At 47.9% G+C, this 576716-nt stretch overlaps 6 protein-coding genes across 15 annotated transcripts; 1 reads left to right on the top strand and 5 right to left on the bottom strand.

Annotated features, from left to right (window-relative positions):
* Positions 1 to 14126: 14126 nt before the first annotated feature.
* LOC118594590 (IgA inducing protein) lies at positions 14127 to 24104 on the bottom strand. Its single transcript, XM_036204551.1, has one exon. The coding sequence runs from the start codon at positions 14429 to 14431 to the stop codon at positions 14270 to 14272; it is 162 nt and encodes a 53-aa protein (XP_036060444.1). The 5' UTR covers positions 14432 to 24104; the 3' UTR covers positions 14127 to 14269.
* Positions 24105 to 27470: 3366 nt separating this feature from the next.
* On the bottom strand, positions 27471 to 35346 carry Pura (purine rich element binding protein A). Of its 3 annotated transcripts, none has more exons than XM_036205291.1 (2): positions 35262 to 35346; positions 27471 to 28599 (listed from the first exon to the last, which is right to left on the bottom strand). In XM_036205291.1, exon 2 carries the CDS (start codon positions 28459 to 28461, stop codon positions 27496 to 27498), a length of 966 nt encoding a protein of 321 aa, XP_036061184.1. In that variant the 5' UTR covers positions 28462 to 28599; positions 35262 to 35346; the 3' UTR covers positions 27471 to 27495. The 3 variants fall into 3 exon arrangements, with proteins under 3 accessions (XP_036061184.1, XP_036061182.1, XP_036061183.1); XM_036205289.1 differs by lacking the exon at positions 35262 to 35346 and adding an exon at positions 34225 to 34320; XM_036205290.1 differs by lacking the exon at positions 35262 to 35346 and adding an exon at positions 29140 to 29282.
* Positions 35347 to 123087: 87741 nt separating this feature from the next.
* Positions 123088 to 304767, top strand: Nrg2 (neuregulin 2). The gene is made up of 8 exons (XM_036204530.1): positions 123088 to 124070; positions 274193 to 274364; positions 281717 to 281835; positions 297641 to 297743; positions 299784 to 299907; positions 300259 to 300386; positions 300922 to 301149; positions 303936 to 304767. Exons 1-8 carry the CDS (start codon positions 123362 to 123364, stop codon positions 304702 to 304704), a joined length of 2352 nt encoding a protein of 783 aa, XP_036060423.1. The 5' UTR covers positions 123088 to 123361; the 3' UTR covers positions 304705 to 304767.
* Positions 304768 to 308163: 3396 nt separating this feature from the next.
* Positions 308164 to 366588, bottom strand: Psd2 (pleckstrin and Sec7 domain containing 2). Of its 3 annotated transcripts, XM_036204527.1 has the most exons (18): positions 366453 to 366588; positions 366209 to 366313; positions 363482 to 363571; positions 362887 to 363057; positions 348632 to 349051; positions 347194 to 347643; positions 346618 to 346812; positions 342699 to 342779; positions 338307 to 338419; positions 337442 to 337502; positions 319675 to 319765; positions 317845 to 317888; positions 316684 to 316874; positions 316442 to 316512; positions 315907 to 316064; positions 315011 to 315155; positions 311800 to 311943; positions 308164 to 310204 (listed from the first exon to the last, which is right to left on the bottom strand). In XM_036204527.1, exons 5-18 carry the CDS (start codon positions 349000 to 349002, stop codon positions 309995 to 309997), a joined length of 2325 nt encoding a protein of 774 aa, XP_036060420.1. In that variant the 5' UTR covers positions 349003 to 349051; positions 362887 to 363057; positions 363482 to 363571; positions 366209 to 366313; positions 366453 to 366588; the 3' UTR covers positions 308164 to 309994. The 3 variants fall into 3 exon arrangements, with proteins under 3 accessions (XP_036060420.1, XP_036060422.1, XP_036060421.1); XM_036204529.1 differs by lacking the exon at positions 366453 to 366588 and having other exon boundaries at positions 319675 to 319764; positions 337444 to 337502; positions 366209 to 366380; XM_036204528.1 differs by lacking the exon at positions 366453 to 366588 and having other exon boundaries at positions 362887 to 363033; positions 366209 to 366380.
* A 95831-nt stretch (positions 366589 to 462419) lies between these two features.
* Cxxc5 (CXXC finger protein 5) lies at positions 462420 to 494492 on the bottom strand. Of its 6 annotated transcripts, none has more exons than XM_036204623.1 (3): positions 493966 to 494492; positions 464709 to 465786; positions 462420 to 463430 (listed from the first exon to the last, which is right to left on the bottom strand). In XM_036204623.1, exons 2-3 carry the CDS (start codon positions 465627 to 465629, stop codon positions 463386 to 463388), a joined length of 966 nt encoding a protein of 321 aa, XP_036060516.1. In that variant the 5' UTR covers positions 465630 to 465786; positions 493966 to 494492; the 3' UTR covers positions 462420 to 463385. The 6 variants fall into 6 exon arrangements, with proteins under 6 accessions (XP_036060516.1, XP_036060517.1, XP_036060518.1 ...); XM_036204624.1 differs by having other exon boundaries at positions 494220 to 494492; XM_036204625.1 differs by lacking the exon at positions 493966 to 494492 and adding an exon at positions 493799 to 493879.
* A 23648-nt stretch (positions 494493 to 518140) lies between these two features.
* On the bottom strand, positions 518141 to 556850 carry Ube2d2 (ubiquitin conjugating enzyme E2 D2). Its single transcript, XM_036204999.1, has 7 exons — positions 556389 to 556850; positions 535589 to 535652; positions 526433 to 526464; positions 526277 to 526354; positions 526088 to 526193; positions 523576 to 523669; positions 518141 to 519798 (listed from the first exon to the last, which is right to left on the bottom strand). The coding sequence occupies exons 1-7, from the start codon at positions 556410 to 556412 to the stop codon at positions 519753 to 519755; spliced, it is 444 nt and encodes a 147-aa protein (XP_036060892.1). The 5' UTR covers positions 556413 to 556850; the 3' UTR covers positions 518141 to 519752.
* Between the last annotated feature and the right edge of the window lie 19866 nt (positions 556851 to 576716).

The raw sequence follows: 576716 nt of genomic DNA, 5'->3' as shown, positions 1-576716 counted from the left end.
ACCAGGACTTCTCAGCCCTTGTGGCAGATTTCCACCTCTGAATTGGTTCATTCTGGTGGGGAATGGTTCCTTCTGCCTTAAAAATACTTGTTTGGTTATTTATTTATTTATTCATCCATTTATTTATTTATTATTTATTTATTTGTTTATTTATTTATATTTATTTATTTAGGAAGGATCTTGCTATTTTGCCCACACTGGTCTCAAACATGTGGTCCTGCCTCAGCCTCAGAAGTGTTATGATTACCAATGCCACCATGCCTAGCTTCACTCTCTGGCTTTCAAAACAAAATGTTTAAGAGAACATTTCTTGGTGATAGTCCTAAGTTATGGCAATTTTCTAATTACTGTTGTGAATTCCACAGTGCTCACTTTTAAAAACTGTATTCCCTGGATAAGCAGCAGATGAAGATATCTTGTGACCAAATGGATGGCATAGTGGGAACCTGTGCTGACTTGGTCCCAGAGGAGCCTGTACAGGAAGAGCCAAGGAGATGCGGAAACAGAGGGAACATGGCTAGGCAAAACGTGTCTGGTGGGGGGACACTGTAGCTTTGGCAAATGGCCTGTATCTTTGCTCTGCCATTGTACCTACGTTTAAAGTCCATTCATATCTTGGGTCCTCTGACTCATGCTGGGCTGCTGTCTTCTATTACTTGGCGGCCACACCTGGCAGGAAAGCCCACACAACTGTGGTTTTTGCCTTTTCAGTAGTCCCGCTGACAGTGAGACCATGGCTGCTGTCCTAGAGGGATTTAAGTAGAGGGTCTAGAACCTTCTTCCTTCACCCCAGGCCTTTGGCAGTTAGCCAGATGGAGCAGCCTGCTGTGGAGATAGAATCAGGGATCAACAATAGCTAGGAATTCTTAGAAACTCTGTGGGGCTCAGGCTGGCAATGAGTCACAGCCGATACCTGGTGGCAAACCTAGGTTCATGAGCTCTTGTCTTTAGGATGGACACTACACAGAGTCACAGGGCTTATTCCCCCTAAGCACCCTGTGAGCACTGTTCTGTCAAGATCTGTCTCATCTCAGAGTTCAGGATGACACAGGACGATGTGAAGAGGGTAGGTCGGAAGGAAGAGCTCTGTTTCAAGTCAGCTAGGCTCTCGGGAAAGCTTAGACTGGAGACAGTATGTGAACACAAAGCTGATGGAAAGGGGGGTGCTGAGAAGGACATGCAAAAGTAGAGAATGGAGAACAACATGGGCAAGTGTCTCTGGAGTTCTCTGGGCTTAGAAAGATTAAAAACCCAGAATTTCGGAGCAAAAGCAAATGTTCAGTTAGCTCTGAGAGGAACGAGGGAATGCATCACTGGGGTCCCGGACAAAGCACTCCGAGGGTTTGGTGGCTCAGGACACCAGCCCAGGGAAGATGGGAGGCTCTAGGAGGTGGCCCAAGAGACAGGGTCTTCCCTGGAAGCCTCTGAGAACACAGCTAAGACACCCTGTCTCCGGATTAGAAGTCTTCCTATTGTAAATGTGCAAACACTCCCCCAGCAATACATACAATCAGTAAAATTCCAACCAGAATCCCAAGAGGGTTTGCTCAATAAAACCTGATCAGCTATTTAGAAAGTATGCCTGAAGGCAGGGGCTCTTCTGTTAACTGATACTCTTGTGATTAGCTACACATTGTAGCAAATCAAACTTGTTTTCTAAAAAATAAACAACAAGAAGAAAAGAACCTGAACAAATAGAAACAAAAGCAAAGTATGCCTGGAATGAAAAAACACACAAAACTGATTAGTAAGTATATGTAGAATGAGAAACAACAAAATGGTCCTGGGAGAAAAAAAAAGAGAGAAATACAGTATCATCAAAACATACCCAAAAGCTACAATAATTAAAATGTTATGGTACCGGACCAGATAATAGAAAAAAGTTTAAAGCATCAAAGAGTCAAGAATTAGCCACATATAACTGTGGGAGTTCAGGTATGAAAGTAGTATTTGAAGAGGATGGGAGAGGATGCTTGGAACACTAGTCAGCAAGCAAACCTCTGAGAGAGTTATAAAAGTAAATTCCAGATGAATTAAAAATCTAAAATAGAATCCAACTCTGAAAGAAGCACAAGAAAATACCTGAAAGTTGATAGGTAAGACTTTAAGAACCATAGAACACAAGGCCATAAAGGAAAGGACAAAATTAAATCAAAATGAAAAGCAAATAACACTTACTAAAAGAAAAACAAAAACAATTTGGCCAGGACTGAGGGATGGGTCACTCTGAGAGGGAGCAGCCCCGTGAGAAGATGGCCTTGAAGCTGTCTTCTCCTTCCACCAGAGGTTGACTCACTGCACAAAAAGTCTCTCAGCCAGTGTCTTACCATCAAGAGCTAACTCAAGCTAGTGTTGTTGAAAGCTGTTCACCATCTGTGGGCTAAGTGGAGCAGGCTATAGAGAGAAGGAAAGCATTTTTGTAGGAAGAGCAGGAGCAATTTTACCCCTGCTTCCTATAGGAAGCTGGAGGAAGGGGTGTCTCTGTAGCCATCACAGGCTCCAGTTCATGGGCTCATGTCTCAGAATGTATGAGACACAACAGGATGGCTTGAGTCTTCACTTCCCTCGGAGAGAAAGGCTTTGGGAAAGCATACAAAGGAAATGTCATCCTGTGTGGGCTTTGTCTCTAAGAGATCCTGTAGCTTTGCTTAGTTAAGATCATGGCCCTTCCTCCATTCCTTGTGGCACCCTGTTGGGGATTCTAGACCCTTGGCTGAGCTGGGTACTTTGTATAATCTGAGAGCTGAGTCTATGAGGCCTGTGTCTTACAGAGTCCACTTGACACTGTGTCTATTGAACACTCAGACAAGGCTTGCAAAACAACAAAAATATCCCATGGGGCTTCTGCCAGCCAATGAATGTACTTTGTGGAGATGATGTCTGTTCTTGAAGTCAGGAACCACTATGCTATGCCATATTCAGCTCCCATTTCTCACTTGTGAGCAGATTCTAAGTTCAGCAGGTATTTGCCTCAGTCAGCTAGGAGGACAACCACCTTCAACTCTTACGGATCAATGCCAATGGGTACACTGGGTTGAACACCTGTACTTGGGGGTTTGAGAGCAGAGGAGATGTTCTCAGCAAGGGATTAGATGTAGTCTCATGAATAGAAGCACAACATGACCAGAGTTACAAGGAATTGAGTGCACTGAGAGAAGCGGAGACAGTTACCAAGACTGGCCAGAAGTGGTGGATCATACTCCAAGAAGCACCAAGCAATCCCTCAGTCCCCAATTTAGCTTTCAGAGGTAAGTTGCAGGATGATGATGATTGTTGTTGTTGTTATTTTTGAGACAGAGTTTCTATTTATGTTAGCCCTTGGCTGTCCTAGAATTCAGAGATCTGCCTGCCTCTGCCTCCCAAGTGTTGGGATCAAAGGCATGTGCCACCACTGCCGCCCAGCTGTATTGTAGGACTTCAAGAGAAATATAAGGAGTAAATAAATGCAGCTGGGGCTAAGACCAAGACATCTGACTTCTCATGAAAGGATGTCACAGAGGTGAGGTAAAGAGTAGCCCTAGGCCCTAGGAAACTTACAAAACAGACTCAAGAGCTTAGAGTCACTGTCTCCAGAAGGAAAGGAAATAACTTCTATTATTATGCAAACACTGGCTGTGGACCAACCCTCTGCCAGGCATTCACATGGGGATAGTGTGAAGAGACTGTCATACCCCACCAGTACCACAACCAACATATCTACATAACAAAGTCATCCAACTCCACCCCCTACCTTGGAGCTGACATCACATTAGTCCACTCTTGGGCAACAATAGGCACAGCAGTGTCTGCTACTACTGTACCTACATTTTGGGGGAAATAGGAATAGTGAGCTTAAGAATCTCCAATTTCTTATATAGATAAGAGAAGCTCCAGCTAGCCAGCAAAGGCCTACCAAGGAGAGTGGCTCTCCTCCCTTGCTGACCCACTCACCATATTTTCTGGCTTTTTAGGCTAAGAGTCCTGACCATCAGGCATGCTGAAAGACATTTTGTCATCCTATAGTCAAGCAGGACCAGTGATTCTGAAATTACTTGAGCTGTGGCTTCCTTTAAGACTTTTGTTTTTTAATTGAAAACTAAGGGTCGTTCTAACAGAAAAGTGTACACTGTCCAGGTGTGTCTAACCATGTGTAAAAACTTCTAGACTATTTTAGGACTAGAATGTTCTTGGCCATGGTATGTCCAGTTTCCCTCACTCCAGAGTCATTTCTGGGGCTGGTAAGCTGCTATCTTAGATGTCTAACAGGTAAATTAATATTCAACAATGACCAGAAGAGGACATCAGATACCCTGGAGCTGGACCTACAGGTAGCTGCAAGCCACTCGATGATTCAGGTGCTGGGAACTGAATTCACATCCTTTAGAAGAGCAGTAATTACACCTAAGAGTTGAGCCATCTCTCCAGCCTCTTGTTTCCATTAAATTTTTTAAAACTAACAATAACAAAAGTTAAGAGGACTATGATGATAGCAGGATCCATTTAACGTCATCCTGTCAAACATTGTGCCGTAAGCTCCTGATGGAAGCTATCACACCTAAGTTCACCAATAACCAAAGGAGGTAGGCACCTCTGTATCCCATTTCTAGATCAGGAAATTGTGGTCAGGAGCTGTTAGGTAGAGTTGTGAAGCCACAGAGCTAATGAGGGGTGGAGCCTGGCTTTGCACCTGGGTCTGATTTCAAATCTAGTACATTAAATTCTACTTCCACTGCTCCTTCCCAAAGATCAGGGTTCACACCAAGGCTTTGGAAATCTGCTAGGATGATCTGGTCTTCCAGGTCATGTGCCCTGTCCCTGTCCTCCATGGAGAAACCTGGTTCTCAGGAGATTACCTTTTTATTTTGGAGAGTTAGCTGGCAAGTTTCAAATTTTGTGTCCTAACTCTATATATGATTTTACTTTTTGAGTCCAATTCTATAGCTTTAAAATTATCAAGGAGCCTATATTTATTTTAAACTTAGCTGAGCCTAGCAGCCTCATTTTTACCTCAAGTTTAAAATCAGGAAGAAATTCCTACCCACCCAACCCCCCTTTTTCAGACAGGGTCTTATATAGCTTGGACTCACTATGTAGCTGAAGATGATCTCAAATTTCTGATCCTCCTGCCTCTACCTAAGTGCTGGAATTGCACGCTGTGCCACCACAACCTGTTAAATGAAGACAATTCTTTCCTACTGCATCCCTAGAAAGTTGTTTTCATTTCCATTTTAGATACCTGGGGAGGGAGAAGAGCTAGCATTTGGAAATAGGGCAAATTGTTTCTCAAATAGCTCGCCTCTTCCCTTTGCTCAGTTAGTGATCTCCAGGAAAGTGGGCATCCAACTCCCCAAACAAAGGCCCAGGAACTGTGTGCCGGCCTTGACTGGGTACTAGGGATGGCATGGGAATCAGATTCTCAGCATTCCACCATCAACCAATAAAACCATACAAGCAAGGAAATTTGAACAGTGGTAAGCACTAGGTAGAGTCCAGAGGGAGAGACTGAAGGGAACTTCTCAGTTTGGGTTGTCAAGAGATGCCTCTGAAGAGCAAACACAGGAGCCGAGGCCTGCCTAAGAAAGTGGCCAGCCATATGAAGGTGTGGGGGAAGAGCATTCCAGCAAGAGCAAAGCAAAGGTACTCAGGTGGCATTGCACTCCATGTGTGTAAGAAGAAGCAGGCAACCAGCATGACTAGAGAGAAACTGACAAGGGGTTGGAAGGAAAGAGAAAAAGCCAGCATTAGATAGAGCTAGGTTCTGGTGGCTGTGTAACAACAGTAGAGTTAGACTTCATCCTAAGTGGATGGGAAGTCGGGAACAGAAGTCTGATCTACAAAGTGAGTTCCAGGACAGCAAAGGTAATATAGTGAGACTCTGCCTCACAAAGCAAACAGCTCCCTTAGGCTGTGGTGTGCAAGAATGGACCTCAGGAGGCAAAACTGGCTCCAGGAGCCCAGAAGGGATGACTTAGGATGGCAGTAGACGAGTGGGGGCGATTTAGGTAGGAAAACAGATGAATACAGTTTGTCATCCAATCTGGGTACATGTCCACATGAACAGAAGTGCTACAAATAGTGAAGTGGAGATGACAGGCATAAGAGACAGTCTCAGGCAAAGTAGGACACTGTCAGTCATGGTGCTGTGATAGGCCAGAGCAGTGTTTCTCAACATGTTTTCCTAGACCATTAGCAGGTGCATTACCTGAGAACTTGCTAAAAATGAAAATTCTCAGGGTTCACTTCAGACCTGCTGAATCAGAAACTCAAGATAGGCCCAGTAGGACCTGCGGGGTATGTGTAACTGTGGTATATAGTGTATAAGTGTTGTATGTGTGTAAGGTGTGTGTGAGATGTAGAGTGTGTATGTGTATAAATGTGTGTGTGTGTGTGTGTGTGTGTGTGTGTGTGTGTCTGGTGTAGGTATGTGTGTGAAGTGTGTGTGTGTGTGTGTGTGTGTGTGTGTGTGTTGTGGTATAAATGTGTGGTGTATGTGTCTATGTAGGGATGTGTAGAGTCTGTGTATGTCTGGTGTAGGTATGTGTGTGGAATGTGTATGTGTGCTGTGTAGGTGTGTGTGTGGCATCTGTGTGGTGTGTGTATGTATGTCTGTGGTGCTAGGGATCAAAGTCCAGGCCTCACACATGCTAGGCACTTTACCACTGACCTACATCCCCAGCTATTGTAGCAGATGTGTTTTAACAAGTCTTTTAGGAGACTCTGAGACAGTGTGAAGCTTGAGAGCCACTGGGCTAGAGTGACAATGGTGTGGTCCAGGAGATGTGGCCAACAAGGAGGGAAAGTAGAGTAGAGAACAAGTTTTGGTTTTGATTTAAGCAATTTGTATATGGTAATGCTATTTATTGCAACAGAGAGAACTAAGATGGGAAGATAAATGGGCCTGTGAGAGAATTTAAGCTTCTGCTTCAGATATTTGAAGTTAGCAAGTTCAAAAATAAGCCTTCTTTTTTGCTGGGCCTGATGGTTACACACCTTTAGTCTTAGCACTAGGGAGGCAGAGGCAGATGGATCTCTGTGAGTTCCAGGCCAGCCAAGGCTATACATTGAGACCTTATCCAACAACAAAATAAATACATATAAAGTCTGGCCACTTCTTAAAATCAGCCACAGGGAGAGGTTTCACAATAATCAAGCCCTGCAGCCAGACACACTTTTCAGTAAACCTTCTTAGGAGGTCCCAGTTATAGAGAAAAGGATTTACCCAATGCTGTGGAACAATCGTCTTGGACACTGTATCTGTTCCTCTCATTGGTTTAACAAAGGGCTAAATGGCCAACAGCTAGGCAGGTAGAAATTAGGTGGGACTGGTGGACAAAGAGAGCGTGGGGATGAAGAAGGGCTGAGTCACCAGCCAAATGCAGAGGAAGCAGGAGATGAACATGCCATGCTGAAAAAAGGTACCACCACATGGTAGAGCATAGATAAGAAATATGGGCTAAGTTGAAAGGACTAGTTAGTAACAAGCCTAAGCTTTTATAATTAAGGAGAGATAGCTCAGTGGTTAGGAGTACTTGCTGCTCTTTCCAAAGGACCCATGTTTGATTGATTCCCAGCACCTACATGGTGGTTTACAACCAGCTGTAACTCCAGGTTTGGGGGAATCTGATGCCCTCTTCTGACCTCCACAAATATCAGGCACAGACAGTATGCAGGCAAAACACTCACCATAAAGTAAAAATAAATAAACTGAAGGGAGGGAGGGAGGGAGGGAGGGAGGGAGGGAAAGGAAAGGGGAGAAGGAACACACTCAGCCTGGCTGCCAGTCCAGGTCACTGACTGTGCTTTTAGGGAAGAATCACATCAGAGGCCCTTGTCTTGGAAGTTTTTCTCTTGAGACCAAATCTGCCACTGATAAACGCTCTAGCTGCAGTCACCTTGCCCCTGGCCCTAGTCAGCCTGCTGCAGGGAGTTTGGTAGCTCTACTTTAACACTCAGCTCCCAGCTCCACAAGTGGTCAGTCACTTTATCTGACTCCAGACTCCTGGACTGATGGGCCATGCTTTTTTCCCCCCTTTTCTTTCATTTTTTCAGACAGTGTCTGTGTGAGCCAGGCTGGCCTCACAGTTATGAGCAATCCTGCCTCATGCAGTTCCCCATGCTAGGATTACAGGAATGTGCCACTATACCCAGCTTAGCATTTAAATTTGTTTTTTGTTTGTTTGGCTTTTGTTTTTTGTTCTTCGAGACAGGGTTTCTCTGTGTAGCTTTGCACCTTTCCTGGATCTTGTTCTCTAGACCAGGCTGGCCTTGAATTCACAGAGATCCGCCTGCCTTTGCCTCCCAAGTGCTGGGATTATAGGCGTGTGCCAACACCGCCCAGCTTAAATTTGTTTTGTAAATTAACTTTTTTGTGTATGAATTTTTTGTCTATATGTATGTCTATGCGTCATGTGTGTGCCTGGTGTTCATGGAGACAAAAAGAGGATGTTACATCCCTTGAAAGTGGAGTTACAGATGACTGCAAACCACCATGTAGATACGGGAACCAAACCTGGGTCTTCCAGAACAGCCAGCACTCTTATCTGCTGAGCCATCTCTTCAGCCCCTATTTTTGTTGTTGTTGTAGTTTATCATCAATGGATTATAATTATTGCACATCAAATCAGCAAACCTGACCCCTGTGCTGTCTGCAGGGGACACATACTCTTGGCAACATCTGGCAGTACAGATGAAGAGAGTATGTGATCATCCCATATCATGGTGGTACTGACAGTAGGTGGCAGCTAGGGTGGTGTAGGGTGGGTAAGCTTGAAGTTCCAGAGCTTAACTTGGACCTTGGGGTAGGTTCTATGAGTTGCTGAGAAAGCGTCAGTTTTTTTATCATATTCTTAAATCTAAGACTTCAAAAGTAAGCTTACGCCTTAGTGTGCATCACATCACCTCAAGGACTCCAGTACCAGAGATTCTCATTTGGTAGATCTGAAGTGGGGCCCAAGAATTTGTATTGCCACTGGGCATGGTGGTGCACATCTTTAATGCCAGCACTCGGGAGGCAGAGACAGGTAGATCTCAGTGAGTTCAAGGCCAGTCTTCTCTACAGAGCAGAGTTCGAGGAGAGCCAGAGCTACATAGAGAAACCCTGTCTTAAAACAACAACAACAACAACAACAAAAAACCGAAAGACTTTGTATTGCTAACAGTTTCTGAGGGGACACTAATGCTCTTGATCTAGCCCTGCAATGTAAGAATCACTGATTTAGCCGGGCAGTGGTGGCGCAAGCCTTTAATCCCAGCACTCGGGAGGCAGAGGCAGGTGAATCTCTGTGAGTTTGAGGCCAGCCTGGTCTACAGAGTGAGTTCCAGGATAGGCTCCAAAGCTACACAGAGAAACCCTGTCTCACCCCACCACCCCACCCCCAAAAAAGAATATAAAAATCACAGGGTCCTAAGTTTAAGTTATGATCTTCCTTTTTAGACAAGATTCTAACATATACCACAGCCCTCTAAACCACCCCTAAGTCCCAAGGAACTTGAGATTTTATTTTTGGGAGAAGCCTCTGGAGAGAAAGATGCTGGACCTCGCCTTGGAGGTCAGGAAACATCTGGGAAATAGCATTTTAGAGGGTGCAGGGAAACGCCTTCTGAAATTTAAAAAGCCAAGCAAAACTCTTGAATGGGAAATGATGAGGGTAGCTTTGGCTGATCCAATTACTGGGCCAACTGCTAGTGAACAAGGGGTTCTGGGAATCCAGACAGACCAGAGCCTCTCTGGAGACTTACTGCTACTAACAACTGTTGGACTTCTATGTGAATCCACAAGGGCCCAGACTGGAGGTCTGCTATAAGGAAGAACAGGTGTCTGTCAGGGGTGGGATGGTTAGAATCTGGGGAAAGTGGACAAGGACAATTCCAGAGCCCCACTCACCTGGCGGTGGCTAAGAGGAGGAAGAGTGAGTGCTCCAGGCTGTGCTCACTGGACACAAGGGCAACAGACAGGCCGCAGGGAGGCCATCGGCCAGCTTCCTCTAGACCTGCTCCAAGTTAAACCTTTCCTCCATGAAAGGGAGGGGGAATTCATTCATGAATCAAGCTGAGTCTAGAACAGGAAATGTGGCTCTCAACTATGCAGAGGAACCTCTTTTGTAAAGAGCTAAATAGGTGAGGTGAGGTGAGGTACTGTCACAATCAGAGAGATCTATAGACAGTGGGGTGTGTAGACAAAAACCACCACGGGAAGGCACTATAGTGGAGTGCCGAGACCACAGATGTGCTCTGACATCAACCTACCTGGACTTGGAATTCTGACAGTGGGACCCTGGGCAGATTAATCACCCCATGCCACAGTGAGTATTCTCACCTGTAAATGGGGCAGTAGTAAGAGTGCTTGCACCTTAAAGGGCTGAACTAGGAATGAAGTGAAATAGTCTAGGGAAGACACTTTAGTACCTAATTTTAAACATTCAATACTTAAAAACATAAAAGATAGTGGGGCTCAGAATTCAGGACAGTGACCATACAGACACACTATCAGAGCTGTTGCCAGAGACAAAAAGGACAGCTAGGTTGGAGCTGCTCCCAATCTCAGACTGCCTAAGTGAAGAGCTTTACCAGGACAACCCTGCTGGCTGTAACATAGGGATAGCCTGCTTGTATACACTGAGCATTTAATCTCTTTTGTGACATTTCTCACTGACAATCTAAGTAGACACCGTCGGATGGGAACAAATCAAAGAGAACAAAATTAGCATTAGTAGGAAAACTATACTAATGCCATTGGGAACACTTGGAGATTTGCAATATTAAGGTGGAATCCCATTTTCAGGGGAAATATACAGCTCCTGAAGTTCTCAAAGTGTGGAGGAGGTGCTGAAATGGAGGTGTGTAGACCCCAGCAGAATTGGCAGTCAGATGCTACAGAGGGATTTCTTCTCTTTGATCCCTAATGAGCAGAAACTCCTCTAAAACCCAGTACCCTAGATCAAAAAGTCCTCTCATATCCTAGTACCCAAAGGTAGGGGTGTGTGTGTGTGTGTGTGTGTGTGTGTGTGTGTGTGTGTGTGTGTAGGGGTCTTACTGCTTAGAAAGCAATTGTTACTGGAACTAAGAACAAACAGATTGCTAAATAAATAAATCATGCAAAGAACCAAAGTAAGTTATATGTCACGTGGTTAAATAAAAATTCACAGCCACTGGAAGGAGGTAGTGGGAAAAGATTGCCAATTGTATTACATTATTCTAGGTTCTTTTCTTAAGATGTTTCCAAGCCATCTAGGCCTTGACTTGCAGTTCACATCTACATCAAGTCTGGGAGCTCAACCCTGCAGGACCGCTGTAGGACCTTACCTTAGGTTCTTGCTCTTCCTGACTTCTGGCTTTTCCCTCCATGCACTTCCTTGGAGCAGGTTCTGCCTACAGTCTTCACTAGAAGCTCCTCTCCTGCTCCTCTTAGAAAAGGATCCAGGGATTTTACCTGATCCCACTCTTGAGGAGAGAGAGGCATCTATTCTTCAGAAAGCACCCATATAGTGACATTTTATCTGTACTGAAATGTGATTTTATTTGTATGTTAATAAAGTCGCCTTGGGGTTAGAGCAAGCCAAAGCAGAAGCTGGGCGGTGGTGGTACATGCCTTTAATCCCAGCACTTGGGAGGCAGAGCTATGTGGATCCCTGTGTGTTCAAGGATACAGCCAGCATGGCAACACACGCCTTTAATCTCAATACCAACCATAGAAGACCTGGAGGTCTGTACAGACAGGCAGTGATGAGGAGGTCATGTGGCTGGCTTTGCAACCAATGAGAAGTCTATAAAAAAGAAAAAAAACAGAAGTAGCTCTCTTGTGGAGAGGAAAGACAGAGCAGCAGTGAAGGGTAAGGTTTTCAGCTCTCAGCTATTTCTCTGACCTCGTGGCTTTTAACTCTGCAATTGGCTCTGTGTTTCTTATTTAACAAGATGGTTACATCTACACACCCACCTGTATTCTGTGTGTCCCCTAAAAGCCACAGGCACTGTAGAACTAGAGGAAACTAGTTTTTAAGCCAGGTCTGGTGACACAGGACTATAATCCCAACTACTCAGGAGACCCAGGCAGAGGATCAAAAGTTGAAGGTCTGTCTGTGCTTTGGGGTGAGTTAAAGCTTAATCTGGACAATTTAGTGAGACCTTACCTCAAAACATTTTTTAAAAAGGGCTGGGATACAGCTTAGTGGTGAATGCTCGCTTAGCTTATGAAAGGCCCCAGGTTTGGTCCTCAGGACGACACACAGACACACACACACACACAGACACACACACACACAGACACACACACAGACACACACAGACACACACACACACAGACACACACAGACACAGACACACACACACACACACACACACACACACACACACACACACACACACACACACACACACACACACACACACACACACACACACACACACACACACACACACACACACACACACACACAGACACACACACAGACACACACACAGACACACACACAGACACACACACAGACACACACACACAGACACAGACACACACACAGACACACACACAGACACACACACACACACACACACACACACACACACACAGACACAGACACACACACAGACACACACACACACACACACACAGACACACACACAGACACACACACACACACAGACACACACACAGACACACACACAGACACACACACACAGACACAGACACACACACACACACACACACACACACACACACACACACTTCTTAGGTACCCCACCTATCTTTCCCAAATAGTAGCACCCTCAGCTTTAGATTTTGATAGTTTCATTATTTTTATCAGGGTTGTGGCTGTCACTTGTGGAACTTATTCCAACTCTTCTTCTCTACATTTTGTTAAGAAAAGAGTAAAACAGCAAATTTCCTTGGGACTCACCCAGAGAAGCCTGGAGCTGCGAACTGGAATAGTCTATGGTCATGCATAAGTTTTTAAAACACAGCCCTGGCCGGGCGGTGGTGACGCACGCCTTTAATCCCAGCACTGGGAGGCAGAGGCAGGCAGATCTCTGTGAGTTCAAGGCCAGCCTGGGCTACTGATCCAGATCCAGGAAAGGCGCAAAGCTACACAGAGAAACCCCGTCTCCAAAAACCAAAAATAAACAAACAAACAAATAAATAAAAACAGCCCATCACCGAGAGGATTTCACATCGTGTGATTTCTACCAGGAACAACTAACTCGGAGAACTTCTTGTCCTAACTCGTCCTCTGATCTTGCTTGAAGGTATGTGAAAATATTAATGATAAAAAGCAAAAAGACACAGGTAAGACTTCACACTGCTTCCTAAAGCCAGGGAGATATATCCACAAGACTCCTGAAGTCTCTGCTTCTTCTTTAAAGAATTTCACTCAGAAGTCAAAACTGAGGTGGTTCTCCTTAGATAATCTAACCTTCTAGAACAGTGGTTCTTAACCTGTGGGTCATGACCCCCTTGGAGGGGGGTCAACTTATCAGATATTTAGATTATGATATATAAATAACAGAGCAAAATTACAGTTATAAGGTAGGAATAAAATAATTTTATGGTTGGGGGGTCACCACAACATGACGGACTTTAAAAGGCCGCAGCATTAGGAAGGTTGAGAACCACTGCTCTAGCATGTTCCAATGGAAGTGTCCAGAAGATTCACTCCTGTGCTATGTTTTTGTGGCTTCGTTTCTCTCTGCTATTCTATTCTACAGAAAAGCAGTCTGAAAAGGACCTTACTCTTCATCTTATGTCACAGACTCTTGTACACTTCTCCAAACCAACTTCAAACACAAGATGATAAGAACAAAAAAAGGTTTTCCCAGGAAATGAGCAGATTCATGGTCAACTATCACACTGCCAGATAATTGATTAAAAGTTGACTCAAGAAGCCACAGAGGAAGTCTATTCACAAAATAATCTTATAAAGAAATGTTTTAAAGTAAAATAGAAAATGTGGTTTTCCCATGTGAGAATATACATTTAATACCTGCAACAATTAATGATTTGCAGGCAAATGTCTACCTGCTACGAGGTCCTGGAGATGTCTCCATTGACCAAAAACCAAACCGAAACAAAGCAGAGGCCACCCAGACCCCTCCCCCACAAAAGCATTGAAACAAAAGACTGATGATCTGTTTATGTAGTCACATGAAAAATAAACATCTTTATTTTTTGCCTACTTTATTTCATTTTTCAAATAAAATTTAAATCTGTACAAAGTATACTGTTACAGTATATATTTTGTAAGAATCAATGCCTAAAAGAATCACAATACTTCAATAAGCAGTACAGCAGACCTCGCTAGCTTCAGCTTTGATATTGAACAAACTCAAGCCGGCTGATGCACAACACGGTTGCTTGGTTTCCACATGGTGAGTTCCCAGCACTGAGATGGGAGAACATGACAGCAAATATGGTTATATTACAGCCCAACACACTGCGCTTCTTCATATGATAATAACTGCACATATTTAACACAGAATGCTCACATTTACTTTTAAAATTGCATTTGCTTACTTTTTAGTTGGCAAAATTCAGCATTTTTAAATGGGGTCCCCAAACAGTGCAAATTAATGATATTCTATTGTATATTGGCACAACTCCAATAAGGATTAACTTGTAAACTCAAAGAATATCAAGAACTTAGCCCTAGATTTTAACTAATATACATCTGGTCCATTTAACCAAAGTCATTTTGGAAAGATAGTAAAGAGCAACTCTATTTCTGAAAGGATATTGTTTTGACCATTCTTTAGAGAAGGTAATTTTTTAAATTGTCATTAAAATTTTTACTATAAAAATTTTACAAACTTGATTAGAAATTTCAAGATGATTCACAGCAGACAAATACAAACTGTTTCTATTCCAACAACACCAAGGCTTAGACTCTCAAGTGGAGCACAATCGCGTCAGCTGTGTTAACTGAAACTGGACAGTGACTAAGTTTATAAGTGATGCTGGGTCTAGCAAGTGTAAATACACAGTATATTTCAATGAAAAGAATTGTCTTCTTTATACTTTATTTGTTTTCCCATAAGGAAACATTAATGTTTACATTCTTTAATAAAGTTAATCTTACATCAGAATATAACTTAATACTGTCAGCAACAGGGACCACACACAGTAAATAAGAAGCACATTTAAAATAAGTCTGATTTCACATAGATTAACATTTGTTGGTTAATAAAATATCGACAGTATTACAATCTTACAATATTTACAGTAAGAAAAATCTAGAGTAATATATACCTTTCACAGCAGGATTCCTTTTTAAGTTTTTCCAGTTTGGGATTGTGTGTACATAAAAAGCTCAAAATAAAGCAACTCTGCATGTAATCTTAAAGTAACGGCTACAGGGGGACTCTATCACGGCCATTGAAAATAATGGTGACTTATCACGGAGTCTGTGGCATCTGAGAACCCAGTTAATTTACCAAAGTCTTGCTCAAACCAGCCTTAGTTATCCATATTAAACCAGCTAGTTACCCAGATTAAAACAACCTTAGTTACCCAGATTAAAGCTGCAGAACTCCGGCCTTCCCCAACTGCTGAAAACCCAACAGACTCTCTTATCATGTTATAAGAAAAGAGGGAAAACTGGTTTCAGCTCATTCCTTATGGCTGGAAGCTTCCAACCAGTGCATATTTCTTAACATTCGCTAAAAGAGGGCTGGTTTCATTCCCAAGCATCACAAGAGTCCACCCTCTAAGTACAGGGCATCCTGATGATATCAATCTCACTCACTCTTCAACTCTTATGCATTAGGATAAGGCATGAATTTGGCCCATATAATACCAGTATCTTGGAGACTTGGGATTGGGGCAAAGGAACTGACTTGTGTAGTTTGTACTGAGAGCAACAGGAAAAATGAGAAGTGATGCACATTTCCAATTAGAATGACAAGAAGACCCACATCCCTAAACTGGAATTTGGCCAGGGCATCAGAGTTAGCACCCCCTCTCTGAGTACCACAAACAATTAGGACATGTGCTCTGGGCCTCCTCTTGGAGAGCATCTACAGTAAGTAATGCAGTGTGGGACATTAGTTCAGTGATGACTCCCAAGGAAGCAGATATAATTCTTGAATCTGGGGCTGTCTACAGCACCTGAAGTCAATCCTCAGAGCTGTGACCTGTCCCAATTCTGCTTACTTCACAATCTGATGGGCACAGAGCACTCAGGGATACGGCTGCTGGCTACTTTGGACTCTAGATCTTACAGGTAATCAACAGGTATCTGGGATTGAATTAGCAAACTGTACCATGACTCCTTAAACAGACACTGTCAGGTTTGAAATCATGTCAAGCATGAATCTTCACTGTCAGGTCAGAATTCAAAGTAGGAGTGTTCCCACATCAGCCAAGGTTATTTTGTCAAAACCTTAGAGGAGTTGGACAGTTTTTCAGTTTGCAAGTGATTGGTTACTTGTTTCAGTCAAGCTGGATTGGCAAACCAGACTGAACTATTTAAGTTTTGTGTTTTGATTCTTACATTGTGCTAACCCAAAGCTGTTGCATTTGGGCTAAATACACTGACAGAGAAAATTCAAACAAAAGTTTCAGCAAACTTCTGCGGCATTTTCTTTTTGGAAGTCAATGCAAGATCGAAAGGTATTTCTACCCAACAAAGTCTGTTTAAGTGTTTAATGTTACTTCCTTTTGGTCCTATACAGAATGCTATGACTTCTATATAGGTCTGAATGCTGCCCCGTGTAGATTCCTTCTGTATATCTAAAAATATATACTTTTCAGTAGTTCAATACATGGTTAATCTTCCCACAGAGGAAGATTTTTGTAATCACATGTTGCAAAGTAGAAAAACATCTCCTTTCTAAGAAAGGAAATACACTTTTCTATTGTACACTTTTGAATAAGCCCAAAGGCATGCACCAAAAACCATTTTTAAACTAATACATGCACTAAAATGGTGTGGAGCTAGACTTAAGGTGCTGCTTCTTGACTTTCGAATTTGAAGACATTTGTCAATTGTTGAGTCAAAGTCTCCCCCCCCCCCCACCCATGGTATCAAGAGAGAAAAGTAAAAAGTATGCATAAATCTTTTAGACTATTCTTTACATGGGGAAAAGATGGATATATCAACTATCCTATATGTAAACTGGACTCCCAGTTTTAAATAAAGTCAGTATTTACTGGTAAAAATTGTCAAAGCTAATACACCCAAACAAATGTTACTAGTAAATCATGTTCTACATAGAGAATAATTTACTTTGGTTTTATGCACCTTCTCAAAAATAATACTAGTGTCCCATACTTCACCAAACTGATGTGTTCCAGCAAAGCTGTAAGGCAACTCATTTTTCTCTAGTGCCATCTTTTTTCCCAACAGACAAAACTAAAATCTTTTGGTGAGAAAGGGGTTAAGATAATGGCCAACCCCTTGGCATCCTGAGCGTTGTGGTTTATCAAACTCTACCCTGCAAAAGCTGTCAGGCATCTGGACCCCTACCTTGAACCAGGAACGGCCCCTTATCTGGAGGTGACCTGACTCCTTACAAATAGCTCTCAGAACTTCACTTCTCCTCCCCTTCTATCTGGACGTTGTAAAGTCTAACAAAGCTAGTTGCAATATTACATTTCGCTAGTAGGGGCCACCGTGTGATAATAATCCAATCTGAAACGTTTTAAGCCAATAGCTCCTAATTTTATCAGTTAATTTGCATTACAATTTTCTATACAGTTTGCTCAGAGCAATAATTCCTAACTTGGATTTCAGAAGATAAGTGATGACCCTGAGGTTGTAGCAACATTATCTGTATTACATACATTTTTTTTTCCTGGGGAGAGGGTCCATCACTTTTATCAGATTTTCAAAGGTATCTGCGACCCCCCCCCCCAAAAAAAAGCATTACAGGGACTTAAGAGGGATACCCGTAATTTATTGTATAATAGGATTAAATGGAGGCAGACAACAAAAATGGCCTGGGGTGCTGATCTTTCCCTTTATTCATATTTGGGAAATAAGTGCTTCAAAGTAGGAAAAGAAATTAAGCTGGTTAAACTCCACTAAAAAAATAAAGCCACTTGCTACAATTTTCTCACTTCCATATGCAGTAAATTTAGCCTCCAAGAAAAGGTATAAAGACTGAATCTTTTCTTTTCCTAAGGAAATTCACAGATATAATGCTGAATGTCATCCACATTTAAAGAGCTAAGGCCATCAAATGTAGGTAACTCTAATGATGTGAGCCTTTAACTTGTGGTTTTACGTACAGAATTATCTTGAGTCAAATCCATATTCATTAACTTTCATTTCCAAAATTGGTCCATATTTAGACAACTACCTGGCACAATTCCTATACATAACCTTAAAATCTGGGCTATGGCTAAACTTTCTACTTAAATTAAAAACAAAGCTACAGGCTCCACAATGGAATCTAGCCACATACATTCACACCATAACGTAGACAACATTCTCATTTCAAATACATCACTGAATTTTCAACAGAATTAGCAAACAGTATGAACCACAATGACCAGCAGAACATGGGAAGAACATGTCACGATCAACATCCCTATCCAGAACACATTCAGAATAACCAGATCTGAAAAGAGGCCTCTTACTTGCTGGTTTTAAGTGTGAGGTGTGTAAAAAGCTATAGGGGAAAAAAAAGAAAATGAGATCACTAAGTAACTTATAAAAACAATTCCAGCCAAAAATACATCTCTCTGTTCCATTGAGAAAATTCAGTGTTTCTTTTTTTGCAGTTCTGAATACAGCATCACACATTTCACAGGTGCACTCTGTGTTCTCTGTGCAGAGCACATCAAGAAAGCTAAGCCTGCCTCTGGTTAAACCAAAGTCTCATACCCTTTGCTGTCCCCATCTCTCAAAAATTCAGTCAATCTTAAATTCTCAAAAGGAACAGTCATTTCATGTAATACCAGTCATGTGACACAAACCACGAAGAAACTATATGAACTTTATGGAAAGCGACACAAAAGAGGGACTGTCATCTATTTTACTTCCAGTTTCTTAAGCATGTGCCCAGTAAGACTCATATCATTTGCTAAATGAAACATATCAACACTCAAAGGCCAGGCCATACTAGGCTCGGAAGCTGGATCTCAAAGACACAATTCCATATACAAAGACATATTTCCTATTCTAAGCTTTTACTTTTCTTAAACAGTTTAATAAAGCTCACATTCATAAAGAATTTTATTGGCAAATAAAAGATTCATACTAAAAATTTTATCAAAACAAATTTTACTGTTACATAGCTAACATTAACAAATATTTTCTTGGCCTTATAAAGCATATGTAATTGCATATGAGTTTAACTTTGGGTGGGATATTGAAAACAATTTTTGCAAGAAATTAGAAAAGACTAGAAACAAAAGTGAAAGTGACTAGTCTTTAATTTCCAAAAAAATCAAGTGCAAAGATAAATAGTGCAATAATGCAAACTATAAATTTATAGGCCACTTTACAGTCTGTTCTGCGTTTGCACTTTTCTACATTATTATCAAACCCTAAAAACTGTGTGCAGCATAGAAATGGGCTATCATTCATCTCCATTGCCTAGACTCAAGGAAACCTCTCAGATTTGTCTCCGTCATTTAAAGCACTGGTTCTTCACTTCTTTAAACAATTCCTAAGGGAGGAGCTATTTAAGAAGGCTCTTCACAGACTTAAACTATAGCATGTTAACTACAATTTAAAATCTGACACACAACAAAATGTGAAAATTGTACTAAGTGCCAACTCTGCAAAATAAGCTATGTAAAAATAATCCCACTACTGTTAATGAACTTGACCCTCGAGAAAAAATACCTTCCAAGTATAGACCAAAACTTCCTTTTGACTATTTTAAAAACAAATTATTGCAGGAATGTATAGGGATCTGATTAAAATGAAACTTGAAAGTAATGTGTCAAAATTACCTGGAATAAACCCATAGTAAATTTACAGTCAATCTGAATCTGAACTATTAACTTTAAAAACAAATATTTACCTTAAATAATTTAAAACACTTCTGGGATTACAGAATAGATAACTAAGCACTGTCAACTCATCTTACAAAGAACAAGAACCTGGGAGATATATTAAATTATAATTAACACCTGTCTACACTATCTTTAGGGAATTCTACAATTTTAAAGTAGGAAAACAAACAGGAACACAAATTCAGGGGTTATGGTGTCTAATTCCAGAAATACGTTACCAAGGGCTTTTTAAGAGCCACAATGTTGGATGGTTGATAGACTACAAATATAAAGGAAATATAAAAGATACTTAAAATAGCAATTCAGTGATTGTATCTGCTTTACTGTCTTCCAAAAACCGTATGTGGACCAAAGGCTAGAGTCTGTAAAAGAAGGCCCTTTGGGTGTCGATCTTGTGGACTAGAAGGATAATCTTGAAATGCAAACATAAGCTACACTGTGACAAGAGCCCAAGATAATAGTATATGATAAATGTCACTGACAACTTAAAAATGGCAAATGAAAAAGGTTGAACTGGTTCTTTTCCCCCCAAAATAGTAAGTTCCTAACACCAATCTGCCTTGACCAGAAAAGCTGCCATTTCACAATTGTGGTACTTGAATTTGTTCAGAGAAGCAGACATACTATACACCCTCAAACCATCATCATACACATCAAAACAGATTTGTCCAACCTATCATAATCACAACTAGCTACAGCCGGACAGTTTTCTCTTAGCTGACAATGGACACATTGACACCTCCTTAGTGAAGCTCAACCTTACTTTTTAGTCAACAACTGTCATTCAGAGTTCATCTTAGTATTTCTTCCTACTGCCAATAAAAACCCTCCTACTTTACTTCCAACCACTCTCTCCTCTCTCTCACACCCCACTCACAAACAAACAGCTTTACCCTTTCTGCTCTCCAGTTTCCACACCAGTGAGTCTCAGTTCTCAGTAACTTAAACACATGCTTCTTACACTCTTCATTTCACAGATTTCCTAACAAGCACTCATTTAGATGCTCTTCAAATTGCCAAGTTAAGACTATGGGGAAACAGCAGTCAGGGAAGAAAAAAAAAAAATACCAAATTACCTCAAAATCAGAAATCTTTCTGGACCATCAGTTAGCTATGTACAAAGGAAAGAGGGATACTTCTGAAGGAGGGATGCTCGGGTGCCATGACTAGGATCATAAAGAAAGGAGAATGGAGGAGCCAAAGTGTCAGACTTACTCGGCAAGGAGGTCAAGAGCTACCAACAACTAAATGCACTGCCAAGTGTCAGTCAATTTCAGCAGAGTTTGACATGTCAACGAGTGTAAATCATTACCTGATTGTTATTACTGTTTGAGCTAGTCAAGTGAGTAGATGTCACCTGTCTTGTAACTTTTAACTGCCTCTTAAATCCTCCTAGAAGCCTTCTGCATTAAGACATCTTAGACCAAAAAATATACCAGCAAGAATATCACAATTACAAAACACAAGAGTGTGATCTTTAACCTTACAGGCCTTCCAAATTACTAAGTGGAACCTAAACCAAGAAAATTAAAACTCATTAATCCCCCACATGAAATGATAAAAATATGCAAATTAATAATAACAATGAAGTATGTATTCATGGAAGCACAAAAATATTATGATTCCAAGAACAATAAAATGTTTCTGGTCTGTAAAAAGTAGTTTTATTTTACACAAAAGATCACCACTACATTTCTATACCTATTAACAAGACAATTTTCCACAAAAGCTAGACAACAGAGAGAGGGAGGGAAGGGGGGAAAAAGATACCGAATGTAATGGAAGGAGACACAAAACCTAACATGAAGGCAGAAATGGAAGAATAACTAAACAGTTCTTACAAGAAAAACGTCAACAAGAGGCTACTTTCCACAGTCCACTTTTCTGAAGACGTAAGATGCCTAGATCCTTTAATATCAAAATCTGGTACTCAGTTTGTAGACGGAAGATGGCAAACAGCTTAAAGCCAGCCACATTTCTTATATTCCATCTGGTTGCTCTTGAATCTTGAAATTCAAACTAATGCTAGTTCAGATCACCATTACATAGCCCATAATAAAAAAATTTCTGCTCAACAAGAGCAAGTTGGATGGCCTAGGCCTTAAATTTAGGTTTGGTTTTAGGATCAAATAGCTTCTTCATAAATCTTTAAATCAGCTTTTCTTAAAAAAAATGCACTGCAAACTCTACAGAGCTATAGTAATTAATGCTGCTGGATAAACAGTCATCTTAAGTAGTGATCACTTTAGTTTTATGGAGTACATTACTATGAATGGCCTAAATTTGGCTTACAGTGTTTCAACAATGTTTTGAAATTTGCTAAAGTTTAAAACAAACTTATAAAACTGGTAAATTTGCTTAATCAATTAAAAAGATCTCTCCCTTAGTCTATTCTCATGACAAAACATGAGCTCCCTCTAAATTAGATGTTCAAATTTAGAGATAACAACCATGAATGTTACACTCAGTAATCACCCACTGTTTCAACTCTAAAGTGCTCAAGACGCCCTTGTCTTAGCCTTTTCTTTCACATAGTAAACAAAATCTTATCCTGATATCCAAGAAACCACAAAAAAGGAGAAATATGATTTCCTGTTTTTATGGGGAATAAAATACTAAAAGTACACTTATGTATTTAAAGAAGCTGGAGTTATGAAAGCTACCCAAGTAATTTCAGGAAGCCCCATTCTAAAATCATCTGGAAATATGAGTGTAAAACACGAAGAAAAAAAAAAACTAATGAAAACACTGGAGAAGAGAGGGTAAGCCATGTAAAGACAAAAATAATTCCATGCCCATGGTGGGGTCACCATGGCTGGCCGATTATCCCAAAATGTCATGAGAGAAAAATGTGTTTAAAAATTTTAAAGCGCAAAAACAAAACTGAGATAACTTCTCTAAACATGAAGTTCCATTTAAAAAAAAATCAGGAAGAAGATGATGATATTACATCTTTTCTAACACACTAAATCTTACTTATGCTATGAAGTGCTTGGGCCACCAAATCCACACAGATTATTCTCAACAGACTTCTCTTCCCCACCCCCTTCTACCCAAATTTAGCTCTATTTCCTGCAGGAAAAGGTACAAATTCCTACATTGATAATAACAAGAAATGAAAACAGTGAGTACAACTGATAGAGATCCATTGATTTTTATTACAAATGTACTTGATCACTTGGCTTCAAAAAGTTTAAAATCAATACCCTAATATCTGTATGCCAGTACAAAGCAAACTGTTTTACAAATTAAATACCTAAAACCTTGACGAAAATATTAAAATTTGATGAAAAACAATTATAAAAATTCTTAATCTCTCTCTTCAAAAAAAGGAGGCAGTCTTCCCAGACCTATCATACAATGTTAATAGTATTCAGCATTAGGTAGCTAAATTATATTTATGTCAGCATTAAAAAAAAAACTTAAACTATTAGATTTTATTTGTATATGCTTCAGTTAAGTTTGTGAATGCCATCTGATTGCAACATCATCAACTCTCTTTAACTGAATTCTAATTTACACTTATTTAATAATTTGCATAGCTTGAAAGGGATAAAGGTTATTCTACAACTAATGAATATAGACCATTATAGTGCTGTTTCTCAAGGCAATAAGTATTTGCTCCCAAATGAAACTATCTGTCTCCTTTCAGCAGGGGTTAAAATCACTAGCAGCTTTCTCTATTACCTGAAAAAAAAAAAAAAAAAATCAAACTGAAATAGTTATCCATCTTTAGATGTAAAAGCCTAAAACCAAAATTGTTAGACTTTGCATTTTGAGTCAAATTTTAACCCCTGCATGGGACTAGAAAGTGAGACTTAAAAGGTTTTTTAAAATTTCCCACTGGTTTTGGTTTCTACTTTCCATGGCTTTTGAGAAGCTGGAAAACAGTTTGTCTTTCCTGACTTTGTCTTTTTTTCTCATTTGGCAAATGTTCATCTACCTCCAATGTGTGTCTAGTAGAGGAAAAGCCAACATGGCTTTCTTATGAACTTCCTTTGTTGTCAAAGGCATGTATGATGATTTCTACAGTTCTGGTTAGTTAACTTTAGCTCCCTCTGTGGCTGGATGACTGCTGCTTCTAACATCTGCATGATAAATAGGAGGCACAAATAAAAGGTAGCTTTAAAAATAAGATTTGGTGATTTAAGGGGAGAAAAAAACCACAAATATCATCACCACTACCACCATCACCACCACCACCACCACCACCACCACCACACACCACACACACACACACACACACACACACACACACACACACACACTCTTCAACTCTGGTGGCTGATCTATGGATCAAATTACTTGACAATGTCTCTCATTTTAAAGAACATCAATCTCTCAATGCATTTCAAGTTTTCTTTTTTTACTTAGGCAAATAACATAGTTTAACCAAGCTCTTGGACCTTAATTGTAAGACAAAGCAGATCAATAAAAATAAGGCATACTTGTCATGAATTAAGTTCTGTTTGCTTGTTTTTGGCACATTTGATCATACTGTCTTCTATGAATAACACATATGGTCAAATATACCCCCCCCCTTTTTGTTTCAGCACAAACTGGGCTACCTACTAGTAAAATAAAAACAAGAAGAGACTCTAACATAATACACTGAAATATAGAACCTTGGTAAAGTACCGAGCACCTGGGAGGGGAAATGGAGGGGAAGGATGAAACAGGAGAAGGAGAAGGGGAGGTTAGGAGGTCAATGGGGAGAGGAAGTGAGATGCTTTAAACAAAAAGAGCATCTTTACAGTCACTCAGTTTTCTCTATGACCACTTTTTACGTCTTAAAAGATTTGCATGTGGATTTCTTTTTAAACCCACTGACCATAAATCAGACAATGGATTCAAAGTCCTAGTAAGATTGTGTTTAACTGTCATAGTGTAAAGACAACAGCACAGTACATGTGCTTCTCGATCCAGTAGGATTCCAAGCAGAATCTGAAGTCTATAGGAAGAAAGGTTTCACTTTAGGCGGCTGACCCTAAAGAAAACCTTATGAAAGAACTTGCATCTCAAAGAAAGGACACTTTGCCTAAGTTTGCTGTGGTTCTGTTGACTTGCACTACTGACTGCTGGCTACTACGAAACACTGATCTAGAGTACTCCAACAACTCGTAGCACAAGGCTTAACTTTAAGAAGCTATAGTAAACAAGAGACAAAATCAAAGCAATTCTCTTTCCTAATTAGAAACAGCACAGAGAATGCAATCTTTTCCATATCACAGTTAAAGTACAGTGAACAAAACAGCTCAACAAACCTTAAGACAAAAAGTGCAGGTTATTAATGTTTACATGCAGTTGATAAGCATTCCAAATGTCACATTATGCACTGTAAAAGCTCAACTTTACTATATGAAAATAATAAAAAATGCACCTTGGGGGGAGGGGAAAGCAATTTAATAATTTCCAGTGATTTTGTAAGTAAAGAAACTCCTAACTATTGTACGGTCACCTCATATTTAACATTGTATGAATATGAAGAGCAAACAATGGGAAAATGCACAGTACAATGAAAATAGCTTGTTATTCAACACATACAGTAGATCTCAAAAACAAAGACAACACAACCAGAAAGCTTAAAAATATCAAATCAAAACCTAAAGAGCCAGCAGGAAAAAAAAAAAATCCTTCAAAAAAGACAACTGTTCTGCCTTCCTAGGCGGATGCTTTCCAATGGGAAAGGTACTGACACCTTCCCATTCCTACAGGTGGTTTCTTCTACATACAGCAGGTAGATCTAGATGGCTGGATTTGCCAAGAAACAATTGCATGTCCAGAACTCTCTCTGTCAAGACAAGATCCAAGATCCTCTTTTTTTCCTTTTTTCTTTTTTTACCAAAATACTTTCTACAGAATTCCAAACCAAAATGTACTGTATTTAAGGCATCTTTTTTTTTTTATAACATTTTCTCTTCACTCAAAGATGATAGTCATGCAGCAGTTTAATGATAAAAAATATATTAATATTTTACTATACAGCAGCAAGAAGTTAGTTGTCAATTAAAAGCACACAAACATCTTTAAATGAAAACCTGTAAAAGACTATCGTTACAAACAATTTCAGTGGAGGACACCAGCTTGGTAAAGTGCTCTCCTAAGCTTGCATTTTCATACCCTACACTTTGAATATGAGTGATAATAGAACATACTTTTGACAGAAGGCTTGTACACTTGGGGAACACAAATACACTTACATATAATGTAGCCAGTAATAACTAGCACCACAGCTACATGGAAATCCTTTACATACACCAACTTGGCTTTCACTTTTAAATGAAACTCAGAATCCATGGCTCAGTAGGATAACTATAATGGTGTTGCTTTGCTTTTAAACAGGTCTACATAAGTTAATAGCACTGGCAAAAACCAAAGGATAGCTTCAGACCTATTACAAGTTTAGGAGACAGTGCTAGTGACCACAAATAGACTCACTACCTGATATCCAAGTACAGGTTCACTGGAAATTGCTGCACGTTAGTTAGGTTTTTAAAATCTTTCTACACATAATAAAAAATATATATTATGAACAATACAAGTACATCTCATATACACAATAATAACAAAACACCTACTCAGTCAAAGCAAACAGATGCAGAAAAATATTATGGGAAATTTCCTTTTTCTTTCTCTTTTCTTTTACTATTTGAATAACTTTGGTTCCAACCATAAAAATCACAACTTAGCAAATTTCATTTAAATGCCTTTTTTAATAATTTCTTCATGTTCACAGAAGTTTCACTGACCATTTTTATATGTTTAAGGTCCAGATGCAATGCATATTGTATAAAAGAGAGCACTTATTGTTTACCTTGCATGAATTAAACCTACGTACCTTGAACTCTACAAACTTCTGCATAACATTTAGACAAAGCTCAGACACACAGCATGCCTAGCCCTCATATATATACACATCTCTAATCACAGGTATATAGGATGTCAAATATACTATAATAACCTCCATGTAAGGTTTGAAATTTGGTAACAAAATGAGAAAAACTAAAAATATTATTTTACGTGTTCTAAAATATCTCTTTTTTTTGTGCTAAAGTCAAATGTTAGCTCAACATGAAAAGGACTTTTTATATAATTCAGCAATATTATAATCTTGACCATTTTGCAAACACTTTTAATAATAATAGCTTAAACGTGTACAAAAGTTCTTGGTTAATTAGGGAAATAAACACTCAGTTCTTTATATTTTTTAATCAAGTAGGAAACACAGTTCATATAATGTTATTACTTTTTGTATATTTTTTTGTTTTTTGTTTTTAGCAGCTGCTTACTGTTTTACATGGTGGATAAAGTGGACAACATCCAGCGATGGGTGGCAAGTCAAGAAGAGAAACTGTCAGTTGGTGGAGGTTCTGTGGGTGGTGCTCCCTTGGAGTTTAAGGGTTTGTTTTTTTGTTTTTGTTTTTTTTTAACTTTTTAACTTTTTATTTTCTCTCTTTACAGTATATTTTCTCTCTGTGTGTGGCTGTGTGTGTGTGTGTATACACGTACGTGTATGCGTGTGTGTGTGTGTGTGTGTGTGTGTGTGTGTGTGTCATTCAGTTTGATCAATCTTCTTCCCCTTCTTCCTCACCCTGCAGTAGCAGGGTGGCAGCGGTGGTCTCCTCCTGCTGCTGCTGCTGCTGCTGGTGGAGCTGCTCACAGGCGGCCCGCTTCTCCCTCTGCTTCTCTTGAATCTTCTTCATCTCCTCCGAGTACTTGCAGAAGGTGTGTCCGAACTTGGCCCACACCTTGTAGGGCACGGTGATGGAGTTGCGGTAGGTGGGCTTCACCTCGCTGACTCGCATAAACACGCCGTACTTGTTGGAGCCCACATCGAAAAAGAAGCGCTTGTTGTCCACAGTCAAGGAGGTGCCCTCGGGCAGCTCGGCCGGCTCCTCCTCCACTCCGTAGTCGTCGATGAGCTTGGCCAGAGCGTCACGGAACTCGATGAGCCCCTGCGCGGGCAGCGCGATGGTCTGGCCCTGCGTGGAGCCCAGGCCGGGCCCCCGGTTGACTGTCTGGCGGATGCGCAGGAAGCGGCCGCGCTGGTTCTCCTTGAGATCCATGTAGTACTTGCGGTTTTCGCGCACCAGGAACTCGCTCTTGAGCGCCCGGCGTGGCTCGTCCTGCGCCTGGGCCAGGTCGGGCGGCTGGCTGGGGCCCAGCTGCGCGTAGTGCTCGATGAAGTCGCCCAGGTAGTCGCGGAACTCCACGGCCACAGACATGGAGAGGGTGAGGCGGCTCTTGTTGCCGCCAGCGCCCACCTCGGCGATCTTGAGGAAGCGGCCCTTGGCGTTCTGCTTCACGTCCAGGTAGAAGCGCTTGTTCTGGATGTCCACCCGCTTGGAGGCCAGCTCCTGCGTCTCGTGCTGCAGCCCCCCCGGGGCCCCGCCGCCGCCGCCACTGCCGCCGCCGCCCCCGCCGCCACCACCGCCCCCGCCGGAGCCTGAGCCCGAGCCCGGGTGCCCTAGGGAGCCGCCCGAGCCCAGCGCCGCACCACCCTGCTCGCTGCCGCTGTCTCGGTCCGCCATGATGCTGCGCTCCGCCGCCGCGCCGCCGCCTGCCGCTCCGCCCGCCGCCTCAGTCGCCTCAGCCGCCGCTGCTTTCCCTCCCCGGCTCCGCCTGCTGCCGCCGCAACCCCCACAGCCAGTCAGCCACTCTCGCGAGATCTGCGGGAGAGACGAGACAGACGAGACCCGGTAACAGGGCACTGACTCCCCAGTACAGTAGCAGGACGCCCTACTGTACGCGCCCACCCGCCCGCCGGCACGTGACTGCGCCCCTTCCCCAGGCCAGCCACCCTGCCCGCCCGCCCGCCCGCCCGCCCGCCAGGCGGCGCCCACCCGCCGGCCCTCGCCCTACACCCCTCTCTGGAGGGGGGAGCGGGAGCGAGCGCCGCGTCGCAGTTCTGCTGCCACCGCAGCCTCTGCCGCCACCGCCACCGCCGGAGCGACCCGTTGGCCAGACCCGAAGCAGCAGCAGCCTCACTCGGGAGTCGGGGGCTGGGGGTATGCCGTCTTAAGCACAGAGATCAGGCCTGACTCTTGCTTTCCAGTGACCCCAAAGAGAAGACTGGGGGAGGGGCTGCGTAGCACAGCAGAGTAGGATGCAGAGGGTACACCGAGTCACGGCCTCCCTTCCCGCTGTGGGCCTGACCCAGACCCAAACCCAGACAGGGTCGCCCAACACCCGGCAGGGCTGTCTCCTACCGCAGAGCCGTGGCTGAAGAGGCAGGCGAGGAAAGAGAGGTGCTGCGGTGGTTAGCCCTTAGCTGCAGAGGGGGCTGCTGGGGACGAGGACCGGGCGCTGGCAGCAGTGGCGCGGAGCAGCAGACACCTAGCCCGTCCCTCCCCTCTCCCTCCCCTCGCTCCCGCCGCTCCCCCTCCCCGCGCACGGCAGCGGCTCTGGCCTCAGATGATCCCGCTCCCCCCTCCCCCCAACCGCAGCCCCGCACAGTCGGGCGGGCGCACTCACCAGCGGGGGGAGCTGGGCTGAGGACAGTAGCCGCACCAGGGCCGGGGTGCCCGCAGTGCCTATTCCCGTAGGCTATGCCCTTACTCCCAAACAATAATAGAAAAGAAACCCACACTCACCCCCAAACCTGCAACCAGACCCCTTTGGGACCACGACTGCTTGGCTTTCTCCCCCCTCCTCCTCCTGAGATTTGGGAAGGGGGGCACCCTGCTTAGGGCTCAGCCCAGCCTGGGTTGTCGGCCAGCTCTGCAGATGATCCAGGCCCTGCCCAGCATTCAGACCCCAGCCCACTCCTCTTTGGAAGGACCCAGAATGGAGAAGAAAACCCAATCAGGCTTTTGGAAATTCATGAACTAAAAATGTCAGGAATTTCCTGGGAAACGCAGTTCCTTACGGGATTCATTAAAGCAGGTTTGCTTACCCCTTTACTCTTCCGCCCCAAATCCCCCAAGTATCAAAAAGAGCCCCCCACCGCCCCCAGTAAAATATTAAACGATCTTGATTTTGTACAGACAGGTTACTGACCATTAACCAATCATTCTTTGGATGGGGACAGCTAAAGGGGATCTTCTGTGGCCACAGAAAGGGCCCAAGAATAAAGGAGGAGGGGCTCAGAAATAAAATTTTTTCTTAAACTATAATCCATAATCTAGGGCTTATTTTCCAACACCCAGACAGATAGTGAATGCTTTACTCCCTTCACTGCAGACTGCAGCCCTGACAGCTGTGGCAAAGCCAAGGCCTATTTCCTGAGGACCCTTGCCAATGACCCCAAACTCCACATTACTGGAGAGGATACAGATCATGCAGCCTTATCCCTGGCTTTTCCAACATAGATTGCCGCCTCTACTCTAGTAATATGCCTATTCATCTGTGGGTTCCACTCCTGAACTTCTCCTTTCCTTTCACAATAAGGAGACACCTTCTCCACTTAGCTGCAGAAAAACGGTAACTTAAATGGTTGCCCAACGGGAAAGAATTAAAGTAAGAACCGTCTAGGGACAGATGCCTTTCTAGTCCTGAGCCCGCAAAGCCCCTTAATATGGCCTTTTACTCTGGAGGCAAACCTGTCTGCTGGGTATAAATGTCTTCTGCATCTCTGTCTTTCCCATCCTCTGTCCCCAGCAAGAGCCCCATTTAGTTAGTGTTAGCCACGTTCAATACTTCCCACTAATGAGGAAGAAACAGAGCAAAGAACCCTGACCACCAAAGAGCAAACCAGGGAATCCTATGAACCAGTCTGAGAAACATGCACCTGCATTCAGTGATATCTGAAAGAGCTCCCTGAAGAGGAAGCACACTCTGAAACAGAAACCTTTGCTATGGGCCTCACAAAGAATTTCTCCTTAATTTAGACGCAATCACTTACATATAGGCCTTTTCAGTGCTCAGTTTTCTGCACTCTCTCCTCCATACCCAAGTCTGTTGGGTTAAGGGAAACAGGAACTTTTAGAGGACTTCCTGCCACAAAAACAAATTCCTGAAGACACAGAGGTGCCTATAGGCTCCCGACTTGCTCCTTGTAACAGTCAGGACCCTGGATAGACCCCGGCAACTCCAGTAACCTAACCGCTGAGTGAAAGGTATCTGCATAGAACAGAGCCGTCTTCTGCTTTGACGTGTAAACTGAGGGAAAGGTCCAGTGAAGTCCGGATCTAGACGGGCACCTGCCCTTCTTCAAGAGTTTACAAAGAACCAAACCGTACCCCTTAATGAGAGCTCAAGACAGCAAGGCCAAGGAAATTTTGATGAGCCGCCCAGCAGAGTCCCTACATTCTTCCAGGCTTGGGGTTCCAAATTGCCTTCCGGACCAAATTCACAGTTTAAATTTCTTGCTGTTCCAAACATTTATTTCCAGGGGTTCTGAAGCAGTTTGAATTTGGGTGTGCCCTGATTTTCTGGGGAAACGGGGGGGGGGGGGGGGGGGAGGTATCACCAGGAACTGACTTCTTCCTCAGACAAGAGTCAATTGATGAGGTTTCTAAGTAGAATACAAATTAAATATCATTTGCACACTTAAAGTGGGAATTTTGAGTGAAAACCAGCAAACGACTGAGATGTCTGAGTAATTATATGCTGGCTTTATACTAGTCATTGTATATGTAATTTCTACCTGTACAAGCCAGCAGCTCTTCTTTATATCTAAAAAGTAAATAACACTGAAGCTTCCTGCACAAACAATTCAAGTTAGTTAGTAGCATATTTTTACTGCTTCACCAAGAGCGTCAATTTCAGGATAAGCCTGGAAATGTGGTGTTTTTCTCAGACTAAAAAGTAAAAGGTAACTTTCCGTAGGCTACAGGTATGACATTGTCTTAAAAGGCAGCCAGGAAGGAATGAATATTAACTTACAGGATAGTCCTAAAATGTTTAGAACTTTAAGTAGAATTAAAAACTTTTATCTGCATCCTGGCTTTGAAGATCTTTAAGAAAACTGTAGATTTAAAGAGAGTTTTAGCCATTTGTTAACTACCTAAATATACTAAATTGATAAGTGAAAAACCTGTTCTAAGTGTTTAGCTCTTTGAATCTATTAATTTAATACACATAGCTGTAAGACTACTAACCTTACAATTTCATTACAATGTAGGAAACACTAAAAAGAAACGAAATATAACGTACAGCAAAATATCCATATTAATGAAAAATCATCAAAAAGAAATATTCCCCTTTCACTCAAAATTTGCTTACATTTACCTGATAAGGATTTCTAGGTCCTTTGATCCCCTTTATTAACACTATATACACATTTTTAAGAGACTCAAGATTTTAAAAAAATTTAATCACTATATATTTAACAAACTTACCCACACAAAATTTTTTTTTTTTTTTTGCATAAAGACATAGATTCTGAGATAGACCAAGAAGGAAAAAACCCTTCAATTTTCCTCTGCCTCAACTACAGGTGAATCTGATGAAATAATGTAATTCATCTTTTATTTTTACAGACAAAAATAACACAGTTATAAAGTAAAATTGAGGAGAGGCTATTTACCTCTGGGTAGTAAACTCGACTGTAGAGTTCCCAACAGAAACAACATGTTAATACTTTACAAAGCTCAAATTGCTCCTTCCCCCAAAGAGAACATTGGAACTCTACTCAAGTGCTACCTGGGCTAAACCAGACAGCCATCTCCAATACTTAAATCACCAAAAACAACGAGAATGTTAGGTTGCAAATGTTCAAAGCAGAATCCCCCATTTCTTTTTGGCTCCTACTAAGGGAATTAAGGGACAGTCACAAGTAAACCTGAACATTAGCATCATAATCATCTCACAGCACTAGCATTTCACGAATCCCTTTAAAGCAGCTTTCAATAGCCTACCTATTCTCGAAAATTAGCTTTCTTTGACACTGTATGAGTGTTTAGAATTAAAGATATGAACTAAATACTCAAATTCAGAAAAGAACTATTTAGTAACCTATAATCTTCGAATTTCCAAAAGGTTTTCATTTTAAACATCTGCAGAAGAGTTAAATTTAGCACACATTCTAAATTCCATAAAACATTCACAGAACCCGACATTTTATGGACCCCAAAGGTCCAAACAAAACCGATTCAAATGTCCAGAGCTCTCTCTTAGTCTGATACTTAAATGATTGTACTAGTACTGTACTCAAAGAACTGAAATCAGCAACTCTTGTCATACTCTAGTCAACACTCCATTTTTCAAAGCCGCAATTCCCTTAAGTCTTTTGGGCGGGGACAAAGGGGGTCTTAAAGTAAATCAAAATTTCCTTTTCCCCTCTGGCAGTCTACCAAAAGATGCCAAACCAAATCCAGCCTATAGTAAATCTCCCTTCCAAGGACATGGGACGGTAACATCGACACCGCTGCTAAAAGATGCCTTAAAGCCCCTAGCTGGACAGAAACGTAACCGGGCCCAGATCACAAGGAAACAGAGCCTCCGAGAGTCCCCTCGGAGACAACGGGAAAAGAAGGTGGCATTTTTCGGGGGAGGGGGGACGACAGCCAACAGCTCCGTTACACCTTCCTGGTCTCAACGGGCCTCTACCAAAGTTCAAGCTTATGGCAGAGATATTTGTAGGGTACCTTCTCCTACATCACAAGCCACCTCTAGTCCCACTGTCGGTCTCAGAGAAGACCCTCTAGCTTCACACACACCCCCCCCCCCCCGTCGTCGCCCCAACCCCGACAAAATCGGAGTTGGGTACTGAGCACGCAGACCAAGCACCAGGGCTATGGCTCGGGCCACCCATCCTTGGGCCTGGCTTCATGTGCGATGTCAGCACGGATTTGTTTTGCCCTTAAAAAAAAAAAAAAAAAAAAGCAAAAAACAACCAACAACGCACCTTGGGCGTGTGTAATGGGGGGGGGGAACAGGAGAGGGTTGGTAGTGGAATCTAATTTATAGATCCCTCCTTCCTCTTCCCACCTTCAAGGGATGCTGTACTGGGAGTGTCGGCCACGTTTAGCGCACTGTCCCAGGCCTCGGGGGCCACGGTGGTCTGTGGGAAATGGGGCTCAGGGATGGGGATTAAAAAAAAAAACAAAAACAAGCCCGCATCACTGATGGTCTCCAGTGTCTGCGGGGTGTGTGTGTGTGGTGGGGGGAGAACTGGATTTTCAAAGGGGGAAATGTTATGATGTTCCTTCTCGGAAGTGGGAGGGGGTTCATTCGTTCGCCAGGCCCAGGGTTTGGGGTGGTGGTGGAGGTGGGGGGGGCGTTGCTGCATTGCCTGGGTCTGCAATGGCACTCTGAAATTATTCCTGGGCCGAGAGGGCAGTTTCGGAGGACAGGGTGGGCGGCACCTCGAGTGTGACAGCGACAGCGAGCAAGGTCGCCAAGGGGCTTACCGGGGCGGGCGGGCGGGCTGGCGGGCGCTGTCCTGCCGCAGGTGAGGGAGGGCGCAGGCTGGAGGGAGGCCGGCGCGCGCGAGGCGGGCGCGAGGAGGAGGAGGAGGAGGAGGGAGGAGGGACGGGGGGAGGAGGGACGGGGGAGGAGGCGCGCGCGCACACCTGTTCCGGACGGCGCGCGAGCCGAACGGCGCCTCGCTCGGGCTCTCCGGGCTGAGCCGCGAGGAGGGCGGGCTGCGGGCGGGGGCGGGCCTCGAGGGGGGGGGGGGGGAGGGGGCGGAGGCGGCGGCCGCGCGGCGGGCTCCGGCCTGGCTGGCTCGCTCCGGCTCCGGCTCCGGCTCCGGCTCTGGCTCCGGCTCCGGCTCCCGCGCGGGCAGGCCGGGCTGACACCCCGCTCCTCCCGCTCGCTCTCAGCCCCCTTCGGCTCGCTCTCTCCTTCTCCTTCCCCAGCGGGCTCCGCTCGTTGCCGTTGCCGCCGCCGCTGCCGCCGCCGCCGCCACGGCGAGTCGTGGCAGCCAGACGTCGGCGCGTAACCTCGGCGCTCCGTGCGTGACTCCCGGCGACGTCAGCGCGCGCCCGGCGCTGCACACCCGCGCACCCCCCCCCACTCCTCCCTGCCTCCCTCCCTCCCTCCCGTGGCTCGCGCTCGCGGCTCCGTGGCGGCCGCGGGAGCCCGGCGCGCTCCCCGCCTCTGCCTGGCACGCGTGAGCGCGCCCTCGCCGCGGTTGGCGCGTCAACACCGCAGCCCAGGCCCCAGGGCGCGTCCGAGAACCGGCTTCCCCCCCACACACACACACTCCCGGTGGTCGCTCTCTCCCCACCCCGCTCCCGGGACGCCCCTCGGGGACTCATCCCTCGCCGGCGTTCTCGAGGCCCAGGCCCGGGGCTGGGGCCCGGGTGGAAAGCCTGAAGGGCCTGCGCCAGCTCCGCGTTAGGGCCTCAGCGTCACTGCGGCTGCAGCCGCCACCTCGTCACACGCCCCCTCCCTCCACCCGGCTCAAAGGCAGCGAGCCTTTCATCTCCCCGGAGGGTCTCACCTTGGCCTTCAGACGCCCGCCGAGAGGGGCCGGAGGGGCGCAGCGAGCCACAGCAGAGAGGCTAGATCAGGCTCTAGCTCCAGGAACCATTGACAGGAAGTGTGGGGTTTCTGCCCAGCCTCCCACGCAGTGTAGGTGAAGCTGGGCCCCTTTGAGGGAATGTGACTAAGGACAAAACCCTGATAAATATTATTTATGCGTCCTTGGGCAGAGAGAGAGAGAGAGAGAGAGAGAGAGAGAGAGAGAGAGAGTAAAGGGGGCGAGTTAATTTTCATAAATTGCTATGCAAGGGTGAAACGCAGGGCTATACAATTGTCTCTTAAGGGTGTTTATGAAATCTTACCAACTTTGAGAAGAATTTTGGTGCATATGACATCTCAGTCGTCAACACGAAGTACATAGAATTAACATAGATCAGCTAATGATGATCCGCAGAATAAATGACAAACTGCTTTCACCATCTTTATTTAAACAGATCTCCAAGAGAAGTCACCCTATTGTTTAGGAAAATAAAGAGGCGAATAAAAAGGCAATTCAAAGGAAATGACCCATTACTCTTCAGCCCATATCAAACATTTTCTCGCCTCTACAGTCAATGAACATTTTGTTCCTTTTTTAAGTGCGAGAATAACTGACTTAAATAACTAAAATAACTGACCAGATTTAATAAAGTTATTTTGAATATACACGACAAATGCCCTGTCCTTAGGCAATAGAACTTTAAATTTCTTTTAATCTTCAAGAATTTTATCTAGTGAAACCTATGAGAAAAGCAGAAACTATGCACGATACATCCTGTTTTATAGATGAGAATTTCCGAGTTGGAAAAGTTAGTTAGCTGCCCAGAGTTCTAAGGACTTTCATCCATGAAGGAGAAAGCCTAAGTCATTCTGCCCACCACCCTCCAGTGTTGTCTTTAAAGTATCTTTCCATGCCCTTTTTATTATGTTGTAGATAGCGGTTAGGGGCTGAAAGGGATCAAAGGGAAGGCTTAAAAGGTTTGAACTTGGGATTTGTGCTATAGAACAGGATACTTAGTAATACACTGTGAAACAATTGAACTCACACTGAAAAAAGCAACAAAATGTTTATTAATCTCTGGTTAGAGGCCAGAAAATGAGAAGAGCTGAAGAGTGATGGATCATTTCCTTTGAGTTGCTTTTTTTTTATTCACCTCATCCTTAGGTGGCAGCACTACTATACAAATGTCTCCTAAACATAGTCTTCTGTGTCCTGACATCCTGAAGCATTTTATTCTACATGTTTCCAGTGTGGACATTAGAAGCTGGTGAAAAATACGAATTAGAGTGCTTGGGAAGTTCTAGAGAAGGCCAAAGAAACTAACAAACTTCATGGAATTATTGAAGGAAAAGCCTAGAACTTTAAGAAATACATCAAGTGTGAGAAGCAAGTGGTGCTTTTGAATGTGCCTTTTTTTAAAAAAAAAAGAATTAGAAAACAAGCCATCGTTTCACAATATTTCATTTTATCAAGTATAATTTAAAGTTGCAATCTATGTGGATGTTGGTTTTCTAATTGCATTTTTCTTCTTAAATACAGGGTCTCACTTGTAACTCTGGCTGAACCGGAACTCACTATGTAGACAAGGCTGGCCTTGAACTCAGAGGTCCTCTTGCTCTGCTTCTTAAGTGCTGGTTTCTGGCTGCAATTTTTGATTTAAGTACCATTTATTTTCAGTTATCCACTGCTGGGCCTAAGAAGATCCCCAAACAGTGCTTTATTGTTGCCCCTTATTGAAGAAACTCTTCCTGGCTTCTTTTCTGATTTCCCTACATCAGTCATGTACAAAGTAATCTTCCATCACTCAGACTCAAAGAAGTGAGAATACTGGCTGAAATAGATGTAAAGTGGGAGCGATTTACAAGTGATTCTATAGCTTAACCTCTCCCACTTTTTTTTTTTTATTTTTTGAGACAGAGTCTCATGTAGCCTAAACTGGTCTCAAACCCACTATGCCCCATATTTTTTTGAAGATAATAAATTGTGATGTGCAGAAAGTTTTTAGATCAAGTGTTGTCTAAATATGTTTGCCATAATTAATTTTGTTGATACATAATAGTTCTCTCCTTATCCCTTACCAAAGCAACCCAATAAAATTGAATTTACATGCGCTTCAAAACAGCCTGCATTAGATTTGCTGTGTACACACAGCCACCAAGGGCTATAGAAGCATGACAACCAAGAGTGGGAAATCCAATTTTTTCTGGAGAGAGGATAAAGTGTTGATAAAGCCCTTCTTGATGATAGCTTCCATCTTTCTCAAGTCAAACTTGGAGGAGGAGTCTCGAGTGAATTGGTAGTTCTCAAACTCAGCAGTATTATGTTAGGATTTTAAAGCACTTCACCGCCAGCAATCATGCAGCCTGGGGCTTTTGTTCCAAACTTCTGCCAACACTACTTTGGCAGTAGAATGTTCTGTTGAACAAAGTTTGCACGTGTTTAGGGTGTGAAGTGGTTCCTCGGGCTTTTATCTGGTTTCATTCCAGTTTAGGGACTTGAAGACAAGGGTCAGAAGCATGAGACTGAGTTCATGTGTGTCTTGAAAGAGACCAAACAATTTTGAATTTTCACTCAGACTATGATCAGCTTTTTCTTTGTTGTTGTGAGAGTTACTGAGTTGTACTTTCTTTTAGTTACTTCGTAAATATTACATGATATTGATCCAGTTCTCACCAGCAGATGAACAAGTTCCTCTCTATGGAAACTTGGGGGACCTTTCTTCATCCTCCTACCTATAACACCACCAAAATGGGTTTATTCAGATGAAACTCACTAGTTAATGTGCAGCCTCAGAGCGATGGGACCAGTAATTAAGTTTGATCTCATATATAAATTTTATATACCTGTGAGCCTCTGATTTTTTTTGGACTCAGTTGTCTAGTTTTAGATATTCGACCTACTTCTTTCCAGGCTGGAATCATTGCTTAGTGGAACATGGCACAAATGTATGTGCTAATTTGTTAAGGGGTCCCTCTTCTCTGAAGCATACAATCTATTTCCATTATTTTTTTTGCCTTTTTTTTTTTTTTTTTTTTTTAGACAATGCCTCGCTATGTAACCCTGGCTGTCCCAAAATTTGATATGCAGACCAGGCTGTCCTTGAACTCAGAGATCCACCTACCTCTGCCTCTCAAATGCTGGGATTAAAGTGTGCTCCACCATGCTTAGCTATTATTTTTTTAAAAAAATTTTTTTCAAGTTAAAAGAAAAATTCCAGGGCTGGGGAGAGATTTCAGTAATTAAGAGCACTTACTGCTCTTGCAGAGGATTTGAGTTAGGTCCCAGCACTCTTGTGGTGGCTCACAACCTTGTAACAGCAGTTCCAAGGGATCTGGTGCTGCTTCTAACCTCATCAGACTCCTTTGTGTATGTGGTGCCATACATACACCCAGACACATGTACATAAAGAAGTCTTTGCTGAATCTAGGGTGATAGTTTTAGCCATCAAACACTGTAGGAGTAGAAATTTAAGGATAAAATTTATTGACCTTTTTTTTTTTCTTTTTCTTTTTCCTTTTTTTTTTTTTTTTTTTTTTTTGAGACAAAGTCTCACTGTATAGCTTTGGCTAGCCTGGATCATGCTACATAATCCAAGATGCTCTTAAACTCACAGAGATTCACCTGTCTCATGCTCCTGAGTGCTGTGATTAAAAGTAGGTGTCACTAGGCCTTGCTGAAAGTAACAGATACTAAAGCAATACAATTGTCTCATCCTTACTATAATCAATGGAATATCAATTTCTAGGCTACAGGTACAGTAATTTGAAAGTGTTGGATGTCCTGGATACTTTTCCCAAGGGGGTAAACTTCTTTAAATTTTTTCTGAAGTTACATTGTGTGAATGTGTATGCACAGCCATGGCACATGTTTAGATGTCAGAGGACAGCTTGTGGGAATGAGTTCTCTCTTCTACTTTGTGAGTTCCAGAGATCAAAAACAAGTTGTCAGACTTGGCAGCCTTTACCTGCTGAGCCTTCTCACTGGCCCCAAGAGGGTGTAACTTCTTCTTTATAGCTTTTCCTTTCCTTCTTTTTAAATTCAATTTAATTTTGTGTTTTGGAGGGTTTTGTTATTGTTGTTGTTGGTTTTTGAGACATGGCCTTGCTATATAGACCTGGCTGGCCTGGAACTCACAATGTAGGTCAGGCTGGCCTCCAACTCAGAGCAATCCACCTGCCTCTGCCTCTGCCTCACCAGTGCTACGATCAAAGGTATAAGTCATCAAATACAGCCTAAAAGTAATACAAAAACAGACAAAAACAAATTCATATATTAAAATCAGCATATGGATGAGCTGAGATATGGACAGGAAAGCTAGGCCTTTCCAAAGTGTAAATCTGTGTATTCAAAGTTGCTGGCATTTTACAGTGACTGTGAAATTCTTCTGCTGCCTCCTTTAGAACATCACTGTGCTGCCTGGATCAAGACTAAATACATGTAGCTCACCTCTGAGTCCAGCCCAGGCCATTTTACAACCTAATCCAGTAGCACTTCGTGACCAGATGGATGTCAGCAGAATTTCTATGTTGAGTAGAATGTTTCAGGGGGAGGCAAAGCAATAATTCAAATACAAATAATGTGAATACAAAGTAAGTTCAATATCTTTTGTGTTGTAATCATCTTTATCTTTTTTTGTTGTTGTTGTTGTTGTTAGATTCAGGAGGTTGAACATGGGGTCTTACGTGTGCTGCATGAGTGTTCTACTACCAAGCTATGTGTACCCAGACTGTTGGTCTTTTATTTTTGTGTGAGTGCACTTTAATTCATGCTTGTATATAATATGCAGAGGACAGCTTTCGGTGTCATGCTTAGGAACACCATCCACCTCCTCTGAGCCAGGGTCTCTCATTTGCCTGGAGCTCACCAACTATAGGCTATAGTGACTTGGTCAGCAAGCCCCACATTGTCTTGTCTCTGCCCATCCGCAGCATAGGATTAGGAATGTGTACCAGGCACTCAGCATTTTAAATGGGTTCTGTGAGGAGTGGATGAAGTCTTGAGGAATATGTATTGTTGACAGGCATGGCCATGTTAAGGACACCAATGCCTGAGACCCATGGGAACTGGTCGCCATGCTGATAATGCTTGACAGTGTGTGCAAAAACTAGCACCTCCAGCGTCTTCCTCCCCCTGACTGCAACCTGAGGCTTTATTACAGAGACCTCCCACTGAGACTAGCCAATCCCTCCTGTCGTGTTGTGCATAATAAAAGGACTGAGTTGCCAGGCTGTGTTGTAGGTGCCCTCTCTCAGAGCAGGTTCAACCCACTGATTTCCAGCTTTTATGTATGTGTGTCTGTCCTTCCTTTATTCCTGCATCATCCCAGTCAGGCTTCCTGGACCAAGCTATGCAGGAGGCAGCAGGGTTCTGGGTATCAAACTGTTATTCCCTGTATTTGCAAGGCACTACCTCTCCAACCCTCCCCATTCTTTTTTAAAAATTCTTTCATAATTTCATGTGGATACGCAATGTGCGTTGACAGCATTCTCCCCGTTATCTTCTCCTTATGACCTCCCCCTCTCACTGAACCCCTTCCTCCCAACAAATGTCCCTTCTACTTTTATGTCTTTCTTTTCCCATTTAACTAAAGTCACTTGAGCAAGAATGCTTTACTAGTGGCCCTACCACTAAGGAATATGACTTCCCTTCCCCCAGCAACCATTGGCTGCCTACAGCCCCTCTCGGGGAGATGGGCCTTATGAGCCCCCGCCCCACCTCGCCCCATGAGGAGATGTTGACAGGCCACTTGTCACCTCCAGAAGAAAGTGTTTCAAAACCAGTCCTTCCCATTTTCTGGCTCTTCATTCTTTTTGCCCCATCTTCCATGATGTTTCCTGAGCTTTGGAGGAGGTGATGTAGATGCTCCCTGTAAGGCTGAGCAGTCAACAGTCACAACAGCCCTGTGACCAGTTATAATTCTCTGCATTAATCATGGCCCATTGCAAATAAGTCTCTAACCAAGTCTGAGAACATGAATTTATGGGTATAAACATAGATATGTAGAAGGCAGTTTGACACCATGTTCATTTAGCAAAGCAACAATAGCAAGTTCCCCTCTCTTGAGCAGGTAACTTCCCCACCTGTAGGCTTTTGACCAGGTTTATAATACCAGGAATGAATTCCCCTGTGGTGTGGACCTCAAGTCTAATGACAAAGTGGTTGGTTACCCCCATAACAGCCATGCTGCTACTATACCAGAAAGTGCATCTTGCCTGGGAGGCTGGTATTATAGCTTGCAGGTTCACAGCTGAGTAAGATCAGTGGTGACCTTTACCCCCCTGAAGCCTGCATAGTGTCTTTGGGAGCTAAGAAAGCCAAGCAATAGGGAGGAGGCTTCTAGCTTGCTTTCTTTATGTCCTGCAGCTAAAATGTGTGCTGCCTTCTGCTGGAGGGTCTGTCATGTACTTCTGGTGAGCAGGCAAGAGCAGCACTAACTGTCTATATTGTTTGAGGAATCTCGAGGGCCTCACTGGCCAACAACTCATAAGGTGGTATTCCAAACCTGGCACTAGAATTTTCACTTAATAACCCACAGCTTTCACAAGCAGCATTATCGTGTGTGTGTGTGTGTGTGTGTGTGTGTGTGTGTGTGTGTGTATTTAAAATAATATATAATTTTTATAAGGCCTCACTATGTAGTCTCTGCTGGCCTGGAAGTCATTCAGAACACGCTGGCCTCAAACTCACAGAGATTTTCCTGCCTCTGCCTCCCAAGTGCTGGTATTTATTTTTATTATTATTATTATTATTATTATTATTATTATTATTACTACTAGTGCATGTGTGTATATGTGCACCCACAGCAGGTCAGAGGGCAAGTGACTGGAGTTGGTTCTCTACTTCTACCATGTGGATCCCAGGGACTGAACTCAGACTTGGTGGCAGGCCCCTTTACCCATTGAGCCGTTTATCAATCCTCCGTTATATTTTAAATGAGCCTTTAAAATAGGTTTACATACGTCTTTTTCATACATTCTTCTTCCTCATTGCCTTAGTTCCCCATCCAGCCACCTCCATCCCCACTTAAATATTTGCACTGCTGGTACCCTCCCTCTCTACCGACTGAGCTAGTCAGGCACATCCTCTCTGCTTTAAAATCTCATGCTCCTCCATCTGCCCACCTTTAAGGTCTCCCCTCCCACCCCCAAGCACCCCTTTTTACCTTCCTGGCCTCTTCAGGCTCCCCATGTTAAGCATACAAATCTAAACATGTGAAGCCAGGGTCTGCATTTGAAAGAGAACATGCAGGGCTATGTCTCAAGACCTAGGTTACTTTGCTCAGTAAAATATTTTCCAGCTCCATTCATTTTTCAGAAAATTTCATGAATTTTTCTTCAGAGCTGAATAAAGTTTCATTGTATGTGTCCCATATATGTATCTCATTTTCTTTTTTTAAATTTTTATTTTTTTCCAGGCAGTGGTGGAACACACCTTTAATCCCAGCATTCAGTAGGTAGAGGTAGATAGATCTCTGAGTTTGAGGCCAGCCTGGTCTACACAGTGAGTTCCAGGACAGCCAGGGCTACACAGAGAAACACTGTCTTGAAAAACCAATATATATAATATGTACATTATATATTATTATTTTTCATTACATGTACGTGAAAATGTCTATGTGCAGGTATGTGCACTTCTGAATATAGGTGCCCACAGAGTCCAGAAGAGAGTGTTGGATCCCCTGGAGCTGCAGTTACAGGTAGTTTGAGCCACACAAGTGGGTGATGGAAACCAAACCTAGGTCTACCTAAGAGAGGTACGTGTTCTTAACCACTGAGCCATCTCTTCAGCACCACATTTAAAGTTTTAAATTACATTTATTTATTTATTTCTGTGTGCATGCATACAACTTGCAGGATTTGATTTTCTCCTTCTACCATGTGGGTCCTGGGGAATCAAACTCAGGTTGTCAGGTTTGGTGGGCAGTGCCTTTACCCACCAAGCTATCTTGCAAACCCACATACAGGAGCCCTTTAATTTTATGAGCTCCGGTTTGTCAGTTATCAGCCTTATTATTTCTCAAGTGCATAGAGCCTTACTCAGAAAGTCCTTAACTCCCTACCCCCTCTTTTTTTTTTTTTTTTTTTGAGTCAGGATTTCTCTGTGTAGCTTTGCGCCTTTCCTGGAACTCACTCTGTAGCCCAGGCTGGCCTTGAACTCACAGAGATCTGCCTGCCTCCGCTTCCCGAGTGCTGGGATTAAAGGCATGTACCATTACCACCCAGCCCTTTTCTCTTTTTTCAAAAGATTTTTTTGAGTCAATCTGCTAAATTGCCCAGGCTGGCCTTAAGCTCACTCTGTAGCGCAGGCAGGCCTTGAACTTGTGATCTACCTGCTTCTTGCATAGCTGGATTAGAGGTCTGCACCACCAGACTAGACTCTTTTAACCTTTTGCTTTGAGCCAGGGCCTCACGTGAGTACCCAGGCTGGTGTTACACTTGCTACGCAGTCTAAGACGGCCTTGAACGCCTCATGGTCTTCCTGGTCCTCCCTCTTCTACCTCCCAAGTGCTGCGATTACTGACATCCAACACCGTGTATGGCTTCTTTTTATCTTTTGAGTACACCTTCTCTTCTTGTCTGCTGAAATACTGAAACAAAATTAATTAACAAATGCAAATGCAGTGCTTAATTTTTATTTCCTAGATGTAAATCAATATTACTTAACTGTGTGTAGGATGATATGTTTTTAATTACTATTTTGTAGTCCTATCACTAGACATGTTATAGTACAGCTGATGTTTAGATTATATATATTATGCATGTGTGTGCATATATATATATATATATATATATTTAATAATTTAAGTTTTAAAATTTTATGTGGATGAGTATTTTGCTTGCATGTATGTCTGTGCACTACTTGTGTGTCTGATGCCTTCAGAGGGCAGAAGTGGGTGACAGATCCCCTAGAACTGGAGGTACAGACAGTTTTACCAACCAGGTGAGTGCTGAGAATTGAATCCAGGCCCTCTGGAAAAGCAACGAGTTCTCTTACCCACTGAGCCATCTCTCCATGCCTCCTTCCCTTTTTCGAAACCACTCTGAATTTCATTCTGGAAAGTAGGTATAATACATACTTATTTTTTTTTAAGATTTATTTATTTATTATGTATACAGCATTCTGTTTGTATGTATGTCTGCACACCAGAAGAGGGCAGCAGATCTCATTACAGATGGTTGTGAGCCACCATGTGGTTGCTGGGAATTGAACTCAGGACCTCTGGAAGAGCAGTCGGTGCTCTTAACCTCTGAGCCATCTCTCCAGCCCTACATACTTACTTATAACATCAGGTCTAATTCTTGGAACCCTTTGGTGTTTTATCAGTCAGGCTTGTTATCTTGAGTCAGTTATCAAACAGTGTGTACCAAATGCTTATTAGTAAGATGTCATTCTAGATTCTCAAACCAAACAAGATCTCTGATATCATGGAGCTTTCAATCTATATAAGACAGCTAATAAACATATAGATATTATAATATCTGTAGATATTATAGACAATGCTAGACAATAGTAAGTACAAGAATGAAAAGAAAATAGATGAGGGAAAGAATGTCCACATGATTGTGTGCGAATGTGTGTGCACCTCCTACCTTATATTTTAAATCAAAGAAGCCGCTCTAAAGAGGAAGCAACATAGTGATCAAAATAGCCATTGGAGCAGGTGGGAGATGTTCTAGGCATTATGAACAATTTATACCACAAACAGGTATAAGCCAAATAACATCCTTTATTATAATATATATATATATATTAGTTTTCCCTTGAGAGACAAAGGTTTTTAGGAGCTTCCGAATACTTCTTATGTTTGCCAACGTCATTCATTTAATATCACCATTACTCTATCAGGATGACTCTATTATTTAATATAAGATTTATAATTTGCTACAGTTACAGATTCACAGTCCTTTATCCATGGTTCCAAAATCCAAGAAAATTTTTTTTAATTTGGTGACAAAATCATATTGGAATTGATATAATCTGTTTTAAGTCTTTATTTCTTCCGTTTTGTGTGCCTACTGATAGAAATATTAATGTACGATTAAGGATTGCTGCTCAGAACACCATGTTCAGTAAGATGTAGATAACATTACATTCTTAAATACGAGGAAAAATTAAAGTTCAAAAAAGACATCTACTCTCAAGAATTTTGGATAAAAGATTGTAGACCTGTACCAGATTTCTTCTTAATTACTGGCTAAATATCATAATCAATGTTACCCCTTTTATTTTTTTTTTTCATTTTTTGATATGGTCTTGCTATATAACCCAGGCTGGCCTGGAACTCACTATGTAGTTTAGATTGGCCCTAAACTTTTATTATTTATTTGTTTGTTTGTTTTTTTCGAGACAGGATTTCTCTGTGTAGCCCTGGATGTCCTGGAACTCACCAGACTGGCCCCTTGCACTCAGGTCCACCTGCCTCTGCCTCCAAAGTACTGGGATTAAAGGCATGTGCCCCCCGCTGCCTGACTAAGACCGGCCTCAAACTCTCGATCCTCCTGCCTCAGCATTCTGAGTGCTGGCGTTCTAAGCATGTGCCAATAGACGTTTTCATTCAAAAGTATAATTACATTTGCACTAGTTGCCACCTCATTGCTGTAAGAAAGTACCTGACAAACGAGACTTATGGAACAGAGGGCTATTTTAGCTCATAGTTTGGGGACAGAGTCTAGCATGGTAGGCAGTCGTGGTGGCCAGAACAGCTGTGGCAAAGGATTGTGAGGTTGCTGGTGGTACTGTACTGCTGTCAGGGAACAAGGAGAGATGCATGCTGCTTTTTATTCCATCTCTGACACAAGCCATGAGTGGTGTCCTGTAGTTGGAGTTTTCTCCAGTCCCGCTCAGACCTGCAGCCACTCAGACCCAAGTAAACACACAGACTCATATATTATTTAAACTGTTTGGCCTCATGGATCAGGCTCCTTGTTATCTAGTTCTTATATCTTAAATTAACCCATTTCTATTAATCTATAAGTTGTCACATGGCTTGTGGTCTACTGCTACCTTACATCTTGCTTCTCATGGTGGCAGCGGCTGGCAGCATCTCTTGACTTGGCCTTCCACCTCCCAGAATTCTCCTCTCTCCTTATCCTGCCTACACTATACTTCCTGCCTGGCTACTGGCCAAACAGCGTTTTATTTATCAATCAATCAGAGCAACACATTCACAACATCCCCAGCAGTGTCTTCCCACCTCAGTTAATTCTCTTTAGAAATGCCCTCACAGACACACCCAGAGGTTTGTCTCCTTGTTGCATCAAAATCCTGTCAGGCTGACAATCTTGATTAATAATCACAAGTCCATTCCTTGTCAATTTGACAACTACAAACACATAACCAATTTTTTTTTCTTGGGGCTGGAGAGATGGCTCAGTAATTAAGATCACTGGCTGATCTTTCAGAGGACCCAGGTTCAATTCCCAGCACCTACACGGCAGTTTACAACTGTCTGTAACTCCAGTTCCAAGGATCAGACACTGTCACACAGACATATATGCAAGCAAAACACCAATAAAATAAATACTTTTCCTTTCATCTGTTATTTTTGTGTGCACCTGTATGATGTGTGTACATGACTGTGCACATGGACGTCAGAGGACCACCCTCAGTTCTCTCCCTCCACCTAAGTCAGAGGACAACCCTCAAGAGTTGGTTCTCTCCTTACACTATGGGATCCAGGGGTCAAAATTGAGTTGTTAGATTTGAGTGGCAAGCACTTTACCACCGAATCATCTTGGTGGCCGCACCTAACTTTTCCTAATTTTTAAGCCATAACATCCATCCCTGGTCCTTAAAGTTGCATGTTTATTTAATAGTGAAAAAAAATGCATTCAGTCCATCTCTGTGACTCCCTAAAGTTTTATCAGTTTAAGTACTCAGTGCAGAATTCTACTGAGACTGGGGAATCTCTTGATTGCGATCCTCTGCTACATTAAAAAAATAAATAAATCGGGAGGCAGAGGCAGGTGGATCTTTGTGAATTCGAGGCCAGCCTGGTCTACAGAGCGAGATCCAGGAAAGGTGCAAAGCTACACAGAGAAACCCTGTCTCGAAAAAAAACTAACTAACTAAATAGATAAATAAAAAGAAAAAACAAAAAAAATTTACATACTTTCAACACATAGTGGTACAGGAATAAGAATTCCCATCCCCAAAGGAAGAAACAGGGGCAGAGCAAGGAAATGCAGGACTAAGGAAGACCAGAACCTAGCAGAGCAAACACTAAATCCTGCAGCTTCATATTCTACACTTGGGGCATTGGTAGCACCATTTGTCAGACATCTCAAGGTCCTGGAGTCTCCAACATCTTGGAGTTCTTATTGCAGCTAAGGTTGCTTTCCCACAGTTTTGCAAAATGATCTCTCAGGGTCTCCTTGTAGGGAATCTGACCCTGCCACACCCCACCTGGCCTCACTGGCTTTCTAGAACCTTGAAGCAAGCCTCTATGACCCCATAACACTTGCATGCCTACAAGACCAGCAACAAGTGGATGATGCCATCAAATTTTGCTGGCAGTTTGATATATAATAGGATTTTATTCTACCACAGCTATGGTGGCCACTGTGTACTTTAGAGGCTAAACCTGGGAAAACACTTCCCTTGGGGGTTGGCTCTCCATTTACTCTCTCTCCTTTCAATTAGGTTTAAATTTTTACCAGCTGGAGGTTTGTGCTAATCTCTGTAACAGTTACAGCTACTTTCTCTGTATCCTCCTTGTCAGCAACTTTTTCTATTTCGCTTGTTGCTGTATCTCACTGTAAACCTGGATGTGAGCAGTGAGCAGTGATCATGACATAGCCTGAATTCCATGCTGTCTTAATATTTTCTCTGTCAAACCAATTAGTTCATTCCTTTTGACTTCAGCCTCATTCAAGTTGTCATAACACGGGAAGAATATGCAATTATGTAACACGAATGGCCTCTAGTCCAATCCCCAATAGAATTCACGTTCGCCTTTGAGGCCTCGTGAGCTAGGTGCCCATCCGTTCACATTTCTTTCAGCATTCTGGTGTTTTGAACTCTCATCAGAAAAACCATGAAGTTCTGATTCCTGAAGTCTAGGCTTCTCTAGCCTGCAGCTCCAAACTCTTCCCCATTCCTCCCACAGATCAGTTCCATAAGCCTTAAGCCTGAGAACCAGAGGATCAGGTTTATCTCAGCAGCAGCCCTGCCTTTCAGGACCAACTTTCTGCTTGGCTAGTCTTGTGGCTATGACCAGATGCCTCACTTAAGGACTTAAGGAAGGGAGGGCTTATTTCGGCTCACGGTCTGAGGGGGTAGCCCATCATGGCAGGGGCGGTAGCGAGAGCAGTTCTAGGCATGGCAGAAGGAGCCTGAGGCAGCTGCTCACATGCATCTACAGTCAGGAAGCAGAGAGAAATGAATGCGATATTCACTTTCCCCGCCTTTGTTCAGTCTGGGACCCCAGACCATGGAACGGTGTCTCCCACATTCAGGGTGGGTCCTTCTCACCTTGGTTAAACTTCTCCAGAGAGACCTTCCGAGACACACTCAGTTTGTTTTTGTCATAATTCTAAATCCTGTCAAGTTGACAAGATCCTGAAGACAGAGAGGGCTCTGTCAGTAAACTGTATGTTGTGCTAGCATGAAGACCTGAGTTCAGATCCTCTGTGCTCCTCTGAAAAGCTGGGCATAGCAGTGTACACTTGGAATCCCAGAGCTGGGGAGGCAGAGACTAAAGGATCCCTGGGGCTTGCTGACCAGACAGTCTATGTAGATTGATGAACTCCAGGTTCAGTCAGAGACCCTGTCTCAAAAAAAAAAAAAACGTGTGTGTGTGTGTGTGTGAAGAGCAGAGATCAATTGAGAACACTTGACATTGACTCACACACACCCTGATAACTGATAATCAAGATCATCCATCACAATGTTCCCATAGCGCTCTTGTCATATGCCTAGCATATACGTAAGTGCTCAGATTAAGTCCTAAAATTCTTACAACCGTATGATCTCCACCTCACAGATAAGAACATTGAAGCACACACCGGAGCTTGCAAATTACAACTGGTTGTGTAGCGGAGCTAGGAACTGAACCCAAACAGACTTCTTCCTTCTTAGTTTTCACTCTTTTGGGGGGCGAGGAATGTGAGTTGTTGTTGTTGTTTGTTTGTTTCTGGAGATAGGGTCTCACTATGTAGCCCTAGCTGGCCAGAAACTCAGAAGCTGTGTAGATGAGGATGACCTCAAGCTCTTAGAGATGCACTTGCCTCTGTCTCTCCATGCCCTGGAGTGAAAAGTGTATGCTAACACTTGTGGTTGGTTTGTTTGTTTGTTCATTCATTCATTCATTCATTCATTATTTATTTATTTATTTATTTATTTATTTATTTATTTATTTATACCTTTTGCTCTCTTTGTCACCTATATCCCTCTTTTTTCTCCTGTTTTCATTCCTCCTTTCCACCCTCTACTTAGGGCACATTTTAAATATGAGCCCCTTTTATGAGCATGATTTTCCCCTTCTGTTCTGAAATGCTAGACATCCTCGTTTTCTCTACCTTTGCATTTTTTTCTCATCTTATTTGATCTTGCTATAATTTCACACTTTTTTGTTTCCAGGTGAGATGGAGTTTTGTTTTGTTTTTAATTTACTCTCCTTAGTCTCTGATGGGTTTTCATGTTAACTTCTCACACCATCTTTTCTTTTGCTCTGAATATTTTTGGATAATTAAGAAACGCCTTCCTTACTGTTGTGGGCTTGTTAGAGGTCAGAAAACATTACAAATTTGGATCTACTTTGCTGAGCAACAGCACCTATTAAAGTTATGTGGCTGCTTCACAATCTCACTTAATAAATTGTGTCATTTGCTTCAGGTCACGTTATTTTAGACATTAAATTTGTATTTTTAATAAATTGTGTCATTTGCTTCAGGTCACGTTATTTTAGACATTAAATTTGTATTTTTGAGTTGTGATTGAGCTTGTCTTCATTAGTTTGTCTTTAGGCAAAAGTGTTTCCACACTCAATCAGAAATTGAAGTATTTGGGTTGATTGGATCCCAGGTTACAAAGTTGAACAAAGACTAATGCAACTATATAACATAGGTAAATAAGTACAATATACTGAATTTTCCTATACCTTTATTTTTCTTTTCTCTTTTTTCTTCCCCTTCCTTCCTTCCTTCCTTCCTTCCTTCCTTCCTTCCTTCCTTCCTTCCTTTCTTTCTTTCTTTCTTTCTTTCTTTCTTTCTTTCTTTCTTTCTGATGCAGGGTCTCTTTAGACAGTTCTGCTTGTCCTGGAACTTACTATGTAGACCAGGCTGGCCTGAAACTCACAGAGATCAGCCTGCCTCTGCCTTCCAATTAAAGGCTGGAATTAAGGACATGCAACACCATGCCTGGCTTCCATTTTTGTTTTTTATTTTAAAAATGTATGTGTACAGGTTATTTGCCTGTGCATGCATACTTGTGCACCACTTGCATGTCTGGGGCCTGCAGAAGCCAGAAGAAGGCAATGGTTCTGTCTAGAGTTACAGTCATGAGCCTCTATGTGGGTCCTGGGAATTAAACCTAGGCTCTCTGCAAGAACAGTCAGTGCTGTTAACCACTGGGCCATCTCTCTAGTACCTGTTAAGTATCTGGTTTTCGTTATCTTAAAGATCCATTGGGAGACATTAAGCAAATCACCACACCAGTTCTCTGTGAAAATAAATACGTTATTCTTGAATACAAAAGGAAGGTCCTAGCACACACTCTGTAAAGTATCTTTCGTGTAACTTACTCTGCACCAAACACAGTTTTTCTGTTGTTCTGTGGCACAAATTTGCTAAGTTTAGGGTGCAGTTCATGGCATGGCTATGAGAGCTATACAGCAGTTAAACTCATCAATTTTACATCCTTAGCACTGTGCCAAACCAGATGATTACCAAGTCAGTTATTAAATTGCTCAGAGAGAAACAGAGAGATTGAGTGAATGGATATATGTATTGAGATTTAATATAAAAATCTATCAGTTTACTATATGACAAACTGAGGGCTTTGCCAAGTCTTGTTCTGGGTTACTTTCTGTCTCTGTATTAGGAGGGATCTAAAAAAAAAAAAAAAAGAAAGAAAGAAAGATTCCCTGGAACTTGAGTTGTAGACGGTTGTGAGCTGCCATGTGAGTGCTGGGAATTGAACCTGGGTCCTATGGAAGAGCACCCAGTGCTCTTAACCACTAATCTAGCTTGCCAGACCTCAGCTTTGTTTTTAAAATTGAATTTGATCAGGAGCATATTCCAAAAGAATATATTGTTTAATTTACTTGTTTATTGAGTTCTATAAATTATTATCTTCCAATAGTCTTTTGAAATTATATTTATTTTTAAAGTTTATTCATGTTATATATCATAATAGTTTGCTAGTTCTTATTACTAAATAACACCCTATTTCATGATAGTACACAATTTATTCTTCTCTTGACACATAGTAGGGCTGCTTCCAGTTCTCACCCCCCACGCACACAGTATTTCAAATGTTGTTGCCACACACAGTCTTTGAACACCTTCTGATCACACATTCAAGTACTTCCCCATCTAAGTAGGGTTGCTTGGTTATTGAATATATACATCTTTAATTTTATGAGATAATTAATGCCAAATTTTTTTATTCTCTTACAGTTCATAAGAATTCTATATGTTCTATTAATGATTGGTATTGTTATACTTCTTAATTTTTGATACTCTTGTGAGAATAAAATGCTGTGTAGCTATTTTTTTTAATACAATGGAAAATCAGCTCTACCTAAAGCTTTAAAAATATCTCCTTCCTTTCTATATTAGGAGCTCGTACCTCATTTGACATTACTGGGCCTGGGAGTTCCTTTTCGAGAAAGCCGTTGATTCATATGATGGTTTAAGCAAAAGAATCTGAAGGTGAGGAATTGGCTGCTGACCACATGGTTTGAATGCTGCTCCTAAGTGGATGATGCACAACCACGAACTGTGGATACTCCAAAAATTCCTGTTAATAAACTACAGAAATAGAAATATTTAAAATGACATTCTTTGCTATTCCTCACTATCACAAATTAATCTGATCTGGAGCTTACACCAATCTGCAGAACTATTTCAAGAAAAGGCTCCTTCAGTCTGTTGATCTGGAACAGTTCCATTGAACCAAGTTTAGTCAAGATATATTTGTACATTTCTCTGTATCTTAATTGTACCAAAGAGATTCAGATTACCCTCTTTTGACATAGTTACAAGGTTCATCTCTCAATGAAATTTCAAAATTCCAGAGAGTCATCATTATATGATCAATTGACCATATGCATTAACCATAAAAATAATTTCTTCCAGATGGTTCTGTTACATTTTGCCTCAAAATCTGTTTTTTTCATCAAAAAAGCCATTTGGAATATAATAATCTTTATCAATAACTAAAAACACATGTATATAGAAAAATAAGCATGAGAAATGATAATATAGATATTGATACAGTCACACATGGACACATACACAAATACAAAAGTGTGTGTGTGTGTATGTGTGTGTGTGTGTGTGTGTGTGTGTGTGTGTGATGCCAGAGATTAAACTGAGGTCTTGCCAATAATATACATGTATATTTACATACAGGTATGTTTTCATATATTATGTATATGTTATTGTTCATTGAAATAGAATTTCTACATAGCTCAGGCTGGAACTGGCCTATTCAAAATTCTCTTGTTTTAATCTTCCAAGTGCTAATTAGTATATCATGTTTATATATATCATGTTTATACATGTATACCATGTATAGTATATCTATACATGATATACTTTTTAAAAAGATTTATTTTTGTTATTTTTAATTATTTGTAGGTGTGTGTGTGTCTACATGTGGATAATATGCACATTAGTGCAGATGCTGCAAGAGGTCAGAGACATCATATCTCCTGGAGCTGGAGTTATAGATGGTTGTGAGTTACCTGATGTGGATGCTTGGAATGGAATTTGGACCTTCTAGAAGAATAGCAAGTGCTCTTAACCACGTAACCCCTCTTTTTTCTCTTTATAGACAGAGTGTTTTGTATACCAGGATTGGCCTTGAACTCTGATTGTCCTGTCTCCACTTTCCAATAGCTGGGATTACAGGTATGTACTCCGTGCCCGGTTTATGTAGTGCTGGGCTTTGAACCCAAGATTTCTTGCACACAGCAAATTCTCCATGGACTGAATTATAACACCAGTCCCATTTCTTTTTCTTTTTGAAACTGTTACTATTTGGCTGTGGTTGACCTGGAACTCACAACAAAACTCCTGTTTCAATCTCCCAAGTGCTGGGATTACTGGCATTGGCTACCACATCTGGATATGTGTGTGTGTGTGTGTGTGTGTGTGTGTGTGTGTGTGTGTGTGTTATGTATGTGGGGGTCAGTAGACAACTTTTGGTGGTCATATCTCTCATTTCACTGTGAAGGTCCCAGGGGGAGAACTCAGGTCATCAGGCTTGGCAGCAAAGGCCTTGATTTGCTAACTCATCTCACTGGTATTATGTGTATGCATGTAGCCTACGTGAGTTGATGTGCACCATTTGTGTACAGAAGCCCACAAAGGCCAGAAGAGGGCATCAGATCCCTTGGAACTGGAGTTACAAGCAGATGTAAGCTACCATGGGTTGCTTGGAACCAAACCTTGGTCCTCTTTAAAAGCAGTAGGCACTCTTAACTGCTGAGTCATTTCTCCTGTCCCCCAGTCACATACTTTAAAAACATTTAAAACTTTTTATATTTGCTAGGTATGATATGTGTAAGGGTGTTTTGCCTGCCTAGATGTCTGTGTACCACAAGCATACAATGCCCATGGAGGTCAGAAGAGGGCATCAGATCCCCTGGAACTGGAGTTACATACCATTGTGAGTCCCCGTGTGGGTGCTGGGAGTCAACCCAAGTTCTCTGGAAGAGCAGTTCTGTTCTTAACCACTGAGCCATCACTCCAGCTGGGAAGTGTCTCAAACTCATGATCGTCCTGTCCTGCCTCTTCAGCGTATTCTAGAGGGGTTTACCACCACAACCAATTAGCCATCCGCTTTTAAGAAATGTTATAGGAATTTGTGTTTATTGTCCTAAAATAAGTAAGTAAGTAAACAAACAAACAAACAAATAAATAAATAAAGGTTTGTGAGTTATGTTTCCTGCCTTTATTTTAAATAATTAATTAATTTTTGAGACAGCTCTGGCTATCCTGGACCTTAATATAGAGACCAGGCTGGCCTTAGACTCATAGAGGTCCCCCCCCCCCCCCCCCCCCCCCCCCACTCCTCTGTCTCCTGGGTGCTGTGATTAAAAAATGTGTGCCATCATATGCAGCCTTGTTTCCTGCCTTTAAGTGGAAGGTTTTGAGGGCTGGGGAGATGGCTCCAGCAGTTAAGAGCACCTGCTGCTCCCCCAGGGGACCGGGGTTTAATTTCCTGCTCTCTCCTCAGGTGGTTCACATCTGCCTGTCACTCCAGCTCCAAGGGATCCCACAGCCTCTTCTGGCCTCCATCATCACTGCACACATGTGGATATCCTCGCACAGACACAAGCACATAAATAAAAATAAAAACTTTAAATGAAAGACTTTTAAGAGCATGTGAGTTTATTTTGTGTTTCTTTATTGTATTGTTCAGTATCATCAACCTAAGAGGCATTCATTCAGAAATATTAATTAAATGCAAAAGCCCCCTTTGCACCAGCACTTGTTGACTGGCAAAGGTTCAAGTGACTATCCATCAGCAAAACATTAAAAAAAAATCCATATTTACTTCTTCTGCTTACAGTTGTATCTGTTTTTCATTATTGTAAAAACAGCTGGACAAAACAATTGGGGGGGGTATTTATTTGGTTCGTGGTTTCATGAGGTTTCAGTCCATCCTAGTGGGAACAGTGTAACAAAGCAGGGCAGCTGGCATTGGGGGGGCACAGGAAGGAGGGAGGAAGGGTGAAAGGAAGCAAGGAGAGAGATAAAGAGGAAGAAGAGGCCATGCTCTGGTGGACTTTTCTCTAACTCCCTTTCTATTCCATCTATGAGCTCCACCAGTTGGGTGGTGCCACCAACACTCAGGACAGTTTTTTCTTGCCTCTCTATAGACAACCAAACACCAGTGTGCTTTATTTACTAATAATCTTCTAGGTCTTTTCTCAATCCAATCAAGTTGACCACAGAGATTACCATCACTGGATGGGAGCTAACACTTGTCAGTAATTGTTCTCCAGGTGAGTGTGTCTCTGCTCAGTGAACAAAAGTTTCGACTTTATACAAGTAATGTTGTATTTAGCCACATTGCTTTCAAATGTTAGTTTCTTTCAATGTTCAGTTTTTTTTTTTTTTTTCCCCCGAGACAGGGTTTCTCTGTAGCTTTGGATCCTGTCCTGGACTAGCTCTGTAGACCAGGCTGGCCTCGAACTCACAGAGATCCACCTGCCTCTGCCTCCCGAGTGCTGGGATTACAGGTGTGTGCCACCACCACCCAGCCCAATGTTCAGCTTTAAAGACAAGTGTTAAGTTTCCTGTCTCAATTCCTGTAATGCTATATATTCACTTCCATACTCATCAAAGGACATCAAATGGAGTTCAATTATGACTGACTCCTTCCTCTCTGTGAGTTTGAGGCCAGCCTGGTCTACAGAGCAAGTTCCAGGACAAGCTCCAAAGCTACACAGAGAAACCCTGTCTCGAAACAAACAAACAAACAAACAATACTGACTCCTTCCAGAACTTCAAATGAGAGCATTTCCTTGGTACCACACAGTATAAGTGAGCTGTCTGTTATTTTCTGGGGAGTTATCTAAAAGCCAGAGGTTTAGTCTTTAATTGCAAGGTGAGCAAGAGCTCCTTCCTGGAGCCTCCAAGATGGCTTGCAGTGATTTCTGTCTGTGACATTCACATTCTCTCCTACATCACATGAATCTTGGTCTGTTAATCAAGAAAAAAAAATAGTGGCAGGTCACCTTCAAGACTAGACTGTGAGAGGCTGCAAAGACCTAGGGACCAAAAGCTAAATTAGAATCTCGGCTAATCGCAAAGGACCTTGTTTCTGAGGGAAGGAGTACTATCCTGACAGCTGAGCTGAGGAAGTCCCAGACTTCCTAGGATGTAGAAAACTGAGAAAAAGAAAGACTTGGATATTAGCCCAGGGGTAGTGGCATGCATCTGTAACCCCAGCACTTAAGAGGCAGAGGCGAGAGGACCAGGAGTCCATGGTCATTCTTAACTCCATATCAAGTTTAAGGCTGGCCTGGGGCACATGAGACCTTGTCTCTAAATATGAGAGGGAGAGAGAGAGAGAGAGAGAGAGAGAGAGAGAGAGAGAGAGAAGAGGAGGAGAGAGAGAGGGGAGAGAGCAAGAGAAGAGAGAGAGAGCTAGATATGTGAGCAAAAATAAGGAATTTTGCTGAGAGGGATGGAAAACAAAAAAGGAGCATCTAATAAAACAAAAGGAAGCACAGACACTACAACATAGTCAAGCTCTAAAATCATGCTAAGTGCAAGAAGCCACTCACAACAGCTCAGACACTGCACAATTCCACTTGTGTGTAATACTCAGAATAGGCTAATTACACCGAGAGTAGCTGGCCTAAGGTTGGATTAGAAGGATCAGGGTGACAGATTATGTAGGGTTTCTGTTAGAAGTAACAGAAGTCCTTCAGCAATGATTTTGGAGATGGATGCAAAATTCCAAACATGTAATCACATCTTTGACTTACAGCCTCAAATAGGTAAACTTCATGGTATTTGAGCTATATCTCAATAACTTCAGCTTTTGCCTAGTACTCTATGATTCATTCTGAGGGAAGTTAATCACTGTCTCGAGGACCTTTATATAAGCATAGACTGACATTTGAAGGTCCCTACTGGAACACACAGCACACCTAGAGTGTACCTACTTCCCACATTCATTACTGACATTCTGACACTGGTCACCAAAGCTCCTTACTTAGGTTAGTATAGAATTTTTTCCTATCTGGTACTGGGGAATGAGTCAGGGCCTCAGGCACTCTAGGCACGTGCTCTGTTCCAGATGGGATTGCTGGTTTAGAACAGACTCAGGTGAGATGAGACCTCTGCAGTCTCAGCACTCAGGAGGCAGACAGGGGAGGAGGGAAAGGGGGGAATTGGGAAGAAGAAGAAGGAAGCACTTTCTTGCCTTGTCATCTGTTTCTACCTTTGTTGCTGAAATCAAAAATAAAATCCTTCCATTTTTTGAGATGAAGTCTTACTCTGTAGCCCAGGCTGGACTTGAACACCTAATTCTACTTGTAATTCTTGAGAACCTCCCTGCCTCTCAAGTGTTGACAAGTATGGCCATCACACCTGACTGAGTCTATTCCCTGGCTGTCCTGGAACTTACTGTGTAGACCAGACTGGACTTAAACTCACAGGGATCTGTAGAACAGACTGGACTTAAACTCACAAAGACCTGCCTGTCTTTGCCTCCTGAGTGCTGGGATTAAAGGTGTATGTACCATGCTTGATTCTTTCCCTCTTTTTAAAATTAAATTTATCTATCTATCATCTCTGTATCTATCTAAGTATGTATGTATGTATGTATGTATGTACGTATGTATGTATGTATGTATGTCTATCTTCTATCTATCGTGTGTGTGTGTGTGTGTGTGTGTGTGTGTGTGTGTGTAGGTGTGTGTGTGTGTGTGTGTGTGTGTGTATGTGTGTGTGTGTAGGTGTGTGTGCGTGTGTGTGTGTGTATGTGTGTGTGTGTGTGTGTGTGTGTGTGTGTGTGTGTGTGTGTGTGTGTGTGTGTGTGTGTGTGTTGAAAGCCAGCTTTCTTCTACCTTGCTGTCCCAGGATCAAATCCGGGTCCTCAGGCTTGGCAGCAAATGGTTTACCCACTGAATCATGTTGCCAGTTCCTGAGACTATTCTTAGCAGCAATCAGAGTTATTTATGATGAAATCCAGATAATGTCAAGCTTTTATTCAAAACCTTCTAGTTAAACACTTGGGGAGTTAGAAGTAGGGAGACCAAAAGTTCAAAGTCATCTTCTGCTCCACCACAAATTCAGAGTCACTCTGCCTTCCACCTGATGTGGTGTCTGTTTTAATTTGTTTAGCCACAGAGTGATCTGGAAAACACTAAGTGCTCTCCCACTTCGAGGCCTTTGCAATCATCATTCTCCCCTCCCTGGAGCCCTCTTTCTACATATACTATTGCTCAGCCTCTACTCATTTCCTTTAGGTCTTGCTCAAATTTAATCTCATCAGCGAGGCTAACCCTGACCACCTATATTAAATAGCATTTTCTGTCATTCTCTCTCTTTCATAGTCTACTTTATTTTTGCCATGGCATTTACTACTACAAAATATTAACATATACTACATATAATTTATACTTATTGATTATAGATTTGATATTTTGCCCACTGTTATAGCCCTAGGACTTAATAAAGTACCTAGCACATAGTGGGTTCTTAATAAATATTTGTTGTCTGAATGATTCAGTGAATCTTTCAGAAGAGAAGATATTATTCTTTTCCCTTTTGATAACATGTTGATCATTGCAATAAATTTCCTATTGTTGAACTATCCTTGCATTCCTGATATGATTGCATTTGGCTTAATCATTTTACGCTGTTGTGGAATTTTGTTTGCTAGTAGTGCAGTTAACATTTTGCATACCATTACGTTTTCTTAGTAGCTTTTGTTTACTCTGGTAGTCTTATCAGCTATTGTTCTTGAATCTATTTTGGAATGAAATAAAGGAACATCTGGGGGTTTTGTTGTTGCTGTTATAGTCGTTTGTCCCCCCCCCCCAGGTTGTCTAACAGAAGAGAGGAATTTATTGTATAGTAACTTTTCTAACATGCTGACCATGGTAGTTCTCCTGTAATCCCAGCACTTGGGAGTAGAGGCTGAAGAATGGGGAGTTCAAAGTTATTCTTAGCCACATGAAGAATTTGAAACCAACCTGTGCTACCCAAGACACCAAGTCACCCACCCTATCTGCTCCCACACACAAGAGAACCCAAGTTATTATTTTTTTAATTATCACTTGCATGGCCTATGGCAGGCTTCTTGCTAGCTAGCTCTTAGAACTTAACCCATTCCTATTAATCTACAAGTTGCCATGTGTCCATGGCATTACCAATCTGCTGGCATATTGCGGCTCCTTCTATGGTGGTCACTTGCATCTATCTCTTCTCCTTTCTTCTCTCTGTGTATCTGCTTGGATTTCCTACCAGCCTCTAAGCTGCCTTGCCATAGGCCAATGCAGCTTTACTTATCAACCAATCAGAGCAATACATAGTCACAGCATACAGAAAAACATCCCACAGCACTTCCCCTTTTCTGTCTAATCAAAAAGGAAGATTTTAACTTTAACATAGTAAAATTACTATTATAAAATTATAATAGAACAATTATCAAACAAGACTTACAGTTACAATATCTAGTCTATTCGTATTTGGCAAAATTAAAGAAAATACTTTATCATCTATCTTATTTCTGAGAGTCTAAATTTTCATATCTAATTTACCTTTCATCATAACTAAGAAAAACTATAACTATCTAGTCTTCAACTCCATCAAAGACCCCAGAAGGAAATAATACTACCTAACTAAACAGGAAGTGCTTTGTAAGCACCTTCCAAAATTCTGGAAATGACAGAGACAGCTGGCTACCTGGATAGTCACCAAAGTTCCTTTGCAACATTGGAGCATCCATCTTCAGCCCACAGGCCTAGAGTCTCTCAGTCGCTTCTCCCTGTGACCTGCAGAATGTCTGGCAGTCTCCTCTGTGAAGCAGGAACCTGAAGGACCACCTTGCCTTGTTTTGGTAAAATTCAGTGATTCTTTTCTTATGGGTCATGCATGTTCAGTTTATACAATGTATTATCAATCAATCCAGGCAAGAGTACTTTCTTGCCCAAATGGCTAACTTTTGCCATAAAGAAAGCAAAGTCCATATGGGGTTTCTCTGATGCCCATCATATTCTTTGAAGTAATTGGTGCTGTCAGGAACAAACAAGTCTCACTGTCAGAAAAGTCTAAGTTATCAAAAACATTTTAAATGCCATATTCTGTAGGTCTTTGAAGTGTCTGAAGATTACATATCTATCTGAAATATATATCTGCATACCTAGAAAACCTAATTAACATGTATATATGTTTGGCTATTATAGATGACTATTAATTTGTATTTTAATTATATATTACATTTTCAAATGAGCTGCATGAGCATATACCCTAAACAAGAATAGAAATATACATATAGTATAACAAAATTAATTTTAAAGTTTTGTCAATAAACTGAAATCCATAGCAATGTAAAACATTTCAAATAAGTTGTTGCTCTTTAAAATTAGATCCAATAATCTGTCCTTTCATCCTATCATAGCTATATTCCATTTTCTTCTTTAGAAACAGATTGCATTTATAATCGACCTCCTTTAAATAAAAGACATTTATAAACATTAGTTTGGGAATTTGGGCATAGCTTCTCATACTACTTCCTGCTGGGTGGGGGCACTGGCAATATTATGGGGATCCTGAGAAAATTTAGAATTATAGTTAAATCTTGGTGGTAATAGTCTGTGAGGCTATATCAACCTTTCAGGTGGTCTTGGTTGATCAAACCATATTAGCTTGGAAGCAATCTATAGGTTCTCATCTTCTGTGGAAACAAAAGGAGAACCTCTTTTCCAAAACAATGTACCCTTAGACACAAATTTTGAAGTCAAAATACCTTAAAATACACATATGGTGTAACTGAGCAGTCTTTACTGTCAGGTGTTCTCCCCAGTTAAAAATCCCAAAGACAAGATAAGAATATGCAATATCTAGATTCTTCATGCAATTTTCAACTTTATGTGGCTTAACTTTTATGTTACTTTTACTGTCTCTTTAAAGACTTTATTTAATTTTTTAAAAAGATTTATTTATTATGTATACAGCATGTATGACTACAGGCCAGAAGAGGGCGCCAGATCTCATTACACATGGTGATGAGCCACCATGTGGGTGCTGGGAATTGAACTTAGGACCTCTGGAAGAGCAGTCGGTGCTCTTAAACTCTGAGCCATCTCTCCAGCCCAAGACTTTATTTTTTAAAACTCCCTATTTTTTATATAACTTCATATACTCCTTTTCCTCTCTCTTCCAAGCCCACATACATTTTTACACATACTGTAAACAGTTTAGAGTTTTATTCCATCTGAATCTGTCTTACCATGAATCTATAATTGTTCTCTGACCAGGAGAGCTTTTAAACTGTTAAGCTGTCCCCTCAGTTTCCTAACATGGTGGAGGTATATTTACCCCCTCAGCTCTGGGATCCATGTTCACCACCAAGTCTGGGAAGCAGTGGGTCTGTGCCTCCATCCAGCAGGGTGTAGCCCAGAAACCTTTTTTATTTTTTATTTTTGTACTAGTAAAAGCTAAATCCACCTTGCAGTGCACCACACAGCTTCGAGACACCTCTGTGTACCACAACAGGAATCCACCGTGCTGTAGTTCAAGCCTCCACACTGCAGTGTCTCAGCATCACTGCTTACCTGAGAGACACAACTAGAAAGCTGCTCTTGGCTCCATTTTAGAATCCTTTTTTAAAGCTTTCTCAGGTTTTGGGTGGAAATTATTTTTTAATTTTAATTTAATTTTATTTTCTATTATCAGCTTGATACAGTAAAAATTCTTATCCTAATAGTGAAATGTTTCATTGAAGCTTGCCCAGTGATTGAGTAAAACCAAACTTATTATAAGCCACAGTCATCCTAGGGTTCTTCCGCTAGGTATCCTCTCTTGTTCTGTGGGTTGCAGTCTGATTATTCTTTGCTTTATATCTAGTATCCACTTATGAGTGAGTACATACCATGTTTGTCCTTCTGGGTTTGGGTTACCTCACTCAGGATGGTATTTTCTAGTTCCATCCATTTGCCTGCAAATTTCATGCTGTCATTGTTCTTCTCTGCTGAGTAGTACTCCATTGTGTATATGTACCACATTTTCTTAATCCATTCTTCAGTTGACAGGCATCTAGGTTGTTTCCAGGTTCTGGCTATTACAAATAATGCTGCTATGAACATAGTTGAGTGTGTATCTTTGTGGTATGATTGAGCATTCCTTGGGTATATGCCCAAGAGTGGTATGGCTGGGTCTTGAGGTAGATAGATTCCCAATTTTCTGAGAAACTGCCATACTGATTTCCTCAGTGAACCAAGGTTATTTTTATCTCAGACTTTATTTTTCTTCTGTCTCTAAGGCTGGAGGCTTTGCTAGCTCAAGTCTCTTTTTAACTTTATTTTTACAATGAATGAGTATTTCATTTTATATGTGTGGGAAGGTTTGCCTGCATGTATGTCTGTGCACCACTTTCATGCCTGGTTCCCACAGAGACCAGAAGAGGTTCCCAAAACTTGAGTTACAGACATTTGTGAGCTACCACCTGGTGCTCAGAACTGTTCTTTGATCCTTTGCAGGGCCTGGCCTGTTAAGCATAAGCCCCCAGGGCCCACCACCCATGCAGTGGGTTTTAATACACTGATTATCTAGTTGCTCTTCCTGTTGCTATTATGATAAAACACCCAGACAAAAGCAGTTTAAGGGAGAGAAGATTTGTTCTGGTTTACAGTTTCAGGTTGCAGGCCACTGTGGTGGGGATTCCATCCAGAGAGTGCTTGCTTGAATGCTTATGTTTGACTCACTTTCTCCAAGATCTCAGTTGAGGGAATTGTGCCGCCCACAGTGGGCAGGTTTTCCCACCTTAATTAACCTAATCAAGATAATCCCTTATAGGCATACCCAGATGATTCTAGATCTCATCAAGTTGACAGTTGAGACGAACCATTATATATGACATATTTTTTCTGCCATTTGATTAGCTGTTAAAATGAAAAATATTAACAGCATTACATTTATGGAATATATATATATATATATATATATATATATATATATATGAATGTATTGTAAAGATGACCCATACTCTAAGAATACCATTTGCTCAACGCCTAATAATTTCTGTGTCAAATCTGAGCCAGTTAGAAAATAGATCACATATGTGAGAGAAATGGAGCTCTGCAAGACACAGTGAAGTGGACTGGAGAGAGAAAATGATTGCCTTGCAAGTGTGGGGACTTGAGTTCAAATCCCCAGGACTGAGGCAAGCCAGGCGTGGCAGTATACTAACCCCAGGGCTTTTTATAGGTCCTGGCCAAGCAAGCAGTAGCAACAGGGAAGCCCTGAATCAGATAAGGAAGAAAGAAAGAACCAACACCCAAGGATGTCCTCTGATCTCTACCAGTACACATGGAAAATAATTTTTTATTTTTATTTTATTTTTTTTTCCCCCCCGAGACATGGTTTCTCTGTATAGCTTTGGAGCCTGTCCTGGAACTCACTCTGTAGCCCAGGCTGGCCTCCAACTCGCAGAAATACGCCTGCCTCTGCCTCCCGAGTGCTGGGATTAAAGGCGTGCGCCACCACTGCACAGCCTAATTTGATTTATTTTTGAATGTACGCTACATGTGTGCCTGGTGCCCAGGGAGAGCAGAAGAGGACATTGGCTCTTTTGGAACTGGACTTACAGACAGTTGTAATCCACTATGTGGGTGCTGGGAATTGAACCTGGGTCCTCTGCTAGAGCAGCAAGTGCTCCTCACCACTGAGCCATCTCTCCAGTCTCCAGCTTCCAAAACAATTAAAAAAAATTTTTTGAAAAGGTTTTTACTCTGTAGCATTGGCTTCCCTGGAATTCTTGGAGATCCACCTACCTCTCCCTTCTGAGTATTGGAATTAAAAGCTTGTGTCACCGCACCCAGCCCAAAACAATTCGTTAAAAAAAGACATCATGGAGGGTGAGTATTCTAAGCCTAGAGGCCCATCAAGAATGAGATTTAATCTCATTTTGACTCCTGTTACCTATCCAATCTTGCTGGTAATTTATTCCTTGATAATGAAAACAGTGGTATTCACCAAGCAACTTTCACTGGCATTGTTCAGGATTTATTTCTCATCTGTCTGTTTATTCAAGACAATTTCCTTACATATGACAGAAACATCTAACAGGGTGAACTGAATGCCTGCAGGAATTTATCACCAGCATAACTGAGGAGTGTAGTTTCCTGCACACCTCCACTAGGGGTTGGACAGTGTGGCTGACACACTCACCCCCTCTCCAACTCTCAGCTCTGCCTCCCATGGTGTCAGATTCCTCTCCAGCTTCCAGCATCCTTCCCATGATGTGGTCCATTGCATCTTGTGGTCCATTCCTGGGCCATCTCAGCATCCCAGGGACTATGTGATGACTCACCAGGTCAGAGTGGCACCTTCACTCCTGCACTGTGGTAGAGTCAGCTCTACCGGAGGTTCACTTAGAGGAAAAGAGTTTATAAGAGAAAATTAGAAAGTTAAGGGGTATAGAACAGCAAAAATGAGTCCACTAATAAGACTTTGCAGCTCATTCACATATACTCCACTTTACATCTCTGCCCACCCAGGCTCTGTTATCCTAATACATCAAGGACATCCCCGTCTCTCCTACACAGGGATCTGTCTTCCATTCTACCTTCTCTCTGAATTGGTCATAGATTCTTTTCTGGATACTTTGACGTTTCCCTCTCATCACTCGAAGTATCCAAGTCATTGTATCATAATGTAAATAAAGGAAAGTGACCTAAGTTAGCCTCGATTCTCTGTCATGTGTGTGCATGGAAAAGATGTGCAAAGCCCACTTTAACTGTTATGGAGATACAGTACTGTAACTTGCCGAGTGACTCCCATGGAGGCTCCATGACTGCTCTGTACTTGACACTCAGTTCTTGCCATGAGTCCACTGTTTTGGTTTTTTGAAGTCAGGGTGTCTCTCTGTGTAGCCCTGGCTGTCCTAGAACTCACTCTATAGAGCAGGCTGGACTTGAATTCAGAGATCCACTGCCTCTGCCTCTGCCTCTCATGCACTGAGATTAAAGGCATGCACCACCACACCAGGCCAAGTCTACTGTTCTGACGTCCATTCACATTATATTTTCCCCAATGTATTAATTTTGTGTAATTAAAAAATTATTTGTGTGTGTGTGTGTGTGTGTGTGTGTGTGTGTGTGTGTGTGTGTGATATGTGGGCTGGGATGACAAGCCCTTATGGGAGCCAAAGGGTAATTCTGTGTAGTCCCTTTTCTCCTGCTTTCCCATGGTTTCCAGGGTTACCTCAAGTCAGCTGACTTCTGCAGCAAATGATTTTACACACTGAGCCATCTTGTGAACCCCCCAGTTTTATGTATTTTAAACATATCAGCAAGTTGGAAAAATGTGACTTAAAACTTCACAGCTATATTACTTCTTAGCCTACTCATATGTCACGACTCAATCCCAATAGGTTAGAATTTCCTTTATTCTTTTGTTGGAATTAAGTAGATAATTAATACATATTTGTAAATGAATGAATTCAAAGATAAATTGGTAATGGGAAGAGAGATGGTTCTAGATAATTGTAGTGGCAATTTAATAGCTCTATTAAGTAAAAAGAGAATTTCCCTCCATTTTGTTATCCCCACAGCATTGCATTCACACTTTTACTAGATATTTTTAAAAACATTCTCCTAATTGATGACTAGAGTACAGTATCTGGATCATTCCTTCTCGTAACCCTGGTGCGTAGTAGATGTCCAGTTAACGTTTGTGGAAAGAATAAATGAAATCCAAGGCACTATTTTCACCCATGTTTAAAAAATAAAAAATAGGGTAATGGTGGTGCACGCCTTTAGTCCCAGCACTCATGAGGCAGAGACAGGCAGATCTCTGAATTCGAGGCCAGCTTGGTCTACTGAGGGAGTTCCAGGACAGCCAGGGCTGCACAGAGAAACCCTGTCTGGAAAAACAAGCAAGCAAGCAAAAACAAGGACCTGTCTCTTTCTACCTTGGATGTAACAATTTGATCATCGTTTCTTCCGACCTACTTATTGTAGAGGTAGTGGGTAAATCTGGTTAGTTTAGACTTAAGGACATAGATTATCATGGTCTGATAACATAACTCTATAGCAGGGGCAGTCTATAACTAATAGTTAAGACAGTAGCAGCTGTTCGGTTGGGACCTCCAGCTCGCCCCTGCACGATCCAGAACGCCCTAACACCTACCAGTCTTTCTCTGTCTCCAAACCCCACCGGCTCCAGTCTCCAAACAAAGAAAAGGCGCCAAAAAGCCCACTTCAGCATTCTTGGAGACTATTTCAACCTCCTCTCCGGTTGCCACCAGCAGCCCAAGTCCCTGCCTAAGTGCTACGTTTTTGACCATACCTGGGCACAAACCCAGCTTCTGGCGGACACGACTTCACCCCTCACCTACAACCTATAAAGTCTCTCTGCTTTAGGTCCAGGATAGGGTGGGGTGGGGTGGGGTGGGGTGGGGTTGGCTTGGCTTCTCCGGCCTCCATCTCTGGCACCGGAGAGCACGCCTAAGAGTTGCTTTGCTCAAATAAACCTGTTGTCGTACTTCTTCAATTTGGCTTGATCTAGCTTACTGCATCGACAGAAGAACTTATTATGGGGCTAAGGGCAGAAAACCTATTAGCAGTCTTTACCCATCCTTGAGCAAAGAAACAACATGATAGTAGTAAATAGATACCATTCTGCCGGTGATAAGCAAGCTACATAGAAAGCTGTTGCATTACATGATAAGAAGGAACCTAGTGATGAACCGGGTGGCAGTGATGGTGCCCGCCTTTAATCCCAGCTCTCAGGAGGCAGAGCCAGGTGGATTTCTGTGAGTTCAAGGCCAGCCGAGTCTACAGAGTGAGTTCTAGGACAGGCTCCAAAGTTACACAGAGAAACCCTATCTCAAAACAAAACAAAACAAAAACAACCAAAAAACAAAAACAAAACAAGCAAACAAACAAACAAAAAGAGGCTAGTGGTGGTGATAGAGATGAGGAAGATGTTTTGGCTAGCTTGTGTGTTGTTCATTTGTTTGTTTGTTTGTCAATTTGATACAAACTAGAGTCATTTGGGAAGAGAGAACCTTAATTGAGAAGATGCCTCCATCAGATTGACCTGTAGGCAAGTCTGTGGTACATTTTCTTGATTAATGATTGCTGTAGAGGACCTATCCTACTGTGGGTGGTACCAGTCCTGGGCAGGTGGGCCTGGGGTGTATAGAAAGCCAGCTGGGTGAGCTGTGCACAAGAAGCCAGTAAGAAAAGGCTCAGTGTGCCAGGCTCTGTTGACTCCCCATGGCAGACCTTGATTTGGGGGATGTGGGGTGGCTTGGGAGGGAGGGCTAAGAGATGGGAGGAGGGAGGATCTGTGGGTGGTATGTAGAGTGAGTAGAACATTTCTTAATAAAGAAAAATGAAAAAAAAAATAAAATTAGATAAATAACTAAACAAATAAACAAATAAATAAAAAGTCAAGCTAGGAAAAAAAAAGAGTTTGCTTTGAGATGTAAGGTTGAGAGAATTGTAACTATGTATAGCAATATTTATGTTAACCTGTTACTAGTAATGATGAAATACAGGATTCTTTAAGTTTGAAAAAAAAGAGAAACATTCCTCCATGATATGTCTTTTAGATTTAGTTCCTGCCTTGAGTTCTTGTCCTTATTTCTCTTCATGATGGACTGTTACCTGCAACATGAAGTAAACCCTTTCTTCCCCAGGCTGCTTTTGGTTATGGTGCGTATCACAGCAATAGAAAGTAAATTAGAACAGAACAGAACAGAACATGATTCAGGTGTGATAGTTTACATCCGTAATCCTAGTATGTGGGAGCCTGAGGCAGAAGGATCTAAGTTTGAGGCCAGTCTGCATGGCAAGTTCCAGGATAGCCTAAGCTATGATGTGACAAGATCCTGTTTTTTTGTTTTTGTTTATTCTCTCATATATTACATCCCGACTGCAAGTTTCTCCTCCCTCCTATCCTCCCATTCCCTTCCTCTTTCCCTGCCATCTACTCCTCTTCTGTTTCTCTCCAGAAAAGGGCAGGCCTCCCATGGATATCAACCAAATATGGCATATTAAGTTACAGTAAGACTAGGCTCCTCCCCTTGTATTAAGGCTGGACAAGGCAACCCAGTATGAGGAAAAGGAAGACCCTGTATACACACACACACACACACACACACACACACACACACACACACACACATACATTTATACATACATACATATGGGGCTGGAGAGATAACTCAGCAATTATGAGCACTGGCTGGTCTTCCAGAAGACCCTGATTTGATTTCCACATGCATGGTGGCCTACAACTATCTGTAACTCCAGTTTCAGGAAATCTAATGCCCTTTTTCTGGCTTCCGTAAGTACCAGGCATGCACACAATGCACAGACATACATACATGCAGGTGAAACATGCATACATATAAAATAAAACAAAATTTAAATATTATAAAGTAGGCCTCAAATCCAATCAGAAAGTAGTTGGCTACTCCCATAACATTCATGTAAACAGACGGTTCTATCCCTGCCCACCAGTTCCCAAACAACCACACAGAGGCTTAATATTAATTATAAATGCTCAACCAGTAGCTCAGGCTTATTACTAACTAGATCTTACATTTAAATTAACCCATACTTCTTATCTATGTTTAGCCATGTGGCTTGGTACCTTTTTCAGTACAACATTCTCATCTTGCTTCCTCTGTGTCTGGATGGTGACTCCTGTCTCTGTCTTTCTCCTTCCCAGCATTCTCAGTTTGGCTTTCTCACCAAACTTCCAGCCTAGCTACTGGCCTGTCAGTTTTTTCATTAACAATGAGAAAAATCCACAGCCCACTCATGTCACTATTGTACTAGAAGACACATACCTTACCAGGTCAGTTGTTATTACAGCTTGCAGGGATCACAGCTGGTTAAAGCTGTTGATTACTTTTCTCTCTCAGTATCAAGCATAGAACTTTTTGGCACCATGAAAGCTTCTAGTACGGATGAAGCTTTGGGGTGGGTACCAGCTTCATTTCTCCATGTCTCAGGACTTAAGTGTGTGTTGTCTTCAGTAATAGGTTCTTACCCTCAAATTCTTGTGGATTTTTGCCAAGAACAATGGCAATAACTTGTAATGTTGGGGGAGTGTCTATGGACCATACTAACCGACAATTTGAGAAGAGGTAACCCATGCCTGCCATGTTAATTTTTTATAGCCTATGTTTAGAGCTTCTACAGTAGTAAATTTCCATACGGCTTTTTAAAAGGTCTTTAGGGTTAGTTATCCCAACCCCCTATTCTCTCCTCTACCCTGCCTTTCCACCCCCAACCTCATTTAACCCTTCCTGTTCAATGATGTTTCTTTCTGCCTCTACACCACCTGCATTCTGTCCTCTCCCTGATGAAATCCCTACAACATTTCTTACTAGTTTTTTCCTATGGGTCTTCTGACTTCTATGGGTCTTTCAAATTAAACATACATATGTAAAGTTATAAACCAGCATCCACATATGAGAAAGAACATATGGTATTTGTCTTTCTGTGTCTGAGTTACCTCACTCAGAATGATTATTTCCAGCTTCATCTATTTACCTTAAAATTCAATATTTTCACTTTATTTTTAAAGTTGAATAAAATTCTATTATATATATATGTACCACAGTTTCATTGTCCACTCATCAGCTGATGGACATTTAGCCTGCTTCTATTCCATGGCTATTGAAATAGAGCAGCAATGAATATGGATGAGCAAGTGTCTCTGTAGTAGGCTGGAGAGTCCTTTGGGTATGTACTGAGGAGTGGTGTAGCTGGGTGGCATGGTAGATCTATTGCTAACTTTTTGAGGAACCTCCATGTTGTAGAATATTATTTTAAGGTGTGTCACTTTTGTTTATGTTGAATTTGTTTAACTCTATGAAGTTGTGTTGCTTTGCCTTTCTAAAACACTTGATGGTCTAATAAAGAGCTTAACGGCCAATAGGAAGGCAGGAGAAAGGATAGGCAGGGCTGGCAGGCAGAGAATATACAGGAGAAATCTGGGAGGAGGGAGAAATATCCAGAAAAGAAGCAGGACTTCAAGGACCAGCCACCTAGCTACACAGCAAGCCATGGAGTAAGATTTACAGAAGTAAGAGAATGGGAAAAGCCCAGAGGCAAAAGGTAGATGGGATAATTTAAGGAAAGCGGGCAAGAACCAAGCCAAGCTGAGGCTGGACATTCATATGTAATAATAAGAGTCTGTGTGTGATTTATCTGGGAACTGGGTGGCAGGCCCCCTCCACACTGGTTTCTATAGTAGCCGCGCCAGTTTACAGCCCATCAACAATGAATAAGTGTGGCTCTTTCCAACCCATGTCAGCACTGCTGCCATTCATTGTTGTTGCTTTCCTCAGTCCTAGCTGTGCTGCCTGGGGTAAGACGAAATCTCAAAGTAGCTTCAATCTGAATTTCCCTGAGGGCTAAAAATCCCACCCCCAGCTGAGGAGCCATTGGCAATTGATGGCTACTAAGAAGAGAATTGGCTTTCTTCAGGGATGCAGCCCTTGAGGAGCTGTCCATGCTCCAGTAGACGGGCCCTATCTATGCATATGCTGGTGGCACTAAATGGACTCAGTGAGTTTTTTAAAAAAAAGAACATATGAATTTGGGAGGGAAAAGCGGTGGTGATAGTGGACAGGGAAGGACTGGAGGGGAGGGAAAGGGAGGCAGATTTGATCAAAACACATTATATGCATGTATGAAATTCTCAATAGAAAGAAGAAAAGCTTTAAAAAGTGTGTGTGTGTGTGTGTGTGTGTGTGTGTGCGTGCGTGCGTGCGCGCGCGCGCGCATGCATGTGAACGCACATGCCCATGCACTAGAAGTGTAGCAAAGTGGTAGAATGCTTTCCTAGCATTGTTGTAGAATAATCTTTTTGTACACTGTGAAGATGTATCACTCAGATTGGTTTAATAAAAAGCTGAATGGCCAATAGCTCAGCAGAATTTTGGGGGCAGAGAGAACACTGGGAAGAAGAAGGTGGAGATGCCATGAGACACAGAGGAAGCAGGACATGCAGGAGAAGAGATAACAGTCACAAGCCATGTGGCAGGATGTAGATGAATAGAAGTGGGTCAATTTAAGTTATAAGAGCTAGTTAGAAACAAGCCTAAGCTATAGGCCAAGGTTTCATAATTAATAAGAAGTCTCTGTGTCATTATTTGGGAGCTGGCTGGTGGGACAGAGAAAGACTCACTATGTAGCATATATAAGGTTCTGGGTTCAATATCTAGCAATGAAATAAGCTTGTTGCATCAAAGGATATGATCAAGAGAATGTAAAAGCAGCTCACAGAATGGAGACAATATTTGTAAATAATGTATCCGACAAGGCTTAAGTATTCATAATAGATGAAGAATAGATAAAGAAGACCAACAGCCAGGTTTGCTAGATCATCAGAATCCTTGTCTTGGGAGGAAGGGAGAGGCATAGAGATTGTGTGAGCATGAAAAATATTTACTACCACTATATACTGGCAAGACACAAATCAAATCTAAAATGAGATTACTGCTCTGCACAATAGAATGTTTAGTTAAAGACAAAAATAGGAAATAACAAGTGCTGGTAAGGATGTAAAGAAATGGACACTGTTCAGTTTTACTGATGGGAATGTAAAATGGCTCCACTCACTGTTGAAAAGAGCTCTGACTGTTTCTCAAGATGCTCAGTGGATAATATGATCCAATAGTCTCAATTCTGGTAGACACTCCAAAGATCTGAACAAAATTTGTTTTATGTGGACCAGGAAGCCATAGATGAGATGGGTGTGGTGGTACAACCCTGTAATCATAGTAGCCTGGAGACTGAAGCTTCAGATTGTCAGTTCTAGATCAGTCTTAATGCATAAAGAGTCTCTGACTCAAAACACCAAAACCAAGCAAAAACAAAAGCCCAACCAACCAACCAATCAAGGACCTTAAGACACACACCAAAGGTTAAAAGTGAATTTTGATAGTGTTCATTTTTTCTTACAAGTATTTTCAGAGTTTTCTGCTTTGAAAATGGAGTTCTTTCCTAGTCATAAAAGAATAAATAGTATTTCCAAGAAGAGCAACCCCAGGGAAGATGAAAATCATGTAGTATCCCTGAATTTAGTGAGCAGCACCAGGCCTGGCACATTTTATTTCACAGACCTTGGTGCTTTTTCTTATACTCACTGTGTGCTTCTAGAATAAATATATACTCACACATGAATTAATAAATCCCTGTGAATTTAGAGTGCATCAATCCAATCATTATACACAGATCATTACAAATTAATAATAATATTTTTATAAAGGCATTACACATCATTACAAAAGCTTATATTTCTATTCTCCCAATCCTCCAATCCCAATCGATTAAGTAATTAGAAATAATGATGTTTTCCAGAAATGTTTGTTCACAAGCAAACATCACACACATATAATATGCATACATTAAGTACCTAAATTATAAGGATTTTGGTGTGTGTGTGTGTGTGTGTGTGTGATGTATGCACAAGAGTTTAGAGGCCCGAGGTTGGTAGCAGCTTTCTTTCTCATCTTTCCCACCTTTTTTTTCTGTTTTGTTTTGGTTTTTCCAGACAGGGTTTCTCTGGGTAGCTTTGGTGCCTGTCCTGGAACTTGCTCTGTAGACCAGGCTGGCCTCGAACTCACAGAGATCCACCTGGCTCTGCCTCCTGAGTGAGACAGTCTCTCATTGAATCTAGAGCTCACTGAGTATCTAGACTAACTGGTCAGCAAGTCCAAGGGAGCCTTCTATCTCTGCCTCCTTTCACACTCCCAGTTCCAGGGCTGCAAGCAAACATCACACACACATAGATATGCATACATTAAGTACCTAAATTATAAGGATTTTTGGTGTGTATGTGTGATGTATGCACAAGAGTATTGAGACCCAAGGTTGGTATCAGCTTTCTTTCTCAGTTCTGCCATGTCCAGCTTCTTCTTCTTCTTCTTCTTCTTCTTCTTCTTCTTCTTCTTCTTCTTCTTCTTCTTCTTCTTCTTCTTCTTCTTCTTTAGCTGAGGATCGAACCCAGGGCCTTGCGCTTGCTAGGCAAGTGATCTACCACTGAGCTAAATCCCCAACCCCCAGCTTCTTATTCAGGTGCTGGGAATCCAAATTCAGATTCTCATGCTCCTGTGGCAAGCACTTTACCAGCTCAGCCATCTATCCCCCCAGCTCCTTTACCTACATCATGCTGTTACCCATCGAGGGGTTCCGTCTGATGGAACTTGTTGTCTTTACTGTAGAGCTGTTGTTTTGTTTTTTTCTTTTTGTGGTTTTGGTGGCCTGGGATGAGTCTCTTCCCAATAATTTTGGGTTTGTCTACTTAAATGAAGAATGGAGCTAGAGGCTGAAGGGATGACTCGATGGTTGGGAGCACTGACCGCCCTTCCAGAGGACCTGAGTTCAATTCTCACCACCCACATGGTGACTCAGAACTACCTGTAATTCTGTGGCCAGGGGATCAGCATCCTCCTCCAGCCTCCTGGAGTATCGCACTCCAATGGTGCCCAGACATACATTCAGGCAAAGCACTCCCATGTACACAAATGTCAAAAAAAAAAAAAAAAAAAAAAAAAAAGAAGGAGAGGAAAAGGCAGGGGGATGACAGGCCCACAGCTCCAGGTAGATGTGCTCAACCCCCCTTGAGCATATCTGGCCAGCCAGGACCTGGTCAGCTGGAAGGAGGGGCCTCTTGATAGGAGAAAAAGCCCCCAAGCCTTTGCCTAAGCTTGGAGGTGTGGAAGAAGCTGGACGTTCGCCATCTTTATTATCTACCTGCGGTCCCTCTCCCTGTCTGTCTGCCTGTCATGGATCTTTCCAGCTCTTGGTCCCTTAATATAATTTCCTTTGCTATAAAATGTGTTGTTTAAAATACACCTTAGAACCTGATTTATTATTTCTTTCAATAGTCTCAATCTTATAGAGTATGCCGTGATCTGTTTAACGAGTCTCCTGTTGATAGATATTTAGGCTACTTTCAAATTTTAGGGGTCATCTATTCAAACGATACAGCTATCTTCCTGTTCATGAGACTCTGAACCCTTGTCTTAGCACGTTATAGATGCATATGACATTTTAAAGGAAGAAATGATAAGGTGTGGTGACAGGTTTATTAGAAGCTTGATTTTGTCACCTCAACTAAGAGCTGAATTGAGCATCAATTTATACTAACTAAATATACAAAACTCTGAATTATAAACCAAGATATGATTATTATATTAATTATAAACCACTTCATTCTAGTAGTAGATCGTACCCGCTTATTTGGAAATGGAGATTCATTGTTGGGGTCACCTTTTTTGGGGGGGGTTACTAATTATCCCCATAAGTAAATGCTTCTCCAATAATCAAATACTTTTAAATAAGGAGGCTATACACTAAAATGACTTTTTTTTTAAAGCTATGATAAAGGACTAAGTCACCCTGAACTGTCTACCTGCCACCAGGTTGTACCTCACATCCCCTGCTAGGTCATTTTCTCTTGGGCAGTGCTGTGAGCAGGCTGACATATTATTACTTTCAGTTTTTTTTTTTTTTTTCAAAATAGCACTGGGTTGCCTGGCTCTCACTATTTATAATACTGCTTTTGTTTTTTGTTTGTTTGTTTGTTTGTTTGTTTGTTTGTCATGGGCTGCAGCTCACGTTAGGATTGAAAGTGTGCCCTGTCCACAGTGTGGTTTCTCTGAAAGAAATCCAGGGTAGTGCTGGCTCAAGGATATTCCTTTCCTGTCCTGGTGCTCCCAGACCCTAAAGGTGAAGTGGGGTAATCTGGAGCATTAAGTTCTTCCCTTTCTTTTGACTGGTTCTTCAGCCACTGTGTCTCAAGCAGAGGAAGCAGCCATCTGGACCGTCAGCTTTCCAGGCTGCAAAGAGTGACCTTCAGGAACGAAAGGGCAGAGTTTCAGTTTTTAGGGACTCTTGGCTCAAATTCCTACAGAATGGTAAAGGAAAGGGGAGGCTCTTCCAGTCATGAGTGATTATGTTCTTCAAGGCTAAAGCTGTAAATATTAAGCGCCAATTTTAAGGCAGTAAATGCCATCCAACCAGGCTGCTTTTAAAACGACACACAGCCCTGGCAAATATCAGTGCTGTTCTCACACTGGTATCTTTTACTTACTCTGGACTTTGACAGAGAAAGAATGGAACAAGCTTCATTTTGATTCATGAATGTTGTTTTTATTCTAAATGGCCCATGTGAGGGGAATGCAATTGGGCACAAGATATATGCAAATTCACTTGCATACTCAGAGAAGGTAAATGAGGCTGAGCTCTTAGATTCCTTGATCAGGCTCCCTGGGTGAGAAGGCTCAGGAAAGAGGTGTCTGTAGCTGAATTACAGAGAACGTCACTTTGAGAAGGGGAAGGAAGATTTTGGCTGCTTTACAGCTCCCAGCATTCCAGAACCTGAATATGAAAGTGAGCCCAGCTGCCAAGCAAGTGAAGGCATTCAATGAACGAGCAGCCTTCACTGGCACGAGGACGCCCAGGGCACAGTGTGCACGCAGCAGGATAAGACGGAACCTCCAACTTTTCTGCTGGAGGTCTTGAACCCTATTCCCCAATCTTTAAACCGCTGATTACTCCTTTTTCTCTGTTCTCCTAGCCAGACCAGGACTAGAGTGAGACGGGGAAGGCATGTAATTTAAAGAGAGTCACAATCAACTTTAGTCCCAGAAAGGAATGTGTGAGTGCAGTTTTGTTGTTTTTTTTTTATTCATCACTAGTTAAAAACAAAATCAAATACAACATCTGAAATAAAGACAAGGGTCTAGCCTGTGCTTACAAGGTTATACATAACCCCAGTCTCTGTGGCTTCATCCTAAGATTGACTCTGCTTCCAAACTGCAGAGAGCAGCTAGGTATCTGTGGTTTGCCAATTGACTCATTAAGCTATTGTGCTAAAATATTATTTATATCAGTTACTGATTTTTTAAAAAATCTTCCTTTAATTTGATCCCCGAAGTGAGTGTTTTCCTCCTTCCACTGGACTCATTTCAGCCTCTTTTATTAAACAATGTTTTTCAGGAGTTGGAAAGACAGATTAAGAGCACTTGCCGCTCAATTCTGAGCCTGGAATTCACATTCCAACACCCACATCGGAGGTGTACCGAAAGGCTGAAACTCCAGCTCCAAGAGATCCAACGCCCTCTTCTGGACTCCAGGAGCACCTGAATAAATTCTCACAGACATAGACATTATATTAGTCAGGGTTCTCTAGAAGAATAGAACTTATAGAATGAGTTCTCTCTCTCCATATGTGTGTGTATGTGTGTGTGCATGTATGTATATGTATGTATGATATATATGGAGAGATTTATTAGAATGGCTTACAGGCTGTGGTTCAGCTAATCAAAAAATGGCTGTCTAATCAATAGAAGGCCCAAGAATTCAGTAGCTGTTCAGTACACAAGGTTGGGTATCTCAGCTGGTCTTCGGTATATGCCAGAATTCTGAAGATGTAGGTGCTAATGCCAGGGAAGTAATGGATTTGCTAGTGAGAGCCAGAGCAAGCAGGCAAAGAGCAAAAGCTTCCTTCTTCCACGACCTTTATGTAGGCTGCCATCAGAAGATGTGGCCAGATTAAAGATACATCTTCCCACCTCAAAAGATCCAGATCAAAGGTATATCTTCCCACCTCAAATCCAGATTACAAGTGGGTCTTCCTACTTCAAATGATTTATTTAAGAAAAAAAAAATCCCTAGAGATATGCCCAGCCATTTGGGTTTTAGTGAATTCCAGATGTAGTCAAGCTGACAACCAAGAAGAGCCATCACAGGTCTATCCCTTGCCAACTTGACACATCATCATATTTCCTTACATCATGCTTAATTTCCAAGTGAAAACAGTAACCAGGTCACAATCACATCTAAAATGATATAACTATCCGTCATACAACCACAAACTCATTATAAATTTAGAATAGGTGGTAATGCCCCTTGAGGGACATTCTTTCAATATCTCTAACTTAAATACAACCACTGATATTCTCTTAATTGATGTTACATTACATGGTAAATACATCAAGAAAAGAAAACATAAATATCTGTACAAACACATTCTTCACAAAACAGGAAAGAAACACTCATGTCAATTATAATCCTAGTTTCTGCAACTAGTCATTTGGCTTTCGTAGGTATTAATAATTACCTTCCTCTACTACCCATTCTGTAATTCCTCTACCCACAGAAAGCACTTCAGCAGGTCATGGCTCTTTCTGGAGGAGTGACCCTGACCTTCATTCCTGAAGGGTCTATGCACTTTGTCATCCTGTCTGTATTGGGTTGTTGGAGTTTCCCGTTGACTTAATCACAGGACATGGTAGCACCAAGAGACGTCCTAAAGGACCTCCTGCACTCCAGACACAATCTCTCTTTCCTCCACTGTGGAGGAGCAATCCAACTTCCCATTGGTAATCTAGTTGAATCACCCTCCTAACACTGTTATTCCTTTCTTAGAATGTTGGCTTAGGGGCATGAGAAGGACAAAGAGGACAAAGGGAAGTCTGAGCTTCCAGTTCAGTGGGATGTTTGCTGTGGCTCCTGGCAGGAGTGCTCCTCCCTCTGGAAACAAAACTTCCAGGCCAGCAGAAGTTAAGGCCTTAGGAAGAAGCAGCAAACATTTTCCTAGTGGATCACTAGGGGTGATAGTGAGTGGAACTATTCCTCTCTCCTGTAACAGGAATCTTAAAGAGTCTTGCTAATAAAATCAAACCTGAGGCCAGTTATTGGGGTGAATGCTGGAAGATCAGAAAAGCAGAACAAGCCACAGCTTTCTTACCTTGGCAGTTCCTCAGCTGATCCTGTTTCCTCAGACTGGAAGCTTCTGAGTCCTCATCCAAATGAGTCTCAGCTGAACTGTGCTGCTCAACGCCTAAAAGCTTCACCAGCCAAAAGCTTCTAGTTTCTGGTCTTCACGCCTTATATATCTTTCTGTTTTTGCCATCACTCCCTGGCATTAAAGGCTCACTTCTTGGGATTAAAGGTGTGTGTCACCTTGCCTGGCTGTTCCCAATGTGGCCTTGAACTCACAGAGATCCAGAGGGATTTCTGTCTCTAAAATGCTAGGATTAAAGGCTCGAGTGCCACCATTTTCTAGCCTCTGTATCTAGTGGCTGTCTACTCTCTGACCCCAGATAAATTTATTAGGGTGCATAATATTTTGGGGAACACAATACTACCACACTCTCCACCCCTTGATTTCTGGAACTGTGTGTCCTGGCTATGGGAGAAATCATTCCATATATTGGGTGCTGATTCAAAGCATACCCTGCCTTCTGGAGAGCCCTGCTCCAGCCCTCCATGCTGCTGCCACTAAGTGGCACTGTAATTCTGTCTTCAAAAGGTCATTTCATGTTTCTGTGAGGCCAGTTACTTCAGGATGGTGGGGAACATGGTATGACCCAGTGGCTTCCATGATCATTGGTCCACTGGCAGTCTGTAAGTCCAGAATGATACTTTCAGCAGAAGCATTAGGTGCAGGAAAGGCAAATCTACAACCAGAGTAAGAGTCTATTCCAGTAAGGACAAAGCTTTGTTCTTTCCACAGAGGAAGTGTGCCAACATAGTCAACCTGTCACCAGGTTGACTGGTCACCCCAGGGAATGGTGCCATGTCTGGCAGTCAGTGTTGGTCTCTGCTGTAGGCAGATCTGGCACTCAGAAGTAGCTGTAGCCTGGTCAGCCTTAGTAACTGGCATTTCATGTTGTAGACCCCATGCATAACTTCCATCTCTGCCACCGTGGCCACTTTGTTCATGGGCCCATTGGGCAATGACAGGGATGGCTGGGGGAAAAGTACACAGAATGAGTCATTCTATCTTTTTGATTATTGAACTCCTCTTCTGCTGAAGTCATCTTTTAAAGGACATTTACATGGGACACAAGTATTCTTACATCCTTTGCCCATTTGGAGACATCTATCCACATACTTCTTCCCCAGATGTCTTACCAATTTTCCAATCATGCTCTTTCCAAGTCCCTAACCATCCAACCAATCCATTGGTTACAGTCCAAGAGTCAGTGAACAATCACACATCTGGCCATTTCTCCTTCTAAACAAAATGTATGGCTGTGTGTACTGCCTGAAGTTCTGCCCACTGTGACGATTTCCCTTTGCTGATGTCTTTCAGGGTTGTCCCAGAAAGGGGTTGTAATGCTGCAGCTGTCCACTTCTGGGTGTTACCTACACAACATGCAGAACCATCAGTAAACCAGGCCCTTGTCTTCTCTTCCTCAGTCAACTGATTGTAGGGCACACTTCATGAGGCTACAGGTGCGTGATTGTCAGCAGATGGCATTGTAAGGGGAGCAGAAACCATAGGTATTTGGGCCATTTCTTCACATCACTTGTTTGTACCTTTAGGGCCTGCACTGGCCTGATCATATGTATATAACTTCCAATTGATATTAGGTTGCTGCTGTGCATGCCCTACTTTTTGGGTTGGTGGGTCATATAATACCCAGTTCATGATGAACAGGTCTCAAAGTAAGTTGGTAGCTTATTGTCAAACATTCAGTTTCCACTAAGGTCCAATAGCAGGCCAAGAGATGTCTTTTAAGGGTAGAATACTTGTCTGCAGATGATGCCAGAGCCTTGCTCTAAAACCCCAAAGATCTCTTCTGTGAGACCTATAGGGGCTTGCCAAAAGGCTCCAAACAGCATCCCTGTCTGCCATTGACACCTCAAGTACCACATGGTCTGCTGGATCATATGGTCCAAATGGAAGAGCAGCCTGCATAGCAGCCTGGACCTATTGAAGAGCTTTCTCCTGTTCCAGACCCCACTCAAAGCTAGTGGCTTTCTGAGTCACTTGGCATATGGGCCAGAGCACACACCCAAGTGAGGAATGTGCTGTCACAAGAATCCAAATAGGCCCCCTAAATGCTGTGCTTTTATCTTGGTGGTGGGAGGGGCCAGGTGGAACATTATCCTCCACCATAGAAGGAATATCTCTCTCTGCATGCCGCACATTACTGGACTCCTAAGAATTTTACTGAGATATACGGCCATTAAATTTTAGTTGGATTTAATTCCCATATGTGTATATGTGTTACCAACAAGTCTACAGTGATTGCTACCTCCTGCTCACTTGGTCTACTCATCACAGTGTCATCAATATAGTGGATCAATGTGAGCCAGACTTCAGCCAAAACTCCATTAATCACCTGACCTCAATAAGCCCCTATATTAGCTAGAGGGCAGTGTTTCTTGGGGTCTCCTGGAATTTGGGTCAATTCACAACCAGTACCCAATAGACCCTGGAAACTCTGATTGTTTCCTTTCCTCCAGTGTACAGTTTCCCTTGTAAAGGCTATAGGTTCCTCTGGGGAAGGATTGCATGCAGAATGGCTAATAGTAAAGCTATTAGATATTGCAGGGTGTGGTGGCACACGCCTTTCATCCCAGCACTCAGGAGGAAGAGGCAGGCAGACCTCTGTGAGTTAGAGATCAACCTGGTCTATAAAGCCAGTTCCAGGATAGCCAAAGTATTACACAGAGAACCCCCCCCCCCTCTCTCACACACACACAAAGCAAACAAACAAAACTCTCAGGTATTTTATTAAGGTCCTTCCTTAGGGGAACCTGGCCATCCCTTCTTCAAAGGGTTCTGGATCTGCAAATTGGTTCAAGTCTGGAAATTGGTTCATGAGCCAAGATTCTCTTTTGCCATGATCCGATGTAGCCTTTCTTTCATTTGTTTGAGAAGTTTTCTGCTTATGTAGATCAAACAAGAATGTAGTAGGCTTTATATGTATTTCATGCCTGGAAACACCATGATTCATTAGCCTGTACTAAAGTTCCAGGCCACCGTAAAACCACTTTGCCTATGCTGACCATTATGAGCTAGGGCATTATAGACATTGCTTTGTCTGTGCTACCCATTATGATAACTATAATCACCTTGCCTTTGGCAATTCAGTTCTACTACCTGGCCCCTGCTACTTCTGAGACCAATCAACCCATTGCATTTTATTCATCCAACTGAGCAGCAACATCTCCGACCCTAACTAAGGTCCAGCTTAAGGAAAAGGGCCACAACAAAGCTCTTCAAATGGGCTGCTGCCCCTCTCACCAGTTTGCATCTCACAGGGTTAGTGAGGGGCATGTCTCCTGGGCCTCCATTGTGGAGGACGTGGTTTTACACAGTGTACCCACACTAGCGCTGCAATTTCCCTGAGCCTTAAAATCCCTTCATCAACACTAAGCCAAGGGATAGCAGGCGTCTTCCAGCTCCTTTTCCCCAGGCCATCCTTTGACAATGCTACCACCAACCACTCAAACAAACTGACACTTTTCTTTAACCGTATAAACTTCCACATTAAACCTAGACTCTCCACTCAGTTGGCCATATCAATAAATTTAGCTTTATCCAGTTTTATGTTTCTTCCACCATTATCCCACACCCTTAAAGTTCATTCCCGCATACATCCCTCAGACTTATGCTGGAAAGAATAAGCAAACTCATTAAACTCTTTAGCATAACTCCTCATGGCCTACACTTTCTACCTCCCCTCTAGGAGCCTGCTTAGCCTTAAGTCTGGTTATAGGTCTAGAGACAACTATTGGTGGGTCCTGGGGGACATCAGTACTGTCTTGCCTGGCATCTTCTTCAGAGAAAGTCACTGCTCATGTAGCAGACAACAAAGGATTAATTTCCTCAATCGAAGGAGGAACAGGCAATATTTCAGGGGGTGGGGATAGGAGTTACATCTGCGGAGGGTGGAGAGACTACTTCCTCAGGTGAGGTAAACCCTTGAGAATCTGAGGGTTCAAAGTTCTCAGTCTCCATAGGGTCTTCCCACACATCTCCAACCTAAGTTACAGGAGTCCATTCTTTACCAACTAATGCCCAAACTTTAACTGCAACTGCAGACACCCTCCAAGGCTGGGACTTGAATTTTCAAGGTAATTCAGCTACCCTTATAATGAGAGCTTCGGTTTGATTTTCTGCAACTTGAGCTCTGTGGCTTCTGGACAGAAGATTCTCTTCTGCGGCACACTTTGAAACCCTTAGGCTGTTTATATGCATCGTTGTCAATTTTTTCACTAAGTTCATTGCTGTCCTTCACTGGATTCTGAGATCTAGAAGTTGGTTAATTAATTTTATCATGGCGTGCATTCGTTTCCTTGGTCAATTTATCTAAAGATTCTAGGAGCTACAAATCAGCATTATCATTTTCCTTAATTTTCCACAAATTGTCAACCATTTTATATACAGAGTCTCCAAATACTTTGCCTCTCACAGTTGGTGAATCAGGATCATCCAATGCATCTGTCTCCTTAGGTTTGTATAACAGTTCACACCATGGGCTTTGAGTACTCTCCAAGATTCTAGGAGATGCTTCACTAACTGGAGAGGCTTCAGCAATTGTAGGTGTTGGCAAATTGGAAAGCCTATTCCAGATACTTTTAAAATTTACCCTTATACTTCTGTGTCTCTAGAACCACTTCTAGTATCAAAATTGTACCAGTCAGGGTTCTCTAGATTCTAGAGTCTATAGGAACAGAATGTGTATGTGTGTGTGTGTGTATGTGTGTATGTGTGTGTGTGTGTGTGTGTGTGTGTGTGTGTGTGTGTGTGTTATTTATTAGAATGGCTTACAGGCTGTGGTCCAGCTAGCCCAACAATGGCTGTCTCCCACTGAAAGGCTCAAGAATCCAGAACTTGTTCAGAGGAGGGGTGTTTCATCTGGTTTTCAGTATATGCCAGAATCCCGAAGAAGTAGACTCCAATGCCAGTAAAAGAATGGACTTGCCAGTGAGAGCCAGAGCAAGCAGGCAAAGAGCAAAAGCTTCCTTCTTCTATGTCCTTTATAATGGCTGCCACCAGAAAGTGTGGTTCAGATTAAAGGTCTGTCTTCAACCCAGTTGGTGGTGTCATATGCCTTTAATCCCAGAACTCTGGAAACAGAGGCAGGCAGATCTTTGTGAGTTCGAGGCCAGCCTGGTCTATAGAGAAAGTTCCAGGACAGCCAAGGCTACACATAGAAATTCTGTCTTGAAAAACCAAAAGAGGTTGATCTTAAAACATGGGAATTAAAAGTGGTTCTTCCTACTGCAAATGATTTAATTAAGAAAAAAAATATCCTCACAGGTGTAACCAGCCACTTGGGTTTTATTTAATTCCAGTTGTAGTCAAGTTGGCAATCAAGATAGCCATCACACACACACACACACACACACACACACACACACACACACACTACATACAATATACACACACAGCACACACACATACAAATAGATTAAAAAATGCTTACTAACTTAGGATTTTTCCTGTGAATGAGCCTTTGAATTTGGTTTAATAAGGTGAGGAAATATGCAGCACATACTGGAATTTGTGCTGTCTTCCTGTCTTTCTCTATTTGCCTTTCTTTCTTTCTTTCTTTCTTTCTTTCTTTTAGTTTTTGCAACAGGGTCTTTCTTGTAGCTCACAATCCTCCTGCCTCAGCCTCCCAAATGTCGGGATTGTAGGTTTCAGCCTCAATGACTGGCTCCAAATCCTTTTCATTGCTCTTTCCTACCTTCTTGTTGCTTTTCTTCTCTTTTTCCCAAGCTGAGTTCTGTCAGCTTTATTTCATTTTCAATTGATTACTTACGTGATTAATATTTTTAAGACAAGGTGTTTCTGTGTAGTCCTGGCTGTCCTGGAACTCAATGTGTAGACCAGACAGACAGATCTGGAACTCACAGAGAGCCAGCTGTCAGGGAATCTGGGGCCAGGATTAAAGGAGAGCTCTACCATATGCTCCATGATGATAATGGACTGAACCTCTGAACTGTAAGTCACCCAATTCGATGTTTTCCTTTGTAAAAGTTGCCGTGGTCGGTGCCTCTTCACAGCAATAGAAACTCTAACTAAGACAGGCATCATAATAGCCTGGGTAGGGCTATTGATTGTGTCCCTCTCTTAGAAACGTTCATGGCACCTTCTAGTACCATGAAAGATGTGTGTATATGTTTGTGGGGGGGGGGTATACTGACAATTAAAAAAAATAGAAGCCATGAATTTTAGAGACAGCAAGGGGTAAGGTACATAGAAAGTGTTGGAGGGAGGAAGGAGAGGGAGGAAAATTATGTAAATATGTATGTATATCTGTCATGCTAAAAACTAAAAACCCAGAAATATACCTAAATAAACTTTGGGTCCTTTTAAATTTCCGCCAGCAACCCTGAACTACATTTTTAGCTCTTTGTCCTGTTTCCAGCTGTTAAAAGGAAATCACCCTCCTCCCCACCAAACAAACTTTGCTTGTTTCAAACACTGGCTTTGACATTTGGACTCGAAGTTTTTAGACCAGTTTTGGACTCTTTTTAAAAGGTTTCTCAGTCTCCTTTCTGAAGGGTTCAGTCTTCATTCCATCAGATTTCTTCAGGAGGAAAGGCCCAGGATGCTGCCAGTTATTTTGTTTCTTTTCATCTTGGCAGAAGTTTAGATGGAGACAGAAGGAAAATTTCAGCCATGTTGTATATGCCCCACTTTCTAATCAGGGCCTTTCTTGGGAGTCAGCTTTGTGGTTTGATGCTAAAAAATCCCCTAGCTTCAACACCCTTTTCCTAATTACTGTTCAATATCATTAGAAGTGATTTTTCTAGAGCAAGCGACAACCCATAGGACCCGCACCTGCTTTTGTAATCAAAGTTGTATTGGAACACATTAATGCCTGCTTACCTTCTTTCCGTGGCTACTTTTCTGCGATGGTGATTGAGTTGAGTAGCAGCAACAGAGATCATATGGCCCAAGATGTCTACCTCCAGCTTTTCAGGAACAAGTAAATTTTCTAAACTATCTCTAGGTTTCAGCTTTGTTTCAGTCATCTATGGCTGAGTAGCAAATTACCCTGAAACCGAACGTCTTAGATATTTATTATCTCCAGTCCTAAGAATTCAAGAGAGGTTCACTTAGAAAGTTTATCACAGGGTTTCTTAGGAGGTTGCAGTCAAGGGGCTGTCCAAGATTGCAGCCATCTGAAGACTGGACCTGGTGGAGCTCCCATCTCCAAGATGGCCACTCTGTGGCCCTTAGTGCCTTACTGGCTGTTGGCAAGTCCCAGATCGTTGCCATAGAGACCTCACCATGGGGCTACTTGAGTGTTCTTACAGTGTGGTGCAAGGAAAAAAGCAAAGAGAAAGCTACTGGCCTTTTATGATCTAGTTGCCAAAGCCAGACACCTTCATTTATTTCATATTCTCTTTACTAAAAGAAAGTCACTGAGTCTAACACACAGTCATAGAAAGGAGAATTAAGCTTCACCCTTTTTACAAGAAGGAGTATTAGAATTTATGATCATTTTTACATATTATTTTTTAAATTTTTAATAGGTGTGATTTTTTTAAAATGAAAAGTTGATTATCTTTTCTACCAATACACAAGTTGAAGATATGACTGTGTACCTGTGTTTGATGTTAGGCATTTAATTCAGGGCCTTGTGCATGTTAACCTCATGATCTACTACTGAGATACACTTACAGCCCAGTTTGTTAATTAGCATTTAACAAGCCCATTTATAGAAAACGTCTACTTTAGAGTAAATGCCGAGTAATCATAGCAAAATTATCATCGTCACTGTCGTTATAATCGTGATACAGTTCACACGTGGCGTATGCGATTCTCAGTTCAGGTTGACAGAATCTAGAATCATCTGGGAGAAGGGACTCTGAGCATGCCTGTGGGGAATTATCTTAATTACACTAATTGAGTGGGAAGACCCGCCCACTGTGGGTGGCACCATTCCCTGACTGGGATCCTGAACTGTGTCAATGGAGAGAAGGAGTTGAGCAGCATCCTGCATTCATTGCTGTCTGTTTCTGATTACGAATGAGATGTCACTACCCGCTTCAAGCTCTTCTTGCCTTGACTTCCCTGCCATGGTGGACTATAATCTGGAACCACGAGCTAAAATAAACCGTGTCTTAAGTTGCTTTTGTTGGGATATCTTTACAGCAGCAGGGAAAGAAACTAACACAGTGTAGTTCTACAATATATGGATATACGTGATATGTTGGACTAATGGCTACTTACAACATGCATATGTCTATTATAATACAGTACACACCCTTTTTACCTCTGCTTTTCCAGTGCACATGATAGTTCCTGAATCACACCAAGTTCTTAATTAAAATTTGCTAAACGAGCAGCTTAAATAGGCACAGTGGCACCTGCCTGCAATCCCAGTACTTGGGAGACAAAGAAAGGGGGGAATCAAGAGTTCAAGGCCAGCCTTGGCCACACATGAGTTTAAGGTCACATATAATGAAGCTCAAATCATTAGCTTTTCCCCAAAATCATTTAAACAGTGCCTGAATACAATAATCATCAAAGTAATAAGTCAACTTGAACTTAGTTTTTAAACTCTCATGCTTACTGACAAGCAATATTTTTTTAAGGGATGGCAGGCCTCATATTTGCCAGGCTGTTCCAAACTCTCAGACTCAAGTAATTCCCAACCCTTGGCTTCTCTTGTATTTGAGATGACAAGGCATGGCATGTGCCACTGTGCAGGGATCCCAGACTAGTTTTTAATATTATTGCTTAGAATGGGGGTTGGCAAACTTTTTGTATAATACATATTTTGGCTTTATGGGCCTTGTAGCCTCTGTAATTACTCAACTCTGTGTAAAGAAGCAGATACAGGAACATTTAAACCAGCAGGTGTGGCTGTTTTCCAATAAAACTTTATAAAAATAGGCAGGATTTGAATTTGACCCATAATAAAGCTGCAATTTGCAGAATGCCTGTGGTGTAGTTGCTATTTATTTCATACTTGCTTATTATGTAATAAGTTCATAGTATTCTCATATGTGACAATTCTGTACTAGTTAACCAATATTTCTTATTTTGTTAGTACAAATGAGCTGCAGTAAATAAGCTTCTATATACACACATTTATGTTCACTATGAGTATATTGTAGGAAAGATTCCCAGAGGTACAGTTGCTGAGTAAGATTATACCATATTTTTAATCTGATAAAAAGAGTTTAAAACTAAAGTCCCATTTAGTTTTTTACACTATATGTACAGTGTGTCAAAAGAATCAATGTGTTTTGATCTTTACTGGTGGGTCATATTTTCTGTCTTAACTGAAGAATTGAGTATGCTCTTTCTACAAAACCTAGTATGATTGGATACTGAGGACTAAAATACCTATTGCCGTGGTGGGTTCTGAAGGTCAGAGAGCAGACAGAAATGATCTAGAAGCTTCTGAAGGTACATCACAGGGCTTCAGGATCTTTGATCCTGAACACACAGTACAGGAACCACCACTGGCACTGGCTTTCCTGCATCAAAAATTTCTGCCCCGGCAGTGTTTGCTGAAACAGCCATGCTAAGGAGGCTGGGTGTCCCCATCTCACTAATGTTAGTGTCTCCTCTGGAACGTGACAAGGGCTTAGCCCTGCATGGTTATGCTAAGAAAGAGAGATGTCTCTCAGCTGAAAGAATTAGTGCTGGGGATGGAGAAAAAAACAATACTACAAAGTGTCAAGTATTTTACTAAATAAACGATTCTTTCCCTGTCTTCCCCTTTAAGTAGATATTGCCATCCTCTCTGTCACAGGTGGCAAATACACGTGTGGAAGTTATTGGCTTCCTGGTCACTCGGCTATTACGTTCTGTTTTTCTGAGACAGGGTGTCTTAGTTTCCTATGGCTATAAAAAGACACCATGACCAAGGCAACTTATAACAGAAAGCATTTAATTGGGGGCTTGCTTATGGTTTCAGAGGGTGAGTCCATGACTGTCATGGCAGGAAGCTTGGTGGAATGGTGCTGGAGCAGTAGCTGAGAACTTAGTGTCTGGTCCACAAGCACGTGGCAGAGGGATGTGGGGTGGGAGAGAGGGAGGAAGGAAGGGAGAGAGAAGGGGGAGGAGGGAGAGAGAGAGAGAGAGAGAGAGAGAGAGAGAGAGAACGAACCTGGGAGGCTTTAGAAGCATCAACCGCCCACCCCACCCCCGACAGTGACATACCTCCTCCAACAAGGCCACATTTCCTAGTCCTTCTAAAAACAGTTCCACCACTCTGGGACCAAGCATTCAAACATATGAGTCTATTGGGGTGATTCTCATTCAGATAACCATATATGGTCAGTCTCACTATATATATCCTGGACTGGCCTTGAATTCACTTACATCCACGTCCACCTGCCTCTGCCTCCTGCGTGCTAGGATTAAAGGTGTTTGTCACCATGCTCTGCCTGCCCCTTATAATCTCATTTTGCTAGAGGTAGGAAATTTTTTTTTAAATCAATTTGACCGTATTTCGGTTTCTTTATCTTACAAAGATTAGATAGTTTTTGATGTTTTTTGTTGTCGTTTTGTTTTGTTTTTAAGTGACTCATGTAGCTCAGGCTGGCCTCAAACTTGCTGTGTAGTTGAGGATAACCTCGAATTCCTGATCTTCCTGCCTTCTTTTCTTGAGTGCTCAGACTATAGGTGTGCATCACCACTCCCAGCTCTAATAAATATTAAAAAGAAACTTTATCACTGGGTATGGAGGCACATACCTGTTATCTAGCACTCAGAGCTGAGACAGAAGGATTGGGCCAGACAGAGATAGCATGACCCAGTTTCAAAAGAAAAAACAAAACAAAACCCTGTGATTCTACAACTTCTCTCCCAGGTTTATGTTTCTTCCAACTATATAATACAGTTATAATATCATAATGAAAATATTAGGGTGAAATGTCACTCATTTGGACTCTAGAAATGCAGCACTTATAATATACATTGGCCGCAGGATGCACTGAGGTTTCTGTCCCTGGTAATATAGGATTTAAAACACAATGTTACCATTGAACAAACAATAGTGATTTTTTTTTGTTTGTTTTGTTTTTTTTTTCGAGACAGGGTTTCTCTGTAGCTTTGGAGCCTGTCCTGGACTAGCTCTGTAGACCAGGCTGGCCTCAAACTCACAGAGATCCACCTGCCTCTGCCTCCTGAGTGCTGGGATTACAGGCATGTGCCACCACTGCCCAGCACAATAGTGTTTTTTAAAACATGTAAGTTGACATGTAAGTTAACTCCTTTCTAAAATATTCATTGCTTCTTTCTGAATTTAGAACAAGCCTGGATTCACTCAGCAAAGAAGCTCTTGTTCATATGGCAGTAAATGGCAATTGAATTGATTCCGAAGAAAATAATAACCAACTTTAGATAGGCTTCCGGGGGAATGATCAAAGTGAGTGGTTGAGAGACGATTTTTAGAAGCAAGTCCATCAGCTATTGTAATTGCCAGAAGGAAGGAGGGGAGAATAATGATCTAGAAATGTTCCTGGAATCGACACGTAGGAGGTTTTTTGGTGACATCAAGAGGTTAGTTTTGGTAGTGTGGTACAAATGGGAGCAGACTTTCAGGGATGTAAGGAATGAGTAAATAGTAATGAAACCTTCTAGAACCCATTCATCCAAATATTTGTCAGAGAAATGAAGGAGACAAAGGACAGACAATAATGAACCAGGTGGTGATGATAAAGTTTTGCACCAAGTGAGAGGATTCTGCATGCCTCAAGGCAGAGCAAGCACAGTGCTGGGAAAGGGCAGACAGAATGGCATTAAAAGGCTGGACAGACAAGAAACAATATTAAAAATTGGCATTGTCCAAAGAGACTCTTTTTGTTCCTTTTTGAAATATATGTAAGAAAATGAGAAGATGAGCCACAAACTGGGAAGAGATATTTTCAAGCCTGTGTATGAAAAGCATTTGTAATATGAATGTATAGATCCAAAAATGAGAACAAACAGCCCACTAAATGAGAAAACAGGCAAAAGATCTGAACAGATGAGTCACAAAAGAAGACGTAGAGATGATAGAAAAGGACACAAAATGATATTTAACATCATTAGTCATCGGGAAAATGTAAAATAAAATAATGGTGAGCTACTATTACATCTATTTAACTATTAAAAGAGCCCAGACTTTTTTTTTTTTTTAAAGACAGCAGAACAACACGCCTTTCCATACATTGCTGGTGGGAATGCAAAGTAGTGCAGCCACACTGGGTAAGAGAGAAATAATTTTCCACAAACATAATTTTACTCTATGACCTAAAAGTCCTGCTCCTGAGTCTGCACTGGAGAAATGATAACACACACACACACACACACACACACCCTTGTAAGGGATATTTGTAACAATTTTGTATTTTTCTTCAAATGGATACATGCCAAATGTCCACAGTTGATGAAACAAGTTGTGTTACATCTATGCAGTGGGATACTATGTAGCAACAAAAAGGAAAAAACTACTATATGCAAATGTGTTAGTGACTCTCAGGTATGGTGGTAAGCACAGTCCTTACGCCCATGAGGCCGAGGCAGGAGGATTGCTAGTTTAAGGTCAATTTGGGCTACTGTGGTAGTTTGGATGTAATTGCCTCCATAAGCTCATAGGGAATAGTACTATTAGGAGGTATGGCTTTGTTGGATTTGATATGGCCATGTTGGAGAAAGTATGTCACTCTGGAGGTGGGCTTTGAGGTCTCATATATGCTCAAGCCATGGCCAGTGTATCAGTTCACTTCTTGTTGCCTTTGGATCAAAATGAAGAATTCCCAGCTCCTTCTCCAGCACCATGTCTACCTGCACACCACCATGTTCCATCATGATGATAACAGACTGAACCTCTGTAAGTTACCTCAATTAAATGTTCTCCTTTATAAGAGTAGCCATGGTCATAGTCTCTCTTCACAGCAACAGAAGCCCTAAGATGACCACCTAACAAGATTTTGTAATATGTAAATAAACCACAAAAGTCCCTTATGAAAGAAAACAGCCTTAAAAGACTCCACTTGTATTGCATTCTAGAAAAGGGAAAAAAACCTAATAGTATTTGTCAGGGACTGAATGTAGAGGCCAATGTCTACAAAGAGGTACAAGGAAGTTTTATAGGATTTTAGAGATAAAGTCTGGACAGTATTGGAGAGCTCACCCTGGTGGTGATGATGAAAGAAAGCTGGCAGACTGACCAATCCAGCTACCACGCAAGCCCAGAACCTAGACTGAGATGGCCCACCCCAATATCCACCTCATCTATGATCTGCTGGAGCTTGTGAAGGGGCTGGACCTGCAGATCCAAAGCTGCAGGATCTCCACGACACAGGGCAACAACAGGATATCCAAGAGGAGACCCAGTCAGGGCCCAGCGTCGAGGGTGTAGCAGAGGACAAGAGGCCTCAAACCAGACCAATGACTCATTGCATTGAACACTTACAAGTAAGGATGTACGGATTAAAGGGTTTACTGCGTGACTCACTGTGTCACACTCCAGCTTCCATGCTGAGACTTTTTTGTTTGTTTTTGCTTTTTTTCTTTTACATTTTATTTTATTTGGTGGGAGAAGTTGCAAGGGCAGAGGGCAGATATGAAGGGACGGGGAGATGAATGGGATGGGGATGCATGATGGGAAATCCACGAAGAATCAGTATAAAGTTTGAAAAATGGTGAATTTTACTGTATATAAATTAGACGTTAATCACTGGGTGTGGTGGCTCATGCCTTTAACTTTCTTCCAAGTAAGGTTTTCTCCTTCTCTCTGCCCCTATAATGTCACTTACTCTCTCTATGATGTGGCATATCTTATTACATCTGCAATAGCCTCTCTCTTAGCTAGCTACAACATCCCTCCGTTTGCTACAGAACAAGGAATAATGTTTTTAAATGAATGGAGAGATAAAGAAGAAGGTTTGGAGTGGTTCAGTGAGAAATCAAACATTAAACTGATAAGGAATGAAAACTGTATTATTTCCACAACTTTCTTCCCAGCGCCAGCTACCTACTTAAGCTCTAACACCATAACAGTTTCAACGTTCTTACCTGATTTTACTTAAGCAGGCGTTTATGCGTGTGGATCTCCATGGGGCTACCAGCGGCTGCAGCTGTAATTCTTAGGGTCTGTGTGGGGTCTGCACATCAGTGTCCTGTTGTAACTTTTGCCTTAGTAATCCCAGACAAAAGCCATGTTCACTCTCCAGCTCCATCCACACTAAATTCTTCCTCTCATTGTTCATTTCCTCCAAGAGGAGCAAACTCCTTTGTTCTAGGTCCTTCTTTTAGAACTCTTTTACATGCCCCCCCCCCCATGTTTTACCATGCAAATCTGGTCAGAGAGGCAGGCACTATGCAAAGAAACAGATATCCAGATGTGTGGTCAAAAAACACTTGTCTGAGAAGATTCCATTTACGCTGAGAACAAGGACAGAAAGCCAGCAAGAGAGTGAATAGAAAGACCTCACTGAGTAGCAGGATAACAAAACAACAACAACAACAACAACAACAACAACAACAACAACAAACATGCATAAGAAAGCTGGTGCTCATCACAGTCTGCTCCAGGAGCAGAAGGAAAGGCAATGGATAGCAAACATGAAGGGAGACTGGAGCAACAGAGGGACCAGATCAAGCTACATGCTGTGGCAAAGACATTGGATATTACAGGTTCTTTTTCACTTTTCTGTATGGGAGTGTGTGTGTGTGTGTGTGTGTGTGTGTGTGTGTGTGTGTGTTTAGGCTGGAGGTAGACAACACCTATTCCCCTCACTTGCTCTCCATCTTATTTTTTGAGATAAAGTCTCTTACTCATCCTGAAGCTCACCAATCCCACGAGATTGGCTGACCAGCAAGCCCCAGCATCCCCCTGTCTCTGCATCCTCAGTGCTGGGATTACAGGCATGTGCCACTGTACCAGCTTTTATGTAGGCTCTGGAGATCACACTCTGGCTTAAGCAGCAAACAGTTTACTGGCTGAGGCACCTTCCCAGTCCCAGAGAGCATGCTTTCCAATGTGAAACCACTGAAGGATTTTAATCAAGGTACTAGCCGGATGGATCGGGGAATGGTCAGAGAAGGCTGCTAAACAGCAGTACCTCTAAATGAGCATCATCTGTAAACAGCATCAGCAACGACAGCTGTGTCTAAATTGAGACGATGTTAAAATTAAAATACCAGGTAACATTAAAGAGCCAGAGAAAGGGAGCGTGAGACAGACTCACTACATAGCCCAGGCTTGTCTTGACCCTCAAATTCTCCCACCTTGCTCTCCCTAGTGTTGGAAAATGGAAGATCTGGGAACAGTGGTCTATACAGAAGTCTTCTCTAGTGAGATGTGGAAGACTGAGTCTAGGAATCAAGACCAGTAAGATCCTCATCTCTCTCTCTCTCTCTCTCTCTCTCTCTCTCTCTCTCTCTCTCTCTCACACACACACACACACACACACACACACACACACACGTGCACGCGCGAGTGGGCAAATAGAAGTAAAAAGTTTAAAAGATGGAAAAATGCCAGGCGGTGGTGGCAGGCACCTTTAATCCCAGCACTCGAGAGGCAGAGGCAGGTGAATCTCTGTGAGTTCAAGGGCAGCATGGTCTACAGAGTGAGTTCCAGGACAGCCAGGGCTACACTGAGAAACCTTGTCTTGAAAAAAAAAAAAAAAAAAGATGGAAACAGTCTCTATTCTCAGCCTTTTTACATGATTCAGAAAAGTCTTGGTCTGGCATGGTGGCTTATACCTATAGTCCTAGCACTTGGAAGGCTGAGAAAGGAGGACTGTTATGATTTCATTCAAGGCCAACTTGAGCTACAAAGTGAGGACCAGGCCAGTCAGGATAAACAGCAGGACTCTGTACAAAGCCCAAATAAGGAACCTAGGGAGATGGCCTCAGTGTGCAAACATGAAGACCTGAGCTTGGATCCTATATTAGATTAGTCAGGGTTCTCTAGAGGAACAGAACTCATATATATATATGTATGCATACATATATGTATATACAATATATACACATATATACACTTCAGCAGGTCATGGCTCTTTTCTGGAGTAGTGACCCTGACCTTTATTCCTGAAGGGTCTATGCACTTTGTCATCCTGTCTGTATTGGGTTGTTGGAGTTTCCTGTTGACTTAATCACAGGACATGGTAGCACCAAGAGATGCCCTAAAGGACCTCCTGCACTCCAGACACAATCTCTCTTTCCTCCACTGTGGAGGAGCAATCCAACTTCCCCTTGGTAATCTAGGTGAATCACCCTCCTAACACCCTCCTATTCCTTTCTTAGACTGTGGGCTTAGGGGCATCAGAAGGACAAAGAGGACAAAGGGAAGTCTGAGCTTCCAGTTCAGTGGGATGTTTGCTGTGGCTCCTGGCAGGAGTGCTCCTCCCTCTGGAAACAAAACTTCCAGGCCAGCAGAAGTTAAGGCCTCAGGAAGAAGCAGCAAACATTTTCCTAGTGGATCACTAGGGGTGATAGTGAGTGGAACTATTCCTCTCTCCACCCCTTGATTCCTGGAACTGTGTGTCCTGGCTATGGGAGAAATCATTCCATATATTGGATGCTGATTCAAAGCATTCCCTGCCTTCTGGAGAGCCCTGCCCCAGCCCTCCATGCTGCTACCACTTAGTGGCACTGTAATTCTGTCTTCAAAAGGCCACTTCATGTTTCTGTGAGGCCAGTTACTTCAGGATGGTGGGGAACATGGTATGACCCAGTGGGTTCCATGATCATGGGTCCACTGTTTCACTTCTCTGGCTGTGAAGTGAGTTCCTTGGTCAGAAGCAATACTGTGTGGAATTCTATGATGGTGGAAAAGGCAATCTGTAAGTCCATGCATGATGCTTTCAGCAGAAGCATTAGGTGCAAGAAAGGCAAATCCATAACCAAAGTAAGTATCTACTCCAAAGCTGGGCATAGTGTCTCACACCTTTAATACCAGCATTTGGGAGGCAGAGGCAGGATGATCTCTGTGAATTTGAAGCCAGCCTGGTCTACATAGTGAGTTCAAGGACAATCAGGGCTTCATAGTGAGACTCCATCTTAAAAAAAAAAAATAGTAACTACTCCAGCAAGAACAAAGTGTTTTCCTTTCCATGGAGAAAGTGGTCTAATGCAGTCAACCTGCCACCAGGTTGTTGGCAGGTCACCCCAGGGAATGGTTCCATATGTGGGGCTCATTGTTAGTTTCTGATGTTGGCAGTTCTGGCACTCAGCAATAACGATATACAGATCAGCCTTGGTGAGTGACAGTCCATGTTGTCAAGCCCATCTCTGCTACCATGGTCATTTTTTTCATGGGCCCATTGGGCGATGACAGGAATGCCTGAGGAAAGAAGTTGACTGTGCATAGAATGGGTCATTCTATGCACTTGACTATTGGATTCCTTCTCTGATGACATTACCTTTGATGAGCATTTATACAGGACACAAGTATTCTTACATCCTTTGCCCATTCGGAGACATCTATCCACATACTTCTTCCCCAGATGTCTCACCAATTTTCCAATCATGCTCTTTCCAAGTCCCTAAGCATCCAACCAACCCATTGGTTACAGTCCAAGAGTCTGAACAATCACACATGTGGCCATTTCTCCTTCTAAACAAAATGTATGACCGTGTGCACTGCCTGAAGTTCTGCCCACTGTGAAGATTTCCCTTTGCTGATGTCTTTCGGGGTTGTCCCGGAAAGGGGTTGTAATGCTGCAGCTGTCCACTTCTGGGTGTTACCTACACAACATGCAGAACCATCAGTAAACCAGGCCCTTGCCTTCTCTTCCTCAGTCAACTGATCATAGGGCACACTTCATGAGGCTACAGGTGCGTGATTGTCAGCAGATGGCATTGTAAAGGGAGCAGAAACCATAGGCATTTGGGGCATTTCTTCATGTCTCTTGTCTGTGCCTTCAAGGACCTGCATTGGTCCAATCATGTGTATACAACTTTCAGTTGATAATAGATCATTGCTGTGCACGTCACACTTTATGGCTTGGTGGATAACACCCAGCTCATGACAGGCAGCTCAGGTCACATGGCTACTTGGTGGCCATTGTCAAGCTTCCAGTTTCCACTAGGGGCCAATAGCAGGCCAAGAGCTGTCTTTCAAAGGTGGAATCGTTGTCTACATTTGTTGTTTGCCTTGCTTCAAAATCCCAAAGGTTTCGTTTGCAATTCATCTTCCAAAGGCTCCAAATAACATCCTTATCTGCCACCTCGAGTACCATCGGATCTGCTGGATAATATGGTCCATGCCATAGATCAGCCTACACAGCAGACCATACCTGTTGAAGCGCCTTCTCCAGTTTCAGGCTCCACTCAATGCTCACAGCTTTCTGAATCACTTGTGTATGGGCTGGAGTAACACACCCAGTTGAGAAATACGCTGTCTCCACAATCCCAATAGGCCCGCTAAATGTTGTGCCTCTTTCTTAGTGGTGGAAGGGGTCAAATGCAATAACTTATTCTTCACTCTAGAAGGAATATCTCTGCATGCCCCACACCACTGGACTCCTAAGAACTTCACTGAGGTAGAAAGCCCTTGAATTTTGGTTGGATTTATTTCCCATCCTCTGATGTTTCCCATAAGTCCAAAGTGGTTACTCCTGCTCACTTTGTCCAATCAGTATAATGTTGCCAGTATAGTGAACCAATATGATATTTTGTAGAAAAGACAGAGAGATAAAGACCCCCTTGGACTAATAACATGGGGCTGGCTGGCTGGTTCAGTTGTTAGGAGGACTGGCTGCTCTCTCAGGGATCCTGAATTAAATTTCCAGCACCCACACAGCAGACTACAACTGTCTACAACGATCCCTCTTCTAGTGTGCAGACCAGACATGTAAGTAAAACACCCCACTTCTGGTACTAAAATCCGTATTGTATTAGCCAGGGTTTTCTAGAAGGAAAGACTTATGGAATGAAATTACATACAAAGGAGATTTATTAGAATGGGTAGTAGGCTATGGTCCTGCTAGTGCAACAGTTTCTTAGTTGTTCAGTCCATGTTGCTGGATGTTGCAGATGATCTTTTGTACATGTCAGAATCCTTAAGAAGTAGGCACTAATGCCTGTGAAGAAATGGACTTGCTCTGAAGAGTGAGAAAAATCAGGCAATGACAGAGCAAGCTTCCTTCTTCTCTGTTCTTTCCACAGGCTGCCAGCAGAGAGTGTGGACCAGATTAGAGGTGGATCTTTCCACCTCAAAAGATCCAGATTAGAAGTGAGCCTTCCCACTTCAAATGATTTAATTAAGAAGAAGAAAAAAAAAAACCACACAGGAGGTAGTGGTGCTTAATCCCAGCACCCAGGAGGCAGAGGCAGGCAATCTCTGTGAGTTTGAGGCCAGCCTGGTTTACAAAGAGTTCCAGGACAGCCAGGACTGCACAGAGAAACCCTGTCTTGAAAACAACCAACCCCACCCCCTCCAAAAAATAAAAATAAAAAAGGAAGAAAAAGAAGAAAGAAAAAAATCTCACAGGTGTGCCCAGCCATTTGGGTTTTACTTAATTTCAGATGTAATCAAGTTGATGAGCCGGAACAGCCATCACAGATTCCCAGAACCCATGAAGAAAGCAGTGGTGCACATCTGTAACCCCTGCAGAAGGGAAATACTTACCATCAGATCCCAAGACCTCAGTGGCTGGCCAGTCTAGCGGAAACAGTGCCCTTCAGTTCCAGGGAGAGACCTCATCTCAAAACCTAAGGCAAAGAGTGATGGAGGAGGACACTCAATGTTGACCTCTGGCTCCCACATGTGTGGGTGTGTACACACAGAATACACACACACACACACACACACACACACACACACACGTACGTACGTGCGTGCACAAAGGAAAAGATATGGGCACCAAGTTCCTCTTTAGCTGAGGAGCAAGTCATAGCTGCTGGGAGAAGGGCAGTTTTCTTTGAGAGTCATTGACCAGGCTCCAGTTACGGTCCCAAACCCAAACAGCACAAATTGGACTTGCTGTGTTTAAAAAAAACGAGGTCAACAAAGTTGGCTGGGTAGCGAAGGGTGGGTGGGCTTGGGAGGAGTTGTGAGGGGGATAAAATTGGTCAAAACAATGTATAAAATTTTCCAAAAAAATTAATAAAAGTATTTTAAAAAAATAAATAAAAGTTTCAAAAATATTTTTGGAATAAAAGAAAGAATGAATCCAGGTGATGGTGGCACACACCTTTAATCCCAGCACTCGGGGTGGGGGGGCGCAGAGGCAGGCGGATCTCTGTGAGTTCAAGGCCAGCCTGGGCTACCAAGTGAGTTCCAGGAAAGGCACAAAGCTACACAGAGAAACCCTGTCTCGAAACCACCCCCCCAAAAAAAAAGAATGAATGAAACAAAAAAGAGGAAGAACAACAACAGAAAGGAGAGACACACAATGTATAAAAGTAACATCTTTGTCAAAGTCAAAACAAAAAGCTCAACCAAACAGAATACCCACAGAGCTCTATGTGTTAGGCAAGCACTCCATTCCTGAGCTATGTTCCCAGCCCTTCTATTATATTTTATTTTGAGACAGGGTCTCTCTAGTCCATTGTCTGCTGCTGTTACAGAATATCTTAACCTGGGTAATTGGTAATGATCAGCCACGTCCTGGTTTCTGATTCAGAAGGGCTGATGTCTGCTAAGGGCCTCTGTGATGGATCATCCTTGGTAGGAGGTGGGAGGGCAAAGGGGAGGGAGGGGTGAACTGGAGGGACTCACTGGCTTTTATAACAGACCCACTGTCTCAGTAATGGCCCACTCCTGTAATAACAGCGTGAGCCTCATAACCTGTCACCTCCAAAAGGTCATGCCTCTCAATGGTCTGATCACCGGGGACTGTAGCTTTAACACACAAACCTTGGGGGATACATTTAAACCATAGCAGGTCCAAACCTTTATAAATATCACAATGAAGTTAAAGAAAAAAAGATATAAGAAACAATTCCAGTAAAAGACATGGAAGAAGGATTGTAGAGCTGTGTAAATAAGAATACATTAAATTATGCAGAATTACAATATGTAAGTAGATTAAATTTGTGAGTTAAACCAGAACATCTCAGATTAGAAATAAATTTAGCACCGGGAGGTGGTGGTGCACGCCTTTAATCCCAGCACTCAGGAGCCAGCGCCAGACTGATGTCTGTGAGTTCAAGGCCAGGCTGGTCTACAGAGCGAGTTCCAGGACAGGCTCCAAAGCTACACAGAGAAACCCTGTCTCAAAAAACAAAACAAAACAAAACAAAAAAAAGAAAAGAAAAAGAAAGAAAGAAACTTAGCTATATATTATTATCCATAGATATAGAAAAAGCACAAAAGCATAGAAAAATAGAAAACAGGCATAAACATTATAAACATGAGTAATTATTTCCCCAAAGAATGCTAGTGTAGCAATAGCAATGCCAGACTTAGCAAAACAGCAGTTAGGAGTAATCCTCATTGTCAAACAGTAAAGGAATGTGCCTTAGTTACTTTCCTATTGCCATGACAAATCACCATGACCAAGGCAAGTTAGGAAAGAACGTGTTTAATTAGGGACTCAGCGGAGGAGGATAAAGTCTAAGACCGTCATGGTGGAGAGCATGGCAGCAGACAAGTAATGGTATTAGAGCAGTAATTAAGAGCTTAAGTCTTTGTCCACTAGAAGGGGCCAGAGACAGCTAACTGGAAATGAATGATGTGAGCTTTTGAAACCTCAAAGCCCTCCCCCCTGTGACACACCTCCTCCAACAAGGCCACACCTCCTAATCCTTCCCCAACAGTTCCACCATACAGGGACCAGCCATTCAAACATAAGAGCCTGTGGGGTCATCCTCATTTAAAACACCACAGAATGGCCAGTCATTGTGAACATGAATGTCAATTCCTCTCACCATATGTAAAACAAAAATGTCATTGATGGGACTGCGGGAAATTAACAAGAACAAAGTTAATGTGGGAGGTTCTTCCTCACCATGTTTCCCCCAGAAACAGAAAAAGCTGACAAAACATTAAGAAACAACAGAAGGTACGAGAAACATTCATAACACTTGTCTATAGCCAGAATACTTCACCCAACAGAGCTGCTGCCTACCCCTCTCCTTCCCCTGCCTCCTGTTCCATGGGAATCAAACCTAAACCCTCACTTACGCTAGGCAAGCAATCTACCACTGAGCTATATGCCCAGCCCTACATGTCCTTCTTAAGCACACAGGGGAAACATAAAACCTGCCACAAAGCCAAATATTTACCAAGAAATATTGAGTTGGTATAATTCTCCCTTCCTCCCTCCCTCCCTATTCTCTCTCTCTCTCTCTCTCTCTCTCTCTCTCTCTCTCTCTCTCTCTCTCTCTCTCTCTCTCTCTCTCTGAGACAGAGTTTCTCTGTGTAGCCCTGGCTGTCCTGGAACTCACTCTGTAGACTGGGCTGTCCTCAAACTCACAGAGATCTGTCTGTCTCTGCCTCCCCACTGCTGGGATTAAATATGTGTGCTATCACACATAGCTATAAGACCACATTCTTTAAAAAAAAACAAAGCAAAATACCAAAACATCTAATAATATAACAAAATTAAAAATCAGCAACACAAAGCTCTCTACTCCACAACAGAGTGACTTTTAGTTTTTGACCTGAGCAAGTAAGAGGATGTATTAATACTACTTACTAAGATGGAAAGAAATGAAAGGGGAGACTGTTTTCTAAATTGGGGAGGAAATGACCCAGAGGACAGACAAAGCCGTCCAGAGAAGTCTGGCCAAGGAATAAGTGAGGTCGTGAGATAGGAATACCTCAATGGCTTCACTAGCCATGGGTTTGTGTGTCTGCTATGACCACACTTCTCTTCAGGTAATTATTTTCTATTTTGGGACTTTGTAAATACAAGTTTGGGGGGAAATTTTTCACGATTTATAATAACAGTATCAATTAATTGGTCATGTTGCCACCTAGTGGTGCATTTTAAGATAGCAAGCTATGTATAAATGAATTCCTGACCATGCTTTTTTAAATCACAGAGATTTAAGGGTGGCCCTGCATCTGCACAAGCTTGTAATCCTCACACTGGGGAGGCTCACAGAGGAGGGTGACTGTGCATCAGAAAGGCTCTGGGTACAGTGTGAGGCAGGTACTTATAGGTGACACCATAAACCTTTATTTTTAAGTTTTCAAAGCATATTTGAAAATCACTTCAAGTTTTTAAGAAGTTGCAAAAATAGAAAATATATACATTTATTTACTCTTTATAAATATTCAGTTATTGCTAACACCTTATCCATTTCTTCTCCCATTCAAATACACACACACACACACACACACACACACCCCCCCCCAACTCTTTGAGGTAAATTATGTGTCATGACTCTTTACACTTAAAATAGTCTAGCATACATTTCTGAAATATGGGGCTTTTTTCCTATTAACTGCATCAATTACATTAATATGGTGTTTAATCCAGTTTACTGCCCATATTCTAATATTTTTAGGATCTACTTATGCCCTCCATAGTTATTTTTTCCTTCAGTCTATGTAAATTTTGGGGCCAGTTACTGCCTTTAGCCACACTTCTGAATCTTCCTTAAATACATAGCATTTCCGCATCCTGCCTTCCTTGATCTCCAGTGACATTTTTTTAATGGAGCTAAGGACCTTTAATGGAACCCAGGGCCTTGCGCTTGCTAGGCAAGCACTCTACCACTGAGCTAAATCCCCAACCCCGACATTTTTGAAGAATACAGTTCTCCCACTTAAAAGTAACCCAGAGCACTTTATCTTCTGTTTGCCTGATGTTTCCTCATGATCAGGATGAGTTTATATCTGAGCAGGGATGCTGCTGCATAGGTGATGTTTGACCTCACAAATTGGAATTTGGAAGCACATGACATCTCTCTGTTCCTCATAGGTAACATCAGTTTTGATCATTTAGTCAAGGTGATGCCTCAGCTCTCCATTTTATTAACATTCTTTTTCTTGTAGTTAGTAAAAGGTCTATGAAGCAAGCATTTGTTGTTTCTTTTAAAACATTTAAGTGTGTGTGTGTGTGTGTGTGTGTGTGTGTGTGTGTGTGTGTGTGTACTATGTGCATGCAATTCCTAAGGCAGCCAGAAGAGGGCATAGGACCCCTCTGGTACTTAAAATACAGGCATTTTGAGCCTTCAGATGTGGGTTCTGGGAACTACATCTGGGTCTTTTGCAAAAAACAGCAAGTGTTCTTAACTGCTGAGCTATCTCTCCATCACTGTTAGTTTTTGAGACCTGAGTTAGTCTGGAACTCCCAAAGATCTCTGCCTCCTGAGGGCTGGGAATTAAGGATGTATGCTAATATGCCCACTCCTGGCTTCAAACTCTTGACCCTCCTGCCTCCACCTCCAAAGTTCTGGAGTGTACCTGGCTAAAATACCCTCTTTGTCACCAAGGTTTCCTCCTGTTGATGTTTCTTACTTGATCTGTTCTTTGCCATGATGGTTGCAAATGACTTTCTAGCTCTTGCCTGCTGTCTACATTCACAGTCATCCTTCTTGGATCTACACTATGACCTTTGTGTACCATAGGCATGCTCACCTTTATGGGCACCTTCCTCCAAAGACCAGATTTTAGGATTATGTTTATGACTATGTTAACATAAACACAAATATAACTCAAGATGGATGTATTGTTATTACATTTTACCCCCGATTTCTTTTTAAAGAAACTGTAATATAAACATTTTTCATGGGCCTTCTAAAGTATCCAGATACTGCCATGCATAGGGACATCTGCCTGGAATCCCAAAGTGGAGGTGTCTATCTATTGCATATCTATCAATAAATCTATCTTCCTATGCGTGTGTGTCTGCTGGTTAGTTTTATGTCAACTTGACACAAGCTCAAGTCATCTGGGAGGAGGAACTTAAGAATTAAGAAAATGCCTCCATAAGATCAGGCTACAGGCAAGCCTGAAGGACATTTTCTTAATTAGTGATGAATGGGAAAGACCCAGCCCATTGTGGGTGGTGCCATACCTAGGCTGGTGGGCTTGGGTTCTATAAGAAAGCAGACTGAGCAAGCCACGGGAAGCAAGCAATAGACAGTACCCCTCTATGGCCTCTGCATCAGCTCCAGTCTCCAGCTGCATCAGCTTCTGCCCTTTTGAGTTCCTGTCCTGACTTTTTCAATGATGAACAGTGATATGAAAGTGTAAGCTGGGGGCTGGAGAGATGGCTCAGTGGTTAAGAGCACCAACTGCTCTTCTAGAGGTCCTGAGTTCAATTCCCAGCAACCACATGGTGGCTTACAACCACTTGTAATGAGATCTGGTGCCCTCTTCTAGCCTGCAGGCATACATGCAGGCAGAACACTGTATGCATAACAAATACATAAATCTTAAAAAAAATATATCCAAGTTGCTTTGGTCATGGTGTTTCATCACAGCAATAGAAACCCTAAGACAGTATGTATGTATTAATCATTTATGTATGGATATATCTATCATTTATCAATCATTTATGTATGTATATATGTATGTATGTATCTATGCATGTGTGTCATCTATGCATGCACTTGTACATCATGTACATATATGTCAACTGTGTAATTATATATGAATCTATAATCTATATCTGTATGTATGCATATGCAATTTTGTCTCTGTCATTAATGTGGTTTCATGGATTGCTATTTTTTCAACCGTTTCTAATTTAATTACTGTAGTTACTTAGTTTAGTGCTCAGATTGTCTCTGATTTGGTTTAAGCATACTGTTAATGTTGTTTTCCACATCCCTGCAGTGTGTTCCTGAATTTTTATTTTTAACACTTCCTTATTTCTGGCTCCACCAAGATGGTCTAGGCTCCAGGGCACCTACTCTGCCCAGCCCCCGAAATGACCACCTTTGAAGGAAGTCAGCTTCTCCTAGTGAGGACCACCAGAAAGTGAGATGGGAGCATAAGGGATCCTCATTGACACAGGGCTGCATTTGCTTCTTGGACCTTTGAACAGACAAGGTAGGCAAATTAACACATGCACACACACACACACACACACACACACACACACACACACATACATGTAAACACACATATTCATTTTGGGCAGTCATGAGCTCATACCAATGCCCGTTCCCCCACTTCCTGTTCCTGCCTTCCTCCCTTCCACACTTACATCTGTCTTCTTCCAAAATGAAGATCTTGGATCTCTTTGTTGTTGTTGTTTTTCCAAGACAGGGTCTCACTCATTCCTGGCTGTCCCGGAATTTGCTCAATAGAGCAGGCTGGCCTCAAACTCAGAGATCCTCCTGCCTCTGTCTCCCTGCTGGGATTGAAGGAGTGTGCCACCACTGCTCAGCAGGGGATTTTTCTCTTGAGTACATATTGTAACTATTTTTTACTTACACTGGACTAGTCCATTGTATTTAATAGTGCAATATAAATAATGATTCTGTGAGGACTATTATTGGTTGCCAATTTGATAACATCTGAAATTAAATGGCTAGGTACACCTGTGAAGGGCTTTTTCTTAATTTGTTATTTGAAGTAGGGAAGATACACCTTGAGTCCAGGTCACACCTTCTGCTGGAATCCTGTATAGGACATGGAAGAAGAAAGTGTTTGTTCTTTGCCTGTTTGCTCCCTCTTACCAGCAAACCACTCCTTCCCTGGCATTGGAGCCTGCTTCTTCAGGATTCTGGCGTATACCGAAGACCAGCAAAGATGTCTGCCTTCCATTGGCAGACAGCCATTGTTGGACCATAGCCTGTAAGTCATTCTAATAAATCTCCTTCACACACACACACACACACACACACACACACACACACACACACTGTAAGTTCTATTCCTCTAGAGAATACTGACTAATATAGTATTGTAGCCTGGTCTAGACCAGACAAAAGAGTACTTTATTTAATTCTATTTCTTAGCTCCTTTATCTAAACTCAAAACAACTCTTACACATATCCCAATTTTAATTGGGAAATTAAACATTAATTAATACTCTTTTGCAGAAGGGAGCATAAAGACTTAAAAAGTGAAGGAAACAGTTTAATGTTTAAAATTTGGGGCTCTACCTTTTCCCAAAAGAAACTTAAGTGTTTATTGTATTTTGCAACTAGAACATTTATATAGATAATTTTTAGCTAAATGTACAGCAATTTCAATATGGGCTATGTTGGATTTTGTCAATTTGTTTTAAACCTAGACATATCCAGGAAAGAGGTCTTAATTGAAGAAACGCCTCCATAAGATTGCTCTATAGCAAGTCTTTCAGGAATTTTCTTGAATAATGATAGATGTAGAAGGGCCCAGCTCACCGTGAGTGGTGGCATTCCTGGATCTTGGGCTGTGGAAGAAATCAGACTGAGAAAGCCATGAGGAGCAAGCCAGTAAGCAGCATCCCTGCATGGCCTCTGCTTCAGCTCCATCTTCCCCCGGTGATGGAGAGTGAACTAGGAGCTGAAATAAACCTTTCCTTCCCAAGTTGCTTTCGACCATGGCAGTGGTTTGCCTGAGAACGGCTCCCATAGGCTCATGTGTTTGACTACTTAGTGCCCAGGTGGTGGAACTGTTTGGGGAGGGTTAGGAGGTGTGGCCTTGTTGGAAAGTGTGTGTCACTCCTTTGTTCCCAGTGCTCTCTCTGTTAGAATTTTGCCACTCCAGCTACATAACCCTACATGCACAGTTCAGTGCAGGTCTTATATCTTATACTATCAGTGCCCTGTAATCAGTCTAAGTGTTAGATTGGAAAGAGCCAGGGGAAGACGTGACCTTCAAAGAGGTGCTTCTCCTTCCTACAGCCAGGCTCCACCCCAGAGTCCGTTCAGTGTGAACTCATGAACCAGTTAACCCATTGATAAAGTTAGTGTTTTCAAGGTCTGATTGTCTCTGGATGATTAGATCTGCTAGCTGGGGACCAAACCTGCACATATAAGCCTTTTGGGAGGTGGATGGGGAACTATTTTATAACATCAAACTAAAAGGGTTTTTGTATCATTTTTATGTCTTTTTTTTTTTTTCAATTATTTTGTGTTGTGTTTTTTAAAGGTGGTCAATGTCCACCCAATGTCTTATGGAGGTAGACACAGCATGCGATTTATCCAGGGAGCTATAGTTCCATTGGAATGTCACCTAACATCTCCTTTGCTTGATCTATGTCTCTCTTCTTTATCCTAGTGAGTTTCAATTTGTCATTTAGAAACCTATTCATTATTATCTTCTTTGTGATACATTTCTTTTTAAAATAAATTTGTTTATTTAGCTATTTTATATCTCAGCCAAGGTTTCCACTCCCTCCTTTCCTCCCACCACCTTTCTTCTGTTTCCACCACCCCATCCATCCTCCTCCGTTCCTGTTCAGAAAAGGGCAGGCCTCCCACGGTAAAGGCAAAGCATGGCACATCAAGTTGTTATAAGACTGGGCAAGGAGACCCAGTGTGAGAAGTAGAGTCCCAAAAGCCAGTAACAGAGTTAGAGACAGCCCTGCTCCCACTGTTAGGAGTCCCACAAAATGACCAAGCTACACAACTGTAACATATGTACAGAGTGCCTAGGTCAGTCCCATGCAGGCTCCCTGGTTGTCATTTTAGTCTCTGTGAGCCCCTACAAGCCCAGATTAGTTGATTCTGTGAGTTTTCTTGGGGTGCCCTTGACCTGTGGCTCTTAACAATCTTTAAAGTCTAAAATTACTTCAGAGCATTGCAACTGGGCTCATTTTGCATTTCCACTGAGTCACACCGCTATGTGACGTGTGTAGAGGTGACAGTGTAGAAGAGCTTATGATATGTTTCTTTTTTTTCTTTCTTTCTTTTTTTTCTTCTGAGACAGGGTTTCTCTGTGTAGCTTTGCGCCTTTCCTAGAACTCACTTGGTAGCCCAGGCTGGCCTCGAACTCACAGAGATCTGCCTGGCTCTGCCTCCTGGGTGCTGGGATTAAAGTTGTGTACTACCAATGCCCAGCCATGATATGTTTCTTTTAAGAACTATTTTTCATACCAACAGCACAGACACTGAGCACAACAATTAATAAATGGGACCTCTTGAAACTGAGCTTTTGCAGGGCAAAAGACTCAGTCAATAAGACAAAAAGACAGCCTACAGAATGGGAAAAGATCTTCACGAACCCCACATCTGACAGAGGACTGATCTCCACAGTATATAAAGAACTCAAGAAACTAGACATCAAAGTACTGAACAATCCAATTAAAAATGAGCTAAAGAGCTAAACAGGGAATTCACAAAAGAAGAATCACAAATGGCTGAAAGACATTTAAAGAAATGCTCAACATCCTTAATCATCAGAGAAATGCAAATCAAAACGACTCTGAGGGATGAAGAGATGGCTCAGAGGTTAAGGGCACTGCTTACTCTTCCAAAGGTCCTGAGTTCAATTCTCAGCTCCCAACCATCTGTAATGAGATCTGGTGCCCTCTTCTGGCCTGCAGGGATATGTGCAGACAGAACACTGTATTCATAATAAATAAATCTTTTTTTTTTTTAAAAAAAAAGACTCTGAGATACCACCTTACACTTGTCAGAATGGCTATGATCAAAAACACTAATGACAGTCAATGTTGGAGAGGATTCGGAGCAAGGGGAACACTCCCCCACTGTTGGAAATCAGTATGGCAGTTTCTCAGAAAACTGGGAATCGATCTACCTCAAAACCTAGCCATACCACTGTTGGGCATATACCCAAAGAATGGTCAATCATGCCACAAAGATACATGCCCAACTATGTTCATAGCAGCACTATTTGTAATAGCCAGAACCTGGAAACAACCTAGATAAAAGATGCTCGTCAACTGAAGAATGGATTAAGAAAATGTGGTACATATACACATATCTCAGCAGAGATAAACAATGACAGCATGAAATTTGCAGGCAAATGGATGAAACTAGAAAAATCATCCTGAGTGAGGTAACCCAAACCCAGAAGGACAAACATAGTATGTACTCACTCATAAGTGGATTTTAGATATAAAGCAAGGAACAATCAGACTGCAACCCACCAAACCATGGAGGCTATATATATATATAGCATGGGGGACCCTAGGATGACTGTGGCTTATAATAAGTTTTGGTTTTACTCAATTACTGAGCAAGCCTCAATGAAACATTTCACTATTAAGATAGGAATTTATACTGTATCAAGTTGATAATAGACAAATAAATAAATTAATTAATTAAAAATCTATTTTTCATTGTGATCTTATGTGTGTGGGTGTTTGCCTATAGACAGCTGTGCACCACGTGTGCAATGCCCTTAGAGGCCAGAAGAGGGCATGGGGTACTCTGGAACTGGAGTGATAGATGGTTGTGGGTCCCTACGAAGGTGTTGGAATTTAACTTTGGTTCTCTGGGAGAGCAGACAGTGCTCTTAGCTGCCCGAGCCATCTCTTCAGTCCTGTGAAATGTTTCTTGACACAATGTATTAGTCTTCATTGTGTCGGTGTCTTGCACATACTTCTGTGGCTGCATTTATTATGTTGCGTTGCATTTACATGTTTGCAGATAGGCTTCCTCTAGCAGCCTGCTAACCTGTTGGTTATACAACCACATGCTCAGCTGATGCTTCACTGGCCTGGTAGCAGTAAGGGATTCCAGGGTTCAGGAATATCGACCTGGAAGAAATGTTAAGAAGATCAATGGGCCACTACTTTTTTATGGGTCTTTGGGAAACTTTCTCAGATCTTCTTTCTACCCAGTAAAATTTATAATGAGTGACACTGTGGAACATTCATGGAACTCAGAATCCTCATGAACTGTATTCATTACACAAATAGCATTATAATGACAATTACAGGAACTTAAATGTGACGATATTATTATCCACAATGTCACTATCAAAAGTCATCATCTTGCTGGGTATGGTGGTATACATTTATAATCCCAGCACTTGGGAGACAGAGACAAGAGGATGGAGGGCCAGAGGCAGGTTGGGCTACATAAAGAGTCTCTGTCTCAAAAAGGCAAGAAAAGCTATTAGCCCTGTTCATGGAGATATTATCCTTCAACTGTTGAAGTGTGTCTGGAAATGAAAGGATTTTTAAAAATCATTTTGTCTTAATTTTGCACAATGACTTCTTATTTTTGATTTTAAATCCTTTGTAGGATTGTCCTTATTGTATATTTTACAACAACTCTACTACTTAATCTCAGAGACAATATTAAGGCCTTGATTAATGCCAGGCCTGGTGGTGCAGGGCTTTAATACCAGCTGCTTAAGAAGGGGCAGCAGGAAGATGGGCCTGCCTGGGCTATAGAATGATTCCAAGGCAGCTTGGGCAACATAGTGAGACACTGCTTCCAAGTTTTTAAAAAGTAAGAAAAGGATTAAGGATACAGCTCAGTGGAGGAGCACATGCCTAGTACTTAGAAGGCTTTGAGTTTTATCCCTAGTGTGGAAAAGAAGAAGGAGGGAGAGGAAGAAAAAGAAATTGATTGATATTACATAAGCCTTTGAAAGCCTATGCATAAGATCTCAGTATGCAAATTGAGTAGGATGCAAACCCATCTCTTAAGAAGGCTGTGGTCCAGCAGTCACAGGTAAGTAACACATGCTAGCTGACATTATCATAGAGAATTGTGTGCATTGCCTAGGAAATATTTAAATCACCAACTATATTAAGATGATGCTTTTGTTTTCTTCAATTAAAACCATGTCTCCCAGAGTCACCCAGGCTGGCCATGAACTAACCCATGATCCTGATACTTCCGCTTCCCGAGTGTTTGTATTACAGGCATGAACTTGTGTGTGCCATGCTGGGGTACATAAAGTTCCTCAACAGAAGTAAGATTAATAAATGATGATGTCATTATCATCATTATTTTATTACTACTATTATTATTATTTTGGTTCCAGGTATTGAACCCTGGGCCTTGTCCATGTTAGGCTAATCGTCTACCACTGAACTATGCCCACAGTCTCAAGGAAAAGGAATGATATGATAATAATTCTTTTTCTTTAATCATTAAATTTGTTCCTTAATAACTTCATGTATAACTATTATTCTGATTTAGCATTATTCATTCAATACACACTTGGAATAGCTTTAAGACAAGTACCAGGAATTCTTTTAGCCTCCCGGAATAAAGTATTAATTAAAAACAAGAAGTCTCCTTTTCTACCTTTTGTTTTGTTTTTTTGAGACAAGATTTCTCTGTGTAAAAGCCCTGGCTGTCCTGGAACTCACTCTGTAGACCAGGCTGTCCTGGAACTCACAGAGATCTGCCTGCCTTGGCCTCCTGCATGCTGGGATTAAAGGCATGCGCCGCCGCCGCCACTGCCGCCACCACCACCACCACCACCACCACCACCACCACCACCTCCAACAAGGTCTCAACTTGGAGCTTATAACCTAGTGGAGAAAATGAGTAATAAACAAGAAAGTTAATAAATAGGGGAACAAGAGTGGGTGAGAACTACTAGAATGAGAATAATGTGTTAGAGATCGGGGAACTCTCCTTAAGATCTGCATTCAAACCTGAATGATGAGGAGTCAGTCACCCGGACCACCCCCCCCCCCCCCCCCCCCCCCCCCGCGCCCGCAAAAAAAATCCACGGAGAAGGTATGTTAGACCTATGAAGTGGTAAATGCAGACTTAGTGTGTGTGGCTGGAATCAGGCTCGACTAACAAGAAGTGGGCAGAGACAGGATTGAAAGAGTAAGCAGAAGCCTGTTATCATTAGAATGCTCCGGTCAGGCAGAGAACTTGTTTTCATCTAAATGTGATAGGACCTCTCAGGGAACTTTGGGCAGGGAGGGGAAGCTGGTATACCTTTCTAAAAGCTCTTGTGTGGAAAATGGACTGGGGAGTGTGATGTTAAGAGCAGGTTGTGGGGAGACAAGGTGGTTCAGTGAGTAAAGATGCTTGCCACCAAGACTAATGACCTGAGTTCCAGTCCCAGAAATCACATGGTGGAAGGAGAGAATTGATTTCTGCCATTGAGCTCTCTCTCTCTCTCTCTCTCTCTCTCTCTCTCTCTCTCTCTCTCCCTCCCTCCCTTCCCCCCTCATATACATATATGCACACGCACACACTTGAGAGTGCACACACATGGCGTACACAAACCCCCACTTACATACACACACACACACACACACACACACACACACACACAGAGTGTTTTTCTATTAATGGGTTTAAGTCACCAAATGGAAAATTTGGTGACCTAGCAAAAGGAGGAGATAATTATTAATGATTCCTTGGAAAGACAAGACAGGAAAATACTAACTTTGAAACACAAGTGATTTTTTTTTTTTTTTTGAGGCAGGATCTTACTATGTATTGCCCGGAACTCTTCATGTTGACTAAGCTGGCCTTGAACTCAGAGAGAACCATCTGCCTCTCTGCCTCCCAAGTACTGGGATTAAAGGTGTGCAGCACCACACACACCTGTCTTTGTTTGTTTGTTTGAAGTCTACCTCCAAACAAAGCACATGCCTGGCACCATGTGTAAAGCACACAGATGAGCGAGGATAGACTGTCTTTGTACAGGCATTGGTCTGCTACCTATCACTACATAACAAACGACTTCCCAACGTTGTGGCTTTAAGTGTACATTGTTTCCTGTCACTTGTAGATTGACCGGGCAGCTCTGCTTGTGCTGAGAATGGAAGTCTGGATCTCAAACCCACAGGTGGGCGCTGGCTGCCAGCTGGGAGCTCAGTGGGGCTGTGGACCAATACCCATGGTCTTCCTCAACAAGCCTTTCTTGTTGGATGTTTTCCTCTCTACGTGAGGATCTCATGGAGAAGGGATTCCGTTGCATTGGGCGGTTGGCTTGTTTGCAGTAGATGCAGTAGATTCAAGGCTAGGTTAGTTTCACCTTTCGGGACTTCATTTTAAAAGCTCACCCACACGTCTATGACTGAAAGTCATATCTTTCTTTGTCTTGCTAATTAAAACTGCCTAATAAGAATTCTTTAAAACTTTATTACATTTACTTATTTAGTACGTGCATATCAGGGGTGTACATACCACATGCATATGGGGTCAGAGGACAATTTAAGGGAATTGGTTCTCTTATTCCACTATATAGGTCCTGGGGTTGGAGCTCAGGTTGTCTGGCTGGCCAGCAAGCACTCTCACCCCTCACTCCCCCACACCCCTCCCCCGCCATCTCATCATCCCTAACAAGAATTCTTAACAGCAGCTACAATGTAGCTATGATTTTGCCGACACCTAGAAAATAAGCAAAGCTTCCTTTTCCCGGTAGTGACTTAAAGTTTCTCTCTCCCAGGTGGAATACTGTTACCTGTCACCAAGACTCTGCTTATTTTGTGTGCGCATGGCAGATTTATCCTGGGTACAAAATTTATAAGTTCCACTTTCTCCTATTCTAGCGGTGGCATTTTCCTGGAGCACTGTCAAATAGCATTGGAAGAATGAGTGCCCACCAGGGAAACGGAGCATGCTTGCTCTGCAAACCTTCTTATAAACGCGGTGGGAAATGACACTCCAGCCGTGCCTTCCTGCAAGAGCAGAGATAAAGCCTGGAAAAGTGGCACACTCTGAGACAGAAGGGTGGAGTCCGAAACGTGAACAAGATAACTGATCGATTAAACGTATACATATTTTTATATCTTCTAGAAAAAGCCACTGGGTGCAAAGGCACCCTCATAGTTTTCCATTTCAAAAAGCTGGAATGAGAACATTTTCATATAAAGTCTGTGTCTGCTTTTGCCTTGACTTACATCACAAAATAACACTCTGCAAAAATACCTGGAATTGAGCATAAATTTCCACAGGTCCCGGGAGCGGGACAAGATGCATTTTGGGTAAAGAAGTGACCAGTGATAGAACTACTCCACATGATATTGTATTGTTCTGGTATCTTTATGACTACTGAAAATTATGATTCCAAATTGGAAAAGTTGTACCAGACGTGGTGGTGCATGCCAATAACCACAGCACTTGGGAAGCTGAGGCAGGAAGATTGTAAGTCCAAGGCTAGCCTGGGCTACATAGTGACACCCTGCCTCAAAACAGCTAGACAAGGTTATCTTTGCTCTGGTTTTTGTATTTATAGTACTTCCCTCCTCAACTTCCGCTTTCCAAACCATGGGGCTGTCTTTCGCAGCTAAAGCACCCCTGCAGGAGAGCCCAGGAAGGCTCTCCACGTGATTGAGGTCTTCTCTATTTCCACTCTCCACAGTAGGCGTTGTTGGTCTCAGGGCATGTCTGAACACTTGAAATACAGCAAATGAAGATGGGAGCAGAATTTTACATTTCAAGCTTGAGAGTTGGTTTTAATTACTTACAACTACCATGTAGTTATCCCCCCCCCCTCACACAGACATACAGACTCCAGGCTCACAGAATTCTGCTTGCCCACTTTTTTCTAGAAGTTAAAAAATCTGACCTTCATTATCATAATATATTGATGAGTGTGTCCTACCATATGACTTTGCTTTTAAATTAAATTTTTAATTAATGTACAAAATTACAGGTTTCATGGTGACCTTTCTAGACAAGTTTATCACTGTATCTTCCTTTCATCTCCTTCCCATTTTATTTTGTTTTGAGACAAGGTCTCACCAAGTTGCCCAAGCTTGCTTGAAACTCACAATCTGCCTCCTGAGTACTGGGATTACAAGCATGTGCCACCACGGTCAGCTTTGATACAGCTTTTATCTGTAATAATTTGACCAAAGTTCATATACTGGGGACTGTAACGATGGCTTGGTGGTTAAGATCACTGTCTACTCTTCCAGAGGACCCAGGTTCGATTGCTAGCACCCACATGACAGCTCACAATGAGCTGCTGGCACTTTCTTCTTGGCCTCTGTGTGCACCAGGGACGACATGCACCGCAGGTGGAACACCCACACACATAAAATAAAATAATAGTAATTTTAAAAGTTGCTAAGCAAACAGACAATATTTGTAGGCTTTCCCGGATTACAAGTTCTTTTTAAAACTACATTTATTTGTGGGTGCTTGCAAGTGCTTGGGGTGGGGTACATACAGGGAAGAAACCAAACCAAGTTTGAAGAGAGAGTTGGCTGCATAATATTTCAGAATCAGAGAATTAGCTTGATTAATAATAAGGCTCTCCTTAAACATTTCCCACCTGCTGGGTGTTGTCTTCAGTACTTTACATGAACTAGCCCCGTGAAGAGCTGCTATTTGCCCCCTCTTTACAAGAGTCACTTACTCAAGGTCACACAGTTAATAAGTAGTAAAGCAGACATTTAAGTCCCAGCAATCTGTGACTTCAGAGCTGGCCTTCTTAACCACGACGCTGTGTTGCTTTCTATTTGATTGTGCCCATATGGTGACACAGGCTTAGTGACCTCAAATGTCTGTCTCTAGCCTTTGTCTAAATTTAAGCTTCTATAAGCCAGCATCTCCAGGGGGCAGGGGTGGGGGGTGGCATTTCCTTTCCAGTGCTTGAGGAAGGTGGGGTAGAAGTACAGAGGTTCACCGGAGAGGAAAATCTGTGTCTTTTTCTCAGAGAGTCGAGCAGATATTCCTATAACCAGGGATGTTGCTTCCTAATTACAAAAGAAAGGTGAGACCATCCCCCCCCCCCCCCCCCGCCTCTTCTTTTTTCTCTCTCTCCCGTTCTGCTTCCCCCTTCTCTTCCTTTCCTCAGCATCTTGCTATGTTGTTCAAGCTGGTCCCAAACTTAAGACCCTCTTCCCTCAGTCCTCAGTGTGCTGGAATCACAGATATGTGCCACTCTGCCCTGCTTAAAGGCAAAGCCACACACAATCGATGTCTTCCTCTTGATCTCTTGTGAAGCGAGACCATGAATGAAAGCTGAGTTACTGTGTCTTACCATGACTTAGTTTTCTGTCTCCATCTCTTGTCTCTATCTAGTGTTTAATGCTCTGTTGATAGGCCATAGCTGACAGTGATCCTTCCTTTCTTCTTGAATTGTTTTGTGAATGGCTATCTTATCTGTGCTGGTTAAACTATGTCCTTACCTCCCCCCGCCCAAATCCCCAGATTTACTGTCTTTTTCTGCCCTGCTCTATGCCCAGAAGCACGGACCTCCGTGGTTACACCAGCAGTTCCCTTGTCCCCTGGCTTCCCATGGGCTTAGGGGATGCTTGGTATGAGAGTAGAAGGAAGAAGAGGAGACTGGAGAGATTTCTTCCCCCACTTCCTTCCTGCTCTGGCACTGCCTTCATGCAGTAGCTGTCCAGCATCCAGCCTCCATGGCCTGAGCAGGCTACCCTTTCCTCATCTTGTCTCTGTGCGCACAGGGCTAGAACTCACCTGGGGTCTCTCTGTACCTCGTGTTTCCCTCAACTCTGCTCCCATCTTTGCGCATAATGCCTTTAATAAATCACTTTAAATCAACTCTTCTGAGCAGAATGTCATTTTCCACGTAGAAGCCTCTTCCTCCAGTGGTCTCAACTGTTTTAAACTTGCAGATATTTGCAGTATTAACTAGGTCTTAGGTAGATTGTCCCACAGATCAGATTACGAGACTTCATTACTTCATTCACAACATGGGCGAAGTGCACGGAACTCTTGAGAGACGCTGGGCTTTATCATGGCATGAGTGAACGTCATTCTCTTTGCCCTGCTCCCCAGTGGGCCCTCATGCTTCTGCCTTCACATCATAGCTTGAATTCCATCACTTTTATTCTGCACCTGCACTCGCCCACACGTCAGCCACGACCTCCTCTCACATGGGCCACTAAGCAGCTTCCTCACAGGTCTCTTTGAGTTTCCTGTTTGTCCATCACAGTCTTTTTCTCCAGCTCAGAGCTGTAGTTTTCAAATATGAGCCACACCATGTCATTCCTCTATGGACCCCTCCAGCTGGCTCATACTTCTAGTAAAACCAAACCTGCCATAGCTCTGAAGGCAGAGTGAGTCTGAGAAGTATTCTGCTCTCCTAACTGCATCACACACCTCCCTCCCGTCACCTGCTTCTGTGCACCTATCACATAAGACTGCTGTGAGACCCTGGTATGGCCATCTTCCCTCTGCCTCTGCTGTGAGCCCTTGGGGTGGCCATCTTCCCTCTGTATCAACTACTCTGATCTCAGAGTTATCGGAAGGAAGAGTTCATTCATCTTCAGTTCTTGGCTCAAACATTTTCTCCTTAGTAGTAGCTTATGCTAGCAGTGTTCAGCCCAATTCCCCAACCCCCCGATTCTGAAAAAGTTGTCTGTTTCCTTTTGGGTGTCTGTACCTTTATGGAGAAAAACTTTTCAAGAACAAGTGTCTTATGTTTCTTTTTTTGACACCGTGTTCTCAGTGTCTAGGACAAACCTTGGTCCAGAGCAGTGTGAAAGCAGTTTTGAGGGATAAGTTAATCAATTTACATATTTATTTAGTACTTTTGGGAATCAAATGCAGATCTTTGAACATTCTAGGCCAATGTTCTCCCACTGAGCTGTATCCTTAGCCACAGATGGACTTTTAAAAAGAAAGAATAAATAAAATTATTTCTGAAAGAGACATATGTATTGGGATATAACAACAACAACAACAATAACAATAAATAATGCCTTAGAAACTTAGGTCTGATTTAAAGAGTCATGCGCTAGTCTATAACAGATGTTTTAACATCTTATTATTACTTTGCCCTACCAGCAAATACAGAGGCTCACTGTGTCTGCCTTTAGACTTGGGAGAACAGTGGATTGTGAACCCCAGAAAGGCACAGGGAGGTATGGTATTATCAAAGGAGGAAGACTGTGTGTGTGTGTGTGTGTGTGTGTGTGTGTGTGTGTGTGTGTGTGTGTTTGCATGCAACCTAAGCAAAAATTTGTAAGGTTAAACAGCAAAAACATCCTCTTGAGGATGTCTCACTTTTCCTCCCCATTCAAAGTCAATGTGCTCCAAAATATCAGTCTATAACTAAGACTGAAGCTGGCACTGTGCTCGAAGGCATTCTCCAGTGGCCACCACACAGGCGGATGGATAGCTGTGTGTCCACCATGCGCTTCTGCTCCGGGCTATTTTAGGAAGCTTCTGGATTCTAATCTAAAAGTAGTATCTGGGAAAGAGATACTAGTCTGTGTTCACATTGCAGTTTTCATCCAAAGGACTTAAATCACCGTACAAAGAAATGAGTATTATTATCCCAGATGGAGGCAGTCAGACAGAGGGGCTACTGCCCCTGTCAGCAGGTTGGAGAGAAGGAGCCCCTGGGCTCAGAACATGGCCCGACACTATAAATTACTGAGTCGTGGCCTCTCTTGATTGGGCTGGACTATTAATGATGAGGGTTTTTTTTTGTTTTTTGTTTTCTTAAATCAGGCTTTAGAATTAAGAATTTTAGCATATGCCCCAAATATGAAAATGAATGATTTTAAAACTGCTGAATCTGGAGCTGCATAGCTATTTAAAATAAGAAAACTGGTAGATTCATGTGCTGAGTATCACTTTAAGTGGATGATGCATATTATTTATTTATTTATTTATTTATTTATTTATTTAAGATCCACGACAAACGGGATGAAGAGGGAACAATTTCCGTTTCACCCATTTTGCAGCTGAGGATAGTACAGTATGTGAAAGAAGTGAAGCAGAACTAAATTCAGAGGGAGGCAGCTTGATGCTACTGCCCTTACAGTTAGGGAGTTCCTCTGTGTGCATACCTTGTGAGACGTTCTGGCAGTACTAGGGTTTGAACCTAAGGTATCACTCCTGTGAAGCAAGCATTCTATCATGGAACTACAGCCTCGGTCCTTGTGTGGATCCATACAAGTTATCTCAGTGTTTATTCACCAAATCCTAAGAGGTGGATAGATTGTCAACCCAATAAAAGTTTACAAAGGCAAAGTTAATTTGTCTGAGCTCACGTGACGCTGGGATTTTAAAAGTAGACAAAGGATCGGTAGGCAAGGAGACGAAGTCTTAGGGCTGTTCCTGCCGCGGGGTGGTTGTGTGACCCCGAGTCCATCTGCAGATTCCACATCTTCGTGTCTTCCCTTGTAAAGGAGGATACACACTGGGGTGGACTGTTTCTGAACTTCTGCCTCTCCTAAAGTTCTCGAGCTCCATAACTGTTTTCTATTTAGTCCCTTGTTTGAAATCCTTGGAGGAAAAGAAATGAACCACACCGAACCTGAAAGTGACTCTGGCAGCCAAATTTAGAAAACAGATCTCAAAAGGAGAAAAAAAGAAGTTTACAAAACGTCTTTATTTAGAAAGCGAGACTGTCCTGCAAAGAGTCTGTCTCAGTTTGTGACTCAGGGACCAGACACAGGCCACACTTCTCCCCGGGCCTGGCCACGTCTCCTGGCTGCAGCAGCAAGTCATTGTAACCTAGGTCAGGGGTCCTTTCTGGCCCTGGATCAGCCCCAGTTGGAAGAAGCCCATCTTGTGTGGGAGGGCCCTGAGAGAAGCGGCCAAGGTTTTCACGTGGGTGTTCTATCTTGAATGCAGAATGCCTGTGTCGTTCTGTCTACCTCTGGTTTTGTTCTTAGTGATTATTTTATAGTGACACAACCCACTGCTAACAGGAACCCACAACCTTATGGTGAGCTATGGGGACATGAACAAGGCTAGTTTCCATCTCTCTGCATGGTTTTTGTTCAAAAGCATTGGTTTGGGTTGATGAGAGGACTCAGCAGATAAAGGTACCTACAATCAAACCTTATGACCCAAGTTTGAGGCTTAGTGCATACACACATTAAACAAACAAACAAACAAACATGCAATGTTTTTTCAGAGTTGGTTTGAATTTGTGGTAAGTCTTGGCAGTGAAAATCACTTATGAATCAGGCTTGATGGCACATGCCTTTAATCTCAGTACTTGAGTAGCAGAGACAAGTGGATCTCTGTGAGTTCAAGGCCAGCCTGGTCTACACAGTGAGTTTCAGGACAGCCAGGGCTAAAAGACTCTATCTCAAAAAGAAAAAGAAAAGAGAAAGAAAAGTAGTTACATTCTCATACTGTCTCCAATTTCCTCATCTTTTGGTGATGCTTACACTACACCAAATTGCATAATGTTCATAGAAGTCACTTGGATAAATTAGAGTCTCTGTGATTTCAATGAAAGGAGAGCTTTGATAATATCTCTTCCCCACAGAGACTGGTAGGGGTGTGCATAATACCAGTGCTTTGGCAATGGACAGTCCTTAATTAGAGTCCTGTCATTTGGGCCAGTTATTCCATCTCTATAGGTGTTTTCAGTTTGTAAAATGCAAGACTGTTGAGACGTGAAAGACTGGGCATGGGGCAACTGATACAAAATAGTGCTACCAATAAAGGGAGACCATCATTGTAGTTATCAATTATTAAATCATGATGCAGAGTTGTGAGGTTCAGAGCACCAAGGCTAATAGTCTAAGACAGGTAACTAATTCACTTTGAATCCTAGGAAAGGCCTGAAGAAATGAGCTGCCTCAAGACACCATGCACCCTGCTCTTCTATACTCAATAGAAGCTAATTCTGCAAAAAACTGTCCTCATACACACCACACCTCGAGGAAAGTGGGACATGTGTCTTTCTTCTCTTTAGACACCCTGCCTGAGTCTGTGTCTTCTGTGGCTGGAGGAATTCGGTCACTGCTAGGACACCAGGTCTTGCCTTTCCATTTGAAGACTCTGAGATGGTTGTAATTCCAGGAATCATTTCTAATACTTTTAGCAGTCGATTTTTATTTTTTATTTTTTGACATTGGGTCTCTTGCATCCTAGGCTGGCTTTCTACTGGCTACGTAGCCAAGGATGGCCTGGAACTTCTGACCACAGTGTTTCCATCTCTCAAGTGTTAGGATTACAGGTGTGTGCTACGACATCAATTCTATGCAGTGCTGAGAATCAAATCCATGCTAGGCAAGCATTCTACCAACTGAACTACACCTCCAGCTATATATATATATATATATCTCTTGGTGTATTTATATTGCTGTGGCTCAAACCCAGGACCTCGCATATGCTAGGTAAGTGTGTTATCAACTGAGCCACATCCCCAGTTCTGCACTAAATTTTTCCTTAGATTTATTTATTTAATTTTGTGTGTCTGAGTGTTTTACTTGCATGTAGGTGCACCACACACAGGTCTGGAATCCACAGAGGTCAGAAGAAGGCACAAGATCTCCTGGAACCGGTACGACTGTGGAGGATTGTGAGCCAAGGTTCTGGGAATGGAACCTCATTCCTCTGCAAGAACCACCAGTGTTCTTAACCTCTATCTCTCCAGTCCCGTCCCCCCATCTTTGTTTTAAACTAGCTATGGAACTCAGGCTGGCCTCAAATTGACAGAGATCCACTTGTCTCTTCTTCCCAAGAGCTGGGATTAAAGGCATACACCACCATGCCTGACTGCTTTTTAAATAATTATTTTAAAATGTTGTGTGTGGGTGTGCATGTCTGCATAGAGGTCAGAGGACAGTTTGTCGGAGTTGGTTCTTTCTACCATGTGAGTCTCAGGAACTAAACTCAGGTCCTCAGTCTTGGTGATCCATCTTGCCAGTTCACATTATTTTGAATCCCAGAGTGCAGTAATTCCTTACCACGTAGAGGTTCTGATCTCTTTGACTGGGAATCACTAGTATAAGTCAGTTATCAATCTCATTCAACATAAATGCCCTTACTTTGTGCTATGTATTGTTCTAAGTACCTTAGACACACTGTCTCGTATCAGCCGCATCCTCCCACTCTCATTTTAAATGTTATCTCCTCAAAGAAGGCTTCCTTTATCCAAGTTGACCTTGTCTCCACCTTTCTATTATTCTCTATCATTTCATCCTGTTTATTTCCTTCAGAATACTGATCACTATAAGGAATTAGTTACTGATTTCACTACTTGTTTGCTGTGTTCCTCCAGCCAGACTAAGCTTTGAGAGCTGGAACGTTGTTGATTTAGCTTTTCTCAGTATATCTAGGAGCGAAGGGCTGTGGCTTGTTGTTTGGCACAAAGGCATGGTAAATTGATTATTTATTGAATAAGTATGTAAACATAGCAGTATGAAGTATGTCCTATTATTTTCTCCACTACTCTGATGAGGAAACTGGGGACTAGAAAGTAAAATGAACTCATAGTCATTTACAAAACTGGTTGAAAAAATCCAGCTCTCGACCTCAGAGTACAAGCTATTTATTTCTCTGGCCCCCAGAAACAAAAGATTGAACTGCTGCTGCTGCTGCATGTGCTCTGAAGTCTCTTTGTCTCTCTGGAACTCTCCTTTTCATTGAGAAAAGTTAGCCATCCTCTCTATAGCAATGGTTTGTGATTTATGGTATCTGTGACTGAAGGAAGGGACTGTGAAGACTGACTTGAGGCCTTTAAGAGTACTGATCTTGGGGCTGGGGAGATGGTTCAGCAGTTAAGAGAATGTACTGCTCTTACAGAGACCCCAGGTTAAATTCTCAGTATTATATCAGGGATAAGCCTCTTCAGGCACCTGCGTTCAGGAGCATGTACCCTCATCTCACACATGTAATTATAAAAATAAATTTAAAAAAAAGAATATTCGGCCCAGAGGTGGTGGTGCATGACTTTAATGCCAGCATTTAGGAGGCAGAGGCAAATGGATCTCTGTGAGTTTGAGGCCAGCCTGGTCTACAGAGTGAGTTCTGGGACAGCCAAGGCTACACAGTGAAAACCCTGTCTCAGAAACAAAACAAAACAAAAAAAGAATACTAATCTTCAGTCCCCTCTTTTCCTCTTTCCTTAACTGAAGATTTGCTGATTGAGTTTTATGTGTTGGCTGTAATAGGGATCCAAAGTCTCACAGAGCATAGACCTTGGCATTGCAGCTGCTGGAAAGTCCTGTGAAGTCAATACTGTAACAGTGAATTTGCAAGGAACATATACAACACCGGAGGATGGGATTAATTCCGTCCGGGGTGTATGTGTTAATCAGAGTGGTGATGAATATGCATTTGTGTGTGGAGGCGGGGAGAGGGTATACTGTTGGCCTGAGCCTTAAGGAAAGAAAAGCAAGAGTAGCCCAGACTGTTTTAAGGCAAAGAATCAACTACCAGGCTAGTGACACAGAAGGAGCCCCTGAAAAGTTTGGCTTCTGCTCTTTTTGGCTTCTACTCATGGGTATAGCTACATCCTTTCACTTGACTTTTAGAAAGCTCACTGGCTGCGGTCTAACTGGAAGTGTGTGATGAGACAAACGGTGTGAGTACCATTAGGAAGCTTGGGAAGCTTGGCTGGGTTCAGTTGATTGACAATGAGGACTTTGGCCTAAGGTGTTGGTAGCATTTGGAGAGGAAGGAGATGGGCTAGAGGTTTTTAAAGGTAGAGCTACAGGGCTTGGTGACTGAATGGTCGATGGAGACTAGGGACTTATCAGAATGGGTTGGTTCCCAAGTATAAAGTGTTACCATTTAGAAATAGAGGGAATTTGGAGTCAGTTGGGAGACATACTGCTATTGGTTTTGGATATTCAGTTTGAAGTGTCACTTAAGAGAACCAAGGGCCCAGTACCCCGCTTCTCCTCGACCCCAAGAGCTGTCCTTGCCCAACTTAGTCATCCTTGGGCTAATTTCCAGCAGCAAACAAATTCTCTGAGGGCTTCACTAGCATTTCTGAGTTTGACATCCATCAAGAATACCATCAGCCTATGGAAGACTTCCTGGGCACCCACTGATAAAAGCGTGGATTGTGGAATACATGTTTGTATTAGACACTGGCTTTTGCAAGCACCAGATTACAAAAACCATTTCCATGGAGCCTTCTCTGGCCCCGACAGGCTCTGGTTCTAAACTGGCTCCCAAGAGCGCCCCCAACCCCCACTTAGGGAGCTGATTTTTAAAAAGGAAATGGGGTTGTATAACGTGCAGCCTGGTTCCCCTTGACAACTGGAGAAAACCCTAAGTTTGGGCGGCTGGATCCACTTCCAGTCATTACCTCTGGAGACAGGACTCCTTGTAGCCCTGCTCCTTTAAAAATGTGGGACTATCTCAGCTCGAATATCCAGCGGTCACCAGGCGGTGGCAGGGTCGAGCAGGTGGACTCTTGGGGGCGGGAGGGGGGGCTGTTTCCAGGGTCCTCTTAGGGAAGAAGATCGCCCTGGAGGCAAGAAGCAGGCGCTCCATCCCGGCCCTAGTTACCTCCCTGATACAGCCTAGGACTGAAGGCAGGGGCACGCCCTGTGTCCTACACCCCTGTTCCTGGGATGCTATCAGTAGCCTCTTCGTTTCTCCACCCTCTCCTCACGGCGCTAAACCCCACTGTCATGCCTATAAATCCCAAGAGCAAAGGGTGGCACGATTCCTCCCGCGCCCCTGCGGGCTGAAGGCGGGCACTAAAGCAGTGCAGTTCCAAGCTTCCCCTGCAGAAGCCACGCTCCTGACTTGGTCCGGTGATAGAGGGGGCGCGAGAGAGCAAGTGGGCGGGCGTCCCATCCTCCGCATCCTCCTCCAAGTCCTGGCGCGCAGGGAGGGAGCGCTGCGCTGCGCCGGGCTGCGCATCGCGGCCCACTTGCCGCCTGTCCCCTGCCCTGGCTGGGCCACCTCCCCGGGCTGCCGGTGGAGGGCTTCGAGGCGCTAACGTTACGCTGTTTCCGGTTTTCCAGAGGGCTCTGTTTCCCCTCCCAAGGCGGCGGCGGCTGAGCGGCGGAGCCCCCCAAATGGCCTGGCCAGATGCGGCAGGTTTGCTGCTCAGCGCTGCCGCCGCCACTGGAGAAGGCTCGGTGCAGCAGCTACAGCTACAGCGACAGCGACAGCAGCAGCAGCAGCAGCAGAAGCAGCAGCAGCAGCAGCAGCAGCAGCAGCAGCGAGAGCAGCGGCAGCAAGAGCAACAGCGGCAGCAGCAGCATCTTCCGTCCCGCTGCGCCCCCAGAGCCGCGGCCGCAGCCACAGCCGCAGCCCCGCAGCCCCGCAACCCCGAGAGCCGCCGCCCGCTCGCGAGCCGCAGCCGCCGGCGGCATGAGGCGCGACCCGGCCCCCGGCTTCTCGATGCTGCTCTTCGGTGTGTCGCTCGCCTGCTACTCGCCCAGCCTCAAGTCGGTGCAGGACCAGGCGTACAAGGCACCCGTGGTGGTGGAGGGCAAGGTACAGGGACTGGCCCCGGCAGGCGGCTCCAGCTCTAACAGCACCCGCGAGCCGCCCGCCTCGGGTCGGGTGGCGCTGGTGAAGGTGCTGGACAAGTGGCCGCTCCGGAGCGGGGGGCTGCAGCGCGAGCAGGTGATCAGCGTGGGCTCCTGTGTGCCGCTCGAAAGGAACCAGCGCTACATCTTTTTCCTGGAGCCCACTGAGCAGCCCTTAGTTTTTAAGACGGCCTTTGCCCCGGTCGACCCTAACGGCAAAAACATCAAGAAAGAGGTGGGCAAGATCCTGTGCACTGACTGCGGTGAGTCGCCCCCTCCTTCTGCTGGAGGAAGGGGGGGGGGAGGAGGGAGGTGGTGGAGGATGGGGGTGGGGCGGAGAGGTGCCGCAGGTGCCCAGGCCTGGCCGCGCTCGGCCGCCGGGGGGTGGGGCCGCCCCTGGACAGGGCGCCGGTCGCGGGTGGGTGAGGGTGTGGGTTTGGGGGGAAGGAGAATCAGGCTCAAAGTGTGCGCTAGGGGCGAGAGCTGGTGGGGAGGCGCTGGCCTGTGCCAACAGGGATCTGCGGCTGATGTATGGCATGTGGGGCTGGAAAGCTGCCATCATAGCCCAGTAGCGGAAGGGAAAACGGTGAGGTCCGGGCGGCGCTGGCCTGAGGCTCAGTGAGTCAGGAGTGACCCTCAGAGGCCTCGCCCGCTCCGCTCCCGGGGGCCTGCCTTGGCCAGGCTGGCAGGGTCTACAGGAGCAGCTGGGCAGACTCCCAGGCTGTGAAGGCCTCCGCTTACAAGTTCTCCTAGGGAATGATCGCCCCCGCCCCCTCCCTCCTCTCGTTGCTCTGCTCATCCACACCGCTGGCGCAGGCAGAGTTGGACTTTTTCTGCTACTGTTTTCCGTTCTCCGTGTGGCTCTGGGCTCCCCCCACCCCCTCCGTCGTGCTTCGCCTGTCTTTGCTAAGAGAGTAGCCCAGCCTTCCCTTCTTCACCCCCAGAACCAGCGAGCAGACGCTCTTTTAACAGTTTGTGAAGTATCTCACCTGGTCGTGGTGGTGGTGGTGGTGGTGGTGGTGGTGGTGGTGGTGAGAGAGTAACTTGCTTTTGCTGAATGTTTGAAGTTCAGCTCTAACATCTTCCTGGCGGGAGGTATTGACCGCATCTATCTTCACAATACTGGGTGCTGTGCAGGAATGCTGGTGATTATACACGAAACGCAAGCCTGCACATCTGTGCGGCCCCAGGGTGAAGGCTCCCATTCGGGAGTCAGAGAAATGATACTTTAGCAGCTTTTTCTTGTTGTCTCCAAGTCCCACTGATTTCTCAATAAGATATTTTTTTAAAAGGCTGAATCTGCGGTGTTTAGCGTAATTCAGGACTGTTAGATCCCTGAATTGTGATCGATCTCCTGAACTCTCATAAAAGTGGGTGTATTTACCAGTTTATTGACTGAACCTGGGTAGTGTAGACAGGTTTGAGCAGAAAAAAAATATATATGAGTAACAGCTAGTTGGAAAATCTGCTTTTATCTTTCTAGAGCAATCAATGCCTTTGGCTTTTGGAAGCTTCCCTCCCCTGCTCCTCTAAGAGACAAATTTTAGGCAGTTAGTTGTGGGAGTGTATCTAAGCACTGTGCTAAACCCTGATCACTTTAATGAGAAGAATCTTGAAAGTGTTTTACCATGGAGAGGAAAAACTGGGGAATGAGGGCAGTTTACGGTTCGGATATTATTCTAAGCAATACCATTGCCTGCTTTTTAATTTGGGTTTTATGCTCTGAAAAGTTTTATGATGACAAGTTGAGACCAGCTAAGAATTTCTCTCTCTCTCTCTCTTTTAATTCTATTAAGTATTTTATCTGAGATCCCTTGGGGAATTGTGGAACTAACTGTATTGTGCAGTAGGAAGTAGATAGTAAAAACATGTATTGAACCTTGTCCAAGGACAGCTTTTGTTTGGGTTCTCGGTGAATTGCTTCTGAATATGCACAGTGTATGTGTGCACACGACCCCCTCCTCAGGGTCACTGAGGACTGATAGCTATTGTCAACCACTATCACAACAGGCTCCCCTTGCCCTTTGTCCCTACAGTGTCTCCTTCCTTGCACCTTGGTTGTTTGAGTGAGCATGTAATAGTTTCAACAGTTGCATACAGAGATCATGAGAGATTTGAGGTCATAAATATACTCTACTTTTAGACTATGGGCATCTCGTATTATTTATGTGTAGTATAGTTCCTGCAGAGATAAATTTAGGGCTGCAATCACTTGTAAAGGGAAGGCCCTCACACATCATAAATTATCGAGGAGCAGGAATGAGTATGGCAGCAAATATTTTAGAATTAAAAAAAAATGCCTGGGATGATAGTGTACAGATAGGCATCAGAGAAGCTTTACATAAGAGGATTAGAAACTAAAGGGCATTTTTTGTGAGAGGAGACTTATGGAATTGGAGATAATATGACAGAAGAATATAAACTATATTTTCTTATTTTCTACTATGCAGTTAAAGAAAACATGTGCTGTAATGGCATATTAAATGAGGAAACAAAATCAGCCTAACCACAACACCTTCCCTGTGCTCAGCAGGAAATAGCTAACACATTCATTTTCTGTTTTCTATTCTAAAGAAAGCCCTGTGGGCCACAGGGTCATTGGGAACATTCTCTCCTTGGAGCAGATTTGCCCATTGCAAAATAGGGAAGCTGGCACTTGGAAACTGTCATTGTAGCGGTTATATTGAGCAACTAGGGTTGAATTGTTACTTTGTTCAGGCAGTTTCAGCTCTGAGCTGTCTGGGCTCCAGAGGTGTGGTTCCTGGAGAGGTCTTCTAGAAACTATGTTTGGGGAGGGGACTTAACCGTGATGTGCCATATGGAAGGATATATTGTGCTTAAAAGCACATTCCTCAGTCACATCGACCCAAGGATCATCCCGGATCCCTTCTAAAAGGTCCTCATAATGGCTAGTTGCAACTGTGAAGTGTGGTCTGAGAGTCTGGGATCTAAGGTAGAGTGGTAGCTAGGGGTCTGTCTGGAAGAGCCATGCCTAACCAAAGGGGCATCTTTTGTAGATCTGATGTATAGCATTTAATCAAAAATAACTACCTCTAGTGGTAAAGAGTAAAATCTTTGCATTTCTAAGAAATTTGCATGTATGGAAATGTTTTCTGAGCCTTCTGTGGAAAGGAGATGGGGAGATACAAAGGCCTTATTAGGGACGATGTAACTGCCACTCTGCAAGCTTGTCCTATTTGCATAGTGCTCTACAGTAAGAGATGCTCACAAGTATTTGGTGTAATCACAGCCCATCTTGTTCCTTTCTCAGATAAATGTTTTTAAGCCATTTCCTAATTGAATATGTTCAGGGGACAACAGGAAAGAAGGCAGCAGCTTCTTTTGGAACTTGCTGACTTGTGGTTCTCCAGTGTGAGGTGTGCTTCTGGGGACTTTGAAACCAATCTGGTACCCAGATTCACATATTAGAGGAAGGTGGTTCACAGAACTCAGTATAGCAAAAGTGGCCGCATATTTTTAAAACACTGTTTGTTTGCAGAATCGTTTCTTCCCCAGCCAGCTGGGAAGCCAGCTGTGCTGCAGCTTGAAGATGGGAAAGTGAAACCAGATTAGAAGCTGACCAGTCCCTGGGAATTGGTTATAGGTTCAGCGACTGAATTGCCACCCTAATGCCATTATTTCTTGGTTGGTTGCTTTCCTTTGCAGAGTGCAATTTGTGGGACAGAAATAACATCTTATCTTTGAGATCCTCATCCCTGCCCCCGCAGGGTTCGCTACTATGTCTAACTTAGACACTCTTTTGAGTGGATGAAGTCAAGTTCATAAAAGGCACCCCCAGATTCATGTTGAAACAATCTTAGCTTTCTGATCTGTGACACCAAGTTTTGTGCGGGGGAAAGCTGAGTTTGATGATAGCCTTTACCTGTCACCATAGGAACCCATTTTCTTTTCTTTTTTTCTTCTTCCTGCTCCAAAAGAGCCCTTATCAATTAGAGTACTTGGCCACAAGCTGCTTAATCACTGTGGTGATTGATGGGATCTGAGAGGTAGGGAAGAAAGGTCTTGCTGAAGAAGATGCTCTCTAGGGTTGGGGGTGGGGGTGGGGAGGAGGGAGGCTACCACACCCCTTCCCAAATTTAAATGCAAATAAAAATATTAATTTGATTAGCAAATGTTTTGGGATCTCTTGAGTCTGATTAACAGTCTAAATGACTAACTTCCTCTTAGTTCCTAATCAATGCATTTGTAGCCTTCTTACCATCCTTTATTACCAGGGCTTTAAAATTTAATTCTCTAGTAACAGCTTATTTTTAAAATGAAGCTGCTCTTATATTTTTGTATAAGGAACCTATTTTTATGGCTCAAAATTCAGCAAGTACATTAGAATATAGAGTGCAAGTTTCCCCCTTCTTTGTCATGCCCTCAGCTAACCTGCTTCAAAGCAATTGTAAAAATAGTTTAGTTTTGAAATGTGTCTTTCCCTAAAAAGAATTTTTTCATAGTGTTGAACTTTTCTTTCTTTCTTTCTTTCTTTCTTTCTTTCTTTCTTTCTTTCTTTCTTTCTTCTTTCTTTCCTTCCTTCCTTCCTTCCTTTTTTTCTTTCTTTTTTTTTTTCCCCCGAGACAGGGTTTCTCTGTGTAGTTTTGGTACCTGTTCTGGATCTTGCTCTGTAGACCAGGCTGGCCTCGAACTCACAGAGATCTGCCTGGCTCTGCCTCCCGAGTACTGGGATTAAAGGTGTGTGCCACTGCCATCGAGCCTGAATCCTTCTCTATGTCAAGTTATCTAGTCAAAGATCTTTCTTTTCCACTTACCCACACCTTACCTCACAAACATAATCCTCGGATAAGAAACTAAAATCTCAACTCAGTTTTCAGATGCTTTGCCATTAAAACATTCCATGGCCAGGCCTGGTGGTGCATGCCTTCAATCCCAGCATGGTGAGTTCCAGCCAGCCAAGGCTACCTAGTGTGCTGTTAAAAACAACAACTGTATATGTAACATATATTCTCCATAACAGTGGACTTTGTGAGTCTTTATTGGGATGCTCAAGATAGCCACCCAAAGGCTTGTCTCTGAAAGTGAGGCTGAGACTCTGTCCACAGGTACTCAGCAGAGTCCCTGTGTGAAGAATTTCAAGATTCCATATCTGTGAAGAATTTGACCAGGCTTGTATGTTGATGATTCTAGAGGGATTTAGTTACCTGAGAACTGCTAGGACGTTCACTGAGGAGAAGGATTAGAATGTTTGAGAGGATCAGGGAAATGCCTTTCGGGTAAGTAGAGGAGGAAAGTAAATCTGCAAATATCTAAACAGTGGGACTCCATCCCCTGAGTTGGCTTAGTGGCATTTGGTGTTTTAAATATTGACATGGGAAAGGAATGGTGGCGTCAATATCAGTCTGTGAAGACTTTTTAAAATTTCTCTTCCTTTTTTTGAGACATGGTCTCACTATGCAGCCCTGGCTACATGCCCAGCACCCTGTGAAATTTTTAACATCATATTCTTGGGTTTTTCTTTTTCAAAGGTTAAAATGTTGTTAGTATAAATTTTACTAAAGATATGCTCCCATCCAATCTTGAGTTTGGTTGGCTAGATGGATGTGAAATGAGTGTTATTTTCTTCCCTGTTTCTAGTGAATTAAGCCTCTCATCCCATTTACTTTTTAGAATCTGTACACAGAAATAAATCTAGTTTATGAGTTTCAAGGGATGATGTAGGCAACTCCAGAAAATTGAGTGAAGCAGTTGAGTTGATTGTGAAAGTACGATATCATGACAAAGCTGAAAATGTCTCTTTCATGTTTACAATTAGTTTTGATGACAAAGCATCCTGAACACTTAAAATTTAAAACTGAACACCACCTTTTTCCTTTCCAGTGGTGGTGGTGGGAGATAAAAAAAAATAAGATTACAAAAGAGAATGTCAATTCCAAATAAAATCCTTACATGATCTGCTGATTTTTCCCTTGAGTGGCAGGGCTCAAGTCATCGCTAGGAGAGAATTTTGTTTTGAAAGTGTCATCATAAACTGTAAGGATGTCTGTTAAACATGATAATTAAACATGCTAAAGGGGAAGTCATGTTGTCAAAATGCCCAGTTAATCCACCCAAACATCTCAAACTCACTCTTTGCTGAAATGTCTAGTCTTTTTATGAAGTTAAAGTAGACTCTTTCAATAATAACAATACACAGGCCTAACTGGCAAGCTGACTCAGTGAGTGAATGAGCTTGCTGTCAAGGCTGACCACCTGAGTTTGATCTCTCGAATGTACATGGTGAAAGAAGAGAATTGACTTCTGCAAACTGTCCTCAGACTTCCATGCACTCACAATGGCAGGCACATACATACACCAAATAAACAAATTAGCTAACTAATAAGGGTAAGAAAATAACAACGTACACTGATTAATCTTGCTGAGCTAGAGTGCCATGCAAGGGCTATAAAAAGTTGGGCAGACATGGAGGACAATCAGAGGGCATTAGAATAACATGAAGAAGACACGCTAGAACCCAGGCGAAGATCTGGGAAGCTTTTGCCAATCTAGGGTCAAAAGACGAATTGCACTGATTGAAGTCAGTTGCTGCCAGTCAGCTGTGATGCTTTTGATAATTAGGAAATGAAGCTAAAGCCAGGACTTTTTCCCCAGCTAGTTGCTTCAAGGAGAGTGTGGCATATGAGCTCAATCTACAGTCACATTCCCCTCCTACTCTGTATATGCAGTGAGAGCCAAATACCTCTCCAGGGACCTTTTCTGGGACAGAGGTACAGCTTCTCCAAAGCTGGTACTTCTGCAAGTCTCTGCTCAGGACATGGCTGTGCTGCTAGCCTCCTGAGGTGGGAGAGAAGTGCTTGACATTTCACTTCCCCTTGCAGATGTTTCCAGAAGGGCAGAGGCACAGGTATCCCCAGGGTTTCTCTGTCTACTAGCAATACAGACCCCTGCCAGGACAATGACACTCAAGTTACCCTCTATGCTCTTTCTGGATGCAAACTCCTTTGTTTTTTTGTTTGTTTGTTTGTTTAATTTAAATCATTCATGAATTCTCTACCCTGCCCTAAGGACACTGCTCCCCACCTTCCTCTTGGTCTGGTTTATGAAGACTGAGAATGGACTGTCCTTCTCCATTAGGCTGGGATGTTTTACTTGGCCTTGATCTTGGTATTGGCCCATCTAACCAAACCAAAATGAACTAACTCAGAATTGAATGAAAGGAAGGTCACCACATAGCTAAATACCTAACCCAGCCTGTGCAACCATCAGGGCAGCATTTAATTCTGTTGTAACAGCAATGGATTTGTGTCCCCCAGGTTTTGTTATTTAAAGGGAATTTTAAAATTGTTTATCCTTTCGATGCTGATTTCAACAAATTGGCTACAGATCCTGTTGGTGGTGGATTTTCAGTTCTGAAGTATGCATCTGTAACTTAGACTATATGAAGTGTAGCTGAGGACCACACAGTGCTCGGAGGGGAGGGTTGAGGAGCATCATAAAGGGAAAGACGGCCATATCTGTTAGAGAATTTAAGAAATGTCTTGGAGCAGTTTGAGATGTGATTCCAAAAGTGAGAGCTAGATGAGGTGGGAGTGGTTTGAGGATAAAGAGAGATGAATCAGTTAATTCAAATCAATTCTGCGCAGAGAGCAGCATTCTCAGTAGTAGAAGGCCATGACTATGGTTGGCAAAAAGACAGGAAAGAAATAATTAAGGAGCTTAGAAAGGTAGACTGGGGTGATAGTTCCCTGTTCTTAATTATGTAAGCAGCCTTTGAAGTCTTAGTTTAAAAACAATTTGGTGGGCTGGAGAGATGGCTCAGCTGTTAGGAGCACTGGCTGCCCTTCTAAAGGACACAGGTTCGATTCCCAGTACCCACAGGGTGGCTCATAACCAGCTATGACTCCAGTTCCAGAGTATCTGACTCCCTCTTCTGGCCTCCATGGGCACCAGGCACACACAAGTGGTACACAGAGAAGCATGCAGGCTAAGAAATTAGAAAGACAAAACCCAAAACAACGTGTGCCAGTCATAGTGGCACACAACTTTAATCCCAGCATTCTGAAGGCAGAGGCAGGCAGATTTCTCTGAGTTTAAGGTTAGCCTGAGTGAGTTCCATGATATACAGGGCTATGTAGACATACCCTGTCTAAAACAAACAAACGAAAACCATCTTGGTAGTGTTTGATTATCCATGAATGTGGCAATGTGGCTTGTATAAATTTTGTCAAATTTAATGTGTTTCATGCTTGGGATGGTATTATTAACTATTATTAACCAAATTAATTTATTGTCCACTTGCTCATTTGTCTCTTAGTATCTAAGGGACACCAGCTCCATGACCCTTCATTAATACCCAAATCTGTAAGCGCTCAAATCCCTTATGAATGCTCTAGTGTTTGTATATAACCTATACATACACTCCTGGAGTCATCTCTAGATTACTTATAATACCTAATATGATGTAAAAGCTGTGTAAAGAGTTGTTGACTTGCATTGCTTAGGAAGTAATGACAAGATGAAAGCTTGCATGCATTCTTTACAGAAGCAGCTATCACAGACATAGCTAAACCGTACACAGATGTGGAGGGCTGACAGAATATTAAATAGCAATTCTCTTTGAGTGTGATGATGGAGACTAAAAGCCAGGCCTTCGTGAATGCTAGACAGCCATGCTACCACTGAGCTGTAACCCCTACCCTTCCATTTTTAATGTTGATTTTATATCCTGTGACCCTAATAAATTCACTTTTTTTTTTTTTTTTTTTGGTGCCAATAACGCTTTTCTTTTTTGGATTGGTTGGAACTTTCTATGCACATGATTATGTTGTCAGCAAAAAAAGTTCAATTTTTCCTTTCTGTTTGCCATTTCTTTCTTTTTCTTTCCTTATTGCACCAGCTAGGGCTGCCAAGTACAATGTTGAATTGGAGTGCTGAGAGCAGCCAGCCTTTTCTATTCATGAAGGAAAACATCCAGACTTTCACTGCTAATTATGATGGTAGATGAGCTTTCTGAAAAAAATGCCCTTCCTGTAAAACCAGAAAATCCTACTAAATACAGTGTAATGACCTAGGGCTTCAGTCTCCCGGTCAGGTGGACCTGGGCTTGGAAACCGTCTTTTATGTATTTCAGATGGGAGGTGCTGGGCAAGTTACTTTCTGTGTCTTAGTTCCCCATAAAGTGGGAATGGTGGTCATTTAATAGGATCGCTATGAATATTAAAAGAGATGGTGCACATAAAATGTAACATGCCACTCCTCCTCCTCTTCTTTTTCTTCTTCCATGGCTCTCCCTATGTGGCCCTGGCTAGCCTAGACCTCCCCTATGTTGACCGGGTTGACTTTGAACTCACAGAAATCAGTATGCCTCTGCCTTCAAAGTGCTGAGGTTAAAGGTGCGTGCTAGGAAGCCTGACCAAATACTTCTTCTTCTTCTTCTTCTTCTTAACCTAGACCAATGTAAACAGGAGGGGTGAGTAAATAAAAATTTCAAGTCCTAGAAGTGTGCTGAATAGGGGGAAGTGTACACAAAACTATAGTTTCCACCCAGATGTTTCTATTAATCTGAGCTTGAGAAATTACTGGGCTGGATTTGTGTGGCATATTGAGAGGAAGGCAGGTTTGTGTGGGGGTGGTCTTGTTTTAGGGTAGCCCATAAGAGTCCCTGGGCATGGGTGCTCATCTGATGGAGGGCCCGAATATGCTACAGATCTCGATGGGCTTGTGAGTATGTTGTGGTCACTTTTGGGGGACATCTGTGGTAAACACTGTTTTTCTCTGTTTCACAAAGAAGTCTAAGATCCAGGCTTGTCAGCATGTCTCCAAACATCTCATCATGTACCGGGGTGAATGAACTGTTGTCGCCCCGCCAGGTCCATGCTTTGACTGCAGCACATTGTAGCTTACATTTTACAGCTGTCAGGAGGAGTTGCTGAAAGATCCTGGGACATGGCTGAACGCTTCTGGACTTTTCCAAGCAGGGTCCCCAACTCACCCTGATTTGATTTGGGGTTCCAAGGTGTAGGGACAGGCTCCTTCAGGCCTAAGTTGGGACAGCTCTGATGGCTGCCCATAGTCAGAGGAGTAATGAGGTCGTGTCACAGGTGACAGTTTTAGCGTCTGTGCATTTAATTTTATTCTAATTAACTTGTTAATTGATGTGTAGAATCTGATGGAAGTACAAAACTTTGCTTCTTAGATACTTACAGGTCAAGACTTCTCGCTTAAGTTCTTTTTCTGTTGGGTACCGTTAACGTAGGGGGGCCTCGGCTGGCCACACATCCTGAAGAATTATTCAGGTCTTATTCTTGCAGTCTTAATACTCATCACCAGCATCGCTTACTGACACATCTCTGCCCATTTGCGTTTTGGCCTAGACACATTTTGAAACTACTCAGATGACGAGAGTCCAGGCCAAGGGAGCAGAACACTCTGGAAAACATCTCCAGCTGTCTCCACAAGGGCAGCCCTTTGGCCCTCAGCCATCTTTCAGTTCAGTGCTTTTCTGGGAAGCCCACAGTCTCCTCACAGCATCATCATGGCCGGTTCTCACCGTGTAGCTCTGTCTAGCCTGGAACTCACTGTGTGGGTACCAGGCTGCCCCCATGCTTGCGTCAAGCCTCCCACTTCTGTCTTCCAGGGGTTTACAGGTGTGCACCACCATGCCTGGCTAGTTTCTTCATATTCTTGCAAGCAGCCTCCCATCCCCACCCCCAAACTGTAGAATTCTCTATTGGCAGTTTTCTTCACCTATGGCAATCTTTTGGCTTGAGTGTCCTTTCTGACTTGGTTAGTTGGCATTTTGGGAGATCTACCACTTTCTCTTGCCACCTGAGCTTTCCAAATATTCTCCACCCTGGTCTCCCACAGGAGTGTCTAGTGGTGCTTGTGTGCTTGTGCTTTGGGATGTGTGTCAAGAGGCATGGCCAGGCACTACTTCCATAGTAAATTGAGAGCCTAAATTCATAGTCTACTGTACCTTTTTTTATTTTTAAACTCAGTAGGCAACTTGGGGGCTTCTGGAAACCATAGTTTCTTAGAGCCATCTTTTGATTTTAAAGAGGAGCATATTACCTATGTGTCTTATTAATGTTTCTCCTTGGGTATCCCTTCTCCATTTCCTGGGTGAAGCATGCTCTCTGTCTGCTTGGTTGAAGTCTTGCATGGGAAATGATGGGGAATTGGTGGTTTCTTTAAGGGGAACTCTCTTCCAGCACAGCACCAAGTTCTGAGGACCACTGGTCTTGACCTCGCAGGAAGCTCTGGAATCCAGCCTTCTTTCAACTGTGGTCTCTTCCACTGGGACCTGGGGCCGGGGGTACAGAATCTCAGTGTGTCACTTCCTATGCTCATTTAGACCAGCTTCACAAGCACCAGCCTCGTCTGGTTGGCTCTGTGTGGATTTAGAGACTAGGAGGGTTTATATACTGCCATGTAAGGGTGCAGGGGATTCCAAAGGCACCTGCCTGCCTATCTGTCTGTCTGTTTTATTTAATTAATTAGCTAAGTTTTAGTTTTAGGTGTTGTTTGTTTGTTTTTTGTTTTTTGTTTTGTTTTGTTTTTTTGTTTTGTTTTGTTTTGTTTTGTTTTAGACCTGATGTTCCTAAGTAGCTTAAGCAGGCCTAGAACTGTCAATCCTCCTGCCGCAGTCTGCCTGCTGACTTACAGGTGTGTGCTGGTTTCTTCTCACGGGTTTCACTTACCTCCCCCGCCCTTACCTGATGCTAAGAGCTCCTTCATCGCCTACCTTCCTGCTCAGTCCTTCTGATTTTCTCACAAACACAACAGCTATTCCTCAGCCCCCGTAACCAAACAGCAGAAAATAAATCCAGAGATTTCTTCGGTGAAGTCCCCAACCCTTTCTGGGACTTTAGATCTCAGTCTCTTTCGGAAGGTGGGATTAAGGCCTGGGGTGGGAGGAGCTGTGTGTGTGGCGGATCTGCCTGCATCTCTAGTGACTGACACTCTGTTGGCCTCTTAGTGGCATGCATATTATTTTGTCTTGACCAGATACTGACATTGATCCCTCCCAGACGGCACCTCCAGGGCTTAGGCTAGGTGGTTCAGGCCAACACTGGGAAGTCCTGAAGCTCTGGATCCCAGCACACTTTGGTCACTAAAGCTTTAAGTGACGCCTACACCGAGATACTCTAAAGCCACGAACATCCTTTTATCTTTTACTTCTGTTCGACAAGCTCAGGACTTAAGAAAGACTGTTCAGCAGGAACTCTGCTTCCTTTACTCACCCTTCTGGAGAAGCTGGTTCCTCTCAAGTGGGACCTAGAAGGATGGGAGAGACATTCTTGGAGAAGCTTCACACATCGTCCATGAGAACCCAACCTGAGAGAAATGCATCCTGATCTGGAGGCTGTGCTTCTGCCTTCTGGGCACAGCAAGACATCACCACCTCTGATGCAACCCTTTGTTGCTGGGAATGTAGGTTGGAGGAGACATCCCGTACCATACCGGTGACCCCAGGAGGGGAAGGTAGTCTCCATTCTCCCATGGAAATTTCCTGAGTAGTTCCTGCCATTTGTGTTTGTGGTGTGTACTCAGCAGACAGCAGGCCAGAGGAGAATGGCGGGAGAGGGAATACGGTCTCCACCTTGGCCAACATCACCTCTGCTTCTCCCTTTATTCCATTTCTGTTTCTTCTGGGTAGTGACACTGGGTTCGGGGTCTTTGGTGAATGATCTTCCTTAGGCCCAGAGCCTGTTGGACAGAAGTGAAAGTTTCAAGTGTTGGTCTTAGAAGCAACTCTGTGGAGAAATCCTTAAAACGTCAGTGCATTTGAGGAGCTTCTTGTAAAGGAAAACAGCTGGTTTTGAAGAGCACCAGGGAGTTCAGTGCTCCTCACTGAGCCAACCAAGGTCATGAGCCACAATTTTTGAAGTAAGAGGATTTTAGCTGGGGGTGTGGCTCATTGCCTGGTATCACTGAGGCTGTAGGTTCAATCCCCAGTACCTTATAGCAGGCACAGTGATGCATGCCTTTAATCTCAGCACTTGAGAGGCAGAGGCAGGTGGATCTCTGTGAATTTGAAGCCAGCCAGGTCTACAGAGTGAGTCCCAGGCCAGCCAGAGCTACACAGTGAGACCCTGTTTAACAACAAACAAACAAACCACAAAGAGAGGGAGAGAGAGCTTACTTTTTTCATCCCTGAAATTAAACTGATCATTCCAGAGAAGAGGTGAGTGTGGTGATTGCAAGAGGAAAATGGAGAAGGGATAGTGTTGCCCTGGCAACAGAGAGTAACTCAGCGGACCTGACTCTGATTCTGTGGTCCAGAGATGACTATCCTTTGAAACTAAATTATGAGTTTGGCGGAGGAGTTTCACGCTGGCTTGCAGTTGGTCTGGTTGTCCTTAAAAGTTGAGCTGGTTTGTGGATCCTGCCATGAGCATCCGCAATGATAACAAAGGTTTTGGTTTTTCTGAGGTCCTTACATGCTTTCTCTCCCTCTCCTGCCTTCTCAGATCATCCCAGTCATGGGATCTACTTCTGTTGTCCACCTTGGAAGGGTCAGCTATCTGAGGGTCTGTCCTTGGTCTCTTCTCCATGTGTGTCACCAGTTTTGAAGGTTTCTTCTCTCCCTGGCAATGGGTGAACTGCGCACGTGCTCTACAACTGATTTTTCAGTCAACTGAGTGCATCCTACTCTGTGACTCCATAGCTGTATTACCTGGGGCAAATTAATTAACCTCAGGTCCCTTCGTTATAAAATAGAGCCAATAGTAATAGCTATCTCAAGGATTTGTGATGGGCCCTGGTGAGCTACTCCATGGGAAGTGCTTAAGTCAACACCTGCTTAAGGAAAACATCCAGTGTGGGGAGTCTCTTCATATTGTTTGGTTCTGGGTTTCTGACTATCCCTGGCAAACTGTTTTGGTTATCTGACACTGCGGCAATTAAGCCAGTACCAGTTATTGGTCATATATACTGCCTGTCAGCTCTGGGGCTTGAGGAGCTTGGTTAGAAGGGACCAGGCCTCAGTTTCCTAGCTGCACAGGAGAGCAGAGCTGTGTGCTCATATATCACACCTGCAAGATTCCGCTTAGTAGAAAAGGATGACTAACCTCTTCTGGATCCAAGTGTAGGGGACATACACTCTGTCTCTAGACGGAAGGTGTTTCAGAGGATGTATGGACATTACAGCCTGCCACCTGGCACAGATGCCATACTCCCATGCATCAAATATAGTCACCTCCACCCAAGACCTTCCCTACCACAATCTCATTTATTCTCAGGGTCCAAGTCTCATTATGCAAATAAGGTCCAGGTGTGGATAGGATTCCTGTTATGCAGCTCCTCGGCAACTAAATTTAGTGCTGTTCTTCTCGATCTAAAGGCTGGGGACTAGAAAGACAAGTGTCACTTCTGTACCCGAATACAGTGCTGGGATAGGTAGAGGATCACCACTGTATGTAGCACTTGAAACAAGCAGTGCTTGCATTTTAAAATCTCTCTTTTTGTGAAACCCTGTGTAGCCCTGGCTGTCCTTAATCTCGTCCTGTAGACCAGGCTGGCCTCAAACTCACAGAGATCCACTTGCCTCTGCCTCCCGAGTGCTGGGATTAAAGCCATGCGCCACCACCGCCCTGCAAACTCACTCTTCTCTTTCAGGCAGGGTCTCAGACTCACTGTCCGCCTGTGCTAGCTTTCTGAGTGCCGAGATTGCAGATGTGCACCACCATTCCCAGCTCTAAAATGGCTTCATTTGTCATTCTAAGTTCTGAAATAATTTCAGACTTACAAGAAGTAAGTCTTTGCAAGCACATAGAATATCCACAAATATCCTTTGCCCAGCTTCCTCAAATTATACAACGATTAAACAACGGAAACGATCAAGCCAAGAAGTTGACGGTACTGATGCAATGCTGTTAACTAACCTGCGGATTTCATTCTGATTTTGCCGATTGTCCCGCGAATGGATTTCTCCTGGTCTGGGTTCCTGTTCAGTCTCGGCGTCGCCTGCAGCGGTCATGTCTTTCTCTTCTCCCTAGAGTAGGTGTCTCCGTTTAGGAAAGAGAGCATCTGCCTCTAGTTGAAGAGCAGCTCTGCTGTGCAGCTGACGTCTGAGCACAGCCCTGGCACCTGGAGTGACTCCCGCTGTTATGGTTCTACCCCACGGGCGTCTGGTTCTGCCCATGCCGTCTTTCTCCACAAATGTCAACTGTGTTTGCAACTAAGTCATTCCTGCAGCCTGTCCCTTTTCTGTCAAGGCTGATAGCATTCCTGTTGATACGATCCTCCCCTAGTGTATGTGGCTTTCCAGAAGTATTGCTGTAGACCACTGTATCAGAAAAAACAAACAAACAAACAAACAAACAAAAACAGGAAAAAACAAAAAAACAAAAACAAAACTATAATCCTTAATTTTTTTTTTTTTTTTTTTTTTTGGTTTTTGGTTTTTCAAGACAGGGTTTCTCTGTGTAGTTTTGGTGCCTGTCCTGGGTCTCTTTAAAGTGTCACTATATGTGACACTTTAAAAACAAGCAGTGCTTGCATTTTAAAATCACCTTTTTGTGTGAAACCCTGTGTAGCCCTGGCTGTCCTGGATCTCACTCTGTAGACCAGGCTGGCCTCAGATCCGCCTGGCTCTGCCTCCCCAGTGCTAGGGTTAAAGGTGTGCACCACCTATAAGTCTTATCAAGATAAACTGTTTTCTACTTTGAGCACCTGGTGAGGCAGCTGGGTGGGCGGGTAAGGGTGGGGTGGACAGTGCTTTTCAGATTAGTGGGATTCCTATTCTGGGAAGAAGTGAGACACATCCTAAAAATCTAGATGGACCTTTTTGTCTGTCTGAAGTTTCTTGAAGATATTACCTTTGATCTTTTGGAGGTCTTCAGTTGAGCCCAGCGGATTCTTATCATATCTTATTGTGTTTAGGATACCTTCACCTTCCACAACAATATCTATCAAGTTCTGCAAACATCAGAATCATATGTGACTTCCTTTTCACACCCATCCCCTGAATGCAACCCATTGACAACTCATGACAGTTTTTAGGTCTGAGGGGTACCCTCAGTACAGTTGTTAATCTCGATGTTCTAGCTGGGTATCATATCTCATCCAGATTGCCATTAGAGCTACAAGCAGAATGCCTTGTCTCTTCTTCCCCTGTCTACTACCTATTGTTAGAATTTGCTTTCTAAAATAAGATCTCTCTTTCCAACCCAGAAATCTTAAATAACCTCTTCACACTGTCTATGGAATAAAGTAAATCTTCTCCATAGGGCATGCAGGGCTTCCACAATTTAGCTCCTACCTCCCTAACCCTCTAGCTCATTCTTTTACCCTTGAGCTGTTACAGCCAACGTGTACCGCTTGAGAATTCTAAATTGTGTGTTGTTTTTTCTTTCTTTCCTTTTGGATTGGGGGCTCTGCTCTTTCTGTTCCTGTGGCTGGGTGCATCTCTCCCTGTTCAGTCAGCTCCTAGCTTCCACACCCATGCCCAGCTCGGATCTAAAGCACCTCACAGCATTTTCAAGTCTATAGCAGTTCACGGCTTCTCCATACTGTGAGGAGAGGAAGGCGGTGTGTGTTCTCTGCACTGTGGGCTTCTTTGGTGCAAGCTGGGGCTGCAGCTAAGGGTGCATTGTATCTTGCTTTTTGTGCCTTAAGATGTCTTAACAACTGCTTGGTGACTTAAAGAGTCCCCTTAGAATTTTACCTTAGGCTTAGAACCGTGCACGTAAACCTCACGCACGTGGAAGGAGATGGGCGTAGGGTGACAGATGATGTTAGTAGATCTCTTTCTCATCAGTTGAGAAAGTCACTTTCAATGAAAGTTACAAAGTGGTAGATTTTTTCCCCTCCATCATTGTAGCTGTTCTTTATACTATTACTAAGCACCAAGTCTCTGATATATGTTTTAGGTTCTTTTTTATTAGCTCCTATGAGCAGCATCTTAACTTTATCCAGGGGCAATAATAACTTCCTGGTTTTGTATACCACTGCGTCCTTCATGGTGATGCTATACATAGGAGCTCAGTAAGTATGAGTTGAGGTGAAAATGGAGGATGTCCCTCTGTGGGGCACCTACATTTTTTCCCACCCAAGGAAGCTGGTCCAAATCACCTGAATCCCTGTGGTCCTGGCTACTCAGGGCGCTGAACAGGAAGCACACTTGAGGCTAGGATGAGTGATACAGCTGAGGCCTTGGGGGTGGAGTGAGGAGGGAGAGAGGACAATGCCGTCCAAGGTGACAGAAGGCTCATTCAGCACAAGTGATTTCTCCAGTCCTCTTGAGACTATGCCCTTCCTGATTCACTACAGAGGTGTGTGTGGGGGGGTGTGGACGGGGTGGGCGCGAGGGCGGGGGTGGGGGCTGGGTAGCAAGTGGATGGCAGATTTGCAATCTGGATCCGGCCATCAGAAGTGGCAGCATCTTACTTTTGGGCACCAGGCTACAGGTCCTTAGTTGAGGAAGAGGAGGCTCCTCGGGCCCTGACAGGTTTGTTTTTAAATGACAGCTCCCAGACACCTGCCTCCCTGGGCCCCGTCTCAGCCACCGAATTCCGTGTGACCTTGTGCAGGTTGTACTCACACGCCAGGCTTTGTTTTCAGCAGACAAATCGTGGCTCCTTCTTCAGCTGTGAGAACTGGGGAAGAGAGTGTTTTAAGCCAATTAGGTAAGTGGCATGGTACCAAAATAGAGCCCACATGGGCTTATTGTTTTTCCTTGAAAATTTTAGCAAAATCCTAGGCTGGGAGATACTCTGGATATCTGGAATGCTGCATTTTTTGATTCCAGGCTTATTCCATTCTGAGTATCAAACACAAGCAGCCTCCATGAGTCTGTGATAATTGCATGGGAAGGGTTGGGGCAATTTAGGAAGATAATGGGGGCCTGACCTCCTCCTGCCTTCAGAATCCACAAAGGAGGGGGAATGGGGAAATGACAAATAGTTGATCAGGAAGTGGGGACAGTCCCTCCTAAATTGGGACAGCCGGCTCCATGATAAGACTGATTTACTCTGTCTGCATGCAGCCCTCAGGACTAGACACTATGGAAACAGAAATTAAACTCTGACTTTGGCTGCTCTCTGCACATGGCGAAGGCAGAGCACCTCTCTCTGTCCTTGCCTGCTGCGGATCATCTAGGGGGGTCTCGAGAGTGTGCAAAGAGGGCATTTGCCAGGTCCATGAGGCTGGATTCTAGAGAAAGGGTAGATTCTGGGGACGTGTGTTTCCGAGGACGTTGGATATGCGTCGAGTTGGCCTTTGGTTCGTCCTTGAAGGTTGCATTTCTGCTAGGGCCAGCTCAAGGTGACCTCCTTGTACTCTCTAGACAGGAGAGTTAGCCTGTCTGATCTCTCTGATGTTCCTGAGAAACTGATTTTGCTACGGGGCTGAGTGAACCATATGGCAGCTAGATTACAGGGATTGTTGGCGTTTGTCACAGAAAGAACAGGCTTTTTGGCTATAGCAAATCCCCCCAGGTAGAGGTGCCACGCCATCTGTGATCACAGCATATAGGAACGGGCTAGGTAGGTATGCGGTTCCTGCCTCCAAGGGGAAGGCAGAGGCAAGTTCTAAATCAAATACTGTTTAGCCTAGGAGGTGTTTTGTTTTCTGTTTTTCTCCTTGATTGCTGTTTCTCTGAAGGATATGGGGTGGGGGTGGGGGTGGTAGGGAGGAGGGATCAAGAATTTGCATTTCTCAGTTTTGAGAGGTTTAAAGTCTACTTGGGGATATCAGACTAATAAAGTAGCATAAAAGCACAAGGTACAGCAGTGGCACGAAGTAGAATTCAGGGAAGCTGAAGTGCGAAAACAGCAGGAAAGTCTGTGAGGAGGGAGCTCGCCTTGGAGAAGGGGCAGTGGGAGGGGCTTAGGAGGATGGGCGAGGGCTGCCCGAAAGAACCCTGCCAACGGAAGTGGAGACAGTAAGATACCTGTACAAGACCAGGAGGAGGTTAATGTGGTTGAAGTGAAGATAGAGATAAGATTAAGACAGCGGGGTAGGACCAGATTAAAGACGGTCTTTAGGGACTGACAAAGGAATTTAGACCTGGCTCTGAAGGTGATAGGCACCGTTGTGGATTCTTGGGTCGAGGTATGATACAGAGAAAGGAATGCTTGGAGATGCTTTGTACATACAATTCCAAGCAGACTGGTACTGTGTCCTGGAGATTAAACAGAAAGTTATAAAGTTCTTGAAGCCATGAGTAAATTAGATACCACCACCCCTCTTTTTTTTTTCTTTTTCTCTTTTTCAAGACAAGGTCTCTCTATATGTAATCCTGGCTATCCGGGAATTCCCTATGAAGACCAGGCTGGCTTCAGCCCTACAGAGATCTGCCTGCCTCTGCCTTCTGAGTGCCAGGATTAAAGGTGTGTGCCACCACTCCTGGCAGATATTTCCTTTCCAGAACCCCAGAGATTTGAGCATGAGCTGGGCAGCAGACACAAAGGAGATTTAAAAAAAAAAAAAAAAAGTCAAAGTTCTGATTTTGGAAAGCTGGAAGTAATAATAGATCCATTAACAAAAATGGAACAGTTATAAGGAAAGGGAATTTTATGGGGGAAATGATGGGTTTGGCAATGACTTTATTTACTTAATAAATACGTATGTGATATTCGTTACATTCTTGACACCATTCAAATCACTTTATAAAAGATAACTCATAATAGCCGTGAGGAATGACTATTGTTACTATCCTCTTTATTACAAAGGTAGAAAGTCAAGTATAGAAATGTTAGTCATTTTCCAAGACCAGTGTACATAGTAGAGCAGGATTCTGAAGCCAGGCCATCTATGCTGTGCCCCCTCTTGTTGATGGAAGACTCAGGTGTATGAAGAGTCCACAAGGGGTTAAATAGTTGTTAGCCGAATGCTTCCGCATGTACAGCCCTTCACAGGAAGTGAACAGGGTGGCATCTGTCAAACCCTGCTGAAGCATACTAAGTTGTGTACTACAAAGGAGGGTAGCAGTTAAGAGAGAGGGAGAGCAGTTACATATCCAGGTAGGGCTATCAGAAGAGGCTTAAGGGAGAAGGAGGTGGGATATAGAAAAACCATGAGAGATGGGTCAAGGGGAATTTGCGTAGTTGGTGGTAGGGAAAGAACATTCCTAGTAGACACAAAATCCTGAATAAAATCATGGTGGTTTTTTTTTGGGGGGAGGCGGGGTTCAAAACTTATTTGGGGACTAGGACTTAGTATAGCACCTGACTCAGCACCCTACTCTGTCCATGTGAACTAGGATGGGACTTGGCGTTAGTTAGCCTGCAACAGGAAGTGTGAGCTGGGAATGCAGGAAGTGGGAGGGCTGAGACCCCTTGATGGAGAAGCAGGAGCCTGAGTGACGGGATTTCAAGGCACACAAAGGATTCAGAGAATGGTGTCAGGATAGAGGACACCAGAAGGATGGAGGAAGGAGAGCTGAGAGAGGGGAGGAGCCTTCCGTTTTGTGCGTACAGATATATGACAATACTATTCTTATGTTAACATGAACTTTCTGTCCCTATAGTAAGGCCTGTGGCTTCTGGGTTGATGTTCGGTCATATGCTGAACTGGGAGGCCGCTTCTGCCTCCCAGTCTTCCCTTTTTGGGGGTCTTCAGCCTCCTGGGGGTACATGACGTTCTCACTGAGCTTGCCCCCTCTATATTTAGGAATCTTAGTGCCCTTCTGTCTAGACTCCAGGACTTGGCAAAACACCAGCGCATGCTCATGTCATTGGTTCAGAGCCTATTGACTGACTCTCTTGAGCCTGTTTTCCTAACTGTCCAATAGGACTAACAATATTTGCTTTGCTTCCCTGACAGGGAGCTTGGGAGGATCAGAGGAGGTAATGTCTGTGAAGGAGCTAGACAATCGCAAAGTGCCGTATCCAAGCACACCCATGATCTTCATAGCCACTGACTAAGGGGAGCACTCTGACAGGGTCTTTTGCATAACCTGTTCACAGTCCCTCAGCCAGGACCTTCAAGGGCAAGGCCACAGAGCAGGAGTTTGGGGGTAGAATAATATTTCCTTGGGCAGGTGCATCTTGTTTCACTGGCTCGAAGATGAATTCAAGGCCCCCTCCCCCACGAAGTTGGCATCTCCAAAGTCTGTCTGTGTGCCTTGCAATTGACATTGGGGGCGTGGGATGGACTAAGATGCCTTTGTTCTCAGAGGCAATGGGCTATACATGGAAATTGTCCTTCCTTTCCATCACTGAAAGCTATTTTACTTCACACTTAGCGAGCAGAAATCTCACTAAAAATGCTTCGGGAGGCTTCTGCTGCCCTGTAAGTATGGAATCCAGTCTGCTTTTGAGTGTCTTGCAATATGTTGTGGAAGCAAAATGTTGGCTTGTACATCAAATGTCCTGATCTCGGAACACACTCTGGATATTGATTTTTTCAGTCTCTATTGGCAATTTTAGTGTCATTTTCTCTGTCCTACTAGAAATGGAAGGCATAATGCAGTTTGATGACAGGTAACTTTATCATCCTGGGTTTGACTATTTACGGCTCTGGGTGTTATTGGGGAGCTAGATTCCTCACCCTGTCCAGTAAGTTCCGAATATCAACATCCTAAGTGACTGGACAACCAGCTAGCTTTCTATGCAGCTTCTTTTAAAGAATAATCTGTAATCTGCTCTTGTTTTCTTTTACTTTTTTTTTTTTTTTTTTTTTGGTTTTTCGAGACAGGGTTTCTCTGTGTAGCTTTGCACCTTTCCTGGAACTTGCTTTGTAGACCAGGCTGGCCTCGAACTCAATGAGATCCCCCTGCCTCTGCCTCCCAGTGCTGGGATTAAAGGTGTGTGCCACCACCGCCCCCGGCTTTCTTTTACCTTTTAAAAGCTCTCAGATGCCAATACAAATCCAGAGCCTCTTACTAGGGACCAGTTCTTACCAGTTAGGTTTCCCATTGACTGGGTGTAGACTTTCCATTTCAGATATCTGGCCAGTGCCTTCTGACATATTTGCCTCCCTCCTTCTATCTAGAAACACAGAATTTATAATTAAGAATGTTAAGCTGCCAGGCGATGGTGGCACACGCCTTTAATCCCAGCACTCAGGAGGCAGAAACAGGAGGATCTCAGTGAGTTTGAGGCCAGCCTGGTCTACAAGTGAGTGCCAGGACAGCCAAGACTGTTATGCAGAGAAACCCTGTGTCAAACAAACAAACAAACAAACAAATAAACAAACAAAAAAAGAATGTTAAGCGGTATGGTGGCACACTCCTGAATCCCAACATTCACTCAGGAGGCAGAGACAGGAGGGTTACTGCAAATTCCAAACCAGCGTGGACCACAAAGTGAGTTCTAGGGCAAGGGAATGATTCAGTGGGTAAAGGCATTTGCTACCGAGCCTGGTGACCAGAGATTGATGCCAAGAAACCACATGGTAGAGGGAAGGAAAGGTTGTCCTCTGACCACCCACCACCCATGCAACATGGCTCCCCGTCCCTCCCCACCCACTCCCCCGCCCCCTAAGGAAGTTTCAGGGTAGCTAGGGATATTTATGGACAGTGAGACTCTATCTCAAAATCCCCTCCCAGCCGAAGGGATGGCGAGCTCTCAGGTCAGTGGGTTCTGCTGAGAGGGGCACTATCACGGACAGACAATCACTTCACAGATGTCAGTTAATTCATTTGGTTCTCACAACAACCGGGAGGTGGGCTTGCCCTTCCCAATTGTACATCTAGGAACTTCAGGCCCAGAACGGGTGAGTTCCTGGCTGGTTTTTCTAGTTATAAGCAGTGGAGCAGTTCTGAAGCCCCACTTTCTAGGAAGAATGAGTGTGCAAACAAGTCGCAAGTAGATGATTAGCTCTTTCTGAGCACTGGGCTATTTCTCGCTATAATGAGGATGGCTGGGTGTGGTTTTCTAACGGGTTCTATGGTTTCTTTCTTTGCATTTTCCGACTGTGGGAACAGGAAGGTTCCCAAGGCCTGCTGGTTGGAGCTGTGCTGTGTTTTGCAGACTCTGGGCCTTCTGTGGCCCTGCTTCTAGTGGCTCCTGATTCAGGTCAGATGCAGCATGGTGCCCTAGAAATAACCGGGTTTCTAGCCCAGCGTGACTCCCTTGAGCCCCTGAGCCTGTGAGGGCTGCATTGGCAGCACCTCTCCCCAGAGCTGTGTTTATTTCTATTATGTCATTTGCTTATTATAGGCAGCCTGCTAAGTGTTACTTATCACCTCCCTGTGGTGCCCTGCCTTCTCCTCTCCTTCTGTCTTCCCTGATGTTGGGGGGATTGGGAATGATAGGGACCTGGGAGGCAGTGTTCTCAATGGGCTCCTTCTCTCTTCTTCCTGTGCAATTTAGCTTCTCTGCTGATAGTCCCTGCAGACTTTGATAGGAACGCTGGCCCTGGGAGTGAGAGAACTGCCCCTCTGTGGGCTGAGGAAGGAGTGCCTCTTTCCTTGGAGTGGAAGAGAAGAACAGACGGGGTAGAGAAGGCCCGAGCTGAGCAGGGATGTTGGTTTAGATCTGCAGGAGTCAAGTGCTTGGATTTGGCAGGCTTTGTGTTTGGATGTTCTGCTTCCTGTCACCTTGGCATGCACTTGTCCCTCTTCAATCTTTATACACAAGGGCTGATTTTGCAGGTCAGGCAAGGAGATGCTTATGAAGTCCGGTCCTGGAGTCACTGTCCATGAGACAGCGAGTCAGAGACATGGCTCTAGAGCCCAGTCATTGGGAACTGTGGGGTAGTTGACTAGGCAGTGGCAGGCTGACACTTCCCTGTCAGTCTGTCTGTCTGTCTGTCTGTCCTCCCTTCATGTCACCATGAGAAGGATGAAGGCTGTTCTTCCACTAACACAGCTGTCTCTACTGCATGCTGGTGCCTTGTGACTCCCACTTCAATGATGCTTCAACCACTTTCCCAATTTGACCTGCTTACACCCGAGCCGTTTCCCAGAGATCCCCTCACATCCCCATGGAGAGCTTAGCTTGGGGCAGCTCTCCTACTTTGTTCCGACTCAGGAGCAGTGCAGAGAAGGCAGTGCCATCTCGAACTGGCGCTGAGACAGGCCTGGGAAAAGCTGTTTGTTTGCTTCTCTAGACCCTGTTGCTCACCAAGAGAGCTGAGGCCTGTTGGTTTTGAGATGGACTCTGAAAACAGAAGAGTTAACTTCTCAGTTTTGCATTCTCAGAGAGATAAATGTAAGCTGACCCTGGTGCGGAGCATCCTCTCCTCCCCTGTGGTGGCTTGAAGGAGAATATGAGATGACCCCCATAGGCTCGTATATTTGAATGTCTGGTCAAGCCAGTTGGTGGAGTTGTTTGGAAGGATTAGGAGGTGTGGCCTTGTTGGAGGAGGTGTGTCACTAAGGGGAAAGACTTTGAGGTTTCAAAAGCCCATGCCATTCCCAGTTAGCTCTCTCTGCCTCCTACTTGCGGATAAGGATGTAGCTCTCAGCTGCTGCTCCAGGACCATGCCTGCCTGCCTCCATGCTCCCCACCGTGATCGTCATAGACTCACTCTCTGGAACTGTGAGCACCCAATAAATTCTTTCTTCTATAAATTGCCTTGGTCAGGTGTCTTGTGGGGGAACCATCCCACCCCCACTTTTCCCCTGGGTACTCTTGAGCAGGAGCAGCAGGAAATATTAGATAGAAACTTAGAAGGGGAGAGAAACAGATAGAAAACACAAGATAGGCTGGAGAGGGCCTGAATCCTAATCCACTGGGCCCCAACTGTCTCTGCCCTAGGGCTTTTAAAGGAATGCCAAGGGGTGGAGCCAAAGACCACCCCACCCCCACCCCCCAGCACAGCCAAGTGCATCTCGGACTCCTGGTACTCAGGCCCATGGTCCAGTCATCCTTTTATGCAGACCTGCTGGGTAAAGCCACTAGGAAACCTAAATGGACTTCAACAGTGTCTTCTCGTGAAATAGAAAAACTACTAAGACATCCGGCTCTTGCAATAGCCCTTGTCTGAGGTCAAGTCTTCCTCCCCTCCTGTAGTCAGCCCCCCCCTTCTCCTCAGGCATCTAACGTCATTGGTTTCCTTCTTTTCTGTTGTCATGACCCTTTCTTTATCTCTGCCCAGTCCTTCCAGTACCCTCCTGCACCCTCCTCTGAAGTTGCCTCCTCTCTTTTTCCTTCCCTTTCATAATCAGACTTCTTGAAAGAACAGCCCATACTCCTTGTCCCTTCTTTCCAATTCCGGCCTCATCAGTACCATCTGAAGTGAACGTCCAGGCCCTAACTCAATGGACGTGTTCTATTCCCCAGTCTAGTCCATCTCCCGGCACTTCGAGGTCATTGACTAATTCTGGCTTTTGGAAATGTCGTCTTCCTCTGACTTCCCTTTTGTCAATCTCAGCCTGTCTCCTGCAAGCTCAGTATCAGTGTCCATTATCCAGAATGTTTTATATTTTATATAAATTATATAGATTTTATATACCTTTAGATTTAATTATATATGTATTTATAAAATTATGATCCCAAGTGCTGGGACTATAAGTGTGTGTCACTATGCCAAGAAAATTTTATTTTATGTGTAAGAATGTTTTGTCTGCATGTATGTCTAAGTCTATGTGTGCCTGGTGCTCACAAAGGCCAGAAGACTGTCCTGGATCCCCCAGGACTAGAGGTACAGAGGGTTCTGAGAGGCTGTGTGGGTGCTGGGAATGTAACCTGGATCTTTGGAAGAGCAACTGGTGCTCTTACCCACCGCGTCATCTCTCCAGCCTGATTTTTGTACACTTTTACTCCACCTGTTTTTGACTGTGACCAGCCAGTGAGGTCAGCTATGGGATGTTCTATCTGCTCCCACTTTGTTGTTGCTGATGTTGCTGTTGTTTTCTTGAGACTTTTGAGCTCAGACTCAGGCTTACCTTCTTGTTCATCTACTTGACGGTTCACAGAGGGGTCACTTGAAGCTCACACAGACCCCCAAACTAAACTAATATAATATTACCCGCCTCCTGGTTGCCCTCCCCAAATAGTTTTCTAACCACTTAGGTTGTACTTTCTTAGGGTCTTTTCCTCAGCACCCCATCCCCATGTCTTACCATGTGAAACTCCCCACATCTGTCTTGAATCTCCCTGCTAGTCTACCAAAATCCTCCATGATAAATTCTGATGTTCTTTTACCTGCTCATCTAAAACTGGCTGGGGCCTCTGAATCTTCATTCTCTACACTGAAAGCTTTTAAAAACAGAAGCCAAGTGCTCCTTACTCTGTTATCCCTGGTCTGTTCCAGGCTCCTTAACATATAAGAATACAGAACTCCTCTCCCTGCCTCCAAGGCCCGAATCATCATCTCTGCTCCCTCTAAGCATTGGCCACATTGCTTTGATATGATCCGACTTCCACCCTGAGAGCACTGTACTCACGCCTTTCTTTCTCTGAAATGTCCTTCCTTTTCCTCACCTGGAGAATTATTGTCTGTCCTGAGCTCAGTTCTTAAAGGAACATTTCCTTTTTTTGGATCCCAGAGTAGGCAGTAGTCATGCTACAGGGGCACGATCCCTTCCACATCCCTCTAAACACCAAAAGCCTGTTTGTTGTGATTGCCTACTTCTTGGTAGATGATATGTTCCTGAGGGTAGAGGATGTGCCTGTTACATTCACCTGATGTTTGCACAATGCTTGGCACACAGTTGGCATAGAATAGATTTACTTTTATGAATGACTGGCGGCTGAGCTCTGGAGGAGGCAATCAGGATGAATTTGCAAGGAGATAGATGGATAGGATGCTATATTCCTGAACTGTCAGTTTAAAGAAGCAAGTAATAGGCCTGGAGCTTAGCAGTTCAAAGCACTTGCTGCTCTTCCAGAGGATCTGAATTCAGTTCCCAGCACCCACATCAGATGGCTCACAGCCACCTGTAACTCTACCTCCAGGAGATCCAATGCCTCTAGCCTCTCAGGGCACCTGTATTCATGTGCACATACCCACATGCACACACACACACACACACACACACACACACACACACACACACCCTGGGTTTGGTGGCACACACTTTTAGCTACTATTTTTTTATTTTTTTTATTTTCTGAGACAGGGTTTCAATGTGTAGCTTTGTGTCTTTCCTGGAACTCACTCTGTAGCCCAGACTGTCCTCGAACTTACAGAGATCTGTCTGCCTCTGCCTTCTGAGTGCTGGGATTAAAGGTGTGCGCCACCACCACAGGCTGGCACACACCTTTAATCCCAGCACTCCAGAGGCAGAGACAGACAGATCTCTGTGAGTTTGAGGCCATCCTGATCTACATAGTAAGTTTCAGGGCAGCCAGAGCTATATAGTGAAACCTTATCTCAAATAGTGATCAGACAAACAAACAAATGAAATAATAACAATTTAAAAAAGAAATCAGTAATAGACCAGTTTTACAAAAATCATCCAGTTTCATTATGTGACTCAGAATATTATTTATTTATTTATATTTTTTATTAAGGGCAGGGTTTTACTATGTAACCGAGGCTAGATTTGAATTCATAGTCCCAAGTACCAGGATTACAGGCTAGACCATCATGCCTAGAACCAATAAAATTTTATTTTAAATATGAGCTACCAGGGGCCACACAGTGACAATCACCTGCACAAGGCTGCAGAATGCCAGAGTGGCAGGTTTTAACCCCTCTCTCCTGAAGGCCAGGTTTCATTCAGACTGTCCCGCTCTGCCCACACCCTCCTGTCTCTCCCTTTTTTTTTTTTTTTCTTTTTTCTTTGATTTTTCGAGACAGGGTTTCTCTGTGTAACAGTCCTAGCTTTCCTGGAACTCACTCGGTAGCCCAGGCTGGCCTCGAACAGAGATCGGCTTGGCTCTGCCTTCCAAGAGCTGGGATCAAAGGCGTATGTCACCACCGCCCGGCTCCTGTCTCTCCTTTAAATGACAGCTCTGTGTTCTCCAGCTGCAAGCAAGGCTCTGGGACCAAAAGTCCTGACTCTGCGGTGTGTGTCCTGTTGCAGAGGAGCCAGCCTGGTCTAGGGGAGCAGCATAAGGACCTACTGCACTCCCCTCCCCCAGGGTGGGATGAGTGACAGACTAAAACTATCTGAGCCAGTACCAGCCTTACCTAGTGAGATGTGAATCCCTGAAAGGAGAAACACAGGGATATGTTTGTAGAAGTCACTTGATTTTCTAAATTTGAGGCCTAGAAATTTGACCTGAGAGTCAAAGCTTATAGAGGGAACCTGACTTGCACCTATTACTTCTGAGATCCTGGCGTCCAAAGACAGAGCTTTGCCCTGGAAAACCTCTCCATGTGCAATCAGTTGGTGAAAGCTTGGCTGAGGCCTGCAGGGAAGCCCTTCTTCGGGAAGTAATCTTTCTCCGCTGCACTTACCTGGCCACTCCATCCTAGCACCTAAGACCTACAACCTAGAACAGTCAGAAATGGCAACAGAGGAACCTCAGAATTCTGGCACCTCTCATTTCCAGGCTCCCCTCACTCTTTTTCAATTTAGCTAACATTTATTGGCTCCCAATTAATGTCCTTGGTATTGGAGACGCGAAAAACGAGTAAGTCACACCCCTGCCTATGAGAAGCTCAAAGCCCAGTACAGACCCTTCATTCACTCACTCATTCACCCATCCATCCATTCATTCATTCAAAAAACATTTGGGAGATGTTGGGTATGTGCCAGGCATTTACCACTGAACTTATTCATCCAGTCAGCAATATATGAATTTCTCTTTGAATATACTTCCGGGTGCATAGAATCATGAACAGACTGTGCCTGGTGGAAATTTGCCTTCTGGTGAGGGGAGACCTGTGACGCAGAAGACTCGTGATAAGTGTATAAAATTGTTTGGAAAGCTGTAAGAGTTATGGGGGGGGTTCGATTTTAAGTAGAGTGGTCTTGGCACACCTGTTGATAGGGTAGTATTAAAGCACAGGCTGGAAGAAGGATTTAACCAGATATCTTAGTAAGAGGAATGTTAGGCAGGAGAATTTTTCAAGGTAGAAATATGCCTGGCATGTTGGGGTCATAGCAAAAATGCCCCTCCGGCTGATGTGGATATGCTGAGGTTAGAGAAGCAATGGGGAGTCTCTGAGAAGATTCAGCTTTTGATTTTAGTGAAAGGAAAAGATCCACTAGAGGGTTTGGGGTCTCAGAGAAATATACTCTGGCTTATTTGACAGGGATCATGAAAGTGTGGCGTTGAGATTAGACTTTCGAGAGAGAGGCCATTGGGAAGACTCCAGAAACCGAAGTGAGAGACCATGGTAGCTCACTGAACAGGGAGATCAGAAGAGGGGAATTTTGAGTATGTTTAAAAGATAAAGTCCAAATATTTCTTGATAAAATGCAGAGTGGGGAGTAAAAAAAAAAAAAAGCAAACCTTTGACCTGAACAAGTGGAAACACTGAGACTGATAAGATTGAAGATGCATAAATACTGAGGCCAGGTAAGGACTTGGGTTTGTGGGGAAAACGGTTGTTTAATGGAGAGTAAGACATAGGCCTGGATTGCAGGCATGTGAGTTTTGAAAGTTAAGACAACTACAGGCTGATGAGATCTGCAAGTCGGGAAGTGAAGTTGGTAGAGGAAAAACTGAGTCCCGGGCACGGGAAAGTTGAGAGGATGGATGTGGGGGTGGGGGCGACTCAGTGAAAAGACAGCAGCACCAGGTGAGGTAGGAAGAAAACCAGGAGTGTGGTGAGATAAGACCAAGCGAAGAACATGCCCTCTCCCTGAGAAGGAAGGAGGTGTGGACAGGTCCCAGGGCTGCCGAGGAACCAGGAAGATGAGCAGCAACCTCACTAACCACTGGCTGGGCAACGGTGATGTCTCTGGGGACCTGCCAGGAGCAGTGCCGTGGGGTACTGTGGGTAGAGCCTTATTTGAGTGGATTTAGCAGAAAATGAAAGAGAAGGTGGTTTATCGCCAGTCTGCTGTAAGGAGAGCAAAGTGAGGTTAAAAGGCATGGGAAGTAGAATTGGGAGGGTTTATTGTTTTCTACTGTAGTGTACACAGTACCAAAGTTCCCATTTAACCACTCTTCTAGCTTGCTTCTCTGTTGCTGACGCAAAACACTGAACAAAAGCAACTTTGCGAGGAAAGGGTTTATTTGGCCTATAGCTTGCAGTCCATCACAGAGGGAAGTCAAGATTAGGAGCTCAAGGCAGGAACCTGGAGGCAGGAACTGAAGAAGAGACCATGGAGGAAGGCTGCCTACTGACTTGCTCTCCTAGGTTCTCTCTGCCAGCCCAGGCCCACTTTCTTAGGAATGGTATCACCCACAGTGGGCTGGGTCCTCTCATATCAATTAGCAATCAAGAAAATGTCCTACAGATATGCCCACAGGCTAATTTGATGGAGGCAATACCTCAATTGAGGTTCCCTCTTTCCAAGTGTGTCAAATTGGCCACCAAGATTGGCCATTGCAGCCTCTTTACGAGTTCAGGGATGTTACATGTATTCACATTCTGGTACAACTCTTGTTACCGTTCATCTCCAGGACAGTTTCGTCTTTCCAGTCTGAAACTGGTACTGTTCTTCTTCCATATGGGAGATGGAACAGCATGCTGACATCCTGAAGGGGGTGGCCCAATTGAGAGGAGGAAATTAGTGATGTGGGACAGGGTGGGGGATTGCTGAGATGCTCTCCTTTGTAAGAGAGGGCAAACTGCCTCGTAGATCATGGAGCATTCGTCTCAGTTATGGGAAGGAAGACAGATTCAAGTATGGATGCTACCAGGTGTGTGAGCACTGTGGTGGGAGCCTGTGGAATTCTCTCTTGGCTGTGGCAATTTCTCAGTGGAGAAGGAAACAAGGTCACCAGTGAAAATATGGAGGAGTTGTTGTTTTAGGTTGGAGAAGGAGGGAGTGGAGTAGTCACCCTGGAAAGTAGGTGGAAAAAATATACTAGGGAAGATAGTATTATCAGGCCTACTGACAGCTCATCTTTGGTTCATGGTCATTAATCTAAAGTGAGAACAGTCTACTTGCCTGTGTGCTTTTCTTCCCAATCTCTACTTAACTGCAGGGACTCAACAGGCTTTAACTAAGATTGGCATTGTGCCAAGGAAGAAATAGAATTTTTTAAAAAAAATTATGGGTTTTTTGTTTGTTTGGTTTTTTGTTTCTTTGTTTGTTTGTTTACTCTGGGTCTTACTATATTGACCAGACAAGCCTCAAATCCACATTCTTTTCACCATGGTCTCTCTAGAAGCTAGGATTACAGGCATGAACCACTGTGCCTACCTAAGAAGGGGATAGTTTTAAAGATTGATCACGCTTACAAATGAGAAGAACAGAGAAGAGAAGACATCGAATTCATTGTGAGAGCCAGCAAAAAGATGGTAATATCTGAGGACTGAATCCTGTCTGGGTGAAAATCTTTCTAGAGTCCGGTTTGAAGGAGGAAGCTAGAGGAGAGGAGGAAGTGGTTGGAAAGCAGGAAGCATCACGTTTGTACATTTGGGGGCTGCAAAAGCTATGCAGTGTAAGTGTTAGAGCCTTGAAGAAATCAGATAGTAGGCAGGCTTTGAAGAGAAGGAGTTCACAGGATGAGTACAATTAAACTTCTGAACTTAAGAAAGAATTCGTTTCTGTATATATTTTAATGACAGACATGTCTTGTGCTCAGAATTATAGTCTAGGTCAAGAGATAAACAAGCAAAGAATTTATAGTATAATGTGGGAAATGTTACAACTGGGAACTGAGGGGCCAAGAAGGACACCCCCCAACTCCAACCTAGGGAGCTGGGGGATTTTTCAGGAGGAAAGAGATTTGAATTGAGACTTTGAAGAATATATCCAGGTTAAGTGAGATTTAAGAAAAGGAGGAAACACCCCAGACCACGAGGACCAAATACACAAAGGGATGAAACAGAGCTGTCATGCTTCCAGAGGCCTCACTTGGATTCTGGGTGCTCTAGCTAGAACTGAAGGGACCTAACAAGGCGTGAATAAGACCTCATCCCTGTGGATGGGAGGAAAGGTCTCATACATGTGAATGGGAATTCAAGTTCCTAGTTCTGGTTCTGACAAGAAAGAAGTTCCAAGCAATTTTTTTCTGTGTTGGTTTTTAAAAATCTATGTAACCCAGACTGGCCTAAAACTCACAGTCTTCCTGAGTGCTGGCATAAATGTGTGCCACCACACCTAGAAACACTAGTTTACACACACACACACACACACACACACACACACACACGCACACACACGCACACACGCACACATATACATATACCATACGTGTGTGTGCATACATGTACATACCTGTATGTACATACATATACATACATGCACATATGCCATAATATGCATGTGGCCATCAGAAGATGACTTATGGGAATCAATTTTCTCCTTTCACTGTGTGGGCTCTGGGACTGAACCCAGATCCTTGGGCTGGCTAGCAAGCACTCATACACTGAACCCTGATGCCAGGCAGGCTTCATCTTTAAGAGCAGTTTTAGGTTCGCAGCGAATCTAAGAGAAGGTGCAGAGATATCCCATATGACCCGAGTTCTCACATTGTAGAGCCAATTAACATTGCTTACCAGAGAAGTACATTTGTTACAATAAATAAAAACCTACCTCAACACATCATCCAATCTGGCGCTGTACAGTCTGCGGATTCAGACGAGTCCAAATAAATGATGCTATGGGAAGAATAAGCCAATCCAGAAAGGTTACATACTGAATGGTTCCAACTGTACAGTGTCCTGGAAAGTACACATCTGGACATGCATTCGTTGTTATCCTAAGATGATTTTTGCTGCTCTAAAAATTCTGTGTTCTACGTTCTATTTCTTCTCTTCTCCCCTCCCTCTGCCCCCTCCCTCTGCCCTCCCTTCACTGTGCCCCCTCCCTCTCTCCCTCTCTTCTCCATCTGCCCCCTCCTTCCCCCTCTCCCCTCCGTCTGCCCCCCTCTTCTTCCCCCTCCCCTCTCCAACCCTGGGCAACCACTGATCTTTTTACTGTCCTTCTGGTTTGGCCTTTTCTAGATTTTTGTTTTCATTTTATACTGAAATGCCTGAGGCAGGATGCTTTATAAAGAAAAGAGGTTTGTGGCTCGTGATTCTTTTCTTTTATTTTATTGGCATTTTTCATTTATTTTACATACTGACCACAGTTCCTCCGCCCTTTCTATCTATCTCTTCCTCATCCACTCCTCCTCCATCTCCATTCAGAAAGGGGCAGGACTCCCATGGGCTTGAACAAAGCCAGGTCAAGGCACACCAAGTTGAGGCAGGACCAAGCTCCCCCCTACCCCGCCCCTGCCCCCAGGCATCAAGGCTGGGCAAGGTAATCCAGCATGGGGAACAGGTTCCTAAAAGCCAGCTAAATGCCACAGACAGGTCCTGATCTCACTGCTAGGAGCCTTACAGACAGACCAAGCTACACAACTGTCACACACATGCAGAGGGCCTAGGTCGGTCCCAGGTCGGTCCCATGCAGGCTCCCTAACTGTTGGTTTAGAGTCCATGAGCTCCCACAAGCTCAGGTCAACTTTCTATGTGGGTCCTCTCCCCCCACACCCCCTCATCCCTTTCTTCAACAGAACTCCCAGAGCTCAGCCCAGTGCTTGGCTGTGGATCTCTGCATCTGCTTCCATCAGTTACTGGATAAAGGCTCTCTGATGACAGGGTAGTCACCAATCTAATTACAGTAGATGGCCAGTTCAGACACCCTCTCCACTACTGCTAGGAGTCTTAGCTGGGGACATCCTGGTGGATTCCTGGGAGTTTCCCTGGCACCAGGTTTCTCCCTAACCTCATAATGCCCCCCCCCAAGCCCTTGTGGTGGCACACACCGAGTAGGACTTGCTGAATGAGGCAGAGGCAGGAGGATCGCGAGTTCGTGGTTCTAGAGGGGGGCTATGGACCACATTTGTGTGGCTTCTTGTTGGCAAAGTTCCAAGGTGGCAGGAAGCAGAGAGAGCCTGCAGGTATGTGTGAGCAGATGCTGCTTGCTCTCCCTTTTCTCCCCAGACCCTACTGACAAAGCCACCAAGATTCAGTCATGGGAGCCCTGCCCTAGTGACCTTATCTAACTTTAATCACTTCCCCAAATTCCCATTTCTAAACATAGTAAGTTTCCACCCTCTTAATACTTCAGACTGAGGACTGAATTTCAGTACCATGTATACCAAGACAGCCTTGGAGGACATTTAACCCAGATCTAAGCCATAATGATATTTTCATGGCTTGGAAACTCTTTCTTTTTAGTGCTGAGTAATAAGTATTTCCTTGTCCAGATACACTGCAACTTAATAACCCAACTGGAGGGTTTATCACTGGTTTCCAAGTTTTGGGCAACTGTGAATAAATACCAACAACACTGAATGCTGTCAGGGATGGGAGGTACCAGAGCTCTCATTCACTGCCAGTGGGCATGTAAAATGGTGCAGCCACTTTGGAAGACAGCTGGATGCTATCTCACCAAACTCACTCACTTTGGCCATCCAATCCAGCGATTGTGCTCTTCGGTATTTACCCAAAAGAACTGAAAGCTAATGTCCACTCAAAACCTGCAGTGGAGTATGGATAAGCAGCCTTATTTAAGAGTCTTCTATGTGTAGATGGCATTCGGGATGCTTTGTAAGCACCAAGTCCAGCCTTGAAGAGTTTGCATCTGAGTGCAGGTCAGGAAGAGATGCGGTTCTTAGACCAAGGGCACTTGACTTCTGACACAAAGGAATAGACTCCCTGTGGCCTGGCTCTGCAGCTGCTGCTGTCTTGGAGGCCAGCAATTTCCCCACATCGCTTTGAAAATGCTCACATTCTCCTTCTGTTGAGCCCTTGCTTAGATATTTCACACAGTCTTCCAGAATTCCTGGCCAGTTAATGTTACCTCGGGTGGGTTTGGGAGCTCCACATTGTTTGAGAATCCCGCGCAGGGCTCTCTATGCCTGAGAGTCTGCAGGGGATGTAGCTGTGTGGATCTCTTGGATCTTGTGGATCATCTCCTGCAAGGTACCTCAAAGTCCAAGGAAGTCTGCGATACCATTTGTCTAGGAGCTCCTGGGGAAGGGAAGGGTCAGATTGGAGGGTGAGAGCTAGCTAGCTCCTAAGCACCAGAAGAGTGGATACTGCGCGCGCACGCGCGCGAGAGAGAGAGAGAGAGAGAGAGAGAGAGAGAGAGAGAGAGAGAGAGGGTGTGTGTGTGTGTGTGTGTGTGTGTGTGTGTGTGTGTGTGTGAGACTGTTTTGCTCAGCTACTTCATTCAGGCCATGTAACAGCTCTGGAAGGTTGGTATCTTTGCTGTTGTCCCATTTCATAGGAGAACTTGTCTAAGGCCACACAGTGAAAGGCAGAGGCGGGCCTTGAGGGCCACGTCCAGCCTTGAGGGCCACGTCCTCATCCTAACACTGTGTCCTCACTCGTTTTGCTCTGTCAGCATCGTCTCTGATGACATCATCTGTCAGAGGTTCTTTTCCTTCTACTGCAAGGTAAATCTCTTTTCTAACTTCATGTTTCGTGCTGGCCCATCTGGAATTCATTGTAATATGTATTCATTTCATTGGGTTTTACTTACTTTTTTTTTTTTTCTTTTCCTTATGTCCTTTTGGTCACAAGCCAACATTACAGTCTCCCAAGATCGCTCAGGTAAAGATGGGTTCACGGCAGTGAGACAGAATACAAGAAAGAGGGAGTTTGAAATACTCCAAGCAGGGGGTTTGTAACAGGGTTTGTCACCATAGGGTGGCAGGACCAGACCCAAATGGCCTTTGTCTGGTTCAGTTCCCACTGCACAATTGGTCTTTAATAAATATCTGTTGGATCAATGAATCGGGCAGTTGTGTGGTCCACTATCCCACAGAGGCCAACAGCAACTCTTTTGTTTGTCTCGTAGAAGTTTGCTGGACACTGGAAGCACATGGCAGTAGCACCCTAGGGCTCCATGTTTGTGGGTTAGGTATCAGAGTTCTTCCTTAGTGGTTGTGGCCAAAGGGCTGTGCAAATCTCAGTGTGTTCATGTGCTCACATTCCTGGATGGTCTGCACATCTGTTCCTATAAAATGTCACTGGAGAGTATCATTTACCTCTGGTAGGCCTGGAGGTTTGGGAGTCTCACAGAATGGACTCCCTGGCGACAGAGACACCATTAAAGACTAGCCAGACCGAAAGATCTGGGTTCAGATACTGGCTCTGGTAGAGGTCTGTGATGTAGGACAGATGCTTAGCTTCACTGGTACTCAATCTCATGATCTGTAAAGGGAAGGGATTTGGGTCAAGGTTCTTTCCAGCTCTAGAGTCCTACAAGTTGCTAAGTTTGGCCCAAGGTCACAGACAAAGGGAAGTGCTAGCATTCCATTCATTGCCCCTGATAAGTCCCAGGAGGGCCTTTTGATGGAGGCATTTCAGAGAGGAGAAAGTCATTCTCAAGCTGCAGGTGGGTTTCTCTTTTGTGTATCCTAAAGATACTTGGAAGCAAACTCTAGCATCCTCACCCAGGAAGCTTGAGGAATGAAGATACCTAAGAAAACCATGCAGACAAGGCCTCCTGCTCGCCAGCAGGCACCATCCCTGGCTCCCTCTGCCCAAGCTCTCAGTCCCGAGCCCTGTTCTCTGTGTGCTGTTTGTTACTCTTAAGCAGAATGAACAGTTTATTTTCCTCCAGTTGGAAGCGGAAGGTTGCTTAATGTAAGCAATAAAGTCCTCGGCGCTTTCCACCCTGGGGCCCATTAACTGTCAAGTCAGATCCTGTCTGAAGCAGACGGTGCTGTGGCTCGCTCAGGATGTGAGATAACCAGGAGCTTCCTGATAGGTCTTCCGATTGCTTGAGCTTTTGGATGGTCCAGGAGTCAGGGCTGGATGCATGGTGCTCACCCCTGGAGCAGGGGCTCTCCATGCTGGTACTCCTGCCTGTGGAACTGACTAGTCTTCGAGGTGGGGCTCTGCTTGGGCATTGTAAAGGAGTTCAGCAGCATGTCTGGCTTCTCCAAGATGCCAGAAGCATCTTCTTACCCCAGTTACTAAACTGACAAGTGTCTCTAGGCATGCCAAGTGTCCCCAGGGACAACATCACCCCAGTTAAGAACCACTGCCCAGGAGCTGCCCCCTTTGTGCACAAGCAGCTTGTGAGCCAAGAAAGGCTTTTGACAACCACGGCATCTGTTTCTGTCTTCATTTCTAATTCGTAAAGACCCCAGGGCGTGTTACAGAGACCCTCTGCAAAGGAGGCTTGATGTTGATGTTCCTTATTAGAAAATAGCATATGGTTGTTTGGAGAAAATTTAGAAGCAACAGAAAATTAAAAAAAGAAAGAATTTAAAGGATCTCTCAATTTCTCAGTGACCTAGAAATGGTCACTTTTATGGTGAATTTTCTCCCTGGGTTTTTCATTTGCACATCTCTTCTACCCCACCATACACTCGCTAAGCCTAGCTCATATCTTATTAAATGATAAAGTATTCTTGGAGAATGTAATTTGATTTTACATTTTCAGTGCTGGGGTTAGAACCCAGGACCTCCTATGTCTACTAGGCTTACACATACTACTGAGCTACAGTTCCAGCTCTTGGAGAATGTATGCTTTTTTTCCTCCTCCTCCTCCTCCTCCTCCTCCTCCTCCTCCTCCTCCTCCTCCTTCTTCTTCTTCTTCTTCTTCCTCTTCTTCCTCCTCCTCCTCCTCCTCCTCCTCCTCCTTCTTCTTTTTTAAATGGATAACTATTAGGCCATCTAAGAATTCTACTGTGCTTTATTTAGTTATCCAGTGGTCAGTTTTGAAACATTCTTGCAAGCTCTTCTAAAGACAAACTGGGAAGACACTCGGTACGATAATTTTGTACATATCTTTGATCTTATTGGGATAATTCCAAGAAGCAGGAGTGCAGCTGGGTCAATGGCGAGGAACATTTTCAAGGCGTTTGACACATTATCAAACTGTCTTCCAGGACGGCTGTGCCATTTCACACCCGTGGTGTATTCCAGCCAGAGTAGGGCAATCTGTACTTCAAAGCTTTCTTTGAGAGCAAAGGCTTCTGCAGAAGCTGAACAGTCCCCATGTTATTTGTAACACTGCATAAGAGTCCTTACAAAGCCAGAGGGTGTGCTCTCACAGTACAGATGAGCGAGTGTGTACTGACAGGGGATGGGGAGAGGTCGGCATGTTTTAGTATTATTTTATTATCAGTTGTGGTGCCTGGGGTGGAACCCAGTGCCTCCCATGCGAGGCAGATGTTCTACCACTGATCTATGTTCTTAGCTCACATTTCAGTATCACTGGTGGAAGACCCAAATATGAAGGCCCTTCCTTATTAGGTCATAGATGTGATAACCCTTTCTTTTTGGCTTGCTCTCTCTGATGCAGATTGAAAAAGATGTGCTAACAGCCTTTTTCTATGTTAGTCCCCCTGGAGGGACTAACGATTTTCAGAGCCTTTGACCTAGATATCTTAAGTATCGAGTTACCTGCAGTAGGACCCTAGTGGAGTAGGACCCTACAAAAGACTAAGAAGGTTTCATCTGAAGTGGTGTTGTTCAGAAGTTATCACTGAGTCACTGTGTCTCCCTATGTCCTACTACTCACCTGCTTCTGAGTTTGGATGCCTGTGGTATACCCTGGGCAGTGGAGTGGGTATGTGTGATACCAGAGATGCTGGGTCAGTGCAGGTGTAGGCATGCCTTTGATGCCCAGCTGGAGATTATAGTAAGTAGCCTGGTATACTCCTGACATGGCTTTCTCTAGAGAATGTGGACCCCGTGAGGCCTGCAAGGCAAACAAGGCAGGTAAAGATGCAGCCAGATGGGATGCAGCCAGAGAGGCGGGTTTTGAGACCAAGAGCTCTCTGCCTTCTTGTCAAGGATGACTCTGCCAGACAAAAGCATAGCTCTACAAATGGATGCAAGACCAGCCTATGCTCACAGTGCTGGCAGGACAATCAGGGACTGCCATGCCATGCCAGTGACAAGGAACAGTATTGGAAGGACCACCAGCTTCAAATCCCTGAGTGCCTTTCTCTGGTCAGTGAGCCTCGGTGATGATGGAACTGTCATCAGTGGTGATTTCAGATCTATCGTTTGGGTCCTTTGATGCTCTCAGTTGAGAGAGGGGCATTTAGCACTTTAGGATCTGTGCCTTCAAAGCCTGATAAACGTGATTTGTAGGGGCGGGAGAGTCCACCAGGTTCCACATCTCCTGAGTGGCTGTTGGGGACATTGTGTTTTGCAGATAAAATGGAGGGAACGCTGCCTGAAGTTGCCGAGTGATGCTTGGTGGGTAGTAGATCTGGACACAGAATCTCTTTTTTAACTTTCCATTTTGAACTAATTTTAGACTCACAGAAAGGTTACAAAAACAGTACAGAGAGTTCTTGTACTCGCCCTACACACGTTTCCTAGTATCAATACCTTACATACCCATGGTACAATTATCAAAGCTCTAAGGCATTAACATGGACACAGTACTATTAACTAACCATGAGTGTCTTTGAATTCTACTGCACCCTAGCTGCAGGGAGCTGTTGTTCTAGCTTGGTCTCTTCTTTGTATGTGTTTTCGTCTTTCCTTGTGTTCCGTGGTCTTGCCCTTTTGGAAGAGCATTGATCAGCTATTTGGAACTAGGCACCTCGGTTTTAGGATTGCTTAATGGCTTCTTACTATTAAACCAAGGTTACACCTCTCAAAAAGATTAACTGAAGTGATTTTGTGCTTCTCGGGACATCGTACAACCTTGATGACACCCTTGGTCACGTGGTCAAGCGGTGTCTGCTGCATTTCTGCACGGTAAAGTGACTATCCCTTTATAGTTAAAAATATCTTGGAGGACATACTTTAAAACTGTGAAAATCCTTTTTATCTTCTGACTTTGGGCCACTAATTTTAGCATCCACTGGTGAATCCTGTCTGCAAGTTGTTTCCTGTGTCTGTCTGATCGTGATTTCCCATTGCTGCGGGCCTTCCACGTGTATTCATTGTAGAATGCTGCGTGCTCTCTGCTGTGAAAGCTTAACTCATTGGGTACATGTGTGAGCATATGTGAGCACGTGTGTATGGAGGTCAAAGGTCAACCCTGGGTGTCACTCCTCAAGGGTTTCTACTTTGTTTTATGTTGTTTTGTTTTTTGGGTTTTTTTGTTTGTTTGTTTGTTTTTTGACAGAGTCCCATGTTGGAGACCATTGACTCACCAATTAGGCTAGGCTGGCTGGCTAGTGAGCCCTGGGGATCAGTCTGTCTCTGTCTCCCCAGTGCTGGAATTATAGGTGTACGCTACCACGCTGGGCATCTTGCCTGGGTACTGAAGATCAGCTCAGGTCCTCATGCTTATGTGGCAAACACTTTATGGACTGAGCTGTCTCTGCAGCCCCTCATTTACTTACTTATAAAGGGCTATTGTGACGATAGTGGGCCCACTCAGGTAATCTAAGATACTACTTTAATCACGTCTTCAAATCCAGTAGGTGAAATACTCAAGAGGTTCTGTGAATTAGAATATCATTGGTTCTTTCTGGTCTCCTACTTTATTCTAGCACATTCTGTGTCTCTTCCTATCCTTTACACAACTGCACTTTGCTTTGACTATGTTTCTCAAGTCAGGACCCCTACCAGTGAATTAGCCACGTGCCTCAAGCATGGGTATCTGTCCATTCATGAAGAGGCACATTTGCTACCTCTTACATTGCCACATTCTGTAGTTAGAAAGGGGAGTTTGCCAGTTCATAGCAAAAGCACAAGGATGTCTCCTGTCATCTGCCCCAACTCCAAAAAAGCAAGACCAGGAGTTCAAATAAACCTCCTGGAGCCATTCTGATGCACTCCTCTGACTTCGTGTCCAATTCGCTCCCAAATCCTCAAAGTTCTCCTCCATATCCAAGCGCTTCTCACCGCCTCCCCAACTTGCCCTCGGTGCTGAGATTGCTTGCCTTGTTTTTATAGCATCAGATTGGTTTCTGTGCTTCTGTGGTCTATTCTGAACGCAATAGCCAGACTGACCAAACAATCAAAAATAAATGAGCTGCTGAGATCCTTCTGCTCCAAGCCTCACGTGGCTCTCTCTTCCAGAGCAGGATGACTGGAGGCTCACTGGCATATTCTGTTTCCTCTCTGGCCCCAGATCTACCGTGTCTCTTACTTTATCTGCATGACCATCCCTGTTATTTTCTGGATCAGTCGGGCACATTCCTATCTCAGGAATGCCATCTTTGCTGTTCACCTAGGAATCTGTATAAACCAGATTTCCTTTCTCCTTTGCCTTTTCTCCCCTCCTCACAGGTAAGAACTTCCAGGCCGTCACGTCTGGAACTGCAGCCCTGTATCATTGCCTCTCCCTCTCTTTGCTTCAGTTGTACATCAGCTCTTATCACCATAAACCAGCAACATACCTAGTGTGTCTTATAAATGTCTATCTCTTTTTCCCAGAATCATAGGTTCCAACTGGGCAAAGATGTTTCTCCCTGTCACATCTTCACTGTTTAAATATAGCAGTTGCTCCACAATATCTGCCTTCCTATTCGAATAATATATTGCCCATTGTTTCCTGAGACATAGTCATATGCTCATATGCCATATGCTATATATTTAGGTAGGTTAAAAAGAAATTCCAGACATGACCTATATCTTCAAGTTGTTCATTACTTGACTGGGGTAACAAGAAATCCTTGTGTATAACATTAACTAGTATCAGCATCATAGACTATAAATATGCCTTAAAGTGTTGGGGATGGGGGTAGACACTAGGAACAAATAATTTAGACATCGTTTCTTTTTTCAAGCTCTTTCAGGCTAGTTGCCATGGCACAGAGGAAAACAAAGGACCTGATTGGCTGAGGCAAGTGCCAAACAGGTGATGCAGTTGCCAACAGGAGATGTAGGGACAGCAGCTCCAGTGTCCTGTCCAAGGTCACAGAAACTGGGGCATCTGAGAGGTGTGGTGTAGTTGGAATAGGGGGTATGAGGGTGGAAAAAGGCAGGCGATGGGACTGGCAAAGGAGGTCCCTGGAAGATGCTGAAGGACTTCGAGGGCCACGTTGGAGTTTGGACTCCATTGTGTTGGTAGTGATGAGCCACGAAACAGTATCCACAGATACTGTTGCAGGGTTGAAATGATCAGGCTTGACTTTGGTGATGACTGGAGAAGGAATAGAATATGGAGAGCATTTAGGACAACCCTGTAGGCATCCAGGGGAAAGCGATGGAGGTCTGAAGTCCAACAGCGCCCATAGGAAAGGAAGAGAGTAGCAGATCAATGAGTATGTGAAGAAAAAGTGAGTTACTACATGTGGAGTAAAAAGGGATGCTTGCTCAAGCATCGTGCTGAGGTTTCTGGCTTAGGCAACTGGGTGGTTCTCAGAGGATGGGAGAAAGAGTGGGGGATGGGGTTTGGGGTGACAGGAGCCATGGGGTGGAAGGTACCAGTGGGAGTAAGGATGGGGAAGCTGTGTGATCATCCTGCCTTTGAACTCTGAGTTCCCTGGTATTGGGTTTACCTTGTTTGTGTGGCTGTAGGGCCAGCAGTGGCTGAGTCTATCCTCAGGGCTGACTTCTGGTGTTCCAGTTCAGCTTCTGCCTGGTGACCCCCTCTCCCGCAGACAAAGCCAGTCCTGGTGGCAGCCTGAAGAGGTGTGGTACCTGCAGAGGATCTCCGGGGCTCGGAAGAGAGCCAGCGGAGAGCAGGAAGGAGGCTTGCGGTGCCTGGGAGCCAAGTTCAGCTCAGCTCTATTTTGGGTGACAACATTTACAATGTTCCTTCACCCAGAATCATTCCGCCTGCCTGCCCGCCTTCGGTGTTTCCAGCTGATGGATTCTTAACGCCTACTTAACAACTGGCTTAGTTCAGGGGCTCCCCAGCTCACTGATTGCTGCCCTTCAGCCCCCCTTGCTGTTCAGCAGGATGCCCACATCCCTGGGCGGCCAGCATGGGAAGCTTGCTCCTTAAGTGCTCTGGGGCTCTTCTGCCCCAAGGAATCGCTCAAAGGCAGAGGCAGAGGGGGTGGGGACAGTGAATGTCAGAGTTCAGGCGCAGAGGTGTGTGGGCAATTGACTCGGATTTCTGTGCTTCACTTCCTCAGAAAGACCAAGTTACTGAGGGGAAAATGCTTGATAATGATAATATGTTGTGTTTGTGCATCTCTTGTCTAAGAAACTCCAGGCACTCAATCTTGTCCAAGATTACCCTGTTCACTTGATCTTTGGGCGTTTTTAGGTCATATGTAAAGGCTCTGTAGATATCATAGTACAGAAGAGACAAAGGACATTCTTTTCTAATTAAAAACTTAAGATTACTATACATTCACTGTAGACAATACATGAAAGTACAATTCTAAGAAAAATGAAAACTGATCCCTCTGCTGTGGTTTCACTTTTCTTCCTGCTTTTTCTTTTCCTTTGTCTTCCTTCCTTCCTTCCTTCCTTCCTTCCTTCCTTCCTTCCTTCCTTCCTTCGTTCCTTTCTTTTTTCTTTTCTGGGTATGTGCATTCTTCTGGGCACATGTACGTTTATGTGGCTTGTATGCATGTCAGCTTTCAGTGGATTCCCTTGGGGTGCATATAGATCTCAAGGCACAGCACAGGTGTGTTCTCCCCGCTAAGTCTGAGTGACTGCCCCCCCACCTCCTCAAGAGGGAATTCATGCTCCTAGTGAAAGCTGTTGTCTCTTCCAGGAGGGCGTGATGCTAGGAGGAGCTCAGTGTGGGTTGAGTACCGTGAGGGAGATGTTCTTTCCTCCTAGACCATGACCTTAAAAACCTGCAGAAGACTAGCAAAGAGTTTGCAGGACTGGGGGTATGGCTCGGGGAGGGGGGCGGGAGTGCTTCCCTTGCATTTATGAGGACCTTTCTATGAGGAGAGAGAAAGAGAGAGAGACCTGGGGGGCATTTTTAGTCACTGTTGGCTAGGGCAACACGGGTGAGGTTTGCCACTGACGAGTAACTAGCCAGGTGATGAATGGAGAGCCAAAGGCGTTCATTACACGGGGAGCTTTGCAAAGCAGCTTGGCATCATTGAAAAAACATGCCAAGTCACCACCAAACTCCGCAACCAGTTCACAAGTACCAGATTCCTTCCTGGAGGTTTGGTTTGAGTTTGGCTGAAAAACAGGACTGATACAGTGATCGAGGCAGAGTTTGTTTAAGGGCGAGTCAGGGAAGAAGGATGAGGGAGCGGTGTGAGCAGGAACAAGATAGGGAAGAGGGAGCCCACCACACAACTAAGCTTTCTACTGTGTACTCAATTCTATCTGAATATGTGGAATGCTGTGTCGAACTGTCTGCCCCTCACCCTGAAAGCAGGCTGGGTCCCTCTCTCTCTGACTGCACACTGTCCTGGAGTGCCGGGCTGGGTATGTGTGACCCTCCAACAGGAGTTGAGCCTGCGCCCACACAGGCGGCTGTGCTGGAGCAGAAGGTGGACCAAAGGGTCAGGGACTAAGGTCAGGGACTTGGGCTCTTCTTGAGCCCTTTCTTGAGTTCACTGCTTTGAGCAGTTTGCAAACTGATTTGCCATTATCTCAACTCTTCTTCCTTTCCCGATTCCTGTAACTCTCTGGTCTTGGCGTCCATGTTTTACATAACAGTCTGTTTATCTGACTCCAGATGGTGGGGGGTCTGCGCTTTCCACCAAATCTGAAACTCTGCCTCACAGTTCTCAGCTCACGATGCTTTTGCCGGCCTTGTCGGGGGGTGAGTCCTGAACCCCCTGAGAGCCGAGAGTCTCTCCCTAGGGGAAGGCTGAGTCCTGCAGTTCTTGCCACAGGAGCAGTAGAGAGGAGGCTTGGAGAGTCAGAGGCAATGCGAGCAGAGGGGTGAGGTAGGTTGTCGAACAGTCTCTCGTTTGGAGATAAAACAGACACTGTACGGCTCTGGATTGTGTTTGCTCACCAGAACACCCTGATGCAGGCTTCCTGAGTCCCCAAGGTAGACAGATGGCTGGCCCTCAGGGGCTTTTTTGGCTTTGACTTCCCTGTGGATGGGGTAAGTGTTTACCACAACAGAGGCATTGTTGTAGCCCTCTGGCATTTCAGAATCGAATCGTGTTCTGACCTCATAGCTTTTCTGCAGGTAGTAGTGAAACCTGGTCCCTCACTCTGCTTGTATAGAGACCACAGGCTCAAAGGGGCCAGGTGCTTTACTCCAGGCCTCCTGATTTGCAGCTTAGGATTCGTGACTTGTGACTCCGCACTTTCTCCACATCTTGCTCACACAGCAGCAACAGAGCACTCTCCTTGTTCTGCCCCAACCTGGGATGTGTGGCCAGATGAAGGTTCTGAGGAGAATGCCACGCTTCATCTGCACACACCTGCTGCTCCTCACTGTGTCAAAGAGAGCCCCTGGCTCAGAGATTCCTGTTTTACCCAGAGGGACAATCCTCACAGCAACTAAGAATTGACCTTGTCCTCTCACCTGGTTGAGCCTGAGGGCCACTGAGAGGCGGATGCGTCTATCCTGAATCCTACAGCCTGTGGACAGGAGGCTTAGGAGCCTTCTAAGCGAGGCTCCCATGCTTGTTTTCCCGGGAATGTGCTGCATACCGGGACTGATGAGGGCTACATGAGGGTATCTTCACTGACTACAGAGCTTTGGCTCTGGGGGCCGCTTCTATCTATTTCTGCACTTTGGCAGATGATGTCCCATATGGCAGAGTCAGCCCTGCCACGTCTGTCTTAGCCTGGCATTAGGCAGTGGTATCTTCCCTTAGCCTGCCAGGAAGGTCTGTTTTATTGACCCTTGGTCGCTGTCCCCCTTTCATGACAAAGCTTGTGAACTACCATTTGGAGATGCAGGCAGTGTACTGCAAACCCTTAGTCTTCATTGGCAGACGCTTGTCAGATGTCTTCATAAGATCAACCATGTATTCTTGCTGCTCTCTTAGTATTACTCAGAGCTTTGGAGGTTTAGACCAAGGAGATGGGGCCAGGACAATGGCAGAGTGCTAGGCTCTGGTAAAACCATGAGAGGAACAAAAGAAGGCTTCTGGTTTCCTTTCCTTTGCTCCCAGTGACTATTCCTAAACCCTGATCAAAATTAGAGACGCCCCCACCACTACCGTAAACTTCCTGTTTTAAATGAAATAATTTAGACGGTATTTGTTGAGAGCTGATCATATGTGCCGTGCCGTAGAACCTGAAGAGGAACTCACCGTGCTCTCTACCTTCAAGAATCTTATGGTGTGGCAGGAGAGGAAGGGGGCCGCTGATGTGGGGGAGATCGTTTAAGTTCTGGAGGGAGGGCATAGCTTTTACTACGCAGGGCATCAGTGTATTTGGGCTAGAGAGGACACACTTTGGACCTGTCTGGTCTAGAGAAGCCTTCCCGCAAGAAATGTCACATCAGCTCAGCCCCTGCAGGGACATGCACCTCCCTCAGGGGAAGTGCCACAGGTTGCCGCTGCTGAGTGGGACTTCGATGAACACTTGCCAACAACAAGAGTGTCAGGATGCTGGAGACAGGGTTATTTGGTTCTTAGCATCCATCACAGTACTGTTCATAAGGCTAAGGTTGCCCAAACAGCAGTGATGGGACACTGACAACTAGATTTGTGGCCTCTGCCTTCCTCGAATTGTGGAATGACATGCGGCCATGCCTTAGGTAGGGTTTTTACTGCTGTGAAGAGACACCATGACCACAGCAACTCATACAAGGAAAACATTTCATTGAGAGGGCTCGCTTACAGTTTCAGAGGTTCAGTCTTTATCACGATGGGGAGCATGGCAGTGTGCAGGCAGATGTGGTGTTGAGAGTCCTACATCCTGCCGGCAGCAGGAAGTCGACTGACAGTCACACTGAGGGAAGCTTGAGCAAAAGGGCCTCAAAGCCCGCCCCCACAGTGACTCACTTCCTCCAACAAGGCCACGCCCCTTATTAGTGCCGCTCTCTTTGGGGGCCATTTTTCTTTCAAACCACCACAGACCACCACACATCGTTTCATGACTTCTGAGAGTATTCATAAAAAAAATTGTTCATTAGAAAAGAAAGGTCAGGTTCCAGATACTGTCTGAGTGCATTTGTATTTGTCAATGCAGTGATGGGCTAAGTCCTGGGGCTGGGAGACGCTCAGCTGTTAAGAGCAGTTGTTGCTTTTGCAGGGGACCCGGGTTTCATTCTCAGCACCCACAGGGCAGCTCACAACCACCTGTAACTCCAGCTCCAGGGCATCTGCTCCCTCTCTTCCGGCATCAGCATGCATGTGGCCCACATACATACATGCAGACCAAGTACTTAGAAACATGATATAAAATAAATAAGTCTAAAAATGTATTTTAATTTGTTTTGCCCTTCCATTTTCTGATTTTTTTTTTTTTGCTTCACTTCACTAATTTGTAAGATAAAATGATTTTTGATGTTTTCCCTTCTTTTAAATAAAAGGATTGGAATGATATATAATGAGTGGAAAGCCCAGCAGAGACACAGGGCCCTTTACTCACCCTGGGCTTTGGCAATGGAGATAATGGTGTGTGTGTGTGTGTGTGTGTGTGTGTGTGTGTGTGTGTGTGTGTGTGTGTGTGTGCTCACTCCTCACATGAGCACCGTGCTGGGGCAGCTTCTGCGTGAGCTCTCCTCTTTGCCTGAACCCACACACATCCCAGACAACAGCGGAGGGGGCTGAATGTCCCATCTACACATGTGAAGTCCCACTTCTTAGACGCACCCTTCTTCAGGCTTTCCGTTTTAGTCAGGAAGTCACTGCTGCCCACTGTCTGTCTGACTACAGTGCTAGGAAGACAAGGGTGTCTGTCCAGCCTGAGCCTCTTTGGAAGGTTAGGAGAGGAGAGCGATGGAGTCCATCTTCCACATTAGTGGAGTGAGGCCAGGCTCTCTGGTCCCCGGAAAGCTTTCAGATGACCGCTTGGTCTAGACTCCGCGTCTGTCTCAGCAGCACTATCATCTGAATGTCACATCAGGACATTTGAGCGCTTCCTTTTCTGTCCCTTTCGGCAGGGTTGAGATTAATGTGTACTATGTTCTAATTTGAATGCTCATTAGTATTTTTAGACTACCCCTTTTATCACACATTTCCAACATCTAAAACCGCTCGTCTCTCCTCATTGCTTCTAGGCTCATGTCCAGACTCAGCCTGCAATCAAGGCTGTTCACTTTCTGATGGCCCCTTTCCTACCCTGTCCAAACACTTGCCTTCTGCAGCTCATCCAAGCCAACCCACCAGGCTTACTGCTCCCCACAAACATCTGCCTCCCAGTGCCTGGGCACCCCTCCAACCACCACCAAATCACTTTTATTCCCTGTGTGAAACCCAGTTGCGCTCCCTCTCCCTGGCTGGCTGGAGTGTTTTCTCCCAAAGTCCCCCAAGACCTCTTTCTTTCCCCCCAACAATCTCTCCGGGGTCAGCCTCTGTGTCCTACCATCCAACCATTCTATGCCTTAACTTTTGCATTTAAAAATTATGGTGGTCTGGGGAGGTGACTCGGTTGATGAAGTGTTTACTGCATAAGTACAAGGACCCACGTTTGGATTCCCAGCACCAATATGGACTAGGGCACAGCAGTTTTAACCCCAGCACTTGAGGGGACAGAGACAGGTAGAGATCCCGGACCTCATGGCTAGCCAGCCTCGATGAGTTGGTGAGCTCCAGGTTCAGTGAGAAAAAAAATAAATAAATAAGGAAGACAGCAACTGGAAGACACAGACTTCAACCTTTGCACACTTGCACACTCATACACACACACACACACACACACACACACACCATTGTGGTTCTGCATAATGTTGACCAACAATCATTTTTAGGCATAATTCCGTAGTGTTAAGACTGTGCATCTGCTAGACGCCACAATTTCCAGGACTCTTCCATCTTGCAAAAATGAAGCTCTGCACCCTTTAGGTCACAACTCTCTGTTTCACCTTACTTGGCATTTTGTCAGGGATTGTGTTGTGATATCGCTATGTCAAACTGCTCTATTCAGTCAGCATTCGGTGAGCCCCAGAGCTCCAGCGAAGTTGTTGGTAGATCCTAGGGGAGAATGGAGACCCTGCTTCCAAACAAGAGGTCATACTCGTTAGCGAGCGAGAGACTTCCTTTAAGCTGGCTGTGGTGATCTATGCCTCTAACCCTGTCACTTAGGGGCTGAGACAGGGGTGGTGGTGAATTGAAGGCCAGCCTGGGCTACATAGCAAGACCTCAAAAAAAAAAAAAAAAAAAAAAAAAAAGCAAATCCTCAAATGCCCCTTCTTCCAGTTAACTTTTTCATTTGTACATGTCCCATGTCCCTGCATAGACAACATGAGAATGACCTTCCTATGAACTACAGTCACCTTTTTTTGGCACAAAGCAGAATAAAGTGACTACACACAGGCAGATTTAGACCTTGGCGTCCCGGTTACACTGGGATAGGGATGAGCATGCACTCCCTGTGTGTTGCTGGGTAATTACATATGCTATTGTAAATGAGCACTTGGGCTATTTGGGGAGTCTGAGTTCTTTCAACTAGATCATACTTTTAAAAAGGGAGGACCGTTTTTTTTCACCATGGTAAAGTTAATCCCCTTTTATTTTCTTATAATTCAGCTTGTGTCTGTCAAAGAAGTAAAAAAAAAATAAAAATTAAAAACAAACAAACAAAAAAAACCAAATAGAACAAGCACAAGAAGGAACCAGGAAAGAGGGGCAAGGCAAAGAACACAAATGTTGGTTTTTTGTTTCTTGAGACAGGGTTTCACCATGTACCCCTGGTTAACTGGAAACTCTTCTGTGTAGACCAGGCTGGCCTCAGACTCACAGAAATGTGTCTGCCTTGGCCTCCAGGGTGCTGGGATCAAAGGCATTGGCCACCATGTCTATTAAGATTGTTTGTTTTGTTTTGATTTGTTTTGTTTTGGGTCAGAGTCTGCTTTGTAGCCCAGGCTGGCCTACTTTCAACTCCTGACCTTATTGCAGCAGCCTTCAGAGAGGCAATACAGATATGCTTTTAAAAATACAATTATATCATGGATATACATTTATTGTATTGGGTTAGCAGGATTTGATTATATTTATTTATCAATAGAGATATTCCTATAATATCATTTGAAAGAACAAATATTTATCAAGGGGCTATACCTCTGCCAAGCACCAATTTCAGTACAGAGAATAAATCAATGAACAAGTCTTGCATAATTCTTACATTATGAATTCTGGTAAGATAATAAGTAAATATACAAACTACTGATACAGGTTATTGCAAACAGATGACATGGAGGTAAATAGGGTACATTTTAGAAGTTCTGTTTGAAGAAGAAAAAAGTTTTGTTTGTTTTTAAATTTGTTTTTGTTTTTGTAGACAGGGTTTTCTCTATACAGCCCTGGCTGTCCTGGAACTCACTCTGTAGACCAGGCTGGCCTCAGACTCACGGAGATCTGCTTGCCTCTGTCTCCTGAGTGCTGGGATTAAAGGCATGTGCCATGCCCAGCTGTTTTTTAATTTTTGAGACAGGGTCTTACTATGGTAAACCAGGCTGACCTCAAGATTGGAATGATCTTGTCTCTGTCTCTTGAGTGCCAGTGTATTTTTTAATCTCTCTCTCTCTCTTTTTTAAATTTATGTGTGTTGGTGTTTTGCCTTCATGTATGTCTGTATGAGGGTGTTGGGTACCCTGGAACTGGAGTTACAGACAACTTTGTAAGTTGCCATGTGGTGCTGGGAATTGAACATAGGTCCTCTGGAAAAACACCCAGTGCTCTTAACCACTGAGCCATCTCTTCAGCCCCAAGTGCCAGAATTCTTGATATGTCCCACCACACTATGCTAAGAAAGAAAAATGTGACCCCCAGGCCTTAATGATATGATAAAGATCAGAGGGAAACATTTTCCAGCAAGGGGCTATGGTGGCCACACTGACCAAATCTTGCAGATAAGTTTGACATGTTTGAGAAATTAAGATAGCCACTGTGGCTAAAACTGAAAAAGAGAGTGTCTTGGTTAGGGCTTCTATTGCTGTGAAGAGACACCATCACCATGGCAACTCTTATAAAGGAAAACATTTATTTGGGGTGGCTTACTTCATAGTTTCAGAGGTTTAGTCCATTATCATCATGGTGAGACATGGCGGCATGCAGGTAGACACAGTGCTGGAGAAGGAGCTGAGAGTTCTATATCATGATCTGCGGGCAGTAGGAAGTGAACTGTGACACTGGGCATAGCTTAAGCATGGAGACCCCAAAGCCCACCCCAACAGTGACACACTTCTTCCAGCAAGGCCACATCTACTCCAACAAGGCCACACCTCCTAATAGTGCCACTCCCTATGAACTTATGGGGGCTAACTACATTTAAACCACCACAGAGGGGAAGTCATATCTGAAGCCATTGGAAAAGAAGATGTAGAGGGGACCTTTTATAGGGTCCTTTGGGAACTCATATGTTCAAAGCTTGGGAGTTTTACCCTAACATCTATGAGAAGCCACTAGGGTGAAATGGCATGATCTGACATGTTTTATGAAAATTGCCCTTCATAAATGTTGTTTATACCCCTAACAAAAGAGACATACTACTTGTACACAACCACCTCATTAGTTTTTAAAGATAATTGACACCTGTGATGGCTAGTCTTGGTGGTCAACTTAACTACATCTGGAATTAACCAAAACTCAAGTGGCTGGGCTCGCTTGTGAGGGATTTTTAGTTAACTGGATCATCTGAGGTCAGAAGACTCACCCTAAATCGAAGCCCCACCTGCTGGCTGCCTATATAAGGATGTGGGAGAAAGAAGCTTTTGCTTCCTGTCTGCTTGCTCTTGCCCTCACAGGCAAGTCCATTCCTTCACTACTTCTTCGGGATTCCAACACATACTGAGACATCCAGCCTTGTGGACTGAACCACTACCAGAGTCTTGAACTTTCCATTGGGAGACAGCCATAGTTGGATGAGCTGGACCACAGTCTGCAAGTTACTCCATTAAATGTCCTTTTATATACTTATAGATAGATTAATTCTATCAATTCTGTTCCTATGGAGAACCCTTTCTAATACAATACCCTTACACAGAATATATCACAGGTCTTCACCAAATGGAGAAGGAAAAATAAGAGAGGGGTTGTGGTTGTGGTGGTTTGCTTATAGATCAAAAGATCCAAAGGTATATGAAGAGTCTGGCTAGGTCAGGTCACGGAATTTAGGGCTTTATGTTTGAAGTACCTAAACAAAGCAAGGAAGTGACCACTGAGCAGTCAGGTGAGCAGGGACTGTGGCTAGGGAGAGAAGGGGCTGGGAAGACACACCTGGGTTTCTCATGTGGCTGAGTTCATCTCCTTTGGTGGCTGCTGGCATCAAGGTAATAACCTTGTACAAATTATGTTGTTTTCTATATTTCCGCCATTTTGCTTGTGAAGAACTTTAAAAATCAACAACACTTTGTGACGCAGTGGAGCCAACAGGAACTTCCCAACCAAATAAGAGTGGCTACAAAACACCAGAGCTGGGCCAGGGTGTAGCTTGGCAGAGAGCCCTCATCTAGCCTGTGTAAGGATCTAGGTCTCCACAGAAACAAACAAAACCCACTAGGCCAAACGTCTTCTCAAACGGGGATATTAGAGGTGACCAGTGCAAAACCAGGATGAAACCAGGACATCCATCATCTGTTTAACCCCTGGTCCCTGGAACCACCCTCCTTCATCACAGTTATATCTTCACAGTTTCAGATAATCAGGCAATTGCTGTGTAAAAATATTAAAGGGAGAATTCCAGAAACGAATACCTCATTTCTAGATTACGCACTATTTTGAGCAGCATAATAAAAATCTCTTTTATTACTGTGTATTGTTGTAATCATTCTATTTTATCTTTTAGTTATTATTTCTCAGGGCTTAGTTTATAACTTAAACATTATCATTGAAATGTATGCATGGGAGAAAACACAGTATATACATGCATATATGTATATTTTATTTATAAAGTAAATATATATGTGGCTTGTTACTGCTATTTGTAGTTTTAGGCATCTGCTGGGGATCTTGGAACGAAGCCCCCACAGATAGAATGACTAAATTTTCACAGAAAAACCATAAACAACATAAAATTATTAAAAATAAAAGGAGAATCTAGTTACTTAACCTGAAATAACATGGGTATGTTAAAGATATTTTCATTCTGTATAACCCGTTGCTAGTGGTTTCTCTAAAGTGGGGGTGTTACAAAAAAATTAAAGAAAGACTCATTTGCCAGGCAGTGGTGGCACATACCTGGGAGGCAGAGGCAAGCAGGTCTCAGTGAGTTCGAGGCCAGCCTTGTCTACAAAGCAAGTTCCAGAACAGCCAGGACTGTTATACAGAGAAACCCTGTCTTGAAAAAGCAAATTTTAGCCGGGCAGTAGTGGCACACATCTTTAATCTCAACACTCAGGAGGCAGAGCCAGGCAGATCTCTGTGAGTTCCTGGCCAGCCTGGTCTACAGAGCAAGATCCAAGACAGGCACCAAAACTACACAGAGAAACCCTGTCTCAAAATACAAAACAAAACAAAAAACAAAAACAAAAGAAAAAGAAAGGAAAGAAAGAAAGAAAAAGAAAAAAGGAAACAGCAAATTTTATAGGGAGAGGGGGGAAATCAAATACTTAAGAATAAGTTGAACTACATATGCACAAGTCTTTTATGGAAAAAGAAATTGCAGATTCATTAGGAGATATAGAAAAATTAAGAAATGGAGGGAGACAATACATTATGAGGCAGAAAATTTTAGTTCATAAATATATAAACGTTTTCCAATTTGCCTCGTTTGAACAGAGTTTCTATTGACCTAGTGTTTTGTGTTACCTGATCGGGATTTCTAAAGTTCTGAAAAAAAGAGCTTAGAAGGACAGATCTTACTTCCTGAATGTGAGGACTTACACAGACTCACAGACACGGGACAGCAGGTGACGTAAGCAGTGTGTCAACCCAGGAGAGAAATAGGAAATGGAACTAGGGGAAAAGTTACATGCAAATTATGTGAAATTGGATGCCTGCTTACATTCTGTCTGGAGTGTCAACCCCAGATGGCTTAAGTAGTGAAATATTTTTTTTTTTCAATCCCACAACTCTGAAACTCACTAATAGAAAATATGGTATTATCTTCCAGGATTTTGAGAGGAGAACTATTTTTAAATAAGATCCAGAAATATTGACAAGAAAAGAAAAACTGACAAGCTTGGCCACATTAATAGTAAGAACCTTTATAAATCAAAAGATACCTTCAAGAAAGTTCAAAGGAGCCGGGTGTGGTGGCACATGCCTTTAATCCCAGCATTTGGGCCGTGTAGAGAGACCTTGTCTCAAAACACAGAGGGGGGGGGAGGGAGGGAGGGAGGGAGGGAGGGAGGGAGCGGGGGAGGGAGGGAGGGAAAAGAAAGCGAAAAGACTAGGAAAAAAGCTTTGCAACACACCACCGCAAAAAAACTGTCTGAAGACCATATTATGACTTCCAGTTTGGCGTCTTTATGGGACTCCTGTGTGTGGATATGTGTGTCTCTGCATCTATACATATTTCTCCTGGTTTTCCTTTGACTCTTTTTCTTCTGTTTGTTTTGACTTGTTTGTTTTTGTTTTATTTAATTTATTATTATTCTTTAGATGCCTTTTTGTTTTCTAAGGAGAGACAGAGAGGGTGTGGGTCTGGATGGGAGGAGACGGAGGAGATGGGGAAGGGAATATAATTGGAATATATTGTATCAAAAAATCTATCAATAAAAAGAATACTTTAGAAACAACTTTGACAAATTACTAAGAAATGCTTGAACAAACCAATTGAAAAAAAAAAAAACAAGCAAATGACATGTTGAGCCTCTCAGAAAACAGAAAACATTTGAGATAAAAATAAAATAAAATAAAATGTAGGGGACTGGAGAGATGGCTCAGCGGTTAAGAGCACTGGCTGTTCTTCCAGAGGTCCTGAGTTCAATTCCCAGCACCACATGGTGGCTCACAACAACCTGTAATGAGATCTGGCGCCCTCTTCAGGCCTGCAGGCATACATGTAGGCAGAGCACTGTATACATACATAATAAATAAATAAATAAACAAACAAACAAATAAATAAGATGTAGGGCCAGTGGGGTGATTCAGCAGGCAAAGGTGCCTGCCACCAAACCTACTGACCTGAGTTCAATCTCTGGGACCCATGAAGCAGAACCCCAAAAGCTGTCTGCTGGTCTTCAATATGCCCACCCAATAGTAAGAAATGAAATAAAATAAAAAGCCTTTTTTTAAAAAAACAAAAATAATAAAATACCAAACGATTTCAGCACCACATCACTAGAGAACAAGACCACTGTTACAGGATTTTCAGCACCTGTTTGAGAGGCAGAACTGGAAACAGCTTAATAATAGGAAGCATTGAAGAGAATGTGGAACTCTTCAAAGCTGCTGGTAGAAGGAAAAGCCAGGATCGATCTGGAAAACACATTCCTGTATGATAAAGAGCACACACAGTAAGTGCTCCAAGCTGTACATGAGAGTTGCTTGCTGGATTAGGTGTGCAACACAATGTGTATTACATCATGGAATGTATCAAGGACAATGAGATAGTATGGCAGTTTATTTATTTCCTTTTATTTTATGTGCATTGGTGTGAGAGTGTTTTGCCTGTGGGTATGTCTGTATGAGGGTATTGGATCACCTTAAACTGGAGCTACAGACAGCTGTGAGCTACCATGTGGGTGTTGGGAATTGAACCCAGGTCCTCTGGAAGAGCAGTTGGTGCTCTTAACCACTGAGCCGTGTCTCCAGTCCCCGGGGATATTTTGGCACTTTAAATGAAGTAGTTTTATGCAACAACATCCATGCATCTTAGTAAATACTGAGTGCAAAAATACTCCATGCCACATCGTACTTTTATGAAATTCAAGCTACTTATATAAATAAAATAGGAACACTTAGGAATTTGTATAGATGCAATAACTACATTCAAAGGAAGTGAGTGTTCGGGATGATGGCTGCTTGCCACGGGAAGAAGTAAGGTGGTGGAGAAGCTAAAGGGTTAGGTGTAGCCCATGGCAGAGAGCTAGCCCTTCCTGGAGGTGGTGAGTTTGTGGGTGCTTAACACGTTTAAAACAAATAGCTAGCTAGCCCTGCCAGCCAGCTAAGTAGACAGTTCTGGCTGCTATGGAGAAAATAGATGGAAGGTGTAAAAAGCAGTCAGCAGGTTGAGCAGTAATCCATGGGGAAGGGGGTGGTGCCTCATACCCAGAGGGTGGCAGCTGAGATAAGAGTAATGGACAGAATCAGAATGAATGCTGGAGGCAGTAGAGAATTTGTTCTGATAGCTTAGATGTGGGAGGTAAGAAATGTTCTATTTTGTGAGGCTGCCAGAATTTATTTAACAATATGCTCCAATTGTATATCCAGATTGTTTACAATATTTTTGCTCCATAAAAAGGTCTAAAATGAACATTCCTGCAGCTTAATCTTCATGCTGCTTGAATTAATTTCTCTCCTTTTTGTGGTATGAGTTTGGGTTTTATTTTATTTTGTTTGACTTTGTGTGTGTGTGTGTGTGTGTGTGTGTGTGTGTGTGTGTGTGTGTGTTTAAGAGAAGGTTTGGGTTCCCAGCTAAATTAAGAGGAAGATGTGGAGACCTTGCCTATATCCCCCACCCATCCACCCATGTGTAGACATTGCCCTTTTCAACGCCCCCACCACACCACCACTGTGCAGCGTTTATTACACAAGAGACCACACACTGACTCAACATCATCCTAAACCCATAGTTCATATCCAGGCTCACACTGTGTTTTACAGTCTACAGATAAAGTCCAGCACTTGTGTCTGGTGTTATAGTCTTCCGAGCATTTGCACTGTCCTGAAAGGCATCAGTAGCCTGCTGCTCATCCATCCTCCAATCCCTGTCTCCATAGTTTGCCTTTTCCAGGCTGCCATATCGTTGGAATTTTAGTATGTAACCTTTCCAGATCAGCATTTTACTTAATAATTAATGGGTGTTTGTGTTTCCCTATTTCTTTGCTTGATAGGTTTTTTTGTTGTTGTTTATTTTCTTGGGTGTTTTTGTTTTTGTTTTGTTTTGTTTTGTTTTACAGTCATGCTGTGTAGCTCTTGGTGGCCTGGAACTCACGAGGTAGACCAGAATAGTCTTGAACTTTTAGTGATTTTCCTGCCTCTGACTTATGCCATTTTAGCACCAAATACTATCCAGTGATCCAGCTGTTCCATGGTTTCTTTGTCCATCCATCGTTGATTGCTAAAGCTTATGTCTTCACAGAGCCTCTGATATAACAGCCACTAGCCTCAGGTGGGAAACATTTACGTTCATCAAAAAACAAGTAAAATTAGGGGCTGTCAAGATGGCTCAGTGGGTAGAGCCATCAGGCTGCTAAGCCTGATGGTCCTGAGTTTGATCTCCAGGACCCATGTGGTAGAAGGAAAGGACCTACTCCCACAAGTTGTCCTCTGACCTCTGCATGTACATCATGGGACCTACACACACACACACACACACACACACACACACACACACACACACACATAAATAAAAGTATAACAAAATTTATATAAAGTTGAACCGTTTCTCAGTTATCTCATTGCATTTCAGATCCTTCAGAACAACCCTTACAGGACATTTCCACCACCACAGGACATTCTGGGGACCGCAGTGCAGAATTTGGGCTACTCCAGAACTCTTCCTAGCTGTGGCTACCCAGGGTTTCTCTTAGCTGAGAAAGTGAAATGGCCAACAAGGCTGGGGGAAGTTCCTGGCATCAGTCTACATGACTTGTTGGACTTGTCCTTGCCGGTGCTAAAGTCTAGGTTCTCTTTATCTCTTCATCTCTGATCTTGAGCAATGGCCTCAGGCCTGTGACAGCTCCTGAGGACTGTATGTAGAATGTTTTAATGGAGAAGTCTACCATCTGTTCATGGCATGGCTCAACCTAAGCCACAACAGTTTCCCTCCAATGCAACGTTCCAGGGGCAGGGCGATGTCTTGCATACCCTCCAGGCAGACCATGGGAGGCTTCACCTAGCTAAGGAAGAATGCTGACCTGCAGCCAGATGTTCGAACTCTTTACCCTTAGTTCCTTCCCATGGTGTCAGTTTCTTCTTGTGTAGTACAAGGATAAGCAATTCCTTTGCTTTTACGTTTTCAAGGAGAGGGTGCACACAAGTGACAAAACTCTGGATTCTATACTCTCTCTGCTAATCTTGGATCTGGGGTCAGCAACCACCTATGTCTTTATCCTGCCTGGGTCTAGTCCCTGCGGTGAGAAGCCACTTTTACCAGTAACTTAAATATAGTTCCAGGAGCCCCAAATGCTATGTTCTAGTCTTGGCTTGTACACTGACTCATGATATGACTCCATGAAAGTCACTTCCCTTCTCCTCCCAATGGGTCATCAGAAGTAGAAGGATAATGGTCCTGAGTCACCTCGCAGAAAGGAGTTACTTAGGGATCACTGAGGCACAGACCCAAAAGGACAAAAGAACAACCCACTCTACACAGGACTCTTTCCTGGGGCCTGGGAGAGGGGTCTAAGCCTGCCTCTGAAGACCTGAAAACCTCTGGAATTCTGTACTGTGGGAGGTGGGCAGAAGCCTGCAGGCAGCTTCCTGGGAAGGATCCAAAGTTGTCCTCACATTCTGGGAAGTGTAGTCATCCCCAAAACTTCTGAATCACTGCCTCTGAAGTTTTAATTTGTTGGTCCTTTGGGTTCTGAGGGAAAAGGGAGCTACTTCTGCTATGAGGCCAATGAAGGCTGGGCTTCTCCTCCAGGAAGTCAAAGCCCTAAAGTGAGGGTCTGCCTAACACCTACTGAGTGGGCCTCTCCCAATAGCCCAGCACTCTCAGGCTCTGGAGGCTGAAATGAAATATTTTCTGCCTCATGCATGCTTCTCATCACCTGGCTCCACATCTGCTCCTTCAGATGTGTGAGGTTGGGGTCAGCGTGGTATACCCCAAGAACATGAGGTGGGAGCCCAGCTACCATGTGTGGTCCAAGTGGCCAGGCTAGAGGGATCAGGACTAAGAAGAAACTGTTATCTATGAAGACTACATGAAAGGCAGAGGAGCCTTATAGGCTGGGTCTCCGAATACCTGGCTCTCTATCCTGATGCCATTGACGTTAAATCACTTTATGACTTTGTCACTTAGCTTCATTGTCCTTATTGTATCATCTATAAAATAAACTTTCCCTAAATACTGACAGTGGCTATTGAGAGAAATAAGAATAAATTTCACAGCTGGGCGGTGGTGGTGCATGCCTTTAATCCCAGCACTCAGGAGGCAGAGGCAGAAGGATCTCTGTGAGTTCGAGGCTAGCCTGGGCTGCAGAGTGAGTTCCAGGACAGGCTCCAAAGCTACACAGAGAAACCTTGTCTGAAAAAAAACAAAAATAAATAAATAAATAGATAGATAGATAAATAAATAAATAAATAAATTTCACAAAATTAGCATGTATTGCATTTTCTTGTTTTGTTTTGTCTTGAGACGGGGTCTCTCTATGTAGTTCTGGCTGGCCTGAAACTCTCTACATAGACCAAGCTGACCTGAAACTCTGCCTCCTGAGTGCTGGGATTAAAGGCATGTGCCACCATGCCCAACTGTCATTTTAACATTAATAAATACTCCTTGTAGGGAATAGGAAAACATAGGGGGAAATCACTCATAATTTTACCATGTCTAAGTACAGCCTTATGGTGGTTTGAAAGAAAATGGCCCCCAAAGGGAGTGGCACTATTAGGAGGTGTGGCATTGTTAAAGTAGGTGTGGCCTTGTGGGGGGAAGTGTGTCATTAAAGGGGCAGGCTTTGAAATTTCCTCTGCTCAAGCTTCACTCCTTGTGGCACTCAGCCTACTTCCTGCCATCTGCATATCAACATGAAGCAGCTGCCTTTCCAGCACCATGTCCACCTGTACACTGCCGTGTCCTGCCATGATAATAATGGACTGAACCTCTGAACTGTTAGCTGGCTCCAATGAAATGTTTTCCTTATAAGAGTTGTTGTGGTCATGGTGTCTCTTCACAGCAAGAGAAACCCTAACTGAGACAAGCCTCTTCAATTCTTTGTTACTTTCTTTCTAGATCATTTCCCCACACCTATTTGTTCTTTCTACTAGATCATGCCATTCTTATTTTGTATTTTCATCTCATATCACAAGGTGACATTTACTCGTGGAACCAATTGTTCATAAGGAGCTTGATTTAACAGCTAATGTCCCATCATTTAAAGGTACCAAAATGTATTTGATAAATTCCCAAGGGTATGCTATTTATAAGTTGCCCCAAAATGTTTTATTGGTTTAAATAATGCTATGTGGAAAACCTTGTTTATAAATCTTTCTGTATTCTTTGCTCTTGCTTTATAATAAATCCTTAGAGCTGAGATTACGGGGTCAGAGCACAAAGGTGATGTGGTTAAATACTTTAATACACACAGTTGTCCTGGGGCAGGACAAGAGTGAGAGTCAGAGCACATACCTGCTCATTCTCTAAGTATAAACCTCACAGGCCTGTTGTAGCGGAGGCACATCTGTGCATCTGAGGTGACTGTGGTCTTGATCCCGAGGCAAGCAGTGAAAATATGAATTCTGCTAGTCAACAGAATCAGTGTCAACTTTCCTCTTTACGCCAGGCAAACATTTACGACAAGGGAATTTCATGGTGGGTGGCCAGAGAGTTTAGGTAAAGTGTTATTTAAAGGACAAAGGGCCAGGCGGTGGCGGCGCACGCCTTTAATCCCAGCACTCAGGAGGCAGAGCCAGGCAGATTTCTGTGAGTTCGAGGCCAGCCTGGGCTACAAAGTGAGTTCCAGGAAAGGTGCAAAGCTACACAGAGAAACCTTGTCTCGAAAAACCAAAAAATAAAAATAAAATAAAATAAAAAAAATAAAGGACAAAGGGCTGGAGTTACAGCTCAAGGGAAGAATGTATGTTTAACATGTTTGAGGGCCTGGTTTTGGTTCCTAGAAGACATGTACACACACACACACACACACACACACACACACACACACATACATGTACACATGCACACACCAAACTTTTACCAAAATGTTTGAAAAGTCTGAATCCCACTCAAAATCCCTTGTTCTCCTCCCCCTCCCCACTTTCCAGTACCTAGTACCTTGTAAATGCTGGGATAGTGCTCTACTACCCAGATATACCCAGTCCTCTTTTAGTTTTTGTTTTTGAGACAGGATCTCACTAAGTTGCCCAAGATGGCCTTGAACTCACTATGTAATGTAATCTAGTCTTGATCTTGGAATCCTTCCGCCTCAGCTTCCCAAGTGGCTGGGATTGTAGGCCTGTACCACCAAGTATGGTTTATGCCTTGTTACTAATGCAAGAAAGCCACGTTGTTTCCTAGACTTCTGTAACCTTGTTTATAAACTATCTCACAGGAAGGCACATCCGAGGCCCCAAGGGAACTGTGCGTATGGAGAGAGTGGTGTGTGTGAGCATTGTTCTTTGCTTTCTCTTAACAATGAGAGTGAGGTCTGCTGGGAGTGAGAGAAAACAGTAGAGGGCAGAGATAGTGAAGACAAGAGTCTGAGGGGTTGAACATACAGAGGTGGAGAAATAGCTGGAGGAGCCTATCAGCATCTTGCATCCGAAGTCATTTCTCACAGGCCAGCCTGCCTCAGGCCACCTCTGCCCTGGGAGTCACTGACAGACTCGGGTCACTGATGTCCCCTGAGGAGCAGGAGAGGTATTGGGTGCCTTGGGAATCAATCCTCACCTCTACCTTTCCTTCCAAATCTGAAGCCAGCTCCAGGGCTGTGAGAATGGGGAGAGACTGGTTGGAACCATGTGCTTACCCCCAAGGGTGCGGCCAACATGAATCAAGAAGGAACATCTATCTATAGGAATGTGCAGCACACCCTAGCCCTCAGTGACTAGAAAACCAGTGTCATCAACAAAGTGTGCTTTGAGCTGCCAGGGAGGGCTAATCCCCTGGCTGGCTGGGCTTGGCCAGGCAGCAATGGGAGCCAGCTTGCTAAAGCTTGATGATGTGGGGAAGGCAAGAGGGGAACTGTAGAGAAGGGTCATGTACCCCTGTGGGGACAGTGTCTGATGGAGGTAAATCACCTCATCCGTTCTCTGGCCCTGGGCAAGGTTCCTCCTTCACCAGCTCATGTGACTGCATTGACTCCTGACTGGTCTTTAGAACCTATCCTTTGCCCATGCGTCCAAGGAGCCACAAAGCACATCTGCATGTGGCAATGGAAGAACAGTCCTACCTGGAAGTTGTAAAGGAATAAACTACTCAGAAAGAAGAAAGAATGACCGGCCTTTTCTGAGCTCTCCCTGACCCAGAACACAAAATGATTCCAGTGTGGTCTCAGCTCTCCAAGCACTGAGAACTTTGTGATATAGGACTTCCTGACACCTTTGTGGCTGTCTGAGCTTTTATGTTCTGGTTGACAGGATTTCAAGGTGTGCCCACTGAGCAGTGTAAGCCGCTCCAGGCATGCTGTGTGGTGGGGTGCAGGCTAGGCTGCTGGAGGGACTGAAAAGAGGCAGAGGTTGGTGTGGGCCGAAGTGAATAGAACAGAGAACAGACTGGGACCCAAGCCCTTGGAGGCTCAGGTGTATCCCAGTAAGGAGGGCAGAGTGGAAGGATACATCTTGTCTTTAGTAGACGGGACCAGGGCGTGTGGCTGGGCCAAGTGGGTGGGTGGGGAACGATGGCAGGCAAACTGCAGACTGCCTTGAGTTCTAGGCCCAGGGCTTTAGGCCTGACTGTGGGGAAGAGTGAGGAGCAGGTGTTGTTGACAACTAACTAGATTCTGAATTCTTTCCTTCTGCCCTCAGTGAAACCTCCTAAACCTCAGCCATGCCAGGACTCAGCTGAGAGATGAGCCACAGGGCCCCAAGCAAGCTCTCGGGTTTATGCCGCCTGGGAGTGGTTGTCAACCCCTTCCCTGTCCAGAGACAGTTTTAGATGTCCACCCCTCTCTTACACCCTCCCCTCCCCATCTAGGTTAGCAGGCTGGGAGGACCTGGCTGCAGACAGTGGGAGCTTGCTCCCTGCTGGGCACTGGTGTGAACAAGACTCCAGTGCACAGTCTGAAGGCCAGATTAAAGGGGGGCTCAAATAGCCCTTTTCCCGGCAGCCTGAGCCTCCAACACTGAACAGGGTCTGCTAATCCCTGGAAGTCTGGAGCTCTTCAGTGGAAGTCTGAGGGCTCTGCAACCTGTCCCTTGCCTACTTCCTTTCAAAATTAAATGTGTGCATGTGCATGCGTGTGCGTGTGCGTGTGCGTGTGCGTGTGTGTGTGTGTGTGTGTGTGTGTGTGTGTGTGAGCATGTGTATCCTCACATGATGGGGCACATGTGGAGATCAGAACAGCTGCAGGAGCTGGTCCTCCCCTTTCACTATGTGGGTCCCATGACTCAAACTCAGGTTGTCAGGCTTGGTGTCAGGCTTGTATTGGGGCGGGGAGGGGGGATCCAGGTGTTTGTGTCTAGGATAGAACCAGAACTTCAGCCATGCTGTTTACAACCACCTGGATGCTCTGCAGCCTAGCGCATGCATGCATGCATGCACACGAGTGCACACCCACACCCACCCGTGAAGGAGAAAGGCAGAGAGAGATCAGAAGGTAGGGGTTATGACCTCTAGCAGCACCTTGGGAGAGGCAGAGGCAGAGGCAGGGAGGGCTATGGCTACAGGGAAAAACCTCCCTCCCGACCCAAATGGCTGTGAGAGTGAGCAGGCTCCATTCCCCTGTCTGTGACTTCTCGCCTTAGGAATCTTACTGCGTCTGTGAGGAAGGGTCTTGGAGGAACACAGATGGCGGGAGCACCCCGAAAGCAGTCCTCTCGGGCTGTGGGGCTCAGCAGTAGCCCAGTGTGTGGCTCCAAGGCCTTCGTAGTCCAGCCTGACTCCTGCTGTCTGTCTTCTGGGCTCTCATTTCTGCTTCAGTCACACTGGAAACCCTTCCTGGAGAACTGTTGCTACTGCAGATGCTCTTCCCAGCTACACTGCACCCCAGGAGCTAAGGTGTAGCATCGCCACCCCTTGCCTGCCCCTCCCAGGAACAACTGCAGAAATCCTTCTCCACTCCACACCACCGGGCTGTCTGTATGGGGTGATGAAGTCAGGAGAGGCAGGGGCTTCAGCTATTTGGAACAGGGAAGCTGGGAGACCCTCTGGGACAAAGGAACTGCTCAGTGAGGGCAGAGAAGTAAGTGTGTGTGTGTGTGTGTGTGTGTGTGTGTGTGTGTAAGTGTGTGTGTGTGTGTTGGGGGAGGGTCAGGATAGGAGGAAGGAACCAGAGAAAGAAATGGAGTGGAACATTCCACGCTGGGGTCAAGTGATTGTAGAGACCAGTGTTGCAGTTTCTGTTGGGTCCGTCTGGTCTGGACAGATACGCTCACTCCACCCCTTTGTCCAGGACTGAGTGGGGTTGCAGATGCTAAGTGGTAGCCATGGTTTGATTCTCTTCTTGCCCTTACCCCAGTCCTTTGACAGGGTCTAGTGGGTGTGGGGTAGGACGTCTGTCCTGGAGGGGACACACAAGCCAGACTAGGACTGTGAGCAGAGTGTATTTGTTTGCCCGTTCTCGACACCAAGGTTTGAAGTCCAGTTACGAGGAGTTCTTCCTGTCCTGACGTCGGCCTCAGAAGGAACAGGGAAGGTGCCGTGCCGATGTAGATGCTGTTGATACAGCAAACATCCCGGGAATAGGAAGAAGTCCGTCAGGGAGCAAGGCCTGAAGGCTGCCTTGATCTAAAGCAGGCTGCTTATTCTGGCAAGAGCCAGGAGGGAGCTGGGGTGCCCCATCTGAGTGCCTCCAGACCCCAGGGCTGCCAAGGCCTTTCCAGAGAGGGGAGACAATGTTATCACCAAATCCATCTACCTCCAGGTGTTGAGGAAGGAAGAGGTAGTGAGAAGCAGAGATGTCACAGGATGTGCTGTGTGAGGGCTTTCTGTGGGATCTTGGGGGCCAGGGTTTCTTTCTTTCTTTTTTTTTTTTTCCTTTTGTTTCTGGCTTTCCCAATTTTCTTAAGTTTTCAACTAGATATTTTCACAATCTGCTATATATTACTGAATAAAAATTACCATGGGTTGGGGATTTAGCTCAGTGGTAGAGCACTTGCCCAGCAAGCACAAGGCCCTGGGTTCAATCCTCAGCTCAAAAAAAAATTACCTCAAAGTGTAGTGACTTAAACCTTCCCACTCTCACACACCCAGAATGCAGGTGCAACTCAGCTGGGTCTTTGGCCCCAGGGCTCAGTGTGGGCCCAGGTCACCTGGGACCTCAGTCCTCTGGGTTGAAGGCATTGCTTCCCAGAGCATCCATGTGTTGTTGGCAAGCCTCAGAAGATCTGTTTCCAAGCTTATTCCCATAAACCTCTTCACAGTGCTCCCTCACAACATAATGACTAGCTTTCCTGGGACAACTACTCCAAGATGGAGGCCTGTCTTTTTCCATCCAAACCTTAGACATGACATCTCAACCACTCACACTCCAAGGGTAAGATTACACATAAGAACATAGTACCAGCCTGCAGGGTTATCCAAGGCTACCTCTGAGACTGCCTCCTGCATCCCTCACTTCAGATTACAATACGTCTATGCTCTAGGCTGGAAGCATTGGTCTACGAGTGCATTGTTTTCCATCGCTATAGCAAAATACCAGAGACTAGGCATAGTATAAAGTAATGAGGTTTACTTAGTTCATGACTTGGGAAGCTGAACATACAAAATAGCACAGTGCCAGCTCTGGTGAGGGCTTCCTGGCAGCATTCCATTAAGGTGAATTGAGGGCATCATGGCAACAACATGCAAGAGAGGCAGAACACAGGAGACAGGAAATGGACCTCTCAACATCACCATTCTGGGAACCAAATTCCCAACACAGAAATGTTGGGGGTGGGTGGCACATCATAGTAGAAAGGAAAAGGGGGATGCAGAAAGGTGAAGGGCAGAGCTCAGGACCACAGACATGCAAATCACAGTGCTTGACTGCAGGTTTGATAGTCTCTCTGTGATGTCTCAGTGTAGACCAAACCTACTGTCTATTGGTATTTGTAGTTGGAAGCTGTCACTGACATGAACATCAGGGGCTTTGATGCTGTCTGACTTGGAGCTTCATGCTTTCTGGATGTTTCCAGATCCCCAGGAACAAGACTCAGAACCATGTGACAAAGACTGCTTTAGTATTATAGGGTTTTTTTTGGGGGGGGGTTGGTTTTCAAGACAGGGTTTCTTTGTGTAGTTTTGGTGCCTGTCCTGGATCTCGCTTTGTAGACCAGGCTGGCCTCAAACTCACAGATATCCACTTATCTCTGCCTCCCAAGTGCTAGGATTAAAGGCGTGCGCCACCATCGCCCAGCTCATAGTATACTTTTTTGAGGCAGGGTCCAGGCTGGCCTCTAACTCTCTATGGAGCCAAGGATGACTTTGAACTCTTGATCCACCTGCCTCCACCTCCCAAGTGCTGGGATTACAGGTGTGCACCACCACACCCAGGGAAATTTCTTATTTTAAAAGTTCCAGATTTACAGATAAATTGCAAAGATAGTTGAAAGAGTTCCCATCTATCCCAACCTGCTTTTCTCTGTCATGAGCATTTTACCTAAGTGTGGTCCATTCATTACAATTAACATACCATTACTGATATTCCTGTGAACAAATGTCTGTTCTTTATCAGATCCCCCTACTAGTCCTATGTAAAAACAAAACCAAAAGCAGAGTCCATGGTTTCTTTATGTGCTTTGTGTTGTTGTTATGGTTTGGTGGGTTTTGGATTTTTGTTTTGTTTTGTTTGTCTTTTTTGTTTTTGTCTGAAAGAGAAAGAACATGAAGTTGGGTGGATAGGGAGGTGGGGAAGATCTGGGAGGGCTTGGAGAAGGGAAAGAATATGATCAAAATCCATTGCATGGGGGGTGGAAAAAACAGTCCAGTCCTTCAGAGTTGGCCTTAGTAGTGTCTCCCTTTACAGAAGAAGAAAGTGAGGCACAGAGAGGTCAAGTTAGTTGGCAAAGATCACAGACCTCTGCAGAAGGAGCGTGTTTGAACAGTGCCCCAGGCAGCCCTCTAAACCATTAGAGCCTCCTCCTCTCTCCTGCCCTCAGTGCTACTTATGGTGGGAGAGATGTACCCATAGGCACTAACCCAAGAGCCGGCCCCAGACCTGGCTCTAAGCTTATGGGGAGCTAAGAGCGGTCCAGAGACCAGCCGTGGGTTTATGCCTTCCTTCACCTTCAACCCCGTTCTCTGTGAAACCACAGGATTGGACTGGCGACCTTGGGTCTCTGGATGCTGACTTTCCCTAGCTGTTCCACAGCCCTGTCCAGAGGATCTGACGGCTGCCCTGGGGGAAACCGAGAAGGGATATTTTCTTTTCCTGAGCACAGGGAGTCATTGGCGCTGTGGGAATGAGCCTCCTGAGTCATTTGGCTTGCTAGCTGCTGTGGCAGGGGGAGCAACAGATCAGCCATTGGAGTGGATTGAATTAATCAGGGGCCCATCAAGCTAAGACTCCCTAGACTTTGGGTTCTGAGAACCCCTGCTCTTAAGTGGCTCAGACTTAAGGATTGAAGTCTCTGGATAAGGCACTCTGAACAATGGAGAGCTTATCTGTTTGTTTTTGATTTCCACACCCCCCACCAACATATATGAAGCTTGCTATTTGAGGAGGCCAGGCACTACATGGGGAGGGGGGGGGGGGGGGGGGGGGGGGGGGGGGGAGTCCTCCTATAAAGTGGTGGTGAGACTCCAGAGATATCAGATGACTGCAGATATCAGGGCGTCATGCAGGGGTGACTAGCATAGAATAGTACCAAATATAGCAGGGACCATGGACCCCAGGGATGGGTGATGGAACCGGCCCCTCCACAAAAGAAAGTCTATGGGGATGGGCAGTCCAAGCTTCCTCGGGACATGCACAGCTGCACTGACCTCTCCAGCAAGAGGCTCCTCCAATGTGGAATATCTCAGGGACACACACACACAATAGGGACAGAGGTGACTCCATCCTTGCTGCCTGGTCAGGGTGTCCCCTGTGTCTTTCTGTTTGTTTGGTGCACTGCCTCTGGTTCCCACTAGAAGGCACAGCATCAGAGGAAGGGGTCTTGATTTTGGTTCCAAATCCTTTGCTGTTAGAGTTTAAATTGGCTGAGGGATAAGATCTAACTGGGGGTGACAGGGGCATTCATATACATGACGACACTTAGAACACACACACACACACACACACACACACACACACACACACACACGCTTATGTGCATGCACACAGACAGGAGACGCTTGTGCATCTGTGGACTGGCTGTCAGCCTACACAGAGGGCCCGCAGCCCACATACAGGCCAGGAAATGGGTTTTCCACATCCAGGAAACACTGAGTGCATCTGAGGGATCAATCTATGGGCTTTCTCCTGCGGGTTTAGAGAGGAAGTGGCCTGCATTTGTAGACTGGAAACAGGTCTCTAAAGTAGGAGCACACTGCAAAGACCGCTTTAGAGGGCTGCTGTCCCCAGCCTCGGTGCTGAGAAGAGTTGGGTCCTGCGGCCAGGATGCAGGAATACACCATTTCTGAGGTCTGTATTCCAGGCGAAGAGGAGAACCAGGGCTGACAACAGGTTTGAGGAAGTTAAGGTGCTGGGATTGTAAAGAATTAAGTTCTGGCTTGTAGGAAAATGACTTGTAAAGTCTTGTTATTAAAATATGCAGTTTGGGGGCCAGTGGGCTGGATCAGTGGGTAAGTCTGGCAGCCTGAGTTTGGTCTCTAGAAACCACATAAAGGTGAAAGAAGGAAAGTCACTCTACAAGGTTGTCCTGCGACCTCTGTGTGCTTGCCATATTACACATACCACACACATACACACACACATACACATACTACACACACACATACCACACACACACACACACACACACACACACACACACCACACACACACCACACACACACACATACCACACACACACCACACACACACATACCACACACACACACACACACATACCACACACACACACACATACCACACACACACACACACACATAACACACACACACCCCACACACACACACACACACACACACACACACACACATACACATACCACACACACACACCACACACACACACACACATACCACACACACACACATACCACACACACACACACACACACACACACACACACACACACACACACAAATAAATAAACCAATGAGTGAAATTAAATTAAAAAGGTCATTTTGACTCTAGTTGAGTGCCTACCTGTGCTTTTCCTCCCAGCCCTTCATGGGCTCCCCACCATTGTATGGCCCGTATGGCCGATGATGATATATTCATGTGGTGACTTATTTAAGTTCCCATCTTCTAGTTTAAAGGGGCCTGCTTGTTTCATGGCATGAGTATTCTTGTTTAATCCCTAAATTATTTTCAAAGCAAAATCCAGGAGCCATTTGCAATCCCTAAATAGCCCGAGCTGAGGGTCCTTTATGTCACTGCTATTACAAAATAACCTGAGGCTGGATGCTTATGAGGAAAAGAGGTTTTTTAGCTCACAGTTTGAGGTTTCCAAGAACACAGCACCAGCATCTTCCTCAACTCTGGTGAGAGCCTCCAGGCTGTCACAGAATGGCTGGTGGCCTCATGGACAGAGCGTATGCAAGACAGAGGTCACCTCTTGACCGTCCCTAACTTTTCCTCTCAGGAACTGCATTACTTGAGAACTACATTGATCTCTTCTAATGGCAACATCCTCAGTGACCTAATACCTCCCACTGCTCCTACTCTCTCTAATGAGGCAGGGTCTCACTCTGTAGCCCAGGCTCACCTTGAACTTTCAATCTTGCTACCTCAGCCTTGTATGGTGCTGGGATAATAAGCATCTGACTACGTTGTCATGATGCAGACCAAGTTTTCCACACACAAAACTTTGGGGACACCCTTGAGCTGTCTCTGGGTCACAGCAAATACCCTGTTCACTGCCTACCAAGGCACAGCCTTCCCCTCTGGTTCAGTAGGGGATGCTTTCTTTGTGGGGAGAGAGAAAGCAAGCTGGGATGCTTGTTTTTGTGATTATTGTTAGTGAAGCCAAGAAGCCAAATAAGGAACTGAAGTGAAACTCTTTGGAGCTGTGTGTGTGTGTGTGTGTGTGTGTGTGTGTGTGTGTGTGTGCTCGTGAGTGTGCATGCCATGAAATTACTTTCTCCTTAATGAAGCATTTTTTATCCTCCAGAGCAAACAGCACCAAGGAGGCTTAGATGTCTAGGAAGTGATTCCTACCCCACCCCTCTGTTTTTGAGACAAGGTTTCTCTGTGTAACCCTGGCTGTCCTGGAACTGGATTTGTAAACCATGCTGATCTTGAACTCAGAGGTCCTCCTGCCTCTGCCTCCCAAGTGCTGGGGTTAAAGGTGTGTGCTAAAACACATAAAAGATTTTTAAAGTTTTAATTACACAAAAGAACACTTAATATGGAATAGCTAGAAATAGTGGCTGGAAAGAAGGCTCAGCAGTTAAGAGCACTGGCTGCTCATTACTAAGGACCTGAGTTCAATCTCCAGCACCAGCAGAATGGCTTACAAGCATCTGTAATTCCTGTTTCAAGGGATATGTTGCCCTCTTCTGGCCACCATTAGCATTGCACACACATGGTGCATAGGTGTCCATATGCAGACAAAACACTCATACACATAAAAAGAAAAAAAGATGTTTTCAAAAGTTTATGGGGAACACTTCCTATGACAATAGCTGTGTCTGCATGCCATCATTTAAAAGGTCACATGCTGTGTCACTGTATGAATACATGGCGAACATTCTCAGTTGTTTGATTCTAGAAATTTGATTTATTTTCCTTGTTTTGGTCATGCTGGTTGTACTCCTAGGCAAAGCTCTTTGCACACATTGTGCTTGTAGGGTGACTTCCAGGGTGGGACTTGCAGGCACTACAGTTCTAAGCTTTGATGCCGGCTGCTCAGCCACACTTGGGAAAACCTGCCGATTTAAGCTACCCCACTGGTCTGTGGCTGCTAGTTTCCTACTGGGGCTGGTTTTCATTTTCACAAGTTGGTTGTGCAAATGTCACCCTTTTCAATGCTCTCAGGTTGCCCATGCTTGTGGGCTTGCTCGTTAGCGCTCTGTGTGTCTGTCTGTCTCTGCCCACTTTGCTCTTGAAGGATCTTTGTCTCTTTGTCATTTGGCAAATGTCCTAATATGCCAGGGCTGCTAACCTTTATTTTGAAGACCGAGCTGCACACAGTTCCAGCTTATTGTTTGTCCTCAGTTTTGTGACATTCTGTGACATTGAGGATTTATATAAATTTCATGTAGTAAACAGTTCAGTGTTTCCTTTCGATCTGCATTTAGAAAGACGTTCCTGTCCTTATGTTATGCAAACATACAACAAAACGTTCTGGTGTTTTAGTTAACATTGAAATCTTTTAACCACCCACGCTTCATTTTATGCTCTATAGGTATGGTACCTCAACCATTAACTTGTTGTGTCTGTGTGGCTGTTCTGTGTGGCTACTCATATTTGCCTTACTGTGAAATGTCATTTAATGTCCTCTGTGTGTGCATTATGTGACATTTATGGAGGTTCTGGAACCCTTAGTGGAGCTTTTTTAAACATTTCAGTTGTCTCCTGGGTTTGTGTTATGCACCGCTGTCTGCACCACACTCTCGTTTCTAATGCCATGCCACTGTGCTCCTCAGGTTGGCCTTGAACTGGTCTCAGGAGCTCCTCCTTCCTCAGTCTCTCATGTATCTAAGACTATTAGATTGTTTTCTTTCTTTTTTCTTTCTTTGGCATTGCTGTACCTGGAAGCCAAGGTCTTGTACGTGCTAGGCAAGTGCTCTACCACTGAGCTACAAATATACCTTCAAGAAACTTCTCTTCATCAATATTTACTTGGCTATTTTCTTAAATTTACTCTTCCAGATGACTGTGAGATTCACTTATGCGCTTGTGCTGTTCCCGGAACCGACGCCCTATTGGAAGTTGACTTAGGGGAGATTTGCCTTCGTACATTTTTCTATTCATTCATGCTCTTTTTCACATTGATTTTAGTGTGGGGAGGGGGCACACACATGCGATGTGTGGGTTAATTCTCTCTTTCCACCACGTGGGGCTCAAGGACAAAGCCTTTACTCAATGAGCCATCTCGCTGTCTCCGTTCTTCATGTCTGTTTTCTTTAACAGATGGAAGACATACGTTTCTGTTGATGCTGCCTACACATTTCATACTGACTTTATTTCTAACCTTTGGTTTCCAGTGATAGTTTTAATAGTCATTGCATTTCCATTAAATCTTCTAATTGTCTGTTGTTCACAGACATGTCAGCTTTGGGGACATTTATGTTTCATTTTGTAACCCAAGAGCAAAATACTGTCTTCTGTTTTTTGGTTTTTGGGTTTTTGTTTGTTTGTTTGTTTTTTGTTTTGGTTGTTGTTTTGTTTTGTTTTGTTTTGTTTTGTTTTGTTTCTTCTTCTTCTTCTTGTGGGTTTGTGCCAAAGGAATGTTTGACCTAATTTGAGGCCATTCAATTTCCTTCTGGGCCTGGGCCATGGCTCCTCCCTGTCACTGCCTGTCATTGTAACAAGGAGCTTGGAGAAAGAATGACATCTTGGCCAGCTCCTTGTCAGCTGCTTCCAGAGGACAGAAATGTCATGGATCAAACCAAGCCCCACCTAATTCCCTACCTCAGGCCCTGCTGCTTAGGTAACAGGGGAGGGACCTGCCACCTAATGAACACCGGGAGGGAGAGCTGTCACAGAGGGAGGGGGCACTCAGATCACAGGTTTTACTGACGGGAGCTTTAAAAAAGCATTGAAAGGCCTTACAAGCCATTAGGTTGGTCTCCGGGTTATTTAGGCAGGACTGAAACCCCCACCACCACTACCCCACGTAAAAGAACTGGAGCTGGGCAAATAGACTCCCGCATGGTGGCCCCTTCTGAAAACAGTGGGGGTTGATTAACTTTCAAAGCTGACGGAGGAAATGAAAAGAAAGGAAGAAAAAGCTGCTTATGGGGACTGGACTCAGTGTCAAGTCTGAAGCAAGTACAGCTTTGGCAAGGCCCTATGGGTAATGCTAAGTAGGAATCACCATCAGGCTTTACACATTTGACTTTGGCTAAATGTAAAGATTAGCAGCACTCTTTCCCTGAGTTCTAGCACCTGGGGAATGCCCCAGGCGTGAACGCCCCCTCCTCCGCCACTCTACCCCCCACTGCTCTCTGACACAGTTGCCTCTCCCTTCTTTGCTTCCTAATCTTTCGTGTGCAGGCTGCACACTGGAGAGCAGATGGCCCAGAAGAGAGATCAGCCTGCCAGTGGACCCGGGATAAGAAGTTAGGGAAAGGCGTGGCTGGATTGAAGAATGGACATGAATGCTATTCTAATAGAATATGAGCCAGATGAGCTCATCTGTGTGCTGTGGTGCCTGGCCCTGGTGCCCGTCCAGTGGCGGTGGGAATATTGCTCTGGGCTTGCTGGTCATATGAAGGTCACCTCCTGGAGTTTTATTGATATGACTTCAAAGGTCCAGCCATGTGCCCAGACCTTATCCACTGTCCAAACCCATGGATTTCCTCTGTTCCCTCCCTTTCATCACTAAACCAAATGGACATCCACGCTGTTTTTGAAGTCTTCCATAGAAGGAAACACACCACAGCATTGCTTGGTGTTTTAGTCCCATGTTTTGGACCATCGTGTTCCCAGAACGTTCTATTTTATAGTTGGCCTACTCTTCCTGCAATATAAAGCTATTATCTTCTGGCATGAACTAGGGTTGTGGAGAACAGTAAGACACCTTTTTTTTTTTTTTTTTTTTTTTTTTTTTTTGTATAACCCTTCAAGAACTTGAAAGCCTATTAAGATTGCCTTTGAACTTTTGCCAGCACAATTAGGTTAAAAATAATACTTGTAAAGTGAGGGGTACAGTGCTTGGCACACAGTTAAAAAAAAAAAAAGAAGCTTGTTTCTACTGCTATTATTTATGTTATTACTCCTTGGTCATGGTAGTGCACATACACTACATTATCATTTAACTTCGTATGTTGACTCGAAGTGGAATTGTTCAAAATCGGGTAAGAAAGGCACGCAATAGTCACCTTATTCTTTTTGTTTGAGAGAACATGCAATGTAAATCAAAGGTTACCTGGGATGGGCTCATGGCTGGAGATGCACTCCTAACCTCTGAAAGCTCTGGAGGTGAGAGTTGTATCTTACCCCCCTCTTAGGTGCCCATTGACTACCTACCATGGGGTTGATCGAATCACTGTTTGTAAAGGTAAGTAGAAAAAGAGGGATGGGCTGGTATGGCATCTCAGCATTGGGTGGGACACAGATCCACGCGTGGATAACAACTCTACAGCATCTCTGCCAGCCAGCAACCTCCCTAGGATGCAGCCCGCTCCTCTCAAATGCTGCCAGAGGATCCATTCTAAGTGGGGGCTCTTTCCATGGCCACAGACTTTCTCTCTTTTCAGTCTCTTCATCTTGTCTTTCCCTCTGAGCTGCCCCTAATGAATTTAGTCCTTCCATACACAGCCTCCGGAGTTGGAGTAAGCCCCGCCCCCAAGTTCATGCGTTGGAAACTTAGCCCTGATGTAACAGTGCCAAGAGATGAGATTCTCAGAGGCCATTGGTCCTTCCCTGTGTGTTACCAGGCAAGTTCGGCCTCCTCTCGCCCCAGACAGTTGTCTTACGCGGCTGCCCTCTGGTACAGAGCATGTGCACTGGCAGCAGACAGGACCCTCGGCCTTGGGTTGCCTGCATTCCAAAGCTATAGGAAACCAGCATCTTCTCCTTATAAGTTACCCACTTCTGCCATGCGGGACAACCACACAAAATGGCCTAAGACAGCCCTGTAGACCTTTAAGACAACTGTCGTCCCTTCCTTCCTCCTGCCAAAGCTAGAACTTGCTTCTGGAACACTACAAGAAACAGTGTAGGCACCCAAACACGTGTTAGTAAAATTCTGTGTGTTGGGCCTGGTTTTGGAAGGTTTAAATTAGCGCCAGCATTTCCCAGCATGGCATAAGAACAAAGTCTACTTCCTGCGTCAGAAGAATATGGCATGGTCTCTGAACCTCTCTGCACCAGCCATTCCCCTTATTCAGTGCAAGCCAACCCAGCCCCATCCCAGGTCCCAGCATGCTCAGTCACTTGCTGCTGTCTTTGGGCCTAGTGTTCAAGGGTGTAGGCTTGGAGCTTGCCCACCTGGATTTGTATCTTCGCCCTGCTGGTTAAAATTTCCCTGATTCTGTTTCCTCATTTGCAAAATGGTGTTAATACCTGCTGCCTCCAAGGGACTCATGCATGCAGCATTCACATATAATAAACAATAAATATTAGCCGTCGTGACAATTATTACCAGTTTTAGAATTGTAGCTGTGCTCACTCCTGCTATAAAAACTTTTATAGAAGGTTCTGCCTCAGCTCTCCTATGACCCCTGTGTTCTTGTCTGTTCTTGGTGTTCCTGTCTGTCACTCCGCAGACTGGAAGTGATCCTTGGGAAAGGGTCCTTTCTCATCATTTTGTTTCGTGGTGCAGGTGATGGCTATTTCGGCTTTCTTACCCAGAGGGCTGTGGGCGGGTCATTCCACTTCTGAATATTTTCATGCACAAGGCAAGAATAACAACACATAGCCCAAACCTCTCTGGGTCTTTGTAACGGTATGTACGATGATATACACCAATGACTTGGTAAAGGTGTGTGTGTGGGTGTGTGTGTGTGTGTGTGTGTGAGAGAGAGAGAGAGAGAGAGAGAGAGAGAGAGAGAGAGAGAAAGAGAGAGAGAGAGAGAGCTTATCTAGCTAGGCCAACCCCTGAAACTCACTCTTCTCATGACAGCATAGCAAGTGTTTCTGAGTATTTGGTTGGATGGCAGCATGCATGTGAACAAGTAAGCGAACCGAGCTACCTATGACTTAGAATGTGCATTGTATCGTGTTTCACAAGAATAGGTTTTCCTCCCACACAGCTGTGAATGCTTATGGACTAGAGTCACACCCAAGAGTCACACTCTTCCTTCTCTAACCCAGAGGCTGCTGAGTAGCTGAGCCTGGATTCTCACTCACGGCTTGAGAGCTGCAGAATCCTCTGCCCCAAATTTCCACCAGGGGGCAGGGCATCGCCCACCTGTCCTTGAGAATACCTCCTGCACCTTCATTATTTCCCCACCAGGTGGAGCTGCAGGCTGCATTTCAGATCCTCCTCGGCGCCCCCCCCCCCCCCCCCCCCCCCCAAACACAGGCCCTTCTGGCTGAAGCTGACAGAGAGCGAGCCCCTGCAGCTCTATGAGCTTTAGGGGTTTCAGTTTCCCCCCAACTGAGAGCACTTGGTGCCTCTGCTGCCCTGCGGCGACAGTGACAGAGTTTGTTTTCTTGGTGGCCCTGCGGGCTGCGGTCCACATAGCTAGGCAGATAATTGCCGCGTAGCTCTTCCGAGTGGTCTCCAGACAGCCTGAGAGCTGCAGGCTCTGGAAGTCTCCCAGTGTGGGTGGCTGACTGGTGCTCAGCCCTCCTGGCTTTCCAGGGTCCTGCCTTTCCAAACTCCAACGCTTGCTCTCTTCGGTGAGAACCTGCAAGGTCCCTCCCTCCCTCCCTGGGATCAAGCCAGTTCAGGGAAGCCTGGCAGAGGAGGACAAAACTCTAGTTCCTTTGGCCTCTTCTCGGTGGGGATGATGTTCAAATTCTGCACTGCTCCAACACAAGGCTCTCTCAACTCAGAGCCCACCTCCCAGCAGAGTCAGCCTGTCTGTCGTGTGTCCCAAACCCACCCCGCCTTTGCCCCTTTTAGCCTGGAGGGTCTCCTTTGGGCACTGACCCCTGCCCTGCACCCCAGGCCCCTCCTTTATGTAATATGCTTGCTTTTGCTTCCACATCTTCCTTCTAATCTGATAGGTACATGACTCTGGGCCCAGACTTGGGCCCTTCCGATGTCCCACTCAGCAAAGAGTGTGCAGGCCGGACATGAAGCTGTCAGTGCTTACTAGCCAGACAGAATCTTTCCCTGTGAGGCCTCAGGGTTAACACAGCCTTCTCACCTGGGGCAAAGCCCTGGAAGGGGCCTGAATGATCCTGGTGGTCTCAGATCTTGGGTTTTGGGGTCCCAGAAAGGAATTTTGATTGGAAAGGCCCAGACTGAAGGATTTCCAAAGCTACTCAATTGGTCAGCACACAGATCTGAGTCAGGGCCCTCCATGTCTCTGGTGACCAGCCTCTTGTCCCTCCTGGGCATCGGCTACCCTCCTCTGGGCCCACACTGGTGTACTGCAGGAGCATCTGCTCCAACTTTTGCTCTATGACCTCACAGGAGAGACCTTTGCCCACCTGTGGCCATCTTTAGGTTGCAGAGAGTGGAATAACAGTGAGATTTGTTCCACAGTAGGGAGACTCTCTTTGGGGACAGCATGTGGTACCTGCATAGCTTTCCCATCTTCTGCCCAGGAGGAGCTGTTCCTGGGCATCTGCTTTGCCCAGGTCTGAGCAGCATAGAGAATGTGATAGAAATTGTCCCTGGGGTGAAGGTACTTAGAACCCAGGGAAGGTGCTGGTACCCCTAACTTTCCTGAGCCCATAGTCCTGGATCAGCATCACCATTTCTCCTGTGGGGCTCCCACAGACATGGCCTCTGGGGCTGTGCTGTGGAAGTCACACGTGACTGTCACTCTTGGTCTCCACCATCCCCCGGGTGTCCTCTTGAAGACAAAGTCCAGGCATCTGTCTGTTGACCGGACCCACTAGGACAGGCTAGGGGCCTGCCTGGCTCCACACAGACCTCTTTTGGAGTGGCAGCCATGTTCTTCCTCTGAGTTACGGATAGAAGGACCGTCACCCTCTGCCCAAGCAGAGTGCTCTGGCTTCCTCTAGGCACAAAGGGAAGTTTCTGGATCACAAGCTTAGTCCCTTTACTTTCCCATCTTTCCAGCCCCCAAGCCTCCGAAGTCCTCTGCCCACCTCTCTAGCCCCTCACAGCTCCGGCCACTCTGGATACTCCCGCTCTACTCAGTGAAACCACATGCTCTCTTCTTTCTGGAATCCATTCTCTTTTTAAATGAACACTCCCCCCCCCCCCTCCACACACACACACACACCTTGGCTGGCTAATTCATACCACTCCTCAGGGCTCATCTCAGGGGCTTCCTCTTCTAGGGAGGCTCCCTGGTCCCTAAGCCCAGGCAGGCCCTCTGCTGGTGCCTCTCTGGTAGTGCTAGTTGTTAGTGTTTCCTGAAATCTTTTCTCAAAGGGACATCTTGAAGGAAGGGGCCAATAGTTGGCTTATTTTATGGTAGTGTCCTCCGTTCCTTGTAATATAATTGGGTACCAGAAGACTTGCAGGTGGGTGAGAAGAAGGTAGATGCAGTGGACTTCTGTTGAAGAACTTCCTGCCCTCTCTCATCTGGACTGTCCAGGTCTTTATTCAGGTCCACCATTCCTCCTGTATGGGCAATGCAGTGCAGCCTGCATAGGTTCTGTGGTCAGGGACCCTTCACTCCTCAAGGAGCAAATGTTACCGAGTCATTTTATGTGACAAAGACTATGGTGGAGCCCGGCGGTGGTGGCGCACGCCTTTAATCCCAGCACTCGGGAGGCAGAGGCAGGCGGATCTTTGTGAGTTCGAGGCCAGCCTGGGCTACAGCGTGAGATCCAGGAAAGGCACAAAGCTACACAGAGAAACCCTGTCTCGGAAAAAAAAAAAAAAAAAAAAGACTATGGCGATCCAGGAGTAAATAAAAAGACTTGGTCCCTAAATTTGTGGAGCTTGTAGGCAACCAGTTGGAATAAATAAGCAAGCGAATCTGAAAGCAGGGCTGTACGCTTTGTGTTGTGCGCTCTAGGAAGGAAAGGGAATGCGCAGCTCATCTGCCGGTCCTCTCTGCCGGTGGCTAGCTCACCTCTTTTCCCTGGTGGGCCTTGAGCCCACCATCGCATCTCCAATGTTTCTGTCTCAGTTCACATTCTGACCTCAGCCAGTGTGGTACCCTGAGCCTTTCTTATTATGATTCCACCTGTATCTAGGGTGAAGGGAATCTCCTACCCGGTCAGGAGAGGTCTGGATGGAGACACAGATCCTTGCTTTTCTGTACCAGTGAAAACCTCCGGAACGGCCAGGAGTCATCCACAGACACCACACAGTCCTTCTGTCCGGGATCCTGGTTAGGTGAATGTTCAGTCCCTGGTGCCACATTAGGCCTCAGGGGTGCTGATACTGGTGTCCAGCTAGCCACCTGGAACTGCCACTGCCATCATTGTCCTGTAGGACTGTGTTACTCTGCCCTTTGGCCCGGTCTGAGGCTGCAGAATGCCAGCCCCCAGCTGTGTTGGCGGTTCTGCCTTCTGCTTCTGGCAGCCCTGGCCTTCACGGAAAACCTGTGTCTTTTGTTAGGAGGCCATGACGTGGAGGGAGCTGGTGTTGGGTGACTTTATGCAAGAGTTCTGTTCCATGAAAATTTGGGGCATGCTGCCTATGTCCTGCCAGCCCTGCTATGGTGTCCCTTCACCACTTACGCGGGCTCTTGGAGGTCTAAAGGGAAGCATGGACTAACCTGTGCCCAGGGCAGGGCAAGGGCATTGTGTGGCTGGGGGGGGGGGGAAGCTTATGGGGCCAGCCTGACCTTGAGAGGTTAGCACAGCAATGGCAATGTTCCCGCCTTGGGACAGTGCTGATGGGTCCACTGTCGCCAGCTCTCCCGGCGCCGTACCTGTGCATCAAGGCACCTTTGTTCCCCCTTCAGCTGGGACAGGATGTCAGCAGCAGGTTAAAGGCTCCTGGTGGCCTACGGCCAGCCAGCAACTCTGCTCTTTCCCAGGGCAACTCAGTGGTGTCTCCTGACAGTTGACATAAACCATCCCTCTTGGCACAACGCGCCTTCTTTTGACTCAGGGCTAAATGGGCTGTGCTTCAGAACGGTCCACAGGAAGGGTTGAGAAAGGCTTCCTTGCTCCTGGACTAGACACGACTCGCCAATTCATGGGTGCCAGAAAGTGGGTGGAGCTGGGGGCTCAGAAGTAGCTTCCCAGCCCCAGTGAGCCTGGAGACCCTCTGGTTCAGGCCTATAATATCAGCATCCTTTGTTCTTTGGGCCTGTTCATAGATGCTTGTCCCCAGAGCCCTAGTACCCCAAGCACCCCCCCCCAACAAGCTTGCATGTGACGATGTTTGTGCCTTGGGAAAAGGGCATGTTTACACCCCTTTTTGGAAATGTGTGATTTGAGTGCATGTGCTTGTGATTATGTGTCTGAGTTTCAGGGAGTTTGTGTCCTGGAGGTCTCTGTGAATAAGAGTGGGCTGCAATGCGTGCTTATGGCTGTCTGTGATGTTAATGTGGGTACGTGTGTGCATCTATGTTTCTGCATGGAACCATTCCCTCTGGAGCTACCTGTCCGTGCTAGAGGAAGGTGCACACAAGGGCCTGGGGTAGGAGGGCATATTGCCACGGCCCAGACCTCCCCTTGTTGGGCTTTTCCTCTCTGCCTCCTTCTCTCAGCCTAGCCTTGAGCTGGAGCTGTATGAAGGGAAGAAGACCCTAAAAAGGCTTTGTGACCAACGATCCTGCCTAATTTGGGGGACAGGCACGACTGGGCCTGTCTAAGAGTCAGAGACGTGATCATCTGGACAGCACAGAGGCGAGCCAGCTCCTGGAGCATAGCCCCCCCACCTTTTTTTCCTTGTTATTTTTTTTTCCTGGCTTAGAAATAATAGGTCTTCAATGTGAGGTTAGGAGAAAAGAAAAAGGCCAGAAAAGTGACCAGAAAAAAAAAAAAAACACAGACAAGTGGCTGGACTGGACAAGCCCCTTGCAATCAAGTGCTGTCACCTAGATGTGGTTAGGCACCATGGGGGGTGGGGAGCAGTGGGAACACTGAAGGCCATGAGGCCGAGGGAGAAGGCCATTCGGTGTCAGCCCGTAAGAGAGCCGCCTGTGCAGTGAGGCAGTACAGGCAGAGTCCACACCTGCTTGTGGTATTTACCAGCCAGGCTACACCTCTTGGAGGCTTGTTCTCCTCCCTGGGACCTACAAGGTGGTTGTAAGGACCAGATAAGAAAAAATGCATAGGAAGCATTTGGCTCCGTGCCTGGGCACACGGTGTGCAGAAAGGATGCCTGAAGTGCACAGGACTCAATTCTTTTCCCCGTCCGAGAACCATAGGAATGATGATAAGCAGGAATTCCAGGGTAAGCCTTAGCTGTCTGCAGAATCCACCCTCTTTACCAAAAGAGCCCACCAGCAATGTCAATCTGGCGGACAGAGGTTTCCCCGAGAGGCTAATGCCTGCACTTTATGTATGCTTTGGAGTAGGTGTGAGTCTTGTGTGTGGAGGGTTACCCAAGGGAAGACAAGACCTGTGTTTTTACAGTAAGTATTTGGCCCATGAGTATCTCCAGACTGACCTGACAGTGGCCACTACAATATCTGCTCGGTTAAGTGAAGTTAGTGGCCTTAGGGTCCCTGTTGAATCTGCTTCGCAGGGGCCAGTGACTGCTTGTCTCAAAATCACGTGGTTGTTTTTGTTTGTTTGTTTGTTGTTATTGTTGTTGTTTTGTTTTGTCTGCCGTGTATGGAATACCTGATAGGGATGCTGTGCCTGCTCTGGAGGTAAAGAAACAGCTGAGAATGTTTCTAAAGGAGAATCAGAGGGGTCAGCAGAAGTTACCTCGAGGTACATCGAGGGTGTTCCTAGGACTCCGGCTTCCTAGGAACCTAGCAAGCTGTATGCTTGAACCACAGATGGTGGGATTCTGGCTAGATCAGAGTTCAATAACTATCTGGCACCAATAGAAAGCAAGGAAGGAAGGAGAGAAAATAAAATAAGAAAAGATAAAAGAGAGGGACCATGGGGGGGGTGGGGAGAGCCTTCCCCATTTTGGTTAGACATAGTCAGAACCCATCAGGCCAGAGGTGGAGCAGGTGACCTCATGAGGACCCCTCCACGCCTGAGCGTCTGGAACACTCCACTGGCTTGGCTGCTGACTTACGCTAAGGCCTTAGGCAGATGACTAAGCACTAATGAGCCTCAGTTTCCCTCTCTGTTAAACAGAGTTGCTTACATCACTGGGGAAGAGGCTCAACCTTTAGCTTCTGGGAGCTCCTGAGGAGGTCGTGTGTGCTGACTCCCAGGCCTTACCGCCACTCCTGCCTGCCCCTGTGTGTCCTCCTCTGCTGGGGTCTCAAAGCACAGCCTGGCATGGTGCACCCATTGTTCAAAGCCTCTATCACTCATCTCTTGCTCCTAGTGTCTCCCTTTCTAGAATGTTCTCCCCAGGCTTCTCCAAGGGAACCACACTCAGTTCCATGACACTTTCTGGCCAGCCCCTTGCTGGGTGGAGGTTTGACTTTTGTTTGTTTTTTCTCCTTCTCCTTCCCATCACCAAGTGTCTGTCTCCAGGACCGCTCTCTGCTTCTTATGCTTCTTTTGACTGTACCCAATTCCCCAGTTTGGGCACTTAGTGTCTGCCACAGGTTCTGTCTCAGGGGCCTCGAACAACTGGCTGAAGGAACGGTTGTATTTGGGAGGCTGGGGGTCAAGAGCTAGTTCTTGGAGCCAGAAAGAAAACCAACATGCTAAGGATGTAGTTCATTGATACAGTGTGCTTAACTTAGTATATACGAGACTGGATGAAAGAGAGATTTTCCACAGTACATCTAACCACCCAGCCTACCACCCTACCCTGTGGTCTGTGCTTTGTACTGGTCAGGAAAACAGGAGCACTTGGTAGAGAGGAGATATTTGGAGAAGCCAAGAGGCTTAACTAGCGCTGCCTTGGCTTGTGTCTCGCTGGGATCTAAAATGGATTAGTTTGTGTATCCCTAAGCCAGTGCCAAGGTCAGGACAGACACCATTGCAGTCCTGGTCTGGCCTGAGCTGCCAAAGGAAGAGCTCTTCTCTTGGGGCCTTGGGACAGCCTGGTAACAAGTACACTTTGCTTTGCCAGCCCTCCTCTTGCCTCCCGTTCCCAGAGGGCATAGGGGTCTCCACACTTCTTCTCATTGTACACAGCAGGGTTGACCCGGCAGCCCTTCTGGAGCAGGGCTTATTTGTGAAAGCTTCCCTTCCCTGGTCAGCCTCCCATGAGATGCTCCCCAGGGGAGGAGGGACTTGCAGCCTCTGACCAGATGTGGAGGTCATAAAGGGGTCCAGCCCCATGCTGGTCAGCCCATTCTTGTTGCTGTCCTTAGGCTGAGAAGGAGGGAGGGCCTGGCTTTGGGGACTGTTTTATTCTTCTGGTCCCGATGGCCTAAGACCATGGCTTTCACGTGTTTGCAACAGGCTTGATTGTCCTCTGGAGTGGAGTGTCACACAGCAGGGCTGGACTGAGTTCTAACAGGACAGGAGGCAGGGCAGGCTGGGGCAAGAACTCGCCATGGGCACTGGGCAGTTAGGGGGGTCTTCATGGGGAAAGGAAGTTGCTGAAGCCTGTGGATGTGGGGTTGCAGAGCAGAGGAGGGCACCCTTTGGGCCCTTCTCCATTCCACACCCTCACTCCCAAGACCAGGGCCTAGAACCGTAAACAGCCTGAGTCAGAGCTAGGCTGTGCTTATGAGCAAGCTTGTTCTGTCATTAGCGGTAATAGCAGCATCTTGACTGGCTGCCGGAACCTTTCATCCGGGCCCCTCAAAGAGCTTAAAGGAGCGGCCAAGGTTCTATTATCTTCCTATTACTAATGGAGAAATCAAGCTCCAGACGAGCTCGGCAACTTTTTTAGGGCTCACAGAAGAGGTAGCAAGAGGCTGGGAATGGACATGCCACAGGGGTCTGGGGCCACATGACCTCTCCTGCATCCCTCACAGTGTTACTTGCAAGGAGAAACTCAAACCCAGAATTGGTGTTGAGAAGTTCTGTCCAGCTCAGAAGGTCAGGCCTAGGCTTTGAGGTGGCCACTTGCTTATTCTTTGTCCCCTAAGTCACCGATACTGAACAACACCAACAGTAGCCCCTGCCTCTAGCTTACACAGCACTTAGAGATGTGGGCAGTACTTACGGATGAAGAAACTGAGCCAGTGAGAGTCCAGATTCAAACCCAGACTCAAGTCCAGATTCAATGGTTATTTTTGTTACAGGCTTCTATTTCATCTCTGCTGATGCCATAATCAGTCCTGTTTTGAGAGAGAGTCCTACTATGTACTGGCCTCAACTTGCATCCCCCAGCCTCAGCTTCCTGAGCACTGAGATGAAGGCTCTCACACTGTGCCTGACTAGTAGTGTAGTTGTATTACTACTCTGAGCCAAACCCAGCACAGATTCCTTGTACTATCGATGGAACTTCCCTTTCACCCCGTCTCTCTCCCTTGTAAGAGCTGGGCTGAGGAATGAGGTCCTGGAAGCCATGGTCCTAACCTTGGTTATCATGGCAGAGATTCATGATGGAACAGTGTCTGGTGCTTTGGAGCCTGGGACTCAGAGCAGGCTACAGCATCCAGTCCTGAGCACTGTAGATCCATAGCAGCTGCCCAAGCGTGTCCTGGAGGACTTGGAAGAGGAGCTAGCACGGCAAAGATCCTCCTTGGGAGATGGCTACCTCTCCTTCCGGGACAGAGAAGAGGTCTCTGTTGTTTGTTTCGTCTCTTTTGTCCAAGTCCACATCCTCTCTGCCCAGAGACCCTGCCCTACCCAGATGCCTTTCTAGAGTTGGAGGTGATACCCTGACTGGTTGTGCCGAAGCTTGTTGCAGGGCCCAGGGAAAGGCATCTAAGCCACAGTTAGGCCTCAGGTTTCTTTTGTGTGGATGAGAATGCTAATCAAGGGCTGCCCTCTCTCTGGTGCTCAGCTCTGTGCCTGGTTCCTGGCCCCTGGATGCCTACACAGAGCCATCTTCTGGGTCCATTGTAAAGAGTGCCAGGTCAGGGAAGCTGAAATAGTGCAAACTGACCAGAGCAAAGTCAATGGCCATTGTTACAGGCTTCTATTCCAGCTATTTGTGACTTTCAGCAAAGTTCATGCTTTGGAGATTATTATTTTTGGTCATTTTTTCCATATTTGGTTGTAGCCTAGAGCAATGGGTTTTGGAAAGATAGAGGTAACAATCCCTTCAGCTGTTTGTGAGCGCTGCAAACACCCACCAGAAAAAAAAAAAAAAAAAACTAAAATAAATCCTTTCCAGTTAGAAGAAATAACAACATAGTTATGTTTTCTTTTTCAGCTCAAATGACTCCCAAACAACCCCAAAGACTTCAAACTTGGCTAGTAATTAGTCCTTAATGAAGGAGAGCGGACAGTGTGTGCTCTGCAAACTTTGAGAATCAAAAGGTTTCGACTTCAAAAAACTACTCATGCATGAAAAAGCTCTGAGGCCCTAGACCCTAGACCCTAGACCCTAAGCAACTTCTTCCTAAGGATGCTGCAGCTGACCCGCCCTCCCCGACCCTCCTCCCACCCCATCCCCCTGTTTCCAATGAAGTGATCAAGAGCCAGGTGGCCACAGCTCTGCAGATATGCTGGCTCTCCTCTTCCCCACTCTAGAGTACTCTGTCTGATGCACAGAGGCTGAGGCTAGCCAAAGATGGAGTCAGGCTCGGCACTTGTAAGGTGAACTACACTGCACGTTCAAAAGTTTGTATTTGTGTCCTTGTCCCAGAAAACTTCCCGGAGCCACCTTAAAGCCCTAGACTAGTCTGTAGAGTATGGAAGGACTACATCTCACAGAGACCCGTCCTGAGAGCCTCTCATCTGTTGACTAATCTGTGAAGGCCCTCTTTGGATTCTTTTTTTGTTTTAGCCTGCCTTCTCCAGGAGGCACCTGGGGAGGATGGCTTATCTCTCCAGGGCTCTTCTGTACTCTGTTACCTCACCACATCCCTGCACATCATCTGCAGCTCAGCCTAGGAAAGAGGCCTCTTCACTCTGCATCTCAAGGCAGGGCTGGACCAGAGTGGCTTTGGGGGTGGATAGAATAGAGAAAGGAGTCTGCATGGTCCCAACCCTGGAGTCCTGCTGCCTGAGATCTGAATTTGCTAGAGGGACAGAATCTTTCCTTCATGTCCCTGGCAGACGTCTCCTGGGCTGCCTGTACAGCCAGAGGATGATACTGTGTACTTCCTCTTGTCCTTCTGAAGGCCAGGGATCTGACTTGCCTTCTGCTTTCAGAACCTTGTGCATCTGTGGGTATACTCAAACACACAAACACCCACCCCAGATTTTTGACAAGGGGGATTGGTGACCAGCTCATTCCTGTCTCTAGTGAACAAGAGACTACGTTGACTGGGGTGAATCAAAGCTAGGCATTAGAAAGTATTTAGCCAACTCCAAGAGTCCTGCAGCCTAGAGCTACATGGCCACGCAAGGTGAGTAAACAAGGACATTGACAGAAAGATACAGACAAGGCCTTGCCAGCTAGAAAGGCTGAGGATGGACCCTGAACTTGTCTGTCAGCCAATGCCAAGATGTCATTTTCTCACATCTGGTTCCACATCTGGAAACAGCCAGGATGCTTATTTCAAAGTGCTGATGAGGCCATGCCCTGATTGCCTCAGGGAGAAATCCATTTGGTGACACTGTCTTCCAGGCCCCATCATCTTCTCCAGATGGTGGTCCCATTTCCAGCTCCCTTCTCTAGGCACACCCACTGTTCAGGAGGCGAGAGAGCTGGAGGGCAACTGGCCTGGGTGAGGCCTTGCCCAGACCCTTTGTTGAGGCTCTAGAAGCTGCAATGCGTTTGTAGTTCTTGCTGGTCAGCAGCTGGCCTCCCCACCCATCCTGGAACTTGTATGGTCTGCTGGGATTGTGGCACTTACGGTCCAGATGCCACAGGCTTTGCATCTGATGGCCACATGGCCCCTGGTCCAGGCCTAAGCCTGTGGCTGGTGAATCTAAGAAGAGAGGCCACTCCTCTCCCGCTTCCATCACTAAGATCCAGCTATGTTCTGTCCTGAAGGATGCTAGAGAGACAGCAGACCAACTCAGCCCTTGAGGAGTTTAGCACTGTGAAGCTGGGAGAGAGACTTTAGGGTCTGAGGAAACATCAGTCATACACTTCATGAATGGGACTGTCTGGAAGTGCAGAGTCCGAGAAAGGAGAGGTTACAATCAGGAGTCAGGGAGGGTTTCCTTGGAGAGATGCTCCCCGGACAAGACAGAGGCAGTCTGCAGCCTCCTCGGCTGCATCTGAGCCCATGGTATATAGTGCGCCCATCCCGGGGTCGGATGGTACTGACTGCCGACAGAACTTCCCACACATTGGAGAGAGAGGAGGTGTGAGTGGAGGGAGTGGGGTACTGCTGAGAACTCCACATTTCTTTTTCTTCCTACTTTGGAATTCTTCCTCTCCTTTGCCAGCCTCCAGAGCCAGCTCCTACGAGTCCTGCTTTTCCCTCCCTGCCTCCCCACTGTCAGCTTCCTCTTTGATGACCGCTCACCTTGGCAAGGTGGCTCCAGTGTTGTAGGCAAGAGACAGGGAAACTGACGGTTTCTTTACAGAGCAAGGCTTGGGATGAGGCTTTCATTCCTGCTGTGTGCCCCTGGAAGATGGCCACATTCCCACCCTCCGCACAGTGTAGGGCACTCTTCCGGTTCCTTATGGTCCCTCCTACTCTGTCTGTGGCTCCTGCCCTTCTCACCTCCTCAGACATGGACGGTGTGGTGTGTGCTCTGCCTTCCCAGGACATCAGAGAGGTAGCTCCTCATTTACCTCCTACCTTGCTGACAGGCATGTGGACAGGCTCACGGTTACCATCTCCTGAGAGTCAAGGCTGGCTGTGAAAGAATTAGCTACCAGAAGTACCCATGTTATGGGTCAAAGTGGGTACCATGGCTCCTCACGACTCCCTGCTACCCAGCCGAGTGTCTCCATTCAAATTACAAAGCTGTTCCAATGGCGGTCCTTCCAAACCTGACCTGCCTGAGCTTCTGCCTTTTCCTCTCACAGTCCATTCCTAATCTGCTTAACCTTCTGGTGGTTTGCACATCCAAACCCTGACCCTTCCCTCTGGACCTTGGCCCAGGCTGCTCTTCCTTTTTGTTACACCTGCCCTGCCCCCTCATCTTGCCCATCTCTTCCTCGGCCTCCTGGTCCATCGCCCCCCGCCCCCCACTTGACTGTCACCTCCTCCAAGAATCCATCCTTGCCTCTGTACTTTGAGACTAACACTTGCAGAAACCCTCCTGCAGCTGCTTCTGGCTGTGTGTGTCTCCATCCTGATCACAAGCTCTCCGAGGGAACACCCCTTGATCCTTACCGCTCCCCTGCCGCCTAACAGAGTGCCTGGCATCTCGTGGGGTGCCTGGCAGAGACTGTTTGAACCAACATGAGATGAGCTGGCGAGTGCGGGACGGGTGGTGGTGGGGTGGCGTTACCCAATGGGCAGCTCAGGGAGAGCTTGGATTCAGCCTGCGGGGCTAGTGCATAGAACAGCAACAGCCCCAAGATCTCAGGTCCATGGTGTTCCAGGCTCGGCTCCAAGTACTTTCTAATTTTATCCTTACAAAAATCCTACATGGCAGGCATTATTCCTGTCCAATTTTACAGGTGAGTGAAACGTAAGAGGGAACTCACAATGAGTTGGTAGAGACAAAAGGCATTCTGGATTTTTTTTTTTTTTAAGTTCATGAGCAATGATGTGGAAGTACTTGGCAAGATCTCTGTGGGGAGAGTGGCTGGGCGTGGGGATGGCTTGGGTTAGAGGACCACGGGAGGGGGAAGTGATGATGATGTCCAGCTTGCTAAGCCACAGAGGACGTTTACATTGGGGCCAGAAGTGCAACTCAGTCGAGATGTGGAAAAGCCATGGCCAGGTCCTAAGCAGAAAGGAGGCTGGTAGGGTGGAATCTGGCCATGGCGTGATAGATAAATTAGGAGACAGAGAGAGAGAGCAGGCAGAAGGGCCAGGAGGGTGTTGGCATCCTCTTCCTCCTCACTGGTCCTGCAGCCGTTTGAATTCTTGCCTTTCGTTGATGCCTTCAATAGATGCTTGACATGGGTGACCTTGAGACCCCAGAGCTGGACAGCAACTGCAGGTCTCGGGGGACCTCCTCAGCCTGTTCCTCTCTGGCTTGGCTGAGGCTAGCTGCTCATGGCTGTGTCCATGACCTGGGCTGGGCTGGATTTCCCCTTTGCGGTCACTTTAATGAAAAGCAGTTGTGTTTGCCACGAACATGCAGGAGGCGAGGGGAGGAGATCAGTCAGCCTAGCCCCTGGCCCGGCTCTAGGTCTCTCGTCCCTCTCTTCCTTCCCCAGCTCCCAAGTCCTCCATCTTCCCTCCTGGTTCTTTTGCTGCCTTCCATCCTGACTGGTTCTTCCTGGCTCTGTGGGTTTTAGACCAGAGAAGCTGCCTGGGTAGGGATGGAGCTACAGGTGCCTCGAGGCCTCCGGTTCGGCTCCCCTAACAGCTTCTCATTCACTCCCTTCTTCTCCAAGCTAGCGAAAGAAAGACATGGACCAAAGGTGCTTTGAGGTGCTCATGGCTCCCGTGTGATCTCCTCCCTGTCTTTCTGTCTCTATCTGTGTGTGTGTGTCTCTCTCTTATTTATTGTTTTTCCCCATCTCAGTCTGTGTCTCAGGGACCAGGGACCTTCCATAGCCAAACAGAACTTCGTTGTCCTTTCTTTTCTCACTCTCTAGACAAACCCTTGTCCATCTTCTGAGTGTGAACATCCTCCAGGGGGCCTGCGGTGACCACCCTACCTCACCAGCATTCCTGAAAAGGTTGGCTGGACTCCAACGCCCCCCCCCCAACATACATACACACACACACACACACACACACACACACACACACACACACACATCCACGGGCAATAAGACAGACACCTTCAAGGTCCTTGCTTTGGGCCTCTGGGGTTTTCTGGGTGGTTGGATGGGGGTGGAAATGGGATAGAAGAGGAGAGAGTAAACAGTCTAGAGCTTTCCCTGCTGGAAGCAGGCAGAGTACCTGGTTGGCTTGCAGCCTTGGGTAGCTCTGTTACAGAGCAGGGGCTGTACTCCCAGTTCAACCCTGACCCCGCAAGAGCATTGCAGGCTGCTGGCACTCACCGCCAAGTGCTAGACCAGACTCCCCTCCCCCCCATTCCAGAGAGCAAGTCAAACAGAGGTCCACTGAAAAACTCACGGGGGCGCCAGGGGAGGGGGTTCCCTCCCTCCATATTGAGGCTTTTTAATGGCAATGTTGTTGATGGTGCACATATTCCAGAGTAATATGTTTGGGATTAGGCCACACAATGGGGTTATGACTCCCTCCTGTGCAGCCCCCACCCAGGGGAGCTTGCCCTTCATCTGGCCGATACACATCTGGATCAGGCTCACAGCTGTCCAGATGTTGCATCCCTCTGAACTTAGGCTTGCAGCCTCTTCTGCTAGAGGCTGGAGCTGCACACCACACCATAACACACACACACACACACACACACACACACACACCATATACACACATACACAACACACATACACACCACACACAACACACATACACACCACATACACACACACACCACATAACACATACACACACACCACACACACACACACACCACATACACACACACACCACACATACACACATACACACCACATACACACACACCACATAACACATACACACACACACCACACACACACACACACACACCACATACACACACACACCACACATACACACATACACACCAGATATACACACCACACATACACACACCACATACACACACACACACACACACACACACCACTCCATTTGGAGCACTGAAGCTCTGAGGTCATCTGGCCCTTGGAAGGGAGGGGAGGGGAGGGGAGGGGAGGGGAGGGGAGAGAGCTTGGCCTTGATGCATTATCCCTCCTCCACCATGGAATGGCAAGCAGGCTGTTGGGACACATCTGCGGAGGTATGTAAATATCAGGTTCCCGCTTCCAGCCCAGACAGGCTAGTGGGAAGGACCTGCTTGAAACCAGGCTCCAAATCTGGAGCCTGTCCCTACCTCATCCAGGGGCCAGCTGCAGGAATCAGAAAATTCCTCGTGTACTCATGTGGGGGGACACTTTGAGGCCCTGGGCCACAGGAGCTCTCCCAGCCCACTGAACCCTCCTTCTGTCCAGCCACCATCTTCCCACCATGGCCTCACTTCCCTCAACCCCTTTGCCCTCCCTCCTTCCACATGGCATGTCCTTTAGAAGAAGATACACTGCAGAGCCTGGGCTCTGGACCCTCAAATAATTGAGACATGATCTGCCAAGTGTGTTTGCCCATTGGTGCTGGCAGAGGCTGGGCAGAGAGTGTGGGGGAGGAAAAGGAAGCCACATTTATTGGGTGCCAACTATGTGTCAGGCACTGAGCAAGGTGCTTTAAATATATCATCTTGGTTAATCCTTGCAACCACCCTGCAAGGTAGATATTATTCTCTTTGTTTTACGCACACCATAAGTGTGGCTCAGCAAGGTCACCCTACTTGTCACGTGGTTAGGAGGGGTAGAACCAGCATCCCAAACCCAGGCTGCTTCACTCCAACTGCCGGGCCCTCATACCATGCCACCTCCCCTGGTGACTGCTAAACGCCACCTTTTAGGTCCTCCTTCCCGGCCACCCAGCTGTGAGCCATGTCTTCCCCTTCAGGCTGGGCAGGGAAGAACTGCCCGGTAAAGTCCAGGCTGGTAGGCAGCAGAGAGGAGAGGATTGGAGCTGCAGTGTCGTAACCAGCTGAGTTTTCTGCATGGCTGTTGGAGGGCCTGAGGACTAAAGCCACAGAAACACATTAGGAGTTGAGAAAGCAGGGCGGTGGCAGTGAAAGGCAGGCAGATGGGCCTCGGAGGCATCTGTGGACAACTTGGGAGTTTTTGGCTCTGGGACACAAGGAACCTCATTAGGAAGGAAAGAAGGGAGCCCCAGAGCCCCAGCTGCTATTGTTCCCTTATCATGCCATCGGCCCAGCAAGGGGCTCCCAGCAAATGGAACTTTCCAAGGGCCCTCTAGGGGCCCCTCTTCTGACCACAGAATGTGGTACCCCCAGAGAGGCAGCAGGGGGTAGTCAGGCACCCTCCAGCCTGGCTATGACTGTGGTCCCCATGGTAGCTCCAGAATGTGGCTGCCTTGGACTTGGAGAGGACAATGAAGAGCCTTATCCTCAGATCCAGTTACAGAGCCCAGATCCACACAGCCCCACAGCCCCACAAAGATCCCTGCCGACCCCCTCCCCACATCCATGCCAACAGTGGTGTCTATCTGTCTGCCTCGAACAAAACTGTTCTCTTAGAGATGGCATGCAAACACAAGGCTTGCCCAGTGTCACAAAACTAGCAGAATTCTGTCTTCTGGTTCTGTGCCCAGAGCTTAGCCCACAATAGGAAGGTGGCAAGGGAAACAGCGGAGACCTGGGAGACTGCTAGGCCAGACTGAAAGTCAGCTCTGCCCCTGCAGTGTGGCATCATCTTGGAGCCATGCTTTCCTCTTCGAGAACTTATGGGTTGGCCAGGAAGCCCAGAGACAGTGGAGCAGGTACTCAAAGATGAAAGCTGATATGGCGGCAGTGGGCAGGATGCTGGCTGGCGTGGTGGCTGGGAAAAGGGCCGAGGAATTAGGCAGTTATAATCTAAGTGATATCACAATGATTTGTGAGGGAGACTTCTGTTCTGAAGATGAGAGTGTTCCATTCATGTTAGGTGTCTCTGGAAGCTTCTTTCCCACTACAGAGGAGGGCTGACTTCAGAAACCCTGAAGCGGGGTATGACCATGTGCCAGACGCAATGAGATAATGTGGACCATGGCCAGTTCCGGCACATGGAGAGGATTTGCCCCAGAAAAGAGGCAACTTTGGTTGCAGGTATCTGCAGGAAGGAACGATCACCTGAGAAAAACTGGGCCACAATAGCCAGGCGGTGGTGGCGCGCACCTTTATCCCAGCACTTGGCAGGCAGAGGCAGGCGATCTCTGTGAGGTCGAGGCCAGCCTGGTCTACAGAGCAAGATCCAGGACAGGCCCAAAGCTACACAGAGAAACTTTGTCTTGGGGGGAAAAATGGGTCACAAGGCCTATCTTTTCCTCCCATTTTTTCCTTCTGTGCATGTGTGTGTGTGTGAGTGTGTGTGTGTGTGTGTGTGTGTGTGCGCGCACGTGCATGTGTGTGTGCGCGCGCACACGTGTGTGTGCATGTGTGTGTGAGTGTGTGTGTGTGCACATGCGTGTGTGAGTGTGCGCGCACGCGTGTGTGAGTGTGTGTGAGGTTGCTGTCAAGGGTTATGCTCCATTACTCTTCCACCTTCTTTTATTCATTGAGGCAGGGTCTCTCAATCAAACCTGCAACTCACAGACCCCATGGATCTTCCTGATCAGCTTTTTCTGGGGGTTGTCTGTCCCCCCTCTTCTGAAGCTGGAATTACAGACATGAAGTCACACCCACCTGGAATTTCATACGGGTCCCAAGGACCCGAAGCCCATCCCTGATTTAACCACTGAGCCATCTCCCTAGTTCATGAGGGAGATGGGAAGATGTTCGTTAGATACCCAGCACCAGGGGAGTTTCTGCTTTGTGAGCTGCCGGGGCTGGGACGCAGCTCCTGGGTAGAGTGCTTGCCTTGACTGTGCACGATGTGGGTTCTGTCCCCAGCAATGTCCTCATGCCCACACAAAGCAGACGGCATATCGTACCCCTGGGTGTGAGTGTCCAGCATCACAGGCCAGCGCCCCGAGATGGGCAAATCCTCTAGCACTCACTGGGGTAGGTATAGGTGGTCCTGAAAGGGAAGAAGCCAGCTTTGGCCCTCTGTGTCCCCTGACGTTGGGAGTTTGGTCTCTGGTGCATGGCTCACTCCAGTTGACCTTTCAGGAGATGTATTAGAAGTGTCGAAATCAAGCCTGGCTCAAAGGCAACTCTACCCGAGGGAGCCCAAAATTCTGTTTCTACTAATCTACTAATGACTCTTTGAAGTAGTTCTTTTAATCAGATTCCCTTAGGAAGAGTCTGGAACACCACTCTCTCAACCAATTTTCCCTTGTCTCCTCTTTACAAACACTTTGGTCCCAGCAGCTTTTCCCTGCTTAGACAGAGGCAGGAGCCACGGGAAGAGTGTAGCAATCCTTGCTGCGCATGGGGTGACCTCATTCCTTGGGCAGCCCCTAGTCCAGGCCTCGAGGCTGTTTGTAACTTCCTGCATCTTATGCTCCAAAACCGAAGTGAGCAGAGCTGGTGTGCTGGACACTGGTATCTGTGCACACTTGGATGTGGCCAAATACCCAGCAGGGTCTGATTTAGCAGCCACCACATGTATAAACCTGCAGGTGTGACTCTGTGTGTGTGTGGGGGGGGGGGGTGTTTGTGGTACTGGGATTAAGCACAAGGCCTCAAGGACGCCAGACAAGTGCTCTACCAATGAGTTGTATCCCTAACCCTCTTTTTGGTTTTTACTTTAAGATAGGGTCTTACTAATTTCCCAGGCTAGCCTTGAACTTGTGATTCTTCTGTCTCAGCCTCCATCATAGGCTTGAGCCATCAGGCTCAGCCAGGTGTGATTTTTGGAGGAGATATGGGCTCCATTTTGAATAGCAGCCATATGGGACCATTCCTTAGCCTAAGATATCATTCTTATGTCAGCTGTAAGCCCTGTTCCTGAAAGAGAAGCAGAGAAGGAAAAAAGGATGAGTCAGGTAAGAAGGACCAGAATGTGGATGTTGGGGTTTTTTTTTTAATGTTTTAAATATTTATTTAGTGTAAATGAATGTGTCTGTGTGTATGAACATGTGCACGGACATTCTCCAGTGTGTGTACATATGTAGAGGTCAGAGGACTACTTTCGAGTCTGTTCTCTCCCTCTGCAATGGTGGCTTCTGTGGAACTTGAGCTCAGTTGTCAAGCTTGGCAGCGGCCCCCACTGCCACCCCACTGATTCACTTCACCTGCCCAGGGATGTTTTGAATGAATGTCTTCAGGTAGCAGATGTTCTAATGATTTTTATTTCTTACTTGTACTTACCCGTGAATTGATTTTGAAATAGGGAAAAATATACTCATTTAAATTCCCTTCACAGGAAGATCACACACATTACAGCAGCCTTCCTCTGTGCATCAGGAAAATAAGCTCTATGTCTTCTCCAGCAGTTTGCTAGAGGGAAGAAGATGGCCTCTGAGCCCTTCACTAAAATAGTGAGGTCAAGCCCACTACCAGCAGAACCACTCAGTGTCTGTGGGATTGACTGACTGAATGTGAAGGGTTGATGGAGAGATGGAGAGACAGAAAACTGGAGGAAAGACAGAGTGCCCTTGCGGATCCTTTAATGTGTGGCTTCCCCCTTTCCTTTAAGTGGAAGAGAAGAAAGAAGGACTTTTCTGCAGTGATCCATGTCTTGTTAGTTGTGCCCTCAACCAAAATGTCTACACTATGGATCTCTGGACAGGGATTGGGATGATCTGGACTTCACTGAGGAGCTCCCAGACCCAGTTAATGAGAGATGGGCACCCGGGATGACTGGACCTTCTTGTGCTGGGGAAATCTTTTTTTGTTTGTTGGGGTTTTTGTTGTGTTTTGTTTTGTTTGTTTGTTTTTCTGAGACAGGGTCTCTCGGTGTAGCTTTACACCTTTCCTGGAACTCACTCTGTAGACCAGGCTGGCCTCGAACTCACAGAGATCCACCTGCCTCTGCCTCTGCCTCCCGAGTGCTGGGATTAAAGGTGTGCGCCACCACCGCCCAGCGGTGCTGGGGAAATCTTGACACCAGTCCCTATCTGGCTCCCACGTCCAATCTAAATCAAGTCACATGACCTGTCCCACCTAACATCTCTCAGATCACACCAGTTCTCACCGGCCTCACTCTCACCACCTTGCCCTCAAGCCTGGTAACTGGTCTCTCTAACGCCATCACCCTTCCACGCTCCATCCTCGCATCAGAAGAAATCTCTAACGAGAAAATATGACCTTATAATTGTACAGATATGCTTGGGACTGTTCATTAGCTTCTCATAGCACTTGGAACAGACACGCCTTCTCCATCTGCGGCTGTTTTGGTATGGTCCGTAGAGATACACTTTTCCATTACATGGAGTGCGAGGAGGGGTTTCACACATTTACAAGGTTTTTAGTGTATTCACACACTGTGGAACCTGAACATCTAAAGCAACCACCGTAACCAATTTGAGAACATTTCTATCTACCTAAAAAGAAATCCCATTGGGCATAGAGGCACTGTCTGTAATCCCAGCACTCAGGCAGAGGCCAGCCTGGGCCACCTAGCAAGATCCTGTCAGAGAAAGAGGGAGAGAGAGTACTTACCGACAAATGGACTTTCTGTCCCTGTAGGTTTGCCTATGCTGGGCAACATGTATTCATGGAGTTAGAGACAGTGTGGTCTTTGCGTCTGGCTTCTTTCACTTGGCATGGTTTTCAGGCCTGTCCATCCTGTAACACCAGTCACCACTGCCTTCCTGTCTGTTGGCAGATCATGCTCCGTGGACTAGATAGGCCGGGTTTTGTTTGCTGAGTCATCAGTTTAAAGTTCCTTCTTTTTAGCTATGTGGATAACGGCCCTCTGGGTATTTGTGTGCAAACTTTTGTAAGGACATAGGTTTTAGTTTCTCTTAAGTATAGATGCACTTGGCAGTGGTGTTGCTAGGTCAGATGACTCTGTTCAATATCTTAGGGAACTGCCAAGCTGTTTTCTAAAGCAACCATGCCAGCTTACATTTCCATCAATAATGTGTGATGGTTCCCATTGCTCCTATCTCTTCAGCCTTTGGTAACTATTTTTCTTTTCTATTCTAGCCAAACTAATGGCTGTAAGTGACTTCTCATTGCAACTTGGACACATATTTCCCCAATGAACCTGATGTCATGTTTTCCAGGTGCTTGCTGGCCATTTGCATAACTGCTTTGAAGAAATGGCTATCAAATGCTATATCCATTTTCTTTCCCCCAAATATTACCATACTAAAGTATGCAAGCCATAAAACTGACCACTTTAATCATTAAGAATATAGCTGAGTGGTACTGAGGACATGCGTGTTGTTGTTCAGGGCTGGAGAGAACATCTCCTGAACTCTTTCTAATCTTTAAAAACTCAACTCCATGCACATTAAACCATTGTTCCCCATTTCTTCCTCCTCACTGAACTCTGGGTAACCAACATTCTATTTCCAGTCTCTACATACTTGACTACTTTAGATAAATTATATCAATGTAGTCATAGAGCATTTTAAAGCAGATTGTGTGGCTTAGTACAATATTCTCAAAATTCATCCACATTTTAGAAAGTTGCAAAATTTTGTACTTTTAAAGGCTGAATAGTATTCCATTGAATGTATATGCCATATTTTGTTTGTCCGTGGACATTTGTGTTGTCTTCACCCTTTGTTGTGAAGAATGCTGCTAAGAACATAGGTGTCCAAGTCTCTTCAGGACCTTGTATTGAGATCTTATCAATGTGCACCCGGAGGGGAATGGTCTGGTTGGTCATTCTCTGGCTTTTTAAAATAGTAGCTATCTTGGTAGGTGTGAGTAGCCTCTTGTTACAGTTGCCACTCACAATTCCCTCGTCAGTGATGCTGAACTATTTTTCCATGTATGTATTGGCCGTTTCTTCTTTGGAGAAAGGCCTTTTCAAGTCCTTTGAAGAAGAAATTAAACCTATTATTTAAATTTGTGTATGCATGCATTCATGCATACCTCTGTGTGTATATGTTTGTGTGTGTGTGTGCATGTGCCTGTGGAGGCCAGAAGAGGGCATTGCATCCCCTGGAGCTGGAGTTATAGGTGGTTGTGAACCACCCAATCTGGGAGGTGAAAGCCAACCTTGGGTTTGACGGAAGAGCCACAGTTACTTTTAACCACTGAGGCATCTCTCCAGCCCTTCCGTCGACCTTGTAGCCAGGTTGGCTGTTGTAGAGCTGCGCACAGTCTTTGGGTATCATGGAGACGAGTTCCTTTTCTTTCACTTTCCCATGCCTTTGTGTGATGCTGAGGGTCAAACTGAGGACCTCATGCCAGACAAGTATTCTAACATTGTACTATTCTCTTGGTCACCTTTTTTCTTTCTTCCTTTTTTTTTTGTTTTTGTTTTTGTTTTTCTAGACAGGGTTTCTCTGTGTAGCTTTACACCTTTCCTGGAACTCACTCTGCAGCCCAGGCTGGCCTCAAACTCACAGAGATCCACCTGCCTCTGCCTCCCGAGTGCTGGGATTAAAGGCATATGCCACCACCACCACTGCCTGGCCACCTTTTTCATTTTTTTTCTGGACATTTCTCTGTGCAGTTCAGGCTAACACCTAAGTTTCTACCGTCCAGTCTCGGCCTCCTGAGTGCTAGGATTACAGATGCGTTTCACCACGCCCAACTTTGTGGTGTCCTCTGAACCCATATTAGATCTACTAACATTGTAATGAGTATTCTTCAAACATTTCCACGCAGGTGATTGTGTCATGTGTGAGTAGAGGTAGATTTATCTCTTGTTTTCCGACGTACATATCTTTTATTTAACTTTGTTGCCTATACAGGTTAAAGACTGAAAAAAATTTAAAAAATTGCAATGTGAAAAAAATTATAAAATTCAAAATTCAGTGTCTATAAATCGAATTTTACTGGAGTAGCCCTTTATTCACATGCTTTGCTGAGCCTGGTCTTGCACTACCAGCAGTACAGTGGATAGTTACTGTAAAAACCACCCACAATGCTGCACACAGCAGATAACATCGTACCTGGCAATGCTGTCAATGATATGCACGTGCATCATTGTGCTGCGGCAATTCACTAGTCAATGTCATAGCCATGGAAGAGGAAAAGACTAGACTTTGCATGTTACACTTTTGAAGTGCAATGAGTTGTAGATCATTTTGTTATTGAATTTGGTGACAATTGCGTTTATTTCATGATGACATAACTATGCTAGCAGAATTCAATATATACCAATATTTACCAAATCAAAAATTCATCACAATATTCCCAATTCACAGAAAAGCAATCATTGGAAAAGCTAGAAATTTAAAAATTTAATATCTCATTGAAGCATAATTTCCTCACAAAAAGTTAAAAAAAAAAAAAAAGAAAGAAAGAAAGAAAAAATGGAAAGAAAATCAGGCTGCCAAAGTAACTTTCCAATAGGCTCCTTTGTTAGCAGAGCAAAGAAAGCTGTTTGTAAGCGGTGAGTTAATTAAATCATGTTTGACTTCAGCGGCTGAAGAATGCATCCCGAGAAAATCAACTCACTTAAGATTATTAGCCTTTCAGCAAGAACGGTTGTTCAAAGAGCCGAGGACACTGAGAGCCACATAAATAGTAAACTTAAAGACAAGATAAATGATTTCAAGAGGTTTTCCTTGGCTTTGGGTGAGCCGACAGCTGTTAATGATATTGGTCAGTTCTTAGCATTTGAGAAAGTGACGGCAAATTTGAAGTGAAGGGAGAACTGGTCCCCAAGGGCATTCTGATGGAGCAAACCCAGGTGAGATGAGCCAAGAGGACATTTGTTCAGTACCACCGGAGTGGAACCTGCTGGGACTTGTTACAACCAGTGACGGCCAATGAATTAATTGGTAGAGCAGATAAAAAGGGCTAGTTGGGAAAATCTATAAAACATGGAAAAGATGGAAGAGATTCCAGACTCATGGCTCTTCCTTATGTTACTCATCTGCAGAGACCACTGGGGAAAGTGTTTCAGTCTGTCACATGGCGCTGAAATTGTGTTGAGGGAGAACTCCATTCGCTCCTGGGAGCGTGACCATTGACTGTACTGTGATTTCTATTTGGAAATAAGATCTAAAGCATTAGCATGTCTGTCTGCATAGCATTTCAGTGGCTTAATGGTAGTAAAGTTTTATTGTATTTTGCTTTTTTTTTTTTTAAGCTCAGAGATGAGATGAAATTTTTCCTGGATGAGAAAAACTATCCTTAATCACTACTTTCAAATACCAAACAGCTTTAGAAATGTGTTCTTTACTGTAGATTTGACATTTCTTTATTTTTTATATTTATTTTTATTTTTAATGGTGTGTGTCACTCTGTGTTTATGTATGTGTGTGTGTATCTCTGTATCTGTGTGTATGTATGTGTATCTCTGTGTGTATGTGTGTGTTTCTGTCTCTGTTTCTGTCTCTCTGTGTGTGCATGTACATGCGTGTGCGTGAGAGAGAGAGAGAGAGAGAGAGAGAGAGAGAGAGAGAGAGAGAGAGAGAACACACGCATGGGTGTGGGTGCCCGAATAGGCCAGAGATGTGGGATCCCTATAGACCTGGAGTCACAGGCAGTTGAGAGGCACACAATACAGATGCTGGGAATTGAATTCTGGTCCTCTGGAAGAGCAGGAAGTGCTCTTAACCTCTGAGCCGGCATCTCTCCAGCCCTGACTTGTTATTTCTTAATGAAACAGAAGAATGCTTGTTTGTGACATTCACAGTTTGACTGTAACTAGTGAATGAGTCATGAGTACTATCAAGTGAAATGCTTTTTGTCTTCATCCGGCTGACACTGGCTGGATTGGCAGCTGAGAGCCCCACCCACTCACACACACAGGTTCCTAGGGTTCAAGCTGTATTTCTAGCCGCGTTTACCTCAGGTGGTGTTGTAAGTGGGGGAGAAACTTCCACTCTTCTAAATTTGTGGGACTGCATTTCAAGGACCTCCCCATCCTTCAGCTGGAACTGATTTATCTGCAGCATAAGGATGCAGATTTGAAGAGAAAAAATTTCAAATCAAAGTCTATAAACACCTCCACGTGATGAATAGGTTAATTAAATCACGTGCTCCAAGGCTGATAGCAATAGTTAGCAGTCCCCAGCTTTGTGGAAACAGTACTTCCAAAGACAAAATACTGAGTATGTCAGTACAGATCATAACTAACAGACATGCATTCATTATTGATTTTTGATAATAAAACCACTAACATTAGCTAAAATGCTATGCTCCTCCTAAAAGAATTCCATGGTTCTCATTCATTTATATTGCAAAAACTTAAGCTTATTATATTTTGAATTTTGTAAATGAAAGTGTTAGAAATTTACTTTTTACCTAATGTAAATGCCTACCAACGAAACAATCACACACACACACACACACACACACACACACACACACACACACACACACAATGCAACACTTGATTTTACCTCTTACCTCAAAATCCAGTATCTTTCCACCGGCCATTCACAAAAATGCCAGTGCTTCCAGAATGGAAACCTAGCCCCATGCACTCTCCCAGGCCCGTCTCTGCAGCTCCCAGTTCCAGCTGCGCAGAAGCCCTGCAGTGCCTGCCTCTTGCTCTCTGTGTGATCTCTGCACACACTCTTCCTCTGTCTGTCCTCCTGTCCTACCTCACCTCCACTGGCTGACTCCTTACTGTTCTTCATATCTTGGTTGAGACAACTTCTTCCAAGAAGTATTTGCTGGCGCTCCCCACTGCTGTGGGAGAGAATTCCCTCGTGCGAACTTCCACCACAGCCCTAACTAACTTGACATTAGGGACATATTTTTGAAATGTGCATAGCTTTAAGATACATGATGGAAAATCAAGTCCCCCAGCCATCTGAGGACCTGAGACACTGACTTTCTCTTCCTAGAGAAACACTGTTGTTTCTGGGTAATCCTTGGAGATCTTCTCCACCTGTAAGACACATCTACATTTTTTTTTCTTTTCCCCAACAAATAAACATACTCCAGAACTCCTCTCAGATCTGTGGGGATTTATTCCAGTGAGTGCCACAAAACCTTACATATTACCAAGTTCTAAATATACTATCTTTTTCCTTTTGACAGCTTAATCTATAAATTAGGCAAGAGGTTAAGAAGCAATAACAAATACTATAGGACACACCAAGGCTCCCAGTGCCACCAGGACGAGCGAAGAGGTGTTGGAGGGCGGGAGAGAAGGAGAAATGAAGAGCTGTTTTGTTTTGGGATTTGGTTTTGTTGTTTTTGTTTGCTTGCTTGCTTTGTTTTGCTTTGTTTTGATTTTTTAAATTTTCTTTTGTTGGGGAAGTGCTGCAGAGGTGAGGGGAGGTCATGGGGGGGACCAGGAGGTGAGAGGAATTAGGGTATATGATGGGAAACTCCCAAAGGATCAATAAAGAAGTTAAATTTTTAAAAAAGAAGCAACAACAAAATGGTATATTTTAACAATGTATTACCAACAGCATACTGTAATAAAAGTTATGTGAATGTGGTCTGTCTAAATTTCTCATTTTCTGTATGTACACTTCCTCTTGTGATAATGCAGTGCCTATATGATGAAGTGAGTGCAGTGAGCAGCAGAGGCAGGGGAATGCTGCATGAGGACAGTACAGGGTGTGAACACAAGCGTGCAGTCCCATGGTCTGATAACTGAACTGGCTGATTGAGAACTAATGGGTGAGTAGTGTATACAGTGTGGATACTCTGACAAGGGTGTGGCCCTGATTGATGGAGTAGGGTGATACAGGGCATAATTTAAAATCTGTAAATTATTTCTGGAATTTTTCATTTGATGTTTTTGGACAACAGTTGACTGTGAGTAATAGAATCATGGAAATTATAAGCACAGATAAGGGGGAACTACTGCAGTCCATTCTGAGTTCTATATGTAGGGCTATTTTCTTTTTTACTGAACCAAAAGCTTTGGGCTTTACTTCATATGTACCTTACAGAGCAGACCCATCCTATTTCTTATGGATACAGAATTAACACAATACATTTCATCAATTTAAAAAGTATAATTCAGTGAGTTTTTTCAAATGTCCACAATCAAGTCAGAAAGTGTTTCCATTACCCACCCCGAATGCTCATATTCTAAGCAATCACTGATTTTTTTCACTCTGTTCTTCTAGAATTTCATCTAAATAAGACCACACAGCAGATATTCAAATGTGTTTTATTTCTTTCACTAAACACATTTCTGGCCGGTTGTTGTGGCACACACCGGTAGGATTTGCTGAAGGAGGCAGAGGCAGGAGGATCACGGGTTCAAGGCCAGCCTGGGCTACACATTTTTAAAAAAAGAAAGAAAAAAAGAAAAGAAAAAACCCACATTTCTGATATTCATCTTCATTATTGCACGAATTGTTAGTTCCTTTCTCTTCATTGCTAAATAGTATTCCACTGTGTATCTAGCTGTCCATCCATCCATCTATCCATCTATCTCCATTCACCTGTTGATAGGCATTTTAATTATTTCCACTCAGGTGCAGTGCTTGCTGACTCTATGCCCCAGGGGAAAACGTTTGTATGAATGTTTGTGGGCAGCACTTTGTGTGGACAGATTATTTCTCTTAGACACTGACAAAGAATGGAGCAGCAGCACAGTGTGGTACTCTGGGCTTCACAGCTACCAAACTCACCATCCTGCTCCGCTGGCAACAGCTAACGGTATTCCTAGCACTTGCATCCTTCCTAATCTTGTCTGCCATGGGTCTCATTTCACTGCTTCTGGTGGGCGTGCAGTGGTGAATCATTGTGGTTTTCATCTGCATTTCCCTGATGACTAATGATGCTGAGCTCTCCATGTGTTTATTGGCCATTGGTATTTCTTTTTTTGGTATAATGTATGTTTATATCTTCTGCCCACTTTTGATTGCCTTGTTTGTCTTTATATTGCTTAGTTGTGAGTTCTCTATATATTCTAGACGTAATTCCTTTGTCAGATCTGTCTTGAGCATTTCTTTCAAATCTGCGGTTTTCATTTTCATAGTACTGTCATTTGAAGCGCAGAAGTTTTTCATTGTGGAGGCTAATTTATTTATTTCTTTTATATTGCATACACTTGGAGTCCTATTGAAGAAATGCCAAACCCAAGATCATTAAGAATTCTCCTGCTCAGTCCCCAAAAGTTTTATGGTTTCAGCTCTTGCATCTCAGTCCATGATCCATTTATGAGTATGTGCATTTTCAGAAGACGGGAAGAGAGTGCATGTGTGTACAGAGCCTAGAGCACAATTCTGAGATCCTTCCTCCTTCCACACACCATCCACCTTGTTTCATTTTGTTTCTGAGACAGGGTCTCTGACTGGTCTGAGACTCACTGATTCAGCTAAGCTGGCTGGTCAGTGAACCCCAGGAAACCACTTATTTCGGCCTCCCCAGTGCCACGAGTGCATGTGTGCACCATCGTACACGGCTCCTTCCAAGAGATCAAACTCAGGTCCTCATAACTGCACAGTAAGCACTCTGCATGCTGAGCCATCCCCCAGCCCTGCAGCCCGTTCTCAGTTATTGTATATGTATGACTGAAGGACCAAAGTTCTCTCTCTCTCTCTCTCTCTCTCTCTCTCTCTCTCTCTCTCCCTCCCTCCCTCCCTCTCTCCCTCCCTTCACCTTTTAGATAAGGTGACACAATTGTTCTGGAACCATCTGTTAAAAAAAAAAAAAAAAGCTTTGACTTGCTTCAGAGTCTTCATGGGACTCGATTGACCGTTTCTGGATGCTCCTTTATCTCCTGTTCATCTACATCTTTGTTCGTCACAGCTTTGTAGTGGATCTTGAAATCAGATAATGCAGACTCCAACATTTTCTTCTTTTCAAATTTTCTTTGGCCATTTTGGACCCGTTGCATTTCCATATGCATTTTAGAATCAGCTTGTCATGTTTTACTAAATCAGCCTGCTGAGATTTTGATTGTATTTTATTGAATCAATAGACCGATTTAGAAGAATTCCACTTTAATAATATGGATGAATGAATACACAATAACTCTCCACTCATTTAGATCATTCTTCTCATAGTCACCAGTGTGTAGTTTACACAGTTTTCTGTTTAATTTTCCCCCAGGTTTTTCCTAATTTTGATTTTACTACAAACCAGATAGTTTAACTTTTGATCACCATGTAGACTGTTCCATTATCCAAAAGCTGTCTTGTGCCCTTGGTACAGAGAAATACATTTAATATCTATATGCAATGTATGCTATAATCTTGCTAAATTCACTTGTGGGTTCTGGTAGCTGCCTGTTGATTCTCTATGATTGTCTACCACACAGCCACATCATTTATGAATAAAGACAGTTCAGTTCTCCTTCTTCTTCTTGGGTCTGAATACCTCTCCTCTCCCTTGGTTTTGCACAGGGAGATGCTTCCAATACCATCCAGAAGAGGACTGATCTTAACCTGTCAGTCACTTGCCAGGAGGCCTGCTGTAGCTGTGGGTCATACATTCTAGTCAGATTTAAAAGGTCACTTTTGTTCCTAAGAGGTGATTTTTGTCTCAAATAGACTTTAGTTTGCCAAATTCAGCCATCCATAAAAATGATTGCTTTTTTGTTTGATAATACAATCAATTATGTTGATTTTCAAGTGTTAAGTCAATCTTGTTCCCCTAGTGTTTACTCTGCTTGGTTGGAAATAGAGCATGCTTCAAAGCATTACTGAATTTTATGTCCTAAAAATCAATATTTTATGCTTATATTCATGAAAAATATTAGTCTATCATTTCTGTTCCTTGTTATATCTTTTTCCAGGGCCAGCTTCATAGAAGGAGTTGGAAAATATTTCTCTGTCTTCTGCTTTCTGTACGAGCTTCACAAGAACTGGTTTTGTTTTTTCCTTAAATGTTTGGTAGAGTTCATCCTGGAGCCTGCTGAGCCTGGAGTTTTCTCTTAGGGAATGAACTGGTTTACCAGATGTATGGCTATTTACACTGTCTACTTCTTTTGGGGTGACTTCTGTTAGTTTCTATTTTTCTAGGATTTTTTTTTCTACCTCACCTATTAGCATAGCATTGTTCTTTATAGTCTCTTGTCCTCCTTTCTGTGCCTGTAGGTAGATAGTAATGACTCCTTCACAGCACAGGCAAGCTGTGCCTTCTCTTCTTCTTCTTCTTCTTCTTCTTCTTCTTCTTCTTCTTCTTCTTCTTCTTCTTCTTCTTCTTCTTCTTGGTTTGGTTTGGTTTGGTTTTTCGAGACAGGGTTTCTCTGTGTAGCTTTGTGCCTTTCCTGGAACTCACTTGGTAGGCCAGGCTGGCCTCAAACTCACAGAGATAGATCTGCCTGGCTCTGCCTCCCGAATGCTGGGATTAAAGGCATGAGCCACCACCACCCAGCTACCATGAGTTTTTTGTTTGTTTGTTTGTTTGTTTTTGTTTTGTTTTGTGTTTTGTTTTTTTAAAGATTTATTTATTATGTATACAGTGTCCTTTCTGCAAGAAAGGCCTGCATGCCAGAAGAAGGCATCAAATCTCATAGATGGTTGTGAGCCATCATGTGGTTGCTGGGAATTGAACTCAGGACCTCTGGAACAACAGGCAATGCTCTTAACCTCTGAGCCATCTCTCCCAGCGCCTTGTCTTCTTTATGTCTCTTTGATATGACTGTAAGTTTGATTTTATCTTTCCAAACAACTAGCTTTTTTGGATTTATTAATTTCACACGTATGAATGTTTTGCCTGCATGTATGCATGTGTACTGCATGCATCCTGGTGCCAGAGGAGGTCAGAAGAGGGCATCAGATCCCTGAAACTTAAATTATATATAGTTGTGAGCCACCTTGTAGGTGCTGGGAATTGAACCCAGGTCCTCTGGAAGAGTAGTCAGTGCACTTAACCACTGAGCCATCTCTCAAGCTCAAGATAGTTTTTGATTTTGAGACAAAGCCTTGTTATATAGCCTAGGCTGGCTTCAAATTCACAATTCTCCTGTCTCAGCATCCCAGATGCTAAGATTGCAATCACACACCACTGCTCCTAGCTTCAGGGTTCTTAAAAAAAAAAATGTTTCTTTTAATAGATTTTTTTTGTTTGTTTCATTTCGTTTTTGAGACAGGGTTTCATGTATTCCAAGCTGTCCTTAAACTTGCTGTGCAGTTGAGGACGACCTTGAACTTCTGACCCTCCTTCCTAAATTCTGGGATTATAGGTGTGTACCACCATGCTTTGTTTTTGGGAGCTTTGTGCATGCTATAAGCACTTTGCCAATTGAGCTACATCTCTAGCCCTTCTTTTAATTTGTTTGAAATTTTACTTTTATTATGCTCAGAGGCATTTTTTAATTTTTTATTTATTTTTATTTTTTGTGCATTTGGTGTTTTGCCTGCATGCATGTCTGTATGAGGATGTCAAGTTCCTGGAACTAGAGTTATAGACAGCAAAAGCTACCATATGGGTACTGAGAATTGAACCCAGGACCTCTGGAAGAGCAATCAGTGCTCTTAACTGTTGAGCCATCTCTCAAGCCTGAGCATATATATTTTAATCTATTGATTTTACCTTGTGGAAAAGCATATTATCAATATTGAACATTCAGCAGCCCTCCAGGGGCAGTGCAACTTGTGATCAGACATATTACATCTATAGCCTTAAAATCATTAATACAGCATTATATTTTTGCCTTAAATATTCTTATGTGTTTTCAAGAAATTAGAAGGATGTGTGTGTGTGTGTGTGTGTGTGTGTGTGTGTGTGTGTGTGCACTTTCTTTTATAAGTTGACTTGGTCATAGTGTCTTATCATAGTGATAGAAAAGTAACTCAGGGGATGGAGAGATGGCCCATCGGATAAGAGCACTGGCTGCTCTTCCAGAGGACCCAGGTTCAATTCCCAGCACCTACATGGCCCCTCATGACTATCTGCAACTCCAGTTCCAGGGAATCCGACACCCTCACACAGAATATATACAGGCAAAACACCAGTGTACATTAAATAAATAAATCTCTTTTTAACAAAAGAAGAAAAGTAACCAAGAAACAAGATAACAAAGCAAAAATAAGATGAAACAATAACAGCTCAGTGTCACACTTTCAACATGGCCCCAGCACTGCCTGGATGGTCTAGAAGCAGAGGGTCTAGAAGCCTTTCTCTGTTTCTTCTCTTCACATCCTATTCTTGGGGAGCTCCACGCATATCCCATAATCTTGTGCTGAGTCTTGTCCTGTTGCTTGCTAATTTTTATTCAATTCCTTTTCTGAGCTGAATGATTAGTGCCTTCAGGGTTTGGAATGTGTCATGTCCCCCCCCCCCCCCCAACACCCGTCATCAAATTAAGTTCCTTCAGGATGACAGGTTTCTCTGTCACTCGAGCATTTGAGGCATCATTTCATCTAGTCTTTAGGAACAGCTCGTAAGGTAGGTAGCAAGGTACTCATTTTACATGTGGGAAAACTAGAGATTCAGAATGTTCAAAGAATGATTCCTCCTCCTCCTCCTCCTCCTCCTCCTCTTCCTCCTCCTCCTCCTCCTCCTCTTCCTCTTCCTCTCCCTTCCCCTCCATCTCCCCTTCCCCTTCCTCCTTCTTCTTCTTTCCTGGCTGTCCTGGAACTTGTTCTACATACACACCAGACTGATCTCAAACTCAGAGATCCGCCTGCCTCTGCCTCCCGAGTGCTGGGTTTAAAGGTGTGTGCCTCCACCACTGCCACCAGGCAGTGGAAGAGTGATTCTAACGTTACCATCTAAAGCGAGAATGCCTAGGCCAGCACACAGTCAACGATCCCTACCTACTTGGTAGCCCATTTGGCCTTTGCTTTCTCCAGCCATGTTTGCCAGCTATGGCCATGAGCAGGGACAGCGGCAGTGAGTATCTAGAAGTCAATGAGCATGTGCCTCATCATCAGAGGCAGAGGCATGCTCTGCAGAAAGCAGACTTCCTGACTGGAAAGGAGACACAAACCAAATGGAACCTACTGGAAAGTTTGAACTGATTCTGTTTTCTGTCTCTGAGGCCTGGATGAGTTTGGCACATGTTCTCTCTCTCTCTCTCTCTCTCTCTCTCTCTCTCTCTCTCTCTCTCTCTCATTTTACAAACATACCTGCTTGTAACTAAAATAGATACAGTATAAACCATCCTGGGTGGGCACTCCTCAGGACATGTCTGGCTGCCAGTGCCTAGCCAGTGACTGTGTTTACCCCAGTGTCTACAGAAAGGAAGAGGAACCCTCTTCCTTTGTGTTGTGACATTATAATCTGTTTAATTCACTTTCATTACCTCAAGGAAATGTGTGGAAAGAAGCTGCTTCTTTGGTTAGGTCTTCGAGGGGGTAAACCCGGTCCTCACTGGGGATGAGGGAAACCTAGTGGAAAGGGGGAGGGTGCCATGGAAAAACACTCTAATCCTGGTTTGTTCCACAAACCCACAAACCCACAAGCCACCATGCTGAGTGATTGGTTCAGAAACCTAAAGCTAAAAGGAATGCTTTGGTTAGGAATTGTGTTGAAATGGCTCATACTAAATGTCATTATGAATTCAGACAAATTCACTTTGTTTGGGGGAAGCTATCCTATTTTGTAATTTCCCTCCATTCTGTATCCAAGGCAGAGTGAAAATTGATTGAAATAGCAAGATGACTCTTCTCACTGACAGGGTGACATACCAGTTTATGGGATTATTGCCATGTGAAGAACCTGTGTGGTACCAAGCCCCCAGTAGAAGATTCACTGTTGGACAACTCTTGACACATTATGATTTCTAGGATTTTTTTATTGTTTATTGTCATACTAAGTACTCAACTACATCCCCAGCCCTTAGCTGGTGGTGGTATTTGTTTGTTTGGGTTTTCGAGATAGGGTCTCACTGTGTAGCTCAAGTGAGCCTTGAACTCATGATCCTCCTGCTTCTGCCGAGCTGAGCATCTTGTCCCTTTGTTCATTTTAGTTTGTTTGTTTGAGAGATACTCTATTGTGTTGCTCAGGTTGAACCCAAACTTTTGAGCAAAGACAGAAATCATCATGTCGTTAAAAACTTATAGAGAAAAACCTACTGGTAGCCTCCTGTTGGTGGTGATGGTGGTGGGGTCTGGGGGTGGTGGTGCTGTTGCTGGAATGGTACTAACATAGAAGTGTGGCGCTCTAGCTGTGAGGCATCTCCTGTCTCACTGTTCTCTTGTCTTCCCTGTGAAGCAAGAATTCTTTCATTCATCTGACAAGCACTATGGACACCCACTATGTTAAGTATTAGGAAACAAATGGAGGGTGTGAGAAAGCTGCCATCAATTAATATTATAGTCTAGTTAAGGCCAATGAATCCACTGAAACCATTTCAGTAGTAGGTGTGGTGTGTTTATTGAAGTTGTCACTGGAGGGAAGCAACATCTGATTCTGTTCTTTAGGAAAGAAGTTCTTTAGAAACTGTGACTATGCCCTGTAGGTACCCCTGTGTCCCTAAAGAAAGGGGCTAGTGCACCCTCCTGAATGCTTAAGGGAAGTTCCTTGTCTGTATATCCCACATATGGGGTGTTAACAGCTTAGATGCAAGATTGTAAAATATCGGTAACAAACTTCTGCCCTCTGGGGTTCTCCCATTGTGCTGTAAGCTTGTATTTAAGACCTCCTCCCTCCTTCAATAAATGGCATTCAACATTTAAAAAAAATAAAAAAATAAGCTCAGTGGTTAAAAGCACTGGCTGCTCTTCCCGAGGACCTGGATTTGCTTCCCAGCACCCAAGTGGCAGCTCACACCTGTCTGTAATCCAGTTCCAGGGAACCTGACACCTTCACACCAATGCACATAAAAATTAAGTAAGTAAATAAATAAATAAATAAATAAGAAAGGAAGGAAGGAAGGAAGGAAGGAAGGAAGGAAGGAAGGAAGGAAGGAAGAAAGGGGCTAGTGGCTAAAATAAGCAATGTTGAGAAGTATGTTTGGGAAGTCAAGTGACTGGGGAATAGACGTGCAAGGTAGACCAGATGTACAATATGGCTGCCTTGAGTGTCGAGCCAGGAAATGTGAACATTCTGAGAATTGATAGAGAGCTCAACAAGGATTTTGAACAGAAGAATGACAAGATAAAAGCTGATTTAGGAGCTTAGCCCTGCAGCTTTATGGAGGGCTGTAAGGGGGGTGTTAAAATAGCTGGGTAAGACGGAAGGTCTAGACGGCTTGTTTGTGATGTCACCGGCGAGCATGAAGGTGGGGAAAAGAGACATATCAGACAAAACCAAATGCCCAAATGGATGCCACACTATACATCAAAGGCAACTCCTGACTTTCAGTTCAAGAGAACACCAAGGCTGATGATAGAATCAAAAGTCAAGAACCAGAGGAGCAAGCTCAGGGGAAGATACGTTCTACTTTTAGTGTCTAAGACTTGTCTTGGAGCTCCTAAGGGGCCATCAGGATGGCTGGCTACATTGCTCTCAACTGGGTGGGTCCCAAGTGACGGACTTGGTCCATAGGCGTTTGACTCATTTCTTTTTCTTCCTTGCTTTGCCATCATGGTCATAAGGTATTGATCAAAAAGGAGAAGAGATTTATGATTTAAATGGGAGTATCTTATGGTAATGAAATAGCTGGTAACAAGGGAGTATCTGCTAGTGGGGTTGTAGCTGATAATAAAGACGCATCAGACAGCAGAGGAGTGGCTGGCAAAAAGGAAGTATATGATAGCAAGGGAGTAGCTGGCAACAAGGTGAGTATCTGATAACAATAGAATAGCTGGTAATGAGGGAGTATCTGATAGCAAGGAAGTAGCTGGTAACAAGGAACCTCCTTTTCATGTCTTGCCTGCTGCTTGTGTTTGAGGGCTGTAGGTTCGAACTCAGGACTGGGATATGGATGTGAGGACTGGGATGAGTATTGTGGTTTTGTTTGTGTGTGTATGTGTGTGTTTGTTTGTTGTTGTTGTTGCTTGGTTTTTCGAGACAGGGTTTCTCTGTGTAGCTTTGCACCTTTCCTGGATCTCACTCTGTAGACCAGGCTGGCTTTGAACTCATAGAGATCTGCCTGCCTCTGCCTCCCGAGTGCTGGGATTAAAGGCCTGTGCCACCAACGCCCGGCTTGTTGTTGTTTTTTAAGACAAAGGCTTTTCCTGTGGCAAGGGACATTCTAAGGTAACCAAGCTGTGAAGGTGGCATCTTGGTCTCCAAAGAGAACATAGACCAATCTATGAGATCCTGGCTATCACCTTCAATTGCAGTGGTCTGGTGAGGGTGACATCCTTTAGAAGAGGGCTCTGGGGAGAATAGAGCCAGAGGGTGTTCAGAGTCCATCCTGCAGAATAACTTCCTTTGACACTTGCTACTTTTCCTGACCAGTATGTTTTTTGAGTGGGCATTAGTTACTTGTTGTGTAGCTGTGAGAAGGCACCTAACACAGCAGCTTCTGGAAGAAAGGTTGATTTGAGCTGACAACACAGAGCGACAGCCCATCATGATGGGGAAGCCATGGCGGCAGGCGCTTGAGGCGGCTGCTCACACTGCATCCGCAGCCAAGAAACAGCGAGGTATGTGAGCTCGGCTTGCTTTCTCCTTTGAATTCAGCAGTGAGGTGGGGACTCCCACCTCAGTTAACCTAATCTTAAAGACATGCCTAGAGAATTGTCAGCAAGGTGACCCTAGAGCCTGTCGGATTCACAATCCATAAAAGCCCTGGCAGAGGTGCTCTGTCCCCAGCCTCTAAGCAGGGAAGTAGAGGGATAGGAAAGAGAGTAAAGTTGGAGGAAGAAGGAGAGAGGAAGGGAGGGATTAAGTAGCTGCTGGGGAACTCACTGCAGGCGAGTTCCAGGCTAGGGTAACAGGGCAAGGGTGAGGTGTCTGAGCCCAGAGCGTACTAAGAATAACACAGCGGACGTACATTCCCTCTTGCACGCACTTCGAAAGTAGACTCCCAGAGGGGCAGCTGTGGTCCTTTCCAGGTGCCACATCCTTCCCCCGGGCTTTTCATGGCCTCAGGAGCATGTGAGAATCTACACTCTGGAGAAGAAGTAAAGGCTGGCTGGCAGGAGTGGCAGCTTACCAGTTGAGTCTTGACAATAGATGGCTGGCACAAAGCCCCGGGCTCCAATCCCTCTGGAACCAGGTGGCTTTTCTTCCTCTCATGGTCACGGAAGATGTGTGTTAACTGCCTGGCAGATAGTTTGGTCGGAATGTGCTTGGTAGATAAGTTCAGCGGTCACCCCTCTAAACGGGGCCTATCACACCCTCTTAAGAATGAAAAGTGAATTGTAAGGATCTATCATGTTTCCCAAAGGAAACAGTATGGGGATTCTATCCCTGGCAGGATTTCCTGAGCATTCATGTCACCCTTAGGCTAGGTTTGGTCTTCTGAGCACAGAGCCTGAAGCCTGACACATGAGCCTAATGTAGCAAAGATGCATTCCTTGCTCGGAGGGTACTCTGTGAAGCACCAGTTCACCTCTACCTGAAGCAGTTGATGCCAGCCTTTGCTATGTCCTTTGGACTGACCATGGAGCCAGGGTCCAGGCCATCGAGGCCAATAACAAAATACCACAACTCACTCCTTCATGAGAATCAAGGACTGGCTACCTTGGCACCCCATTGAGAGCCAAGTTGGTTCCACCATATGTGACCGAGCATATGCGTCCAGGGACTCTCACCATGGCACTTCCTTCTTGCTACTTCCATGGTGTCATATTCCCTGGTGAGCATTCATACATCAAATATTAATGCAGGAAGCCAAGGTGCCAGAGTGAGCCTGGCAGAACAGCCATGGCATGCTTGGCATGGCCCCCTACTTCCTGGGGGCCTGAAGAACATCTGCTGTGGATGATGAAGGTCCACCTGTTCTCTTCCCATGTCAGAGGGTGGTCCTGGGCAGACTCCACATCCCACTGCCATGTGGGGACAATGAGGGGCTGCAATGACCATAGTTGCTACACCTGCTGGGCACACATGGCTATGGTGAAATGGAAAGAAACAAGGTGAAGAACCTGGCTAGCTGACACGGGCCTGGCCAACTGGCAGGAGCTGACGTCTGATATCCAAACATGGGCTCCTAGGAAGACCCTTTAGGTAAAACAGGCAGGTTGATGGGCTGTGCCAACTAGGCAGTTAGGAAGAAGATGGGCCAGAGCTGGGGCCAGCTATCTTCCTATGAGTTCTAAATCTCTGCAGAGCTCCCATACCTGACACCAGGAGCTGTGCAGGCCCCAGCCTGATGCCCTTGCTAACTCAGGTAGACATCTCTTGAAGGACTGGGGGGTTTCCTGGGCCTCTGCTTTTCCTTCAGTTTGGTTGGTTCAAAGGCCTGAGCTGTTCTTGGACACAATCCCAGAGAATTCAGCTACCCCTGGAGGGGCCTCTAGTTTAGCTGACAGCAGAAATCCTATCCATAGGATAGGAGTGCCTTCAACCGCCATGTTAGCCACCAAGTTCCCCTTTGTGTGACATTCAGGAAAGGCACAATCAACATGGATGCTTAGGGTCTGGGTTTGTTGGTGCTCTGGAAAGTTCCACCACTAAAGGGACTCTTTAGGGGTGGGACGAGGGTCCCCAGCCTCCTGAGTATCCAGATGATACCTACACAGTAAAGGAGCAGAAGTATCAAGTTTGCATGCCACACAGCCACACAGTAGGTCTTCAGCACAGTGACATTTTGAGTACAGACTCTGCCAGCCCCACTTTTCCTGAAAAACCACATGTCTTCCTAGACCTCAGGGCAGCTCCTGCCCCCTCTTCTCCTGCCCTTCTTGCACACCACCCCTGGGCTTAACCAATCCCCACTGTCCTAAAACCTGGGCAGGAAGCTCTTTTCAACATCCTGAAGCCAGTGATAACGCTTACTTTTCTACCTTGACGCCCCACCCCAAAAAGAGTTTAGCAACTCCAGGCCCTTGTGGCCCCCAGGGAGTCTGTGCCAGGCCTTGTTGGCCCAGGGGTACCATGCAGAAGGATTCTTCCAGGAGGAAGGAGATTAGCTGAACCTCCCCCGCCCCCAAAGAAGACCAGGAAAGAGAACACAGAAATGTTTCCTTTAAAAGGAGCGAGAGCAGATGGAAAGAGGTTTATATTAATGAAATCTCCGGATATTAAGGATGAAATGAATGCCAGGGAAGGTTATTATCATTTCGTTAGAGCACAAAGGGAGAAACAAACACGTTATTATGTGAAACCAAGAAGTTATGAACAAGGGAATCCAGCAGGGAAGTTATTAGCTGGGTTAATTAAAACAGAGCAAGCTGGTTGAGTAATTCGTCTATGGAACACAACAAGGACTGCATAATTCATTGCCCTGAAGAAAAATACACAGAGTTTTTCCTTTTTCCTCGTTTACCAGAAATTCTGCACTTTTGATATTGTCTCACAAACCCACAAGATTTATTCTTGTCAGAATCTAATTGATTTAGTCAGCACCAAGATGTTTTGTTAAAGCGTGTCCAATGCTGATCAGAAGAACTGGAAATCCGCTAGAGACTCCTGAGCACAGACAGCCAGGGTGGCTCCCCTTCCCAGGGTGGGGCCCCTCAAAGATCCAGTGGGCACCCAGCCCACAGCATTATGGCAACTGGCAAACAGAAGGTAGGATAAGGCTTCATTCAGCCTTCTAGTGTCCCCATGGAATGCTGGACTCTACCGCTAGCTCGGGTGGTAACTCGCTTGAGGGGCAAATGACCACTTGGACTGCTGTCCACCACCAAACCACCTAATCACAGGACATGGTACCCACTCATTTGAGCAGAGTTTAAATACCTGAGCAGCAGCTCCTTCCAAGGAGCCAAGGAGTCCCAAGTATGACAGTCCCCAGCAAACCAAGTATATTCCATCAGCACTCAGGATTGTACTGTCTATTGGACCTTATGAGTTGCAACAGGAGCTCTGGGTTGTCCATGTGGTCTCCAGGGGTTACTTCTCAAGTTTAGGTACCAAAGGGCCAGAGTCCCCAAATTCTGCATCCCGGATCCCAGGCACAGGATGCAAGAGCTACTAGAGCCCTAGCTAAGGGCATAAGCCTTCCAAACCACTTATGGACATGAGGAGCCTAGGCCTCAGAGTTGGAGCAGAAAGTCTAACACCTGCCTGAGGCCACAGGGCTAACTAATGGCCAAGCAGGGAAGGGGCCAAGTTCTATATCAAGTCTTTTAACCTATTTCTACTCCAGCTTAGCCTGTTCAGTCTCTCTGATTCCAGGCTGTCTAAACATAGAGCGCCTAGAGACGCTGGAGACACTTTAGGAAGACGTAGAGTCTGTGGCACAGGTGTGTCTCCATAATCATCAATTGCCTTTTTTTCTCATTAAAAAGCCATATTTTGGGGGAGTAGAGATGGCTCAGTGGTTAAGAGCACTTGCTGCTCATCCAGAGGACCTGGATTCATTTCCTAGCACCTGCATGGCTGCTCAACAACCATCTGCTACTCCAGTTCCTTGGGATCCAATGCCCTCTTCTGGCCTCTGCAGGCATTGCACTCACATGTTGCACATACATACATGCAGGCAAAACACTCATATACATAAAATGGTATTTTAATATCATTTTAGAGCAATTTTAGATTCACAGGAAAATAAGAAAGTTCCTGTGCACTCTCTGCTCCCACACTTGCATGGCTTCCCCTCTTTTGGCATTCCACACTACAGTGGTACTTTTGTGATAACTCATACATTGTCATCCAAAGGCCATAGTTTACATTAGAGTCCACTTCTGTTGTATATTCTGTGAGTTTTGACACATGTTTAATGGGATATGTTCTCCATCATAGTACCATGTATAACAGTTTTGTTGCCCTAAATTTTCCCTGTGTTCCATCTGTTCATTACCCGCTTCCTAACTTCTGACAACTGTTGAACTTACTGTTGTCTCCAAAATACCATAGATTGGAATCACACTATACGTCTGTTATTTCACAATATGCAATGTGAGTGACCTCCATGTCTTTTCACAATTTAATAGCTCATTTTTAGAGCTGAATAATATTCCATTGTCTGAGTGAGCCATAGTTTATTTATACACATACTGAAGGACATTGTGAGGGCATCCAAGTCTTATGATGATATAGAAAGCTGTTACAAACGTGTACAGTTTCTATGTGGATATATTTTTTACTCATTTGAATAAACAACAAGGAAAGGAATGTAATTGTTGGATATAAGAGAAGGTATGAAAGAGAATTTCTATTGTTCCATATTCTTGCCAACATTTAGTGGTGTCAAAATTTTAGAGACTGGCCGTTCTAATACATGTGTAGTGATGTCTCATTTGAATTTGAATTTGCCATTACTTCATGATATAAGGCTTCCTCTTTCTCTGTCTCATAGTATGTGGCTTCCTCTTCTCTCTCTCTCTCTCTCTCTCTCTCTCTCTCTCTCTCTCTCTCTCACACACACACACACACACACACACACACACACACACACACACACGATTTTGGAAATCAAACCCAGTACATGCTAGGCAAATTCTAGGCAAGCATTCTACAATGGAGCCGAGCTGTGCCCTTAGGCCCTGGAGCATCTTTTCAAATGCTTCTTTGCAGTCTATAAATCTTCTTTGTTGAGCTATGTCACCCATTAGCCCATTTTTAAATGTGTTACTTTTTTCCATTGTTGAGATTTTAGAGTTCTTTGTTTATCTTGGGTATCCATCCTTTTACTGGGTATGAGTTACAAACTTCGCCCTCTCCACCCTGTCTTCAGCTTGTTTTCACGTTGTCCTTTAAAGAGCAAATCTCCAATGAAGCCCAGCTTCCCAATCATTTCTTCATAGATCATGTTTATAGTATCGTAGCTGGAAGGTCATTGCTAACCCTCAGGTCATCTTATTTTCTCCTATTTGTCTTCTAGTAGCCTTATAGCCTTTTTAGGTCTGCAGTCCACTTTGAGTGAATTTGTGTGAAGTCAGGTAGATTCCTCTTTTTGGAGGGGGAAGGTATAGTTGCCCTAACACCGTCTATTGGAAAGATCCTCTCTGCTCCTTTGCTAACAGTCAGGTGACCATGTCTGGAGTCTATTCCTAGAGTCTCTACTCTGTTCCATTGAGCTGTTGGTCTGTTCCCACATCAATGCCGAACTGCCTTGGTCACTGTCCTGCTCAGTAAATTCTGAAGTCAGATGGTGTCAATCCTCATCTTTGGTTTTCTCCCTCAATATGAGGTAGCTATCCTAGGTCTTTCCCCTCTATATAAACTTCAGAATCAATTTGTTTATATCCACAAAACAACTTCCGGGAAGTTGGATTGAAATTTCATTGAATCTCTACATCAAGTTATAAAGAACCAACATGTTGACAATTCTGAGTCTCCCTATACATCAAGTTATAAAGGATCAATTTGTTGACAATATTGAGTCTTCCTATCCATGAACATGGAATATCTCTCCATTTACTGAGTTCTTTTGATTTTTGTTCGTCAGAGTTTTATGGATTTTACCAACACAGATCTTGCACATCATTTGTTAGATTTATGCCTAAGTACTTCATTTTGTAGGATGCTAATACAAATGTCAGGATGTGGAGGGTGTGTGCACCCGTGTTTGCATGTGCAAATGTATAGAGGCCAGACATCAATGTTACGATGTGTCTTCCTTGAGCTCATTCCATCTTATCTTGGGGGATAGCGTCTTTCACTAAACTGTAGCTCTCCAGTTAAGCTAGCCTGGTTGACTGTCAAGCTCTAGGATCCTCCTGTCTGCCTCCCAGCACTGGGGTACATGTGTGTGCCACCTCGTTCTGTTATTTTTGTATGTGCATGCTAGGGTTAGAACACACATCCTACATGGCAAGCACTTTACCTTCTGAGCCATTGTCTTGGCCCCCAAAAACGCGTTTTTAATTCCAATTTTACTTGTTGGTTACTGATATATATGTAAAGGTTATTAACTCTTGCCTATTGATCTTGTGGGTACTAGAATCCCTTTGTCATTTGCTTTCAAAACAGACACCCCCTCAGAGGATAGCAATGGAATTTATTTTAGTCCCTACACTCTCTATATCTTTAAGGCTTTACTATATGCTTTTGCCTTTGTCTGGAACATTCTTCCTTTCTTCCTTTCAGCCTCCACCCCACATATCCTCTTCTTCCCTCCTGATTAATCTTCAAGGACTCAGACGAGTCATGTTTTATGCTGGGAAACCTTCTCTGACCCTACAAGTCTGGATTAGCTGAACACTCTGCTTCTCTGGTAGAGGAATCCTGTCCGTCCTCAAGAATCTTTTGGCTCCTGTGGGAGACAAACCACTGAGGTGATAATAATAAACACTGAGTTCTATGCCAAGAACTTAACCTGGATTAATTCATTTCATCCTCACAGATGTGAGCGGTAACGAGAATCACTGCCCCAAACTCCCCTCGACACAGAAAACAAGATCCACACACCTAGGTTGGCTGGTAAGCCTTCACGTGGGGATGTAAGGCTCCCCTTTGCTTAGCTGCAGCCCTCACTGGCCTCAATACAGAACACACATTCCTGCCTCTGAACCCCCGCCTGTGCTGTTCTCCCTGTTCGGAAGCCCCCACCCCCATCCCCACCCCCACCCCCACCCCCACCACACACCTGTGTCTCATTTCTCCACAATGACTCCACCTTCCACACTGTTACAGCACTCACTTTCTAGAATGCCCATTTTGGTCATGAGCCTAAGCAAGTTTATAAAAGGAAACTTCAAAAACAGGTCAAAGCTTACTACCCGGCCCCCATCTCTCCGGTTTTTCAAGAGTGTCTCGTCTGGCTGTTTCTCCTATGATCTCTGCCTTGCTCAGTTATTGCATCTTATTTGCACTCCGTTCAGTGACATCAGCAGTGTGTTTGCCATTGGAGCAGTCAGTTACCCAGGATCTCGTGGGTAACATTCACTGTTTCCCTCTTAGAGCCTTGCGTTGGTTTTCTATCTCAATTTTGTTTTCCCAAATATTTGTGTGCCAAATACATGTGAGAAACCATATGTCTGGACTTTCAATCTGGCAGCTGTGAGCTCCTCAAAGGTAGGGACTTGTCTTCAACATAACTGTTTTCCTACATCCTTAGCTTGCATGTTAGAGCTCTGTTGGTAGAATCGCATTATCAGAGAGCTGGACACTTAGCCATATGATTCTCTCCCCACCTCCACCCTAATCCAAACCAAACCCTTAGGACGTATGATGTGGAAGAGGGAGGGGTCAGCAGCTTTCTCCAGATGCTTATCAGTCTAACACTGCATCTCTCATCCTGTCACCTCCGCCAAGGCCCCACCCCTCTCTAGAGTACCATTTACCACAGCGATCCAAGGAACTCCGAAGATCATTTTCTCGTGCTGCCAATACACACAAGTCAAGCAAAGGACCAGGTCCCTGGCAAGTATGTCTTGCTTTGGAGGCCTAAGCGGTAGAGGTGGGGAGGGTCAGTGACACTGCACTGGTATTTTGACAATAAGCTCAGACTCATAGCACTGAGGGCTAAGGATGCAGTTCTGTGGGTAGACTGCCCACCTAGCATGCACAAAGCCCTAATACATCTGGTGTGGTGCTGCACGCCTGTAATCCCAGCCCCTGGGAGGTAGAGGCAGGAGAATCAAAAACTCAAGGCTATCCACGGCTATACAATAAGTTAGAGATCAGCCCAAGATACATGAGATCCTGTAATACATAAATAAATAGGAAGAAAGAAGGAAGTAAGGAGGGAAGGAAGGAGGGAGGGAGGGAGGGAAGGAAGGAAGGAAGGAAGGAAGGAAGGAAGGAAGGAAGGAAGAGCAATCAGCCTGCCCCCATTGCCTGTTTAACCTGTGCTCAGACTGAAGAAACCTGGCCTGACTCCCTTGCCCTGGAAGGCTACTAACTTTGGAAGCTTCTTGGGTTTCCACAGGCGTAAGACCTACTACATACAACTCACGGGGAAAGTCTCTGTGTGAGAACAGAGTGGCTAATTTGCCTTACAAAGCAGGGGATGCTTCCAAGTATCACAGTCCCTTCCTTCAGCCACTGAAGTCCAACCCAGTGGGTAACTCTTCAGATCTGTTACACACACACACACACACACACACACACACACACACACACACACACACACCCTCGTCACTGGTTCCCTCCACCTTTCAGAATGTTCCACTCTCCTGGCTGTTTATTCAGCCTTGGCCACTCACTGATCCACCTTCGCCTCAGAAAATACCCTCTCCTGGCTTTTCCACATCAATTGTTTGGCTCCTTCCTGGCCCCTAAGTATGGGCATCTTCCCATGAGTCTCTCTGCCTTCCTCTGTGTCCTTTGGACACAGTAAAGTTTTGCCTGCCCCTGTTGGTGTTGGTGATGCCCCCTCCAAACTCTGCCTTCAACTCTGACCCCTTGGCCTACATTTTGTGTTGTCTGCTAGACATATCCAGCTGGCAGTCCAAAGCCAATCTTTCTAGAGCATTCAGCCAGCTTCCCCCTGCTTGTCCAGCATCTATCAGTGTCTCATCACTGATGGTGAGAATCCCAGAGCTTTACTTGGATGCTTCCCAGGGACAACATCTTGGACCCCCAGTTTCCTCCTGGCCTGTAAAAACAGCAATGCCTTCTCTAGTTTACTAAGAGTACTGAACAGAGCAGGGCGTGTGGAAGCGTGTCTTCACTGTAAGGTGACATTCAAAGACCAGTGGTGATCACTGGACAGCAGAGCAGCTGCAGCCTCTTAGGGGCTATCACATCAAGGCCATCACTTGGTGTCACCACGGCCTTCATTGCTGTGTCTCTCTCTCATCCTCTGGTCTCTTGAAGTTTTTAGAAGAGTCAGGTCACTGGCGTTTTCATCTGTGTTTGGTACACGGTCTCATTATGTAGCTCTGGCTGACCTGGAGCTTAATTGTAGACCAGGTTGCCTCCAGCTCACAAAAATCCACCTGCCTCTGCCTCCTGAGTATGGCACCACCATACCCAGCAAACCACAGAGTTTAAACCCTTTCACCCATCATACAGCCTACTTATCTAGTCTCTAGCTCAGTGGTTCCCAGAAGGCAGTCCACATGGTAATTACTTGGAGGCATTTGTGTTTCGTAATTGTGATTGCTTTAGGAGTGAGGCTGCGCTAACCTAATATCCTCATACAAAAGAACACCTTGCACTATTTATGAACAAACTAACTGTGTGACTCAAAGTCCTAACAAAGCTTCAAAATACAAAGCTCTTGGGAGAAAAATAAGCTGTAGATCTTCAGGCCAGGAGTTATTACTCTTACAGCTTGATCATAAAAAGATAAATGGCCCAGTTTTAAAATGGGCATGTATAATTTGTATGTACTGAATGTATTTCAATAAAGCTAGAAATAAAGTAAGCCAAGGATCTGAGCAGACATTCATCCAAAAGAGATATAAGCTAGTCAATGTGTAACCAAAAAAGATGATTACTTCATTAATGATCTGGGAAATGAAGTGATATAATATTCCCCCCAAAATATTTAATTGTAGCTGGGTGGTAATGGAGCATGCCTGTAATCCCAGCACTCAAGAAGCAGAGGCAGGGTTGGGGATTTAGCTCAGTGGTAGAGCGCTTGCCTAGCAAGCACAAGGCCCTGGGTTCAATCCTCAGCTCAAAAAAAAGGCATGTGGATCTCTGTGAGTTTGAAGCCAGCCTGGTCTACAGAGAGAGTTCCAGGACAGCCAGGGTGGTTACACAGAGAAACTCTGTCTCACAAAAACAAACAAAAAAATTAATTGTAAACTCTAAAGGGATTAATTGTCTGGTGCTTGAATTATGTCATAATAAAGCTGATTTTTAAATTTTACATGTATATATAATGCACACATACATCTATATGTATAAAACTTTGCATCCCCAGGGGTAGCAGAATAAAACTATCAGATAATAGCAAATCAGTGATGGGGGGAAATCAGAAAACGTATGAGCTGCTGGTGAGAACATAAATGGTTATGGTTACAGTAGGAAGCAGGCTGGCAGGTCCTCTGTGGAGTAAACAGAGTTACCACACAGCCAGCAGTCACCACCAGGTAGATTTCAGAACGGAAACACATGTCACACAAAAACTATACACAAATGTTTGCAGAAGCATTATTTATAACACTGCTAAGTGAAGAGAACTCAAAAGCCATTGGTGGATGGCCTCATAGATAACGTATTGCATATACGTGCATGGAATACTATTCAGCAGTAAAAAGAATGAAGTACTGTTACATGCCATACCATGGATGAACCCTGAGAGCATTATGCCAAGTGGAAGATATCAACCGAAAAAGGCGACATGTTTTTTTCATAAAATATCCAGAACAGGACACATGTGTGGAAACAGAAAGCCGATCACTGACTGCCTGAGGCAGAGGCTGCAGTATGCAGTGTTCTTTCACGACTGGTGAAAATGTCCTAAGACTTATGTCGTGATGACTACACAGTTCTACAAATGGACAAGAAATCGAATCGTACACTTTAAATGGGGATTTGTTGGTATAGGAATCATACCTCAATTAACTTAAAAGTGTAGTAATAGGAGCATTGATGGTAGGGGCGTGTTCTAGAGAGCTTTAAATGACAGCTTGCGTTGTGAAGACTGGATTCTCTGGGGCCAGTTTTTTTCCAAAGGATGTTTCATATACTATCTGCATCAGTAGTAATAAATTCCATGTTCTGACCTCACCCAAGAGACTGAAATTCAGAACGTTCTGGATGGGGTCAATATTCCACCCTCACAGCAAGCATCCTAGTGAGACTGCAACCTTGTCCCCCTGATGACTCAGCCTACTGTGGTGATATTGTGTTCCCCAAAATATTGTGCACCCTAATAAACTTATCTGGGGTCAGAGAACAGAACAGCCACTAGATATAGAGGCCAGAAGATGGTGGCACACACGCCTTTAATCCTACCACTTGGGAGGCAGAGATCCACCTGGATCTCTTGAGTTTAAAGCCACACTGGAAACAGCCAGGCATGGTGACACACGCCTTTAATCCCAGGAAGTGATGGCAGAAAGCAGAAAGGTATATAAGGCGTGAGGACCAAGAACTAGAGCTGCTTAAGCTTTTAGGCTTCTATCAGCAGTTCAGCTGAGATTCATTCTGGATGAGGACTCAGAGACTTCCAGCCTGAGGAAACAGGATCAGCTGAGGAACTGCCGAGGTGAGGTAGCTGTGGCTTGTCCTGCTTCTCTGATCATTCAGCATTCACCCCAATACCTGGCCCTGGGTTTGTTTTTATTAATAAGAACTTTTGGGTTGGGGATTTAGCTCAGTGGTAGAGCGCCTGCCTGGCAAGCACAGGCCCTGGGTTCAATCCTCAGCTCAAAGAAAAAAAAGAACTTTTAAGATTCCTGCTACAGTCTCCCCTGTTTCCTTACCGTGACCTCCTGATATCTGTACAGCTGGTCACCTGCTGATGATGTCTTATAGCCTCATCTCCCATGGCACCCTTCACGTGTCTTATACGTCAAACAAGATACAAATTGGCTTTATTGTCTGAACTTACCACTCTTGCTAGGCTGTTCCATACTCAGAGAGAGAGAGTCCCCTGTAACACCGAATCTCAGCTTTTGTCATGCAAATGTCACCACCACCCTTTCCTTTTAACCAGCCCATTATCTGGAATTGACCACACAGCCTCTCATAATCTGGAAGACTATGGGACCCCACTGCTTGCAAGCCAGACCACAATACTAAGTAAGAAGTGTTAGGAGAGCGAGCCTGTGGGTCAGGTGGCCCAGCCTAGGTACCCATCAATGGAGTGGGTCACACTTCAACAGGGCCTTCAGTACGCAGTGGTCATGCTGGTGTGCCAGGAGCAAAGTTCTGGTGGCAGTCGGTTTCTTCCACGGAGGTCAGTGTCCTCTCTGGGGACCCGAAGATCTGGGGCCTGCATCAGATCGCACTGGAATGTGGGCAGGACCTGGGGGGCCCTGGCCACCACTGAGTTGGTCATGCCCTGGCAGTGCCACTGGCGCCAACCCCTCCTGGAGGCTGCAACTGCTGAGCCGAATCCTTATTCCAACTGGTGACCTTGGACAGAAAGGCCCTGGCCATCCCATTGTCCTCTTCCCACTAAATCACCCTGTCTCCACAGCAGGAGAGAAGGCGAGAAAGCCATTCACAGCCTATTTGTTAATGAGCTCTTAAAAATAAAATGATGATTGTCAGATAATTATTTTACAATGTAGCCGGAGCCCCTTGCAACTACTCCAGTAATTACATTAAGCTATTCTATTTGCAAGAGGCTACTAGGAAACAAACCATTAATTAGTGTTTTGTCTTTCCTCCCGCTGCCCCTTCCTCCCGCCATTGTGGGGGCCGCCAGACCCTGAAGCCAGAGAGCTAGGGTGCACTCCAGAAGGAAAAACCTGAGAGCTCCATGGGGCTCGCTGGAGATGAGAGTGGAGAGCAGAGCAAAGTCCCGTGGCTGTGATGGTCCCAGTGGGCCAGCCCTGAGGTCTACTGTAGCCTAAGGCCCCCTGAACGGGGACCCAGGGTGGCCCTGTGTCCATTCCACTGGTCCCAGAGTCGAAATGTTGATAGTTGTGGGGCGAGCTGAGCCCAATGTGGGCATGTTCCCAGGGGCCTCAGAGCCAGTGGGTGGGGCGGGCACCTGGGCAAACAGAGCTAAGAAACAGGAATGAATCAAGGACAGTTTAAATATGCAGAAATGTAGTTCATACCTTTGGGCAAAAATAATCCCAAACAAAGTTATGTAATGGGCGGAAGCGCAGCGATAAGAGGGATGAGGCTGAAGGTGTAGAGGGCTTGAGTGAATGAAGGAGAGACTGCGGAAGGAGTGGGTAGGACCAGCGGAATCCGGCCAAAGCCGGTCACGAAGCCATGGCTGTGGAGTGGGCGTGCCTGGGTGTATTCACTCGTGTGGGGGTGCAGTGTTCCTTGAGGGACCTTGGAAGTCAGTTAGAGGAAGGCAGCGCTATACTCCATTTGCCGAGTAGCTCTATGATCCCTGCAAAGGTGTGGCTTTCTTAGTCCTGAAGTGGTAAGGATAAGGAAAGGCTGGTGGGTGAAGGAGTGGAGTCTGGGGTGCCACCGTCCCTCTTGTAAGTTAGCACATCTCTCTTTGACCTCCATACCCTCATCCATAGCTCACAGCCTGACTCCTGCCCTTTCTGACAGGTTCTTCCCTTCTACAGGAATCTCATTTGACAGCTCCCTCCCCCACCAGGTCATGCCTCCCAGGAACTTTCAGAATGCCCCGTCTCATTCTCTCCGAGGGTGCCATCCAAGTTGCCACTGCTATTTCCAACTGATTTGTGCCTCTCTGTGTAAATGTGGCCCTCTTCCTGTCCTTGAAGGCAGGGCCTTTGTGTCCTGCAGTCCTCTGCACTGACTGAGCTGGTCATAAAGTAGATGCTGAGTAAGCACTGATCCCCTGAGACTGTGGACTCAGGAGCAGGAGACAGCGTGGTAGAGTCGGGAGGAAAGGCTCTGGTGCACCCAGCATGCCATTAAGACTGTCAGAGGAGCCCTGGGGCCAGGGAGTGGGCTGGTGGCATCGGAGTTGCTGAACCATTTAGAGGGGAAGGCTGTGTATAAATCATGTCAGAGTGCACTCAGCCAGACATCAGTCAGAACCCCCAAACCATGGAAGCAATTGGACAAGGGTTTGTGGTAGGCACTTCATGAAGCACCGTTTTCCAAAGCCGGCTGCTCCAGAGTGGCAGAGAGGGAGGCACTCTTTTGTTTTTTAATGTGCATTTGTGGTCTTGCCATGGATGTCGGTGTCCCCTGACATTGGTGTTACAGACAGCTGTGAGCTGCCATGTGTGTGCTGGGAATTGAACTCAGGTCCTCTGGGAGAAGAGTCAGCACTCTTAACCCCTGAGCCATCTCTCCAGCCCGAGGGAGACACTCTTTTTTTTTTTTTTTTTAAGGTTTATTTATTATGTATACAGTGTTCTGCCTGCAGGCCAGAAGAGGGCGCCAGATCTCATTACAGATGGTTGTGAGCCACCATGTGGTTGCTGGGAATTGAACTCAGGACCTCTGGAAGAACAGCCTGGAGAGATGGCTCAGTGGTTAAAAGCACTGGCTGTTCTTCCAGAGGGACCCACTCTTACCAGAAGCCTGGATGACAGAGGTAAGGTGGAGAGAAGAGATTCTGAGAAATATTGAAGCCAACTTTATCATCTCCTCCTTGGCATGACGATGGTGATGTTGATAAAATGTTGTTGCCAGAAAGTCTAAAACATGCTCTGGCCCAAGGCAGACGCTCAGAGCTCCTGGAGCGGTGGTGCATGCCTGCTGCTCCCTGTGGACAGCCCTACAGACACCTGTTTGCAAGCCTTGGAAAAGGAGTTCCAGAGAACCGGTGGGCAGCCTGCCAGAGGCAAAAAGGAGATTGCTAGAGAGCTGGCTGGGATGGTCAATGGCAAGGGTCAAAGTCCCCAGAGCTGAGGACATACCCGAGTCTCTGAGCTCCTCTTTGACGGTTGTTTGCTAGAATGACCCTGAGAAAACATCACCATTTCTGCTGGGCTCTGGGTTCAAAGGGAAATAGTCCCTGGGGCCCCTCCCCCCAAAAATTATGACTTTTCAAGGGGAGGGAGGCTAGTCTTGCTGAACTGAAAATGGAATGTACACGCCCCCCCCCCATTTCTGTGTCTATTTGGCCTGGTCTTCATGGAAGATGCCAGCGGTTCAGGAGCCATAGCCTCAGTGTTCTAGTGGTGGGCACTTGATGATCAATGCTGGCACTGTCCTATGCTGTTCATGGGTGCCCTGGGTGTTTGGAAGGGGATGTGATTTGGGTAGTAGGAACAGGACAGTCTCTGAGACCTACCACAGCCACTATGAAGCTGTGAAGCTGTCCATTGAGAATGTCCCAAGCAAGCCAAAGATGGCAGGGGCTCCAGCACCCTGACCAGGCCTGGGAAGCTGGGCTGTGGTCCCAGGAGCAGCTGAGCCTGGGGTGACAGGGCTGGGCTGGGTAGGGCTAAGCTGGGCAGGGCTGAGAGAGAGAAGAGAAATTTTGGCCTCCAGGCTGCTAGATGCCTCTATTGGGCAAGGCTTCTTGTTTCCTTGGGTGGTGACCAGGAGTTTCTCCCAGTGTGCCAACCTGGCTCAAAGCGTCTCTCCTGTCTCCTCTTCTAGAGGAACCTCTGCTATCTTCATGAGGATGGATGCTGGATCCTCCAGCCTGACCTCCCCAAGCTCATGGAGCTCTGTAAGCAGACACTCTGGGAAGCTGGCTCCTTGTGGCCTCCTCCGGTAGACCAGGGTGTAAACAGCAGGGCAGCAGACAATTGCTCCTGGGAAGAGAGACTCTCCCAGGTTGCTGATCCACACAGTCATTGTGTCCCCAGGGTGAGACAGGCAGGAGCTAAGCCCTTACAAATGGTCCCCCTGCCTCCCAGGGCAGCAAAGAAGTCATTATGTTGTTACATAAATAAATTATGTACTTACACAGGAGTTGGTGTGTAGGTGCCGGTTAGTATTATTGCTGTGTAATTATGCACTTAGCTTGAAGAGAGAGGCAGGCAGAAGGACTGAATCACCCCCACTCTGGAAGGCAGCTGGCTCCCACCCCTCACCTCAGTCAGAGCCATGACCCAGAACCACAGCAAATGAAGGGCTAGAGGCTCTGGGGTGTCTCCACACAGGGTAACAAACCCCAAGGCTATACTCTGGCAGCAGGTTCTGGGGTGCTTACTCACCTGAAGCAAACCTGGTTCCCTGCTGCAGGCTTTCAGCCAGGCCCTGCCTGCCTCTTCAGACTGACAAGGAAGGGCTGCTGCCAGGCAGAGAAGCCTCAGAAGAGAGGCTGAGGGCGCACGTGGATTTAGGCGAAGAGCCTGTGGGCCGGTAACTGCCCCTCTCCACACAAGCCCTTGGATTCCCCACATGGAAGGAACTCAGGATAATCCAGTAGTCCAACCTCACTTCAAGTGGGGAACCAGAGAGGGGAAACGACTCCCCCAAATGAACACAGCAGGCCTTGGGGGTGCTGGAAGGAGAACCTGGCCTGCCTCTTGCCTCCCCAGCCTCTGCTCTGCTTCCCTTCTTTGTCCTCTTGCATGTACACACACACACACACACACACACACACACACACACACACACACACACACACACCATCACTGGGGCTGCTCTAGTTTCTCACTTCCTCTCAGCCCTGCCCAGGCCTGCCTATGGCCTCACCTCTCCCCTGCTCTCTCTCCTCTTGCTGTCTGGCTTTTCTGCTACCGGCCTCTGAAGCCAAGGGAGGCTCCCGAGGCTAGCTTTGGCCAGTGCCTTCTCTCTCTCTCTCTCTGCTGTGTTCTCTCAGCTAGCTCCTTGGGGCTCCTCTTCCGATGGCCCTGCCCTTCCCCTCTGCCTCCTTCTTTCTCCAAAGAGGGTCTAAAATGAAGAAAAGAGACTAAAGTCCTGAGCAAGGAGCATGAATTAGCTTCTGGGTCTAAGAGTAGATGGTCTGAGCCATAGGAGCCTTGTGAAAGATTGAGACATCGATTGACGTCCACCATAGCAGCCCCCATAACCAAGAGCCACTGACCTTGTGTTCTTTGGGATCAAAGGGTAAAGGTCAGAGGTGAGGCTTTGCACTTTAGCTCTTTGGGCCTGCCCTACAAGCACCGGAAGCTCTCCTCCAGTGTCCTCCAATCTCAGAGATCATGGATGAATTTCCTCACTCATTCAGTAATATAGTCCTGGAGACGCCTATTGAAAGGGAACCAGATGTTGTTCAGAGCATCGTGAGCTGACTCTAGTCCCTACTGATGCAAGAAGGTTGCACTTGTGTGTGTGTGTGTGTGTGTGTGTGTGTGTGTGTGTGTGTGTGTAGCGCCTGAGCGATAAGCTAGGGTGTAGCTACAGAAGCAAGCTCATCAAGCCTCAAGCTTTCCTTCAGGGATCTCAAGTGTCCCCCATTCCCACCCCAGTCATTTCAGCCACCTACATTCCTAGGCCAAGGATTCTAGGACACATCTCCCTGCTCTGTGACCTGGGTCCCCAGTAGGGAAAACAAACCAAATGTCAGGGGAAACTGAGCCCAAGCCCAGATGTCTGAGCACTCACCTTTTTCTTCATAGCCACGACTCCTTTGTGAAGGGAGGCGGAGGCTGGGAGACCCCTGAGTGAGATGAGAACTTTCTATGATTTACTAGGTACTGAGCTGCAGGCCAGGGTATACATCTGGGGAGAGGAGAGGCCTTTCCACCCACTCTGGTGGAACCAGGGCTGTCCCTGCCAGAGGTAGGCCAGGGTTGACCTCCATGTGCTCCTCTGGGGACAACTGGCAGCAACCAGGACCTCTCTTCATCCTCTGGTGGCCTCACTGGGTGGAGAGCAGAAGAGAGGCGAGGGGCCTCATGACTTGGAGGGGTTCAATGGGGTTGACTGAGGGTGAGGCCAGCCTCATCTTTTCTAAGGATCCTTTGACCCTCTGTGGAAGAGCTGGTAGCTCCCCACTGGCTTTGGGGGGAGGGGTTCTGGGGCAGGAGCCTCTAAAAAGACTACTTAAAGCTACATCACTGAGGTACCTCCGAAAGCATTCCCATGGAAGGGGCTGCCAGCCAGGTGGCTTAGCAGGAAAGGCACATGCCACCAAGCCTGTTTAGACCTCAGAGGCCCACATGGTGAAGGCGGAGAACAGCCGACTACCCCAAGCTGTGCTCCGACCTCCACGTGTGTACTATGGCATGTGCATGCCCTCACCCATACACGTGAGTGCACACGAAATAAATACATAAAAGTGTAATGCTTTTTAAAAAAGAATTCTCATGGGATAGTGAGTCCGGGAAGAGGGAGCAAGCCTGGTTCATCCCTAAAACCACTTTGCAGGAGAATTTTGCAGGTAAGATTCAGGGGCCCCAAAGTCCTGGAGTGGGTGGGTGGGGTTGGGGGGGAGGAAAGGTAGTGTCAGGTTGATGTTGCGTTTTGGTTTTCTTCCTTCCTCTTTTTTACTCAAAGGTATTTTTGCACATGACTCAAACAAGTCTAAACTTTCCTAAACTTCAAAGTTTGCTCATGGCACAGCCTCAAAGTGGAAGGGAAGATGTTAAAAGAGGCAAAAAAAAAAAAAAAAAAAGGAAAGAAAAAAAACACAGTTTGTAAGCCAGTTGAGCATTGTGCCGTTTCTTCTCCTCACAGGAACTGAATTGACTTGAGTTGCTATTAGAATCCCATTGCGAAACAGACTTTGCTGGGTGATGTGGTCTCCTGGCTGTTCCCAGGCTCACTCACTCAGCAGCCTGTGGTGAGAGGAAGGCCTGTGGCCACAGGCCTGCTCACAGGTCACTTTCAGGCTCTCAGCAGGAGCTCCGGTGCACAGGCAGGGAGGGAGCAGTGGCAGATCACTGCCTACCCCAAGTGCCCCACTGTCCCAGGAGAAGCTTTGCTTGGTAAGCGGGGAGGAAAGGATACTGCTGGCTTGCTACCTGCACCAGGGTGCCTCTCTTCCACCTTCCAGGGACAGAGGTGTTACTGCCAGTGACAGAAACTGGGCTGTAAGGCAGGGGTCCTTTCCACGCCCACTCTCTTCTGCCGCCTCCAGCCAAGCCATAGGGTTGCACATACTAGCACAGACTGTGAGTGCCCAAGTGCGTGGGTTTCTGACTCTGTCCTGCCATTTAACCTGCTCCTTGCTCGGGCAGATAACTTCCGTCATTGCTCTAGGCCATCCTCTTCTGAAAAATCCAAGGACAGCAGGCCTCCTTTTCAGTGAGAACTCAGTTAGCCCAAAGTTGCCTCTTTCCCTGACTCTTGTTTTCTCTGCCAGGACCCCCTCACTTGTCCCCCCACTGAAAACCAGATCTTCATGACCTGCTCCCCTCTGCACTGTGTCTGTATGCCCTAGCCCCCTGGAGAGCTTGCACCCCCTGAAATTGGCATGGCGTTTCTGACTTGCATCGTTCATGAACTGCCATGGACTGCCAGGAGAGCTGTGCCAGGAAAGGCTCTCTTCCAGTGCACCCACTGGAAGCCTTTTGTCCCCACTGCTATCCTTAGCCACTCTTCCAATGGGAGAGAGTCACTTAGCTGTCATAATGGCGGGTTATCTCCAACCCTCCCTCCGTGTACTAGAGTCACAACCTTAAAGAGATCTGAGTTAATGGGGAGATGGAGATGGGAGCTACAGACAGAAAAGTAAAGTTGCTCACATGGACCCAAGTGGCATCAGGGAAGTGCAGAATCTTCTAGAACACGCCCTTTCTCTCCTCTCTCCCACTCTGCATTTAGAAGCAACTAACTGCTCTGAAAATAAAGCCCAGGGTCTTCACTGGGCTTTCAGTGCCCTGGTTAATTTAACTGACACTTATCTTCTCTCCTGGCTTTTTCTCTGAGCACATGGACCACCTTCCACCCTCATACATAAATGCACACACATGCCTGACACACAAACACACACACACACCTTGGCACGCTGGCTGTCTTTTGATTTTGCAAAACCACAAAAGCTTCCTGCCTCAGGGCTGTTGCACATGTTATTGCTCCTTTTTGTCTGGTTGAGTCCTGCTTGCTTTTCAGATCCCAGAATAAATATTTCCTGTGGAAAGCCCTCCCTCACTGAAGTTCGTTCCCTCCACCTGCTTGTAGCTCAGCATGCATGTTTGCTGAATGAACAGACCTTCTTCATATTTAGCACAGATTTAATCCACCATTTGTGTGATCCGCTGTTTGCCCATCCTCACCAAGGCTATCACCTTCATATAAGGTCAGTGCGAGCCTGTCTTGGTCACAGGCACATCCTTCACATCTAGCAATGTGCCCAAAGTACAGGGAGCTTTCCCATGGCTTCACCAAGTAAGTGAACGGAGCAGTGGGTTAGGCCAGGAAGGAAGAATACCACCCTGAGCAGGGAGGTTAGTTTAGAGTACGAAAAGGGTATGGAGAGGACAAGGAGGGAACATGTGGCCTGCGGGTCAGTGTGGCTGAAGCCGGGGCTTCCAGTTCTGATCTGAGGACTGACAGGTTGGGATTCAGCTGCCGAGGAAGCAGCGTTTGGGTTTAGTGGGTGGGTGACAGTGGGTGAACGGATTGGGCTGGGTCTTAGGAAGCTTACTCTGGTGGTCTTGGCATGCTCAGACCGAAAAGGCAACTCTCAAGCTGAGAGGCCAAAGTCAGCGGACAGGGGGAGGGGGTGAAGTGAGGTGATGGCCAGAGACTGGGGACAGACTGTATGAATGACGTTTTGGACACTGCACAAGCAAGGGCTTGGAGAAGTTTTCTTGGGATCCCTTGCCATCTCCCTCACAGAGCAAAGCTACCAGGGTGAGTACTCACTGTGCCTTACTGCAGTGGAGAGACAGGGGCTTGCTCTCTCTCAAACTCAGCCTCCCCTGAAGTGGCCCCTGATAAGACTCACTTGAGGCCCCAAGAGCACCGGAGATCAGCTCTCTACGTGGACATCATCTCTCTTTCTGTACTTCCCCTACCAAGTTTGGCCTACAATTCTGATCAGGCAGGCCCCCAGGGCAGCCCCGGAGCCCCAGAATCCCTGGCCTTGACCCAGAGTCCTTGCCTCCCGCAGACAGGTTCTCAGAAGGACTCTGTCCTGAGAAGCACTGGGACCCTCTGCTAAGGAGAGGGAGGACTGGTCAGGATGATCTCGGACTGGGTTTCTAGTAAGGATGATTGTAAGGGGACACCTCAGGCAGAGCTAAGCAGGCAAACCGCAGGCTCAGGCTTTCTGGGAGCCAGGAGAGGAGAGTCTTTGCTGTGTAACCCTTTCAGCACCACACCCAGACTGGAGGCAGGAGCCTGTGCCCTTGCCGACAGCCCTCATGCCTGTGTTCTGTAGGATGTGTGTTTAGGGCAGGGGGCGGTGCAGCCGCCTCTGAGTTCACCTCGCAGGCCTCCCAGAAAGGAGCCAGCTGGAGCTGCTTGCTCGCCTGGTCTGAGGTTTGCAGTTCGTGTGTGCGTGCGTGCGTGTGTGTGTGTGTGTGTGTGTGTGTGTGTGTGTGTGTGTGTAGGAGGGGGCTCCAAACCACCTGGAGCACCCGGGCTCCCTCAAGTAGGCTGCAGCCCATCTTGGCTGGGAGGGGTTCCTTCAGCCAGTCACAAGTGAGGGTGCATGAAGGTATGTCCTCGATTGTGACCTCTGGGGAAGCTGAGACCAACCCCTTGGGGATGAGGAGACACAAGGCAACTATCAGGCAAAACTGGAGAACAACTCCAGGAGGCAAGGGTGCTTCCTTCCCTCTGCGCCGGCCGGTGGGCTTCCTTTTGGTCCTTTCCTAGACCCATCTCTGGCTGTCTCCCCACCCCCACACTGTCCTTAGCCTGGCCCTCGCTGGGGGAATCCCATCTCCTCTCCCCCCCCCCAATTATGCTCCCCCTCCCCAGCTCAGCTCGAGCCCCCTCTCTGGCGAGGAGGTCTAAAGCGATCTTCTTGGGCGCACGTCCTGTCTGCCTCGGTGGGCCCAGAGAGGGGGTGCAGGGCCCAGAGCCACCGCTCTTGGTCCCCCCCCCCCGGGCCTGGGCGGGTGGGAGGTGGGCGGAGGGCGGCTGGCGCGGGAGGGGAAGAGTTAAGGCTCGCCTCTCCCCTCCCCCGGAGGGTGTGACCGCCTATAAGAAAGGCGCCGCGCTCAGGCACTGGGGCTGCAGGCGGCGGCGGGGGCGCAGCGGCAGCGGAGAGCCGAGGCCGTCCCTCCGCCCCGGGACCCCGGGCAGCATGTCGGAGCCCAGGAGGAGGGGCCGCGGGCGCGGCAAGAAGCACCGAGAGGGAAAGAAGCGGGAGCGGGAGCCTGATCCCGGGGAGAAAGGTAGGGCACCTCGGCGCGCCCAGGAACCCCGTTTCGCTGGGAGAAACCTGCCGCCCGCTCACCCGCCCCAGGCGCCGCGCGGGTGAGTCTGGGGCGCAGCGAGCAGCGCCGGGGTGACAGCAGCCGGGGCGTGTGCGTTTGCAAGCGGGTCGAGCCGGTCCGCAGAGTGGGAGAGGGATGTGCGCCCAGAGTCCGGCGGTGGCCGCGCGAGTATCTCCCCGGGCGAGACCGAGCTGCCACCCCAGCAAGTGGGCGCAGCGCGCGTCGGGGACACCGACGGAGACTGTAGGGCGAACACACTCCGGGCCTAGCCTGCCACACTGGGGGAGCTGTCACTGCCTTCCCTTTGCTGGGATCCCCAGCCGGCTGAGCTCTCGGGCTACTCCCACCCCTGTGCCACACCTCCATCCGTTCTGCTCCGCCATTGGAGCTTGGGCAGCACGCCTGCCACCTCTGGAGATGGAGGGGATACCCTGCCCTGGGAGCGAACCCAGGCAGCGGGACACTCACTGCTGCTTCTGTGACACGTGTGTCCCCCAGGGAGTGACCAGGCATGGAATGACCTGCCTTGGACTTCTTGGTGATATCCTTGGGCTCTTGGGTTCTGCACCCCTCCCTCTGAGGGAGCGGAGATCCTGACCGGCCCACGTTGGTGCCAACCCTGGGCAGCTGCGGGGTGAAGGGGTATGCTGGCCTTGGACTTCCCAGCCCAGAGCCTAAGACATGCAGATCCTCCCTGTGGGAACCAGGCTCGCCTTGAGGCCTCCTTTGGGGAAGCCCTGACTACTCACTTCATTTTCCTTCCTCAGGCAAGCTTCTTCTTGCCTACTTTGTAAAAAAAAAAATTTTAAGTCAACTTGGTACTAGCCAGCAAGCTAGATGAGTTCAAATGCCCTGTCTCCGCTTACTCCCCATGACAGCTCTAGGTGCAGGTGGTCTTATCCCCATTCTACAGAGGAAGTAACTGAGGCTTTCTGAGGGTGAAGTCAAAAAGTACTTTTCAGAGGTGAGACTTTGGACTTCAAATGGTATTCTCTGGACAAGTGTGCCCATCTTTCTTGGTCCACACCCACCTTGGAGTTCTCACCAGGGCACAATAAAAGTAGTATCCAACTAGCACTTGACTGAAAGTTAGAAACTTTCCAGTGTGACTGAGAGAAACCCAAATTTCTTCCTACCCTGTTTCTGCGTAATGATGAAGGGGCAAGACTGTGTCTTTATTGGAGAGATCATGGGAATCCTCAGTATCTCCAGCCCATCAAAGAGAAGCAGTTAAGAACATTTAAAGGCCAGGCTGCCTCTTTAGCCATTTCTGTGGGGCAGGTGTCTTGGAGTCTTCCTGAGGATGGTGGTCAGCTGAGCAGGAGATGTCTTTTCCTGCCAGGCACCTGACATGTGGGACCAGCAACTATGAGCTATGACCTGAGGGAATAGGCTTTCTCTTTCAGGGGTCAAAAAGTCATGGATTTCACTCAGAGAATCTTCCCTAACACTCCCCTTCCCACCACATACACGACCTGACTTGGTTATGATACCAAAGATGCATGAATGATCTAGTAGTATGAGGCTGGGTAGGCTTTCGCTCTTGGGAATCATCAAGCCTGGAGAAGGAGCATCCTGATGTCAAGGGTAGAGTACGCACTTGGGTGGGGGTGGACCGTGAATGAAAGATTCCACAGTCCTAGAAGTTATCTGTCCCAGCGCCTACCCAATGTGAAAAAGCCCTTCTTAATTCTCCCTGTGAACTTTCTTCCTGTCTTTTTTCCTAATACCTTCTGTGTTCCCCATTTTCCAGTGTCTACCTGGCTCTTCAGAATGCCTTTTTAAGGGGTCTGGCTGAGAAGCAGATCCCAGGCAGACCCAAGGACAGACCCAGAGGAATTTCGGGTACTTTAGAACAATCTAGAACATGGAGGGCATGGGGTAAGGTCACACTCTAAAACAAGATTATCAAGAGAGAGGACCACGGTGATGAGAACCAACAGCCTTTAACCCCCGGTTTGTAACTAACAGAGTGACTCAGACTCAATAGCATGAGGGATTAGAGTGGCCCTTGAGGAGGAACGGCTTCCTCTCCACACCTCTCCAGGCCAACCTGTGGCTACCAGGACTTCATCACTTTCTCAGAGAGTGCCTCATCTGGCAAGAGCATAGCGTGGGGCAGCTGGGGAGGGGCCTCAGCCAGGCCTGGGCCACATCTGACTGACACTAAAAGGTGCAGACATGGAAAGCGAGCATGTGTTTCTCCAGAACCTTCTTAAATGTGAGGAGGAACTCTGTAAAGCAAGAGGGGTAAAGGAGGAGGAGAGATGCCAATGAACTGGTGACCCAGCAGCACCCAAGTTCCTCCTCAGAGACTAGGAGGGGGTGTCCTCCACCCGGGCAGCATGGGGAAAGGGCATTTCCCCGGCCTCAGCACAGGAGGGCTGGGTGGGGCAGAGCTGCAGGTATGAGCTCTCTTGTATGACTCAGAGAATTTGTGGGGCCGATTCCTGGTATCCCCTCTGGGGCTGCCCCTAAGAATCCATATTCCTTTCTTCCAAGGCAGAGCCTTGCCAGCCTCGCCAGCCGTGGGGGTAGGGGCTTAGGGTAAGTCCACTTGGTGCCGCGGATACCACACTACAGCTGGGAGCCAAGCACTTGGGACCCACTCCTACTGTGCCTCTGTGTGACATGGGCATTGTATCCCTCTCTCTGGACATTGCATTCCACTATCAGCTCTCATCTTCTACATTGGGAGGAGCAGAGTCTCGTCTTCTGGGTCATATGACCTCGAGAGCCCCAATGGAGAATGGCTGTGAGGTGCAGTTAGGAGGGTCTGACTGCAGAGACCGTGAAGGGCCAGTCCTGGTTTGGAGACAGACTCAGGGACCAGATTTGAAGTCATTGGCCTGGTCCATGTGGCCTTTGAAAGACCAACAAGGATTGGATGGAAATTTCCTTCTGCTGAAGTTCCTCAGTGAACTTGGAATCTTCATCTTCCCATAGAAGGCATTGGGGGAGGAGGGGGCAGCTTTGGTCTACACCAGGTGTCCTGGAGTGTGACAGTGGACCAGCAAACTTAGCAAAGAGCTCTGGCCATATCGCATTTGAATTCCCTGGATACAAAGAAATCTCTTTGAAGTCTTCCCTTCCCATCCTTCCCTTCTCCTGCCCCTCAGTAAAGTGAGCATTCAGACTTCTGGAACCAACCCCAGTCTTCCAGATCCAAGGTGGTTGTGCTCATGTGCACGTGTCTGAACGGCATCTGGGGGTTGGCACGCTACCCCCAGTCTCGGCCCCTGGCTGACCCTGCTGAGCTTGGCACCTGGAGCAACCCTTCTGACACTCTGGGGTGCAGCCTGCACCTCACGCTCTGCTCTGGCTCCCTGGCACCTCAGGGCACCTCGGGGTTCATGAGGAACAGTAACAACAAGCTGGGAGCGACTTTGTACTTCCCAAGAGCCTTTCATCCTGAGAGCTCAAAGCAGTTTACAGACCAACACTCATCATTCCCCAGCGCAGGTCCCAGGCCCTTGGCGGGGTTGAAAAGGGGACAGAGAGCGCTAGCCTTTCGAGATCAGGGTAGCAGTGGGGCTGGATAGGGCAGTGAGTCACCTGGGATGGGGTGGCCACAAAGTCTGGGACAGAAGTACATTGAACTGTGGGCTTCGGCTTCAGGTTGCAAAATGGGGAGGAGAGATGGTCTCCCTTAAAACAGCACGGTCCAGACCCTTCCTCCTCTATATACAACCCAGGCCCTTGTGACGGGGTGGGTTCCAGGAGCTACGGAAGCAGCAGCAACATGATGGACTGACAGATGGGCAGGTCTGTCCTTGTCTTCTGCCGTGAGCATCATAAGCCTCCAGGCCGAGTCAAGCAGCCCAGGCCTGAAGACAGTGGCTGAGCAAGGATTGTGTGGAGGAAAGGGGCTGACCAGGCACTCATGGGCCTAGCTCTGACCTTGGGGTTGGCTTCACTAGCCCTCTTCGACTCCTTGGCCTAGAACCCTGGCCCTGTGATAACTACCCAGACTGAAAGTGTTTTCATTTGCTTTTCTGTATCCTACTCTGTGAGCATTCACTGAGCTTCTATTATGTGAATAAACCTCAGACCTTGTGGTCAGGAAGCTCAGCGAAAGGGCCCTTCACAAATCCCTGAGTATTGGATATAGAACTGTAAACACGCAAAGCATAGTGAAGAGGGGATTGATGTTGGGACAGGAAAATAAGGACCCTGTGGAGAAAGTGGCATCTGAGTTCAGTCTAGATGGAGGCTAGAAATTTACCAGGGAAAAACCAAGACATGGGATGATGTCCATCCCTGACTGAGCCTTCCCTACCAGTCCACAACGTCATGGATATTACTTGATTATCACCCCCTCTTCATAGGCAGGGAAACTGAGACAGGAATGCTCATGACTTACCTTGAGATCAGCCTTGAACTAGGAGAAGGATGGGCCCTTGAGCTGAAGTCTGCTCCTGTCCTGCCTTCCCTAACCAAGTCAACTTGACCCCAGGCTGTTGCTCATTCTGTGCCCCTCAAGACAAACCAGCAAGAGCCAGAGGAGCCCTGCTGGCCACCTGTTGGAGCAAGCCCTCCCATCGGGTCAGCTAGAAAGGTACTTGCTTCTGCAGAGATTAGACACAAAGCGGGTTCAGAGATGAGCTGTGAGCTCCCGCCCTCACCAGGAGCTTAGAGTATGGCCAGGGCAGTCAGGTACAAACAGAAACTGGATGCTGACACAGGAGGCAGCTGGAAGCCCTGAGCCTGCACCAACAGGCAGCAAGTAGTTCCTGGGAAGATGGAAGCCATGGTTGAATAGCCTGGCCAGAAACCAAGCTAAAGATTCAGAATCCAGCCAGATCTAGTACCACAGGGGGGGTAGTTATCTGGTCCTCGAAAGTCTCTTGTGCGAAAGATGTTCCAACAGGAACCTAATTTAAAGCATGGACTGGGAGCTTGATAGAAATGCACCTTCTTGGGGCTAGGAAAACAGCTCGGTCAGTAAAGTGGATGCCATGCAAACAAGAAGGCCAGTTTGGATCCATAACACCCACACAAAAAGCCAATTGTGGTGGCACACACTTGTAATCCTAGAGGTTGGAGCCAGAAGGATCCCTGAAGCTAGTCTAGCCAAATTGATGAGCTCCAGGTTCAGTGAGAGACCCTGCCTCGAAAACACTGAGGAGAGCAATTGAGGGAAACACCAGACATTGACCCCTGGCCTCTACAATCACGTGCACACACACAAACATGTACGTACTCATATAATACACATATACACAAAGAAATGCAAACTTCTGAATCTTACCCTTGATTTATTGAATCAGAACGTGTAGGGAAAGGGCCAGCAATGTGTGTGTTAGCTAGTTACATAGTGGATTAGGAGCTGTGCTCCCATTTGAGAGCCACGGTTTCAGCTGGGTGTCCTGCCCTACAGAGCAGGCCCCCATTGAGACCTGTCATCTAAAGCAGACTCCTTCCATTCCTTTGTTGGCTTCTCTTCTCAGGTTAGGCCCTGCAACTAGAACAGGTCATGGTAGGGCTCTCTTTTCCTTAGAGAGATGAGCCCATTAGTCCCAGGGGATGGGGCTGAGTTGGCATGCGGCACCTGTAGCACAGCATGGAGCCAGAAATGTCTACCTAGATCCCACCTAGTGCCTCAGGGCTTGAGGAAGACCAGGATGGGATGAGGTGGATTTAGGGGAACAGGGAGGCCTGGGGAAGGGAGCTGAGTCCTCAAATCAGATCATCCACTTGGGCAAAGTGTTTGCGCTGGCAGCTCAGGAGACTTGGGAAACATACGGTGCTAAGCTATGCTGACAGTGCAGTATACAGTAGGCAGAGGCCACAGGGAAGGATAGTAGTCTTCTGACTATGGGGTCAGGAGTTTGGTCTTCTCGGAACCAGTGGGGAGTGAAGGGTCTGCAGCAAGAGCATCCGAGATGGAGATGTCCTCGAGCATCCTCAGCCACACACCCCACATCTCTGTGTGTGGAAGGATGGATGAGGGCAAAGCTGTCAGGAGATCCTTCAGTTGTCCAGTCAGGATGTGTGGTGTGTGGTGTGTGTGTGTGTGTGTGTGTGTGTTTTAGTGAGTGGCTAGAGGACCCCAAACTGCCTCAAAAGCACTCTTCAATTTGGAAACGTGTTGCAAGGACTCTGAAAGGTGTGGGCCTGGCCAGACAGTACTGTGATTTTTTTTTTTTTTTTTTTTGAGTGGAGTTGCATAAGCCTGGATCTGAGCTCATAATTCTGTCACTTCCCTATACAGATGGGGAAACTGAGGCCCAGAGAGGGATGTGCACATATCAACCAGGCAAGGCTTGACAGCCAAGGGCGGGCCTCTGGAGGCACCTCCCCCTTAGCTACAGCAGCTTCACCACCAGTTTCTCAGTTCCTTCAGGGCACCAAGGTCTACCACCACCTGTTCCCATGAACCTGCTCTTCCCTCGGCCTGGAATACTGTCTCCTTTCTCTTGGCCAACTCTTGCTCATCCCTCAGGCCCAGCAGGTCTAGCATAGACTTTGTTCTTAGCCCATCCCTCCCATGGAGTACTTATCCTGGCTCTCAAGATAAGGAGAGAGATGAGCAGACCCCCTGTGCTCCATGGCGCTCAGCATGACTTCAGTAGACCCCTTCAAGCCTCCTGAGCATTGCCTTTCTCAGCTTCAAAGCCACATGAGCTGACCTCTCAGCATCTGATAAGTGCTGTGCTCTTAATCTGTGTCCAAGTAAAGGCCCAAATGAGGGCGCTTCTGAGACACTTCACCTCTGTGTGTGGAGACCTAGCCAGCTCCTTCCTTTCTCTGAAGATGGACACTCTCCTAGAAAGACACTGCTGTGGCTGGGCTTTCCACCAGGGCTCACTCTGAGGCAGTGGTACACCGGAAAGAACAGTCTTTCATTGAGGCCCCTGGTTTCATCATCTGCTCTGCTGCTGTCGGGCATTAGGCCTGTTTGGGCTGAGGGTGAGCTGGAGAGGAGTGTTGGGTGGGAAACGGCCCTGGGATTAAGCAGAAGGGCCCCACCCTGCCCAGAGTGCTTGTATCTGTCTCTATCTGGACTGCTTTAGGAGCCCATCAGTCACAGCTCAGCCTTACATCACTGATTCATTTGTTCAGCCCATGAGCAGTGAGCACCGCCTCTGGCGGCATACCTGGACCGTCATGGAACCCTAGCACATCCCTCCTCTCAAGCCCCACCCCCCAAGTCTAGAAGATAAGAATCTAGTATGTGCCATGCTAAGCCCCAAGAAGGGCAGAGGAAAGTTCAGGGAGTCTGACTGGAGCAGGTACTGCAGGTGGCCGGGTGGATTAGTCATGCGGCGGTGGCAGCTGAGGTCTTGAGAGATGAAGAAGAGCTAAGAGATCGCTCTAGTCCAGGTCCTCCTCAACGGTCCTGACATGCATTACCTCCACTCTTACTGGTAGGTGGGGTGGTCCCTGTCTCTCAGACAAGGAAATGAAGGCTCAAAGAGGTTAAGTAACACCTGGTTACACAAGACGCTGGCCAGAGCCAGCATGCACACTGAATGAAGCCTCTTTGGCTCCAGCCCTTACGGTGGCTCCCTCCGATCTGTTTCCCCGTGTGGAGAATGGTGTTCAGAGGCAGGACAGACTACACATGTTACGGGACAAATTGGGACTTGGTTTGCCTGGAATGTGTGGTTCCTGGAAGGAAGTGTTAAGGTAAGGTAGGAGGCGGCATTTGGGAAGAAACATGGGCTGACCAGAAAGCATCCCCTGAGGGGCCCAGCTTCCAAAAGAAGAAGGTTTCTGAGGAAGTCAGTAAGGAAGGTAGAAGTAAATGTGCCAGGTGTACCCTGTTGGCACAGCGTCCTCGGGTAGGGAGCAATGTGGCCTATTTCAGGGCTCTTGCAGACAGTGGAGGGTTACAAAAGCAGGAGGACCTGGTACGAGTTAAATGAACCTGAACTTTGGGAAAAGCCAAGAGAGATGCAAGCGGTCACAGATGCCAAGGTTGTCAAAAGGGCATCCAGAGGGGAAGAGATGGAGATACCAGCTCTCCGCTCGACACGGCTGAGCTAGTAACCGGAGTGATTGGCTTCCAGACCCCTTCACACTAGCCTGGACCACATCACAGTTTCCCAGCCCTGCCCCACCCCACCCCCAGCACTTAATAAAAACCTGTCTGTGCCTTTGGAGTCATTGAGACTACTGAGGGCATAGATGTTGCCTCCCTGTGTCAGGCCTGCTGAGACCTTTCCCTGAAGCCCAACATTGCTCCACAGGCTTCTGTGTTTTATTTTATCTTAAAAATCCCCCACAAACCTGATATTATGCCTCATTACATGGCTGTTTGTTTTAACACAAATGTACTGCTTTGCTTAGTACCGAGCCAGGCAGACCCTCCAGAAAGAGGCCCTGAGATTGTTGTGAAACCTTGCCTGCGTCCATGTTGAGAAGTCAGCAATGTCTAGGCAGTCAGGTGATCCCCCTCCCTCTGAATTTCCCAAGGCCCAGACAACTCTCCCTAGCCAGGCTGAGGAGGCAGAGGTACACGGCCACCCCCAAAGAAGACAAAGACTTTAGGGTTCTTTCCTCTGAGTTCCCCAAACCATAGCTGCCCTAGACCTTCAGCAGTAAACAGTCTCCATGCTGGCTTCTCCTGGACCAAAACCTTTGACTCATGCTCATCCTTCCCGAGCAGGCAGATTAAACAGGGTTTGGGCAGATGGTAATGGCCTTATTTCTGCTCTGTCTCCTACCTCGGCTCCCAGCCACTAGGGATGAGAAGGGCAGAAACTTCTGTACCTCCACAGAGCACTTCTCCTTCCTTCTGTTCCCCGTTCCCCTGAGGGGGAGGAGGGGACAGAACATGGTCCATGGATGAGTCAGTTGAAGCCCCAGGGGACTAGACTGCTACCTAAGTCCTGCAGTGAAAAACTGGGGGAGTGGGACCAAGACACACCCTCGTTCTCACCTTGGAATCTGTGGCAACCTTACAGCTCTCTTTCTCCGGAAGGTTGGACCTCTTGCCCTCCTCACCCTCCAGCTAAGATGCCCTCTGTGTCCCTTCCCCAGCTCTGGCTGCCAGGCCTCATCTGTGTAGCACTAGGTGTCTGAGTCCTGGAAAGCACCTGAGAGTCTATGGTGTCTGTGCAGCTGTTGACCCGCTCTGGGGACCTGTGCCATCTCCCCACCCACAGCAGCTCCCCCTCAGACCCCTGTCTCTGCCATTCATAGACCTATGGCTCCACCTGAGCTAAGAAGCCCGGCAATGTGAACAGGACTGGCTATCTCGGCCCCTGGCCTTGGTGTAAAGCCCTGAGGAGGTCACCCGCTCTCTTGGGATGTTGGGCTCCTGGCATGGGAGCTAGAGGATGAGCGTAGCACTCAGCTGTCTGGGTATCTGCGGTTGGCACTTTTGACCAGGCGGGGGCTGCTCTATGGCAAGAACATCTTGACTGGCCTTGGCGCCATTTTGTTCATCCCACCTGCCCCCCATGGTCGGCTCTGCCTTCCCTCTTTAGCAGTGTCCCTAACGACCCCAACCTGCTCAGCCTTTTAGGTGAGGTGCTGGGCACCAGAAGGCTTTTACTGGTGCAGGGTGAGTGATTCTTCAGGAGGCTTTTACCCTTCCCAGCCCCCATGGGAACCCTAAGGAGGAGGCTGAGCCCGGAGGATGGGGATAACGTTGTTTTGTCCTGCACTGTCTCCCTGACTGGTAGGTGCTGGCACAACACAAGTATGTTGGGTATGGCTAGTTGTTGGGTGGATGTAGGATATAGAGCAAAGTCAACCCAGGTACCAGGCTGGGAGGCATGGCCCGTAAACAGCCAAAACCCCAAGTAGGCATTCAGTCTTTCTGTGAGGCCCAAGCTGCGGGCCTCAAACGGCCCTTCGGCAGGCTATGAGGAAGACACTCAAGCGCCCATTTCACAGAGCAGATCCTGTGTGCCCACTTGAACCAGCTATGTTTTGAGTTTAAGGTTGTTTTGGCTTTTTCTTTTTCTCATTTGAACTTGGAGTCTGTAATTAACCTCCAATAGGTTGCAGTCACTTTGTAGGTGGGAGAGATGGGTGGGGAGGGGGCCGGTCCACAGCCCGCCAGAGCAGGGCAGAGGAAGACTTTGATGCCGGGCAGGCTGGCTGGGTAGTCTCCAGGTGTTCTCTGCAAAGGGGAGTGCTAAGTCTTAGTCATGAGGGGAGGGTCATTAACCCTTTTAAGAGTCCAGTGTCCCTGCCCTTGGTTGGGGGGGGCAAGTCTTCCCAACCCGGGTTGCCTGGCCACAGCCTGTCTGTCTCACTCTCAGATCTCTGCTCTCCACACCCACCGCCCACTGCTCAGAGGAATGAGGTCAAGCAGCAGCACTGGCCTCCAGGCTGGGATGTGGGGAAGGAGCGGGGTGTTGTTCTGGGTTGCTATCTTTAATGAGGTGCTCTCTGGGGATGGCCTGTCACATAGACACAGGCCAGATGCTCCGGTTTGGCACTAGGTGGCAGGAAGCAAGAAGCCACCCGATACCCCCTGGGCCTACTTACACCATGAGATGCGTCCTAAGGGTTTATGGAACATGTCAGCCAGGGAATTCTTTTGGTGCAGACCTGGAGAGGCCTTCCTCTTGTCCTTACAACTTCCAAAGGCCATCTCTCTACACCCCATCAGGGTACCCTGAAACTGCTGGTGGGAAGGACCCTTGACCCTCCCCAACACAAGGAATGTGGGATTTTCAGCCCAGAGGAGACTTGGTCTGACACAAAGGGGAGAAGTACTCAGTCATCAAGGGCCTTCCGAGGCCATCACCACTGGTGGTACTCATGTCACTGGTTGGGGTGGGGAGGCTTGGACATCACCCTCCCCTACTTGAACACACAGTTGCCTATTGCTTTTATCCAATGTCTGTCGTCTGTACCAACTCCTGGGTGCTGGGCTTTTGAAGCCTCCTTTCTTGGAGGGGAAACACACCCATCCCTCAGGGGTGCTGCTCTTCCTTCACTGGGCCACAGAGCTGACCTGATAAAAGTCTACCCCACTGTTCTTACTATCAGAAGAACGCTGGAGATGGCCTGACAGATTCATCTAAACAATGGAATAATAGGCAGCCATTAAAATGATTTATGGCTGCATTGCTCGACTTGGAAAAAAGATGTTTTCCAATGTGCTGACTGAAAAGGGATCTAAGGCATTTAGAGGAAAATGTTTTGGAGGTGGCATTTGAAAATATGAGCCGTGGGTTTTCTCTCTGAAGATAATTGAATTGATTTTAATGTGTTTTCCTTTTTCCTTATTTGTATTGTGTAATTTTTCTACAGCAAAATGTATTTCTTATGTAACAAGAGTGACAGAGGGGATGAGCTAAACTCAGGGGGTATTGGTCATTCCACATACAGTTAAGTCCTATCTGGGTGAGACCAAAGCTGGAGAGGCCTGACACATAGCAGATGCTCGGTAAATACCCTGAACAGGATGGAGGGTGAATGCCAGCCCACTGGGTGGCTTTGGCTCTTGTTCTGAGAGAACCCCCTCTATCTTAGGGGTTTATTCCTGCTTGGTTCAGCTCTGGCCTCAAGACACTCTTGGGACACAATGATATGGCCTCTGTGCCCACACACTAGAGTGGCATTCTAGGCCCTGGCATAAAATAGATCCAGCTCAGAGGGGGTGGGTGCTGTGGCTGGGGGCCTGAAATTAGCTCAGTCATGTATGAGACCCTTTGAGATCTGTCACTAGGTGGCTGAGGTCTGCCACATGAACAACCTATGAGCCCAGTCCCAAGTGACCCTGGAATACTGGTCTGGATCTTACATCTGGAAAGCAGGAAGGGAGGAACAGTGTCCTCTTAGGTTAAGACAGAACTTAAATCACAAACAGGACTGTCTGCCAGTCCTTGAGTCTCTAACGCTTTCCTCTGACACCTTCAGAACAAATCCAGGCTATCTTGGAGAGGTCCCCAGGCCTTGCCACAGAAAGCTTCCAAGTTCTGGGCCCAGGAGTGGGGCTGCAGAGGTCCCCTAGGCACTGTTCCAAGGGCCATCTGGTGTGCGCGCCTTTCCTACAATCTGAGCTGCTGTGGTAGAGCCACCGAAGAACTTTCCAGATGCAGAAAACTGAGCCTAGTGAGTAGGCCTGGCCTGGCCTTTCGGGAGATTCCTGTGAGGAACTTCCAAAAGCTAGAAGAGATGCTTCTCTGTAAAGAACACGGCATGATTCTAGCATGTGGTTCTTATGTTCTGCCCTCTGGACCCATGCTGCCCAAGGCAAGCATGACCCAGTTCAAATACGCCACTTAAAATCACCTAGCTGACATATAAGAAGTTAAAAAGAAAAATACAAGCCCAATCCAGGCTTCCCATCCTGACTCTTACAGCCCCCTCACCTGGGGCCTGCCTGCCTCTTCAACCCCTGCTCTCTTCTGCTGCTAGGCTGTTAAGGCCTGCCAACTCTCAGGCTCGCTGCCACTGCCTCATCCTTCCTCTTGGTTGCTTGCTAACCCGTCAGGCTCCCCAAATTCAGGACTATCTAGCTCACTCCCCAGTGAATGAACAGTGCCCGGCATGGAGCAGCTTGAATCATCCACTGGAAACTATTGAGTTGGTGAATGAAAGGATGCATGGATGGATGGATGGATGGATGGATGGATGGATGGATGAATGAATGAATGAATGTGGAGTGTAAACTAGTTGGAGTTGTTCAGAAGCACATGAACTATCAAGAAGTGGCTAGTGAGACACATGAATTCCCACTGGATGGAGAGGGACCCTTGGGATCTAAGATAATCGCCTATGTTTTAATGGAGACATAGGATGGCTTTGGAACCCTCAGCTCCTCGGACCCTCTGGTCCTGCCTGCTGCCTGCCTATCTGGTGCATGTCTGGCCCATCACCCCCACATGAAGCAGTGGCCCCTGGCTCACTGTACCTTCTTCGGCTGGAACTCAAGTCAGGGAGCAAGGTAGCAGAGACAGCGTGGCTTCTTCCCACCAAACGTCATTTCCACCCCTCAGTGGCTGGCTGGGGTCAGGCCGGGAGCAAAGTGGCCCACGGTGCTAGGGGACAAGGCTTCCCCGGTGTCAGAACTTCAGGAGGGAAAGTAGGCTCTTTAGAACCTACCAGGAGCTTTCTGTGTTCCAGTCACAAAAAGGCAAAGCAGGCTAGGTAGAGGTCAGCACTAGACCAAGGTGACAGCTGTCAGTCAACCTTAGATGAAGCCGGTTGTGCGGGTATGCTCTGGGTGTCTCCAGGCACTGGGATATGTAGTGATTGTACACACACTCTCTATAGAGCACATGTGAAAGTTACAGATGAGCCAGTGAACCCACCCACCTGGATGGCTTTCCCCGCCCTGTTTCCCAATGCCTGGGCTGTACCCAGACCCTGCCCAGGTTTTAAAGTCTCCAGGTAGTTCCCATTAGCTTCCAGAGTTCGGAACTATGAGGTGTGACAGGGACTCTGGAGCAGGTGAAAGCGTGGGACATGAGGAAAAGAAGGATTCTGGGCAGTACTCCTACTTTGCATCATGAAGTTCCAGAAGGTTCCACAGTACACTGATGCACAAACTCTCTTGGTCCAGAAGAGGAAGGAAGGGAGGGAGGGAAGGGAGGCCAGCCATGTATTTTAAAATGTGAGAGGCGGATAACTCGGGGGAGAAACATTGTAACGAAAGGTCCGCGGATTTACTAATTTCAGGCCCCGCTTTCAAATCCTTAAGATGATCACGGGGTCAAAAAATAGACTGCAGGCATGAACCAACAGTTCCAAAGGAAGAAATACAATGGGCTGATACACTTACAAGAACTGTTCCGCCTCACCAGTCAACGAATAAATGCAAATCACAACAACAAAGAGACGTTATCTTCTGCCTGGCTAATTGGTAGAGATTAAAGACGTGATAATGCCCCGAGATGGTGAGGGTGTGGAAAAAACAAAACAACAAAAAACAAGCCCTGGGTTCAGAGGAGGAATGTAGATCGGAGTAGCCTTTCCAGGGGGGCAATTGGGCAGGACAAAATGAGTTTCATGGGACTCATTGCTGAGGGGGATTGCATGGCCTTTGACATGGGAATCCCACTTTTAGGAAGATCGCCTCAGGAAACAATTATGGATAGCAATAATAACAGCTAACTTTTATTAAGTGCCTTCTGCATGCCAGGTTCTACATGCATTAGCTCATACAGTCCTCACAGCCATCCCAAGAGGTAGGAGCTGTTCTTCGCCTCCTGTAGTTTGCAGATAAGAAACACTGAAGCAGACAAACACTGAGGTCGATGACCTCAGGACGCGAAGCTCACAAGTAGCCAGGCCTAGACTAGCACTCAGGCAGTCTGTGTCCCCTAGATATGTGTAGGAATGAAGCCACAGGCACAGAAAGAGTTCTCAGAGGTTGACTTGTAATGGGAGCATGGGGAGGGCATGCTAGGCACCTCCCAACAGCAGTAAGTTACATAAATTATGATATGCCCACACAGGAATATTATGCAAGTGTGAAAAGTGATTCTGTGGAAAAATATTTGTATGAATGCCAGGGAAATTTTTTTGTATGCATAAAAAAGATCTCTAAAAGGATATTAAAGAAAATGATAAAATTAGTTACCCCCTGACTATTCTGAGAAGCTAGAGGGAGATTTGTTTTATAAAATATTTACTCTTCTTACGTTTGAATCATGTGACTTATTATGAATTAAAATATATACATCAATGCACATATACACCTATAAGTTATGACATAGAACTTCATTCCCCAGAAGTACTATTGAGGGTCCCAAAGAAAGGTTTGAAAGCCCTTACTCAGTCAGACCAAGGCCCTTGCTGGACTGAATCCATCCATGTCTTCCCCAAACCAGCTTCATTATGGAACCATTTTCTTGAGTAATTCTCTGTCTTCATCTCTGCATACATTTGCAAGTTAGGTTTTGAAAATGCTGGTTTTGATACTGAACACAGAGGTGAAGAGGTTGCATTGTTACTTTAAATGAAAGGATCATGTTACTGGCACTGGTCCCATTTTGTTTAACAATAATGCGGGTTCTCGTGTGTGTGTGTGTGTGTGTGTGTGTGTGTGTGTGTGTGTGTGTGTGAGAGAGAGAGAGAGAGAGAGAGAAATCACTGAAACAGTGGATGGTTTTGTTTGCTTCTGCCTCCACACTGTGTTCTATCATTTTCTAAAATGACTTTCACGGGTGTCTGTGCTCACACCTAGCCCAACATCACTTTTCAAAGAAAGCTTTCTTGCACTTTGCTTCTGGTCTCTGTAGCACACTGCAATCCCCTCCCACTTGTGAGCAGGCCTTGGTGTAAGTTAAGAAGAAACTCTACCTCTGGCAAGTCTTTTCTCCTGCAGCCTGAAGCCCACTGTCAGGGCTCTGAGCTACAGGAAAAGAAAAGGACTGATTGGTGATGTAGGTAGGGCCAGCAGGTCCCCAGACAGTTCCTGACCCTGGTAGACCCTCCCTTAGGCAATGGGAGTACTCAAACCCAGGTTCTGCCTTCACTAGCCTGCCACCTGCCCTGCATGCTGCGAACCGAAACGCTCGGGCTTTGGCCTCAGCTCTGTGGCTGTGTGGTCAAGTTTCTGAACCTCTGAGTCAGCTCCACCCACATTGACACTTGCCACAAAGAGTTCAGGGGTCAAATGAGAATGTGTATATGGAAAGTTGCGTGGCCTAGGAAGGGCCATCTCAGGCAAATTATTATTATGTTGATCCAGCAGGTAGCCCAGTGTGCCCGCATCTTCCTAGAAACAAAGTACTTTCTCTCTCCCTCTGTGGTGTGTGTGTGTGTGTGTGTGTGTGTGTGTGTGTGTGTGTGTATGTGTGTATGTGTGCGTGTGCACATTCTTTAAGGTGTCAGGGAGTCGCACAAGCAGATGGGATATAGGAGTCTAGGGTGTGTGGAAACAGCCTGGGGTTTCAGAAACAGGGGAAAAGCCTGGAGCTTACTGTCCAGTCCTGGGCCCATGCCCACCGTATAGCTGCCCTGCATCACCCTTTCACCACCCCCTGCTCTGCCTCACATTCCTTCAGCTCAGAACTACCTCAGCCTGGCTCACCCCCTCACTTTCCTCCAAATCCAATCCTTTAGCTCTTAGCTGCCTGAGCCCTGTCCCCAGTGCTAGGATTAGGACTGCTCCCCTGGGCTCTGCCACCCCCCCCCCCCCCGCAGCTCCCCACGTGCCATACTGCAGTGGGAATGCCAGGTTACGGCGCCAGGCTGCCCTTTCTAGAAATGGTAGCTAAGTCCACCCTCCGGTCTTCCTGTGTCTTCTGGGCCCGGCATAGGCCTGGAGGTGGGGGAGGGGTGAGGAAGTGAAGGGAAGAGAGACAGATGTTAGCTCATGAACACTGAGGTCATGATTTGGATTTGAACCTCGGGTCCATTACTGACCCTCGGGGAAGTGACTTCACTCTTCTAAGCCTCAGTTTCCCTGTCTATAAATGGGTTTAAACACTGCAGTGAAGTCATGGGGTTATGCTGGTTTTACAAGCCAATGTGAAGCTTTTGGTGCCATCCCAAGGCCAGAGAAGTGCCCAGAAGAAGCAGGACCTTGTTTCCACTGCAGACTCTAAATGCAGGTTGAGTTGGAACTAAAGAAAAATGCCAGGAGGGGTGGCATCTAGTCTCCCCAGTTCCAGCCTCAAGATGGGGACTCTTCCTGCTCCTCCCTGGCACTGTCTCCACCACCCCCACACTCACCTCCCTGCCTTGTACCCTGCAGCCACCCGGCCCAAGCTGAAGAAGATGAAGAGCCAGACAGGAGAGGTGGGTGAGAAGCAGTCGCTGAAGTGTGAGGCAGCGGCGGGGAACCCCCAGCCCTCCTACCGCTGGTTCAAGGACGGCAAGGAGCTCAACCGAAGTCGTGACATCCGTATCAAGTACGGCAATGGCAGGTGAGCAGTGCCCTCCATCCCACCAGCTTCCGTTCCTGGAGGGGAGGACCAGAGTCCTACCCCCAAACCCAGCATGGAAGCAGTCAGGTCCCCCTCCATGTGTCCCTTCCTTGCCACACCCAATGCTTCCCTGACTGCCGAGCCCTTCTGGCCAGGCCTGCCCTGGTATTGCAGACCATGGACAAGGATTAAGCAATTCCTGGGGCTGGGGATTGTAGCTCAGTGGATAAAGTGCTTGCTTAGCATGCACAAAGCCTTGGGTTCAAACCTAACACCACATAAAACCAGGCGTGGTGGCACATGCCTTTGATCCCAGCACTTGGGAGGTGGAGTCAGGAGGATCAGAAGTTCAAGGTCAACCTCGGCTACATAGCAAGTTGAAACCAGTTTTGGCTAGATGAGACCCTGTCTCAGGATGAAAAAAGAATGAAGCAATTTCTGTGACTGAAGATTGGAGGCCGTTTGACTCTGGGCTGTCTGTAGAGGCCGTCTGTGGGCTCTGGAGTCTAGGTAGACATTGTGTTCCGACTAAGGAGCCCCTCAAGTCTTTTCTATTCCCACCCCCAAGAAGCTTGCAACCGCCCCCCTGTGGAGATATCATTTTCCTCTAGCCCTCCAAAAATGCAAACAAAGGTGTTTTTTAGAGACCATCGGCCCACCCCACAACAGGAAGTGTTAGGTGAATGTCCAGGCACTGGCCACCCTACCTCACCTTGGAGGCCCGGAACCTGAGAAGAGAAGTGGAGTTCCAGAGCTCGGCCCTGCCTCCACTCTCTCTCCAAGACTTAAACCAAAGACAAACTGGTTACTTGGGACAAAGACAGAAAGTCATACAGGAAAGGTTTAGACAAGAGGTCTGTGGCTAGAAGAAGGCTAATTCCTGAGGGAGTTATGGTAGTTGGGGAGGTGGGGAGGTTTGGGGTAGGTTCTATAACATTGGCCAGAAATTCAGTTTAAACACCCCTATACCTCCCGCTGCTGCCCACCACCCTACTGTAGTCTTGGTACCAGCCTGGAAAAATAGTAGACAGGACCTATGAAGCTAGGGCTGGAGGGGGCACCCCCTCCCAGCTTCTCCCCTATCTCCCCTAGTCTACGAAGTCCAGGGAAGGCGCTGGCCATTCCCTGCCGCACTGCTCCCAACATGGCACTCATCTGCCCATCCCCCAACCAGACCTTGCACCATACTGCTTCATGCCCTCCCTTAGATACACACACATTCACACACTCATGCATTCACACCACATTCACACACACACACACACACACACACACACACACACTCATATACTCAACCACATTCACACACACACACATACACACTCATACACTTAACCACATTCACACACACATACACACTCATACACTTAACCACATTCACACACACACACACACTCATACACTTAACCACATTCACACACACACACATACACACTCATACACTTAACCACATTCACACACACACACTCATACACTTAACCACATTCACACACACACACACTCATACACTTAACCACATTCACACACACACACACACACACACACTCATACTTAACCACATTCACACACACACACACACACTCATATACTCACATCACATTCACACACACACACACACACACACACTCATACACTTAACCACATTCGCGCACACACTCACACTTACACCACATTCACACACACACACATGCTCCACTCTGCTAAGGCACCACCCACCACTTCTTGTCTTTCTTTGGTAACTTCCCCTCTCTCCCTCTCCCTCCCTCCCGGCAGACCTCATCCTGTCCACCCCTCTTCCAAGCCACTGTCCCTGGCTGCTATCACCTTCCCCTGGCATCTGTCACATCGTTTCCCTGGTTCCTTCCACCACTATGCGAGTCACCCAAGGCCCCTCCCCCGTTCCTTTCATCCTGTCCACACTGTCTTACCCCAGACAGGCAGGTCAGCACATCCCAGCCCCTCCACCCACGACCTCTGGGCTCCCAAGCCTGGGCCTCCCTCCCAGAAGCACTTGGTACAGGGACACCTGCTGCCTCTCCCTGTGGCTCCTTCTCAGCTGGCCCTGCTGTGAGTCAGACCTCTCTCCCAGATTCCACTGGGCTTTCCTACATCTTAGGCTTTGCTGCTTTCTTCCTCCCCACCAGTGGGTGATGCCACCCCCTTATGGCTTTACATCTCTGAGACCCAGGCCTGCAGCTCAAGGCATGGTGGCAGTTTCGTCCAAGTTCTACACTGTGCTGCCAGCTGAGCCCCAAACACCACTCCTGCAGAGTCTCTGACTCAGAATGCTCCCAACCAGCCCCTCTGCCCCACCCTCACTAACCCAGTTGTTCCTTGTCTTGCTCCTCTGCTGTGCACCCCCAGTCACCCCAACACCTGCCCCTTGCCATCTCTGCAGGTGGACACGACCTCCCTGCCCTAAATGTTTCCGACCTGACCTCCCTCCTAGCTTCTTACCCTCTCGTGCCATACTCTTGGTTACCTCCTGTGCCACAGGCCCCTTTGTGAAGGAATCTGTGCAGCTAACCTGTGGGTATAGAGTATTGACTATGTCGAGCACTCTGCATACTCAGGATACATTGGTGGACAAGACAGCTGTGGCCCCTGCCTTCATGAGGATCTGGGCCAATTTCCAGCATAGAATCTGGTATAATAATAATATTATGATTCTAGTTCTCAGCCTCCTACAAGTGCCTGAAACAGATGATGCTTTCCAACCAGACCTCCACGAAATTATCCCTCCCTTATTTGACAGCCTTGGGGCCCTCCCAATCCTTGCTGGCCTAAACATCACACCATCCTGTTGATCTGTCCCTCCCAGAGGCCCAACGCTTGGTCTTTCCTTTCACAGGCCTGGACTTGGGCCCAGGCTGTCCCCTGTACTAGGAAAACTACCCCTCTTATCCCTGGTAAAGCCCTCCAAGACCCAGCATAAATGCTGCATCTCTGGAATATCTACCTGAGCCCTCCAATCAGCTCCCACGTTCTCTGACAGTACTTTAGACCTAGCTTCATCTCACCATTGAGAAATCGATCACTCCTCCTCAGGGGGAGCACCTCCACCTCCCCCACCTCCCCTATAAGCCTGGAAGCAGAGATCCATATTCAGTGTGAGGCTGACAAGTGTGTGATTGGCCCTCCCCCTGCACTGTGATGCCATCCCTGAAGAGGCCGAACAGGGGCCCCTGTGGAGAGTCCAACCTTCTAAACAACTAACTTCCTGGTAAAGCCTCAGATTCATCTGATACGTGGGTGACCTAATCCAGAGACAAGACCTAGGTGGTAGACCCTTGTCTCAAGTATGACACAGCCCCTTTGCCATGTGCCGCCTTCTGAAATGTCTCTTGTCCCACCTGTCCTGTCCCTGGTCTGCCGGCAGTAAACTGTTAGCTGTGGAGGAGTGAGCCATGGCAGGGACCTTCAACGTGACTCCAAGAGAACTGCCAGCTCTCTATACTACCCACTCCCCCACTGAGCACACCTCACACAGGAGCCAGAGTCACGCACGCATGCAAAGAACTAGGAGCGTCCTTTCTGACTCTTTTCTGTCCTTCTTCCCTGAGTTCCTCATGCTCTACCTGCCCAGGCTCCATTCAGCGTTGGCATCTCTGTTTGCTGGCAGAGACGGCCTTCCCGACAGGGGCTGACTGTCTGTCTCTGGGCCCGCCAAACTGCCATGTCATCCAGGCCTTCCTGAGCCAGGAGAACACTTGCCCCCCAAGCCCAGGGCACAGGCCCTCCCCTGCAGAACCGCATGTTCCCTTATTTATGAGGGGCAGGCTGGGACAGGCCCCTCAGGCAGGCAGGGGAGGCAGGCACTGAGGAAAGTGTAGGGCTGCCCAGATCCTGTCGCTGCCAGCAGAGAACCGGCTAGGGAGGCTGGGACGGCAACCTTTGCAGGGGCAGACCCCGGTCAGCGCATTGATGGGGTGGAAGGAGTGTGCACCCTGCCTGCCTTCCAGGAAGGCAAGGAGAGAACCCTGAATCCTAGGGACTCCAGATGGACCTAAGAATGAGGAGAGTGTTAGAGAACTCTCGGGGCCCATTCTCAGCTGTAGCTCTGGATCCCATTTACCTGAGACTTCTGGAGCCTCAGTGATGCCTGCCACACCTGAAGTTGTCGCTGCCTCTTTCTTATCCAGAAGGGGGGCTTTTGCCAAGCCCTGCTGCGCCTTGATCCTGGCCCCCTGCACCCTAGGGTGGGAGGGAGTCCTTCCTCCAAGTCTGTCTTGCTCCTTAGATGGGCTGCCTTGTCTGGCTACAAATGGCATCCTATGAGGAAAGCTCCTTTGAGTGCCTGCTGTGGGTGACCACGAGGATCTTGCTGGCTCTTGGTCTCCAATGCACGAACTCTCTTGCCCTCAGCTGACCCGCCCTCCACTTCCCTGCCTCTCCAGCATGCAAGAAAGTAAGAAAGTGAGGGAAGCTTTGTCCCAGGGAAGTGGGACTCTGTGGCATCTAGTTAGTTTGAGATGGGAAGCGGATGTGTGCTTAGTTGGGGAGGGGGGAGTGGGGAGGGCCGCTCCGGAGCTCTGCTTCATGAAGGAAACAAGTTGATAGAGGAGAACTGTGAGCAGGCACAAGCCCAGGGAGAAAGACCAGCATGACGCAGGAATGACAGGGCATATGGTCAAGTCACTGTCACCACACTGGTGAGGCCATCACCACAGCAGTAAGGTCCATCAATCTGCAGCGAGCTCATGGGAATCCGAGAGCGAGATATTTGAGAAGAGGCCAATTTCCAAAGGCAGAGGTAAAGCCAAGCCAAGAGGGAGGTGCTTTCTGCCCAGCTCTCCCCCGTTCCTTCCCCATAGCCCACATCCTGTCCCCCATTCCCATCCCAGCAGTGTCATGGCTCTCCTTTGCAGCCTTGGGGCTCAGGCCGGGCGATGGCAGCCTGGACTCTAGCCACTGTGCATATGCAAGGAATCTGGGGTTTTTTTATGCATCACTTAAAAAAGGAGGAGGTCACAGCATATACAGACACTGTGTCCTCTCTCGGGTCCCTGGCTTCATCCAGAGCACTTTCTGGACCCCAGCGAGCATCAGATGCAGGAGGGATTGGGGGCTGTGATTAGAGCCTTGCAGAACTAAGACACCCCAGAGTACTGCAGGGAAGCCTTGGGGAGGATGCAAGATTGGGTCAGGGTTTCAGAAAGAAGCCAAACCCACATGCTTTAGAGTCACAGCTTGGAGGAGGGGCTGCTAGGACTGGGCCTCAGGCCACTCAAGTGGGCTTCCCTAGCCCCTTGGACCCCTGACCGCCCCAAGAATCTAGTGTTGTCACGGAACTTAGCCCTGGCTGCAGGCAAGGAAGGCTCTGCACCCCAAGACAGGTACAAGGACAAAAAACCCAAGTTCCAGGATGGAGTACAGTGTAAAGGGAAGGATGAGACAATGGCTTCCCCTAGGAGCCAGAGTATGCCCTGATACATTTGAAAGGAGCAGGGAGAGGGGCCTGAGCCCTTGTGAACATGAGGGTGCCATTTCCTCCCGCCACCCAGGGCAGCTGGGTTTCAGAGGTGAAATCGGCACCCAGGGCCACGACTTCCCCATCTTTGCCCCCTGGGTCAGCCCTAGTCAAGGCTCCATAACCCGCTTCCCTGACCCCTTTTGTCACATGCGAGGGAGAGGGACATCCCTGGCTGGGCCTGCAGTCCTTGGAGCTGTGCTGGAGAAGGGCAGGGGGGAGGGGGCCGGGCAGAGCCCAGAGGCCATTCTGAGGGTGGGAATCTGGGTGGGAAGGGGGGGCAGGCCTCTTGGGGTTTCTGATAACACCTGAATGGAATGAAAAGGAAAGGATTTAGGAAACGGGACTCACGTCTACCATTTGTGCTGTTTGTTTACTTTTTATTTTGATTTTTTTGCATTTCCGCTTAGCTTGGATAATGAAACTACACTGGTCAGTTTCATTCCAGTTCTATAAAACTCAGTTTTCCTTCCTGGTTTTCTTACACTTGTTGCTGTGTATTGGTTCAGAGCCCCCCAGGGAGTGTTGGAAAGCAGGCAGGCACACTCCGTCACCCTCTGGTTTTTCTGGAAGCCAGTGCCAAAAGAAACAATGTCACTGATGCTGAATTTTGGTGTTTTTTTGGTTGTTTTTTTTTTTTTTAAAAAAAAAAAAGAAAGAAAGAAAACTTCAGGGGACTTGAAAACAGGGGTCCAAATCAAGGTGACTGTCCCCTGTCTGGGCCAGACAGGGACCTCCACGCTTCCTCTTGCCGTTTTCTCCTCTTCTCTCCAGACTAGAGGAAGGGGCAGCTCGAGCTTCCGGTGTCCTCACTGGTCCTCAGCTCCTGGTCCACCTCTCCTCCGCCTTGCTGAGTGTCTGCCAGCAATCCAAGAGCCCTGTGAAGATTTAGTTTGCCCATATATATAAGAAGAGGAGCCAGGCAGTGGTGGCGCATGCCTTTAATCCCAGCACTCAGGAGGCAGAGGCAGGCAGATCTTTGTGAGTTCGAGGCCAGCCTGGTCTACTGAGCAAGATCCAGGAAAGGCGCAAAGCTACACAGAGAAACCCTGCCTCAAAAAACCAAAAAAAAAAAAAAAAAAAACGAAGAAGAAGAAGAGGAGGAGGAGGAGACCCTAATCGGCCCTGAGGCTCCAGACCCTGGAGTACATGGTTTCCAGCGTCTGGGAGGTGCTTGTTGGACGTTCGAGGAAGGAATAAAACAAAAGCCTGTTGCAGACGAGGCTACAGAGGCCCCCTCAATGGCAAGGCTGAGTGGATGGTAGGAGAGAGCCACAGACTTGGGCTGGTACCCCAGACTGGTACAGTTGCTATCAGACAGGTGTCCTCCCAGGTTCCTGGGAGTCGGGGTCCATGCTGCTGCTCTAACATAGAATCCAGACAGGTTTACCTGTAAACAGTAGGGATGGGTTTGGTCCACGGTTGTAGAGGCTGGGAACTCCAAAATCAAGGGTTTGAGGGCCTTCTCTATGTGTGTCCTCGGGTTCTGCTAGCACCTTGCAGTGGGGACCAGTGGACTCTGGGACATACATTCAGACCATAACACTGAACAGTGACAATCTGCTACTTCTGTGGATAGCAAAGGCCGTGTGACTTCCTAAGGTGTTCTTCCCCAAGAAAAAATGATACAAAGAAAACCAGCCCCAAGAAAAGAGATGTGAGAATTCAGAGATTTAGAACATGCCTGCTGTGGCTGGATGCACCCTGTGTTGTCCTGAGGGTTCAAGTCTCCCTCCCAAAAAAAGCTGGCCTGAGGCACCTTCTTCTCACCCAACCTACACAGCCGTTGTGGTTCTGTGAAGTGACCACTCCGTGGGTGACCGCTGATAAGCTCCAGTAGCCCTGGCTCACACCTCTCTCCCTCTTTCCTCTTCCAAACCAGAAAGAACTCACGACTGCAGTTCAACAAGGTGAAGTTGGAAGATGCCGGGGAGTATGTCTGTGAGGCTGAGAACATCCTTGGGAAGGACACCGTGAGGGGCCGGCTCCATGTGAACAGCGGTAGGTGCCCCTCAAAAAAGGGAAGGGGGGGGCGAGTAGATCAGCTGCCCCTCAGCCCTCAGGAGACCAGCACATGATCTAGTTTGTGCTCAATCCCCTCCCTTCTGCTGCTGCATACCAAACCCAAGATCTCGGCCAATTCAGAGAAATGCAGTCAAAGCATAAATGTTTAGTTTTGTTATCTGGGCCTGGAAGAGCCGCCAGCTCTCATTTTAAATACCCTGAAAACTAAATATTTTGAAATCAAGAAGTGGGGGTGGGGGGAGGATATTTTTAGAAGGCAATTACGGGAGGCTGAGCTGTCAGGAGCAAGGCTGGGGCGGGTGGGACACAGGCCTGGGGTGGGTGTTGCCAGCTGCACTGTTGGGCACCTGAGCCAGGCCTCCGGGTGGGAGGCTTGAGTGCCTGGGGCCTGTGCACAGCCTCCTCCATTTAGGATTAACAGGCCTGGCTCACTGATCCTATGCCCTCTTTGAAGACTTACAAAGGAGGGCCTCAGGACTGTTTGGCCCGCTGGCTCAGTGTCCGATGAAGCATGAGAATAGAGAACACCTACCTGCTGGGTCGTCTCCTCAGGCCCTGGTTTGGGGCCTAGAAAGCCACCTCTCCTCACTGCCTAAGCTGGGCACCCACAGACTGAGCCTACCATGGAGTGTGTTCTGTTCACCCAAGTCCTGTCCCTGGCATAGGATCCGACCCTGTATATTATATTCTGCCCCGTCCCCCCAACTGCATTACTACCGCACGGCCTTGAAGCGCTCCCCAGACCCAGTGCTGACTTGAAAGGGATCCTGCAGCATTACCAAGGCCGACAGTCAGGCCAGATCCTGTCAGCCCCGTGCTCATGGGAGATACCTCAGGCTTCTTGGGCTCTTGTACCACTGTGTCACGGGAGCCTGAGTCTCCATATCCTGGGCAGTCTGTTTTCTAGATCTTTCTCACACCTATCCCTTCCATTCCATCCCCAATCTCAAGGGCAGCCATGGCCCAGGCTTTGTCCGCAACTCACATGCATCAGAGCAATGGGCTTCTAAAGCGCCTTCTTGAAGCCACACCCCTTCCCTGGAGCCTCAGAACCAGGGCTCACTCCTTTCCTGTCTGACCCCAAGGTCATGTCATCCCCAGATGAACTCGCTCTCCTTTACCAGTCCCCATCCTTTCCAACCCCAGGCAGCCTTCCTGTTTGACTTCCTGCAGTGTTACTCTGGGTCCAAACCCCACTCTGGGCTACCTCTTGACCCCCACGATTTGGTGGTGTCTCTTGAATTCTAGCCTTACACCCCTGTATTGTTGTTGGATTTGTTCTGCGTTTCTGACCACCCAGCGTAGGAGGAGCCTCCGGGAAGTAACAAGAACAGGAATGATGCTGTCCCCTAAGAGCTCTGGTCACATCGACTGTTTCCTGAGCCATTTACTCCAGCTGTGTTGTCCCCTGAAATCTTCTTTGGGAGAGGCTCAGAGAGGTTGTGTGTTTTGCCCAAAGCCAAACAGCGTGTCACTGATAGAGCTCTACAGTGAGAAAGTCATTAGTAAACTTGGTCTTGGCCTCCATGTTTGCTTCTCTGGCCTCAGGGCCTAGCACAATGCCTACCTCACAGTAGGTAGCCGGTAAATGTTACATTAAAGAAATTACAACCTAGGGTTAGGAATGCAGTTCAGCAGGAGAGCTCTTGCCTAGTATATACAAGGTCTGAATTTCTTTCTTTCTTTCTTTCTTTTTTTCTTTTTTTCTTTTTTTTTTTTTTTGAGACAGGGTCTCTCTACATAGCTCTGGCTGTCCAGGAACTCGTTGTGTAGACTAGGCTGGCCTTGAACTCACAGAGATCCACCTGCCTCTGCCTCCCAAGTGCTGGGATTAAAGGTGTGCGCCACCATGCCCAGCTTTCAATATAATTTTTTTAATTTAAAAAAAGAAAGGAAAGAAGGAAGGAAGGAAGGAAGGAAGGAAGGAAGGAGGGAGGGAAGGAAGGAGGGAAGGAGGGAAGGAAGGAGGGAGGGAAGGAGGGACGGAAGGAAGGAAGGAGGGAGGGAAGGAAGGAAGGAGGGAGGGAAGGAAGGAGGGAGGGAGGGAAGGAAGGAGGGAGGGAGGGAAGGAAGGAGGGAAGGAGGGAAGGAGGGAAGGAAGGAAGGAAGGAGGGAGGGAAGGAAGGAAGGAAGGAGGGAAGGAAGGAAGGAAGGAGGGAGGGAAGGAAGGAAGGAAGGAAGGAGGGAGGGAAGGAAGGAAGGAAGGAAGGAGGGAGGGAAGGAAGGAAGGAGGGAGGGAAGGAAGGAGGGAAGGAAGGAGGGAGGGAAGGAAGGAAGGAGGGAGGGAAGGAAGGAGGGAAGGAAGGAGGGAGGGAGGGAAGGAGGGGAAGGAGGGAAGGAGGGAGGGAGGGAGGGAAGGAAGGAAGGAAGGAAGGAGGGAGGGAAGGAGGGAGGGAGGGAGGGAAGGAAGGAGGGAGGGAGGGAGGGAGAGGGAGGAAGGAAGGAAGGAAGGAGGGAAGGAAGGAAGGAAGGAGGGAGGGAAGGAAGGAAGGAGGGAGGGAAGGAGGGAAGGAAGGAAGGAGGGAGGGAAGGAAGGAAGGAGGGAGGGAAGGAAGGAAGGAGGGAGGGAAGGAAGGAAGGAGGGAGGGAAGGAAGGAAGGAGGGAGGGAGGGAAGGAAGGAAGGAAGGAGGGAAGGAAGGAAGGAAGGAGGGAAGGAAGGAAGGAAGGAGGGAGGGAAGGAAGGAAGGAGGGAGGGAAGGAGGGAAGGAAGGAAGGAAGGAGGGAGGGAAGGAAGGAAGGAGGGAGGGAAGGAGGGAAGGAAGGAAGGAAGGAGGGAGGGAGGGAAGGAAGGAGGGAGGGAAGGAAGGAAGGAGGGAGGGAGGGAAGGAAGGAAGGAAGGAAGGAGGGAAGGAAGGAAGGAAGGAGGGAAGGAGGGAGGGAGGAAGGAGGGAAGGAAGGAAGGAAGGAAGGAGGGAAGGAAGGAAGGAAGGAAGGAGGGAAGGAAGGAAGGAAGGAGGGAAGGAAGGAAGGAAGGAGGGAAGGAGGGAAGGAAGGAAGGAAGGAAGGAGGGAGGGAAGGAAGGAAGGAAGGAGGGAAGGAGGGAAGGAAGGAAGGAGGGAAGGAAGGAAGGAAGGAGGGAAGGAAGGAAGGAGGGAAGGAAGGAGGGAAGGAAGGAGGGAAGGAGGGGAGGGAGGGAAGGAAGGAAGGAGGGAGGGAGGGAGGGAAGGAAGGAAGGAAGGAGGGAGGGAGGGAAGGAAGGAAGGAAGGAAGGAGGGAAGGAGGAGGGAAGGAAGGAAGGAAGGAGGGAGGGAGGGAAGGAAGGAAGGAAGGAGGGGGAGGGAGGGAAGGAAGGAAGGAAGGAGGGAGGGAGGGAAGGAAGGAAGGAAGGAGGGAGGGAGGGAGGAAGGAGGGAGGGAAGAAAGGAGGGAAGGAAGGAAGGAAGGAGGGAGGGGGGGAGGGAAGGAAGGAGGAAGGGAAGGAAGGAAAGAAGAGAGGGCTATTCCCAGCCCTCTGTGGCGTCCTCCATGTCCTGGCTTGGTGGCCTGAGAACGGTGACAGAGGCGGGTACTGTCTGTAGTGCTTTCTGAGTACAAGAGGACAGCTGAGCCACTTGGATCCAGTGGCTCTCAAACTGTCCCAAACTGGGATGTACCTGGGCTCAGCGCCCGCCCCCTCTGTTGTAGTAGGCAGACATCCTCTGAACCACCTTGAACTTTGGGTTTCTGGTTTTACTAGCGAAGATTTCTGGGTTAGAATTGACAAGTATCTAGCTTAAACCGATCCTAAGGAAACCATTTATTGGCTCACGGAAGTAGGAAGTCCAAAGGCTGTGCTGGCTCTGGATGGAAAAGACTCTAAGAATTGGGAGCGGGTCCGTTTCTTGCTTTCCTACTATGAAACAGCATAGAGAGCAGAAAGTGAGGGCACCTGCCTCAGAGAGTTCACCTCAGCCAGCCCCCATCTCTGCGTCCTCTGGGGGCAGGTATGAGAATGGCTTCTTATTCATCCTGCTGAATATGGCCCTGTTACCTGTCAGGTGGATGAGGCGCCATCTTTATCTCTCTCTCTCCCCTCTACCCTTCTCTCACCCCTGCTCTTCTCCAGCCCCAGGTTCAGACCTTCTCAGAGTCAGAGGTGATGCCTGTAGGAAGGTCTAGGAAGGCTGCGGCCTGCTGCCCCTTCCAACCCATCCCCTATTTCCCTGAACCTCACAGGTTATCCCTGTGTGAGTGGGAGCCACTAACCAGATACCAGCCGGCCACTCACACCCAGTGCAGATTCCTGTCATGCTGATAAGGATCCCCTGGCTCCTGCTACCCTGGTCTGGCTGTGGGGCAGCAAGGTCAAAGGCCATGCTCATACCTAGAACCTTCTCTAAAGAAGCTGAGTCTCCACACACAGGACTGCAGAGAGGAGTAGGAGTATCCAGGAGCCCCTCAAGGAGCTAGTACCCCCAAAGGATAGCACTGGCCATCAGTCCTTTCCCACCCTGACCACCCTATCCCCAAAGCCTCTTCTTTATCCAGCGAGGAGGAGCATCCCTCTCACAGACAGGTGTGAGGCTAGCACCAGAATGTTGCACAAACACCATAGCACATGTGTGCTGGTGGACCAGTCAATGACGCCACCTGGAAGTGTGCAACTCAGTAGCCCCGAGCAGGCAGTCAGACTAGGCCAGGCTAAGCATGGGGCAGGGACACAGAGGTGTGTTTATAGTTGTCACTGGTCTCCAAGACTCATGGGACAGCGGCCCTGATATCAACTAAGTTCCCCTTTGTCCTTTTCTGCCCCTGCACTCCACTGTTCTTACACACACACACACACACACACACACACACACACACACACACACACACACACACACACACACACACACACACACACACACCATGCATTTGCATACACTGATTTCTCTGGCCCTAAGAACCCAGCTAGAGGCAGACAATGGACACAGTCAAGCCTAGTCCTTTCCTGTTACTTTGTAGAATCCAAGAGTCATTTTGGCAACTTCTGGGTCTTCATCCTTTACTCCCAAGGGTGCTTCCATTTGAAAAAGAATCACTTCACCCGCTTCTAATCCCCATCCCCCACATCGAGGGCCCAGGAGCAGAGGAAGAAGAGCTGAGCCTGGCTGTGGTCAGTTGGCCTCAGCCACTTCCTCCATCTTCCTGGGCTAAAATGACGAGGGACAAGAGTCAGGGATCAGAGAGATCAAAGAGGGGCTCCTCCCCTAAGCCACCCTATCCCAGGGTAAGCATGCTTTGCTGCTGCCCCACCTCTAATAGTTATTCTTCCCAGCCAGACCTCCAACTGGCCAAGCACATGTGTACCCATGCTCCGCCACTACAATGGCCAGCTCTCCCTCCTTCCCCAACCCAGGGAGATACCACAGGCCCAAAGAAACGCCAGCTTTGTGTCCACAGGCCACCCCCATTCCCTATTCCTCCAGATTAGAGGCCACGGAGTTTCCATGATTATCTATCATAGCCAATGGCCAGCATCTATCAAAAGGCCCAGGGCCACCTTGTTACATACAGTAGAAGGCTAAGGCAGAGAATCCTCACCTCCTGAGGAAGTCTAGGTTGGCTAACGTTGCACAGTAACCTGGTACTGAAGGGTTACTGCTGATGGGGTTTCCCTAGCTCCTAGGGGAATGCAGGCCAGGGCAACAGAGACCTGTTTCTGAAGAAAGACATGTGTAAGGGTCAGTGCAGCCCTGTCTGTGGGTTTCTCCCTAGGTAACTGGCCTTCCTGGGGTTCAGGAGAAAGGACAGGACTGGGCATGTCTCTTAGAAATCTACAAAACCGGGACTTGCTTAAGGGGAGAGGCGGCAGCCAGAGAACAGGAGGAAGTGTACCTTGCAGGCACGACAAGGTCAGAGAGAAGGGGGCGGATGGGTGGTGTCTTGGAGTGGCGAGGAAGGCCAAATGAAAGGAGCCAAAGCCGGGCCACAGTGGAAGAACAGGTCCCAAGGAAAGGGCAGGCAGGCCAAGGCTGGCTTCCAGCTGGATGCTGTACAAAACAGGCTCCCAGGGGCCACAGTTAGCCTGCTCCAACGTCCCCCTGCACCAGGTGTCTGGAAGGCCGCTTTGGGACACTGGCAATTCCACCTCTCTCCAGCTTCCCCTTCTCCCACGGCTACTGCTCTAAGACACAGTCTCCAAATTATGCCCTGCGAGGGTTCTCCTAAAAAAGTGCCTTCTGTTCCAGACCAGCCAGAGCTATAGCATGAGACCCTGTCTCAAAATACACAAACAGAACTTCCTTGGTCAAATAGGTTTGTAGAGTTCAGTTATTATGTCCTCCAAAACTTTTCATAACCTTCCTACGCTAAGTTAGGAGACTGCCACTCGACAGGAGCCCTGGGGGATGGATTTCCCAAACATATTGGCTCACAGATCCCTCTTTGAGAAAACCGATCAAATACCTCCTAGGTCCCTTTGGTCATGAGCACACAGTGTGAGAACAGCCTAGCAGAACTCTACTTTGAGTTTTCTGGGAGCTGTTCATAGAGGAGGAAACCTGCCCAGAGTCCTGGAGAGAATCCTTCAGCAGAGCCTGGAGGACATCAGGAACTTGTATCCCATGAGTCTAGCTGCCTGGCACCCAGAGGCTACAGTTCTGGCTTCCTGGGGCACCAGGCAGGTAAGAAGGAAAGGTCCCCAACCAATAGGACAGTTAGTCAATAACCCCCCACTTTCCCCCACCCAACTTCCCTAACTCATTTTCCTCCCTGCCCCACCCCACCTGCCCCATCCCCCACAGCCACATGGATTAGAGCGTTTGTTAGGAGATGACAGAGCCCTCCACCCAGCCCCCGACTCCAGCCCCTTCAGCTACGAGTGTGACCCCAAGTGCCTGACTTGGTTTTCTCATTCATCACTGCGCACTTTGATTTCTAACCTTAGCCTCGTGGATGATGCCAGTTTGTTCTGTGATTTTTCCCCTTTTCCTTCTCCAGATGTCCAAACGGATTCTTCGGACAGAGATGTTTGGAGAAACTGCCTTTGCGATTGTACATGCCAGATCCTAAGCAAAGTATGTTTGAAGATACAAACACAAGTCCCCGCTCCTTAGAAAGCTTCCGGGTGCAGTCCCCCATTGTAGGGCGTAGGGTCAGGGGTGTTGGTTGTTTTGATCTTCGGCTGTTTCGTTTTGTTTATCTTTTCCTTTTTGTACTTTGGTTTGTTAGTTCTTTTGTTTTGTTTTTTGTTTTGCTTTGTTTTTCATTTTTTGGCCTAATCCTTGGGTTTAAAGTTCAGGGCTGCAGGTAAGGGGCATAGCGACAAGGCCAGTACAAATGGTAACCGTGGCGAGGAACCTAGCTGGCATTGGCAGGAGCCTGTGCCGGGGTGTTGCAATGCCCGTGTCTTGCTATCCTGGCTCTCTCTTTCTGGTTTTCTTTCTTTTGGTAGGTGTCCTGTGGGATACACCGGGGACAGGTGTCAGCAGTTCGCAATGGTCAACTTCTCCAGTATGTCTCTTCTTCTATTTCTTTTCTTCCCTGGTGACTGCCAGTTTCCCCGTGTGGGAGGGATGGGGGCTTTACTTACCAAGACTTGGAGGGAACAGGGGTGTCCTGAGCTCCTCAGTCCTCGGTGCTTACCAGCAGCCCCTGCAGAGGAGGCATACACCCCTGTCTCCCCACCGACCCCCATAAGTCACCTGGATCGCCTGAGAACAGTCATGCTGAATCCTCTGCAGCAGCAGGGCCATGTCCAGGCCTCTCCTCTCTTCTGGGATCAGGCAGCCTGCCAGGTGGAGGAAGAGGCATTTGTTGGGCCCTCCCCGGCCTCTGGGGTCAGGCTGCTGATGGGCCAGGCAGTGAGTGTGTGCATGTTTTTGCGGGTATGTTTGAGAGAAGGGGAAAGGTCTCAAAAGCCTGTCTTCTGGTCTGGCCAGGATTGTGTTGGGGTTCCAGGACCAAGGCGGAGGGCTGAGTGAAAGAGAGAGGGCCTAGCACCATGGAGGCCAGAGACATTTGTATGGTTACAGGCTGAGGTGGACTGAGGGCTGTGGCAGATGCTAACAGCCTCAGGGGGAAATTGGTGACTCTTCCCAAGACCTGTCTGGTCTGAACACTACCCAGGATCCCATCTCCTTTTTTTACTTCCACACCCACCCGGATTTGGCTAAGAATAGTGGATTTTCACTGGAACCTGGGAGCAGTTCCTTCAAGCACCACCAGGTGGGGTGGAACAGAGCAGCTGGCCTCTGGACAGTCACAGACTTGGTTTGGAGCCCTGTGGTCTGTTGTTGGTCTTCAAGATCAGAACCCTGTCACCCGCCCCATCCTGCAGAGCAGACTAGCCCCCTGCTCCTTTTTAGGGAGCAGTAAGGAACCAGAGAGCCCAAACGGTACCTGGGTGTTGGGAAGAAAAACTCATAAAAATACCAAAAGTGAAACCCAGGGGCCCGTAGGTGGCATATCAGAAAAAGAGTTTTAGAGTTTGGGTCTCAGGGTGGAAAAGTAAATCCTCACAAGTGTCCTCAGATCCCAGGGCAAAGCGCAGAAATATATCTACTGCCCTTAGAAGGAGCATTTGGGCCCTGCAGGTGAGGGCTGGCAGACCCAGGCAGTCACCTCTGTCCATAACATGAGAGGTAGTACTCTCTCCAGACCCCTCCAGTCACAGGCCATGGAGGGAGAGGGGATAAAAGCACAATGTGTGAGCAAGACATGTAGCCAGAAAGAATTCTCTAGAACTCAAGCTCTGGGAGAATTTCAAAATCAGATCCAGCCTATGTGGAGATCACCGGGGCAGGGGGAGTCTCAGGCAAAGATGGAGCGGACTGGGCCAGGGTGGGCCTGGTGGGCAGTGGGGGTCCTATTCCTTTCCACCCTTGGCTAAGAGCCTCCACAGCTTGGAAAACTGTTTTGGACAGGCAGTTCCAGCTAGCCCTAGATCACAGAGCAGCAGAGCCTCCAGAACATGGACTACTATGCAAAGCCCCTCAGCCAGCTAGATCATGTCAGCCTAGCCTCTGTCTTCTGGAAGGGTCAGCAGGGCCCTCGGAGCCCAAAAGAAAGCCTGAAAATGCAGTCCCCAGCTGTCCTCTTGTGTCATCAGTACTGCACAGGTGCCTTTGTGTGGAAGTCCTGTTCTTTAGGCATGTTCCCTGAAGGCCCTCATGATGTTCTAGTACATAGTGAGTACAACGACATCATCCTGGACCTCCTGAAGTCCCCAGCTGCCCATCCAGAAGGGCCAGATGCCGAGATCCCTAGTCCTGGGCCTTATTTAAGTGTCCTGGGTTTGTTCTCTCTCGTCTGTAGAGTGAGGAGAGAGACATCCGAGCCTAGAAGGCAGCCGTGGAGATGAAGTGATACATGGGACAGGCTCATCTGACAGCCTGCCATCATCACTAGAGGGCAATTTAGTATCTCTCCCAGCTGTAGATGGCAAGGAGGAGGGCAGGAAAAGGACTAGTCTTTGGAGGATGCCCCCCAGCATTGCTGAGCAAAGCGTCTGACCCTGTCACCTACCCAGACCGCCTGAAAACCAGGCAAGATGTTCAGAGACTAAGAAACAGCTTTTGACCCCAATAGCACTTTGAAGTTTCTTGCACTACAGGCCCTGCCCTCCTGAAAGGGAAAGCTGGCCCATCTGTATCCCACATGTGTATGACCACACATTCACACACATGCATAAACACGCGTGCGCGCGCACACACACACACAAATACAGGACCATGTGCTCACATCAGCACATACATCACTGTCTCCTCATCCAGGCACCTTATGATTGCCACTGGTTATGTCCAAGACAATAAATTTGCATATTTCCTAAGAAGCCTGACCCAGCTGGAAATCCAACATCTAATTTACTGGTCAATATGAACATTTCTGGCCTGAGACTCAGTGGTACCACCCCATCCTGGCTGAGTGCCATGCCAAAAAAAAAAAAAAAAAAAAAAAAAAAAAAAGTGAGTGGGAGATTGCTCTCCCAGCTGTCACAGACATGGCTGTAGCACCTGTCTCAGGCTTCCCAGGAAGAAAGTCATCTACCTAGTGACTGGCCAAACTTTCAGTGACCTCATCAATCGAGCCAGCCACCACTGGCTTACCCTAACCATAAGCCCTGGGAGTCACATGACACAGTTTGGTTCCCAGAGAAGTGACCTGGAAGAACATTCTCAGAGCGCTTTGAGAGGCTTGCTTCTCCAGGAGGCTGCCATCCTCAGGAACAGTCCTCTGACTAGACAAGCCTGAGCAGGAGCAGCTGTAGCTTAAGCCCATGATCCCTTCCAGTCTCTGCCTCCCGATTTCCGGCATCACCTTGAGGAAGTACCCTGGCATCATGGGGCACTAGCTGCCCCATAGACTTTACTTTGTCTGAAAGTGGGCTGAGGACCAGAACTCAGAACTGGCGAAGCTGGTCTTGTGTCCCTCAGGTGGGCGTGGCTGGACAGCAGAAACACTGTCCTGAGTGCTTCAGAGTCCTAGGCTCCAGGGTGTGCCATTCAGGAGCCTCTCTGTGACCCTGTGACCCTGCCAAGGAGGACCCTGCGCTGCACTTAGGGCTTCAAGCAGTCAGAACAAACTGAAAAGAAGGCAACTTCTCAACATCTCCCCAGCTTCAGAGTGGCGGATGTGCAAAGGGCTTGTGTTTGAAGTTCTGGAATCAGCTCTCTTCCTTGGTGTGGCCTCTGCACAGAGCTGGTCCAGTCAAAACCCCAGGATCTTCCTCAAGATTCTTGGGATCAAGACCTTCTTGGTCTTTGGCTCAGAGCTACCCACTCTCCTGCTCTTTCCAAATACAGAACCCTCTGGAATCCCTTCCAGAAAGCACAAAGAAATGGACCAGATAATGCTCGGGGCGCCCTTCCTCCACAGCAGATGAGAAGTCAAGCCCAGAGCCACACCCTCACCAGGTCTAGGTGACTGATGTGAAAGTCAGTGAGGGAGTGTGCCCAGGCAGGTGTGAGCAGGGGCCCTGGCACACACATGTCCTAACCTCCTGTTGGCCAGGCCTGCTCACATCTGCCTCTATGTACTGGCACTTTGGAGAGAACAGACTCACTGATCACCCACATCCACATAGCAAGTTAGGGATGAAACAGAGACCCAGGTCTGTAGACCAGAACAGGCTGTGCCTGAAAAGGAAAGGCAGGTCTTTAAAATACCACCGAGATTTCTGGGCTCCCACCCAGACCTTCTCCCATTGGCCTGAACGGTTCTGAAGCACAGCCAGGTTTTCAGACCTCCCAGGACCCCGTGGCAAGGCTTGGTCCCCGCATCTCTCAGATAGGTTAGGCATCTCTCAGAGTCACAGACAATGGTGACTGTGACTGCCAGAGCTGACCCTTAGACCAAAGCCCTTTTATTTAATCTCTCAGTTTTGTAAGCATCCACCTCTCAGAGGCCCGAACACACACATTCAGGTAACGACCTCACTTCCAACACTGTAATTTGTCTATAGGGTAAGAAGTGTGCATGTTCCACAGACAAACTCACTCTTCCTGTGCTCTGAGTTAACAGTGAGCTGGGTTCGGGTACCACAGCCCAACCCTATGAGCCTGGGGTATATGGAATGTCAAGAGGAGCAATGACTTGCTTCTTGGAGTCTTCTCTCCCCACTCTTCTCCCCCAAGTCACCAAAGCTCTGCACTCAGGCTTCCGGGAGCTGTGCCAGGCCAGGTAGGCCTATGGCACAAGGCAGGGGACATGGGGCTGGTCCAGAGACATAACACATTCATTGCGAACAGATGAAAAGGGCCTCCAAGAATGAGCTAGGAGTAGGGCAAATGACTTCAGGAGGACTGGGGATGCTGAAGGGTTGGAACTAGAACCAGGAGAGGATTGGGCACTCCTCCTTGGCCCCCTCCCCCACTCGTCCTCTGCTCCAGGGGACTTGGCCAACTGACTCTTGCGCCTGTGCCTTCTCACCAGGTACTAACTGCACTGCTCACCTCTAAAGGCCCTTTCCTGCCTGCCAGTTCTAACATGGCCTCTCTCTTGCCTTCTTGGGGCTCTCAGGGACTAGGGACCAGGGAAGGAGCTCAGGAGGCCGGGAGGGGGCACTACTAACCCGCTTTCACCTCACAGGCTGGCTGCCCAGTGTCTGAAGAGTTCTGACGGCCGGTTTTTTCTCTCTCTCCCTCTCTCTCTCCCTCCCTCCCCTTCTTTCTCATTCTCTCCCCGGCCCCCTCTCACTCCCCTTTGTTCCGCACTGCCAGAGCACCTTGGATTTGAATTAAAGGGTATGGAACCTGATTATCACCCTGCATCATCTGCACAGCCCCCCTCCACAGCCTCTGACACCAGGACTGCGGGGAACGTTAAGTTTCCTCTCCTCCCAAATGGAAAGGGGCGATTCTGACATTTTCCCAGGCCTCCTCAAGATGCTCTAGCATTAACTATGGCGATTTGGAGGCAGACAAGAAAATCTCAGGAAGAGCAGGGTACCCTGCAGTTTAAGCTGTGCCTGGTGCTCAGTTAGCACCCCCTGCAGGGGAGGAACCCGCAGGGAACAGCCCTGCCAAGCAGTACAGCCTGTCAGACATGCTGAAGGGCTGGCGTCTGTAGACCAAAGCAGCCTGGTTTGGGGAGCTATGCAGAGAGGCAACTTCTTCCATCTCACTCGGGTCCTCCTTCCTTCCCAAACCCATTTCCACTGCTTCATATTCTCCGCACTAGGCTAGAAGCTGACAACTTCCCATTTGCTTCTGTCCCCACATCATGTCTGTCTGCTAGGCTCTGCCATCTGCCTGAGGCTTTCGCTCCTCCATGATCTGTCCCTACAGTGGCATGTAGTGTGTATGTGTATCTGTGGATAAGACCACCCAGGGTCTAATCTGTACCGACCCCCTCCCCTACCCCACCCCAGAAACTTACATCTGATTCCTATGTCCCCCACAAAGCCACAAACACTGTCCTTGGCCTCTAGGGGAGACTGCCTATCTGGAAAAGACATTGGGGATCAGCATTTTAAGCTCTCTGACTTGGTGCAGGGAGACTCCAACCTAGCCTCAAGTGTCCCGATGTGTCATAGCACCAGGCACTCAGGGCTCAGGAGTGGTGGGAATGCTGTCATAGTGGTGATGAGGAACATCAGAGACAACATATGTGGAAAGGCTATTTCATGACAGCCCTGGGGAGGTCTTAGCTCCCCAACCACCTAGTCCCTGTCAGTTGCTCTCAGTAGAAGGCAAAGCTCAAAGTCTGCATGTGTGAGTCTGCCTGGGTCTCAGGCTAAACTGAGTGGAGAGGAGGGTGGAGACTGGAGTTCACAGGGATGAATCTACAGGCTGTGTGGATGGATTCTGTTGGGATGGGAGAATGGTAATGTCTGGCTAGCAGGTATCTCAGGGCAGGACTCGGGATACAGAAAGGCTGTGGAATGTCTTTGTGTTAAGCCAGGAGTATTTGGTGTTGAAACTGCCAGCATGTGGAGGTGAGTGGAGGTGTATGTGTCTGTCCAAGGGGGGGATGCACTCACTCACCTACCCAATCAACATCCACTCAACACCAGAACTTTCCCACTCTCCTAGTACTGCATTCAGAGAAGACAGCAACAAACAGGAAACACGGCTGACAAGTGATACAAAAAAAGAAAGGAAGAAAGTGAGCTGGTGGGGAGGGATTGGCTGGGCTGCACTAGAGAGCTACTGTGACTAAGGATCAAATTTGTCCTGCATGGTCCATCTGGTAGCTAGCCCTCCAAACAACCGCGGAGACACAGTACCTATAGGCTTGTCTTATTCTGTGGACAGAGATACTGCAGCCAACTCCAAGCACAACAGGCCACAGATAAGCTCCAAATGGAAACTGGGTAATCAGGGGCCTTGAAGCTACAGGAAGCCCTTGGTTTTTATACTTGCAATGAGGAGCCACTGTTTCTAAGCAGCAGACTGGAATGAGCTGCATTGTTACTGGTATCTACGGAGCACAGGGATGAGTCAGGGTTAGGAGGAGCGGAAGCAGAAAGGCCTGTCAGAAGGTGGCCATCTCTAGTGGAGGGGGGCCCCCTCCTGGACTGCAGAGGTAGCAGTAAAAATGCCCGCTGTGGTCAGATCCGTGACTCCCTTGGAAAGGAAAGCCGCCGAGGTGACTTTTGGACGGAGCAGGGAGGTGGGAAGAGAGGCCTCACTAATGATACGGGCAAGCGGGTGTGCAGAAAGCTAGGGAACCAGTGGTTCGGCCGGCCAGTAGTTTGGCTGGTCATGGCTCATGGGTATTGAGCCGAGAAGCAGGGAGAAAGCAGAGCAGGAGATGGAAATGGGGAGTGCAATGCCTGTAGGACCTGTAGGTCTGTCTAGACGATGCCAAGAAACAGTGGAGGAAAGAAAGAGGCCTGGGAAGCCTGGGCTTGTTTGGTTAAGAGACCAAAGCAGCCATTGAAGAAAGTTCAACCCACAGAGGGGCAGTTCACCACCAAATTCTAGGGCCCCAGACCTTGGAGGAAGGGGTCAAGTGCCCGAGGACTTGATAATGTGGAAGCTGTTTGTTTTGGATTTGGGGGTGGAGGTTGTTTGTTTTTTGAGACAGGGTTTCTCTGTGTAGCTTTGGAGCCTGTCTTGGAACTCACTCTGAAGACCAGGCTGGCCTTGAACTCACAGAGAGAGATCCACTCATCTCTGCCTCCCAAGTGCTGGGATTAAAGGCATGCGGCACTACAGCTGTGGAAGCTGTTTGTAACCATGACTAGAATGCTTTCCAAGAAGTGATGGAGACACTTGCTGGGAAGACCTGGGAGATGAACAGAGGAAAGCCCCTGGGACAGAGATTGGTTAAACTCTGCCTGAACGTAACTTAGAGTGCATGGGCATGCATGGTTGCCCATTTCTGGAGCATGGGATGAGCTGTGTGTGAAGATTCACATGTATGAGTGTCTGTGTGAAAGGCATGTCTGTGACTGCAGGAGCCAAAGCTTGGGTATGTGAGTGTCCAGAGGGCTTGTAGCTCTGAGGTTGCTGGTATACACAGGAGGTGACATAAATCTGAAGGATCAGGGGCATTTCTCAGAGCTCTGCCAATCATGGAGGGCCTGCCTCCCCTTACCACTGAACTGGGATCATGGGCAGGTGGCAGTGCCCGCCAGCAGGTCTTCGTAGGGTGGGCTCTCTGAGACATGGCCTTGGCTCTCACCAGTGCTGCGGGCTTTTCCTCATCTTCCTCCTGGCTTTCCCTGTTTTAGAGGGGCAGGGGTGGCCACACCAGGCACAGAGGGAAGACAGAGCAGTTGGGCCCATCCTCACCCAGCTTGTTAGCAAAGGTGGGGCTTGTTTCTTGTGCACAAGGGCATCCCTACATGCCAGGCAGGGCTGTACTGCCACCAGCAGACAACAAGGTCCAGTGAGCCAAGGCACTACCCTGACCAGGCTGTGGGAATGGAGAAAAGCCTTTCTTTCCACACCCCTCTCTAGGCCCAGTCTGCTCTGTCCCTGCTCTGGCCATAGCACCTCCCAAATCTTGGCTCGATATCCTATCACCAACCCTTCTTAGGGAATTGGGGTGCCTGAGCAAGGCCTTTGCCCCAGGTCTCTGTCATTGCCATGAAGAACACAACTCTCTGCTGGGCCGCCATGGAGCAGGGCAGGGGTGCTGATCAAGGTGTTGCCTCCCCTCTCCTGTGGCCTTGGGACTTCACCCCTACTCCATACCCTCCGTCCCTTGCATTTTCCATTCATGTGCATTGGGCAGATATGGGCTTGGGGAGGGAGTAAGCAGGTCTAGGGGGAGTCTGAGGGGAGGCAAAGTCAGTCTAGGAGCAGGCAAGGGGAAGGGCTGGCTGGAAGGAGAGGAACAGATCCTGTGCTGAGGGGGCCCACAGCTTGGGAATAGGGAGGTTATGTACAAGCGTCTCCATGGGCTCTGTTCCTGCTCTGCCCCACAGAGGCTGAGGAGCTGTACCAGAAGAGAGTCCTGACAATTACTGGCATCTGTGTGGCTCTGCTGGTCGTGGGCATCGTCTGTGTGGTCGCCTACTGCAAGACCAAGTGAGTGTTACATGCTCAAGCCGAGAACAGGCCAAGCCTGGAGGGTGGGGCTCCAATGTATTCTTGTGAGAACACACTTTCTCCCTGGACCCACTCTGCCCAGCCTGAGAGCCTACAGCTTCCTGTCCCCAGTAGTCTCAGGGCCTCTTCAGGTATGGCACCAAGTGACAGGCAAAGTGACAGGCAAGTCTTGGTTCAAACCCAACACTGCTATCTCCTGCAGGACCTTGAGAAAATTGAGGACCCTTCTCCAAGTCCTCATGATGATGAGTCTAGTGTGCACCTCAAAGGACATTACAGTGGCCTCACTGGAGCTCCCAGCAGCCCTTTGCAGGCTCCCACAGCAAGAGACAAGCCTGGGGGAGAAAAACGGGACACTAAAGGCCAGGGAAGGGTTCAAGCCATAGAAGTGACATAATTACTGTTGTCATTTAGATGGGTAGGGGCTGGAGTGCTGGTGGGCGAGGCCCTGGGCCATGCTGGGAAGGAAGATGTGCAGGAAAGCCTGCCTTCTCAAGACGAACAGGTGCCTCGACAGCACTGTGCACCCCTATGCTGGAGGTACTGCAAAAGAGAACAGAGAAGGAGAGATTGGGCTATCTCAGGGCAAGTTGGGGCAGCAGCTGGGGAAGCTGGCAAGGTCATGTCAAAGAGGACAAACTGAGAAACAAGCCAGAGAGGGCAGCCCAGACTGCTCAGAGCAAAAAAGCCAGGGCCTGGCGGTGGTAGTGGCCCACGCCTGTAATCCCAGCACTCAGGAGGCAGAGGCAGGTGGATCTCTGTGAGTTCGAGGCCAGCCTGGTCTACAGAGCTAGTCCAGGACAGGCTTCAAAGCTACAGAGAAACCCTGTCTCGAAAAAACAAAACAAAACAAAACAAAACAAAACAAAAAAAGCCACGGCCAGAAAGATTGGGCAGAAACTAAAGATATCTGGGATTCAGATGCTTCCATAAAACCTTGGTGCCAGGCTCCAGATGGTATGGAGCCAACGAAGACTGTAGAGTGGGGTGGTGCAACATGTCTAGACCCGGAACATGAGCCTAGGCAGAGTTACCATTTCAGAACTGAGTCTCTGGGTCTGGACTCCTGCTGCCCTACAGGTGGGATCCAAGGTCCTGCTGAGCGCATCTTGGATGGGACCAGAACCAGAAAGGCTGGGAAGTAAGGAGGGGGTTGGGACTCAGCCCAAGAAAGTAGAGTCCACAAACTGAGAGAAGAAGCATCAGTTCTGGGCCCTGCATTTACTCATGACTGCAGTAAGCACATGACTGGGCTCCAAGCAAGTGCTCTCAGAGCATGTTTGGTTTTTTTTAGGCAGGGTATCACCATATAGCCCTGACTGCTCTGGGATCCACAGAGATCCCCCTGCCTCCACTATATCTGGCCAGCAAGACCCACTTTGAAGCCCCTATCCTCAGCTGGAGAGCAGAAGGGCGTTGCCTAGGAAGTGGCATTCAGGCTAGGGCCTAAGGAGAGAGGACATGACCGGGTGAAGAGGCTGGAGTGCAGGGCAGAAGGCCGCAGGATCAGAAGCATGCTGTCCCAGGAAGCAGCCAGCTGGGGAGAGGGAGGCAGCAAGAGACAAGCCTGGGGGGGGAGGGATAGAATGCAGAAGGCCGGGAAGGGTTTGAGCCATAGGATTGATAATTACAGTTGCATATGATAATATAATTTACTGAGCATTTATTATGTGTCAGTATACGGGAGTCCCACGGGCCTGGCTCCTGAGTCATAGCATTCTGTTTTATTTTCTTTGTAAAACTTCACTGAAAGTGACTGTTCATTTACTTGTGTATTTACTATCCACCTCCCCAAGTGGCCCCCAGGCTGCATGAAGCACAGGCCATGTTTACCTCATCTGTTCCAAAGCAGTGTCTGGAACACAGTAAAAACAATTACTAAGCAAATGAGGGAGGGGGAGGGAGGGGCTAGCACAGTGTGAGAGTCACTGATGGGCTTTTTTATGGCCAGTGGACAGCCAGGGTATTTCATCCCTTTGGGGGAGCCATGCCAGGCTCACCTATCCTTCCCCTGTGCAGAAAACAGCGGAGGCAGATGCATAACCATCTCCGGCAGAACATGTGTCCAGCCCACCAGAACCGGAGCTTGGCCAATGGGCCCAGCCACCCTCGGCTGGACCCTGAGGAGATCCAGATGGCAGATGTGAGTGGTGTTCCCAGACCTGCCCCCACCTCCTTAGCTCTTTCTGGACTGCAAGGATGGGGCCAAGGTGGATGCCACTCAAGTCAGTCCTGTGTGCCAGACACCACCTCACCAGGGACCTGGCTTCATGCTGCTCGTTTCCATAAAGAAGAATTGGGGGGCGGGGGGGGGGGGGGGGAGCTGACTGTCTGGGGCCATCCCTGACCCAACATCGAGTCACATCTCACCCAGTGAGGGGGTCACCCCTTAACCTAGAGCTCAGTGCTCATCACTTGCCCTCCCCACCAGGAAAGGGAGCCTCTCTCTAGTCTCCGTCCCTAACTCCTCCCAACTTCCTGTCTGTTATCCCAGTACATCTCCAAAAATGTGCCGGCCACAGACCACGTGATCCGGAGGGAAACTGAGACCACGTTCTCTGGGAGTCACTCCTGCTCACCTTCTCACCACTGCTCCACGGCCACGCCCACCTCCAGCCACAGGTCAGCGGCACCAGGGCCTGCTGACTCCCGTAGTTTGTCCTTCAGCCACCCACGGCTACTTGGTGCCTTCTCCTGTGTTTGCGCACGGGTCACAGTCCACGGACTGGCGCAACCTGTCCGCACAAGCCCATCAGTAATCCCTACAGCTGGAAAAATAACAAGGCCGGGCCCTCCGTCCTTGGAGAGCGCTGTGCGATAGAGCCCTTGCCTGCTGGCCACTGAGGCCGGGATCCTGCGGAATGGATTAGGAACATGGGGGTGGAAGCGTCCCAGCTCGGGGACTTTGGTGAGAGGAGAAAAAGAGCCTCTCCACATGGCAACTCACCAACCACAGGGTCCCAGCCTTGCTTCTCCCACGGTCAGGGCTGAAGACCTGTGACGCTCCACATCCCCCGAGAGTGGAGAGGACAGTGACCTAAGGGACACACGGATGGGATGAAGAGCCCAGGGCAGGGTGGCCATGGGACCACACACCCGCGTTAGGACCGCCTGCCCTTCCTCACCCTACCAACTCACTCCTATCTGGTTTTCCCAGACATGAGAGCCACACGTGGAGCCTGGAACGTTCGGAGAGCCTGACCTCGGATTCCCAGTCAGGCATCATGCTGTCGTCGGTGGGCACCAGCAAGTGCAACAGTCCGGCATGTGTGGAGGCACGGGCGCGGAGGGCGGCAGCCTACAGCCAGGAGGAGCGGCGCAGGGCTGCCATGCCGCCCTACCACGACTCCATAGACTCCCTGCGAGACTCTCCACACAGTGAGAGGTCAGTTCCTACCACCCCTTACTGAACCCCTCCTTGGCTAGAAAGCTGCCACTGCCAACCCAAAGCTGACCCTTCAGGTGCCTCAGAGGCGTTGCCAGGAGCCTCATTTCCGGATTTCTGTTGGGCAAACAAGGTCTCAGAAAAGTTCGGTGGTCCCCTGGGATTAGCATTGCATCTTGCGCAATAGATCCTGGCTAGAGTGACCACATAGTTTGTCCCATTAGGGAGCATTAATAACCGTACTGAAGCATGGGGGCAAACTGGACTATCCATACACCCAGGACCAAGGTTGTCTGATTCCCAGTATCACCTAAAGAAACAGAAAGACACCAAGATCAAGGAGACAAGAGGCTAAGAAAAGAGGTCACTCTCAAGGGCACTGACCCATGGACAAGGCCGTAAGCCAAGAATGATCTCAGGGCCTGTCAGCGGCAGCATAAGGGTCCCAGGGCCCTAGGCATTGCTGGGATCCTGAGAAGTCAATAAAGTAAGAACCAGGAGGGGTTGGGGATTTAGCTCAGTGGTAGAGTACTTACCTAGCAAATGCAAGGCCCTGGGTTCGATCCTCAACTCCAAAAAAAAAAACAAAAACAAAAACAAAAAAGATCCAGGAAATGTCCTTTCCCTGGGGCTGGCAAGATTGCTCCAAGCCTAGTGGCCTAAGTTTAATTCCTAGAATCCACAAGGTGGAAGGAGAAAGCCAACTCCCATAAGTTGTCCTCTGACCTCCATACACCTGCTGTGGCACACATGTTCACACACACACACACACACACACACACACACACACACACACACACAAGAAATTCCCTTCTTTCCTGACTCCACATCAGGAGTCCTGGGAACTAGACCCCATCCTGATCCCCTTGCCAGTGGCTGTTAGGCAGGCTAGATCTGTGAGAGGAAAGCAGAAGAAGGCATACCATGTCAGGAGAGGCTCCAGGACCGGGGGGGGGGGTGGGGGGGGGGTGGGGGGGGGTGGGTGGTGTTGGGGGTGGCAAATTCTACCTCAAATGACTCAAACGACTCTATGCCAGGCCTGGGCTGATCAGGCACACCAGAGGTGGCCTACCTGCTCTTATTCCAAGCGAGGGACAAACCACTGGCACGCTCAGCGCAGACGCCACACTAGGGCAGAGAAACCTGCTCCGGCTACAGGCTCCAAGAAGCACCCAGATTTTCCTCTCCAAGCCCAGCCCCACCGCTATCTGCATGATCTGGGGCAGGTGCCTCAAAATTTGTCCCCTCAGTGTAGATGGTGGAGGACCCCAAGATAATGTGCTGAGCTCCGCCTCATTCATGCCTCTCTGTTGTCATCAGTGGTAACCCTGGCACTAGGTGATGGGAGACCATCGGCAGGGAGATGGGGAAGGGAAGCTTTGCAGACATGGTGTCTCGCTGCAGCTCTTCTAAGAGAAACACGTAGGGGCACGCTTAAGAGAAAGAGGGTGGGCTGTGAAGAGCCATGGAGCCCAGCAGGCAGGCTGGGGACAGAGATAGGTCAAGGGCCCTTGGCTTCTGCTTGCTTGGGAGGTGGAGCCTGGGTGGATCTATAGGAAGGGCATCTCTTAGCAGAGCTGAGGTTTGGTTGGTTTGGTTGGTTTGGGTTGGGTTGGAAGGGGGGGTAGTTTTGTTTTGTTTGCTCTGGGAACCTCCTAGAGTGAAAGAGACCCCACGGTGGTGGCATGACCAGAAAGAACAGCGGGCCCAGACCAGAGAGTGTGCCTCATGAGAGGGAGTGAGTAGGACTTAGCAGCTAATTAGATCTGCATGTGGGGAAGGGGAGGGGGCAGTGCGCTAGTTCTGTAGGAAAGTAAGGACTGGGAGCCAGTTCCAGAGAGCAGTCAGGTACCCAGCAGTGCAGTCTGGAAGAAAGGCATGGTGGTGAGTGATCCCTGTCCTGAAGTGGACAATGAGGCCGAAGGCTCACAGGGGGATTGTGAAGAGCAAAAAGGAACATCTGGGGATATATTAGCAAACTAGAAGTAAGGGGAGTGGAGATCTGTGTTATCTTGTTATCTGTCTGCCCTGGCTTGAGGAGCCCACCCAGTGTCACTTCCCTGTGGCCGTTTTTTGGCTTCAATACAAGAAGTTATTTCCCTCATTCGAGCCAAGCCCTGGGATAGATAAACCGTCCATGCAAGAGCAGTGACCTCAAATCCGGGGACTCTCTGGATGGTGGCTAGTGGTTCCTGGAATTAGGCTTACTAGTGTCTGCCTAATCGGGATTCAAATGCCAAGGATAAATACCCAGGATTCACACTGGTAGGAAAACAGGCCTTCATGGACCAGGGAGTCATTCGCTCCAAGAAGAGACACCTAGTGGTGTCTTGGTGAAACAGGGAGTTAGTTGATTCAGAAAGAATGGATCAGGCCACATTTTGCCCATTATGTAAAACGGATCAAGCCACATCTTGGGTCTTTACGTCCTTGGCACTTAAATGTCTGAGTCTCTTTTTCCTGTATAGTATGGCCCTCACCCACAAATTCTCCAGAATAGATGAGGCCACACGTAAAACACCTCAAACTGAGCATGCCCCGGAGACTGTGAGCATACCCACAGCAAATGACCACTTACGGACGCTTACTGAAGGACAGACACTGGGCTACGGTACTTCCCTAGGACATTTCTGAAATCGTCCAGCATCACTCTGGAGTAAACACTATAGTTATCTCCGGTTGGGAGGGAGGGATCGTGGAAACTGAACGGACAGAGTCCTTTCTGGTTGGCAGCTCTGGCCCTGCACCCAGATTCCCCGACCCACACGCTTCTGTCTCTCCCGCAGGTACGTGTCGGCCCTGACCACGCCCGCGCGCCTCTCGCCCGTGGACTTCCACTACTCGCTGGCCACGCAGGTGCCCACTTTCGAGATCACGTCGCCCAACTCTGCGCACGCCGTGTCGCTGCCGCCCGCCGCGCCCATCAGCTACCGCCTGGCGGAGCAGCAGCCGCTCCTGCGGCACCCGGCGCCGCCCGGCCCTGGGCCGGGGTCCGGCGCGGACATGCAGCGCAGTTACGACAGCTACTACTACCCCGCGGCGGGGCCCGGACCGCGGCGCAGCGCCTGCGCGCTGGGCGGCAGCTTGGGCAGCCTGCCCGCCAGCCCCTTCCGCATCCCGGAGGACGACGAGTACGAGACCACGCAGGAGTGCGCGCCGCCGCCGCCGCCGCCGCCGCGGCCGCGCACGCGCGGCGCGTCCCGCAGGACGTCAGCGGGGCCGCGGCGCTGGCGGCGCTCGCGCCTCAACGGGTTGGCGGCGCAGCGCGCACGCGCGGCGCGGGACTCGCTGTCGTTGAGCAGCGGCTCGGGCTGCGGCTCGGCGTCGGCCTCGGACGACGACGCGGACGACGCGGACGGGGCGCTGGCGGCCGAGAGCACGCCTTTCCTCGGCCTGCGAGCGGCGCACGACGCGCTGCGCTCGGACTCGCCGCCGCTGTGCCCGGCGGCCGACAGCAGGACTTACTACTCCCTGGACAGCCACAGCACGCGCGCCAGCAGCAGACACAGCCGTGCGCCGCCCACGAGGGCCAAGCAGGACTCGGGGCCCCTCTAGGGTCCCCACCCCCGCCTCGCCCGCCCCAGGTCTCCAAGGAGAGCGGAGGCCACCGCCTGGAGAGGGAATAGGAGCGAACAAAGAAATAAAAATATTTTTATTTTCTATAAAAAGGAAAAAAGTATAACAAAATGTTTTATTTTCATTTTAGCAAAAAGAAAATTGTCTTATAATACTAGCTAACGGCAAAGACGTTTTTATAGGGAAACTATTTATATGTAACATCCTGATTTACAGCTTCGGAAAAAAAAAAAAAAAGAAACAACAACAAAAAAAAAAGAGAGATGGGCCAATTTTTTGACTCTTTAATAGAAACCTATATTGTGGTGCCTTTTGCTGTACGCTAATCTGGGGCTCCTGGAGAGTCGTCTGGGGTGCAGGGTGGGGGTGGACGCTTGTAGGATCCCAAACCAGTGGGGGTGAGAAAAGGCAGGGAAAGAAGAGACAGGCCGAGGTTCTAGTGTCCCTGAGGGTCGTGGACAGTGAGGAAGAACACGAAGACAAGGCAGAATTGTATCTTCCCCAGCCCAGATCTGGAGTCCTGGGCAGAGAGAGCAGGGATCCTAAGCTTCCAGCTGGAATTGAGGTCGGGTTACTTCCAGGGGGAGACACAGGCCCCCCACTACAGCAACCAGAATGGAGAGGGGTCCTCCCCACTCCTCACAGCTGCAAAGGGAAAGAGGACAGAGAAGGCGGTCTCCCCACCAGCCCCCGGCCTAGGGAGGGGGCAGCTCTACCAGGGGCCCAACCTTCACGGCTCCTCCTCCCCTGCGGCCTCCAGGACACCCTCTGTCCTCTGCAGCACCTTTGTTTACAGGTCGTCTTTTCTATTTTACGCCTGCATGTCCTTTGCATTTCAGATTCTTTAGATTGAATGCATGGTCACGCTGGGACCCAGAAGAGCCACTCCGACAGTGTATTCGATTCCCCTTTTAGCAATAAAGTAACACCATGTCCTCACAGCCCAGACCCCACCCCACCTATGACTTCCATCCTCCAGTCCTGCCCTCCCTGGCCCTCACAACTGGATCCAATGCTAATTTGTCAAAAATGGCAATTGTCTAAAAAAAAAAAAAAAAACAGACAAGAAAAAAAAAATCCCAAACAGGAACAAACGGGAAATCCTAACATGTCCAAACACCTGACTGTTGACACTTGAACATTTTTATATTATAAATAAAATCAGAAATAACTCCTGTTTGACTGTGTGTACCTGGCCCCAGGTGAGGAGGGTAGATAGAATCAGGACCTGGGATAAGCCACATGGGTACTGAATAAAGACTGGAGAGGGCCAGGGCAGTCCCTGAGCGGAAGTGACCCTCTCTCCAGTTCCGCTGGCCCCAGCTCCAAGGACCTGCTCCAAGTCTTCCTTCCAAATCATTTATAAGATGTCCCCCTGGGTGCTGGGGAACCCAGCCAAGGGACTGACGCAAATTGTTGTGTTTTACACTCAGCCTCAGAACTCTGGCCCAGTCCCTGCCCTGGAGCTAGGGAGCTGGATTGAGGCAACGGTTTTCTGCCCAGGTGGGTGAAGAGGGAAGAAAGGGCTGTGGGGTTGGCACTGGGGCAGCGGAGGTAAGGATGACCCTTGGGGCCTCAGGCACGTCACAGGCAGAGTCTGGACATGTAAGACAGTATAATGGGTACCCTCATTGCCAGAAGGACCAGAACAGCTGCAGCTTCGAAGCCCACAGGGTATTGCTCTTTCCCCGATTTAAACCCCCTCAGAGGCAGGGCATGTCTAAACCTGCAGCTCTGATGAAGGTCTGATCTCAGGCATGGAGGAGGCAGATGGAGTCCAGGGTGAAGAGTCTTTCTCATCAGCTACCTAGAATACCAGGAAGCAAGATTCCAGCCTCCTGGAATTGAAGTCTTCTCTCCAAAGAGCTGAGGTGAACGTGTACACATTCGTGTACACTTATAACACGTTCGTGTACACTTATACACATTCTCCAATGGCCCAGCATGGAACTAGACAGATACTGGTAGAGGTGTGGGACCCAGGGGCACAGAGCAACAAGAGGGACGGAATTGAGAGCCAGCTCTGGCCCTCACTAGCTCTGTGCCTTCTCCAAACCACAGCTGCTGCTTCGGGAGAGGTGAGGAAGCAACTGTATCCCTCAGCGAGTTGCTGTGGTGGCCACATGCAGATGGATGGGCCCAGCACTGCTCCTGACAGATGGCTGGACCATGGCTACCTTGAAGGGGGTGGTGACAGAATCCTGAGCCTCGAAACCTTGAATCACAAAGTGGCAAAAACTCCATGAGGTGATGATTAAGAAAAGTCTAAATTTATAAAGTCATTATATTCGTTGAGGGGACACGTATTACAAAGGAGAAAAAAAATGAAAGAAAAATTACTGGGCTGGATGTTATACAAACTTGTAGATCATGGACCTCTTCCAGGCCCCAGCAGATGATCTCATTAGATCCCTCTGCTATCATTTGCTGTTGTCTTGAGAGCTTTCTTAGGGCCATAATCCTTATGTGTGACCTCTGATCTCTATGGGACCCCAAATTCACTGCTATAACCACTTGGTGAACCCTCTGGTCCGATCTTATTCCGATCCAGGTTCGAGCCCTCACCTAGCCCCTGGGAGGGCTTGAAGTCGCTGCCTTCTGGGTTTTCATTCAGAAACCACCTTTATGACTCAGATGAATTCTCCTATCTGTATATGACCCCGGTTGACTTCAAGTAACCACTTAGTGAACTTGTACCTGACCCCATTTTGTTCCCTCAGCATCTGCCCTGGATTCTAAGATACCTGCCAAGAGTCCAAGGCCAGAACTTAACCTAGTTCCTGAGCTCTCTCCTCATGGCATCAGCCACCTAGTCAATGGACATGTATGGTTGAGCCTCAGGAGCATGCCTGACCATAGAGACCCTCTTGCCCACCCTGCCTCTTAGGTTTCAGCCTTGGGGGAAACTGAGTGTGTGGCCTTTCAGGAAGCAATCACATTAATCAACTTCCCTTCCACCACCCTGTCCCGTGGAACACTCAGGACATTCAGGCAGCTTCCTAGGTCAAAATCCTCTTCCCTGCTCCCCAAATTCTTTACTTTATAGTATCACTTTTAGTGTCTCTCCCAAGCCCCTCTCAGACTCCTCAGTGGCAATGCTAACCACTTCTCACCCAGACTCCCCCGTAACTGTGAGACCCATGAAGACAGGGAGCTGACCTCTTTAACCACCATCCCTAGCGCCCAGCAACAGTGGATGGCACATGGTTGTCCCTCACTGAGGAGGTCGAAGGCTATCGTCAAGAGTTAGCTATCAGGAGGAGTTCCTGAACCCTGGACAACTTCCCAGGACCTCTAGATGGAGCAAACCACTTACTGCATTTTGTCAGGCCCTGGATTTGACTAATCCTTATGGGCATGTTAGGGGTGATGGTTAGGAAAGAGGAACGTGATGGTCTCTTAGAAGGCAGGAAAAAAATATTAGAACTTTGATTTAGATTTATTTTCATCTCATCTTTTTTTAAATTTCTATTTTTGTGTATGTTTTATAATGTACATAATATTTTAGTACAGTAGTACATGTATATAATTTACAAATAAAGAATTATACAATTAAGGAAGCGAACTAAAAACTGTCTTTACTGATGGGAAGCATGACTAGTGTTTGGGGAAACCTGCGTGTGGCTAATGAGCTTGCACCTCTGCCGTCGCCCCCACCCCAGGACACAGAGAGTGAGACCCTGGCCTGAAAATCAAAGGACCCTCAGGCAGCTGGACAAAGGACTGAGATCTCTTTACTGGCCTAAATGGCCTTTCTGATCTCATTCAAATGAGCATTTACTCCCCTGAGCAAAACAAAAGGGCCAGATGGTTTGGTTATAATACACACTTCAGCTAATCCAATTTAAACAATTTGGATTTAAAACCCCTCATGCCTCTCCACGTACTCACAGCTCCCCACATCCAATGGGAGTGGGCCTTAAATGTTAGGCGCTTCGTTGCAAGGCTTATGTCACCAAAGAGGTCAAACTGTTGGCCAAACAATAGGAAAGACGGGCTCACCGGTAGCTGTGTTGAGAGGGACGTCCCCCCCCCCAACTCACTTGTTGGTCCATGTGATGCAAGGTTTAAAAGATGTCAACCTGTGATGTGTCTCTATTCTCAGCTATGTCCTTAGCTAAGCCTTTCTGATTCACTTAAAAAAAATTTTTTTTTAAACTTGCCACTCCACCTCCTCCCCAAGACCATGAATGAACAGCTTCCTCCACCTTACTCCATCATCCAGCCTGGGCTTGCTGGCAGATGGTGCTCCGCAAGGTAGCATGTCCTTCATTCCTGCCAGTAGGTCAGCACAGAGGCCACACTGGAGCTCAGAGACTTTGGCAGCATTCACAAGAAGAGCCAACCAAACAGAGGTGTGCACCTGAGCCATCACCCCACAGGACATCCTTGGGACGGAGGAGGTGACATGCATATCCTGTTTAGTCCAAAAGCATCAACTGGAAAAATCGACTGTGAATCACAAGTCAGCTGGAAGAGGAAAAGGCGAAAACACAGAGGGCTTTCATCTTTTCATCCAGAGTGCCAGGGTGGCAGAGGATCCATAGCAGGCTTCCTCCTAGCAGGCCAAGCTCTGAGATGACCTTTTTCCTTCATCTGATTTCATCCTCTAGTTGGTAGTAGTTCTCAAACTTCCTTTAAATGAGTTCTTTACATATATATATATATTTGTGTCCATATAAAAAAGAGACAGGAGAGGCCTCAGTGGATAAAAGGAAAGGTGAACACACATGTCAGTGGAATCGGCTTGGCACTGAGTGGAGGTTAGGCCTCAGATTATTGTAATGTGAGGCAGAAGAACTGGACCAGTTGCAAAGGTTGCTGGGAAAAAGGAAAGGAGAAGGTGTTGCTGGTGGCCCATAGACCTGATGCTGGTCAACTGAGAGGAAAGACTCAGGGTAGGTGTCCAAACTTAGACCCAGAGTTCAAACCCATCCTCACAAATACCAGATGAGGGAGAAGCTTGATGAGAAAGGACCTGGGGAAGCAACAGAGACGGACTTCTCCAGTTGGCAGCCCTAGAGCATGTCTGACCTGCAAAGCAAGGTCCCATGACTTGAGGGGCAGCCAGGGCTAGGAGAGATTCTAGGCCAGAGGTGACCCAGAATGTGATCATGAATGGTATCTCCTTGATCACAAGGCTCTCCATACCCCTCTGGTTACCAGTCAACTGCCTGGAGCTTGGTTCAAGCAGCCTCTGGTTGGAATTGTGCTCACTGACCCCTCTGGGGACATTTGCCTGCCTCCAGGACCTGCACAGCCACACCAGCTAAGTATCAGGCGTAGAGGCATCCTTTGTGGCTTTGCTGCCAGTCATAGGCCCGTGGCCCAGGCTAAGGGCAGGGCTTGAGTGTGTTTTCCGGAGAGCTGGGTCATCCCCTTCTAGAGTAGCCAGCCGGGCCTCAATCCGCTCTAGGTCATCTGAGCCTACTTTGATTTTCACAGCCAGGAGGTGGATGTAGGTCTCATAGCGGCTTTTCTAGGAAAAGGGCAGACAAAAGCCAAAAACAAAGTCAAAAGAGATGTGACAAAGTAGGTGGGGGATCCATCTCAGAAAACTAGTAGCAAAGCACAGCCTTCTGGGTATGCAGAAGCTCTTGTAATCTAGGAAAAGGAAATAGACTAGCCAATAAAAGATAGGCAGGCTACGTACACATAAATCTCACTCATGAATTTTTTATTTCACTATGTATCTCTGGCTGGCCTGGAACCACTGCAAACCAGACTGACCTTGAACTTGCAGTGATCCTCCTGCCTCAGCTTCCTGAGTACTGGGATTATTGTCATGCCCCACAACGCCCAGCTTCTCACTTATCCTTGAAAATCCAAATACTGTCAAGGATTTCTTAGATATATTAAGGCAAAAATGGACAACTGGGACTGCATTGATATTTAAAACTTCTGTGCTTTGAAGGATAAGGAAATTATATTTAATGAGCACAGAGCTTCCCTTTGGGGAGATAGAGAAGTGTGGAGATTGGTGCAATGTGAAGAAAGCCACATGCTTAAAGGCAATCAAGAGGGCGCAATGTGCTATGTGTTGCCACAATTACAATTTTAAAAATCTGGGAGCTAAAGGGATGGCTCAGCAGTTAAGAGAGCTTGCCGTTCATGCAGAGGACCTGGGTTCAGTTCTCAGCATCCATATTAGGTAGCTCACAACCGCCTGTAACTCTAGCACCTGGGGATCTGATCCTCTCTCCTGGCCTTCACAGGCATCAACAAACAAGTATGCAGAATGCACACAGGCACGCATAAATAAAAAGAAATATTTTTAACTAATAACATAAAAATGTAAATTAAAATAGTAATGAGACAATGATTGTTAAACTTGTGAGGTCAATGAAGACTAAAACATTTCCAAATGCCCAGTGTTGGTAAGGGGGTGAAGAAATGGGCGTATTCATAAACACCTTAAAAGGGATGTAAGTTGCTATCAACATTTAGGAAGGGGACCTAGCAGTGTCTGAGCACCTTGACTCTGAGCCTCAGGCCTTCTCCACCATCAGGGGAGCCTTTTCCCCAAGTTCTGCCCATGTCCTCTCCACCCACATCGAGCCAAGGAAGAGAGGACTCAGATGCCAGAGTTACAGCCATCACCTGGTTAGGACCCTGGGTCCTGTTCTTCCTACGTATGTCACCTCAGGCCAGTGCTCTGCCTTCTCTGAGCATCAGTTTACCTTTCTGACAAATGGGTACAGTTATAGAAACCCTTTCACAGCGTTGACATGAAGGTGAACTCAGCCCATGCAAGGAAGGGAAGAGAGCCAGGCCTCACCCTGAGCAAGCCCACAACAGTTGCTGTCAGATCTATTTTTACATTGTAGAGTAGATGTTAGGGGCTCCTGGAGAGACCCAGGCATAGGCGAAACTGATCAATATTTGACAGCCAGAGTGTGCAAGACTAACCACAGGACACTGTGGCTTACACCTGCCTAAGAGAGTCCCACAATAGGAGAGTCTCAAACTAGAGTCCCTGACATGTTGGTGTTGATGGCAGGAAGTGGAGGGTGGGAGCTGGCCTCCTCCTCTGGCCCCAGCTTTGACCTCTGCCATGCACCTCCCAAGACCTACCTCAAACGTGAGATAGTGTTCCTTCAGCCGGTATTCCTCTGCCTCCTTGGACTTGAGGCCTCTCTCCACTGGATGACATCTGGGCTCAGCCAGCTCTGCAGTCACCTGCCTCAACTTATTCTCATGAGACCGCAGCTGCTCCTCCTGCAAAGACAAGCCCAGGTCTGTGAGGTCTGGAATGTCACAGGGGTGGGCTAGCCCAGTCCCCCTGGAAGCAGCTTCGCCAAAGAGAAATCGGTGCTGACCAGAGTTCTCAAATTCATGCATAGGTGCAGAGGTAGGCTCTAGATGTGAAGGCTCCTCCCAGCTTCCTGTTTCCTCCCTCCTCACAGGGACATCAACCCTCCTCAGTGCCCCGCAGGCTCAGGAGATAAGAGAGCATGTGCATGTGAGTATACACACTGGGAAACAGACACCACCACTACAGCCCCTTGCATAGAATTCCACATGTGCACCCAAGCATGCCGGTTCAAGGGTCAGCCTGGCCCCCAGTTATCCCTACTTCTATGTAACACATACATCGTCCCACAACCATTCTCAAATACACATGACAGTTGCAGATCCAGACCACACCTGAGTAGACTTGTCACTGACAGGCCAGAGCACACACACCCTACTCATCACAGTGAGGAGGCCCTTTGAGCAATCTGCATGCATGGATGTGTGGATACACCTGTGATACAGGCATACAGGGGTGCATGTGGGCATACATGTGCTCATGTGATGTGTGTGTGTGTGTGTGTGTGTGTGTGTGTGTGTGTGTGTGGTGTGTGTCTGTGTTCACTGTGCACACACACACAGAGAAGCTTCATACAGACACAGAATGTCCTGAAGCTCTGTGGAGAAATAAAGGCCCTGATAGAAAGGGGCCAATGGCTGAAGGAGGAAGTTTGCAGGTCCCCAGCCCTCTGTTCTCAAGTTCTGGTCCATCCTTTATCCTTTCCTGTCCAAAATACCCTGAGAATCTGTAGCATTAGTAAGATGGGGTTTTCATAGCAATATAACTAAGCTATTTAAAGATAAAAAAGAATATCATCCTGGATAGTGTTACATCTGTTCCACACAACGTGGAATTATCTAAAAGGAAGGAAACTCAACTGAGAAAATGCTTCCACAAAATCCAGCTGTAAGGCATTTTCTTAATTAGATAGAAGAGGGCCCAGCCCATTGTGGGTGATGCCTTCCCTGGGCTGGGGGTCCTGGCTTCTATAAGAAAGCAGTCTGAGCAAGCCACAGGAAGCAAGCCAATAAGCAGCACCCCTCCATGGCCTGTGCATCAGCTCCTGCTCCAGGTTCCTGCTCTCGCTGCTTTTGATGATGAACTGTTCTATGGAACTGTGGGGGAAATAAACCCTGCCCTCCCCAAATTGCTTTTGGTCATGGTGTTTCATCACGGCCATAGTGACCCTAAGACAAATGTCAATACTGGACTGTTTCTAAAAAGTGAAAAATAGGAACTAGATAGATGGCCCCATGGTTAAGAGTGCTGGCTTCTCTCCCAGAGGACCTGGGTTCAATTCCCAGCACCCACATGTTGGCTCACAACCGTCTGCAACCCCAGTTCCTGGAGATCTTATGCCTTCATCTGGCCTCTGCAGGCACCAGGCACATGCATGGGACACAGACATACACACAGGAAAAACACCTATACACATAAAATAAAATAAAAAATGTCTCAAAAAATGTTTTATAGGAAAAGTGGAACACAAAGCTTGTGAAGACTGGAGGAACGGAACCCTCACACACTGTGGATGGACTGTGAATTAGTAAGTACATTTACTGAGGAAACTGTGGATGAAAGATCATCAAGAAACTAAAAGTAGTGGAGGCCAAGAGATAGCTCAGTGGGTGATCTGCTTACTGAACAAGTCTAATAACCTGAATTAGATCCCAGAACCCATGTAAAGGTAGAGGAGGGCCCAGACTCTGACATCCACACATACCATGCCATGTGTGCCCCACCCCCAACACATCATACACAAACAAAACAATAAATGAAATTAAAAAAAAAAAAAAAAGCTACCATATGCTCCAACTGTACCATTCCTGGGACTACACCCAAAGGAATCCAAGTCAGCGCACCTCAGCAATACTTGCACACCCATGCGTCTTGCAGCACTGTTCCCAAGAGCCAAGTGACAGAGTCGGCCTGGCTGTCTATCAACAGATGAATGGATATGGATATGGAAAATGTAGTGTATACACATGTGAAGTTTTATTCAGTTGTAAAGAATGAAATAATGGGGGCTGAAGAGGTAGCTCAACAGTTAGGAGCGCTTACTGCTCTTCCAGAGGAACCAGGTTCAGTTCCCAGCACTCACACCAGGTGGCAGATCACAACTGCCTGTTACCCCATTCCAGGGAATCCGATGCCCTCTTCTGGCCTCTGTGGGCACCTGCACACATGTGGTACAGATAAATTCACACAGGAACATACGCACTATACATACATTTTGAAATAGAAATGAAACTGTGTCATTTTAAGAAAATTGAGGGGGCTGGAGAGATGGCTCGTGATTAAGAGCACCGACTGCTCTTCCAGAGGTCCTGAGTTCAATTCCCAGCAACCACATGGTGGCTCACAACCATCTGTAATGAGATCTGGTGCCTTCTTCTGGCCTGCAGGGACACATGAAGGCAGAATACTGTATACATAATAAATAAATAAATCTTTAAAAAAAAAAGAAAAGAAAAGAAAATTGATAGAACTAAAGATTATGTTAAGCAGGATGTGACATACACACACATGCACACATATGCATAATGCACACATGAACATATACACACATGTGCACATACATGCCACATACAAATGCATGTGCACACACATACAAACGTGCACATGCATAAATGCACATGTACACACACATACATGCACACACACACAAAATAAATCTTGAAACAATCAAATAGAGCACTGGATGAAGGGTTAGCCAAGTCTCGCCTATCCTTTTGCCACATACAGCCTCTTAATTCACGCCACAGACCCACACAGCTACACTGCCTCTGTCAGGGAAGCTTGCCCATGCCACTCATCATAGAACTGTCTGGCCTCTGTGTGCCATGTCTGGGGGGGTCTCCATCTTCCCACCTGTGAGTGGGGGATGGAGTGGTAGAATATCTCTCCTTCCCTGGTGTTCCTCAGCCCAGGGCCTCATGACCCAGAGAAAGAGCTGAGCGGAGGCCAGCAGCCTAAGCCAGGAGCTTGTACCTGGCAGAGGCGAGTGGTACAGGAGGGCAGCAGGGGTCGACAGAACTTCTTCATGGAGCTGACAGCTGCTGGGAAGGCAGGTGCGGAGAAGATGGCAGCCACGAGGTTGATCCTCAGGATCCAGGACAGCATTTCTTCCTTGCTCCTGGGGACAAACGATAACATAAAAGGGCTCCAGGTTCTCACGATAGGACCTGCAGCCCTCCTCTCACCTGGCAGCCAGTACTCAGTAGGAAGTCTGGCAGAGAAGGCCCTAGTACCAAGGCAAGGCCAGGAAGGAAGAAGGAGGTGAGAGTGGGCAGCTGGGTGGATGAGCCTGGTCAGAACCGGATAGGGACTCCCATCTGAATTCCCACGAAATAAACCTGCTCCGGTCTGGACTGATGTCTCTTAGAGCCCATGCACCCCAGGGTCAGCTGCAGTGAACAAACCTCTGCCCAGCGTGCCCACTCGGTCCCCAGTCCTCACATACTAGTCTCCTTCATGGGAAGCTTGTCTGATATGTGAAAACCCCATTTCTAGTCACAGAGGATGGGGTGCAGCAGAGTAGGCCTTACAGGTCAAAGGTAGAGGGAGCCCTTCCCCAACACCCTCTGAGTCTCTGTCACGGATTGAGGCGGGGTCCATCATGCCAACCTTCAGGACTCCAGCATGCACCTGCAGCCCCTGCAGGCTTCTCGGACACAGCCTGACTCTGTGGGCCTAAGATGGGGCAAAGAGGTGGTGCCTCTGCCCAGCTTCCAGGTGGCAGAGAGGACCACACTGAGAACAGCTGCTCTGGAAGACTTGAAGCAGACACACCAAGTCTGTGGCTGTCAGCACAGGCAGCTGAGGTGTGCGCCCTGAGGCCAAGAGGGTGGAGCCCGCGGGACTGACCCGGCTCCGCTCCTACTTACGGTGCCTGGAAGAGGAAGACCCTCCAGTCTGCCGTCTTCAGCTTGAGCACGTTGGACTTCTTACTGTAGTCAGAAGCCCTGGTGGCCAGAGCATGGTGCACACGGATGGCATTCTTCAAGTCACCTTCAGACAGAGCCTTGTCGGGCCTGTACTCATCCTGAGTGAGGTACGGTGTGTCACTCTGGGCTGTGGCTTACTGCCCCACACATTCCATCATTATCTCCCTCTCACTCTGCCCTGCATTACCTCTACCCTCCTAGACCCCCAACAAGAGTCACTCCATGGACTCCCCACTCACATCCCACTCTGCCCCCGAGGCCTAACACTAATCCATTTGGCATTTCGGAGACCATTTCCCAAAACCCTCAAAGCTCCTGAGTGAGTCCAGGTCAGACCCTTAATAGAAGAAGGCCCGGACTCCTCTCTAGGCCTGCCCTGGCCAGAAGACCCTGAGTTGGGTACCACAGGCAGGGGCTGGATGAGACTGAGCAAGCCCCTTCTAGGTAAGGCTGAAGCGTCCTCCTTCCCTCTCACCTTCTGCAAGTACAGGATGGTCCCTTTGAGCACCGCATAGAACTTCTTCCAGCCACGCCTCCCACGGGGTGCTGAGGAGGGGAAAGGCACAGGTAGTGTGACTGCAACCTTCTGCCTCAGTAACTCCTACCCTGTCACCCCCTGCATGTCCACCTTCATGTGTGTCCCCAAAGGGATGGCCAAGGGTGGGCCCCTCCCACACCAGCATCCCCCCCAGGCCCCTTCCCCAGCCTGACACCCACTCCTCTTGCCGTCCATGTCAGCATGAGTCTTCCGGGTCAGCACGCCATGCTTGTAGGTGGTAGCGCTGAGAGCCTGCGGGACATCCAGGAACGGATTGCCACCATCCAAGATCCGAGTCACCTTCTTTGTGCCTGTCCCAAACTTGTCATCCACCAGCTCGGACAGGGATTTTCTCAGCTCATTCTCATCACTAGGAAGGTACCAGACCTGAGAGCCACCTCCTGAGGGGCCCTGCCCCCACCCCTTGCCGCAGCCTTTCCCATCAGCCACCCCTCTGGTATCAAGGTTGGAGACAAACGATTCCGGAATACAGCTCCAGGGATCTGACCCCTCCCCTTCATCTTCAGTCCTGACCTTCCATGTCCATTCTTTGATTCAGGGTCTCTGAGCTAACCTTCACCTTTAGCACAGAGTTGGAGACTTTCTTCAGGTCTCCTTCCGCCAACCTTCCTTCTCCTCTCCAGCCCCAGGAGCACTAGCCCCCTGCAGACAGAGGCTGTTGCACAAGCCATGCCAATATGCTGGAATAGTAGAACCATGGGGCAAGCCCCTGAAGTCCCAGCCTCCCATGGGAGCCCTGGGAGGATAGTGCCAGTTCTCTGCAGGGTTAGGGTCCCCGAGACTTAGGCCTCCACACATATCCAAAGGCACAATCTTCTCTGGGGAGCTAAGCTATGGGGCTCCCTCCAGAGCCTCTCACAACTTCACCAACCAGCAACACCTCCATCCCTCTTTGCTGATGGTTGTGCACAGCCTTTGTAGGTGAAGAAGTTGGAGCATTCGCTCCTTCCCACTGCCAAAAGCACAAACATCTTCCTACTGCTAGTGCTGTAGGAGACCTGTGCCTCCTGCCTTCCTTCTTCCCGAAAGGGAGAAAGCTGTCATTGACTGGGAACTCCACAGTATCCTCAGTACAGAAAAAGCCAGTCACAGACACTCATAGAACTAAATTCATGGTTGGATCTATTCTACAGCAATGTAAACTTTGCACACCTGTAATCCAGTCAGAAAATGAACCGGTAAGGGTGTTGCCGACTGGGTAGGGGCTGTCAGGGGCCTGGGTCAGGATAAATCAGCACCATGGAGAGTGGTCTGTATGTCCAGCCACTCCCTCTCCTGAGCGCCAATCTTACACACCCATACCCTTGATCACTACTCACATGGCCCATTCCAGCTTTTCATTCTTGATGGAGTTGTAAAGTGTCTGAATCCGGGCAGAGAAAAGGGAGAGAGAAAGTAGTTCAGGTGTAGAGTCAGAGACATCCCCATGTCTGTCCGCAATGCAGCTGTAATAGGCCTTAATAGAAGGCCCGGACCCCTCTCTAGGCCCGTCCTGGCCAGAAGACCCTGAGTTGGGTACCACAACTTGACTCATATTTGTGTGATGTCAGTTGACGGATAAATGAGTGGCTAGGTGGGTGTATGGATGGGTGATATCTCGTTATACAGTCATTACTGTCTGTCTAGCCAGGAGGCTGCAAGCTTCCCAAGGTCAATAATGTCTCTCTTGTTCACCACTGAATCCTCAACACAAAGTTTAGAATGTCACAGGATGGGTAGATAGATGGGATGTTGGGAAGTAAATGGATGGGTGTCAGAATGGATTAGTGGTTGGTATATATGAGTGTTTGGAGGGCTGGGAATGTAGCTCATTTGATAGATTGCTTATCTAGTGTTCATGAAGCTGTGGATTTGATGCCCAGGACCACATTAAACCAGCACAGAAGCACATCCCTGTAACCCCAGCACTTGGGAAGTAGAGGCAAGGGGACCAGAAGCTCAAGGTCATCTTTGGCAGCATAGTGAGTTGAAGGCCATTCTGAGCTACATGGAAAAAAAAAAAAAAGCAGTAGCTTTGGGGAACACTGGGTGGAATGGGTGAAGGGTGATACTTCTTGATAGATAATTATAGCAAAAAGAGATAAAGACAATGTTCTCTTTCAGTTTCTGTAACTCACACATAATAATTAGACATATCTTCCCTTAGCTTCACCATTCAATCCCTTCTAGCACCATAAGGAAATGAAAAGACTATCTAAAAATGAACTCATCATCTATGCATACCCCAAAATAAACCTGCTCTTCTTTATCCAAGGCCAAAACTTCACCCTGGGCCTCAGCCTCAGAAGAAAATTAATTTCTTTCATTGCTTATGATGGAGGAAGGAGTGAGCCTTTCCCTGTGGTTATGGTGATGGTGGGAGGGGGGGTATGGTGGTGGTGGTGGTGGTGGTGGTATGGTGGTGGTGTGGTGGTATGGTGGTGTGGTGGTGGTGGTGGTGGTGTGGTGGTGGTGGTAGTGGTGGTGTGGTGGTATGGTGGTGGTGTGGTGGTATGGTGGTGGTGGTGGTGGTGGTGGTGGTGGTGTGGTGGTGGTATGGTGGTGGTGTGGTGGTGTGGTGGTGTGGTGGTAGTGGTGGTGGTGGTGGTGGTGGTGGTGGTATGGTGGTGGTGTGGTGGTGTGGTGGTGTGGTGGTGGTGGTGGTGGTGTGGTGGTGTGGTGGTGGTGGTGGTGGTGGTGGTGGTGGTGGTGTGGTGGTGGTATGGTGGTGGTGTGGTGGTGTGGTGGTGTGGTGGTGGTATGGTGGTGGTGGTGGTGGTGTGGTGGTGGTGGTGGTGGTGGTATGGTGGTGGTGGTGGTGGTTTGGTGGTGGTGGTGGTATAGTGGTATGGTAGTATGGTGGTGGTGGTTTGGTGGTGGTGGTTTGATGGTGTGGTGGTGGTGGTGAGTGGCAGCCGTAACAACTGGTGATAGTAATGGCTATTGCTGTGGTAGAAATGGTGATGACTGGTGCACCAAAATCTGAGCACAGAGAGCCTCACTGTCTGTCTTTCCTGGAGAAGACGGAGCAGTCAGCTGAGGATCTAAGCAGTCTCCAACTCTGCCCCAGAGTGGTGTGGCCCTGGGGGCAGTGCTGTGGGGTCTAGAATGCCAAGACGCAGTGGGGCAGACGTTCATGTGGGGCAGGGCAGGGCGTCGGCAGAGAATACCTTCAACAGGTCTTTGGCAAAGTCGTGGCCATCGTTCAGCTGGTCCAAGTTGGCAATGAATTGCTGGCAGGACATCTTCTTGCCAATGTTCTGTCATGGAGAAATAGTTCTGCCTGAGAGTAGGGAAGAAGGCTGGTGTGGTCCACACCCCCTGCCCTGCCCAGCCAGACAGGATGAGGCAGCATGGTGAGCAGCAGTGAATGCAAAACTGTCCGGCTACTCCTTCATCTCCAAGGATTTACAAAACACTTCTGCATTCAAAGTCTATTTGATCCACAAGCAACATGAAAGGCTCTCCTCAAATTCTGGATAGCTGAGGGTGCCAGGTGCCTGCTCTGATCTGGGCATTGTACTGGACATGAGTTATCATATCTCCTTGTGACAAGGTAAGAAGCCTGAAGCATGAGAAGGTGAAGTGGTGTGCAAAGGCAGTGCAAGGGCCCAGTGTGTCTGACACCAGAGCCCATGCTCTCACCCACTCTCCCAAGCTCACTCAGCACCAGGACTTAAACACAGGCCTTTTGGTGCCTGAGCAGCTCTGTATATCCCACCATATTCTTACCCTCTCACCTGCACAGAGTGGGGTCAGGAAGACCTCCCAAAAGTAGGTCAAGTAAGGATTTTGGTCTTATGAAATCAAAAATCAATTACCACCAGCACATATGGGTGATCCACAGTGAGCTGGGTTGGCACAAAGAGAATCAGGTTCTCGTTGCTACAACTAAAGAGCTGGGGATGGATGGCTGCCCCCAAACTCTGTCTTTTGTTAACCTCTCACTAGCAGAAGGGCTCTAGGCTTCCACGCCCACCACCTGTCATTCACACTTTCAAAGTATCCTTGGAGAAGCCCTGTTGGAGAAGCCCTAGGTAGCACTTCAATGATTGGAGGATTTGTGAGTTGGTGTTTGCTCTAAGGCAATGTCTCCTCATATTTTATTATGGAATGTTAGCATCCCATGACATGGGAATATGTATTTCCTAAAATAAATAAGTAATAAATAAATAAATAAATAAATAAATAAATGATAAATAATAAATTATAGTCCAGCAAATTTATTTTCATATTTCAGAGCCTTGAACATGCTCATGCGTGCAGGGATTCTCCAAGGACAGATTTCCATGTGCATTGCCCCAAACTTCTTGATGTTAGCATTACTTTAACAAAGAATCTCGCCGGGCGGTGGTGGTGCACGCCTGTAATCCCAGCACTCAGGAGGCAGAGGCAGGCAGATCTCTGAGAGTTCGAGGCCAGTTCTGGTCTACAGAGTGAGTTCCAGGAAAGTCACAAAGCTACACAGGGAAACACTGTCTCGAGAAACAAAAACAAAAACAAAAACAAAGAATCTCCACTAACTTCGTGTAGGGCATTCATATACCACAGAAATAATGTGAAAAGTACTGCTGCAAGGTGAGTGTGTGTGTGTGTGTGTGTGTGTGTCTGTCTGTCTGTCTGTCTGTCTGTCTGTCACAGGGTCTCACCACATAGCAGAGGCTGACCTCAAACTTCAGATCTTCCTGCCTCAGCCTTTCAAATGTTGGGATTATAGATGTGATGGCTAGTTTTTTGTCACTTGACACAAGCTAGAGTCATGAGGGAAGAGGGAGCCTCAGTGAAGAAAATGTCTCCATCAGATTGTCCTGTATTTCTTAATTAGCGATTGATGTGGGAGGACCCAGCTCATTGTAAGTAGTTGGACCTCTAGCTAGGTGTGTTGTGCAACAGTTTCCTCCAGTATTAAAACATTTCATCACTCAGGGAAGTTCCTTAAGCAGGAAGATAAACAACTCAAGATAGTTTCAGGAAGTCCCTGAAACTGACCAGATTCATTAGGCTCCTCCCTGGCAAAGCAAACAATAAAAGCTGACAGTCCCTCTCAGATGAAGCCAAGCTACAAAGACTCTCAAAGAAAGCTGCCAACACTCTTAGGCCAGTCCAGATGCCTGGAAGAAGCAGAAACAGCCAAGCTTGCCTAGCAGAGGTTAGACTACCTAAGGTACCTGGAAAAATGCTCTCCAAACTGTTGAGCTGCCTGTAGGCTGTGCCGTGTGCTCGGGTTCCACACACACTGAGCATTCTCAGCCACTAAGAATACAAAAATCAAAAAATAGCTAGGTAATAGGCTGGGTGTGTAGCTCAGTTGATAAGAGTGTCTGCTTAGTTAGTATGTATGAAGCCTTAGGGTTGACTCATAACACCTCATAAACTGTGCATACTAATAATATATACCTGTAATCCCAGCACTTGAGGAGGCAGGAAGATCAGAAGTGCAAAATTATCCTCAGTAGTACAGTGAATTTGAGGCTAGCCTGGGCTATGTATGACTCTGTCTCAAAATAAATAAAATAATAATAAACACTTTTTTAACCTTAATAATGACATATCCTTATTACAAAGGATACCTTCACAATTAAAAAAAAAAAAACTGTTAGGGGTCTGGAGAGATGGTTCAGAGGTTAAGAGCACTTACTGTTCTTCCAGACAACCTGATTTGTCCCAGCACCCACACTGGGTGGTTGACAACCTTCTGTAATTCCAGCATCAAGAAAACTTATGCCCTCTTCTGACCTTTATGGGCATGCACATGTGGCACACATACATAACGGAACATAGACATACACCTGAGTAAAAATTAGCAGAAAAAGTTTTGGCTGAAGTGCTAATGGAACACCTGTGTGAAGACCCTAGAGAAACACAAAGCAAACATCAAGGTTAAGTTCCTGCCAATCCAGAAATGTAGAGCCCTGCACTGGGAAACTTTCCTTCTTGAGACATGGCCCAATGGCTGAGGAACCAAGTGACCCTATTAGAGTTCAGAACCCACCAAGGGCAAGGGGTCCTGAGAAATACCCCAGCCACATGTCAGAATTGAAACAAAGAAGGGAAATGCTATAATGAATTCTTCAGTCAGGAAGAAGATGAGTTCAGATGAAAGCATAAGGAAACAGGAAGTGTGGAGAAGTGGGAGGCATGAGGAAACAGGAAGTGTGGAGAAGTGGGAGGCATGAGGAAACAGGAAGTGTGGAGAAGTGGGAGGCATGAGGAAACAGGAAGTGTGGAGAAGTGGGAGGCATGAGGAAACAGGAAGTGTGGAGAAGTGGGGGCATGAGGAAACAGGAAGTGTGGAGAAGTGGGAGGCATGAGGAAACAGGAAGTGTGGAGAAGTGGGAGGCATGAGGAAACAGGAAGTGTGGAGAAGTGGGAGGCATGAGGAAACAGGAAGTGTGGAGAAGTGGGAGGCATGAGGAAACAGGAAGTGTGGAGAAGTGGGAGGCATGAGGAAACAGGAAGTGTGGAGAAGTGGGAGGCATGAGGAAACAGGAAGTGTGGAGAAGTGAGAAGCATGAGGAAACAGGAAGTATGGAGAAGTAGGAAGCATGGGTAAACAGGAAGTGTGGAGAAGTAGGAACCACAGAGGAACAGGAAGCTTGGTGTTAGCTCCCACAGCGGCAGCCTGCCTGGGTCGCCAGGCTCCAGAGGCACATGCACTCCCTAACAGTGTCCCCCAGGCACAGCTTGCTCTCTCCGGCCTATTCTGTCTGTCTGCCTGCCTCTCTCAGGTCCCCACTCTGAGATGACCCACACACACAACAAACCTCTTGCACTAACTGTTGCCTGTGGCGTGTTTGCTTAGTGGCACACCTTGGCAGGGCCCACCGAAAGGTACCCACTTCGCCTTTCTTTTTTAAATCATTACACTTGGGGAATCAGGAAGTGTAGAGATGTAGGGAGAGTGGGAAAAAGACAGCATAAGGAAGCAGGAAGCTGGAAGGAGAGGGGAGTGAGGGGAGCAGGAAGCGCGGAGAAGAATGAAACATGACAAGACAGAAAGCTGAGGGAGCAGTGAACGAACTTAGGTATCTTCATGTGCCACATGGCCCCAGAAGAGGCAAACACACTTTTAACAAGTCAGAAATGTACATCATAAACAAAAAAAAAAAAAAAAAAAAAAGAATCCTGAGGGCTGGGTATGTAGTTCAGTGGTAGAGTACTTGCCTACCATGGGCAAGGCCCTGGTTCAAATCCCCAGCACTGCCAAAGGCAGACTTTTTAAAAAAGAATTCTGAAAGTATGCACAACTAAGAAGATAACAAAGTAGGAAAACAGAAATCTAAAAAAAACGTAAACAATCTAAAAGTAGACACGGAAGGAGGAAAAAAGGAAGAATGGGCTGGAGAGATGGCTCAGCAGTTAAGATCACTGACTGCTCTTTCAGGGGACCTGGGTTCAATTCCCTGCACCCACAGGGCAGCTCACAACTCTCTGTAACTCCAGTTCTAGGCCATCTGACACCCTCAAACCAATGCACATAAAGTTAAATTATAAAAAAAAGAAAAAAAGAAAGAACAGATGAATGAAACAGAAAAGAAAAAGTAACTTGGCTTGTTTATTTATTTACATATTGCTTTGTTTTGTTTTAAAACAGGAACTCCATCTGTAGCCCAGGCTGGCCTCAAATTCTTGATGATTCTCCTGCCTCAACTTCTTGAGTGCTAGGACTAAAGGCATGTACCAAAACACAAGAATAAATCTGGTATATTTAAGTTAAAATTCATCATAATTCATTAAATGGTCAGATTAAAAGGAATTTATCAGAGCTAATATTTGTAAAGTATATGATGCAGGAGTCATATCCTAAATACAAATGAACAGACCTCTTGGGAGCCAAAAGTTAGGAAAGGGTACACCACACAACTAACATAACATCGCCAATACAGATCCACTGACGTCTGTAAGACAGCCCTGATGACAGGAAGCATTAACAGAGAAAGGGGGTGATGTTCCCATGGTAATAAGAGCATCATTCCAGCAGAAACATAATCACCGTAAACCAGCATACACCAAACAGCATACAGGACACAAAACTTGGCAGGCCCAGAAGATGGCACAGTCACTGTTTTGGTTGCAGATCTTAATACTACTTGTCAGACCCCAAAGAAACCTGGGACAAAGATCACTTCAGTATCTTGTGGCCTCCTGCCGAGCCTTACTTTTCTCACCCTGACAACCTGACCCCTTTGAGCTCTCCTCTCCTAGCTAATCTCTTCCCCTATGCAGATCCAGACTACATTTCCGCATCACACTAGTAGAACAGTGTTCTCCTTTTCTCGGGTTATGCCTCCCTCCTGGCTGGACCTGCTTGCATCTCTCTGCTCGGTGGGCCGAGTTGGACATCCTAACTCATATACATCACATTGAATGTAGCCCAGGCTCGCGCTCTTGAAACTCAGAGATTGCTCGTTATCTTCTGCCTTCCTTTGGTGGTCAGGGATCTAAAGGCATGCATTCCTCCATCCTACTACCCACCTTATCGGCCTCAGGTCATCCTGCTTAGCTCATCTATTTACTCTCCTCTCCTGCTAGGATTGTCAGATAACTGAACCTATAATCCAGACTTGCCTATCTGTCTGAAGAACTCTGCGCTACAAATGTTCCAGCCTGTTCACTTGTTTATATTGTCAGCTCATGTAGCCTTTCATAAAACACCTTCATACATTATAAACTCATGTCATTCGATTCCTTAGTTTGTCGGAGTATTGTGTTTACCCTACAATAAAAGCTTCTCCCTCAACGGACCCAGCGATTTATGTGTGCTCATGTTCCGCATTTCGTATGGACGATACTACTTCAATTAGCACAAGAAGGGTATCAAGTCATAGTAGCATCGAGAGGATGGCTCAGAGAAGTAACAAATCAAATGTCAGAGTTGGTTAACATTACTACCTTACAATTCACAATTTAGAAGTATTAATTTAAGATAGAGGCACCAGCTAAGTAGAACATATCTAAGGATCAATCTAGAACTTGAGATAGGGGCTGGCAGAGTAGCCGTTCATGATGGATTCACTAGTTTCTGACCCATCCTCGCACCCTGCTCTTCCAGAAATTTACCTCCGGTATTGTTCAGGATTTACTTATCCGTCTTAAGAAGCTAGAACTGAATGAACGCGAGCTCGATGTGAGGCTCACAGGTGGACCACTTCAGCAAGGTATTTAAATGAGAAAGAGTCATCTTGGTCTGCGTTCTTCCATTGAGTGTCTTGACACTTGGACGAGCACTCAAAAGGTCAGTTCTACACACCTGTAATACACTCAAATTAACTATAGATAATAAAGATGCGTTCTATATAGGTGACCACAAATACAGAACTGAATTCCATAGCAGACACAGCAACAAAATATGCATAATAAATAAATTAATCTTAAAAAGAAAAAAAAAAAAGATTGCCGATGAATTCGGATTTAGCCTAGATATTTCGTTGAAGATTATTGCGATTTTATCCTAAATATTCTGAAATTCTGAGAGCCAACTGTGTTAATCGGTTGTTTCTTGATATTAATATACGTTCCAGGCGACAATCCTAGAGCGATATGCCCCACAGTTTACAGATGAAATTAGGAAGTGTTTCCAAGGTATGTTCACTTCGTCTAGGTCCTAGTTTTTCTTTTTTTCAGTGAACATACTCTTGGAGAACACTTCCTAATTCACTCTGTAAATGTGGGGCATACCAGTGCCTGGCCAAAATATCACAAGAAAAGAAAACAGGTCAGTAATTCTTTAGGATAAAGATGCAAAAATCTTCAACGAAATACTGCAAACCGAATTCATCGGCATCTTTTTTTTTTTTCTTTTTAAGATTTATTTATTTATTATGTATATAGTGCTGTGTCTGCATGGCCAGAAGAGGGCACCAGACCTCATTACAGATGGTTGTGAGAATTGAGCTCAGTACCTCTGGAAGAGCAGCCAGTGCTCTTAACCTCTGAGCCACCTCTCCAGCCCTTCATCAGCATCTTAAAAGGACTATACACAGGTACTGTGAGATGGGTCAACAGGTAAAGGCACTTGGCCATCAAGCTCATGACCTGAGTTCTAATCCTAAAACCTATGTGATGGGAGGAAGAACCAACTCTCGCATGTTGTCCTCTGAGCTCCACACATGTACCATGTGCCCATTATCTCCTCTCAAAATAAATAAATGGGAAAACACATACTCGACAAAACTAGGAATCGAATGGACCATGTTTAAATGATGAAGGTGTTTATGAAAAGCCCACAGCTGACATAAAAACAGTGAAAGGCTGGAAGCATTTCCTCTAAAATCAGGAATATTTCCATACAAAATTGTACTAAGAGTCCTAGCCAAGTGGGTGTGGTGGTGCATGCCTTTAATCCCTGCACCAAGGAGGCAGAGATACGAGGCTCTCTGAGTTCAAAGCCAGCCTGGTCTTCAAAGTGAGTTTCAGGACAACCAGGGTTACCGTACAGAGACCTGTCTCATAGATAGATAGATAGATAGATAGATAGATAGATAGATAGATAGATAGATAGAAAGATAGATCCTACTCAGAGTGATTACGGGGGAAAATCCAATTAAAAAGGGGAGAGTTCTTTACCTTTATATGATTTTATATTCAGAAAATGCTAAAGATCTGGGAAAAGCATTAAAACTTATTAACACATTTATTGAAGTTACAAAACGTAAGAGCAATGTATAAAAATCAGTTGTATTTCTTTTTTCAAGATTTTTTAAATGTAGCATGTGTTAGACCATGTGTGGTAGTGCAATCCTTTAATCCCAACACTGGGGAGGTAAAGGCAGGTGATTCTCAGTGATTTCAAGGCAAGTCTGGTCTATATAGCAAGTTCTAGGCCAGCCAAGGTTACATAGTGAGACCCTGACTCAAAAGACAAAAATGTGTGTGTGTGTGTGTGTGTGTGTGTGTGTGTGTGTGTGAGAGAGAGAGAGAGAGAGAGAGAGAGAGAGAGAGAGAGATGTTTGAGAATCTCATAGATCCAAATAATGTGTTTTGATCAAATCTACCCCCAGGCCCTACTCTCCAACTGCTCCCCTACTCCCACCACCGTTTCCCCCCTCCCAACTTCATGGGCTCATTTTTTCCACCCACCCAGTCCACAAGCTGCATGTATGTGTGTGTACATAGGTGTTGGGCTCCCCACAGGAGCATGGGCAGCTCCTCAAAAGTTGCATCCCTGAAGCAAACCAGCTCTCCCTTGCTCAGCAGCTGTCAATTGCCAATCACTTCTCATCTAAGGGTGAAATTTCTCGAGCCCCTCCCCTTCCATGCTGGGCTTTTGGCTGGCTCAATCATGTGTGGTTCATGTACATGCAGCCATAGCTGATGTGAGTTCTTATAACACGTATCTTAAAAGGTCTTATCATAAAAAACCCAGAGCCAGATAGATATTGGGGTGAAAGCTGAAAGATCAGAGAAGCAGAACAGCCAGCCACTAGCTTACCTCTACGAAATCCTCAGCCTCAAGAGAGTGAGTTCCTGTTTCCTCATGCCTTATACACCTTTCTGTGTCCTGCCATATTACTTCCTGGGATTAAAGGTGTGTGTCACCGCTGCCTGGCTCTGTTTCTCTCATGTAGCCCAGTGTGGCCTTGAACTCACAGAGATCCAGACAGATCTCTGCCTCCAGAGTAACAGGATTAAAGCTGTGTGTGACCACTGCCAGAACTCTATGTCTCATTTAGTGACTGGCTCTGTCCTCTGATCCCCAGGTAAGCTTTATTGGGATCCACACTATATCACCACAAACTCTTGTGTGTAACTGCCCTCTCATGTCTAGAAAACACTATTTTGCTGCGGTTACCCACTACCTCTGGCTCTTACAGTCTTTATGTCCCCTCTTCCATTGTTTATCCTGAGCCTTGGGAGGAGGGGGTATAATACTGATAACCAACTTAGGCCTAAGCACTCCCCAGCCTCTCATTCTCTGCACATTGACCAGTTGTAGGTCTCTGCAGCAGTCACCATCTCCAGTAAAAAGAAGTTGCTCTGATCAGCTAGATAGATGATCTAATCCATGGATATAAAAACAAATGTTTAGGGAGTTTTAATACTACGTCCATGCAGCGGAATGACAGCAGTAGGTTCTCTCCTGGAGCCTCTGACCTACCCAGCAATTCCTGGCATAGTTAAAGGTATCGGGCATGCATCTGTCCTGTGGAGCAGACCTTAAGTGCAAGCAGAGGTGGTTGGTTACTCCCATAACAATTATTCCACTATTGCACCAATAAACATAATCCTTCTAGGCTAGTATTATTATAATTTGCAGTGTTTACAGTTGGGTAAAACTGTTGATGACTTGTCTCCCCAAATAGTGTGCATAGCACCTTCCAATATTATGGCACCTAGCCAATCGGGATAAAGCTTCCAGATCAGTACTAGTTTGATTTCTGTGACTCAAGTATAAGTGTCTTCAGCTATTGGGTCCTACCATCAAGTGTAGTGGAACATTAGTTTAAGATATGTTACATTTGTGCTATGGAATGTTTGTTTAATGATGCAAAATGTATTGCATTCTTTTATGTTGCCTTTGTCTAACTCTGTAAAGCTGTGTTACTGTGCCTGCCTAAAACACCTAAATAAAGGTCTAATAAAGAGCTGACTGGCCAATAGCTAAACAGGAGAGAGAAACAGGTAGGACTGCCAGGCAGAGAGAGCAAATAGGAGGAGAAATCTAGGCTCAGGGGGAGAGAAGAGAAGAAGTGAGAAAAAGAGGAGAGGAGAACGCCAGGAGCCAGCCACGGAGTAAGAAGAAAAGAAAGACATATAGAATAAAGAAAGGTAAAAAGCCCAGAGACAAAATATAGAAGAAGAAGAAGAAGAAGAAGAAGAAGAAGAAGAAGAAGAAGAAGAAGAAGAAGAAGAAGAAAAACAGGACAATTTAAGTTAAGTCAGAAAAGCTGGCTAGAAACAAGCCAAGTTAAGGCTGGACGTTCATAAGTAAGAATAAGTTTCATGTATTTATTTGGCAGCTGGGTGGCGGGCCCTCAAAGAGAAAAAAATAAAAGCAACTATAATCAAGTTCTGGAAGACAACCAAGAGCAATAGCAATAGTTAGTAATGTTTGGGGTACCTATAGAGCCCCCTGACTAACAACTTGAAGAGAGGTAACCAGTATCTGGCACTGGGCTTAATTTTTTAAGTTACATTTAGTGTGTGTGTGTGTGTGTGTGTGTGTGTGTGTGTGTACACATATGCCCAGTATATGCATGAAGAATACACATACGACAACTTGTAAGGGTCATTCTCTCCTTCCACCATGTGGGTTTCTGGATCAGCCTGGGTCATCAGGCTCAGCAGCAGGCACCTTTACCTTTCCCAACCAACCTCAACACTTTTTTCAATTAAAAAAAAAATGTTTTAAATGTGCTATTGTGTGTAAATGCATAATATATGTTGGGGGTGTTGGGGTGTAATCCACAGCACACGTGTGAAAGTCAGAGGGAGACTTTGCAGAGTTGGTTCTCTCCTTTCACCTTTACATGGGTTTGAGGGATAGAACTCAGGTCACACACTTGTGCATCAAGTGCTTTCTCCTACTGAGCCATCTCCACGGCCTACGTTGGATTTGTGTATACTAGCTGTGAACCATTAGAAAATAAAGTTCAGGAAACTTCTATTTACAGCAGCATCAACAAGAATAAAATGAGGGAGCTGAGGAAATGGACCTGTCAGTCAAGTACTTGGGTGCAAGCATGAGGACCTGGAAATGTAATCCCAGCACCCACATGAAAGCCAGCATGGCAGTGTGTGTCTGTAATCCCAGCACTAGGGGAGACAGACGGGAGGATCCCTGCTGGCTACTCTCAATCAGTGAGCTCCAAGTTCAGTGAGAAACACGGTCTCAGAAAATAAGATGGAAAGTGACTGGAGAATGTCCCCCAGTGTCCATCTCTGACTTCCATACACACACACACACACACACACACACACACACACACACACACACACACTGCATAAAATAAACTAGGCATAGAGTACTTCACTCCTAGAATTCCAGCACAAGCAAGGCCAAGGCAGGAGGATCATGAGTTCAAGACCATCCCAGGCTACATATTGAGTTCCAAACCAGCCTAGGATACGTGAGATCCTGTTCAAAACAGTAAAAAATAATAAAATGCCAATATATTTAACCAAGGAAGCTGGGCATGGGGGCTCAAGCCTGTAATTCCAGCACCCAGGAAGCTAAGGCGGGTTGGGGTGGGGGAGTAGAGACCCACAAAGAGCTTGAGACACTCTGAGCTACATAGTGAGTTCCAGGCTCTGATCTACAGCTTGAGGCCCTGGTTCGAATAAAATTCAACCAAGGAGATGAAAGGTTTGTATACTCAAAACTACAAAAGAGTTCTAAAATGAATTAAGAAGGTATAAATCCACAGGAAGACATCCTTTGTTCATGGATTAGGAAGACTTAGCATTGCTAAAATGGCAATTCTCCCCAAACCGACCTGAATACTCAAGCTGATCTCCATTAAAATCTCTATGCTCCCCCAACCCCCACACACCCTCACACCCCACACCCCCACACACCTCACACCCCCACACACCTCACACCCCATACCCCCACACCCCACCCCCACACCCTGACAACCCCACTTCTTCAGAAATGCAAAAGCCAATCCTTACATTTATAGGGAACTGCAAGAGATCACCCCCTCACTCAGTCTTCAGCAAAGAAGAATAGACCTCACCCATCAAACTTCCTGACTGAGAACTCCCTAGAAAGCCACAGTAGTGAAAACATCCATCGGGCACTCACCTAAGAAGAGCTGTAAACCTATCATTTCTGTCTGCGATAAGGCTTCCAGGCTGGCTTCAAATTCACTATATAGACAAGGGTGGCCTTGAACTTCTGATCCTCCTGCCTCCACCTCCCAAGTGGTGGGATCATAGGTGTGTATGACCACCTCCAGTTCTGTGGATACTGGGCATGGAACTGAGGGTCTCATGACTTCTAGAGAAGAGCTCTTTGAGCTGAGCCCCCAGCCTCTAATTTACTATCCATCAATTCGTTGCTGCTGTTGTTGTTTGAGATAGGATCTATTGTAGCACAAGTAGCCTAAACCCTGGGATCTGCCTGCCTCAACCTCTTGAGTGTTGAGTACTGGTACATAAACACCATGCTTACCAATAGACTAGATCTTAACAAGTCTGCCAAGACTGTGTGATGGGAAGATAATCGTCTGCATCAATGATGCTGGGACCAGATGTCCAAATGCAAATGGATGGAGTTGAATCTGTATCTCACACTGCATATCATTACTCAGAATAGAATTTAAAACTAAGTGTAGGGCTGGGGCTCAGTGGGAGAGTGCTTGCCTAGCACACTTGAGGCCCTAAATTCAATCCTCAGTGCTGAAGAAAACCAAAATAAATAAATAAAAGTTCAAAACTAGGTAGAAGAACAAAAAGTCTCAGAAGAAAACAGGGCAAACCTTCACGGCCTTGGATCTGGTGATGGTGTCTTTTTTATGCTTGTCTGTTTGTTTGTTTGTTTGATACAGGGTCTCACTATGTAACCTTAGCTGACCTAGAACCAAACATGTAGACCAAGCTGAGTTCAAGCTCTCAGAGCTATACCTGCCTCTGTCCCCTGAGTCCCAAGATTAAAGGCATGCGCCACCACAACACTGGTAATGGTTTCTGATTCATGATGCCCAATGCACAAACAAAAAGAGACAGCTGCAGGGCTGGGGCAAGGGCACAGTCAGTAATATACCTGCTGAGCAAGCATGAAGACCTGAGTTCAAGCCCAGCACCCATGTAAAAAGTCTGGTCTGGTGGTACATGCTTTAATCCCAAGGCTGGAGAAAAAGGGACCAGAGGATTCCTTGAGCTTGCTGGCTAGCCACCCTAATGTAATCAGTGAGTTCCAGGTCCCAGTGATACCCTGTCTTTAAAAAAAAAAAAAAAAAAAGATGGGCCAGGCGGTGGAGGGTGGTGGCACACACCTTTAATCCCAGCACTCAGGAGGCAGAGCCAGGCAGATCTCTGTGAGTTCAAGGCCAGCCTGGTCTACAGAGCAAGATCCAGGACAGCCAGGGCTACACAGAGAAACCCTGTCTGAAAAGCAAAAACAAAAAACAAAAAACAAAAAAACAAAACAAAAAAGATGGATGGCTCCAGAGGACTCACACTCCAGACAGACCTCTGGCCTGTTCCACACATATGTACACACAGATTCACACACACACATACATACATGTACTCACAGACACACCCAAAGAGAAATGAATTGGAATGTCATTCAAATCTTAAAAACATCACAAGACTATCAAGAGAGTGAGAAAGAGAATAAGCCAACAACCAGTAAGATTCGAGAAAACATCTGCAGGTCAAATGCCTGACAGGAGTCCAGAGTTCTGAACACAGAAAGCCAGCAGAATGCTGCAGCTACAAAAACCGTTGTTTAAACTGGACAAGGGACCCAGGCCTGGCGGTGCATGCCCATAACCCGGCACTTTAAAAGGTTGAGTCAAGAGAGCTGTGAGTTTGTACCCAGCCAACGCTATAGAATAAAGAATAAATAAAATGAAGTGGGCAAAGGACCTGAACAGACATTCCGAAGAACACACACCAATGGCCATCAGGCACATGGGAAGCAACTCAGTACTGTAGTCATGGAGACAGGTGAATCAGAACAACATCGGAGCTGTAGCTCAGAGGTAGAGCACTCACCAGGCATGAGCAGAGCCTGGGCTCGATCCCTAGCACCAAAATCAAACTGAAAGACTAAAGTGGTATTCCACATCCACTAAGATGTCAATAATATTTCCAAAATGGTAAGAAAGGTCAATTTGCTGTTGACAGTTGGAACTCTTGTGTATCGCTGGAGGGATAGGAAATATTTAACCAATGTGCCTCAAATATAAAAATATACATAATTCAGCAAGCCTACCTTGAGCATATGCCCAAAAGAAATGGAAAACTGAGGACCAGCCGATGCCTCAGCAGGTAAAAGCACTTGCTGCCAAACCTGTTGGTCTTAGTTCTATCCCTGGGAGACCCACATATAGGAAGAGGAGGACCAGCTCCTGTAAGTTGACCTCTGACCTCCACATGTGCACCACACACACACACACACACACACATACACACATACACACACATATACACACACATACACACACACATACACATACACACACACACACACACATACACACACATACACACACACACACATACACACACATACACACACACACATATACACATACACACACATACACACACACACACATACACACACACACATACACACACACATACACATACACACACACACACACACACACACACACACACACACATACACATACACACACACACACATACACACACACATACACATACACACACACACATACACACATACACACACACACACACACACAAATAGATGTTTTGGTAAATAGTTAAAAAAAAGAATTGAGGTAGGTGTGGTAGCAACTGCCCCTAATCCCAGCACTTAGAAGGCAGAGGCAGGCAGTTTAGACCTCTGTAAGTGTGAGTTCAGCCTGGTCTACATAGCAAGTTTCAGGCCAGCCAGAGCAAAATATGAAACCCTTTCTCAACAACAACCAAAATTGAGAACAGGTATACAAACTAAAACTTACACACAAATTTTCATAATTTCACATGTATATCTATGTATGTCCTATGTGGCATATCCATGCAATGATACACTATTTATCCATAAACAAGAATAAAGTACTGGCACATGATACAACATGAATGATCCTTGAAAACATGTCAAGTGAAACAAGCCAGACACAGAAGATCAAGTGTTGTACAATTCTGCTCACACAAAATATTTACAACAGACATCCACACAGGCGGGAAGCATGTCCACATTACCAGGGAGTGGGGAGAGGTAAGGAGGTGTGACTGATGGCAGGTTTGAGGCTTATTTTGAGAGTGAGGAAAAATTCTGGAATGGGTCAGTAGTGCTGGGTGCACACCAATGAGAATGCCCTCGATGCCGCTGCATTCTGTGTTCTTAAGTGGTTAAAATAGTCAGCACCTGCTGCTGTATTTCACCACAATGAAGTTAATCAGTGATGTACACAAGACTTCCACATCATGGAATGCCTGACCTTATTGACATATAAGGACATCATAGTCACTCTAGAAAACACACTCCAAGTCAGACCCTTCACTAAAGTCCACCTCTCTCTAGGCCAAAAAGCAAGACTCGCCAAGATTCGGAAAAAAGAAAAAGACACACCAAAGAAGTTATTTGCTTTAAAGTAATATTGGGGGCTGGAGAGATGGCTCAGAGGTTAAGAGCATTAGCTGTTCTTCCAGAGGTTCTGAGTTCGATTTCCAGCAACTACATGATGGCTCATGACCATCTGTAATGAGATCTGGTGCCCTCTTCTGGCCTGCAGTCATACATGCAGACAGAACACTCTATACACAATAAATAAATAAATCTTTTAAAAAAATTAAAAAATAAAAATAAATAAAGTAATATTGATAGTAGACAGCCTCCAGGCAAAAAGACATGTCCAGGGGCAGGGGACCCAGATGACAGCACAGCCCAAGAAGGTGTACGGTTGGGAACCCTGAATGCCCAGTGTCTCCTTGTTCCCATCTCCATCAACAGGACCTCCCTCGGGTCCCGGGCCCTGGAGTCTCTTTCCCACAGCCTCTGTCCCCTAGCAGGAACAAGCCACAGCTAGTTTCTCCACAGCACCATCTCATGACTATGACCCTGGCTCTCTCAGGCCAGGGCAGCCATCTCTCTAAGTCCACATCCTTGCCCAGAGTAGAGGCTGGCTGGGGTTAGGTGCTACCCGGGCGGCTATTTGGAGAGTGACACTTGGCGATCACCTTTGACCCAGGGCAGCCAGCCTTTTCCTGAAAATCTGCCATGACACTGAGGTAAGAGCAATCCTAGCCTGTTTTCATGGCTCACTTGGAAGGAAGCCTTAAAGACAGGCGTCAGCCAGGCTGTGGTGACGCATGCCTTTAATCCCAGCACTCAAGAGGCAGAGCCAGGTGGATCTCTGTGAGTTCAAGGCCAGCCTGGGCTACAGAGTGAGTTCCAGGAAAGGTGCAAAACTACACAGAGAAACCCTGTCTCGAAAAACCAAAAAAAAAAAAAAAAAAAAAGACAGACGTCAAATCGTGCCTCTTTCCCAGGACCTTCCACCCACCAGCAGCTTCATCACTGAGGTCTGACACCCTCCCACATGCATGCAGGGAGAACACCAAAGCACATAAAATAAAATAATAAATTAACAAAAAAAAAAAAGAGACTCACAGGCAGGGGTTACAAGATGGGGAAATCAACAGAGGCTTTTGGTGAGTTAACAGGTTTGCTCCGGGCCATACAGCTGTGCTGTGGGCACACACCCTAACCTGGCTCCCCAAACCCCACCATCACACACACACACACACGGCTTGCTGAGCAACACTGCTTCAAGGGAGTTACTGCTCCATGTCTCCAGCAGTGTGACACCCCCATTCAACCACTGCTCCCTCCTCAGCTGAAGGGCCCAGACCGGCTAAGGCCTACCATGCTAGGGGTCTCTCCACTGAGTGGAGGGGTGTGTTAGCACTCTCTTTCAAATGGCTAGTGAGACCTGTGAACAGAGGGAGTGATCTCGGGGAAAGGCTTGCACCGCAGGGTGCTCACTCCACTTCCGCTCACGGGGAATATACATTATATACATACATGTGCCCACAAACCCAGCCAGCTTCTCCTCCTCTCCCTCAGCCACTCCAGCCACTACCAGCCTCAAGGCTGTACCCACAGGCTGTCCATCACTCAAGGTGTAAAACAGCAATGGATCCCACTGGGCATGTGGTGGTCTTGTTCATGGCAAAACCCTTGCTGGACTGTGGACCGCTGCCACTCACAATCCTCCCAAAGACACTGGAGGAAATCATCACTGCCCTGAGAAGATCCAGAACCTGAGACTCAGAGAGGGGAAGTGACTTTCCCAGGATCACACAGCTACTCAGTGGAGAAGGCAAGACTAGGTTGTGATGCTTGTCTATCCCAGATTTTTCTTACACCCCACATCTCCTGGACTTTTTCTGGTTTACTCTAGAGCCAGACATATTGACCTGTCGTCCCTGGGTTACTAAAATCTACCCAACTCCCAGGAGGGGCTCTGACCAGCCCTGAGTGAGTGACAGCCAGATAGCAGTTGGGTGGGGCAGATGGTGGGATGGGACACAGAGGGTGAATGGAGGCGGGTCTAAGCACACAGCATGCACACTCTAACAGCAGCACTTACCACCTGAGGAAGGAAGGGCAGGGGTGCCCAGAGCAGTAGCCAACAGAGGAAGGAAGAAGGGATTAGTGAGCGTGGGAAGCCTGGAGGCAGCCTGGGGCCTGGGCACCCCACACCTATTCTTCCACTCACTGGCCTGACAGGAGTGAAGGGTGAGGAGGAGGCCCCTGAAGAGTAACCTGCCGTGTGGTTGGCAGAGACCAGCTGTCTGGGGCATGACATCTCAGGAAGAGCAAGGCATGGACTCTACCACAGATATGTCCTGATGGCACATCTATTAGCCATGTCTTAAATTCCCATGTGCCTCGGCCGGGCTCAGTGGTGGTGCTCACCTTGAATCCCAGCACTTGGGAGGCAAAGGCAGGTGGATCTCTGAGTTTGAGACCAGCCTGGTCTCCAGAGAGAGTTCCAGAACAGCCAGGGCTACACAGAGAGACCCTGTCTTGAAAATTAAAAAGAAAAACTCCCACGTGCCTCAACTGTTCTCGCTGTTCTTAGGAGCCGGAACCCAGGCAAAAGCAGCAGATAAAACCAGGACAGGGTCAAATCTAGAAGCAAGGTAGCCACCTCCCGGGTCTACTAGGAAAAACACTGTCCCTGATCAAGGGTTTCAGCAAGAGGGATGGCTACAGGGTTGGCTACATTGCCCTCAATGACAGGAGCCAGTGAGAGAACAGATCCCCTGACAGTCCCCCTACTCACATGTCCATGCAGGTCTGTGTTAAGCAGCATCAGGGCACAGGTAAGTGTGTGGATCCCATCTAAATAGAACACAATGGATTCTCAATGTGAGAACCCACTCATTCTCACCAGGGTCCCCCACCTGCCAACCTAGAGGCCACACAGACAAAGGAAGCCAGATATCTGCCCCCAAGCACTTCAGGGTCAAGGCCTGGGTGAAGCCCAACCCCCCAGGGCCTCTAACCACCCTAGACAGGCTCTAACCCAGATGTCTGCCCCTTGCAGACAAAGTCACCTTGAACCTTAGACCTAGGAAAGGCTTTGGATCCCAAGCCATGTCCCTACAATAGCAATAAGAGACTTAGTTCCTCAGTTCCCATGATTCAGGTCCATCCATATGGCAAGTCCTGCCTCTGTGAGAGATCTGCATGGGACGCCCCCTCTCCCCTACTGAGAGTCAGCATTGTGATGGGAGACACAGAACATGGACTAGGTTAAAGGACTGAGTGTAAGAAGGACTTACAGACGCTGGGAACGGATGACAATGAACAAGACCTTTGGGCTCTCCTGTCCAGCAGGCCATCTGATATTCACTGGACATTGTATTGTCTTGGTTTTTGAGGCAGGGTCTCACTCTGTAGCCCAGGCTGACCTCAAGCTTGAAATAGCCCTCCCAACTCATCCTGCCAATCTCTGGGATGTCAGGTATCAGTCACCACACCCAACTGTATTTATTCAATTTTAACTGAGCACCTACTATATGCCAGAGCATATGGCCCACCTGGGCCTGCCTGCAAGATAGAGGTGTCAGGTGGGCTAGGGTGGGAGAAGACCAAGCCTCAGCTAGACAAGAAATATGGGAGGGGGGTCAGGGAGGGCTGTACCTTCTGACGTGGTGTCGTCTGGGTTACACTGGCAGTACCGGCGGGAGAAGTGGGTAAGGACTCGTTCTCGCTCCTGCGTCTCCCCCATCAATGGGAAGGCCTTCAGGAAGGTTCTAGAATATAATTCAAGGTTGCTGAGTGAATCTCAGAGCCCCTGATTCAGCCTTCTCACTGAAATAGAACTTATTCCCCACACACAAACACACACCTGAGACCAGCGTTCCTGTACCCCGTACCTGGATCTGGACACCCTCTGCAGGCCCAGGTAGATGCCCTGACCCTCCAGGATGCCCTCTGGAGTCTAAGACCTCAGAATTCCTTCTCTCTCTCATTCCTGCAGCACCCTTCTGGAAGTAGGCAGACGAGCACCTCAGGGCCAGTATCAGCATGTCCTCGATTGCCAGCCCCACCCATCAGCATGCCCTTCTTCAATTCTCCACTCTCCCTCAGCTGAGCCCACCCCTCCATTCTCATCCCCCCCCCCGGCCCCCAAGTCTGAGCTGCACCAAGTCTCTGTGATTTGTTCTTCATTTCTCTGGGGTGGAGAGTTGTTCATTTGTTTGAGACAGGGTCTCTCTGTGTAGCTCTGACTGTCCTGGAACTCTCTCTCTGTAGACCAGCCTGGCCTCGAACTCAGAGATCCACCTGCCTCTGCCTCCCAAGTGCTGGGGTTAAAGGCGTGTACCACCACTGCCTGGCCTCCCTTTTGTCTTTATCTCAATTCCTCCTCCTCCTCCTCCTCCTCCTCCTCCTCCTCCTCCTCCTCCTCCTTCTCCTCCTCCTCCTCCTCTTCCCTCCTAACCTACCCTCATCACGTGCTCAGGGCACCTACCCCAGCCTCCCAGCTAACACCCCACACACATATCTGTCTTGTAGACACATAGGCAATCTCAACCCACCCACAGCCACTTAAAACCCTTCCCTGGTTCCCCAGAAACCCCAGAGAAACATCCACATCCTTCATAGTGTAGCCTAGCTGATGGCCCAGACCCCTCCTGTGCCTGGGACCTCACACCCACATGCTATTTCCCCAAACCATCTTCACAATCCAGGCAGAGCAATGCTATTCTGGGCCCCTGAGTGTGCTGGGATCCCTCCAGGAAATCCTTTCCATCTAGTGGTCCCTCTCAACGCCAAGTTCAAAGGTCAATTCACTCTTGGGGATACTTGGGAGCTGATCCCAAAACCAGAGGGACTGGAAGATGGGGCCAAGAGCCGTCACCCAGGTCCTGGGCACACCCTTTCCTTGAGAAGGAAAACTCAAAGCTGAACCTGTTTGTGCCTCTGTCTGTCCTGGGTTCAGGAGACATGTCCCAGTTTTGCTGCAGTTTTTTTGTTTGTTTTGTTTTGTTTTGTTTTGTTTTGGGTGTATGGCCCAAACTACCTGCAATGCCCTTTCACTGTGCCCTCTCCGAGATGCCTAAGAGCCCTGGGACCTACGGCCAACCTCTCCCCTTGGAGGTCTCCTAGGCATGCCAAACTGCAGAGCACTCCTGAAATTTAATCCTAAGTGATCTACTATTACCCCGCTATCTGGGTCTCCTCCTGTCCTGTCTCACCTGTGTCCTGCCCTCTGCCCTGAGTCCCTCATACCCCACTGTATTTTCTTTTTATTTCACTTACTTTACAAGCACATGTGAGCGCCTGCATGTATGTCCTTGCAGCACATGTGTGCAGTATGCTCAGGGGCCAGAAGAGGGCAAGAGGATCCCCTGGGACTGGAATTACAGACATTCTGAGCCACCTTGTGGGTGCTGGGAATTGAACTCAGGACCTCTGGAAAAGCAGCCAGTGCTCTTAACCACTGAGCCATCTCTCCAGACCCAATCCATTGTACTTTCTAAACTCCAGCCCCATCCTTCCCAGATCCTGCTTCCCGGGGGCTCTCTACCAACCCCCAAGCCTCACACCTCCTCCTTCCACACCCTTGGCTACCCCCAGGCTCAACCCCACCTTTGCCCATATTCCAACTATGTCTGCCCCAGCTGCTTTCCACTCTATCTCCTGAGCAAGCACTCATGTCCATCTCTCCCTGCTCACTCCACTGCATCCTCAGGCCTGTCCTCTCGCACCAGACCCCTTTGGAAACCTTCACACCACTGGATTAAAGGCTGCTAGCACACTTCTATAATGCTGCTTAACACCCAGAGCCTTGTGTAGCTCTGCAGGTTCTGGACAGTCAAACCCCACTCTAGGGGCCAATATATAAGGCCCTTCAGCCCAACCCCCGTGTCTCTGATGGAGAGCCAGCCTCACCTAACACTGTCTTTCTGATCTCCCTCACTTTGGTGCAATCCAAAGGCTCAGCTCAAGATAGATCTGCTTGGAGTAGAGCAATATACATCCCCAATAAGGCAGCCGTGCACTTCCTTAAGCTACAGGCGAAGCAATAAGAACCACAGGCCCATGTTCTCAAGATGGAGAGGACTGGACAGAAGAGGGCTGACATGTGACAGCCCCCTCTTCCCTGGGTGCATTGCCAACAAAGCCTAATGGGCTGGAAAAACAAATCTGGAGTCTTGAGGGGTTGTAAGCACATGGGCACACAGTTGCCAGACTCTGAAGGCGTGACAGTTATGGAGCTGCGAAGTTAGGCAGAAAGCCTTCCAGAAGCAGAGGGATTTTTTTTTTTTTTTTGTGGAGGGGAGCCATTTTGCTGCAAGGAGGTAGTAAAATGAGGGTTCATCACCACCAAGGGGAGCAGTCCCGGGGAGCAGTCCCCGGGACACAGCAGGCTCTGCACACAAGGCTGAAGCTCAGAGGCAGCCCTGAGAAACATAATGCTTCCGAGCTGCCACTCCTCCGCCTTGCCTGGATTAGGACCCTATCATCGCATGCTCCTTTCCAGTTGCCTTCTAAAGGAAGGGCTGGGCCACTAAGAGATAGAAGGGATGCTGGAAAACCAAGAGGAAAAACAGAAACAAACACAGCGTGGGGACTAGAGAGATGACAGCTCAGTGAACAAGGCAGTTGCCGTGCAAGCATGAGGTGTGGAGTTCAAATCCCCAGAGCCTGTAACTGCAGGTGAACACGGTGACCTGCCGGTGATTCCAGCGATCAGAAAGCAGGGAGAGGGTGTTCCTGGAGCAAGCCAGCTTGCTAGGCCAGTCGTGTCTGTGAGCCCTGACTTCATCTGAGTGACTCTGCCTCAGATAATAGGATGGAGAGCAATTGAGGAAGATACCAGCATCAACCTCAGCCCCTGCACATCATGTGTTCCCACATGTGTGCATGCACACAAATGAATCACAGCTACACTAAAAAAAAAAAAAAAAAAAACAGATGTATGTGATTCAGATGAGTTAGTGAAAAGATGTGGAGTCCCACAGGGAACTAAAATCTACTTTAAAGTTTAAATATGATGGAAATTCTAGAAATGCAAAATATGGGTTGGGGATTTAGCTCAGTGGTAGAGCACTTGCCTAGCAAGCACAAGGCCCTGGGTTCGATCCTCAGCTCAAAAAAAAAAAAAAAAAGTCAGAAATGCAAAATGTAACTGAGAACTAAAAACTTAATGAGAGTTTTTTTTGGGGGGCAGGGTATGTATGCATGTGTGGTATGCGTGCCTGAGGGCATGTGTGCTTGAATTTATGTAGGTGCATGTGTGTGCATGTGCACACAGTGGCCAGAGGTTGACATCAAGTGTCTTCCTTAGTTGTTTCCTACTTTATATACTGAGGTGGGGGAGGGGGCACAGAGGGGAGTCTCTCATTTGAACCAAGAGAGCGTGCAGTTTGCTCTGGGGTTCCTCTCTGTCTCTGCCTCCCACACACTGGGATTACAGGCAGACACCATGCCCACCTAGCATTTGCATAGATGGCGGGTCTGAACTGTGGTCCTCACCCTCCCTGCTCATGGGGAGCCATCTCTCCAGTCCCTCAGTAAGTTTTTATTGCCTTCAGTGGTACACTGGACATAGCAAAACGGCACGTGTACCAGAAGCCAACAGAAAATACCCCAACCGAGAAAGAGGGGAAAAGAATAAAAACTGATTTAAAAAAAAAAAAAAAAGTATAAGAGATGGGGACTGGAGAGATGGCTCAGCGGTTATGAGCACCGGCTGCTCTTCCAGAGGTCCTGAGTTCAATTCCCAGCACCCACATGGTGGTTCACAACCATCCATAATGAGATCTGGTGCCCTCTTCTGGCCTGCAGGGATACATGCAGGCAGAACACTGTATACATAATAAAAAATAAATAAATCTTTAAAAAATTATAAAATGTATAAGAGACATCTGGGATCCAATAAGATGCTCTAACATCTATGGACACAACCCTTAGCCCAGAGACATTGCCCTTCCCTCCTCAGGCCTGGCCTGGCTTCCTTCGGATGACAACCCAGGTATACTGCTCCACCACCTGTGGGCACTGCCCCATCCCAGCCCCACTGACCTGAGTGCTCTGTCCAATGTAAGGCCTGAGAAGTCGAAGAAACTGAGGTACTCTCCAGCGACCAGCCTGCTGAACTCATTGCTGCCAAGAGAGCACCATAGGATGTCAGTCAGGCGCAGGCCCCAAGTCCCAGGAGGGCAGGTACTGGGGAAGTGGGCCCCAGAGAACCCTTAACCACCACCCAGCTCTGTCCAGACCCTGAGTTGCCTCCCTTCTGGGCACTCAGCTCAGATCAACCTGGGGGTACAGGAGATGACATCTCAGCCAGCTCAGGAAAGAGCCTGCTCGGTGAAGGGACTGAGGGTGAGGTGATGCCAAGTGTCCCCAGCAGAGATGATATGACACCACATCAAGCCATGGTTGGGGGGGGGTGGAGCAAGAGGTGAGGCAGAGGCAAGACCTCAGATCACAGGAAGGACCAGGACATGGCTGCTGAGGTCACCAGAAAGAAAAAGGAAATGACTGAGAAGGTAGAGATGTCGGAGCTCGGGACAAGGACAGGGCTGGCTAAGTCCCTGTGAGAGTAACCCTGTAGGAGACAGCTTGGTGTCTTGAGAGCGAGCCCTTGTGAAGACAAGGTACCGGGAGCTTGGTGTGGCAGCGCTTTCCTGTCTCCTCAGTACTAAGAGGTGGAAGGATCCGGAGCTTGAGACCAACCAGCCTACATAATGAGACTGTGTCTCAAAAACAAATCAGTGAAACTTTTAAAGGTAGAGATGGGTTGAGGGTATAGCTCAGAGTGTCTGCCTACCATGTACAATGCCCTGGGTTCAATCCCTAGCATGGTAGGTGTCAAGAGGATCAGGAATTCAATGTCAGCTTGAGCTTGAGGCCAGACTGGGTTGAAGCAATAGCTCAGTAGTGAAGAGCATTCACTGCTCTTCCCGAGGACTTGAGTCTAGGTCCCAGCACCCACATCACGTGTCTCACAACTGCCTGCAACCCAGCCACAGTGGTTCTGTCGCCCTCTTCTGGCTTCCTCAGGCATCTGCACACATGTAGCATACAATCACACAACACACACATCCATCCACATAAATACAAATATTTTCTTTTAATGTGCAAACCCAGGGCAGAGATCTGAAAGCAGCCCCACTAAGGGGCTAGACCAAGGAAAGAGCTGGTGAAGAGGACTGAGCATCAGCAGGGGTAGGGCTGTGCCCTCCTGGAGGCCAAGGAAGAACACGGTTCTAGAAGCCTGGGAGGAAGATTCTGAAGAGATTTCTACCTGATTCTAATTAAAGGCTCAAGCTCTCCTTCCCATTGACAGGATCATGGGAACTAGAGGAATGTGTGAAATAACACCAGATCCCATGTCCAAAAATGTGGGAAATTCTTTGGGATAAAGGGCTCTGTGCCTTCAGTCCATGGCACTTCCTGGGAAGGTGGCCTCAATGTTAGTTTGCCTTGCAAGCCTGGGGCTGTGGAACAACCTGTGTACACTCTAAATACATGCTGCTCTCGTTGTTAATAAAAAGCTGATTGGCTGATAGCTAGGCAGGATTTTCAGGGCAGGGAGAATGCTGGGAAGCAGAAGGGTGGAGTCTGAGGAGTCGTGAGTCAGACTCGGGAGAAGCAACATGGGAGGTATACAGATGAGGTAAACAAGCCTCAGGGCAGCACATAGATTAATAGATATGGGTTAATTTAAGTTGTAAGAGCTAGCTGGAGACAAGCTTAAGCTAGCAGCTGAGCATTTATAATTAATAATAAGTCTCTGTCTGGTCATTTGGGAACAGATGCCAAGACATAGAGAAACTCCGTCTACAACCTGGGGGCCTGAGTTTGAATCCCTAGCCTCCAGGTAAAAAAGCCACCGTGGTGGCATGGACATGTATTCTCATCACTGAGGATGTGAAGACAAGGGGATCCCTGCAATTTGCTGGCTGGGCAGCCTAGCCAGCCAGTGAGCTCCAAATTCAGTGAGAGACCCTTTCTCAAAACACGGTATATAAAGTAATAGAGGAAGACACTCAAGACCAACCTCTGGTTGATGTTTTCATCCATCCTTACAGATGTACATGCATGTACCCGAGGGGAGGGGGAGAAAGAAGAAATGAAAAAGACAAAGAGGTGGCTGGTTGTATATTAAATGCCACTTGTGAAAAAGAGGGCCAGGTGCAACGTGTGAATCATACTCCAGCCCTAATTTGACCACACAATTTTTATTTATGTATTTATTTTTTGGTGGTGGTATGGAGGATTGAACCCAGGGCCTCATGAACATAAGAGTGCTCTATACTGAGCTACAGCCAAGCCCTATTTTTATCTTATATATTTCTGAGAGAGTCTCACTAAGTTTCCCAGAGTGTCCTTGAACTCACTCAGTAGCCCAGGCAAGCTTTAAGCTTGTAACCCTCCTGCCTCAGGCTTCCAGTAGCTGGGATAACAAGCCTGAACCACCAGACCTGACCAAACCAATGCTTTTGAGAGAATCAGAGAAAACGAAATACACCAAATGCTTGAGATAATGAGGAATTTTTGTTAATTTTGTTAACTGTTATAATGGAATTGTATATAAAAAAATTTACCAGCTAGAGGTACAGCCTAAGTACTTGTGAGTCAAATGCACATGCTTCCCACAGGTGGAGGAAAGCTGTGGGGTGACAGAGGGAAGAATAACAGAAGAACACCAAAGTCAAGAGCTGGGTGTGATGATACACACCTACAATCCCAGCATTTGGGAGGTTGAGGCAGAGGGATTTGGTGACTAGCCTGGGCTACACAGTGAGACCTCAGAACACTTTGAACCTCCATAATGGGCGTACGAAAAGTTGGATGTATTGTTTGTCTGTTTTGTGTATGTTCGAAATGTTCGTAATGAAAGACTCAAAACAGAAACAAGTGGGCCAGCTGTGCCGATGCTGCTGAAGGTGGCATGGGTAGCAATCACCCGCTTCCAGTACCCTAAGCCCTTAGTGATCCGAAGGAGAAGTTTCTAAAGGCCGCACAGAATGGCAAGAGCCCATCTGGATGGGGCTAAGGGAAGAAGAAAGGGACAGAAGCCACCTAGGGCAAAAGACCTGAGAGTTGGAGGTGAGGAGTTGGAAGCGCCAACCCCCACCCCCAGCCCCCCAGCCCCCCAGCCCCCCAGCCCCCGCCCCAAACGCTTTTTGGATGGGAGGGATGAGCTGCAGAAATTGCTGGAGCAGCCTGCAGAGGGCGCCAGGGAAGCGTGGCAGGAACCCATTCTCCCAAGGATGGAGATAGATAGATGTTCAGCCTGCCAGAGGAGTTTGGGTTGTGATTTTTAGGAAGGGCTCCCGGTACAAGGAAGCTTCAGAGGGTACAAAAAGGCCTCCTAAGACTTAAACCCCTCATCTAAGCCTGACCCAGGTCTGACCATCTGCCTTAGCCTTGTGAGGGGTACAGGAGGTTGGCCAGCTCCCTCCACTCCCAGTCTTCCTGGGGTGATGAGTCCCGGTGGATAGAAGGGCCAAGGCAAGGGCCCGCACTATGTTCAAACACACTCGGAATATGTCAACCGCATCACACACACACACACACACACACACACACACACACACACACACACACACCGGGTCCCCAATCCTCCTCAGAACTTCTACCTGCCTAGTGTTCTTTGCACCCGGATCCCTCATAGGTACTCTCCTGCCCCCGGCCCCACTGGGTAGAGCTCCAGACCTGTCACATTATTCTGTCCTCTCTGCTGCCCTTCACGACACCATAACCACATCCCCCATCCCGCCCCAGCCCTGAGGGGCCGCCTGTCACCACCCCCTCCCTGACAGCAGCCACCTTCTCCCAAGCAGCCCAGAAAGGAAACAGATTTAGGGCGAGGTCAAGAATGAGGACGGTAACAGGAGGAGGTATCCTTGAAGGCCTAGTGGGAGCTCCTGGCACCAGCTACCCCTGGAAGAGGTCTCCAGCACCCTTGGAGCTGGGGAGACGCACTCACTTCTTGCCCAGTTGCCGGGCCACATCGCAGCGCTGGAAGCCCTCAAGGTGGTAGAGGCGGCGGGCCAGGCGGCGAGCGGCTTCGCTGACCCCCTGGCACCCGTTGGCCAGAGGATCTGTGCCACCAGGCTCCAGCCCCTCGGAGCTGCTCAGCTCTGAGTCCGAGTCCGACAGGCCGTCCTTGAGGCTGGTGTCACTGCAAAGGGAAAGGAGGGGGGCATCAGAGGGATCCCACGGAAAACCCACTGGGTGGGGGAGGGGGCGGGGGAGCAGAAGAGAGAAAGAGTCTCCACTCCAGCATCATCGAGCCAGACTTCCAGAGCGGCTCAAGAGAATCAGATGTGGCTGTGCCCTCAGCATAGCAATATGACCTGCTCTGAGCTATTAGAATGGACGAGCAGAGTGCACGCACCCTCAAGACTGGACGGACTGTCTGCATGCAGAGGATAGGCAAGGTGACCTTGCCCTGGGCTTGTGGGTTGTGGACACTGCCCTCCCAGAATGCTTTGCCTCCTCTGGGTCTCGGTTCCCCTATCTGCTCAGGGGCCCCCCAGCTCCCGGCCCAGCCCCTCCTCACCTGGCAGAGTTCAGCAACTTGTCCGTGTCCTCATCATCTTCATCGTCCCCTCCTGAGCCCCCAGGTCCATCTTCATGGAACCCATTGGGCACCGATGTGAGAGACAGGTGGCTCAGGACATTCTCCGAGCGGCTGCTAGAGATGGACCGCCTCAGGGGGCTGCCCAGCTCCCTGTCACCACCACCAGCTGCCCCCAGATCCCCCTCAGGCCCCATGTCCCCAATGCCCAGCCCAGCCCCAGGCTCGGGGCTGTCTCGAGCCCGCTGCTGGATGAGAGGTGTAAGGGGGGCCTCGAAGCTGACACAGCTGTCGCTCTCGTCAGTGAGACTCAACACATCTAACGAGTCCAGGCTGCTGTACTGGGTGCCCCGCAACAGCTCTGACTCCAGAATCTTCTCAAAAGTGGCACTGAAGCCATCCCGCACATCTGGCTCCCCAGGGCAATCCAGCCTGTAGAATGCAAGAGCATGGTCACCATTCTAGCTAGATGTCCCCCCATACTAAGACTAGCTACCATACTACCAATCTCTAGGAGCTGAACACACACACACACACACACACACACACACCATGCATACTCATACACCCCTGTGCATATACTAATTAATGTACAAGCTGGACACACACACACACACACACACACACACACACACACGAATCCCCATGCATATTCACATACCTCCTGTACAAATGCCAATGTCCAGGCTAGACACACATGCGTGCACACACATATACACGCACATATACACCCCCCCATGCATACTCACACACCCCTGTGTATATACCAATGTAAAGGCTGGAGATACACATATGTACCCCCATCCACATTTACACACCCCTGTGCACTTGCCCATTCAGGCCTGGCAGGCCTACATCTATGCTCTACAAGACGTGTGTGTGCTCTTCTCAGACTTCCTAGCCTTTAGACATTGCCTGCCCATCCCCTCCTCCTTGTCCAGTGGTACCCCAAGACCAGTTTTTCTACCTTCTGCTGAGAAACAGACTATAACTCCTCTGACTAGGAAAAACACAAGGTTCCCGATACAACTTATTCAAAATCCCAGGGAAGTTCCCTGGGAGGGATGAGCACACAGGTCAGCACACCTGGGGCCATCTTGAGGTAGGAGAATGGGCCAGATTACCTGCCTTTCACATCTAGATGTTTTGAGTAGACTTGAGGCTCCACGGTCAGCTGGGAGAGACAGAGTACAGCCCCTCACAGAAATGGCTCAGTATGGTTTGTGGGAGCTAAGTGCTGGGGTGGGGGACAGCAAGCCCACTTGCCTCTGAAATCCCCTGCAGGACTCTGTCTTTTCAAAACACTCAGAAGCTAAAAATGGGGACAGGAAATCCCAGACTCCCAGAGAGACTAGGGGGCTAGCCCCGGGTCATCACCAGAGTTAGAAATGTGAGTGCCCACCCCAGGGTACCCTCTCACCCCAACTGAGGGTCCTCAGCATCTGGACAGAGACTTCTGGACACATCTTCCTCCTCCTCTGCTGGTCCACTAGCCCTCCAGGGCATGGATTCCATGGAATCTTCCAGAATGTTCCCATCTTGTCCCAAGGCCAGGCCGTTGGTGAGAGAGAGGCTAAGGCCAGGCAGGGCCGCATCTGGGTCTCCCATGGGCTCCATGGTTCCCTCTAAGGTGCCTCTCTTCTCACTACCTGGACTGCTGGTGTGGCTGCCCGGGCCTCCACTGGCCTCCATTCCATTCTGGACCCCAGACTCCCCTTCAGGCTCCAGGCTGTGGTCCTCCATAGCACCTCCTTCCTCACTCAGCTCACATAGGAGCTTTTCTTCATCCATGACAGTCACTGCTTCCACCTGACCCAGCCAGCCCCAGGCCTCCAAAAAACTTGACAGAAGATGGAGAGAGAAAGACTGAGTCAGTCAGACAGGGCAGAAGTCAGAGGGTCTAGAGTCCTGTGAAACCAGGGCTGGGGAAGCCTATGATGATCTCCTGAGTAACTTTCAGCTGGGGAATGAGCTCAGCTTGCAACACCCTAACTTCAATGGTCAGGCCAGCACCCCCCCCTTCCAGCTCTTCTCTGGCCCGTGGCTGGACCCTTGTCCTAGCCCCTGCCCATCTCTATTACTTCTTAGGGTCTCTGTTGTATTCTTCAGAATCCACCAAAGTCCCTTGAGGAAGATCCAGGTAGTGAGGAACTGGGCAAGTGTCCAGCAGCAATTGAAGCCCCCCCCTCCCTCCTGTATTATTGAGAGCGAAAAGAGACAAAACCCCAGGTTTGTCTTAGCTGGCCATGTGCCTCTCCACACGTTCTCAGCCCTGGCTACAGGAGGCAGAGGAACCCGCTTTTGTAACTAGTGGAGAGAATTGGCCCAGGAGTTGCTTTGAAAGGGGGCACTAAGAGAGAAGTCAAGGGAATGAAGGAAAGTGCAGCTTGAGGCTGGCTGGGAGTGTTCCAGGGAGGCCAGAGCAGAGCCTGGAGACAGCCAGCAGCCACAGGGGGCCCACCGTGAGCGGCGCGCTGTCCAGGGTGCTGGGCATTACCCGCTGCGCGAGGCGAGGCTGCCCCTGCCAGCGCAAGTGTCTAGCCACAGCAGAAGGGAAAGAGAGCAGGGATCCCTTCTTCATGAGCCCCCCCTCCACACACACACACACACACACACACACACACACACACACACACACACCCCGGAGTTCACCAAGTCTTAAGGAAGAGCTCAAGAAAGACTTCTGAGAAGCACTCTGGGGAAAACGAAGCCGGAAGAGCCACACCCTGCTCTGCCCACCCTCCAGGGGCTTCCTGCCCAACGGTGTTCTAGCTAGGAAGGCAGAAGCCAGGTGCAGTGGGCTGTGGCCTCACTCACCCATTCTCTCCTCTCTGCCCCAGCCCCCTGTAGTCTAGGCTACCTTCCCAAGTAATCTCAGCCCGGACACGAGACACGAGCCAGGCCCGCCCCCAACACCCCGGAAAGCTGCAGAGGCAGGTGCCTAGACTTTTCCTGTTTCTGGTTTGAGTTTTTCCCTTGCTCCACTACACGGGCCTTGGTGACCCCCAACACCCTGCTTTCTTCTGGAGAGGTCTATCTGAGTTCAGGAGAGGCTGGAGGAGGAGAGGGAGAAGTCAGCTTTCTGGGCTGCAGCAGAACAAGCTGCAGTGTGGAGATAAGGACGGGAACCCCAGTATCTGCCTGCCCCTGAGTCTCACCTGCCAGGCCCGCCTCAGGCCACCAACTCAGGCCTGCAGGAAAGAGGTGAGTTCCAGGAGGACTTTGCACCTATGTGAGCCCAGACAGGAAAGTGAGCTCTGCTCTCTGGGGACTCCTGGGCCTTTGAGGAGAGCTCAGTTACTATAGACCAGTTAAAATCATTTAACCATAGGTTTTCAAACACTGAGTTTGAAACAAAGAGAGAGATCAGTGGCCTCAGCTCAGCCCATTGTCACTACCTAGAGTATGGGTGGATTTTTTTGGTTTTTGGTTTTTTGAGACAGGGTCTCTCTACATAGACTATCTAGAGTTCTAACAACTGCACTAAGTTCAGATTTTACACACACACACACACACACACACACAGAGAGAGAGAGAGAGAGAGAGAGAGAGAGAGAGAGAGAGAGAGAGAGAGATTTAAAACATCTTCAAGCCAAGCTCTAAGCTATCTGGCCCTGATGCTAGGACCCCAGAGACCCTGGAGGCTTAGCGCTAAGTAAGGGAGTCTTTCTGGTCTGCCCTACATCCCTGCTGCTGTTGCTATTTCTATTGGTTCCCTCCAGTGGCACACCCAGAGGAGGGCAGGAGGTCACCCCCTCAACTGAGATTCCAAGGGGAACATAGCGAGGAAGAGAGGGGGCGGGACTCCACAGCCTGCGGCCTGAGTTCTAACCCTCCACGGTCTCACCAGTCCAGGGCAGCAGGGCATTGACTCTGGGTGACACAGCTTGAGCCCCCAACTCTGCCCACATGTCTCCAGCTCCTGCACCCAAGCACAGAGGTAGAGCCTGGCAGGGTGGAGAGCCCCTCTGGTTAAGGTTCTGCCTGGTCTCCCTGAAGCCACTTGAGGATGTAAGTGGCTCCACCTGATGTCCAAGCCACAGAAGACCAAGGCTAGAACCATGGACAAATCAAGGACTTCTTGGGTGACCCCCGCCCCAGCACTCTGTAAGTTCTAGAAACTGCTCCAGGCTATCCCAAACCTACCTGCCTCGCCATGTCCCTTGAAGCTTTGAGTAGGACTGAGCTTCTGCCAATACTGGGCACTGACCCATGCCCTCGGTTCCAGGGCTGAACAGACAAGGGGCGGCATTGAGATCTACTCTAGGCGAGGGGCCCAGAGTCCTTGCTCGGGCTGAGGGCCAGTAGAGCCCAGAGTAGTTGAGCCTTGGGAGGGATACACAGAGAGGATGTTTCAAGGTAAAACGACATTCCAGGTCCTCACTCTGAACCATGATGTGACCAGGGACTCACTCTTAACCTCTCTTGCCTGTGAGAAGCCACAGCGGGTAAATGACGCTAAGGTCATGGATGCCGAGGGGTGGCTATCCACAGAACAGCAAACTCCCCAGGGTAAGCGGCAGCTGAACTCAACTCTCCCTGCGAGAGAGACTAAGACACACACTGGAAAAGGCTTTGTCAGGGATCTCACAATCAGGGTCAGTCTCCCTCTGCAGCTAGGAAGACTAAGGTGCAGGCTGAACCCCCACCCCATGAAATCAAGGCCCCCAAACCTCAACCAAGAGAAACAAGCCAAAGAAGTGACCCCCTCCTGCCTCCAGCCCTGCTGGCCAGAGCAGAGGAGTGGAGCTGGGCCACTGAGCATCTGTCTCAGGGAGACGCCTACAAATGACAAGTTGGCAGCATTCAAGCCCCGCTGTGGCCCGCCTCTCAGCCTGATCCAAGCCCCTTTCCAGGAGCCTCTCACTACCCACAGCCCGTGGGATGACCTTGGGCTCAGCAGCCTCCTTTGAGCACCAGCTGAGATGGGACCATAATGATGGGAGAAGGCTGGGCCAGGAGTGACTGGAGAGCCACACACTTTCCAGATCTCAACTGCTCCTCAGATAATCCTGTCCCCTTCCCTGTTTGCCTGATGGTAGCCAGAGGATACTGTAAAAATAAACGACACCACATGCCTCCCTCCATCCTAACCCTCCAGCAATTCCTATCTCCCTTAAATGAAAATCCAATCTCCCCAGCATGGCCTAAAAATGCCCTGCCTGAGCTCACTCTGCTGTCCCCTCCCCAGCCACCCTGGCCTCTTTCTGCTCCCCAAGCTCATTCCCACCTCAGGGCCTTTGCACCAGCTGTACCCTTGGCCTAGAATGTTGCTTCCCTGGATCCTTCTGTGGCTGCCTTTCCTGCCATTCAAGGCTCAACTCCAAATAAATGTCCTGTCTGACTACCCAGTCATACTCCTCTGAGCTTTAGAGTGCCAAGGAAACTGGAAACTCTCCTTTTTGGATTAATTAAGGTTTTAGTGCATGTGTGAATGCACTTGTATGTTGCAGACTCACATGTATGTGTGTGCACATGTATGTGCGGAAGCCAGAGGTATACATGGGTGTCTTCCTCGATTGCTGTTCATCTTATTTTTTGAGGCAGAGTCTCTCACTGAACCGGAAGCTCACTAATTTAGCTAGACTAGTTGACCAGTGATTCCCAGGGGTCTTCCGGTCCCTACTTCCCCAGCACTGGAGGTACTGAAACATACCACTGCACCCAGATTTGGAGGGGTTGTTTTTGTTTGTTCATTGGGGGGGGGGAGGTTGGTGGTGGTGGTGGATTTGGTTCTTCAAGACAGGGTTTCTCTTCATAGCCCTGACTGTCCTGGATCTCACTCTGTAGACCAGGCTGACCTCAAACCCAGCCTCCGAAGTACTGGGATTAAAGGTATGCGCCACACCCAGCTTTTTATATGAAGGCTGGGAATGCACGCTGGGGTCCTCAGCCTTGATCATCAAGCACTTACTGGCAGTCATGTCTGCAGCTCCCCAAACCCCATACATGCTTCTTTCCTGACCACCTCCCTGACACTAGGATGTGAGTCCAGTCAGGGCAGGGCCTGGCATGGACACAGCCGTCCAGAGCCTGTGCTATGCTCAGGACATAGGGATGCTTTATAAATATTTGTCGGCTGAGTAATTTGGATTATTTTCCTCTCGGTTTTGGCAGAGGCTAGGCAACACCGAGGAACATGCTCAGAGCAAGGCTGCTGCAGGGTTGGACAGTCCTACAGTCCTTTCCATGCTGGGGTGCAAGCCAGGGGCTATGGGAAGCACCAGGGCAGGGCCAGGGGAGTTTCCAGCAGGCAGGCTCCAGGCTGGCTTGCTCTGTGAGACACCTGTATGCTTCACTATGCATAGCAGGCATTTGTGGGCTCATGCACATGTGCATACATACTCAGGCCCACACAACCACACAGAGGGGAGGAGACAGTTCCTCTGGGTGTCAAGGTGGAAAGAGAAGCCTTCAAACCTAAGGACAAAGTCAAGGGCAGCTAGATGTACATTACTGGACACCTGGGGTAGAAATCCTTCCATCTTTGGAGAATCTGGAGACAGGAAAAGGGACAGCCCAGAACTTCAAACTGAGATGATAATGGGGAAGACAGGCACCTTCACCAGCCATGGCTACACAGAGTGGCAGCAGATGGTTTTGTGGAGGGTGGATAGGCCACTTGGTGGAAATGGGACATAAGGCAGAGCCATGATGGGTGCCAGGTGATGAGAAGTACCCAGGACAGGCAGAATCTAAGCCTCTGGGGTGTTGAGCCCAGGCCAGGAATGCAGAAAGGTCTGAGGATGTTATCCAGAGGTGTTGAGGCCATAGCTGCCTCAAGGATCAGAGCTGGAAGCCAGGACATTCTGGACTTGCCTCCAGGGTCCTGGGGAGCTCAGGTAGATGAACCACGGGCCTCACCAGACCACATGCATCAGATTCAGAACATTCTCAAGCTCAGGATCTTGCTCAGCACCTGATGGGGGTTGGAAGCCCGTCCCAGATGGACTCTCACATCTGCAAAACACTCAGAGTCTGTTTGGGTTGTCGTGGATGCTCCAGGGGCACAATCCATTAGCATGTGGTATTTATACAACAGTCTGTTTGGGAAGATTCACAGACCACCTAAAGCCTACACACAGACCACCCAGACTTCCCTTTCAAAACTGCCTACTGCCCATGCTGTCAGGAGCATGGTAGAATCCTGTGGAACCCTGTAAGTGTTGGGTCTGGGCGAGCTTGAACCCCAATTTCTCCAGTCCCCAAGAACTTTCCACCTCAGACACTTGCCCATAGGGCTCCACCAGGGTTCCCTGGCAAAGAGAGAGGAAATGTTCTCAGTCTGTGCCTGGTACTCACCCTAAGCCCTCCTACTGACCCCACTACACACACACACACACACACACACACACACACACACACACACACACACACACATACACACACACATACGCACGCACGCGCGCGCACACACACACACACACACACGCACGCACACATACACACACACACATACACACGCACGCTTACACACGCACGCACACATACACACACACACACACACACACACACACACACACACACATACGCATGCGCGCACGCACGCACACACACACACACACACACACACATACACACATACACGCACGCACGCACGCACGCACGCACATGGACACATGGACACCAAGCATACAGCAAATGCTGAGAACAGACCCAGCCTGGCCAGTTCTGCCCCTCACCAGCCTGGGGCACAAACTGGCCCAGACCTGAGCACTTCCAGGGCTCCACAGGAATCTATCATGCCCCCAACAGCATGGACAGTGGGCAACTGTGACAGGGACTTTTGGGTGGTATCCCTAGACCACCTACACATCTCATTCTCCTTGACTCTGCCTCTGCCAGTCACAAAATCTGAAGGTCGGGCTCTTCCCGTCAGCGAAGAAGTCCAGGAGCCTTCCCAAGTCAGATCACCCAAGTACTTCAACATCCCACTCCCTGAGGGCAGGAGGAAGCCAGGACGATATGGGAAACATGACTACTCCGGAGCCTCGGGAACATCCCCGCTCCCCACCAACCATGTGACCTCAGGATGGTCACTCACCCTCCTAAGCCTCTAGGCCACCCACAAAATGAGACCAACTAGCACCCCCTATTTCACAGGATAACTGAAGGAAATGGGGTCGGGGCTGCATCCAGCTACTTCCTTCCAGAAGCTCCTCAGGTCCACAGGGGAACCAGCTGGCTGCCCATGCCCTGAGTAGAGTGCTCGGAAGAGCAGCACGTAGCACAGGCCATTCAGTTTTGAAGACCGTTGTCCTTGGCAACTATCAGAGCAGGTTCCAGGCAGGAGCTTCAGAGGCCCAGCATAAGGGAAGAGACCAGTGGGGTGAGCAGAGAAGGAACCCCTTCCCTTAGGCAAACGCTTAAGACTTAGCTACAGCAACACTCCCACCAAGGCCAGGCTCGTAACTACCTCCATCTCAAGGCACATGGGCCACACAAGGGGTTAAGTAAGAGCTGAAAATCTGGGTTCTGAGTGACTGTCCCTTTCAAGCAGTGAGGCTTGAAGCTATTAACAAGCCCCGTCCATTCTGTCTGCTAGGAGGCGAGCCTCCAGGGGGCCGTGGAGGTCCAGGAGGACTCTCTGGGTAGACTCATTTGAACAGGAAGAGACCCCAGGGATGTGCGCAGATTTGCATCCATCTGTGTGTGCCCACTGGGACTTTCAGGTCCACTCCACAAAGGTCATTCCTTGATATCCCCTAGCATTCTCTCTCCCTACCACCCCCAGACAATTGGTACCCTCGTCTGCTTAACATTTGCATACATCAGCATGCTTCTTTGGAGAAACCTTAACATTAATGAAATCCACAGTGTCCGCCTTCAAATCCCAAGTCATGTAGAGCAGGGAATCCACGCCTCAGCTGACCTCCCTGCTGGGTTAAGATCTTCACTATCTAGACTGTCACAGAACCAGGCTGTCCAGATTCTGGCAGTCCACTGCCTCCTGGCCACTGCTCCACCTCCCTCAACTTCAGAAGGTACCCATGGCCTGTGTCCTGCGTCAGGCAGCTCCATGCTGCAGGGTGCATAGAGGAAGCCTGCCCTTCGGAATGGCACAAAGTCTGAGCATCTCTCTCAGTCTCCTTCAATAGCCACGGTGAGCCAAGAGCGCCACCCTCCACTTTCTACCCATTTCAGATGCTCATGTTTCCTAGTGGCACCAAGGGAACCCCTTCTTCTTCCAACCTCCTTCCATGTGGCTTTCCACACCCTCCAAAGACCCTAACTGCCTAATGCCTCTTAACCCTCCCTCCCAATCATCTCTTCTCCCACCCTCTTTCCACTTCCCTGCCCTGTCCTAGCCCTATTTCAGCTTGGTTCTGACAAAGGTTATGGCCTCCAGAAGAACACAATGCTGTGGAAAAAGTTAGTGGGGCTCTCTGCTGGGCAGTCCACGACCACCTCTTCTCTAGCCGCTGGCCCGTAGAGGGGCACCTTGACCTGGTAAAGCCTCAATGGGAGAAAAGCAAGGGAGTCAAGACCCTGAGCAGCCCGATGGATGGAGGTGCCACCCCTGAGAAGGAGAGAGGGATGGGTTTAAAAGGTCTCATGTTAGAGAAGTTGAGTTAGAGGCATCTATCTGGTTGGCATGAAAGCTGAAGTGTGGAGCGAGTACCTGAAGCTTCCATGAGAAGGTAAGGCTGGGGGCTTGAACACACCGATGGGCAGACGTGGGGCCAGCAAGGCACAGGTGGCACCTTAAAGCTGCAGCACTAGGTGAAATCAGTGTAAAGCCCTGGCCAGGTGGCTGTGTGGGGACTGAGTCCTGGAGTGTTCCCATTTCAAGGGAGAAGAAGGGAGCCAGCAGCCGAGGCTAAGGATCAACACACAACATCGGAAACAAACAGGGGAACAAGCGACCCAGAGGCCACGGAAGCATCTCAAAGAAGGAGCCAGGATGTGGGGTGCTGCAGGCAATGATGGGAAGCTGGCTCTGCTGTACCAATGAGGAGGCCACTGGTGACCTTGAGAAATGCAGTCGGGGAATACAGAGGGGCGCTTATGACTGAGGAGAGTCAGAGAGAGTGAGTGTAAGGAGAGGATGTGGAGTCTGGATCGTCTTTGCTAGAAAGAGAAGTAATGCAGTGTCCCTGGCTGGAGACAGCAAAAGATCCACCTTTCCGGAAGAACCAGCAGGACACTTCCTGATGAAATGACCTCAGAGAGAATGGAACTATGATGCAGAAGGGGACACTTGCTAACAGTGTCTTCAAGCAGGCGAGAGGCGACAAGGTCTGGTACCCAGGCCGAGGGCAGCCGAGGGCAGGAGAGGGACACGTGGCCCTGGCCCACAGCGGCAGGAGGAAGGCAGGGCAGAGGTGCAGAAACAGGGGGGTGGGTAAACTTAGTCCAGGCAACTGAGGAAGCTGAGACTTACTTTCCCGAAGGCTCTGGCTGAAAGAGATGTGGGCAAGGAGAACCCAAGTGTGCTGGCTAGTTTTCTATCAGTCTGACACAAGCGAGAGTTATCTGAAGAGGAACTCAATGGAGAAAATGCCTCCCTAAGATTCAGCTGTTGGGTATTTTCTCAATTAGTGATCGATGGGGGAGGGCCCAGCCCATGGTGGGTGGTGCCATCCCTGGGCTGGTAGTCCTGGGTTCTATAAGAAAGCAGGCTGAGCAAGCCATGGGGAGCAAGCCAGGAAGCAGCACCCCTTCATGGTCTCTGCATCAGCTCCTGCCCTGTTTGAGTTCCTGTCCTGACTTCCTTTGATGATGAAGAGTGGATGAGGAAACCAAATGAACCCTTTCCTTCCCAGCTTTCTTTCTGGTCATGGGGTTTCATCGAAGCAATAGAACCCCTCACCAAGACACTGGGTGAGGACCAACAAGGAAGTGTTGAGCAGAAGAGGAGGCAGTGGGCTCTGGGCCAGGACCTGAGTGATGGACAGCTGCAGACCCAACTGAATTTGTGAGTTGGACCTACTGTGAGAGCTGTGGGGACAGGTTGTGGTTTTCCTCAGGCTGGAGGGAACCGAGCACTGGGTTTCACTAGGGAGAGCTTTAACAGAGTCTTTTGGCATGAGGTGAGGAACTGCATTCTGGGAGGGAGGGAGTCTGCTGACTCCTGCAGGGCAGCTGCCTATACGCTGACCCCTCACCTGCTCAAGTACCCCGGCTCGTGCCTGGACTCACCACCCACCCCTGCTGCAGGTTGTGTGTGGCCTCCCTTTGCCCCACGACAAAAGCAGCTTCAGGACTTGCAAAGTGGTGTCTTCCATCCACAGTCCTCCATACACCCAAACCCCATCCACCGTCCCCCTTCTCAAGCCACAGGCAACAGCTGGTCACCCTCGGCTTCTAGCCTGACAGGGAGGCTATCTATCTGCCTCTGGGCTCTCCTTCCATCCCTTTCCCCAGACCGCTGTCCCAGTGGGCCAGCCAGCCACACAACCCATGAGAAGGGCTGTACCAGAAGCACCACACGGTTTCCAAGCACCTTGTTCTGGGCCACGTCACAGCCTCCTGAATGAGCTTTCATCCAACATGCCACCCAACCAATCCTATTCCTCTTCAGAGAACCTTCCAGTGCACAAAACGACCCCATCACTCACCTCTGTAAAATCCCTCAGGGGCTCCCAGTACCCTGAGGGAAGAGCCAAATTCAGCCTTCATCCTCCACAGGCCGAGTCCTGGGTCTCTCTTTCCACCTTGTGCCCATTTTCTTGCCACTCCCCCACACCCTTCACTCCCTTCTCAGGCCTCCCTTCTCTCCTCACGAGCAGCACCTGCCTCCACCCAGAGGTAGTAAACCTGAGAGCAATCTGGTCTGAATCGGTTTGATCTGTTTCGATGGTTCGAAGCTGCACACCCCTGCTGCAGGGGTGCCCAAGCTGATAAAGTCCTGGATGTAGGTTAAAGTGAGTAAAGACTCGAAGCAAATGGACCCTCAGCCAAGTGGCCGCACATAACACTCTCTATTGTAAGGTGTGCCCTCTGATGGGACACTGAGACGAAACATCACTTATGGGCTATGTCCACTCCACAGATGTTTAACGTGAATCTGATCAGGAGCAAGCAAGAAGATAAGCCAGAACACGGGAGATTCCACACAACTCCAAAACTGATAAGGTCATAAAAACAGCATAAGAAAAAAAAAAAAAAAAAACTTTTTAAGTCAGATGATTAGCTGAACATGGTGGAGCATGCTTGAAATCCCAGCATTTAGAATTTGGAATCGACAGGCAGTGGTGGCATATGCCTTTAATTCCAGCACTTGGGAGGCAGAGGCAGGCAGATCTCTGTGAATTTGAGGCCAACCTAGTCTATAGAGTGAGTTCCAGGACAGTCAGAGTTACACAGAGAAACCGTGTCTCCAAAAAAAAGAAAGAAAGAAAGGGAGGGAGGGAGGGAGGGAGGGAGGGAGGGAGGGAAGGAAGGAAGGAAGGAAGGAAGGAAGGAAGGAAGGAAGGAAGGAAAGAATGTGAAATCAAGGGATCAGGAGTTCAAGGTCATCCTCAGTGCTACACAATGAGTTTAAGGCCAGCCTGGGCTGCATAAGACCCCCGTTTCAAAAATGGAAGGGGAAAAAAGTGAGGTTAATCTAGAACAAAAACATAACTAAATATAGTGTATGCTCCTTGGCAAAAAAAAAAAAAAAAAAAAGATTTATAACCTGGTGTGGTGGCGCACACCTCTAATCCCAGCACTCAGGAGGCAGAGGGAGGTGGATCTCTGTGAGTTTGAAGCCAGCCTGCTCTACATAGCAAGATCCAGGACAGCCAGAGCTATTAAAAGAGAGACCCTGTCTCAAAAACCAAACCAAACCAAAGAAACAAACAAGAAAGATCCATAACAGATACTTACAAAAAATCTTACTAGAGCTGCTGGAGAAACTTGAATGAAGGCTAAATATAAGGGCAAGCTGAATCATTCCTAAATTTTTCAGTTAGGATAATAGTATGACTGTTTTGCAAGGGAAAAAAATATCCTTGATTCGGGGAATTTATGTTGAGATAGTTTGAGGAACTGTGTTATAAAGCCTGCAACTTTCAAAAGAGGGAGAGAAGGGGAGGAAGACGCATGGCCAGATGTTGGCCTCTGGGTGAAGGGGGTGCAGGTGTATGTGGAGTGTGACAAGGTGCAGTGAGGCAGGGCAGTGAAAGAGATTTGGGAAGAGGCCCTGGCAAGCATTGCTGCAAACTGGGCTTCTGAGCAGGAGGCAAGGGAGGCAGCTGCTGTCTGCAGCAGCCCACAGCCTTGAAGCAAGCTGGGCCATGGGCTTGCCTTGACCTGAATATCAGTCACCCAAACATGCGGGCACAACTCAGGAGGACTCGCCACCCACAATGAGCCTGACTCCACTGTGAGCCAAGCTCAGTGAAGAATAGGACTCTCAGAACATGACCAGACCCCAGAGAGACCAGCAGGACATACCACAGCCAGGCCAGGACCTCTCCATCTTGGCGAAACTGTGGCAAGGAGCCAGGTGTAGCCCTGGACTCACCCCACCCCCAAACATCCCTTGAGGGGTGACAGTCTGAGTATATCCTCCCGTAAAAGGAGCCAGGCTAAATATGGAACCCCAGACACAAGATGCTTCTCAAAACAGATTTTCCTGGAAAAGACCATCTGGCAGAGGAGGTCTAGAGCATCGTCTGCTAAGAGAGGTAGCTTCAGTCTGCAGGCTGCCCAGAAGAAAAATGCCTTCACCTCACCTCCCTAGGAGACCCTAGTACAGTGCTTCCAGATCCCACAAGGTGACTCCCATGCAGATGGGGAGGCGCTCGGGCCCACCTCTGTCCTAAGCTGTGGTTCCAGGGCAGAAGAGGAGGTGGCTGGGGACATACAGCTGGGGACACAGGTCTGAGCCTGAGAAAGTCATACCCAGATGTAAGTCCTACCTTCACAAGACACTTGGAGCAGACAATCGCTCCCTGGGTCCAGAGGCCTCTGATCAGAATGGGGGCAATAGTGGTGGTGTCTCCCCAAAAACTCACAGGTGTCGGGGTAGCCCACACAGTAGCTTTGACCCATCAATGGAAGCAGGGTAGTGTGACACTCCCAGGCCCTGTCTCTCGGCCTCGTGGAGGTCAGAAAGCAGCTAGCTTTTCTCTCTCCCTTGAGCAATGACCCTAGATCTGATTGGGACGTGTGTCCCCTCCCTGGTAATGAGCAGACAGGGCAAGCCTGCAGGAAGGAAACCTCTTAGTCTGGCGCAAGGCACTTCAGAGCTCCAGGGACAAATCACCTGAGCATTCAGACCTCAACCCTGTAGGAGGCACCCAGTGAAGAGGCCTTCCAAGGAAACCTGTCATCCCTCTACCTTTAACTGGCCACACCTACCTACTCACCCCAGTGTGGGGACCCTGAGGGCCCTGGTCATGCCTGTAGATCTGCTCTTCCCACCAGGATCAAACACTGTAGAAACCCCACACAAAACCCACTGCCTAGCACCAAGCATCAGGAGAAAGGGCTTTGGGGGAACAATTCTCTCTTCCAAACCCCTGGGTGGACAAGAAAAGTGGCTGGCCCATTGTCTTGATTCATAGATCCCAGGCCACGGAACTTGTAGCTTCCTTGGGAGGAAGGCATCTGTCGGGGTGGGGGGGGGGGGCTTGGAGGTGGTCCTTATGCTCCCTGCCTGTGTCCCTCAAGCTAACTGAGTGGTATTCATAAAGCAGCTCTTGTCTCCGGGGTCTGGAGGGGACTAGGAAAATCCTAATGTTACCCAGGCCCACTCTCCTATACCAGCAAAGCCAGAGCAGGCTGCTTGGTCTCAGCTCAGCCAGGCTTGTCCTGAGCTGCCAGGAGGAGTCTTCTGCCCTTTGCATTATAACTGTTGCATCTGCCCCCCCCCCCAGATCTCTTTCTGGGCCCGGCAAGGTGGACCTAAGACAAAGGGGTGGACAGTGGGCAATGGGCCCAAGGTCTTGTGTAGAAACAATGCTCCGGGTCTTATTTCAGAGATTCCCAGATCCTCTAGGGATAGGAGTCTAGAAGAGCTGGATAGGGTGGTCCCCACATCTGGATTCCCTGCCCCACCCAGACCCGGCACCCGGTTCCAAGGACCCCTCCTCTCAATGCTGCCATAGCCAGTCTGTGAGGCCTGGCCTTGCCTACCGCCTGCCACGCCCCCAAGCGAACCCCTGCTCTTGCAGAGGCAGAGAGGCCTGGGCCCCAGGCCCTGCCTGTCAAAGTTAGGAAACGGCAAAGAGAGATAAATCCTCAAAGATGTTCGGTTGTGGAGGTAGCTGTGGCAGGCCCGAGCACACAACACCCCAACCACAGACCTCCAAACTGACACTGGCACCCCACCAACGTACACGCTGACACTGATTATACAAAAGGGGGAGGGGACCAGGAGGCAGAGCCCGGGAGACAATTGGGCCAGCAGCCCCATCCTCCCTGCAGGCGGGACTGGGGCTCTTGGCGGCGCCCCCACTCCCTGGCCCAGTCCTGACCATCTTGGGCTTCCTCTCCCTGCCCCATCTCCATGACAACCGCATCCTTTGGATGCTCCAGCCACCACAGAATTGATCTCGAAATGTAGCTTTGTTAGCAGACCCTAGCGGGCAAAAAGGGCGGAGGGCGGCTCCCGCCACCCAGCCTGCGGTCCTCCCACCACCCTAAACCCCTTCCTAGTATCTAGCTGGCCTCCTAAGGAGAGGGGCGGGGTCCCGGAGCATGCAGGCCTTGGGGACACAGTTGGCCCGTGGCCCCACTCACCGCTCGGGTCCCAGCCTCGGGGTTCCCTCTCACGGCGGGGCCATGCGGAAGCCACCCCCTGGACCCGAGGTCCCGCGCCGCCGCCTGGTGGAGCTCCCCGAGTCCGCTTCTGTCCCTTCAGGTGTTGGAACCACGGCTGTGGAGAGGCTGGGCAGAGAAGGAGGGGACGGACTGCAGGAGGGAGGGAACAGAGCAGCGAAGGAGGGAGGGAGGGGGGAGGGAGGGAGGGAGGGAGGAGCGGGAAGGACGGGAAGGGCGGGGGGTGGAGGGGCTGCCAGTGCGCGCGCCGCCCGGAGGGCACGGTGGCCACCAGGAGGGCCCACCCTTGGTGCCTGGCCACGAGCGCGCGACCTTGCGCGGGGCGCCCACCCACAGGACGCGGCCACCCCTGGCCCGCACCGGCCTGCTCTGGACCCTTTAAGAAAGTGGGGGAGGGGAGTTCCACGAGGTCCCGCCCCCCTCCTAACCCGGCCCAGCCTCTGTCCTCGAACCTCTGGCCGACCTAACCACAGTCCCAACTGTCCCAGGCCCCTGACGGAGGGACGGGCCTTGCCCCCACCCCCAGAACCCCCATTTTCATCATGGGAGACCTCACCTTGGTCTTTAGGGAGCAAAGTAGAGAGAGTCACAGAGAGAGACAGGCACCCAGAGGTACGGACAGACTTGGGGGTTGAGGACAGCTGGACTGGGCAGAAAAGAGGAGACAACAGAGAGAGTCTCAGCTGCAGATGGAAGTAAAGATCGGGACACCCTAGGATGACCTCACAGGCCCCCACCCCAGGTCTGCAGCTTCCTGGAGGAGTTCGACCAGACCGTGCCTGGACTCCACACTAAGGACTTCTTGGCTCTAAATCTCTAGAGCGAGATCTGACCCCTCAGAGAGACACTGAGGGGCTCCAAACCATAGGAGTTGGAGGAGGGAAGGGCGAGAAGGCCCAGTCCTGGGGAAGGGGAAGCAGGGCTACCACGGGAGCCCACTTTTTACTCCCTCCCTCTTCTCAGCTTCCAGCTTCGGCTCACCAAACCCACATCTCTTCTAATGCTTTCCCTGTGTCCTATTTGACTCAAAACGATCCTAGGACCCATTTTACAGATAAAAACACTGATGCTCCAAGAGCAGACCTCATTTGCCCCGGGTTTCAGGAGATCTAAGGAACCAGTGAACAGTTGAGAGAGGGCTTGGAACGCAACCTTTCACCCCCCACCAGCCCTCAGACACCCTCTCATGCAGGAACCTCAGATCTTCTTGGGGGAGGAGAGACAACCTGACCCCACTACTGCCCTGCCGTTGAGGAGGGTGGCCATTCCTGGGGCTCAGGAGGAGGTGGAGACACCAGCCATTCCTTCTGCAGGACCTCCCAGGTCACGGCCGGACCACCGCCCTAGGCTCCCGCTCCATCTGCCCCATGCAGACGGTAGAGACTTGACTGACAGGGCTGGGTAGAGAACTAGGTGCTTGTCCACACGGAGCCTGGCACATGTGTGCGTTCCGTGGGCATGGCTCTACTGGTGAGGACCGCTTGCTGGGACTGGAAATGTAGCTCAGTGGTTAGCGTGCTCGTCTAGACTGAGGAAGCGGCTCTTCACTTTTTGTCTCGCACGCACTGAGATCTGGAAGATCAGGGTTGGCTTGCCACAAGTGTCCCCCAGTGCCTATCCACAGAGCAGGGAGGAAGGGACATGTGCTGTCACCTACACCCCCCTCCCCAGTCTGTTCCTCCCAGCTCCGGCCACTGTCCTCATTCCTCTCCACAGGACATGGGAGCTCCTTGAAAGCTGGCCCTGACAGCTGTCCCCAATTCCTCTCTCGACTCCCTGGTAGTTACTTTCTCCTTCCTGTGACCAAATATCTGAGGAAAGCAGCTTAGGAGAAGGGCTGGTTTGGACTCACAGTCCTGTGGGGAGGGCGCGCTGGCGGGAGCTTGAGGCCCTTGGCGGCACTGAAGCAATCAGGAACGGGAAAGATGCATGCTGGCGCTCTGCTCCCCCCCTTTCTTTTCCAGTTCAGGACCCCAGCCCATGGAATGGTGTTATCCACATTAAGGTGGGTCTTCCACCTCGGTTACCCCAGTCTAGAAACTCCCTCACCAACACACCCAGAGATTTGTCTCCTAGGTGAGTCTAGATCCTGTCAAGACGGCCATCGATATTAACAGACTCTAGGGCAACTCTCGTCTCTTCTGCCCTCACAATCCATGACGCCATTCATGAGAACCGCCATTCATGAGAACCGCCATTCACGAGAGAATCACCATTCACGAGAGAATCACCATTCATGAGAATCACCAGCACAACTCCCAAGTACAGCTGTGCAGCTTGGGTGTTGCACAAGGACACCTGAGCTTGCAGACACCTCGAGGAGCTGGAATCACCCACTCTCTTCTCACCAGGCTACAGATGCCAGGGAAAGACAAGCAGATGCAGTAGGCATGCCTACCCAGCCAGGCCCACATGAATCACGTATAACAGTGCTGGAGGCTGACTGTAGCCCGAGCCTTGTGGCAATGCCAAGCCCATGTCCAATGTGCAGACTTCTTGACTCTGAGTGTTTGGCACTGTCCTCTGTCTTGGGACTCTACTCCCTGATGATATGACCAGCTTCCAAACCAAGCTGAATCAATGCGCGACATCACGGGACCCCCAGGGCAGATCTAGATACCAATACTGGCTGAGGTTCCTGCCTTAACTCAGCCCAGGGGGGGTCCCCAGCCCTCTTCCTGCTCTCCTGCCCACCCTGGAAGCCATCTTTGCCTCCCTCTCCACTACATCCAATCCCCAGATAGTCGGAGACATCCCACCTAGGTCCCAAGCTGACCACTGTGGTCAGTCCCACTGCCACCATAATAGCCCAGCCACCTTCTCTTCCCCAACTGTCACTGTGGCCTCGTAACTGGTTCCACCCACACCCCTAGCATTCAAGCACAGCAGCTATGGGGGAGGGGTGGCTATGGAATGGAAAGACCCCACACTCTCTTGCTCAAATTCAAGCAGTAGCTCTCTGAGGCTCGGTCCCGTCACCCCGCTACCTTCACATGGCCTCCCGAGTCCTCCACTGTTTCTCTCCCAGCTCTTCTCTGCCCTCAGCCACACCAGCATCCTTAGGCATCTTCTCTTATGCCAGGCACATTTGACCTCAGGCCCCTTGTCTGTGATGTGCCCACTTCCTAAAGCACTCCTCCCCCAGAGATCTGCACAGCCCAGGCCCGTCAGCTCTCCTTCCACCTCCCTCCCTCACCACCACCTCACCACCACCCTCCACACCACCCCTCACCCCTGCTTTCTTCCCCTCCACAACATGAATGCACATATTCCGTTCACTTACTCATTCTGGCCTCTGTCTCTCCTGCCCCCACCTCCTAGACCATGGGCTCCATGATGGCTCAATTGTGTTCTTTTACTTCTCTGTCCCTGGGAGCTGGACTGGAACCTGGTAGGTACATCCGGGGCATTCAGATGATGAATGCATCAGCAGATAAAGAACGAAGCTGTAAATACTAAAAGGGGTTTTGAAAGAAAAACAAGCATGTGAAAACACAAAACGGGGGTGGGGGGTGATGGGCCCTGACCTTTGGGTGGGAGCTACTTCAGCAGCTGCAGGGAAGACCCCTCTTGGGAGATTTCCCCAGACCTGGGAGACACCCCTCCAGGCTCCAATGGCTTCCCAGTCACAACTTGGGCCTCCATATTGCTTAGACAGCTGCTCCTTGGGCTAGGTCCCTTCTCTCTTTTCTGAGTCCCCAGATCTACTATGAGCCAAGGAAGCATACAATAGGAAACAAACAGTACTGAACCAAAGAATAAATATGAGGCCAGGGACCAGTCCCTACATGAGCCAAGGACTCCACAGGGCCAGAGGAGGGAAGCCACGTGTCAGGGGACTGAGCGAGGAGATACAGAGGCTGGGCTGAATCCTTGGAACCTCTGTGTCATCTGGAAATGAGAACACTACACTAAAACCTGTGTGGAGATGAGGAAAGACCCTTTCCACTGGACAGGCCCTGTCTGGGAGGACCAGCAGTGAGAGGTGGGGAGCAAACGGGGCAGCCAGGAAGGAAGGCTCAAGAGGGTCCAGGTTTGCCCCTCCCCTCCCCTAGCAAGCAGCTGCTGCCAGCCCAGAGCCAGGACAGTGGACAAAGCCCTACAGGGGAGGGCCAGGGACCAGCAGTGCCTAGAGCCAGCAGGCCGCGGTCCCAGGGCACAGCGGTGCATGGCCCAGAACTCCATCTGAGAGCCTTTGTGGGCCTCTGGGAACCTGCCCAGCAGAGTACGGGAACTGGCAATGGTGAGATGGGGTGGGAACCCCATGCTTCCTGGGGGCCATCCAGGCCTGAGTAATAGGGGGTTCAATGAGCACCCCATCTGCCCTACTTGGTCCCAGAGCTGCCGGGACTAGAGTGGCCAGTTCCTGAGTTCAGGGAAAGAGGATCGACTAAGCCAGGCAACTTCTGGCTTGAGGCTGAACCTCCCTTCTCCCCCAGCGCTCTCAGCCCTCAAGAAGCGAGTAAGACAAGCTTTCTCAAAAGCCAAGGGACACCTGACAAGTCGGATCTTGCCCAGCCTTCCAGACAGCAGGTTCGCAGAGAGCTAGCTGGCGCTGGAGGGAGCGGGCCTGGAAAGCACGGCTCCCTGCCGCCCTCTGCTGGTAGCACCTTGAATTACAGCGCACCACGCCACCAGGCAGGCAGGCACCTACAGCCGGTCCTCCCCAAGGGCAGCCCGGCATTCTTGCACTAAGCGAGCGGATATCCATCCTTAGAGTCATCACTCGGCCTTAGCTGCAGACGTCCAGCCACAGCCGTCTATCAGCAGCGTCCGAGTCCCGATTCTCGCTCCTTTATCTAGTCCAACCTGAGTATTTCCTCAACTTCGTTCAGGATATCTCCAAAGACCATGCTCTTTCACAATATGGATGGAAACGGAGACGCTCTTATCTTCTGGTGACCAAGGCCAACGACCACCAAGTACTGAGAGAGATGCAGGCACTTCGCCCCAAGTCCTGGTGCACCAAGGAAAAGTGTCAGTGTCACCGCCCAGATCCGTCCTCCCTGCGCCCAGGAAAACGGAGTCGATCAAGGACGGCTCTTTTGGGGTTGGGCCGCCACCTGCTGGTGGACACAGAAACTACAACTGCCCCGCCTGGTAGAGAGCACATTAAAGATTGTAACAAATGCTAACTTTCATTTTGCCCTTGTACAGGGCTCCTGCCAAGTTCTTTTGAGAGATGAGAAGGTGAAGTAGGCTTCCATTGAACCCAGGCTAGCCTCCAACTAGCTATGTACCCGACACTGTCCTTAAAGTCTCCTAAGTGCTGAGATGACAGGCATGTGCCACCATGGTCTAGCACTCCTGACAGGTCATCCAAACTGGTCAGCCTATTCCACTTTCTCTGAATGAAGTGAACATTATTCACGCCAGCCCACCTTTGAGGACACTGTTGCTTGCTGACAGTTCTATTTCATTTTGTGTTCTTTTGGGAGTGCTGGGTATTGAACGCATCTCATGACACATGCTAACCTGCAGAGCCACCACCTCAACCGTACAGCTGACAGTTAAGTGACTTGCACAGAGCTCTCTTCCTGGGTGCTAGCACCTGAGCTGGGGTTGGGGAGCTCACAATCTGATCCCACTTACCATGCCAGCTGGGGCCCAATGCTTGCAGCTCTAATAGTATATGAGCCCCAGTTCCCCCTGCCCCAAAGCCTACCCTGTTGGCCTGAGAGTTCCCTAGCATACAATTCAAATGGCCATTGTCTTAGATAAGGTATGTTTGGGTGGTTGGTTTTTTGTTTGTTTTTTGTTTTGTTTTCCGAGACAGGGTTTCTCTGTGTAACAGTCCTGGCTGTTCTGGAACTCGCTTTGTGGACCAGGATGTCTTCGAACTTACTGAGATCTGCCTGCCTCCGCCTCCCAAGGGCTGGGATCAAAGGCGTTCACCACCACTGCTCAGCATTAGTTAGGGTTTTTATTACCATGAAGAGACACCAGGACCACAGCAACTCTTATGAATGAAAACATTTAATTGGGTGGCTCACTTACAGTTGCAAAGGCTCAGTCCATTATCGTTATGGCAGGAAGCATGGCAGCAGGCAGGCAGAGGTGGTGCTGGAGGAGGAGTTGACAGACCTACATCCTGCAGGCAACAGGAAGCTGACTGAGACACTGGGCGGTATCCTGGGCATAGGAAACCTCTAAGGCTGCCCCCACAGTGACACACTTCCTCTAACAAGACCACACCTACTCCAACAAAGCCACACCTCCTAATAGTGCCACTCCCTGTGAGATTATGGGGGTCAATTACATTCAAACTACCACAGCCGGGCTGGAGAGATGGCTCAGCGGTTGAGAGCACTGGCTGCTCTTCCAGAGATCAGGAGTTCAATTCCCAGCAACCACATGGTGGCTCTACCACAGCCATCAAACTGCCATATTAGACATTGGGCTCGAACTCATTTTTAGATTGAAAAATTCCAAATATTGTATATTCTCCACTCATCTGTTTAATAAATATATATTGATCCCAGTTGTTGATGCCTCATGTCAGGAAACAAAATAGACATAAATCTTCACCCTTCTTGACGCTGAGGATGTATTAATAGCTCAGTTGTCGCAGAGTTGGGTCCAGAACTCCAGCATTGCATAAGACCAAGCATTGTGGCTCTCGCCTGCAACCCAGCACCCTGCGGGTGGAAGCAAACAGCTCAGAAGTTAAGGTCATCCCCAGCCAGTTAGAGACCAGCCTGTGCTACTTAAGATCCTGAAGAAAGAAAGGGATGGTGGTGGATACGAAGAAACTCCCTATAGGTCCAACCTTGGTGACACGTGCCTTTAATGAACATGTCCAATCCATGATGGGCACTCGGAAGGCAGAGACAGGCAGGTCTCTGTGGGTTCGAGCCCAGCCTAGTCTGCATGGCGAGTTCTACACCAGCCAGGCTTATCAAGTTACAACCTGTCTCAAAAAAAATTAAAAAACAAGCAAATAAATAAACCATTAATTAATTAATTAGATATGTTGATTAATTAATTAAAATAGTCAATCACTTCTTGCCTTTCTCCCAGTGTGAGGTGGAGAACAATGGCCATGATAAGCTATGGATGTTTATAATATTGTCAACAGTAGTAATGGAGGCAGAAAGGGAATCAGGAGGCCTGGGGTATGGCTCAGTGGAAGGGTAGGGGATGGAGATAGCCCGAAAGGTAAGGGATGGGTGACTCTGAACCAAGTGAGAGGGACTAAGGCCTGGTGGGCACTCCATCACCAGGGTCCAAGGGAGGCAGGCATGGGCACAGACCTTCCCTAGGTGTGCCCTGGGGAGCTCTCAGGCTGTAGGCCAAAGTGGAAACCTTGCAGACTGGAGGACTCTGTTATAGAATAAGTGCAAGCCAAGCTGAGCTACACTCTGCCCAAGCCAGCATGTGAAGTGTGATCAGACCGGGAGGCCCCAGTTCAGGTGACAGCGCCCAGCTAAAGCATGCAAGAAAGCGAGGTCTGCGGGGTCACTTACCTGCATGGTGTCACTAGGGGAGAAGCTGGGGCTACCACTTTAAACAGAATGTTATTGGGGCCTGGCAGTGGTGGTGCACGCTTTCAGTTCCAGCGCTTGGGAGACAGAGGCAGGAGGATCTCTATGAGTTTGAGGTCAGCCTGGTCTATAGAAGGAGTTTCAAGACAGCCGGGGCTACACAGAGAAAACTTGTCTCAAAGGAAAAAATGTTATTGGGATGCTTTGAAACTGCCTCTTAACATAAAAAAAAAAAAGCGATAAAGGACTTTGTCATGTAGCTATCTGGCCTAGGAGAGATTCAGGGAAGAAATAAAACCAGCGCAAAAGCATGGAGTGGGCACGGGCTGGGCATGGGCTGGGCATGGGGTAGGCATAGGGTGGGAACGGGCTGGGCACAGGGTGGGTATGGGATGGGCATGGGGTGGGCACGGGCTAGGCATGGGGTAGGCATGGGGTGGGAATGGGGTGGGCACAGGGTAGACATAGGATAGGCATGGGGTAGGAACAGGGTGGGCACAGGTGGGCATGGAGTGGGCATGGGGTGGGAGCGGGATGGGCACAGGGTGGGTATGGGATGGGCATGGGATGGGCACAGGCTAGGCATGGGGTAGGCATAGGGTGGGAATGGGATGGGCACAGGGTGGGTATGGGATGGGCATGGGGTAGGCATAGGATGGGAATGGAGTGGGCATGGGGTGGGCATGGGGTGGGCACAGGGTAGGCATGGGGTAGGAACGGGGTAGGAAGGGGGTAGGCATGGGGTAGGAATGGGGTGGGCACAGGGTGGGCATGGGGTAAGCACAGGGTAGGCACGAGGTAGGAATGGGGTGGGCACAGGGTGGGCATGGGGTGGGCACAGGGTAGACACAGGGTAGGAAAGGGGTAGGAATGGGATGGGCACAGGGTGGGCATGGAGTGGGCATGGGGTAGGCAAGGGCATGTCACAGCCCAGCAATGAAGGATGCAGGGTTTGAGAAGTGAGTCAGGGTAACAGAGGCAAATGACGTGGGGCCTTTGGCATTTAGTGACCCGAGGCACTATGGAAGACTGTTTGAAGGAGTCCTCTAGCTGCTGTTCCGAGACTGGGACTGGGGGTCAGTCAGAACGACAGTGGGGACCAGCTAGGAAGGCAAAAGCAGTTAAGCGGGCTCCATCTTCTTCCCCCTTCTCCTCCGTGTCCCCCCCCCCCACCCCTGTCTCTCCCATGTACACCCTCCCTCTAGAGACCGTGGCCGCTTTCTCTTTGCTGTTATTGCACATATGTACAGGTGCGTAAGGATGTAACTACAGCTTGCTCAGTGTCGTTCCTGTTGTTTGTATGCATACGGTTTCAGGGCTGACCACTTGGTATTGGATCACCACTTAGAGACTCAGCCTTGGGAAAGACGGTCTCCTGCTCTCAGCATTCCTTAGTAGAAAAGGGAAGGGGGAAAATAGTGTACATTCTATTTTAGTTCAATTTAATTAATTACCAATATCCTCCCCCAAAGAGTCAGCTACAAATACACACTCAGATAAGAGAATAAGATCACCAACGAAGGAGGGAGGGGTCAGCGGACCCGAGGGGAGAAGCAGGAGAAGGGGAGAAGAGGGAACGGGCTCTGAGAAGGCGTGTCCAGGGAAGGACACGAGAAGCGGGGGTGGGGGTGTCTTAGTTTGGGTTTTTATTGCTGTGAAGAGACACCGTGACCACGGCAGCTCTCACAAAGAGTTGGGGGGGAGGGCTCGCTTATGGTTTCAGGGGGTCAGTCCATCATGATCATGAAGGGAGCATGGCCTCCAGCAGGCAGATGCGGTGCTGGAGCCAAGAGTGCTGTATCTTACATGCAACAGGAAGTCCACTGACTGTCACACTGAGGGAAGCTTGAGAAAAAGAGACCTCAAAGCCCGCCCCCACAGTGACACACTTCCTCCAACAAGACCACACCTCCTCCAACAAGGCCACACCTACTCCAACAAGGCCACACCTACTCCAACAAGGACACACCTCCTCCAACAAGGCCATACCTACTCCAACAAGGCCACACCTACTCCAACAAGGCCTCACCTACTCCAACAAGGCCACACCTACTCCAACAAGGCCTCACCTACTCCAACAAGGCCACACCTACTCCAACAAGGCCACACCTCCTAATAGTGCCACTCCCTTTGGGGGGTCATTTTCTTTCAAACCAGCACAGGGTCCTACCCACAAAAAGAGGGGGGGAGGAGAGCTTGACAAGAAAACCGTTAGTTATGAATTCCTAATTAGTAAGCCCCATGGCCACACCACCCATAACAGTCAAGAAGGGGAAACCCCGCCAACCACAGCCTTGAGGGGGAGCGACAGGAACACCCCCCAACAGAGGCATGACAGAGACCGTCTACAGTTCTCAAGAAAGAACTGCAGAGCCATTGCATGGCACGGGCCTTTAATCCCAGCACCCAGTAGGCAGAAGCAAGTGTATGCCTTTGAGTTTGAGGCCAGCCTGGTCTACAGAGTTCTGGAACAGCCCGAGCTATATAATGAGACCCTGTCTCAAAATAGATAGATAGATAGATAGATAGATAGATAGATACATACATACATACATACATACATACATACATAGATGCATAGATAGATACATAGATAAAGAGATGTATGTATGTGTGCGTGTATATGCATATGTATATTTGTGTGAAGGAGGAGGAGCAAAGGAACAAATCTGCCACCTGCTATACAGGGGTGGACTTCTAATGCATCATGTTCAGAGTGAAGTAAGCCCGGGGATAAACCTGTAAGATCCTGTTCACAGACCTAGTATCTGCAGTACACAGAGTCATCGAGACAGAAGTGGGGTCAGTGCCAACTGGGGCCAGAGTGAGGACCAAAGAGCTGGAGGGGTTTTTTTTTTGGGGGGGGAGTTGTTTTGTTTTTGTTTTTGTTTTTGTTTGAGCTGAGGATCGAACCCCAGGCCTTGTGCTTGCTAGGCAAGCGCTCTACCATTGAGCTAAATCCCCAACCCCTGGGGTTTTGTTTAGACAGAAGAAAAAGCAGGCAGGGTGGTGGTGGCACACGCCTTTAATCCCAGCAGGGAGGAAAAGCCAGGTGGATCTCTGTGAGTTCCAGGCTAGCCTGGAAGGAGTTCTAGGATAGCCAGGGCTGCACAGAGAAACCCTGTCTCTAAAAACAAAAAAACAAAACAAAAACAAAAAAAAAAAAGTTCTGGAAGTATATACTAATGATAGTTACACCATATTATGAATGTATCTCATGGTACTGAGGGTTTCATTTTCTTTGAGAAGGGGTCTCAGGGTCTCATGCATCCAAGACTGACTTTAAACTCACTATATATAGCAAAAAAAAAAAAAACTTGAATGTGTGTGTGTGTGTGTGTGTGTGTGTGTGAGAGAGAGAGAGAGAGAGAGAGAGAGAGAGAGAGAGAGAGAAACAGGGCCTCTCACTGGACCTAGAGTTTGCCAGTTCAGCTAGCCTAGGGATCTGAACTCCCATCCTCATGATATTTAGATATGTACTTTCATGCATATGTATGTGTACATACATCGACAACAAATATACACATATAGCCACAATAAAAATTAAGTAAAATCAAATACTCTTTTTAAAATTAATAGTTAATGCCAGATGGGCAAGCCTTTAATCTCAGCACTTGGAAGGCAGAGGCAGGTGAATCTCGGAGTTCAAGGCCAGCCTGATCTACAGAGTGAGTTCCAGGACAGCCAGGGCTACACAGAGAAACCCTGTCTCAAAAACAAAACATATAATAATAATAATAATAATAATAATAATAATAATAATAAGGCTGGAGAGATGGCTCAGAGGTTAAGAGCACTGGCTGCTCTTCCAGAGGTACTGAGTTCAATTCCCAGCAACCACATGGCAGCTCACAACCACCTGTAATGAGATCTGGTGCCCTCTTCTGGCCTGCAGTCATACATGCTGTATATATAATAAATAAATCTTTAAAAATGATAACTAACAAATATTTATTATCTTTACTCAAGGTTTTTTTAGATTGATTGATTGATTGATTGATTGATTGATTGATTGATTATGTATACAGCATGTATGACCAGAAGAGACCTTATTACAGATGGTTATGAGCCACCATGTGGTTGCTGGGAATTGAACTCAGGACCTCTGGAAGAGCAGTCGGTGCTCTTAACCTCTGAGCCATCTCTCCAGCCCCAAATATTTATTATCTTACTCCATGCTGAAAACTGGAGCAAGGCCTAGAGGCTATGAAGACCACCAGGGGCCCAGTGGACTCAGGCATCTTAGCACCACCTTCTGTTCCCTTTGGTTTTAGGGACCCCTCCATGGGTAACAACTCTGACTCTTCATGGGGATCTTTATATAACTGCTGATGAGACCACAAACAGAACCCACAATTGCCCCCTGCCAGGGCCCTGCGGCTCTCGGGTGACCTGTGACAAAGATAGAACAGGCCTTTAGAAACATGCCACCAAGCTCAGGCGTGTGTGTGTGTGTGTGTGTGTGTGTGTGTGTGTGTGTGTGTGTGTGTGTTGCTTTGTTCCATCTTGTCTTTGAGGCAGGGTCTTACCATGTACCCCAGGCTAACCTCCAGGTTTAGGCTGAGTGCCTTAAATGCTGGATTAACAACATCAACAAAGTCATGAAGATTTGTCCCCATGTGTTTCCAGACTGGTACGTGAACCGTGGTATCAGACACCAAATTCAAGACAAAAGACCAAGGGTTAAGACCAAAGTGATTGGGCCAAAATCCCAGGTTCCTCACGTGTGTTCGGTGTATAGGCTCATATATGCAGGTCCATGTGGAGGTCAGAGGACAGCCTCCAGTGTCCTCAAGGGCTTGCCACCTTTTTTTTGTTTGAGACAAGGTGTCTTATTGGCCTGAGACTCTGCATGTAGGTTAGACTAAGCTGGCTGCCAGCGATGCCCCTATACTACCCAATGCTGGGATTGCAAACTGAGGTCAGAGGCACTCAGCATCATGCTTGTCTTCTTTTATGTTGGTTCTGGGCATCAAACAAGCACTTTCTACTACCTCTCTTCCTGAGCCCAAACCTCCCAGACTCTAACCCTAACTCTGCCATTTCCTGGTTAACTTGGGCAAGTTACTTAACCTCTCTGTGCTTCGGTTTCCTCTTCTCTGAAATGGAAGTGGTATCATCTCCTTAACTGAGTCGTTTTGAAGTGGGACTGTCACAGCACAGAGGCTGATACGTGCTCTCCTGGCTGTCAGGATACTTGGAGGGTTAACTCTATACCTATGAGATGGGATTGAATTAGAACCAACAGGAAAGTTGACATTCAGGTTCCTACAAAGCAATTATACAGGTGTGGGGTCAAGGAAAGCCAGCTGGGTGTCTACCCATGAGAAGCAGCCTGAGGGTCCAGTTGATTGCCAGGGCAGCTGCAGACAAACCAGTTATTGTGACCTTCTGGTCACATTGGGTAGCCACTAAGGGTAGCACTAGGAGCCGAGGTGGATGACCTTGACCTTGAGCTGGAATGTCATGGTAGAGGCTACCCTTTGTTGGTGGAAATATAATCCATACAACCAAGGCCACGGAGATGATTCAGAAGTTACAGGGCCTGCCACCCCACGATGCAGGCCTGACATCTGAGTCTGATTCCAAGAGCACACAAAAATGTGGACGGAGAGAGCCAACTCCATGACACTGACCTCTAAGCCCCAGGTGCTCACCATGGCAGGCACACCCACACAACACATCATGCATACATGTACAATAATAATAAAAAATAAAACTTGAAAAATAAGTAAGATAAAATATACAACCATAGCCGGGCAGTGATGGTGCACTCCTTTAATTCCAGCACTCTGGAGGCAGAGGCAGGTAGACCTCTGTGAGTTCAAGACCAGCCTGGTCTATAAAGTGAGTTGCAGGACAGTCAGAGCTACATAGTGAGAACAAGTCTCTCTAAAAAAAAAACCAGAGCTGGGCTATGGGGGCTGGAGAGATGGATCAGCAGTTAAGAATGATTCCTGTTCGTCCAGGGGCCCCATGTTAGGTGGTTCAAACCAACTATAAGTCCAACTAGGGTATTGACCACCTTCTTCTGACTTCCATAGGCACCTGCAAATGTCATACATTCACACACACACACACACACACACACACACACACACACACACAGAGAGAGAGAGAGAGAGAGAGAGAGAGAGAGAGAGAGAGAGAGAGAGAGAGAGAGACTTGCTGTCAAGTCTGGTGACCTGAGTTCAATCCCCAGGACCTACATGATAAAGGAAAGAACTGACTTCCTGAAGTTGTCCTCTGACCTCCAAGCCCTGTGACATACATCTACACATGCACACACAATAAATAAATGGAGTAAAATGTAAAACAATAAGTAAAACTTCTAAAAATGCTGGGAGGTGGTGGTGCACACAAAACTTAGAAGCGGAAGGATCCTGTTCAGTGGCCAGCCTTTGGCAAGTTCCTGGCCAGAGAGTCCCTGTCTCAGAAGACAAAAAATAACGAAAAACAAAAACAGATAGTACCCCAAGGATGACAGCTGATGCCGCCCTCTGGCACATGCACCTGCACCCCACACACATACACAAATGTGTGCATATATACACACACTAACACACAAAGAAAAATGCCAAAAATAAAAACAGGCGTGGTGGGGCATGCTTGTAATCACAGCACTCTGGAGGTGGAAGCTGGAGGGTCAGAAAGTGTAAGACCTACACGGTGATTTAGAGGCCAGCCTGATTACTCTGTCTCCCAAATAACAACAATGCAGGACGCTGAGCATGATGGTACAAGCCAACACTCCGAAGCCAAGGCAAGAGAACGGCTGTGAGTTCAAAGCCAGGGCTATGTAGGGAGAAGTAAGATCCAAAACAGAAAGAGCTAAAATGGGGGGGGGGGGGACAGGACAATGGAGAAGCAAAGCTAGGGGCCTAGGGGCCTTCTTCCTCAACCAGAGACTCCGTGTGCCTGACTTGTGAGAGGGGGGAGTGCTCGGAGAGTGACCGGATCTTGTGGGGGCCTCTGGAGGATCAGAACTGAAACCTTCACTCCGCCATGCTCCACAGGGTCCTGCCCTGGGAACCCAGCTTTGCCTTAACCCCAGGTCCCAGCCCCAGGTTCTAAGAGGAGGAAGGGGGTGGGCATGAGAGTAGAGAGTGGTTGTGGGTAGACAGTGGAGGAGTCACTTCCCTGGAAGATGTCCCTCCTCTCTAGCATTTGCCACTTGGGAAGGAGATTCTCCTGGTTTGGGAGTCCATTCTCCTGTCCCTAGCCTGTCTTCCAAGGCCTGTCACGCACCCAAGGGCTCTTCAGACACAAACCCCCACATCTACTGTGCCTCTGGTGAGAGGCTGCGTCCGCCAACTGCAGCTAATCTTGGTCTGGCCTCTCACGTTAACACACTGGCACCAGTTTGGGGGAAGAGGCCCCAAGGAGCTGTTTGGATGGTGGGATTGGGGACATTTTTTCCCATCATGTATTTCTAATTTTCCTGCAACCAACACATATTTTCTTATGTGTTGGAAAAACAGTCACTGCAGAAGAGGCCTGCCCCAACCACAGCACATCCAGGGGACAGCTGCTCAGGAGACGAGGCCCTGGAAAGATGGTTCATGAGAAGTAGAAACTGTCGGAGCTGGAAAGAAAGCTGGCGCAAGGCCTGGGGACCACCTGCCCTCAGGACCACTGGGGGCCTATGTGGGACAAAGAGGCCATTTGTTCTGTGTTCTGTGGGGTGAGTAAGCCATGCGCACTGTTGGACAGCACATAAAGCTAGTTTGGTCTGTTTCAGCTACGGTTCCCATTGCTTTGATGAAATACCTGTTCAAAGATCTTAGGAATTAAAGGGGTTTATTCTAGTCAGAGATACAGTCCATCGTGTCCAGAAAGGCCTGGCAGTGTGAGCCTAAGACAACTGGTCACATTGCATCCACAGTTGAGAAACAGCAACAAATATACAACTTGTTTTTCTCCTTCACACGCAGGATCCCAACCCAAAGAATGGTGCTGTATGCAGGGAGTGTATGTTCCCACTTTAGTTAACCTAATCAGACAATCCTTCACCGGCTTGCCCAGAGGCTAACGGGAGGAAACCTCAAAGTCGGCTCAAGACTCCCCAAGACCAAGTTCTCTGCACAAAGGAGATTATTTGCCCCAGAGGGACAGAGGGCAGGGGTATTCGTCCTGGAGGGACAAAGGATTCCTTCTGGATAGAGAGGAGACAGATGTGGCCATAGGAAAATGGCAGTTTATAAAGAAATAAGGGGAAACCACATGTTAGGATGAGATGTGTAATTTTAATTGAGCATGTTAATGGGGGGGGGCGCTTTTGATTGCTGTATTTCAATACTTTGATAGCTGGACCTTGGTGGTCAGCCTCAGCAGGAGGGACTGGTCATAAAAGGGAGCAGATCTTGGTGTCTAGCTTCAGGAATGTAACAGCTTTTAGCAAGGCAGAGGGAATGAGGGGGAAGGGCAAGGCCTGCCAGAGCCACATGCTCCACTGGGCTGGTGTCCCTTCATTAACCAGATAGATAATCCCAGGACATTCTAGCTCGCAGGCCAGAGGCTGGTCTTCTAGATGATCCTAGAACCCATCAAGTTGACAGCTGAGACCACTACAGTCTCCCTCAAAGAGGCCCTGTAACAAGACAAGCTGTCTTTCAAGAAAGTGAGCTCCCCATCACAGGAGGTGTGCAAGCAACATGGGCAGTAGACCACTGGGAGACATACAGAGAGACTTCCAGGCTGTTCAGAAGTACGGACCAAGAGTGTCTAAGGTCCCAGAAAGAGGCTCAGCATGAAAAAACAAAAACAAAACAAAATATAAATAAACAAACACAAAAACAAAAACTTTTAAAAAGATGGGGTTGGGGTGGGCAACAAGGTGGTTGGGAGGGTAGACGCTGGCCACAGAGCCTGTTGACCTGAGCTCAAGCCATGGACCCATGTCATGGAAAGAGAGAACCAATTCCATGAAGTTGTCCTCTGACCTCCACAGGGATGTATGGCAGTAGTACCCCCTACACACACACACACACACACACACACACACACACACACACACACACACTAAAAACAGCAGCTCAGACAGGTGGTGGTGGCTCACACCTTTAATCCCAGCACTCAGGAGACAGAGACAGCGAATCAAAAAGAAAAAAAGGTGAACTGTGAGCCCCTGATCAGTCAGAAAGTAGCAAAGGTACTCTGATGCCATTTGCAACCTTGGTGGCAGGCGGCTTGGTCGGGTACCTGGAACAGTCTAGGTCCTCAGTCCCTCACTCTCCCTTTTCTGGAATCTAGCCCTGTCTAGACAAAAATGAACAGGGCCTGACTGCTGCCTGACTGGCTTGTCCTAGACAACACCTCTCTTCTCCAGGTCTGACCCTCTGCTCACTGTCTCCGCTGAAACTTTTCTTCCAAGGGTAGCTTGTCAGTCACACTCTTGGGGAAGGGCAGTTGCTCAGGTTTTAAGGGAACCTGGCTCACAGTCCCTGGGACTCGGGCCTGATACTCAAAGAGATTCAGCAGAAGTGGTAGGGCCCAACCAGGCAGCCTAGATACAGCGAGATGGCCAGGACGAAACCCGGATGTTATCGCCCAGTGTGGTTACCATGGCGATGGATACACCTGAGCTCACCGTGGTATTAAGGAAGCCTCTGCAAACAGTCTCAAGTCCCAGCTTCCCTCCCAGGGCTTTCTGTGGGAAGGCTGGCAGGAAGAGGTACTGCTATGAGAGAGCAAAACAAGGCTGAAGAGAGATGAAGAAACGCGGTCTCCCACAGACGCGTCCCTAGTCTAAGGACTGAGAGGTGGCTGGCTGGGTAAAGTGCTTGTCCTGCAAGTGTGGGGTTCTGAATTCAGATCCCTGTAACTCACTTAGAGAGGATTCGGTAGGGAGTGGGTAGGGTGTGTCTGTAATCCTGAAGCTTCAACATTAGCCTCATTTACATAAGAGCTCTAGGGGCCAACCTGGGCTACATAAGACCCTGTCCAAAAAAAAAAAACAAACAAACTGGGACTAGCCAGGTGTTAGTGGTGCCATGCCTATAATCGCAGCACTCAGGACACAGAGAGCGGTCGGTCTGTGAGTTTGAGGCCAGCCTGGTCTACTGAGGGAATTCCAGGACAGCCAGGGCTACACAGAGAAACCCTGTCTCAAAAACCAAAAATAGATAGATAGATAGATAGATAGATGATAGAGAGATGACAGATAGATATGTTCATGTTGTCAAAACCTTCCATTTTCTAAAAATTTAAATATTTTATATGTATAAGTGATTTGTCTGTGTGTATGTCTGTGCACCACATGTATCCTGGCTCCCAAGGAGGCCAGAAAAGGGTATCTGATCCCCTGGAACTACACTACACATATACTTGGGAGCTGCCATGTGCATGCTGGGACTTGAACTAGGTTCCTCTGGAAGAGCAGCCGGTGCTCTTAACCCCTGTCAAACCTCAGGCATCTCTCCAGCCCTGTCAAACTGCTTTCAAAGTATTTATGCTCATAGTCGTAGATTGGGCTACTGTCAGCCTCGCCTTAAAGCCTCTTTCTGCCATGTCAGCAGATGATGCAGACACACAGCGGCTCAAACTGTGAGTGCCAGAAATGGGACAGAGCAGGCTGGCCTCGAACTCACTGAGATCCGCCTGCCTCTGCCTCCCAAGTGCTGGGATTAAAGGTGTGCGCCACCACTGTTAGGACCCTGCCCTCACATGCGCAGTTAGGGGTCTTGCGTCTTGCATCATCAGTGTGCGCTGGCATCTACAGACCTGCACTTTAAAAAGCCAGACGTGCCGGGCGGGAAAGGCGCAAAGCTACACAGAGAAACCCTGTCTGGAAAAACAAAAACAAAAACAAAAAAAGCCGTACCCAGACCCCATCCCCCCCACTCTCTCTCTCTCATAAAGCTTTGAAAACTAACACTGGGTTCTGTTGTGACCATGACCTTTCTACTTGGTAACCAGCCCCACTACCGGGGCTGTTTATCAGATCTTTCAACCACACCGGGCAAAGAGGGACATCTTTATCAGTCACTCCACTAAAGCTCAGGGGACATCAAAGAAGAGGAAAAAAGGATTTGAAGGCCAGAGGATGGGGAGGAGTGCTGGGTAATGCTGTCTTCTGGACCAAACAAGACTGTTCCATTCATGAACTCACAGCAGTTTTAGTTGCCTGTACAAGGTCCAATCCATGAAAATTCCAGCATGGTGCAGGGGGGAGGGGATGGTCTCAAAGCCCCACTTCTAACTGAGGAACTAAGGGCAATGGATAGCTGCTAGGAGAGGGAGAATCATTCTTCTTTGAAGGTATGAATCCTGAGAGACTGCCCATGTACCAGTAGATGGCCCCGCACCCATGCACAAATGGGCAGCCCTAAATGGACTTAGTGGGTTATTTGAAAATTAGATGATATATGAAGAGAAATTAATACAGCAACACTTTTGAGGTGGGGTCAAGAAAGGGTTTCTCTATGAAGCCTGCCTATACCTCCTGAGTGCTGGGATTAAGGGTGTGCAACCACCTGCCCAATACAAAAACACATAATTTTTGTTTGAGATAGGCTCTCATTATGTAGCCCTGGCTGTCCTGGAACTCACTACATAGACAGGCTAGTCTTGAACTCACAGAGCTCCTCCTGCCCCTGTCTCCCAAGTACTAGAAGTTTTTCAACATGAAAATAGTGTTAGAGATATGGAAAAACTGTTACTGTCCCCTGCTACCGGTGAGGAATTAAATGGTGCAGCCACCATGAGAAAGAGAATGATGGTCTGAGTGTGTGGTCATGTGATGGAATGCTTGCCTGAATGCATGATATCCTGGCTTTGATCCCCAGTACAACATACACCCAAGAATAGTACTGTGTGATTGTAAGCCTAGCACCAGAGATGGGAGCAGGAAGATTAGAAGTTCAAAGTCATCCTTGGCTGTAGAGGAAGTCTGAGGCCAGCCTTGGCTACATGAGACCCTATCTAAAATTAAGTAAGATGAACTTCACATCAGGAGTATTCTGTCACTGTCGAAAAAATAAATAAATTCTGAATGTGTATCATGGAGTTAGCCTGGCAGCTAGGCATGGTGGTATATGTCTATATTCTGGCACTTGGGAGGCTGAGGCAGGAGGATTATGGGTTTGAGGCTTACTTGGGCTTCATAGTGAGACCCTGTCCCAAGGCAACAGCAACAAAGAGAACAAACTAGGTAGGGCCAGTCACTGAAAACATGAGGAACAAGACAGATGAGGGCCCAGCCCCCTGAATCCCACAGTATAGGGGGGGGATACACAGAATAAACAAGTAAATGAGAACATTGTGCATAACACCTGCACAAGATGGAGCCTGCCTGGCCTAAGTGGGAGCGTGATTTAGAGGCCCCACCCCTGGATGAGGAGCTATTACCAGCCAATGGTTGTAAGGGTAAGAGGAGTTTCTTTTTCTACAGATTTGAGTCTGTCTAACAGTGAGGGAGGGGAGGCATGTGCCACCCCAGTGATGCATTCAAAGACCCCATCTGGAGTGGCTTTTCTCTCTCAGGTCTGGCTGCCCTGTTTCTCACTCCCTAAAGTTCTGTAGACTGACAACTACCAAGGACTCTCATTTCTCATCTCACTATCCCCAGAAGCAAGCCAAGGTAGAAACCCACATCTCTGCCTCACCCATCTGGGAATGGGTTCAGGGAGGGAAGAGAGCAAACTACCTTAGCTCTATACCTGTTGTTTCTGGGTCTCCCCATCAGGCCCTGCTCTGTGGTGACTCGTCCCAAGGAGAGGCAAACAGAAATCCCCTGGGTAGCAGCAGTCTGGTGGTCCATGAAGATGCCCCCAGCATCCGAGGCAACAGCATCTTTGAGTCTGATGAGGCTGGCGTCCTCTGGCTGCCCTGCCCTGCCCAGCCACAGCCCTGAACTGTGGTCCAATTGGACAAAAGCAGACCCTGGAGAGGCTGAGGGAAATTGGACACAGAGGAGACGGTTCTGCCCCTGTCCTGGCCTCAAGGGACTGAGGGCCCACTGACCACACACAGGGCAACTTAAAGAAAGGAGGGGAAGCCACAGGTCCCTGCACCCACATCACAGCTCCCTACCCTAGAGTAAGGATAAGAGGGGTCCTCCCCCGCCAGTTATGTTGAAGGGCCCAGCACTAGTTGAAGATACAGAGCTTGTTGGAAAAAAAAAGAAAGAAAGACAAAAAACCAGCAGGTGGACTGGGATTGTGGTTCCCAATGTCTGCTATGGGGCTTATCTAGCACACACAAGGTCCTGGGTTCCATCCTCAATGCACCACAAAAACTGTGAACACTGCCAAACGCTGTCTGTAATCCCAGCACTAGGGAGGGTCAGACAGGAGGATCCACAGTAAAAAACCACCCTCTGAACCTGGCAAGATGGCTCTGTGAGTAAAGACACTTGCCACCCTATAGAGCAAGCCTAATGACCTGAGTCCAATCCCTAGGACCCACATAAAAGTAGAGAGAACTGACCCATAAACACACACACACACACACACACACACACACACACACACACACACACCATGCACACAGTACAAATAAATCGTCTTTTTCAAGTGCTGGGCAATGGTGGCACACGCCTTTAATCCCAGCACTCGGGAGGCAGGGGCAGGTGGATCTCTGTGAGTTCGAGGCCAGCCTGGTCTACAGAGCGAGTTCCAAGACAGCCAGGGCTACACAGAGAAACCCTGTCTCAAAGAAATAAACAAAGAGAAAACAACATTTCAAGAGGGCAGAGCACTTGTCTAGCACATGCAAGGCCCTGGGTTCAGTTTCCAGCTCTACAAAACTTAAGATCGAATAAGCCGGGATGTAGCTTAGTGGATAGGGAGTTTGCCTCACATGCGCAAAGCCCTGAGTTTAATTCCCAGCACTACATAAACCAGGAGTGGCTGTGACTCACGCCTGCAATTCCAATACCCTCGAGGTGGAGGCAGGAAGGTCGGAAGTTCAAGGTCATCCCCAGCTTCATGGTAAGTTAAAGGCTAATCTGAAATACATGAGACCCTGCTTCAAAATAAAAAAGACAGAACAGCACGTTCATCCATGCAGACCTTTCTTAACAAGAGGATCTGTGTGACCCATATCCATGAAGCTTCCCAGCTTCATCATGACCCCAAGTCGGGATTCTGACTGACCCAAATCGGGTCACAAACCCTCTCCTCATCGCCTGTGTCTTGAATCCAAATGTGCTGGCTGGCTGACTCCAGGGAGGAGGTGGGGCATCCCATCACTACGGCCAGGGCACGAAGGCAGGTCGACAAGGGGGTGGGGACATAACTGGATGAAGATGTAGACCTCTGCTGAGAGTGAGGTGTGGGGCAGGGGAGGGCAAGCCACTGAGTAGCCTTCCCAGAGAATTGAATTGCTGCCCGGGGCCTCCCAGTGCCCTGGAAAGGCGCTGAGGGGGCTGAGGCCACACCTCAGAAGCCCTGAATATCCTCCGATATGCCTTATCCCAGTCTGGCCCTGCCACCTGCCTGGAACCTTCTCTGGCCCCGCCTTGCTTTCAGGTGGTAATGCTACAGACCCAGTCTCCTGGCCTCCGCCTCCAGCTCACTGCTACACATCCAGCTGCCGCCATAACCCCGCACTCCCCCACTCTTGTATGTTGAAACCATCCTTCCCTAGAAGCTTCCTCCCACCTTACTCCTGACCTACCAAAGCTTCCTTTCACCTAGGGTGGGTCAGACATCTGCTCTGGGCTGCTCCAGGCCTAGTGACTCATCCTCCTCCCTCACTACAGACAAGTCCTGTGAGGGCGGGGCCTGGTTCTGTCAAAAGCCTAACCCAACACACAGTCAGTGATGGCTGCTGAGTGTGTGGGGGGTTCACAGGCAGTGAGCACTCCCAACCCCGTGAGGACTTCAACTGCACATCAGGCAGTCTGGAAAATAGGTCCCAGGCCCAAGCACCATTTCCCATCCCTGACTTCGCTGACATAGAGTCCCAAAAGAAAGGAAGAACTCATATCCTCATATTTTCTTGCCCCCTCCCTCCCAACACACACACACACACACACACACACACACACACACACACACACTGACATGCAAACCCCAAGATGACCATCCCAGCATCCTTTTAGCCAGTCCAGTCCAGTCCGATCCAGTCCAGATGGCCTCTTTTCTTGCCTCGTCCCAGAGAGAACTTAGGCACAGCTGGAGCATGCTTCATCCATCCTTCCTTCCTTCCTTCCTTCCTTCCTTCCTTCCTTCCTTCCTCCCCTGTCCCTTGGCCTCCCTATTTCTTCCTTCCTGCTCTTGCAGGAAAGGTTCCAGCAAGGCCCCCAGATCCAGCTGCCCTCACTAGGATGTGTATCTTTCTCTGTCAGCCAGCTCCCATGCCCTGCCTGGGTGAGCAGATCTGATCCAGGTTGCAGGCACCACGAGAACACAGAGCAGCAGAGGGCAAGGGTCCTCTGGCCCCTCCTTCTGCCCCTGACCTTGTAGGACTACAGGGCCCCTAGCGCTCACCCTGAAGGCCTGGTGAGGACTTGCCACCCTGCCTGGCAACGGGCCCTTGCTGAGAGCCTCTTCCGAACAAGCCCTCTGTCAGGTCCCCTACCAAGTCTGCCTGGTAGAATCATGCCTCTCTCACACATGCAGAGAGAACATGGATTTATTAAATACAAGCAAGGGAAGCTCCCAAAAGTCGGAAGGGTTTGGGGGAGCAATGCCACCTCTTGGATCTTAACTACCACTACTGCAATTATCATCCCCAAGCTCCTCCCCATGCTCCTCCTCCTGCTCTCCCTCCTCCCTCCCCTCCTCCCCTTCTCCTCCTGCTTCTGCTCCTCATCCTCATCCTCTGATTTAACCTTTACAATGACCCTGGGGAGTAGAGGAAGTTTTCGTCCTTATTTAATTCATTTTATTGAATTAATTTTAGTGTTGAGATAAGGTCTCTTATGGCCCAGGATGGCCTTGAATTCATTACACAGTCCAGGGGGATCGTGAGCTTCTAAACACCCTGCCAAGTTTCTGTGGTACTGAGGACAAAACCCAAGGCCCTGTGTGTGCCAGGCAAGCACTCTCCCAACTGAGCTACTCACGGAGCTCTGTGAGTTCAAGGTCAGCTTGGTCTACAAAGTGAATTCCTGGTCAGCCAGGCCACACAGTGAGACCCTGTCTCACACAAACAAACAGAAAGAAAAAAGGGAAAAAGCACTTGGTGTTCTTTCAGAGAGAGGACCAGAGTTCAGTTAATTCCAGAACCCACATCAGGTGCTCAAAACCCACTAATTACAGTTGCAGGGGATTGGATGCCCTCTTCTAGCCTCTGCAGTCACCTGCACACACATGGCATACACAAACCCCCACATACACACACACACACACACACACACACACACACACACACACACACACCTTTAAAAAAAAAAAAAAGATAGGGCTGGAGAGATGGATGGCTCATCAGTTAAGAGCACTAGCTGTTCTTCCAGAGGTCCTGAGTTCAGTTCCCAGCAACCGCATGGTGGCTCACAACTACCTGTAGTGAGATCTGGTGCCCTCTTGTGGTGTGCAGTGTACATACAGGCAGAACACTGTATACATAATAAATAAATAAATCTTTTTTTTTTTTTAAATAAGGACCAGGCAGTGGTGGTGCACACCTTTGATCCCAGCACTTGTGAGGCAGAGGCAGGTGGATCTCTGTGAGTTCGAGTCCAGCCTGGTCTACAGAGTAAGTTTCAGGACAGCCAGAGCTACACAAAGAAACCCTATCTCGAAAAGAAAAAAAAAAAAAGAAAGGAAGGAAGGAAGGAAGGAAGGAAGAAAGGAAGGAAGAAAGGAAGGAAAGAGATTGTTTGCTCAAGCTCAAATCATACCGATGTCCTTCATCACTGCCTCCCCATCTCTCTTGCTGATCCTGGAACACTTCACAGGCTTGGATGTCTGTCGCCCAACCATGCGAAACAGATGGGGGAGACATTTCAAGAAACTCAATCACTATCTATCGATGATGCCAGGCCAGAAATGGGCACAAGACCACCGTTCAATCTTAGTGAATCACCCAAACACAACAGTCTGCAGAAACCTAACCTGGTCCCTCCTGCTGGAGCTCTGTCCACATGCACAGAGAGGAGTCCATCTCTCTCATCCACAGATGGGAGGAAATCTCATTTTGTGAGAGGAAGCAAGGATAACCTTAACCCTTCACAGACTGCAGAAGGTGATGAAGAGAGAGAGATACCAGTAGCTCCTCTTCCCTAGCAACCTGGGGAGCAGCTTTGCGCCGCGGCCACCAGAGGGCGCGCGTTCCCTCTCAGAGCCCAAACCACGACGGCGTCTTCTGTGAGCCCGCAAAGGATGCCGCGTGGAGGGTGCACCAACTTCGGGAAGAATCTCCCTGGGATGTAGCTCCACCCTGGGCATGGATTCAGTCTTGGTACAACAACACTTTGCCCCTTGGCCTTCCACACTGGCCGCGCCCCACGCTGTGGCCTCCGGGAGGCTGTTCGTGCGCCCTCTCCTGGTCATTGAGAGCACTACAGCCTGGCTGTACTGAGGCTTGGAGGGTAGAAGTGAGGATCAAAAGAGAATTTACCTGTTGTGGGCCAGGAAGGGCCAAATGGGACTGTACTGAACAGAGAGAGGTTGTAGTGGTCGTCGCTAAGTACTCCGACGTGAGTACAGGTAGGGAATGGGAACTACCCTGAATGTTCAGGTTATTGGACAGCTTCGTAAGGGAACGCTGCAGGACCACCAGATAGGTACTGGGAGCAATGTATGATCCGTGGAGACTGTTAAAAGGCACTAATCCTAAAAGGGAAGGAGGGCACCGTGTAGTTACGTGGTGGTGCTGTAGATCCCTGAGTGGCTATTTGAAAGCAAACAGTTGACCCTAGGGGCACACTGAGTAACACCTTGTAGAGATGAAGATACTGCATAGGAGCTGGGGGTCCAAACCCACAGTAGGAAGCAATAAATGGGTTTAAGGATATGGCTAAGAGGGTCATAGAATATACTGGGGACATGAGCGGTATCATGAGCGGGGACACCGTGCTCCACACCGGTGCAATCCCTGAACCTGCACTCATACGCCGGTTCAGGGTGGTGCTTCCGCGGCCCTCTCCACAGCCCTCCAGCCCGTGTCACTGTGCCATTTCCACAGTCGGGATTTAGATCAGATCTACCCCTCAAGAGGCTCTGGCCCTGACCAGGACCTGTCCATGATTTCCTAGCTTGTTGGGGGGGGGGGTGGGGGTGAACAGAGAACAGAGTCTCCTTCTTCTGCTTCCCCCAGACATAGAGGGAAGTAAAGGCAGGTCAGCCTTTCATTCCCAGAAAAATAAGGCGCCCCCTCCTCAGCCCCTCCTACCAGGCTTTGGCCTCCTGGCCCAGCTTGCTGGCTGCTGGGCCGGGAGGGGCTGCCAGGCTCGGCCTCCTGCCCACTGCGGGGCGCCGGGGGAGGGCGGCGCGAGGCTCGAGATGCCGCGTTGCCATGGAGACGCTGCCGCATCCTGACTGCTCCTGGCAACGGGGTCCCGCAGCCAGGCAGGCGCTCGGCGGGGACCCCAGGGAGCGGGCGCGCCAGGCTGCCCACGGCGCCGCCAGACCCCCGGGACACGAATCCGGCTCCCGCCTCCCCCGACAAACACCCCTCGCTACCGCTCCCAGGGGCACACACATGTCCATGCGCGCCCCAGCTGCAGCAGCCCAGGCGGAACTGCAGCCCAAGCCCTCCCTGCAGCCCCCACTCATTAATTCAGCAAACATTTGCCGACCGTCTCAGTGCCAGGCGCGAGCTGGCCACTGCGGCTGCAGCGACGAGTCACACCGGGACGCCGCACCGCCCCCGCCCCCATCTCAGCCCGCAGGGGAGGCAGACACAGAAACACTGCGATCAATGCTGTGACCCCAACAGCAGCCACCGACGACTGTGTGCTAAGCCCATCTCTGGCAAGGGTAGAGCAGGGATTTTTGGGTTTTTTTTGTTGTTGTGGGTTTTTTTTTTTTTTTTCCTTGTGACCGTTGAGAAACACAGTGAGAATCCTCGCCCTTTCCTCTTTTTTATTTTTACAGATGAGGAAACTAAGGCCCAGAAGGGCATGTTTATTCTCCCGAGGCCACACAGCAAGAAACAGAGCAGGTCTTCTAAATTTGAACCTTAACCACTTCCGGGCACTATCACCGCTGTCTCCAGAGCATAACCAAAAAGAAGCCGACGGAGCCAGTGAGACTTCAGGACACAGATCTAGCCTTGGGCCTTAGAGAAAATGCAAACCTACCAGGCGGAGCAGGAGACGAGCAGTCTAGGCTGAAAGAACGGCTTTTGCAAAGCAACGGAGAATTTCAGCTACCAGGCTGCAGGTTAGGGAGAGCAAAGACAGAGAATGTGGTTAGAGAACCAAGTCTGGCAGGGTGGTGGTGGCAGAGGCAAGCGGAGTTCGAGGCCAGCCTGGTCTACAGAGCGAGTTCCAGGGCAGCCAGGGCTACACAGAGAAACCCTGTCTCTTGGAGGGGGGCGGGGGGGAGACGCAAGCCTGAAGAGCTGGTGGGTGTAGCGAGGTGGCCGATCTCCGTGCTGTGGGGGCCTGGAGTGGGCCGGTGGGGTTGGCCCCTGTTAACCCAGGCCAAGGAAACTAGACTCCATTCCTAGTGGAGCTGGGAGCCTGTGAGCACGGGAGGGCATGCGCTGGCTGTTGCTCTGGCAACCACCTGGCAGGGGCAAAGCAGGAAGAGGACTAGGAGACCAGAGCGCGCTGTGGCCTAACCTCCCCAGCCAATTTCAGTGAGGAAGAAAGGAAGTAATAATGCGTCCTTCTTACTCTCCCAAGCAAACACCCTTCTATCTGGCTCAGGAACTTAGGGAGTCGCCCCAGAGCTTCAAGTATAAGGTTCAGGGAAGGTGTGGACAGTGTCAGGTCTCAGAGAAGGTGTGGACAACACACAGAAACAGGAAATGCCCAGGCTAGACCGCTATAAGGACTTCCAAAGAGAATAGGTCTAGAGAATAACCAGAGACAGGAAAGTGTTTCTCGTCCGCACAACAGAGACCCTTGCAGCCTTCTCCTGCCCCGACAGGTCCTATCTGGCCTCTGCCCAGCAGCCCCTGCGCAGGGCACCCCTCTGAAGAGACATGGCCCCCAGACCCCCAGCCTCCCTCCTCCCAAGGTTAGCCTAATTTTCTCCCTTCCACGGATTCAGGTCATTGCTCCTCTCTCCCAGGCGCCTCGGAATGTGACTAATTCCCTCCCTTCCTTTACGGGTCCTGTTACCTGGGAGGTATTTATAGCCGCAGCCTGTCTCCCCCCCCCACCCTGCGACTCAGCTGCTCTCCCCCAGGCCATCTCTTCCCACTCAGCCATCTTTGCCTCCCACCTGCAATCCCCCAGACAGGACAGAGTAAGGCTGGCTGGGAGGGGCGGGAGGGGGGGGAAACAATCTGCTGGTGAGATGCCCCTCCCTTCTTGAGCACCCCAGAAACCCTGGGGCCGGAGAAGGGGTGACTGTTGCTGGCCTCTGTGTGACCTCAGCATGCAGTCTGATACTTGTACTAATAACAGGTAACCACCATCGAGGGTTTACCACCAGCTATTATTACTACCCTTGGTTTGTAGCATGGAAACTGAGCCTGGAAAAGGTCAATGACCTCGCTCAGATCCTTAGAGCCGGGCAACTCCTGTGGCCCCACCCCACCCCCCAAGAACCCTGCCTGGTGTGTGGGGAAACCGTCCTGAACTAGGTGGGGGTGAGGGCTGAGGCACAAGCATGGTGCCTGACCAAAAACCAAGTCACACCTTCCTGTGGCCACCTGCCACTTCATCTGCTCTCGGATTGTCAGGAAACAGAAAGGGGCCACTGGGTTCCCAGACACTGCCTGTCACCCCATGGCCCTGCTCCCAGCAAGAGTCATTGAAGAGCAGCGGCACAGACCTGTAATCAAGGACAGAGAGGGGGGTTCTGTGTCCGTGGGTAGTGGGAAAAGTCCAGCAGGAGAGAAAATTAGACCCCATGGGGGACTTACAGGCAGTTTGCTGTGCTCTGGTGAAACACTGCCCCAAGACTCCTGAGCCTGAGAGGTAGACAGACCAGCTCAGCTAGGCCCAGAGAGTGACCAGACATTTAACAACGCTGGTAAAATGATCACTAAGAGGCAGAAACAGAGCAGAGGGTTAAGTACAAAAGCCAACTTTGTAATTAACAAGGGCCTTCACCTGAGACTCGATTTCCCCATCTGTAAATGGGCAGACATCACATCTCACTCCAAAGAGGGTGTGAGAACTCAGGGTTGAGAGGCAGGCAGACTAGCACCTGACTGAGGGGCTGCGGGACTGTGGACTTTGGGGGTTTGTGTCATGCTAGAGACCAAACCCAAGGCTTTGTGCATGCTAGACAAGCCCTCTACCAACTGGACTGCATCCCACCCTCTTATTTGTTATTTTTTAAAAGAGGGGACTGGCCAGGCAGTGGTGGTGCACACTTTTAATCCCAGCACTCAGGAGGCAGAGGCAGGTGGATCTCTGTGAGTTCGAGGCCAGCCTGGTCTACAGAGCTAAGTCCATGACAGACTCCAAAGCTACAGAGAAACCCTGTCTCAAAAAACCAAAAAAAAAGCGGGGGGGCTGGAGAGGTGGCTCAGAGGTTAAGAGCACTGACTGCTCTTCCAGAGGTTCTGAGTTCAATTCCCAGCAACCACATGGCAGCTCACAACCACCTGTAATGAGATCTGGTGCCCTCTTCTGGCCTGCAGGCATACATGCTGTATACATAATAAATAAATAAATCTTTAAAATAATAATAATAATAAGGGCTGGAGAGATGGCTCAGAGGTTAAGAGCACTGGCTGTTCATCCAGAGGTTCTGAATTCAATTCCCAGCAACCACGTCAGCTCACAACCATCTTGATGAGATCTGGCGCCCTCTTCTGGTGGGTAGGCATACATGCAGGCAGAACATTGTATACATAATAAATAAATTTAAAAAAAAATAAAAATAAAAAACTAGGAGTTGGGGATTTAGCTCAGTGGTAGAGCGCTTGCCTAGCAAGCACAAGGCCCTGGGTTCGGTCCTCAGCTCTGGCCAAAAAAAAAAAAATTTAAAAAAAATAAAAATAAAAAAACTAAATAAAAACCGGGGGGAGGGGAGAGCTGTTCAGGACAGGGTTTCTCTGTATAGCCTTGGCTGTGCCAGAAATTGCTCTGTAGACCAGGCTGGCCTCAAACTCAGAGATCTGCCTGCCTCTGTCTCCTGAGTGCTGGGATTTAAGGTGTGCACCACCACACCTGACTTTCTCTTTTGTCTTTTTTTTTAGATTTTAAATTTATTTCTATTTTATGTGTATGTGTGTTTGCCTCTGCACCACATGCATGCAGTACCCAAGATGGCCAGGAGAGGTCGATGTATCCCCCTAGAGTTACAGAAGGTTGTAAATCAGTCACCCTGGGCGGTACTAGGAATTGAACCTGGGTTCTCTGGAAGAGCAGCCAGTGCTCTTAACCACGGGGCCCTCTCTCCAGCCCGTTTTGTTTTCTGAGACAGGTTTCACTATGCAGCCTCAAGGACAGCCTCCTTCCTTAGCTGGGATTACAGGTGTGCCTCACCACACACAGCTGGTTTTGCTGTCTGTCTCTCAGAGATGAGCCCATGGCCCTGGTGTGGGGAATGAGCACCCACTGCCTCCATCACTATTTCTACATTTGCACTGCGTTCTCTATGGCTGTAGCACCGTATCACACACCCAGCCAAGCTTTGGGCTCCAGTTTGAGGGAACCAGCCTTGCACAGCGCCCCTACCGGGGGGCCACATTAGAGCCAACAGACCCTATTGTACCCTCTCCAGCTACCTCTACCCCTCACCATGAGGTGTCAGGAGGCAGCCTGCAACAAAATCCCCAAGTTATTCTGATGCCTGCTCCTGGGAGTCAGGTCCTGTGGCAGCTGAACCAGCCTTTTCCCAGGACCACAGTACAGAGCAGTTACGAGTTCCACCAGCCTGACTGAACACAGGCTGCCACAGACGCACCAGCAGACACACTGGGGACACAGAGGCTGGCCTCTGACATGTTAAAAGGGGTGAAAACAGGCCAAGGTGATCTGGCCAGGCCTCCCCTCCCCTGGGAAAAAGGATATCCAGCCCTTTACAGGTAAAGGACACAAAATTGGAGAGGTCTCAAGTCGGCAGAGGTCTCCCGACACTCAGGGGCAGGTACAGGCCATGCCTGCTTAGATGCCCATAGTTCCTGGTTCTCATACCGGCTGCATAGCCAGAACCAGGCTTGGGTAGTGGGCATGGAAGCAGTCAGCAGATAGGAAGCGAGGGCATTGGAGCCCAGAGCAGGACTGAATGTCAGAATCCTTGATCTTCAGCCTGGCTCCCCAGAGTTTTGCTGTGTGACCTGGGACAAAGCTTAGCCTCTTTTTGTGCCTCAGTTTACCCAGACTTCCTTATGGAAACTCTGATCTTCACTATCTCCCTGTCAGCTCTGAGTAGGGCCTCCTTGGACATACCAACGGAAGAGACAAACTGAAAGGCCCAAGAGGGGTCTGTGCCCACATTGGCATCTCTCCTCACCCATGGGCACACAGGGTCCTCGTTGAAGAAACACGGTGTATACAAATAATTAAACGGAAGAATTGGAGTGATTAGGGCAGATGATTATTGTCAAATTATGATTTATCTTGTAGTGGAATTAGTATTCCCCCAAAGGGCCCGGCGTGGCGCTGCGCCCGCCACGGCCCGTGATTAATCGCCGTCTCCAGAAGGTCACCTCCAGCCACTGCAGATTAACTCAGTGGGGAAACTTCTTTCCGTAATTCAAGCTGTTGTTCCCACAACCTGTCATCCGCCTTGGAAAAGGACGATTTCGTCAGGGAGCCCGGGGCGGGGGCCGGCCGGCTCCCCAGCCCCTCCCGGCTGCAGACATGATATATGGTGCGTCCCGACACGGGTGACCGCGAGGGGGGGCGGCGTCAGCCGTGGGGTAGGCAGCGGGAGGCAGGAGTGGGGGAAAGGTGGGGGGAAGCTCCAGCAAGCACAAGTAGGCTGTGAGGGGAGAGCGCGCGGGCGGTGGCAATTAGGAAGAAAATTGGATTTTTCAGCGTCCAGAGGCAGCTGCGATCTGCGGTGTGCAATGCAGTCAGCCCTCCCCCCCCCCTCTTTTCCAACACACAGGCACCCAGCTCTAGCAGGCAGAGACTCCCTAGGAGGGATGGAGAATTGGGGGCATCGGACCTCCTTCATAAAGATTGGCGACATCGAGCCAGTCCTGAGCAGGGCAGAGAATTGCCTCTCCTCCCTTCGTTCTGCAGACTGTGCCACTTGGAGCATGAAATGCGAGCAGAGCAGGCGCAGGCCGGACTGAGGCGGCCCTGCGTGGGCAGGCGAAACCTGGCTGGGCACTGCAGAGCCCCCCAGCGGTCAGAAGGGAGCTTTGGAAGGAGAACGTCTCACCTGGGCACCAAAATCAAGAATGCATCCCAATCCAGGATGCTGACAAAGCCTAATTCTGTGTCACCTGGGTCTCCTGGGACATCTCTGTTAGGCAGCCTAACTCAGCAAGGCCATTGCCCTCTCCCTTCTGCACAAAGAATGCGGATCCAACCCCCACACTCCTTCCCAACTCCAGTCTCTGCCCACCCTTGGTTCCCTGAGAAGAGAGGGAGACAGAAACCCTAACCCTTCCCTGCAGGTGAGGCTGAAGCCTGGTGATTTCCTGCTCCAAAGCTGCACTGACTCCCTGGCACCCTCAGAATTACCTCCCAGCTCCTTCAGGGCATTGTGCTTTGGGGGTCCAGCTGCCCTGCCCCTGGCTCTTCCTCCCCACCTCTAGAAACACTGGCCTTCTTTAGGCCTCTAAGCTCCTAACAAGTACCCTGAAATGTGCTTCCTAACCCAGCCAGTGAAGTTCTATTCATCCTTCCTTTTTGCGGCTCATTTAATTCCACAGGAGAGAAGGCCATCTGGGCTCAGGGATCACCCTTACAGCGACCAGACTCTCTCCAGGCCTCCCCTACCACACCCGGCACTCACTCCTGGCCAGCCTCTACCTGCTCCAGGGATGTGTAGGGGGCAGCAGGAGCTGGAGTGTCCTCTCCATTCCAGGTCCTCTACCACAATGCACTTGCCAGAGCTCTGAACTGGAGGCAGGGCAGAGGACAGAGGTGGGCTCTGGCTGGCAGCCCCATCCTCAAAGCCTAGGGGCTCTTTAGATAAGAACAGAGAAAGCATGTATTATGTATACTGTGGTTTGCTCAGAACATCCTTGGGTCTGAGATATTTAGAGTTGTGAAGACCCAGCATTATTTGCAAGAGGAAAAAAAAATCTATTTTCAAGGGTAAGAGTGGGGAACAACCCTCTTCAAAAATTGCTGGGGCTCAATGCTGGCATTTTCTTGGAGGAAAAAGGAGCTTTCTCTATTCTTTCTGGGAACTACCTCTGATGTCTTTGATAACACTGTCCTCGGAGTCTGGCTGACAGTGACAAACACCATCTAGATCCTTTAGGTTGCATTTAACATTCAAGACACCCTTTGCCTCGTCCTTGCATGTTTCCAGGGCCAGCTGAAACTCTCTCTCCCCATTTTACAGATGGGGCCGCACCCTGAGCTGGTGACAATGTCTATAAACATTAGAGGTGGCTGGGAGCCAGGGGAGGTGATTCCAGGCTTGCTCCCCAGTAAACCTAATCTATGAAGGAACAGGATCCCCACACAAGCTGGCTCTAAAACCTTCACACCTCCCCCTATTTGTCCTCAAACCCAGAGGGTGTGAGAGGTCAATGGCCTTGGTTCCAGTCCCATCCAGGCCCCGAACCCCTGGCAGGCCTACCTTGTTTCTTCGATTTTGTTTTTTCGTCTGCTGTGGGTGAAACCTCAATAAATGATACCCACGCTCTACCAGAGCCACACCCCCACTGCATTCTGTTTGCTTATTTGAGACAAGGTCTCATGTAGCCCTGGCTGGTCTCCCACACCTGAGCCATTGGTGGAATATGATTATACGCATGGGCCGCCATTCCCACTGTGGGGCTGGGTTTCTTTGGGTTTGATTTGTCTTTGTTTTTTTGTTTTTGTTTTTCAGTTTTGATTTGTGTTGTTTTTTGTTTTCCAACTTTGACAGGATTTCTCAGTGTAACAGCCCTGGTTGTCCTGGAACTCTCTTTATAGACCAGGCTGACCTCGAACCCAGTGATCCAACCTGCCTGTTTCCCAAATGGTAAATGTTGGGGTTCAAGGTGTGCACAACCACCACCCGGTTTTATTTTTGGTTTGGTTTGGTTTCTTTGAGACAGGATTTCTCTGAGTAGCCCTGGCTGTCCTGGGACTCACAATGTAGACAAGGCTGGCCTCGAACTCAGAGATCCTCCTGCCTCTGCCTCCTGAGTGATGATATGAAGTCACAACATGCCCACACGGTTGGGCATGCCCGGCAGACCTAGACACGTGCACCACCACTGTCGCCCTTGTGGGGCTGGGTTTTTGTTTGTTTGTTTGTTTGTTTCCTTTTTCCAGAGCTGAAGCCCGAACCCAGGGCCTTGCACTTGCTAGGCAAGTGCTCTACCACTGAGCTAAATCCCCAACCCATGGGGCTGTTTTTTATCATGTTCATGAACGTGGCTAACCTCTAAGGTTCCCGGATCTCATAGCTTCACTCTCTTCCAGAGAAAACTGAGTCGAGGCACAGCTTCCACCAGGCAAGGGACCTCACCAGATGAACCATCCTGAAGACCAACAGAGAATCTGAGGCCCACCCCTCTTCCAGAACCCTTCATGGCTTCCTGCCAGTCCAACACAGCCCAAACACCTCACCAGCCAGTCCCTGCCTCCCAGCTTTTTGACCAAGCTGACACCTTGGCTTAGCATGCCATTTCTGGGCTAACCTCCACGTTGGTAATCAAACTCTTGCAAGACAACGCCCTCCAGGTCATTCCCTCTAGCCCTCAAGACCACGCCGTCCAGCCACCCCAAGCGGCTGTCTGAGCCCCTCCCGGGGCTGGAGCGGGACACACCGCTGGTGCCCGGAGCTGGGAAGCCCTGCCCGCCCCTCTCCGCCCCCTCCCCGCCGCACTCCCGCCAGCGCCCGCCGCGGCCCGGCTTTGATCCCGCGGCCTCCGAGCCGCAAACCTGATTGGCATCGAATTACGGCGCGCGGCGGAGGGAGATAATGGCGGGAGGCGCGGCAGACATGAAAGAGGGGGGTCGCAGCGGCAGTCCGGGCCGTTGTTAATGACCCAATAAAAAGCAAGAGGGGGGAGAGAGAGCCCGCCCTCCATCCCCGCCCCCAGGACCGCGGCCGGTGCACACAAAGCGGTCGCCGACTCGGAAATTACCGCGGCTCAGCGTAGCGCAGCGTGACCCGAGCGGGGGTGGGTGGGTGGGTGGGTGGGGGTGCTCACCTGGCGGCGCGGGAGCCTGCGGCGGACCCCGAGCACATGCAGTCCGTGCCTTGCAACTGGTTTTTGCCTTTTGCCTTATGGGTTTTTTGCATTGATTAAGAATCCTACACACACACACACACACACACACACACACACACACACACACACAGCATTTCTTCACTGTCCTTTTAAAAAGCTCATGCATCTCAAGGTTGGCTTCGAACTAAATCTACAGCTGAGGGTGGCTTCGAACGCGGTCCTCTAACCTCCACTTCCTAAATTCTGGGATTACACGCATTCACCACCAGGCCTGCTTTGTTTTATTTTGTTTGGTTTGAATAGGAAATTAAGCCAGGTGGTAATGGCACATGCCTTTAATGCCGGCACTCCGGAGGCTGAGGCAGGCGGATCTCTGAGTTGGAAGCCAGCCTGGTGTACAGAGCAAGTTCTACATGGAGAAATACTGCCTCAAAAAAAAAAAAAAAAAAATTAAGCTAAATATTGTTTTTTCCTCACTACTGAGGAGTTTTGGTTTGGTTTGGTTTTTTGTTTATTTTGTTTTATTTTTACCCCCCTTAAGTTTTGCCAACCCATTGCAGGTCCTCAGTCATAGATACAATGTGTTGCATAGATACCTATGTCACAGACACAGAGGCCACATGTCACACACACATCTAAAGGCACTTCCAAAGTGGACACAGCCCCAGCCAAGCATAGATGCTTATTTGGAGACACTCCCAGAAGCAGGGCAGGGACACATGTCACACAGAGGCCATGCAGAGAGGGACACATTGAAATCTACAGATGAACACAAACATGGGCCCATATATAGGGACAAGTACAAAAGCACACATACAAACACCCTGGCCTAAGGATCACATAGTGCCATTCTCTCCCAGTCTCTAAGACTCTCCCTCGAGGTCACCCATTTCACAACTTCACACATGTTCAAGTGTGGTTCACTACCCTGCAGAGATGAAATGGTGTCCCTGGGCCACAGAGCCCAGAAGAGTCTCCCTATCCCTGCATTTGGCAATGAAAGGGCCTGTCTTTAATCCATGAGGCTGGGCATATGGCTGAAGTAGTCAGGTTATCATTTTTAATCATCTGTAAAATGGGGTTCCATTCTTCCTCCATGGGGACTCACAGGCAGGTGGGAAACATTGATGTCATCACATGGACTCCATCAGGCTCAGTTCACACAGGCACAGAGCACACACACACACACACACACACACACACACACACACACACACAGCATGTGCATACTCATGGTCATACACACATTGCTCTTGGCTCTCAACCTCTTTACTGACAGAGAGGTCCCTCATAAATGCACTCTGAGTCCTTCATGCTTTGTACTAACTCCTGTTCTGAAAAGAGAGGCAGGTCTGGCGGGCTTCAAAATGCAGATCTCAGAGCAGGCAGGATGGGGAATCAGACTCGTGTTTGGGGCCAGCTTGATCTACATAGTGAGTTCCAGGCCAGCCAAGGCTACATAGTAAGATCCTGTCTCAATCAATAAATAAGGAAATATTTGTTTTATTTATTTGCATCTGTGTGTGTGTATGGAATATCCACGAATATATATGGGTGTGGGTACCCAAGGAGGCCAGAAGAGGGCGTTGGATCCCCTAGAGCTGAAATAACAGGCTGAAACATGTGCACTGGGAACCGAACTCTGGCCCTCCTCAAGAGCAAGAAGCACTCTCTTTTTTGTTTATTTGTTTGTTTGTTTTGTTTTGTGTTGTTGTTGTTGTTTTGAGACAGTGTTTCTCTGTGTAGCTTTGTGCCTTTCCTGGAACTCACTTAGTAGCCCAGGTTGGCCTCGAACTCACAGAGATCCGCCTGGCTCTGCCTCCTGAGTGCTGGGATTAAAGGCGTGCGCCACCACCACCCGGCTTTTTTTGTTTTGTTTGTTTGTTTGTTTGTTTGTTAGTTTGCTTAACCAAAAGAAAAAAACCAACAACAACAACAAGATGCACTCTTAACAGCTCTGCCCCTCAGCTCCACTCCATCCCTCCAGCCCCTCAGCTCCACTTTTACTGTCCATTTTATTGTATGTGGATGAATGTTTTGCCTTACGTGTATGCCTGTGTCCCTCTTGTGTGCTGTGCTGGAGGCCAGAAGACAGTGTCAGATTCCCTGGGACTCGAGTTACAGATGGCTGTGATCGGCCCTGGGGGTGCTGAGAATGGAACCCGGGTCCTCTAGAAGAGCAGCCAATGCTCTTAAGTGCTGAACCATCTCTCCAGCCCTTATTTTAATTTTGAGATAGTTTCACATAGCTCGGGTTGGTCTAAAATTTGACATGCAAGCAAACAGGACCCTGAACTTCTGTTCCTGATGCCTGCACTTCGAAGCCCCCCACCCTCCTTTTCTTTTGCCAATGTCTCATTGTGTAGCACATCAAGTCAGCATCTAACTCAAGGCCTTCCTACCTCAGGCTTCAGAGTGCTCAGATTACAAGCATGTACACTGTACCTAACCCGAGGCACCATTGAACCAGGTGTTTGCCCTTGGGCAAGGATGTGGCCTCTCCGGGCATCAGTTACCTCCACTGGCAAGTAGATCAACAGCAGCTGCACCCAGCACAAGAGGTTTCAGCTGGGAGGGTGGCACGTCTCTCTGCTGAGCTATGGAGCCATGGCTAAAAATGTCTGCCCACGTTGGAATCAGAGGTGAAATATCAGGTGGCGTACACACACACACACACACACACACACACACACACACACACACACACGCAGGAGAGAGGGGGAAAGAGAGAGGTGGGGGGAGAGAGAGAACACATCAGTCTCCCTGCAATTCTTCAGGTGGAAAAGGAGGCTTTATGAGCCAAAACTTAGGACCTAATTAATTCAGTTAATCACAGGCCCAGTCACACTAGCCATGGGGACAGCTGAGAGAGGAGGTCACAATCTGCTCTCAGCTCCCCAAAAGGATGAGAGGCAGGAAATGAGGTTCTTAGTGGCTTTCCCCTCCAAACTCAGGCTTTCCAATCCCCTGCTAACCAAAGCCCACACTCCATTCCCAGCTCCCTGGCGAAGCCCCTTCTCATGTCTAAATCCAATTTCTCTGCAGCAGCTGGGGCAGCACAGGGGTTCTGCAGTCAGAATCCTGTTTATTCCTAGCCAGGAAGGTTAGAAAGGCTGTGATTGGTCTTGAAATGGCCGGGCTCTGTGACACTGGGTTTGATGGTGGTAGTGGGGTGGCCAGATTGAGCCATAACTTCTGGAGGAAGTCGAGAATAAAGAAAGGGTCTGGTGGAAAGAAAGGTAAAAGGCTCCCTCCAAGGGACTTGTATGTGTGACCCTGTTAGTGGGGAGTGGCATGGCCCAAGACTCTCACCAGGGCTACGGAAGGAGGGGGCAGCCCACGCTGCCGAGTTATAAATCACCCTGGACTCAATTAGAGCCTGTGAAAGGTTGTGCACACCCAGCAGAAAGCGATGCTTGGCGGGCAGCCAGCTCCCTGAGGGGGGGCGAGGGCAGTGCTGTGTGTGTGCACGATTGTGTGTGTGCCTACTGTGCAAAGATGCTTGTGTGTCCTCGTCTGTGTGAGCACGTATACAGACTGGCTTGCATTTGTCTGTTCTATACATGTGTGGGGTGGTATATATGCCTATGGATTCCCACATGTGCCATATGCTTACATGTCCTGTGTGATTATCGTGGGATAGGTCTTTATTGTACTGATTTGTACCTACCTGCGTTGTGTGTGTGTGTGTGTAGCTCTAGGCTAGTCACCTGTCTTTGTGCCTGTGTGCACATGAATATGAGCATGTAGGTGGTCATTTTTTCCACTTTACCTTTGCACATGAATCCTGCCGGTGGTCCCTCAAATGTATTTGTGTTTGAGACTTAAATGCATGGGCCTGCATCTGTGCCAGGTAATAAGTTGATTTGGGGTGTTTGTTTGTTTGTTTGTTTGTTTGTTTGTTTGAGGCAGGGTCTCTCTAGATAGCTCCGGCTGTCCTGGAACTCACTATGTAGACCAGGCTGGTCAGGAATTCTTGGAGATCCACCTGCTTCTGCCTCCAGAGTCCTGGGATTAAAAATGTGGGCCACCACCCCTGGCTAGTAAGTTAAACTGAATATATGGGATGGAGAGAAGAGCTGTTCTTGGGAGAGGGGAGCTCTGAATTTAGGGGGAGGCAGAAATGGAAAGAGAGATAGATGAGATTCAGAGCAGGCAAAGAAAAAGAGAGAGCGAGCCGGTAAAGGCTAACAGGAAAACACTGTGACAGAGAGGAAGTATTCCTTCCGAGGGGGTTGGAGCCGTTTATAGAGCCTCTCAGAATGATTACCTCCATCCTCTGTGTAGGGAAGCTGGACACCACCCTTGCCTTGGCGGGTCATGGCCAGGAAGCATCCTTGGAGTTCATCCCTCCATCCCTAATGGTGATGGGGATGAGCCACATCCGGATTATGCCCTTGAACACTTCCAGGACCGCTAGGAAGTATGTATGCACCATTCCCATTTCCCTTTTGCAGACTGAGGTTCACTGACTTGTTCTCCAGGGCACCAGGCACTCCAAAGGTGCACATAATCTCATGCAGGCAAAATATTTATTCACATAAATATTAGTAAAATCTTTTTTGTTTTTGTTTGTTTGTTTTTGAGAGATTTCTCTGTGTAGTCCTGGCTGATCCAGAACTGACTCAGTAGACCAGGCTGGCCTCAGACTCAGAGATCTGCTTGCCTCTACCTCACAAGTGCTGGGATTAAAGGCATTCACTACCAATCCTGGCTCAATAAAATCTTAAAGACAGATAAATAAAATAAATCTCAGGAAAGAAATCAAGAAAGAGAGAGGCTGAAGAAATGGCTCATCAGTTCTGAGCACTTTTAAGGAGTCCTCTTAAAGGGGACCTAAGTTCAGTTCCCTACACCCACATCGGGTGGCTCACAACAGCCAGTAACTCCAGCGCTAGGGAATCTGACTCCCTCTTCTGGCCTCCAAGGGTACCCACATGCATGTGAACAGACAGACAGAGAGAGAGAGAGACATCAATTAAAAAAAAAAAAAGCCTCTTAGTGTTTTGTTTGTTTGTTTGTTTGTTTGTTTTTACAAAGAACAAGGGACTGGAGAGATGGCTCAGCAGTTAAAAAACACTGACTACTCTCCCAGAGGACCAGAAATCAATTCTCTGCACCCACATGGCAGCTCACAACTGTCTGTAATTCCAAGATCTGACACCCTCACACAGACATACATGCAGGTAAAACACCAATGCACATAAAACAAAAGTAAGGTCGGGCGGTGGTGGAGCATGCCTTTAATCCCAGCACTCGGGAGGCAGAGGCAGGCGGATCCCTGTGAGTTCGAGGCCAGCCTGGGCTACCGATCAAGATCCAGGAAAGGCGCAAAACCAAAAATAAATAAATAAATAAATAAATAAATAAATAAATAAATAAATAAATGTACATAAATTTAAAAAAAAACAAACAAACAAACAAAAAAAAACCTAACCTTAGCTGTGGCTCTTATATCCCAGATCCAGAAGCCTGTCCTCCATTCAGGGTAAAATGCAAACCCAGCAAGAACTACAGCCTCCACCCCTCCTGCTCCAGACACTTAGGCCCTGAAAGGGGTTCTTCTTCCCCAGTCTCCTGATCAGAATCTCCCGGAATCACCAGCCCTTCAGTGGCACGTTCTGCTCCCATAGGGAGCACTTGCAGGGCAGTGGGGATGGGAATACTGGGTCTCTCTCCAGGGCAGCCTCCAGAAGGAAACCCTGCTGTGTGCCCATCTTCACCCTGCTCTCCTGCAGGCCTCACATCTGGAACCATTTCAGGCAGGAGAGGCAGAGGACTGAGGAGCTGCCCTCCTTTGATGTTGGGGCTATGGGAAAGGGTCGTGCCCTTTGGGGGGGGGGCGAGAGGTCACAATGCATGGATGGCATCCCTCCTGAGGCTAGGGAAGGGGGCGTGGGAGGAGCAGGCTGGGACAGGGCTGGGGGCAGGGCCTTATGAAGACACAGGCAAAGGCAGAAGGATGCAGATAGCCAGCACTGTCCTCATGAAGGAGAAGACATCCATGCTTCTTCTTGCTAAAATAGGAAAGATCTGTGAAGAGTTGTTTTTTTTTGGGGGGGGTGTTTTTTGGTTTTGTTTTTTTGGTGGGTTTTTGTTGTTGTTTTTTCCAAGACAGGGTTTCTCGGCTGGGCACACACGCCTTTAATCCCAGCACTCGGGAGGCAGAGCCAGACAGATCTCTATGAGTTCGAGGCCAGCCTGGTCTACAGTGCAAGATCCAGGACAGGCATCAAAACTATACAGAGAAACTCAGTCTCAAAACAAAACAACAACAAAAGACAGGGTTTCTCTGTGTAACCCTAGCCCTGGCTTTCTGGGAACTTGCTCTGTAGACCAGGCTGGCCTCAAAGTCAGAGATCCGCCTGCCTCTGCCTCCCAAGTGCTGGGATTAAAGGTGAGCGCCACCACAACCTAGCTTTGTTTTGTTTTATCAAGAAATTGTCTTGCTGTGTTGTTGTGCAGTCCAGGCTGGCTTGGAACTAAGCATGTAATCCAGGATGGGTTCAAACTCATGACAATCTTTCTTGCTCAGACTCTTGAAGATTACAGGTATGAACCACCACATCTGCTCAAAGAGGATGCTCCCAGGCAGGGTATGCTAATTCACGACTTGGGCATCTAGCACTTAGGAGGCAGAGGCAGGAGAATCAGGAAGGAGTTTGAGCCACCCTTGGCAATACATACATTTTAAAAAATAAAAAATAAAATAAAAAGTAAAGGCCAGTAAGATATTCAATAGTGTGCTGGGTGGTGGTGGCACACACCTTTAATCTCAGCACTCAGGATGCAGAGGTAGGCAGATCTCTGTGAGTTTGAGCACAGCCTGGTCTGCAGCATGAGTTTCAGGACAGCCAGGGCTACACAGAGAAACCCTGTCTCAAAAAACAAGCAAAAAAGGATATTCAATGGTAAAAACACTTCCGGCCAATCTTGACAACGAGAGTTCGATCCCCAGAATCCACAGAGGGAAAAGAAAGAACTGACTCCTACAGGTTGTTCCCTAACCTCCGCATACGCACCACGGTAGCTGTATGTATGCACATAAGTGAATAAAATCTTAAGATGCTGTTTCCACACAGGGCCAGGAACATCCCAGTAGAGCTCAAGTTGAGACATCACCATTTTCTTTTAAAAAAATAACTGTTTCAAGCCGAGCCGGTGGGAGCACATACCAGCACTCAGGAGGCAGAAGCAGGTGGATCTCTGAGTTCGAGGCCAGCCGGGTCTACAGAGCGAGCTCTAGGACAGCCAGGGCTACACAGAGAAACCCTGTCTAAACAAAAAAAAACAAACAAAAAAAAAACAAAAAACAACAACAAAACAAACAAAAGCAAAACTGTTTAAACACCAAAGCTGCCATTCAGCTGTGGGGTTCAGGTGAACACACCTGAATTAATCACAGACTGTGGAACCAAACAACCGACACACAGGGGAGGGCAGGATGGGAAAGGGCTAGACAGTCGGGAAGAATTCCCACAGGAAGTAAGGGGGCTGCCCTTCAGACATGGAGAGAGTGTGGGCTGGGGAGAGAGAGGGTGTTCCAGGGAGCAGACAAGCTTAACTAAGCCCTGGAGACAGAAGGGTGCCCTGCAGGCCTGGGGAGGGGGAGGGGAACTGCCGGTGTCAGGCGCAAGGCGGCCAGGGGAGGGGAGAGCTCCAGTGGACCTGACTTAACTGGGACGATGGAGGCAGCCGAGCCTAACGGCTCCTCCTAGGGTAGGACTCTGCCCTGAGGACCTCCTTGCCCCACCTCCTCTCTGCACCCCAATCCATGCTCCCAGGATCCGCAGGGGCTACTGACACCCACTCCCACCTAGCCCCCCTACCCGGCTCAGAGAAATCAGGTGGCTGTTCCCTCCTCTCTTTATTTATTCGTACCCCCACCCCCTTTTTCAGGAGACGATAATTATTCAGATCAGCCTGGTGATTTACTCGGCAATCAGAGCCGCTCGATGCGGTGGCCGCGGAGCCGAGACAGACGAGCATCGCCAAGGAGGATGAGATACCGGGGGCTCAGCCCCCTCCCTCCGGCTCGCCCGCCCGGTCTTTGTTCTCTTCGAGGTCTGCACCCGCGCTGCTGGCCCACAGTGGAGGCGCCCAGCCGCACGGACACAGCAGCTGACCTGGGGGGCTTGGAGAGCAAGTGTACCCATGTGCGCCCCAGGGAGGGGAGTATGGGGGCACGTGTTGGATGTGCACGTCCGTGTGTATCCGTGGGAAGGTACGCCAGTGGGAGCACCGCTGTCAGGTGTGCAACTGGGATGTGTGCACCTGTTAACCTGCCAGGGCCTGGACACAGGCGTTACTGCAGGCTTGTTGAAAAGTGTGACGGGCAGGTGACCAAATGGATGCATTTGAGGCACACATAGGGGAGAAGACGACGGTTGAGGCTCCTGCGGTGCAACCGTCTGAGAGACCCATAGATGGGGCAAGGCAAGGTTCTAGCTCATTCTCTCCGACCGCTTGTGCTCGAGCAGACAGGGCCCAGGGGTGATGAGCTCAGAGCCTGGGTCAGTGGTGGGGGCCCCAGAGGACACGTGACAGAGGTGAGGGAGGCTGTGTTCAAAGACGGGTGTGCACGCGTGTTCAAAGGTGCTTGCGCATTTGTGTCCGCAGACCTCCGCCTCCTCCTGCCTGCGGGCGAGCGCGGTGACGGTGACCTCATTACCGCCTCCGCAAGGCCCCTTGAAATCCCTGCGCCTCCGCGTTTGGCTGCTCTCAAGTGATGGGAACGGCCTGAGCTTCCTGATCAATCGCTTAAAATTCAGGGTCGGCTCGCTCGCGCTAGAGGGCTGCCTGCCAGCCCCGCGCAGTGCGCTCTGCCGCCTCCCCCCACTCCCTTGCTTTGGGGTGGTGGTGGTGGGGGAGCCGCGATGCCGTCGTATTGGAAAACATCCCCGCGCTGGCTGGGGGGCCCGGTGGGGCCAGCGCTGGAAGCCGTTCCACTCGAGCAGATGGCTGTGAAACTTTGGCGGCGAGATAAATTGGGTCTGACGGCGTGAGGCCGGCTCACAGATGGGCGGGATTCTCACGCCGGCCCCCACGTCCGGCCCGGCTGCGAGCAGGGGCCGACGCCGTGCAGAGCCCCCCTTGGGTACCGATCCCGCTGACACAGGGCTCCCGGGGGCCACCCATCCTCCTGGGGCCTCCCTCGGTTGAGGGCGCCCTCCATCACCTTCCTTCCGGCCCCAGAGCCCCCGAGAGACGAGCCAGAGGGAGGGGCGCCCCCAACGCCCGCCCAGTCACCTCCGCCAAGCTGGCAGCTGGGCTTTCCCCCTCCTCTGCCATCCGCAGAGGCCTGAAGCGTGAAGGTTAACAGCTGGGGGGGGAGGCTGCGTCTCCCTCTCTCACCCCCTCTTTGCTGCAGCCCCGCCCACCTGCCAGCCCTGGGGATGTCGTAAACAGGGCTGTGAGGTGTGTGTGTGTGCGGAGGGGGGCTGAAAGCAGGGATAGAGAGGAAGCCAGACAAAGAAAGCGAAAATGTGCGAGAGGCGAAGGGAGACCAAAGCGTAGACCAAGGGACCTAGACAGGCAGAGAAATAGAGGTGGAGGGTTAGAACAGAGACACCCACGGAGAGAAAGGACGGGAGAACCTCGCAGCTAGACAGAAACACATGACTGGAAGTGGGAGGAAGGGGAAGGATGGAGCAAGGGAACTAAATACTGGCAGAGGTGCAAGCTGCACCGGCCTCGAGGTTTGGACGACCTTGGAGGGTGGGGACGTGCAGGGGCCGGGGAGCAGGACAGGACTCTGGGCTACTCCAACCCTACCCTGAGGGCTGAGGTCCAAAGCATGGGAGGGCCACTGCCGGTGGCCGCGCCCTAGATCTTCGCGTCATTTCCCGGCCTCGGTTTCCCCTGGAGTGCGGGGTAGGGGAACACTGCACAGCTGTCGCTCTGCTGCAGAGCCCGCCCTGTCGGAGCTGCTTCGTCCGCGCATCAGTCCAGCGGGCAGATATCGATCCTTCCCAGCCAAGCTCGATACCCGCGGCCTGCAGCCCGCTGTGCTACAAAGAAAGAAGGGTTAGCTCTTCAGGACGCCTCCGCGGAGAGTCTGTGCCAGAATGAACCCAGGAGGGCCAGGGTCAGAGCTGAGAACTGGCTCCTGCAGGTCCCTGAACAACGCCACTAGGCAGGCCAGGCAGTCTGAGGCAGGGGCATGGCCTGGGTGACCTCAGGCCCAGCCTCCTACAGGGCGCACGAAGCCAATAATAAAATAATAATAATAATAATAATAATAATAATAATAATAATAATTTTTTCATGGAGTTGATGAAGTTGAAGTTTTGTAAAGGGCGTGAAGGAGACAGCCAATCAGCAGGCAGTTATTTACATGGCCTCTTGGATTGGCTCTCATGGTGCCTCTTTAGAATGTTACTTTGAAATCTTAAGAAAAAACATAAGTCCCACCCATGAGGAAGGAAAGAGGCTCTAACACACCCCTCCAAATTTCATGTAGGGTTCCCCCTGGGAGAATTCCCCCAGACAAGCGCTGAAAGGGAGGTGGGCTGCTTAGATACAGATTAGCCCAACCCACAGATACGGATAACTAACTTGAGGTCCAAAGGAACAGAGGCACAGCTTGGCCATAACCCAGGAGATAGATTGTACCCAGCACTTGGGAAGAGGGGCTTGGTTCTGGCAGTCCGTTAAAAGCCATCCGATGTCATTAAAGGGACTGGCCCAATGAGTAATTCTCTTGTTTGCTACAGGAACACTGCAAGCTTGCAAATAATCCTTTCAGAGGTAGGTCGGGTTGTTCCCTTGCTTACCCTCAGGCCAGTCTGACCTGGAGATCATGTTTCCCCCACAAGCCAGTCCCGCAGACTTGAATACATGGTGGGGGGTGGCGGCGGCGGGCAGCCTTCCGAGTCTATAAAAGGGTGTCTCGATCAGCCCACCCCCAGCAGTCTCCTGCATCCAGTGTCCAGTGCGGATTGCTATGTTCAGCAGACCCTGAGACTCCCTCGGGGAGAAGGAGAAGCTGGAATATTGACAACTAAGCATGGAGAGTTTGTTTCTACCCTCCCCTTACTCAGGGAGTTGGCCTTTCCACCCATGCTGAGAAAAGGGGGGGTGCCTTTCCCAAATCTCACTCGTTTTTATGACCCACACCCCTCTGCCAGGGGCCTAGATGACTCAAGATTCTGGGAGTGAAGAGCTATCAAGCATGCGTGCAAGGGACTTAGGTCTGTGGCTAAGGCTGAAGAGAAAAATCCCTCAACCATTTGCCTGTGGTGAATTGGGGTGTGGATGGGTGAATTACTCCGGTAGGGCTCTATTCCACCCAAGTTCTTTCTCTACCACAGAGCCTGGAGGCCCCACTTCACCCAAACCCTGACAGCATACGTGAAGGTTCTTCCTGTGGTCCAGGTGTGTAGCCCTGTGATATATCTGACCTGGAGTCTTAGTCTACTACGGTAAACACACCTTGTTTGCAGTACCATGGACCTTCAAACACCTAAGAGAGTCCACCACCTTCTACCCATCAAAGCTCAACCTCCTAATGACCCAGTCTGCGGGGTGACTCTAGGCCCAGCTCAACACATCTCTGGGCCCTGGGCCCCCTCCAAGGCTGTGTCCTCTTGAGCCTCCCATTCTCCATGGAGGCTGCTGCAATGAAATCCTAGAGGCAGTGGGTCCGTCCAAGAGGAGCCTGGGAGGCACAGCTGGTTCAGCCTATGGTCAGGAAGTGGAGCAGGGGCAGCAGCTAGGTTGCCAGATCCCACGGTTCTCACAAACTCATATAATCCCATCCCTGCCTCCCTGCCCACCTCATAAAAATCAACGATAGTACTGGATAGAGTGGAGAACTATGTGAAAGTGTGTGTGTGTGTGTGTGTGTGTGTGTGGATGTGTACACAGGGTTGCAGAGCCTCCCCTCACCCCACTGCCGCTGCCACGGTGGCACTCTGAGAAGCTGAGATAATCCCCTGCCATCTGTCTTGTGTTGCTAACCGGCTCAGCCGGACAGCTGCCCAGGCCACAGCTCTGCAGATGGGTGCAGGGGAGTGAGAGGCACTGAAGGGGCCAGCCCACTCCAAGGACCAGACAGGAAGGATGCTTGGCCGACCCCAGAATACACCTACTGTACAGAGGAAGGAAATAAAGCCAGAGATGGGCTAGTCAGGACTTACACCTCTCTTGTTTTTGACTGTGGGCTGGAGGTTGGGAGTGACCCTCCCAGCATGCAGGAAGACAGGATGGCCTGTGAGCTTGTTTTTTTCTCACCCTCTTTTATGTGTCTACACACCCTCCTTTTCAATCTCAACTTTTCCTCAGTCTCCACACAGAGCAGCATCCGGGGCTTCCCTGTCAGTTCCCCAGAGCACAGAGGAAGGCTCACAGGGTACTAATTTAGTGGGTAGGCCTGTAGGTACAGGCCCACTCCCTGAGATAAGAAAGCAGCCTCGGTGAGGGAAGAGATTATAAGTGGGGGAGCTGGAGGAGCACATCTCTAGGTCTGCCTCTATAACTGCCCCCCATAACAAAGTCTATCTCCACCTCAGCACCCACTCCCAACCCGTGGCTCTGTCCCTCACTTAGGCTCTGAGGCGGTTAGCTAAAGCCAGATGACCAGACTCAGCAGTCCAAGATGTCAGGATGTGCCAAGCAGGCCTGAGAAAGGACAAAGGTCTGTGACTGTGTGGGTCCCCACCTTCCCCCTCTGCCAGTCACCATGCTCCCCTCACACAAACAGCATGCTTCCACACACATACACTCTCACTACAGCTGCATCTATGCCCATACAAGCAGGTCCTCACAGTCACATACATGGTGCCTATATAAACAGTTTCACAGGTACAAATGCAAACTCAGCCTCACGGGGCCTCACGCCAACACCCAGACCTCAACACTCACACCAAACATTGTCCTTCCTTGACCAACACATACTTGGGCTCCCAATTCCTAAATGCTATCCACACCTCCCAGCAACTCCGTCTTCGCACACCTCTGGCAGCAAAGTGTCTCATCTAGTAGATATGAATCTGTTCTGTCCTTCCTGCCTGTGGGAAACACCCTCCCCAGGCCCCTAAGGCCTTGGGAGTTGCCTCCTGGCCTCAATCCTGGAGAAGAGCCCCTACCTCATACTCCTTTGGGCTCTCAGCCTTCCTAGGCCCCAGAAGAGAAAAGGAACAGAATCATCTCTCTTGGGCTCCTTGGGCAGGAGATTGAACACACCTGGACAGCGATCTGAACCCCACAGAGCCATGGACTCCAGGCCTTGTCACAGACATATCTCATATACTCACCTGCCCAGTCTTCACCAATCCTCACCCACATTCACACGCTGTCACGTGCATGCACCACCACTTCTCACAAATCACCCTCACATTCACACAAATCACTCTCACATAGTCATACAGTCACGCTTCACATGCACAGCCACGTTCCCACAGCCACACTCCCAGGCACGCTCACAGTCCGCCACACTCAGCTAGAGTCCCACCACCCCATCCTGTTGCAGTCACAGCCCCACCTGAACAGGCTGCAGTTCTGGGGCCCTGAGGTCAGCAGCTCCCTGGCAGAGGCCTGCCCTGACAGTCTGGTGTGCAGGGAGACAGGAAGAGGTGCCGCACAGGCCTAGAGGCTTCTGAATAATTCAGGGCAGTCGCTGCTCTGGTGGCAGCGGCCTGTCAGCTGCAGGGAAAAGTTGGTGCTGGGCTTGTTCTGAAAAGATCCCTCCCAGGGCTGCAAGGGAAGTCTGCCCAGTTTAGAGGTTCATGAAACTCCACAGGATCTCCCCCATGCTCTTTCTCTTTTCATCTTTATCGGGGCTGGCACGACTTTACAGGTGAGGAAGCCGAAGCTGAGGGTGCAAAGGGGGAGCCCTAGGCTCCCACTAGCACCCCTTCCCCCATACCCATAGTCAGAGAGGTTTCTTGGTCTTTTTGCCTACGTAAAGACAGGAGGTAAGTGACGGCAGGATCTGAGAGCCCAGAGTGTGCTGCTGGGACTGGAATCCAAGAAGCCCTCTAGCTCCTCTGAAGAATGAAGGGCAGCACAGTGATCCAAAGCCATGCCTCTACCTCTTCTGTAATTTAGCAGACCCCTGTGAGCCTCCGTTTCCTTGTCTGTCACATGGGTGCCAAAGGCACTGACTTCATGGCGCGTTAGTAAAGCTGTGTGACACACCACTGATGTGCAGTCTCTCCATTATAAAGGCTCTGCACTCCTGCTAAAATTGTGGGGTGGGGGCTGAAGAGACAGCTCAGCAGTTAAGAACACTGGTTGCTCTTTTGGTAGACCCAGGTTCAGTTCTCGGTATCCACATAGTTGCTCACAACCTTTGTAACTCCAGTTCCTGGGGTTCCAGTGCCCTCTGCTGGCCTCTGCAGGCAGCAAGTACATATATAGATACACACACACACACACACACACACACACACACACACATGCTGGTAAAATACTCATATACATAAATTTTAAATAAAACATTCGTTAAAATAAAAATAAAAGTGTGGCATGGATAATCTTGCTGGAAGAGAGCTAGCCTCAGAGCAGTGCACACACCCTCCCTGCCTGGGCGCTGTGCCTTGAAAACTCCCCTTTGATGTGGTCCCCTGTCCAGCCCAGTGTCTGTCATCTCCTCAAGACAACAGCTGTGGTCTCTCACCAGTCCACCTCACCCCAACTCCAGCACCCATATGGTTGACACCCCATGTTTTTTGTTCATTTGTTTGTTTTTGTGGGTGACCCCCCTATGTTTTATAGGTTTCTCTACCTCACACACTGAGGCTGGCATAGAGTTGGTGTTCAGGCACTGGCCACTGGCCTAACCACCCTGTGCCATGTCAGTAGCATGGTTTAGGCTGCCTCTGTAAACCAGTGAGGTCGTGGGTCTGTTATCTCTACCAAAACAAAAATGCTCCTCTGGTCATGGCCACTTAAAAGATCAGCCTGGGTGGTTGTGGTGCATGCCTTTCATCCCAGCAGAGGCAGACAGATCTCTGAGTTCGAGGCCAGCCTGGTCTACAGAGTGAGTTCTAGGATAACTAGGATTACACAGAGAAATCCTGTCTCAAAAAGATGGGGAGGGAGGAGAATGTGATGCTTTGCTCAAAGTCCAAGTGTCAGGTTCCCTGAAGGATCACCTGCGCAAGTCCAGGGGTACCAACAGTTAGAGGAAAGGAGCCTATGATTGGCATGCCAGAAGGCAGGCGCTCAGTCTCTAGAGCCCTAAGCCCAGAGATTACCGAACATCCTCCATATTTGATTCAAAATAAAAGCTACAGCAAGCCATAGACCCGAAACTTAGACGTCGGCGGAAATTAAAATAGCTTCTCGCTGTTTCCTGGTTTCAGTATTCTGGACAAGCTCGTGGAAGCCGAATCAAGGACTCACTGGTCTGTCTCTGACTTTGTCCTAGTCTGGGATCTCAGCACATGCTTTTCTCCCTGGCGCTGACCCTGGCAGGTCTTGGGGGGGGATCATCTGGACCCCCACACATGAGGCCAATCCCCCCCCGAATGTGTCCACGCCCATGCACACACCCCCACGATTTTTGTGGTCCCTCAGGAGGTGAGAGACTAGGGCTACCCCAGACACCCCTCCCCTCAACTGCTCCCCACAAGGTTTCCAGCAACCCCGGGCCCCTCCCTCTTCTGGGGAACCTTGCGGCTGGGCCCGTGCCTGCGGCGAGTCTCACCCCAGTATTATTTTAGTCACAGACAGACACGAGGCAGATGGTGACAACATCCCTTCCCAGCTCCCCACTGACGAGAGCCTGAGCCGTTGCCGCCCTGAAGCCTCGGGGTTCTTCTCCCTCAGGAATATTTCAGTCCCGACTCAGTGGCTAAATGCGGCTGCTCGTGTGAGACAAACGCACATCTGCGCCTCCTCCTCCCTGCACCCTGCCCAGTTCCAGGGCTGAGATGAGAGCCCCTAGGACGCCCTGCCTACCTCACCCCTCCCTATTCCCCCCTGCTGTTCTGGGTGCCTTCTACAAGGCCATGAGCACTGAGCACTAAGAGAGGCGGCTATTGTGCCCACTGGACAGATGGAGAAACAAGGGTTTGGAAGACATACGCATTCCTTCATCACCTCCATCTCCCGCTTCCCACCTCCACGCCAGTCCCTGGCAACCTTTGTTCAAGGTCACAGTCCCAAGTGTTACCACTGGGGGAGGGGGCAGGGGTGAGGTGGGGTGTGTGTGCTGAGGACTATCTAGGCAGACACAAAACAAAGTCAGGACAAGATGGTGTCACTTTAACCATTTCACTTCCCTCGGGGCACCCAGGATCTTACATGGCTCTTGTACTCACTCTCCTGTATCATGCTGGGGCTCAAGTCTGGTCTAGCCCTACCCTGCCCTTCTCCTGGCTCTGCTAGCAGGTTCTGGCCCAGAGGGCACGAGCATCCAGGGCAGGATGGAGAAGTTCACAGGCCTGGTACCAGCTGTACTGGTACTTTCGGTAAATTCACACTCAACTTCTTGGGTTCTTGGCTCTCTCATCTGTTAAATTCACAACAGTAGTATGCCCCTTTGCCCCTAATTAGGTAAGGAGACTGCTATATTCCCAGACTACCTCCAATAAATATCTTTTTTAATAAATGATGGATGTGCTGAAATTAACATCGGCCATGGCTCAATTGAGCTGATTCTCTTTGGAGTCTCAGCTTTACCTTGGTGGCCCACTAAGAGCTGAAGTTGGCCTCTGCCCAACTCCCACAATACAACGTACTTGCAGCCATATATACACGTAGGCAGGCACTGGGCAGGGGGCCAGGCTCAAGCCAATGGGGCATGAGAGGTAGGTTAAGGTTGATTTGGTTCTCAGGTCTGTTTCTCCAGCCACCCACTCTGACTGACCAAATTGGGGGGGGGGTTAAGCTGGGCCTTGAGAGCTTGGGGTGCTTCCTTGGGCAGGTGAGAACATGTTTATTCCTGGTCAGACCTCCCTGCCTGCAGCACAGTGCCCACCCCTACCTCACCTGGCCTTCTTGAGGGCTTGGCCAAGACACACACTAACAAAACTTCAGAACAAAAACACCCATCCAGCTGGGTGCAGAGACACAGTCTTTTAATCCCAGCACTTGGGAGGCAGAGGCAGACAGATCTCTGTGAGTTCCAGGCCACATCTCAAAAACAGAGCAAGAAGAAACAAAACCCCACCTATCCATCTCGGTGACCCTCACACCCTACAGAGATATACAGAAGGCACATACACAAACACATGCCATTCAGCTGGAGGCGCAGATGCAAAAATGTCCACAACTCAAGGTTTGCAGTCAAGTATTCAGTTGGCAAACATCTTTGCATTGCAGAGCCCACCGTCTATCATAACCACAAACACGTGCACCAACGGCTGCACTCTCACAGAAAGACTGAACACATAAGAGGCATACCGAGGCCCAGCCCAGGTACCCGACTTGGGAACACAGGGGTATGCAGCAGGGTGAGTAGGGCCTATCTTGCAGAGGAACCAACATTGTCTCTCTGCATCCAACCTGGACAGGAACTAAGCAAGCCCCAGCAGCTCTGAGACAAGCTAGGTTGGAGACAGAGCCACTGGAGGAGGAAGGGTCCAGGCCAGCGTCAGCTCTGCAAGCCCTGCTTTCATAGGACTAGAGCCTAGCCTTCATGGCCCACAGCAAGCAGGTCTTTTGTGGTTAAAAAGTCAGGAACTGGGCTGGAGAGATGACTCAGGGGTGACGACCATTGACTATTCTTCCAGAAGACCCAAATTCCATTCCCAGCACCCACATGGCAGTTTACAACCTTCTGTAACTCCAGTTCCCGGGGATCTGTCGCCCTCTTCTGGCCTCCTTGGGCACAGCATGCATACAGTGTAAACAATAAAGAAGGCAAAACACCATGCACATAAAATAAAAATAAATCTTTTTTTTTTTAAGTCAGAAATTGGCAGGTTTGGTGGCAGATGCCTATGATTCTTGAACTGGGGAGGCTGAGGTATTGTGTTATACAGTGACACAGTGAGAGCCTGCCTAAAACAAAACAAAGCCAAGTACAGTGGCACAGACCTGTGACCTAGTGCTTAGGAGGTGGAGTCGGGGACTCTGTAGTTCAATATTATCCTTAGCTACATAGCTGGTTCAAGGCCAGCCTGGGCTACAGGAGACCCTATCTCAAAAACAACAAAACAACAAAACAAACAAACAAACAAAAAAGGACCTGTGACATGGTTCAGCAAATAAAAGCACTTGCTACGCAAGCCTGACCTTTGATCTAGAGACAGAGGCAGGTGAAACTCTGAGTCTGGTCTACATAGAGTTCTAGGCCAACCAAGGCTACCTAGTGAAACCTAGTCTCAAAGAAACAAACAAAGGGGCTAGAGAGATGGCTCAGCAGTTAAGAGCACTGGCTGCTCTTCTAAAGGACCCAGGTTCGATACCCAGCACCCACATGCCGGCTCACTCCAGTTCCAGAGGATCTGACATCCTCTTCTGGCCTTTGCAGGCATGAATGCATGTGGTACATACACACACATGTAGGCAAAACACCCACACACATAACAAAAAGTAATAACTAATTAATTTTTAAAGATGAGTCTCTCCCCTAATGGTGCACATGAACTTGTCACCACTGCCAATCTCTCTCCTCAGTAGCCACCTGCCAAGGTCACCCTCACACTCCTGCACAGCACACTGGGTGGGGCTACTCACTGTCACCACAAAGCCACAGGAAAAGAAAAGCAAGTGTCAGTGTAGAAACCTGTGGAGACATGCTTGGCTGAGTTCTGAGCAGAAAACCGCACTCAGCCAATCACAGGCAAGAAGCAAAAGTCCCTCTGTGTTGCCTGAACATTTGCCTCAAGGACACCGCCATGAAGCCCAGCAGCCCAGGGAAGGCCTGTTGGAGAAGGACCTCTCTTCTCGGCTTCTGCCTCTCCGTGGGTTCACCTGTTACTTCTAACCCTCACCACCACTCTGTGGTGGCTGCTGTCCCAGGGCTAGCCTCTGAGACCCTCCACCCTCTGAGCCCTTCCTGTTCCTAGTCTTGTTCTCCTTTGTTTGTGGAACTTACTCCTGAGTGATGGAATCACAGGCATGAGCCACTACACCCAACTGTGCCTTTCTCAGGACTTTGTCACTGCCGTTCTCTCCACCAAGAACATGTTCCCACTCTCTGTCTTCTGACATCCAGACTGGCCATCAAAATCAGTGTCATCTCCCCAGAGAAGCCTCTGCCAAGAAAAAGAAAAAAAGAGCACCCATGTCAGAGACGGAAGAACCAGCCCATCACCACGCGGAGCACAGGAGACAAATAACCAGGTCTGCAATTCTCCAGACTGGGCCGTGGACTGTTGGAAGAGTCCCAAAAGTGGCCAAGGTCAAAATGATGCTACTGATAACACAGGGGCGTGCCAGCAACAATGGGTTAAATTGTTGACGCTGTACAGAGATCCAGGCAATGACTACCCAGTCTGTGAGGAATTATTGAAAAGCTGGTTTCACTTAAGAATAAAGCTAAGCAGTAAAATTGTCATTTTACTAAATCTCAGTCCTTGAATACACATCTATTTAAGGCCTTATGAGATGGCATGGGAAATTCACACATACTGACGAGACAGGGTTTCTCTGGGTAGCCTTGGCTGTCCCTGAACTCACTTTGTAGACCAGGCTGGCCTCGAACTAACAGAGATACACCTGCTTCTGCCTCCCAAGTCCTGGGATTAAAGGGGTACACCTTCATGCCACGCCTAGCATTGAATTTTATTTTTAATTAAAAAATGTTTTTTGTGTATAGCTGTTTTGTATACATGTATATCTGTGAACAATGTGTGTGCCTAGTGTCCTCGGAAGCCAGAAGACAGTGTACTAACTGTTTTGTTTTCTTTAAGACAGTCTCATGCAGTCTAGGCTGGCCTTGAATTCTCTTTGTAGCTAACCCCTGATGAACCTGCCTCTGCCTCCCAAGTGATAGGATTGTAGCTTTGTGCCAGCCCACCTTAGGCAATTAGCTTATTTGTTTGTTTTGTTTTTTTGAGGCCCTAGTCTCACCTAGCTCAGGCTACTTTCAAAAATACTACGAGGCCAAAGATGACCTTGAACTCCGGATCCTCTTAGGTGCTGAAATTACAGCCATGTGCCATCATGCCAGGATTGTTTGTTTGTTTGTTTGTTTGTTTGTTTTTGTTGTTTTGTTTTTCAAGACAGTATTTCTCCGTAGCTTTGCGCCTTTCCTGGAACTCACTTTGTAGACTAGGCTGGCCTCGAACTCACAGAGATCCGCCTGCCTCTGCCTCCCAAGTGTTGGGATTAAAGGTGTGTGCCACTACTGCCCAGGTCAAGTTATTATTATTTAAAGACATATTTCTGCTTTTATATGAATAAGTGTTTGCCTGCCATGTATGTGTGTGCACTGCATGTATGTGTGAGCAGTGTGTGCAGTGAAGTACCCAGGAGGCCAGAAGGTGTTGGAACAGGAGTTACAGATGGTTGTGAGCCACCATGTGGGTGTTGGGAATTGAACCTGGGTCCTCTGGAAGAGCAGCCAGTGCTCTTACCTGCTGAGCTGTCTCATCAGCCTCAAACTTATTACTGTTCTTTTGTGCACACATGATGTGAGTATGGGCTCCAATGCCACAGTGTGTGGACATGCGAGGACAATTTCCTTCATTTGGTTCTCTCTCTCCACCTTTATATGGCTTCCGGGAATCAAACTCAGGTCTCTAGCCTTTACCTACTGAGCCATCTCGCTAGCCCATCAACCAGCTTCTTAGTCTCTTTCCATTTTCTTTTTTGTTTTTGTGTGTTTCTTTGTATAGCAGCCTTGGCCGTCCTGGAACTGGCTTTGTAGATCAGGCTAACCTCGAACTCACAGGCATCCACTTGCCTCTGCCTCCTTGAATGTTGGGATTAAAGGTGTGTGCCACTACATCTGGCTTTCTTTCCATTTGTGTGTGTGTGTGTGTGTGTGTGTGTGTGTGTGTGTGTGTGTGTGAATGTGTGAGAGTGCAGGCCCAAGGCTGATGTTCGTTCAAATCATCCTCCATCTCTCTTGCACCTTATCCATTGAGGCAGAGCCTCTCTCTCTCTCCCTGTGGCTGAGGACCGAACCCAGGGCCTTGCGCTTGCTGAGCTAAATCCCCAACCCTTACTTTTTTTGTTGTTTTTGTTTTGGTTTTTGGTTGGTTGGCTTTTTGAGACAGGGTTTCTCTGTGTAGCTTTGCGCCTTTCCTGGAACTCACTCTGTAGCCCAGGCTGTCCTCGAACCCACAGAGATCCGCCTGGCTCTGCCTCCTGAGTGCTGGGATTAAAGGCGTGTGCCACCACCACCTGGTAAGGCGGAGTCTCAGTCAGCTTCAGAGCTCTACAGCTGGTTAGTCTGGTTAGCCAGCTTAGCTCTGGATTCCCAGCAAGACTGGAATCGGAGGCAGGCCACACACCAATCTGTCATTTACTTGGCTTCTAGGGATCCAAACTCTGGTCCTCTTGCTAACAAGGTAAGTGACTTTACCCCTGGGCTATCTACCTAGCTCTCTCTCTTTTAAAAAATGGAACTTCATTTTAACTTGATAAGAAAGACTCACAGGCAGGGTGTGGTGGCACGAATCCCTTACCCCAGCCGCTGTGAAAAATGAGGAAGAGGCATACCCCGAAGCCGGGTGTTAAAAGCCAATCTGGGCCACATAGTGAGACCCAGTTTCAGAAAAGCATACAAAAAAATGTTTAAACCCAAACTTCAGATTCTTATATCTGACAACTATTCCCTCAACAATGAAATGAGCCAGTCATTAAAGGAAACAATGGACAGTGTTTGTTGCTCATGATACAGTTCTCTTGTTTTGTTTTGTTTCTTTTTTTTTCTCCTTTCTTTTTTTGGAGCTGAGGATTGAACCTGGAGCCTTGCGCTTGCCAGGCAAGTGCTCTGCCACTGAGCTAAGTCCTTGTTTTGTTTCTTGAGACAGGGTTTCTCTGTGTAACAGTCCTGGCTGTCCTGGATCTTGCTTTGTAGACCAGGCTAGCTTTGAACTCACTGACATCCACCTGCCTCTGCCTCCCAAGTGCAGGGATTAAAGGTGTGTGCCACCACCACCCAGCCCTAGAGTTCTATTCTTTATGTTGAAATTTAAATCCTGGAATGCTGTATTTATACAGGTCGCATAGGCTTGACAGCTTCTGGAACACTTGTGATAGAATGAAATTATATCAATGAATATGATTATTTAATACAGTATAATGAAATGTGTTGGCATTTGAAAGATCTGAATAACTCAGTGAACAGACTATCCAAGTGAGCAATAAACTCATGTTATAAATTCAGGCATAATAGGTGTGGTAGCACACACCTTTAATCCCAGTAGTCAGGAGGCAAAGGCAGGTGGATGTCTGAGCATTCAAAGCCAGCCTGGTCTATAAACTAAATTCCCAGTCAGTCAGGGCTACACTGTTGTGTCTTTAAACTGACACATTAAAAAAAAATGGTAGATACACAAAGGGACTAAAATTTACCAACAAAAATTAATCAGTGGGATGGAGATGTGGCTCAGTGGGTAAGAGCATTGGCTGCTCTTCCAAAGGACCCATGTACAGTTCCCATACAGCAGCTCACAACCATCAGTAACTCTAGTTCCAAGGGATCCAACACCCTCTTCTGGCCTCCTGGGCACTGCACTGCATACGTGTTGTGCACATACAGACACATAGGTAAACACTCATACATACAAAAGCAGAAATAAATCTTTTTTTTTTTTTTTTTTAATGTGGAGCTGAGGATCAAACCCAGGGCCTTGCACTTGCTAGGCAAGCACTCTACCACGGAGCTAAATCCCCAACCCTAGAAATAAATCTTTAAGTAATAATAATAATAATGATAATTTTAAAAGAGCTACTTGGGTGTGGACACTAGGCACACACATTGTACACAGACATACGTGTAGACAAAACATCTATACACAAAAAATATTTTTAATTAAAAATAAAATTCAATGTTAGTTATGGCATGATGGTGCATACCTTTTATCCCTGCACTCAGGAGGCAGAGACAGGGCTACACAGAGAAACTATGTTTTTGAAAACTCAAACAAACAAACAAACAAAAAGATACAGCCAAACAAAAGGTGTCAGCTATGACTTCAAGTGATGGAACTTTTCTTTGCATTTATTCAGTTGTTTTATGTTTTAGTTTTATAGTACCAGGGATCAAAGTCAGAGCCTCTTGAAAGCTAGGCAAGTGTTGTACCATTGGGCCACATCCCCAGCTCTAATGACGCTTTGATTAAGTTTATTTGGGTTGAATCAGGGTTTCCCAAGTAGTCCCAGGTTGGGTTTGAACTCTCTCTATAGCCCAAGTTAGCCTTGAATTGCTACTAATCCTTTCAGCTCAGCCTCCAGAGTGCTGTTTTTCTAAATATAGACTACCACACTCTCAATCCTACTGAGATTTTGTTGTTTGTTGTTTGTTTTTGAGACAGGGTCTCTCTACATAGCCCTGACTATCATGACTCACTGTGTAGACCAGTAGACCAGGCTGGCCTCAAACTCACAATGACCCATCCACCTGCCTTTGCTTCTCAAGTGCTGAGATTAAAGGCATGTGTCACCACACCTAGGCCTATTATTATTTTTTAAATAAACAAATACAAGTCTAACTTTTTCTTTCAGTGTCTAATGTGAATTGAGTGTGTGTGAGCATGCATACACACTCTTCTCTGGGGATCAAACCCAGCAACTTACACAATCTCAGCAAACACTATCACTAAACCATGGCCAATGCTGACGGATAGCATCACCCCACCAAACAAAGACTGCTGGGAAGTTCTTAGCATTCTCAAGCACCTAAATGAATATAGAGAATGAAGGAGTTAGCCAGGCGGTGGTGGCGCATGCCTTTAATCCCAGCACTCGGGAGGCAGAGGCAGGTGAATCTTTGTGAGTTCAAGGCCAGCCTGGTCTACAGAGCGAGATCCAGGACAGGCTCCAAAACTACACAGAGAAACCTTGTCTCAAAAAACAAACAAAAACAACAAAAAGAGAATGAAGGAGTTGACAGCCACTGGTCTATGCATCCATGGAAGGAAACCCAGGAGTAGACATGGAGAATGTATGGGTCTGTAGAGGCCAGCAGTGCCAGAAAAGAGGGCTACTAGAATCCATTTCTTTAAAGAGGTCCTGAAGTCTGGTGGGCAGAGTTGGAAAGGAAGGAGTCGAGCAGGAGGGATCACAGACTTTCAGACAGAGACTCTCAGCAAAAGCTCCTAGGAGTCCCTGCTTCCCTCTGCTGCCCCCATGAGGGTGCAAGTATACAGGGAGGCCCCAAACCCAAGCCAGACCTCCCCTCACATGGGACCGAAAACCTCCCCACCCCCACCCATGAGAAGGACTTGGGCCTTAAAATTATCGTCACCAAGGCCGTGCCGCAGACAATACAGAGGGGACATTATGCACTGAGAAAGAGGCCTTATTGTTGGCGCAATCAAGACAGCGGTGCTCTGTTCTGAGCAGGCTGGGGGCTGTTCATGTGCCTCGGGCCAGACCCCTCACACCCAGAATCACGTCCTCACCCAAATGCACACACAGGCTCCCTCTAGGATAGGCCTTGGGCACTGGCAATGACACACAGCACATAGGAGCCTGGCAAGTGCCAAGCTCTCCACCCTCACCCTGTGTCAACATCCACCCTCTGCTACCCGGCTGGGTCTCCAGCACAGGCTTTTTACCACCTGCAGGGCCCTGATGGAGAGCAAGGGACAAGAGGCAGCAACATCGGACGCAGGGGACAAACACCCTGCATGCCCCACCCGGCCCCGCCTGGCTGGGATCACAGGGCACTGAAACCAGCAGCCGCCTAGGCTGGGCCAGACGTGCCTGGACCCACAGAAGGACACAAAGGCTGCCTTGTTGCCTTGCCAAACCCTTCCATCTCTGAGTGGGAGGGAGGGATGGGGCAACTGGCGCCCCTATCCCTAGCTCCTGGGCTGGCCCCAGAGCAAAACTGGACTTTATCCTCTTAGGCCACTGCTAGATCTTGAGTTAGAAGGCCCAGAAGGGGACACCCTAACCTGGTAAGGAAACCTGCCAAAGAAAGGCTCCCAGGAACAGAATAGCCCTAGACCCAAAGTCTCCATGCTTTAAGTCCTTTGAGGCAGGCTCACGGTCTCTTCTTTCCAGCTGTTCCAGCTGTCTGAAGGTCCTCTTGCCCTTGTCCTGAAGGCATTTCCTCTGGAAGGCCGCCCTGGCCCTCAGCAAGTAAGTGGCTTCTACGTGTGTGCTTGGCCACCAGCTCTGAGCTCAAGACACCCACAGGAGGGTCCCCAACGCGAGGGTCACCTTACTGCCGTAGTTTTGCCTATGTAGCTAAGGACTTAGTCACATCTCAGATCAAGGCCTGACCATCCACAGCAGGGGTGCATGGGAGCCGAATACCACAGGGTTGGATGAGAGTCAGCAGAGCAACTTGGGTCCTTGTTCTCTGCCCCAGGACCTTTCCATACGCATGGCAAGGCTCACTTAGCCACATCGCAGCTGGATTTCTTTCTTACTTAACACCTGCAGAGACCTGACCTTGTACACAAGACTGTTTGGTGGGATGCGCACGTACCAACTCGCTGACTCTTCACAACATTGTCAACAGGCAGCCCAATCGTTCCCACTCCAAAAGCAAGGAAAGCCACACGCAACAGAACAGAGCACCGCTGTCTTGGTTGCACCAAGGTGCTGAGTTCAAGGCCACATAACTGGCAAGTAATGTGACTCCAGGAAGTCGCTTCTGCCAGGCAGCCTTCTCTGGCCCCTCATTCCAGATGAGCCTTAGCTGTAAGACACCCCCAACTTCCAATCCAGCCGAAATATCACCAGGTGCCCATCGGCTTGGTTCTGCGTTTGTTTATTGGCTTGCTTACTTATTTTAGTGGGTTGTTTTTGTTTATTTGTTTGTTTGGTTTTTGCCAGAGCTGAGGACCAAACCCAGGGCCTTGTGCTTGCTAGGCAAGCGCTCTACCTCTGAGCTAATTCCCCAACCCTCTTTATTTTTTAGTTGATTTTGTGGCAATGATGGTGGTGTGGCGGTCCTGATGCTGGCAATCAAACCTGGTGCCTTTGTATGCTAGTCACGACCACTGCGTTAAATCCACAGCCCAGCTCCCTAGCTCGCCTCTCTAGAGGATGATCTACCAGCATTCCCCCCGCTCTGGGGCTCTGGCAGCCCAGCCTCTGGCATCACCACACAGGGCTCATGGAGGCTCTCAGGAAACGCTGTCACCCAGCTAGCAGAGAGGAGGAGGCAAGGACTGCCTAGGAAGGTACAAGGAGTTATGCCTCCCTGCACGACACAAGGTCAGCTGTAGCTTGTGCGGTTTCTGTTGTCTCTGTGTACCCGGGGCTCTGGGAAACCGGGAGGGAGGGTCTACGTGTGCCTGGAGGCGCAACAACTCTGAGGTCTGCCGTTCCAGGCAAAATCCTCAGAATCCTCAGAATCCTCAGGTACCATGAACCAAATGATAGGGCTTTCCAAGACCTATCTTTTTGGTTGTGGCTTTCTCTTTACAGCCAATTTTCTGATTTCCACCCAGTTTTCTCTGGCTTCCACCCAGTGCTTCCAAACCACGGATCAGACCCGAACCACTAGAGACACATTTGGTGGACTTGTTCGCACCTGAATCCAGGGGACCTGCCAGACTTAAGCACGCCATTTGGACAGACCCCTTCCACTACAAATTCCATGGCCATTGGCTGTGGTGCAAAAATCAGACACAGCCAGGTCCCTGCCTTCCAGTGGCTATCTTTGCAGTTCTAAAGCAAAGTCAGTCCCACAGAAACCCTGGGGACCAACAGTTCCCGGAAGACTCCGGTCTCACAGCCCTGACACTGGGCTAAGAGAGCACATCAAAGCTGGATGTGGTGTCGCAGACCTGTCATCTCAGCACTTGGGAGGTAAAGGTGGGAACATCTGTAAAGGCACAGCACAAGAACATGCCTCAAAGAAATAATAAATAAAATCAAGATCACTGACTGAGATGTCTGGGAAGGTAGAGCACTTGCTGCCAAACCTGACCACCTGAGTGGGATCCCTGGCAGTCACATGGTTGAAAGAGCAAATCAACTCATCTGACCTCCACAGGCACGCTATGGAATATGTGTGCCCTCCTCCCACCCCCACAATATTAAATAAATGGATAAGAAAATTAAGGAAAAACAACAACAACAACAACAAACAGGTTGAGGACCCTAGAACCTTCTGAGGACTCCATCTCTCCCGAACCAGCCTATCTTTATGCTAATGGTACTCAGAACTATTCCCTTGTGAGGGGGGTGAAAGCAAGGCTTCTGTGAAAGAACCAGGATTTCCTACCCCAAGGCAGAGGTGGCATCCAAGGTCCTATTCAGGCAGTTTCTTTCTGGAAGGGAACTCGGGAGGCCTGTTTGAACTGAAGCTGTATAAACTACTCCTGAAGCTTGTACTTAAAAAAACAGAGGAGTTGGGGATTTAGCTCAGTGGTAGAGTGCTTGCCTAGCAAGCTCAAGGCCCTGGGTTCGGTCCTCAGCTCTACAAAAAAAGAAAAAAAGAAAGAAAGAAAGAAAGAAAGAAAGAAAGAAAGAAAGAAAATGGCCCTTACCTACCTTTAAATCCAGGATGAGGCAAAAAGTTTTTCAGTTCTAGGACAGTCTGGGCTACATAGAGAGACTCTGCCTCAAAAACAAAACAAAAACCCAGACTGATGTAGTTCATTTGGCAGAGTGTTTTTTTTTTTTTTTTTTTTTTTTTTTTTTAAACTGGAGCTGAGGACTAGCTAGGCAAGCTCTCTACCACTGAGCTAAATCCCCACCCCCCAGAGTGCTTTCTTATCTCATACAAAATACAAAGTCCTGGCTTAAGCTGGTCAATGGTGGCACAAACCTTTAATCTAGGCAGATTTCTGAGTTTGAGGCCAGCCTGGTCTACAAAGAGAGTTCCAGGAGAGTTAGGGCTGCTGTCTTGAAAAATAAAAAAAATAGATAGATAGATAGATAGATAGATAGATGATAGATAGATAAACAAAACAAAAAAACCCACAATGTCCTGGCTTAGATCCTCTATAGAGTGAGCTTAAGGCTACCCTGGGCTACAGAAGACCTAGAATTTAAAAAAGAAGAAAAAAGAAAATAGATCCCAGGGCTCTCCCACCCAAGAATTTTACGCTGGTTCCTGTTGTACTTTTTGTCTTGTTGACAACCCACAGTTGTCCCTAACAACAACAAAAAAGTGTGGTATTACTGGTCTCCTCCTAATAAGACAGATATTACAGGAAGTTGAGCCATTTACCTCAGCCTGCAGCCCCATCATGCCACCTACCCAGGCCCCAGCCTGAGAGGCACAGGTGGTTCAGGTAGCAGCCAGCCTCCTGAGCGAGCCCTGCCCAGAGTCCCCAGCCTTCACATCTGTGGGATGCTGTCCAGGATAGGCACTCTCCTCCTCAACCAACTGCACCCTGCTCTGGCTAGATTTTTTTTTTTTGTTAAGTGTTTCAGAACTGAAGAACTGTCTTCCAGAAAGTGTTGTCCTCTTGCCCTGCTCCTTTTCGGAGGGGTCTTTGCAGACCTCACTGGAGAAGCTGGCCACGTCACACTAGTTTATTTCTCTCCTGGACCTCTTCCAGACTGGATATTTCCTAGCCCTCTATTACTAGTCTGTCAGGCTTAACTGATCATGAGCATGTCTTGCCCACCATTATGTCCGTGTGTGTGTGTGTCTCTCTCTCTCTCTCTCTCACACACACACACACACACACACACACACACACACACACACAGGACAATGCCTGGCACACAGCAGCTGCACACCAAAAAAAAATATTTATAGAAATAGAAAGAAGGGAGTGCACTGAGAAAGAATTAACATACAGCAAGATCTGGGTTTCTGTCCTCCAAACATCAGGAAGCAACTTTTGTTTGGGTTTTGCTGCTTTTTTTTTTTTTTTGAAACAGGTCTCTCTGGCCTGGCACGTGTTCTTCAGCCCATGCTAATGCCAAAGTCAAGTCGTCAGGATTCGCCCTCCCTGATGATGGGACTATAGGTGTGTACTATCATGTTTAACCTTAGGAGGCACCTTCGAAATCCAGGTTATTCCCCTCCCCAGAATGGGGAGGACCTATGGCCCTAGGCTCTCTGCCCAAGGACTGTGTGGTCAGTGTACAGAACCCCCATGCCAAGATCTCCCTGCAGAACCATCACAGGCCTGGAGATGCTTTCCCTTTTCCACACTCGTCACAGAGAGATGGAAATTAATCTCCTTTGGCATAAACTGATTTTGATGAGCCCAGTCCCCAGGAAGTCATCGCAGGCTCTTGAGGAGCCGTGCGGAGAATAGCGTAACTTATGGGCTTTGAGGTCCCAGACGCTCGGCTGCTTCTGATGGCTCTGGACACCTCCAGTCCCCCTAAATCAACTGTGACAGAGTGACCTGGACAGCTGCCCAGCCTTCCTCAGGCTCCACTGGTGCCCCTGGCAGGCGCCTTCCAGGTCAGGGGGCACAGGCTTCACGGAAGCCGGTGACATCATCCTGGCTGAGTCAACACAGCCAGCCACTGTAGGGAGACTTCAAGGAGAGGCGCCAGCAGTCTTCTCCAGCACAGACCTTTAGGGGGTCATCACTCTCCCCTGCACCTCTAGGGGTCCCCCAGACCAGACTGATCCTCTACACCGCACCATCATCCAAAACTTCACATAGACTGTCATTTGGCACAATACGGTCCCAGAGTTTTGAGGTCCTGTCCCAAGGCCCCTCAAACCAGCCAGGTGAAAGACACCAGCCACATAAGCATTGACTCAGTTTCTCTACCTGAAAAATGGTGACCTTTGCTCCTCTGGTACTGGGTGAACCTGACAGCTGGGAGAAAGTCTGGAAAAGTGCCAGGCTTGGAATGCTACCTCATCTGGTCCCATGTTGCAGGCTTGAGCCCAGTCTTTATTTGGGGCTGCAATGCCCTTTCAGCCCGACTCCACCCCTGCCACATCTAGTGCAAGCTCCAGGTTAGCTGCTCTCCGCCTGCCTTGTCTGGCCGAAGGAAGGAACTGTTTCCCGCTCACCTTCTTTGTTTTTGTTAATTCGGTTGGGGTAAAGATCTTTTGCTTTAAGATTTATTTGTAGGAACTGGAGAGATGGCTCAGCGATCAAGACCATGTTGCTGAGGACCTGAGTTCAGTTCTTAGAACCTGTGTCAGGTGGCTTAGGACAGACAGACTGCCTGTAACTCCACCTCCTGGGGATCCCACATTCTTGTCTAGACTCCAAGGGCACATATACATACATGCCCCCAATATGCACATAATTAAAACTGTTTTAATTAATATTTTTGACCAGAAGGTAGTGGTGCACACCTTTAATCCCAGCACGTGGGAGGCTGGTGGATCTCTGAGTTCAAGGCCAGCCTGGACTATTGAGTGAGTTCCAGGAAAGCCAGGGCTACACAGAGAATTCTTGTCTCCAAAAATCAAATATAAAATATTTTTTTAGATGGGGGTCTCACTACATAGCCTGGAACTCCCTATGGCCACAAACTCTTAAGAAACCCACTCATCTCTACCCCCCCACAACCTTGGTAACTAAGGGTGTATACCACCATGACCTACTAAAAATCTTATTCCTAAGATTTATTTTTATTTTCCTGTAAAGAAATGTATTTTATGTGTATGAAGTTTTGCTGTATGTAGGTCTGTGAGTGCACTAAGAGCATGATCAAGAGTGCCAGATCTCCTGGAACTGGAGTTGTAGATGGTTGTGAGCTGCCATGTGCATGCTGGGAATTGAACCGGCCAGAGCAGCCAGTGTCCTTAACCACTGAGCTGCCTCTCCAGCCCTACCTATTTTTAATTTCGCATGTCTGTGCATGTGAGTGCAGGTGCTGGAGGAAGCCAAAGGCACTGGATCCCCCTGAAGCTGGAGTTCTAACTGCTTGTAAACCACCGACATGGGCTCTGGGGGACAGGACTTGGGCCTTTCAGAAAGAGCAAGAAACAAAGCATTCTTAACCACTTACTTGTGTGTTTGTGCAGGGGTGTGTGTGTGTGTGTGTGTGTGTGTGTGCATGTGTGTGTGTGCATGTGTGTATGCACGTGCTTGTGTGTGCAGGTGTGTGAGTGTGTGTGTGCGCGCACGTGCATGTGTGAGTGTGTGTGCAGGTGTTGTGTGCATGCATGTGTAAGTGTGCATGTGTGCATGTGTGTGTGAGTGTGTGTGAAGGTGTGTGTGTGTGCAGGTGTGTGTGAGTGTGTGTGTGCAGGTGTGTGTGTACATGCATGTGTGAGTGTGTGTGTGTGCAGGTCTGTGCGCGCACACATGCATGTGTGTGTGTGAGTGTGTGTGTGCAGGTGTGGGGGGTGGGGGTGTGTGTGCAGGTGAGTGTGTGTGTGTGTGAGTGAGTGTATGTGTGTGCAGGTGTGTGCGCATGCATGTGTAAGTGTGCATGTGTGAGTGTGTGTGTGCAGGTGTGTGTGTACATGCATGTGTGAGTGTGTGTGTGTGCAGGTCTGTGCGCGCACACATGCATGTGTGTGTGTGTGTGTGTGCAGGGGTGGGGGGTGTGTGCAGGTGAGTGTGTGTGTGTGTGTGTGTGAGTGAGTGTGTGTGTGTGCAGGTGTGTGCGCGCACCATGGCACTCCCATGTGGAGGTCAGGGGACAATCTGGTTCAGTTGCTTCTCTTCCCTCTGCCTTTATTGTTTCTTTTAAGACAGGGTCTCATTATGTAGACAGACTGTCCTTGAACTCCTCGAAGAGATCTGTCTGTCTGCCCTACCAGCATGGAATTAAAATGAAAGGTGTACTCCACCACACCTGGCTCTTCTTTGCACCTCTAGGAGGCTCAGATCAATCTGGTCATCAGGCTTACTCGGCCAGCGTGTCTATTCCCTGAGCTCCTCTTACCACTGCTTTGAGATCCAGTCTAATGTATCCCAGGCTGGTCTGGAACTTGCTAAAGAGCTGTGGTTGACCTTGAACTTCACTCTTTAAAAGACTGGATCTCAGTGTACAGCCCCGGCTGGCCTGGGACTGTATATAGACTGGGATAGCCTCAAAAATCAGAGATGTGCCTGCCCCTGTCTTTCAAGTGCTGGGATTAGAGAAGTCTGCCACCACACCTGGTGGACCTTAGACTTTTGACCTTTCTATAACCACCTCCTCAGTGCTAGGAATTGACCCCAAGGCTTTGTGCATACTCAGCAATCCATCTACCTAGTGTGCTACATACTCAGCCTAGGTTTTTTGTTTTAATTAATTAGTTAATTATTGCTTTTTGAGACAGGGTCTCTCTACATAGCTTTGACTGTCCTGGAACCCACTCTGTAGGTTAGGCTGGCTTCTAACTCACAGAGATTTATCCACCTGCCCTTGCCTCCAAAGTACTGGGATTAAAGGTCTGCACTACCACACCCAGTTTATTTTAAAATATTTATTTATTTATTTATTGGAGGGAGACATGTGTTACATAGTGAGACCCTGTCTCAAAAACAGAACAAAAAACAAAACTAAAAACAAAAAGACCTCCCACACAATAAAACTTTGAACAGGGTCTCACCATGTAGCCCTAGCTATCCTAGAACTCACTATGTAGATCAGGCTAGCCTCTGCTTTCCTGAGTGCTGGGACTGAAGGCATGTGCCACCATGCCTGGCTGTTTTACCTTCTTGGTAAAGCACATTCCTCATCCCTAATCAATTAGGATGGTGTGAGCTCAGACAGGGACCACAGAACCAAGAACATTGTCAGAAATGGTAGTTTCTCATTCCCAAGCCCTTATCATGAGACCCTTCTTCATAAAATTGCAGTCTGCTGTGAAGCCCCCCTAAGAGAGTCAGCCCTCACTGCCTGTCCTTCAGTTGTGTGACATTGTGCAAGTCCATCTCACTCAATCTATTTATTCATTTAAACGTGACCATAACAGAGCGAGGCATTGGCTCGGTTGGTAGAGTTCTTGTCCAATTCTCATGAAACCCTAGGTTCAATACCCAGTACTGCACAAACCCACCCAAACTGAGTTCGGTGGGGCAAGCCTATAATATTAGCATTAGACAGGTGGAGGTAAGAGGTTCAAAACTTCAAGGTCATCTTCTGCTACAATACTGATTTAAAAGCCAGTATGGGCTACAGGATTGAACTTATCTATAAATAGTAAGTATAAGGGTCAATCATTAAAAAAACAAATACCAATGATAACAATATCCTCATCTAAGCACAGTGGCTCAGGACCTAATCCAGCACTTGGATTAAGAGTTCAACTCCAGGGGCCATCAAGATGGCTCAGCAAGGAAAGGTGCTTGCTGCTAAACCTGACAACCTGAGTTCAATTACCAGACCCACATGGCAAGAGAGAACCAACTCCCACAAGCTGTCCTCCCAATTCCACACATGTGCCATGGCACATGTGTGTACACAGACACATACACACAATAAATACATAAATAAATAAATTTAAATAAATGCAAATAACTGTACACATTTTTAATTCCAGCGCTTGGGAGACAGTAGAGGGTAGATCTCTGAATCTGAGGCCAACCTAGTCTACATAGTAAGTGCCTGGCAAGCCAGGGTTACATAGCAAGACCTAGCCTCAGAGAGGGGGGGGGGGGAGTTTGAAGTCAGGCTTGGGCTACAGAGTGAGTTTGGTGTCACATTTCAAGAGTCTATGTCAAAAATGAGACAGTTCAGTGACTAAAAGCTCGCAATGCTCTCGTGGAAGACCAGAGTTCAAGTCACAGCATCTACATTGGGGGGCTCACAACCACCTGTCAGTCCAGCCCTAAGGGACCTGACAAACTTTCTTGACCTCTTTGGGCACCCACCCTAACCCCCAATGCACGTACACAGAAGCACACATATACACAAATAAAAATGAAAAGTTTTTGAAATAGGATCACATTCTGCAGTCCTGGCTGGCCTAAAACGATATAGACCAGACTGACCTTGAACTCACAGAGGTATGATATGCCTCTGGTTTCTAAGTGCTGGGATTAAAGATGTGAGCCACCACACTTGGCCTAAGCCTGTTTTGTTCTTTGTTTGTTTGTTTGTTTTTTATGTGAGTGTTGGAGATCCAAGCTGGGGTCCCCATGCTTGTCCAACAAGCGCTTTCCATACTAAGCCATCTGTCTCTGACCCGGAGCCCGTACCCCCCATTCTTTTTCTTTTGGTAGCACTAGGATTTATTAGGATCTCCTCAATACAGGTGCTAGGCTTGCCCAGGGTGCTCTTAATATGCAAAGCCCAGACATTCTGCAGTTCTTCAGCAATGACAGGAAGAATCTGAGAGCCAGGGTTGGGTATTTAGCTCAGTGGTAGAGCACTTGCCTAGCAAGCACAAGGACCAGGGTTCGATCCTCAGCTCAAAAAAAAAAAAAAAAAAAAGAATCTGAGAGCCAGGTGGACACTGGAGACTAGCTCATCATCTGTCATCCTCACATGAGGAAATGAAACTTGAGTGTGGACTACATCATCCTGGGCCACCGTGTTTTCATTGTGTGTCAGCAGGGAAGGGAACTTATTCAGGCCCTGGCCCAGGATTTGTGGGATCAGCTTGATCAGAGGTCAAAAAGGCCTTACTCCTTGGCCACCATCTTCGAAGCCTCCTGAGCCCACACTTTTAGCCAGAGTCCCTAGCTTAAGGAGAGATCCTCCAGAGTCTCCTGATTTAGGTAGTGATGTGCTTGATCCTGGAACCGTTGATCTCTTGGGTCCTCCCAACATGCCTCTCAGAGAATAAACACTAGGACCACCCCATCTGCAGGCTCCTAAGCCCAATGGTCTGAAAATCCCCGGGTGGAAGCTCAGGAGGTGCTGCAACAGTCCTAGGGCACCCTCCTGAGGTGTGGGGGAACTTGGGGGTCTTAAAGCAGGTGCTCTGAGATGTGGCTACCACCAAATGGGCAGTACTAAACAAAAGATCTATGAGTTCCAGACACGTTCCCAATTAGAAGAATAGGGGTGGGAAGAAGACAGGAATTTCCCATCTCCCTGAGCCAAACAGACACAAGGGTCTGAAAAGACTCACTCCCCTGAGCCACACTGGAGGGGAAGCAACCTGCAGGATTTTCGGAGAGTGAACAGTGGCAGACTGACCAGCAGGAAGGTGTGAAGACAAAGGCTGACCTCAGCCAGGCCGGCTGGCCAGCCAGCCTACCCCCTCCCAACTGCAGCAAGCAGCTCGGCAGGGCTGGGCGCCAGCTTCTCGCTCCAAACCAAGTTCCCGCCGAGCGTGCTTAATGCTGCAGCGGTGACATTTCTGTCATCAGAGGCAAAAACAGGAACCCGGCCATTTTGATGAGAGACACTAGATTGCAAGAGTCGGTTGATGAGGAACACTACTAGATTGGGAGAGTTGGTTCCTGCAGTTTAACTGCCAAAGGCCCAAGGCAGAGTGTCCTCAAAGGAAGGTTCCTGACAAGGAAGCTCCTAACAACAAACAAACAAAAACCCACCGGCTGTCTTGGAAAAGTAGGGAAAGTGAGGTCATGGAGTTGACAGCAGCCGAATCTGGAAAAAGGAAAACTGAAGTATTGGGAAAAGCATCCAAGAAGATGTCTTGAGGAATGTCCAGGTGGGAGCCCCAGGCTGGGGAGTCAGAGAGTTGACCTAGCAAGCCGCAAGGACCCGTGCCAAAGGGCTCCGCACATCTGACCCCGGCCCTGATCGCCCTCAGGAGGGCGCTTGCACCGCGTCTCATGCTCCAAGCAGCGACAGGGTTAAGCTTCCTCGCGGTACTTGCCGCAGTAAGTGGAAAGGAAAGAAGTGTCAACTCCGTTCTCACCACAGCGGGGCTGTCGGATGGCACCTCCCCCCGCCCCGCGCACCCCGCCCGGCCTGCTTCCCCGCCCTCCCCTCGGAACGCGCGCGCACACACCTCCCACCGCTTTGCCCAAATTATTTTCGATCCCGGGAGACTCCGGATGCCAGACGCGCTCGGCGGCGGCGGCGGCCGTGCCTGATTCATTGCGCCAAAGCTGCAGATGCGACCTCCCGCCTGCGCCCCGTGCCCCGGCCCGCACTGGGCTGAGCGCGCACCGTAGAGAGATGGAAGGGGGGCAATTTGTAGGCGCTTTCCCCTCCCCACAAAAGGCGGGCCCTGCCCCCCCGGGGCCAGGTCCCCTGTCTCCAGCTCCCCGGGCTGCGCTAATTAGCTTCCTCCGGGGGCGCCACGCGGCGTGAGGGGCGGCAATTTCCCGGCTGGGCTGCGGGGGAAGCGCTCCTGCCGCCTGGGAAGGTGAAATGGGAAACTCGATTCAAAGAGACCTCCCCCACCCCTCCCGCCAAGCTCCGTAGAAAACGGGTTTGAAATTCCTCCTCTTTTTTTTTTTTTTTATTTATAGTGCACGGTCACCATGGCAACTGCGGAGGAGGTCACGGTAGCTGGGCCCCCGCGCGTCACCCCGCGCCTCGCCGGCTGCAGGCGCCCGGATTGCGGCCTCCCAGGCGCCGTGGCCCTCGTGGACTCAGCTCCGAGCTCTCCGCCCCCGCTCCGCCCTGCCCGCAGCTCAGACCCCTCCACAGGACTCTGCTGAGTCCCAACCGGGAATACAGCACCTGGGCGCCAGTGCGCCCAGCTATGCTGAACCACCCCCCCTTGGCACGCGGGACTGCGCCATGAAACACGTGCCCAACACCAAGATAGGAACATGTGCGGCTCTTGCCGAGGGGCTCACCGCACTTACGGATGCCCTGGGGAATCGACCTATATTTGGTGCACAACTCCGCAGTCCTTGCCAGAAGAGACCTCCGGTAGCTAAAAGGGCCAGAGCTGGCGTCAGAGCCTAGCTCTGCCTAGCTAATTTGGGAGCTGTGTGACTTTGGTCAAGTCCTGGCCTTTCTGTGCCTCGGCTTGCTCATCAGCAAAATGGACCTGTGCGGTTTAAATGCTTTTCGAAGTCCGTTTAGTTGCTTAACGCGGGGTTTGCCAAGTGGTTCGAACATCTGTCGTTAGGGTCGTTGGTCTACAGGCTGGAAAGGCAAAAGGTTCTGATTAAGGGGGACGCGCTCAGGTCGGAAGCTGCGCGGGGATCCTGAGATCTCTAGCACCCCTGCCTAGACGCACAGGCGGCAGGTGAGGGGACCCGAACGGGCAGCATAGGGCCCGGGCCTGCCTGGGGCGTGGCTGGCCAGGCTGAGCTGTGGACATTCGCTACATCCGCACCCGGATCCCTGGAAACGCGCCCCCCGTGGAGACTTTTCCCGCCCACTCGCTCCAGCACCATTAGCAACAGGCCGGCCTGCCCTCCGTCGCAGCACTGAGGCCGCACCTGCCCCACCGGATGACTGCCCGGAGCCGGGCGGTGCCCCCCCACAGCGCACACTTCCTCCCGGACCCCTGCGCCCCGTCGAGCGCGCTGGGGGAGGGGACCAGGTCACCCCGGCCCCACCAGCTTCCCACAGTTTAAGCTGCCCGCAGCCGGGGAGGCAGGAAGTCTCAGAGCCGGGGCGTGGAGGCGGGGTGGGGGCAGGAAGTTGGGGGTGACTCTCCCAGAGACCCCAGACGGTCCCCGGCGTGGGAGCAGGGTGGGCGGGCGCGCAGGGATTAAGGGCACCCCCCCCTCCTCCGTAGCCCTAGGCCATGTGACTCTGGCTGGAGCGCCCCGCAGGGTGAGGGCGAAGGCCGCTACCTCTGGCGACCCCCAGCAGCGCGCACGGGGAGGGAGGGGCCGCCTTTGTCTACTTTGCCGCAGAGGCAGTCCCCCCCACCACCACAACCCCTCCCCCCGCGCCCGTCGGCCCTGCACAGCCCGGGTTTTCCATCCGGCCTGGCTCGGCTCGGCAGCTGTCAGGGGACCGAGCTGACCTTCGCGAGCAGGGAGTTTCAATTAGCTGCAGATCAGATAAGCGGGCGGGCCCGTCTCTCTGGGCACCGCGGGGGCGCAGCCCCGCCCCCGCCACGCCGCGCCAAACGCGCTCCAGATGGGAACAAAGATGAGGACGCAGCTCCACCTGCCTCCCCAGGGAGGGGAGGGGAGAGAAGGCCCCGCCGGGAGAAGCTTCCCACCCGAGGCCGGGTTGCACGCCCTCCCCAGCGGATCTGGGATCCTGGGTCGGGCCAGGTCAGGGCTCCGGCCAAGATGATCTTTGCTTGCGGCTCCTCTTGCCTCCTGCACTGACCTCATCTCCACTTGGGCATCGTGCCCTCTCTCCCCCGGAAGGAGCATTTTGCCATCTCTGATCTCATGCAGACCTTCTCTGTGTGGCTGGAGGAATGGGACGAAGGCCAACATCGAAAAGAAACTGAGGCACTCTGTGCGTCCTTGGTCCACGGAACACACCAAGCCCACATCATCTCGAGTTCATTGAGTGCCTACTAAATGCCAGACACTGTTTAAACTCTCTGGGCACCAAGAGAACAAACAGTCTTGTCCCAGCTTCTTCACAGAACTTACATTCTTGTTCAAGGAGACACCATAATCAACTAAATAGTTGGACACAACTGAAGAGCCAAGAAGACATTAAAATAGGTCATGTGAGACTGACTTCAGGGACGGTACATACTGCTGTTGTAGTCAGGGAAGGCCTCTCAGAGGAGGTGTCATCTGACCTGAGACCTAAAAGACCAGAAAAAGCCAGTCAGCAAAACGGAGGGTAGAGTGCTCTGGTTGGAGGCTCTTTCAAGGCAAAGGCCCCAAGGCTGGAAAAGAACTGGCCTTGTGGACGGTAAGAGAAGGCCTTTATGGGCATGGCCATAGGTCCTAATAGGTCCTAAACTCACAGAGATCTTCTTGCTTCTGCCTCTGGAATCCTGAGATGTGTGTCACCACACCTGGCACTGACTTAAGAACTTTTTTTTAAGATTATTTTTATTTTAGGTGCATTGGTGTTTTTTTGACTGCACGTGTATCTGTGAAGGTGCCTGGTCCCCTGGAATTGGAGCTACAGAGAGTTGTGAGCTGCCATGTGGGTGCTGGGAATTTGACCCAAGTCCTCTGGAAGGTCGACCAGTGCTCCTAACAGCTGAGCCATCTCTCCAGCCCCAACTTAAAAATGTAAACTAGCTGGGCGGTGGTGGCACACGCCTTTAATCCCAGCACTCCAGGCGGATCTCTGTGAGTTCAAGGCCAGCCTGGTCTACAGAGTGAGTTCCAGGAAAGGTGCAAAGCTACACAGAAAAACCCTGTCTCAAAAAACAAAAAACAAAAAAAACAATGTAAACACCTACACAGATCAGGAAAAGGCAAACATTTGGGGGGAGATGAAGGAGATGATTAGGATACAGAGGTCTGAGGAAGAGGAGGAGAGGTTGCTGGCTTTGTAGTACATTTTGGTAGGGGAATTGGATTTGAGGTAAGGTAAACTGAGCAGGACTGAGTGTAGGCTGGCCCAGAGGGCATGGAGAAGTTATGTAGAGCAGAGGCTAAAGTACAGCTGTGCTAGGGTTCTATGTCTGGTATGTGACTGCGTTAGCCTCTTGTTCAGTTTCCTCAAGGGTTGAAGAAGAAAGGGAAATCTGGCACATTGCTCAGTTAATAGGATGCTTGTCTAGCATGCACAAAGACCAGTATAAACAAGATGTAGTAGCACACACCCAACACTCTAATCTCACACACTAGAGGCTGGAGGATCACAAGTTCAAGGTCAACCTCAGCTACAAAGCCAGTCAGAGCTGCATAAGATCCTGTCTCAGAAGGAAAAAATAAAATAAAAAAGGAATGGGTGGCCATTGAGAGGGTCACTGTTAAGTGTAAATATGATGCAACATGTGAGGTGTTTAGCACAGCCTGGTAAAGAGCTATATTGTGTGACAAACTTTTCCTGGGGAAACACAACACACACACACAGGTACCTACTTACCTCAAAGAGGGACCTGACAACAGACCAAAGTACAGATACCATCATAAGAGCAACTTGGTGAACCAATTAGTTTTATTGGGATTATTACAGGATTGGGGTTACTTACAAGAGTGAAAATGACTCAAAAGACAGCTGCATCACTAAAGGCCCCTCCAGCATGGCTAAGAAATTATAGCTAGAAACCTGGAGCACATTGCATGATCTGTAGGCAGCTCAACAGGTTGGAGAGTGTCCTTTCCTGGTTGCTCAGTTGGTCTGAACCTCTTCCAGGCTGGTGGGTGTATTTCTGTTTCTTCCAAGTGACTAGATGTGTATGAGAGCAACTGTGAGCACATTTTCCTATTTATATATTCTTGGTGAGGGAGGGACCTAGTGAATCTAGTCAGTTTCAGGGACTTCCTGAACCTATTTTGAGTTCTTTTCTTCCTTAATGAATTTCACTGCAGGATGGACTGTTTGAGTCTGAGGAAAAGTGCTACAGAGCACTGACTGTTCTTCCACAGGACCCAGATTTGATTCCCAGCACCTACATGGCAGCTCAGACCATCTATAACTCCTTTTCCAGGGGATCCAATGCCCTTTTCTGGCCTCAGGCATTAGCCATTTACTTTGTATATGGACATACACAGAGGTAAAACACCCATACACATAAAATAGTAGTGATGATGATGACATAAGAAAAGATCATAAAATAAGCACACATGGGTCACATCCCTGGAGGGTGCACTCTGGAAGATGGGACACAAGGATCAGGATTTCAAGGCCATCCTCAGGTACCTTGGGAGTTCAAGGTCAGCCTGGACTTTAAGAGACCTTATCTTAGAAAAACAAATGAATAGACAAAACACCATAAAAACAAAAGTCTTTTTGTTTTTCTTTTCTTTTTTAGACCTAGTTTCTTTGTATAGCCTTAGCTGTTCTGGAATTCTTTATGTAGACCAGGCTGGCTTCAAACTCAGAGATCCACCTGCCTCTGCCTCCCAAGTGCTGGGATAAAGGCATGGGCCACAACACCCAGCCAAAGTCTTAACATGCACATCAATGCTGGCTCTTACTGTGAGAGTTGCCATCCCATCCACCTCCACAGACGCACCTCTGCACCAGAATTTTCCCAGTGCCCTGGTAGGCCTTCTACTCCACGGAGGTCTTGTTTTCACTTGCTTGGAAGCAGAAAGTCCTTAATTCCTCCCATTGACATTGCCTCCATCTTTGCAAGGTGAAGGTCAGTGAGAAGTGATCACTAGTTTACACAGCATGTTCTTTAAACTGTCTACTGGGATCCTCCTCATGCATAGGACAAAGAGAGTCACTGGGTGGTCTCTGAGGGAGCTCTTCCTCACTTCCCACTACCCAAAAGAGATGAGTGAGCCTCTCTCAGGCAGACCTGAGAGAATTGAGAAAGTAACCCCAGGCCATACCCATCCAGCTGCAGAAGCCTGGAACTCAACAGCCATTGCTGTTGGCTGGGGCATTTTGTCTTCTGGGAGCTCCCAGAAAAGCACAAAATCAGGGAAAGAAGGCAGGGTGGTGTGCCTGTACCTCTCTCCGTACGGGATTGTGTGCAGGTACCCTTGAGGGAGTGTACTACAGTTATAATTGATATTTACAGACTTGTAGCTCAGAGGCAAAGTGCTTGCCTAGCATATGTGATGTGACGCCTTCCCTAAGTTTGATTTTTCAGCATTGAAAACAAACAGGGCTTCATGGTTGACAACACTTGCTGTTCTTGCAATGACTGGGTTCAGTTCCCATCACCCATGTGGCAGCTCACAATGGCTTGTAACCCCAGCTCCAGAGCATCACAGGCCCTCATTTGACCTTCTAGGGAGTGAGACACACTCGTGGTACACATATATACATGCAGGTAAAACACTCATACACGTGACACATTTTTAAAGGAGCAGGGCTGGAGAAATGACTCAGCAGTCTTATAAAGGACCCAGGCTCAGTTCCCAGCACCCACATGGCAGCTAATAACCATCTGTAACTCCCGTCTGGGGGATCTGACTCCCTCTTCTGACCTCTGTAGGCACTGCACTCATGTGGTACACAGACATACTTGCAGGCAAAACACTCATACACTTAAAATAAAAATAAATCTCCCACAAAAAACAGTCAGTAATTAATCGGATCTGCTGGGGCGGATCTGTAGTCTCAGTTATTCCAGAGGCTGAGGCTGGCGATGGCAAGGTCAAGGCGAGCTTGAACTACGGATGAGTTCAAAAGGTAAAAAGAGGGTTCAAGATGAAGTTCAGAGGTAGAGCCCTTGCTTAGCATGTGGGAAGCCCTGGTTTCAATCCCCAGTGCTGGGTGTGTGGGAGGAGAAAAAGCCATTTATAGAGCCTTTACCCAGGGCCAGGCACTCGCCATGGTCCATCCATACTACATATGTCACCGAATGAGTCCTTACAAACACTCTACAAGAGCTTTGTCCAATTATTGTTCTTAATTTATGAGCAAATAAACAGGCGCTTCAGAGGCAACTTGGTGACTTGCCTTGCCCAAGGACACAGCGATTAAATGGTGGTGCTGGGAATCAAACCCAGGTCTGGCAAAGGCCAGGACAGAAGAATTTAGCTAGTCTGTGATCTGTCTCACACACCATTAAATGGATGGATGGCTCCGAAAGGTTCCCAAAGCACTGGAGATAGGTCAGCCCATTGCCCTCTCTCTCTCCACTTGCAGAGCAGCGTGAATCAAGGACAGCACTTCACCTGCATTCCAGGAGCAGAGCCTGGAGCTATGGCAGGAGGGGAGCCCACCTGTCATTGCTTCTCCACAAAGTGTCCATGATGCCCGTCACACCTCCACATCTCCCCTTGGGTTCTGGGCCTCCTGTAGCCCATTTCAGAACACCCCAGAGCAGCTGACTAGAAAAACAAAGTTCTATTTTGTGTAGTATTTGTATCTGCTTTTTGTGTCATTCACATGACATCAAAATGCACAGAGACCCTGGTACCCTACTCCCTGGCCTCCCTACCTATCCATGTGCTGACTCCCAGCTTGGACTGGAGGTTCCTAGGACTTGTCAGCTTTCGGGCTTGTATGAGGGGGATCAGAGGGCTCTTGCCAGCCTCCCATCTCTCTTCCCACCCCACCCCTATTCCATCTTGAGGTGGCTGAGGCGGTGAGAGAGAGGTAAGGGATTGAGCAAGCGTGCATATCTGCAGTAATCCATGCACACTGCCATGGAAGAGAAGTGTGTGCGGTCTGCAGCGGTCTGCAGCCCCAGGCAGGGTAAGAAGGGAAAAGAAGCATTTGCGGCAGGTGTTTCCAGTCTGCTTCTCCCCACCTCCCACCTACAGCACCTTCTGATAGGCCAGCCTGGCCTGGGTGAAGAAGGGAAGGCAGGAAGAAAGGGGATGGGTGGTAGCAAGGTCTAGAAAGGAGGTAGCTGGCTGCAATCCTGGGGAGAATAGGGGAAGGTTAGTGTACAATCTAGACTTTTAATCAGGTCAGGACCTCCTAAAACACCCCAACATATGATAACTGTAGGAAGTAGGCACATTTATGACTAGCTGATGTGGTGTAGCCCATGTGGGTTGGCAGAAACCAATAACCTGCCCTGGCTGGACCCAGCCACCATTGTTAAGATTGTCTTGGAGTTTGATTGGCCTTCAGCTGTGAATCGTTGCGTACTGAGGCTGGCAGAAGCATCATGCTGCTCTCTTCACATGGAGAATTTAGCCTTGGACACCTAGTAGATTAACCTGAGGGGAAATTAGAGATCTAGAGTCCCAGAACAGTGTGGTCACCTGCATTTATGGATGGACAGGAGGCTTTAATGAGTGGCTTTGTACCAACCACGTGATGAGTGGCATAGAGCACTTGACTGCTTGGCAAGATGCCACTACACCAACACTAGCCTGGGCAGCTTCCTAGAGGAGGCAGGATAGACACTAGGCTTCAAAGGATGGGTGTGAGTGACTTGGGCACAGGGGCAGGGATCCTCCAGTGGGGTGCAGACAGCGTGGGACAGAAGAGAAAGGTGTCAGCATATCGGGATTGGTTTCAAACCCAGGAGCAACTCCCCAGGCTGCCAAAGGAAGTTCCCAAGAAACACACCAGCCTGGGGTGGGCCCATGGCACTGTCCCCATTGCATCAGCATTCAAGAGAGTGGCCAGGTGGTCAGGAACTCAGTCCTAACACACATAAGGCCCCCTAGTCTTAGGGTTCCTTCCCAATTATCAAAATTTATGATCTCTTTGGCTGGGCAGTGGTGGCGCACGCCTTTAATCACAGCACTCGGGAGGCAGAGCCAGGCGGATCTCTGTGAGTTCGAGGCCAACCTGGGCTACCAAGTGAGTTCCAGAAAAGGCGCAAAGCTACACAGAGAAACCCTGTCTCGGAAAACCAAAAAAAAAAAAAAAATTATGATCTCTTTAATCTTCAATTTCCTCACCTCAAAATGGGGACGCAGGGATGGAGAGACGTCCCAGTGGTTAACAGCACCATGGCTCTTGCAGAGGATTCAGGTTCAGTTCCTAGCACCCACACAGTGGTTCACAACTATCCATAGCTACATTTCCAGGAGTTCCGATGCCCTCTTCTGACCTCCAGGGGCATCAGGCATGTAGGTGGTGCACACACATACATGCAGGTTAAAAAAAAAATCACATAAAAATAAATGTAGTGCACATACAGGCAAAATGCTCATACACATAAACAAACCTATTTAAAAAGGGGAGGAGGATGATTGTCAAGTTTTAGATTTCTGTGAGAAGGTGAAGAACTTAATTTCACTTATTTAAGTACTCCTTATGGGCCTCCATGTGCCCAGCCTTGTTTGAAGCACTGAGGTTTCAACAGTTAATCACAGACAAATATGTAAATGAATAGTTTCACATTATGACTGTCAATATATGAAACGGGGGTTGGGGACTTAGCTCAGTGGTAGAGCGCTTGCCTAGCAAGTGCAAGGCCCTGGGTTTGGTCCTCAGCTCTGGAAAAAAAAAAAAAAGACAAAATAATAACGTATGAAACAGGCTAATATAACAGGGTGATGTAACAAAGGTACCAGGAGGTACGTGAGTTTGGATAAGGTGGTCCAGGACCTGGTAGAGGAAAAAAGTAAGTGCAAAGGCCCTGAGGCAGGAAGTATTTAGTGGGAGTGAGGTTGGAGGGTCTGGAACAGGCTGAACCTGGAGGACAGAGGCGTGGGAAAGGTACAAGAGGGTGCTCAGGTCCTTGGGAATAGTGTGTCTTGAATTCTAATTGCAATAAAAATTCCATTGGAGGTTTTCAATAGGCATATTGATCTACATAGCAACTGCTCTGCAAAGCCTTACTGTTACCATTATTAATATAACGCTCAGAGAGGAATTACAATTTGTCCAAGATCAGAGTCCCGTCCCACAGCCCATTCTTCTCTGCTTTCCTTTTCCCCCAAGGAGCCGTGCGGATCAGCCCCAAGCCGGCTGCGAGGAGGTGAAGCCGGCTTCCTTTCCCTCCTTCCCCCTCCTTCCCTCCGGCCATTTCCCGTGCTCTGGGCGCCCGCGCCCCAATTAGCCAGCGAGGCTGACTGCCTCGGCTCGGAATGACAGACACCTCCTGTCACCCCCTGACGGGCAAGGAGATTAACTCAGAGAGGCGCCGGCTGGAAGGGACGACAGAGAAGGGAGGAAGGGGGAGAGAATGACCAGGCCTCCCCCTTCCAAAGGCTCTTTGTAAGGAAAGGGGTGTAGGCTAAAGGGATCCGGCCCTCGGAGAAGAGCTCAAGCAGGCTGGGGAGGGCTACCCCACTCTCCTGATGGGCTACTCCAAGCTGCAGCCACCGCTGCCTCAACTTCCACTTTGCACATCTCCCAGGGCGGGGGACCTTGACGTTTCACAGCTGAGTCCTCAGCTCCACATAGGTTTGGGAGCCCAATAAATATCTGTGGGCTTTTGAGCAGGATGTGGTGGGTCACACCTGTAATCCCAGCACTAGGGAAAAGATCAGGCATTAAAGGGGCATCCCAGGCTACACAGGGAGTTTCAGTCCAGCCTGGGCTATGAGATGCCGCCTCAAAACAACAACAGAACACAAAACAAAATCCGTGTGCTGTCGGTATTAAGCATTTTTCATGCAGATTTATCCAATCCTTTTTTTTGTTGTTGTTTTGTTTTGTTTTTCAAGACAGGGTTTCTTTGTGTAGCCCTGGCTGTCCTTGAACTCACTTTTTTTTTTTTTAAATTATGTATTGTTTCATTTGCATTGGTGTTTTGCCTGCTTGTATGTCTGTGTGAGGGTGTCAAGATCTTGGAGGTATAGACAGTTGTGAGCTGACGTGTGGGTGCTGGGAATTGAACTCAGGACCTCCTGAAGAGCAGTCAATGCTCTTAACTACTGAGCCATCTCTCCAGCCCTTTGAACTGGCTCTTAATGCCCCTGTTTTTCCAGGTTTGGGAGGTATATGATGTTGGGGATTGAACCCAGGGCCTTGGGTAAGCTAGGCCAACTGCTTCTTTCCAATGAGCTCAGGCCGAATACTTTTCATTTTTCAGGTTTTTGTTTTTTGTTTTTTTGGTTTTTCGAGACAGGGTTTCTCTGTGTAGCTTTTGCGCCTTTCCTGGATCTCGTTCTGTAGACCAGGCTGGCTTCGAACTCACAGAGATCTGCCTGCCTCTGCCTCCCGAGTGCTGGGATTAAAGGTGTGTGCCACCACGGCCCGGCCATTGTTCAGTTTTAAATTTATCAAGTGTGAGGCAGGCTGTGTTGAGGAGCAAACCACCAAGTCTGGCCTGGAACTACCTAGCTGAGGCTGGCCTTGAACAATTGACCATCCTGTCTCTACCTCCTAGTTCTAGGATTACAGGAATTCATGACTACGATTGGCTTTGCTTATTTTTATGATGGGGGGGTGGTGATTCCAATGTTGCCAGGCTGACTTCAAAATACTGTGCTCAAGGGATCTTCTGCCTCAAGTCTCCCAGTATCTTGGATTGTAGGTGCTCTCTGGAGAGGCCAGGGGAGGAAGATCATGAGTTCAAGCTCAGCTTGGACTACATAGGGAGGGAGATCTTTCCTTAAAAGACTGTAAAGGGGGTTGGGGATTTAGCTCAGTGGGAGAGCACTTGCCTAGCAATCGAAAGGCTCTGGGTTCGATTCTCAGCTCAAAAAAAAAAAAAAAAAAACAGACTGTAAAGGACAGGATACTAGAAGTAGAGGCTGGTTTCAAAGATATATGTTTTGTTTTGTTTTTTTTCCTTTTTAAGACAGGGTTTTTCTCTGTGTAGCCCTGGCTATCCTGGAACTTGTTCTGTAGACCAGGCTGGCCTTGAACTCAGTTTCAAAGATCTTATGATTACAAAGAAGACAGCTCAATAGGTCAAGGCGTTTGTCTGCCAAGCCTGACATCTTAAGTTTGATTCCCATGAGCAACTCCCAAAAGCAGTCTCCTGACTACATGGACTACAATGTGAACCAAGCCTGCCTCAGGCCTACACTTAGCTCCTGACTGTGGGACAGTATCGCTTGTGGTACTTCCAGGGAGAATACTGCCCACACCAATTAGGAATCACGGTCCACTTTGGGACTATGATATGGAAGGCCCAAAAAAGGGACATTATTGATTGATGATTGATTGATTAATCGATCAATCGATCTTGAAGACAGGGTCTTATTGATAGCCCATGCTGCCCTGGAACTTGTAGGGGGTCTTCCTAATTCTCCTGAGTGCTGGGACAGAGAGGGAAATTAGCAAAGCTGTTGTAGGCACAGCACTGAGTGGCAGGTTTGTGTGAGAAGTTCCAGGTAACTTCCAGAAGAGAGAAGCTCAGAGAGAAGGTACAGAGGGCAGTGAGCTTCCCGGAGAAGGCGTGACAAGCTGGGCTCCTACACCCATGTGTGGCTGGTCAGCGGAGAATGGGAGGAAGGAGGTCCGCTTCCAGGCAAAGAGTAACACGGACGAATACTTGGAGGCAAAACCCGGCAAAGCCTGTACTACCTGGGCAGGACCTCAGACTACAAGTGCAGACCCCAACACACATAGCTCAGACAAAATGCCAACACACTGACTTGCTCCAAGGCTAAATAATGTTTCTAGAGATGCTACTGATGCAGCCCTTAAAGCCTGTGGAAGTAAGTGCTCTACCACTGAGCTACACCCCCAGCCCAAGGTCAGTATTCTTTGGTGGCTTCTTGGACAGCGCTCTTCCATGGCAGGGCAGTGAGGATAAGGATGAGGATGAGGATGGAGATGAGGATAAGGATGGGGATGGGGATGGGGATGGGGATGGATCCTGATGCTTTGGCTCATGCCTGTAATGGTAGTACTTGTTGGGTAGAGTTAAGAGGATGAGTATTTCAAGGACATCCTAGGCTGTGCATCAAATTTGAGGCCAGCCTGGGATTCTGTCCAGAAAAATTAAAAAAATAAATAAAGGTAATGGTCCCCAAATCCCCAACTGCCAGATCAGAGAACTTCCCCAACCAAATCCTTGGGGTTCAGTCTAATTGGCTAGACTCAAGTCATATATCTACTTCGGAATCAATCAATGTGGCCCAGAATCAGGGGTAGGAAGAACCCCGTACAGCTGAGGGCAGCTGAGGTGAATAAGGTCCTTTCCCTGTACTTCCCCTCCAGTCTCCAAAGTGAATATAATTCCAAAATGAGACGAGCTGTGTTCCCCTCCCCCTAAAGTAACCAAACTGATAACGTACACTCGTGAGAAGTTGGGTGTAGGTGCTAGGCATTCTCAGTTCATCGTCTAGCCTAGTCCTAAGGCTGTTTGTGCCGGCACACCTTTGATCCCAGCACTCTGGAGACAGAGGCAGGAGAATCTCTGTGAGTTCAAGGCCAGCCTGGTTTACAGAATGGGTTCTAGGACAGCCAAGATTGTTACACAGAGAAGCCTTGTTGAATATGTATGTATGTCGGTATATATGTATGCATGCATGTATGTATGTATGTATGTTATGTATGTGTGTATGTGTGCATGTGGAGGTATCAAATGCCAGTCAATGCCAACCTAGTCTCATAGTCAGGCCCTGGGCCTTACATGACTCCGGCACCATCAACTGAGGACCCAGCTAGTACTGCTCAGGTGCTCAACAGCAACCCTAACCCAGCTCTGCCAGATGAGAGGAGGCTCCAGGAAGGCTCCCTAGTTAAGGCAGTGTGCTGAGGGTTCCTAGGGTGTCTCCACAGGCCCACCTGACAGTTTCATCCACTTCTGGCCTAAGTCCAACTCTTTCTCTTCCATGTGTACCTTTTACAAAGTTACCAGCTCTGACGGGAGCCCGAGAAGGCCAGTCTTCCAGGAGGAAGACTGTCACAAAAAGTGGACCCCACCTTTTAGCCAGGAGTCACGTGTGGCCGTCAGTTTTAGGGCCACACTCAGGATAGGGGGACAGCCTGCTGCTGCTCACCCAGAGCTAATGACCTTGAGTTGGGTTCAGCAGGACAGCAGTAACCTTTCTGCTATTCTGCTCTTCCCTAGCATTTGGAGCAGGTACTTGGAGTCAAAATGATAGCGGTCTGAATTCTGGGTTAGTGGGGTGGACTGAGGCTCGCTCTCTCCAGCCTTGACATTCCCATCTGTAAAATAGGGACAATGCAAGGGTGGCCAGACCTCAAAGGGTAGTGCCATAGTGATGTGGTAGTGCACACCAGGTGCTGGCCATGCTCCTGCAGCAGCAGCCCCTCCATAAAGAGGCAGCTGTGGCTACTGTTTTGCAAGCTCTGAGCCTCGCCCTTAGCCTGGAGCTCAAGGTGGACCTTTCTGGACCTCAGTTTCTCCGTTTGTCCTTCCAGCTTTCACACTCATGGAGTGGGTGACTAGGATGATCTCACTGAAGGGAGGACCCCTCCCACACGGGTCAGTCCATGGGGGGGGGGGGGCAGGCGACAGTGCCCAACCAACATTTTCACCAGGCTGGGCAGGCAGCGCCAGGCAGGCGGGAGCTGGTCAGGTTTTTAATTGAACGCGATGCAAATGAAATGTAAATACCATGCAAATAAGCTCTTGCCAGGAGGTGCTGGGCTGAGAGCAGGGAGCAGGGAGGGACTGCTGAGCACGGATCCCTTTTTTTTGGGGGGGGGGGGCTCGGCGTCTCTTTCCCCTGACTGTCCACACCCACCCCCAGTGTTGACCACCCCTGGCCATTCCAGAAGGGCAACAGCAGTGCTCTGTCCCCCTACAGCTCCTTCCCAGACTCCCCTCCTTAACCCTGCTGCTCTTGGTGATAGTGGGGTGCTCTAAAGAGAAGCAAGGGACCCTGTGGATAGGGTGAGGTTGACACAGTCACAGTCATACCGAAAGACACAACAATAAACACAGAGACCAGCATGGGGAAACACTATCCCTCCCCAGACCTTGCAACACCCAGGCCCACTTGGACACTGCCAGTCACACATAAATATACCCAAGTGCACGCTTAGTCATACACACAGTGACGGACAACCCAGTCACGGAGGCATGTATGTACACACACTGCCATGTCCTGAGGACTGCAGAAGGAAGTCCCTGTGCTGCTGGGTGTGGGAGTGTAGGACAGACACCCTGTGTGGTCAGAGCCTGGTGGCCTGGGCAAGGCCAGACAGCTAGCAGGGGGATTTTCAGGGTGGCCTGGGCCCTTTGCCCAGCCCCCACCCCAACACATGACCAAAGGACTCGCAGTTATGAGATTCCAGGTGCTAGCCCGTCCTCAAGGGCTCGGCAGTGTATACCGTACAAAAGCTCTACTTCTGAGACAGCCATCTTCGGGGGGAGGCTGGCCCAGGACAAGGGCTGAGCGATGTGGTGCAGGGGAAGAGAGTGGGGTGGGGAATGAGCAATGTGACAATCCCTATCCCACTCTTCACATCTGAGGGTGGTCCCATCCCCCTCTCCGAGGTGACTCACGCCCTACATTTAACTCTCATTAAGCGCTTCTGAGCCCAGCTGGAGGGACAACCGCCAACTTCCCCCAACAGACAGGCAGCTCTGGGTGGGCCGCCCTCGCAGCCTCAGTTTCCCCCTAGGGGCCTGGCCCAGGGACAAGAACCGCGTGGGAAGCAGAGCTCACAGTCCCGTTGGCCTTTGGCAAGGGCTGTCCTCCAACCCTAGGAATGAGGCACTGGGTGTGGCCTCTTCCAGGAACCACCCTCCCCAGACCCTTCCGGATGCGTTGCAGCCTCATTCAGCCCCAGCCCAGAGCTTGGCCACGACGGGAAGAAGAGGAGGAGGTGACGGCGTGGGTCCCAGGGGACCGAAGTTACTGGTGATCTCGCCAACAGTGCTTCTCCGACACCCGACACCCCACCCCGAGTGCAGGCAGGGCCAGGATGCACTGAGACTGGCCCAAGATGATCCAGGACGGCCCGGTCCTCGGTGGCTCTCAGTGACCGTGCGAGGCCCCCGGCCACCTCGGGAGGCCCCGTTGCGCTCGCCTCGTCGCCGCCCTCCCCCTCCGCGGTTCTGTGGGAAGGAGGCAGCTGGGGCGGGGGTGGCCGCGGGAGCGTCTTGCCCGTGTGATCGTGCCGAGCAGGGAACTCGGGGCCATGTGGGAAAGACATTAGTGCCGGCCGCCCTGCCAGCCAGGAATGCGCCCCCCGCTCTGCAGTCAACGCCTGCCTGGCCCAGAAACGGTGACTCACACGCTCCGTGTTCCCACCCCCTCGGCGCGCACCCTGCACAGCCCACCAAGGGCCTGGCCCGTGCTCCCAGCCTCCCTGCCTCGCCGGCTGCGGGCCCGCTACCTGCCTCGCCCAGCTTCCCCTGGGCCAGCGTCGGGGAATCGGGGGACCCGGGGGCGTCCTGGGACGCACATGCCTCCTCCCTCCACACAGGCTGGCCTGTTCTGGGCTTGCTCCGAATAGCCACCCCTTTGGGACTTATTACCCGAGGTTGCCTCCTCCACTGCGGAAACAGTCACCTCGGGATCCCCACACTCAGCACAAGGCCAAGGACTCAGGGCAGATTAAAAATAATAATAACAAGGGGCCAGTGCAACATCTTGAGGCAGGAAACAGGACCTTGGCGTGGAAGGGTCGTCCCAGGGCCACCTAGCTCAGATGGCATGTTGCTGTGGACCCTTACTCTCTTGTACTCTCTTTGCTTGGATCCACCCGAAATAGCCATCCCTTGTGACAAACAGGGCAGCCTATGTGAAAGTCTTTAGTCCTCAGCCAGGGGCGAGTTGCTGAGGACTGTCTTGAAGATCTGAGTGAGGTTACTAGTAATCAAGGTTATGGAACAAACACTATGTGCCCACCTCTGGCTGGCTCCAGACCTTTATTTATTTGTTTATGTATTGCGATTCAGGGCCACGCAACTCAGACTGGCCTGGAACTAGCAGAGAATGCCCTTGAATTTTTTTGATCTTCCAGCCCCCACCTCTGCCTCCTCCTCCTCCTCCACCTCCAGAGTGCTGAGATTACAGACTTGCGCCATTAAGTTTCATTTTATTCAGTGTTGGGGATCGAATCCAGAGTTTCTAGCGGGGCTAATCACACACTCCACCAAGCGAGCTACATCTCCAATTCCTTGTTTTTTAGACGGGCTCGCCTGTATTTCCACGATCCTCCCCAGTGCTGTGAGGACCTTGTTGCTATGACCCCCCCTTTCACAAATGGAACACTGAGGCTTGGTGAACAGCAGGGGATGGACCAAGGGACTCTTAAGATACAGACTCAGGGCTATGAACCCCCCATGCCCCTAACTGTGGATTGGATACAGGAGCATCCTGTATCCCCACCTGCTGGACCTGCAAAACCAAACTGCGTGCCAGTAGGCAGCCCCTTGCCTCTGCTAGCCTCCCCAGAAACCTTGCAACCAGCCTCCACCCAAGGCCACCTCTCATAACTTTTAATAAGAGGTAATAGCACCAAGCAGCAGGTATCGGCTTCATTTTTAATTATCTAATTTACATTTAATTTTCCCCACCAATGCGATGCAGTTTATTAATGTTTTACCTAAGAGCACCTTTTCGCAGTCTGAAAATGCCTTCACAAAACTGATGTGCATTGGTTCTTTTGGAAGACTGAGCTCCTTCAGAGTAGACCCCAGCTGGGGTCTTTAGCACTTTTTTTTCCTTTTGTTTTTTTGAGACAGGGTTTCTCTGTGTAGCCCTGGCTTTCCTGGAACTCACTCAGAGATCTGCCTGCCTCTGCCTCCCAAGTGCTGGCGTGCTGGGATTAAAGGTGTGTACCACCACTGCCCGGTTTACACTAGAATAACTAATTACCCAGAATTCTTTCAGAACGTGTCTCTTCTTTGCCAGTCTCCAGTAATAAAGATCATGGTGCCATGTTTGTGGGACTTGAATCTATGTACCTATTTCTCCTCTCTCTCTGTCTCTTTCCAGTCAGGGTCTTTACTGTATAGACGAGGCTCACAGAGATCCTCCTGCCCTCTGCTTCCTGAGTAGGAGTATTCAGGCACTCTTACTCCCCAGTTCAGTAGGTATGCTAGAGAAGGGTTGCTCTGATTCGGGGCACAGCCACTTGAGAAGAGTAAGGGCAGCCCAGCATTTGGGAGGCAGAAGCAGTGAGTTCGAGGCCAGCCTAGTCTACAGAGTGAGTTCCAGGCCGTTACACAGAGAAACTCAGTTAAGCGGTGGAGCTCATGGCTGCCATGCCGACATGTTGGGGTCTCGGAAGAATCAGGAGCCATGGTTACCTTTCTAGAGCTTTATTGGGAGAGAGAGGGAGAGAGGGAGGGAGGGAGAGAGAGACCACATAGAGGGGGGAGAATATGGAAGGAGAGAGTGTGGAAAGAAGAGGATACAGAACACGCCCGTCCACTTTTTAGGTTGGGATGCCATCGCAGGCTGGACATAATCCTTACAGAAACGCTGTCATGAGGGCTTTGGAAGGCCTTAAAGGTGGCAGCCAGGGCCCTGACCTCCCATCCCTGAGCCTCTGCATTTCGATGTAGCTTCTTTATTTCGTAAAAAGGGAAACTGGCGCGCAGAGAAGCCACAAGACTGCCCCAAGATCACACAGCAAATTGGGGTCAGGGGAGGAAGAAGAACCCATATTTTGGTCTCACCCAGAGTGGGGACTTTGGGAAGCTCAGACAGAGCATTGTGTGATTAAGTTCAGAGAGTACCTTGGAATAAGGTCCAGGCTGGGCTTGGGTAAGTGCAAGTATGTTCCCGTGTGTGTGTGTGTGTGTGTGTGTGTGTGTGTGTGTGTGTGTGTGCTGCTGGGAGTGAGGGGCGGGTGGATGGGGTGTCTAGGGAGCTGCTGCTGCCGCCTTCTTGGTATTTTTAGCCTTGAGAATGAGCTGAGCTCAGGGCTCTGAGATCTGGTTGTTGTTGGCAGTGAGGGAAATGGGAAGGTCCCCACCAACCTTCCTGGACACCACTAACCTAAAACTAAGTCAAGAGAAGGTGGTCACGGAAAAGTGCAAGACTCTAGGGATGCCAGGGCCCGCTTATCTGCCTTGTAGCCCATCTCTATGCAGGTCATTTTTTAAAATTGTAAATACACTTACTTATTTATTTATTTATCGAGGGGGGTGGTGTGCAAGCCACAGCACCTTTGTGGAGGTCAGGAAACTTGCCAGAATTGGTTCTCTCCCTCCACTGTGTGGGTCCTAGGGATCAAACTGTTAGGCGTGGTGGGAAGTGCCTTTACCTGCTGAGCCGTTTTGCTGGCCCCAGACACCCATCTTTCTAACGCCCTCTTCCCAAGAAAGCGGAGCCACTAAGACCAGAAGGCCCGACTCCCCTACCCCAACACCATCAGCTTTTCTTGCTATGAGCTCTAGGCCTGCTCTTGCCTATGCTAGGTCAGAACCACAGGGTTCCCCTGACAACAGATGGTAACAGTAGAGGCCGATGACCCAGGGTCAGAGGTAAAAAGGGTGTGGACAGAAGAGCAGAAGGTAGCCTACATGGCATGGACACAGGTTGAAGAACTCTACATTTAAAGCCCACTCCTGAGCCTTGAGCTCCCAGGAGAGGGCTAGAGCCAAGGTTGATTGCTGCTGAGTGATATTCTGCCACATCAGTGAGGAGAGCTGGGCACAGGAAGGGCGGGCCGACTGTGCCTTTGGTGGAAGTCACGAAACCAGTTTGAGGTAGGGCTCAGGTGGAAATACTTAGGCCCACCTCCATGCCAATTCTAGGTTAGGGTCTCTCTCGGGACCCAGATGTTTCCTTATTTCCATCTCCAGGAAGTAAGAGTCCTAAAGCCCTCCCATTCCAAACCCAATCTGTAACCTGGTTTCATCCTGTTCATGTCCCTAAGAGGACAGGTTACTTCCTGCACATCCCACCTTAACCTTCTAACACAAAATGGAGTGTTTTGGTTATCCTACAAAGACAGGGGTCTTGGCCCCTGACAAGCTCCAGGAGCCTAGACTAGACCTAGGAAGTTGCTCCACATACCCAAGTTGGCTAAAGGCTAACAACAGCTTACTTTAGTGCCTGCAAATGTTGCTGAAGTGTGAGAACCATGACTGACTGGTTCCCACTGTCCCAAGGTGATATGCAACCACTTAACTCTTGCAGTTACCAGGCTCTCACTAGCACGGCCTCACTGCCCAAGAAGGAGTTCCTACGGCTCTTTTTGTTTTCAAGACAAGAGTTTCTCTGTGTAACCCTGTCTGTCCTGCAACTCACTCTGTAGACCAGGCAACCTCAAACTCAAAGAGATCCACCCACCTCTGCCTCCTGAGTGCTGGAATGCAGGGATTAAAAGTGTGCCACATACCTGGCCCTAAAGCTCTTAAGAAAGCAGTATGGCCAGGAGTGGTGGGCCCAGGCCTTAGATGCCAGCACTCCAGGCAGAGTTTGAGGCAAGCATGGTCACCCTGTCTTGAAAAAACATTTTGAAGTTAGAAGAGGAGGAGGAGGAGGAGGAGGAGGAGGAGGAGGAGGAGGAGGAGGAGGAGGAGGAGGAGGAGGAGGAAGCCAGCAAGTAATATGGTTGGGGCTGAGGAGATGGCTCAGTCGTTTAGAGCACTGTTTGTTTTTCCAAAGGACCCAGGTTCAATTCCCAGAACCTACATGGTGGATTACAAACATCCATAACGCTAGTCCCAGGGGATCAAGGGTCCTCTTCAGGCCTCCATGGGCGCTGACATACAATGAAGGCAAATACTCAATGCATAAGAAATAAATAAAAGAAAATAAAAACCTGAGTGTGGTGCATACACTTGTAATTCTGGAGCTGGGAAGGAGGAAATAGGTGGACCCCTGGGGCTTGCTGGCCAGCCAACCTAGACAAATTGGTGAGCCTTGGGTCCCAATGAGATTCTGTCTCAAAAAAGAAAAGAAAGGAAGGAAGGAAGGAAGGAAGGAAGGAAGGAAGGAAGGAAAGAAGGAAGGAAGGAAGGACGAAAGAAAGAAAGGAAGAAAGAAAGGAAGAAAGAAAGAAAGGAAGAAAGAAAGAAAGAAAGAAAGAGGTTTTGATGGCTCCTGAGGAATGATACCTGAGGTTGACCTTTGACCTCCACCTAGACACACATGCACTGGTACATATACACATATCTACATGCATGCATGCAAGCCTCACTCCCACACAAAAAGAAGCCAGCCCTTTGCTGTCTCCAGAAAGCCATCTTTGTTCTTGGCTTTGGCCTCTTCCCATCCACGAGTACTTCTTGTGCACTGTGGGATCGGAGGGTGAGGGACGGTGCTCTCTCTCTGTCTCGGTCTCTCTCTGTTAGCAGGGTCATGCTCTCTCTGTCCCAACAGGGTCATGCTATGTTACAGCCTGGCCTGACCTAGAACGTGTAGCAACCTCTTATTTATAGGCACGCATTTCCACACACAGCTAGTTGAGGGAGCTCTCAAGGATTTTCCCCACAGGCTTCTTATTCTACCCTCCTCCGTGTGTCTTGGAGATGGGATGCCAGTGACTGCAGAGTAAACTGACACTGGGGGAAAGTGGCCCCTTGCCCATCCAAAGAACCTACACCTGGCAACGCCATGTTCAGACCCGGGGGTGCGCTACTGTGCCTGGCTAGGCTTTTCTCTTGGTTCCCTTTATGGGTGCCGGCTTGTAGCACCAAAGTTGGGATCCTCAAGCCCAGACCTAACCGTTGCAGCCATCCCAACACCTCTTAGCACCTGACAGTCACCAGAGACCAGGCCACCCCCTTACCACCCTGCTCTTTACCCAGGGCCAGCAAGCACACAGGTCAGTTCACCCAATGGGACCTCTGCGGGGCCGGGGTCTCTTGGATGGAGGGTAAACAGAAGAAGGTAGAGGGCAACTCAATGGGTCTATTTTCTGGTCTAACCTGAGCTCCTCTTGCTGCAACTTGTTGAAGATGAAAGTGGGGTGACTGGCTGAGGAGCCTGCAGCTGGGTTCCACACCTTGGGACTTTACTAACAGGCCCTTGCCCTGTCCCTTCTTAGGATGTCCCCCTGCTCCTGATCTCCAGACCTTTCAGGGTGAGCAGGAGGGGCAGGCTGGGGAGCATACCATTCAAATCCACCACCCCTCCCTTTGAGTTCCCCACCACCACCCCTCCCTTTGAGTTCCCCACGTAAACAGGTCCTGGGGGGCGGGGTGTGTCTCACAAGGGCTCTACTTTCTGGGCTGGGCTGGCAAGCCAGGGCCTCCTCCTCCTCCCCTCAGAGCTAGACTAAAACCAGGGAGACCACAGGATTACTGCTTGCTTGCTCCTCGGGGTCCCTGAGGCCACCAGGAAAGAGCCAGAAAAGGCAAAAGGAACTTGGCCTCGGCTCTCAAAATGCCCCCACAAGTTAGACTCGCCACTGTAGGGACTTTGAAAGACAGAGAAGGCCTCCTAGGGGCGTGCCGGTGGGGTGTCGAGTCCTGGGTGCCCTTGTGATGAGGCCAGCTGCAGGGTGATTCATCTTGTGAGGCTTGAGCATCAGCGCCCCCCACCCCCAGCCTCCCAGGGCCAACTCCACCCGCACTGCCCCAGGAGTTCATCTCTGCTCCGGGGACTTCTCAGCGGCTCTCACTGATGCATTAATTTTGAGGAAGGCAGGAAGCAGGAACACAGTTGTGTGTGAGGTGGGGGTGAGGGCCGGGGATGGAGGGTGGTCAGCCTCTCTGGAAAGGTTTTGGGATTAGCAGCCAGTAAGAAGGACCCCAAAAGATGGATCTAGGGTTCCCTTCACGACCCGGCCCTTCCCGATTATCAGCTCCCATGCACCCCTGGTCTGTATCCTGATCATCCGCAAGCTGAGCCCCGAATGCAGTTTGCAGTTTTGACAGCAGATGTCTCTGCTATTATGATTTATCAAAATGCTTAGGGTAAATAATACACACATATTTATAGTAGAGGAGTGGGTAGCACATTGGGAAGTAGGCTTTGGTGGCGCACCCTGCCTATCCTTGGTCTTCCCTACAAATGCCCAAAGACCGACTGACCCCAGTCCGACCCTAGGAAAGCGGGCTGGGGTGATACCTCCAGCCACCAGCCCAGGCTGGCCCCTGGGAAGGCAGGAAGAGACATAGCCTGTGGCTGGACTTGTCTTGCTGGGTCCCTGCCAGGCCTGGGAGGCAGCCACCTGGGGAAGCGGCTGAGCCAGCCTCACACTTCTGCCGTGTTTCCATGGCTTCACCGTGTCCCTGCTCCCGAGGGCTCTGTCGCCCTGTCAACGGCTGCAGAGCGGGCACTGCCCTGGCCCTCACTAGCAGTTGCCTGTCTATTCTATCGATGCAAGGGGGCTCTGGGAGGTGGGGTGGGCTCTCCAGGGTGGGGAAGGGGAGGAGCTGTGTGAGCTCAGCCTATGCCCATTTTGCACCCCCAAAATTTCTACACTTGCTGCTCTAGGTGATGCCTTTATTCCCCAGACAGTACTTTTGTTCAGCCATTTTTTTTTTCTAAACCTTTCTGGACTTGAGAACATTTGGTTAAAGAATTTTAGGGGCCGGGCGGTGGTGGCGCATGCCTTTAATCCCAGCACTCGGGAGGCAGAGCCAGGTGGATCTTTGTGAGTTCGAGGCCAGACTGGTCTACAGAGCGAGATCCAGGAAAGGCGCAAAGCTACACAGAGAAAGCCTGTCTGGAAAAAACCAAGAAAAAAAGAATTTTTTGGGCTGGGTGTAGTAGTATATGCCGGTAATCCCAGCACTCAGAAGCTGAGGCAGGAGGATCCCACGTGGGAGATAGTGAAACCTTGTCTCAAACAAACAAACCTGACTGATTCCACTGGGCTTAGGCCTGTCAGGAGGGGCAGGTTGGTTTGTTTCCAGACTAAGTCTGAAGCATAACCGAGTGTTTACAAAATCAGCTGTGTGACGCTGCATGTCGCTCTCTCTGGGCCTAATTCTGTCATCTATAAAGTGAGGATAATTGATCAATGCCCTCCTCATGGTATTCTGGGCATATGGATGCCATGAACTAGCCCAGTGCTTGATTTACCAGTCACAAGCTCAGCGCCCTGTGAGGCAGGAGGGTTTCACCCATCAGTACCTCTAACCAAAGGCTAAGGATGCTTTGGGGTTTGCAGTGCAGGGGACCGCGCCCAACGCATTGCATGCTATTTAAGGCACCGAACTATACTCTCTGTCCAGGGGGGCTCTTTTTACTAAGTTTCCCTCATTTATGTACAGTACCTCAATTATGCTAAAAAATACACACAGAAAAAAAGTACCCAAGAAGGGAAGATGATTTTTATTTAGCTCGCAGGTTTGCTGTGAGACAGTGTCTTTGATATGTAGCTCAGGCTGTCCTTGAACTCCTGATCCTCTTGCTTCCACCTTCCCAGTACTGAGTATGGCCCGCTCCACACATCTGGCTCTACAGATGTTTCTTAGCACACTTCCTGTGATAGTGCCAATGACACCTTTCATGCACTCAAGACCACAGCCTTGACAGCATGTAATGTCACCCGAAGTGGTCAGCACTGTGACAGGGGAGATGTGGGCACCTGAGCCAGTGGGAGTCAGGCGGGTTGAGGGTGTGTTTGTGTGTGCTGGGGAGGTGAGTAAGGATCTGTTAGAAGGGACAGGAAGCAGATGTGCATCCCTGGAGCCTGGCATCAGATCAAATCCTCCGATACCCTGGAGGACCTGGCCCACCTCCTCTTCATGCCCCCCGCCGCCTCTAAAGCCTGCCCTTGTTCTGTGGAAGAGGGGAAATTTATTGCTGCTGGAAGATAGTAGGTGGCAGCCTGGCCAGCACTCTCAGGAGACCCTCCTATGCGTCCCAGTAAGCAGAGACATCAAGGCAGATGTGGCCCTTAGGGACAGGACACACTACAGAGCTATGTGACATTGGGGGGGGGGGGCAAGGCCTCTCGGTGCCCAGTTCTCATCTGTAGGGCATTAGGGTTGAGATTTGTTTGCCTGCCCAGTCCACACCTATACTTGTCTGCAGCAGCAGCTCATCAGGCGGGCAGTGGGGAACCAGGGAGGGCTGTGGAAGTGACCTCCATCTGTGTATCTCTGGCACCTGGGAGGGAGTGGGAGCTGGCAATGCAACCAGGTCAGACCCGAATGGCCTTGATATAGCTGAGCCATGCCAGTATCACGTCCTCCTCTGTAGCAGCGTGAGCTAGGCTGGGCTGGGAATGGAGGCTGGGCTTTCATGCCCAAATCTGCCCCCAGGGTTACCGGTCTCACGTCCTTGCCGTGGATCTTGGCACTATCTGTGAGGTGACCTTGTTGCTCTGCAAAGCACCTTGTCAAGCGCTCTACTCTACAACCCTCTGGCTGTTGACCTTCTTTCTAGAACAGAGGCAAGAGTACTTGGCCAAGGTCATCCAACAAGGAGAAACACACCCACCCACACAACATGGTGGCTGTGACACATCATGACCCAGATGTCCAGACTCCCAGCCCCCTCCCAACCCTTTTGGAGGCAGCTGGTCCTCCTCCCAAGGGGGCCAGGAGCCTGGGTGCCAATCATCATCTTGCTTTTGGTGAGTCATACATGGTTCCTCATCTATAAAAGTGGTCATAATTCCAATCCTGATGGTTTACCTGAGCCAAAGAAATTTCAACCGACTCAAATGGAAACCAGTCTGGACTGAAGGCTGAGCTTCCAACTTGGCCACGTGCCAAGGGGAAGTTGTACCCGTCCGGAGCCCAGGTGTTGGCCCACAATCACCCAGGACAGCCCCAGGACTTGCTGTTTCCTTCTCCTGCACACCAAGTTCACAGCTCAGGGCCAGGCTGGAGCCCTGTCTCAGACCTGGAGCACGGGACAGAAATATGGGGTGTGTGTGTGTGTGTGTGTGTGTGTGTGTGTGTGTGTGTGTGTGGTGTGCCTGCATGCGGTGGTTTCAGTGGGTAGAGACTAGGTCACACCAAGCCTGGCTGCCATGGGGGAAGGGTCGTCTGCCTGGCAGGCGCTGGACAGTCTGGGATAGAAGTGGGAGGCCTTTGGCGGCCACAGAGAACAAAGGAGGCAGAGTTGCCAGGGTATTCTGTGGAGCTGCAGCCAGCAGTGAAGGGTCTGGGAGAGGGGCATTTCAGCTGTGGGAAAAGTCTCTGTTGCCCCCATGCCAGCACCCAATCCAGCCTGGACCTCTGGACCCATACTGAGGCTGAGATGCCCCAGAACCCTGTGCTCTCCCTAGAATTGCACAGCTGTCGGGGTGGGGCGCAGGAGATGCTGTGGATAGACACACACAGGGCAATTGGTCTGCAACCCCTGGGATCCCATGGGCACATTGACAAAACTTGTATCGCACTACCCCAGCATTATGCAGGGTCATAATCTGGTCATTACTTACATCACACACACACACACACACACACACACACACACACACGCTCTCTCTGATGTCTCAGGGGCACATCTATGACAGTCATAGACACTTAGTATTATGAAGTTTTGTCCCAGGCTTGCACAATATACAACATTGTATATTTAATACCATGAACACAGAATCACCCAATGCTACACACTCAGTTGTATAGCTTGATATCTCATTGGGTTTGCTACAGGAGTGTACAAAGATCACAGGATCACCAAACAGTATCACTGAACATTCCAATGACATCATTCATATATGAATCCTCGGCCACACGAGATCTTAAATGTCTTCCACAACGTTTCAAGTCCACTTTCATGTCACACTCAGTGGTACAAATAGCCATATTCTGGGACATGGCCTCACAAGGTTTTTCTGAGCCTTAAGAGTCCTCTTCCCCCCCCCCCCCACGGTCCCTGTGGCGTTACTGGACTTGTCTCCAGCAGTGTGTCCAGCCTCAGACTTTGCCACCCTCAAAGCTAGTTCTAAATGCTAGACCCTCAAGGGAGTGTAGGACGCTGGGTGACGGCTCCTAAATCACCAGGAGGCTGTATTTACTTCCTGTCTTGGCAGGGAAAAGGCCACCCCCGCCAGGGCCACCACCATTGGACCCCAGTGTCCTTTGTCAGCAGATGTGCAAGACAGGGATAAAGGGACAGCAGACTCTGAATGTGACCAGGAGATTCAAAGATGTGCAGAGACTAGGTTACAGGAGGTGGAGACCTTTAAACCATATGGCCAGAATGTAGGATGACCGCTGGCTGGCTGTACTGTACGGGCGGGTTGTATGGCGGGACAGGGCCTTAGGGAGAATGCTAAGGTCAGGTCCAGCTAATTTTGGAGAGGTCTGGTGAGTGATTCTATTATGAAGAAATCTAGTTTTGAGGCTGGGGAGATGGCACTGGCTGCTCTTCTAGAGGACCAGAGTTCAGTTTCTAGCATCCATCCAGTGGCTTACAAACTGCCTGTAACCCCAGTACCCTGGTATCAGACACCCTCTTCTGGCCTCCACAGGTACTGGGCACCCATGTGGAGCACAAAGACTACACATAGGCAAAACACGTATTGAAGTTGGATGGAAAGACATTCCCAAGAATGAGAGTGGGCTGGAGAGTGGGCTGGTGAGCTGGGGAAAAGCACACACTCAAAATCTGTTTCTGTGTGACAAGGTCTCTATATAGCCCTGGCTGTCCTAGAACCCACTCTGTAGACCAGGCTGGCTGCAGCATCAGAGATCCACCTGCCTTAAAGGTGTGCCTCACTACCCTCAGCTTTTTTTCTGAGACAGAGCCTGATGTGGCCCAGGATGACTTCAAACTCATTATATAACTAAGGTTTTCCTTATCTCCTGATTCCATTCCCTTAGTACTGGGCTCAGGGGCATGCCATCACCCTATCAGCTTGTTTAGGTCTTTTCAGACAGGGCCTCTGTAGCCCAGGCTGTGCTCCTGTCTCTGCCTCCCCACAGCTGGGGTTACAGATGTGTACCAGCACAGCTGGCCCAAATGTTTTTCTTACTTATGTGTACGTGAGTGAGTGAGTGAGTGTGTGTGTGTGTGTGTGTGTGTGTGTGTGTGTGTGTGTGTTTTATGTACTGGTGCCTGAGGCGGCCAGAAGAGGGTGCTGGACCCTCCAGAGCCAGAGTTACAGGTGGTTGTGAGCCATATATACTGGGAACCATATATACTGGGAGCCAAAGTCCAGTCCTTTGCAAGAGCAACAAGCACTCTTTACTGAACCATCTCTTCAGCCCTGTGAATAATTTTTGGAGTTGCCACTGACCAGTGCTTCCTGTGCACCAGGCCCTGCCTTCATGACGGTGGTTCCTCCTTAGGCCATTTTCTGGAAGAAGTCACTTTCCAGGGCAAGCTTTGACCCCTGCAGCGGCCCCTCCCTCTCCCTTTGCTTCGGCCAGAGACACCGTGGCTGGCTTTCACTTCCATGGTGCCTTTGGGTAGGTGCACTAAGAGGCAGAAACTGGAAGTGAGGGGCTTTGAACTTTGGGTGTTTCTGCATGATGGGGTGGGTCCAGGCCAGCTGACTCACAACATCCCCTCCCATTAAGGCTGGCACTAGACCCACCCACCCCAACACCTGGAGGTGTGCCAGGGGGCCGGCCTAGGCCATCTGCAGCCTGTATCCTGCCAGCAAAAGCCTCTAGCCCGGTGCCCCCTGCTGGCCAGCGTCCCCCCCCACACCCTCCTAAGCCTTCCCTTCCCCCCTGAGTTTCTGGAGGTGCTGCAGTTTGCCTTGTGCTGGAGTGAGGGTGCCCCCAGCTGCAACACCTCCCCCTACTCCCTGCTGGACACCCCCCTTTGGCAGAGCCGCCTGGAGAGATCACAGGCAGCCACATGAAAGGGAATTTTCCCAGGCAGAGATGGAGTTGAAAGCTACCTCCCCCGCCCCTGCCCACCCCTGCTGTGCCAGGCCAGGCTGCAGAGCCCCTGGTGCTCCAAGGGAGCCCTTGACACAGGGGAAGGGTTGGGGGGTCAGGATACCTCCTCCCTGCTTTCCCTTTCCAGGAACAATAGCAGAGACAGCCCATCTCCCCCACCTCACCACCCACTCAGCTTCAGAAAGCCCCACCTTCCTTTGTTCTCAAAGTCCTCACCCACCTGAAACCTTGTCAGGAAGTCCTTCTGCAAGTCTAGCTTCCATCTCTGCCAGGCTCAGAGCAGCTGAGGAGAGAGGAAGTGGGAAGCCACGCTCCTCCAGTGGTAGGCTAGGCATCAGGTTGGCTTCCAGGATGTGTGAAGAGTGGCATGCAAAGGGCTATCTTTCTGTTAAGGTTGCCCTGGCCTAGATGGGGCCTTGCAACAGCTTCCCCAGACACCAGTTGTTCTGAGGTTCTAGACCAGCTGGAGGTCAGAGCAGGCGATGCACTTCTTGAACTTAAGCTGGAATGGAAGGGGGTCCAAGGGCAGGGCTTACAGAGGACACAGTCACGTTCGTTCCAGAAACCCAGGAGAAAACTACTCCCAAAGGAATTGTGTGGGTGGCTGGGTGAGTGTGAGATGGCCGCCATGCAAAATGACCCGGATGGACAGCCCACCCCAATACCACAGGATGCCTGGCACTGGTCAGGCCTGAAGAGCCGGGGGAGCGCGATGATCCGAGGTAGATGATACTCCTAGTGGTCTAGGTTCCAAAACTTGGGATACACCAAGCTTTCCATATAAACATGGTTCCACACTGTTTCCGGGATGGCCGTTTTTGCTCTCACCCTACCTACCCCGGAGTCCAAAAGGCTTTTCCTTTCCAAGAAGACTCTCAACTCTAGCTACCCTTAGGGTACCCTTCTCTCAAAACAGTCCCAACACAACCCTCAGCCCAGCCACAGCCCCAAGCCAGCCCTCCAAAACCCAAGAGAAGAAGTCAGCAGTGTATCATGACACAAACATGCATTCAGTTTTATTCACAAAACAGCCTGGTCTCCTAAAACAATACAAACAGCATGTTTCCTCAGCAGGGAGCTGGCCACAGGCAGGGAGCCCCCCTGGGCACCCACCCCTACCAGTAGGTAGGGGGCCACGCAGAGAAGCCCTTCCTTCTGCCGCTCTGAGCAAGGCTGAAAAAGAGGGCTTATTTTCTCTAGGGGAAGTAGCCAGGATTGAGATGCGGGCTCCCCAGATCTCAGCGGATCAGCGAACAGAATTTTCATCTCTCCAAAATCCGTCACTTGTTGGAGTGGGGGATCCCAGCCAGGGGACGGCGGGTGCAACTTGGCCGGGCCTGGGCCAGGAACTCCCAGTCCCAGTGGGCTCTGGCTGTAGCTCTGCACATGTGGATGGATACAGAGGGGCTTCTACACGGTGCCATCAACATTCTCTTTATAAACGTGAGTGGATTCTCCAGGCAAACTATGCACTATTTCATGGTTGGAAAGAATCAAAGGAAGTTTAAGATGAGAACGGAGTTAAAACTGTGCTAAATTACAGTAGTGCTTATTAGTAACTAGATTGCAAAAGGTTACAGAAAATTTACATTCTCTACACAAAACGGCATCTCCCGCACAGACAACATCGACATCGACACAGGAAGGAGACTGATTGTCCATTCTTTGCCCAGGAACTCTCGTTACTTTATAGATTCGTCTTTACCTCTTTTGTTGTGTTCTTCTCCTGAAAAAGCAGTTAAATTTTTTTTTTTCTTTTTCTTTTTATACTAGGGACGTGGAGATGTTAAAATGACAACAAAAAATATATATATATAAAAACAGGAATGAGATCTGTGAGAGAATATTTTTGGTTCTAAAGACGGGTGTATCCGTTTGTCTTCGCCCGAATCCCTTGCCGGAGACCACGCGAGCAGTGACATTGCACGGAGAGGGCAGCTTTGGGTTCCCGGCCGTCACTGAAACCACCGGAAGGCGGCTCCCGTCGGAAGCATCACCTTCTGGCGGGGCGGGAGACAAAAACAAGGAGAAAGTTCAGTCAGGGTCCCGGTGGACCTGGTGCAAGAAGCTCCCCGTGGCCGGCTCAATGGCGGAGGGACGGGCATGGAGAACGGGCAGTTACCCCGAAGAGTTCCTGTTATCCTGGCCAGGATAGGCCGGCCAAAGGAGCCATGACCCATGCTGGGCTACCCAAGGGCCCAGAGCACCCAGAGGCCTCCTGAGCCTCTGCACTCAGGAGCCTTCCTTCCGGACCCCTTTCCCTTGGCCCAGAGCACCAGGTGGCCATAGTGCACGGAGCCACGGCCGCGTTCTGTCCAGTGAGTGTGAGCACTGCTGTGCGCCTGCACTGGGCTAGACTGTATGGAACTGTGATGGGGAGGCTGATAGGTATCTGGCATTCAATAAGCAGACGAGGATGCCTAGGATGAGAGGGGCAGGCGTACACGAGGGTGTCTACACTGGAGTGGGTAGGTAAGCAAGACACATGAGGGGTGGTGGTCAGAAAGGTGGCACAAGGCCGTGGCTAGGACACCACCACCACCACCACCACCACCACTGTTCTCCAACCGTTATGGAATCGAGCCTGCTTCCAAGAGGGGTGGGAACTAGTGGTAGGAATAGCAAACTGCAAAGCTGCTTCTGAACCCAGCTAGTTTACCACATCTGGGGACAGGGACAGGCTCAGCTACAAGGGTAGAGAGAGCCCTGCAGTTATGCCAGCCTCAGAGTTATGAACGAGCCGGGCTGCCCCTCCCCACATCTCCAGGCAGGGCAGCCAGCACTGCAACCGCTCTATTTTGGGTTGCCTGGCGTATGTGTGGAGGGCAGGGGGGTGGGGAACACACGACTCTGAGGGACAAGTTGTAGGGCTTACTCCAGGCCACAGGGTCCACAGACAGAACCTTTCAGGTGGGGCTAGGGGACACAATCAGAGTCTTAGGTTACTGCTTTAGGACATGTCTACGAGACAGAAACTTGGTACCTATGTGGAAATACCTGACCCAGGCCCTAGGAGGGGCATCAGAGTCCCAGGGCCTGCCTCACTGGGAATGCCAGGCCCCTACCTGCAAACCATGGCCTGCTGGCATTTCAGGATGTGGCTGACTTTTAGGGCAGTGAACAGGTACCTTGCAGCCAGACCTCCAGGCCCTAGGACTGGCTGGGTATCCCCCACACTTTGCAGGCAGGAAAGGTGGGGCTCCAGGGCTCAGGGGGGGTAGGTTTGGACTGCCAGACAAATGGGAGAGCCCGCACACCTCCCTCTACGGTGCTGTTACCTCCAGAGCAGCGGAAGGCTTCTTTTTGAGTTCCTCACACTTTCTGAATTTGCAAATCTGATGGCCAGTCTTTCGGTTCCTACAACTGCTGCACTGCTCGCAGTTGATGCGCCGCCGGCAGGGCGCACACATGCCGCAGCGTTTCCGCTTCTTCTTGCCTGAGCTGATGGCAGACGCCAGCTCTCCCTGCATGGGGTACTCGGCCAGGCCGGCCATGTGCAGCGCACTCTCCGCCAGGAACACACCCGCTGGGGTCATGATGAAGAGGCCTGGATTGATGGGGAAGGCGCCCAGGTAGGGGAAGTCGGACTGGCCATTGAGGGCTTCGGCACCGGCCACAGCCTCCATGTCGGGCAGGCCGGCGCCCGCCTCACTCATCAGCGGCAGGTGTTCCTGCACCACGCGCTTTAGCATCTCTGTGGACTGTGCGAACTGCTGCAGCGTCAGCTGTCCCTCGGCTGCCAGCTCTGTGGCCCGCTCCGCCTTGCTCAGCAGGCTGGCCACAGCACCACTTTTGTGCTTTGAGGTAGGGTTGCTTTTGTCCACGGCCATGGCCGCAGCCAGGTCATGACCATTGGCCAACAGGGAGGCTGCGGCTGCGGCTGCCTTGTCAGCAGACTCCCCCCCTAGCATGCTTCCGCTGCCGCCACTGCTACCAAGGGAAGAGTAGTGGGAGAGCGGGCGGGAGCGACGTAGGCTCTTGTTGAGGGGTTCGCTGATGATGCCACTCTTGTTCCGACGCTCCGGGGGTGGGGCGTCATCTGCCACCGAGGCTGGTGCAGCCGCGGCCACTGTGGTACTTTTGTCTGTTCCTCCTGCCTTTGGGCCACTGCCACTGCTGCTATTGCTGCCGCCGCCGCCGCCACCGCCACTGCCACCACCACCACCGGTGTCCTGGGAGCCACCGCCGAGGTTCGACATGATGGGGCCCAGGCCCAGACCCCACTGCTGGGAGAGCCTACAAACTGCTGGGGCCTCACAGATGAGTGTGGAACCCTGCTGCCCGCAAGAGAGATGCCTGGTGAGCCTCAGTCAGGGCAGGCACATGGTCCGGTGTCCTCGTGGAAACGTGTTTACTCTGTTGGGAAAGGTGGGGACAAGGTCAGTAAACCCTCCTCCTTCAGTACCACCACCCGTATTGCCATGGTAACAACCAGAAGTCTTGATAAGGGATTAAGTGCCAAGGCTATCTTGGTGAAGAATTTATTTGGACTACCTCACTGAAGATTCAGCAGAACCTTAGGAAATGGTAGGTGGTAATCCTCTATTTCACAGCCAGGGAGGATAAAGGCTTATGAGTGACTAGCTCACGGACATGAACCTGCCCTGTGACATCTAGAAGACCCTACCAGTGAAGTGTCCTTGGTGGGGCAGGAGATCTGGAGAGGCTAACTAACACTGGAGGATTAATGACCTCCACTTTCTCTGGTCCCCACCGAAGAGAGGAGTAAAGATATAGACCACAACACCCAAACAGCTGCCCCCGGATACTTGTCTGGAGGTTGCAGGATGGAGGATTCAGGATGCCCTGTTGAATCCAAAGTCTGATGGGGTACAGCACCCTCGTTTTAAGGACCATCTACCCTTCTACAAAAGAAAGGAGGACCACAGGGCCTAAGGTGCTCCTCCTGCAAGAATGGGGAGACATGCAGTATATTCCACATACTCCCTCCTCTGTTCCCAAACCATAGTCATCATCCCAGCCCGGCTCTGGTGTGGGTCTCTGCTGCGCCCTGGCCTGGCTTCCAAGCAGAGGGAGGGTACAGGTCTGACAAGGGGTGAAGAGTAGAGGTCCCAGTGAAGACCCACCCGTCTTCCAGCCACCTCCACAGCTCTGAGGCGGGGGGGGGGGGGGGGGCGCGCTTGCCCAGGGCATATGAGTGGTCAGCCCCCGTGTCACAGGTCCAGATGGAGCTGGGTGGCGGTTTCCTCATCAGGCTTGGCTCTCTAGCATCCCATCCCTGCCGGCCTGCTTCGGTCTCGCAGCCCCAAGTAGGAGTGAGAGCACGCGGCCCAACCCCCGAGCAGCTGGTGGCTCAGGGGCAGTTGAACATCTGGTGAACCCCACCCTGCCCTGGGCTCCAGCGTTGGGAACACATCAGATCGTTGTCCCCGGACAACCCCATCACACCCACCAGGCTGCCCTGGATACTCAGCCTGTACCAGGTCCTGGAGTCCAACCCTCTGCACTTACAAAGGGGTAAACCTGTAACCCATAGGCCCTCTGCTCCAGGACTTCCAATAACAAATAGCCACAAGGAGTTGTCAGTGTACCCAACTGAAGTGCTCCAGGAGAAGCATACTCCATAAGCAGCTCTTCCTCAGTTCCCCACGGATCCGAGTCCACCCAGGGCACCTAGCTGAGGAAGAGTCAAGCATGTTGGAACCCACCTGGACAATCCTAGGAAGGCTTGGTCGGAGGTCAGGCCGGTAAGAGGAAGAGGACCATCAATCTACCTGAGGATTTTGTGGGATCTCACCTCACCTCCAAGGGCCAGCCTAGATCACCTTTCCAGACCTTCTTCCTTAGAGACCAGTGATCCCTCTTTGGCACTAATGACCCTGGGTGTGCAGAGTCGGGGATGTGGGGGATGGAGGTGGGGATGTGTGTGTGTGTGTGTGCTGACAGACAAAAGTCAGAAAGCACCAAAGTCACCTCTTCCAGCTCTTGAGTTCAACTTCCTCGCCCGGGGGCCCCAACACAGCAGCAGCCCCAACTACAGAGACAGGGAAGAAGGAAGAGATAGATCTACAGGCTGAAGCGACAGGAGCCAAAGCCCATGTGTCCCCCGCCTCTAAGGCCTGCTGCCTGGTGGCAGGAATCGATAGCCGCATTAACGGCTGCTCTTGCTTGCTCAAGCTCTCCCTCCCTCCACCAGCTCCAGGAGCTGCGTGCAGGGCCGGCAGGTCAATTAGAAGTCAGCTCCCTTCAACACAGCAGCAAGCAGCATGGTTCAGGGCTGGTGCTTCCTCGCTTGGGCAGAGCTCCTGCTTTGTCCCCAGCTCCAGTCTTTACATGTTGGGAACAGGCCTTGCGTTCTATTCATCTCTGGTCCCCCTCCTGGAATTTTGCTCCTCTCTCACTTCGGCTCTCCCAGGGACCACCTGCTTTCACAGTCCCTCAGGTCCTAAGGCACACTGCGCTCGGGACAGAGAACGTGATATGTCACTGAACAGATACCGCAGGCAGAATACTGTGGTTTGTCAGCCCTGGAAACTGCAGGTGGGGGAGATACACACGGGGATGGGCCACAGGGGCGACAGTCCTCAAACTCAAGACAGCAGATATGCAAAACTGGTCTTCATGGCCTAGTCCCTGGGCTTCTTCTAAACCTGCCTTTGTGGCTATGTCATCACCTTTAGACCCAGGAAAAGGCTGATGCCCTCCCAGGTCCCTAAGGACCTCCTGCCCACAGGCCCCATCTAACCTGCTCACAGGAGGAGAGAACAGAGAGGTGACATTTTCCTAGGCCCCCACCTTTTACAGCAGGGCACACAGCAACCCCTCCCAGGCCAGGAAGGGCCTGGCAATACCCAGGCATCAGGGGAAGAGCTGGGGCTGCGTTGAAGCGGAGCGGGAATGAGCGGGAGGGAAAGCTGGCGGGCAGGCAGGCGGCAGCGGCGGGCGCATCCATCATCCGCCCTGCCAGGAACGCATCCAGCCCCCAAAAAGAAATACTGCGTCTGAGGAGGGACAACAAAGGGCTCCGTTTCATCAGCAATGCGGAGCCAGCGCCCCGCCGCCCTGCCAGCCGCGGTCAGGCCACAAAGGACCCCTTTGTCCAGGCAGGAGCCCGGCGGCCTGGAGCTGGGACCAGGGGCTGACGGGTGGGGATAGAGCCTAGGGGCGAAGGAACTAGTCCCCAAGAGCTGCGGGTGAGGGGAAGACAGGTGGTTAAGGGCAGAGAATGTTGACAGCTGGACTCAGGAATGGGTCAGAGACAAGATCTGGTCTACTGGGATGAAGTAGTCCCGGCTAGACAGAGGTCAGAGGGTGACACAGGGGACCAGAGATGGGAATGACGGAGCCAAGTTGGACACATCCACAGCACAGAGGGAGGAGCCTAAGAGTGAGAACCAGAGACACCTGATGAGACTATGTCTAACCTAAGGTCGGGGAGAATAGATGGAAGGAGGGTTGGGGACACAGAATTCTTGCCCCAAGGACTGGGGCCCAGATTGTGGCCATCGTAGCCCACGGAGGTTGAGACCATGGCTGTTTGAAAGGGGAAAAGTCAGGGATGTGACCACTTGCTTGCAGTGGGGGCTACTCCTGCCTCTACCCTCTGAAGGCACAGACCTTGTTCTCTTCCAACCAGCACCCCAACTAACTCTTAACTAAGAACCCCTTGCTAGCTGCTCCCGTTAACTAAGCACCTACTGTGCTGCGGTGTTTGTATGCTTCGTTTGTTGAGATAGTAACCAAGAGACAGGAACTTTTAACCAGTTTCAGAGACGAAGAGAACAAGGTTCACCAAAGTTCAAGCTGTGAGCCTAACGTCAACAGCTAGTGGCCAGCAGTGGTGGAACTTGAACCCAGAGCTCTGTGTCAGTCACCTGCTCCAAGACCACCTTTGTTCTACTTGGGCAGTTAACAGAACAGCCCAAGGCAAAGTGGCCCAGTTATCCTACTATCCTCCCTCCAAATTGTTACCATACCTGTCACCTCTTCGTGGTCAGGGGTGAGCTGTCACAGGCCCCCAGGGGAGTGCCCCACCTGGAGGCTCAGAGATACACATGCAGGAACTCAGAATGCTAGGCCAGTGACATCATAATGCCAGCTGCCAATGAGGTCACTGGAGGTGGTGGCGGTGGCCTCACCCCACCCTCCACCCCCGGAAGAGCCTGACTGCATGGAGGAGGTGTTTACATCTTGGGAGGGGCTGAGGCTCTGTGCTCCTAGGAGGGCAGCAGCTAGGTCATCTCCAGGCACCCCCTTCCTACTTATCCCAACGGCGGCCCAGTGCCCCGTGCTACCGTGGAGAGAGGGGCAAGGAGGACCCAGACACTGACCCTTCCTCCCGGAGCACACACAGCTCAGGAGGTGACTGAAGAATTCAGTATGAATAGTGACCCGGAAGGAGACTGAGTAGCCTACAGGGCTGCTGGGAGGACCTGGCTGCGGCCTAAGGAGTAGGGCAGAGAAAGTTACCAGAGGACACACAGCTCAAAGCCTTAGGAAGAACTGGTTGAAAGCGGGTATCAGGTATGGCTATGAGCTTTTGCAGGGTCCCAGCTGGACAGAGAGCCTTGAGGTCAAGGGCAGGACTTTTACAGTATAATTCAATGTGTTCCGTCCCATCCCTGTCCCCCCCACCGGGGAGGGGAGCTCCAAGAACCCCAGCCTCCTGGTCGCTGGGGTTACAGGTGTTAGCCATCATTCCTGTCGCTGGTTTGGTGATTTTTAAAGTTCATTTTTAGAACTGGGCAAGTACCGTCCTGCCTGGGGGCAGGTTTCCCAGGGTGTTATACCTCTTCTACTACACTGGCTCTATGAACCTTCTAAGCCGGGCAGTGGTGGCACACGCCTGTAATCTAAGCACTCGGGAGGCAGAGGCAGGTGGATCTCTGTGAGTTCGAGGCCAGCCTGGTCTACAGAGCTAGTCCAGGACAGGTTCCAAAGCTACAGAGAAACCCTGTCACAAAACAAAACAAAACAAAAAAAACCTTCTAGACTTATCCTGCCTGGGGAAGGAAGAAGGCCTCCTTCTAAGCCCAGGGCTCTGTCAAGCAGAATTCAGCATGGGTTGGTTGGGCTAGCTCTACAGAGTCCACACAGTGGCTTAGGACCCCTTCTACCTACCTGAGGTACTGAGGGGAGCAGTGCTGATGAGCAGTATAAGGAGGTCAGACAGACAGACAGACAGATGTTGGCGGGGAGTCCAGACCACAGGTTCCAGTGACTCAACGAAGCTGACCCACTGATACCGAGGAGGGGGTTCTGTCTCTGAGTCCCATAATTCAGTCTGGGAAGTCAGAGGCTGGGAGACCTCTTGGGCCCAAGAGACACACACTGAAGTGCAGCTACAGCCTGAGGCCACACACCCAATATGGAGGGTCAGACCTGTACAGTCATTGCAACCACCCAAGCACCTAGCAACTGGCTGGGTGAGACATGCCCCCATGCCCCACTTGACACCACTGGGGGTCTTTAAGACAACATTCCAAGACAGTCAAAAAAAAAAAAAAAAGAGTGGGGTGTGGTGGTGCAGGCCTTTAATCCCAACACTTGAGTGACAGAGGCAGGTGGATTTCTAGGGCCAGCCTGGTCTATATGGAGCTGCGGGGCAGCCAAGGGTACAAAGTGAGACTGTCGCCCCCCTTCCCCCCCAAACAAACAAAACCACCCTGGCAGTCATCCTTGTGACTCCACACCCTCTGACTTGAACCTTCTGCTTCAGATACACAAAACTTTTTTTTGTTTTGTTTTTTCGAGACAGGGTTTCCCTGTGTAGCTTTGCGCCTTTCCTGGAACTCACTCTGTAGACCAGGCTGGCTAGCCTCGAACTCACAGAGATCCGCCTGCCTCTGCCTCCCGAGTGCTGGGATTAAAGGCGTGTGCCACCACCGCCCGACTGAGATACACAAAACTTTGAACAAAAAACCAACACGGGCCTCTGTTCTTCCCTACAGAATTTCCTAAACGGTCCCCGAGTATCTTCTTAGACTGGCACACTGAGGCCCTGGCCAGAGGTGTGCTTTCACCTGGGCTCCAGGCAGTGAGATGCAGGGCCTGCCACTCTGTCAAAGACTTCCTCTCCCGACACCTCCCCTGAGCTAGGTTTTTTCCCCAAAGGCAGCAAAGGCCCAGGAATGCCCTTCCTCATTTTGTGACCTCAGCACATGACCTTTGAGCCCTTTTCTGTCACATGGGACCCTGTGGATACAGCTAACGGGCATAGCTCATAGACACCCTCTGAGGATGTCCTGTATTGCCCTACTCAGAGTAGGCAAAATGGTCAGTTGGCTAGGATGGACAAATGACACTCTCCCCTGGGGTGTCCCTGGATCTTGAACTAAATGCTTCCCGGAGTGATGCCTACTGTCTAAGCAGACACTCACTGAGACTGTAGCCCACACCCCTGCCTAGTCCCTCTATCCTGATGGGTCCCATCACAGGACAGGATGGGAAAGCTAGCTCAGAGACACCAGAGTCAAGGAGCTAGAGGGGGCAAACTGTGTCAACAGAGTTAAGGTATGCACTGGAGTCTTAAAAGTCTGAGTTGTGGCTCTGACCTGGTCTTCCCTCACCATGAACTTTGAAATAGCCCTTCCTCTACATCAAGCATCAGTAAAAAAAGGAAATGCAGCCGGGCGGTGGTGATGCGTGTGCCTTTAATCCCGGCACTCGGGGAGGCAGAGCCAGGCGGATCTCTGTGAGTTCCAGGAAATGCACCAAAGCTACACAGAGAAACCTTGTCTCGAAAAAAGGACATGTTTTTTAAAGCCCCCCCCCCAGATTATTTTATTTTGTATGTATGTATGTATGTATGTATGTATGTATGTATGTATGAGTACCTACATATAAATATATGCACTAAGTACATCTCTGGTGACCAAGGAGACCAAAAGATGGTGTCAGCAGAAGCCCTGGACCAGGAGTTACAGCATGTTTCGAGCTGAGGTGCTAGGATCTAAACCCCAGTCCTCTGCAAGAGCAGTCTTAACCACTGAGTCGTCTCTCCAGCCCTGGAGAAGGCGGCTCTTGCTCATTACTCTAGACTGAAGGACCCATTCTCCTGGGCTTGAAGGGGAAGAAGATGGAAGATTCCCCATCCAGCTCCCCATGGAGGGTAGACCTAGTGGCGGGACAGGAGTCAGAGCTAGTCATAGGATTTGCAGGTAGGAAAGGTTCTCAGCAAGCCACAGAGGGAATCTGGCTTACTGGGGCAAGAAGACACACAGTGCCCTCTAGCTCTGGTCATCTAAGCGGACATAACAGCAAGTCAGGACTGTGCTAAGCATTTTTCTTGTACTTTGTTTTTGCCGTTGCTGTTCTGAGACAGGGTCTCTCCTCTAGCTGAAGAGATCTGCCTGCCTCTGCTTCCCAAGTACTGGGATAAAAGGCATGAGCCACCGCACCCAACCCTTGTAGTTTATTACTGGAGCCTCGCCACACACTTTTAGCTAAATGATGTGAGATCATCAGCCTAGGGTCACAAGGTCAGTAGGTGGCAGAGTCAGGGTCTGAACCTGTGAGACTCCAGGGCTTGGCTCACCAGCATTGGCTGAGGGCTCGCTCCAAGGCACATGGAGACTTGGAAGAGAAAGCTGAGTTCCCCCAAGGGTCTTTCGGGTGGTTTTCAGGCTCTAGGCACATCACAACAGGCACTCCTGCCATAGAGCCTCCAACTATACCCCAAGCCCAGGCAAAGACAAGGTAAGGGGCTACGGGTGGGCCGGCCGGCCCGGCCTGGCTGGGCAAGAGCTCCGGGCATTCCGGCGGCCTCCGCAGGAAGCAGAGCGGGGACGGAAACCGGCTCTTGCTGCCTCCCCCAGAATCCTGTGGGCAGCCCAGTCAGGCTGCACAGAGGCCTTCTTTGTGCCACCCGGCCGGCCCAGGGTTTTGAGTTTCCTGGGGGGGGGGGGGGGTTGTCCAGCCACCACTAAGCCTCCAGCTTCTCCCCCTCCCAGGGACAACCACAGCAGTTCACAGCTGGAGGAGGAAGTGAGTGGATGGCTGTGGCTACCCCAGAAACTCTAGGGGAGCTGGAACAGGCCCACATCCCACTCACACCCCACACCCCCGTATTTACATACTCTAAACCAGAAGCTGTGGCATGGCACCTAAGCAGTCACATTCCCCACCTGGATCCACCCCCACCCGACTCCACCAGGGTGCTCTCAGGCCAGGTGGATGGGGCCGTGTACCTGCCAAATCACTCTTTCCCACACTCCAGACACAGGACACACACCAAGCAGAGGCCTCTTCCCAACACTTCAGGGGACAAAAGCCCCTTGGGTAGATAGTGTAGAAACATAGAGTACCTGGGAGTGAGTGTGACGTAGAATGTGTATTCTGAGGAGCAGGACTGTGTGGGTCACCAGGGCAAGTATGTCAGGACAGTTATGCTGCGAGCCTGTGTCTGGTGGGCTGCGGGTGTGCCCAGGTGCAGACGAAATCCAAGGGCCAACCTCTGTGGACCGGAGCAATACTGTACACATGGTTATACACTAACACAGATGGAGGTACCTGGACTATCAGCTCCCAGTGTGCAAGGCGGAGGGGCGTGCTTTCTTTCTTTCTTTTTGAGCTGAGGATCGAACCCAGGGCCTTGGCAAGCGCTCTACCACTGAGCTAAATCCCCAACCCTGGGCGTGCTTTCTACACCTCCGAACACACAGCCACCAGTTCTGTGTGCAAGCAGGAGCATTAGCTATGGTGGGTGGGTGTCTGCAGGTCCATCAGGTATCTGTGTGTCAACCTGTCTTAGCTGGGAGACAGCGGTGTGGGTGCGGTGCGCATTGGCGGAGCCTGAGTGTGATGGGGATGGTGCAGATGGGAACTGGTGCCAACTGCTAGGGCCCCTATGGAAACAGGAAGCTGCCCACAGGTGTGCCTGGTGTGAGGTGGGGGCTGGGGTTGCACCCAAGTTCAGTTTGTCCCTCTGAGAAACCAATTCACTGTTTTAGCTGAGAAGCCCAGCCACGAGGGAGGCACCTGTCTGCTGTTCAAGGTCCAACAGCTCTGGTCAGCATCTAGCCACCTGCCTGCCTGCCTGGCTTGAGCTTGGCAAAAACTGGAAAACAAAGGCCCCCAGACCGCAGGCAGGCCCTCCCTGCAGAGGCGTGGGGGAGGCAGGCAAGAGGCAGGAGACTAAAGGGGAGGGAGGGTTGGAGGGAGGTGTCGCCGCAACCCCGGAACACAAAAATAATGAGGCGAGTGGGGCCATGGGGCCAAGCTGGCTGGTTCCGGAGTCGCTATCTGACCTTGACAGATGCCACAGCTGGGCGCCTGGAGAGGAGCCGCAGCCACCCGCTGCCACGACGCTGCAGCCTGCCCCCCAACTCCCCCAGGCCAGAGTCGATTGAGGCTCTTACAGGCCAGCCACAGGCAGCCGCCCACTAGGGAAAGGAAGGGAGAGAGCTTTGGGTCTGGAGGTGACTGGGGGTGGGGAGGGGGAAATCCAGCCACGGGGTCTCCTGTGGGTACCCCGGCCCTCAGGTGTGGCTCAGCGTGCGCAGCATGGAGCAAGCTCGCCATTGTGCGGCAGCTTAGCTGTGTGTCTGAGTGTGCATGGAGGTGAGGCAGAGTATGAGTGTAGGTGTGATAGGAACAAAGATAGTGCTTGTATGTTTATGTCCTTGGGGTCACACAAGACAGGAAGGATGGGCACTGATCACTCCTCTACCCTCTTCCAGAAACACAGCTGCCCTGGCCAAGCCAAGCAAGGTTGGGACTAGGGCGTGGGTGGGAGACAAAGTGAACTGCATCCCCAAGGCTCTCTGGCCCACTCTCCCCCACTGGACCAGCTGTGTCCTCCCTCAGCAGGCAGCCGGGGGGTATAGAGTTGGGTACTGCCCCTCGGGGGTTGGCAGCAAGGGGCCGGGGTGTAAGCTGCAGCAGGGGACGCCGGGCTAGAGGTGGATTAGCAATTCCGAGCACTGGCTGCATAATTAAAAAATCATTACGGCAGGCAGGCGGGCAGAGCTGAGTGTGAGCTCACGCTTGGAGCAGGCGGGGACACAGCCACAGCGCTCCCCCTCAAAGTGCTTCCCCGAGGAAAAATCCCACCTGCTAATATAATTATGGAAAAACACAAGCACGGAAATTCTGTTTCAGCAAACAGTGTGCCTGAGTGCCCAGGGCCTGCATGGCCCCCAGCACAGCTAGCAGGACTTAAGGCTGGTACTTCTGGTTCACTGCAGTGTGGCAGGCAGGTCCTGCTGGGTCCAGACTCTGACCTCCACCTGCCGGCATCTCCAAACCCAAGATTCTGCAGAAGGTCACTGCTGTCAGTCCCCTGCAATGCTGACAGGCACTGGGGTCCTACACCCCAGAAGCTCAACAGCCAGCCACTCCCCTGTCCCCAGCTTGCTCTTCATCAGTTTCTGCCCAGCCCTGGGGTCCAGGCTCCAGGACACAGGGCACCCTGGGTTTGTCTGGGTTAAGCCAGGCGGGCAGCCATTCAGCCTGGGAAAGGCGGCCAGCTTTGGGGCACATGCCCCAGAAGGGCAGGCCGAGCCGCCATCACCTCGGGCCTGGAGCGGGCAGCGCAGGAGGGAGCCGGGCCTAATTAGTCGGCCTGGGAGGACGGGGCGGGCGCCAGGCGGCTGCCCAGAGCAGCGCAGGCACGTCCGCGAGCGGCCAGGAGGTGGTGGCGCCCGGAGACGCCTGGAAAGGAGGGCTGGGGCCAAGGAGATTCCACAGCGAGCTGAACTGCCGCCCCTCACTCCTCCATGCCACCAGGCGCGGCAATTAGAGGCTTTCAAAGTTTGTCCTTAATTGGTTTCATTTTTGCCTCATAAATGATTCATGGCCCCGGAGGTCTGGGAGGCGGAGGGAGTGGCAGGGGAAATTTGGGGAGGCTTTCGCCTGAGGCCAGTCCCTCTACCTGAGACCCGGAGAGAACTCTGAATCCAGTACAGTGGAGAAGGACTGGGGAAGCATTTGACGGGTGGGACCCTGTAGCAAAAATTAAGTACCCAGGCCCTCTCTTTGCAGCACTAATTAGGAGCTGTGGACGGAAGAGACGAGGCTAAGGCCAGGCAGAGCCACAGCAGCTGCCGGGGCCCAGGAAGCATGAATAACGCCAAGATAACAACCTAGCAGCATCAATGGTAATAGCCATGAACATTTAAGAACACTGTTAAGTGGGAACAGGCAGAGGGTCTTGTAACCACTCCCTCTGCTCCAGCACCAAGAGTACTAAAGATCCCTGCTTTTGAAGAAAGGGAAGGCCAGCAAGATCAAGACCTGCCCTCTGAGCCCCTCTCTGCCTCCTGCCAGAACCCCTCACTCCCAAGCTCTCGGGGCTCAGGTGACCTTGTCTTAAGCCTGGGATCAGATCTCTAAGAAACTTAGAACTACAAATTACACCAGACTGACATGAGATGCAAATTGCTACTAAATACTCTGTCAAAAAAAATTTGGGGGGGTTGGGGATTTAGCTCAGTGGTAGAGTGCTTGCCTAGCAAGCGCAAGAACCTGGGTTCGATCCTCAGCTCAAAAAAAAAAATGTCCCCTCTCTTCTGAGATAGGGTCTCATAACGTCTTAGAACTCACTTTGCAGACCAGGCTGGCCTCCAACTCAGAGATCAACCTGCCTCTGCTTCCCCAGTGCTGGGATTAAAGCACCATGCCTGGTTTTGTTTGTTTGTTTGTTTGTCTTTTCGAGACAGTATTGCTTCTCTGTTTAACAGTCCTGACTGTCCTGGAACTAACTCGCTTTGATGCCCAGGCTGACCTCAAGCTCACTGAGATCCACCTGCCTCTGCCTCTCGAGTGCTGGGATTGAAGACATGCGCCACCACTGCTCTGCTGTTAAAATTTTTAAAGATTGTGTGTGTGTGTGTGTGCGCGCGCGCGCGCGCGTGCGTGTGTGCATGTGCCCATGTGTGTACATACCAGTGCCCTTGGAGGCCAGAGGCTTTGGATCCCTTGGAACTGGAGTTACAGGTAGTTGTTAGCCAACTGATGTGGGGCCCTGAGAATTGAACCTAGTCCTCTGAAAGAGCAGTGAATGCCCCTAACCACTGAGGCATCTCTCCACACTGAATCCACTGCAGGGCCCCCTAGAAACTCTAGGAAAGAAGGGAGTACACAATGGACTAACCGCCCCCCAGGTTTAGGGCTGCAGGCTAGTTGCTTGGTCTTGGATCCTTCACAGACATCATCCCCTCTTACACCATGTATACCAGGTCCTCCTCCAAAATGCTGCCCTGGAGGACTCCCCAATCTCCCACTTAACCTGCCTCCATGAGGCAGAGAAAACTTCAGGCTCATTATTATACCTGCCTAGCCCCTACCACAGCCTCCAGAATACGCAACTGCCTACACTTCCCAGATGAAGGAAGTGAGGCTCAGGGCAAACAACAGCCTTGCCCAAGACTTGGGGTACACAGGTTTAGCAGCCTACGGAGCCCATGTCCCTTACCGCAGTAATGGGGTGAGGCAAGGAGTACCCTCAACTTCTCTCATGCCTAGCCCTGATCATCCTCAAGGCAAGGCGTGTCCACACTTCCTCAGAAACTAGAACTTATTCCAATGGAACACGTGGTCAACGGCCTCACAGGAGACCCGAAGGTGTAGGCAAAATTATACAATCACAGCACGCGTAGGGCTGCCAGCCTCCTGTCTCGTTCCAGCTAGTAGATGGGATGGCAGGAGAAAAGTAAAATGGCAGGCACCCTCACTTAGGACAGTAGGTGCTTGGGGATCCCTCTTGCTGAGGCAATCATTCAATCCTTGGGAGGAAGGCTAAGCTATTCTCTTCTAGCTTGCTGGGTTGTTTGATGGTACAATCATGTCCCTCTTGGAGGAAGTGGACCTGAGATCCGAGTACTACAGAAGCCCACAAGGGCCATTAACACGCAGGCCAGTTCTTAGGATACAGAGTCATCCTCAGTAGACCTAGCTAACAAACCCTGCTGCCCAGGTACCCACCATGGACCAGGACACAAGCACCCTTTGCTCCTGTCCATCTACCTGTCACAGGGATGTCTAGTGGGGTCATGGTGGTCCCTTTGCCCAGCCTGTCCAGCAAGCTGCATGTCTCCAGTGGGTCAGTACTGACGTCAGCAAGGCCAGCCGGGTGTGGAGCCTGCCACCTCCGGAACCACCGATTAATTAACTTTTTAAAATTAATTTCCCAAGCAAAATTCCGTAATTACATCTGTCTCCATCGGCCCCCTAGCTGGTAAAGGAAGAGGATGGCCCCACGTTGAGGAAGAACATTGGATGAGGGATGACCATGACGAACGATGTGGAGCCAGGTTGCAAAGGACACAGGGGGTGCTGGTTTCATTATGACAGGGGGTTTGCCTGGTGTCCTTATGGAAACTGTTTTGAGGAGGGAGGAAGTATGACCAGAGTCCCTCAGCTCCAAAGTGAACGGTTCTCCGAGACCTGTGTCCTGCTAAGTTCACCTAGGCTGCTGCCACCCCCCACCTCAGTGCCCCCCACACAGCAGGTCTTGGCCCAGTAGCAGCACAGGCTCCATGAGGCTGAGAACTCGGCTGCGGTCTAATTTCCCAAAGGGGCTGAGATTAATTAGCTCACACACAGGCGCAGAGAGGGAGAGAGGAGAGTGGGAGCAGGGGCGGGTGGCGTCAGGCGAAGAAGGAGCTGGCTGGCGCTCCCCACCACCCGACCGGCAGGCAGTCAGGCGGCCTTGACAGCCTGGGTGCTCTGAAGGTCAGTGGCCAAGCCGGCTGAGCCAGCAGACTGGCACCATCTCCTTCCCAGAATGCTCGAGATCAAGGCTGGAAGGATAGGAACCAGGAGGGCAGGGTTGGGGGAGGGAGCTTACTGTTACCGTCTCTGAGAATCTGGCGAGGCACCCTGTTCACACTATCTTGTTCATCTTCACAGCAGCCCCAAGACAAGGGCAACATGGTTCTCCCACTTCACAGGTAAGGATGTTGCAGCTCAGACAAGGGCAGTAAAGGTGAGGCTTTTATGAATATTGGTTGGCCCAACTCTAGAGGCCTCCCTGCTGCCCCAGGTCTCCGTGCCAGCAGGACAACAGCAGCGCCTTTGGAAACTGAACGCTAGCACAGGGTATCTGAGAGGGTCTTCTGCTTCAAAACGGGCAGATGGGAGTCACCCATTTCACAGAGGAACACTGACCAAAAGGAGGAAGTGATCTGAGGTGGAGACCACATCAACCTAACTTGGAGAAGCTTTAGGGAGCCCCCAATGGCCGCATGGAGCCTGGGGCTCTGGCTAAGTGGTCAACCAACCAGAGGACCCTGTCCTGCCTAGACCTAGTCTAGGGAATCCCAGAGAAGCTGCTGAAGCTCGCTGAGCTCAAACCCTGGTCTGGAACATAGGCCAGCCCCAACCCACTGGGTCCTGCAGACCACATACCCGAAGCTCTTGATATGGGGCTGGCCTGTTATTTTTACAGTCATCACCTGCTCCTCGGGCCATGGGTATTGAATGACCAAGGCCCTAGTTTTCCTGGGAGCTGCCAATTCCCTCATACCTATCTTCTGCTCCCCCGACCCCACCCCACCCCCTTACACTACAGTTCCTGCCCTCTACCTGCAGACCCCGGGAGATAAGCATGTGGCTGGGTCTGAAAGTTACCAGGAGGGAGGGGCAGCTGGCTGGGCCCTGGCCTCTTCTGACCACAGAAAGAGCCCACCTACGCTGAGGTCACCCTTTCCACGCCCACCTTAGGTTGGCACTTCCATGTCCGTGGTTGTGGAACCCGGGCTGGCTCTTTCTGAGTCCTTCCAGGATATGAGGTCTCCAGGGAGTTACCTGAGGCCTCAGGCTTCTCTACTCTGAACTCAACCAATCAACAACCCTCAAATGCGCACCTCCTGCCACTCAGCTGAGCGGCTTCACCTCTGCATTCATCTGAGAAGAGATCCAGACCGTGTCCAAGTCAATCTAGTTAAGGATACTTCTTGAGGTGTGCAACCCCCAGGAAAAACTCTAGCTTTGGTAGGCCAGACAGGGGCTCACTACCAGCCCCAGCGTAGCTCAATGGGACCAAACCCAGAGCCTCACACCCGCCAGGCCTGAGCTATGCAGCCGAGCCCTACCCTTAGCTTCCATCACTTACTCAGTACTATACTACAGCTTTAATACAGAGATGGGGCTTAGTCTATGCTATAAATGACAAAAAAAAAAAAAAAAAAAAAAAAAACCAAAAAAATAAAACAAAACAAAACAAACAAAGCCAGAAAACTTGGCAGGCTAGATGTGGTGGCGCATGCCTTTAATCCCAGCACTTGGGAGGCAGATAGGCAGATCTCTGAGTTTGGGGACAGCCTGGTCTACATACTGAGTTCAAGACCAGCCAAGGCTACATGCATTGTGAGATTCTTGTCTCAACAAAAACAAAACAAAGAAAGTTTAGACACGACACAGCAACCTAATCGCCAAAAGCCCGAGCCTCCATCTTAGGGAGGCGCCCCGTTCTCTAAGGGGCCATCGCTGCTGTTTCTTCTTGGGCTTTCTGGGACCTTCTCCTCCCCCCCGACCATGTTATGTAGAGGACAGCAGGAGGTGAGAGCTGGCTGTGCCCCAAATGACCTGTTGTAGAAGTGATGGGCAGCGGTTGTTAATGCCCCCTCACGATTACAAGGCCATGCCCACCCTGCTCAATTCTCTCACTTCTTGTATGGAGGAAAATGGTTGTGTCTCTAGTTCTATGTGGGAGGGAAGACGAGCCCTGGCCCCAACGGAGCTAAGGCTTAGACACCACTGCAGGCAGACTGCCAACCGCACAGCTCAGGCCCTCCTGTCAGGCCAGCGCCATGCGGACGAGGAGGTGTGGCTAAGTCCCAAGTCCCAGGGTGCTAGCTAGAGAGGCACTGTGTAAAGAGGGTCCTGGGAACCAAGGGGACCGAGTAAAGTGGGTGCCAGGAGAGGTGTCTTTCTCCCCCAGCTCCCGGAATGGTCCCATCTCTCACAGACCCCACCTTGAATGGGGAGAGAGCTGGTCACTCAGTGCTCCTGGGAAGATGGATTGTCCAAAGCATTGCTTCTCCATCCTCCTCTCCTCTCAGCTCTTCTGCCTCTCTCTTCCTTCCCTTCCTCTCCTGGTATGCTCCGCTTGAGCTGTAGTTCCCTGTGATGAGGGCAACTGGCCCCCAAATGGGACCACAGTGACCTAAGGATGGGGGAAGCACTCCTCCATCCTCACTTCATAGAATCCGAAGACATGATCAGGGGAGCCTTTTTTTTTTTTTTAAACCTTTTAGAGCTTTATTGAGAGAGAGAGAGGGAGAGAGACAGCGCAGAGGGAAGAGAGCGGAAAGAGAAAAGGCCTCCTTTTTTTTTTTTTTTTTTTTTTTTTGGTTTTTCAAGACAGGGTTTCTCCGTGCAGCAGCTTTGCGCCTTTCCTGGAACTCACTTGGTAGCCCAGGCTGGCCTCGAACTCACAGAGATCCGCCTGCCTCTGCCTCCCAAGTGCTGGGATTAAAGGCGTGTGCCACCACCGCCTGGCCAGGAGAGCCTCTTTTGTGTAAGCTCCCACAGGGATGAGCGGAGTCTGCTGACTGGAGGCTTGTGTATATGCAAAAGTGCATGCAACAGGCACTGCTCTGGGTGCCCCTGGCCTAAGCCTGCAGCCTCATAAAGGTGTGAGCCATGGCCTACAGACCTCTGCCTGAACCCGGACAGGATGGGAAGGTATACAAGGCCCGTGAGGGCAAGTGTGGCTTCCTACCTATACCTGACTGTGACTGTGCATGTTTGCTTGCCAAATCCGTGCCAGCACGTATATGCACCAGGACTGGTTATTTCTGAGGTCCCCACACATGTGTAACTAAATCTGGAGCATAAGCGGTAGCTAGGTCATGCAGAGGCATGTGGGATTAGGTGTGCTGAAGCTGTGTGTCTCCTCTGTAGCCCTGGCTGTGTTGTGTGTGGGGTTGTATAGAGTGTGCGCTCTGCTTGCTGCTAGGGATGGGGTGACTCACGTCTCCTGAGCTAATCTCGCCACCGCCACCCGCCCAGCTCACCCTGCTCTGCTGGGCTCATGGCCGCCAGCACAAGAGGTGGGGAGGAGGCGCGGGCAGGCGGCGCGGCGGGGAGGCTGGCTTGATAAATAACCTGCTGCTTCCCCAGGCCTCTGTGAAGGGGAGGCTGCATCAGCAGAGGCGCAGGGGAGGGAGGCAGGAGAGGCGTCCTTAGCCCCCAGGCTCTGACTGCCCTGGCCCCCACGGTCCAGTCTCCGGCTGCGGTTCCTGTTTCATAGAAACCTGATCTGGGAAAGCCTATCGGGTCATCTTGCCTGCCCTGCCGGGTCGCCAGGCCCAGGCAAGCTGCCCCTCAGGGAACAAGCCCACAGCCTGGCTGCCCAAGCAGTGGGTGGGTGGGTGGCAGGATATTTCTGTCCAGACTAAATGCAGCTCCAGGCCTCTGTCTGTGCACCAACAGCTGCTCCCTGAGGCCCCAGCTACGCAGTGATGACTAAATTTAGCCCCACCCCCCGAAGCTCACCTCTTCTCATTGGCTCCACCCACATGAGGATAGAGGGAAGGATGGATGGGTAGTCAGTCACCTTGGGCAGGTGAATGCCTCTCTCTGGGTCTTAGTCGTGAACAACAACAACAAAATCATGTATTACTCAGCTCTGGGCTCTGTCCTGCCTGGCAGGATTTTTATTGAGGATACTTCATAAAAAGAACTAAGCTGGGGTCTTTGCGCAGTGGTTACAAAGCCTGAGAGGTTTCTTCCCCATAAACTTGAAGCTTATAAACACCACTCCCTCCACTCTGCCTTTTCCTTGCTCAGCCTGGGCAATACCAATCTCCTCCAATCTACCCAACCAGACTCTGGCAAGGGGACAAGTTGTGCCAGGCTGTGTGTGTGTGTGTGTGTGTGTGTGTGTGTGTGCGCGCGCGCGCGCGCGCGTGCGCGCGCCCGCGCGTGTGTTAGATGCTATTTCCTGGAGGCGACAGTCGGGCTCAACCCGAATTCCTGTCTGGATCCTAACTTCAGCAGGAGAGCCTCTGCCCCAGCTTGGGCCCTGGATAGGATCACTACATCTCTGCTCTGATATTGGGGGTAGAGGGGGGGGGTCAGTCATCTCCACAGGGTTCAGCAGGCCGGGAGGCAACCACAGTTCCTCTCCTCTGCCCACCCGCTGCTTCCCCCAGCCCCACATGCACTGAATTCCCCACGTGCCTGTCTGTCTCTGACAGCTCCCGCAAAATACTTGGCTGAGCAGGCGCCCGCTGTTCTGAGCCCGCTGAGAGCCTCCTCCCTGTCTTCCCGGGGGGTTCTGCAGACGCAGCCAGGGATGGGAAGAGACGAAGAGTCTATAGCTTGGTGGACAGTTGGGGTAAAGAAAGGGCAGGAGAGGCCAGTTTCAATTCTCACATTATCCCCAGTCCCTGGCCCTGGGCACGGGAGACAAGGGGAGGCTACATCAAGCAAGCCAGTCTGTCTGGGTGGCAGCTGATTATATCCCTGCTGCTCCCCCAACATCCCAGGAGGCCCTTCCAGGGGTTTCCCATTCTCCTGGGCCAACGAAAGGGCACCTGCCAGCTCTCCCCAACCCCCAGGTTGCAGCTCGGGACATAGCTGAGGGCATCAGAAGGCTTTGAAATCTGGATGAGGGCCCAACCCCTCTTGGCAGTCATAACCCCCCTCTACAGAGCATGAGGGGGTGCGTTCCAGCTCTCCTGCAATGAGAGGCACACCCACCCAGCTGCCAGGCTGGGATGACTCCATGTAGACCTGAGGGGGGCCAGAGGGAGGCCAAGTCTGCCCCCTACTGCTTCCCATCCAGCTCTTCGGGTCTTCCTAGGGGAGCAGCGGGGATTTTCCCCTGGCCAAAGCCTAACTAGCTGCCAAGCTCCTTCTACTCACCTCTGTGACCCAGTCACCCCCTCCCCCATTCCTGCCGCCAAGGATCCCCTTCTCCCCGGGCAACGCGCCACTTGACTCAGAGTCCCCAAGCACCCCTCACCTATCCAGTGGAGATGCTTATTTGGCCCTGGAGGGATAACATGCTCCATTTTACAGATGGACATACTGAAATCAGGAGGGAGCCACACACACATACACAGGGGCAGAAGCAGGCTTCCCACCCAATCTTATCCTGAAAGACACGGATTCAATTCCCTCTCTTATCTACCCACCCCATTAACCTCCATTTCCCGCTCAGGAACGCAGTCACCCCTTTCCCAGGCAGTCGGGAACCCCGGAGTAACTCCACGGGAAGCTTTCGGTGCTGGAAGGCCTTCTGGATTATGCTGCCACTCTCCATAGCCTAACAGCGGTCTCGGGAAGACTCCTAGGCTTGCTGTTGCAGTGAACCGCACTGTGGGACAAAGTCTCTTCTCCCCATTGCACAGATGGAGTTGCTGAGGACCCCAGGGGAGGGGAGCTGCAGGCAGCCATGAGTCAGAGGGGGAGCTGGGAAGGCGCCCGGCCCTGCCTGCTGTCGCTGGAAGCAACAGCCTGCATTTCCTCCTCACGCTGGTGCCTCGGGAAGCGTGGGCAGCAGGCGGCAGGCTGCCACAGGGAGGAGCCCTCCTGTGCCTACAGGCCAGCCTCGGCCCCTTGCTGCCTGGCTGGGCCCAGAGCCCACAGGCTCCATGCAGAACTGGCCTTTCGGTCCCAGGAATAGGTTCCTGTCACTTGAGGTCTTCTCCAGGATCTGTGACCTCAGGAAAGCCCCCAGCCCCAGCCCCACACCCCAGAGTCCTCTATCATGGAACAAGGAGATTGAAGCATGGCCGTTCATGCTTCCTTCCCACAGGAAAACTCACTCCTCGGTGATTATAGAATCCCAACATGACATAAATCCAGACTTAAACCATCCTTTCACTGCTATCACTAAAAATTCTAAACTGCCAAGACCTGGCAGCCCTGAGGAGGAGGGGCTGTGTCCAGCCTACCTCCGTCTCCTACGCTGGGCCAGTTAACCAATCTCCTACCTAGTTTTTGGGGAGAGGGACTGGGTTTCTTCTATCAGGGTCAACAGGAAATGACATAAAGCTGGGGTTTACTATGAGCTTGGGGAGGAGCCCGTCTAACCCCAAGGGGACAGGCCACCTCCTCCTGGCACACAGGGCCACTAACTACACAGATGTCAGGAAATGAGCTTGTGGGGGAGCAAGAGTTGTTGGTGGTGTTGTGTGTGTGTGTGTGTGTGTGTGTGTGCATGCTTGCACGCGCTCGCGCATGCCTGTGCCCCCCCTTCCCAAAGGAGGGCCCAGCCCACATCAGGTCAGCGCTGGTCTCTTTGCTTCTCAGGTTCCAAGCCAAGCTCCTGGCTTTATCTTCCTGTCTTCACCACCCACTGTTTCCTGCTTCCCACCAGTCCCTTCACCTCCCAGGCTGGCCCCAGTTGAGGCCAGCTGGTAGCCAGCCAGAAAAAGACTCCAAGTCGGAGCCCAATTGACAGACAGAAACACCGAGGTCCAAGAAGGTAGGCCCAGCAGGTCGTTGGTGCTCCTGAGTGCTTCCGTTGAGCCAGCAGGGGTCTACACAGCAGCCTATCTACCCCCACAGCCCCGTGTACTTTGGGAAAGTTCACTCACACTGCCAGCTCATTCATTCATTCATTCATTCATTCATTCATTCATTTGCTTAACTAGTCAACCAGCCTTCCTCTGCTGGGGTGATGGAGTTGGGGGCGGGAGTGGGGGGGTGGGCTGAGGTTTGGGGTGGGAGCGACCCGGACCTGTGTTTGCAGGCTGAGGGGAAGGTACAAAAACCATCACACACTGACCCAACTCTAGCTGTCCTCAGGGTCCTCCCAGGCTGTCATGGACTCTGTTTGCCAGTGTCAAATCAGACTCTAAGCCTCTTTCCTCAGCTGGATACAGCCGGGCGCAAACAACACCCAGCTCCGTCTACCGTCTACCGTGGGGATGAAAAGCAGAAAAAAGGCCAGAAAGATGTTGACACAGTAGCGTCACTTAGTAGGGCTTAGGGTGGGCTAGCCATTCTCAAATCCACGTGGGGGCCGAGCCTGGTGATGGCAATAGCCAAAACCTTTGAACACTCACACGGTGCCAGGCACTCGGGCACGGAGAGAGTCCCTGCCACATCCCACTTGCAAGCCTGGCAAAGAACAGGCTCCGAAACCTTGTAAGCATCTGATGAATGAGGGAGCTGATGACAGGGAGTGCGGCATTGTCTCCAAGCAAAGTACAACCTAGCACGTGCTTGTGACTAAACAGGTCTCAACACACACACACACACACACACACACACACACACACACACACACACACTCAGGTGTGTACATACGGCCCTAGGGAGGGCAATGAGGGATTCAGCTGCTCTGACTCTGCACCTACCTCACACCTGCCCATGATGTGAGCAGAGCTGAGGAACTGTGCCAAAGACAGGGACTAGACCCAGTGGAGAGAGGCCAGAATGATAGTTTTTCATAGTTCTGACTAGGAGATTACAGGCCTAGGTTAGGCTACTGGGTGGGAGATAGGGTGGCTGCTGGGTCCTAGGCCTCCAGTACCCTCACTGTAGGCTCATTCCAGCATGGCAAACAAGCATTCCTGTTGGCAGACCAAGAGAGCCTGAGGTCAGAAGAGGTCAGAGGCAAGGGAGGGATTGGTCCCCTCAAAAGCCACGTGGGGTCTGCCAGACAGGACAGAGTGAGTCCAAGGCTCCCCAGGGGCCACTGGGCAGGCCTGGCTCTGCCCTGTGGAGCCCAGCAGCTGGAGAGGAGTAAATACAGCGCAGGACGCCCCAGCCACATTCCTGGGAGGCCAGCACGGCCGGCCGCCTGCCCGCTGCTCTAAGCAGAGTGCGGCAGCCAGGCCCAGGGCTGCCACTGCCCTCTTCCCAAACAAACAGAAAAATAAATAAAACCAGCTCTTACGCCAGCCAGCCAGCCAGCCAGCCGGGCCAGAGGAGGGGGCAGGAAGGGGCGGAGGGCGCAAGGACAGGCAGGCAGACCAGTTGCCACGGTTTCTGTTCCTCTGGGAAGGGGGAGACCAACAGAAGAGGAAAATGGAGGAAAAGCAGATGAGATGGGTCAGAGATGTCAGGAGGGGACACATGAGATGGAAATGGGGTGGGGGTGACCAACGGAGGTGTAGAGTTGGGGGTCACCAGGGAAGGCCATAGGGGCAGTCACAGTGGTCACGGTGGGAGAAGGTAGAGGCAGCCGCTGGGTCAGTAACTCAGTGACAGAGATGCTTGGGGCGGGGGTGGGGGAGCAGACAAAGGGGGCCCTGTGGGCTGGGGCAGGGGGTCGACTTGAAGGGCCATGAAATATTAAAGAGCCCAGGCCAGTGAGTGGCAGAGGTCACAGAATTCAGAAGACTAGCCAGTAAGCTACAGGGGAGCCTGAGGCTGGAAGGAGCCCTCACCTCTGTCATAGCCTGTCCAACAGAGGACATGCAGAGGGCGGGAGGGGCCGTGGGGATTGCTGATAGGAGAGACCTCTGCAGTTCCCTCTCCCCTCAGGCTGAGCTGGGTACAGCCAGTCACCCCAGGAAGAGCCAGGAGACCTGTCAGCACTGTGGCTGCCATGGTACCTCCTGAGGGAGGAGGGTTAGACGACCCTTCCCGGAAAAAAAGAAAAATTGTCCATCCAAGCCACCACTTTTCATAGTGACCAGCAGAGAGAGGAGGCTGTGCCTCCCAGCCCAGCTGAGCCAGCAGGCCATTCCCTGGCCCCATCACAGTCCCATGACCTTGGCCAGTCCCTTGTCCTCCGTGGCTATATAGTTCCACCCGTGCCAGACTTCATGTGAGGAAAATCACGTAAGATAGCATGTGGCAACCCTGCTGGGGGTTAAGCATCCTGCATCCTGTACACCTTCTGATGCCGAGGTCAGTCCCATCGGTCCACTTTACAGATGGGGAGTGATGCAGCCAAGGCCACAAAGCTGGTTATTAGAGACATCCATGCCCCCCCCCCCCCGCAATTCACTGGGGAGTTTCTCGACACTATAAAAGCCAACTTGCAAACCTAGTGTGGTGGTACACGCCTTTAATCCCAGAAAAGGCAGGTGGATTTCTGTGAGTTCAAGGCCAGCCTGGTCTACATGGCAAATTCCAGGACAGTCAAAGCTAGAGAGATCCAGGTCTCCAAAAACCAAAAACACCCCCGGTCTCCAAAAAACAAAAACAAAAACACCCCCCTACCCCCGCCAAAAGCCAACTTCTGATTAGATGAAGCCCTCTCCTCATGCTGCGTGTTGAGTCTTTGTATTCAATCTAAAACTGGTCTCGTGAGGTAGCCACTTACTGTCCTCACCTCAGAGATAAGAAAACAGGTTAGCAGACACTCCTCATACAGGCAGCCACAGTGGCCAGGATTCACAGCCAGGTCTGATGAATGTTCTCGAGTCCTGCTGCTCATGGGTACTTGTCTGGGTGGAGTCCAGGGATGGTATTAGGGGGATCCAGTAGAAGGCCTTGGTGGTCCCACAGGCCCCTAAAAGCATTATGGCTTGGAACAGTTATCAGGAAATGCCGGTACATTCCCATGGGAAGGCAGAGGAAAGAGGGTCTCTCCAAGTCTGAGGTTAGCCTGAGCTACATAGAAAGATCCTGTTTGGAGGGGGGAAAGTAAATCATAAGTGCTATGCTAGGTAAGTAGTAAGTGTTAGGAGCAGAGGAGTTGGACACTGCCTATGGAGGCCATGGTCATGGTCCGGCCTAGGGGCCTGGCTAAAAGGGACCTGCCTATTCTACAGGTAACCCTGAACCAGCTAATAGAGAACCTGTTTCTGGACAGAGGGATACTGTAGTTGGCTCAAAAGGGTTGGTGGAACCCTCACTGTCTTGCTGGTCCCCAGGGTTCTGATCTGAGCTTTAGGGTCACAGTACCAGGAACTAATCACCCTCCCAGATTCCCCAGAGCTAGCTAAAGGGAAGCTGGGATTGCCCACCACCCCCCAATCCCTGCGAGCCCAGAGGGAGGCCAGCATCAAGAGGCAGGAAATGAAGAAGAATTTGCAATCTAATTGAGCTGGCGGGGGATTAGGCAGCAGAATGCAATTACAGAGGCTGGAGCAGGGCCAGGGGCACTGACACCCCGAGATGTGGCCTTGTCCAGGTGACTGGGTCCAGCTACTCTCCAAGCCGGAGAGATTCAACTAAGGGAGGGGAAGATAGGTAAGCAAGGCTTGAGGCTAGACCACTCTCCCTTAGAAGACTGTGAGGAGTTCCAGCTCCATGGGATGCCCAGCAGCAGAAATCATGTTCGTGTCCACACCCCCGAGAATCCAGGACAAGCCCACCGACTCTCATGTGAGAGGTCAAGGCAGAGAGGCAGGCCCTCTCACAGACTCTGCTGTGCATGCACATACGTGACTGTGCTCCCAGTTAAGTCACACACACACACACACACACACACACACACACACACACGTTTACCTGCACAGGGACATACTCTAACCTGCAGACACAGTTATAGACCTCTGCTGCCACCGGCTCCGTAAAGGGGAGAAACATTTAAAAAAAAAAAAAAAACACCCATGACCTTAAAATCCTTTTATTCTTATAATCACAGGCTGCCATCACTGTGGATATGCGCTGTCACCCCGGCCCCAGCCTGTCTCCCTCCATGGCTTCCAAAACTCCCAGCAGGCAGGCAGACCGGGAGGCTGCCCGGTTACTGCTGGGGAGGGGGAGGGGCACCCCGGAGTAGAGAAGGTTTTAAGTCTCTCTGCTTCACAAGCAGGGAGGGAAGGACTCAGAGAGTCAGACTGGCAGACGGAGACATAGAAAGAGAAAAGAGCACAGACACCAGCCACTGACTACTGCCCACCCAGCTCAAATATTCCCACACTAGGCTTATTTGAACTCTGACAATCCAGACACATACCACTAAAGGAGTGGATACTTCTAGATTTGTAAGTCCATATAAAACAGATACATGCCAGGAGCCAGGAGTGGTAGGGCACACCTTCCATCCCAGAACTAGGGAGGCAGAGGCAGGCAGATGTCTGTGAGTTCAAGGCCAGTCTGGTTTACATAGTAAGTTCCAGGGCTACATAGTAAGAGCCTGTCTCAAAACAAATACATACAAATCACAAGCCCTACAAAATTCCAAATACTCAAAACATACAGAACACGAACACACACACACACACACACACACACACACACACGCACGCACGCACACACGCGCGTGCGCACAATATAGGGAACCGGCCAACCTTCAGACATACTAACGAGTGAATGCATAACCATTCACAAAAATCACCCATCCTAAACTCCCCCGTCCTCAGACAGATACGTTCTCCACACAGATTCAAAGACAGATATACCAGCCTGGGTCTCACACAGGAGATCAACCCAGTGCCTGCCACACAACCCCATCTTTGCTGGCTGACACTGCCTCGGGGTCTCTGAAGGGGCAGTCCTTTCTCACTACCAGCAGCCTGGGAAGGTGGGCTCAGCACTGAGGGCAGGCAGAGTAAGAGGGAAGTTGGAGAATGCAGGGAAAAAACTTTAGTGGGATATTCTTGTTGGGCAGTAGTGCGTGAGTAACCGGGGAGGCTTTTTGTGGTCTGGTGAGTTCCAGCTATGAGCGAGAGTTTAACTATTAATATACTTAATCAAGGACGCTTTGCGCGCACACACACAGAGCCACACACAGCTCCAGAACAAGACCAGGTGGTAAGGGTCAGAGAGCAGTATAGCAAGCGGGTGGCCCCTCCAGACTACAGAGGCAGAACACACAGCCCCAGAACGGCAAAGTCATCAGTAACTTCTATTTCCTGTCAGAGAATGAGTAAATGAGTTACATGTAATGACAGTAGTCAAGCCTGCACCATCCATGACCAGCGAAAGCCAATGCTGGAGAATTAGCTGTGACTACATGATCACACGGAATTCCAAGAGCAGGACCAGGTCTGTCCCACCTGTATCCCTCCATCTCTCTAGGGCACCCTGCACCCTAGGACGTCCACTGGCTTTGGCTCAGTCCAAAGCTCTCTCATCCCTTCCATCTCACTGCATGCTCTCCTGAGTAACCAGGTGGGGACCTGAAGAAGATGAGGTACTTCATCTACAGAGACAACCATGCCTCCACATTTCTATGGGCCCCAGTTTCACACTTGCCAAATAGGTACCAGAAAAGAAACAGCAAGACTGAGGGGTCACAATGGGAGCCCCGGGCACAGAGCATGTGAGGGACTTCAGCCCCCGGATTCAGAACCCTCCCCTCCCCTCCCCTTCCCCCATGCGGCCCAGCTCAGCCCAGCCGGGTGGACATTCCAGACCTCACGTGATAAAGGGGAGGCCATTGGCCCTCCGGTAAGTCAACAGGGGAGATAGGAAGCCCAGGCCAGGGTCACCTGCTGAGCTGGGAAACCGGGCCCAAACGCACACAGAAATAAGGCACTACTAAGCCAGCCAGCCAGGGGCCCGGTTCGCAGAGGACCCTCTGTCCCACCTTGGAAAGGGGGGGACTCAAGCTTGGCTAGGGGTTTCCCATAGAGAACCCAGCTCCTGCTCTGGGGGAAGGTGGGGGTACAGAGCCTTCCGGGCTGACTGGGAACCCAGGGGCCAACCTCCCTCAGCTGTTCCCACCCCTCCCTGGGGCAAAAATCAAACTGTCACCCCTCCCTCCTCCCTAAGGAGAAGGACAATTTCCGTTGGGGAGTTGACAGCTGCAAAGCGAGCCACTACCCCCCCACCCCCCAACAAGCTCCAGCTTGACTCTAAGGAACTGCAAAATCAACAACCATGCAGTCACAGGCGAAGTGGCCGCGGCCAGTCTCCTCGCACCTCTCAAAAAGGGGATGGGAAGGATTTCCAGCTAAAACCAGGACACAGGAGTCTTTCGGTAAAGGGTCAGGTCAAGCTTACACCCCCCCCCCGGCACCCCCTAACCATCTCATTTAAATGCTCTCCATCGCTAGGACCGTACACCCCGAAGCCCGCGGGCGGGGGCAGCTGAGGTGGCGCCGGGCGTTCAAACCGCGCTCCAAACAAGTCCGCAGCGACACAAGCGCTCACAAGCCCCCGCCAGGCGGCCCCAGCGGAAAACTTGAAAGGGACTCTGTTTGCCGGCGGCCCCGGGGCGGCTCCGGCGGGGGCGGGGGCGAGGGCCAGCGATCACACGCCCCCTTCCCCAACGCTTCCTGGGCAAACCCTCGGGGCGAGGGAGGGCTCCACACACTACAAAACCAAGGGCTCCAAACTGCGCGGGGGCTCAGGGCAAGGCGGGGATCAAGGGCCTAATCCGCAACTCGTTTTGGGAACCCCCCCAACTGGAAGACCCAACTCTCAGACTACCCAGGGTCCCGGGGAGCAAAGTAGGGTGCAGCTGCCAAACCTTCATTCCCCTCCTCAGGAAGACTAGAGAGACCAAGTCTTTCAAGATGAGTCACTACAGAACCCCCCAAATCTAATAGTACCTCCTTGCGACCCATGGCACCAACCCAACTCTGCGCACCCCTTACGATTCCCCCAGGAAGGAAAACGGGAATTTTTCTTGCTCCTTTCCGTTGCGCACTAGCTCCTGTGACAGGTCCCCTACTTAAAAATCGGGGTTCCTCACTTTCGGTAGAACCTATAATATAAACAAAGCCGGGCGCACCCCGCGCTCCCCGCCGGAAAACAGCCCATTCCGGGTGAGGACAACTTCCCCCAGTCAGAAAATTAACACATTCCTCTCGCGGCGGTTCAGCCCCCGGCTCCAGGGATGCGAAAGGGAGGGGGCTCGGGCGGGACTTCGGGGGTAAATTCGGGGCCAGAGCAGCGTGGCAGGAGCCTGGGATGCCCGCCCCCTGCAGCCCTGCAGCTGAGGAACACTCCCCCCCCCTCCCATTCTGCGTCCCCGGCCTTGCACGCAGCTGGGCACACGCGGAGAGGCAGTCAGAGACTCCCCAAGGCCGTAGAGGACAGAAGAGAGGCCGCCTGGGCGGCGAAGGTGGGGGTGATATACTTTGACGGGGGGGGGGAAAAAAAAGGTCAAACTTGATCAGCCCGCCAGGCACCCTGCAGGCAGCGGGGGCGAGGAGCCGGAGCGGAAACACAGAAGTGGCCGCCGCCTCTTCCAAGTCGAAGGGGAGGCACGGCCACGCGTGGACCGAGGCGCTCGGGGCAGTTATGGTCGCCTACAAACACAGGGCAGCTAGTGGGGGGCTGATGCGGGCAGTGCGCGCCGCAGATCTGCAAGCAGCCGCCCCCGCAGGCGCAGCACCCGCCCAGCACTGCGAGGTGAGGACCCCCGGCGCCCGCGAGCACCAGTGATCGGGAAGGAAGCGTCCCCCGCAGAGAGAGCTCCAGCCTCGCTCCTCCGCTCCCAGCCCGCCGTCCTCGACCCTAAAACCCCTCTTTTTGTCTGAACTCAGTGATCTGCGACCGAGCATACTGCGGCTTGGGAAGGCTTGGATATAGCAGCGGCCACCGAGCGATCACCGGAGCTAGGTCTCCCAGGCCCGGCGGCTCAGGCTGCGGGCGTCCCCCGCCCCTCCCAAACACCGACCCCTCCTTCCCCATCCCTGGCTCTCCGCACCTGAACTTCGGGGGAACCCGCGCCACCAAACTTTCCGCGGACTTGCAGCGAACTCCGGCCCCGGCCGCGCACGGAGCCCCGGGGGAGGAGAGGGAGGGAGGCGGGGAAGGGGAGGGGGCTGGCCTCCCGGGGGGGGGGCCGGGGGAGGGCTGTGGCCCGACACCTACCGGCTCTGCGAGTCGTCCGAGCCGCCACGGTCGCCGCGAGGCCGAGGGGGAGGGGCGGGGCGGGGAGCTGCGCTCCGCTCTGGGCACCACCGCGGTGCGCTCCGCTCCAGTCGCCCGCCGCGCCCGGGGCCAGAGCCGGAGTCGCGCCGCCGCGGCTGGCCCGAGGCGGGGAGGGGGGGGGGAGCCTGCAGCACCTGCCCCTCCTCCCCCTCCCCGCGGCCCAAATTAAAAAACAACAAAAAGCAACTAATCACCCCGGAGCGCAGCGCCTCTCGGCGCGGCGGGCGGAGGACTCGGCGTGCGGCGCCCGGACTCAGCAGGCGGCGCGCATGGCTAGGCACAGGCTGGGACTCGGAGCCGGGCTGTCGGGGGCGAGGCTCTCCTCTTCTGGCTCTGCTCGGACGCCTGCTCTCGCCGCCGCCTCTACATCCCAGCTCAGGCTCCGCCGCCTCTGCCGCCGCGCCGCGCGCCCGCCCGCCCGGGCAGGAGCTCCGAACGCTGCCCGGGGGCTGCCGGCAAAACCCGGACCGGACTATCGGCTCCCTCACACCCCCCCCCTCCACCTCGGATTCCCTCCCTCCTCCCGCGGCCTCCCTCCCAGAGCAGCTTTGGCCACTTGGACGCCGCAGGCTCTGAAGCTGGAGCCGCAGCCCCTGCGCCTGCCGATTCCAGCGTCCTGGCGAGGTCCGCCCAGGCTCAGCTCCCCCGCGCGCCCGGCTTCTCCTTTTTTCCATGCAACTTTACAAATAAATAAAATAAATATCCCCCACCCCCCTTTGTAAGAGATGCCTGGGCATGGAGACGCACCTTCCGGGGAAAATCCGCCGACCTTCTGGACCCTGTTCAGCTGTTCTGTGGGGCAACAAGCTATGGGAATTGAGAGGGAGGTTTTGGCTGCCCACCCTCCAGCTCAGGTGCTCGTCCGTCCGCCGACTCTCAGTTCAAAGACCGCACCCTTCCCCAAACCACTTTTCCTGCGTTCAGTAGACACTAATTCCACCGGAAAAACGGGGGCAGAGTCCTAGTCCCATTTCACAGATGAAGAAACTGATCAAAGAAAGGACGTTTTGGGTTTTTTTTTTTTTTTTTTTTAGGAGGCAGGCTCCTGCCCAACTAGAGTCCTGGGACTAAAGCATCTACGCTAGCGCCCTAGAGCTGTGGCCTATGAACTGAAACAGTACCTGGAACAAAGCAACGCTCAGATAACCCCAAAGAGAACTAAATCTCAGCCCTGTACAACAGAGGAGGTGCCCCGTGGGAAAAGAGCACGTATGTCTTTGCACCTATTCCGTCTGTGCCTCTGCCCTTTGACAAGGTCCCCTCCCTTACCTGCCCAGTTTGGGTTAATCCTACAGCTGATGACTTCTCAGAGAGCTACAGAATGAGCCCCTGGACTCCTGTCATTCCGGAGTGATAGTTATGCAGCCTTCAGGGGTTCGAGCCGGAGGGGGGAGTTGCCACAATCAGATCGCAGAGAAAACACAGCCCCTAGACCCACTGGGAGCATCAGCTTGGTGCTATGTATTACAGTCTGATACCAAGTGGGGTCCAGCTAACAGGGAGTTAAGTGCAGCCACCAGGATGCCTCCAGCCACAGGCCGTGGCCTCGTGGCCTCTATGGGAGTAGCGAAATCGCCTCCCACAGCTGCTTCCTCTCTGGTTGTGGGTCTCACTAGAGCTGGGACTAATATCCACCCTCCAAGCCATCTGTGTATGGACTTAGGGCTTTAACCCATTTGGGGTCGCGGTGGAATGTCAAAGGGCAGAGCTCATCTGGAATGTGTTACCTGTCCCCCACTCTTGGCATCCCAGGCCACAAGGAGTGACTCCTCCCGGGCACTGGGGACACCTAGCTAGTTCCTTCCTACCTACTGTCAAATAATGGGTCCCTTGGGGGAGGTGTTTAGCTCCCCTTAACCTCTAGCTGGTTTCTTCATAGGCACCCCAAATAAGTCTGTTGGCTAAGTAAGAAGGTGCTTGCTCTGGAAACCGTCTTTCTTTTTCTTTCTGTGACAGGGTCTCACTATGTGGTCCTGGCTAGTCTGAAATTCACTACATGGACCAGGCTGGCCATGAATTTAAAAAAAAACCCACCTGTCTCTGCCTCAACAGTGCTGGGACTAAAGGTGTGCACCACCACGCCCTGCATGGAAAGAGTCCTAAGAAGGTGCACATATATATACATGTTTACCCCAGGCTGCTTGGAGACTCTGGTCCTCACCTTGCCAGGCACTATTTGGCACAGGCTATGCAAGGAAAAGGGAGGCAGAAGGCCTGGACTGTGTGCTCCAGGATGTCCCAATACTTACCCCACCCCGCTCGCCTACTGTATCTGGGAAAGCTGAGACACTCACTGACTCGGAGCAGGGAACTGCTCCCTGGGAGTCAGCAACCGCAACTAGAAGATCCTGACCCAAGAAGTGAAAGGACCTACAGCTAAGTCCTTAAAGCCTAGAGCCAGTACGGAGTCAACCCCTGCACTCTGAGAAAAGGCTGTGTGGCGGAAGATCTAGCTCGCTCAGGAAATAAAAATGCTTTCCTTGCCAGTAGGAAGACCTGAGTTCGATCCCCAGAACCTGGGCTTGTAAACCCAGCATTGAAGAGGCAGAGACAAAAGGATCGGATCCCTAGGGCTTACTGAACAGCTATCCTAGACTATCTGATGAGCTCTAGGGCAATGAGAAGCCCCAACTCAGAGATGGACAGCATTCCTAAGGATGACTCCTGAGGCTGTCCTCCAGCTCACACATACCTGAGCAGCCCAGCCGCCATTAAAAGGAAACTATCAAAGCCAGTGTCTATGAGGGGTTGGGGGAGCCTCATCTTAGGAATGTGCACTTTTTTGAGGCACCTCCCCCCCCCCCCCCAGCAAACTCAAGAAGCCAAAAGTTAAGGGTCTGCAGTGGAGGGAGTCAGGTGTTTCAGTGGACCGGACTTTCCCAGGGAATTGAAACAACTGCCTGATCTAAGAGTTTCCCTGTTTCCCACCTCAGCACTGGGAGAGAGAGGTCCAGAGCCCCACCTGTCCACTCTACTTGGGAACTGGAGAGAATACTGTTCCTGGGGAAAACACATGTGAACAGGAAATGCCACATACACACCATCTACCTGTAACTCTATCATGAGTGGGTGCATAAAGAGAGGGCGTCTAGGCAGGAAAGACCTCTCCTTCTCAAGAGGGAGGGAAGCCACCTTGGTTCTGCCCCTCAAAAAGGAATGTTTTGGTTTACATTGTTATTAAAATTTCTACTGAGGTTTTTTTGTTGTTGTTTTTAATCCTGGCATGATCAGACACCTGAAAGGCCTGGGAATTGAACCCGGGGCTTAACTGCTGAGCGAGATCTCTCTTCTCTATTGAGTTTTCAGCCGACACCCACCCTGCAAGTCTCCGGCACCTGTGTGAGCATAGGGCCCCCCCCCCCCATACCCACCTGCTCTACAAGTCTCCGGCACCTGTGTGAGCACAGGGTCCCCCCCCCATACCCACCTGCTCTACAAGTCTCCGGCACCTGTGTGAGCACAGGGTCCCCCCCCCATACCCACCTACTCTACAAGTCTCCACACCTGGGTGAGGACAGGGTCCCCCCCATACCCACCTGCTCTACAAGTCTCCGGCACCTGTGTGAGCACAGGGTCCCCCCCATACCCACCTACTCTACAAGTCTACACACCTGTGTGAGGACAGGGTCCCCCCCATACCCACCTACTCTACAAGTCTACACACCTGTGTGAGGACAGGGTCCCCCCCATACCCACCTGCTCTACAAGTCTCCACACTTGTGTGAGGGCAGAGTGCCCCCCCATACCCACCTACTCTACAAGTCTCCGGCACCTTTCCCTCCCTTCTTCTCTCAGACCTTCCAGTTCCCCCCAGCCTGATCATACCCTCTTGAATCCAATTGATAATATTTATCTTCAGCATTTATTAAACCCTTGCCCATCTCTTCTTTTTTCTCAATATCGTCTCCATCTCTCAGATGAAGAAACCAAATAGTTGGTGCCAAAGTTGTTCTCTGACCCCAAGACTTGCTGTCCCTGGGGGGCTTCTTCCACAATCTCTGGGAGGCTCATCTCTTTCACATCCTGCAGGGCTCCCTACGGTCCATGGATGGCTACAGTTTCCAGGACTTTACATACACTTTCCTTCTGCGTAGAGGGACTGATTCACGCTTCTCACAGAAGGTCCTGTTTAGTCCTGTTTACGACCTAGGACTCCTCCACTGAGAGCCTCTCCAGCGGTCACTCCAGCCTGAGTTTGGGCCATAAGACCAGCAGTAGTGTTTGTGATACTGGGAAAAGGCTGACACATGGAGTCTCTTCAGTCCATGCTAGGTACTTGTTTTGTTTTGTTTTGTTTTTGTTTTTTCAAGACAGGGTTTCTCTGTGTAGTTTTTGGTGCCTGTCCTGGCTCTCACTCTGTAGACCAGGCTGGCCTCGAACTCAAAGAAATCCGCCTGGCTCTGCCTCCCGAGTGCTGGGATTAAAGGTGTGCACCACCACCGCCTGGTGGTACTTTTTTTTTTAAACCTCTATTATTTTTATTTTATTTTATATGGATGGATGTTTTGTCTGCATGTGTGTTTATGTACCACGTGTGTGAGAGGACAGGAGAGCGTGTCAGATCCTGTGGGAACTGGAGTTACAGATGGTTGTGAGCCACCACAAGTGTGCTGGGAATTGAATTCAGGTCATCTGGCAGAGCAGAGAAGTGCTTTTAGTCTCTGAACCATCTCTCCAGCCCCTTGACCTTTATTTTTTATTTTATCTGTATAGGCATTTGTCTGCATGTATGTCTGTGCATGCAGTACCTGTGGAGGCCAGAAGAGGGTGTCAGATCCCCTAGAACTGGTGGTTGTCAGCTGCCATGTGGATGCTGGGAATCAAACCCAAGTCCTCTGGAAGAGGAGCCAGTGCCCTTAAGTGGTAAACCATTTCTCCAGCTCCACTAGGTATCTTTTTTGAAGTGTATTTGTTACGCACCTATACCATGGCCTAACTCTTTGCCAGTCATCACTCACAAGCCACTCTGAGCATGTCATATAGAAATAGGTCATTTTCTCTTTTGGATGGGCTGGGGATAAGATCTGCTCACATCAGGCAGGTATTCAAACACTGAGTTGCATCCCCAGCCCCCAAAATAGATGGGTTTTTTTGTTTATTTGGCTGCATTTAGGCATCCATTAGCATCACCCATGAGATTCCTTGAAGGTAAGGAGTGTCTCCCACCATCCCTCCTCCTGAAGTCTGTCTTTCTGTGTGGGAACTTACTATGAGTTAGGTAGCGAGCTGACTGCATTCAGAACCTGTGGATTAAATACGCACAGAAAGCAGCCAGCTTGGTGCCCAAGTTTACAAAGCAGCAAACCAACTTCTCAGGCCAACCTTATCTAAGGCTTTCTCTGCAACTGCAGTGTCTCGGCTTATGCCCATCATTAACAACACAGCCAGTAGCTGGAAATGTCTGGATGGAGGGGTGAGTCTCCAATGAAGGTGTCCCATTCAGAGTCTGGCTTGGTAGCACACGTCTTCAATTCCAGCACTTGAGAGGCAGAAGCAGGCAGATCTTTGTGAGTTTTAAGCCAGCCTGGTCTACAAAGAGAGATCCAGGACAGCCAGGGCTACACAGAGAAACCCTGTCTGGAAAAGAAAAGAAAGATGTCCCATTTAGAATCATGCCTAATGTCAGCTCCTCTCTCCTCTAGGACAGAATTCCCTCACCAGTATCACAAGGGATGGGGGGGAGGAACGGAGCAAGGGTGTTTGCAAGCTGTACTCAGGTAGAATACAGGACAGACTTTAATGGAGGTCACTCTGGATTATGATTGCAGCCAAAAGCCCAATATGGGCAGGAGAAGAGAAGAGCTTAAAAGCCCACTGTTGATTCAGGCTTTTGGGGTCTCAAACCATCACACTGACCACTGGACCTTAGTGTCACCTCCACCTCATGACAGGTGACAGTTATTCACAGAGACGTAAGACCACAGGGAAACGTCAAACGTGGTCCAGGCTTACTCCTATAGAATTAGTTTAGTGGCCCACCCTGGCCCTGGTCTGAAAAAACAAAAGAGGAAGGAGGAGAAAAACCAGGGTCGACCTCAGCCCCAGAACAGAGCAGCTCTGGAGGCAGAGACCAGCCCTCTCCCCGAGCCGTGTACACAGTTGTTTACACATTACACATGTATAAATAACCAGACATAGTTCTGCACTCTTAGCAGATACAGGGAGTTGACTGTGCATGTGTGTGTGTGTGTGTGTGTGTGTGTGTCGAGAAGGAAGGAAGGCCAGTCTGGTGACTGTCATGCCCCTGACAGTAGTATCCCTTGACTTCTCTCTAGGCACAGTCATGAGTCAATTGTCTACTGGGAATAAGACTGACCACTGCAGACACCAAACTGTGTCTCCAGGGCTCCCAGGGTCAGGAAGGAGTAACTAAAGATGTCCAGGGGAGTTAGAGGGGAGGGCAGAGTCCTTTGGGGGGGGGGATATGAACTGGGTATTGAGAAGCTCGCCTGGTCCGTGTCTGCCTAAGGCCTATAGGCTAGGGTGGAGTACAAGGGGCTGCTGATGTGAGGGGGTTAGGACTCTTCTCCCGGACAGGGCTCCAGAGGATAAAGAAGGGTGTTAAATGCCCCCCACATTGACGTTTCTGAAAACCATCCATGCTCTCATAGGACAAGGGGGCTCGAAGACTCCACCCACCAATCTCTACACTGTCTTCCTCTTCAGACACCAGAGAATAGGGTGCTCAGGTTGTGCCTGGGGTGGGGTCTGGATGAACTGCTCTTTGAACTGGTGGGACTGGTTTTGTGTCTAGCCACCTGGGCAGTCACGGGTTGCCTACTGGGCCAGGGAGAGGCCTCAGGAAGGGCCCCTGTAAATCGTTAACTCCCACAGCCACCACTGGGTCCCTTGGGCCCCACCCCCCCAGTCATGACTCTGGCCGAGTGCTCACCCACAGGCCAAAACTCAAAGGGCAGAGGTCGGAGCCAGAGGTCTCAACACCTGGGTAAGTCCCTCCCTTAGCTCTCGAGGGGAGGGGGAGGAGAAGTCTCTGTAGGGACAGCCCTGCCCTCTAAATTCTGAGAGCTGTCACACTCGTCTGCCCTCCAGCCTTCCTGTGGCAGCCTTGATCTTTGTCTCTGAGGAATTCTGGGTGGGCCTCAGGGCAACCCCTGGGCAAGTCCTAGCCCCACTAGCCCTAGATAATGATGCCAGTCCCACCTACTCAAAGGAGTGTCTGAGGATAGATGGGATGAGGGAAAGCGTCAGACAATGCTCAGAATTGGGGTGAGCCCCTGGGCATCTTTCCAGCTCCAAGGAATACAACAGCTGCCTTTTGTTTGTTGGTTTTATTGTTTTTCAAGACAGGGTTTCTCTGGGTAACAAGCCCTGGCTGTCCCAGAACTCTCTTTGTAATCCAGATTGGCTTCAAACTCACAGAGATCTCCCTGCCTCTGCCTCCCAAGTGCTGAAATTAAAAGCATGCCCCACCCTACCCCTGGCTATTTTTAATTTTTTGAGATAGGGTCTAGCTGGTGTGGACTCACTATGTAGTCCAAGGCTGCCCTATAACTCAGAGATCCACCTGCCTCTGCATCCAGAGTGCTCGAATTAAAGGTGGTAAATAATCTTTAAGTATGTGCAACAATACCCAGCATATTTTATTTTTTAGATTTGTTTATATGTATGGATGCTTTGCCTGCATGTATGTATGTGCACCATGTGTGCATCTGTGGTCTACAGGGGTCAGAAGAAAGCATCAGATCCCCTGGAACTGGAGTTACAGTTGGTTGTGACTGAACCTAGGTCCTCTGCAAGAGCAGGTGTGCTTAACCTGGGAGCCATCTCTCCAGCTCTTAGTATGCTGGTGCCTGCAGAGGCCAGAAGAGGGCATCATATCCCCTGGAGCTGAAGGGACAGGTGGTCAACGGTCACCAGCATCTTGATGTGGGTGTAGAAACTGAACAGGGGCCCTCTGGAAGAACAGAAAGCACTCTTAACTGCTGATCTATCTTACCAGCCCTACAGAACCTGGATTTTGACCCTAGAACGGGTGTAGCTCATTTCATATTCTGAAGCTATAGTTGAGAAGATATAATAAGCCCCTTTCCCCAGGTATAATGCTATTGGGAATTTCTGATGTGGGAATAATAGGGGACATATCTAGGAAAAAAAAAATCACTATTAACTGGACAGTGGTGGTGCACACCTTTAATTCCAGCACTCAGGAGGCAGAAGCAGGTATAACTGAGTTCAAGGCCAGCCTGGGCTACAGAGTTAGTTCCAGGACAGGCAGGGATACACAGAGAAACCCTGTCTTGGGAAACAAACAAACAAAAACCATCAATATCACCCATCTCTGGGAGTGGCGCCCCCAGCATACCCTCAAGTGCTACCTCCATCACCAAGAAACCTGTTCCAGACAAGCCAATGAGGGAGGTTGACGGTGTTGCCCTTTTTGATAAGGCAACATCTTGTAAGCCAAGGAGATGGGGGTGGGGGAATCAACTTTTAATAGAGATTACAGATTCAGAAAAGATTCATAAACTGAAATGATTCCCTAAGGAAATATAAAAAGTTACTTACGGCATGGCTAAATTGGGCAGACTTCAATCAGGGGCTGTTGAGAAGTCATTAAGATACATACAATGAGCTACATGAGCTCTGTCAGGACTGGCCACTACTCCAGCTAGAGAGGGCATCTGGTTCTGGGCTGCCTTGGCTCCAACCCACAGCTAGGTAGAAAGGGAAGAAGCCCTACCTCTTGGCACCAGAGGCCACTGCCCAGGGACCCAGAAATTCTAGCAAGGGAAAGTGAGACAGGAAATAGACATTCTGTTGTTTGGGTTTGGTTTTTCAAACAGGGTTTCTCTGTATAGCAGCTCTGGCTGTCTTGAAACTTACTCTGTAGACCAGGCTGGCCTTGAACTGGCAGAGATCCGCCTGGCTCTGCCTCTCAAGTGCTGGGATTAAAGGCGTGCGCCACCACCACCTGGCTAGATATTCTATTGTTGGAAGCAGTTTTCTCTCCAATAGTGTAAAAGGGAGCTACAGGGTTGTGGCTGCTTATCCTATCAAATCTAGGGAACAGATGGGCATGGTAGCATGGGCATTTAATCTCAGCATTTGGAGACAGAGGCAGGCAGATTTTTGTGAGTTCCAGGCCAACCAAGGATATAGTGAGGCCCTGTCTCAAAAAACAGAGCAGAGGGCTGGGGAGATGGCTCAGGAGTGAAGAACAGAAGACCACAGTTTGATTCACGGCACTCAGAGGGCGGCTCTCAACCTTCTATAACTCCAGTTCCAGGGGATCTGACATTCTCTTCTGGTCTCCAGGAACACTCCCACACAAGTGTACACATGCTCGAATGCTTACACACAAAGCCTTTAATCCCAGAGCTCAGGAAGCAGAGGCAGGAAGATCTCTGTGACTTTATGGCCAGCCTTAGCTACAAAGCAAGTTTCAAGCCAGCAAGGACTACATAGTGGGACCCTGCTTCAAAATAAAATAAGTAAGTAGCAACAACAACAACAACCAAAAGACGGGGCCCACCTTTCATGACCTCAAACCTTTCCCACTATTTCTTGAGTCAGCCTGAGGAAGTGGGCACCCTATTTTGGACAAGGAATAATTACTAAAATTATTTTTGTAAAGATTATTTAGGAGCTGGAGAGATAGCTCACCAGTTAAGAGCACTGGCTGCTCTTCCAGAAGTCCAAGTTCAATTCCCAGCAACCACATGGCAGCTCACAACTCTGTAACTCTAGTTTCAGGGGATCTGACACCCTCACACATATGCACATGCAGGCAAAACACGAAACACACATGAAATAATCATTAATAAATAAAAGGATTTAATTATGTGTGCATATGTGACCAGTGTGTGTCTGTTTCATGTGCACACAGATGCCTGCAGAGACCAGAAGAGGGCACTAGATCTCCTAGTACAGTAGTCAATTTTGACTGGCCATGTGGCTGCCGGCAATCAAATCTGGGTCCTCTGCTAGGGAAGAAAATGCTCTTTACCATTGCTTCTGCTCCACTTTTCTCTGAAAGGCAAAGTCTCACTATGCAGCCCGGACAGTGAGACGGGGGAGGGGCCATTCTCTTTGTTCTCCTCCAGGACAAAAAGGGTGTGAATGTTCTGGGGGGGTGGGGGGGACACTCTGAAAACAAGTAGCTTTTGAGAACTCTCCCCTCGAACTGCAGCACCTTTGAGTGCTGGGGTTACTGGGGTCTCTCTACTGCAGCCTGTGAGCATGTTTCTGGTCCTGACTCTCCATATGACTGCTAGGACAGGATCACTACTGTTGTATACTGAGTAACTCCTCCCTGTTTATTCCTGTGACCCAGGCCTGAGATCAGGCCTTACATACACAACTCCGTCTCTGCTGAGGGTCTGGCCTCCAGTTGATGCTAATGTTTGTTAAGAGGAACAGTCCTGGTTATGGCTGGAATACAGCTATCTCATGTCCCAGTAGGGGATGAGAAGAAAGGCCAGTGGGCCAGTGCGTCTGCTCAGGGGACTGCAGTGGATCTGCCTGCCCCCTTTCCTGAGGCACATCTGACTTTAGTCCCCCTCCTTCACTGTCTAACCATCAGGGAAGGCAAGGGTCACCCTCTTCCACCTCAGCTATAGGGTGGTGGCTAAGCTGCCTTGTGGGTGACATGGACCCCATCCTGGCCAGGCAGAGGCACTATTTTAAGCCTCAGCCCCAAGCTGCTGTCTTAGCCTCTTCCTTGCTAGGCCTACCCATCTCTGATTACCAAGCCATTGATCACCTTCCAGCCACACTCTGTTCTTTACCCTGGGACTTGTATAACGGGATCACCTGGATTTTTAAAAAATCATTTTATTTTAGGTGTATGGGTCTTTTGTCTGTATGCCTGGTACCTGAAGAGGCTAGAAGCATCAGATCTCTAAGGACTTGAGTTACAGACTGTTGTAAATTGCCATGTGGGTGCTAAGAATCTAACCAGAATCCTCTGGAAGAGCAGAGGATCTTAGCCACAGAGCAGGTCTTTGACTTTTTATTAAAAATTTATGATTTATTTATGTGCACATGTATATGCAGGTGTCCGGCCAGAAGAGGGCATCAGATCCTCCGGAGCTGAAGTTACAGGTAGCTGTGAGCTGTATGTCTTGTTTTTAAGAAAAATTTTTTTTTTATTTTATCTTAAATGTTGTTTTACTGTCGTTTATGAATTCTCCCAAGAATTCCCATATGACTTGCAGAGACATCCTGTTCTGTCTTTGTTGTGTCCCTGCATGTTAGCAGCACATCCAGGGCAGGAATCACTGTCTTTAACTGCCCCAATGGCCTCATCCCTAGCAATGGCGCAATTTAAGGGATGCTCTTCTTGTCACCTGCCCCTCTAGGTACCTTGTTTCTTCAAGGCTCCTGACCAAGGGTAGGATGATTTCTCTTCCCTTCCATCAGCCAAAACAAAGTCAGGAAATTTTCCCCAAGAATCATTTCAGAGGGTTAGAGTCCATGACCATCATGGCCAGAACAGCAGCAGCAGGCAGGCAGGCAGGCATGGTGCTGGAGCGGTAGCTGAGAGCTCATATCTTCCGTAAGTTCAAGGCAGAGCTATTCTTATTTTTAATCATGTGTATATGTGTGTCTGTGCATATGTACACTTGAGTTCAGTGCCTGGGGAGGCCAGAAGATGGTGTTGGATGCCCCTAGTTGGGAGTTAAGGTGGTTGATAAGCACCTGACCTGGTTGTTAGGAACTGCAAGAGTAGAACATTGTTAGCTGCTGAGTCATCTTATTCCATGCAGTGCCTACTGAAGTCAGAAGAGGGCACCAGATCCCCTTGAACTGGAATAACAGATGGCTGTGAGCCACCATGTGGTGCTGGGAATCAACCCAGGTCCTCTGCAAGAGCAGCAAGTGTTTCTAACCACTGAGCCATCTCTGCACCACTCCACCCTTCCCAAATTGTTTTGCTCTCATGTCGATGCCCATCTCCCATTTCCTCAGCTTCCACTCAGGCATCTTACCCCTCCAGCCACAAAGGCACCCACGGACCTTTATATGAAGATTTCCCCCTCGGGGTGGGGATTTAGCTCAGTGGTAGAGCGCTTGCCCAAGGCCCTGAGTTCAATCCTCAGCTCAAAAAAAGATTTCCCCCTCAGATGAAGATCCTTTGCCAGAGGACTGTAGCTCTGGGCAGTGTTTCTGCTGGGGCCGGAATGCAGGCCAGGGTAGGAATGATGATTTAGGAAAGCAGTGAGTTAGGTACAAGTAGGGACTTCCCAAGCGTAAGCCTGCATCATGCTTTCCCTCCTCTGCCTGCCTGTGGAGGAGGTGACTCCAGGGGCATCCACATTACAACTCTATGGTTCAAGGGCCAGTACCATTTAGTTAATCCAGTGTCTTCCCCCTCCTGCTCTGGAGCGGCTCAGTGTTCAGGTGGCCCAGCTGTCAGCTGGCCGAGCCCACTGGACCCATGTTCACAATCTCTCATACCCCCAGCAATGGATAGCTGAGCTCTGCCAGCACCACCCCTAGCCAACAATGACCTTGAGGGGGCAGCCAGGACACCATGGGAAAGAGGCTGATCACCAATGCTGGTGAGCCTATCCTGAGACCCATCGCCCTCAGTGACAGGTCACTGAGGCACCCCAAGTGGCTCTGTGCCCTCATCTACTCCCCTGCTTCCCCAACTGGTAGCTTCAGCAGTGAAGTGTTGGCACCAAGCCTGAAGAGGACAAGCAAGGATACCAAAGACCCTGCCATCTCAAGTAAGCAGCCAGCTCTAAGCAGTAGTGGGGCCATGGGCACAGAGGACACTTCCAGTAACTCTAGACCTGAGACAGCTGGGGACAGGGCTGTTTGGGGAGATCACTCCTTCACTATTGCAGATCTCTGGCATCCCCACGATATTTTATCCTCTCCAGGTGTTGGTCCTGAGGTTAGACCATGGCTATTTGGCAATGTCTGAAAACCCGACCAAGCCTCCCCCCAGTACTGGGCAAGTGTTCTACCACAGAGCTATGTCTCTTGCCCCTGAAGACTTTTTGTTGTTACTATTGTTTTGAGGCAGATCTCACACTCTAGCCCTGGCTGACCTAAAACTCACTATGTAGACAAGGCTGGCTCTCAAACTCATGGTGATCCTTTTGCCTTTCAGGTGTTGGGATTATAGGTGATTGCTCCCCTATCTAACCCCTAAGGACACTTTGGTAGTCACACTGTTGCTACTGGCATCTAACAAATGGAAATCATTGATAGGGATAAAGAATTTGGATTTATGTCCCCAAGTGTCAGTAGTGCTGAAGCTGTAAGGCAGTAGGAAGCAAAGGGTATTCTTCAGCCCCTCACCACAGGCATAGGGGCTAAGGCTCATCACTTCACCAGCTCAGGCAGATGGCTGCTACTCCAGCTTCAAAGGCCCCTTGTGGCCTTAGGAATATGAATTGGCTGTCTGCTTACCTACCCACACATCAGCCTCTGGTGCCCATATGAGGGGGCTTGGTAAAGTTTTAGCTGTTGAGAGAGAGTCACCTATTCCAATGCTAGGCAAACCCTAGTCTTCCTGACCCAAAGAAGATTCTGGTCCTAAGGAGAAGGCTGGGTGAGGAAGGAGACTGACATACAACTGCCCTGCCCCTCCAAGTCCATCTCTTTTAAAGAGTTACCCCAGTCTCTGCCTGGCTGGAAGCTCTGCCCCCCACCACCCAATTTAGGAGGCAGGCATAGTGGCTTAGCTCCTGTCTCCGGTTTCCCAGGGAGCTGTGCTGAAGCAGCCCAGCCTCCGTGAGTCCATCTGTCAGGGAGGCTGTTCCGCCCCATCGATTGCTGTTCCCAAGGGGCTGTGTTGCTCGAGGGACCCAATGTGGCCGCCAGATAGCAGGGAACCACACGAAAAGGCAGGGAGGGAGGCAGCTTGGCAGCAGGAAGAGCCAAGAGGGGCTGACACTGCAGAGAAGGCACAAAGCTAGACAGGCATGAGAAATGTCGAGGGCCAGGGGCAGTGCGGCAGCAGGCTAGCTGCAATGACCTCTGAAGCCAGCTGGCACCCTTAGGACTCAGTTTTGCCTTTGGACACACCAAGTTCCCACTTGCAAAGACAACAGCTGACATTTACTGAGCAGGAACAACGTGCCTGGCACTGGGCTTCACACACCCGCTTTCACTTGAGGAACTGCCCGTGCAATGCAGGTGCCGTTATTCTCCATCAGGAGTGGAGGAGGAATCAGAGAGGCTGCGGCACTGTCAGTGGCCACACACAGGAACTGGAGGGAGTCAGTTGGGCCCAGTGGTTGCGCCCCAGCTCCAGACAGAGCCAGGTCGGAGGGGGAGGAGGTAGTCTTGCCTGGCCAGAAGCCCTGCCCGCCCTCCCGGGGAGCCGCCTCCTCCCCTGGGCTGCGTGACATCTGCCCCGCTTCCCGGCCCCAGACAGCTGCCCAGAGCCACGTCAGCACTTCCACCAGGGAGTCTGGAAACTGGCTCTGGCCCCTAAGAGGGAAGGAGGGGGAGGGTTGCAGTCCCCGAAGGTGGCTTTTCAGAGGGGTGACCCACTCAGCTGAGCAGGAATAGGGGTACATAACCTTGGACTTTTTACAAGACCCAGTTTCCCCTGCTTGGGTGGATATGTAGTGGGGGCCTTTTGGCAAGGGTACTAGTAGCATCCAATGTGGATACAACATATATTCCCACGCAGCCCAGCCATAGTTCCAGGGTTACCAGTACAGCCAGGGACCCTCACAGCCTACATAGGGCCATGTGGTCATCTGATGGGGATCCCAGGGATGAGAAAGCAGCGTAAGGAGGTGTATGGCCTAGCTCAGCAACTGGCCCGCTGGGGCTAGAGATAAACTAGCGCCTCCCGGAAAATCATTAGCATCTGTTTGGGCCGGCAAAGTTAGCCCGCTGGTGCCTCCGCCTACTGGAAAGGGCGGCTGCGGCCCAGCCCCTTTAGTGCACAAGCCGGCTTTAACTCGGGTGGGGATGACATCTAACCACCCACCCACTCTAGAAGGGTGGCCTGGACAAGCAGAGGGCAAGGGTTTGTATCGTTAGGAGTGGGGGCTTCCCATGCGAAGTAGGTGGTTCACTCCGCACTCTGGGTAATCCAGGCCGGCTCTTGGAGATGCCCGTGCTGGCGGCAGCCCAGGGAGTGTGTGGAAATGACACCGCCAGGGCGGCGGAGATTCCCCCCCTCCTGACATTGGCTGGAAAGTGGAGCAGCTCGTCAGGGACAATCAATGGCGATCGATCGCTGCGCGGCGCAGGCGGCCAGCGCACGGGCGGGGGGAGGGGCAGCGCGGCCAGCAGGGATGGGGGCACCCGTAGCTGAGGTCAAAAAAACACAGACCCGCAAAAGGGCATAGTGGGGTCTCAAGGATACACAACTGTATAGGGAGGTATCACTATAGGCTACCACAATTAGAAAGAAGGCAGACTCATACACTAGTCTCTGTCACAAGTCACAACACAACAGGGTTAAATGTTTGGTTTTCATGGACCCATGATGGAATCAGTCACACATAACTGCACAATGATATAGCTTATCATACTACCTCATGACCAGTTCCACCACACACAGGGCCCACAGAACCACAACGGATGCCCTAAACTACTCACCCACCATTTGCCAGCATATCAACTTACACTGACTGGTCTCAACTAGACAAAAATGGGGGCAAAAAGTCAGATGGCTATACTGTGTATCACACAACCTCAGAGAGTATTGTTAAATTGGATCTCACTAGACACTTCCACAAGGAGATCAACAGCCCAAGTGGAACACAGCTGGGCCACCCATTGTCATAAGGTGCACCTCAATAACTAGAAGTGAAGTTGCTTGACAGCACCCACCAGGAACACTTCATCAAATGGCGCCCCCTCCTCAATAAACACCAGAGCACAGGTAAACTAAACTAGCACTAACTCACAGTTCTGATAGTACTACCAAGTGAAGCTGCATGGCCCAGGGCCACAGGAAAAGAACCTTACAAAGGAATCTTGGGTCACTGTTAATGGCTACGTACTAGACAGCTGTTCTCAACCCATGGGTCCAGAACCTGTTGAGGTCACCTAAGAACAATGGAAAATACAGATATTTACATTGTGATTCATAACAGTAGCAAAATTAGGAGTTAGGAAATAGCAACAAAAATAATTTTATGGTTGGAGGTCACCATGAGGAACTGTAATGGTCACAGCGTAAGAAGTTGAGAACCACTGTGCTATCCTATCTATACAGTGACTGATTCCCTAGCATCACTCTCAACTTTTTGGGGTTTTTTTGTTTTTCAAGACAGGGTTTCTCTGTGCAGCTTTGCGCCTTTCCTGGAACTCACTTGGTAGACCAGGCTGGCCTCGAATTCAAAGACACACCTGGCTCTGCCTCCCAAGTGCTGGGATTACAGGTGTGCGCCACTACCAGCTGGCTCACTTTAAACTTTTTAAGCTTCGAGTTCCTCTCTGGGAACCTAACTCACCCCAGCAGCTACACTACTTGTCATTACATCTGAAAAACCAACTCAAATATCACAAACCCAATTCCTAAGGTTGTTTTCACCCAGAAAGAAGCCGCACTCTCTCCCCATCCCGCTAGATGTGTCCTAGCAGCAGGGGGAGCCCACAGCACTCAGGCAGGCTCTGGGACCTTGGTGGGGAATCCACCCTCCAGCTCTCACCAGGCGAGACTCGGTGATCTTTCCTTCCTTCCTATTACTTCCCCAAGCTTCAGACACAAAACATTTCTCCAAAGTCTCCCAAATTCAAGGACTATCTCTACTTACCAGCACTCTCTATCCCTTTATTTTCCGAGAGGAATAGAAGTGTTGATTACACCTGTAATCCCAGCACTCGGGAGGCAGAGGCAGAGGCAGGTGGATCTCTGTGAGTTCGAGGCCAGCCTGGGCTACAGAGTGAGTTCCAGGAAAGGTGCAAAGCTACACAGAGAAACCCTGTCTTGAAAAACAAAAAAAACCCAAAAAGTTGAGAGTGATGCTAGGGAATCAGTCACCAAAAACAAAAAACAAAAAAGTGTTGGTTACAGTCCCAGATAGCTGGGTGCGGTGGCGCACACCTTTGATCCCAGTGTTCTGGAGGCGGAGGCAGGGGGACCTCTTAAGGCCAGCCTGGTCTAGAAATGAGCTCCAGGACAGTTAGAACTACAGAGAAACCCTGTCTCGAACAACTAAGTCCCAGAAAGGTGCTCTCAATTGTAAGTGTAAAGCCGCAAAACAAGGCTGGCCCAAGACCTCAGCAATGTCCCTGCTCCCATTCCAAGGAGGTACATTTGTGGAAGCAGGATCAAGACCTTCAGTCCTACACACACCCTGCGAAGACCTCCACTGTGAGCTAACGCAGGTCAGCTGGGCTGGAGCTGTAACTTCATGTTCAGGCCTGGGCCCACCCAGGGACTTCCAGGAATCTGATAGCAAAGGAGCTCCCCCTAAAGGTCGTGCCTAGAGTGACTCCTTTCTGTGACTAGCTTTCAAGTCTCACACATTGACCTAAGATCTCTCCTAACAGAGGCCTTCCTTGACTAGGGAATGAAGACTGTTTTTTGCGACCAAGGATGGAAACAGCAAGGATCTGGCCATTGTGGGTGTTACAACCAATTCCTTTTCCTTCCCCTTGAAGTAGAACTGGGACACGCATGGGAGAAGAGATCTAATCTGCCACCAACACTCCTCACCCACAGCTGAAGGCCAATTCTCACATTACTCCTCTCCCTAGGCTTTATATCCAGTCACAGATGGTTGACAAGACATGTGTGTCCATGTGCCTACCCACCCATTTGTGGACACACTCATTAGGCCTTGCTGAGGTATGCATGCCCCCCTAAGGGGCCCAGACAGTCTATACAAGGTACCTGGTATCCCAAAAGCTGGTCTTGCTCAAAGGTTTGTCATGAGAAAACAGGGCATATGCAAATTGTCCATAGCTACTTCCTTGAACCCAGCCCACAATTCCCTAATTGGTAAGATCATTTTCCACCAAGTTTTACCTACAGACTAGGTTAGAGACCAAGTGCCTATTTTTTTTTTTTTGTTTTTTTTTCCCCAGATGTAATTTCTATGCATATGTTTTTCAAGACAGGGTTTCTCTGTGCAGCTTTGTACCTTTCCTGTAACTCTCTCTGTAGACCAGGCTGGCCTCAAACTCAGAGATCCACCTGCCTCTGAGTGTTGAGATTAACCAAGTGTCCTGGGTCTCACTCTGTAGACCCGGCTGACCTTGAACTCAGAGATCTGCCTGGCTCTGCCTCTCGAGTGCTGGGATTAAAGGTGTGTGCCTCCACAGCCCAGCCCAACTATCCATTTTCTAATGAAAAAACAAACAAACAAACAAACAAACAAAAAACCACAAAGGACATATAAATTACTTGCCCCAAATTACGTGACTGAAAAGCCTATGATTCAAACCCACATCTAATTTCTCTTTTGTAAAGGCTACAGATGTAGGCTCACACCCATATGCACAAACACTAAGGAATGTCCATGCTCACACTCTTCTTAAAAATTCCTAACATGAACAGTCCCTCCTGCACACACAGAAGCTGGCCTATGCTCTCCCTCATCTGGAGCCGGTCAGCCACATTCTCCATGGCTGTCCTTCAGGGACAGAACAGGCAGGGAGTCTACATTCCCAGATTTCCTCCCTGACCCTGACCCACCCCCCTCCCCACCAGCACACAAATTCCTCCTGCTGCCGCCAGATAACCAGCCCAGTGGGGAAAGACCTGGAGGAGAGCAAGGAATTCTGGGAGCCAGTCTGCTAGCCCTACTCAGGGATGCCTAAGACCCAGGTCTACTGCCTGTTTCATAGTAAGTCAGCCTTTCCTTCAGGTAAGTCTCCACCTTTCTAATCCAGCTGGAATGAAGGCCCCCTCTTTATTAGGGGACTTTCCTAGGTCCAGAGTTCTCTTCAGATGCAGTCCTTTACATGGTTAGGAACTAAAGACGACTCGGGGGTCCCCAGACTCCCCCTCTACAAGTGTACAGCCAAGAGCCTGGCTTCTAGGCAGAAACAACCCCTAGAAGCTCTCCCAATCTTGGGGGTTGCAGCTACTTGGGTGACTTCAGCAAATCTACAGTTATTTGCATACCCAGATGGCCAAGCCTAGAATTTCAAAGAATTCCCAATGAAGAGGCAGCTGGCTTCCGGATGGTGGCCCTGGAGGCCCACAGCTGTTGCACTGGAACACTAGAAAGTCTGGGGCCCCCAATCACAAGATAAGATTGAAAAAGACAAGAACATTTCCCAGGCCTTACCATCGTGCTCTGCTTTTTCTTGAACCTCAATCTTTGGATCTAAAAGAACCATGTCATGGCTGCCCAGCTGATGTAGGCAAACAAGTGAGACTGGATTAGTTGTTGAGGGCACAGGGACTATCTGTTTTTGATAAAGACCAACAGTGGCACCAGAAATGTGAATCCCCTTGTTCACATGAAACAATGAACACAGCCAAGTGGGCAAAGCTGGTGTTGAAGCTGTTTATGTAACACAGAGATGACTAGAGGAGCATGCGTAAACACTTGGATACTTTGGTAGGCCTAGGGATGGATATAAGTCACTGTAACCTGTTCTCTTAAAGGAAATCTTTCTGAGTACCAGACTGAACTAGGCCCTGGTCCATCTACTTCTAAATACATCAACAAAAAGCCAAACCCAAAACAAGCCTCCACACCCCAAACAAAAGCCCCTCTTAGGTTCTGTCCATGGACATTCACTGACCTCACACACCTTGTAGTTTTCAAAGCTATGGGTCATCATTGCCCTCTGCTGGCTACAGAGGAACTAGCACCCACATAGAACCTTTTACCTGTAGACCCTGAAAATGTAACCCTAGGTTGCTGTTCCATTGAACCTTGAGTTAACAAGGGCCAGAATGGTTAGACACTAAGGTAGGAAAACAATGTGTGTGTGCGCATGCAATTGTCTCCCACTCCAAACAAACATCGATGCAGCTCAGAAGCTATATCCACTCACAGAATAAACATCTGGAGAATCCTAAAAACCCACCAGACCCTTCCATCTTTCTCATGTCCTTGACCTATCTGTTCCAAAGGAAGGTTGAGTGATAAGACCACACTTTCAGAAAGTTAAACTTTTAAAAAATAATTTATTTGTATTTTATGTACACTGGTGTTCTGCCTGCATGTGTGAGGGTGTCAGATCCCCTGGAACAGGAGTTATAGATAGTTGTGAGCTGCCATGTGGGTGCTAGGACTTGAACCCAGGTCCTGTGGAAGAGCAGCCAGCACATCCAACTACTGAGCCATCTCTCCAGCCCCCAGAAAGTTAAAACTTTAAAGGAAGGTCTGGGACAGTTTTGTTTTCATGGTCCCCTTTGCCACTTCTCAGCAAATACCCAGAAGTTTACAATATCCACAGAAACAAGACTGGATCCTTTAACAGTTGGCACAATATTCTGCAGATTAGCTAGCTACATCTTCAAAGATGGCTGTTATATTAGCTTGGGGACTGGGGTGTTGAGATAAAGTGAAACCAACGCAGCATACTTTATTAGTGGGGAAAAGCTCTAGACACCAGAACCACAAGGTAAGCAACCCAGCTTCTGCCAATTACTTCAAGCATGGAACCTCTCTCTTACTTCTGAGATAGTGCTGGGTTAAAGCCCAAATGCTAGGTTATCCTTTGGGATGCCAAGAATCTTCAAGAATGACCTTAATGTCTAGGGAGACCAAACCAGAGAAAACTAGAGATTTGGGGAGAAGATGGTCTCCTTTAACAAAACCTCCTCCTTACCTACTATAAAATTTTAAAATTCAAGATTGGAGGACCAACAAGATAGATCCCTGAAGAAAGGCACTATTTGCTCTCAGGCCTCACAATCTAAATTCAACCTCTGGAACTGACATGGTGGAAGGAAAAAATCTCCAGAAACTTGTCTTCTAACCATACATATGCTGCTGAGGCATGCTCAAAACCACATACATATATACCCACTAAATAAATGTTTAAACATTCCAAGATTTGAGCAGGATGTGCTGGGACAGGCCCAGCTTTTCTGGAAAAGGCAAGAGTACCCCAAATTCAAGACCAACTCAGATAACTTGAGACCCTGTGGCAAAAAGCAAAATGAGGGGTTGGAGAGATGACTCTGATTATAAGTACTTAATGCTATCGCCAAGAACTGGAGTTCAGTTTCCAGCACCTAAACAGTACCCTATCAATACCAGGAACTCCAGTTCTGGAAATTCAGGGTGCAAGGCACATGCTCTTAACCCCAGCACCCAGGAGGCAGGAGGCAGAAGCAGGTGGATCTCTGAGTTCAAGGCCAGTCTGATTTACTGTTCTAGGGCAGTCAGAGCTGTTACACAGTAAAACTGTCTCAAAAAAATAGAACAAAAAACAAAACAAAAATCTTAAAGCCAAGAATGGTTGTTCATACCTTAGCAGTTCTTAGCAGTTGGGAAGCAGAGGGAGGTGGATCTCTGAGTTCAAGGCCAGCCTGGTCTACATATTCGAGAAACGCTGTCTTGATTAAAAAACAAACAAAAAAATTAAATGGGGACTAATGATATAGTTAGTGGAGGGCTTGCTTGCCTAGTATGCATGAAGCCCTTGGCTCAATTCCCAGCACTGCAAAACTGGGTGTGAGGTGCATGATGCCTGTAATTCCAGCACTTGGAAAGTAGAAGGGTCGGAATCTCAAGGTCATCTGCAGCTACACAAGTTTAAAGCCATTCGGGGCTACAAGAGACCTTGTCTCAAAAATACACGTTTTCAAAATTGAACTGGGTGCAACCCATGCTTGTAGTCCCAGCCCTCAGGAAGAATTCAGCTTAGAAGTTCAAGACCTGCATAAGTAACAAGATTGAGACTACACATAAAAAACAAGAAATTCAAGGTTTCTAAGTACTTCAATAAGAAGCTCAAATCGGAGATTTCAAGAATAAGTAGACATGGAGAAAAATGGTTATGTACCTTCAGAAGCTGTGGCAGGTAGCCTTCATACCCTGACAGGGTTGAAAGGGAACTCAAGACATTTTTATCAAGGCTCCTGCTGTTTATCTCTGTACATCCTCCTAAGAGGCCTAGCTTAGGTATTTAGTGGCTTCTTGCTTTCTTTCCTGCAAGTGATCATCCATTTGCTTTCAGAGTACAATGTAGGAAATTCTACAAATAACTTACACAGGTAAAATCAAACAATGAAAAACGAATCAAAGACTGTTTGAGCTGCTGTATTGGCACCCAGGTATTCATTTAGGTGAGGTAATGGGGATCAAATCCAGGGCCTTGTGTATCCTACGCAAGCACCCAATCTCTGAGCTACCCCTCCCACATATTAATATAGATTTGCAACTGATAAAAGATAAAACTTTATGAATAATTCAAGATTAAAAAGTGATCCCTAGCCACTAGTCAAAATGTCTAACTTGCCTCAGTTAACTAAAGGCTTTAAAACTATGAGCTTTTCCATTTACACTGACTAAGGCAAAAATATAGCAACAATGAACTCGTTTAGAAACTATGAAGAACACAAAAGTTTCCTTTAAGTAAGGTTATAGTACCAAGAGAAAGACCTTTTTTTTTTTTTTTTTTTTTTTTTTTAAAGTAGACAGGATCTTATATTCCAGATTTTGGATCCCCAAGTCCCTACTTCCAAGCTGCAGGGATAACCTGTGAACCACTATGCTCAGTCCAGGCAGACTTTCCTGGAAAGTAAAGAGAACTTGGAGAAGCACATGCACAACACAAGGAAACAGGAACCTGCACCAGGAGTATATTCCACAGCTCCAAGGGTGAAAGAGGTGGGGGTGAAAAGGAAGAGGAAGTCCATCCATAACTCAGAAGAGCCTGACTGAGCTCCAGTAAGTATTAAGGAGTCCTACATTGAGACCAACCAGAGCTTCTCCTTAACTGCAGACAAGGGAAAGTACATAGGCATTCTGACTATAACTTAGAAATAACTCTGGGGCTGGAGAGATGGCTCAGAGGTTAAGAGCACCAACTGCTCTTCCAGAGGTCCTGAGTTCAATTCCCAGCAACCACATGGTGGCTCACAGCCATATGTAATGAGATCTGGCGCCCTCTTCTGTGTACATAATAAATAAATGCACCATTAAAACAAACAAACAACAACTAACTCACTTCTCCTGACAATCTAAAGCTCAAAACAATTGGTTGAGGAAATGGGATTGGCAGAAGAAAAGAAGTGCTTCAACCATTAGGTCAGTGCATAAAAAGCCTAAGTCCCTGGTCACATTTCCCTTTCCCCACAAACTTCCTATCCCTTCACCACCATTACAGCCCTACTAAATCTTTGTCTAGACAAAGTAGAAGTTAGCAGGACAACAATCCCTTTGACTCCTGGCCAGCAATAGAGCATGCAAACCGAAATGGTTTGGTTTTACCAAGAGATTGCTCTGACTATAACTTGACAAAACTGTCTAAACTATTATTAATAAGACCCAAATAGAAACCTATAACTTTGACGTTCCTTTGTAACCACTACCTTACCAGAATAAAACAAGGTTGCTGCAAATTAGCCTTTAGACACCAGATTAGTTTCCTGTGTGAGAATCCCAAGTGACATCTGTTTACTTAAAAACTCATAATAACTAGTGGACCAAACGTGTCTCATACCCGAACTGCATTCACCAGCCTAATATTGTCTGTGACCATCCCAACCTCTCCTTTGGCACATGAACAACAAAATGACGGCTTTTATTTCGCACAAAATAACTAGAGTATTCTTAAAACAATACCCACACTATGACCTAATGAATGGCAATAAGCTGAAGCTCTCAAAGGTAAGAGGCAAATAAGAATGAGCTTTCTAGAGCTGTGCAACTGAACCCAAAAGCAAGCGCAGTGTTAATAGCAAAAACAGCAAAGTTCGGCAGGGATCTAGTCAAGGCAGAATAGCTGACTAGTTAGTATGTGCAAGGCCGGGGGCCCCCTGAAACAAACAAGACAGACAGACATACACACAGCAACCCAAACTGAATTTCCATCTGCCTATAATAGTGATGATACATGGTGATTTCTGGTTAGAGTTCAATCCTGAGTCTTTCTCTCACAACCAGTTACAACCATTTCCATGCAAGGGCAAGGGGATGCTAGTCCAGTACTCCTGAAATACTTGTAAGTCACCAGCTGCTAAGAGGTTTTTAGCTGACAGGTTGTGATGGATGAACAGTGACACTGAGAGATGAGACAGGGGAGCAAGTTTAAAACCAAAAGCAGTGGACATTTATTCCTCATTTTTTTGTGCAAGAGTGTAAAGATGCATTTCAAAGAACCCGATGACTAGAGAGCATCAGCCATGGCCTTCAGGCTGGCCTGGCTTACAGTAGGTTAGGGAAAGGACTGAGGGGAGGTAACCTGCCTAGTTCACATGAATGTTTCTGGGTAACAGTTGTTTACAAATTTCAAACTACATTTTACTAGAGTCAAGGGAAGACTTCAAAAAGCCACATACAATACAATTTCAAGCCAATGAACATCCTGCAAACGTTAGTGCAAAGTAATTACGTAGACTCTCCAATACAAGAGTGTGCTCATGTTCCCAGGTCTGGTCAGTTTTCTTTTGTAATTACAATCACAGATGCTTAACTTATCAAACAGCAACACCTTTGTGTTCTATGTCCTATGTACCAGAGAATATCACAAGGTTTTGGTGAAATGCTGCTCAGTTTCATTAACAAAGCAAATTTATTTAGTTTAACAGTCATGTTCCTGGAATGGTGCACATATAAGTTTCATGAAAATGCCTTTAAACTTATGCCTCTATCTTGTTTAGTAAAATTACTCTCATATCTTTTTTACTATGTAAACTGGAATTGTTTCATGATTTTGAAATGCAACAAATATAAATGGAAACATTTCAGGGGTGAGGAAAAATCCACCACTAATCTTAGCTAGACAAAGTGTTTAAATCAAAAAAGCCTATTCACACAAAATTATATGTAATGACTGTAGTAATCAGTTTATTACACAGATTAATCATTCTTGAACGTACAAGCTCCAGAGGAGCAACTGGGTCTTTAAATATACACAAGTATTTCCATCAAATGAATTTTCACCCTTACATCGAAATAGGCCTAAAGCAGTTAAAAACATAAGAAAAATAAGAGCTATTAGCTATGTATTAACTGAGAAACCACATACAAACCAAAGATTATGGAAAGGGGCTAAAGGAAAAAGGCTGAAAGGGCAGGGCGATGTGAAAGTGCTGGGAACAAGGCCCACCACACTTTATGTACTAACAGCTCCAGTCCATTGAAATGTTCTTCAGTTAAACTTAGACCTTAAAATACAGCAGGAGGCAGAGTTTAATCTGTTTGGTCATAGCCTTCACCTAAGCTGTAGGTCCTTCAGGGTGAAATGAATACACAAACAGCTTCATGTTCTTCACCAGCTTTTTATGACTGTTTGAAATTAGATGGACTCCACTTAAGAACAACCTCCTATGGGTCTCTGGAGCTTTTTTCCTCTCATCCAAGCACACACTGTGTACCCACTACCCCTCACATCTTGCCATTATCCAAATTTAGGTCAATAAGGAAAGCTTTTAGTCTCACACCTAGGTTACGCCCGGAGAACTGGCTTCTCACACACACACTTCTCTGCTAGGAGGCAATGTTGGTACAGAAGTACAGTATTTCTAGTTTGTTGTTCCAAGTATGTACAACACGCAGCACTGCTGTGTCAGGTAAACATGTGCACAGGGGAAGATGAGGCGTGGGCTCATAGAAAGCAGTCAAATGGAAATCAAAAGGACTTTCTCTTTCAGAGTTCCCCTAGCTTTATTTGTAGAGGTTATCCAATAATTTCTTTAATTACATCGCATACTTCTGAGTCCATTCCCGAGCTATTCTGTTGTACCTGTACACACACAAAGAGAACTTGGCTTAAGATAGGTAAGGAGTCAATAAGCAACATATTTCATTCATAAGTTTAGCATTTGCTGATATGTACCTCATCCTATTTTTTTTTTTTTTTTTTTTTTTTTAACTTCCTGAAACAGGGCTTCTCTGTGTAACAGCCCTAGCTGTCCTAGAACTCAATTTGTAGACCAGGCTGGAGAACTCAGAGATCTGGGTACCTCTGCTCCTGAGTGCTAAGATTAAAGTCGTGTGCCACCGCCCTAAGTTTGTGACTGACCATCAACTCAATGCAACCAAAGGTAACCTTAAAGTCTTCCTGGCTTTGGAGGGATATAGGTACATGCCAACACACCTTAAGGTTTTACGTGACTATGTAATGCTATATTATATGGTGGTTTTTTTTTTTTAAGGTTTATTTATTTATTATGTATACAGTATTCTGCCTGCATGTGTCCCTGCAGGACAGAAGAGGGCACCAGATCTAATTGCAAGTGGTTGCTGGGAATTGAACTTAGGACCTCTGGAAGAGCAGTCAGTGCTCTTAACCACTGAGCCATCTCTCCAGCCCTTATATGGTTCTTAAAATCATTTAACAGTGATTTAAATGGCAATAATGAGCTAGGAGGAGAGACTGAGGCAGTAAGTTCCAAAAATTGTCTCAAAACACATACAGACTTTTGTCTCACAAAAATATAAAATACAGTAAAGGAGCTAGAGACAGCTCAGCAGTTAAAGAGACTTGCTGCTCTTAAGGAGGACCTCATTCAGTTCCTAGCACCTGCATGGCAGGTCACAACCATCTGTAACTCCAGTTCTGGAGATCTAACTCCTTCTTCTGGACTGTGAGTACCAGGCATCCATGTGATACATATACATATATGCATGTGGTATATACATAGATATGCAAGCAAAACTTTCCCCTATCTGGGGGAGGCCAGCTCCCACCTTTTAAAAGGCTCCTATGAAGAGGAGAGATATTAAAAAACAAACAAATAAACCACTTGCAAGGCAGTGGTGGCACACACCTTTAATCCCAGCACTCGGGAGGCAGAACCAGGCAGATCTCTGTGAGTTTGAGCCCAGCCTGGGCTACCAAGTGAGTTCCAAGAAAGGAGCAAAGTCACACAGAGAAGAGCTGTCTTGAGAACCAACCTCCCCCCAAAAAACCCACTTTTAGATAGAAAGATAGTGAAGAAGACCTCCTTCCCCCCCTTGCTAGATCAAAGTACAAAGCACAGCCAAGTGTACACACTTCCAAACACCTAGTAACCACACCAGTGGTCAAATCATCCCCTTTTGCAGCCCTGCTGGGTAAAACAAGCTCAGATTCTCTGACTCTGAGTAGTGTCTTATTAGGAAAACTCTGTGGGTCAAACACACAAAGTAAAAATAAAAATTACAATGAGGTGGGTATGATGGTACACTTCTTTAGTTCCAGCACTTGGAAGGCAGAGGTAAGTGGATATCTGTGAATTAAAAGGTAGTCTGGTCTACACATACAAGCTGCAGGCCAGCCAAGGGTAGATGGTGAGACCCTGTCTGCAAACAAAAACAAATAAAACCCTACGAAGAAATAAAATGACAATAACTTCCTTTATATTAATAAAGAATTATTTGACAGGTTTACTTCAATAATAAAAATAAATGCTCCATAAAAATATTCCAGTAACAAAATAAACACAGAAGGCTGTGTAAGTCTAGAAGGATAGCACTTGGGGCAGAGAGAAAAGGATTAGGAGTTGAAGGTTACCCACAGTTATACAGTGAATCATGAGACCATCTCAAAACAAAAACAAACCAAAACAGAAAGAGAGGACAAAGAATCAGGAATGTATTATTAGGCATGGTGGCTCATGCCTGAAAATCTGGCACTTGGGAGGCTGAGGCAAGAAGACGGTGAATTTAAAGGCAGCAAAGGCTACATAGCAAGACTCTGTTTCAAAATGTGTGTATGTGTGTGTGTGTGTGTGTGTGTGTGTGTGTACATAGCTCTAGCCCCAGCTAACAAAGAGACTAAGGCAGAAAGATCATTTTAGTACATGGGTTTAAGGCCAGCTTGAACAGCATAGTGAGATTCTGTCTCAAAAACAACCAAAATTAATTTTGTTTTAAAAAAGATGAGGGGCTGGAGAGATGGCTTAATGGTTAAGAGTGCTGACTGCTCTTCTAGAGGTCCCTGAGTTCAATTCCCAGCAACCACACGGTGGCTCACAACCATCTATAATGGGATCTGGTGCCTTCTTCTGGTGTGCTTAAAGATAAGACAGGTCACTCGCATATATAAAATAAATATAAAAAAAAAGAATAGTTCTGCTGAACATTAGCTCCATGCTGACCTTAAGATATCTTTCTGAAAAGCATTCATATCCACAATTTATACAAAATGTTCTCTAATGAAAACAATTCAGTTGTGTATAATATACAAAATAAATAAATAATGAAGCTAAGGTTTGGGAACACACACCTTTAATCACAACACTTAGGAGGCAGGGGTAGGTAGATTTACGTGAGTTCCAGGCAGCCAAAGCTTTTTAGTGAAACTCTTCCCCCAAAATAAATAAATAAAATTAAGCTGCAGGGTCTGGAAAGATTTCAGGCAGATAACTAACTCAGCAGTTAAGAGCACTAGCTGCTTTTCTAGAGGACCCTGGTTCAAATTCCAACACTGACATGGTACTTCATGCCAGTTCTAGGGAATCTGATGCCCTCTTCTGGCCTCTGCACAAACATGCAGGCAACAAGCACACACACAAATTAAATTCAGCCAGAAACACACGATGACAGATGGTACTCAGACACACAACAAAAAACCTAAAAATTAGTGCCAGACCTTCCACTCCTGTTGTAGCTCCATTAAACACTAACATCATAAATAAAAAACCCAATCATCTATGATTTTTCTATTGTTTTTGATTTTGGGCTTGAGACAGGTATCACTTCGTACAAATTCACAATCCTCCTGCCTCAATACTTTGCCTATCTGTACCTATGACTTTTCTAATACAACAGATTTTAATATTTTGTTTCTAATTAATTAATTACAGACAGGGTCTTACTATGTCTGGAACTCAGAAGTCCATCTATCCCTGCTTCAAAGAACTACCATACCCAGCTAGTCATTTATGGGTTGTCCCTCCCCCCCCCCCCATCACCCCCAAACCCCCAGACACGGTCTTCTCTGTGTAGCCCTGGCTGGCCTCAAACTCATGGAGATCTACATGCCACCTAGGGCTGGCATCAAGGGTGTATGCCACCACCACCCAGTGGCAGACAGATCTCTGAGTTCAAGGCCAACCTGGTCTATAGAATTCTAGTGTGGTCAGGGCTACAGAGAAACACTGTCTCCAACAGCAAAAGCCCATCTAACTTCTCCTATATAGTTCCTTTATAATCTCAATAATACATGAAAGCAAAAATGATTAGAATTCTCTAAGCTCCTGTCACTTTTGATGTCCTGACCATTCTTCAATAATTCATAGTATACAATTCTAAATTACCTAATTCTGTATCAAAATTTGTTTTAAAAAGGAATTTGGCACTTTACACTAAATGGTAGAAAATTCAATTATCTTCACCATCAAATTTACCCAATTACATATAGGACAAATGGGAACTTGATGCACAATGATGCATGAGTCCAAAGACAAATAAGACATAATCATGTACTCCTTGGAGAGTTTATGTAAACATTTGGTCCATACTCCAACTTTACAAGGAAGTTCTGTGACAGCTCCACCCCACACCTGACAGCTGTGCACCTGAAGTTGATACTTACTTTTCTCTATCTGTTTTGTAGATCCGAGCAATCTCAGGCACTAAAGGATCATCTGGATTGGGATCACACAACAGAGAACAGATGGACAAAAGTACTAGGACATTTAAAAAAGAAAAAAAGAAAAGAAAAAAAAGCATTCATTAGTAGGAGACCAAAGCAAAGGACTTAAACATCAGAGGCTAGGCAACACTCAGGAAGCAGGTAAAGAGATGGATCTCTGTGAGTTCAACGCCGGCCAAGGCTGTACAGTTCCTGTTTCCAAGGAAAAACAAACAAACCCTTCACAAAAACCCAACCCAAGATGCTAACCAATGTTAAGACTGGAATTGAAATGCTGGTAGCTTAACGCTGGAGAGCTTGGATAATGTACATGACGTTCTGTTCTGAGTTCAGTTATTAGCAGAACACAACCAGCTCTTCTAAATATTAGATTCAGAGAACACTTGTCAGTGCCAGTGATCTTCAATTTTAGCAGCTCAAATTCACAGAAAATTTCCAAAAACAGACAAAATGAGTTGTCTGATACCACCCTCCATTACAAGGGAACTCCAAGGGCAGTTCGGGATATAGGAAATTGTCTCAAAAACAAAATAAATTTTAGCCAGGTACCAGTAGCTCATCCTTGTAATCCCAGTACTATAGAAACTAAGGCAGGCACATTGATCGCCACAAGTAGAGACCAGCCTAGAGAGTAAGATCCTGTCTTAAAACAAACAACAAGCTGGGCGGTAGTGGCGCAAGCCTATAATCCCAGCACTCGGGAGGCAGAGGCAGGTGGATCTCTGTGAGTTTGAGGCCAGCCTGGTCTACAGAGCTAGTCCTGGACAGGCACCAAAGCTACAGAGAAACCCTGTCTCAAAAAAACAAAACAAAACAAAAAAACCAACAAAAATAATCAAACATGGGCTGGAAAGATAGCTCAGAGGTTAAGAGCACTGGCTGCCCTTCCAGAGGTCCTGAGTTCAATTCCCAGCAACCACATGGTTGCTCACAACCATCTGTAATGAGATCTGGTGCCCTCTTCTGGTCTGCAGTCATTCATGCTGTATACATAATAATAAATAAATAAATCTTTAAAAAAAAAAAAAAAAGGTTGGGGATTTGCTCAGTGGTAGAGCACTTGCCTAGCAAGCACAAGGCCCTGGGTTCAATCCTCATCTCAAAAAAAAAAAAAAAAAAAAAAGAAAGAAAGAAAGAAAAGAAAGAAAGGCAGGACTTCACTCTGTATCAAGCTAGTCTCAAATTTGCTATGCAATCAAAAATACTCTTGAAATACTACTGATCATTCTGCTTCCACTTTCCAAGTATTAAGATTACAGTAAGCTGGGGCAGTGATGGCACAGGCTTTTAATCTCAGAGGCAGACAGATCTCTGGAGTTCGAGGCCAGCCTGGTCTAGAGAGCGAGATCCAGGAAAGGCACAAAGCTACAAGAGAAACCCTGCCTCAAAAAAACTAACTAACTAAATAAATAAATAAATAAATACACAGCGTATATGCCACATAACAGGCTTCTACCTGGTTTTTGAGTATCACAATCAACAAACCTGGCATCATACCAAGGATTATCTTTTTGTTTATTTGTTTGAGACAAGGTTTCTCTGTGGTGTTTTGGTGCCTGTCCTGGATCTCACTCTGTAGCACAGGTTGGCCTTGAACCTGACTCTGCCTCCCGAGTACTAGGATTAAAGACGTGCAACACCAACTTCCAGGGGATTATCTATTCTTGAAAATTCAACTCTTTTCCATTGTATCAACAAATACTATTATAGACTAAGGGAGATCAGCTCTTTAAAAAGAAACAGGAGTAGGGGCTGAAGAGATGATGGCTCAGTGACTAAGAGCACTGGCTGTTCTTCCAGGGAACCCAGGTTCAATGCCCAGCACCCACATGGCAGCCCACAGCTGTGTGTAACTCCAAGATCTGACATCCCCACACAGACATACATGCAGCCAAATAAAAATAATTTAAAAAGCTGGGCAGGGGTGGTGCATGTCTTTAATCCCAGCACTCGGGAGGCAGAGCCAGGTGAATCTCTGAGTTCAAGGCCAGCCTGGTCTACAGAGTGAGATCCAGGACAAACACCAAAACTACACAGAGAAATCCTGTCTCAAAAAAAAAAAAAAAAAAAAAAAAAAAAAAAAAAAAAAAAAAAAAATCCAAAAGCAAAACAAAATTTAAGAAAAGAAAAAACAATTACGAAAGAAAGAAAGAAAGAGGAGCAAAAAAAATAAATAAATAAAATAGGGCTGGGAAGACAGCTATATGGTTAGGACCATTGGCTGCTCAGAGGACCCAGGTTCAATTCCCAGTACCCACATCCATCTGTAACTCCAACAACAGGTGATCCAACACCTTCTTCTGGCCTCTGGGGGAACCAGGCACATACATGATACAAATACATACATTAAGGTAAACACACATAAAATAAATAATTTGAAAAACAGATAAAAAAGATATACCAACAAACAAATCAGTTATTTCACCTTGATATCAAACAACTATTCGATTACCTTTTGAAATAGTTAGTGCTGGAGACCACTGTGACCGTAGAATATCAAGACAAATGCTGCCATTACTGTTAATATTTGGATGATAAATTCTTGTTGTAAATGCAACCTGAAGAAAAAAGAAATCTTTGTGACTGATTTACTAGTATCATACAGAGTATATTAGAGCAATGATCATATTCCAATTATTACCTTAGGTGGTTTGAAGGGGTAATCTGTTGGGAAATGAATTGTCAAGAAGAACACTCCACCTTGATAGGGGCTGTCATTCTGATGATGAAAAGAAAGTGAGATTTAAAATGAATAAATTACAAAAAGTGTTATTAAGGAATTAAAGTGAATACTTACTGGCCCCATTATTGTAGCCTGCCAATGAAACACTGAAAAAGAACAAGAACAAGAAATCATGTCAATGATATTCACATCACACCTATACCATAGAAACCTATCATTCCCTGCCTAATCAAACTTCTTTTATGCCAGGTGGTGGTGGTACATGCAGAGGCAGACGGATCTCTGTGAGTTCAAGGCCAGCCTGGTCTACAGAGTGAGTTCCAGGAAAGGTGCAAAGCTACACAGAGAAACCCTGTCTGGAAAAAAACAAAAACAAAAACAAAAAAAGAAACATCAAAGTTCATTTTAAACAGTATGATAATAACTTTTTCTGAGTCAGGGTTTCTCTGTGTAACAGCTTTAACTGTCCTGGAACTCACTTTATAGACTAGGTTGGCTTCAAACTCAGAAATCTGCCTACGTCTGCCTCCTGAGTGCTGGGAGTGCGCCACCGTTGCCTGGCAATAATGACTATTTTCTATGGACAGGATGAAGGCTAAACCAATTGTGATTCCAAACCACTGAAGAATGAATGAATGGATGAATGGATGAAGGCAGGCAAATGAGTAGGGCGCCTTCAATCCCAGCACATGGGAAGCAGAGAGGCAAGTAGATCTCTGACTTGGATGCCAGGCTGGGATCCAGGACAGCCAGGGCTGTTATAGAGAAAGTCAGTCTCCAAAAACCAAACGAACCAAACAAGCACACCAAAAACCAAAACACAACAAAAATGAACAGTAAATTTAAAAATAGGTGGAGAGACTAGAGAGATGGTTCAGTGGTTAGGGGTGCACACTACTCTTACAAACCAGAGTTCCGCTCCCAGCACCTGAATCAGGTGGTTCATAACAACCTGCAGCTGCAGCTCCAGAGGATCTGATGCCCTCTTCTGGTCTCTGACCATTTACACTCACACACATACCCACCTACCTCACACACACCACCACCATCATCAAAAACACAATAAAACCACCAACAAAACAAAAGAACCCACACATTTTTCTTGAGGCCAGCAAGATGGTTCAACAGGAAAAGTTCTGCTATCAAGCCTGACATGAGTTTGATTCCCAGGGATCACACACAAGGAGAAAACTAACTCCCAAGCTGTTCTCTGGCCCATACACATTTTATACACACTGGAACTAAGCATGGTGGTATAGTATATAATCATACTGGCAAAGCTGAGGCAAGATGCTAAATCTAAGTTTATCTTTGGCTAAGGAAAGGGTTTCAGGGCACCCTGGTCTACTTATCTACAGATGAGTTCCAGGTGAGCCATGGCTACATGATGATTCTATCACAAAAACCAACCAACTGGAGCTGGAGAGATAGCTCAGAGTTAAGAGCACTGACTGACTACTCTTCCAGAGGTCCTGAGCTCAATTCCCAGCAACCACATGGTGGCTCACAACCATCTGTAATAAGATCTGGCGCCCTCTTCTGTGTACATAATAAATAAATAAATCTTAAAAAAAAAGAAAGAAAGAAAAAAACCAACCACTTATCAACAAACAAAACCTGTTTCAAAGTCATGCCTAGAAGATAAATTTACTTTTTTGTCTTTTTATTTCCCCCGCTCTGAAACAGGACTTCTGTGTGTAGATCAGGCTGGCCTTGAACTCAAGAGATCTGCATGCCCTTTGCCTCCCGAAAACTGAGATTAAAGGCGTGCATGGCCACCACCACTTGGCTGCCTCCAAGACTTAATCATTCCTCAATTACATAAAATATACTTTGCTGGCATATGGCAGAAAGGGTCCACATACTCAAATTAGGAAAAACTATTTTTGAGTGTGCATGTGCTGAATGTGTCCACATGCATGTTTGTGAGAGTGTGTCCGTGTGCGGAGATCAGAAGAAGATTCTGGGTATATTCCCCTATTTTTCTTTATTTTTATTCCAGACAGGGTTTCCTCACTGAACGTGAAGCTGGCCTTTTTAGCTACAATGGCTGGCCACTGAGTCCCAATCCATTTGTTTCCACATTTCAACTTGTAACAAGCACTATTTACAGGTACACTGCCACACACCCAACTTTTTCTATTGTGATGGACATATTAAGCCATGTTTGTTTATATTCTGTACAGCAAATGCCTTACCCACTGGGCCATCTTCTCAGCTCAGAAAAGTTGATGTCTTTTTTGTTTTTCCTTGTTTGTAGTAGGGAGTAGAGGAAAGCCTGAATGAGTGAACTTCTGGGTGAATGTGTCTTGTACACCCATGTCAAGAAGTTCAAAGCCTCAGACCTATGGGAAAATGGCAAAGCTTTCCTCTCTGGGTGAAAGCTTTCCTCTCTGGGTGAGGTTCAGAGGAATCGCAAAGCCTTTTTTCTGGTCAGTGTGCAGTTTATAGTGTGTACAGAAAATGTCCACTGTAACTTTCTCCCCTGGATGACTATAGCCTGAAGACTATTCCCCTACAGCAATTGCTCCTACAGAGATTATTAGCTAAACTTGCTTCCATGTTTGGCAGTATAGCATAAATCCTGCCTCCTTGTTCAGCTGTATGCAATAACCCCATTTTCCTTTTTAACTATACAATGAACACGCTGAGTTTCTAGGGTGCTATGGTTTCTGCATCAGAAATCCCAGTCCACCCAATCTTAGCTTTTGTGTCCATATGTTTGTATTTTCTTCATTCAACACCCCACCCCAGTCAGGTCCAATTCCCAAAGCCCTACAAATACATGGCAATGGGTGTCTGAATGTATGAGTGTGCACCACATGTGTGCAGTGCCCAGGAGGCCAGGAGAGGATGCAAGATCCCCTGGCACCAAAGTTCCAGGCAGCTGTGAACCTCAAGAGGGTGGCAGGAACTGAACTTGATGAAGAGCAGCCTGTACTCTTGACTGATAAACCATCTCTTCAGCCCCAAGATTTTTTAAAATTTCAGACAGGGTTTCATGCATGCCAAACTGGCTTGAAATTATATATGCAGCAGAGGATGATCATTCCACCTCTGTGATGGCATGTGACGCCACAACCAGTTTATGTAGTCCTGAGGTTCAAACCTAGGGTCCTGTGCATGTTATACAAGTACTTTACCAACTGAGCTACATTCTCAGCCCCAAAGATTTCTTTTAACAATAAAGAAAAAAAAATAGGCCATGCACTGTGGCACTTACCTTTAATCGTAGTACATAGGAGGAAGAGGCAGAAGGATCTTCAAGGCCAGCCTGGTCTACACAGTGAATTCCAGACCAGCCCAGGCTGCCAAGTGAAGACCCTGCCTCTAAATAAATAAAGAAATAGAAAGAGAGAGAGAGAGAGAGAGAGGGAGGGAGGGAGGGAGGGAGGGAGGGAGGAAGGAAGGAAGGAAGGAAGGAAGGAAGGAAGGAAGGAAGGAAATCATGCGTAGGTCTTTAGAGTTTACAGTACAGCCTTCAATACAATGCTGGGAGGTATGAAGCATTTACCAGCACACAACACCTTGGGCTGGATCCTCAACATTACTTTTAAAAGCAAATAAACATGAATTTGATTATAAATCGTAGAAATAATTTCAAATTAGTCAATAAGGAAACCTCCCATATAAAAGCAGAAAATAGGACTGGAGAGATGGCTCAGAGGTTAAGAGCACTGACTGCTCTTCCACAGGTCCCGAGTTCAATTCCCAGCAACCACATGGTGGCTCACAACCATCTGTAATGAGATCTGGTGCCCTATTCTGGCATTCAGGGACACATGCTGTATACATAATAAATAAATACATCTTTAAAAATATTTTTAAAAAGCAGAAAATAATACTCATCCCATAATCTGAGAGCAACACTGCCAATGTGGTTTTATCTAGACCATCCAACCCAGCTAACTCTTGTTACAGATAGAAATGTAAAGACTAAGCAGTTACATCAAAACTCATTGGGATGTCTAAGTCCTAAAGGGCCTTCAGATTTCCTTAATATGTAATTGTCTCCATGGTTTGTTTCCCTTATTAGGCACCAAACTCACCCAAGAACAGCTAATTTATCAGAAAAACATTTTTAGATTCACCAAATTCATTTTTAAAAAGCATCAAACAAAAATAATGGTTACAGCTGGACATGATGGCCCACACCTTTAAATCCCAGCACTCAGGATGCAGAGAGACAGGCAGACCTCTGACTTGGGTGCCAGTCTGAGATCCAGGACCCCAGGCTAAGCAGAGAAACCCTGTCTCGAAAATCAAGGTTGGAGGAAACCTACATTCATTAGGTCCCAGGGACTGAACTGAGGTAGTTAGGGTTGACAGCATCTCACCTGTAGAGTCATTTTGCTGGCCCAGGAATTAAACTGTTCTTAATTTTGTTTCAAAAAACAAAACTCGGGTTGGGGATTTAGCTCAGTGGTAGAGCGCTTGCCTAGCAAGCACAAGGCCCTGGGTTCGATCCTCAGCTTAAAAAAAACAAAAAACAAAAAACAAAAACAAAAACTCACCAAGTCTCTCAATGTTTTCAAATTCCTGTCATGTTATTTCTTGAGATTCGGGGACAAAAAAATTAGTACACGAATTAAATATTAAGGACAGGTTATTGCTGAAGTTTTTATCCTTTGAATATATCTCCCTAGTAATTAAATTCTTCATACTTTGAACAACCAATCAATCATCAATGGATTAATAAATAAAAGCAGTTGAGAATCATTTTGAGCTACTAAGTCTGTCCTGGTCCTACTATCTTCAACCAAGTCCCGTAAAAGATCCTTAAAGCCCTGGTTAAAGAAATAAGAGTCAGCTGGGTATTGTAGTATTTATGCCTTTGACTCTGCATGAGACCAAGGCAGAGATCTGTGAGGTGGAGGCCAACCTGATCTAAACAACTAATGCCAAAATCACACACCTGTAAATTCAGCAGGTGGGTGAGGCTGAGGTAGAAAGATTCCTCAAGAGTTCAGGCCCAACTTGAGCTACCACAGGGAAACGAGTCTCAAAAGACAAAAACAGGGCCAGGAAGATGGTTCAGTAGGTGAAAACACCTGTCATCAGGCCTGACGCTCTAAGTTTGATCCCTGAGACACACAGTGGAAGGAGAAAAGAACCAATTCCTTTTAACCTTCAAATATGTTCAAACACCCATGACCACTACCTACACAATAAATCAACAAAATGTAAGACTTTACAGAACAGAAATGGCAACAGGTTGGCAACTAGAACCTTTGTAATTATGGAAAGAATACCCTTTCTAATAGGAATAGGAAAATATCAACATTCTCAAGTAGTACTAGTGCCTTAGTATTCTATTGCTGTGAAGAGATACCAAGACCACAGCAGCTCTTATAAAGAAAAACATTTATTTAATTGGGGCTGGTTTACAGGTTCAGAGGTTTAATAGATTACTGTCACAGAGGGAAACATGGTAGCACGCAGGTAGACATGGTGCTAGAGAAGTAGCTGAAGAGTTCTATATGCAGCTCCTCAGGCAGCAGGAAGAAAGTGACACTGGACCTGACTTGAGCTTCTAAAACCTCAAAGCCCACCCCCATGACACACTTTTTCCATCAAGGCCACACCTCCAATAATACTACTCCCTGAGTCTATGGGAGCCATTTTTGTTCAAATTACCACAACTGCAATCAATGTCTTTCATATCTATATTCCAGTGAAAACACTGTGGTGTATCTGAGATGGATTTTACTTTTGAGAACTTTAACAATTTTAATACTATTGTTGAATGTGTATGAAGTATGGGTACAGTGTGCATGTGCCACCGTGTATGCAGGAGTGGAGGTCAGAGGACAACTTTCCGAGTTAGTTCACTCCTTCCACCATGGGTTGGAAGATTAAACTCAGTAAGTACTTTCTTTTACCCACTGAGCATCTTACTGGTCCAAGAACCCTTCCCAGCAACAGCATTAAGAATACCTATTGGAATCACTAACAGGTTTCCCTTTGGAGCCTTATACTCCTGGCTCTCTTTAGGTAGAAATATGAATGAGTAGAAACAACAATGATACAGTATTTAACCCTGATTCAGATGACAAGGGCTTTGTAAATAGCTTGAGAAATTCCTAGATGTTCCAAGCAGAAAGAACTCCAGAAATAGTTATTGGTCAAATATGGACCCATCCCATAAACATAAAATATCACCCTATTTTACAAAAACGTGTTAGTTAAGGATCTCTGAGGAGTTTGAGATGCGGCTTATGATATCAAAATAAAAGATGGGTTGGTTTCCCCCTGGTGTATGGTGCTGGCTGGGCATTGAACCATGGCCTCATGCATACTAGACAAGTACTCTACGACTAAGATGTGTGTGTGTGTGTGTGTGTGTGTGTGTGTGTGTGTGTACACAACCAGCCTTGAAAACAACCTGGACAATAAGAAACAAACAAACAAACAAAAACAAACAAACAAACAAAAAAGACTACTGTTATGACTTTGGTTGGATACTGTCAAATCAAATTACAGAAACCAAAAGCTACAATCTGTTGTATAAGCATTTAAAGGTGACTTTTACAGCTCAATAATTACTCTTTAGCACTACAGATGAAGCCTTGCAGTTAAAACAGATAGTAAGAATATCTGTTAGTTTGAAATTAAATCTTCAGAGACCTATGTCTAAACACACAGATCCCAAGAGAGCCATTTCACCAAGTTCAAAACAAAATAGAATAAATATCTTCAGCTTACTTCAAGGGGAAAAAATAGAACACTAAAATTTGAATAAAGTAAAAGCACTGGATGTAGTAACACACATCTTTGATCCTAACACTGAGGAGGCAGAGATAGGTGGATCTCTGTGAGTTGAAAGATTGCCTGGTCTATTCAGCGAGTTCCTGACCAGCCAGAGCTACATACTGAGACAGTCTGAAAAACAAAACCCACCAAAACCAAAACACAAACAACAACTTACAAGTTTCTCTCTCCCTACTGCCCCCCCTCCCCCGTGTGTGTGTGTGTGTGTGTGTGTGTGTGTGTGTGTGTGTGTGTGTGTGTGTATGTGTGTGTACAGGTCAGAAGATTGTATCAGGTGTTCTCTTTTTATCATTCTCTGTCTTGTTTTGAAGCAGTCTCTCTTCCTAAACCTGTGGCTTATGTTTTCCAGTAGGAATGGCAAGCCAGTAAGCCCCAGCTATCTTGTCTCAGCATCCCACAATGATGGAGCTTATAGCTATAGGCCCAGCCAGGTGAGACCACATCTGACTTGTTACATGGGTGCTGGAACTTGATCTCAGATCCTTGGGTTTGCATAGTAAATGCTCCTACTGAACCACCTCTCAGCCCCACCTTATTCATTTTGTTGTGTTTACTACTTTGCCCATGTTGCTTGAGAGCCTTTTGTTTGTTTTTAAGACAGGATTTCTCTGTGTAATAGTTCTTTCTGGCTGTCCTGCAACTCACTTTGTAGACCAGACCAGGCTGGCCTCGAACTCAGAGATCATTTGAGATTCTCTTATCTTAACTTCTCAAGTGCTAGGATTATAAACCCATGCCACCACACCCAGCTTCTAACATTTCCTCTCTTAAATAGGGTCTCACTAGCTGGGGCTGTGGTAGTCATGCCTTTAATCCCAGCACTTAAGAGATAGAGGCAGGGAGGCAGGTGGCTCTCTGTGAGTTCGAGGCCAGCCTAGGCTACAGAGCTTTCCAGGAAAGGCTCCAAAGCTACACAGAGAAACTGTCTTTAAAAAAAAAAAAAAAAAAAAGTCAAGAAAGGCCAGATGATGGATCAGCAGTTAAAGGTGTTTGCTGCTTTCCTAGAAGACCTGAGTTCAGATCCAAACACCCAGGAATAGTGCAAATCAACTTGTAACTCCAGTTCCAACACCCTCTTTGGCCTTCCCAGGCATCTGCATAGTACACACACACACACACACACACACACAGGGGCGGGCGCGCACACATAAACTAAAAAGTATTTTTAAAAAATTTTCTTGCCGGGCGATGGTGGCACATGCCTTTAATCCCAGCATTTGGGGGGGGGGGGTGCAGAGCCAGGTGGATCTCAGCTAGCCTGGTCTCCAAAGCGAGTTCCAGGAAAGGTGCAAAGCTACATAGAGAAACCCTGCCTCAAAAAACAAAACAAAACAAAAAATTTTTCTTAAAAAAAAAAAAAAAAAAGCCAGCTGTGGTGTACTATAACCCCAATAATTGAGAGGCAGAGGCTACAGTGTGATATTCCGCCCCCCACCCCCATTTTGATTTTTCAAGACAGGGTTTCTCTGTGTAACACTGGCTTATCGTGAAACTTGTTCGGTAGACCAGGCTGGCCCTGAACTCAGAGATTCCCGCCCCCACCTCTACCTCTCAAGTGCTGAGACTAAAGGCGTGACTATCACAGCCCCAGTACTGTAAACAATTTAATAATTATACCTGCTTTCACAGATATGAGCCAGTAGAATATAGTCAAATACAAACAGCATATACCATGTCATCCTTAAAGAGCCAAATAGCCAGGTGTAGGTAACAGTTCTTTTACTCCAAGAAAATATCCAAAAGAAAGGATAGGTAGAAAGAGACTAGAGCAACCACAAAGATCATGCTAGCAGGAGAAGCTCAAACTATAATAAAATGACTGAGTGCACTTGAAATAGATTCTACCTGGGCATGGTGGTGCACGCCTTTAGTCCCAGTACTCGGGAGGCGGAGGCAAGCAGATCTCAGAGTTCAAGGCCAGTCTGGTCTACAAAGCAAGTTCCGGGCTACACAGAGAAACCCTATCACACACACATACACACACACACACACACACACAAAAAGAGGCTGAAGAGATGGCCCAGCAGTTCAGAGAACTGGCTGCTCTTCCAGGGGTCCTGAGTTCAATTTTCAGCAACCACATGGTGGCTCACAACCATCTGTAAGGAGATCTGGTGCCCTCTTCTGACATGCAGGCCAAACAGTGTATACACAGTAAATAAATAAATCTTTTAAAAAACAAAAACAAAGCAGATTCTGTCATGGGAAACTAAGAGTTTAAGACTCCTCTTTCCCTATAGCAAGTGACTTCTTAACACAGAAGGGCTGGCGCAGCAGCTGAAGTGCCTGCAGCCAAACTTGACACCGGAGTTCAATACTGAGACTCACATAGTAGAAGAAAAGGACAGACTGCAAGTTGTCCTCTGATCACTATACAGAAACTGGGATGCTTAAACTGAAACACACATATCCTTAAAAATAAAACCAAGACAAAAATAAACAAATAATCTTAAGAAATATAAGATCTCCAGAGATCTTTAACTCCACTCAGATACTTACTATCATCTCCAACCGGACCTGCTGAACACTGTGCTGGAGGATCTCGGGCCAGGTCATTCAATTCCTTAAGAAAAAACGAAGAGAAGAAATATAAGTTTACATGGTTCCTAAACTTACCTTGTTAACAATGTTCTCTGCCTTACTAGGGAAGCTTTTATGATTATTCTTCAGTCAGAGGAGCAGAGAGTGAATCTTGGAAGTATTGAGTATTTGTTTTTGGAGAGTGGGGATGACAGGGTCTCACTATATAGCCCTGGCTGGCCTTGAGAGATACACCTTCCTCTGCCTCCCCAGTACTGGAATTGAAGTATGTACTACTACACCCTGCAAAGCTAGTTTTATATTTTCTTTTTTTAAAGATTTATTTATTTATTATGTACACAGAAGAGGGCACCAGATCTCATTACAGATGGTTGTGAGCCACCATGTGGGTGCTGGGAATTGAACTCAGGACCTCTGGAAGAGCAGTCGGTGCTCTTAACCTCTGAGCCATCTCTCCAGCCCCTCTTTTTTCCTTTTTTAAAAAGGTATTTATTGTATCTTACAAGTGTTCTGCCTGCATGTATATATGTACATCAGAAGATGTCAGATGTTAGATTCCCTAGAATGGATGGCTTGGATGGCTGTGAGCTACTATGAGGAATTCTCACCCTCTAGAAGAGCAACAAGTGCTCTTAATGGCTGAGCCATCTCTCCAGCCCCCAGAACTAATTTTAAATGCAAGCTAATTGTGCTCACCATCTACTCCTGCTTCATCCTCCTTAAGTACTGAAGAGATGGCCCAGCAGTTCAGAGAACTGGCTGCTCTTCCAGGGGTCCTGAGTTCAATTTTCAGCAACCACATGGTCTTAAGTCTTATAATACTTTTCTTATACAACTAGTTTTAACACTTTTTTCCCCCAATTTCACTGTGCTTTTTTTCTCCTTTAAAAACAGAAGTTAAAGCTGAAACTGTTTTTTGTTGTTTTATTTATTGTGTGTGTGTGTGCAACAGAGGACAACTTTGAAGAATCAGTTCTTATCAACCACTTTTGTTGTCTGTGCCACACTGTACTTCTGGCTCTGTGGACCATAACAAACTTCCAGCTAATTCTGTCTCTAGCTCCCATCTCACAGAAAGGATGCTAGGATTACAGATGCTACCACATGTATTTTACATGGGTTCTAGGGACAAAACTAAGGCCATCAGGCTTATAAGGCAAGCTGAACCATGTTGTAGACCCTAGTTTGTTTTTTGTTTTTTTGAAATGGAGTCTATGTTGCTCAGATGATATAGCTCTCCTGGGCTCCAATGGTCCTCTCATGCCAAGTGTTTTCCACGTTGGACTAACTCTCCAAAACTGTTTTGTTTAATTAGTCCAAGCTAACCTTGAATTTATGGCAATCCTCCTGCTTCAGCCTCTGAATGCTACCACCCTAACCTAAGGAAAAAAAAAGTCATTATTTTTCTTTTATCTTTTCTTCCTCCCTTCCTTTTATCTTTTTGAAATGAAGTCTCATTCTGTTGTCCAGGCCTGGCTTGAAATTTGTGATCTACCTGCCTGAGAACAGAGTTCTGAAATCTTATGTGCACACCACTGTGCCCAGCTGCCCCTTCCCTTTCAAATAGCCGAGGTTGGTCTATACCACCGTACCTGGCTCTTAATTATTTGAGGGGCGTCAGACAGTGGTGGCGCACGCCTTTAATCCCAGCACTTGGGAGGCAGAGCCAGGCGGATCTCTGTGGGTTCAAGCCAGCCTGGTCTACAAAGTGAGTTCCAGGAAAGGTGCAAAGCTACACAGAGAAACCATGTCTCGAAAAACCAAAAATTATTTGAGGGGCCAGGGGAGGGCTCAATGAAAAAAAAATTTTTTTTGAGGCAGGGTCTCACTCTGTACTCAGCTAGCCTAGAACTTCCCCTGTAGACTAGGCTGGCCTTGAACTCACAGAGAGCCACCTACCTCTGCCTCCTCTCTTGCTAGGATTAAAGCTATGTGCCACCATGCCCAGCTCAATGCCAATTTTTATACCATAAAACTGTTAGAGCAAGCTCTTAAAAATCATTTAAGGTAGGGGTTGGGTAAATTTAGCTCAGTGGAGCGCTTGCCTAGCAAGCGCAAGGCCTTGGGTTCGGTCCTCAGCTCTGGGGGGAAAAAAAAAAGAAAAAAGAAAAAAAAAATCATTTAAGGTTTAGGGGGGGTCTGAAACTACACTAGACCACCTGACAAAATACTGACATGTTTTCAGCTGATGTCTTACCACCAGTGTGCCAACAAGAAAAATCTTATAAAAAAAATGTGGTATACCCTAGTCAGATGGGGCAGGTATATAATCTCAGCTACTGGAAGTAAGGGCATTATCAGGGCTGCCTGAATGATGAGGAAATTCAAGGATAGTCTGGGTAATTCAGTGAAAGTAAAAAAACAAAAACAGGGGCTGGAGAGATGGCTCAGAGGTTAAGAGTACTGGCTCCAGAGGTCCTGAGTTCAATTCCCAGCAACCACATGGCGGCTCACAACTGTCTATAACTCCAGTTCCAGGGAATCTGGCACCTTCACGCCAATGCATATAAAATAAATTAAAAAACAAAACAACAACCACAACCAAATCCAACAAAAGCTGGGGTTCAGCTCAGTGGTAGAGTGACTGTGATTCATGGTAGTCCTAGTGTCTGCCTCCAACTTCCAAAGAGGATACATGATAAGGCTGACTGAAGCACTCAGCGACTGATTTACCTGTAGTGCTGCTCCAAGTCACAAGTCAGCTCTTTAGCTATTTTAACACAAACTTGGAGCCTGGTAATGGATAGCAATATCTAAAAAACTGTAAGAAGGAAATTAATCTATTCTTTCTCCTCAGCTTTTTTTTTTTTTTTCATGTTTTCTTTGCAGTGATGCAGATCTCGCTTACAGCCTGGCAAAGACTAATTTTTTGTTGTTGTTGTTGTTTTGTTTTTTCGAGACAGGGTTTTTCTGTGTAGCTTTGCGCCTTTCCTGGAACTCACTTGGTAGCCCAGGCTGGGCTCGAACTCACAAAGGTCTGCCTGCCTCTGTCTCCTGAGTGCTGGGATTAAAGGCGTGTGCCACCGCCGCCCGGCTGGAAGGACTAATTTTAGGACGTATTTTAAAAGTACAACAGGAGAAAATAATAAATATCCAACATTAAAAAGTTGTATTTGTTTTTATGTGTGTTTTGTCTGTACACACACACACACACACACACACACAATGTGTGTATTAAGTGCCTGCAGAAACCAGAAGAGGGTGTTGGAGCACCTGGAACTGGAGTTATAGACAGTTATGAGCCACCATGTTGGGTGCTGTGAATTGAAGCTTGCTCTGGAAGAGCAGACAGTATCCGCTAAGGCACCTCTCTCCAGCGCCAAATCTAACTTTTTGTGTGTGTGTGTGGGGGGGGTGCTTCTCAAGACAGGGTTTCTCTTTGTAGCTAGCCCTGGCTGTTCTTGAACTCAGAGATTGCCTGCCTTTGCCTCCCAAGTGCTGGGATTAAAGGAACTCATCACCACCCGCTGGCTTAAATCTTTAAAGTACAGTAAAACACATTTAGACTGGAGCAGGGTGACTGTTACATGTAACTTAGGCCGGCCTCAAACTTATGTAACCAAGATTGACACTGAACTCCTGACCCTTCTGCCACAGCTTTCCAAGTACCACAGGCATAGGCCACCTTACAGTCTGCTCTTTCTCATCAAAATACTATAGTATGTATTTTCCTATGTACTATTTTTCCTATCGCTGCCTACTTTGCTACTCTGTATCAAACTATTATTTCTTTAGCTGATGAACTGAAATTATTTTACTCTGGCTACTTGTGATGCTTTGGTAAATACTATTTTGTGTGAGAGTGTGTGTGTGTGTGTGTGTGTGTGTGTGTGTGTGTGTGTGTGTTTCTCTAAAAAATACTTAAATTTGAGCCAAAGCCTCCAGAAAGCCACAGGCTTAGATGCCCTACGTAAGTCCTTCCCCACAGTGCCTCGATCTTCTGCCACTGAGGTACCAAGGTTATAATAAAGATTTTCCAACATTCCCCCAAAGTAACACTTAAAATTAATTAGAAGTACTTTGCCCAATTTTCTTACCAATTTAAATGTTTCACACAATAAACTGTTTGCCATTAATTAAGCAGATGCTTCAATTTTTATGTAAGAATTTACTTGTAAATAGTTACCATTTTCTAAGTTTATAGAAAGATATTCTCTACATCTTTAAAGGCAACAGGCAAAATTAAGGTTTTCTAAATCTTCATACCCACTGATGTTCTCAACATTATTCTCTTAAGAAACTTTAGCCGGGCGGTGGTGGCGCACGCCTGTAATCCCAGCACTCGGGAGGCAGAGGCAGGTGGATCTCTGTGAGTTCAAGGCCAGCCTGGTCTCTAAATCGAGTCCCAGGAAAGGCGCAAAGCTACACAGAGAAACCCTGTCTCAAAAAACAAAAAACAAACAAACAAAAAAACTTTGAACATTAATTTACTGGCCTCTTGAGATCAGTTTTCATACCTACATCAAGGGAGTTAGACTAAAGTAGAAATTTACGAAGTATGATATGGCCATTAGTTTCTAATCAAATAATCAGAAAATACTGTATCCTCTGTGTACCAGTGTACATGGAGTCAAAAGACAACTTCCAGGAGTTGCTTCATTCCTACCATGTGGATCCCAAGGATCAAACTTGGGTCATGCGCCAGGTACAGTGGCCCAAACGTATCTTTAATCCTAGCACTCAAGAGGTAGGGGCAGGAGGATCTTTTGTGAGTTCCATGCTGGCCTGGTCTACAAAAGCAAGTTCCAGGACTGCTTTGGGATGGGCTTCCTGTATGCTGTGAATATATGTTGCTACTATTGGTTAATAAAGAAGCTGTTTTGGCCTATGGTAAGGCAGGATATGGCCAGGTAGGAAATCCAAGAGAGATGCAAAAAGGCTGAGTAAAGGAGACGCTTTAAGCCGCTAGGGGAACAAAATTTAATAGAACACAGGTAAAGCTATGAGACATGTGGCAATACATAGGTTAATAGAAATGGGTTAATTTAAGATGTAATAGCTACACCAACCTAAGACAGAATGCCTGTGTGGCCTGGACAGGTGTCTCCATGACGGGTAAGGTGACCTGCTGACATCCCACGCAACCTAAGTCAGAAGCTCATTTTTTTTTAGTAAAAGGGGGGGGGACCTGTAGGGTCCTGGCCCCCATTCTGGGTAACTGTTGCCTTGCTTGCTGACCTTGACCTTGATATCCTCCCTATGCTATTCCCTGCGAGATTCCACCCTCCTGAATGCTTAAGGGAAGCTCCTTGTCTGTGTATCCACCACATTGGGTGTTAACAGCTTAGATGCAAGATTGTAAAACATCAGAAGCAGGGTTGGGGATTTAGCTCAGTGGTACAGCGCTGGCCTAGCAAGCACAAAGCATGGGGTTCAATCCTCAGCTCCACAAAAAAAAAAACCAAAAAAAATCAGAAGTGAACTTCTGCCCTCTGGGGTTCTCCCATTGTGCTGTAAGCCTGTATTTAAGACCTCCTCCCTCCTTCAATAAACAGCATTTAAAAAAAAAAAAGGGGGGGGGTCAAGATCATGATGGGGAAACCCACAGAGACAGCTGACCGGTGCTAGTTGGAGCTCACTGACTCTGGACTGACAGCTTGGGAACCTGCATGGGACTGAACTAGACCCACTGAATGTGGGTGACAGTTGTGTGGCTTGATCTGTTTGTGGGGTCCCTGGCATCAGGACCAGGACTTATGCCAGGTGCATGAACTGGCTTATTGGAGCCCATTCCCTGTGGTGGGATACCTTGCTCAGCCTTGATACAATGGGGAGGGGCTAGGCTCTCCTTCAACTTGGTATGCCAGACTTTGTTGACTACCATGTGAGGTGGATGGGGGTAGAGTGGGAGGGAGGTGAGGAGGCGGGAGAAGGGGAGGGAGGGGAGACTGGGGTTGGTATATAAAATGAAAAAAATTTTAATAAGATAAAAGATGTAATAGCTAGCTAACAATAAGCCTGAGCCATAGACCAAACAGTTTGTAATTAATATTAAGTCTCTGAGTGATTATTTATAAAAATGGCTGCTGCCTGGGCGGGACCAGGAAGGACCAGGTGGGACCAAGAAACTTTAGTCTACACAGGGCAATCAAAGCTACAGAGAGGATACCCTGTCTCAAAAAGCCAAAAATTAGCTGGTCATGGTGGTGCACGTCATAAATCCCATCTTTCAGGAGACAGAGGCAGGTGGACCTCTGAGTTTGAGGCTAGCCTGGTCTACAGAGAGAGTTCCAGGACAGGCTCCAAAGCTACACAGAGAAACCCAGTCTCAAAAAAAAAAAACAAAACAAAACAACAACAACTATATTATTGTGTATGTGAAGGGGTATGATGTGTTTATGTGGGTACACCTGCAATAGCACACAGGTAGAAGTCTAAGAACTCAAGTCTGAGTTCTCCTTTCCACTCTCACATGGGTTCTAGAGACCAAACTTGTATCTCACCGGATCTGAATGGCAAGTACCTTTACCCACTAAACCATCTCTCCAGTCTCAATAGATATATATTTATTCCTCCAACCTAACAAAATTTTGGGCAGGAGTTAGAGAGATGGTTCAGTGGTTAGGAGCCACACTAGCTGCTCTTCCAGGACCCAGGTCCAATTCCCAGCACCAACAGAGCAGCTTACAAACATCTGTAACTCCAGATCCAACACCCTCTTCTGGCCTCCATGGACATCTGCATATCCATGGTACACAGACACACACTACACATAAACTAAAAATAAATTTTATAAGATCTTAAACAAAACAACAAAAAACTATGATCAACTTCTTTCCACCCTCAGGCCCTGGAGACCCATTCTACTCTACTTAAATGAGTTGAGTCTGAATTTTAGATTCCATATACAAGTGAGTTCATATCATGGTCTGTCTGCACCTAGGGTATTTAACTTAACAGTAAGTCCTTTAGATTCATATGTATTATTATAAATAATAGGATTTTCTTTTTAATCCTTAACAGCAGTTTAAGATACACCTTTTCTTTTTTGTTTTTTGTTTTGAGAACAAAACAGGGTTTTCTCAGTGTAGTTTTGGAGCCTGTCTTGGATCTCAGTCTGTAGATCAGGCTGGCCTCCAACTCACAGAGATCCACCTGGGTGATTGGCCAGTAGCCAGGCAGGAAGTATAGGCAGGATAAGCAGACAAGGAGAATTCTGGGAAGAGGAAGGCTGAGTCAGGAGACGCCACAGAGCAGCATGTAATGGCACACAGGTAACACGTGACAACATATAGATTAATAAAAAGGGGGTGATTTTAAGTGTAAGAGCTAGTCAGTGGTACACCTGAGCTAATGGCCAAAAAGTAAATTAATATAAGCCTCTGTGAGTTTACTTGGGTCTGAGCCGCTGGGGACTAGCAGGATACAGGGAAATTGTAGCTACACTGGTCTATAGATCTAGTTCCAGGACAGCCAGGATTGTTACAAAGAGAAACCCTGTCTTGAAAACAAAACAAAATGTTTTTGTTTGCTTGTTTGTTTGCTGGAGCTAAGGACCAAACCCAGGACCTTGCGCTTGCTAGCTCTACCACTGAGCTAAATCTCCACCCCCAAACAAAATGTTTTTAAAAAATTAGAAAGACAAAGTTGATATGGTGGCTCACATTATAAGAAAGGATCAGGGGCTGGAGAGATAGATGGCTTAGAGCTGCTCTTCCAGAGGCCTTGAGTTCATTCTCACTAACCATATGGTGGCTCACAGCCATTTACAGTGGAATCTGACGCCCTCTTCTGTCGTGTAGGCGTACATGCAGATAAGAGCACTCACACATAAATAAAAGTCTCTAAAAAAGAAGAGGATCAGGAGTTCAAGGACAGCCTTAACTACATGAAAAGGGCTGGAGATGTCACTTAGTACTGCCTAGTATATAAAAAGCAGTGGGCTGTATCCCCATCACCACAGAAACCATGTGTGATGACACAAGACTGTGATCCCAGAAACAGGAGGACCAGAAAATACATAACAAGTTCAATGCTTTCCTGGGCTATGTAAGACCCTGCTTCAAAAAACAAAAACAAAAACAAAAAAACAACCTAACCTTTCTCATCATTACTTCTATCTCCAGCTCTCCAGCTGAGGCAAGAGTACTGCTAAAAGTTCACCTTCAGCCTTAAAGAATAAGACTATCTCTACACACATACACACACACACACACACACACACACACACACACACACACACACACACCTCGAGTTGGCTCAGCAGGTTAAGAGCACTGGGCTGCTCTTGCAGAGAACCTAGGTTCAATTACCAGCATCCACATGGCAGCTCTCAAATCTCTGTAAACCCAGTACTAGAGAATTCAATGTTCTTGTCTCATCTCCTTGGGCAACAGGCCAAGGTACATATACATACACACAGGTAAAACTTAAAACTCAATTTCCACAATCTTGGTACCTGCAGAGGCCTGCTGGGAATGCAAGTATGTCTAGAAGGTTGGGGGTCAAGGCCATTTTTTGCTGGCTAAAAGTAAAACAGTGCTACTTGTGGGGTCTCAAAGCATTTTTTGGATTAATACCAAAAAAGGCAGTAAGCAGAAGTGTTCTATAGTGTAACAACAGAAGCATGAAAATATTATAATGTAGCCAGGCACAATGGTGGCACACACCTTTAATCCCAGCACTTGGGAGGCAAAAGCAGATGATCTACAGAATGAGTTCCAAGACAGCTAGGGCTATACAGAAACCAAGCCTCAAAACAAAATATTACAGTGCATACACAAGATGGCTCACAATCATCCCCCACTCTTTTGAACTCCATAAGCACCAAGCATACATGGTGCACATATATCATTCATACAAAACACTCATAATTCCTACTGCCTCCCCTTCTCCAGTGCTAGAATTGCAGGTGTGTTGTCACCATACTCAGCATTAGAATTATTTTTAGTGAATCCAAGGAAGCAAAATGATAAACTAGAGGACCTTCAGAAAGGTTAGGCATGAAAGTGCTTCCCACCTAGCCTAATGACCTGAGCTCTCTACCTTGACCCACACTGTGAAAGAAGAGAACTTCCAGGAGTTGTCTTCTGACCTCCACGGGCACTTTGTGACACATGCATAAGCCCATGCACCCACATACAATAAACTAAATAAAATGTAATTTAAAATTTTAAAAATAACCCAGCACTCGGGAGGCAGAGGCAAGTGAATCCCTGTGAGTTCGAGGCCAGCCTAGTCTACAGAAGGAGTTCCAGGACAGGCAAAGCTACACAGAGAAACCCTGTCTCAAGATATACACTCACACTCCGCCCCCCCTCTAAATATAGCTGAGAATGCCTTTAATCCCACCACTCAGGGAGGCAGGGGCAGGTGGTTTCTGAGTTTGAACTCAGAGACCAGTCTGGTCTACAAAGTAAGTTCCAGGACGAGAAACCGTATCTTGAAAATTAATAGTAATAATAATAAAATCTTAAAACTTAATTACTCACAATTTCCCCTTTTTTTTTGAGGTGAGGATCAAACCTAGGGCCTTGCGCCTGGGATTTAGCTCAGTGGTAGAGCGCTTGCCTAGCAAGCTCAAGGCCCTGGGTTCAGTCCTCAGCTCTGGGAAAAAACACAAAAATATATATAGTACAAAATTAAATTGTCACATGATTAATCAAAATTAAGACATTAAGATAATGATTTTCTACATTTTGTGTGTGTGTTTATTTTATGTGTATGGGTGTTTTACCCAGAGCGATCATAAGAGGGTGTCATACTCTCTGAAACTAGAGTTGTGAACTGCCATGTAGGAGCTATCAAACAAACCCAGGTTCTCTGGAAAAGCAGTGTAAGTACTCTTAACTGCTGAGCCACTTTTCCAGCTCCTACATTACACACACACACACACACACACACACACACACACACACAATTTCAAAAAACAGCTACCAATTATTTCCTCCTTCCCCATAAGCACTCTACTTTTTCTAGAAGTAGCATCTACTAAATAAAATACAGCCAACAGATCATTATCAGGGCCAGAAGATGGCTATGCAGTTACTGCTTTCCTAGTGGGTGTCAAGTGATATCCTATGGTCATTGTGATTTGTGATGTGCATTTCGATAATGAGCAATGGTGTAGATATAGACACTAGAGCTCTCATAATAGCTGGTAGGACTATAAAAAACTGCCCAATTTGGAACACAGTCTAGATTCTGTTACTTTGTATGTATACGAGAGTATATCCATACCCCAAAAAATATAAAATCAAATCAAATCAATGCTTTAGCATAACTGTGATTCTCTGAAGCTGGAGACTAAACCCAGGACCTCCTACATTTAAGAGAAAGCACTCTTAAAGTAGGAAGGTTGGAGAGATGGCAAGCAGATAAGAGAATATATTGCTCTTGAGGAGCACCTGAGTTCAGTTCTCAACTCCCTAACACCCCGTGCTCATGGGCACCTAACTAAACACATACATGCAATTAAAATTTTAGGACTGGGCAAGGTAGAGCACATCTTTAACCCTGCACTCAGGAGGCACCTAGCTGTATTCTCAGATCCCTGCATGAGGAAGTGTGGTATGTTTTAAGCATGTTTTCTTATGTGGCAATAGACAGCTAATACATGTAAGACAACAGGTATTCCTAAGATGGGAGATAAAATGGGAGACAACTTAAATGACTGAAGCAGCTCTCAGCAATGGTTCAACATCCCCACAGACAGGATGTGATGAAAAGTAGCCAACTGAACAAATCACCCACCACCTAAGGTGCAGAGAGATACACAACACTGAGCTTCAAAGACATTCTTGTCTTAGACAAACAAATTAAACCTAATATAGGGAAATATGAAAAAAGCTTAAACTAACTCAACTAAAGGAGGCATGGCCCATACTTCTCTAATTCCAGCACTTAGGAGGTAGAGACATGAATTTGAGGTCATCCTCTGCTACAGAGCCAAGCCTGAGTCCAGCCCAGGTAATAAAACCTACTTCAGAAAAATAAAAAAATAAAACTAGAAATTGTCATGACATCATACCAGCAGATTCCTTAGAAACAGCTGAAGAAAAATAACACTAGATTTTTACTAGATTTGCAATTTTTCTATAGGCCTGAGTTTTAGATTTTCATAAAAATAAAACAAATTAAAAAGCCCAAAGGCTGATAAAGCAGTTACTTTATTAAACTGTGGATATTAAATGGTGTACTGTTGTGGGCCTGGAGAGACTGGACCTGATCTAGTTTCCAGCACACACATCTGCCTATAACTCCATCTCCAGGGATTCCAACATCGCTGGCCTCCTTAGGCACCTACACTCACATGCATGAACCCACAAGCAGAAAGACACAAAGACGTACTAGAGCGCTCCTTTAGTCCCAGCACTTGGGAGGTAGTGGCAGGTGGATCTCTGTGAGTTCAAGTGGTCTACAGAGTGAGTTCCAAGAAAACCAGGACTACACACAGAAACCCTGTCTCAAAAAACAAAACAAACAAACAAAATAAAGCCCAGCATGGTGGCACACACCTTTAATCCCAGCACTCAGGAGGCAGAGACAGGATCTACTGTGGGTTAAGCCAGCCAAGGCCACATGGTGAGACTCTTATCTAAAAAACAAAACACAGTAACAAAATTAGGGGCTGAAGAGATGGCTCAGGAGTTAAGAACACTAGCTGTTCTTCCAGAGGATGTAGGTTTGGTTTCCAGAACCTACATGGAGGCTCACAAATGTAAATAGTTTTAGGGGATCTGATGTCCTCTTCTGGCGTTTGGGGGCACCAGTCATGCACATGGTGCATATAAATTATTAGGAGGGGGGCCCAGCACTAGTGGCACACACCTTAAATCGCAGCCCTAGGGAGGCAGAGCCTGACAGATCTCTGTGAGTTCGAGGCCAGCCTGGTCTACAGAGTGAGATCACGACAGGCACTAAAACTACCTTGTCTCAAAAAAAGAAAGAAAGAAACCAAAACAAACAAAAAATATTAGGGGGAAATTCAGAAATGAGCTGGGCATACTGATGCACACCTTTAGCTCCAGTGCTCAGAAGGCAAAGAGAGGTGGGCAGATAGGTGTGAGTGAGTTAAGAGGCCAGCTTGGTCTACATAGTGAGTACCAGGACAGCCAGGGCAACATACTGAGACCCTGCCTCAAAAACAAAACAAAACATGACTTTTATGTATTCTTAAATCACCAACCACTTTTCACTTTTTTGTTTTGTTTTGTTTTTTAAATCTCGAGACTGCAGGATATGTGGCATTTATTCCCATGAAGATCAAAAGGCCAAGATTCAAGAAAACCAGAAAAGTTGTCACGTGTGGTGGTACATCCAGTAAGTCCAGCACAGGTGGAAGCAGAAAAAGGAATTCAGTCAGTCTGGGATACATAGTTGAGTATGAGGTCAACATGGGCTACATGAAACTCTATGTACAAACATAACAAAATAGACTAGCATGGTGGTACATCCCAGCATTCAGAGGCAGAGGAAAGTGGATCTCTGTGAGTTCAAGACCAGGGAAAACCAAAATAAATAAGGGATTTCCACCCCCCCCTTCTTTCTTCCTTTTTTTTTTTTTTTTTGGAGACAGGGTCTCTCTGTTAGTCCCAGCTGCCCTGGAACTTGCTATGTAGACTAAGCTGACCTCTGACTCAGAGATCCACCTGTCTCTGCCTCCCTCTAGAATACTAGGATTAAAGGACTAAGCTACCACATTCAGCCAGCCCCCCCCCCCCCCCCCCGCAATTAAATCTTTTTTTTTTTCTTTTGGTTTTTTTGAGACAGGGTTTCTCTGTGTAGCCCTGGCTATCCTGGAACTTGAGGACCCATCTGCCTCTGCCTCCCAAGTGCTGGGTGAGACTAAAAGTGTGTGCTAACACTGCTGGCCCCCCCCCCCAAAAAAAAATAAATCTTAAAAAAAAAAAAAAAATTCAAGTAAGCTGGGCATAATGTATCATGCTTGTATCCTAGCACTTAGGAAGCTCGAGAGTTAAAGGCCAGCCTGAGCAACTGTCTGAAAATAAACAAGCAGTACACAATTCAAGGGTTAGGGCTGTAGTTCACTGGCAAAGGGAGTGCTTCATATGCTTGATGCCTGATGCCCTGGTTCAATCCCTGATGCTGTTCCCTCTCCAAAAGGAAAATAAAGACTTAATTCAAGTCAGAGGAAACTTTTATTTAATTATTACTATTATTATTTTGTTGCTTTTTCGAGACAGGGTTTCTCTTAGCCCTGACTGTCCTGGAACTTACTTTGTAGACCAGGCTGGTTTTGAACTTAAGAGATTCGCCTGCCTTTGTCTCCCAAGTGTGGGATTAAAGGTGTGTGCCATCTGGCTTCAAAGGAAAAAAAAAAAAATTTTGTTTTGTTTTGTTTCTCTATGTAGTTTTGATGCCTGTCCTGGATCTATCTATCTATCTATCTATCTATCTATTCCTCCCTCCCCCCCTTCCCCCCCCCACCAGGCTAGCCTTGAATTTATAGATCCACCTAGCTCTGCCTCCTGAGTGCTGAGATTAAAGGCCTGCACCACCACCGCCTGGCCCACAGGAAAATTTTCAAGTATCTTCAGGAGGCTGGAGAAGTGGCTCAGCAGTCAAGAGCATTCACTGGTTGTTGTTCTTCTAGGGTTAGATTCCCAGCACTCACTATGTTCCTATAGTTCCAGGGGATGAGACACTCTCTTCTGGCCTCCACAAGCACTACATGCATGTGGTTTGGTACACAGATGTAAATGCAGGCAAAATACCCATAATATAAAGTAAAAATCAGAAAGGACAAAGAAAAACTCAGTTTGCTATCCAGCCTTTTTTTGTTGTTAATTTTTTTATGTTTTGAGAGGAGCAGTGGTGGTGCACACCTTTAATTCCAGCACTCTGGGAGTTTGAGACCAGCCTGGTCTACAAAGCAAGCAAGTTCCAGGACAGCCAGAGCTGTAACAGAGAAACTGTCTCAAAAAAGGAAAAAAAAAAAAAAAAATGTGTTTTGTCTCTATGTATGTCTGCACTGTGTGTGCCTGAACCTGGAGTTACAGACAATATAAGCTGCCATGTGGGTACTGGGAATCAAACCCTGGTGTTCTGGAAGTGTAGCCAGTGCTTTTAACTCTAGTCTTGCTAATCAAGTCATACTGCCTTGTCAGATAGCAACCCTAGAGTATGTTGCTGTGTTAGTATTACAAATCTATTACGTGGTATCTCATGTTACGCTCTAGACAGAACAAATGGGAGTTTATTTCCTTACGTTATAAACCATCAAAACTTTATTTGTACAGAAAAAACAAGTGTACACCTGCATTTCCAAAATGAGGGCTCTAATACTTCTGTCATCAGCATGCATCATCATTTAGGAATTCCTGTCCTGGAACGACCTAGGATATTTCAGCAGCCATCTCTCTGATTACAATATTCAGAATTGTAAGATCAAAACTAGCCCTTATCACTCAGATTCACACTTAAAATGACCTTTCTTCCAATACTTCTTATTCCTCAGTAAAACAATTATGTGTGGCCCACATCTTTAATCCCAGCACTTGGGGAGCAGAGACAGGAGGATCTCTGTGAGTTCTACCTCAGCCAGGACTTCATAAGAGACCCTGTCTCAAAAAAACAAAACAAACAAACAAAAAAAAAAAACAAGGCTTGGAAAGTGATGGTGCACGCCTTTAATCTCAGCACTTGGGAGGCAAAGATCTCAGTGAGTTCCAGGACAGCCAGGACTATTACAGAGAAACTCTTCTCTCAAAAAAAAAACAAAACAAAAATACACACTGAAGAGACTTTACTGTTATGGATAGGCATGAACCAAGCATGCACTAGGAATGTGTTCCAGGACTTGGCTATGCTAACAGTTGTTTTATTTTTTAAAAAATGGGTTCTTAATGTTTCCCACATTGATCCTAGACTCCTGGACTCAAGCATTTCTTCTGCCTCAGTCTCTCAGTTTAGCTGGGACTACACCCATCTAAGAATCTTTGTCTAATGAGGGGAGGAGACTTTCCAAAAAACTTTATCATAAAGTTTATCTTTTGGAGTAAGCTATGTCTGCTTTCCAAGGCAGGAATCCAACCACATATGCTAAGAGTACTCAGTATTCCACAGGAATATTTGCTCATTTGTTCATCATTTTGTCAAAAATTACTCAACCCTTACCTCTAATAACATTAATGTAACACATAGCATACATTTCTAGCACAATATCACTTATTTTCTGAGATACTGAAGAGTAAGTGGAGTGGCAAACATTTTATCTTGAATTATCCCTATATGGCCAATATTATTTTTAAGTAATATTTTTAAATTAGTAATTTAGAACTCGCCATAATACTACCCACCCAGCAGGCAGGCAGATTTCTGTTAATTCCAGGCCAGCCTGGTGTACATAGCAAGTTCCAGACCAGTCAAACAAAGCTGTACAGTAACCTCTCCACACACACACACACACACACACACACACACACACACAGAGGATTATCTATCTGCCAATACTATCCACAGATCTTGGCAACAGCAACATTTAAAGGGAGATAGGTAGCAGGTGCCCTATTTTCTAGATCCCTCATTCTCCTTTATCACTTTAGTTAGTTACCTGTCTGACCTTGAGTTCAAAACTTTTATTTGAGAACTTTGTTTTGTCTCCTTGAGGTCTTAGAGCTTGCCTTAAATACAGATCAATGATGGCATTACTTTGTTTCAAAACTGTAACTATCAAGACACTATTAAAATAATAAAGTATTCTAGCTTGCTCATTTATTAAGAAAGAATCTTGCCAGGTGGTGGTGGTGGCGCACACCTGTAATCCCAGCACTCAGGAGGCAGAGGCAGGTGGATCTCTGTGAGTTTGAGGCCAGCCTGGTCTACAGAGCTAGTCCAAGACAGGCTCCAAAGCTACAGAGAAACCCTGTCTTGAAAAAAAAAAAAAAAAAACAAAACAAAAAAAAAAAAAATAATAATCTTCTATATCCCAGACTGGCCTCAAATTTAACATATAGCTGAGGATGACCTTGAACTTCTGATCCTCCAGTCACCACATGGTGTTCTGGGATTACAGAAGTACCCAACAAGGTGCTAGGGATCGAAACAGGGCTTTGCAAACTAGTCAAGCACTCTACCTATTGAGCTTCACCCCCAGGTCTAGCAGCTTCTCTTTTGTCAGTCTTCAACTCCCAGAGAAACCAAGATAGTTAGCCTGTTACCCTTCTCAAAAACAGAAAAATTAAGCCTGTATTTCAACAAGGGCACCTGCATCTTTACAAGTGAAGGTAAAAGGAAAAACAGGAAGTCAAAAAGGTCTTTGATCAGCCAAAGAGACCATACAGTTCACAGAACACATGAAGCCCTCTTCACTCAGAGCCTACTGGTTCTTATTTTAGACACAATTTTAATAAGCTCCGTGATCTGGTTTCTTAGCCCACAACAGATGAGATGCAGCCAACTGGAAAAGGGCTGGGGGTGGTGCTAGATGAGGCAGGCAGGCACTCAAAGCATCAAAACCCAAGCTAAAGACCTATAAAAGTCAGCACAAACCTAAAACATAGAAGGCCATTTGGTGTAGACAGACAGACAAGACACACACACACACACACACACACACACACACACACACACACACACACACGATTAAAATCCCTGCCAGAACCATACTGTTCATAATGTGCTTCTGTGGCAAATTTTGCTTAAAGAGTGGCTCAGGAATCTCTAAGATATCCATCAAAATAATACCCATCAAAAGCTTTTTCCAGGACTTGTGGTCTATAGCTCAGTGAAAATAAAAAGTGCTGTAATTTGACCAAAACAGACTATGCATGTATGAAATTCAAAGAATAAAAAATACATATTTTCTAAAAGTTCCAAATTCAGACAAAAATCTATATCAAAGAAGATACTGAATTTTCTTTTTTTTTTTTTTGAGCTGAGGATCGACCCAGGCCTTGAGCTTGCTAGGCAAGCACTCTACCACTGAGCTAAATCCCCAACCCCGATACTGAATTTTTAAAGATGACTCTTGTCAAACATGGTAAAATTTTAAGAATTTGTCAGGCGGTGGTGGTGCATGCCTTTAATCCCAGCATTCGGGAGGCAGAGCCAGACGGATATCTCTGTGAGTTTGAGGCCAGCCTGGTCTACAGAGTGAGATCCAGGAAAGGCGCAAAGCTACACAGAGAAACTCTGTCTCGAAAAACAAAACAAAACAAAATGTAAGAATTCTATTAGAACCAGATAAAACACTTCATGACATCTGAAGTTGAAGGGGTACTTAAGTAATAGCTTTTCTCAGAAATTGACAACAGGAATGGCTCGACACCAAGACTGATTAGAAAGACCAAGCAAGACTTCTAGGGATTCTAGTTCAGATATGTAGGATTGAGGATAAGACAGGAATGGTTTTATCTGCATCCATTAAGCCTATCATTTAATGTAAACTATACCACACACACACACACACACACACACACACACACACACACACACGAGTTTGAAAACCCTACTTCTGCTTTTGTTTTCACAATAATTCTGATGAAAATAAAAAAGGGTTTTTCTAGTCTTTGGCAGTCTAAGAGAAGTCAAGCCATACTTGACCTCAATTAAAGTTATAAAATGGGGATGGAGGGATACATATATAAAAAAATTCAAGCTACTGAGCTAAGAATGCAGCTGAGGTGGCAGAGTGTTCCTTGCCTACACACAAGTGTTTCTTGTGGCACATGCTTACGATTCTAGTATTTAGGAGGTAGGGGCTAAGGAGCATAAATTCAAGGTCGTGCCCCCATACATAGTTTCAAGCCAGTTTGGAATACATACAACCCTGTATCATGAAAACAGCTGGGGGCTAGAGATAGCTGGGCTGTTAAGAGCATTTTTTTAAAAAAGGTTTATTTAGTGTGTATTAAGTATACAGTGTTCTGCCTGTGTGCCAGATCTCATGTTGTGAGTCACCATGTGGTTGCTGGGAATTGAACTCAGGACCTCTGGAAGAGCAGCCAGTGCTCTTAACCTCTGAGCCATTTCTCCAGCCCATGTTAAGAGCACTTTTGCTCTTGCTGAGGACCCAGGTTGGATTCCCAACTCCTGAATGGTGGCTCACAACTACCTGTAACACCAATTCCAGGTGATCCAACAGGCATATGCTGTGAGCACATACATACATGAAAGCAAAACATTCATAAAGTAAAATACATCAATCTTTTAAAAAGTATTAAAAAACAAAACAAAACAAACAGCTGGAGGTTGGGTGGCACATGCCTTTTAAGCCCAGCACTTAGGAGGTAGAGGCAGTGAAACCCTGTTTCAAAGAACAATGGGTCAAATTCCTAGGACCCATGGAAAGGTAAAAGGACAGACTTCACAGTTATCCTCTAATTCGAGTGAGGGCTGTTGTTGAAACACACACACACACACACACACACACACACACACACACACACACACCAGGTCAAATGAACATTTCTAAACCTGCTTTCCTTTTTAAAGATTTATGAGAACTGGGTATGTAGTTCAATGGTAGAGTGTTTGCCTTAGCATACATATTTAAGATCCTGGATTCAATCCCCAGTACTGTGCAAAAAGATTTAGTGAAGGCAGGTGTGGTGGTATATGCCTGAATCCCAGTACTTAGGATCAATCCCAGCCTGAATACAAGTGACAGCCTATCTCAAAACACAACAACAGAAACGATATTGCTGGGGGCAAACATTATTCTAAGATTTAAATGAATGTTGAGTCAAGTGTTATCTCCCTCGCTGGATAAGTCTCTACAGCAGATATTAATACAAACACTAAAAGCTATTAACTCACTGGTTTAATATCAGTACTCCGGAGGCAGATAGGTCTTGGAGTTTGACGTCAGCCTGGTCTACACCATAGTAAGTTACAAGCAATAGAGCTAGGAAGACCCTACCTTTAAAAAAATTAAAATAAATATTTAAGTATCTCTATAAATTATCACACATCAAACTCACTTTCTCGCCGGGTGGTGGTGGCGCACACCTGTAATCCCAGCACTCGGGAGGCAGAGGCAGGTGGATCTCTGTGAGTTTGAGGCCAGCCTGGTCTACAGAGCTAGTCCAGGACAGGCTCCAAAGCTACAGAGAAACTGTCTCGAAAAACCAAACCAAAACAAAACAACAAAAAAACACAAGACCTCACTTTCTCTCCCAGCTTAAGGGGACAATCTTATATAGGTATAACTCAAACAGCATTTCAAATTGATAACTTCCCATTAGTCTCTGTAAGACTGCTAATCTTAGAATTAGAAACGTAACTTATGCTGGGCATCGGTGGCGCTCACTTTTGGCAGGAGGCAGGTGGATCTCTGTGAGTTCGAGGCCAGCTTGAACTACAAAGAAGCGTTCCAGGACAACCTGGGCTGGGGGGGGGGGGGTGCTGGGAGACACGACCAACAATAAAAAATACATATACACATTACCTGGATGTTTATCCCTTACATGGTTTTTCAAGAGATCTTTACCTAAAGTTCATATTTCTTTTATCAAAGACCCTGCTTCATTTTAGCACAAGACTTACTGCTAAAGCCTATCCTTTGATTTCTAAGAAATCAAAGAAAACAAAAGTTAGTAAGGTGCTAATCTGCAGTAGGGAATGGAATTAATTCCACATTCCAAGTCTTGAGGAATAAAATGAGGACCAACCGCTGGATGTTCCATCTTTCAATCTGCATTTGACTTCGTTCTCCACTCTTCTTCGTAGCCCCATTCCATCAGGTAATCCCAGGTCCTACCACTTACTAAGAAGGTAAAGACTTACTATGGCCCATCTGAGGAGCCAAATAAAACACCAAACAAAACTCATATTGGATGACTTCTTACGTCCAAGGAAAAAATAGTGACTCTAAGACGTTCATATTAGGGAGAAAAAAACAAAACAAAACAAAACCCTAAAGTGTAAGCTAAGCCTATGGTCTCCTTACAGTGTCAAATCTTATCAATAACCAAACGGATAACCTTTCACTTAAAAGAACTAAGAAATTATTTCTAACCAAAAACCGAGTAAAACCCCTTCCAAATTAGGAGTCTTGACGAACATATCATCTAATTTTAGCGTTAAAATGATTTTGGGATAAGTCTGTGAAAGGCGGTTTTCAACGTTCGGTTTTCTGAACTGACTGGCTTCTACCCTACCAGGCAAACAGTTTGTTCCGCTAGACCCGATCCTGCAAAACGGAGGGGGGTTCATTATTTCCGACAACATACGGCAACCCCAAGGAATGACACGCTTCTCCACTTAATTCCCCCCTTCCTCCGGAGTAGCGTTTCCTTCCCTCTGACTTTCTACTCCACTTTCTACACCAGTAAGGCGGACGTCGGTGTGCAAGCTAGCTGCCCAAGAGCTAAGTGAACTCCATCAAGGAAACCGTCGTGGATCGGGCAGAAATGGGCCCCCTTGGGCGGCCTGTCTAGGTCCTCGAGCTCGGGCAGCTCAGGGAAGGGCGCCAGAGTAGGGGGGCAGAGATAGGACGAGCAGCCCGATCGGCCTCCGATCCCAGGGGCCGCCCAACGCCCCAGCCGCTCCCCCCACCGCCGCCCCTCCCCGCGCCGTCCCAAGTCCCCTTCGCGGCCGGACAATAGCCCTAGAGAGCAGCCAGTCCCAGGCCGGGAGGAGGCCTGGCGAGGCGTCGGGGAGGTCCCCCGCGCTCCGGCCTTCGCGGCCGCCATCTCTGGGAGTGGGGTGTGAAGGCCGCCCCGTGAGGCCGGCGCCGGCAGCGGGAACCAGACGCCGCGAGCCCAGCGGAGGCGACCGCGGGAAGTGCAGGCCGCAGCCGACTCCGCCGGCTCGCCCCGCGGCCCATCCCCGCAGCAACAGCCCGGCCGCTTACCTTGTGGATTCTCTTCAGAGCCATGGTGGGGAAACGGCGACGACGGCCCCCGGGGCGGGGACGGGGACGGGGGAGGGACGGGGAAGGGGCGAGGGGGCCCTGAGACCGCCCGAGCGGCCGCGGGGCGGCCCGAGAAGACCGGGAGCTCCGAAGCGCGGATCCGACGAGCTGAGGGCCGAGGCCCGCTCAGCTTCTGGGCCTGCCGCAGCGGTCACCGCATCACCCGACGGCGGCCCCTTTATGCGCTGCGGCCACAGCCCCCGCCGCCGTAGCTGCCTCTTCCTCGTAGGCTCAGCGCCGCCTCCTCGGCCGCCGTGGATCCCTCCGCCGGGGGAGGAAGAGCGCCCTGACTCCGGGCTCGCCGAGCGCCTCACGGTCGCGGGGCCGGGGAAGCCTGCTTTCCTGCCTGGTGCAGGTGGACTAAGAGACGCGCGGGCGGGCGGGCGGCGCCGCCGGGGTGGGGCCGCCGGAGCGCGGGGTGGGCCCAGGCCGAGGGGCAGGTCGGGAGGCTCCGGGATTGGCGGGCCAGGGAGGGAGGGAGGGCCGGGCCGGGCCGGGCCGGCGGCGGAGGGATACGGGCCGCCCCTGCCGAGGACTTTACGTGCCGGCGCCGGCGCAGCCACGGCCGCGGAGGGGATGACGTCGCGAGGCACCGAGAGGAGATCTCGCGAGAGTTTGGGCGCGGGTTCTAGATGCTCCTCTGCCAAGGCCCCAAAATCGGCCCCTGGTGCCCTGTGCGCCTGGGACTTGGAAGATCAGTAAGTGCCCAAAGCCACGTGTCGTCCACTTTGTTTAGTCGCCATCGGCGTCAGAAGGAGGTACCCGATCCCACTGCTACTTTGCTGAAGGAGGAAGGGACTTTTCCAAGGTCACACGACTCTTCTTTTTCGGGGCATATGAGTACCTCATCCTGACCACCAGCCGGAAGAGAGGGTCCCAGAGCTTGCACAGGGAGCCTTGAGACTGGCCGTCCCAACCAAGACCCCAGCTGGGCATGACTCGAATGTTCCTTCTGCAGCCACCAGAAGAAGGCATGAAAAGGATTTTTTTTTTTTTTTTTTTTGGACAAGGACACGCAGCCAGTGGCAAAGTTGGTCACCTCTCCTCGTACAAAAACGTGGATCCCAAAGAGAAAACTGTAGCCGGTCACCCAGGGTCTGAATGAGGGGGCACATTCTGTAGGCCCAGGTCTTGGTGAAATGGGATGAAAGAGGCACAAGAATGCCTCCATGTCAGATCTTTGTTTTTTCTCAATGATAACATTCTTGTACATACAAAACAATGTAGGAGCTGTCGAGAGCCCACTGGGTAAGGGTGTTTGCCCCCCAAGCTTGCAGACCTGAGTTGGATCCCTGAGATTACATGGAGGAAGGAGAGAACCTCTCCCAAGTTATCCTGTGACCTCCACTCCCATACACAGGTATACATACAGGCACATACTTACACAAATATAACTTCAAAAGAGAAAAAATAACGTATTTAACTGATTCTGTTGGGGAGATATTCTAAAAGCTGTTTCCTAGTGCTGGAGAGGTTGCTCAATGGTTGAGTGCACACTACTCTTGCAGAGGACCAGAGTTTGGTTCCCAGCACCCATGTCAGAATCCCAATTACCTGTGACTGCAGCCCCAGGGGGCCCACACCTCTGGCTTCTCCGCTCATGTACACACACACTCCTCCCCCAGAGAGATGTATATATAAAAATAAAATACTTTTTAAAAAGCTGTTCCCAACTTTTACTATGAAAAATAAGGGTGTATGGGCTGGAGAGATGGCTCAGCCATTAAAGGCTCAGCCTCCAAACCAAGAACAGGGGTGTGAGACAGAGGAGATAGTGTTAGTATTTAAGCGGCGCTAGGAACACGTCCCGAACACGACAAGACCACGGAAGAGTTTTATTAAAGAGGATAGAGGTGACAGGCCTGCGTGAGACACACACGTGAGTGAGGAGATAAGGAGAGACTCATTCATGTAAGATGGCGCCGGCTTTTTAAAGGTTGGGCTGCGCATGCGTACAGGGACTCCTGTGGGTACTCCACGCATGCGCGTAGATTACATGGCTGCGGCGCACGCGCGCTTTACGCAACCACATAAGGCCACAGAGTCCCGGTCCCACGAGATGTCTGACCCGGAGATGGCTATTCTACACCGGAAATAGTTAGGCGGTCCGCCGGGCAAGCCCAACCGTGTGAACATGTAATTATCTATCAGATAGTACATACCTGCAATCCAGCACACCGTGGAAAGAGCCAGGATGATGAAGAATTCAAGGGCACTCTCAGGTGCGTAGAGAGTTTGAAGCCAGAATGAGCTACATGAGACCTTATTTCAGTGATGCATAGCGATTTATTTCCTCAGAGCTCATTAAGACCCAGGAAACTCTTCCCTTCTCCTTCCTCCTCTCTTTCTCCCTCCCTCCCTTCCTCTCTCTCTCTCTCTCTCTCTTTCTTTCTTTCTTTCTTTCTTTCTTCCTTTCCTGTCCTTTCCTTTCTTTCTCTCTTTCATTCGTTCAGTTTTTGAGACAGGGTTTTTCTGTGTAGCTTTGGAGCCTGTCCTGGAACTCACTCTGTAGACCAGGCTGGCTTTGAACTCACAGAGATCCACCTGCCTCTGTCTCCCAATTGCTGGGATTAAATAAGGGGGCATATTAAGATTCAGGAAATTCTAAAGGAAAGCTTTTTTTTTGGGGGGGGCGGGGTTGGTTTTTAGAGACAGGGTTTCTCTGTATAGCTTTTGGAGCCTGTCCTAGAACTCACTTTGTAGACCAGGCTGATCTCAAACTCACAGAGTTTCATCTTCCTCTGCTTCTTGAGGGTTAAAGGCATATGCCTCCACCCGCCTGGCCTAAAGGAAAGCATTTTAAAGCTGAGAATGTCACCAGCTATGGTGGTGCACACCTTTAACTCCAGCACTCAGGAAATAGAAGCAAGTGAATGTTTGTGAATTTGAGGCCAGCCTGGTCCACATAGCAAGTTCCAGAACAGCCAGGGTTACATAGTGAGGTCCTGTCTCAAAACAAACAAACCAAAAACAATTTAGCAAGAAAACAACTCAGGAATCTTAGGAAGTTGCTGAAACTGACCAGATGCACATGACTCCTCCCACCCTAAGGTTACATGAAGATTTAGGAGGAGACAGACCAGCTGCGATGCCTGGAAGAGGAACACCAGCCAAGATACCTCTAAGAAGCAAAGACCAGTGAGCTTTCTAGAAGATATTCTAACTTGTCAAGCTGCCTGCAAGTCATGCAGTGAGCTCCAGGCTTCCAGGTTTCCAAAGCTGTCACCAGTGCTGGGGTGGCTTTCAGTAATAAATGCAGCTGCATTTGAGCCATCCTTGCTCCTGTAAGTCACCCCTCACCCATACTCTTATAGGTAACCCCAATAAAACTCACTGGTTCACCAAGTTGGACTTCGTTAGTATCCTCACTTTGCTCTACAGTCAGTTCCCTATCTAAAGTGAGTGAATGTTCACCTCTCCCAAAGGGTAGTGTCACACAACACTCAAAAGGTAAACAGCTCATGTTTCTATTTTGCCAAATTAAGGCACATTTTTGAATATGAAAAAATGGAAGGGTGGGCTGGTTTTGGAGTGTAGTGAATCTCAAAGGAATTTAGAAGTGGGAGAAAAACCAGCCTTTTATAATTCATCCTGAGGCATTCAACTACCTCTAAGGATGAGGACAGGTTGACCTAATGATGATTTTCCCTCCATTTAGATATTTATAGGTCTCCAGGATCAGACTGCCTGGAAAGCAAGTGGAGGACTTTGTTCCTCTGTTCAAGGAAATTCTCCAGCATTAAGAGGTTCTGTTAGCAGTACTGTATTTGTTGATCCAATATCTAGGGTCTTGCTTAGAGTGGAGTAATATGAGGGAAATTAAGCCATGTTTTTCACTCAACTCCAGACTGAATTAAGGTCTGAGGAAAGAATAAGACAGACTCAAGTCATCAAAGACATCAGGATAGGAATTTTAGATCTTTCTACAAGTTAGCTGTTCAAGATTGTATGGCTCATAACAGGCAACAATGCCCCTACCAGATACCAGAGATGAACAAAAGGTCTAGTGCCAACACTGGGTTACTTCTTTTGGAGCTGTTGGCCAGTGAAGTCCCATAAATCCCCCAAACAGTACAGGATATTGAAAGTGCTCTTGGCTATCCTCTAGAACTCGGCGGTAAGGCCCTGTGGCTGAAGATGTAACATACTTGAGTCATAAACATGGAGGAATAAAGCTGGTACTGACCTGGAAGTTTCTTCCCTATTGGGTAGCTTTTGTAATGCCAAAAGAGAAAAATAATCATCAGTCTCACCCAGCTATGAACACTGTGAGCTACAATAGACTGACATGGCAAGACATCCCCACTGGTGTAACACAGGTACAAACATCATGGACATAATCAACCACTTTCTGATTAGATATGTCCAACTTGGATAAAATCCAGGCCTGGCACCATAGTGGGCCAAAAATTTACAGATAGGCAAGTCTAGGCCCTAAGGAAAACCTACTACTATTATTAGTTTTGTTTTCTGAGACAGGGTTCTGTGTAGCTTTGGGGCCTTTCCTGGAACTCAAGTCTGTAGCCCAAGCCAACCTTGCACTCACAGAGATCCGCCTGGCTCTACCTCCTGGGTGCTGGAATCAAAGGCGTGTGCCACCACTGCCTGGCCGATACTACTATTATTTTGCCACATAGTAGCAAAAATACCCACCTTGTCTTTGCACATAGTATTATTCCAACTCCCAGTGACTTATGGTTATTCCCATAGACTAATGCATCGTTTCTGTTTGCAGAAGATGGTAATTGACACAGAAACCCACAGCTGGCCAAGGTGCAGAAAATCAGAGACATAGGAGTGCTCAGCTCTACATGAAACATGTACTGCACCCCTCCTCCCAGGGCTCAGGGATCATGACAAAGAAAGAGTAAGAGTCAGTACACTGGATGACTACAAAGAAAACAGTGTCTTAGGGATGCAACTGTCCATATGAACTCATAGTGTCCATGACAATATACACAATACCCGAGCAAGCTCAAGACAGATCAAATCCCAGCATAGAAAGAGGAATTGGGGGGCTGGAGAGATGGCTCGATGGTTTACAGCACTGGCTGCTCTTCCGGAGGACCCAGATTTGGTTCCCAGCACCCACATGGCAGCTCACGACTGTCTGTGACTTCAGCTCTAAGAGATCCTACACCCTCACACAGAAATACATGCAGGCAAAGCACCAATGCACATAGAATAGAAGTGAAGAAAGAGAGAGAGAGAGGGAGGGAGGGAGGGAGGGAGGGAGGGAGGGAGAGAGGGACAGAGGGACGGAGGGAGGGAGAGAGGGACGGAGAGAGAATTGGGCACAAAATTCCACCCTTAGCTGTGGAGCTATTGACAATTGATAGCTGAGAGGAGATGATAGACCCTGGTAAGTCAATCACCTTCCAGTGAAAGATCACATTTCACATTCAAGAATATTTGGGCAGTACAAATTTTTCTTTTCTTTTTTCGACACAAAGTTTTGTTGTTGGGGGTTTTTTGGCTCTCTTTTGCGGGACCTGCCACCCAGCTCCCAAGTAAATCACACGTGGAGGCTTATTCTTAATTATAAATGCCTGACCTTAGCTTGGCTTAGTTTCTAGCCAGCTTTCCTTAACTTTAAATTATTCCATCTACTACCTTTTGCCTCTAGGCTTTTCCTGTTTTCTTACTTCTGTAAATCATACTCTTACTCCCTGGCTTGCTGTGTAGCTGTGTAGCTGGCCCCTGGGTCCACCTCCTTCTCTAGCTGCTAGATCTTAAATCTCCTTCTCCCAGATTTCTCCTTCTATTTATATTATTTCTGCCTGCCAGCCCCACCTATCCTTTCTTCTGCCTTGCTATTGGCCGTTCAGATCTTTATTAGACCATCAGGTGTTTAGACAGGCACAGTAACACAGCTTCACAGAGTTAAACAAATGAAACATAAACTAAAGTAACACACCTTAAAATAATATTCTACAACAGGATTTCTTTGAAGCCTGTCCTGTAACTCTCTCTGTAGACCAGGCTAGCCTCAGACTCACAGTGCTGCCTCCTAAGTGCTGGGATCAAAGGTGTGTGCCACCACCGCCTGGCTCTTTTCTTTTTCTTTCTTTGTTTCTTTGTTTGTTTCTTTTTTTAAAAGATTTATTTATTTATTATGTATGCAGCATGTATGACTGCAGGCCAGAAGAGGACACCAGATCTCATTACAGATGGTTGTGAGCCACCATGTGGTTGCTGGGAATTGAACTCAGGACTTCTGGAAGTGCTCTTAACCTCTGAGCCATCTCTCCAGTCCTTTTTTTTTTTTTAATTATTAAAATATTTTAAATTTATCCCAGCACTTGGGAGGCAGAGGCTACACAGAGAAACCCTGTATTGGGGGAAAATTGTCTTTTGAGACAGGCTCTCTCTTCATAGCCCTGACACACTCTGTAGACTAGGCTGGCCTTGAACTCTCACAGAGATCCACCTGCTTCTGCCTCCCAAGTGCTGGGATCAAAGGCATGAGCCACCATACTCATTTAATTTTGAAAAAATATTTTGTTTTGTGTGTATGAGTGTTTTTCCTGAATGTACATCTGTGCACCACAAGCATGCCTAAGGAGGTCAGAATAGTGTGTCCATTCCCCTAGACCTGGTGTTACAGATGGTTGTGATCCGCCATGTGGGTGCTGGAAACTGACCTAGGTCCTCTGGAAGAACGGTCAGAATTTTTAACTGCTGAGCCATCTCTCCAGCCTTATTTTACTTACATATTTATTTTTATATTAGAGACATCTTCTCATTCTGTAGCCCGGGTTGGCCTTGAACTCACGAAGATGTACCTGCCTCTGCCCACTGAGTGCTGGGATTAAAAGTGTGTAGTGGTGTGTGTGTGTGTGTGTGTGTGTGTGTGTGTGTTGTGTGTATGGGTGTGTGTGGTGTATGTGTGGTGTGTGGTGTGTGTGTGTATTTGTGTGTGTGGTATATGTGTGTATGTGTGATGTATGTGTATATATGGTGTATGTGTGTGTATGGGTGTGTGTGGTGTATGTGTGGTGTGTGTGTGTGCATGTGTGTGTGTGTGTGTGTGTGGTGATGTGTGGTGTGTGTGTGTGTATTTGTGTGTGTGGTGTGGGTATATGTATGTGTGATATATGTGTGTATGATGTGTGTGTGTGTGTGTGTGTGTGTGTGTGTGTGTGTGTATACAAAGGCCAGAGGAGGACATCAGATATCCTGCTCTATCTCTGCCTTATTCCCTTGTGACAATGAACCTGCCACTCGCCATTTTTTGGCTGGTCTGGATGGACAAGGCCCAAGAGATTGGCCTGTCCATTCTCCCAGTGCAGGTTTACAGACAAATGTGGCCATATTCAACCATTATAAGGCTCTTTAAAAAAAGATTTATTATTATTATTATTTTTTTAATTTTTATTTTATGTGATTTGGTATTTTGCCTTGCATGTATGTCTGTGTACTACTTACGTGCCTGGTGCCTGGAAGCCAGAAGAGGGTGTCAGAGACCCTGGAACTGAAAGTACAAATGTTTCTGAGCCACCACGTGGATGCTGGGTTCTCTGTAAGAACAATAAGTGGAGCTGGGCAGTGGTGGCACACGCCTTTGATCCCAGCACTTGGGAGGCAGAGGCAGGCAGATCTCTATGAGTTCAAGGCCAGCCTGGTCTACAGATTGAGTTCCAGGAAAGGCACCACAATTACACAGAGAAACCCTGTCTCAAAAAACCAACCAACCAAACAAAAGAACAGTAAGTGTACTAAATGCTCTTCTTCACTGAGCCATCTCTCCGACCTCTTGCCCAACTTCTACATGGATTCTGAGGATTTGAACTCAAGTCCTCATGCTTGTATAGCAAATACTCTTACCCACTGAGTGATATCCCCCAACCCCGTTTTTTTGTTTTCTCTCTCCCTTTTCTATTCTTTTTTTTTTTTTTTTTTTTTTGGTTTTTCGAGACAGGGTTTCTCTGTAGCTTTGGAGGCTGTCCTGGAACTCACTTTGTAGACCAGGCTGGTCTAAAACTCACAGAGATCCACCTGCCTCTGCCTCCTGAGTGCTGGGATTACAGGCGTGCGCCGCCACCACTTTCTTTCTTTCTTTCTTTTTTTTTTTTAGATTTTTTTTATTATTATTATATTTGTGTTTTAATTTTACACATCAGCCATGGGTTCCCCTGTCCTTCCTGCTTCTGCCCCCACCCTCCCCCCATCCCCTCCCCTCCATTCCCAACTCCTCCAGGGCCAAGACACCCCTGGGGATTCATTTAAACCTGGTGGATTCAGTACATGCAGGTCCAGTCCCCTCCTTCCAGGCTGAGCAAAGAGTCCCTGTGTAAGCCCAAGGTTCCAAACAGCCAGCTCATGCACTTCTTTTTTTTTTTTTTTTAGGCAAGTTATGACACTGTTACTGGAAAATTTTTGGAGCCTCATCTGTTATCTTGGAAACTGGGATCCCCTTATGAGGGTCTTTGTCTTGCTTTTTACTTTTTTTTTTTTTAGATTTATGTATTTTATATATATATATATATATATATATATATATATATATATATATATATATACACACACACACACACACACACACACATATCTGTGTGTGTTTTGCCTACATGTATATATGTGAATCATGTGCTTGCCTGGTGCCCACAGAGGCCAGAAAGAGGTATCAGATCCCCTGGAACTGGAGCTAAGAGTTGTGAGCTACTCTGGGAATTGAACCCAGTCCTCTATTAGAGCATCAAGTGCTCTAAGCCCCTGAGCCATTTCCCTGGTTTTGTTTTTAAAAAGTATTTAATAAGGGACTCAGAAAAAAGCTTGAGAACAATTTTATTAGAGCTTAAAACAAAAACCCAGGGCAGGAAAGGCATGAACTGGAGCAGGTACCTAGGGGAGATTAGAAGAAAAAGAAAAGACTGGGCCACAGAGTTAAGGTGGCACCGAAGTCAGCCACAGGGCAAGAGAGGCGCTTTAGAGGAAGGGTGAAGCCCAGTGTCAGGGAAAGCCTGCTGAGAAAGGGATCTCTGTGTACCCGTGGCTCTGAAAATGACCTCATCAGGGCTTGGCTTTCTGGGAAGGAAAAGTACATTACCTCCCTGAAGGTATAATTATTCTTCCTATCTCTTTAGCCTGGCTTACGGTAAATCTATCTTCCTGAGGGTAGTCCCTTAATCAGGTGATTGCTTACCCTAACTGGAATGTTAGGTCTCCAAGCAAACCAGAAATTCCATTTTCTTGACCAAGAGGAATGAGTTTTCCTTTAGTGGGCCTTCAAGGCTACTTTAAAACCACCATGTGGCCCAGACTTGCCTCAAAACTCTTGACACCCCTTCTGAAATTACAGGAGGATTGCCCCTTTACCTATCATTCACCCACAGACCATTCCCTGAAGACGGGGTTTCCTTGAGCAGCCCAGGTGGGTCCTCCAACTCATGATCTTCTTGTGTCAGCCTTCAGGGTGCTGTAAATATGGGTGTCCTCTACTCCACGCACGGGGCCACTGCATCAGCAGAGGCTCCGGTTGTGGCTGTGGTGGTGACGGTCATGTTGAGACTGTTCTTCACATTTTTTATTAGCATATATTGTGCAAACAATGCATTTCTTTGTGGAACGTTCATGTGAACATGCAGCGTACTTTGACCGTGTGACCCTCTCTGATTCTCCTCTGCCTGAGCCCGTCCTCTTCTCTAATAGCTCCCCTTATTTTTTTTAAAGATTTATTTATTTATTATGTGTACAGCATGTATGACTGCAGGCAAGAAGAGGGCACCAGATCTCATTACAGATGGTTGTGAACTACCATGTGGTTACTGGGAATTGAACTCAGGACCTCTGGAAGAACAGTCGGTGCTCTTAACCACTGAGCCATCTCTCCAGCCCCCCCCCCCCTTTCTTTAAAGATTTATTTATTATGTATACAGAAGAGGGGGCCAGATCTCATTACAGATGGCTGTGAGCCACCATGTGGGTGCTGGGAATTGAACTCAGGACCTCTGGAAGAACAGTCGGTGCTCTTAACCGCTAAGCCATCTCTCCAGCCCCTCTAACAACATTTTTTTGAGACTCCACATACAAGAGAAAAAGGCGACACTTCTCCTCTTTATGGTCTCCAGTTTCATCAACTGTCCAAAGACACGATTGGTTTCTTCTTTCTGGTTGAGTAATATTTCGTGTTCTTATTCTTACAGAACTCCACAGAAGACTAATCAGGACTTCTGCACAAGCCACTCATGTATCATTGTTGGTTTGTGAGATAAATCCCTCTTGCGGATCAGTTTTGGTTCCTTTCACTGGGGCATCAGTTCATGGATTTGAGTGTTCAAGTAGTGTAGAAAGGTCTTCTTTCCTTATAGTGTTTACTTATTTATTGTTTGTTTGTTTATTTGAAGCAGGGTCTCTCCATGCAGTCCTGGCTTACCTGAAACTCCCTAAGGAGACCAGGCTGGCCTTGAATTCACAGAGATCTGCCTGCTCCTGAGTGTGGATGAAAAGCCTGTTACCACATTCAGTCAGAGGTCATTTTTTTTTAAAGGTTTTTATTTATTTATAATGTATACAGTGTTCTCCCTGCATGCCAGAAGAGGGCACCAGATCTCATTACAGATGGCTGTGAGCCACCATGTGGTTGCTGGGAATTGAACTCAGGACCTCTGGAAGAGCAGTTGGTGCTCTTAACCTCTGAGCTATCTCTCCAGCCCCTAGAAGTCATTCTTTTTTTTTATTTTGCTTTGTTTTTGGAGACAGGGTTTTGGTGCCTTTCCTGGAACTCACTCTGTAGCCCAGGCTGGCCTCAAATTCACAGAGATCCACCTGGCTCTGCCTCCTGAATGCTGGGACTAAAGACATGCGCCACCACTGCTGGCCAGAAGTCATTCTTTTCTTCTTTCTTTTTATAAAAAATTAATTAATTAATTAACCTATTCATTCATTCATTCATTTATTTATTTATTTATTATGTATACAGCATGTATGACCAGAAGAGGGCACCAGATCTCATTACAGATGGTTGTGAGCCACCATGTGGTTGCTGGGAATTGAACTCAGGACGCTTAACCTCTGAGCCATCTCTCCAGCCCCAGAAGTCATTCTTAAGGGTGCCTGTAGTTCTTTCTTTCTCACCTGGATCCAGAAAGCTCTGTCAGAGTTTGTGGGGCAGCAATGAGACCTGAGAAAAGGGCTGGGCCTTGAAGTCCTTCCTCATATACCCAGGTGTTTTCTGGGGCAGTGGGGGCAGGGAAAGGGGCTTGATTACATTCTGGCCCAAGTTTGGTATGGAGCTTTTCCTAACCTGCCCACCCTCTACCACCAACCTTGCTCCCCTCCCCATTTCTGGAGTCAGCCAGAGGCTGACCCCCAAAGAGGGAGGCCTGAGAGCTGGAGAAGGCTTATTGGGAGCTTAATCATCATTACAAAGGCCTTCTTGACTAGGGTCTCAGGATCCCTGGAGGTATGAACAGGTTTCCTCCTCTGGGGTCTTCAGGCCCTCTTTGATCTCAATTCACCCTGAGGCAGGGCCTCCCGAGGTGGCTAGGTATTGCATAACAGTGGTCCTCTGGCCTAGCTTTTACCTCATTCTGAATTACATCTTAAGCACTTTGTGACAACAAAGGTTGTTCACACCAGCAGTTTTAGGAGGAAGATTCTGGTACAAAGGAAAGTAGGCTGCAGGTCCTTAACTGCTCCGAGCACCTGGCCTGCAACTCCACCTAAACCACGTGTTCCAGTCTGCCCTGCCCTTCAGAGTCTCTCCTTTACCTCATCTCTAGTTACCAGCTCAATCCCCTTCACCATCAAGCCTTGTCTCTCTCATTATTCATGACACCCCTGAGGTCCCAAGAGAATAGTTTTCTTTTCTTTTTCTCTTTTTTGAGACAGGGTTTCTCTATGTAACCGGCTCTGGCTGTCCTGGAACTCCCTTTGTAGACCAGGCTGGCCTTGAACTCACAGAGATCCACCCGCCTTTGCCTCCCAAGTGCGGGGGTGGGGGGTGGGTGGGGGTTGGGGTGAGTTGAGACAAGAGTTTCTCTCTGTAGCTTTGGAGCCTGTCCTGGAACTTACTCTGTAAAACAGGCTGGCCTCGAACCCACAGAGATCCCCCCATGTCTGCCTCCCGAATGCTGGGATCAAATGCATGCGCCTGGCTTTATTCCCCCTCAATTCAGCCAGCTCTCCATCCTTTCTGGTTCTGCTATTAGCCAACTTTGACCTTCAAGGGGAGGTCAAAGGTCATCATTGCTGAGAAAGGGTTCTAGCAATGCTTTCTCAGTTCTGGCCACAGAACTATTCTCAAGTTTCAAATCCTCTTTCGTCAGGTTCTGCCTTCCAGGGTGTCCAGATCTGGATCTGACCCAAGCAACCCATCCTGCTAGAGCTGCGGGTAGGAGCAAACAGGACTGGGCCCCACCGTTGGTGAGTTATTTGACCATGTCAAAATCAGGTAAACTCTTTTCGCCTCAGTCTCCTTATCCATAAGTCGGGAATAAAGATAACACCCATCTCTGCAGCCTTTGGTGCAAATGAAATTAGATAAAGACATATATGCCTGAAAACCAGTGCTGGGAGAGAGGGATGGTTTCCTGGTGAAAACATGACTCTGTTCTGCTGATGAATCCCCGGGTAGGCCTTGGGTGCCAGGGTCAGTGAGCATTCAGGGAAACCTGCTTACATGGCTGACGGATCCCATGGTTATTTTCTAGTTTCCTATCTCAGGCTCCCTAGGAATACTGTCCAGGCTGGCTCCTTCCTGCTCACCTCTCTCTACCCCCACTAGTTTTATCTCCTCCCTAACACATACTCTCAGGAGCCCCATCTGCAGTTCCTTCTCCCAGCATTAGATTCCAGGGGAAATTCCAATATCTTGGAGACTATCGTTCCAATAATCTGACAGCCAAGGAAACCCAAATGTCTCTTTAGAATATCTTTTGTCCTGCCAAGATGGCTGCAAGGTCACATCTTGTTCTCATGGTTTACTTGATCTCCTCCACTAAACTGCAAGGGAGGAAAAGGTGATATTGTTCTGTCTGGCTATCTCTCTCATCATGGCTCTGCCCAAGTCTGCCTGTCTGGTTCACATGTTGCGGAGTACTGGGGAAGGGCTGGGAGAGTGGAGAAGGACGTCTACACTCTGTGTCCCTCGCCTCTATCAATTTAGCCTGTGATAAGGGCCCTTCTAGGAAAAAGGGACGGCAACATGGCAAATCAGTATCTGTGTGCGTGCATGTGTAACTGTCCTGAGCACTTAACACAGACCACCCAGTTGGGATGTATGTTACCATGTAAGGGAGAAAAGCAGGCTAAAATGTAAAAGGAAAATAGCAAAAAGGTATATAAGACAATGTACCCTATGTTAGGGGATCAATCTTTGGGTGTGAATTTGTTAAACCAATATCAACATAAATAATAAACACTGCAGCATCCTGGCAGAAAACCTTGATGGACCATTTCTCTGTTATGAGAACCTGAAAACAAGCCCAATGGAGTGAAGACTTTGATGATTTGGAAGGACACTGGCGTGGCATGGGCACAGTGGATTACTTACAGGTAGGAATCGCTGGGCTCTAGACTCAGTCCTTGTGGGGGCTGTGTGCCTAGATGCTCCATCGGCCTGCATTGCCTCTATCTGGCTGGCCTGATGTTAATCTTCATTTGGCTTTCAGGGCACCAGAAGACAGAGCACCCAACAGCACCCATTTCCACAACTGGATGTGCTTATTAAATGAGTTTACAGCTGCCCCCGAGAGCCTAAAGTCAGTTTTCCCAGGATACCTGACTCAGTCCCATCCTCAGAGAGAGCCTCGTCAAAGCCTGAACACCCTAGGGAAGTGCGTGTTACCTTTCTCCTTCATTATTTCCCAATATCCCAGATGTCAGCTCTCCAACCACCTTCCACTGACCCACCCTCCCCAGAAGTAGTACCTTTAATTCCTAAAAGTAGGCTCTTAGCTCAGTGACAGAGTACATACTTAGGATGTGAGAGGCCCTGGATTTAATCCCAAGTACATACACAAAAACAGAATGTTAAAATAGCAATGAATTACACTTGATGCCTAAGTGTATGTGGTCTGTCACCTTACCTAGCTATAAACCTGCAGGGTTTCTTTGTTTGTTTGGGGTTGGTGGTGTCGAGACAGGGTTCTCCTGGAACTCACTATGTAGGCTGGTCTCAAACTCACAGAGATCCATTTGCTTCTGCCTCCTGAGTGCTGGGAGTAAAAGCATGTGCTACCTCACTCAGCAGACCTGCAGTTTTCTATGAATTTCCCATTCACAGTAATGCTACCTCTTAATGCCCCACGTGCAAGCCTTGTGACCCATGGCTTTATCCTAGCAGACTATAATTCTATCCAAGGCATCACCAAAGCCACGCTATAATCAATCTCATTTGTTGAAATGCAGAAGATAGAAAAGAAAGTGTTTTTAGCAATCCCTTCAACTGTACATATGGCCACTGTGAGTCACTTAAGCATGATTCTCCCGTGAGAAGCCCATACCCATGTTGAGTCTTATCCTTTCCCCGAGCACCGATCTATTGAATCCATTCCAATATCTTTTTTTTTTTTTTTTTAATCTCTTCTTTCTGGACAATGGTGGCACACACCTTTAATCCCACTACTCAGGAGGCAGAGGCAGGCAGATCTCTGTGAGTTTGAGGCCAGCCTGGTCTACAAAGTGAGTTCCAGGACAGCCAGGGCAACACAGAGAAACTCTGTCTTGAAAAACCAAAACAAACAAACAACAACAACAAAAATCTTCGGGGTGGGAGACAGTTCAGAGGTTAAGAGCACTAGCTGTTCTCCCAGAGGTCCTGAGTTCAATTTCCGGCAACCACATGGTGGGTGGCTCACAACCATCTGTAATGAGATCTGGTGCCCTCTTCTGACTCACAGGGATACGAGAAGGCAGAACAATGTATGCATAATACATAAATAAATCCTTAAAAAAAAAAAAAAAAAGAATTGATATAAAGCAGAAGCGGTGGCCGGGAATTGAACTCAGGACCTCTGGGGGAACAGCTAGTGCTCTTCTTAACCTCTGAACCATCTCTCAAGGGCCCTTGGAATTCTTTTTGACATCGATGTTAAGAACCCTAGCCTCTGGGGCCGGAGAGGTGTCTCAGCAGTTACACTTACTGCTCTCCCAGAGGAGTGAAGTCTTGTTCTCAGCACTCACATCAGGAAGCTCCAACTCCAGAGGATTCAACACCTTCTGAGAGTCTCAGGAACCTGATCACAGGTGGCGCGCGCGCGCACGTGTGCACACACACACACACACACACACACACACACAGATCTGAATCTGAATCCCATCTTCTGCCAGGCAAGGTGGCCAGCACATCTTTGATTCTAACACTTGAGAGGCAGAATCAGGCAGGCCTCTGTGAGTACCAGTCAGAGTTACATAGTGAGACTCTGTTTACTTTTCTTTTTTTTTTTTTGGTTTTTTGAGACAGGGTTTCTCTGTGTAGCTTTGCGCCTTTCCTGCAACTCACTTGGTAGCCCAGGCTGGCCTTGAACTCACAGAGATTCGCCTGCCTCTGCCTCCCAAGTGCTGGATTAAAGGCGTGTGCCACCACCGCCCGGCTGAGACTCTGTTTATAAAAAAATAATAAAATGAAAAATAAAATCTTGGGGGCTGGAGAGATGGCTCAGAGGTTAAGAGCATTGCCTGCTCTTCCGGAGGTCCTGAGTTCAATTCCCAGCATCCACATGGTGGCTCACAACCATCTGTAATGAGATCTGGTGCCCTCTTCTGGAGTGTAGGCAAACAGGCAGACAGAACACTGTATACATATTAAATAAATAAATCTTTAAAAATAAATAAATAAAATAAGATCTTAGAGTGTAGGTCTCTGAACTCATGGGCCAAAGAGACTGTTCAAGGTAAAGTGCTTGCTGGGCAAGCATGGGGACCTGAGTTTTGATCCTCAGAACCTAGTAAAATTGAGGCAACCTCAGTGCTACGGCAGAGAAAGACAGATGTCTGCAGATCTTAAATGGCCCCCTAGTCCTAGCTGAAATGGCAAGTTCCAGTTTAAATGAGACATCCCCATCTCAATTAAAATGAGAAGCTGGAGATATTGTCCAGTGTTAGGAACACATCTTGCTGTTTCAACGAGTCGGAGTTTGTTCCTTATCCCCAAGTGGGTGGCTCACCCTTGGTTGTAACTGTAACTTCAGAGGGACTCAATGTCTCTGGCCTCTGCAGGCATCTGCACCCATGTGCACATACTAAATAAGACAGAGAGATAGGCGACACCCGAAGTCGACCTCTGGCTTCTATATGTGCACACACAGGTAAGTAGTGCACACATAAGCATCACACACACCACCACCACCACCACCACAACAACAACTCAGGCTGCTGCTTGTGGCAGCCCCATGCCCTACCACCATCTCATTTTAAGGTAAACCAAGGCACTGGAAGACAGTCTCCTTGAGTCACAGCTGGAGACTGTCCTCCAGGGCCGACTGGGTGTCCTCAGGAAAAAGCTCCAAGACTATTCTGAAACAGGACAACAGACTCCGAATCTGCGTCTGCCTTCTTGTCCATTTCAGAATAAGTGCTCCCAAGGATGCGGTATGAAGCCTAGGCTCTTGATTTGGACGCCGGAGGGAAGCGTGAAAAAGCAGATATGTGAGCTGGGAGCAGCCAGCTTTGATCCCAGCCGAGATGGTGCAGGGTGACCGCCCCGGCACCAGCTGAGAGCTACAGCCGGCGCAGAGCAGCGCCATCTAGCGAAGCCCAGGAGTCAGCACCGAGCCGATGAGGTCACTCCCGGGAGGCATGCCGGGAAGGCGAGCCGTGGGCACAACTTACCAAAGGGCAGAGGGAGGGGTAGACACCTTTGGGGACTCTGCCTGTCTGGGTAACGTCCTTTAGGGAACTCTGACCACACCAAGTGTAGAGCCTCCCAAGTTGGGGTATTGGACGTCCGACAGGATGTTACCAAGAACCTTGCTGTACCATCCTCACCATCCAGTGTCCTTTGGCAATTGCCCGGATCACCACGACGGGTGTCTTTCAGCTAGCAATCGGGTTCGCTTCACTATTTCTTGCCCAGCAGCTGGAGGAGAAATCTTTGTAAAGATTCTGTTGTCCTTGGGAACAACGCTCTGGGACTCTTCCTGTGATAGAAAGATCAAACACCTACATCAGACCTCCCAGCTTTTCACCACCAGGTCCCTGGAACCCACATCCCATCTTTCCCTCAGTTGCGGACCCACAGTCTTCACTGGCACCAAACTCACTATTGGGGTTTGTTAAGTGTGCAGGTTCTAGGTCGCTACCCCACACCCACCAAACATGTTTGCACATAGGTTGCCATGGTGCAGATCCTTTTGTAGGCGCTAGAGAACACCAAGGCTCTCCTGTGTGCAGGTTGCCTTTTCCAAAGGACACAGCTGTTCCTTTAAATTGAGTTGAAAGGTCAGCCCGATCCTGCTTTCTTGAAGTCCTGAGCTTGCTCCTAGAGCAGTGCTCAGTAGGTAAAATTTTACCTGTCAGCTTTTCTGCCTAACTAGAATGTGCACTCTTTTTTTAAAATTCAATAACTATATTCATGATATTTATTAATTATATATATATTATAATTATATATTGATTTATTACATTCATGATATTATGTCCTGATACTACTGTCTGTTTGTGGGGGTTTTCCATCACACAAAACAGAGATTCTGCACTTAGGAAATCGTTGCTTTATATTCCTTTCTTCTCCATCTTGAGATAACGTCTAATATTTCTGTCTCTAGAATGTGCAGTCTTAATGGCGGCTCTGGGATTGTCCTGTATACAGAGTGAGGTGTTTGCCACAGAGAAGGGACTAAATAAACCCTTGTTGAGATGGAATGAATGATTATCTGGGCACATTCTCAGCTTAAAGCGATACATATGAGGACCTGGTACCAGAGGTGAGAAAGTGATTTGTGGATAATGGATTCTCAACAGTTTCCCCCAGCTATCATTCACAGGGGGCTAGTTTGGGGACACACTTCCTTCCAAGGATGCCTGGGACAGCTTAGGTCCACGATTCCACTCTCTTCTCCATGACATCAACGCTTTATCCTCCTGGACTAGGGGTTTGGAGTCTAGGCAATTGGAGATGGTGTCTTTGTACTCCAGCAGCACCTTGTCTCTGGTTTTTGATCTATCAGAGAAAAATCAAACCTAGTCCAGATAAATCACTCAATATAGCCTGGAGGAACGAAAGCTAAAAGCCAGGCTCAGGTAAGAGCTAGAATGTGCCCAGCCCAGAGGGCAGTTGCCAAGAGTAACAAGTCCATGGATGCTGTGTGAAGATAAGCCAGGCTACTGCTATGTCCTAAGCCTTCCTTCACCTCTGTCTTTAAGGATGTCACCATTTAGTTGAGGATTATGGGCAAGATTTGAATTGGGCCTTAAAGAGGACAACAATACCAGTAACAGGGTTGTTTGTTATTTTTGTTTTGGGGGAGCAAGATCTCATGTAGCCTAGGCTAGCCTTGAATTTCCTATGTAGCCAAGGATGGCCTTAATTTCTGGTCCTCCTGTCTCCATCTCTCAAATCCTGGGATTAGAGTGTAGCATTGCCACACCCCAGTGATTGAACCCAGGGCTTCATGCATGCTGGGAGAGCACTCTACCAACTGAACTAACTCCCCAGCCTCCCCCAACCCCATTTTAATATTTTGAGAGAGGGTCTCACTCTGTAGCCCAGCCCAGGCCGTCCAGGCTGGTCTTGAGCTTGTGACAATTCTCTTACTTCAGTACTCGGTAGTTACAGATCAGATGTTTATCGTGTACCAAACACTTTTCTCAGCACTTGGCATTTACTTTCTTTCACATTTCCAGCAATCTTTTTTTTTTAAGGATTTAAAGATTTATTTATTTATTATGTATACAGTGTTGTGCCTGCATGTATGCCTGCAGGCCAGAAGAGGGCGCCAGACCTCATTACAGATGGTTGTGAGCCACCATGTGGTTGCTGGGAATTGAACTCAGGACCTTTAGAAGAGCAGTCAGTGCTCTTAACCTCTGAGCCATCTCTCCAGCCCCCATTTCCAGCAATCTTTTGTGGTCAAGGAAATGGTTCTGAGAGAGCAAACTAGTCCACACCCTTGGAGAGATGTCTATAAAGCAGAGTGTTTGGGGCAAGGGATTTAGGTGGGTTGAGTGGGGATCCACACTCAGGTTAGGCAGACAATAGTTCTTTGGTGGAAGGGCGAGGGTGTGTTTCGGACTTCCCAGTAGATGTAACACCTCCAGCCCGGCAGGCCAAGGGGCTTTGCTTGTTCCTCTGGGCTCTTTTTGTCTGTGTTTCTGTCGTAGGGACTCAAATGCTACAGCTCAAGGAGCTAGTACTGGGAACCCTGACTCTGAGGCAGTCTGGCTGTAGAAAGTTAAGTTTCGGCCTTCTCTGGGCTTCAGAGCCCTCTCTTCTTCCTCCCTCCCTTCCTTTGGTGAGGACTCATGCATGCTGAGCACATACCCTAGGACAGAACTACACCCCAGAGTCCTCTTTCTGGAAGGTGCATTGCTCAGGCATTCCCATCCCAACCCACTGGGCTCTATTCATAGCTCCCGGGGTGTGATTGAGCCCAGAGGCAGGTGCAGCTTTAATTAACTCGTCCTTTCCTCAAATAGCTCTTTGCCCTGCCTCACAGGTGTCCCTGGAGCACAGGACAGGCACAGAAGAGAGACAGGAGAGAACCGCTGGAGGCTCCCCTCTGTGCTCATGCTGAGTAGGTGAATTGTCTGGCCTTTCTTGGAGTCCTGATTGGTCCCCTGGTGGGCCTCCAGCATGTGGACACAGCACCCCCTTCCTCTCTACACTCTATGTTCAGTCATTCTTTCACCCCTCAAAAGAGAGGGTCTTCTCTATGCCAGACATTGTACTAGGTCCTGAGGTACAAACCTGACCAGCTGGCTTTTCGTTTAACTGGCCACCAGGTGTCACTCATGCCGGTCACATGGCACCTCCGGCCTGGAAAGGCAGGCAGATGGGGACGTGGGAACTGGATTAGACCAGCTCTGTTCCACCAGCCTGAATCAGAAGCAAGTTCCTGGAGTGGAAAAAAACATGCCTTCCCCTCCTCCCACGACTAAGACACCCTCGTGACTTCCTTAACTGCCCAGCTGGCCTGGGACGGTAGGGATGCAGAACCACAGGTTGGTTTGGAATCTTTCTGCAGCTTGTGCCTCACAGAGCTCCCCAGGCTTCCTGCAAACCCATTTGTCACTGCCTCTTGCTCTCTCTCACCCAAGGCAGCAGATGTTATTAGAAGCATTTCCTAACGTCCATCCCGAATTTGACGACGCTCACTTTAGCTTCTC

The sequence above is a fragment of the Onychomys torridus genome, chromosome 13 (assembly GCF_903995425.1).
Source record: "Onychomys torridus chromosome 13, mOncTor1.1, whole genome shotgun sequence".
Lineage (NCBI taxonomy): Eukaryota > Metazoa > Chordata > Mammalia > Rodentia > Cricetidae > Onychomys > Onychomys torridus.
This window is presented reverse-complemented; position numbering and strand designations above follow the sequence as displayed.

What these genes read in the sequence shown, in the direction of transcription:
- LOC118594590 (XM_036204551.1), bottom strand. Translation starts at nt 14,431, where the DNA reads ATGTGCAGTTATTATCATATGAAGAAGCGCAGTGTGTTGGGCTGTAAT.
- Nrg2 (XM_036204530.1), top strand. Translation starts at nt 123,362, where the DNA reads ATGCGGCAGGTTTGCTGCTCAGCGCTGCCGCCGCCACTGGAGAAGGCT. An exon ending in GATCCTGTGCACTGACTGCG is followed by an intron (nt 124,071 to 274,192) that starts GTGAGTCGCCCC and finishes TGTACCCTGCAG; the next exon opens with CCACCCGGCCCAAGCTGAAG. An exon ending in GACTCTCCACACAGTGAGAG is followed by an intron (nt 301,150 to 303,935) that starts GTCAGTTCCTAC and finishes TCTCTCCCGCAG; the next exon opens with GTACGTGTCGGCCCTGACCA.
- Ube2d2 (XM_036204999.1), bottom strand. Translation starts at nt 556,412, where the DNA reads ATGGCTCTGAAGAGAATCCACAAG. An exon ending in AGGTCCGGTTGGAGATGATA is followed by an intron (nt 526,465 to 535,588) that starts GTAAGTATCTGA and finishes GTTCTTTTTCAG; the next exon opens with TGTTTCATTGGCAGGCTACA. An exon ending in TACAAAACAGATAGAGAAAA is followed by an intron (nt 519,799 to 523,575) that starts GTAAGTATCAAC and finishes GTGTGTGTACAG; the next exon opens with GTACAACAGAATAGCTCGGG.
- Cxxc5 (XM_036204623.1), bottom strand. Translation starts at nt 465,629, where the DNA reads ATGTCGAACCTCGGCGGTGGCTCCCAGGACACCGGTGGTGGTGGTGGC. An exon ending in AGCCTTCCGCTGCTCTGGAG is followed by an intron (nt 463,431 to 464,708) that starts GTAACAGCACCG and finishes CCGCCCCGCCAG; the next exon opens with AAGGTGATGCTTCCGACGGG.
- Pura (XM_036205291.1), bottom strand. Translation starts at nt 28,461, where the DNA reads ATGGCGGACCGAGACAGCGGCAGCGAGCAGGGTGGTGCGGCGCTGGGC.
- Psd2 (XM_036204527.1), bottom strand. Translation starts at nt 349,002, where the DNA reads ATGGATGAAGAAAAGCTCCTATGTGAGCTGAGTGAGGAAGGAGGTGCT. An exon ending in GCTGAGGACCCTCAGTTGGG is followed by an intron (nt 347,644 to 348,631) that starts GTGAGAGGGTAC and finishes TGCATTCTACAG; the next exon opens with GCTGGATTGCCCTGGGGAGC. An exon ending in TTGCCAAAGACCTGTTGAAG is followed by an intron (nt 317,889 to 319,674) that starts GTATTCTCTGCC and finishes GCCCGGATTCAG; the next exon opens with ACACTTTACAACTCCATCAA.